The sequence below is a fragment of the Athene noctua genome, chromosome 13 (assembly GCF_965140245.1).
Source record: "Athene noctua chromosome 13, bAthNoc1.hap1.1, whole genome shotgun sequence".
Taxonomy (NCBI): Eukaryota; Metazoa; Chordata; class Aves; order Strigiformes; family Strigidae; genus Athene; species Athene noctua.
In genome coordinates this window covers 12,026,038-12,534,162 of record NC_134049.1, presented here as the reverse complement: position 1 = coordinate 12,534,162, position 508,125 = coordinate 12,026,038, and the positions used below count along the sequence as shown (strand labels likewise).

At 41.2% G+C, this 508,125-nt stretch overlaps 6 protein-coding genes and 1 long non-coding RNA gene across 14 annotated transcripts; 4 read left to right on the top strand and 3 right to left on the bottom strand.

Moving 5' to 3' along the window:
- Nucleotides 1-78,537: 78,537 nt before the first annotated feature.
- Nucleotides 78,538-110,068, bottom strand: ASB7 (ankyrin repeat and SOCS box containing 7). The gene is made up of 6 exons (XM_074917539.1): nt 109,996-110,068; nt 109,020-109,114; nt 103,473-103,571; nt 100,018-100,278; nt 92,425-93,030; nt 78,538-82,363 (listed from the first exon to the last, which is right to left on the bottom strand). The coding sequence occupies exons 4-6, from the start codon at nt 100,226-100,228 to the stop codon at nt 82,224-82,226; spliced, it is 957 nt and encodes a 318-aa protein (XP_074773640.1). The 5' UTR covers nt 100,229-100,278; nt 103,473-103,571; nt 109,020-109,114; nt 109,996-110,068; the 3' UTR covers nt 78,538-82,223.
- Nucleotides 110,069-110,498: 430 nt separating this feature from the next.
- Nucleotides 110,499-123,781, top strand: LINS1 (lines homolog 1). 3 transcript variants are annotated; one of them, XM_074917045.1, is made up of 7 exons: nt 110,499-110,532; nt 114,402-114,945; nt 115,041-115,130; nt 116,384-116,525; nt 116,784-117,374; nt 121,282-121,462; nt 122,450-123,781. In XM_074917045.1, exons 2-7 carry the CDS (start codon nt 114,538-114,540, stop codon nt 123,348-123,350), a joined length of 2,313 nt encoding a protein of 770 aa, XP_074773146.1. In that variant the 5' UTR covers nt 110,499-110,532; nt 114,402-114,537; the 3' UTR covers nt 123,351-123,781. The 3 variants fall into 3 exon arrangements, with proteins under 3 accessions (XP_074773146.1, XP_074773145.1, XP_074773147.1); XM_074917044.1 differs by lacking the exon at nt 110,499-110,532 and adding an exon at nt 111,788-111,867; XM_074917046.1 differs by lacking the exon at nt 110,499-110,532 and having other exon boundaries at nt 113,487-114,945.
- A 17,248-nt stretch (nt 123,782-141,029) lies between these two features.
- CERS3 (ceramide synthase 3) lies at nt 141,030-170,667 on the top strand. The gene is made up of 10 exons (XM_074917253.1): nt 141,030-141,211; nt 142,813-142,930; nt 144,947-145,065; nt 148,782-148,839; nt 149,736-149,786; nt 150,971-151,063; nt 151,334-151,462; nt 153,174-153,280; nt 154,680-154,836; nt 170,536-170,667. The coding sequence occupies exons 1-10, from the start codon at nt 141,030-141,032 to the stop codon at nt 170,665-170,667; spliced, it is 1,146 nt and encodes a 381-aa protein (XP_074773354.1).
- An 18,105-nt stretch (nt 170,668-188,772) lies between these two features.
- On the top strand, nt 188,773-385,252 carry ADAMTS17 (ADAM metallopeptidase with thrombospondin type 1 motif 17). Its single transcript, XM_074916879.1, has 22 exons — nt 188,773-188,842; nt 189,566-189,927; nt 199,929-200,094; nt 216,034-216,206; nt 227,409-227,492; nt 228,079-228,236; nt 234,226-234,269; nt 263,277-263,382; nt 283,947-284,087; nt 285,391-285,541; nt 299,711-299,812; nt 301,474-301,619; nt 306,746-306,912; nt 309,596-309,723; nt 320,772-320,892; nt 336,741-336,898; nt 341,170-341,329; nt 343,333-343,468; nt 356,952-357,156; nt 361,516-361,668; nt 377,370-377,547; nt 380,733-385,252. The coding sequence occupies exons 1-22, from the start codon at nt 188,773-188,775 to the stop codon at nt 380,882-380,884; spliced, it is 3,261 nt and encodes a 1,086-aa protein (XP_074772980.1). The 3' UTR covers nt 380,885-385,252.
- Nucleotides 385,253-401,538: 16,286 nt separating this feature from the next.
- Nucleotides 401,539-405,634, bottom strand: LOC141965693 (uncharacterized). The gene is made up of 3 exons (XR_012634495.1): nt 405,586-405,634; nt 403,855-404,215; nt 401,539-401,858 (listed from the first exon to the last, which is right to left on the bottom strand). It is a non-coding gene; the product is annotated as an uncharacterized LOC141965693 (long non-coding RNA).
- A 169-nt stretch (nt 405,635-405,803) lies between these two features.
- On the top strand, nt 405,804-413,761 carry LYSMD4 (LysM domain containing 4). 2 transcript variants are annotated; one of them, XM_074917448.1, is made up of 3 exons: nt 405,804-405,862; nt 407,231-407,521; nt 411,501-413,761. In XM_074917448.1, the coding sequence occupies exons 2-3, from the start codon at nt 407,246-407,248 to the stop codon at nt 412,044-412,046; spliced, it is 822 nt and encodes a 273-aa protein (XP_074773549.1). In that variant the 5' UTR covers nt 405,804-405,862; nt 407,231-407,245; the 3' UTR covers nt 412,047-413,761. The 2 variants fall into 2 exon arrangements, with proteins under 2 accessions (XP_074773549.1, XP_074773550.1); XM_074917449.1 differs by lacking the exon at nt 405,804-405,862 and adding an exon at nt 406,355-406,491.
- A 382-nt stretch (nt 413,762-414,143) lies between these two features.
- Nucleotides 414,144-507,103, bottom strand: MEF2A (myocyte enhancer factor 2A). 5 transcript variants are annotated; one of them, XM_074917518.1, is made up of 12 exons: nt 506,739-507,103; nt 470,543-470,738; nt 464,498-464,701; nt 443,562-443,693; nt 443,359-443,496; nt 440,193-440,412; nt 439,931-439,990; nt 429,472-429,662; nt 427,815-427,838; nt 424,063-424,189; nt 418,718-418,844; nt 414,144-418,218 (listed from the first exon to the last, which is right to left on the bottom strand). In XM_074917518.1, exons 2-12 carry the CDS (start codon nt 470,594-470,596, stop codon nt 417,861-417,863), a joined length of 1,635 nt encoding a protein of 544 aa, XP_074773619.1. In that variant the 5' UTR covers nt 470,597-470,738; nt 506,739-507,103; the 3' UTR covers nt 414,144-417,860. The 5 variants fall into 5 exon arrangements, with proteins under 5 accessions (XP_074773619.1, XP_074773620.1, XP_074773621.1 ...); XM_074917519.1 differs by lacking the exon at nt 443,562-443,693 and having other exon boundaries at nt 506,739-507,102; XM_074917520.1 differs by lacking the exon at nt 443,359-443,496 and having other exon boundaries at nt 506,739-507,100.
- Between the last annotated feature and the right edge of the window lie 1,022 nt (nt 507,104-508,125).

The window sequence follows — 508,125 nt, the reverse complement described above, 5'->3', positions numbered from 1 at the left end:
CAGGGCTTCCCGCAGCGCTCCCCCAGGGATCCCCCAGGGCTTCCTCCGGGCTCCCTCAGGGCTGCCCACAGGGCTGCTCTTAGGGCTGCCTGCAGAACGCCCTCAGGGCTGCCCTCAGAGCTCCCCAAGGGCTGCCCCCACGACTCCCCACAGAGCTCCCTCAGGGCTCCCACAGGGTTCCCCTCAGGGCTCCCTCAAGGCTGTGGTGGGGAGCACCCCACAGGGCCGCAGACCTCTCTGCTCAGAAGTTGCCATCGCTCAGAGCCTCTCCCCACACAAGGGTGGTGAAGAAGGGGGCCTTGTCGTGGCCAGCCAGGCTTCGGGGAGCAGAGCCCCCCAAACCTTCTCCCAAAGGGTGGCACCAGGGTAGATGTGGGAGGACATGTCGTTTGCTGCCTTCTGCCTCTGTGTCCCATCGAAACCTACTCAGAAGTCAGTCACAAGAGGACGCGTGGGTCTCCACAGAAATACCTCCACTGTCCCCAGGCATGGTGTTGGGAAGCGGACAGTCTGGAAGGCTCTGTCTCCAGCTACAAGGGCCTTTCTCTCTATTCCTGGTGCCCTGACTTTCTTACCCCAACCTGCTACCTGCCATCCTTCACTCAGAGCCTCTGCAGAGCTTTCCAGGGCTGATCAAGATAAGAAGGCAGAAGTATTACATCAAATGCCCGATGTGCAGCTGACAGCAGCTCCTCCACATCCTGTGAGTCTGGGACCACTTTGGCCACCCCAGTTTGAACATCCCAGTCAAAGGACTTTAGCCTACAGGGACAGAACCAGGCTCTTCAGCTGAAACTTCCTACAGTGATAACCAACATACTTGTGTCCCACACAGTCAACCTCCAGCACGGTGTTCATAGTAGCATACTCCAAACATCAAGAAAGATGCTGTCTTGCAAGAAGTCCTAAAGGATATGGAACATGTCTAAAGTGACAGATCTAGGCTCTGCGCCTGAACAAGTTCATTATGTATTGCTTAACTTCATTCTGAATAAAATATGTGTAAGTCTTTGCAGGCTGGGGGCCAGGACACTAGGAGCACCCTTACACCCACACACACATGGAAGATAATACAACATATTTTCCATATAACAAGTGGCAAGATGCCAGAAGTTATCTTACAAAATGTTTCACAGAATCTGTAATCCCCAGCAATAGTCAGCACTTTGCTGTTAGAATGCTTAAAAATACTCAGCGCTTCCAAAGGCAGATAGCCTGTGATATCATAGCGGCATAAGAGTTAGTGCTGATTCAGAAGAGAAAGTACCACCGATGAATCAAACCCCACTTCCTGCAGCTTGCAGGATATTCAAGGAGGTCCTCTGCCCAGGTGAAAACCTCTCTGATGGGACTTGGCTCCTGAGAGCTGCCAACAGCACAAACGAAGATTCCCCCCCCCCCCCCCCCCAATGTACATATTTTCACCAGACAAATCACTGAATCAATGTCTATTGAACTGTCAATACTAAAGGACTCATCCTGCCCAGCAGCTGCAAGATGAAATTTTCCAATGGGAAGGTGCTTCAGTTATAAATAATTTGTGGGAATATCCTTGTTTGCAATGGCAGAATCAAATGAGCATTCTCCAGAAATAAAGGGATGCGTTACAACAGCAGAAACTTTTCTTTCTAAGCTGTCCATTTTTAACTGTTCAGTTGCTATATCCCACAAAAGCTACAGAAGCATCAAAGCAGAAGAATCTCTTAACCAAATCCAAATATATTCCTAGTCCCAATGTAGAGCAGTTAGGATCCAATCTATCCTTAGATGTCATCAACAGAACTACGTGGTGACTGATAGGATGTGCCAGGTGAAGTCTTGAGACGGAAGATTATTCTGTCTAGTATCTCTGGAAAAGACATGGCCACTGATCCATTTTGGGGCCAGTGGCATGGTCTGACAACAGAACATTTTTGGGCCTCTAGTAATTTGGCATTCCTGGTTTTAGTAGAATGTATCACACTATAGGTAATACTTTGATAATTCAAATATCAGTGAGTGAGGAGGAAATTGTTACAGAGGTGATACAATATCGATAGAATTTATCCTTTTCTGTCTGTATTTTGCCCACAGAAACTCTCAGCTGAAGTGGAAAGTACTCTTGTCTTTAGAGGACAAAATACGTGTACAAGGAGAATGATGAATAAGAAGTTCCAGGACAAGAAGTGTCTAAAGAGTCATTCCAGTGGGTTGTCTCATGTGGAATGACCTTGTCTCTTATCTCTTACGAGAAAGATTTTTTACAAGACATTCCTGGGAAAATTGTTTTAGTCATTATTGCTTCTTTGATTTAATTTTGGTGCAGTGTGAGATACATCTAAGGCAAAAGTTCCACGTGCAGGGCTTGGGGACATGCGAGATTTTTAAAAGCTGTATGAAGTGAATGAATTGTGATTGGCATATGAATGAGCTGAAATAATGAACTTTAACCAATATACATAGCTGTATGCACAAGAAAAGTAACAAAACGTTCCACCGTCAAAGAGTTTTGTGGACACGGGTTGGTCCTTTGTCAGGCAAATTCAGTCCTACCATAAACTGCAACAACTCCACCAGCCTCAGGAGGTGATGTGTCCTCTCACTGGTGCTTCTACCAGATCCACAGAGGTGGAGACCCTCACTCCTCCAGACTGCTGAACAGCAAGCTCAGCAGGAGATGCCCTAAAAGCAACCACAGAGCCCCGATCAGAACAAGAGAGCGACATTTTTTATTCATTCCCATGCTCCAGGAGGGCCATGCCACCATTCAGATAGCAGCACTGAAAAGACGGGTTTTACCTAAGTTTCTAACAGTTGATAAATGTGTCAGAAACAGACGCAAGAGGAGAAGTGACTGTTAATGAAAGGTCACATTACTATTGAGTCACCCTGTTATATTTTCTGTTGCAGCAGTGTTTGCAGAGATGTCTGCAATATGTATCCTTAACCTGCTGCACTGCCTGTGATAGCTGTGAATTTCCTGGTGCTGTGCTGCTCTGCAGAGCCAGATCTCACAGCAAGTTTCTAGACTGTGAGTACAGCAGCTCTTCTCTGCCAGCCAGCACAAAGATTGCCTTTCCTCTGTCGGGTCAGACATGTACACCCTTAAATCTGCCACCATGAATTAGACCTGACCACACTTTTCTGTGCTGCTCTGTCTGTCTGTGCCAAGCGCAGGCACAGGACACGTTAGTGCTATGTCTCCCTGTCTGCTATGGATGCCAAGGGTCTCTGCAGGAACTAATTTCTCTGACTTCCCCATCTCATTTAACCATCATGAATGGAATATTATGGGTGGTGACTCCTTCAGATAGACTCTGCTCCCGCATACATGTGTGTTATGCCCTGGCTTACCCCACACTGGGAGTGCACGGGGGGGTGTATCCAGAGATCAGTGAAGACCTCTCCAGATGACCTGTGTGCCGTCCTGTCCCATGGAGGCAGACAGACTTGGTGGTGGGGCACGTAGTCACCCACAGGACAGTGGTTGCCCAGTCAGCAGTGGTGTAGTCATTGAGAGCTACTACACAAATGGATCAGTTGATACTTCAATGATATTTTGCATCTAGACCTCAGCCGTGCTTCAGGCTGACCAGAAGTCCCGTAGCTGTATAGAGTAGTTAACATGGCACAGAGCCAAAGCTTATTCTGCTTATTTCACATATACCCCAAAGCACATACACACACAAATACATGTGTGAAACAATACACACCAAAGGCTACCGAGGCTGTACACTCCACCATTCAACAGCTAGGAGTGATCAGAATTTGACTGGTTTTGCGCATCCTGATGAGCTGTAATTGAGTTATCCGTGCCCTTTTCCCACAGGCATCCTCCTCACTCCGCATTGGCAATGGTTGCTGCTCCTGAGAGAGCAGCTCCCCTCATGATTTATTCTCCTCTTGTTTAATGTGCAGCGACAGGGCTTTTTACTGCCTGTTACTCAAACTGTGCTTTGGGCACAAAATTATTCATTTCCGTATGGTTTTTCCATGGTGCTCATGACAGCAGAGTCTGAGTGTTTCACACACAGCATTTCCTTTTCCAATAATTCTGAGAGGATGCTGACCCTGTATTATCAGCGAGGAAAGAAGGCAGGCAGCCATGAATTAAAAAAAAGTCTTCATAATTTTGGATTCCTGATGTGAGTCACCTACTGCCTGAGTACTTTAGATGACAGGCATTCAGAGCTCAGCTCCCACTGAGCTCAGCTATGGCTGTAATTGCACAACAAGCCAGATCGGAAGATCTTCCATCTAAACACTTGATAAGGTAGAATGCACAGCTGACTGGACACTGCTCCCCAGTGACTTTAATCTGGAAATTCTCTTAATTTTCTGTGCCAGATTTTATAAATTTACTGTTCCTGCAACTTTGTTTTCTTTGTGTAGCTTTCTAGCATTTAATTCCTTTTTCTAAGCAAGCTTAAAAATCATTAATTTCATTAATCTTGATCAAATTCACCATGATATTGTCTAGCAGCAGGATGGATTGGTTTTAACTATGATACGATTGCCATTTTACAGGCTCTCTGGTAGCAGTAGTGGACTGTTTAATTGATATGAGCTGTCCTTTGAAGGGAGTGAGATGGTGCTTTGCCAGCGGGTTTGGTTTTAGTTTGATTTCCCCAGTATTTTCTGACTGCAAAATCCCAAGATCCATTCCAGGCCCTAGGAACAAACAGTGCCTAGTGAGCTTCTTCAACCTGGTCCCCTCTTACCAGCCTGGCTGCTTTGTTCCAGACACAGAAAATAAAAAGGTGGAGAAATATTCCCTTAGATACCCATTGGAAGAAGCTATTTAGTAACAAAGGTACCTCTTGGCTTATTTACCTGTCTAATCTATGCAGCTATCTAATGGAAATTACTGCTGCTTAAAAGTTTGACTATTACACAGGTTTTTGCTGAGTTTATTGAAGACAAACTTGACCAACTGCCATATAAAAGAGAGAGGACAAATGGTGTTAACTGGACTGCTGCCTTCAGCTGTAAAAGACATTGCAAATGACACAAAATTCATTAAAAAGTCTGCTGTTTTATACCAGGACAGGTTCTACTCAGTTTATCAAAGTATTCACAATTTCAAAAGGATTGGAATCCAGAAAGATGCCTTTCTCTTTTTTTTTAAAAAAAAGATCAGACTGTCATGAAAATTCTTTGAAAATAGTATGTATTATGTGAGGGTGTTTAAGTTAATTCAGCCTTACTTGGTTTGTGCTAGATATTAGTGGAGAAGGGTTGTGTGCGTTGAATGGACCTTGGAGTTGGAAGCAGTCTTGCCCCATGAACTCACCGCTCTCCCAGTATTTCTATCACCCTTCTCACGTCCTGTAGGTTAAAGCTTCCATTTTGACACATCTGGGGCTGAAGAAGAGCTTCTTTCCCCATGCCTCTCCACCGCCACAAAACCTGTCAGTAAAGGTGAAAAGAAGTGATGTAAGATACTGTGAAATGCTATTTGTGTAAACATTTGTAACCGTAAATCTGACCTCATGATGCAAACCAGGACTTTGGTGGCTCAAGACAAAGCACAGCCTTTTTATACTTTGCACTGTAATTACTTCATGAAGCAAAATCCTCAGTCAAATTAATTTTCTTCATGTGTATCATAGGTATTAAACTGTGAGCGTGCACGACAACTGGCCTTCCCTTTAGTTTGCCTGGCCCCAAAAGTAAATTGGAAAAGTTAGTGACAAGGGAATAACAACTAGCTGAATATTTTGAAGCCTTTTCTATTAAACCAACTTTGATTTCCTCTTGCCTTTACGTCTCCCTGCCAGGCCTAGCACTGGAAGATGAGGAGAGTGGGAGCAGGAACAGAAGCAAGTGCATGATAACCTACTAAGATAGTGTCTGTGCTGTGAAGAAGTTCAAGGACCTGTTTCATTATAAACCATTCAGTGTGTCTGGCACCGCGAGGCCGATGGGAACCACTCCCTGCATTGATCTAGCGATGCAGACCTGAGGATTATTTGCCTACAAACAGCTATTGTTTGCAAGATTGGCAAATGAAAAAACAAATATGTTTGTTTTCTCCACAGATCATGTTGCTTCCTACTTTCTCTTGATAAGAGGCTTTTAGGGCTGATGCCCAGGCTTTGGAAGTGGTGCTTGCCTAGTCAGGAATTGGGGAGCCTAAAATGTGCTTGCTGCTGCTGCTGCTTCCTCCCCGTCTCTTCGCTCTCACTCATCGTCACATCTGTTCTGGGCCCAATGCCCAACGATTCTGCATTAACGCCTCAGTACACACAGGCTTGCACAGCTGAACAGTTTGCAATGCAACGTACCCCATGCCATAATGTCTTCCCGAATCAAGCTCCTGCAGATAATTTTTGTTTACGAGAAGGATCATTTGGCTTCAGAATGCTCCTTGTGAGCTGTGCCCAGCGAACTCTAGCCACTTCAGGGCTTCCCAGAGAAACGATTTTGCAGGGCACAGGCACAAACCTAGAAAATACAGAACCGAGTGGGTAAACAAATATCCTTACAGAAGATACTGTATCAGGCCTTGATCCTGCAAACTCGCATGGGCTTAACGTTAAGCACATGAGCAGTCCCAGATGACTTCAGCAGAGCTACTCACATGCTTACGGTGCATAGTATTTGCCAGATCAGAGCCTTTATGTCTAATTGCAAAATAAAAGGCAAGTCTCCCGGTTCTATCAACTGTAATGAATTGTTATTAACAGCGCATTTTAAAATAGCCGTGGGGCAGATCCCAGGCAGACCCACTGGGGATAAAGGGATGTGGACTTGTTGCAACAGAACCTGGAAATACTTTTTCTTGGACAAAGCACCGTGCCAGTCATATGAAACTGGTGAGGTTGTTTTTATAGGCTTTGACCTGTGCAAGGCTTTTTTTACATTTAGTCTTTGCACATTCCCTCTCTTGGGCACCTTTTGGGTTTAGTTCTGCTGTTTGCATGAGGAATTGGAAACTTGCTCTCCCCCTAACCTTGGGGGTACGTTCTATAAGATTTTTCTGATTTCACAACACCCCGACACACCTTGATGAGCTGCAACTGAATAACCCAAATAACGGTGCACGTCTGCTGGGCTCTTTGGCCCCGGGTCTGCGTCCACGACCCTGGGCCGCGGGGTCCCATCCGTGTCCCCTCCGGTGAGGGCTGAGCAGCACAATAGGACATTGTGTCCGTCCTCCTGCCGCAGAGCCCTCGCTTCCACTAATGGCGAATCTGGGGGCACACACACACAGGAAAAAAAAAAAAAAAAAAAAAAAGCTCGAACCCCCCCAGGTTTGCACGCTTGCATTGCACGCCTGTTAATGAAGAGCCGGCCCTCATTAAGAGGCCCTCGGCGTGGACACCCCGCCAGGGCCGTGCCCCTCGTCCCGCTGCCCGCTTCCAGCCGGGGCGCCCCGGCAATCCCGGCGTTTTGAGGGCAGAGCCGCGGTGCTGCCGCCGCGCTCAGCGGGCGCGGAAGGTGGCGCGGCCTCTCCGGGCTGGCGTTTGCACCTGGGGCTGCCGGGGTTTAATGGACTTTAACACATGCAAACAAGAGCTTTTGTTGGCGGGCACAAAGGCTGCCCCCGGCGCGGGGCTCTCCCCAACACTGCCCGCATTGTTTCCCCTCCGCTGCTTCTTGTCACCCTCCTTGTCAGAGTTTAATGAGGACAACGAGATTTCGCAGGCTCATTTCGCACTTCAGCAACTTTCTAACACTTTCCTAACGAGGGAGTAAGGGGCAAGAGAGATCGGGGGCGCAGGGGAGGAGCCGGCCCGGCCCGGCTCCCTCCCCGCGGGCAGAGACCCGCATCCCCGGGGCCGGGGCGGGGCGGCCGGGGCTCAGCCGGGATGCGGGGCTGTTCCCGGATTTCCCGGGGTCAAGGGGGGCTCAGCCGGGATGCGGGACTTCCCCCGGCCTTCCTAGGAAGGGCTCAGCCCCTTCCAGCCCAGCCCCGGCACCACGACGTGGCTCGATGAAAAAACAAACAAAAAAACCTCACCAAAACCTTGATTAATCTCGCCGGGTTTAAGCTGGGCCGGGAGGGTGTGGGGGGGTCCCCGGGGTGCCCGGAGGAGCAGCGAGGCTGATGCGCAGCGGCTGGGACCGTCCCCACGGCTCGTAGCGAGGCGCATCCCGGGAGCAGGTAGCTTTCCCCGGGCACCGGCTCCGCGCTTTCTGGGCCGGAGATCCGCAGGTTTCTTATCCCCCCGCCGGCCCCGTTGAAGCCGAGAACCTCTCCTGAAGGAGAGAGGCAGAGTGGGGGGGGGATGCTCGGCTGTTTCCCCCCCCGGAGAAGTTTCTCCCCTACCCCGGGGGCGTTGGGCATCGTCGCGGCATCACCGAGCCGGGCCGGCCGCGCCCGTGCTGGCACCGCCCGGGTGCTCCGGGGAAACAACGGGGGTTCGCGGTACCGGGCGGCCGGGGGGGAGGTGTCCGGCAGGCACGGGAATGGCGAGCCGAGGCCGGTCAAACTTCCCAGATTCTGGATTTGCACAAGTAAAAGCAAACCCGTGGCTTTCCCAACGCGCCGCCGCCAGGCCCTGCCCTTCGCGGTGGTTAACGGCTTTTGGTTTTCGGGGAGCGACCCCCGCCCCTCCCCAAACGCGGACACCCCCCTCGGGCTGGTTTTATTTCTCCCTGTCCAGCTAGCCAGCGGTCCCGAGCAGGTCGTGGCTGCGGTTTTCGGTGTTTTAGATGGAGATTTCGGGAAGGATTTGCCTTTAGCCTTTGCAAATCCCCGTCTCGGACTCCTGTTCCCACGACCGAAATCTCCCCTCTGTTTTTTTTTTTTTTTCTTACTTCCCTCTTCTGTGCGTGTGAGAAATTTGGAAAACTCGAGAAGTCGTTTAATGCAAAGGGATTTTAAAACACAAAAGTATGCGGTGAAAGAAAAAAACCCCACCCCAACCGCTTAATTAGATATTTACCGAAGGAGCCATTACAGCCTGCTGGGTATAACACAGAGTTTATAAGTTCTCTGGCCACAAAGAAATTCAGTAATTACTTTTTTTCTCCCTTACAATGGGATGGGTTAAGGATGGAGTGTGATAAACTTAACTCTGTTCCTGGGCTTTTTTGCAGATTAGCCTTTGGCATTCGTTGGTAAATACGAAGTGAATAGAGACTGTGTGACCACAGTCCCTTGAATTAGGGACAAACATTTCCTCTGTGCATTTTAAATAATGCTGCTGCCAAATATTTTGTTACCAGAGATCATTATCCTTTGAATGAAAACTTGAGGAGTAAAGGCATTGGTTTTGTCTTTGCTGGTGTGGAACAGACTATATGATATCTAGAACAGCAACAAGCTTTCACAAATTGCTATATGATTTCTACTGCCAGGTTCTGTGATATTGGATACGACATAAAAATAAAAAAGCCGGGCAGATAGACACAGAAACTCACAGAAACCACCTGTATATTTTGTTTCAAAGGAAAATCTTAGCTATTGTCTTACTGGCTCTGGTTCTGTTAGGCCTTGGATCTGCTTAATCTTTAAAGCTATTCAAACAAATTGAATGATACAAGGCAAGTCTCCTATAATTAATCCGGATTCTTGAATTTTGATACAAACTTTTATGTAACCGAGAAGTTTCTCCCTTTTCCTTGCAAAGACACTAAATAGACACTAAATCCTTCTGTCATGAGTGCTACCACAAACAAAGTTAAAAGGAACAAACCTGGAAATTTTCCCTTCGTGAGGAAGAAAGAGAGGAACATTAGAAGGAGATGTGAACATAAAGTCATGGGAGAGCTGGTACTGTGTCTGGACAGAGACCAAGGCTCAAAGTGGCTGCTATGCTACAAACTGCCTGAACATGAACACAGAAATTGTGGTTAGTCCCAGGTAAAGCTTTTGCAGGATGTTATTTTGTCAGTTTATCTGAACCTCACAGGGATTCAGCACTGGCACTCAAAGGTCTCATTTGAACCTTTCCAAATGTTTGTTCTTTCACTGCTACAGTCCAAAGAAAATGGAAACAATGCCATCATGTATGGAACAACTCGTGACGTTAATGCTGAACTGCCACTGCAGATGATGAAGCTTCAGCTGAAGTCTGCCCCTTCTTACATTATGCAATTTACTCTTGGTATTTGGCAGAACTACTCCAGAACGAATACTTTGTAGAGCTGTGCATCCTGTGATGAGGCATTGCTGAAATCCCCCAATGTATCGATGTATGACTCCCTTGTAGGAGTGAGCATTTTATCTGGATTAAGAGGAAAGGAAGAACAACAGAACAATGGAACAACGTATTTTCTTTTTTCTTTTCTTTTTTTTTTTTTTTTTTTTAGGATGTGAGCTGTCTGGCCTGTGACTTTAGTGGAAAATGAATATGCAGAGAAAGGCCTGTGGGCCTGGACCTGCTAAAGAACTCATGGGTTGCATGGGTTGCAGATACAATTTCCACTGAGGCCGCTGGTAAAATCCGCACAGACCCAGCACAGACTCAGTTGGTGTAGGCAACTCTCCAGGTTACCCCAGGCAGATCTACGCCTGACTGCCCCTGCTTTCTAACTCTCCAGCTTTCCTCCCCCTGTGCAGATTTTTCTTTTAATCATGTAAAATGCAGCAAAAGAATGAAAACCTTTTGGTTTTTGAAGCTGATGTGCCTGGCAGTGATTGTTTGTGTGCAGTTCTGCTGTCAGGTTTATGGAAAAGGACCCCCTGCCCTCGGGGAATTACCTGCTGGGTTGAATGAGCTGGTTTCCTTGAGTTTCTGAGCAGAAGTGGGTCTGACTGTCTTTTCATGGATGCAAACAAGAGTGGTGCTGACTGTATGGACAGAGCAGAAAGCTGTGCCTGGGGCCAGCCGGGCGTGCAGTCTTGTCCTGGGTGACATCAGGCGATTCCCTCTCTGGTGGACGCCCTACCCCTCAGGCCAGTTAACAGTTCCACCTTGTACTCTTCGAGGTGCAGTTTCAAACCATGTGCCCAGGATGCCGGTGCTCTGTGTCAGCCCTTCACCGCTCACATTACCAGTTTCTCCAGAAAGGCATGGTAATGCCCAAAGCTTGTTCTCCATTCTCTACAGAGGTGTCACCTCCTTGAGGTTGTCTAAAGACCACTTGGAGTGAGGCTGTTCATTTTAGGATGGGAAAAGAAAAAAAACATCGGTCAGCCTAGTTTCCCTGGTCCCCATGGAAGAGGGGGACAACCCAAAGTTGCCCATGCAATGGCCCAGGCAGGATGGTTTTTGGGTGCCAGCAGCTCCCAGGTGCTGCTACCAATGCCAATGCCACTGGGTCTTTTCACAGCTGCTCGGCGCACCGGCCCAGAGAGGCCACTGCTGATAACACTCTCCAGGTGTTCAGCCCGAGAACAAAGGGCCTTTTCAGTGGCTGCTGAGAAGGAAGAAGCCTCCTTGCTGGTTGCAAAATGGCTTTCCTGGATGGCAATATTTGGTTACAGTAAGATCTGTTATTTCAGAAGAAGCCCCGCATAAGGGAGGGTAATTTGACTCAGGCATGTAAAAAAACCATTGTGGGGACTCTTGTCTCCCTCCTTCTTCTCCCCAATGAACTGAAACAACGTTGAGTTGTAATGTTTCATCTGGGCAAAGTAAAACTGAAGTCTGGGACCAGAACATGTCTCATCTTCTTATGCCCACTTACATCAGCGTGAGCTAGTTCATCATCCTGAAGATGCGGGGCTTCCTGCAGAGCCCCAGTTACTTACCTGGCTGGTTACACACAAACCAGTGGCTTCTGAGCACAAAACTGAGATGAGAAAAGCTGTGTGCTGGCATGAGGACAGTCCAGGGGAGACTGTCCCCCAATCTTGGACCCGAATTTCAATGCTTGTGTTGGAACATCTTAATCAAATGGCTTCACAGCAAAATCTGCACTGTTTGCACAGGGAAACCTGAAAGATAACTTGGTCCTGTCGGTGAGGGTAAGAAGGTGTTTTTGCAATGCTTCCCAATTAAATTTGTCTTGAACTGTGTACTCTGTGTGTTTTGGCACTGACGGATTTCTGAAGAGGTACTTGTTCGTGGGACCGTGAATCACAGCTGTCTAGAGGTGGCGCATTCCTCCTTCCCCACGCAGCCAAGGGAAGGAGCACCCCTTCTGTAAGCACTGCCATAATGTTGTCCATATATTTTCAAAACCTGTGGTCCCAGCACCAGCTGAATGGTTTCTGTGTTCTCCTACAACCCTCACCGTGGTTATTATCTACATGCGATACTCACAGCATGTTCCTTCTCCGTGACTGCTCAGTCAGCCCCTATGTTTTCCCTATACCTCATCATAAGCTGTTCTTCTCCACAACGGCAGGGAGGTGGTGCCCTCTAATATGTAGGAGACAACATATTTAAAATTATTTTCCCCACTTCCTTCAGGTAGGACTGAGAAGGACAATCCAAGGAAACTTCTCACGCTGAGAAAGCATCTCCCATAGCCATCTCCCATCTGTGAAAGAAAACCAGAGGGGTGCTGTCTGCCCCAAATGCACATGCTTAGCAGAAGAGCAAGGACGTGTAACCTTTTTTTTAAATATCTGCCAAGCTCACCATGGCAATTTGTACACATACATATGTATATATAAAGCTGAGCTTCTCATTTTAAGTAAGTAGAACACTAGCTCAGAAATTGCACTTTTCAATCAAGCAGTACTGTTTCCTATTAGAGACAAGGCTATCCTAATGCTTCAAATGCACCAGCTAACATCTATACAAATAATGGGATTTGGCTGAGTACAGTTAAATATATTTGATTACTTCCCTTTTATCTAGTTCTAGGTTTACTGTACTTTTCCTTGGATGGCAAATAAGAAGCCCTTTTCTTCTAAGTGACAGCAGGGAAAAGAATCAGGTTGCTAATTTACCTGAGACCCAGGAGTGTGTAATGATAGATGTGTGCTGGAAAATACAGAGTGGGCTTTCTAATTTTGGGGGGAGGAGAGAGGGAAAGCGTGAGATTCATTAATCTTTCAAATTGATTGCAATTTTGCTGATGGACTTTCATGGTCATAATTACATGCACAGCAGGAAACAAACGCGGTGAGGAGAAGATCAACTGGCAGGAAGCTGGGACCTAACGAAATGTGTCATAGGGGAAGCAATTAGAAGGAAAAATCACTGTTCTCCAGACAGACGAGGACACATCATCATGCTCGTGGGTACTTACAGCATTTCTCTTAAAGCAAAGTTTAGACTTACCTGTAGTGTTGTAAGAAGTAAGCACACACATGGTCCAGGACAAGTTAGGTTAAATAAGCAGAAATCCTTGTGTAGATGTTCAGCACCGGTCTTCATAGATGACCAGTGATGGGGTTCAGGATTCCGAAAGCACCCTGGGGAGTCACAGCCTGCCAAGTGGCGCTATGATGCTGTCACCAGATCTGCCTGTCACCAGAGCTTCCAAGAGCATATGTTACTTTGTTCCTTGCACATTAGTAAATGGAGCCTCTCCATCAAAACCTTCTTGGAGATACGTGAAGGAAAGAGGCAGGTGGGGCGGGAGATGGGAGCATGGATTGCAGGCAGGCAATGAAGGGTCGTGCCTATGGTTTGTTGCAAAATGGGTGTGTTATCTGCCCAAGGAAAATTAAAACTCCAGCACATGTCCACATTTCCATGATGGCCAGCTAAAATGGGCTTAAAGCACAAGCAGCTTTGGGAGAAAAGTCATTCTCTAGATAGGAAAAATATGTAGCAGATTTGAATCTGAGACTAAGTTGGGTTTTTAGCGTGGATGTACTGTTCCTCTGATTTAGGAAGAGCTTGTCTCCTCCTCTCCTTTCCTTAGCCCTCTTCTGGGACCATTTGTGAGCAGGTCAGATGCAAGCCAGGCTTTCACCTGGAGAGGTGCGTTCCCACCAGACAAGAGAAGAGGAGTGCTGGAGAGTGAGATGGAGCAATTTATCCAAGTCACACAACACTGCCAACAACAGTTCAGGTGATCTAATGCAAAATTATCTAATTTTTTAAAAAGACTTTACTACTGCCTAGTAAAGAATATCTTCTTTTTGTTCCTTAGAAGATTCAACATACTAGTTCTTCCCCTGGCTCTTTTTTAGCTGGTTCAGATATAACGTTAGTTATACAGAAATGCAGAAAGATGCCATAATTTCCTGTAGGAATGTTTGTGTATATTCCACACTTCCAGCAGACCCTGTTTCCCTAAAACATCTACAGGATCACCAAAGTGGGCAAGTAGCTCTTGTCTTTGTTGTTTCACAGAAAGAAATCGTATCATGACTTTCAAGTAGAAAAAAAATTAGAGAAATAATAACATGACCCAACTGCAAAAATATTTTTTTTCATGAACTATACCAATGAATTGGAAATGCAAGTAGTAAAATGAATTGCCAAAACTATCAAATATATGTGTTTTCAATAACTTTTTTTTTTTGTTACCTAGTAAAATATTTTCCTGGAGAAGGGTTGTTAAACCCCTCTGTGCAATATAAAGGTGCAGTGATGTATTGTCTCAGAAGTGGTTTAATGGAGTTTTGGGGTCCCATTTTTGTACATATTTTCAACACACGCAGTGCGTGATCAATTTGGATTTATAAAATGCTATATATTTCTTTCAAAGCAATGATCTTAACTTTTAAAGAATGTTGCTTAGTTAGGAGTACATGTGTGTGTTTGCATTTTGGCAAGGCAGCAAATAACATACAATATTTATGTCATTTGAGAAAAGTATTTTGTGCATTTGCCAAAACCCGTCCGTTCTAAGAACCTAAAAGTATTTGATCTGCTCTAAAACACAGTCCTGGGAGGAGGATTAGGTGTGCGAGAGTACTGGGCAGAGGGGAGGTCTGTCCAGTCTTTGCAGTGGGAAAGGGCAGGATTTTAAACGAATAAGCCGTATCTCATTTCACCTCAACCTTTTCGATTCTATTTCAGTGAAAATGTGTTTCAGCCTCACCTGTGACTTTACTGCCAAAACCCTGAGTTTTTGCAGTCATATTACTAATCCAGGTTGGGCTGCATTAGATAAAAGTTCGACCCCAGCTCTCCTGCCATAGCTACTGCAAACAACCCAGGGAGGTCAACCCTCCCCAGGGAGCCTTATCATTAAATGTACCCAGCAAAGACAGCAACAAGATGGTGTTTTGTGTTACATCAGCATTTCCCCCTCAGTAGCTGACCCACTTCAGCTGTTTTACCGGAAAAAAACAACCAACAGCTGAGAGTACACAATTGGGGAAGGTGTGGGGGTTGTATGGTCGTGATTTAGCTGTATCCTGACCTCTGTTACTCCTGATTCCTTTATCCCTTCGTGTGATGATGATCAGGATCTGTCCCTCACCTCCTGCTATCAGCTGCTGTTTATTCATTTTGGAAGGTGAAAGCCCCATGCCTTGCTCACACCCCAGCGAGCTGTATAGACCCGTTGCTCTGAAATCTTTGTGCCAAATCCAATGATATAACATTTCATTGAGAGAATTTCTCCATTTCCACCCCCTCTCTTCTCTTTTGCTTTATCTCTTCCTTCTATCTTCAGCCTGTCAGGACTTTCACATACCTGCAGCTGACAGCTAAGAGATCAGGAACTTTGATGTTGTAAGGGATATTTTATCTCAGGTAATTCTCACCAATTCCTACCTTATTGTGTAGGATATCCAAGGACTCCAAGAGTGAGCAACGCCTTTGTCTGGTAAGATCAGAGCAATTTGCAAGCTTTTCTGGGAACAAGGTCCAATAAAGGGACTTTAGAGATATAATCTGTCAACCTCATTGAGCAGCACTGTGACAGCAGCCTTATGATTATTGACAGTTTAAGCATTGCCCAGGACAGAACAAGGCTGGGGGTATGAAGTTATTTGTAGTAAGACATTGTTTGCTGAGAAAGCAGAGGAAACCCTTTATACCCAAAGTCACCACTTTTTTACCGAGTTTCATCCTCACACAATTGACCCCACTGGGATCTGCTTCTTTTTTCCAGGAGTTTGGGGAAAAAAAACCCACTCTTGGAGGTGCAACCTCTACTTCACAAAGATGACCTGATTTTGTGGCACTAGCTTCAAAGGGTTGACCCAGTACAGCCAGTCCTGAGCCTGCAGCCACTGGGCAGAGGGCAAACTGCCACCCCCGTGCCCCAGACTCTTTGGTGAGTTTGTCACCTGTGCTGTGTGGCTTTGGCATCACGGGCAGATGCAGCTGTGAGGACATACAAAGCCTTTTTTTCTGTTACCAATCCTACAGTAAGTACCGTGGGGGGCAGGAGTAATGAGAGGGCTGTGATGTCCCCAGCCTTGTGTTTGAAATCCTCTTCTTCGCTCTGTACCTTGCTCTATTCCTTTAAATCTCCTCATTCCTGGTGAGTCATGCTGAGATGGCAGAGGTTTTACCTGGGATCAGCCATCCAGCATCTCTTCAAGCAGTCATGGCATGGAGCATCCTAGAAAACAACTCACAGGAGAAACTCAGCAGGTCTGTCCTCCACTGTCTTCACTACCCACCAGCTGGGTCACCTCACGGGCTTTCATTGGCTTCACCATATTTGATTCTTGAGGAGTTTCCCCATTATTCAATGTACTTCTGAGTTGATTTTCCTTCCTCTCTAGGCAGACATTTGCTTATTTTATTTGAAAAGACATCAGTATCTTCTTTTTCAGTAAACACTCAAGCCTCATGTCTTTATAAACATTTTAACAAAGACCCCAGCTCATCTCAGTGGCAACAGCTTGGTCTCTCACAGCAGTTATTTGAGGATAAAACCTTTCTGCAGCAGCAAGTAACAAGCCTGTATCCATCCACCCCTGGTCTGTATCTGTGCCCTTGCTTTCTCAGTCATCAAGCGGACGTTAATATGTACTCCTGGTAGGTGTTTAAACTTCCCGAATAATTGATCTTTGCTTACTGATGATCAGATAGGTACAACAGTGTCGATCTTCATGCCAACATACAATCAAGCCTTGGATTGTTCCCCAAGCTCCTTTTCTCTTGCCTGTCTCTCAAACCTTCAGCCATCCTTCGCACCACGTTCTCTGCCCACATCAAGGATGTTGCTGTCCTCACCCAGCATTTTGAGGCCAACACTTTGCGACCTTGGGGTAGAAATCCTCCTGAGGCTCCGCAGCAACTTTGCAGAATGAGGTGCAGCCCAAATGCTGATGGTACCAGCTGTGTGGTTTTGTTGGGTTTCCAAGAGAAATGCTGAACCCACTACAAAATGGCTGGCAATTTGCAAGTAACCTCTTTCCAGCCTCTCCATTATGCCTGCCAAAAATGCTTTTCCTGATGACAGGAGAGACTCAACCCGCAAAGAGCTGTGCAAAGTTGTGTCCACCTGGCAGAGGCACCAACAGCAACAGATAGTGAGCAGGGTGGGCAAACATCAACGGTGTAGGCAGAGCAAAGGGCTGTGAGCCACTAGACCGGGACCCGAGGATAGGGTGCCGTAACTGCTGATGGAGGTTGAGGCTTTGCCCTGGGATTGCACGGGTAGAAATTTCGTGATTTCAGTGTCTCTGCTTGCCCCAGGGTTTGTTTATTCTTGTAATGGGTGTCGGGGAAAGCAGATGGCAGGAGGAAGGCAGAAAGCAGCTGTGGGTGGTATAAGAGGAGAAACCTGCCAGCCCACGTTGGGCACGGATCTTGGCTCCTGCCACTGAGGGAAGAGCCGCTCGTGGCCCCAGGAGCCAGGTGCTGGCTGTGTCTCTGAGCACCTACCCGACAGGAGGCTCTTGCAACAGCTCCAACGTGTTTCCTCAGTAATGAATTCTGACTTGTTTTCCCAAATAATTCCTCATAATGACTCAGTTTGAATCTAATGATGCAATCCTGAAGGGAATCATTAGCTCCCCAGCTAGGAGGGTCGGCTGCTCTCCAGCTCCAGCCCACGTGGCTGCTGACTGCGGCATTGTTTCGTGCAGCTCTACATACCCCGGCTCCACACGTGCCGGCTCTTGGGTGTACATTCTTTCTAGGGATACCTCACCCCATCCCATTGCAGCTCATGCCAGCGCTTCCCTCCCAGTCATCAGGTGCAGGATGGGAACGGCCAATCCATTTTTGATTAGGTGAGAACACACATGGTGGTGTTACCATGCTGCTGAGCTGGTGGGTGTTTGTAGTTCGTCCCTTTTAGCAATCCCTGATATGGTCCCTTCCTCGCTGCAGCTCGAGGACCAGATGGAGAAGGGACTTGGGGAGAGTTCTGCAGAGCAAACGCCTCTTCTGCTGCTTGCTGCTCATGCAAACTGAAAATCTGACCAAATGCACATAAGAAAAAAACAAAGACAGACTTCTCAAGCCATCACTGCCATCGTGTCTACATGGGGAGACATACAAGAGGTTCATTGCCACGTGAGATCCAGCCCCAAGCTAAAATATCTCTCCCAGCGACAGCCTTTCCCACAATAGTCTGAAGCAAATTGTGTGTGGGCTGCTGAAATGACACTAATTTGCACCTTCCAATTCATTACGCACTCCAGACTTTATGATCCTATTGAGGTAGAAGCCTGGCAGTGACAACTTTACTGAGAGTTACACACTGATGTAATTTGTACATTTGTTCACTGGAGTTTGATTTTCCAGATTGTGCTGCAACTTCAGCACAGGGTGTTAAATGATTTACTGCAGAGACACAGTGGCAAGGCCAAGAATAAAACCCAGGTATCATGAGTCCCAAGATACTATGACAACCAACTAGTATTAGAAAACATTCCCTGCCACTGCCTCACACTTATTTACCAACACAAGCAGGTTTATTTTGTTTTATTCTTAGCAAGACGCTGTTTCACTGGAGACCACTTAAAATCAGATTTATCTTCCTTGGAATAATTACAGATTCTTGCATTTGTAATTCATTCCCCTCCCATTTCTAATCTCATTTGTATTGAATGTATTGTTTTTCTTTCCATTATTTATAAAATGAGATCATTAAAATGAATATTGGAACTTGACAGGTTTGGGGCAGGAAGAAACTTCACTGCAGATGCCTCTCAAATATAATACCTTGGATTACTGCAGAGCCTTTCTCAGCTAAATAGAAGAAAAGAGCTATTTCTTATGCCGTTTATTCATACTTCTGTTTTGACATTTTGGGGACAAAAGGAAAAAAAGAAATTCTGACTCCTGGAGTCTACAGCACTTTCTGCAAGAGGCAACCACAACGCAACAGCATTTACCTGTGTGAGTGCTTCAGAGGAGAGGGCTGCTGGGCTGGACCGATCTGCTTACATCAATGCGTCTGACCTGCTGCCTTCAGTGCTGCCTCTCGGGTGCAGAAGAGACCTGACCCCTGCAAGGTTGGGATCTGTAGCTCCACTGACTCAGCTAAATCCAGAGAGTAATTACATTTTGCCTAAAAATAAACACACACTCCCTCCCTCCCTCCCTCCCTCCCTCCCTCCCTCCCTCCCTCCCTCCCTCCCTCCCTCCCTCCCATTCCTCACTGTTATTTCAGTGTTTTGCTTTTGTTTCTCCATGGGCCCAAACCTTCTCTGCCCTGATAAAATCCCACAGAACATGAGGTGGGGTTTGGGAGGGATTTGTGGGTGTGAGCCCCCACTTTGCTCAGCGCTGCTGTGTGCTGGGGGGGTCCCCACTCTGCTCCCAACCCAAGCAGTGACAAACCTCTTTCTACTCCTTAACAGCAGCCGCTTTTCATCTCGAGCGGGCTGGCTATCAGGGATGGGTGAAGTGACTCTGATGGAAAGAATCCAGGGATCCTCGAGGATGTTCTATTAATGCAGGTTATTATCTGACCCTTGGTAATACAGCAAGTGGTTCCAGATGCAAAGAAGAGATCTGGGGAGAAGGGTGCTGGGGAAGTTCTTTTCCACATTAAAAAAAAAAGAGGAAAAAAAAGAAAAGAAAAAAAGAGCAAATTCTGATCTAACAAAGCTTAAATCTATAGTAAATCCATTGCAAACTACAGCTTTACTCTGGATTAATAATGGTGTAAATTAGCCAAAGATTTGGTTGCAAATCCCAACTCTCTTCTCATTCCTGAAAGACACAAACATTATGGTCTCAGCATCTATAGTTATGTATTGCATAAAGTATTTCCTGGCTAGGAAAATCTCATGGGACAATGATCAGGAACAAGATGGTGCAAGTAATTAGTTTAATTGAAAGTAAAGGCACCGTACTAAAAATAAAGAGATGAAAGCGGTTTTTCCTTTGCCAGTTTTAATACGAGCAATATTAGTAGCAGCTGCATTTCAATCCATTTTGCAGATAACTGTGAGAGGGGCATTCTGAAACCTAAACAGTTTAATTGCATAGGCTACCCTTTAATTTAGGGTGGTGAGAATGATATGAAGGACTCATTAAATTGGGGCATTAACCATGGCAGAAAATAAAGTAGTTTCTTTGTTGCAGAAGAGCTTGCTACCCTACAATCTCTACAGTAAATTGTGTATGGGAACTGCAGCAGGGTAGGATGGGTAGATAGAGACATGTTGAGATAGAGGGAAGCAAATGAAAAATAATTGGTACAGTGCTCTGCAGATTGTATGTCACTGCAGACAGTTATTTAATAACTCTCCAATTATTGCTGCCAGCTGGGGCATATTAAGACACTGCGAGAAGTCAGGCCAAAATCCCCAGGGCACGGCTGCTAACCCGGCTTCCTCCCCTGGGACAAGGCGGGGGCACGCCGGGGGCAGGCTGCGGCGTGCTGGGCAGCCCGGGAAGGAGGGCTCTGCCTTTTCCCAAGGGATTATGCTGCTTCCTCCAGCCTGGAGCTTAAACTATGAGGTGCTATAAAGCCATGTGGGGTTCTCCTTCCCCTGGGACACAGGGCAACTCTTGGCTTTTTTTTCAGTGTACATGTAATTAAGAGCAGCATGACGGGCAGTTCGTCCAGCGGCAGCCCTGGTTTAAGCAAACGGCATCTCCCGGCTGCCCCGGCAGCTGACTCAGCTCTCAGAGCTCTAGGCTTATACTTACAAAGTCCGCTAGAGGTGCCTCCATGATGGCTGGGAGAGTGGAGCTCTCTAAACCATCTTGCATTGCTGCTTCTGTCAGCAGTTGACTTGGTGCTTTGAATATTCTGCTGTCTTGGATTTCACTGTCCATTCCTCTAATCTGCTGCAAGAGCTCTACATCACCTGATTCATCAGTTTATTGTGGGATACAGAGTCCAGGAGTTTGTGCACAAATCATGGATGACTAGCAGACCAGAGTCCATGGCTGGTGGTCAATGGCTGCTAATACAAGAGTGGACCAAAAGAAAGGGCTAGGGACTTTGAAGCTTGGAGCAAGAGTCTACTGATCACTGTTACATGTCAAAGCAGCTGGAAAGACATCAGTGCACCCTGGTCAGCTGCCAGATGTTTCTGCAGCGAGCCTCGCATCCTTAGGAGTTTCATTTAAGCTCTGGAAACCAGAGTCCTGTGATTACACAGCCTTCCTGTCGTTCCAAGCACAACCTCAGATCCAACAACCACCACCATCCCTCTCAGAACTGCAGAAGAAAGCTTGACATCGTGAACCTCAAGGGCTCAAAAGCCCAGCTGGAAAACAAGAACCCAAAATACATCATCTGAGACCAGCTGCCATTGGGTGTCACCTTCACACAAGGCAGGTAACACCAGCCTGATGGGGACAATTGGTGAGCCAGTTTATACTGAAAGTGACTGGTCCCCAGGTCCATGGATCCCAGTCCCAAGGTGGGTGTGAAGATGGAGTAAGCTTGCCCTTACTCCCCAACCAAACAAAGCCTTTTTAACGACTCCTTCCCCAAGCTCAGGATTGGGTCCATAAAACAGAAACCGTACCTCGATACCAAATGAAAAACATTACTCACAGACTGTAATTCCTTTCTGCAAATACCAGAGGAGAATATTTCATTTGGCAAACAATTGAGCCTTACAGTTTAGAGCTCTTAATGTGATTAGGGACAGGTTCTGCAACACATTTGTAACTCCAGGTGATTTTGTTATATCTTTTTGGATGGTGACCAGACATAAAAATGCCCTTTTGCCAGATTTGGATCCAGCTAAAATTGAGGAGAATCAGATGTCGGTAAGTCCTTTCCAGTTTGATCTTTACCCAGGGGTATCACAACGTGCTTCGGCTATGGGCTGCACTGAGCATCTTTGCAATCTCAGGCTCTTTTTTGCATTAAGCACATATCTCCTCTTATGAGTGGTAATTCTTCTGTAGCACGTATTCTGTAAATGAGCATGCGCTACTCCTCTGAATTACCATGATGTACTTACGAGGTGGGAGAGAGCACAAATACTTCCATTGGCTCTAATGACACAAATTCATTTCCTTTTAATCTTCTTAAATTGCTTCAGAAGATGCCAGTCTTGCTTAAAATGAGCTGAGACCATGTGCCCCCTCCATTTAGAAGAGCCCAACATTCAGTCCCAAAAGCAAAAGCCCCAGTGTTTTGCAGGATCAGATCCCTTCCAGGAAATTTTCTGGCCTTACACGCTGTCTTTGCCAGTGTTTCTGCCTTGGCTACTAAAGGTAGGGCTGCAAACAAATTAAATGAAGAGAAAAATCTACAGGGGCAGGAGGTGAAAGGAAAACACCATAGAGAAAAGCTAAATTGTTTTGTATATGCAGCTGAGAAATGAAGCCAGACTTGATCTTTGAACTGTTGATAAGAAGAAAGTCCCTAGTTTCTTGTTCATGAGGACTCATATGCTGGCTTCACTGGCACTGGTTGTTAGACTGTCCATCGCCTTTCCTGCGCCTTGCCAGGAACTTCTTGTGGAATTAACGTCCATTGCTCAACCAGAAATCAGATCAACCCCTTAGTCTCAACAAGCATCATTGTAAGATGATACTACGGAATATTTATGGCAAGCTATAAAGCAATAAATTAAAAAAGAGAAGGAAAAAAGAAAATTCACGTTCTAACAGATTTACCACTTTCTAAGAGGAGGAAAATTGAACTAAGGACAAAACCACATCATTTTACCAAGCAGGTAGGTCAAAGAAGAGTCAGCAATGGGAAAACCAGACGAGGACTGTGCACATTAAAGCCTTGCTTCCGCTAAATGGCCATCACAGCCAAGACACAACACAAAGGAATACGCTTGAAGTGTTTTATGATGTCGTTGATCTTTCTGACCCCAATAGCTCTGCTTTAGTAACACCAAGGGAAAGAAAGCTGGTTTAGGACACCTGAGGTGCGTGCTTCGTTGGGTGGTAGTGGCAGCTTGGGTATCCGATAACCTGGGGCTCCTCAACTCCCTCAGGAGCAGGCAGAAGAAGGTCTAATGGCAGGAATTCGAAGACAGCAGCATTCAAATCAGAGAGGAGACATCTGGTTTTGAACGAGGGCAGCCAACCGCTGGAACACGTCAGGAAGGAATGCAGCAGATGCCTCAGCCCTTGCCGTCTTCAAAGCAAAGAGTGAATTTCTCTTCTGGAGAGATGTGATCCAGTGCAGCCACGGGTTACCAAGGCCGGTGGGGGAAGTAGCTTGGTCAGTCACTCCGAGCCTGTGAGGCTGCTGGTGGTCAGAGCAAATGATCGAAATCTGCAAGTGTCCATCTTGTGCTATGGGAGTACTGGATGCTGTAAAGTTTCACTGAACAGGTCATACATGTGGCTAATTACACACATGTGTAGATGCATGTGTAAAGCCAGGGGAGGGTTACAGAAACCCTGGCACTGCCGGCAGGCAGAGACACACCCAGCAGCACTTCAGTAAACCTAAATAAGCCAAATATCTCAGGACTTCGTCCTTGTGTGCTTTTCCATAATTTTGAGGTTTTTTAAAATGCTGTGGGACAAACATTAAGACCAAAACAACATATCTGCCCTTTACCGCACTTTCACAATCCAGGCACGAGGCCAGATTGCAAATCAGGACTGGCCAGGGGTGCAGTTTGGTGCTGCGGCTGTGCCAAGGACCAGGCTGGATCCTCCACCAGCACCATCCCATGGCACCACCACCAGCCCAGCCTCACCGAGAGCTGCTTTATCCAGCTAAAGCAGTAGAAACCCTTCCCTTCCATGCTCGGGGCAGGATTTCTAGTCCTTTAGGTCCCTGAGCCATCTCCTCCTGGGTCAGATGGGTGATGGACCCTTCCGCAGAGCCACTGCCCCACTGGATTTATGCATCAGCAAGCCCCAACTACGGTGACTGCAACGATGGCCAGAAGCAAGGCAGGGTACAAGCTGTCTCTGCAGGGCTCTGCCAGACCCATCCCTTGGTCTTTATTCCTGCCGCCTTCCTCCTGCCAGCATCCAGACTTGTCCAGTCATACAATTAACTGAAAACCCATTTATTTTTTGTGTGCAGGATTATCTTTCAGATGGATCTGAAGTTTCCCAAGATGGCTTGCCACCTGGGCACTAAGAGCTGTCACGTGCAGAGGGTTTTCTAGCACACAGGTACAGGATCAATTTCAGATAAAATGCTAATGCTGCTTTTCGGCTTTTTTCCCCCCCATTCCTATACTCCTCCCCTCCCCCCCCCTTTTTTTTAAAAAAAAAAAAAAAAAAGAAGAATTTGTGTTTGCCTTCTGTACCATACATAGGCATCAGGGTACTCAGCTGGGATGCAAGAGATGCAGGTCTGATTCCTCTCTCTGCCCCAGCGTGTTTCTTTCAGCTTCTGTCAAAACTATACCTGACTGCAACAGGCATGAGAAAAAAAAGAATTACATGTTTAAAAAAATCAAGATTCAATAGGTCAGAAAGCAACATAAAAATAAGCAAGATCCTGTGACCTTATGGTCATTCCCAGGCAGCAATAACTGGAAAAAGCTTGAAGCAGCTGCATTGGCCTGGTTCACCCCCATCATTGGGGTTGAAATCCCTCAGATCAATTGGCTTGGGGAGCCTTTGAGCTGCTCTCTGCAGCACTTGACTTCAGCTGCCTGTGACCTGGGGGAGATTGGTTAAAGCCTCATGGTTAAAAATGTCAGTGGAGCGAATCCAGGTATGGTCTTCAATAAGAATATGATTATCTCAGAAGGAAAACAAAAATTCCTCTTCTCCTGGTTCATGCTTTCAAAGGTTTCTTGAAACTTTGTGACAAATTCTTAACTGCTGTAAATCATGTAGCTCTACGTAAGCCAAGAAATTGGCAACTATAATTTAGGATGCTGAACCAGTTCTAATGAGAAAAGTATCTTCGTTCATTCAGTACCATAAAAATAGTTATATAAACCCCTCAAATGATCTGCTTTAACATTTGTTCAATAGTTTTTAACTGTAGTGGGCAAGAAGCTGGGTTATTTTTACTGCCAAGAATGAAAAAATTTCAACTTTTTCAAATATTTGCAAAACCAGATGCCCCAGTAAAAATTTTTAGTCCATTTAAAAAAAACCTTATTTCTTAAAAAAGCATTTTGTATAGAAAACATACCAGATGTAACAAATATTTGAGGCACCGCATAAGGACCACACACTCCCTGGCTTAGCCCACTGGCAGGACACCCAGCACTGCAGAGACAGACATGGTTCAGATCGAAGTGAATATGAAGCTTGGAGAGACGTGCTGAATTTGGACTGAATCCTGCCAGGTGCTCCACACCCTCAGGTCCCTCAGGCAGTGACCTGGGGAGTGCTGGAGATTGATAACAAATATTGGGAGAGTCTGTCCCAGTGGGAACGAGGAAAATCTGAAGGACTTGACTGCATTGAGATATATGTACCAGCTGTCACATCTTTAATCACCCCTGACATTTTTTATTGCCCTGGCAATTGAAAGGTTGTTTGCTGAGAGCCTGTGGAGGAAGATAAAAATGATGATAAAGCCTCAGAGCACTGTCCCAACCGTGGCCATCTGCTTTGAACCATTCCTGATGGCTTTCGAAGGGATTTGCTTCCTAAGGACCAAAACACACCAGACAAACGTTTTAGATGTAGAAAGAGAAAGGAACCAAATATCCCTAAAGGTGGAGGCCCATGTCTCTGTCAAAACACTGTCACAGAACTGACCAGCTCCAAGTGCAATTACTTTTCAATCCTGCAAATTTGCTCTGTGTGTGCGGGTGCACGCACGTGGCAGGGAGGGAGAGCAGGAGAAGGCAGGGGCAGCTCTCCTTGCACGGAGCAGAGCAATTCAAATTTTAATTAACAAAAGGTATCGCTAAAGGAGGAGGTCAGAACAACAGGCTAATCGTGCAGACAGTGGTCTCCTTTTATTGGCTTCAGAGTGCTAGTTTACTTCTCAGTGGCTTGCAATTAGAAGAAATAATTACCATCACCCCTGAACCTGCAAAATCTAAATACAGAGCAAGAGCTGTCTGCTCCCCACCAGCATGGCTGTGCTTATGGTGAGAGTATTTCTGTAGCTGTAGCCTCCCCCCTGTACGAGCCATCTGACGGATGGTGTGAGGATGGAGGTTACACACAGCCTCTCACAAGAGACAGGCTTCAAGGAGGTGTTTTATGAGCTTTTTGCACAGCTTGGACCCTCTGAGAAGCTTCCAGGTGCACTTTCCTGTTGCTCTCTCGGTTCCATGATGGCAGGAGCGTGCACATGGGTGTATGACCGGGGGTGACAAGTAGCAGAGGGGGCTGCTAACCTGAGAAATTCTTCCTCAGTCGTTCACCAGAGCCCAAAGAAAAAAACTGCTAAAGGTCAGGAGGGAATCCCCAGATAACGCAAATAACAGCAGGAGTGGAGAGTTGCAAGCACTGCAGATTCCTCTTGCAGGGTGTCCACAGGTGTCCACTGCCCACCTGCCTTGGGGTGCTAAATGCTGCCTAAAACCTTCCACCACTCTCCCCTGTTCACTGCCAGCTTCTGCCTCGCAGAACCATCAATTAATAAGCTTCCCATCACTGACATGGCATTTAAAGGGACACCATCATGTAATATCTGTTTTCAATCACATATTTGGGAAGAATAAGGCTTTGTATACCTTGAGACTCCAGGCGGAATGCATTGGTGATGATTATGTTCCTTTAAATAGCCGCAGATGTCAAGACCTGAAGGAACCATTTTTCTTCCAAAGAAGGAAGCAGTGACCAAAAAAAAAAAAAAAATCTTCATTGAGCAAAACCTGTATTTTCTTCCATTACAAGGAAGAGCTCAGGACACCACCTCCCATCACTGAGCAAACCCGAGCGGGCCGTGACAGCCGCCCTGCGGGACATCCCCAGCTGTGCAGCCACCAGAAGAGAACCAGCTCCCAGAGCACCATGACCCTCATTTCAGCTGAGCAGCTTTTGCCCCAAGACACCTTCAGCTAGGACACAGCCAAACCTGCCATGTTCAGGTCGTCTTGGCAGTGCACACATGGGCACTTCCCCTGGCATTAACACAGAACTTAGCTCAAGCTAAACACTTTGGTGGAGAAAAGCCTTCATAGAAATGAAATACTGGGGCTGCCTGGCCTAACAGAGCCAGATTTTTAAGAGCACCTCAGTAGAAGATTGGTGCTTAAAATCTGGACTCTGGCTTAGAGAAACTGGACACTTATTTCCCAGGGCTGTGGGCCAAGTTCATGGTTACCCTGTGGTGCAATCAGGTTGCAGTGCCGTTCCCTTTGCATGGCCAGAGCTGCAGGTTCCTCAGCTAAACAGAAGGAAGCTGTAAATATTTTCTCTAGGGCATTTGTGGTGGTGGGTTTAGATCAGCCTGACCACCTGAAAACCGACAAAGCAGCTTATCAGAGAAGGGAAAATAAACTGGATCACAGCCTGAGTTATCAACTTCACTGCTACCTTCATGTCCTGGTGACAAAAGCAAGGAAGAGAGTGTGCAAGTGCAAAGCAACCAGAGACAAAGCCCATGCTCTGAAGCCAAAGCTTTGAGTTCATTTCAGTAGCCCTGGGCTTGAATATCTGCTGCTGGAGGCCACCACACAGACCCTGGGCTTTGCCTGCAGCTGCCTTCACTGCCTGCAGCCCCATCCTGGTCCCAAGTGATTTATAACTCCTTGCTAGCAGGAACAGGGTAGAGTCTGTGTTCTTCCCCCATTCATCACAGCACTACAATCAAAATGCTTTTTGTTTTGCTGGAACTTAATTTTCAGTCTATGACTCCAAATTTACCCTTCTGGGATTGGATTTCGAACCCAATTCCATATTGGAAACCACTAATTTTCTTAGTAACATTTTCAATGTGGTAGAACTCTGCTTTTAAAGGACTCAGGCACAGGAAAACTGCTTATTTCCATTATTTTTAATTTAAAATTTCAAGAACAATGCAACAGATTTCATCCCTAGTGGCTCTCAACCCCAGATCTAGTTTCAACTCAAGTACAACCCTAAAACTTGACCCTCTATTCAGCCTCAAACCCCAAACCTTTCCATGGGCTCTGGGTGGAAAGTTACTGATCCTGTATCTGAGCCAATTTTCAAAAACACAAATAACTTGCCTGATGAAATTTTTGTAGGAAAAAAAAAAATATATACACACACATGCATACACACACACACGCCATATATACCAGGAGGGATTAAATCCTCATGTTGCAAGAATTTAATTTAAAAAAGCTAAGACACTGTAGGAATGCAAAAATATCACCTCAGCCTGGTAACCTTTGGCTTAGGCGTGCACTTCCACAGCTAACAAATGGGAATGTTTCCTTTCCAGTGCTGGGAGGACTGGTGCCACTCAGGAATGCCTGGCTTCAGCCCAGTCAGAAAAGGAAACCAGCAACCCTTTACTAGTGGGGCCTCTGCAGGCTCCCAGAGTCAGCCTCTCATCCCATGGGCTTGTTAGAATTCCCACTTTCTTTGTCATGCTCCAAGCACCCCATTTCCAAAGGTGTGGCTAAGAAAGACCAAAGAATGGTCTTTGCAAAATAACACTACATATTTTCCCACTGCAAATCCAGATTTTATTTTTTTTTCTGTTCTCGGGAGGTAATGTGCTATTTGCATCCATACACTGAGCTCCAGGGTGTTAAAAGCAGACTGGTGTCCACTGCTGTCATCTCACTGGTGTGAACAGCTTCGGGAAGAACAAACCAGTGTCTCCAGACAAGACCATTCAAATCAGAGAGAAATGGTCCTTGGGAAATACTCAGTACCTGCACAGGGGCAGGAATAAGTTCATTTCACACCAAGGTTAAGCGTTTAACAGGACCCTGTGTATTAGCAGAATTCCTGGCACGTCCGAGCCTCGTTTAAACGGTGGACGGGAAAATCTCTGCCTTTTGGTCTGATCTCAAGTTAATCACGACAACCAAGGGACTGACCTACAGGAAACAATCCTCTAGGTACTGACGTTACTCAAATAAACCTAGCAGTTTCTGTAGTTTATTGGCTGTGTTTTTCCCCCCAGCAGGCTTAATTTATGGTAATTACTAGGAACTATGGATTAAATTAATAAAAAGAAAATTATTAAGGTTTCCTGACCCGGGGGCCAAAGGTAAGTAAAGAGAAGCAAACTGCTCTAGATGGGAACGCTCCCCTGTTGCTTTTGGAGTCAGTGGAGAAGGTCTTTCAGCACAACAAGAGAGAGGATTTGGTTTTGGGAAGGAGCTGCCTCACCTTGGATGCCAGGGAGGACCATCACATCCACCAGCCTGGGGAGCCCTGAACCATCACAACTATTCCCTGGCACAGGAGTGGGCTGCTGCCTTCTTGTCTGAGCTATGTACAGTGTATGCAACACCGAGTCATACGCTTTATGTTAGCAAAGAAATAGAGATCTATGTCGGATGGGAAGAGACTATAAAAATAATACAATGCAGAAATCCAGCTTAATTCAAACTACACCAAAGTCCAGAGTCCTGTTCTAAATCCAGCTCTGCCAGCTGATCAGAAGAAGTAATTCTCTCCTGCCTGGATTGGAACACGTTTATTACTGCTTATAATTCTTATATATGTCTCATACTTTAAATTAGCATTTTGAATGCTCTTGTGCTGTTGCAAAGTCAGACTGTTAGTATTTGCCAGACCTGGCCTCACAATCTCTGCTGGCCTGGGTATAAATATGAATCACGTTCAGCAAAGGTAGAGCAGGGTGCACTGATGGTGGGGGCAGAGCGGGTGGCTCTGGCTCTGCTTTCACTGTGAGATCAGTGCAGAAACAAAGACACCACGTTGTGCTCTCAGAAACCATCCTTGAGCTCATCACCCCTCTTCCCTGCTGAGGCCCTCCGTACATACATAGTTTCTGCAATGAATGGCTTCAACTTTGTTATCTGCTCCGTGTCCAGAATAAAGTCTATCAATGGCACAAACTGAAATTCATCTCATGCTCGGCAGCCAACTTTGGGCTCTGCAAACAGCCTCATCCAGTGTGGCCTGCGCTCTACCAAGAAGTTTCACAATTTTTCATACCACATATATCTATCTGTCTTGGAGAAAAACAACCCCTCTGGACAGGCTTTTAATACAAAGTTCAGAGGAATATCTGAAATCACCTCCCTCCTTATACAGATTAAGTAAATGCAGCACACACCTGAACTTGTATTTAAATTCACCCGAACTATATTTAAGACAGAATTACTACAAGCTTGAATCCTGCAAAAGGCAGAGAAAAGCTCCTGGAAGCAGCTCCAGCAGGGCAGGCATGAAGAGACGAACCAACATTTACAGTGGCCAATTGTTATAGTGAAAACAAGCCTGCCAGATTATATGTCACTAGGGAGGGATATCAGCGTCTGATCTAGGTAAGGACGGGACACGGGGGTACCTGGAGCCTTGTCAAACTCAATGCTCTTATGTAGTAGGTTGAATAACAGAACAATGTTTACATTTCCCCTTGTGCCCTAAGTAGTTTGAAAGCTGGACACCTGAAAAGCATGAATGATTTTTAAAGCAGCGCCAGTGTCAGCTCTTGATCACCAAAGCCTTGACTGTTCCTTACCAGCATTGAAACAAATAAAAAAAGAAAACTAAAAAAATCAAAGCAACCCCAAAGTTATGGCTATTTCTGAACCTGGACATCCAGTAAAGACAATATAAATGATAGAAAATTCAGCAGCTAGCTCATAGTGGGGGTACATCAACCACAGGGCAGAGTGAATATAGCAATCTGAAATGCAACCATTCTGCTGAGAACCTGATGAATTCCACCCAAGAAAGAGTTTTTTTTCTAGTTTCTTTCGTATTAACATATTGAAACTTAATATTGAAAGCTGCTTAAATATACAAACAAAACAATATCCATAGCTAATGGCAAAACCCCATAAATTGAAGTATGGAGGAAACATCCTGCATGCACTAGAGAACAATAGATGTTGTTACAGGAAGCTATGGAACAAATGCACCAAAAATACTGGGTGGAAGTAGTAAAACCGTTAGAGCTTTAATCAAAAGGCTGAGAGGTCATGATTGGATTTGTCCCTCAGTGCAATGAAAGATGGGATGAGTTGTCTGACACATTATTTCTCCTTACTGCTGCCCTCTATACAAAGCATGCTACCTTCTTCCATATTCTTAAGATACTCTTAAGCTCTCAGCTAGCTCCAATCCTCACAAAGCAGACACCTAGGATGCATGCAGCCTTGTGTCCAGAGCAATGCCCTGGATCACAATAGTCCCTACAAAGTTGCCATGCTGAAAAAAAAAAAAAAAAAAAAAAAAAAGGAGCAAACCACAGACAAAACCACCCACCTGGTTTCCCTAAGCAGAACCCATCGAGCTCATGGCAGAAAGGAGGATTTTTTTCCTCTAGGAACTGATTTCACATTCACACGTCTACTGCAGTCACCTGAGATGTCAGAGCCCTGGACTTATTCCACAGCACCATCAAGTTGAACTCTCCATGTGCTGCACCTCCAAGTTTATTTGATGTAGTGTAAGAAGGTCTCCTCCAGCCTTGGTCACCGCAAGACTCACTCAGTTCTTCACCCAGATTACCAGCACAATTGTGCTAAAGGTGGTGACAAATGCTGTAATATGGATGCTTCAGGTGCTCCAACTGCTATCAAACAGCCACAGTTTTCCATCATTGTCAAACTGGGGTAACTACTTTGTGGTGTAAAACTGTATTTTTCTAGTGTCAGTCTGGATTCCAACACACTCCAGAAGCCAAATTGGTAGTTTCAAAATTCAGCTTCATCAGTCTTTTCTAAACTCATGTGCTCTCCAGAACAGTGAGCCCTAATCCGGCTTGAATTGGACTATTTCATCTCATCCCGGATTCAAATGATTGTCAGTCCACCAAACGCTTCTTTGAAAACTGATGTCTTGCAGATGACCACGACTGCTATAAAACAGTATTTAAAAACATTTTAATATTTGAAAAGAACTTTGCTTTCCTCTTACATCAACCACATGTTTAGAAAAGGGCCTGGGGTTTACCACTGCTTAGTGAGAAAAATACCAAAAAAGAGAAAGGATAATGGGGTGATAATGACTGAAAATGTATGGGTTGAATTTGGGACCTATTTAAATACAAGAAGACAATTTGTGACTCGGTGGTATATGCAAACACAGAAAAATGTTTGTGGCTCAAGTGTGCATTTGAATATAGAAAAATGTTTTGCGGCAAACTATTTTTCTTTTAGCGCAGACAAACTCTGACCAAGTTTCCAGCTGCTGAAGTTGTGGTACCCACCCACCCCAGTCCAAGCAGATGGGCTGTGTCTGCTCGGGAATTTCTCAGGAGACTTCCTATTTCATCATGACCACTGTAGGATGGTAATGGATTGCAACCACTGTGCTGACCCCCATCACATTGCAGACCACAGTCAGGAACAAAACTCCTCCCTCTATTCGACTTATTCCTAGGTGATGTCTTAACTTAGTAGTAATCAGCAAAAGAGCCAACACAAATCTACACTTCAACCAGGAGCTTCACTACAATGTAATAATTGTGAGACTAGATGGTGCAGTTGGACTAGATGATGCTTGTAGGTCCCTTCCAACTGAAAATATTCTACTCTATTCTACTCTACTCTAATGAAAGAAACCACAGAGGAACCAGGTCTGGTCCCACTTGACTCAGGTTAGCAGCATCTCATTGTCCTTGTAAGGACAGGGGTTTCTGCTGTTTTTACAGTGCTGCATTTTAAGGAGTTTGGTGACTGGTGGCCACACTTAATCCTCAGGTATAGTCACCGTCAGGCTTCCATGAAACAGTTATTTCGATAAACAGTTTGTTGCTTGCTCTACTGGAAGCAGGGAAGTCAGGCTGAATTTTGCCATTAAAACTGTAAAATGTTTTATAAAATAAAATTGTCTGAAAGTGAATTGTGACTTAAGGGCTGATGATCTGTGATCCCCTACAAGAAATCTCATTTTAAAGAGGATTCACTTTGAGTAGGGCTGAACTTGTAAATCTTCATGAAAACTTAGGCACATTAGTATAAAAATAGAAAAAAAAAAGGTGTCAGAAGAGCACATAAAGATCTAGAAGACACACACAGAGCCTCTACACAAGATCCTGATGGCTCTCACAATCGTTTGTAGATCCACTTGTTCTTTTTCTCCTTGGTGTGTCCCATCTTTCAAAAAAAAGATGCAGAGCAGGAAACAGGCCAAGCATGAGAGTACAGAGAGGCTTATAAAAACATTCTTCCCTATTAAGAAACTGGGCTGATTTTCACTGTATAAAAGATGAACTAGATTGAACAAAATGCTTACCTGTACCTTTCCACTTCTGATAGAAACCCTAGATTGCCTTTGTCACTTTAGCACATGAGCACGAGGCCAAATGAAACACATGTTTACAACTATAATGAGGATTAGCTTTGCACTAAAAAAGTTGAACTACAGTCAAAATTAGATGGTGACATGGGTATTTGCCAACAGCATTAAATGAGAAATAACGGAGTATGAGGTTTCTGGAATGAATAGAAAATGTATTGTTTAGAGACCTTTTTGGCCAAGTATCAACATATGCCAATACTTAAGACTTCTTGTTCTTATTTACTTACCCCGACAATAAAACAATTGTTGTTTTGTGCCAACAGCCTGACAGACTGGTCCTGTACCTTAAGAAATACAGACTAGATATTATTTCTCTCATATCAGCTTCAACCCACTTTTCCAAAAAAGAGATGCAAAGTAATTGAGTCCAGAGGAGAGGAAATAAGCGAAGGAGGTAATCGATTTTAATAACGTATAGCATCAACACACAGTAAGAAAAGACATAAAACAGAGAAAGAAGTGCTTTCCCATCTCAGAAGACCAGGCAGCATTTGCAGCTTCATCCAGCCCCGGGCAGAGGTTATTGAAGCCTCAACAACAGCAGTGACTGACCTTCCCCCAGCGCACTCCGTCAGCACAAGCCCACAGCAGTGAGGTAACCACCATCATTCCCATTACAAAAACAAGCAAACTGATGAATTAAAAACCTAGGAAACATTCTCAAAACCAGAGAACTTGAAACGTTTTAGCAGTGGAAACACTTAAACCCTTTCCCGGTCTAACCACTTCTCTCCATTGTATCACCCGCTGCCAGGCCACCCTTGTGTTCAAAATGAACTCAGTCCTTGCAGTATTTCACACCTAGGAGCGTGCCTCTGTCCTCGTGCCATAATGCTACAGCTGGAATAGATAGAGACCTGAGCCAGAGCTCACTCGATTTTAAAACAGATATTGCTAGTAAAGACATCAGGGAAGCCTTCACATTTTGGAATGATTTTCCCCAACCCGCTTTACTACACCCAGTCTAAGACAGACTTGCTCAGCTGGTCTTCAGGTGGCCTTTGCATGGGGGTGACATGATGCAGGGCTGGATGTGGGCTGACCTTGTATGTGGCACAGGGGGATCCTCCCATTTACCCTGGGAAAAGGTTCAACTCTATTAACAGTTGGGGGAAAATGGACAAAACTCTTGAGTTTTACTGTGTTGTGTCCAGTCTAGTGCTCTGAAAAAAAGCTTGTGTTATTGAAAAAAATAAAACCGACATATTTCTCTAACTTGCAGAGATGGAGTGAAGCTTAACTCATTCATGTTTTCAATCAAACCACCAGCAACGGGTCTTGTGGGAATGCATGTAGAAAAAGCATCATTAATTATTAGTTAACCTGCTCTTAAGGTCAGCTTGCAAACTCTCTGGTGGAACATTTCTGGCAGAAAACAATTTGTCAATGATCAAATTGCTCCATGAAAATGTCAATATGGACAATGGTCCAAGGGAAAGCAGGCAGGGTCCCAGTCTCAGGTTGGTCTGCCACACTAATGTCAGTCCTGCCTCCTGTCCCAACAGACCAGCTCCGAGACAGTCTTATGGGGAGGATGGGGACAAAGAGCCAGTGGGTCCCAGCTCCAAACTTCCCAGCGTATACTGGAGTACCTGGCCCTGGTGTGAATGGGAAAGTAAACTATGAGCCTGATACAATGAACACTTAGGATTTTCCCTCTGCATGGAAGATAACGTCAGCACTACATGTCCTGTGATCAAATCATCACAACACCTGTAAGTCCTGGATCTTCTGTTGGTCTTATAAATTGAAGAAACCCTATCTGATGTCAGGAGGATCAAACTCTAACTTGCAACACCTGGATCCTGAAAGCAGGGAGGATATATGAGGTCCTGAAGCAGTATCTCAGACCCTTGCCAGATATCTCATCTGTATTTGGATTGTGGTCTCATAGCCCCGCTCACAATCCTCTGAAAGGGGATGATCTCACACCAGCAGCCCCCCACCCCCCCCTCAGAAAACACAGCAAGGCAGGAAATAGGGTTTTGTCTCTATTTGATCACTTACAGCAACAGAAAAGATGAATAGTTCGTGTTCTGCCACAAATCCACCAGAAGACACTTCCAGCGAAATCTGCGAGATAATCTCAAATATTTGATTGGCAATTACGAGTGTAAGGAAGGAAAGATTTATCCCTAAGACTACATATCCCTAAAGAAAAATACAGTCTACGTAGGTCTGTAAAGAGAGATGTCACGTCTGGGTATCTTCATCATGGTAGTACAGGGTTAGTTGCCTACAAGAGCCTGTATCTTTCGGGCTACATAGTCTAAAAGCTCATGCCAAGAGTCAGTCCCTTACCCCAAAAGGTCTGCATCAATAAGGAGAAGGAAGAAAGTATTTCAGCGTTTCATAGACTGGGAGCAGGGACACTGGAAGTGATATATGACTTGTGCCATTTAGCCAGGATCTCCTAAATCGAATCCAGTAGTCAGAAGGGCACTCGCTCTGCTGCTCTAACCATCACATCGCTCTCCATGACTGTGGAGACATGACCACGATGCAGAGAGGAGCCACTGCAGCGTCTTCCACTGATTGCCCCCATCGCACACGCTGTCCTCTCACCCTGCTAGCACCAAGCCACCATGCTTGGTGTGGACACCTTTCACTGAACAAAAACTCATGATAGGGAGAAGGCAGATGCAGAAACCCAGCCCCGGGCTCCTGGGAGGACCTTTGCACCTGGGGCCCGGGCACACCCACCTGCCCAGCTTGTCCTGCGGCAGGTAGAATCACAAGCAGAGCAGAACGTATCCTTCAGCTGGTGACTTGCTAAGAGGATTATTGAGCATGAGAGATCCTGGTACCTGGGTACAGATCCTTGAAGTCTATGTAATATAATGCCTACAGCACGCACACATGAATACATAATGTGTCTACAGGGGTTCTATATGTTCACCTCCTCCCTTACATGAGCTGTTGTGTCATCCCTTAAAAATAAATAAATAAAGGTATTGATCACTTACCACCTGCACTCTGGACTACTATCCTGCAAATGTTTTTGCTCTGGAAACATGAAACAGCATATGTTAGCATTAACTTTTCTGCCTTTTTTATATAGCTATAAATAGATCCATTGACTCCCTCCCCCCTTTTAAATTTTGCAAAAATAAATGCTTTCCTGGACAGTCAGAGTTCATTACAGAGACAGAGCGCAGCTCCCCTTCTCCCACCCACAAGAATCAGGTTGGAAAAGACCTTTAAGATCATCAAGTCCAACCATTAACCTTGCACTGCCAAGTCCACCACTAAACCATGTCCCTAAGCCCCACATTTACATATCTTTTAAATACCTTCAGGGATGGTGACTCTACCACTTCCCTGGACAGCCTGTCCCAATGCTTGACAATGCTTTCAGTGAAAAAATTTTTCCTAATATTTAGTCTAAACCTCCCCTGATGCTACTTGAGGCTCTTTCCTCTTGTCCTATTGCTTGTTACTTGGGAGAAGAGACTACACCCACCTCACTCTAACCTCATTTCAGGCAGTTGTAGAGGGAATAAGGTCTCCCCTCAGCCTCCTTTTCTCCAGGCTAAACAACCCGAATTCCCTCAGCCGTTCCCTGTAGGACTTAGGCTCTAGACCCTTCACGAGCTTCGCTGCCCTTCTTTGTGCATCCTCCAGCACATCCATGTCTTTCTGGGTAACGCACAGCTAAATGAGAGGTGAGTTTGGGTAAAGAAACACAGTGCCTGAAAAGGCCAGCTGAAGGGACCAGAGCTCCACAACATCTCATTCAAGCAGCTCCAGATTAATTTAGAAGGGGGCTCCAGGGAATTGTGTGCAGTAGTTGCATTCTGCAGGCTGTGAACAACTGTGAAAGCAGCAGGAAGAGGCAATGAAGGGGGTCACCCAGGGTAAGGAGTTTTTGGTTGTGGATTTTTTTTTTGGGGGGTGGGGGTGGGGTGGTGAGATCTTGGGGAGGGTTGTTGACAGGTTTTTTAACTACTTTTCTTCAAAATCTTCACAGAAGTGGCAAATGCTCAGCTACACCAATGAAAGGAAAGCAGACCACTGCTCACCCCAAGACCCCTCCCAGGTAGGAACCAGCCCTGGGAGACTTGACCCTGAAAGAAGCTACTTTGTCCTCCAAGAGCCGCTCTCCTCCCACACGCTCACATCCTCCACTTGGCTTTTGCCTTGGCAGCTTCCAGAAGACCCCAACTAATTTCGTTTCAATCACATTGGGTCAGAGCACAAGCTTCCCAAAAACGTAATCGCCTGGAAAACCCAATATTCCTGCAGCTGGGTCTCCAGGAGGGGCTTTCACACACCCTCTGGTTTTGCAGCAGGGGACGAGGACATGGGACTGGAGGAGGCGGTTACGCAGCATCTCTTCCTACTCAATTAACTCAGTAAGCCTGGAGGAAAGCTCACCATCTGCACAGCCCGTGAGTCACCTTGGGACTCGGGCAGTTTACTGTATATATTAGTCAACAGAAATAAACAACACAAATCCCTAGACATTAAAAGACTTTTTAATTATTTTTTTTTCCTCCCTCCCCAAAAATTTGGCTACAGATCTTTAATAATAATTTTCTGGAAATTTAAAAAATATTTAATTGTGGTTTCTATAAACATGAAGATAAATTACTACATCTAAATACTGGTTCTCAACAGTTACTAACGCCTCTCAGGGGGCTGATTTTATTTTACTAAGACAGAAAAAATAAGTTGTAAAAGATTTTCTTTGTCCTTCTCGCTCACCATAGAGGGGAGTGGGGTTTGAAAAGATTTCTTGTAATCACCACCGAATGCTTTCTAGCTGATGACTTCTGACAGCGTTATTAAGTAAACTAAAATGGAAGATTGATTTCCAAGATGATACATTGTAAAGTCATGAGAAATAAAAGCTTAAGCTTTTATTCCAGAAAATGAAGAGGCAGTAAATGCAATGAAGACACTAAGACAGACACTGTACCACCCACCAGTTCCCCTTTTAAAGCTTCCAAGCTGACTGGCAGACAGAGCCATAATGAGAAAATTTTAAAAGTTTTGGGACTTGGGTTTGGATGAGCAACACAATATGTGTGTGCATCCCCGAGGCTTATCCGGACTGTACGAGATTCTTGAATCTAACTCTTGGGTTGCAAGATTTACAAGGACATGCTGAGGTCTCATACATTCACAGCTTCTTGTCCAGTTAAAAAAATGTCCCAAGAGCATCATCTGTTTCAGTATTGCCCTGTTACGGCTGTGGATTATCAGTCTGCAGGTATGGATGAGTGAGAAAATGGAAAGGAACAGGACAACAGCCCTGAACAAACCTTCCCTAAAGTGAAGCAGCAGCATGGGGTTGTTCCAGGTACAGTTACACCTTACAGAGTTTGACCTCTCAATGTTAAAAAAAAAAAAAAAAAAGTCCCTAAATAGGGTAAATCAGGATCTGAGGATGGCATCAGGAACTGAAAATATTGTGATTGTGTTGCCACAGCAGAAATACTGCTGCCAATCCCATGACTCCTCCAACACAACCATCAGAAGAAACTGCTTCTGCACCACACGTGGTCTGCAGCTGATCTCCTGAGGCCATGTCATGGGTGGGAGCCCACCTGAGATGCAGGTGCAAGGCATCCCCTCCCCTCGACACACAGCATCCCTCCACCCCACCAGCACAGCTCCATATGTGGCCACACTCTGAACCAGCCTGAGGAACTGCTCTCACTTCAAATAACCCCACAAAGACATCCCAATTTATGAATAATTTCCACAGTTTTGGTTTTTAATGCCGGTTCCCTGGTCACGGCCACAATGCTGTGAACAACTGAAAAACAGAGGCCGCAGCTTGGGAGCAGGAGTAGACAGAGAAAGGAGGTGGAGGCGTCTGTGTGACAAGCTGAAACTACCACCAAACTGGACAAGAAATAGCCAGCCAAGACAGAGGGGGACCGGAGCAGAAGCCCTGTGCAGGAGAGGGCACCCTGGTGTCTTCAGATGGGGATGTCGACCAAACCCAAAGCTTCACGAGCAGGGAAAAAACAGCCTCTCCGGGCGAGCAAGCTGAGCTGCCACGTCAGGGCACGGAGGCTGCTCGCCCACAGAAACCCATCCATAGAGCACTAACGCTGTTGCCTCCTCCGTGAAGCAGGTCAGGGCAAGAGATTTTTTTTAAAGCAGTGACATTTTGCATTTGGCTCTTACGCAAAGGCTACAGCTTAGCTGTCTTGTAATGAGTTTGCCTGGCCCAAAGAAACCACAGCCCTTGCTGGGACAGAAAAACGTGCACAGAGATGCAAAGCTCAGTGACAGAGATGACAGTAAAGCTCCTTTTGCCCGATTACAAGCAGAGCCACAGCCCCGAGCTACCCTGCCTCTTCCACCAGCCCATGGTGTGCCAAGCACTCTCCAAACAGAGACAAGAAGATGTGGTTCCCACCCAAAACAGCTTCCAGGCTCCAGCTGGGCAGAATACAAGGAAAGCACAAACCACGTATACAGCCATATTAACCATGCATTCATAGACACATACTAATAATAGAGCCCAGAAACTGCTCCCAGGTTACTCATCTTGCATGTCAAGCCAGTCCTCATGGTTTCCATAGGCATAGGGGAGAGGTGGGTGTCTTTCCTGGTTTCATAACAGTGCTGCACGCTGATGTGTAATAAATAAAGATGAAATGGAAATAATCCAATCCATTCCTCTTTGAGCAGAGTTCAAGGAAAATATTGCAGCTAGAGACTATAAGCAGACCCAATAAATTTGCTCCCCCCGCCCCATTCCCCTTTTGTTATTAGGGTGTGACTAAGATTTTGCAGCATCAACTTTAGGTCTTAATTAGAGATTCTTGCTGTGAGCTCAAGGGATATTTTAAAATCACATTAAAAATATCATAGGAAGTGGCAGCACGCATGCAGACACGATGCAAACCTGTGAATAGGGCTGACTGAAACACTCAGTCATGGTCCCGGAATTTTTCCTTTCTTTTAAGCCTTGGATTCTTCTGGTGTTGTATTATCTCCTGTGGATATTGTACCAAGTGAAGGCAGAGGGGGTTTAATAGACTGCATCCAGCTGTCCTCAAATATTTATATCTAAAGGACTGCTTGAATTTAAGTAAAAAATAGAGAAAGTGGGGCTTATTGCCCAGGCTACTGCTTAAGACATTATTGTCTGACCATGCTTTCTACCCAGCACCCGCTTCAGACGACTGAACTTGACCTATCCACCCATCATAAATTAAATTCTTTGATCTCATCTGTAACAACACAGAGCCCTAATAACAATAGATCAAACTGCAGCAGGGACAATATGCTTATTCTCTACCAACTAAATTTTAATTAGTAAACAGCGCAGGGAAAGAATCCACCTTTGCAGAACAAAAAGGGAAAGAAAAAGCGTTTAGTACTTGAAAGAAATCGCTGATAAAGAGCAGAGGCATCTTTCAGAGCTCTACATCCTTGTTCTGTTCATTTGAAAAACCACATCATCCCCAAACCATTAAAACCAGGATGAATCTCACATTGTAAGAAGTCGCCATGAAAGCAAACATCAAAAGGAACTCGGGAGGAGGAAGCAGATCAGGTGGGAGAGAAATAGCATGATGCCTTTTATCAACTGCTCATACAGAAACATCTTGACGATTATCTGCCTGTATCCTTGTTTGGGCTGTGCTGGTCCCTGCGGCTTTTACAGTAAGCCTGGCTGCAGCTGAGTCAGGCTCCCATACCTCACAGGGGTGTTTAATGTTTGCAAAGCAGCTAGGAAAACCCGCAGGGCTCCCATTGTCCTGTTTGTGCAGGGTGGATTTATTATTGCAGAGATCTTTGCGGGTTCCCCTTTACACTAAATAGCTTCAGTTGCCTTGTAATTTCCAGGTGAGCTTATCTGCTGCTTAGCAGCATGGCTTCTTCCAGGCAAACAGAAACACTGAAATGAAGCTTTCCTATCAGCAGCAGCACTCATCAAGGCAGGGATTTTCTGTGGCTATGCATCTTGGGTCACTTTATGTCAACGTAGGAGCAAATTCTAAGTAAAGCTTCTTTTGATAGAGAACCCACAACATCTCCCTCCCTGCCTGTTCCTTGGCGTTTCACACCAGGGCGCAGCGACAACTCAGCTGACCCCTCCATGGAATGCTAACATGCACCTCTTGCCTCTCCCTAGCCCACTGCTTTTACAAAACTGGCAGGTATTTTGCAGACCATAAGGTGCAGAAAGTAACATTGGGGAAAAGGAACATAAACCAGTGTAGATGGCGTGCTCACGTCAGGCTCATTTCCTTAGGAAAGCAGGCTAAACCCTCAACACGGCTTATTAAAACCTGCCTGACACAGGAAGAAGACAAGCCAAAACCAACCCAAACCATTTCTGTGGTGTTACCACATCCCAGGCAAACAAACCCAGCCTGCCACAGACTGCAAGCAGGAAGAAAGCCCGCGGACAGGGATACTTCTTTGAACCTCTCTGAGCATTAAACAACTTGGGTTTAACCTCTGCAATCACCCGTTGTGCCAGCAATGCCCTCACCAGGGCTTAGAAAATACCATGACACTGATGTATTCTCAGTCAGGTTTGATATTAAACCAAATACCTGCTGAGCCAAGGTACCAGGATTTCATTGGCTATATGCGTCTGATTGTAAATGACTAGCTACTATCTTTAAAAAAATAGTAACTAATTAAAAAAATCTTATTTTTAAACAATAAGTCAATTTAAAAAGGAAACTTGGAAGCAGTGAGTAAATAGTCAACTACAAACCCTTTTATCCAGCTGGATGTCAGTGTACTTGAGCTATTTTACTAACTGGTCATACCAATAAACCCCATGTTTTGTTTGCCACTGAAATACAGCCCCTCTGCAGTTCAAGGCTTCAGGAAAAGCAAAGAAAAATCTGGGTTTCAGCTGAAATTATGGGATGAGTTTCACATATGAAAAAATCCTAATAAGCAAACCGGAATTCAGTCTGAACACCGGGCCTTTTTTCAAATGTCAAGTAACCCTTAATGACTACAAGTGGGCAAGCTGGCCTCATTTTTATCTGTCAGCTGCTGGTTTCCAGGACAGAAGACATGTATTGTGATACCCCGCAGGTCCTCCCTCTGCTCTGTGTGCTGTGAGATGGGAACCAACGCCCGGGCAGTCTCCAGGTACAGTTCCCAAAGCATTTAGGCTTTATTTCTATGTTCTAAATATCCACTCTTGAAAGATAATTCATTTTTACGAGACAGATCATTTGTGGACCAATGACAGATTTCATTAAGAAGACAAAGGCGCCTAAGAATACGACCGTGGCTATTTCTTTAGATGAGTTTTCAGTTGTTCCCTTAGAAGTCAATAAACAAACAAATATGGTAAATTTTTTCCATTGAAGTCTCTGTGAGCACTGACACAGGATGAAATCCTGCCCACACTGAATCAAATAACTGGCAAACAAGTCAAAGTTTGTGTGGCACGCATACATACGTGTAAGCCTTAGGACACAGAAAAAGCAGAAACCTCTTCATAAATTGAGCAGTCACAACACCCAGGAATAAGACGAAACTAAAACCAGTAGAACCCACGAAGAGCATTGGCAGGACCCAGCCTTCAGTTTGCTCACAACTGGAAGGATAAAAAGGGGAAACCCAACACCTCACAGATTTTAAAACCATGGTCACAACTTGCATTCATTAATTACTGATGCAGCTACAGCTGCTGGGCAGTTTTGAGAACAAGAGGTAGACATCTGCAAGGAAAGAGCCTCGCTTGTCCTTCTGTCACCACCGCGAATGGTGCCAAGGCCACGCAGCAGAAGTCCATTTTGTTCTTCAATGGAATAACAGACGGTTTTGCCACCTACCACTACTTGCTGCCTTGTCAAAGCCTTGCATATTGTGTGTGGTCCAGAGTTGGGTCATGCAACCAGCCAAAGCCCTCTAACTCCATTTCCAGTTCACATCACTCTAATAGGCCGTCAGCTGGCCCGAGAAATTCCCAAACATCTCTTTCTACAAACAAGGAATTGGGTTTCTTTTGTCTTGCAATCAGGGGAGACAAATTCTCCCCTTAACCACAGTTTAATTTATTCCTTTTGGTTGTTATTGCCTCCACCTAGTGCAGCTGTCTAGACTGGGGTGGTGGTGTGTGTTTTTTTTTTTCTTCTCTTTAGTTCAGGATTTTTGGAAGCTGCCTTTGCTTCTTTCCGAAACAAGTTTATTTTTAGTGTCACTTTTTCCATTGGCAAGATATGATGGCTGAGAGAGCTGCTCTCAGAGGAACTGCTATGCTTTCAGTATGAAAATGAAAAAAATCTGCCTGGTTGGAGGGCAGGCACAACAGAAGGCAGCTGAGGTAACGGCGAAGTGGTCCAAGCAAACAGGGTCCCGCACACGTCAATGAAGGTTGGCTGCTGGCATTGCTGGTAGCGGGCGCTGCCATTGGGAAGAGCACAAGTCCCTTTCAAACCCAAACCTGCTTAACCAAGGAGGGTTATGCCATCTTCTGACATCCTCCTGGACTAATCTCCTCCTTGGACAGAGCTCCACGTGGGAGGATGCTGACAGGACATGCACCTGCCCAAGCCATGTCACTCTCAACTCTTCTGTTGGCTACTAAGAACAAGTAAATGCTTGTCAACAAGCTACCTGAGAGCTTTAAATCATGGGTGACCTTCAACGAGCACTAAATGCTTCTCAGGTGATTTCTCAGGGAAGGGGGGAGTCACACACAGATTAATTTTTTTTTGCTTTGCTGTTCACCACTGTACAACTTCCTGGGTGCCTTCTTGCTGTGCTGACCTTGCTTTCAGATCCGTATTTATCCCACTCTTTCTACAAAACATGAAGCCCCTCTGATCTTCCTGTGATTTTGCTGGTGTGTGTTTTCAAAAAGTTTCAGCTGAGAAAGGGATGGCAGAGTTCAGCCCTAAGTGAGTTCCCATCTCAGCTGCAGAGTTTGATCGCACTGCAACAGTCATCCGCTTAATTACCACTGGTTTATCACCATGCAAAGAGTAAGGGCACAAAAATCCAACATTACTTTTGTAAAGGGAGAGGTGGACTTGAAATAATTGGATAAAAATAAGACTGGTCTCTTATTTTTTCAGCATTCACACCCCCCAGAGCAAAGGTTTCCTAGGTCCCGACATCAGCTCAGCTTCACTGTGGAGCACAACACAGCCCAAATACAGCAATATCAAAAGGGAAGAAGGGAAGAAAGTAATATGTTTTAAAACAAATTCTGCAGGCTTTTAGATTGGGAGTGAAGAGGTGGGGGAGGGCATTAAAACATACACACACAAAACCCCAGAATTAAGCAAGCGAGACCATTCCAGTTGAGCTGTTTCAGCCATTGTCTTACAACAACTTTAAACCCAATTGCTCCTTTTTAATGAGGTATTTTCTTCCTCTTAACCACCCAAATCTAATCCATGATGTTTGTCCAACTCAGAGAACTTAAAATCAGAACACTGGGGCCTTGCTTAATCCTCTTAACTTGCCAAAGGTTTTCTGATCACACACCTCTTCCTTCCTACTTAAGACTGGTTTTTTTCCACCACCCTTTGTCTTCTGTTTACAGCTGTGAAAAATTAGGATCCAAGCAGTAAAATCTCTACATAACAAATGAGCATTTAGAGATGGCTTGCATGTTTCATTGAAGGAAACCAGGCATATTTTCTTAATTATTTCATTAAATCATATCTAACAGTTCCTTGGGCTCAGATACTCAGGATTTCTTGAGGGACATTCTTTAATCCACAGTCTTTGGTTCTACTGAACAGCTACCTTCAAAAGATAAACTCTGTCTCATGCTATGGTTAGTTTGCACCTCTCACATGATGTGGTAGGTCAATAAAGTTATTGTGGTGGGACAGGATCTCATATGAAATGCAGGAATCCTCATTCTACACCTCTTCCAGGCCCTCCTGCCTCCTGAAGCCCAGCATCTCAGGAGAGGATGCAGGGCTTGACCACTGCTATGGTCTGGTCATTCCAGGGTGATGTCAGGGCTAACTAGACTTTTGATATGAAGAAGCTGGAAAAGCTCTGATCCAGCACTGATTGATTTCAGGGCTCACAATCAGAGGCATATAAATATATCTGAGATCTACCGTCCCCCTAAACATGGATCTTCATCAGGTAGACTAGCACAGAAAAGTGACACTATTTGGTATCTAAAGGATACCCTGCTATGAAGACAAGGGAGCCATACTGGAATGAAAATTGCACATCAAGCTCTAAGAGGAACCCACTCTACTTCATGAAGTTTAATGGCCAGAGAGGCAGCAAGTGACTTCAGTGATTTTCCAAGCCTAGCCACTTCCAAATTTCCCTTAAAACTTGTGAAGTGGTAGAGCTGCTGGCTGAGCACTGGCTCCTGGAGTAATTTCATGCTGTTAGACTGCACTGAAGAAACCAAGCGTACAGTAGAAACCTTTCTTATCACGTCAGCAATACAAGCTGACAGCATTAGCTGCTTTCAAGATGAATTGTATGATAGAGAGTAGGAAGGGTGCTGAGCAACGCAAGAGCCATGAGTAAGCAATTGTCCAAGGGACAGTCCCCATCACATCCTGGTCCAAATTATGTTTAAAAACAAAAACAACGAGAGACTGACTTCTTGCCCCTCACTGCATCAGTCTTGTCGGAGGTATAGATTTTACTGAGTGGGCCACTGAGTTGAGACAAACAAGAAGCCAAGTAAAGGGCTTGAACCAGAACATGACCTGGCACCTATCCCAAGTTCCTTTCGAGTTTGGTTAACATTCCCCACCCATCATTTTTCATGTGCATGTGCCACATCACTTCCTGGTTCTGATTTGCCTGCTATTTGCCCCACGGGTAGGGTGTTACCAATCAAGACTCAAAAACCAGCAAGTAACCCCTCCTCCCCCTCCTCATAAACCCCACACCCATCTCTGAGGGATCCAAGCATCCCTAGCAGGAAGGAGTCCAAGAATTCTTTATGCACATAAGAATGTCCCCTTGCCACATCATAATCCTGTTTGCTACCAGTGCCACACACTGATGGTCTAGGTCAAACTCCAGATGTTAATAAACCTCAGTAACAACTGCTTGGAGAAAATGCAGATAATTGGTCTCATACCTACTATTAGAAGAAAAAAACCCAACAGAATACAAAACAAAGGAAAATGTGCAATAAAAAAAATGCATCTTGGTTGCTTCTAACATTCTTTTCTCAAAGCTAATTTTAGCTCTACGGCTGGAGTCTAAAGGCAGATGCACATCTGGTGTAATCTGCCAACTTCCACAGGTCCAGCCCATTCTTTCCAACTTTGCTGAAAGTAGCCATCTCAGACACCTTGGGATGAGAAAACCGAGAGGGTTAATTAATGGGGGATTCAAGATGTTTCCCTGTGTTCTTTCAGCTTTAGGCAAAACTTGGATGATGATGGCCTTACTATGGTCAGGTGCTGACTGTAAAACAGCTTCCTTCTGTTTCTCCCAGCATTCAGAAAGTGCTTGAGTTGCTCTGTTATAAAAGCATTAATATTTGGCTTGTTGTCAGCATTTATTTCACCGCCTTTGCTTCTACCGTGAGTTACATAAATGTGCTATACTCAGAAGAATCCATGAGCAACAGGCAGAAGACAGTGGTCTGGGATGCCAGCCACGCTATCTGTAGGTGCATTTCTTCTGCCTTTGAATCATCATCATTACCATATATGCCCTTCAAAAATAGTTTCCAGGCAGATGTTTATATTTTGCCATTGGATTGGCTAGGGTTAAGAGGATCAGATATGGTCAAATTCTGCTGCTAGTGCAGATAATGCAAATCCCCAAAAGATAAGCGAGGTCAATTATATGCAATAAGTCACAGGAATTACATGCCAAGCAAAGAGTTTTGCATTAAATCAGGAATCAGAGATGTACGGGCTAAACTCCCCATTAACCCTAGAACTTGGCAATGTTATTGATCAGTGTTATTTCCCACGGTATTTCAGTCTTTGCTCGCTTCCAGACACGAGCGGGTTTGCAGGAACGTGTTGCTTATCAAACTTGCTGCTTCATTTCACATAATATAGTAACACACAGCATCAGCAGCCCGCTAGCTGCTCCAGCAATGACATGGGTTGCAGAACACAAGTTAACAATTCTATAGGCATGTTCCTATGTGGGAATCACCACATCCAAATACCTGAAACACAGCAACCGCTTCGCTACTACTCTTGATTTCCATAGTGTGCGGAATAATTCTGCCCAGGGAGCCTCTTCCGTGCAGTGGCCGCTTTATCAGGCCCCTGAAGGCGAAGTGAGAAGGTCATAGCATCATCAGCTTTGGTGATCTCTCACAGTGTATCCACACAGGGATCCAGAATCACCATTAGCTTTTTTAGAGATATTTTTTAAAGCTCGTCAGGGCAGATAACTGGGCTCTGGAGAAGTGCTCCTGCAAGTTTGTCACCCGTGTGCCTCCAGGGAAAGCAGGCAAGACTGAATTTGTGGAGCTTCATACACACCCTGATCTCTCAGCCACATGTTCATCCAGGTTTTCTCTACCTGCCACCACCTTATTCACTGAGTTTGCACCCCAAAAGCCACATGTCACACAGACACATACAATGAGCACCCAGAAGGCCATACCATGTCCAACACTGCCCTGCTATGACACTTGGGCTTCTGACTTATTTCCCCTGCAATAAAAAACATTCATAGATGTTCACCTTGTGCCCTTCAATCTATCCTGCCAAACTTTCTCGTTACGTGTTGGGTTTTAACTGACAAAGCTGTGAGCAGCACTTATTTATCATGCTATTTACAGGGAGGAAATTTATAAAACATGTTAAAAACTTTACAAGGAGAGCAAGTTTTTCCAAAAAACTCAGGAGCGCAAACTGAGTTTTGCCAGAATTTGGTTGCTTCATGCAAGAAACATGGTCTCTGCAGGGCTTTGTACCCAGGAGAAAGGAACAACTTGAGATGAGGAGTGGTATTTGTCCCTAGTGCATACTTTGGCAATTAGGACTTTCTCTGTGCTTTATTTTTAAATTTAGTGTCTGTGCATGGCCTGTTTAGGTGAAACAGGCTTATCCTAAAGAGGACAGTCAAATGCTGGAGCCTGCAATAATTTCACTTACAAGGAGAAAGGAGGCAGCTGGAGAAGAGGGGGAGAGGATGTGTGAAACCCTGAATCAGGCAGTTATTACCCCAGCATTCTTCAAGAAATTGCCGTGGTCTGTATAATGTGGGTAGTTTGGAGCAGTTGTGCAGTAAATATTTTTCCCCAAGCATTTTTCATGTTTGAGTTTTAGGTTTTCAGAGGGATTTTTTATTTAAAAAAAGTTTTTTTTGAAGGAAGATCAACGACTTAATGAAAAAAGTCTGAGATGCAAGAGCAAGGCTATCGCTTCAAGAGTGCTTCCAGATTTACATAAATAACATTCCTGCTGCATAAACATCTTGGCAAAGGCAGAGCATCTAACCCCCTCCTACTCTATTGGCCTCCACTAAATTCTGCAGAATATTAAAACCCCTTGATGGTAACATGTTCTCAGCCAGAAACAAATCATTAGTTTGGATGAGGGCATCAAACTGCATCTGCTCTGTTCCCTGTAGTTCCAAGTGCAAGAGATTTACTAGGGAGGGGAGAGGATTTCTTTGATAGAGGGATTTAGAAAAATGGCAATTGATATAATTTTAAAACAGATACAGATATGAGGGGATGTGTCTTTTACAGACAAAGACACATGGGAATGGTCTGGTATAATTAAAAGTGGAGATGGGCTCAAGCTGTGGAGTTTGGAGGTGGATGTGAACGCTCAAGATTTTTGGGTCAGAGCTTTTGTTCTGCCTGCTACGCAGAGCTAAGATGGTCCATAGATCAATCTTATCAAGGCTCAGGAAGGGGTCAAATCCAAGCTCACCTCTAAGCAAGAAGGAGGAAGAAAAACCATGAGAGAAGCTATAAAATAGTGCAGGGGACCCTCCTTGGCTGGAAGAAAACTGCAGTGAGGGAGCTGCCCTCCACGCCGCGGGGCCAGTTCAGCCCTTGGCATGGAGCTAGCAGAGCTTCGGGGCGCTCCAACACGCAGCAGTAAGGGCTCTTACAGCCCTGGCTGCTCCTGTCATCGCCAAAACTCCCTGGGAGAAGGCTGCGAGGAGGAGTGGTACGGATGAAGCTGTTGCCAGTTTGTAATTCACCTCCAGGTTTTCTTGCGCAGAAGGAATTATTCTGGGGTCAGTTCTACTCTTTCAAGAAAGCACTGCATGGCCAAAGCCACCCAAAGCAACTCCGACCCACCGGGCCAGTAAGTGATCCATCCTACCAGAGGAGGAAATCTCTTTTACCAGGAACATTAATGTAAATTATGTACAGTTGAGGGTTTTGGTTTTTTTTTTTCAATCCAGTCTCAGGTTTTTTTCCCCTCCAGAAACAGCTAGCTTTCTGCTTCCTCAGAGGTTCTCCTTTAAGCTCACAAGAACATCCTGCGTGGATCTGCAGGGACAAATGATTTCTTGAAAAATACTGGTCTTAATCAAACCTAATCTTTCATGACAGGACAGAAGAGCCTGGACAGCTATTAGATTTAGCACAGCTACTCTGAGCAGCACTGTTATGTCAAAATTATGCAACCTAGGCTTTGATAGGCTTTGGGGATTTTCTCAACGGTTCCTTATGAGCCTGTTGGTGCCCCTCACATTTCAATGACCACAATATGAACATTAAATGTATTTCCTTTCCCACAGCTGGATACTGTCCCATCTGTTCTGAGACAGCCAAAGTGTCAAGTAAGCCAGAGAAGGCAGACAATTTTTCATGCAAATCTGTTGACTTTAGGATTTTTAAATATATGTCTTTTTAATAACCCACAGATTATCTCACAAAAAACCCAGGTCATTTGCAAGAGTTCCTCCAGCAGTCCTTGGCATCGTTAGCTAACATTGCAACGTACATATATTATTCTCAGAAGAAAACCTGGCAAAAGGACAGAAAGAAATGCCATGTACAGTCAAATTAATGGTATAGCCTGGGATGTTGTATCTGACAGCGTTCAGTCTGGATGTTTGAGCAGGATACACATCACCCCCAAAACAACTGCACCCTCAAATCACTCTCCAGCTGTGCAGCCCAGGTGGAAGGGAGAAAACCAGACTCAAAGCATTGCACCAGCCCCAGGCAGGGGGCTCAGGGTCTTGTCACAGATGTGGGCTCATTCCCTGGCACCTTCAGCACCCCTGCGCCCTCCTGTGCTAGGGTGGGCAACTCAGGACAACTCTTCAGATAATGCTGCATGGAGTGGGAAGCAGTAGCACCCACAGAATCAGGTCTCAAAATTATTTAACTATAGCCAAGGAAATAACTTATTAAATTGACTAATATTACAGGTAGCCAGCTCACTATAAGCTTAGAACTCACAATTAATTCAATTCCAAAAAGCAGTCAGTCTCACAGCCTAGGACCAGCCTCTGCTCAGCACGCACTGTGACTCATTTATTCATCAGATCTCTTGGAGCAAGGTAGGGATTTGAACAAACGAAGTGCCTTGTGACTATGAAACACTGCACCACAATGACACAGAAGAGCCTTTCTCGTCTCTTGGTTTACAAACCACCATTTAAATCCCCTTGCTTTTTAATGAGATGCTCCACAATAAAACAGACTGGAAGAAGCTGGCAAAGCATCCTGTGATGAAAGCCAAAGATGTTAATTGCCCTTCTGCCATACTTTACATGATAAATTTGCCATCAGTTAGGAATCCAAGACCCTTACCTAGCAAGAGATGATGCTACCAGGAGGATGTTGTCTGCAGCAGCTTCCAGCCTCTGGTTTTCATGCCCCTTTCCCGGGAAAGCCTGCTCTGGTTGGCATCCAGAGCACACTTAGTCTTACCTAGGGTCTGATGAAGGATCAAATGGAGGAGGAAGAGATACCTACCTCAGACAAACATGTACCTCTCATTCCTTTAAAATGTATTTGGGCATTTGACTAATCCAGGTGCTGTTCATTTCTCCATAATTTCTCCAGGGCTGATTTAACAGGGCCCAAAACAACACTGGGAATCTCATGCAGCCAGGGTAGCAGAATGCTTCCATCCTCTGGAATAACAAGAGCAAAAGGGAAGTGGCTGCACTGAAGACCTCTAACTCCTGCTAGCAGCTTCTCAAGGGGCAGCTCTGCAATCACAGAGAAGGTGCCTGCCCTTCTAAGCTCCAAAATTACCACAAAAGTGGCAGTCATGGGCTATATAGGCAATGGGTAGACCCAAGGCATTGTCTTAGAAGGCAGGCCATTCCCCTTTCCCTAAGAGGTTGTTCCTAGGAATGGAGGGACCATAGGTCTCTGGATAGCTTGGGAACTTTGCCACTTCCTCCAAATACCTCTTTAAAAAAAAAAAAAAAAAAAAATCCAACAGCAGCTTATTTTCTGAAACTCTGCTTTAAAGAGCTGAGTTTCTAAACCCAAAATGTATGATGCAGAACAGTTGATTTTATATAAGACTTGTTATTAGAAACAGTTCATGGCTGAACTGCAATTTCATGAGATGCACCTCGTTCAGAGCACAGGCATATGCAATATGCACCACATACATATGTACATGCACAACAGCCTGGCTAAGAAGTGTGGAGTTTGCTGCCTTTAAGTGCCTGGGGCAGATCCTGACTCAGAGATTCCTCCACATTATTTTCCATGGGAGGAAACAAGAGTTATTTTGCAGAGGGTCTGAACAGACTAGATGCCAGCTTCTTGCTGGTAAATACCACTTCCAACCTCACTTGCAGTCTCCAACAGATGTTTCTGCTTTTCAGAGTAATGGAAATTTTATGGACCATTTTTTCCTCCTTCTCCTGTTCCCTAGGAGGGAGCAGCAGACCCAAAATGCCCTTAGAAACACAGTGGGCTCCTAAAATGCACTTCAGAGCAGTGTCTCCAGCAGACTGGGGAGACCAAGTCAAACCACTCAGTTGTGCATTAGGTTCATCTGGAGAACCAGACATCATCTGCAACCAGATGGCTGCATAAAGGTTTCACTTATTCAACAGCTTTCACTGGAGAAGCTCAAAATGCCTCCTGAAGGGTGAGCTAGTGACTCCCAAGCTGAGTAATGAGCCCAGGGGCACACACAAAAGTGGGTTAAAAATATTTGGGAACTGCAACATTATTTTTATGCCCGGCTGGCATTCATGACAGTTGGAGAAACTGAGGCACGGGAAGTAATTTTCTGGAGGACGCACTGAATCAGAGCAGAGCTGGGACTGAATCTGTGCATACAAGGTACTGATGTGCTCATCATGAGGCTGCACTTCCTCAGCAAGAGGAGTCAAAACAGTGTGGTGGGACAGAGAGGGAAAACCTGTGCCAATGTAGACAAAGTATGGAATGAAAGGGTCTGATGTGCATCCTGAGAATCCCCATTTTCCCTCGCCAGACTCTCATGTCTCTGGGCTCACCCAACTGTGTGCAAACAGCGGCATGTCCCCAGACTGCTCAAATAAACCGTGCGTGTTGTAATGCTCCTTCAGCAGAAACCAAACAAAAGTTGGGGAATCCCATTGACTCACACCTGTTTTAATTATTATTTTTTTAAGGGCCCAGGACTTAGTGAATGAGAATATTATCCCATGGGGATTGAGAACACAATGGAAACAGGAAACTTTTAAAAAGCATTTCTGTGGAGATATTATCTCACTGCTGTAGGACACGAGATTTACTTAATTGCAGCCAAGGAAGTTTTAGATTACGCTTTGCAATGTCTGCACGAAAGTCTCAGCTATCGTGGGGAAGGCTCCTTGCATGGCTATTTCTTTTAAGATATGTGCCTTTCCCTGTACATGTTAACTGGAGGAGATTTGGTGATAATGCAAGTAGGTTCAGAATACTTCAAAGCCTTAAATTAGATTCAGGGCATCGCAGCCCATGATAAAGAATATGAAATTGCTTTTTTAGCAGATGACATCCTGCTTTCTCTCTCAGTGAAACACAAGCCTCTATTCAATGCCTTGGATAAGTTTGAGAGGCTAACAATCCTGTTTCTGGTTCTTTGTGTGCATAAACATGACCAAGACAGTCAATGCCTCCAGGCACCTCCCCAGCAAAATCCCTCTTAATTTTCCATGCCAATAGTCCCTAGAAGGATTCAAATCCATAAGAAGCCAAATCTTTCTTCACTTAAATAAACTTATAACAGTAAGTCTCCAATCCTTTTATGTGACACACATCATGATTTTCACAGATGGTTTAACTCCCCATTATCTATGCTTGATTAAGTCCACTTACTGAAAATGGCTATCCTTCCGAGTACTTCATTTTCTGCAGGGTCTCCCGGTACTTGAACCTTTAACAGTACTTGAACCCAATCCCAGTCCCCATGCCCCCAAAAGAAGACAAAAAAGGGGAGAAAATTGAGTAGAATACTCAGTAGTTTTATACAGCCCTAGATGGGACCAATGTCATCCTAACTGATAACCAAGAATCCAAGTTCCCCACACTGCAGGAAGGATTGAAACTGATGCAGTGCAGATTTGTGTCCTGTATCTCCAGTTGTACCTCCTTACATTCATATTCCTCCTCCCATTGCCTCTGGTGTTCTTGGAATGCATGGCTGGGTCACCACAGCTTGCTTAGAGTTGTGTGCAAACCAACCATCTCCAGCATCCTGAGCTGATCAGCACCTGAGGGTTGAGGTGACCACCTAAGACCACACCAGCTCCTCCAACCTTATCCATGATGGAAACACTACAGCTGGGTCCCCATTATTCACTCACCAGTTCCAATGAAATCTGGTAAGGATGTAGTAGTAACCTTTGGGACCTCCACCCTTTTCTTACATTGTTGACATGGGCTAGTGGGTCCAAACATACTAGGAAGAACTGATGGATAGGCATAATACATCTGAAACTGGTTTAAGGGAAAACTCAGATCATCACAGTTCTGTACAGGAACAGCATTTCTGGCGTAGCCTGACTTCTTGTTACCAATGTGTGGCCTCAAGGAAATCTGATCAATGACAGGGTCACTCTGCAAGTGTCTTGGCAAATGACTGTGGCAAAAGGGCAACAATGAATGAATAACCAGGTCTCTGCACACCAGAGGCTTCTCCAGTGGACCAGGGAGATAACAGCCATGCCTCCAACGAAGCTGTGCTGAAAGGTGTTCAAAGTAATTGTCAGAGTCGTACATTAACTTGTCACAATGGAAAAATTGATTCTAACACTGAAAGATACCAACTCTAGCCCTTGGAGCCTAGACACGTTGTTAACTGAACAACCTCAAACTAAGCAACCCAACCTCCTTGTATTTCTGCTCATTTAGGAAGAATGCAAGGTTATCAAAACAGCAACGAGATGATGGGTTCAACAGCACAAACCCTATGCACACATAGGTTGCGTATTACTACTTTCCATATACAAGCATAAGCTCCCAAAATCTCCAGGTTGTGCTCAAGGAATCACTCCATACCTCTAAACACAGTGATTCAGAAATCAGAATTTTTTTTTTTTTTTTTAAAAAAAGACTTAAGTTACAAGAGGGAAAGTGAAGAGATGTTTGTGTTTACTTTGTTTTGAAGAAGAAAGCAAAGCTTAGCGTTTGTATCCAGTGAGTGCTTCTGGATCTATTATTACATCTGTTCTACCAGATTTCCCTGCAACAGTTCCTCTTATTTCCCCAGAACAATAAAAACCATGAACTGCATGCCAAGTGGCGAGTGTCCCATGACCTTCTCCAGCTACTAAGTTTGAAGCTACTGAGAGGTTTCAACAGCTACTATAAAATGATGCAACCAATTATTTCCATGTGCTAACTTTCAAGGTATCAAAAGAACCGTCCTTCAAGTAACATAAGAAGAGTAAATAAGGATTAATTTTTCAGCCTCATTACTTCTTTCCTCATGCTGGAATAGCAAGCTAAAGTGTTTCTACAGTTTCTTCTGTAAATCTCTGTGCCTTTGAAGGTATCCTCACACCACAGTGAGGCTTTGATGCTCCCACACAGGTCAGAGACCTTAAAGCATTGCGAGGGTTATCCACATGTTCAGCTGTGTCCAAAAAGGCACCCTTCCAAGGAGCTGGAGCTCTGAGCTTCCTTTCAAAAGGTGGCACCACCAGACCCCAGCACTGGTAGTTCTGCTACTGAACAGCCCTTTAAATAAATCCCCGAACAGCCAGAGAAGAGTTTTACTTTTCTTTTTTTCTAGGACATAGTCCAGTAGGTTGACTGCTGCTGAAGTTGACTTTCATTGGCACTACAGCTGGAGCCCCACATTAATTTTAAGCTTGTCCAAGTGCTGCCTGCTGACAGTTGTCAGGCTGATCCATCACCTCCTGGCCTCACATCCTCCCTCCCTCCCTCCAGCCAGCACCAGCTCTTGCACAGTTAGTTCAAAAATATCAAGCCCAGTGCCTACCAGCCTTCTGATGTCCATGTGGGTATACGGGGTTTTAGTGCTGGCATGAGACAGAAGGTGGCAATCCATGACTGGGATGAAGAGGGGGAGTGAAACCTTGCCTTTTGACAGCATCTTGCCTTTTTATCAATTTGAACTGCTCTTAAAATACCATCTAAAGGACTGAAGTGACTGGCTGCTTTGTACAAACTCAACCTTCTCCAAAGTTATGAAAACAAGAAAGGAGTTTGAATGGAGATGCAAGAAGCAAGTTCATTTTTCCAAGCCTCAAAATAAACAAAAAATTGTTTATTTTACTTCATGCTCCAAACCAAGATTCAAAAAGGATCCTCTTTCATCCAGTTAATCCGTGCTTGCTAACATGAGGAGATATGTCCTATGAGAAAGGCTGCCCTAAATCAGCACACACTGCCATTTTAATATTGCTTGGTTTTTTTTTTTTTTCCCCTTTTCTTTTTTTAAACTAAATCAGAAATACCTGGGCATTCCTATGGTGACCTGAGCAGCTTTTCTGTCCTGGTTCATGGTTGCATGGTTTCCATAAAAATTCCTAGTGGCTTTAGACCAGAAAGAAGACACAAAGCTATTCCCACTCCCTGCTGACCACCATTGACCAAAAGTTACCAGCTTATTTAGCAACAAGAAAGCCAGTTCTCATCGTTTTTCTGTGGATAACAATACTTTCCAGTTTCTGCATCAACATCATATAAGTTCACTCCTAAAACCAAAGGACTTTCTAGAATACTGATCACTGAAATCTCAACACTTGAACGTACATCAGATCTATGATTAATATAACCTTCATTTAGAGATACTGTCAGAAATGGTAATGAAAATTATCAGAGTAGTTGTTTGTCTGCAAATCTTCTGTATTTTTCCAAAATAAATGAAGCGTACTCTGCTTTCTCCCTCTCTCCCTTTCAGCTTCCGCTGCCACAACCCCCACAACCAACCTCAAGCAGTGAAGAACAAGCCATAATGCAGAACAAAACCAAAATAAAATTGAAACCTGATAAGGCCACATTCTCAGGGAGAAGCCATGTGTGAGATATTTTTGCTTAATTATTTCAAGAAATGTATGGCCCCTTGGCTGTCACCAAGGTTGGTCTTGTCAGGCTAATATCATGAAGAACTATTGTGTTGAGAATTGCTAGATACTTCAAGTATTTGAGACCCAGCTAATCGGCTCACATTTCATACTATTTTTCCAACTTCTACACTGAAATAGAGCTCTCACTGTTTTGTATCAATACCTTTTTCTGCTCTTACAGGTGTCAGAGAGATGCCCTGTTGCAGAGATGTGAGACTGTCAGTTTGCACACACACACACACTTACATTGCTACTGTCACCAGTTCAAAAGCAAATTTTCATAATGTTTTCAGTCTCACCAGGCCTATAGAAAATACAGTATGAAGTCTGACAGCAGATAAACAGTGCTTGTAGATTATGGCTAAAGAAATAACTCAGCAGGAGGGCATTCCAGTGCCTGGGTTTCCGCTGGTCATGCCTCAGTGCCTTGTACATCTGGGTGAGAAGACAGGTGCTTTCAGTCCTAAATTATACAGGATATTGAAAAAGCACCCACTGATGATATTAAAAAGGGAGCTGTTTGCTTTCCAAATACATCATCTTTGAACTGAACTTGGTTTTAATATCTAGAGGGAATAATAACATGATTTTTTTCCTCTGTTACACAGTGGAGTACATAATAGACATTGTTTAGGTAAACTGCTGTATGATTTAACTGCTTCTATGGTAGCTTCAGCACTCTTCCTATGGAGAAGGCAAAGGAAAGTCTAACTCAGACATGCCAGAACACCTTACTGGATAGGAAGTCTCCAACTAACTTTGTAAGTGCACTAGCAATAGCAAAAATAACCCCCTTATGCCAAGTGGGAGCTCATTAATGAGCCTTAATGTTTTTAAGTGAAGCATATTAGAAAGGTAAGGGGTAGGGGAAATCACGGCATCACCGAACAAAACAGCAAAAGAGACTTTAAGTGAGACTTTGCCATTTGCCCCTGCATTAAAAGAGCACTTATGTCTTGGCCAGTGGCATTGCTGAGATGACCCTGGAAATCCGATGCTTGGGATTCAAAAGTCAAGCTAAATCATGGCTTCAGACTTCAAAAATCCATTCAGGAACATGCTTCCTTTGCAGAGGATCAACAACGCTGCAGTAGGACAAGGAGGTGATGGCTGGGAATGACTGCTGAAAGTCAACCTAACAAAACTAGAAATGCCCCAAAACAAAATGTTTGGTTTCTAGCCACTGACACACTATGTAGCTGCACAAAGAGCTGAAGGAGGGTAGTTGGGGCAGAGCTCCCTCCAACCACACCAGCACACACAGAAATTACAGCATATAGATGTCACCTCCAGAAGGAAGGGGATGTTACACGTACAATAGTAAGAGCACAGAGATGCCAGCACAGCTCGCTCTTTGGTACAAACATACGAGGGACCTGGTGTGCACTACTGCTTACTCACCTAACTAGTACTGGTTACAAGAGACTTGTCCATAAACATGTGCCCAGAATTATTCCAGTAGAGTATTATGTGACACTTTCATTTTTGTTTTCTTGGCTCTCACAGTGTCATGATAACTGTCCAAACTTCTGGGTGAAGAAGCCAGGTAAAACCCAGCTTCTAGTACATACAGAAACAGGATAAACAAAGGCATGTTCAGATCTTTTCATAAATAGGCAAAAACGACCATAATCAATACTTATTTAAACCTTATCCCATGACAAAAAGTAATTGCTAGGTGACAACTTGAGTTAGGGAAAATATGCATGAAAGCCAGAAATATGGCATCTACTAAGCTGTCAAACAAAGTAATTTTGGGTTAGAAATCTGAGTTTAATTAAGAAAGAGAATAAAAGCAGTAGTTTGGGTATCTTCTCACTGTTATAATCATTGCGGACTTTGGTATCACTTTATACTTCAGAGGTAACTGTTTGCATGATGTCAAAGGTGGGATAGTTCATGAAACTGCCTTAAGATGCTGAAGTTCAACAGAAAGATAGTAACAATACGCCTTTGCTGCTGCGTCTTTTTCACGATAAGTGATAAAACTATAAACTCATACTTCTTAGAAGGGTGAAGTAAGCTACATCACAAAACCCACTTCTAATACAACAATAAAAAAAGACACAATCAGTGCATTGTCAGAGCAAAGCCCTAACTCCCTGGTGTATTGCTATGCTGAGGTTGACATTGGTCCTGAGCCGTGCAATACAGGGAAAAAGCATTTTATAGCAAATAAGGAGAAGCTGCACAGGGTAACAGCAAGGATGAAATCCCACAAGTGAAAACTGAGAATCCTCAAGCAAGCACAGAAATCTGACAGCACTTAGATGGAGAAAAACAACAGCAGAATGAAGCTTCAGATGGCACAAAGATCCATCATAAGGAAAAATAAAAGAAACCCAGAGGGGTGTTCTCTGCAAAAGTTTATCCCAGACAGTCCATTTTGGGGAGGAAACATGCCTTGGCGGAGGGAAGCGGGGAAGTCTGCAGTGTTTACAAACAGTATGTGAAGAGGTAGCTTGTAACCGGAGCGGTGCGGAATGTCCCTTGAGGAAAGGGGGGGAGGGGAGGAATGAAGAAATTTGGTAATTTAGCTTCCTGGAATAATGTTTTTTAAATCTCTCTTAACAAGGCATAGATTATGTCTTGTAAAATGTGAAAATAATGCCTCTGACAGTAAAAGGAATATCAATGCCAAACTCATTCCTCCTATGAAGCGCTCACTATGGCAGCGACATAGCAGCTGCCTGTATAGCTGCACGCACTTGAAAACAAAGCCAAACACAGCTGCCCTGGGTAAAAATTGCATCCTGTGTTGTAATTTCAAACCAAACATTTAAAGAGGTTGCAGTTTTGTGGATGTATTTCATTTCCTTTGCACCACAGTAGCAATACTGGCATTCCCAACCAATACAAACAAGAAATCAGTCTGGTATCTGTGTTTTCTAAAAGCAGCGTCCCTGGTTTAATTCTGGGGTGGGCTATACTGCTCATTCTAAAGGCTTATATAAAGATAAAAAATGGATAGTAAATACAAGATAATAAATAGTTAAGCAGAGAGCAAAAGCATTTATCAGCTAACAACATCAAAGCTTAGCAACTCAGGTAACCAATTCAGAAAATTTAAGCAGCTCATTCAGCTCTGCCTGTGTAAGATCATCCCTCCTGCAGGCACAAGGTAAGGCCTTGCAAGCTCATGTGCAAAAGAAACACCCTCCATTATATTCTTGAAAATTCAAGATAACTAATATTCAATCTGTTTCCTTTCCAATATAAAGTCTAAAATTCTTCTAAGTTGAAGCTACTGGTGTCATTCTTACTATTAGGAGATGAAATAGGTACATGATTATTACTTTTTTTTTTTTTGACTTCAACCCTCGAGTTGGGACTTTCATACTTCTTAAATCACACAAATATTCCTATTAAAATATTTATCTGAGATAAAGTTCGATCAGTTGTTTCTTCACTTTGTTTTTAAGGTTTCTTTAAGCTACATACACTCCTGTCTACCACTACGCTATCAGCTCAAGTGGCTATCCGGAAAGTGGACTGAACATGCAGGCACTTACATTCCAAGCTTCACTCCTTGTTACACATACATGTACTCTTCTTGTTTATATCTCAAATGACAAATTTCCACCCAATGTACATTTGTTTATGAAAACTGCTTCACTCTGCATGAATTTCCTCATAGAAGTTTAGAAGAGGTCCTGCCTTCCTATATAGCCTGCTGAACTGTGAGAGGTTAGAGATGAAATTACTCAAACCCCTCCCATTAAACTTTAACTGAATCAAAACAAAACACCCCACTGGAACAGCGGCAATAGTGCTTGAAGAGGCAGATGGAGCCACTGGATTCCAGAAAATATCTTAACCTAGTAACTTTAGTGTCTGACTGTATCTGATGAAGGAAAAAACAAACACAGGCATATTCATCACCAGAAGAGCCTGTCCCCAGGAGCTGCTCTGGATGCAGGGAAAATGCCTGTATTTCTTCTGTACTTTCCATCCAAGCACGTCATTCATTGCTCACTTGAATGGCAGCCAGCTTCCAAAACAGCTATTAAAGCCACCTCCAGTGAGTCCTGCTTCTGCCCCTTTCAAGAGCTGTGCCACTTGTCTCTGGCTGAACACACCTCCTCTATCCCACTGCTTGTGTTCAGAGGCTGGAAGATCCTGCTCCACTTAGGTTGCCATTAATTTGGCAGCCCATGCCTTGAGTATTGATGTGCTCTTACCAAACTGAGAAAAACTCAAGTCTTGGCCTTTCCCATCCTCAGTCATTGAGGATGAGACGTTGTGATTAGTCCACAATCATAACTGGCTCGTAAAAGTGAACGCAAAGACAATTAATCTTGCCAATAGTGCAAAATCCTTCAGGGTATTTAACACAAGAACCTACAGAGAAGTGTTGCAAAATGATACCATGAATTTCATCTGCCTTTGTACCACATGGTAATGCAAAGTAACCCCCAGAGAAAAAATGCTACTGACGTGACAGACAGCGGTGGTCACTGAATTAGCTATTGCCACTAAAAAAAAAAAAAAAGAAGTCTTGCCATTATCACAAGTAATACTTGAAAAACATCAGCACAACGTTCAACAGCAGCCACAAATGCAGAGAGAACAGATAATCCAGCAAAATAAGTGATGGTATTCTGCTTTGTAAATCCACAGCTCACCCATGATTGTCACATTCAGCCCTAGAGTTGCCTTTCCCTACATCTTAGGAGTTTGTAGCAAAACCAGAAAAGTGATAAAAAAAATAGACTGTATGCAAAGAGAAGAATATGTGAATGACAACTGGAGGTGAAGCATGAAGGCAGCTTGCCACATGAATTGAATGGAAAAGATGAAGAAACAATTCACTTTTTTCTCATAACACAAAAAAATTAGGGGAAAACCAATGAAATAGTCAAAAAAGGAAAGTATGTTTTCCTCCACAAGTGGAACTCTATCATGGGATGTTTTAGATGCCAGATGGTAAGGGGATTTGAAAAGAGTAGACAAAGTAATGGCAGATGATGCAGTGAGGGCTGTTAAAGTACGGGGATGGAGATGCAACAAATCAGCAAGAGCCACATGGAGGGATAAGAGATGCTGATGCATGCTCTCTTATTTTTCTCTGAGTAACAACCACTAGCTACTGTCAAAGTGAGACGGGTCTATTATGAGTGAAAAAGATAAATGATTACAGAAGGAGCTTCTGGGAAGAGAACAGGATGTCCTGAAAGCTGAACAGTGCTCAGGGGCGCCTTATTCCTGCAACCACCTCCCCACATCCCTTCCAATGGTGGAAAAAAACCCCCATCCTGTCAATTCTTCACAGCTCGCAGGAGATTCAGTTTCTGTGCTGTCGTGATCAGCCCAGAAGGGGTTGCCGCCTCTTCCAGACTCCCCTTCATTTACTAACCAATTTACAAGATCAAGAAACATCTTCACAAGACAAGGCTTTTCCACTAGTATTTTGCTATTACACATACTTGCACAGTCTGAAATTTGCACAGACTAACTCACTCCACCCTCTGACATATTTTGTCTTGAATTCTTATACATTATTTAAAAAAAGAAACAACTCTATTTTTAAAACTATTAGCGACATAATTGGGTAGTCTGGTTCTTGGTTCTCTACATGACAATACAGTTAATTTAGTGATAATGGAGTTGACATACATGAGGAAGGAGAAGGCCAGGAGGAGCCATCTGCCAGGCAACTACTCAGACTGACAAACAGCTGCTGGTTCAAAATGAAACATTCAAAGTTTTAGAAGGATCAATTTTCTTTATGCTTGCAACACCCAAATAATCCTGTACAAAACCAGAAGCAGAGCTCACAGCATGTATAAGCTGGGATCTCACTACTAAATATACCACTGGGATTCTCCGGTGTGCAGTTCCCCATCCTTTGGGATTAATTTTATTTGACGTTTAGAAGACCTCAACACACAATATGGATCATGGGGCTTCTCTTTCACAAAGGTGTTAATTTCCCAGTAAACAGAACATGAGTTGTACTTAGTCCCAGCCACCTCTCTATCCTCTCTGACTCCATCCACCCACAATGTCTCCTCATAGGAGACAATCTGCAAACACTAAGTCAAAACAGTCAATATCCAGATAATTAGATACTCACTGATGGCCAACTGATTTTACAAGAATGAGAAAAGATTAGCTCACATTTGCCACATAGGCAAAGCACAGAATACTATGAGGATGAGATATTTCACTGGGTGGTGGGGGCTTGTGTTTATCTTTGAAAGATCCTCCTAAGCACAATTAGCAGCCTATTAGCAGCCCAGACAAGGCAGGTTCTATCTTAACATACCAGCACCTTGATTTCAGCAGCTGGATGAAGCATGTACAGCCCTGGTTTATCTTTACGGTTCTGAGGATCATGATGGAAAGTCATTGGGTGTGTACTAAGGTTCGCCTGTAGCTCACTTTATTTATGTTGACATTGTGTATCCTTTTTGCTCCTATAATCCTAATGTTTTTCCTAGTTTCCTTCAGTAGAGGAGCTCAAAACTGCTTGCCCTTCTGGGAGTATCTGCTTCAGCACGAGTGATCCAGGTGTGTCTGCTCATGAGAATCCTTATCTCAGTGCCAGAGCAGTTCCTCCCTCCTCCCACCCCAAGGTGCCAAACCTCATGCACTGTCCTCACATTTATGACCAGTGAAGTAGATGTACAGTTCCCCACCCAGTTTTTGCTTCATTTTAAGTCTGAAGTCAAGCAACTGACAAGTAAAATCCCTCTTGGTCTCTCAAGTTCCCCACAATATCCAGAACACCTCTTACTACCTTTAGGCCTCAATGCTGGGCCTCTCTCCTGTGTTACAACTAAACATAGACATCAAGCTCAGCGGAAAGTAACTGAAATGTGTAACCACAAATAATCTTCCCCACTACGCAAAATGCAGGAGTTGCCCTTCCCAAAAGCTCAGCAATGCAGTCTTCTTCCAAAGAACCCATCAGACATGCAAGTTGTCTGCTGTTTCCTAATCTTCCCCTCCCTCATGGCGCTTTTGGGTGTTTCAATACTTCCAATTCATGAGTCCTACTACAGAGGGGAAAAAAAAAAATCTAAACATTCTCATATTTGATGGTACCACAGCTCAGACAATGCACTCCACTCCCAAAGTGACAAAGGTTAAACCACTTAGTGACGCCATGTTAAATTTTTCCCACATCTTGACCATAGATCTCAGTCCCCCTCTCCTTCCTTGCCTGTAATTCTTACTGTTGCTTACAGAAATGTTACCAGAAATCTTGATCTTGAGTCATATCTTGCCATTACTCATCTTTAATAGTTATATACCTGGACTACTGAAATATCTGTTTAAGATATTCCAGGAACTCTCCAGCTCACTCAAGCACTCGGGGTCTGGAATGCTTTGGCCAGAGACATCTCATTTTCCAGGAAATGGATGATATCATTCCATTATTTGTCAGCTGTGCTGCACTGCCCATCACAGCCTGAGCTTCACAGCTCTCTGCTGATTTGCTCTCATCCACCCACTGGACTCCAACATGAACAGACGCAAGAAGTTAGTACAATCTGCCATTTCCAAGTGTTTAGCTGAAGCCATCAAAATGTACCTCTACAGATTATCTTTGCTTTCCTCAGAGCAGAGGAAGGGTGAGCAATGATCTCCTTTAGGACACTGGAAAGGGTTGTGGTCTGCAAAAATGTTTGAGCAAATCTCTCCACATTAGAATTTCAAAAGATTAATTGCAATACAAGCTTATTGCATGAACAGCTACTAGTCACAGTTGTGCTGAGCTAACTTTGGGCAAGGTTATGGAGAAAAGTAATCATTTGGGGGCTGCTTCTTCCCCTCAAAACTATTTAAACCAAACTAACAAGAAAAACCTCTTTCCTTACAAATCTTGTCTTGCCTAAGTGCTCAGAAGATGGTGACTGTGACCGTATCACACCAAACACGGGTCAGTGCTTCTAGAGCAGGAGACCTGGGAGATGCACTGAGAAGCCTGTAGCATGTTAACATGACTGTGCATTTTGCAAAGCTCAATTTTCACCCCACCATGGCCTGGACAGTGAGTAGTTGATATAAGTCACAGGCATTTTCCAGTATGCAAACTCTCTGCAGAGCTGATGCATCCAAGAAGTTTCTGCCAAGAAGGGCTTCGTAAAGGCACATCTCTTTCGAAAATCCAGTTGTGAGAAAGGCAAGGACATGGGAACAGATCAGCAAGAGCAGGAAATGGGTTTCTAACTTATCTCACAGGGTTATGATTTTTTTGGGAATAACTAACTAACTAGAGTTTATGCATATTAAATTCAAGACAACTAAAACACAGTATTACTCACAAGACAGACAAATATTCTGGGCTTTCCTTACCTAGTCATAGCAGCAGCATCTGGATTCTTGCAAACACACAAAATGACAGGGAATAGTGGGGAAGCCTGTAAAAATTTTTTGTGTCTTTTTTTCCCCCTACAGAAATGTGTGTAGAGAAAATGATGCCTTTTGATTCGGACAAGAAACCACTGCATGCTCAGGCAACCAAAGAGATCCTGAACTCTGGTTTTAGCAGGATCACAAGTTAAATTAAAATACAGCAAAATATCACTGCAGCAATGAGAGAAATGGAAGTGTCACAATGCCACCAAATTGGTTCAGCAGGGCTGCTGCACCTACCCCACTGCCATCCTTCTAGAGAAGATACACAGGACAGGAGGAAAGTCTTGGGACAGCCTCGGGGAGGACCAGAATGGCATAAATCATTCCAAGCCATATGCTGCAAGCACACAGTGATCAAGCGTAGTGAGTTACATCAGTCACTAATGCAGCCCCTGACAGCCAACCACATGGATCAGAAACATCTCCAGCACACAGCTACACATGGCAATGTGATTACAAGAGTGTTTCCTTAAATGTCCTGTTAAATGTCCTGTTAAATGACTGCACAACCACTATCAACAAATAGCAGACTATTACCCTATTTTACACCACACCTAAGGCTCATGTAAGGACAGTCTACCCAGCAGCTGTTTTAAAGAGACCTTGTTTAAATAATTATTTATGGGTGTATTGCATCCTTCAGTTTTTTGTTTCACCCTTTTGGAATAAATTCCTTATTTATGCTCCTACTGTCCACAGCTTATCTGGAAAGCTCCCCTGGCACTTGAAGCCAGCTGGTGTGACTGTGAGCAAAACATAATGACTCCTATTCTGGATCAGCTTTTACAGCCCCACCCTAGAGGTCTTTCTCCTTTATCTTCAACTCTTCCTTACTTCTTTTCAACATCTGGGTAGCTCTCCTGAGGCTCCAGAAATAAGCACACACTATACATCCTGTTTCTCCACCCCCCATGACATATTGTAATGAATACGGAAAACACATGCTCGAGTATAATTTGTTGTCTCATGCAGAGCCATTAGCATCAGCTTCCTTCCCTAGATGGAGTCAAGTCAAGCTCATAGACAAGTTTTCCAGGTTGCACATGCCACATGTCTCCTTGCTGCTTCTCTCCCTCTCCTCCCATTAGGGACCGTCCTTCCTGCTTATCAAGCTCAAGGAAAAAGAGCCAAACTTCAGAGATCTCTTGAGATACTGATCTGCCTATCCTATAATGCAAAGCAGTTTATTAGAGTCATTTGAACAACTCAAAAGCCATATAAAACCAACACAGATTTCACTCATTCCCCCCAGCACTACAGCACCTTGCGATTCCTAGTAATAAAAAGGTAACAGCACTGATGGGACATAGTTTGGAAACTCTCCAGCTGTCTCAGCTGAGGAATGGAGGGATTATCCAGGGCTCTCATAGTTTATACCAGACATTGCAGGCTTGAGGGATGGGGGAGAAGGGTGAAAATCACCTACTCAGCAAACTCAAGGGATAACTTCACTGTGAACCCAACAGATTCATATACTCTACACAAGGAAACTGAGCTTTGACACACTAGTCAACATGCTTCCTGTCCTCTTTTTGCCAGAAGCTACAAAAACTGTTAATCTCTTCCAGTTCCAGCTAGAGTGGTTGGCTCTTTCATGCAGGCAGTACAGGCTCAATGTTTTTAGCTCTTGAGTCACTAGATCAAGACAGTGGCTGATGCAGATGACAATGCAGCAGCTTCCAAAGCTGGGCTATTCTTTGGCTCTTGTGCGTTGGTTTTATTCATAACACAGAAAAAGCCTTCCTAATAGAGGGAAGCTCCTGGTGAAATCAGAGTGGTTGGCAACATTTTGCTTCTCTCCTGTTTTAGACCCAAGTCAGAAGCCCACCAGTAGCAATGGGAAGACCCACTGTCTTCACCAGGCTTTGGCATGAAGCCTCAGCATAGAGAACTGTTTGGGACGAAGTTTTGGAAGCATGGAGGTAGCTAGCTGACAGATTCCAGAACATGACAAAGCACAAGCAGCATCTGCACAGAAATGTTATTTGCTGGCTTATTGCTTCATTTGCTGCTCCTAAGTCTTTTTAACACACCCTTTAATTCTGTAATTATAAAAAGAGTGGATGCAAATAACTGCCAGAAGTGAACTCAAGCAGGGAACAATCCATTAACCACTATGCCTATATTTTTAAAAAAAAAAAAAGGCATTAGAAACCCTCAATAAGAAATGGTGGTTTGAGGGGAAAACCCTTAGGATTCAAGCAACTGATGTAAATACACAGCCCTGAGTTACAGGAGCCAGAAGGCAGAATTCTGAATCAAATTAAAATGGATTGCTAATTAAGAGCAGGCTTCATTACAGAGATTATACATCTTTAAAGACTCTTACTAGGCATGCACATTTTCATCCCCATGCACAAACTAACCAGCTACAGTAAAACACTCTGAACCCACTCATTTCTCATCCTTCCTGACCCTAAAGTCCATTACACATTTCTTCTGTTTAGTCTAGAAAATTCAGGGTCAGCCTTCGGGGGAGAGCCATGAGAACGGAGCAGCCGTGGCAGGGCCAAATGACACCGTGCCCCATCCCCGGCACGGGCGAGGACCACGCGAGCGCAGCAGCTGCCAGCAGCAGTCTAGCACCGATTCCCAGGCCTCCGATGGGGCGCCTCGTTCTACTTAGCTGTGAGAGCCGCAAAAACATCTCTCAAAAAAACACCAGAAGTGACCTTGTCTAAGGATTATCTGCAAAATCTCCCCCACTCCTTGTATTTTTAACAAAAAAAGTATTTTCAATAGTAGAAATGTCAGGTTTTTGGCCAGATAAAGAAGCTACAGAGACTGAGTGCTGAGTTGCATGGGTACAGACTGGTATATAATTAGGGACAAAAACAGAAGTGACTTACCAGATTTTAACTCTTGAGAAAAACACTCAAATGTTGAGGTAAGAAAAAAGTATTTATCAAGTCATGGCCTCATATTACTCGCATTGTTTGCCTTCCTATTGCCACCTGTTATTTTGAGAACTGTTTAAATAGAAAAAACATATAACCAAGGGTCATATAAAACAGACCTATCATATATGACATTATTTCTCTACTACTAAAAATGTCTTTTAAAAACATACAGTTAGTCCAGTGTACAGAAACTTGATTTACTAAGATAATTTGACAGCCTGAACTCAGAAAGATTTTTTTTTCCCCAAATTTCAGAGAATTGCCTTGCTGTTGAACACTGGGTCTCAGACCTCTAACTCATGTCCAAAACCATGCAGATATCTTTGATAGCCACATTAGGTTGCTCTTTCAAACTTCTCTTTCCAGACAAAATAATCCATCAAAAGGGAAAAAAATAAAGACTTGCTACATTGTCTCAAGTTATATTACCTGAAGAAAAACTGGTGGTATCAGCTACAGCTCAGCAGAATGAGTTATGGAGAACAAACGTTGAATAACCTGTGCAATCCCTAAGGAGTCGGGCAGCCTGTCTTGGGTGACACAAACACCAGCGCTGAAATAAACAGCTCAGTATCACAGTTAACCAGGGAAAGGTTATTTAAAAATCACATCTTGCTCAACTAAAACAACATGCCAATTGTTTACTTTTGCACCAAATCACTCCTCCAGGAGTAAGCACAGCCTGAGCCTGCTCCTAATCTCATCTCCAACTTAATTATTGCTTAACTAGTACGACTCCATTTGATATACCGATATTTTTTTAACCATCTAGAGGCTTCCAACTACCCTACAGAGGTTGAAAAATGCAGAAACAACTTTTCATTTCTAGCCTTCAAGAGGAAGCATTTGCTTTTGGATGGGAAGGATGAAGAAGAAAGCAGGGCTCAAATGTTCATCAGGCTGCTCACAGGTAAACGCTGCACCATGAGGAGGCTTCCCTCTGAACACACTGACGGGTGCTTTTTGTATATCTTACTGAGCAACTTGGGGGGGAAATAAAATCTGGTTGGATTTAAAGCCTTAACAAGTATTTTTTTGCTCTATGACTTCTCTTTGCTGGCACAGTAAGAAAAAGTTCTGATAAATGAACGTGGACCATGTTGCCTCTTTGGAGCAAAACCACCTATCTACGATTTACACCAAATTCAGGACAATGCTTACAAATCTGATGGCAACTTAAAATCTTAACTTTTTACAAGGGCAACCACAGCTTGTTTTGGCATAAAAAGCCCAGTGACGCAATCAATGACAGTTTTATTCACATAGATGCGCCTATTCTATATTCTTAACGTAGTTATAAAACTGCTGCTCTTGTTTTCAGCACCATGCACCTTTTTCACATCGTGCTGAGAACAGAGAACATCCATTATCCTCCTGAAACACACACAGCACAGGACTGAGAAAGACACATTTTCAGCTCTATATCTGTTGGAGAGTTTTGTTCTTCTGAGTTATGCTGTCTCAAAGGGGGGGGGGGGGGGGAAGTCTGTTCTGAGTATGGATGATCAACATTCAACACATTATCAAAAAATGAAGGTTGAACGTACAAATTCTTACTTAGAAAAACATCAGAAGTTTTGTAAAGGCACAGGGAAATAAGTCACATTCAGCCAGTTCCTTTTTCTCTCACCTCCATATTGACCAAAGCAGATTTCTGCTGGCATTTTGTTTTTTTTTTTTCAATTAGCTAACAGTAATTTTCCCTTGTATGGCAGAGATTCTTACTATTACAGCTATTGAGGACTCAGATTACACAGCATACCCCCAAGAATGAGTCTTATTTTCCATCTGCGATACAGTGTAAGAGCCAAGGGCAAGCCACTGACACTATTTGGACCAGGAGTTTCAGTTTTGCATTCTGCTCTTGTCAACGGCCCACTGTTGAAAGCCTCCAAATCGGACTTTAAAAAAAGCAGCTTTTCAAGGTTCAATAGAAATTCAAATGAACTTATTTCCTTTGTGATGGATTTCTGAGTCATCTTTTCCAAGGGAGGGGAGAGGAAATATAATCAAAAAGGGGGTTATTCCTATTCTAAAAGAGGGAGCAGATCTACACTAGTCATCCTTTATCTTGTCATCTTCCTGACCACAGTATTGTGAAAAGCCCAAAAGCAGAAACAGCGAAGTAGTCAATGAAGTACTGTGCTCTTTATATCATTAAGTCCTGCAATGAGTAGGAAGGGAAACCATAGTATCTTTTGACCCTGCTTTTATTACCCACACCAAGCCTTTTGGAAGGGACAGCACACAAAACGTCATGCAAAACCAAGTAATTCCTGGTAGCTTAGGAAGAAGTATCCACTATAAGGCAGAATATTTTCATTTCAGTGTGCCCTTGTTGACTGAGCTGACAAAACCGGAAAGAATCTGCCCCAAGACCACAGCCCTCCTATGGCGGGAGGAACCTGACATCAGAGTCCTGGCTCCCCCCTCCCCTAAACTTCTTCACTGGGGTACAGTGTAGCTTCCAAGACCAGAAAGTTGGATGCATGGGGGAATGGGTGGTGGGGTTGCTGGGTGGTGTTTGTACCTAGTCCTGAGTCCTACCAACATGCCATCAGCATGCAGCTTGGGGGAAGTCGCAAAACTCATTGGTGTCCCTCTGTAACAGGTGATGCTGCTGCCCTGCAGTGAAACAGGGGGGTAATCTTCATGGCTTTTGAACTTTTCCCTTTAAGAAACATTTTCTGGGAATCTGCCTCTCTGGGAGCTGGCTATCATCACACCAGATATGGGAAAAGTACAGTGCTTTCTAATGAAAGTTTACAAAAAAACCCTAAAACCCAAAAAGACCCTTTTCTCAGTAACTGAAATGAAGACTGATTTGAATTTCCAGTCTGCACATTTCCTTTACTTCCCATCTAAAAGAAAGATTATTTAGATGCAAGGGTGTCAAGCAATATGAATCATCTTTAAAGTATTCAGTTTAATTAGACAAGGATAAAGAGGTTTAAACAATGTCACTGAAATCTAATTCTCTGTATTAACCTCTGTCATAAAGCAGAAGAGTGAAATCAGTAAAAGTGAAAAAGTGATGGTTTAGCTAAGCTTATTTGTTACAGCCACTGCTCTTGAACAAAGTGATTTTTATGGCCATGAAACTCCGTAAGAGCAGAAGTCAAGGTCACAATAGCAATACATCATTCTGGGGGAAGAACTGGAAGTACTGGAACCTCACATCTGTGCACTGCAAGAATAAAAGGCAGCTGTAACTAGCTACTTTGAGAATAAATACTACCTAAAAAACATGACGTATCTAAGCTGCAGTATGTTCTGGTAAGACAGATGAGTCAAGGGAACTTCACTGAGCATCAGTTCATCTCCTGTCTTTACAGGGGATCACACTACACAGATCAGTAGCAAGCTGTGGAGCCATATCCTGACTTAATTTACACCCTATGATAAAACCCTAAGTTTCTTAATAGTATACAAGCCAGATACTTAAGATTTAAATACAAAATAGATTTTTTTGTTGCGGAATAGTTGACTTCGCTGATGTTACAATCTATTGGGGAAAAAGATGGGAGAGGACATGGATGAGGACAGGAAACAAGAGAGATGAGGCCTCAGAAATGATCTCTGCATTTTATTCTGCATGGACAGAAAAAGATAGCACTTAAATGCTATCTCAATTCAAGATCAATACAGCTTTATCCTTTAACAAGAGTATTTCTTCCAACACCAGCTCTGAGTACAGCTCTTACGCAAGTAAAGACCTTATGCAACCTCCAAGGTTTCTGCCTACAGGGGCACTTTTTCTTGGAGCACTTGATGTTCTCTTGACCTAGCAGATAGGCTGGAGGGGAAAAAAACCCAACCCAAACACCCTGAACCAAAATCCATACAATTTTAATGTTCTTTGAGCAACTAAGTGACACTGCTTCTTCATTACTTCACAAAGAGAATCCTCCAAAGGTTTGTTTATATAGTGCCTTGTCAGAATTGAACAGCCTCAGTAAAGAACTGGTGGGTCTATACCATACAAATATTCAGTGAAGAGCAAGGCATAATAGATGACAGCAACAAAAACAATGTGAGGAGTGAGAGAAACTCTTTCAGTCTAATTTTAAAGAGGGAGTCTGACTAGTAATCATTTACTACCACCATGATTATACAAGAAAATGATATCATCAGCAAGATGAAAGACTGTACAGAGAGACAGCAACATTCATTACTTCCCAGCTGAAATCAGAAAGACTCAGCCTGGAAACAAAAGCTTCAGCTCCTCTGCGGTAGGGTAATTAAACCCAGAAGTGGCTGAACAGTAAAGGCTTTTGATTTGCCATCATATGGACCTTAAAGGTTCAAACTTCTTTCCTGAAGATAAACCTTGATCCAGTTACCAGGACAGATTATTTGGCTCAAGTAGATGGAAGTCTGGATTTCTGTTCTGGTCTCCCACAATCCACTGAAGAAATGGGACCCATTCACATGGAGGTCAACATTCCCATAATACTTTTGGCTCTCTATTAAAAAGTCAAGGTCATACCACCTTCGGAGCTTTAGAGCAACGTTCTTGTCAGTACAACAACTCTGCCCACAGCAGAAAGGCCTGGGGTGATTAGCATGGCACTTTTGCTAGAGGAAAGTGCTATTCCTACTTGCTGGCAAGGTACGGTTTCTGACTCTGAGCCACGGGCAAAGAGTCTTTGTAGTGCAAAGTACAAAGTATTATACAGTCCAGATGTAGCTCATAACAATGACAACTAAATTCTCACTGGAGGGATACAGTTTTGCATGGCATAATTCACAACAAGTAAAAAGTATTCAAGCCAAGAGAAAGATATAATCTAATTATTTCTGGTTTCTCAGGACTGAAGGTGAGAGGGAAATCTAAAAGCAAACAATGCTATGTTGCTCAATATGGAATGCTGCAATATAAAGAAGTGAAAATTAAAGCACTGCAAAAACCATGTCAATTTTCAATAGATATGGCACTAACTTATATTAGTATTTCTGACAAGCCAAGAATGTCAGATTGCTAAGCACAATATGAATCACATTAGAATTAAGAACAGCTGAGCCTGCACAACAGATTATATAAGTATTTATGAAGCACAGGAAATAGTCAAAGCCAGCAAACTCAGCTGTATATATGAATATAACTAATAACTGTTATATTACATGTATCTGATAAAAAGTCACTTTATTGACAAGATAACTACAAATTAAGAAAGTACTAGATAAGACACTGAACATCTGGGCAAGATGTAGGGGCCATTAAAAATGCCCTTTAAAACAAGGGGTCTGCTCTCATTAAAAGCTGTTCTTTTACCAAGACAGAAGGAAGGCCAATGAATTGTGAAGGCAAATTCAATTCAGCAAAGTTTCTTTCCTCAAAATGGTAAATTTCAAAAATTTTGGCAAAATGTCTTGAGGGGAAAAATAATCAGTGTTGTACCCAAGCTCAGGAAGAAGAAAACACAAGACTCAATTAGCAGCAGAGGTTATCTGAAGCTATTTACCAGATAAGATTGAAATTGCCCGTATCTGGATCATCTTTCAAAGAAGTCTTATTTGGAATAATTTAAAGTGCTTTCTAATACTGGTTGATAACAACTGATGAGAGTCTTAAAGAAAGTAATTTAATTTACTTGGACATGAACAAATTAAAAGCAGTTACAGGATATATTAATAACGCAGATACGTCACTACAAGATTTCATTATGCCCTTAGTCAGTTTGATCCATTAAAACAGTGACTGGCTATGATGAGAAAGAAGTTTGCTAAGTGTTTTTGAGTCTTAAAGCACCACAAGATAAACCAGTGATGTGGCATGAAACACTCAACCAAAGTAAATGAAAATGCAGGGTGTGATATTTTGATTTTATATTAAAAAAAAAAAAAAAAAAAAGAGAAATACTGATTCTTTAGCCAACCAAGCAGATGAAAATAAAATAAAAACAAAGCATATAGGAGTCCTAAGCAGTATCACAAAAAATAGCACCATGTTAGATTTTTCACTCAGATTAACAACAGATCAATAGCAAACTCAGCTACACTGCAAAGATGTGATTTTTCCCCCGACCACCACTTGAGGCACACATAACAATTACCACTGCCACCTTAATTATCATCCCCAGCCTCCTCCACCTTTCCTTTTCAAGCTACTCTGCCTTCATGCAGTGAGGAAATGGTGCAGAAGAGGCTGACATGGTAGGAAACTAATGTCCCTGAGACAAAGGGCAGAGGGGATGGCATTGACTGACACACTGTGTCCACGATATCCCAAAGCTAAGGCAATGTCGTGTTCATCTGATCAGAGAGCAGGAGGTGTAAGCTGCCAGTCATTTCAAAATGACAACAGTAAATATTTCAGACAATATGCTACCTCCTCTTCTTGAGCCTGCTCTGGCATCTCAATTAACACTTGCTTTGTGTCTGCTTTCACAGCATCACATTTTTCTAACCACACAATCTATAGGTCCACGCTCCTGGATGCCAGCTCAGTTGCCCACCCTACTTACAAACTCAATTTACACCCATAAATATGTATTCATTCTTTTTGGACTTAGCCTAAATATCCTTCCATATGCTTCACCCAGCCTCCTTCCCTCTTTCAGATGCCTGCAGAAGCATCCATCCATTTCTTGGTCATTCTGAGCACGGCCAAGCATTAGATCTGGGACTGGTGAATGTCACTGCTACATGATGCCTGAAATCCCACCATTCAATCCACCTGCTAGGGCAGTCTCCTTCGGAGCAAGAAAGGTCACATCCCCTGCCCTCCTCGGTGACCTGCTGTGGAGGACAGGTTGTGAAGAGGAAGAAAAAGGTCAGCACTGATATCAAAGGCTAGAGCTGGAAGCAAGTGGGTGCCTATAAATACAAACACCACCAGAGCTCTGCTGGAGGTGCTCAGGGGACCAGAGAAGGTCTGAATTATTTCTTCCAGGTAGATCACAGGTAAGCAGGGACAAAACACTCCCATAAACATCAGTTGTTTGTTCACACATGAGAGACATAAGGGTGAGCTCCAGCTGGGTACCTGCTTTGAATGACTTTTCAGGGTCAATCTCAGAGATTGTGTAACAGTTTTGTTACACACTCTCTCTGTGGCACAATTTTACAAACCTGTAATCACAGCACTAAAAGGTGGGAACACAAGTGCAAATCCCCATCCTTAATTGCTTTGCTTGCTTCAGAGTGGGAACTTTAATTCAACTCTTCCACTCATCAGGAGGGTGCCTGAACCATCAGCAAACACAGTGACTTTTTCTGGCTCACTAACCATTAAATAGTTCACACAAAGTATAAAAGGAACAGACTCAAATACTCATGCAGATTATTTTATATTAAGGACATTCAAACTTCTGAGCCCAACAACCCACATACCAAACATTTCTGTAAGATCAAAAGCCACATTTTCTGAGCTCTCTCACACACAATCCCACATCTCAACTTCATCCTCCTACCAAACATCTCAGTCGCTTTATTTTCAGACTGACTGCTCTTTAAAAATTATTTGGTTTTGCTTCCTAACCGCTATATTAAAATCAATTATGAGATGAGCAAGTAAGATAGTTAGGGAAAATAGTTAATAAGATAGTTAGGGGACAGATCTCCAGTTGAGCTGCTCGAGATGGGCACAGCTTGGAAGTCACATTTCAAGAACCCGTGTCCTGCAGCTGGGCACTCTGAGACTTAAAAATCAAGCACTAGATGATGCTGAATCTAAATTCCCATTATCCCATGCAAACGCTACAGTCAGGCAGTAACAGATGAGAATCTAAAAACCACACAGAATTAGCTTGAAGCTGACCAGGACACAGACACGTCACTTTTCCCAGCCACCTTTTAGGCTCAGGCATAGCCATGACAAGGGCAGCTCTAACTGTTTCAGCCAACAAGATGCTACTCAAATTTGTAACCCAGTATTTTTCAAACACATTGAGAATACAGACTGCTGGAAGGTAGAATTGAAGAACCCACCATTACACTGAAATATATAAAATTCAATCTGTAATGGCTTTAAAATTAATTCAGCCTTTAAAATAAATTGAATTTAGATTTAGTTCATTGTGGATCTACTTTAACTAATCCACTGTATGAAAAAATAAGCAGACATGTTAAGTTTCTCAAGATACAAAATGGACAAACTGAAATGTCTCTCACCAACTCAGGACTAGATACCAATGCATTTAAGCAACTCTATCAAAACAGGCCGTTTTTAGGGGGAAAAAAATAATTGTCTACTGGTTGTTTATAAATTTGGCCTTAACTACAGAATCTCTCCAGAGCTCCTTCACAAAGTGTTTTGCAAATAGTTTCCAAAAATACTCTCCTCATTAGACCATAAAGCAAGGAGCAGGACTGCAAGCTGGCCATCCAAATAAATTATTTGCTTTCCACTAGATTAAATGTTGAGTAACCACCACCTTCTGTGGAGTTACAATGGTGCAAGTCAGAAATGAGGACAGAATTTAGTATAATACTTGCATTAACTCTTAAGTTACTTGTGACAGAACAGGAGGAGATGATCTTCTGATATATTTGGAGAGTACTCAGACTGCAAATAAACTATTTTTGCAAGACAAGAGTTATGGCCAATTTGGCTGTCTTTAAGAAAGAATAGATGCTTTTTGCTGTACATCCATGGACTTAAATGTTCTCTTAAAAGCACTTACTATTGTATAATCTACTGTCTGTAAGCTTGCTTTTCATTCACCTTTCCCAGACCTTTTAGGAGTATCTCATGGATGCTGAGGGGTCTGCAAAACACTGCAACAGATCAAGCCAAAGAGTGGGAAACGCTCACTCTCTGTAGTGCCCATCACTCTCAAACACACTTGCTATAAGACTACACAAATTCCACTATACCGAAAAGCCCAGTGAGTTTAGAGAAGGTACAGAAACGCTTGTAGACCCTTTACAAGCACCCTTTGTAGATGAGTCAAGCATCCTTCTTGTAAACATTAAGACAAGCTGTAACAGCATTCAAAACTTACCTGGGACCTCACAAACCGCAGTCAGCAGCACTAGATATCCCAGATGTGGAGGAAACAGCTGGAGTTCTGATTTCTTCACTAGACAGCTGGATATTTCCCAATAAAAGTCAACGCAGCTTTCGATCCCAAATTTTTGCTGTTCCAGCTGCACGTTGTGGATCCCTAGGGAATGCACTGGCTGAGGAATTCCTGGTAGCATGGTTTCATAAAGCAATGTATAGATCTGATTGTTTCTTATTGTCATGGGATTAAAATCACACGTTGAGTTTTACTATGGCTAATAACGTAAGTCAACAAGTAGAATCATACAGAAAAGATTCAATATGCCATTGCTATAGGAAAAGAACAATAGCCTTTCAGTATTATTCCAGTTTCAAGGAAAAGCATAAAAGCTTTGAGGTGGTGGTAGCCCCAATCAAAGCAGAGGGGACAGACTAGAGCAAAGAGAATTTAAATGCTTCAGTCCAGGCTGTCTGAGGAAAGACATGGCAGAGCCTGTTCTTTGCTCATTTTCATTAGCTCCATTACTTTTGCTTTCAAAGGTACAAAAGTTTTGTTATACACTATGGTTAAAAAAAGTGTGTTCCCATATAAAATAAGTATGCTTCCTTATCACACACTTGTATCAATATATGAAAAAAACGTGTATTCTAAAGACATCATTTGTCAACAGCTTGTAAATAGGGGTTTTTTGAGCAGTAACATTAGTCATTAATGTTTTAAACTTAACAAGTGAATATTCAAACAGGAAATACGATACATAAAGAGGAACAATATGTTTCACACAGCATTTGGTAAATACAATTTAGTATTCAGTATTTACCAAATTTACCAATTTTATTTAGTCCAAGTCTGGTGAGTCTGTTAGTAACTATCATCAACAGTTCTAAACACTGGTTGTACAGCATACATACTCCCAGTGATGCTTGTATAGCTTGCTACTGAGAAATTGAGAAACTTTCTTTCCTTGCTACCCTTCAGCAGTAATGTCTTTAAATCTAGTCTCCTTCCTCTCCAAATTTTTAGGGTCTAAAACCTTAATGCTTTTGGTTGCATATTACTCTCATGACTGAAACCAAATGCTTCCAGTTCCCATTTGTGTGCCAGGAATATTCATATACATTCCCCTTATGCAACTTTTATTAGCAGTAAATGGACACCAAACATTCAACTGCAAAATATGACCTCTATTTGGTCCATTTTTGTATCTTAGTCACTACATGAACTTGAGGAAAGGTAAACCTTTCAGAAAACCCTGAAGTGGCTGCTCTGGAATCTGAGTAGGGAAAACCCAACTACTCATAGCTAAAGACCAATTTGTTCCCCCTTCTGAAGTCCATCTCTAGAGCAAGTTTTACGCGCATATTTACCGGTAAAAAAATCACATTGCAATTCATGAGACATCCGAACTATGTGCAGGGGGAAATCTGAGTACCAAATGCATTACCAGAATTATGTGCACCAGAGAAGGGAAAATAAGTAGAAGAGACAGACAAATATTGAGAGAAAATGTGTAAAGTGGTATTATGTTATTAAAACATTACAAGAGAAATAAACAGAACAAAAAAAATCAAAAAAAAGGTTTTAACCAGTTTTTTTTTCTTTTTTTAAATTAGAATTGACCCAAAGCAAAAGCTTACATTGCAAAGGAAGAACAAAATACATTATGATATTGGTAACACAGTGTTGCTGGAAGCTAGACTTGTGGGCAGGTTGCAAGTTGCTCTTGTCCATACGTCACTGGGGGCTCTCGACAGACTTAACTGAGAAAGTTAGGATCCAATTTTTTCATCTAGCCCAGGTCCACCCTGGTAAACACGCTACATATTCTCTTTTGCCTTTGGGTATTTATCTGATGACTTTGTCCAGATGTGTTCTCCTATGACTGCCAACTAGAGCCAGAAAACGGATTTTTCCACGCTATCCCAAGGAAGCCAGTTATTCCAAGTATGAGTGATAATGAATTTTAAAAAACAAAAACAAACCCAAAATAAAACAAGAAAAAACACTCAAGAGCTTTTCAAACTAACAAGTAATGTCTATAATGTAAATAGTTTAGAAATATGGTAATTAAATAATCTAAAAAACACTCTTACTCTGCTGTACATTTATAAACATAAATATTTACAAAAACTTTCTGCTTTGTTTTAAAGGATGAGGTTTGCAGTTTGTTAATGATCAGAGTCTTTTACTCACATTGATTCTTTGGTGTATTTGCCAATTTTTTAAGGTTTATTAAAAGTGTTCAACTGTGAAGTTTAAGGTAATGGAACTAGGCTACATAAGAAGTTTATATTATGCACTTCTCCTTCCACATTCTAGTCTGAATGAAAACCAAAGTTCAAAGTATTTGTGCACAATATTTAAAATAATTTAAAAAAGACTGAATTCCCCATTACTGAAATTTGGATAGGTTTATCAATGAATAACCATACTTCACTCGCACTCATGCACATGTATAACTTCAGATAGTGAATGGGACTATCAGTAGATTGAAACACACATGTGCTGCAGTACTTTGCTGAATCAACGTCAGAGAAACCATCTACAAGGGATGGCTTAGCATCGTAAGAAAGGGCAAGGGCTTCCCTCTACCTTGGGGAGGGGAGAGAAGATAGGATGAAATTTAAAAGAAACGCTTTTTATTGGCCTGAAATGTATGTGTGTTCCCTTTAGATGTCAGTTACTTAAAAGAAATAACCAAAAAACAAACCTCAAACAATAAATAATGGAATTACACATTTCTTCATTAAATAGCATTCTTGTTACCAAAGTTTTCGGTAATTTTCTTCAGTCACAGCAACAGACAGAACAAATAATTTGCCTTAATATAGATTGCAACTAAAATATATTCTAGATTACCTTAGAAAATATTACTGTAAAAATTCAGTGGGGAAGTACACTGGTTTAGACCAACTTACAAATGTAGTGAACAATACCAAGTATTTTTTTAAAAAAAGAAAGCAATTTTAAGGTTCTGATCTCATGTCACGGAACTGAAGATTCATGCTTTAAAACCTACCAGTCAATTCTTAACATCTGTCCTGCCTGAGTACTGGAGAGCTTAAAGATCATAACAGCTGATCTTTCTCGCTTTGATAGGAGCTGACAGACACCATCATGCACACAAGCTCACACGCACACCCCACCTGTGCTCTCAGGTTGTCCCTGTTACAATGCCACCACCATTACATCCAACCTGGAGGAAGCACTCTAAAGCTTTACCGCCCAGAGGTGACCACTGCACTGCGTGGCGTTAAGGTTGGACATACTTGCTCACTCATGCTGCTGAGACATGAACTTTTGGTCACTGCTCAAGCAGGCTGGACTTGAACCGATACAAGCTGGAGATAAAAAGGTTCAACTTTCTATTAACAATCCTCTGAGCCATAAAGCTCCAAAATCACTTATTATTTGGAAACCTGATACAATGCCAGGCACAATAGGGAGGGATAATCCTCCTTGTTTGCCATAGTTCCGGTGCATCCATTAGCAGTGATAAGGATCGTGCTCAAGGAACTGCAGCTCAGGGTTATAAGATATTAAAAGGAACTATCACAGTTAAAGAATATGACTTATACCTGCTTCACCTTGCTTTTCATATTTTTAATAGTAAATATTTTGAAAGTGACAGTGTTAAACTTAAAAGCCACCACCATTCCTTTCATCTCCCCGCTTCCATCAGTATAATTGGTATGAAAGCACTCCTGATATTAGAGAGGCTCTTAGAGAGCCAGTAGGATGGCAAAACAAAAGCAGAGGACACTGGCAAGAACCTTATGATGACTCTATAATCCCTTAAAAATAAAGAGAATGAAACAACTGCATATTTTGGCCCAATCTTTTTTTGATAGCAAGAGCTTTTTTTTTTTTTTTATGATCAGAAACAAAACTCTTTAACAGATCTTTTCAATACCTAGTATGAAAAACACATTCAGTAGCCAAATTTCAGTACTCCTTTCAGTTGCTGCTTTCAGATTAATTGCAAAATGTAAACTTTTAATACAAACAGGGCTTTTCTTGTTAGTGCACATATGAAAGGCATCTTAACTTATGTGCACTTCCCACCCTCTAACCTGAAACAAGCTGAATTTCAGAGCAATCCAAAAAAAAAACCAAAACCCAACCATCACTGCTTTTAAAATAAAAGGGTTTGGCCAATTTCTTCCCCCCCCCCCTTTTTTTTTTTTTAAGTGGACACAATTTGACTGAGAACCCGTAGATAAAATTTCAACTGAAAGTGAAATAAAGCAGGTTATACATTCATGAAATTCAGGAGTAATAATGAACAGCAACTGCCACATCACTTTTGTAATGTCATGTCCACACTACAGCGAGGCAGCAGTTCCTATTCTCACAAATAATGCACTGAGACTAAATGAGGAATAGCGTGGAGGGGAGTAACACGTAAAGGGAAAATACATCAGAAAGATTATTGCACAGGAGGCACTGTATGAGAAACAGAATACATTGGCTTCAAAAAAAAATCTAGATTTCTTTACTCTTAAATTAATGTAAAAAATACAGAGGCTATGCCTCTTTGTAGTGTACTGTCACTGTTAAAAATAGACTTACAAACAGCCATCCATTTAACAGGAATGTCAGGAAAGAAGAGGGCCTGAATTTTATCGGTATCCCAACTAGAATAATTATGAAAATAATAATATAAAAAGAGCCAATGTATAGACCCTCAAATTGAACAGGGTAACCGTATTTTTCCTTTAATTTCCAAATTATGTTGGTACAGTACCCTAGGACATGTTGATTATCAACTCTTCCCTCTATCCTGCAAAAACATACACCCTGGCAGAGACAAGAGTCCCAACAGACAACAGGGCTGTGAAGGTCTATCAGTATCCTTTTGCAGGACTGGTGCCTTGATTTCCAAAATTTTCTTGCATAATTTCTTAGCATGCCAATTCAAACCAACCACTTCCCTTGAGAGGCTATCTTCCATCTCCACTGCAAGTCTGCACAATTAATGTGAAAACAAACAAAAAGCCAACAGCAATTTTTAAAATGTAATATTGTATAGAAAGCTTGGACCTTGTAAACTTGGACCAAGAAACCAAAAATTAAGACCTTCTAGCGTGTGGTATAAAAAACCCAAGGAAGTGTATACCTGCCTTCTGACTTCACAGAAAAATCAGAATTTGCATAGGATATACTTTGTGCAAGGCAACAAGCCTCTTCAGTATCTGGAATATAACTAATCTTGCTCAGAGTTCTTCTCTTCATGGATATCAGATATCATCAAATTTGTGTTTTAAGTAGTCTTTCATGACCTTGGCAATGGGTAGTTCATCAAGTAGTTTTAGGTTTTGAAGGCCTATACACTGACGGATTTTAATTCGGCATAGATCTTGCAAGTTTCTGGGCTGTCCTGAAAAGACAAAAGGAATACATAGAAGTAAAATGATCACATTTTAAACATACTTCAAAAGATCATTTGCTCAGCAAAAAAAAAAAAATCACAGATATTTGCTGTTTTCTAAGAGGCAGAGGGAAGGGGAAAATTACAAGAGAAAAAGGGTGAAAGTGAATACCTTTCTAATGAAAAGAAATTAAATGAAATTCAATAGATGAATCTTAAAAACATTTTTACATGCACATAATTTTACTGATACATTATCCATGTCAGGATTCCCACGAGGTGGCAACATACGCTTAAGCATTGTAGAACAGTGTAACTCCTCCATTTAACTTTCTGTGGAATTTTTTCTATCCTTGAGGGAAAAAAATGCTCAGTCTTGCTTATTTTCAAACATTAAGGCAAAAACTTCTATGTTCCACTGTAACAGGACTAGGAGTTTCCTTAGAGAGTGAAGTTTTATAAATGTTATTCAAGGATTGCATGGCAGAGTTAAAGATTGTTTTTTCCCTTCTAATGAAAAGGCGAAGCCTTTAAGCTTTGGATGTAGCCACAACCTCGTCAAACGGAGAGATGAAAATATGAGTTAACCACTGTCCACAAAGGAAAATATTTACTGACATCACACAAACTTCAGTATTTCTGGCAGGGATTTTCCAAAATAATCCGTTCCCTTTCAAACTTATTCTTAAGAGGAAACTATTCAAACACCTTGAAAAACAGTCCCCCATGCAACATAATGTAAGAAAGATTAATCTAGCTTTGTATCTGAATGTACCCAACAACAGATCCCAAGGAAGAAAGAGAAAGAGCAGAACAACAGACATTGAGAAATCCTGTCCCAATATACCCTTCTAGCTTTCAGCACCAGTGCCTTTGGGCCTTCCTAAACCAGAGATTGCACAGATCTATGTATTTAATAGCTGTGAATAGCCTGCCCTTTGTAAATCTGTCTAATGTTTTTTGAACTCATTCATACTTTCAGTATCCAAAACATCCTGTGGCAACAAATTTCACAATATAATTAGGCGTTGGCTGGAAAACTACAAAGTGCTTTTATTTATTTTAGATCTGCTTCCTGATCATTTCATTGCGTGCCTACCATTCTTTGAGTTACAAAAAAATAACAAATAATTGTTCTCACACCAGTCATGATTTTACATACCTTTATATTAATCTGCATCCTGCACGCATGCTCAATACCTCTTTCAAAAGCTGAAGACTCTATTTAATAACCTCCCACCACGGGAACTACTCCAAAACTCTGACCAAACTAGCTGCTTTTTCCTCATTGTGCTCTTTTTTGACATTATCCCAGTAACACATTGAAGTTGTGCTAATCAATATTTTGATCATTGACTTAACCATGTCATGGCCAAAAATAAATTTAAAAAAAAAAAAAAAAAAAGAAGTTTACACAGTTATGGCACCCGATGGCTGTTTGAGTCAAAACACTCAGCACCATTAACAATGTAGGTGCTTATTTTGGTACCAAGATAATCTATCACCAACAGAGCAACTTACTGCACTTTTCTATTATCTGTATAATCATTAATGGTAAAAGACAGTGCTTGTTTTTGCAAAGAAAGGCACAGCAATTTTATTGAGCTGACTGCTTGAATTAATCATTTCTTTAAAAAGCAGTACAGAACAACAAAAGCAACTTTAAATGACTTAGATGGACATTTCCAATTAGCTTTCCTGAGCTGCCACCAATTAAGCAGGACAGTTTTGAGAGAAGAAATGCCTTCTGTACGGGGCTTGACGTGAGTGGGTTTTACGGCAGGACAGTAGGATGCTGTTAGCTCACCAGGTAAGAACCCGTTTGGAGGAGACGGGAGTTTCTCTCACCTGAGCCAGCCCCAGAGCTGGCTCTGCAGCCCGTCCCTTCTTCCAGCCTCCTCCTAGTTCAGCAACAAACCTTCTAGCAGCTAAATAGACATTGACATTATGAGTTTATTAGACTTTCATGGTAAGCACATAGTAAAAAGATTATGAAAATATCTCCTGTCTTCTACTTTGGGCATTTTGTACATGGTTTCAGTTACCCTTTATAGCAAGTTCCTCCTTTTTCCCCCCCTGCGCGGGTTTTCTATAGAAATGGGCTGACAGACAGGTATACACTGGGATTTATCTTAAGCACTAAAATTATCTGAGGTAAGCTAGCAGAAGTAATGCATGAAAACAGTCTCAGTCTGCTTTTAAAGAAATTAGATTTGAAATTAAAGAACATGCAAATTTGAATTCCCTTCATATAAGTGCAAAACATTTTTATTATACTTATCACCACGGTATCTAAATGTCAATTTATTTTTAATTATAATCTTCAGCCATGACTTAGAATACAGATCATTAGTTACTTTGTCCACTGGTGGTTTCTTCTTAGCAGGTTTTTGGGGTTGTTTTTTTTTTTCTGCTTGAAGGAATGAATTTATACAACTTGGACAACAGCTGAATGGTCAAGCTTCTGGGAAAGAAAAGTTACTTTTGGTAAGATATCAAGCAGAGGAATATTTATGGTGATAAAGAAATAGTTCCAATGCTTAAAATGTGAATGCAAACAGGGTTCAGAAAGGATGCACCTTTTCAAAAGTTCACTGCAAACAGTAGTGTTAGAGGATACAGACGACTACAGATCTGTATCTGTATTTTCTGTAGTAGAGTACACAGTAATACAGCTATGAGACACTGATTTCTGGTTTCAGAAATGAATGCCTTTTAATTAACATCCTACGGGCTTTTGGAGAACAAAATAGAACAGACAACTTAAAATACGCAGAAGAAATTGGTCATCAGTTAATTCAAAAAAGACCCGATTATCAGCTGTATGACATTTCCCCCGATAAGCCTAAAAATATTTCCTGGGAATGTGTTAACAATGGACATTTCCAGTGTTAAGCACCAGTTGCTACATCTAGTGGCTGTTAGTGTCTTAGGTCACGCCTTGCAAATTCCAGGGTTATTAATGCATTTGTGATTTATTAGAAACGGTGTCTAGAACACTTACTCATTCTTGGTTGCATCTGAATGAAAAAGAAAAAAAAAAAAAGGATTACAGACCGATGTCAGTGAACCTTGGTTTGGCAAATGAAAAATGTTATTAGTAATTTGGCAAAGTAAGACAAGTTAAATGATGAAAAAAGTGCTGCTTAAAAACGATTAGGAAGTAGAAACTTTGGTTATATCCTGCACCACAAGTTTGGACAGTTATTTAGGCAAATAAGCTACAAAGGGAGAGAATTAAAAAGGAAACAAAAAAAATCTCCCACAAAATAAAAGGTAAGACTGACCTAATTACCATTATCATGCAAAACAGTGACATAAAACTACAGATCACCTTAAAAAAAACCCCAACACATCCGTGATCTGGTCTCAAAGGGACTCACTCCTTGATGATGGCAGTGCTGTTATTCTGGAGCAGCCGCATTATCATTCGACTCTTACACAACCTGAGTTACCACCAGGGCAGCAAATACCTGCCGCTGTTGTAGAGCTGAAGGTTTGCTAATGTGTTCACCCGAACACGTTAGATACTTCAGTCAATTTATTTTGCACGATTTATATCAATAAACAAATAAATTACAGGAAAGAGATGTATAGTTCATCTTTTGTCTTCCACAGCTCATGCTACATGCTGTAATGGAAAGCAGAAATCACCAACACACTTCTTGCATATAGTTTCCCAAACATGACAGGAAAGTTTCTTCCAAACAGAAGAAATGTAAAACAGGGTTATAAAATGAAGAGTATTTGCTTTTCAATTTTTTTTTCTCTCTAGAGGCAGCGGACTTTAGTACATATAAAAGTTAACCATTTTCCTAATTCAGTTCTTTGACTGCTAATAAAAATTCCGAGCTTTTTTTTCTTCCTCTTTAAACAATATTTTTTTTACTTAAATAATGAAGTAAGCCTTTTAAAACATTACTAATAGATTGGTCTTCTCTGGCAAAACATGAGAAAATAATCATATTTTAACAGCAAGAAATTATTACAATTAATCCTGAATTTTCATTCAATATTACATTCCTTTCCTTTTTGCAGTTTCAAGATTTTTCTGCTATTCTATCTGGGAGTTTGCTGTTCTATCCCAGAGACAGACAGAATTTACACATAGGATTTACTAGCTATAAAAAAGAACTGTATGTCATCCTTACAACTGCTCTGCAGTTTATGCATTTAGACCTGTGCCTCCTGTTTTTCCTGTGCAGACCCTACTCCCCAAGAAACTAACTCACCTAATAGGTCTATATTTAAGGATCATTAAGGCATAATATTAGACCTAGTACTTCTGACAACACTGATTATTAGGGACTCTCACCCAGTTTTAAGCAAAAGTGTTGTGAAGGTGGAAAGGGGGAATCCCTACCACTTTTCCGCTATTGAAGATATAAAAGCGTCTGTGCAACCTGTTCTGTTACCCAAGGGAAAATTTAGGATTAACTGAAATCAATACACTTGTAGGCTGTGAGAAGATCACCTCTGATTTATTGTTCTACCTACTAAAAAAAATAGTACTTTTAAAAGTAAACAGTGTCATTGGTTTGAAGCGGACAGGCAATTTCTAAAGTTAAAAAATTAACAACAACATCAGTGACATACTTCAGAAGCTGCCCAGTCTTCTCTGCAATATTAATACATTTCTTGAGAAAAAGCTTCCAGTGTTATTTCTCAAACTGAGCCTCTGCCTCCCTTGGGAACTGTGAAAAGCTGAAAACAGTAGTAAGAAACCATTTGGTTGTTTCTTTTTAGTTACAAAGGAAACTTAAAAATAAAAGTTTTGTGAAACATTAAAAAAAAAAGTTGAAACTAGGCTGACGTATGGCTGGCAGCAGCTCAGTTCCTCTAGAGTATCAGAATAAGTATTTATATCTGCAGCTAACTATTAAATCCATCCCTTATTTCACAACTGTGAAGGAACTCAGCTACTGCCAGCAATTAAATTTAGTTACAATTTTGTTAGCTTTTTTGGGGGGGGAATTAAAAAAAGATAATTGAACTTATCAACTGTAAACTTACACCCACCAGCCGAGAAACACATTGATGAAGATGCACAAACAAACAGGATCACACTGAATTCAGCTATTCATTGCAAAAGGAATAGGTCTAAGTTTAGGAAATGCATTGTCTTGTACTCTGTAAAACAGCAGAAAAACTACAGAGGATATTCAGTTCACCAGCATTTAAAATGCCAGAAAAAGCTAGCATCGAGAATCTATAGGTCTGAAATAGTAATACAAGACATGCAGGGCTGAATTCAGAAAGAGAATTACAGAGTGTTCACTGAGGAAGTGAACAAACTCCTTGAACCAGTATCTAGCTCAGCAGGACAAAGAGAGCTTTTAATTCTTTTTAACTGGATATCATACAAGTTATTTTAAAAGTTTAGTTTAATTTTGTGTTCAGTATGTCTCTGTTAGAATACTTGAGCTTGAATCAATGTTTTTATTGCTCTTTGAAAAATAAATTCTCCACAGTGAGCTTTAGATGTCTATTAAATTTCAATATATCTGGCACAGAAAATATGTACCAAGGAGGAGTGTCTTTTGGACTGAAAAATTATAGATGGAAAAGAAGAATGCCAGTAAAGCTCAATGTTAAGTATAACAGGTGTACTTAGCAATAAAATTAAGATTTGAATATGCTTGTGTAAGATTTTTTGTAAAAAAATATTTTGTAATGCTTCTAGAAGTTCAGTCTTACTGAAATTGCTATGGAAATTCAACTAAAAATTTCAATACCATAATGTTCATCTATTTTTAGGAGACAGTAAAGTGCTCTGAACATAGGCTTAAAATGCATGTTAAAATACACTTGAAAATAATACATCATAGGTGTGCAAATAGGAGTCAGGAGTTGCTATACTTTACATGCCAGATCTAAAAATACTATTTTTTTTTCCACAGGCATCTTCAAACAACTCTTCCAAAGTACAAATCTGTATATAGCTAAACAAAAATTATTCAACTGCTCAATATAAACAGTCAACTGCACTCTTGAGTTAGTAGCCACATTTTTCAATATCACACTAGGCAATTCTGAGTTCAGAGTTAAACAATTATTTCAGAGGTAACTTTCCTCCTAAAAAGAAAAAATTGGGCTATGTCTTTACAGAGAGATCAAAAACTATACTGGTCCTTATCAAATAGGTACCTGAATCTGCAGAAAGTAAACAAATACCATCTGAATCATGATTATCACCGACCCAGCTAAAATGAAAACTATAAAATAACCTTCTTACCCTAGTTCCCTGTATAACTCTGGATGACAGAGAACAGTCGTTAGTGCAAGATTTCCAGCAGCACACAAGGCAGCAAATAGTCAAAGCTTGCAATTCCAGTAAAGTTCTTCTGTGTCATAATAAACACGAAGATACTGTTTCCTTTGCAATTATCCATGTAATGAAATATGTAGAAATCTACTTAATTCACTATGACACTTCTGTATTCATAAAAGTTTAAATTACGCAGAGACCCTTTTAAAAATGTTTTTCCAGGAAAAAAAAGATCCTAGTGAAAAGTTATCTTTATTTAACAGAAGGATGGAGACAAAGAATGTATTAAGGATTTCCTTAACAGGACTTTTGTTTAAGTTTTTCTGCACACTTAGAATGCAATATAAATCTAAACACAAAATTACACTCTCTAGTGAAAGCCAAAGATTTGTCCTTTGAAAAATTAAAAGGAATGCAGATGCATATTTGTCATTTAATTCATTTGGTGACCTTTAGATCTTGTTCCAGATCTGAAATTAGTTCTTTGATACCTGTTAACATACATGCCACATTACACTACTGTGGCCATATCCATTTACTTAGCTATCTGCCTCGACACAGACAAGCAACTTGCATAGCAAGTTATAGACTTGTCTGCTACGTTATCTGAACAGTGATTAAATTAAATGAGAGCTATGGAGAGGGGAAAGGGGTCAAGCTTTTTGCATTCCCCTTTTTGAGATCATAATTGATTTTCTAGTACCTTGAAGTTTATTTATACCTTTAAGTATTGTTCTAATACTTCAATTTTTTTCCTGCCTCCAACATTGTCTTTATAAGTTTTAATACTCTCAAATCCCATTCAACTTCAACATAAATCATTCCATCCAGGACTAATTCCACATGTTAATTCTGTAGACATATACACTACCAAAAAACCCCAACTATATGTATCTCTGTCTCCATAGATATTATGTATTTGCATGTCTATTTTAATTTTGCATTAATATATTCCAAGTTTAACCCACTAATACTCCTGAAGAGGCAGGTTCAGGTCTCATAAAACTGGAGCATTATACTGAAGTGCTTCCAAAACAACTCTTTTATCAGATAATCTCATGTACCATGGTGGTTGCCAATAAATGTTTTTTTGACTAGGAAAGTGTAGTACAGATAAGGAAAAGGAAGGTGATTAACAAAATCACTGAGCAATTTTTATCTTCAATATTGTTTTTTCACAGGGAGACTTTATTCATTTCTGTACTGTAAAAGAGGGTAAAAAAGAAAAAACCCACACAAGTGACTGTCTAAACATCAAGTCAATGGCAGACTTGATGAAAAATTTTGTTGTTCCTAACTTCCAGCTTCATGCTTAAAATACTGAGACACAACTCCAAATAACTTCCTTCCTCTTGGAGTTATTCTAGGAGCAAAGGAATCTCTACCTGTAGCCAGGAAGAATATCAGACCTTCCAGGTCAAAACCCAAAATCCAGTATCTTCTTACAGACTCTCAGGGCCAATACTGAGTATTTTTGAGAGCTTGGTTTCTTGCCTGTTATTCACAACCGGGGACCTGGGCTAACGGCTGCAATTATTACAGATTACAATACCTACCAAAACGAAAAGAAAGTCACATATGTTTTCTGAAGAATTGAAACTGCACAAATATGTTTTCCAAGTGTTAAAAAAACCCCAGCTACTTACATCTTGCATGTAGACTGCTAAATAGTATCCCATTTATATGAAGCATGCTTTCACTTGAAGAGGTTTGATAGCTTTCATAATTCACATATATTATTCTTTAAGCTTAAAAATTTTAGTTTACTGCAAAAGTGAAAACTAGTTCCTGTTTTATTATCAAATATATTATTCAAAACTTCAGATGCACGTATAAAACTTACAGCTATGGATTCCTATATTAAGCTCTTAGTATAATGTTCAAATAAACAATGTAGAAATTCCTGTTAAACCCTATGACCAAGTCACCGTTACCTACTGCAAGAGAACATTTCAGGAAGATGTCCACTAGAACAATTCTGTAAAAAGTTTGTAAATTTTTCTTCTAGTAAATACATATTGAAGTAGACTCAGAAATGAGATTCTTCCCCGCAGTGCTACAGCGTGAGATCTCAACAATTCCCTGTACATAGTCCGATCTAATTGGGAACTCTGCTACCAAAATCCCAGCTTGCTCTTTATCCATTTCATCTCTCCTACAACATATTATTAAAGTGATTATTCACGAAAACCATGGAAGACAGTGTTTGGATATTTATAATAAGGGCAGAATCTGATGTAAACATATTCATAATAATTCTGCTCAGAACCACAAAGCTGAAGTGTTTTTGTCAGCACTAGTCCTCCCTGCTTTCCCAGTTCTCCCTCCATCAGCACAAAACAGCGATAGCTCCAACACTGTTACGTTGGCCACAAATTTAAGTTACTTTTTTGTAGCAGAATTTACCTCTCACTTAACATTAAACCCTTAAGGTATGGAATATGGAAACTAAAAGTAAGTTACAGTACCAGTTTCCAACTTTCTGAATTAGACTTTAGACATTGAGGAAACACTGAAGCAGTCTAAGACTTCATGCTTACTGATATGTCCAAAGACTGAAGAACTGCAAGTCTGGATATTATATCATCTACTAATAACCCTGATGGTGCTACTATATAGTGAGAGACTCACAAAAAGGAAACTAGAAAGAAATGCATTTGAGTAAGAAGGGGCAAATTAGAACAAAATCTATTAGTTGCTTGTATTTCTTACTATCAACTTCCACCTTTCCAAAATTTCTCTTCATATTTCAGATAAAAACAAAAATAACACTACCAATCAGAAAGATAAAAAAGAATTTCCAAATGCTTGTCTCAGCTACTGACAACAGATCTTAGCTGATTCACCTCCAGCCCACACTGAATTTCAGTTTCTTTGCAGAGTATATAGAGTGTTTAATTCTCATTAAAAACTACCATATCCAAAAAAATAAAATGAACTGTAGGGGAAAAAAGAATATGTGAAATACCCCATTTTCTGTAGTGCAAAGATCATCCTATTTAGGATGATAATTTATTGGGCCATCTTAACTTGTTTGAATTAGCAAACTCTTGCTAACTGCTAAACAGCAATTCCCAAATGTTTTGGGCAACACTATAACTATGAAACACTATTATAGCATTCCATGTGGAGAGAGGAAGAGAAACTTTCAGTAGACTTAGTACACCAAAAACTGATAACCAAAAGTGACCAGAATATTAGGAGCCTAATACTCTTTCTAAATACCAGAAGTCATGATGAGTTAAAATCTCTTTCAAAGACATCAACAAAATAACATCAAAGCTCCACAGCACATGAAACCCCTTCAAGTTGCACGAATAAATCCATTTTGTTGTCTGGTGAAGGGGAGAGAGGGAGAGAGAATGTTGGAGAACACAAAGCGGCAAAAGCTCTTTTCTGCCCTGGTTGTAGCACCAGATGAAAAAGCCAGCAACTGCAGAGTATTTGCATGATTTAAAAAAAAGCAAGAGGCATAAAAAAAACCCCAAAACAAACCCCAAACTCCCAAACATCTTATGTGCTAAGGCCATTAATAAAATGTGATTTTACAGTTCACTTTTTAAAAATTAATGCTTCCTGTAGATATTTAAACAAAACTAATTTAAATAAAATATACTTAACATTAGCACCTTTGCAGAGTAAGAGATTCTCAGTATCACAATCCCTTCACCTTCCCAGAAACTTTCTAGTGCATTTAAATAGCATCAAGGGGCAGAGAGGAAGCATTTTTTTCTGGGGCTAAATTCAAAGAAGGCTTTTAGTGGACACTGTGTCCTGTGATTAACTTCTCTTACATACATACTTGTCACTTCTTGTAAGAAATCCAGACAGGGTCGGCTACTTCCAGAAATACTTATTGAAACAGCCAGTGGGGTCTGTCCTTCATAGTTCCTTGTGTTAGTGTCTGCTCCGTAATTATACAACATCTGTGCACAAAGCACATCATCTCTAAGAGCAGACAAGTGTAAGGGTGTCTGTCCATCTTCCAAGCGACCCAAGTTTGTATCCGCCCCTCTCTGAAGGAACATTCGGCAGTAAGAGTGATTGCTTTTGATCACAGCGTATCGTAACAGGAAACCATTTTGAATGTCGATGTTGGCATTGTGATCCAGAAGGATTTTCACACAGCTTGACCTCTCTCGGATAATGGCCAGCTGAAGCGGTGTAGTACCTTTATCACTGAGCGGATCAACCTCAGCCTTGAACTCCAACAGGAGTCTGACAAATGAGTCTCTGCCATAGTGGGCTGCTACATGGAGGGGAGTCCAACCATCGTTGCTTTTTGCATTAATAATGTCACTTCTATATTCAGATTCCAACATCAAGCGTGCAATCCTCGCTCGGCCATGCATGGCTGCATAATGCAGAGCAGTGAAGCCTCCAATTAAGTCCTTAACTGTGGGATCAGCTGAAGTTAAAATAAAATTAAAAAATAATTAGAAGGCATTACAGTAATCCAGTGCTGCAAAAAAAATAATCAAATGGTTGAATGTTAGTCTTCTCAGGCATAGCATGACAGGATTTTTTTGTACTTCAAACCAATTCTTGCTTTCATGAACAAGCTATTTTTAAGAAAAAGTTAAATTACGTTTTTAAAAAAGGGTTACACAAAAAAGACTTTCTTTCATATACATATGTTTCCATTTGACAAATCGTTTTCCACATCTTCCTAGCACTCTTAGGCTAATTACTCAAATCTCTCTGTCCATCCAGTTTTCCTCCAGCTCTACAATATTACATTTCTTTCTCAATGTTCAACTTCTTTATTTTCCCTTGTGTTGCTTCTTGGTCTTAAAAAGAAGCATGTGTAGAAACATCTGCTGTCCCAAATTGCGGATGTTTTGTGGTCTGGCAGCACTGTATTGTTTTTAGGGTGTAATACTGTATTAGGTAAAATGTTTCTCTGTGGTCTGCAGGATTTCCAAAGCATGTAGGATATATGTTATTTTAGATTATCTTGATAAAATCTGTTTTTATAGATGATGAATCTGTTCTGAATTTATAGTTTTACAAAAATTTAAGATTTTACAAGAATGTAAGCATTCACTTTTGGAAGGAGCCAGGAAAAACGCTAGTGCAGAATACAAGTGATTACACAGAATTTTTTCCCCCCCTCCGACACAACACAGAAACTCAGTCTGATTTATGAATTTAAAAATTAAATTAATAAAATAAGTTTGCTTAATTTAATTTCCTCAAGACACCCAAACTTGTAAAGCAAGTGACTATTCCCACATACTAAATTAATTACTGAAGGAAAGGTGCCTGCCTTGTTACCATTTCTCAGCTAGAAAATAAACCAGGCTGTGAGGCTTCTCCTTCCACCATCCATAAATGCTGCCTGTCGGATGCTATATGGTACAAACTATGGTTCAGAAGTTTGAGGCACTTTCCTAAGACTCCTAGCTGGTAGAGATACCATCAGCACGAGATCCTAGACTGAAGCTGACATGTTTTCGATATTCCCATGTGTCTACTGAAACAAGTGCTGAGGTCCGTCCTTCAGCACCGCTTGTGGCGTTGTCTGCTCTCCAGTCATACAACACAGGTACACAAAGCACACTACCTGTAAAAGCAGACAGGCATAAGGGTGTCTGTCCACTTTCCACCCTGTCCTTGCATCCTGGCACACAATTCTTTGCCTTTTCCTCATCTATACATACTGTGTTCAGAGGGAAAGTAGCAGTGGTTGGGGTGGTTGGGGGGTGGGAGGGGAGGCATAGGACATTGTGACCATGCAGGTTTAAAACAAACTTGGCTGAAGGCTATGAACACCCTACACTCACACACACTGCTCAGGAGGAACACTTGCTCTCCTGTACCATGTAGAGAGGGCAGAGTTTTCTGCTCAGTTGCCATCACACTCAGAAGAGGGGAAAAGTGTGGGAGAGGCCAATCTGCATCTCAAAATTCAGACCTGCTGTAAGTTAAGTTCACAATACGATATAAATTGCAAGCTAGTTTAGTCTGAGCACACAAAGGTGCTAACACAAAGCAACAGGAATAAGCATCCCAATATAGACCTACTGCAATCATGTCCAGATAACACATCGAGGTAAGGCATCATACCAAAATAAAAGGACTGGCAAGTACAGAATACAGCTGCAAAGATAATCCAGGAACTTTAAGGATTTTTAAAAATGTAAAGTGAAGACTGAGGGGAGGAAAACAAACAAAAAAACCCCAAAAATCCAATGTACAAACTAATGCAGCCTGACTACACAGAAAAATAAAATGTGAGAACTGCCTCTGGTGTATAGAATAGGAACCTAGAAATAACAAAAGAAAGATTAAGGAAAATTTAGACCCTTAGCAGTGATAGCCCTTCTAGTCTTCTGTGAAAAGCAGAAGTTTCAGCGCTCTGTAAAGTTATACTAACCTGAGGTAAAGCACCCTCTGGTTGGCAGGAAAATGAAGTCAATGACTGAATAGGTGGTTCCTAACCTGCACTACAATGATGTCCAAAATATAGCAAAGAATCGGTACAGCCCACAGAGTCATTAAAGACAAAGATACTATTTCAAAGTGATGTTTGCTGCTCGCAGGGTCTCTTTCTTCACACTGCTCAGACTATCCTGGATTATCTCCTAACTGGTGATAAATAAAATGAGTAGCATAAGCATGAGAATTAAGATGCAGAGGGATGAGACATTCTGAGAGGCAGAATTAGGGAGAAAGATGGACATAATGGAAAAGAGACAGAGCAGGCAGGGCTATTTTCCAAAAATAAAAGTTTAAATAAAAAATAAAAAATTCATGTTGTGCCTTCTCTCTCCTATGCTGCATAAGGTATTCAAGCCAATCATGTCTACCTCCATCTGAGATGCAGAATACTGCCACTGGCCTGTTTAGTCTATGCTATTTCCAAATTCAATCAAGTATGTCCCAACTTTTGTGTGTGCATGTATATACATTTTTATATAAATTGTTGTAACCCAAACCCAACAATTTATGTGCAACATAAGGATGTCCTTTATCTGTTGTTATAAGTACCTTTCTGTAACCTCCCTACTCCCAAAATTTTACGGCTTTTGATCACTAAAGTGGCACAAAACCCCCCAAACTACATCATGTCAGGAGTGTCTCAACAAGAACAGAAAAAAAAGTTGAGCAACCAACCACCACAAACAACTAATCTTCCAAAAGTAAACCCGGTAGCAAAACCTCATGATATTGTAATTCCTGTTCAGATTATGGGCTTCTAGTGAGTTAACAGTACCAGTCTCCCCCTTGATTAGGGAAACAATTTTAACAAGACCAAAACGTCTATTGCTATTCAGTGAATGTTTTGCTGCCATCTCCTGGAAAGCTTTTGAACTTCACAAGGACTTTCAGCAGAAGTTGGACCTGCATTATGTTGCAATTTCCATTCGTTCAGACCCTGTGTTAGCAAAAACAACGCTACATAGCTCATGTTGCCTTAAGAACCTGGGTTGTTGGGGGGGGGTGGGGTGTCTGGTTTTTTGGGGTTTTTTTAAAAGGCTTCAGTACTGGTATCATGCTGTAAGGTAACTAAATCCCCTGGAAGACAAACAAGGTAGAAAGGAATTGGGGATGATTCTCTGCTTACCTTTCAGAATCTGCAGAGGGGTACAAAAATGTAGCCGGTACAAGCGTATTTCACTAGGAAGGGATTAAGCCAGCACTTGCTAGCATTTCTTTATCTTGCTTCAATCCCGATTGTCAAACAATTATTTCAACCCTCCCATTAATTTGCAGAGAGCAGAATCTAGAAACGTGAACAGCTGCGTTTGGTCACTTCTAATGTTCTTAAATATAAGGCAAAATACAATGGCACAAACCTTGAACTGCTTATCAAGGGTAACAAATTACCACAATCAAACTCACTTGAGATTGAAAATTTGCAACACTGAATGATACACAGATTATTTTATTTCATGTTAAAGATGGGCACCTAAGTTAGACATTTAAACTCTACTGTAAATGAAACTCTTTTCTGATACTGTAATCTGGAGGACATATTGATTCCTAAACAAGAGTAAAATATTTTAGAGTTTCAATTTATAGCTCAGTGGGACCGTTTCCCTTCTTTCTTGACTCCTTCATTAGATGACTATCGCAGTCTAATTTGGGAAGCCAAGAGAGCAATTCTTCTGGCTTCTTAAAGTACTTCTATTGTTTCAAGGTTATTTCCCCCAACTAGGGCTTCATTCTGACTGCAAGGTTTAGAAACATGGCTACCTATAGCTTCTGTTTTGAATTTCATAGGACAACACTGATAGAGAAGACCTCCAGGAAAGAAAGCACTACTGTGCTCAGAGACACTTTATGAGCTAGTTTAGCAGGGTGAGCATTTGGCATTCTCCAGTTGCTCCCAGATTCTGTGTAACCTTACTAAAATTTAGTTACCTTGCAGCCAAGACTAAAAATAAATAAATATGCCTGTTTGGCTACTTCTTTCTGTTACTCTTCCATTTCTAAGAGCTTTAGTGAATCATTTCTTCACTTTAATATGAATAACCAGAAGCTGTCCTGCTCAATTAGTATTGAGAAGGTATTGCCAAGGGACAGCTAACAACTACACACTTTCAAAGTTAACAGTGGTGGTTGGGTATTAATAAAACATAGCTCTGGTTCAGCACTGGATTGTCTGTCTCAATATGTAATTTTGAAAATAAATAAAGTACGCTAAAGGAGAACAAAAAGGCTTGTTATACAAAAATCCAAGGTTACTGAAAACTACACTCCCTATTTGTGTTGCTTTCCTGTTGAGCTTTGTGATTCTAGATTGTTTCTATAGATGGGAAGAGCTGGCTTTGTAGAATCTTCACTTTATTAAAATGAGACAAATAAACTAAGAAAGTCCAATTCACTATTTTTCATGAGAACTAGTTTCTCCACAGTTCTGATCAGCTTTGTGCATTTCATCACTTGCTAAAGAATATTTATTATTGGTCCTATTACCTCTGCATCTAGCTGGTATTTCTGCTGGATTCACCCTTTAGTCTGGACTGGGGTTTTTTCATGCATTTTCCCCATCTATCTGTGTTTCCTTGCTCAGCAGATAATAAAAAGCTTCCTCCTGTTCCACCACCTCCACTCAAATCAGCCAATCTGCATGCACAAGGCTGTCCTCTGGCTCTTTTCTTTGCTGGTGAGCAATAATGGAAGAGAAGAAAAAAAGCAAAAGCAGGAGGCGGCCAGGTCATGACTCCCATAACAAGCTACCTTTTATTTCCAGGTCAGTGACCAGATTCCTTCTCAGCCTCTATTAGCCAAACTCCATCTCCATCCCACTAGCATGCAAGACTACGTCAGTCATCTTCCAGCATCTCAGATCTGAGCCACAGAACTCTAGCCTCAGCAACAGCCCAGTGTGGTTTTCTCATTCCTGTACTATGAAAATATTTCCAACTCTGTTGAGCTTCATCATCCCTCCAGACAGCCACAACTATCACCGGTTTGCCCCTTCCTTCTCACTAACACCTCAGTTTCGTCTTTCCTCCAGAACTCCATCCATTCCCTCTCACTCTCTTCTTTATTACTAATATATATAGTCAGTTTAATACTCTGTTTACCATAAGATTCACACCAGGAAATGACTTTCCGTCACCCCAATATCATTTTGATCCACGGAGATTAAGTGCCAACATCAAAATAATACATGTTGAGAGAGAGAAAGGTGGAGACTGTGTGAAGAAAGGTAGACACAAACCTCTCACTAATGAGGCAGGCATGATTAACTCGGCCTTTAAGAGTCAGCTCATTCACTGCTTAATAGCTCATTTGTGACATTATGATGTTTTAAATACTCATTATCTTTTATGCCTCTGTTTTGAGGGAAAACAAGGCAAGGCACAAAACAGTGCCAATTTTCTGAAGAGAGGCTCAGCTACAGGAAAGCTGCCGTAGATGACTAACCCTCACACTATTTGTTACTCAACTTTCTAGACCTGGTGATTAAATGCTATACTGCTTCCAGAACAAGGGTGTTTCATTACAGGCAGTTTTCACAGGCATCAGATTCAGCTGATACTTTGTATAGGAAAGAGTAACAACAAAAATAAAAACAGAATACTGCATCAGCAGCTATTTAATATCAAAACCTAATACAATGATAATACATAGGAATAGATAAGGGCTTTTTTTTTTTTTCAGATCATCTTCAAGTTTACAGAGCTAAAGCCAACATATTTTGAGACTTATAGCCTAAAAATTTTGAATTATCAAACTGAAGGCTTGAGATTATTGACATGTATTACATTCTAAAAGTAGAATTTAAAGTTATTTATTAGTGCAATTTAGTAGCTTTTCCCTCCTTTCCAATAAGGACACGAAGGTTTGCCAATATTATATGGTTAGAATCTGTAGTAGATACATAAACAAAGTCCAGTTGTTCAGGTTGTATTTCACTACCGCTCTTAAGGAACGTACCACTAATTGTGCAAATACCACAGCCTATTAATGCCATTCAGTTTTAAGGATGATCCATATATCTGACAAATACTGCGACACACATAAGGGGCCCATATGGCCTCAGATACATAAAGCATCAAAAAGATAATTTCAGTTTTCTTGGGACTGAAAACATCTTAGTTCATAATTCATCTGATAAGAACAGTGCTAGAATAGAGGATGCTGTTTTTAAGAGCACTAAATCAGAATGTGGAGAGATCTACTGATCTTTATTTTTCCTTTCCAGTATCACATTGAAAGATTAGGACTATCCATTTCTAAAACTTTAGGTGGATTTGAAAGAAGATACAGCAAAAAGAAATTCTGACTGTATCATTTGAGGGGTAATCATCACAGCCCAAATGAATATATCACTTAAACCAACAAAATTCAATCAGTTCTAGAAATAAAGCTTCACTACAGATGGATGCAGGAGAGGTGTAAACTCAACCGGACTAGCTAACACTACAGTCCTTGCACAGAGAGTGCTGCTTTCATAAAGTTCAGCAGACTCTGTTAAAGCCCATACGGAAACTTAGTCTTTAATGCGACTTGTTAACTTGCTGAGAATTATGAAACAAACTTCCCTAGGATTTCAATTCAAGGGCCTGCCTTCCTCTAATAATACCCCCTAACAGAGAAGAAAAGCCTATAGTGAGTGCTGTGAGTGCATTTAATTTTATAATGAGTCCTTCTGCCTTATTTTAATAATGCTTATTCATTCTTTTAACAATTCCTAGGCAATTCTGGAAAAAAAAAAAAAGGTATTAAAAAGCTAATCCATTACCTCATTCACAGAGTATGCATCAGAAGTAAACAGAGATAAAGTACTACTTCAAAGGAATAAAAAAAAAAATAACCAAAGAAAAAAACTCCAGAAGTAGTCTGATACATAACCAATGCTGGAAAGCCCTACGATGAAAATTGGGATAGAAAGATGTGAGATGGGTATAAAGACTTTTCTCTTCAGGCAGCTCACCTCCATGTTCAAGGAAAACACGGACACATCTCTCTTTCCCTCTTGCTGCAGAGAAATGAAGCAAGGTCCAGCCATTGGCATCTCGACCATTTGGAGAATATCCTTGCTCCAGCATCTTGCGCACGGTGTGAACATCGCCAGCAGCAACTGCAGCCTGAATCTGCAACTCTTCCTGTAGTTCAGGGTTTCTCCGACAGTGATGGTGTAACATCCTAGCTGAATCTGGCTTTTACAGAAGCGTCATGAGGTCACACTAGCCACCTTGGATCAATACAAAGCATGAATAAATTAGGATTGGGACCAGGAAAGCTGTATCTAGAAAAATAAGTCAGTACTAATGAAAAGCAATGCTAAGATTTATTCTCTATATGCAGAGCAAAGTCATCTTATACACAGGATAAAGCCCAATCTCACTGTTGCTAGCAAAAATCATAGCACATGGTTCACATCACTGAACTGCGAAAGGACACTTACACATTATAAATAGTAAACATTTTCTTCAGAAGTAACAACATCAAACAACAGTCCACAATTAAAGCACCTCAGCAATAAGCAAAATGAAGAATCTCCAGAACCCAACATTCATTTAAAAAAGAAAAAAATCACAACATGGTTACCATCACTAACTCCAGAGATACTGATTAAACAGATGATCTAAACCATTGCAGGAAACAGCATGGCATTGCTAGAGCAACCCAACTAGGATATTCTGGTTGGTGGTTGGTTTTTTTTGTTGTTTGGTTGATTTTTTTTTTAGAAATATATCATGTCTAAGCTTCAGTGAAAACATTTTTGTCTTACTAGTATAATCTTTTCCTGCGACCTACTGCACATGAACATCAGTAACACTAATGTTCAAACTGAAAACTTAAATTTCTTTGTACTTTTTCTTCCTTTTTAAAAAAAAAATTAGAGTCTACTGTCTTGTGGGCTTCTTTATTAGTACATAAAGACTGCAAAGAACCTCTATATTCCAAAAATCAAACACAAAGATAATACAAGACCTGAAAACACCTAAGTACAGTTAATATAACCCTATCAAACACCATGAGAACATATACCAGAACAAATCAATAATTACCTTGATACAGTATATGAGAGAGCTGGGCCAAAAGGCTATCTAAAAATAGCCATTGTAGAGCCTACATAAAGCATACATTGGGAAAGAAAGAAGTACTACACTCCATGCTCTGTTTTCTGTTTGAAAAGTACTCATCTGCAGTGCTACTTGCTACTCGGCTGGGAACAAGAAAAAAAAAAACCTGGTATTTAGGGATTCTTCCACAGTACACAAAGTCTGTTAAGTGTTTACATTTTCACATACATTGTGTATCATATCCCACTAACAGGTGTTCCTAGAATTGAAAGGAGTATCAGAAGAAAGAGAATGAAAGCAGGGTATGAGAAGGGTAATGCTGAGCAATAGGAGTCCCAGAAAATGTTCGAAAACTGTTACAATGGATATTAACACGGCACTAGAAGATAAAGAAAAATGTATTTAAACTCCCATAAAGTTAATCAAGATTTAAGTACAAGGAAAAGTTCTAAAGATGAAAACAAATTTTAAGCAAAATTTAAAATTTACAGCAACTGTTTCCTTAGGATGTCAACCCACATCATCACCTGAACCTTCTACGTAAATACCCTAAGGATTTCCAGATCCTCATGATTCACAGGTCATTCAAAAGACATTGCAATCAACTTCCCATATCCCACTGGGCACTTATTTTCCTGTGATCCAGACAAGAGAAAAGTGAAAACATCAATCACTGCCATCGTTCCAGATAAAGACATAGCTATCTATTCACCCCTCTATAACCTAGTTGTGCCCATTGCAAAGAAGTTATTTATCTGCTTCTTGAAGAGATATAAACTCATAATTAACAGGTAGCTACAATGACCCTACTTACAGTGCAAATATGGAAGTGACATATAGCAAACGTCTGTCTTTGACATTTATAAATGCTTCAACTTACCATGTATGGCAACAATTACCATTTCAGCATGCAGTTATGAAAGAAGACTTTTTAGCTCAATAAGTTTTACATGGCTTAGGTACTGGCTTTGTTTTGTTTTATAGTATGAACTCCATTATCTGACACTGGAAGGAAGGGGGATTTGCAAACCAGCAACTGCTAACTCAATAGTTCAGCTTTCGCAGCATATTCCAAAAATCAAATTTGGTTAATCTGATGACAATGGAAGTATTTCTATTGACTCTAATAAGCTTTTACTAAGCTCTTTTCTAAACTCCAATTAGCACTTCAGAACATGCTCACCTATAAGACACTGAGCTTGGCTTCATTCTGGATGACACCACTAATAGTACTGTTAATGGAATTCCAACTACAAGAACAAGATCTTTCTTCAGATTGACAAGTGAAAGCTGATAGCAGAATCTAACTGATAATAAGTCGGGGGGGATCCTTCAAAAAAAACCAAAAAATCAGAGCATGCTCCTTTAGGCCTATGTTCTGAACATGTACAAAACCAAGATATGAAAAAGATATGAAAACTCTTCTCTCAGACTGAGAATATCTGACCAAAAGTTAATATAAACAAAACTTTCTACTGCCATCTTGACAGTCCCTTCTTGTAAAGGACTAATACTTGCAAGACCTTATGTGATCCTGAAAATTAAGGTCAAACTAGTTGCTCAAAATGCTACAGAAAGAGATGGGATGACTAACCAGATGAAGTGAAATGGGATTTCTCATTTAAGGGGCCAGCAGTATCCCCCCTGCAACTATCTACGAAGACAGTTGGTTAAGAAAAAGCAAAGCTCTTTATATCACACTTCTCAGCTGGTGGGTATATTTGTAATGCAGCATTATAAAAAGTTGGCACCGGCCCCATATGTTGCATGTGACTAGCAGAGCTTATTCAAATTAGCTAGTACTAAAGTACATAAGTACTAAAACATACAAAGCAGAAGACAAAGTCAGGCACAAGCAGCTCCTTTTATCACTTGCGCAGTTTCTGTAAATATCTACTCTTCTATCTCACCCCTATGGCAAGCAATGAAATTCAAATTACAAGAATACTTAACTGTAACATTAAAGGTTTCAGAATAGTTCTAGGTACACACCGGCTTTGAAGACATTTTCACTTCTGCTCCATAGGTTGTTTAAAAGTCCTGTTTACAAGTCCCCATTTACAGCATCAATCTTTGGAGAAGGAAAGGAGGACTATTGGAAGTCATTAGCCATTTGGCATTTAATATTTCATGTTTTGCAACTGTAATCAATCTCATTCAGAACACAGTATCCACTTGGATTGCTACATATTGGCTTTCTCCATGCAAGTGAAAAAATGAAACGAAGTAGAGGGGGTAAAAAACGTACCTATACATTCCTGGTTATAATGATTGTATAGTGCCATGAAAGCGGAGGACAACAGCTACTTAATTGATTTAGCAAGTACCGCAGGATGAACTCAATGTGTTCCTGAATTACCTTATAAGAGGTTGTTACTCTTTGACGGATGTCCCACTCTTCATTGTCTTCACTGTTCATAATCTTGTGTGCCCATGTGTGTCAAACAAACTGCTACCCCTTTAAAAAAAAATGATATTCCTTATTAGCTGCAAAGAGTAAAAGGAAGAGGTTTACTTACTTTTACTTTGTACCTGTGCTAGAATGCTACATTTTAATGAAGTTATGCCAGAAAAGGCCCTGAAGTGTGGGTTTTTTCATTATCAGATGGTCCTCCAGAGGTTGAGCTGGGGAGAGTTAGCTTCTGCCAAATGGGGAAAAGGCTACAGAGGATATCTTATGGAAGACAAGAGAAATGAGGTATGTGTTTCCTCTCTGGAGTAAATCTTCAAGAAATGGTCTAAACTCTTCTCTAAGGATTACATATGCCTGCTCTTGCCATGGAACAAGAACGGATGCAAAGGTTACAGCAGGTATTTCTGCCTGATTGCTCAACATCTCCCTGTGGGAGTGAGATGCCAGGAAAAACCTTCAGGATGCATTTAGTTCCTCACAACCCATTTCTGTGGGGTTTTTTTGTTTGGGTTTTTTGTGTGGTTTGTTTTTGTTTTTTAAAACTTTATCCCATCTATGCTTCCCTGTCTAAAGACTAAACCCTGACAACATAGAGCATTGATTTCCCTGTCCTTCAACTGGACTTCTAGTGCCACCAGATAGTCATCTCTCCCTCATGTGATGGGTAAGGCTAACACACGCTGCGTTTCACACACAGGTAAAGATACCTCCACAATAGAAGCAATACACCCTTTTCTTCATACATAAAAACTATTATTTCGGTATCAAAAGTTACAGAACGCCAATTATGATCTCTATCCAGTTTCCTCCTTTAGACTAGCCCTCCTTATCTTCCTTCCCTGCCAACTGCAGTTAACAGGATCAGTCCCAGCATTTGACCATTTCTCACAGTCCGCACTCATCATGTTATTTCATTAATTCTTTGTACAACTCTATCTGACTCCTCATTCACTTTGGCTGCAAGCTTCTCGCAACAGGACCCCTTATCATGTGTGAGCACTGGAATAATATAATAAATAATAAAAGCATTAATTACTTCATTGTATAGCAGATCACACAAAACCAACTGTGACTCGTTTCTTCTGCAAATGAGTTGAACCAGAAAAATTATGTGAACTGCGCAGCTTTTAGCTTAAAATTTCTGTCACTTAATGCAACATAAAATCTTGCTTTCCTGATGATAGCTCAGAAGAGGAGGATGAAAAAAAAAAAAGCTCTCTTCATCCCTCTTATGCACATTTTCCAAGAGCTTCGCTTCCCAAGATAAAACATACAAGGTCTGCAGATATGCTCACAGCCGTGCACAAAATTGCACTGCCATGACCTAATTTGATCACATTTCTAGCCTTGTTTTTTTGCATAGATGATCAGTCGTTAGTTCACTTTTTTTTTTTTTGCATGATTTTCACTTTAAAACCCACACATTTTTTATTAGCTGATGCAAATTAGAATTGCACTGACTTCACAGACTACAGACAAGGTAACAGATTGCTCCACTAAAAAAGTAACAAGCTTTTTCCCCCCAAAGGAAAATTAGCTGCATATGGCAAGAGTAAGATCTGCAACTTTAATAAAAAGAAGTCATATTTAGTGAAAGTAAAGCTCACTTACTCAATGACTTAAAGTTTGCTTAAAATACTAATAATTGTAGTAGAAGTGGCACACTAAAAAAATAAAACAAGCCTCTTCATTATCTATTGATAACATCTCATGTTGTCAAAGAGATCTTAAGACTTTTCTACATCGATGTGTCACTTCATTAAAGTCACTGCAAACATCATGTGGAAGATTAATTCCAATGTATGTATATATATATATATACACACACACACTAGAGGAAGTTCAAGGTTGGTATTAAAAGCAAGACCTGATAATACAATATTTTGCTCATTCAAATGGCCTAACAGATAGTGATTCCTAAACCCTAAGATGACACATCCAAAAGCAGATAAGGACCATCATCTACTGATGTTAGCCTAATTCTATACAACAAGGAAAGTGTACCATTACACGACATTTAATATCTAGCATAGACCTAATCAGTGTAGATTCTAGCTGTCTGTGGTTGAAGTATTCCAAGGCATTTAAATCAAATAAACAAACATAAAAAAGAAAGCCCTGTGGAATAAGGATAAGCACATTGGCATTCATTCTTCTCACAACCCACTTCTCCCACCCATTTCAAAACTCAAACAAGCTAAATGTGTTCTCACTCAAATGGCATTTTAAAAATGGTCAATGTGTTTGACAAAGAAACTAAATGCGACTATCATCTTCATATGTCGCTCAGCCTCCTATTTCAGGAGCTCTTCAAGGCAAACAATTGTGTTGTTATTTGTGTTCTCAAATCATAACCAAAAATTTTGCAAATAACATGTAAAATATTAAAATTTCACAGAGCCTTATAATCCCGAATATATTCTCTTCTATATGTTCTATGATGCATCCCAGACAGACATCAAGTGAGGTATCCAAGTGGCTGAGATGAAAATCACCAAGCAACACACACGACTTGCTGGGTCTGAAAGCAATGAGTTAACAGTGCATGAATCCAAAACATCACAGAGGAACTGCTACTTCAAAGGAAAGCAGCCTTCACTCTTCATAAGCGGTCATTAAAAGTTACACATTTCTCACCAGAGCTTCTGTAATGCCATCTCATAGCTTGGACATACTAAATTTTAAATAACTAAAAGAGTTAATCTAAAAGACCTCCATCAACTTCAGGTGTTTATGGCACTGTGTGATGCTGACTGGTGGTGTTATGTACTAATAAGCAGCTGTTGTGTTGTTACATTCTGCAGGTGGCTGAAACTGAAGTATAGAGGTATCATTTTACCAACTCTGATCCATTCCACGGTAGTTGTGAGGCCTGCCTTTTGGGCCTGATGGAGAATTAGTAAAGTCACCCAGCTCAAGCAACTTCAGGTATGCAAACTGGAGAGCAAAAGAAGAAACCTCACCTTCAGAAGTTACCAGTAACGCATCAGCTATTAAACCATCCTCAAAATTCCTGCCCATACGTTGGCAACCTTAACCACAAACAGAGCCCAGCAAAGAAAATACTGCAAATCCTTCCAAATCAAAGACCTCAATGCAATAGGTAAAGCAAGGCCTTATGGATCTTTTTCAGTAGAGAATGCTGCATCAGGTTCACACAGCCACAATTCTCCTCCCTCAAGATGTGCGCTAACAAACTGCAGAGAGCTCTGCAGCATGCTTGGAGATCCTCTTGTACCAAGCACAAAACAGAATCTCTCTTCTAACTTACAGTGGTGCTGTTACCAAGTTTTAAACAGTAAAAGTCACAAAAAGCTTAGCCTTAGAAGTAATAATTTGTAGCAAGTGTCAACGTGTAAGATTTATGTATTTTAACATGACTTTCTATCATTAAAGTATCCAAACACCAATATTTCATAGCATGACAGAAAAAGAAAACAATGACTAGTTCAAACCACACTAAAGCAGTCACTTCAGTCCTAATACTTGTAGCACAGCTGATGCACAAAACGAGCGCTGCCTACAGAGTTTATTTCATTCAACAATCTCTGGAAGACTTGTATTTGCTCTGTATTTCTTTTTAATGTAGTCTGAAAGAATCTAAGCGGACAAAATTTGTTGGATGACTTCAGTGGATAATGCAAGTTTTTCACTGTGATAGTATCATCCTGTAAGCAAATGCTGGAACAACGGAAAACAGCCTCTCAGACAGCATGTTTCCTTTAATGGTTTAGAATTCACAATAAGGCAAAAACAAAATGAGTATATAGCCTGAAGATTAAAAAAAAAGGATGTGCAACTTTATCTAAGGGGTTAGCTATACTTACAATATGCTGCATTTCTTCCAGAGATCAAGAGCAGGATTTCAGCATATCATTTATCTGTTCCTTGTTTTGACCATGTGCAAATTTCTGCCAGAAGCTAATTCCCTGATTCCTGTGAACTCAATTCCAGTCTCTGCATCTGAATCAAAATTTGCTGCACCAGCATTTCACATTAGGAAGGAGGTTCACAAATCAAATGAAAACTTACATTTCCTTCCGTGAATAAATTCCAAAGATCTTACGACTTATCGGCACCAAGAGGTGTCCTGTTGGAGTAGCTACATTAATACAAGCCTGGCATTAGATGCACTGGATGGGTTGTAAAGAGGGTGTTATAATAAACCAACTTCAGATGAAACAGGTGTGCTGTAACTGCCCTGGTAAGTTGGTACTAATGCACATCTGTCTCACCTGATAGCATAAAAATCCCTCCTACAATCACACTGGGCACATCCACATGTTCCGCTATTACTCGTGGTTTTGCAGTATGCTGTCAAAGTAACATGGAATATTTCTCCCCTGTGCTTTCAAAATGCATCTCTGAATTTGTTGCATTTATGTTATGGGGAGATTTTCCATTTAATCCTTGACATGTAGTAGCTACTTCTTATTATATGCTAAAGACACGTATATTAGAAAAACGATCCACCCTTGACTAAGATTGCTGGCAACAGGTACTGCTCTTTCCCCTGCAACTAATGCTAAAAAATAATTTACTGCTGACAATGAAAAACCTTCTGGTACAGTCAATGACATCTCTGAAAACACAACAGAGACCAGAGGGATCTATATAGAGGATATATTTGCCAAAGTAACTCAAACTCATCTACATTTGAAACGGATTAGAATGGATTCAAGACAGACTCTGCATTATAAGAACACGGAGAAACTCCATTATTTGGAGCACACTAACAGTAGGATGCAGAAAAAGGCTGGCTGACATCATTCACCTCCCCACTCTCTCTCCTTCAAGAGCCCATCTCTTCATCTTACCACGTAAAACAAGCAGTTCTCCTTATGAACCACTCTCTCCCTGAAACTGAACCTTCCTCCTACCAGCAGGATTCAGTTTTTGATTACTCCTTTCATTTTTCCCCTCAAGCACCTAACAGCATTATCTCTTTCTGTGATCTCAACCCAAAAAGTACTTGTAAACAACCACCATCCAATTAAATGATTTTCAATTATTGCAGCTCCTTTGCAATACAAAAAAACCTTGACCCACGCAAAAGTTAGGTACAACTAAACCAACGTAATGCAATTACCATGACCTACTCCAATACAGATTTTCAAATCAGAGCAGAAACAAATCAGCGTTGCACACGTAGATTTGTGAAAAAGCTTTAAGAAAAGACCCTTTTACCTATCGAGAGTGAAGTAATTTTAAGAAACATTCTCGAGATGAAGAAACACACAAAAAATATTAAGTAGCAGTTCATAATCAAAATGTTTGCAGGCTAAATTTTTAAAATGACAAAGCATTACAAGAAGAACTGTACTTCAAATAGGCTTCAGAGCATTCAAACTTTTAAAGCTCAAGAGCAAGTAGGTTTTAAGGGAACAAAGGAATCTAATGCTACCTATTCAAATCCACTAAAATCACAAGAGGCCCCACTCCCAGCCAAACCATGTGTCTAGGATGATTCTGAGAGTCTACATGAATTATCACCTTTCCGGGGGTTTTTTTGAGTGCTGTTTTCTTTCTTCCGTCTTATTTTGTTCTTTGGAGTCACAATTTTAATTCTCCTTTAAGGCAGCTTAAACCTAGAAAACAAAAGTAGAACTGAGTCACACAATGACATAAGAGAGAAATGGAAAACAAAAAAGGTTAATATCAAAGCAATAGCAGATAAAAATAGGAAAAGCCTTCAAAAATTAGGAAGGAAAGGGTTATTTACCTATATCAGAATCTCAACTCGAAAAGAAGGGCACTCTCTCGGGTACTAAAGAGTTGGAGGGACAATAACGGCAGGACCACTACCCTGTCAAGCCAGCTCCAGGGAATTGAAGTAAAAGATAAGTAATGAAGAACGGGACAGGAAGTAACCCAGAAAGCAGAGCTGCTGGGAAATTAAAATCATTCCCTTGCAGGAGTTCATGCTTCAGGAACCGTCAAGCGCGCACACACACACACACAAAAAAAATCCTACCAAGCCCCGGCGCAGAGTTTCAAGGCCCGGCGGCGGGGACAGCAAGCCCGGGCGCCGCCAGGGGCTGGGGAAGCGGGGGACGCGCTCCGGGGGGGGGCCCGAGGCTCCTCTCCGCCCTCACCGCCCGAGGAGCACACACACCACCCCCCCCTCCGCAGGCTGCCCCGGGAGCACGGCCGCGGCGGGCCCGGCGCCGCGCGGAGTGGCCCGGAGCCTGCCCACCCCCCGCGGCCGGGGCGGGCAGAGCCGGCGGGTGGGGGGGGGCCTCACACCCCCTCCCGAGGGCGGGCGGCGCGGGGGTGGGGGGAAGCCCCTCACAGCCCGCTGGGGGGGAGCGGGGCGGAGCAGGCCGGCGGCGAGCCCCGCAGGAGGGGTGGCCCGGCAGCGGCGAGGGGAGGCCCCGCGGCGGGCCATGGGGTCGCGCCCCCCCCCCCCCGCCTCCCCCCTCTAAGGGAGTCTCGGGGCAGACGGGGCTCCGCCGTCCGCGGCCGTTACCTGTCTGCCGCCGGGGGTGGGGGGGGGCCGGCGCGCAGCCGTGCGCAGCCGCCCCCCGCGCTGGCGGCGGCGGCGGGGCGGGGGGAGCGGCGGGGCCGGCCGCGGGAGGGGGCCGAGCCGTGTGGGGGACACTTTGCACCGAGCCGCCCCCCTCGGCTCGCTGCGGGGTCAGCGGGCAGGGACTGACCTCCGCCGCCGCCAATCGGCTGCCGCCGCGCTGGGCCCGCCCCCAACCGCGCGGCGCCGCTACGTCTCATTGGGCGCCGGGCTGACGGCGGCTCCGCCCACGGCTCTTCCCCCTTGCCGTAAAGGTGCGGGGGAGGGGGAGGGCTTTGCGACAGGGGAGGGGAGGGGAAAGGGGGCAGCTGCGGCGGTTCCGGCGTTTTGACGGAGGACGGTTGGGCCTTACAGCGCCCTGTCTCCCGGGGGCGGGTGAGTCGCGGCGGTTGCCTAGCAGCGGTTGCCTAGCGCCGGGACGGGGAGGGAGGGGCGGGGCCTGTGTGCGCGGGGTGACTAAGCGGGGCCGCGGGCTTCCAGGTGGGGGCGGGGCTTTGGGGGAGGCCGCGCGTCTGGGGAAGGGGCGGGGCCTCGGCGGCGGGCGGGCTTGGGGGAGTCCCCGGCTGAGGGGGCGGCGGGGTCCGGGACTGGCCGGGGGGGGGTGAAGGAGCGCGGAGCGGCGCCCGCGGAGGGGTAGGAGGGGACCGGAGGCGGCGCTGAGGGGAGCGGTGGCGCAGAAGGCCTCGGCTGGTCCTCAGGCCCGCGGGGGTTGGGCTGGGGCCGCTGACGGGGCCTTCTGGGAGAGCGGAGGGGGGAGAAGGGCCTGTAGGCCGGGAGGGCGGCGCGGCGCTCTCCGCGCCCGCTGGTTTGGGGCGGTGGTGACACCAGTCCGTGCTCTCCTCTCCGTTCCCTGTCAGACTGGAGTGTCGCTTTTAGGGAGGTCTTCCTAGCAGTATCCCAGTGCTGGCATTTCAGAAAGGCCAGTGGGAGAGGTACAGTAAGGGCCCAGGGAGTCGGATGGGGTCCGTCTAGTCCTGTCTAGTGGCTAAAGGTGCTTGTGGGAGAGTAAATAAAGCATCTGGCATGCTTAGGTGTCAAGGTAGATGATTCAACCATTCCATTGTAAGGAGATCCAGAGCCTTCAAACACATACCTATAAGTCATGGACTGTGGTTTCATTTTGCTGTATCTGATTTTAATGAAAATAGTTTTTTTCTGGGTAGTTTTTCTCCCAATTGTTACTCATGCAATTACCATTTAGTAGTGTATATATAACAGGGAAAGACTAATACAGGGACTTAACGATAGCTTTGTCTCATCATGCCTCTTTACTAATATCTCGTGAGTAATTGTGTGTCATAAGCCATTTGTGTTAGTAAAAAAAAAGTAGATGTGATATCAACAATGTTAGCCCAGTCCAATGCTTTCTATGACATTGTGCTAAATTAAATATCCCACTTTGTAGAAACATATGTATTTTATAACTGATTTAGGGTATTCTGGAGGTGTTTGCAACCACTTGAACTTCACTTGCTTGGTTTATGGTGGTCCTTAAACCTTATAGGCTTCAGCTGCCATCTGAGGTTTCATCTCCACTTCATTTCCCTTTCCACTGAGTTTCTTCTCTCATTCTGTTTGCAGCTCCTTGTGGCTTTGATTTTGATATTAAAGCCTAACTAAAGCAGTCATGAAAATAAATATAACAAAATATTTATGTGTTTTTTCCTTGTATAGTTTTCCTTTCTGTCTTTTGCCTGATCAGTCTATATATAATGTTTTTAGAACTGTTTCTTATGGTTTATGCAGGAGTCTGGCACTGGGAGACGTTACCTTAATTGGGTTTTAGATGCTGTCACGAATAAATAAATAATACAAGTAAGGGTTGGAGTTTGTCATTTCTTGTGTATGAATGTGATTGCTTTTCTTTACTCTTCATCTTTGAGCTTTTCACTGTGCTCTCTTACTATTTCTGAAAGAAATTTAGTCATTGTCTGACGTTTTCTTCCTCTTTGAAGTAAATTTCTTCAAAATAAGCCCCCTCACATTTCATTTTCTTTAATGACTTCTATTCATGAACTGTTGTCATATGTGAGTGAGACATATCTTATCGATGTTTTTGTAAAGTACTCTGCAAATTAACGGTATAATATAAATGTCTTATGGTAGGATCAGGGAAAGCACAACCAGTATCATGTGGTGAAGGTAAAATCTCACAGCGCTTGTCCTAGAGGAGTTTTAAATCTCCTCTGCCTTAACAACCTCGCTGTATCGTATGAACTTGTGCATGAGAGATCTGTTCATTTACCATGTAGGATGATAATTCAAGTTGAACACAGAAGTAAATGTGTTGAGATAATTTTACTCTATTAGGTATTCATTTAGGAGGAAATAAAACTCAAAGATAGGAACAATAGCTATATAAAATATTTAGAGTGATTTCTGAAGAAATTTTACGAGGTTTCAGGTCATAAATTTCTACCTCAAGTAGAATTCCAAATAGATTCTCCAAACGAAGAAGGAATTTATTGTCTGAAGTATCGGATATATTCTTAACATCTAAAATGTGGAATATGGGAAAGGATGGAGGAAGGGTTCTTAGCTCTATCAGGTGAGGGTTAGGTGAGGAACATACTATAATATTTTCGAGTTGTCAGGTCAGTCATTGCTGAATGTGTCTTCAGAAATACCATAGCAGAGTGAAGGCTAGATTGCTCCCTGCAGGCAATTCTCTAATTTTAGATTCTCTTCTGAAGGAAATAAATGCCTGATGGTGGAAGAAGTGGGGAGTCTGGGTAGCATATCTTGGTCTACCCCTAATCATTTGCACTTTGGGGAAGCCATTTTGTCAATACATACTTCACTTGCAGTTAAAAAAACATTGTAAAAATGAATATGTAATTCTCAGTGTTTGATAGTGCTTTAAAAACTTTTGAAGATTATAGATTAAAACCATAATGCTTCATATACTGAATTTTATAATTTCATTGTTTCTTAATATTCTGCTAAAACACAATAGTTAAAATATTTGGTGTGATGATAAATGCAGGTGTAATTGATACATGGATGGGAAGATCTATAGAATTTCTTACCAGATGGAAGACTGAGCTGTTTTCTTCCATTGGTAAGAAAGGGGAAATGTAAGATTTAAATAAAAGCCACCTACAGACAGATTGCTTCAGGAGTCTACCTGGCTGATTATGCCAGCCATAAAGATGGGGAACCAAAAAGCATGCAAACCCGGAATTCTTATAAACCTTAAGTCCCACTCCTAGCTTTACACTAGATAAAGGTAATGAGTTTGTTTAGGTTTTTTTATTAAAAGAGTTCTGGTTAGAGAACGTGTTAAAACTGTCCTAAAAAAATAAGTATTACAGACTAGCATCGCTCTTCATACAGGTGAAAAAGAAACCCTGATGTGCCTTTTTGTGAGGTATCTGTCTAGCCATTTACATAATGGGTAGAAGATTGTGGGTGCTTAGGTGCCCACACTTTAAAGAGAGATTTGGATTTTTAATAGCACTTCTTTATAAACTATAGCGAATGTTCCAGTATTGTGATCTAAAGATATGTCCACAGACATGGTGATAAAGTTTATTGGTTTTATACCTTTCCTGAATATGATTAAGTATTTTTATTGGCTCTTAAATTAATTTTACACATTCTTTTTAAAGTATTTTTAAATTTTAAACTTCTCAAACACTGGGCCCTTGAGACCAGCCCAGTGGCATTATTGGTCCTCCTTTGCATTAATCAGAAAACCTGGCTTGGATTTCAAGATGTAGGTGTTCAGAGTAAGAGTTGTGCACATGTAGATGTAAAGGAATTCTTTGGTCCTCCTTGCTAAATTAAGAGCCCAGTCCTCCCCTCCTGTGTGTTCACGCTACTCACCTTGAGCCTGTGTGCAGCAGAAGGCAAGACTTGTCCTTTGGTTTCCATTTTTTTTGAGAGGTGTTGCCATATCCAGCCTTGGTGGAGCAGTAAACATCACCGGTTCAGATGAATTTGCAATTGAAACTTTGTGCCTGTTTTTGGAGGAATCTGTCACAAAAGAATGTGGGTTTGGTAGTTTTAGCAAGGTAGAGAAAGATTTGATCCAAGTTCTCATTTCTTTCAGAATTAGTCTCTAGTATTAGTCACCTTTGGTTTTGTTAGTTCCAGCAAATGGATGCTGTTGTCAGTAGTGTAATTTTGGAACTGTAAACTTCACGGCATGGTAGTTCTTGTATCGTTTTAGTATCTCACTGGGACAGTTTTGTGCAACTATCACTCCTGCTGTTTTTAAACAGTGAATTTGTATTTTCAAAATGAGTTGAATAATGGTAGTATTAACTCTATAAAAATGTGTGTTGCTCTTCTGTATCTTTCTAGTTATCTATTTAGTTCAGTAATAGCACAATATTTATTTCTAGGTAACTTAGAGGAGAAATGCCTAATAGTGCTTCTATTTCTCTTACCGGATAAAAATAACTTCGAAGCTGCTTTGCAGTGGCCATGAATAATCAGTGAAGACCTACGTCATTTTATGGAATATTGGATGTTCTCATAATGAAGATCTCTCTTCTGCAGCAGATGTATAAGGATGTGCTGGTAGGCATTCCACTAGCAAACGAAAGCCATCATTATACCTCTTTACTTAATCTGTGTGTTGAGCAGTCACCAGAAAGAGGTGAATCATGTAACTGGATGCATCTGCCATCTACTAATGGTGGTATTAGGAGCCATCAGGACACTGATATGTCAGATGTGGTTGTCCCTGAAACAGAAGATATATCAAATAGCTTTGCAAACATGAACTCCTCATTCTGTCCAAGAGAAGTGATGCTGCTTCAGTTAACCCTGATCAAGATGATGGTTGCTAAAGCAGAGTCCCAGGAAATTGAATTCAGTGCGAGACAGAAGTACTGTGAAATCTTTGTCCTTCTTCTGAAGGAAGCAAAAATTGACTCAAAATTGGTAAGCTTTTATAAACTTTTGAAAGATATTTGTGAAAGGAGGAAAAAATAAAAAGGAATATGCCTGACATACTTTTTCTTTCTACACATCTGCAGATTTGTCTGCTTGGTAGTTCTGATCAGCTCTTATCTCACATGGCTTCAAAAAGTTTAGCATCTCTTGTGTATTTCCAGCTGAAGGAAGAGGTGAGTATGGCATAACTTTTCACAGCTTAAAAAACCCATCTTAGTGAGTATGTGCCTTCAAGTTATTCCATTTGACTCTAGAGCCAAGTTTTTGTAGCGCTTATATGGCGCAAAAGCATTCACTGTGTGACTACTGTAAAATCTAAAAGTACGTCTAAAGAGACTGCTTTTGTAAGTAGACCCACAGAGCAACATCACAACTGCCCCTTTCTTTCGTCTGTTGCCTGCATGTCTGCTCTGCTCTAGCTTTCTGAAACCTGCTGATAATTCAGCATACAGACTGCTAGTTCCCTCAAAATGCCACACAGTTTTGTTGAAATATGTTTAGCTCCAGTATCGGGAACAATGTGAAGGTTATACACGACATTACTACATGACAGTTTCCTGTAAAGTGTGTCTCAAGGGGCTTTGGTTTCTAAGTGATGGATCGGAAAGATGTGTAATAAATATTCCAAGAGAATATTTCAAGCATGTTAGGAGGGGCATGGAGTATAGAAAGAAAGGGGACCAGATGTGTAACAGAAGTTTGTAATGTGAGGTGGAATGTCTTTAGATATAAAAATCTGGAACCTTACGAAACTATTTTAAGGTAAAATGTGTCTAGATGACAAGAAGTATTCTCTTTAAGACTGCAGTACAGGTATTTAAAAAGACCAATAGACTAGCAATATTTTTACAGTTATTTAATATCTGTTAGGTGCTGCAGCAGATAAACGGTAATAGCCTATTGAAAGGTAATCAAATGCTTTACTGTATTTTCTTGATTGAATATTCCAATTACTCGTGGGTAATTTTACTTGCTGTATATTTGGTGAATGTATATTGTAGCCTCCATAGCAGCGTCTCTGAACGTAGATTTCTATCGGAAATATATTTGTAGTATTTCTTGCAAAGTTGTCGGGGTCTAGGAATTATGAATTCATATCTGGTCTGACTACAGTATTATCTGATGTATCTGATATTATACAATATTATCTGATTTATCTGATATTATCACATTAGGAGGTTTGGTTTTCCCTTTCTGGAAAATACAGATAATTTCTACTGCATGCATATGTGACTTCAGGTTTGTAAATAGAGGCCTATGTTCTTCAAAGGCACTGGACAGATATATTGTTTCTAGCTGTGTTTTGTCTATGCCTACATTTGAATCTTTTTAATGTACAATTTTAAATCATGGTATTATGATTTAATTTAATTTGCATAGCAATTCTAAAGCATACCTGATTGTCTTTTTGAATGAATTTTCTTAGAATGCATTAAATGTCACCTGGCTCACCTTTAGCTTGAAGACTCTTTCAGGATTCCCTGTGAGTACCCAGGTAGCAGAATGTCTGTGGACTCTTACAACTATTATCAAGGACATCCTGAAAGATGAAGTTTTGCCCAAAGCAGGTACTGAGCAGTTTAATGATGTTACCGATACACGAGTTCCCACTAGGGGGAGGAATGTTACTGCTAATCTCATCTGGAGCAGCCTCTCTAAAGAGCACCTCTTCCTTATAAAGAGGGTGACCAAGTACTGTTAAAAACGTAGTGGTTTAAACATGCTTAAAAACTGCGAATAGTCACAGTCATCTGTATTCCGTTTATTCGGTGTTTTAGCTGACTGTGTTACACTCTAATTCCATAATGTTGTTGTTCTTGCTGTAGGTATTTTGACGAAGTTGTTGGCTCCTCTTGATGCTGTGCTTGAAGGATTTTACAGTTCCATTCTGTTCCATCATTTTGACAGTCACCACTATACTTCACCTTATTCTAAAGCTGCAAACAACTTGATCAGTTTCATAGATCTGCTTGAAGCACTTCTGGCTTCCAGAATTGAATTAGAACTACCACTCAGATGCCAGAGAGTATTGTTTTTGAAAGTTTCTTACATCCTGAACCTCATTAGCTCATCGATTCACTATTTAATCAAGAAGAAGTTCATTATGCTCCTTAAGAAATGTGTCCTTTACAAGTCTAGAGAAGATGCAAAAAGTGGATCACTCTTTTTACAAACCCCATCTTTATATGAGGATATGCTCGCGCTGAGTAACAGTGTTCTGCAGGTTGTGAATTTGCCTTGGCTGACGAAGATCCCGCTCTGTGAAAAGGCCAGCTACTTTGGAGGCAGTGAAGCTGCTCCTGGAGATGATACTCCAGGTAGTTCTGACCAAACTGTTCTCAGAGCCTTAAGTCTGGTTGTGCTTAAAGCGCTGGAATTCAAGTTTCAGAACTCTGCTACAGAGGCTGAAATCAAAGGTAATAGTCTCTCTTAGTTTTGTTCATTAAGCAATAAGAGTTTTAAAGCTTTCAGATTTTGTACTTGCAGCTCATTAAGACTCTAAATAGAATTCAGCTGAATTAGTGATGGTGGGAGGGAGGAAAGGGAAGACTCACCCAGGAAACTTGCTATCACTGTGTCCTTCTAATTAATTGCCTCCTTGCATTTTATCCTGTCCTTAGCCCTGCAGTATGGGGGCCTTGAAACAGCTGCATCTGGGATTGTAAACTTTTCCTGTTAAGAACATATGTTAATATTTGAAATAGTTGAGCCAGCTTGGGAACACCAGGCTCTTCTCCAGTTGGAAAAGAAGAGAGCCCATAGCATGAGCATCTACTCTATTCAGGGTGGGAACTTAAAGAAACTGCAGATAACGCGCTTCTGTTTTCTAATGTGGAGATAGAACTTTAAGTACTATTATGTACTGTTGTGTGGAAACAAACTCCACAACTCTGAGAGAGTTATAAAACAGGTATGTTTATTCCGGTGCTGGAGTACAATGGGATTTTTTCACAAAGCTTGCATACTAGCAGCACATTTTACCAGAAACTTATAGAATGTGGATATATATATTAATGTGATTACATAATACAACTATACATATTCGTAAGTGAGGCTGGGTTAGTTCACAAGGCTAGTGTCAGCAGTTTATCTTTGCACTTGCACATTGCCTCCTGGTGGTCATCTTCGGAGGTCTTTTGGAGGAAGGCTCACAGTCTTCATGTATTTTTCCTCGGAGCATGCGCAGATTCTCTTAGCCAATTTCTTGAACAAGAGTGGTTCCAGCTGGTTTACCCCCTCTATCTTATCTAAAAGTGCTAGTATCCTAGTTTCTACTGTCCATATGTGGCTATCTATACTCTACAAAGACTCAACTTGTTAGAATACACCTGCTTTTCAAGAACATGTTTCTTTTTTTTGCTGAACATAGTAGTCCTTGGTAAGTTTCCACATAACAGTCTGGGCAAGCAGGACTGTTAGGCAATATTAGCAATGTTCAAAAACCTTGTAAGTTGCTCTAAGTGTTGTTATAAGTGAGTAAGTTGCAAAGCAAGTAATCATTTCTCTGTATCAGTACTTATCTTGGTTGAAGGGACTAGGCATTACTGTCAGACAAATAATGTAATAGAGCAAAGCTGCAGTGATAAAAATAATGAAGCTATAAAATAAGAGACGGGGAAATTATGGGACTTGTCAGAGAATAGTGGTTGTGTTCTTCACCTGAGGTCCAGCTCTAGTCCTTTGAATTAGTAGGTGTGAAGCATACTTTTCATACCTGCCTACTTGAGTGTGTTTGTTCTACTGAAGAGATGGATTGGTGGAAGAGCAGCTCTGGCCCCTGTGCTGGGGTTATGCCACAGGGAGCAGTGGGACCTCAGGCGAATGTGTAAATTGTGTTCCTGATGGGAGAGGATGCGTTGCTGTGTCGGGTGAGTAGCCAGTTAGTAGTCTTCTCCTGAGCTATAATGAAGTGGTGGGGTGAGGCTGCTTGCATGAGACACACTCCTGGAATCCCATCTTCCCACTTGCATTTTAAGCTCCGAGAGGCAGATGGTGCTCACCTCTGATGCGAAGCAACGTGCACATGGATGTGCAAATTCTGTGATCAAAGCAATTTTCTGGCCCTGGGTTACGGGCTTCACTGCAGAACTGGGAAGGCAGTTCTGAAGCAGCATTTCTAGTCAAATAGACGTGAGAATGGGTGTTCCTTATTATCAGCCAATTGATGAAGTGGAAAAAAGTAAAAAATCATTTATATTTCTCTTTAAAGGAGGATGAAATTTTGCAACATTTTAAATATATTGAGGCATTTTAATACAAGTTCTAGATATAAATATTATTTAACTTTTTCTATTTCTATGTTATGTAGCAAGCATAAAATCAATTTTTGATTCATCTGACTGTGCAGAAGAGCTCTGAACTTCTGTAACAGCTTCTGACCCTTTTTCCCAGATTTTGAAAGATGTTATATTGTGATGCCAGTTGCATCCTTAGAGTTTTTAAAGTATTTGTAGAGAACATTTTACTTAAGATACATCTTCTGAAAAACATAGAGACTGAGATTGTCTTAAGAACAAGTGACTAGAAAAACATGTAGATTAGATCTATTTTAGATGTCTGTGAAAATTCTTTCTCAAGGAAAAAAAACTCATTTATTTTTCAGATTCATGACACAAAAATGAGTTTTTTAATTAGATTCAAATACCCCAAGTGTCAAGAGGAAATTCATGTTGAAGTGGTCCTTCTATTTTAGTGACATTAGGTGACTAAAACAATCACCAGAATACTTTAATATGCTATCTCTTCTTCCAGGAATCTGGTTGATCTTACTTTTTTTATTAACATGAATTACAGTGGCTTAACTTTAATTCATTTCAATTTTGAGAGTAATTTCCAGATAGCTCTGATTTACAAGGAAGAATTTCAGTCTGAATAGTAACTATTAATAAAAAGGTAATTTGCTGTTCCTATTATTTGTTAAGAGTAAAAGCAAATCCTAAATATTAAGGAAAAGTACATAACGATGTGGTAAGTAAAATTGATTCCCATGTGGCAGGAAATTTTTCAAAAGTGATAATCACTGTTTTTATCAATGATGCAACTGTGCTTTTCAAACCATCGTGTGCTTCCAACAACATTAGAGTTCTTAAGGAGTACCTTTGGGGTGAAGATACAGGTCATTATATTATTATTTTTTTTTCCTGTTTTCTAAACATTGATTGTATGCTCTGTTACATGAAAAACTGCTACATAGTACCATGTTACAGTAAGTCAGTAGTATTGAAGAGGTAAGTTTCTTGACTTAAGGGAAAGAGTATATAATTGAATACAAAGCTATTTTAATGAGTAAGATACTGCACTAAAATGGCATAAATTTTGAGGTGCTTTTCCCATTCAGGACTGTAATGCCTAGAGATTTGCAGGAAAAACACTGCTTACATTAATCCTTCCAGCAAGGATTTTACACCATCTCGTGAAGGTATCTTTATCCCAAGTGTGTATGTACTTGACAATGTACATAATCCATGAAGAATTCCTTTTATAAAGACTATGGCTGTACTACAAGCTTCATACTTAGTTTTACTGTAGAAATGACAATTTATTCCCATCAGCTATAGATCACTGCAGTTAAATTATACAGTGAATCACGCTGAGGGGGAATGGCTTCAGTCCTGTCAAAACATTACAGTCCTATTATTACTTCATAAGGGAAGAACTACCTGAGATGAAGCCTCAGCAAGGTGCTCGTATTGGATCATTACATCTGTGGCATTGACTTGATTACAACTCGCCTTTCTTTAGTCTGTGATGTACCAATGAAGCTACCTAATTGGGGAGCTAAAGGAAAGTATAAAGCCCACCTGTGTAGGTATAGTCACAGTTTTGTAGGTTTTCTGATATGTGCAGATTTTTGGAGATATAATCTTATTCATCAGTCTGCGAGCTTAGGTGTGAGAGGATTCACTCTGTACCCAAAACTTTCTAGGTTATCTCTGATTAGTCCAAGGAAATGAAGAATGCTGTTAGATGAATCATTTGTGTCCTTAAGTTTTGTCTGTCTTGGGGGGTTGGGGGTAGCACCTAATGAATCCATTTTCTGCAGGTTACTTAAAATTGTTAACATTGGCATCTGAACATTGGTATGTTTGGAGCTTAATGGAGTAGTCATTCACATTTAATTTAAGGTTAGATAACGTGGCTTTCTGCAAAATGTTTTTTGATTTATTTGGTACTAAGAAGCAAGACCTAATCTATAAAATTTGATGCTGTGTTAAATCAGTTGAGCTAAGGAACGGTAAATGCATTAATGAACTGTTATGCATTGCTAATTTTTTTTTTTTAAAGTGTGTTTAGTAACAAAAAATGATTACTACTTCTTTTCAGGAGACTTTCAGAGTTCCATGTCCCAGCTGTTGATATTCTGGAGGAGTCATCGGATGTCTTCCCCACAGTCTCACCCAGTTGTACATCACTGTGAATGGCTCTCCTTGATTTTCATAGAGCAAGATGATGATATGTGGGAAGCTGCTAAAGCTTTATTACTCATTTATTTAAAATTTGATAGGTTAGTGCACATTTTATTTGACAGAATTGTAATTGACAAAAATTGTAATTTAGTGAGGTTATTGTGATATATGTAACATTTCCATTTATTTTTGTCTAAAGATAAAATATTTTTACTAATTAAAAAAACCCCAGACCTCAGCACAATGTAATAATGTGTGGTATAAGAGCAGTTAACTTTGCTGATAATTTGATTAAGTTTTTTTTGATTGAAGTAAGGGAGTTGTGCAACTGTTTCCTATTAAATACTTTATCATATCTTGTAATTCAGAACAATTAACTTCACAGTCTAAAACAATGGTTAGACAGATAAAAGGCAAGACTCTTTCAACACTGAGAGTTTGACAAGAATGGGATATTATAATTAAACTGCAAGGACTCAGGGACTTCTGGCAAAGTAGCCCTCTGAGGATTGGACCCCTGTTAATTCTAGTTAGTTACTAAAAACTGTTATTGCTGACAACTGAAATGTGTTCTTCCTGAATTTGTCCTGGACATTCATTTCTTCATTGTTGTTTAAATTACTATACAATATATTATCCTAATTTAGAAAAGGTCTCCCAAGCTTCAAATGTGAAGATATTGTAAGTAATATCTTAGATATGCATAATTCTTCTTGGATGTCTAAATAAAATTAGGCCGCTATTTTCCAATGTGTTTAGCATCCTGAAAGTTAATCTGTGTTCAGGTTTACAAAAATATTAAAATAACAATTCATGTGTTGTAGGTAACTCTGTTTATTCCAGAACATTTCTTAAGAAGGAGTGCTGTTTAGGAAGGCCTGCTTTAAGTGCTTTGGCTTCCTAAACTGTCCAACCTCCTAGCCTTACCTGCCTTCATTCTTTTTCATTCAAATATCAAAACTTCTTATTTGGTTTTTGCTTTTTGACAAAATCAAAAAAGAGCAAGAATACCATTTTTTGGACATACCTGTTTGTTTTAAAAAATGTAAACTTCCACTGAATTTAATCATTTTATGACTTTTCAGGTTACACCATGATGCTGCTGATAATTTAAGCCAAAAAGAGGAGGAAACCTGGAACTTCCTTACTCATGCAAGTGGATATAATCCTCACTGTATCTTTTTATTTTTTCTAGAAAAAATTGCATTTGATTCCACAGTACTCCTAGACTTTTTGATTTCATCAGAAACTTGCTTTCTGGAGTACTTGGTAAGGTACTTAAAGCTTCTTAGGAAAGACTGGCATCAGTTTGTAGATGTCTGTAACCATTTTGATACCAAACATGGCATGTTTCAACCAATTTCTTCTGTCAAGCTACCCCATCAAGGAAAACAAATCCGCATGAGTGATGAGAGTTTGCAAAATGCTTGTTGTGAACCAGAACCACAGACTCCAATATCTTTGGCTGCTTCTCACAATTACTTAGTGTTTACAACAGAGCAAGGTGATAATGAAGTTGCAGAGTCTAACCAGTCTAACTCATTGATATGCAACGATAGTACGTCTCTGCTGGGTTCTCTTCAAAGCCTTGTTAGTTACGACAGCTCTGAAGACTCTGAATTAGAATCAGATGGAAAAGAGTGCTTGGTAAACACAAAGCAGGTGCCTTTTAATAATGAGGGTGAGACAAGGATAAGTGCAACTGGTTGCAGCTACACAGATCATAAACTGGATACACTCAAGTCTGAAGTGTTGCCTCTGAAACAAAAGGGATCCAATACCTCATCCTGTTTGACTTGTATGGCATCTTCAGATAGCATCGTTCCCCTAAGAATAATGCTTTGCAAATCAACGAAATGTTTGGAAGAACTGCAAAAAGCTATTTCTAGGTTGCAGAGAAGAAATCTTTTTCCATATAATCCATCTGCATTGTTGAAACTGCTGAGCCACATTGAGAAAATCAATGAGAATGTGAATCCACAATAATCCAAAGGAGTGTTCTAGTACTTTTTTTTTTAAACTAATACACTAGGGAACATTTCCATGAGATTAGTGACTTCTAAAGCCCGTGCCTCTTGCACCTGTCAGTGTATTTAACCTGAATCAGGATAAACATGCTCTTGGTTGACACCTTAAAAATCTGCAATTGCATTCAGTGATATGATCTTATGGTCTTAAGGTTATTCATGGTATGTATGTCAATGTACAGTATATATGAATTAATTGTCAGGTATTCAAAGTTTGATAATAAATTACTGATGTGAAAGCATAGCAACAATATGTGATGCTTAAAGTATTGTCAGTTATTCTTAATGTCATTCTATATATGAGGTCACTGCCAGACTGGTAATGGTTTATGCACTACAGTGCAGTGTTAATGCTGATTGCTTAGAGGTTGAGCTAAATAAAATATTTTAGTTGGGGACAGTTTTGGTGTTTATACTGTGTGTTCTGCATCGGTGCTTTGCTTAAGTGGACATTCAGAAGTGCCACCATAAACACAATAATCCATGCCACGCTTTTCTTGGCTGAAGTGCTTAACTGCTGTCTAGGATGTACATTTTTTTCCTAGTTTTTACTGTTTGTCTGATTTAATCAGCAGTGTCATCATTTCACTGAAAATTGAATTTGGTTTTTCTTATATTCTATGGTATATTCCTTTAATTAAAATCAAAGGTAGATGTGGGACTAATACATATATTGCCTACTTATAGAACATTTTAGTGGAGTGTTATATCTAAAATCAATGCAGAATTTAAATTCCAACAGAATTCCTCACATCCATTATGTATTTTATATAAGTATAGAATATATACCTAATAAATTTGTCCTGATAATTTTATTAAATTGGAAATGAAGAACTAGAAAATGTCTGCAGTGCAGCGAGATGGATATTGAATTTAAATTCTTACACATACATCTTTTGTTAGATCTAATTTGAATAACCTGAAAAGTATGTGTCTAAGACACACGCCTGGGGAAAGGCAGGTTTAGTTCAGAACAGGATCTAAACCAGTGTGTGAACTTAGCAGAAAGCCACCTAATGTTACACTTGACATGCAGCTTGTAATGATCTCACAAGGGTTAGGCAATGGGGAAGTGCTGGTGACACGGACTACTGTAAAAAGCTCAGACCTCATCAGAACTGTAAGAAGCAATTTTCCTTTTAGGATCGTCTCTTGAAGGTAAGTGCTCTATTCTGATTGAGATCCAAGTGAGTTCTATCTTCCTTTTAAATAGCTATTTAGTGTTAAATTAAAATAGATATTAAGATGAACAGTCTCTGGAGCAGGTGAATCTGACCCCCCAAATCTCTGTGGCCATCTTCTAGATTAGTCCTAAACGATAATTTAGCTGGAAATAGCAGTGCTCTCCAGGGACACTTGCCTGGTGTGAGTTCTCAGACAGGAAGGTTTGAACCTCAGTCTTATTCTTTCAGGATGACAGCTGTAATCACTTGGCTGTTATATAAGAAAGAGTGACCCCCTTCACTAGCATGTGGGAGATCTGAATATTCTGGGTGTGTGTTTGTGCTTTGGTTTCTTGCTGAGATAACTTTTGTACATAGGTGAGACTGCAATGAATGGAAACTTTTCCATTCATTATTAGAGTTACTTTAATTTAAGAACTAGTCTCGAAGTTTTCCAGGGCAGAAGAATGCCTGGTTTCTCTTCACTGTTTGAACTTGGATATGCTCTGGATGCTGAGTTGCCCATTTCTATCAGGACTAAAATGCTTCTGGGCATGTTCAAAGATGCAGCTCTAGACAGCTTGGGAACTTTTCAGTGCAAACAAGGGAAGTGCCTTTGGCATGGCAGTTGAGCAAGAGTTTCTCAAGATCACAATTTTAAATGTAGGTAGGTACTTACATTTCAGTGAAATCCTTTCCACTGTCCTCACTTCTAATCGGGCCTTTGCTGACTAGTTCATTTTAATTAATTTCATTGTTTTTACTGAGCATAGTATTGTTCAGCATTTCTTGGTCTATACTTTGCCAGTTGGAAGTATCTGAATTACAACAGTATTTCTCAGACACTGATAAGATAAGCGGGGTGGGAAAGGTAGAATGGGGAGGTAATTTTGGTTTTGTTAAGTGCTAGTCTTCTTTGTCAGTGATTATTACAACTGTAAACATTTTTTTTTGAAGTAAAAGTTTAGACATCTCAGAACAGTGTGCAGAATTTAGGAGCCATAACTTCTGATTTTTTTTGAATACAGCAAATCCAATTGCAATCCAACTGTATTTAATTCTTATAGGCATGAAGTTGATAGTGTGCCCAGTTGGTTGTTAGTGGTGATCATTCCCACATGTTTCACTTCTCAGAAAGCCATTGTTTTAATTCTCCAAATGTTTTAGTGGTAAAAATGGGTAAATGTGGTTTGTATCTGGCAACTAGATACCTTAATGTGTTGATATTTTACCATTTATGAACTGTAGGATCTGAGATGGAGTAAAATTGATGTGGGTTAACTTTTATTTTTTATTGAACACAAAATGAGTGTAAACAGTGAATGTAGCTAGTAGTTCTGTGACTATATGCAAAAAGTCTAGCACAAAGAAAACACCTTGCAAAAGAATTTGTATTTTAATCTATTGGTGGGGTGCTTGGGGTTTGGTTGTTGGTTTTTTATTGGTGTGAGTTTTTACTATCTCAAATTTTTAGGCAGAGCTATTACTTCATTTACTAGAGCAAATTAACTCAGCTGCAGAACCTATTACCCATGTTAAATTAGCATTTAGGAGCTAGGCCAGTTATTACTGAGGTTGATGTGCCTTAGCTTTGTATATTGATACCTCAACAACATTTCTTGTATTATTTCGAAGCAAGACACTGACCAAATCAGGTGATCTGTCTGGAGGCAGTTTTCATTCTGAGGACTTATCCTGAAATGTTCACAGTCTCCATTTATGTCTGTGCAGTTGTTCTGAGGAGTTTATCTTGAACATCAGTAGAATAAATTATGCTTTAATGAGGTAAGCAGTTAGCACTAGAAGTTGCTTACAGGATGTGCTTTTTAAAAATAATATTTTTGAACTTGAATATTTGTAGAGCTTGATTGCAATTACAGCTGAATCCAGGTGGTTCCATGCTTGTGGTTCTTCAAACTAGATTTCCTCCAATATTTTTATGACGGATTTCCATTCTAGTTTTAAGACTTATAATACAAGCTTTAATCCTGTAATACAAGAATAAAAAACAACCTTGAGAATTTCTATACTTACAATACTCTTGTAAAGCTTGGAATAACCCTTGGTGTTTCCCTGGTTTGTCACGGCAGCATAGGCATTGTTTGTACTTCCAAAGTCAGTCTGGGATGGTGTCTGAAGTCAGTATCAAGTATTTATCACCGCCTTTTAGTGTTAGTAGGAGTGAAGATAGGGTGGGCACTACAATCTTATTTCTGTGTATTTTCCCTTAAGACTTGTCCAAATGAATTTGTAAATTCTTGTTGTATTTCATGCAACTCTTCGGCTACCTGGTTTACTCTGAAATCTTGTTAAAGCCAATTGTATGTGTCAGTGTGGATGATAGGCAGTCTTTTATTATCACCAGCTCAACAGCAAGCATGGACCTGGACTTGGTTGAGAAGCATCTCTAGGTCTTAAGCTTTTCCAAGTCACTGTCTTTTTAAAATGTTGTGCAAATGAGTGTATTGCTGATAACTGTCAGAGACACTCTTTAATAGACAAGCTGGCTTGATGCTTTTTGCATACAGCAGGGAAGGAAGGAACAATATATTTTGTGGTAAAAAGCTTGCATGAAGAATTACAATATCCTTAAGTTATTTCTGGTTCCTACTTACCTGTGCTGCAAAACATGGGTTTTGTCAGTCAGCAGTGTCCTTTGAGGGGGAAGATTTGGAAGAATTGTGAAATGTTCGAAAAAGTAGTACACACAACCTCAAAAGTAGTTGCACTGCTGAATATTGGCTTCCTTAAAAGGTTGTAGGGAAGGTTTGTATGTAAGTGTCCTGAACCTATGTCAGGAGTTCTCGCTGCTAGTTGAGGTTGTCCAGGAACCTGCCCCATCTCATCCTGGTGCTAGAGAGTTGAAACCTGAAAGATTTTCTGTGGAGCTTCAAAGAGCCTCCAAATGTCCATAGCTACTTTGAAGAAAGCAATCACTACGTAGAAAACAATGGATAAGATTTTGAAGCCTATTTATCAAAACAGCATGTACTGATTAAGTAAAAAAGATTTGTCGTCACGTGACAAGATCCTGCGTGCTTATTTCTACATTCACAATGTTCACCCTTGGCTTGCTAGCTTTATCTTCAAATGTAGTCTTTCAGAATTTGTCAGCTCTTAGAGTAACTTCTTACTACAGACCTTTTTATAGATATTTCATGTAGGGATTTAACTGAAACAGAAATGAATGCTTTTTGGATCTTTATCTCCAGTACTTGGCTTCCTCAATAGTCTTTATATTCTTCAAGAAAATCATGTATGAAATGGTGTTCTCTTTCTGCTGACACTGCTATGGCTGCTGTGAGAATTAGGCAAAGATCCATTATGCAGCAAATGTAAAAACTTTTTTTTTTTTTTTAATTATCTCCTCAAGGGTGAATCTAGTACTTAGAGGGACCAATATTCTGTTGAAGAGTACTAAAGGAATGTTTCTTCACCTAAGCTAAAAATATTGACCAGTATGATGCCAGTGTTTTCTGTAATTTTCCATTATGAACTGATGCAGAGGGGGGATTTGCTGGTTGTAAAGCATCAAAGGGATTGCCTTACAGTTTCACCAGGCAAATGCTCTTACTTTGCACTTGTGTTCTCTGGATGGGTAAAGACTGGTGCTCTAAGTCTTCCAGTAATGTAATCAAACAGCATTTGCAGCATTGTCTAATGTGCAAGTGGTACAAATTGCTGAGGCTTATTTTCATACAGCTGTTAAACCAGTGCTTCCAGCTCTGAAGACCAACAAGGAATCTTTTTTTTTAATCCTATATTATTTGGACTGTTGGAAATGAATTTAAAAAACTCTGAATTAATTGATTGGACTAACTGTTAAATCTCTAGTGTTGCAGCCAGAAGATTTTGTGGTTTCCTGCATCTTAAGATAGTAATAGCACACAGGTGTTTTATTTGAGCGAATTTGCAGTGCTGTATTTGGAGTGGAAAAGGTGAACTGTACAAGTCAATCCTTATATACATTTGTTCTTCCTAAGATTCTAAGAGTAGCATGCAAGTTTTAACACACTGTTTAATATAAATGTGAGCAACTGAAGTTACTTTCTTGCTTAAATTTACCTTTTCAAACATTTCAGAACATACTTGGTGAAAATACCTTTCTAGATCTAAATTTACATTGGAATTGCTCTAGTGTTTCTGGTTACTAGAAAGGTGAATTTGGCAAGTGTGGACAAGTTGATGCTAAGTCAAGGGGAAAGAAAAAAAAAATCTTATGAAGGATAACTTAAAGACAAAACAGACCAGGATTTTATATAAAGAATGCTGACCAAACTGTAACCAGATTAATTCTTCACTAAATCACACGTACCTCTTTGTGCTTATAGATATGAGAGCGTTTTTAATTGCTGTCCTGGAGACTTATTGATACACAGTATTTAAATGAAATACAGCCAGGAGTATGTAACACCTTGAAAGTAGTAGCATAATTGTGGTATTTATATCCCTCAATTGTTAAGTGTGTGAGAGAAATCGGTTAGAAAATAGTCCTTAGGTAGTGTCAATGTTTGTTCCTGGAGGCTTTTTCCTAAGGCATATTTGAAGCCTATTAATAATCCTGTTCTCTGTGTTTCAGTGAAGTGATGGTGGCTTGGGTCAGCAGTAGAGTGTGTTAGTGTTCTTCACTTCTCTCTACTGTCTTTATCCTTTCAGTACTGCTACTGATATCTCCTTTTTATTCAATTGTCATCTTCCTTCTTGTTATTAAGACCCAGATTCTCAAAGTATTGAGATTTCCAATTCTTGTTAAAATTAACAGGAACTAAGTTCTGAAACAATAATTTTAAAAGATTTAAGCATTTTGAAGGTATCAGCCTATGTGTTCAAACTGCATGTGTTCCTGATTTAGTTCCACAATGGCATTCATATACGATAACTATTTATTACCTTAATATTTGCTTTGTTCAAAATCAGGTATTTAGTCTTCAATTATGATAGATATAATTATTAATTAATTAGAAATTAATCTCTCCTTCCTTAAAAGGCTGCATGGATTATGAATCAGGTCATCCTTCCTAGTAAGAAGGGTCTCGAGGAGAAAGCTTTTAGCAAGATTGTAAATGGACTTCCTCATCCCTTTTATGGAGGGTAAGGTTGGTATATTAGGAGAAGATACAAATTCCTGTGAAGAAGAGTTTAGCTTTTAAACTACAGATTGCAAGATTATGAATTGTTATATTGATGTTCTTGAACATGTGACTTGGAATGATTCATTTTCAGATATCTGTTGATTCTTGAGGAGCAAAAAGTATAAGAATATCAAATTCTTTTACCTTAATCTTGAAGGAATGCCAGATGGCAAACAGATGGGTTTCACTGGTGGTGAAAAGAGAATTCAGGGTCCAAATTATTATTAGATCAGATTGATCTCTACTTTTTCTCTGTGTGTACATATGACCGAGATTTGATTGTCTGCTATTGAGATAATCAATTAGCAAAAACGACTAGGTACTAATAGGCAGTATATTTAGAATAGTTATCTGTTGGCTCCCTAGATGAATTTTTTGTTTGTTTTGTGTTTATTTTGTTTGGTTGTTGTTTTATTTCTTCTTCCCCCTGCAGGTGCAGTCATACACAACAGCTCTGATTCTAGAAGTTTAAGATTTAATACAGACTCAAAAATTTGCTGAGAGGTTTTCTCTACTGAGAAGCTTAACTAATACTATAATCTTTCTTATGTAACTGCTTAGAAGTTCAGGTCAAAGCTCACATCCAGTGTGTGGATTCACTGTAATTTAATATATGTATTTAACTGGTTGGAAATGGAAAGAAGTACGTTTTGTGGGTTTTTCCTGGTTTTGTTCTAATATTTTTTTTCAGTGAAAACTTATAAATAATTTCTAGTGGTATGTGAAATAATTATTTGGGTCAAATACATGCCTCCATTATTTAGTTCTGTTTAATTGCTGTATGACTGAGTAGGTGTCATGCTGCAATTAAGGAGTAGTAACGCTTAGATATTTTCTTTCTCAGCGAGATGTACAGACTAAGGTGGTTTCTTGCTTGGTTTTCTCTTTTACAACATTCAGATTTAAGATACCTGAAGGATAAGTACTATGAAAGTTCAGCAGTAATTGACAGGTCAGTGGGCAGCTTTAATCCAGAGGGTATGGTTAGCTTGTTATTTACCATGCAGTATCTTGAATCTTGTAATAGAGCCCTGTGTATGTGGTGAATCCTACCTAACAAATGCTCCTCAAAAAGTATGTAAAAACACTTTTTTTCCCATTTTATTATTTGTAGCAGCCTCACATTTGCTCCAGTAAAACAAATGGGTTTTTTGCAATTTGCTTTAACAGTGGAGAAATCATGGATTGAGGCATAAGAAAGAGGCGTTTCTGCCAATTACCTGTTATATTACTGGCACAGTATTAGCCAAGTGGTGTGTGAATCACCTTGCTCTAGGCTTTCCTAATTGGCAAAGTGTTCCCCAGTGTTCTGCTTGGTTCATACTAGTGGTTCAGATGTGGGAAAGTATGGAGGTAGTTTAAAGCAACAGCAAAGCCATAATACTACCTTCTGAAATAATCCTTCATGTTTAATATTTCTCTGGTGCATCAGCTCATTTGAACACCACTCCCAGTTTTATGGAAGGACTGAAGACTTGCAATAGCTGCAAAGTAGAAAATCCTCAAGAAGAAGGAGGAAAAAAAAGCTATATAAACAAAATAAAACTTTTATCTGGAGGGAAATAAATGAACAGGATCCAGGTATTGCCTGCGTCACATCTTCTTTTATTGTGGTCTTATGGATTATGCTGGAAGTTTCGATATACTCAAAAGGAGTTGTGGAAATTAAGGTGGCGGAGGGGAGGAACCTCTCCAGTGTTATTTACACAGACACCATCTGTGGGTTAGGAAGCCTGTGGGCCCCAAACTACTGAAGGCTGGGGGTACTGGCAGTTACTATTATGTTTATTCTCTCCTTGTGCGCTTGTGTAGCCATCTGCCATTAGCTTCCCTCAGAGACAGTGTGCTGGGGGAGGTGAAACTTTGGTTCAGCTTGGACATGTCTGTTCCTATTTCATAGGTTGCTGTTTGCTGGCTGCAAGCAGGAAGAAAGAGCTAATAAGAGGTTCCTCTCTGCTTCTGACTTTCGCTGAGGTTCTCTCTTTCCTTTCAAACAACATTAAGGTGTCCTGCCTGCCCAATTACTAAGTAATGCCAACACTTGTGAATGCTGTTACTTGTTACTTAAGACTGGGAAGAGCTGGTGAGGAATGACTTTCAGCCTTACTACTTAGTCATGGAATTAAAAAAAAAAAATTAAAATCACACAGGGTTAGGTAAAATTTTCCTGTTTGTATGGTATCTCTAACCAAATGTGAACTCAGTGTATGCTTCCCTCTGCTTTAGGAATTTTAAAAATTTCACCTTATATCTTAGAACTGGAACACTTTCTGTAAAACATTTAGTTGATTGAGGCTGGATGTATTCCTGAGGCTGGTTAATAGGAGCAGAAACCTTTCTCTAACTCTATTTGAAAACCCATACTTTATCCAGTAACCCATCTAACCATGTCAGTGTGAAGTGATGCATTTGGGATTTCCTTTTCTGCACAGTCAGCAGGTGCAGCATCCTCCTGTGCATGTATAGAGCAATATGAGTTGAGACAAATTCTCATCGTGCAACAAAATACCACGTGACTTCAAACGTTTCTTCACCTGCTCTGTTGAAACGAGCGCAAGGGAAGGCACTTGGCGTTACTACTCCTCAGTTTCACTGAGTGGATACAAATGACGTCAGGATTGCCTTCAGTCAGAAATCTTGAAGTGCAGCTTTGCTGGGTGGGTCTCTGAAGAATTTGGAAGAGTTTGTAGATAGGGCGTGTTTACCTTTGTCAAAGTAGTGAGCGTAATGCCTCTTCCCTCCTAATGTGCTTATGTTCTCTGGCTGCAACATCATAAAGGTAGGAATTTATTTTCTTTTTTTCCTCCTGTTCTGGGTTTGTTTTTTTTTTTTTTTCCTCCCTACATCAGATCATGGTCTGAATCGTTATCAGGCACTGCTCTCTAACATTGTCTTTTTTATAAGGGAAAATTAGAGTAACTCTTACAGTCTTCAGAGAATGAGTGGAATAGGTGTTAATGAGATTTCATATGTTGTCGCCAAGTATCCCAACCTGTGAGAACTGCTTTTTATTTTAGAGAAAGGTAGTACAGGTTACAGTAGTAGGGTTGCTTTTCTACTACTTCTGTCATTATTCTATTAAGTGCTTGTAAGAGCACTTCTTTCTGAACTACAAGGGAGGAAAAGCTACTAATAGGGAAAATAATGTTAGCTAATGTAGTAAATGTAATCACATAAAAAAAGCTTGAATTTAGGTCGCTTGAAAAACCTAGTTCTAATGTTGTTCTGTAAAATGCTAAAAAAAAAAAAAAATGTTCTGTGAGAAATTGTTTAACAGAGTTTTTGATAAGACTTACCTGTTGGTGATCTGAAGAAGCTAGTGCTGTCAATAACACATTGAAACAAGCTGCCAGAAAGGGTTTGCTCCTAATAATGCTGTAACATTCAGATGGAGGAACCCTGTTCATTTTTTTCCTCTTACTTTTTGTAATACGTACCTATTTTTAACTAGCTTCCTAGCTTGAGTCAAATCTTCAGATGGGGTGCCACTGTTGATGAAGAGGCTATGCTGGTACACATTTATCTGAAGATCTCTCTCTCACATTTGTTAGGACATGAAAAGGATGCCAAATAGTGGCTGAAATAATGAAATACCAGTTACGTTTGGGCTCCTCCTCTAGTTGGCTTTGTGGGCGGAGAATCTCCAGGCAGGTTAAACTGCATGACAAGGGGATAACCAACAGGAGGAGAACTGAGAACAGTGGAGCACAACTGTCGGTTCAATTGCTGGTTCAGGGTGCTGTAGAAATCATCGAAGTCGGGGTACGAGCTTGAGCTCCCACGTGTAAGTGATAGCTGAAGACCCCATTTCAGGAAACTGCAAATAGGACAGTTTTCCAGAGCACAAATGCACCAGCCCTGTCCCTTTCCCTGCCTCCCAAGGGCTAATTTAAAACCTTGAGTCACCCACTGTGCAGGTGGAGAAGCCAACCACCTTTGCCTGGGCACCCTCAGGTCCTCTCTCTAGTTCCTTACTGTTCTGCTGTCTCCACACATTTTGTGGTACTGTTGTACTTCTAATAATGTGCTGCTTCTGGCACTGGGTACCCATATGCTGCTCTGTTCTTCTCTGCCCTTAACCCTTATCTTCAATAAGTGATCAAGAAAGCTCACAATTCTGGTAAAATCTCCATTTTATAACTTAGTGTTTTAAGGTAGACTTCAGGTTTTTATTTCAAATAAAATTTTGGTAAGCTACTAAAAATCTTTCATTTTTTGCACCTTTCCCCAATAACAGTAATTTGAAAAAAAGTGTCATACTTAAAAAGATTTTTCCTTACATTCTGACAAGTGTTACTAGCAGTTCTTAAAGCAACCAATGCTGTCCCTCTAGGTCTGTTGAAACTTTTAAGACTTAAGCATCTATTAAGAACCTGTAGTTTGGATGTGGCTTTTTTTTTTCCCAATAACTATTTTTCTGCCTCAAGATTATTGCATATATTTGAGTTATTTCATAGCTCTTTATCCAGTACTATCAATGTTATGGATTTTCAAAGCTTAAAAGCAGACATAGTTTTCACTGTAACTGTACAGTGTGGTAACTATATTTCACTTTGCTCAGCTGCTTGTGACCAGCTAAAAACATTTTAGCTGCTCAGAAATGATTTACCTTTAAGTAGAGAGAGCATGGTAACCTTCACACAGAAAATTAATTATTTCAAATGGGTCTGGTTCTCTTCCCCCCCTTCCCCCCTCCCCCACCCCCCCTGAGGACAGGGGAAAATATAAAACTCACTTGCCACCTTAATTGAGATTTATTCAAAGTGCTGTTATGGCCTGCTATGATATAGTAACCAAGTTACAAGGTAATGTGATAGAATAGTAAAAGAGGTAAAATACTCTAATTGCCCTATAACTAGGCACTTAAACTGTTTACAATGGAGATTTGTACAAGCTAGGGAGTAAATTTGAAGTTAAAGGTCTCACAGCAATCTTAATTCAGCTGTTTTATGGGTATGGAGTATTTCGGTGTTTTATCATGAGAAACTCTAAATCCAACAGCTCTTTTATTCTGTGTTGCCACTGGATGTATGTGTAGGCTTGGTAAAATATCATTCACACTGTGGCTCAGGTTGTGTGGAATTTAACTGGAATCACATTTTCACGTTTGGACAACAAGATGAAAAAAGACAAGATGCAAAGAGATGGTAGCATCAATCCAATATCCTTCATTCAGTTCTTTCCTCTGCAAACCATAGTTCAAACCTTTTATGCCAATTAGGCACAAAACTGCTCGATCAAACACAAAAAGCGGTGCTCAGAAGTAGGAACAAGCAGTGTCTCCAGTTGGCTACAGCTCCAGATGCCTACAACTAACAACTGATGCCTGAATGAATGGGTTTGTGTGGAAGAAGACAGTGGAGGACAGGGTTGCTCTTACTGCCTTAGGGACTAGGAAGTTTTTAGCACAAAAAAAATGATCAGTGGAGAAGCTAATCTGGTGTCACATCCTGGGATTTCTCAAATTTGCAAGTTGCATGTGTGTCCAGAAGATGTATTTATAAAGCATCTGTTGTCCATTTGAAAGGCTGTATGGCAGAATATCAACTGTCAACACTTGGATGAATGCTAAGCGAGTTATGGTTTGTACGTGTGGGTTCTCTTGGATTTTACGAAAACTCACTTTTCTGTAGGTTTGGGATTTATTTTTTTAAAGGTAGTGCTGCTATCCTCAGCAGGAAAAAGGTGGCATAACTGTTAGCAACAAAATGTAGATCCCATATATTTTCCCCCATTTCATGGTGATGATAGCCATTGGGATACTCTGTAAACAGTGTGCTATCTATTTTTAGCAGAACACATCTGCTGCTGAAACTTGTGTTAACTATTGTATATATTGCTCAGTCTTAAGCAAAACCAAAGGCAAAACCTGTGATATGGTGGATCTGATCTTTATTTACTCTTCCAAACCTCTTCGGTTTAATGTTGATGATTAACAGCCTGGAACAGCTTTGCTATCCCTTTTGATATCTGGGAGACTAGATTTTTTTCCAACAGTCGCTGTACCAGCTTTGCCAGTCCTACCAAATGAAAGAAATAGGAGATTTATATTATTCTTGCTTTTTGCTGATTTTATTCTTTCCCTGTTACATCTCTGAAGTCACATTGAGTAGACAGTCTGCTTAGAGAAATCAAGGCTTCTTTCACTTGCATGTTTGTGTTGGTGATCCATTGGGTTTTGTAATTCAGTAAATAAGGATAGAAAATCCTCCTAACACATCCTTCACACCTGGATATGCCTTCTCTTAATTCTGGCTTTGGAAATGCAGTTTTTGCAAGCAAGAGCTTTTGTGCAGAGAACAAAAAGCTTTGGTTCTATTTCTTTTTATTCATTCCCCAGACTGTAGCAGCCAGAAATTCCACTTCAAAGCAGCTCCTGAATTTGTTTTTCAAAATGTAGCCACATAGCTTTTGTCAAATCAAAATTTGCCCTTCTTTTGCTAATGGCATTAAAAAACCGAGATTTTTTTTTTTTTAATTGAATATATCAAGGATCCGAGGAACAGAGCTTTGAAAGAAATTTCACATTGGTACTTCCCAACTGTGTAGGCTTTCCTTTAATTATAAAGGATGCAGTCCCTGAAGTAACAATTCCTGATTTTCCTGTTTTGCACTAGACCATTTAAAACTAGATTAGGCTACAGAGGAGATCCTTCCTTAGCAAGCAGGTGATCAGATTTCTGTATTTGGAATATTTAATTTCCAAGATGCAAGAGAAATTTCCAGTTTTATAAAATATCTTTATTTTGTTGCTATACTGACTTTTAGATCCTTCTAGAGAAAGGGCACTGATTTGTCAATGACAATAATATTGGCAGTGGTGGTGTATGGATAGGAATCTGGAAAGAAGCAGGGTTTTCTTCACCCTAGGTTGGGCAGAGTATGGGTCAATCAGCTGTTGTCATTTCTCACTCAACACATCTTGCTTGCTTGGTGCTGTTATGAGCTGTAAGGAAAAAACAGTCTCTGAGCTCAGCACTCTTAGCAGTAGGAGTTTCAGGCTGGGTAGGCTTTGAAGTTTCTTGTTAGAGCTGGTCCAAAATCAGGAAAAGCTGGGCCTTTGCATCCGCTGCCCGTTCTTTGGAAGTAACGTGTGTGAGGGATGAATAACAACTTGTGACAGTTTATGTAAACTAAAAAGCTCAGCTGCCTTTGAAATCCAGTATCTACAGCCTGATCCCATCACTGGAACTGGTTGCCACCACTTGTGGTTACGCTGGAACACATGCCTTTGTGTGGCAACGAGCTCCTGACAAAAGGAAGTATCCTCTAGTTTTATGCTGATGTACTATGGAAATGAAACCGGGTACCAAGGACCACAGTCACTGACCTTCTTGGAGGTGAAAATTTCTCAGCAGCACAAAACGAGCCTGTTGCAAAACACCCTCCATTCACCCAAGTAATAAGAAACTGGTTCTCCCATTTCCCACCCAGGTTTTGGGCACTATATGTGGAAATGCCTGTCTACCTCACCATCACTGCTCGTAGCCCCTGGGTGGCAGAAGGGGCACCTGTAGGACTTCTGCCTCTTTATTAGGCCCTTCCCCAAGAGGACCTGTAGTGGACGCCTTCCCTTTCCCACTCACACTATGAGCACTTGAAGAGGTGTTTCCAGTGTAAGTCTTTATGGCCTTCCTAACCAATTAGGATTTAACAAGCTGCCAAAAATCTTTGGGTTAAAACCGAAGCTAAACAGTATAGACAGCATAATTTAAAATATATGCAGATATTTGAGGTTGGCCTGTGTGTAATATGCCAGAACAGTAGCCCTTGTGGGGGCAAAACCTTTTTTCCAGAAAAAACATGCAAACAGTAACAGGAAAATTGTCTTTCCTCTGGCACTGGCAATGTGCATTTAACCTGATGGTTAACCTGTTTCAAAAGCAGAATTTGCCCTCTCTGCTTGGTGAATTGACACAGATGTGGGATTAAGGATTCTGAGTAGTCATACTGCTTTAATATCCCCAGCAGGTGGTAATCAGGAGGAGGACATTGGCAAATGACAGCTATGGTTTTTCTAACAGACGAAGCACAGCCTAGACAAATGATGTCTGTTCTGTCTCCTTTTCTCCATCTTCTGACCTATTCTGTCATGATTTACACAGCTGTTGTGTAGGGTCAAAAGCTTCAAAGTAAATAATTTAGAATGAAGTGGTCAAGTCATAATGTGGAGAAAGTTAATAATGAGGATTAGCATTTGAAACGGTGGTTGCTGTAGATGTGGTGAGTAAACCATAGAGCTGGATTATTTGTATTGGTGATGCTGTGGGAACATTAGAAGAACCTTCTTGGTGGAGGGGATGGCATAATAGATGGGTTCATCTTTAGAAGTATAATTGAGTTCCAATACTGATTTTAATCAAGGTTTCTAGGAAGTAGCAAGTATGTATTTGTGGAGCAGGAGGTGGTAAATCTAGTGCTGAGCTATTCCTGCTTAGTTTGCTTTGAGTGGTGCTTCCTGAGATGGAGACTTCTGTCAGGTATTTGCTGCTTTTTCACACAGAAAAATAAAAAAAAAACCCAACCTGTGGGTTTCATGGGGTATTTCTCAGCAAGCTGAAAGCGACACAGCTTATTTGTAGTACAGCAGAAAAGAACCTTGCTTGTGCTTGTATATGAGGTACGTGACAAAATAGTATTTATGGAGTTCCTACATGTTTCGGGTTCTCCATAGTTTAAGGAGGGATAAAACTACTTAATCATACAGCCATAGCTGTCAGCCATTTAAGAGAACAGAAACTAAAATGTTCGGGTCACTGCTGCCCAGGTGTCTCTGGAAGGACCTCCTCACCTGCCAGGTGCTCCAGGAACCTCATGATGAGAACTGATGCTGCAGGGAGACAGGAAAACAGCTCAACTACTTAAACAGCTGCTATTATGAAGATGGAAATCTCCAGTATTGCCCAGGAAATGGCCTGATTTGCTGCAGTGAAGACATAGGTTGAATGTAGGGTGAGCATGCAATTTAAGGGTAATGAAACATAAGAATAGGTTGCAGGCAGATGTGGGATCTCATCAACAGTTTTCTAAGAATTACCTGGACAATGTTCATCAGGGATGGTCTAAACCCGTGTGCCAGGCAAGACCTGGTACAAATACAGGGGATTACAGAAGAAAGTTTCAGAGAAGAGAAGCCACCTTTCTGAGTCTGGTGTTTGTGAGGGGGGATTTCTACTGAAATCTGTGGATTCTAGATCAGACCCCAAATCCCTGAATTCCCTTAAATTTTAAGATGAAGCATGTGCTTATGAGCTTAGTTTGATAGAGATTTATTTACTAGTTTAAAACTTGAAAAAGGAGTCATATGGTAAGGCATCCATGTGTGGAAGGAAAACATGAGTTAAATCCCAAGAATCCAGTTTGAAAATACGCACTGCTGGGTTTTTTTAGGATTTAGGTGGTTTGGGGTACATATGTAGTCACAGCCCATCTCACCATAATCCAACTGTTAGTGCTCTTTCTGCTGTGTTATAATAGATGCCTCTTTTTATTACAGTTTGTGATAGTTTGCAATGCACAGTCTAGTTTAAAAATACAGATATATTAGGAAGTGGAACTGTGTAATGAGTCTCTCCCCTGGTCTTCTAGAGCAGTTTGTCTGCAAGCCTTTCTGTCTGACCTAAAACGTCGTGTTTCAAAGCCCTGCTTCATTATCATGGCGCCTGCTAGCTGTAGTTAAGGGTCTGTTAGCAGCCTCGTTATAAATCCCTACTTCCAGGAGTTTATAATTCAGCAGTAAAAAATTGCTCTGGGCTGGAACTTGGCACGTGAAATCTCAGTGCAGGAACAATTATGATTTCTCCCTCCTTCATTTCTGCATTTGCTTATACACACACAATTCATTCAGTAGGTTTTTACTGTCCCCTTTTGGCATTTAAAAAGATTAAATGGCTGGGTTATTAATATTTCAATACTGACTACTGTGCTTGGCCCCTAAATTGATTCACGGTGTCTGTTAGCTCTGTTTGATGGCGACAAGTGAAAGGTGGTGTGAGTGCACTGAGCACGGTGCCCTGACCCAGCATGGGTGGAAGATAGTGTGTGGCTGAACGCAAAATTAAAGTTGTGTGGCCCTACTCAAATATGGAGGGCTATGGAAGGGCCTGAATTACTGTCAGCATGATTTGATCTTGTCACTTGATCCTACATGAATATATCGCTGTGAGATCTTCTGGTGGGTGTCTAATGCTGTGAGGAGACTTTGGTTGAAATTCTCCCAACTCAACTATTTCCTCATTGAAACTGGTCCAGTGAAATCAGTTATTTCCTCACATTTTTTCTAGTTTGCAGGAAATTTTAGTATGGAAAAAGTTATTTAGATTTATTACTTCTAGAAATTATAGAAAAATTACTTATTTCAGCCTTATGGAAAATATTTTAATAACTTCTATTTTTATTCAATTTAAGGGTATTTTTATAGGATACATAACATTTGTACTGTAAAATCCTCACAACTAAATGAGGGATAACAGAAATTTCTAAATATATAATGTAGAATGCAAAGGTTAAAAATTAGACTTTTACAGGAATTAAATGTTTTGATTTAAGTGATTTTTTTTCTACAATAACTGATTTTAGACATTTTGTCCTGATCTAGGATTTGATCACAGTTAAATCATAGTATTTCCTGTAAATCCCCAGAAAAGTTTGCTGTGCACCATAATCTTTATACTTGGTCCTGTGCACAGGTGTTTGCAAAATAAGAATCGAGGTGTATATTGCCATTAGCATATTAAGCAGTGGTAATTCAACAGCAAAATATCTTCATTATTATGGAACCAAGTCACCCCCTGGACTTTCTCATTTCTTTTTCACTCTTCCAGCCACTTATATTTTGTTTACAAGGGCAGCCTAGGGAAGATTAGTTCTCTTCAGTATCTTTTGTGGATTGGTATTGTAGAGTGTAAATTATTATTGCAAAACATTTGACCAGGTCTAGTGTGAGTGACTGAAATGAGACAGCAGGTTTTCTCCCCTCCTACAGATTTCTAAGATCCATTGGTTTATACCAGCTCAAAATTTAGCACTATTTTATCTTCTGCTCGATATAATCCCACTTACATGCTCTAAACCAACAGGTTTTCAGCTTCCTGTAACTCATTTTTTTTCTTGAGAAAACTGACTTTACTGGCTGGGTCTGTTGATTTAGTCTGGGGACGTTGAGTATCTCTACAGTGCTTGCAGGTAGGATGTGAGCCTCATCTGCTTGTACCTTACCTTTAGGAAATGTCCTGCCAGCTGAGAATCATTGTTCTACACAACAAGGATCAATGTGTTTTATTTAATGCATTTTCTTTTTAATACATTGGGAATAATTTGTAATTATGTCTTTATTTGCTTAGCATGGCACACATATTTAAGACGCTCAACAGCTGGTTCTGGTGGGAGAATATCTGGATGCCTGTCAATGTCACATGGGCACATTTTGTAGACCGTGAGGGACTTGTCTTTCCCAAGCCACATCAGTTATATGCTACAATACCATATGCTTTTGTACTGCTGATTATCCGATTCTTCAGTGAAAGGTAAGAAACATTAACATATTTTAATGCTAATGTTAATCTTCATTAATGCCAAAATTCAAAAAAAATTAAAATATCTTTAGATCAATGTTCTTATGTTTTTATAAAGGAGGATTAGTTGGTGGTTTGCTGGAAGGATCTATTAGAGATAATATGACTGGAGAAAAACTGGGAAATATTTTCACTGTTAGGAACACATGGCCGTGGTCCAATCTAGAAAGAAAATATTTTTATTTTGCTTTTCTAGAACAGTGTTTGGATAGTTCTAATTATCTCCTTTTGCTAGAGATATAATTAATACAAAACCATTTGGGTTTCCTTCTGCTTTTTCTCCTTTGGTGGAAGGGTAGAGGTATTTGACCTCCAAACCAAACCTCTTCTTTCACTTGGTCCTCCACCAGAACATTTGTGTGAGGCTGATAGATCCCAGGTGTCTAGCTGTAGCAAAACTAGGCAGACTGGGGGAATCTCAAAGTTTCATGTGAATATTTTATGCAGATCCATTAATGCTGATTCCTATTTTTCTCACTTTGGCACTGAAAGGTGGATTGCTTCTGCAACTGGAATCTTATGGGACAGGCAGAGATTGGCTCCACAGAAGACAGCTACAAATATATTAAGATTTGCAGTGCTTTGACTTGTTTATTTGTGCTTTTTTGCTTGACTTTTTTTTTTTTTTCTCTCTCTCTAAAGAATGTGTTTCGTAGGTTTTTATAATTATTTCAGGATAGAATGAGGAAATTTGGAATGTCGTAAATTGGACAGGCTTAAAACAGAACCAGATAAGATCATTCATGTTAGAGATCAGAAGTAATTTGGATCATATGTTTCTAACCATTCACAGTGTCTCCTGAGTAAATGCTTGCCCAACTGTGTCTCACTGTGCTGCTATTGGAAACTGCTCGTGTGAATAATTAGCCCATATATCTGGCTTGCAGTGAATCTGCCCATGAATGAGGAAAACTGGCCTCTGCTGTGGGTAACAAGGAGTCAATTGCTGGTATCAGCAGGAGTGAGGGGGCTTTTTCAGAGAAGCCTGCACAAGTAGAAGAAAGAAGCATTTGGCATGCTCGACAGCAATTTGTATTGGAAAATAGAAGAGAAAGAGAAGCCCTCAGTCTCTGGGGCAGCTGCTGTGTGCCACAAGCTAGAGGCCACAAGCAAATTCCGGTGTTTTGGGCAGTGGTAGCTGGTGAAGCAATGTGCTAAGTGGCTATCTGCCACTAGGAGAAAGTATCCCAGGAGCCATCTTCTAGTTTGCGTGGAGAGAGCATCTGTTCTTGTTTCACTCTCCCTTAGCTGTTGCTTAACTTCAGTATGCCTCTGAAAAAAACAAGGACACAGAAATCAGGATCTTTAGATTTAAAGCATTTCATGACCACAAACTTGAGTCCTTGGGTCTGCTTTTTTGCATAACTGCTAGTACGCTACGGTTTTCACTTGGGATTAGCTAGAAGGAGATTCCTTTCTCTCACAGTGCACTGTCATATCCTATGGCAAATTAAATTGATTCAGGTTTATTTTCCTCATATTCTGTCATGGGAATAGCTAAGATCTTGTAACTCTGTTGTATTTTTAAAGTTTTTCACGGTATGTCTTTTCAGATATGTTGCTATACCTCTAGCAAAAGCCTTAGGTATAAAGAATGTAAGACGTGTGAAGCCACAGCCTAATCCTGTTTTAGAGAGTTATTTCCGGGAGTGCTCAAAACATCCATCCCAAGTAAGGATTCTCATTCTTTTAAACTAGTTTTGGTTTTGGAAAATCCCAAGTCTTACTGTTTCAATCAGCTATCAGCAATGACATCATGGGATGAGTTCCAGCTGATTGACAGATGACTTAATTTATTTGGGTTTTTGTTGCTGTTCTGCTGACAAGGGTATATGGCATCCAAACCAGAAAATATGTTTAAGATGTTTAATTTTCTGGCATGCTGCTCTAGGTTAGACTGTTAATAATACTTCTAGTGAAGATCCGTGTTCCATCTTTAACTTATTCTGCCTGGAGAAAACATCAGCTGACATCTGTTGTTGGAAAGTGGTATCATATTTATTGCAAGCAATAATGTTGGAACGCTGGCATGGAAGCCTTTTGATCCGTTATATTGCCGCATACTTAATCCTGGCTTATGTGAGAAAGAAAAGCAATCTTTCTATTACCTTGCTGTTTGTTTTTAAAATGGAACAAGAAAAAAATAATAGCCAGTGTTTGCCATCTCAGAAAATTAGGCAACTTGATTGTTGATGGGAACCAGAAACTTTGCTGTGAATGCAACCTCAGAAAGTTCACTTACCTGACTGTGTTTACCGAACAACTGCAGTGTTCCTACAGTGGTTTTAAAAGAAATAGGTGCTTTCTAGTAATGAGGGATATTGATAATTATTGATACATGGAACTTTGCTTTCTGTTCCTAACTCTGCTATTCTCTTACTGTGTCTTTTGCCTGATATCATCAGGAATAGATGTATTTGTGTTCACATATGAGCTCTTCTCTATCTGGGCAAGTATCCCGATCTCTCTGTTTCACACCTTCCTTCTGGATGAGTACAGTTTGCCGATTAATCTCTGAAATGAAGCACAGCATTCTTATACTTGTCAGTCCATGGGACAGATTCAGGCTGCCTCCTTTAGGTGTCCAGCTTGAGGAGGAGTGTGCCTAGGAAAGCATGCAGAGGCCTGCCTGGCAATTGAGGTCATCTAGGCTCCACTGTCTGTCAAAACAAAGTCATTATTCCTGCGTGTCAAGCAGAGAGCTCCTCAGCTGGCAGGATGGGCTGAGCACAGAGGCAGTTTGCACTCCTGCCCTGCCCGGCAGCTGAGGTGCCTTTGCTGGCATACCAGAGCTTTCTCTGAGGGTAGGAGACTAACCCAGCTGGCCTTACCTTGGTGGAGGCCGCGTTGATTTGCATACTAGCCTTGCCGGGAAAGAGCTTCCCCAGGGATGACTCGGACACTACCTGCTACCTCTGCTGCTGCAGCAGCCCCAGGGGAGGTCAGCCCACACCTCCAGCGCTTCGGGACGGAGGACGGGGAGGAAGCCTACAGGCTGCCGCAGGTGGGGCACTGAGCACCCAGAACCGCAGGAGTCCCACTGCCTTGTGCTCAGCACGCGTTAGCGTGGCTGCGCAGCAAGCTGCTCCACCTGCAGAGCACACGCGAAGCAGAGACACCGACTGTTGCACTGGAAGGGCTAGATGCATTTCTAGGCAATGCTCTAGCACCGATTGATTTTTAGGTGTCAAAAGGAGGCAGTCTGGATTTTGCTCAGTGATATTTAACTGACTTGTCCTGTACCACAGAAGTATGTTGGATTTGAGAACAGAGCTCAGGTCACCTAAATTCCAGACCTGCATCTCACCTGCGAGACTCATTTGAATATAAACTGATAAATTATTGTAAATAAGATATTGGATACAATGTCCACATATGTTGATACATGGGACTTCCCCCTCCGGTCCAACCTCTTGCTTGGCAGAAGTTGCATCTTTTAGACTATCATAAGCCACCAGAAAGACAGTAGCAGTTTGTGGATTTGTACGTTTCATGCCTGCTCCAGGGTTTCTGTGAGCATCGCTCAAAAATTAGACCAGAAAGTCTACAAGGTAAATCCCCATAGATAGTTAATATTAGTAATACTTCAAAACCTTACAACAGTGCGAAGGTGATCTGTGAACTACAAAATAAATGAAAGTTACATTGGAGTGCATCTTGTTGCTAACACTATTCCATTTTTTGCAGTCAGAGATACAAGGCCTTGCCAAAAAGTGCAACTGTACTGCCCGTTTGGTGGAAAAATGGTTTAGGAGACGGCGAAACCTTGAGATCCCGACAGTGCTTCGGAAATTCCAGGAAGCCTTGTAAGAAAAGACAATGCTTTTGATTCTTATGGGTTTTACTGTTTTGAAGAAAAAAAAAAAAAAAAAAAGATTGAGGTCCTTGGTTGCCTTTTAAGGGGGACTCATTTCTAGAAAGTTGGGTCTGTCTGACGAGGGTTTTGGTTTGTGAGTACACAAATAAATTGAAAGGGTCTAGTAGTATTTCTCCAAATGGTATGATTTTAAAAGATTAGGTTAGCAGTTTCTTATGAAAAAAAAACAAAAACCACAACAAACAAACCAAAAAACTTAAATATTTTACATTTTATTCTTCATTGTGTAATAATGGACTTATTTGTAGGCTTCTGCTACATAGTGCTTAATGAAAACATGCAGAGAATAGGAAAATGTTTTTCTGTCTGCCAGTAATCATAGGGGACAAAAATGCTTACTCTTGTTTATATATGTACCCATGCTGTCATTTTGGGATGCTATTGTGTGTACAGAAGTCAGTTCAAGAGCAGGAATCATGGAATCTGAACTAAATGATAGGTGTCATAGCTTGAATATGGAGTAATGTGCAAACCATGAGCTCAAATATGCTGAGTGAGCCATTGAGCAATTTTGAGTGATAATACAGAATAAGTAAAAAGTTTCAAAACCTCCTGCATATAATTGAAAACTGGAAAAATATTCGAGTCTGATTTTTTACAAATGTGTGAGAACTTCCCCACATGTAAGCATTTTACTATTTAACTATTCCAGTGTTATCCAAAACCTCATACAGATTGCAAATCCCCAAATGGGCATGGCTTTACTTGCACAGCTCATCCCTTTTGTATACTGAAATATGCTGTACCAGTGTAAACGACTCTCTAAATATCTTGTGTATTTGGATTTTGACTAGCGTAATTACATTGGCAAAATATCAAGTGATTACAATATTTAACCTCTTTCAGTGTAGATTAGTTTAAGGAATGAGGGTTAAAAGTACAGCTACAAAGCTCAAAATTGACTACTTAATTAAGATTATTTTCCTTGTGAATCAATATGATAATGATTTGATGATGTCCTCTGTTGGGCATCAATCCAGTTGATAGACGTAGATGTGCTCTCTGAAGCCTGGGTTGAGTAAACTCTCCTGGCAAACCGACATGCATGGTTTATTTCTGCTGTTTTGTGGATCAGTTAACTTTGTTTTACAAGTGACAATAAGATTTCCTGCTATTGATAAGACCTGCCTGCCATGAGTGCATGTCTCTAGTAATACACAGCCAAAGACTGAAATTAAAACTTGCTTGGCAGCTTGAGTGAGAATGAAGCAAACAGGTTTCTCTTACGCAATTTTGTGAACCCTGCTCTGCTCTTTGTCAGTGAATGTAATTGGATATAATTCTCAAGGCAACAAATGAAGAACAGAGTTATTCCACGCTAGTAGTCAGTGTTACGAGCATTATGAAATTTTTTAAAGCCTGCAATCTCCAGGATCATTTTTCTGAATCACAAGGAAAATCTGATGAGCCAGTTCTAAACCATACTTAAGCTGCTAATGCTCTCAGTTAAGCAATATTGGGGTTTGGAAAGCTCTTTGCATGAAACCTTCCCTGCCTTAAAAGACTTACCAGCCTTTAACTTCACAACTAAATTCTCTTTTGTTAGATGGGTTCAAGAGAAAAGATTCCTGAAGTTAAATCGGAAAATCTCTTTGCATAGCTGTTGTTCAGTGCTCTCCCTGGTGGCCAGGTTCAGAGCTTTAAAGGCACTTGGGTAAAATTTGGTGAATTTGGATGAGTTTTACTTTAGGTTTTGTTCACCAAATTCCTAAAGAAGCTTGGCTAAATGCAAAATGAGGTAGTGCTCTGGCAGTCTTGCACGTACAATGAGTTCATCTGAAGCGCTGAGTGTTTATTGCCAAGTGTGTTCAATATAAATTTGTAGGGCTGGGGACTAATGGCACAGTCGTTAGGTGCTCTGGATCTGATTCAGAAACACGTTTACACTTTACAATCATCACAGAATCAGTCCCGCTATAGCCACTGGACTGCTCACTCCTCCCTTGCTTGAAACGGGAGGCATGAGGGCAGAGTCAGCCCCATGTCAAGCCTGTCCCGTGCCACGGTGTTGTTTTTCCTCACATCTCTTGGTTAACTCAGCCAGGTATTACTTCCATTTGCTTTCCTGATTTCCACTGTGTATTTTTGAATTTTTCTATGCAGTGGGTGTTCTGAAGTGTTATTTTCAAATCATCTGAGGAAAGATGCTTTAAAGCTGACAAGCAAAACAATTGTTTATTACCAGTGTATCAACTGGTCATTTTATAATTGTTTTCTTGACTATTTCTTCAGGTGTGAGACATATTATCTTGTCTAGCGTCCAGCATTCCACGTCCTCATCTTTTGTTTGTTTTTCTTGTAAAATACTGTCTCAGTCTTTCAACATCTTATTCTTTCACCTGGGATATCAGCCTCCAGGTAATGTGAGGCTCAGAAAGGGGGGGGCTGCTTTTACCAGACAGGTTCTTACCATCTTCCCTCATATGGCACTTCATTAATGTTTGCCAAAGACCACAATCTCATTTTTATACATCTCTCAATCCATTAGTACAGTGTTCTTCTCAAGGCGCTCTCTCCCCCTTTATAGCAGATTTAGGTTTTCTGGGAGGCTGTTTGCTGCTCTTGTTTTACAGAATGTTCTCACCAGGTTTGGGGCCGTGTGCCTGTTGCTGTGATCATGACCTTTCTTAGCATGTGAAGTCCCTCAGTGTTTTCCTACTGATCTCGAAGAGCTGCTCTGAGAAAGGTCAGGCTTGTTCCTGCCAAGAGGAAGAGTGGAAAGGAAGAAGTTTTCCATCACCTGTAGAGGTGGGAGTGGGAACGCTCCGGCTGAGTCTCCAGCCACACCCAGTCCCAGGGACAATACCTCCCACGCAGCCTCCAGAGTCATTACAACGCTGATTGCTGACTCCAAGTCACAGCATCCTGTTCTGACATACATAATCAACATCATTTGCCAAGATACACAAGAAATTTATTCCCTTTGCTGACTTATCAGATCAGTGGTGGAAACCTGAAAGTTTATCTGCCTTGATGGATATCCGTTTAAGCCACAAAAAGCTTAATCAGGCTAAATGCTGGCAAACCTAGTCAAAGATTGGGGTTTATAGTTAATTCAGACCTCTGTAGTAAGACATAAACTAATCCAGTAGTTGTTCTTAAAGTTTCATAGGGCTCACCTGTTTTCGACCATTGGTGTTAAGACAGATCAAGAAAAATTCACCCAGCAATGGAATCAAGTCACTGTTGGTGCTCACAATGTTCACAGTGTTGGTTCAGATCGGGAAGTAAGTGCCATGGGGCTGAAAGATCTTCTGGAGTCAGGGAGATGTTCTTAGTCCAGTCTGAATAGTCTAGAGGGATTGATACAGCAGGAAATGTTTGTGTTATCATACATTAAGTTTTAGGGACTTTATACATTTGCTGTGACTGTTCTCTTGATCAGCTCATGTCTGGCTGGAAGATCACTGCTGTAATCACAAGACCTCTGTATTGTGATAATGTAAAATAATTTACTATATAGCAATTAATTAAAGATTAAGTATTTAAATAATAATAATTCAGATATAGTTAATATATGACAACCCTTAATGTAGAGTGTGAAGATGGTCTGTGATATACAATGATTTGCAGTAATTCTGTCTCAGGACAATATCTGTAAAAAATATAATGCTTTGTTCTAATTTTTTCATTGTACTTTTGCAGCTGGCGATTTTCATTCTATCTTATATCCTCCATTGCTGGACTTATATTTCTGTATGATGTAAGTTAATTTTTTGAAGGATTGATATTCTTATGTTTTTAATAAAATAAGGACTGACTGCTAGATCTTCTTGAAGCCCGTTGAAACACTCACTGGTTTCAGTGGCTCTTTGGGTTCAGATCTTTTGATGTATGTGATATAGATGATAGGCTGTAATATTGCACTGAGGTTTTATTTAATTTTTTTAATTATCTTTTGAATGTCTATGATAATTATGAGTAATCAATATTTTTAAGGCAAGTTTTTTTTAAGAATTCACACACATGGTTTTACAACATGCCTTATTAACACCTACAAATGCATCACATAGCCACATTTTTCTCAAAAGAGGCTGTACGCTTTTTTGGCAGCACTTTTGGGGGTCACAACAAGGGTGTATTTCATGGCTATTTATTGAGGTGTTGCTGCTGAGTCAGAAGTTGGGAATAACAGAGAGAGTGCTGCTTGTAACTATGTGAGCACTGCCTGGGGTGTCATTAATGCTTCTCCTGAGCAGCAGAACAGTTCTCAGTGTGTCTACGTTCATCTGGCTCTTCTCCACAAACACTGTTTATCATCATGAACCAATAATGTGTGTGGCTGGTAAACACAGCAAAATCTAATCACTGTGGCAACATATCTTGAGTAATTGCAGTAATAAAGCACACACCCACTGCTTTGGATGATGAAATGAGGAACTGAAATGTTTCAGGTGTCCTGAAAAGTAGCCAAAAAGCTGGGACCAATATAATAAATCTGAGATGCAAGATCCCTTTAAAAATTGGTGGAGAACTGATATCAAGACTATAGCTTCTTAGCCTGCTCCACTTGAAGAAATTTTAAGTATTGAAGATTTTGAGTTAAGATGACTTACTGTTGCTCAGCTGATCAGTTCTCTGAATCATCTGTCTTCCCAGAAACCTTGGTTTTACGACATATGGCAGACGTGGGTTGGCTATCCATTCCAGGTGAGCTTTTTGGCATTGGGCCGTTGGCCCCGAGGCATTCCAGGTATTTCCCCATTGGAAGGGGTAATCTGCAGAAGCGTTTCTCCCTCCCAGCGGGCAACACCTAGAGAGGTGTGGCACCAAAACTTTCTTCAGTACCTCCTGCTGACTGTTGTAGGGCTTCTCCATGATCTGCCTGTGCTGCAACTCAGCCCTCCAGCCAGACCACTATTATTTCCACCCATTCCAGATTACCAGTTGCTTACAGTAGATGCTATCTGTGTCATAGGTTTCGGTGCAGAACCCCTGTGCTTGCACCAGGCCTGACGATGCTTCGAGGCACTGCAGAATAGTGTTACTGCAGAGGGTTGTGCTGAGCAGCCCGAGTGCTGTGTGCCTGCTGGGCCCTATCGCTCAGTAGTGCGGGTGGAGGGAATGCTGCAGTGATTTGGTTTGGCATGAGTCCTTGGTCTGACCATCTCTGCTCAATACTTTGGTTGTTCCCAAGGGCCACGAGGCTCTTGCTTCTTCCTAAAATGTTTTACTAACAGTCCCATAACAGATAACTCCAAGCAAACTACCTTCTTTCCCACCTGCCAGAGGTTCTTATGTGCTCCCCCTTCCTATTTTCATACGGCCCATTGCCCTGCCTTCTTATTCCTGTCCTAGGCAGAGACTAAGAGTAAGAAGAATCCTGCCTCCCAGCCTCTCTTACTGGTGGGACCTGATTACCAAGCCTGCTTCCTGCCACTTGGGAAACGTATTGAACCAAGGGAGCAGCCAAGCTCAGCATCTAGCCCTAAGCACATTTTAGCATAAATAGCTGACATTTTAGTCATGGGAAGTGTGAATGTTTACAGTGTTAATTGTTCACCAAAATGGACGGCTTCGTTTATTTGCAGTTGTTTGTAATTAAACCCAGAAGCATTCTGTGTAGTTCTGTGACAAAAACATAAAAAAAAGCATGCTAAAATTCAGAGGTGGGAGAGGAACTGCAGAAATCGAGAGATTGGTCTGAGTAAAGGTTAAAATATTTGGCTTCCAGAACATCCTTCTTAATGAAGCCCAGAACAGAGATTTAGTTTAGCTTGATTTTTAAAGCAAGACTCAGCAGAGGAGAGAAAATGAGGAAAGGAAAGAAGTAATTTTACTTGGCATTTGCTTTTCACTGTTCTCAGAGTTAACTGTGTTTTCCTTCATTCCAGACTCTGCTGCCATCCCAATATTGGTACTATATGGCTGAGATTAGTTTTTACTGGTCTCTCTTATTTACGCTTGGGATTGACAACAAAAGGAAGGCAAGTGGTCACGCTTGTTTGTAGCTAAAACCTCCGTTTCTGTGACGGGGGTGGGAGATGTTTCTAAGGTGAAGCACTGTCCTGCTTCTGGATTTGGCGCTGCCACATGAGGGCAGCATCAGTCCATCCCTGGCACACCTGCAGACAGCCGTGCTCTCCTGGCTGCCGGGGCATCTCTCTGTGGCTGACAAGTCTTGCTTGTCACTTCATCCACACGGAGACCCTCAAGGCCTGTACTTGCTTGGCTCTACCTTTTTTTCTTCTTCACAGGATTTTCTGGCTCATGTCGTTCATCATTTGGCAGCCATTGGGTTGATGAGTGGCTCTTGGTGTGGCAATTACGTGCGTCTTGGAACCCTGGTGATGTTTGTGCATGATACTGCAGATTTCTGGCTTGAGGTAACCCTGCCCTCCATATTATTTTTGTGTGTGTGTGTGTGGTTTTTTGGTTGGTGTTTTTTTTCCGGGTGTTTTTGGTTGTTGCCCAGGTTATGTTCAGTGATGTTTCAGTCTTTTTGCCACAAGTTCCATATGATCCCTTCCTATCCCCACAGGGACACGGCTTCACAGATTCATAAACTGTAAGATAAAAAAGAGCTTCTAGATAATTTAAAATGATACTCTGTTACAGAATCCCTTATGAGAAAAGAGCAGAAGAGAAGTTCTTCAGTACAGAACAGGGTCTGGAAATACAGCTGCCTCTCTGGATTATTCTTGTTTCACTGTTAAAATTAGACCAAGTTGGCTAGACTGTGAACAGCTTGTCGTGATACTAATTCTTGAGTAAATTTAGCAGCCAAAATTTTGGCTGCTTCTCCAAACATGCTTAATTTTGTCAGCATTCACACCCCTGTGTTGACCCAAGGGGTACATCTATGTTATACGCTTCTGGTTGGAGACACTCTAGCTGTTCCTGAACAAGATATCACAGGTATCTACTGGCAGAAGAAACATTTCTTCCCCTGGACTGATGGGGAAGTCCCTTCCCTGAATTAAATATCAATGGTGAGAAATGTTTAAGAAGTGTCCTATTCTACACACAGCACTGTGGTCGTAGAGACTTGCTGCTGGGTTTCTTGGAAGACAAACGCACTGTGTTTCCTTCAGTAGAGTTATCCTGGTTTTAAACACCAAGACTGAGAACGTAGTTTCATCACCTCTTCTGGTGGCAGTGTCAGTATAAGCAGCCCTTGTAGGCTGTTGTCTGTTAATTTCTGCTCCTGATACTCTTATCTATTGTATTGGAACAGCTAATTGTGGGATCATGCAGTTGGGATTGGTCCAGATTAAACACACACACAGGCGTTTGTTGGTTTACTTTTAATCCTGAACTGCTTTGTGGTCCAATTAACTGTGTGGCCTTACAGTTGAGTTGACAACTGATAGGACAGCACTCCCACCAACTAAAGTTGGCTACCAGAATAACTTAATTCAGCCCTGCCACTCAGAAGTTCATCAAACTGCTGTTTAAAATTTAGGCTTGGCACCCAAAGCTTTGCTCACACTTGAGGATAGCTGTTTCATTCAGCAGTGCCCAGGGTGATGCCTCAGTGAATCACAGAGTTGTACAGTTCAGCTAGGGGAGAAGCAGTAATCATAATATTTATTAGCAGCATAGAGACCAACGCTAGGATCTCCAGCTCTCAAAAAGGAGAAAACAGAAGCTGAATTAGGCATGGAGAAGGGTCAGTAATGTGCATGCACCAGAATGCCTGTGTGTGAGGGGTCACTGACACTCCTGAGCATGCAGATGTAGCCAGCATCTTCTCTTTGATTCAGCGTTTTGAATCCAGTACAGGAATGAAGGATTACCTCTGTTTTCAAGAGCACTTTTTTGTTTTCAAGACACTGTTATATTCTGATCAAAGAGCTGTGCTTTAGGCCTTTGATACAAAGTTTTTTCCTTGAGACGAAAGGAGAAATATAAACAAAGAATCTGTTTTGATACTGCTTTATTAGGTATCAATAAAATGATTGCTTTACATGTCAAACATGGAGGAAATTTTCCTCCTGCTTAGGTGGAAGATGAGTCCTTGTTTATGAAAATGCAGAAAGGAACTTAATTCCAATAATATTTGTAATACGTTTGATGGGTTTTTATTCAATGCAGGCAGCCAAAATGTTTAATTATGCTCACTGGGAGAAAACCTGCAATACACTCTTTATCATCTTTTCTATCGCATTCTTCATCACAAGAATCATCCTGTTCCCCTTCTGGTAAGTAATATTTAATGTAGTCACAGGCTTTTATTTCATTCCCATTTCCATTGAGAGGTTAGTAGTGGTTGTGATGGGAAAAGGAAAGGAAGGGATTGTACTTCAAGAAGCAGAAGCAAAACTTCCATTATTGTTGGCTATTAAAGGCCAGTGAGAAGAGTTGAACTGTCATTTTCTTAAAAAAAAAATTTAATTAATTTAATTAATTAAGTGAAAATAGTTTTTTAAATGAGCCTCTTGAAAACCTAACTAAAATGTATTATTTAATTTATTTTCATAAATTATAGTTAAATGCTATGAGCTCCTGCATTTTCGAGGGGATTGAGCTACTTAACTAGGAGAAATCATTTTCCTTTTCATTCCATCCCTCCTGCTGTAGCTGCAAAGTCAGACTACGGTGTAATTCCTATATGATTGTAGTTAACTTTTTATAAAGCCTTTTTTTTGCTACCTAGTTCTTAGGTAGTGCCTCACCTCACTCACATGAGGAGCATTCAGAAAATTTAAGGTGAAGAAATTAATTTATGAAGTCAACGCAAATAAATCATAACTTGCTAAATACTCACATGACTTTGGAGTGCTATGATTTAATCTGCTTTGGAGTATCCACACGGGTGCTCAGTGTGCTTAATGCTTAACATGTTTAGCTTTTTAAAAAGTGTTTAATGTGTTTCACATTCACGGTTTCGTTGACTTGCTCTGGTTTGCCTTCATGCCCCTCCCTGCATGTGGAGAAACCCTTAGAGACTCAAGCTGGTTAAATTAATAGTTCTGAACATTGATCAACACAAGGTTTTAATTTCCTGTAGTATTTTCTTTCAGAAATGCTGATGTCTTTTACTTTATTGTTATTTTTTGATTAACTATACAAGTGATCCCCAATCATTTTGCTTCACTGAGTTTCTTGTTCTTGAGCTTAGAAGCAAAACGTGATGAGATTAAAGGGATTCAAAAAGCCCCAAATAATATAAAAGTAGTGAAGTCTGAAGATGAACAAAACATATGTTAATTAACAAAAAGCCCTGTTGCAAAGCCTGTAGGATTTACTCTGGAGTGTGGATTTCAGAGTAGAAAGAATTTGCATTTAAAAAATGGCATAGAGAAGCTCTGAGTTGCATAGTATCTAGACCACACAGAGCTCAAGATTTTAAAAATTTGTATTTTTTTCTAAATTTATTTTGAATACTTTTATGCAAGACTCAAATTTCTCATCTTCTGGTGTCTTTATTTCAACAGAGATGCATAATCTAGGACAGGGCTTGTTAATTAATCTGTTTTCTTTGCAGACCTTTTTAATATTTTGTGGAAATAATTAATGTTTGGAATTTGGAATTAAAAATAGTTGTAAATATCGCTGAGAAGAAATCTTGCACTATTAACAGTGACCTTTATTTTTTAGGATTCTTCGTGCCACGTTGTATCAACCTACATACTACTCCACGACTCCTGTCATAGCATATTTTTTATTCAATGGGCAGCTATTGATCCTTCAAGGCTTGCATTTATATTGGGGTTACTTAATATTCAAGATTTTGAGAAGGTTCATTTTCTTAAAGGTAAGCAATTTTTGCTTCTGCAGAAAGACATGTGAAGTGTCAAACAGACGCTAATGCCTCCAATGTATTTACTTGGAAGTTCTTGTTGTTTTCCTGAACTTTCATGTCAGCATTTTTGATAGGGACCTACAAAGTATGGAGATGTTCAAATGTGCTTTCTACCACCCCTCATTGTCACAGCTAAGGTCATAGATCAGAACATCAAAACTTCAGCTAGAACCCTTTTTTGCCTGTAGCTGATGTTTTGCTCTGATAGTAAACGAGAAATGAGCTCTCTTAGAAACTGAAACCCTAAGATGATGCAGAACTCTCTAGAAATTCCTGTGTTCTGAGTGAAAGCAATCTTTTCTAACTGGACTTTGTAGGAACATACCAAAAAAGGAGAGGAGAGGTGAGTGATGAGATCTTTAAATACTGCAGAAATCTTGTAGTCAGAGTTCTTCAGGTTTGTCTAAATCTGAGGTCAACTATACTTAAACACTGGGTTTGGATTAAGAAAACCATACGAAGATGATCTGGTATTGCATTATGACACAATGAAATACTGTCATGTTCAACTGGAGTAGAGAAACTCCAGAGTTTCTCTAGAGTAGAGTGCAAGTCTGGTGCTGACATAATCTGCTTTTACCTTGTACAGGAAACTCGTGGGAAAAAGCTATAACGAGAACTTTGCTGCCATTTAAGTCTTGTGTGATTCCCTGAAGCAGTAACATTTTCACAAGGTCTCTTGTCATGAAGTGTGCATTGTAGATAAAACATTTAGCAAAAAGCATTTAGAAAAAGACTTTTGAGAATGTCTCTTAAGATTTGGCATAAGCATTGACAGGTTTATTTTTGCTAATTAAGGTGAAACTCCAGTTGTACTATTGAAAATTATATTTCTTTTGAGGATCAAGATACAAAAACTTAATTGGAGCTGACTTTGTGTTCTTATCTGAAGCAGTTAATACTGTGAAGCATCTTAAGGAAATAGAAATATTCCTTTCTACCCATACTTAATTGTTGTTTGACTGAAAACAGACACCATACTGTAATTACTGGATTATTGGATTCTTTCAAATCTTATGCAAATAGACAGATGGATATCATAGCAAGACCCAGTGTCTTCCCTAGAAGAAAACTGCAGTTACAAACTCAACCCTTGTTAGACAGCAAACAGCTGTACATAAGGGACAAATCTGTAGAAGAAATGGCTTGTGTTGTTCTGCTTCTAAAACATGCTTCTATGTTCCCTTAGGCACCAAAAGGCTTGTATTTCTTGCATGTCACTTACCTCGGTTAGATTAATGACAAAACTATTTCTGGCCTCGCTTGTTGAATGTTGAAGTGTTTTACTTCTCATTTTCTTTTTTGATTTTGGCCGTGTTTCTGGGCTGTTCTTGTACAACTCTTCTGATGAAATCAAGAGGGACATCCCTCTGCCTTGCAGCTGAGGAAGGGAAAGGCTTTGGCATAGTTCTCCATCCACACTGGTCGAGGTTGTGAGAGTACAGTGCAAGCAGGTCTTCAGACACTGTGGTGAAGAGGACATTAGGAGGCCAGCTATATAAGGCCATTCTGCCCTGTCTGTTTATATGCCTTTAAGGGGCAGAAATGTTTTATTTTGAGATAAGAGACTTTTTGTATTAGTCATTGCTAAAAAATGGGAAAGCATCAAGCCTGTATCCCTACCATGGATTTTTGATTCCTTATACAGCTCTCTGAGAAGACGGTTTCCAAATAACATTTTTACAGTGGTAGCAGCAGCAGCCCTAGCCCTTTTCAGTCTGTATGACTTCAGCTGGCTTGCATGTGCAGCCTGTTTTCCATAGCGGTGGCAAACTTGGCTGTGAAAGCAGCCAGTGCCTCCAAAGCTGTAAAGGCAATGCTGAAAAGAATGGTGTTTGCAAGGCAGCAGTTTTATACAAACATATTTGTTATAGACATACTCCATGCAAATAGCTGTTACTATTTTAGTGAAATACCAGTAAACCATCATCCTTGTATTGGAAGGGTTTTGTTTCTCTGCCCAAGACTTTTAAGTTTTCATTCAGAAAACAGGCAATTTTTGACATTTTTCTTGAAGCAACAGTTAGCTACTTCAGATGGAAAAATGAAGTCACGATGTAACTGGGAATAGGGACTGATGTTGTTGTTTAACTGAAGGAAGCTCCGAGCATAGCAAGGGTGTAAGGAATTTTTTCAGTGCCTTCGGAGCCTTGAGCCAAGCTGGGTTGTTGGGCTTACCAGCGGAAACCACCATGGTGCAGCAGTTAACAGCTCCTAGCATCTGTCCAGGGGCAGGTGTCTCCCCTGATCCTCTCCTTCTGGACTATGTCATTGCTGTCTGAAAGTCAGTGGTCTTGAATGTATTTATTCCCAGTGGGAAGTGCTGTTGTCCTGTGTTGAAGGACAGGTTAAGGGACTTGTCTAGGTCAGACATGAAATGTGGGACTTGGTGGGGAAGGTAAACAGGAGGGCCCAAGTCTCCAGGATGTCACGTACACACCAAGTCCCCTTTGCTGTTATTCAGAGGGTCACACAGAGCTGTGTCACATCTTCAATCTAGACCCACAGCTCTAAGCAATGCTCTTATCTCCAGACTGTGTCAGGAGGCTTTGTTAAAGGCAGGAATTAATACAGGAATGACACTGAGTAGCGCAGCCTTGTGAGCTGGGAGCTTCTTCCACGCTTTACTCTTGCCCCTCAGGAAGAGATGAGTGATCTGAGACTCAGTTCTGCTGAGAGAGGAAGAAGGACATTTTTCAGTGTAATTTCTTCTCAAGTTAGGTCAGACAATTGCAATGTTAGCTGCTGCCTGCCATCTTGATGTCCAAGGCCTTTTGTTGCTAGGAAACTCCTTGTGTTTCTGTAATATTGTTCAATTACATGGTTAAATTACCCACTTGTATCAAGTTTCAAGCACCACTGAAACATGTCTAGTCATCATGTCTGCCCATATGAGAATATTTTAGGAAAATTGAAAAAACATATAGAGAAGTATGTACATATGCACTGATTTAAAATACCTCGCCAGGAAAATCCCATGGAGATTAAACGTTTTATTTCCAAGGTCAGAAAAAGGGAGCGAATGACAGCAGCTTACAGCCACATTATTATGGCAAATTAAGACGTAAAATATATGTTAAAACCATTACACACTGAGTTAAGGTTTTGGGACTACAGTGCTTTAAATATTGAAAAATATGTGAAAGTTGTAGGAAATGGGCATGATGTCCACATGACTCAGATACTTCAAGGCTGATGCAAAGTCCATCAATGGCAGAAGGTAAATGGCAGGTTTCTAACAGGCTGTAATGTGACCAGGAATATGTTTTCTTTCTCTTTTAATTGTCTTGTCACCGTCAGACTGCCTTCAAGTAAGGCAATGAGCTTCTTACCAATGGTCACTATGATTTAGGAGTCATCAGCTGCAGTTTTATTGGATTCACTGTGGTTCTTTCCTCTTCCTGAAGCAGAAGAGACCCTTCAATGCTGTAGAGAAGGCCTTTGGACTTGTTACTATTTAAAAAAAATAGTAGGTGCCACCTCTGTGTCTTCAATATTCCTTTGATTTGTACTCAGTAAGCAGGTTTCGCAAAGATTTTTGGTTGTACGTATCATTGTCCATGGTTTATTCACTCATTTGGTTCAAATTCTCAAGGGAACAGTGAGAGTTAGTGTTCAAAGGATGACTAATGACAGAGTAGGGGTAGCTAAAAATGATAAGAAAATACTGTTTTGGGCCCGTAATGAAAGCTGTGAAATACTTATGATACTTCTGGTGTTTCCAGCCATCGTTCTTCTACTTCAGCATTTTGTTCTGTCTGAGGATTGCTCTCATACTGAGAAATCTCTGCTAGTTTGAGTTAACTTTCTTTCCTTCGTTTTTTCTTATATACTGATACGGGGATGCCAGTGCAGAGTCCTTGGCATGAAAAGTGGTTAGTCATATAAAGACTTCTTAAAACAGTTACTCCCTTTTCTGTATCAAAAGAAAATATACTACTAAAACTGTATCCTTAAAAGTGTGCCCTATGGACTAGAATACTTGATATGTTTTATTATTAATGTGTAGCCAAAGCCTGAAGGTCCTTTGAAACACAGACATAATATTCTCTTATAAAACTTGCCCTCACTACTTATATTGAAGAATAATGATTCTTCACACCTGCAGAGGTGCTGGCCTGTGTTTCTTTCTTTCTATCTTGTTGTGAATTTATCTCTTTAGAGACTTGTGTAAGTTTTTAAATTAAGTTATACGGTTCCCAGAGGCCATACTACCTGCTCCTGACAGATGCCTTTAGGCTGAGTTTAGTCTGAGGCTATTCAGACTCGTCTCAGCTTCTGCAGAACTTGCCTGCCCTGGGATCCTTTTATTATTTTTCCTCTGACATTTTTTGTGCTTGATCTGTTTGCATCAAACAGAACTTTTTCTTTTTAATACTTCGTTTGAATCTTATATTTATTTTGTAACCACATGAGTCCTGGGAGTATGGAATTTCAGTGCTGAACTTGGGTGAGAATTTTCTTGCTCATGAAACACAGGCCCACAGCACGTTGTTTAAAGCAATGGGGTTTTTTTGGTTTGTGGGTCCTTAAACATTTCCCCATGGAAGTGCAGACTTCTGTACAACAGATTTAAGCTCCTAGCAGTTGTTTTGCTTTCCTTAGTTACCTTCAGAATCAGATCTATATCCTTTAGAATTAGACCATGGATCCACAGTGGTTAAAATCTACTGGTTTACCTTTATGAAATGAGAGTCAGTCTTCAGCCTCTGCTCGCCCAGGAGTGCTGGGACTGCGAACGCTCCACTGCTCTGACAGCTGAGGCAGCACCGACTTTCTCATTGAACTGTGCAATCAGTTGAGATATTAAATCCTAAACAAAAATCTTATTTTTAAAACTGCAGAGAGGAGAAAAGCTCTGTGTAACATGAAAGTAGAATAGCCTCTAAGAGATTACACTTTAAACCTCTTTTGTGGCAAATAGAATTGGATCTAGCATTCATGTGCTGGAGCTGTGTGCTGTCCGGTGTGCACTAGACACACCATAGGTGAGCTGAGCTTGATTGCTCTTAGGTAATAAACTGACTTTTAATTTGAGCTGTGAAGGGTCATCACAGGACCCAGTTCCATGCACAACAGTGCTGTGCTTCCTTATGCTGTCCAAATACTGGGATGTGAAAATGAAGCATGAAATGACTATTTGGTTTTGGCATGCATAGAAGTTTATTGGACTCCTAAAAAAATCAGACTTTCAGCTGATTTTTTTATTCTTCTTTCTGAAGCAGTAAAAAAAAAGAATCTATTTTCAGGACATTTATAATCAGAAAATAAAATTTAATGAGAATTAACACTTTCAGTGAGAAGTCATTCATTTCAGAAAAATGTCATTCTACAGGAGTTAAACAGAGGACAAGGGTTTAGTTTCCTAGACTAGAGGCACATAAGTTTTGTTTTCTTTTACTTATGTGTTTTGTTAAGCCTGTGCTGTGCCAATGGCTATCAGGGTGCTGATAAAATGGACCAGAAGGTGTGCTTGCCTTAATTCCAAGTAGTCGTTTTAAAAGCAATAATATATTTTAGAGGATAATCTAGTTGGTTACAATTTTATGACTCTATGGGACTGGGAAGTTGTGGAAAAGTTTTCACTGGAGATTTTGTGGTTACTTTCTAGGCTGGGAAGGGCCAGTACGCGCTGATGTTCCTCTTCAGAGTTTTTCTGTGAGTGAAGGTTTAGCACAAACACAAAACAGATTGAACTAGATTAGTAGGGGTTGCCTTTTCCCCATTTTAAAGGAAAATGGGTTATGGAGAAGTTGAATTTGTTGGTTCTCAACAGATAAATATTTATAGCAGATTTTCTCAGGAGAATAGCTTATTAGGGGAACAAAATAGGACACATGAAAGTTTTCCCTCTTAGACATGAAAACCAGTCTATCTGGGAACCTTCCCAGTTGATTCAAATTACTGCCTTTGGGACATGAGCTTTTTAATAGCCTGAAGATGGGAGCGAGCTAGCCAGCCAGGTCAGCAGCGTGAAGGCTCATGTCCTAGTAAAGGGAAATTACTTCCTGTTATGACTTTCTTTCATCTGCATATTTCCCATTCTGCTACAGCGATCTAGTTAAGCCCAAAGCCTGGCTACATGTCTCACTTTATGCTGCCAAATTCATCTGAGGGAGGAGGGGTGAGAGGCAGGCAGAATAAAGCATAAAAGAGTAAAAGGTTTGCTGCCTGGTATTTACAATGATAGGCAAAAAGGAGAAAAGCCGCTCTGTGCACGCTAGGGAGCTCTGGAGTCGTACTCTTACTGGGGATTTGAAGTCAAGGCTGACCTCGGTAATGTATTTTGTCCAAGTGTGTAACCCAGCAGAGTCTGTGAAAGAGGAAAAGCCACCAGCTCTCTACTGCACAAATGTTACTTGCCAGTCCAAGCGCACTGTCTGGTCTCCTTTGCTTTGGCCAGTTCATTTTCCTGGCACTGTGAGTTAAAAGGCAGATTACTGTTTAAAACTTTACTTTTTACTCCAGGTTATAAAAGGGGTCAGCAGCTGAGCAATGACTTCCAGGGAGGTATGTTATACTATGTGCTAGAATATACTTCTCTGATTTCAAAACAGCAACAATATTCTTTGGAATTTTGATTTTCAAACTTTTTTAAAAATAAACCCTGTTTAGAATGTCCATCATTCTACAACATCTCTCACTTGAATAGTATATTAAAAAATCAGGTAAAGTTTAGAAAACTTGAGGGCTTTTATGACCATTATAGAGGAATGAAGTAATGAGAAACTGAAGAAAATTATTTCTGAGCATCGGATTGGAATAGATGGGCTTGATAAGGTACACTGGGAAGGGAGCGTTAGGACAAATACCCTTCCACAGCTCTGTCTCACACACACACACACACACGACTGTGCAGGAGCAGGCTCAGACCTGTGGCTGTAGCCCAACAAATGGGGGGGGTGGATGCTGCCTTTGCCTCTCCCGGGTTAGCTGTGCCGTGAGTGGGGCTGTGCAGGTCTCATGTGCTGCAATAAAAGTCTACTCCTTCCCAAGTTGCTGAGTTTGACTTCAGTAGGAGCTGCAGATGACCACTGCCTCTAAGAATAGAAAATCAAAACTATATGTAATTCTGAAAGCAAAGCTTCCTGCCCTGGCCAGTTCAGCAGAAGTCTGCGGTGCTGATACGGGGCCAGGTTCTCAGCTGGTATAAATGAGCAGGGCTTGACTTGAAGTCAATGGGATTGTGTTAGTTTTCACCAGCAATGGATCTGGCCAAACAAGCACCCCCGCCCCTCTCTCTGCATGTATGTCTGGCACAAGGCAACTCTAATTTTGGTAAATCCCTGATCTAAATGGCTCTTTTTATGTGAAAGCTCCTAATTCAGATAGAAGACAAATGTTGGTAAAGTTTTTCCTTTAAAATTAATTGATTTACCTCGCAGTTCACAGAAGGGCATTTGCTGACAGTTTTTCTGGCTTCCCTTGTTAACTGCTCATATCTTTTAATTTTCTAGCAGGATATTTATGAAATGTTCCATTTGTTGCTAGTTTTATATATATGCACCTATATAAAAACTATATATATATATGTATGTGTATAATAGTATGCATATGTATTTATTTTTTCAATTGCCAAAAATCAGTTCACAGAGCAAACCCTAGGCCTTCTGCAGAGCTCTTGATGCCTTCATTTACTATTTTTAATATATGCTGCTGAGGTTTTAATTGTGACTTTGTTATGAGGTGAGTAATTCTCGTACTTTCAGAGGGGTTCACAGTACTGCAATCTGCTGAATCAATTAAAAAAAAAATCTTGAAATAAAGCTAGTTAATGATAGATTATTATCAATTAAGACAGGAAATTGTCCTATCTTGTATCTAAAGAAAACATGTTTCCCTAGAAGGACCCAGGAGTGCTCCATAATCCTTTTTACATGCAAAGAAGGGAGAAAATCCTAAAAGGAGCAGCCTCTTCTCCATAACACAATTCTGATAACTTTGGACCAGGCAGCACATCGCAGAGCTCACATCATCGGAAAGCAAACCAATCTGATCAGTCTATCAGTCAGGCAGTGATGGGTGTGAAGCATGTGAGGGTAGGATTTGTCTGTGCTTAGCTCAAGTTCAAGGATCCCTCAGTAATCAGTGGAGGAAGAGTGATGTCTCCAGTGAGCAATTCACGGTGCCCAGTGTTGTCACCCAACAGTGCTGGGGCAGGTCACCCTCAGGAGACCTGTTTCTGTTGGTTACAGAGCTGTCCTAGATACCAATCTCTGAGTAGATACCTGACTTTCAGAATGCTGAACTTCACTGAAGTAAATCCCCCACCAAGTGACTTCAGCACACAAGTCTCAGGGACTTCTAATGCTATTTAAGAAACTTTGTTCATTAGGCACTACTTAGAGTATTATATATCCAGCCTTGATATCAGGGTGTTTAGAAATACTGTATTGACATGATTTTAGTATTGTGATATGAATGTCAAAAGAAAAGACATTACTCATTAGGGATGTGACTTGAAAATTAAATTGATAATGTTTAAGTGTGGAGATAACCTTTAGATACATCACAAAAGGAACAGGATGCTTCCTAACAATGAAAACAGAGAAATGAGCACCTTAAGGGACACATTGGATAGGAGTGCCTATCATTGACATGGCTGTATACTTTGTGGTTTCAGGTTAGTTTAATAGTGCTATAAGACTTCTGTAGGAATATTCTTTAGCAGCTGTGTTGTTTCCAAACATTCATCTTAAGTGCAGTATCATACCTCACTAAGGAAAGTGTGAGTGTCTGATCAGCTGTTTTGTAGCCAGAAAAGCATTCTAAGGAATAAAAGTGCATGTTCTGATAAAAGTTCATACCACTGAACTCCTTGGCTTAATGCAAGTTCTGTCCTAGGGTAAAAAAAAGTTCACTATAGAGAACAGCATCAAATGCCTATTATATTGTTCTTTGTTTCTTTGCCAACTGTGGATTTAAAATTGGAATAATTCAAAAAGCAGTGGGACGTTATGACTCACTCGGTACCTCCTGGGCTTTTGACATTATCGTAAAGCCACATACACTTGAGTGCAAGGTTTAGTTAGTGGATTTCAATAACACAGCTAGCAGACTTTATTGAAACCACAGAGTACCTGATTAACTGTAAACAATGATTTATTTCTTCTGAACAGCCAGGGTATTATAGCTCCGGTTACAGGTGTGTTATGCTGAGTGACAACACAAGTGATATTTTTTTGGAGGTTAAATTTACTCCTACAGTCAAAATCAGGGACGTGTTCTAATAGTAACATCTAGTTTTATGGGACTATTCTTTTCAATATTTGGGGAATTAGTGTATCTTTTCTTTTAATTTGTTTTTCACACATCATCTTTGAGTTCCCTCTGAAAACTCCCAGTAGAAAGCTTGGGGAATGGGTATTACACAGAAGAAAGATCAAATAAAAGGAGTTTTGGACGCAAGACGTCCAAAACAGTTAGTCTAGAAAGTCTGCATCTTCATTTAAAAACTGCAGAAAGCGGAGTCCAACAGCGCATCTTCATGGAAGATCAACATTTTTTTTTATGTTGCCTGGTGTGTATAAGCTGAAAAGGGAAATATATTTTCCAATAAAATCTTCCAGGCTGGAAATATAGAACAGTTTGCTTGAATCCAAATGTATATTGCTTAGTCTCCACAGAAAAGTAAAGACATATTAAGTCATATGTCAGCTGAGCTGAATTATTGATGTTGAATTAAACATATTAAACTCAGAGATTCATCAACTTTATAGTATTATTTGTTAGAAAAATACCTCCTTCTATCTATTTAGACTGACTTTTTATTATCTCACTTCTTTATTATCTCTTTTATTTGAGTCGGTGGTTGCTGACCTGACTAATAGCTTTCATCTTGGTACTACAAGCTGTTTCCATATGTGCAGGTGCTGTGTAATTTATTGTCTTTACATTGAAAAGTCAAGATCTAGTCAATGTGTTTGTAGGTAATTAAATGAAAATATTCTTCAGGTAGAATTAAGGTATGAGATTTAGGACATTCTGATTTTAATAAGATGCATTTAAGAGTCAGGGAATTCCAGCTGAAAGAGAAGAATAAATATTTAAAAATCCAAAGAGTCTAAATTTCACCAAATTGGAAACCACATAACTGGTTTGAGTCAGTGATGATCCCAGCAGGTGAGTTAGGCCTGGTACATCTAGGAGCTGGGACTCCTTAGTTTGAGGAAGAGAAAGCTGAGGGGAGACCTCATCACTCTCTACACCTACCTGAAAGGACATTGTAAAGAGGTTGGTGCTGGTCTCTTCTTGCAGGTAATTATCAATAGTATAAGAGGGAATGGCTTTAAACTGCAACAGGGGAGGTTCAGACTGGACATTAGGAAAAAAATTTTCACTGAAAGAGTGGTCAGACAGTGGAATAGGCTGCCCAGGGAGGGGGTGGGGTCACATCCCTGGATGTGTTTACGGGTCGTTTGGATGAGATGTTGGGGGATATGGTGTAGGGGAGAACTTGCAGAGTAGGACTGATGGTTGGACTCGATGATCCCAAGGGTCTTTTCCAACCTCAATGATTCTGTGATCTCCCACCCCCAGACACAGTTATACCAGTGAGAAAGAGCTTGAACTAGTACAGACTGATCTTGCCTACTTTTGCCTGTGGTAAGGCACAGCAAGGCTGTATCCTCTCTTTTGTTCAGCTCGTTAGCTGACCTCCCACCACTGTACTCCCAAACTCACACCATGAATTTGTGCAGCAGACGCTATGCTACTGCCTTCATCGTGCCAATGGAAGCTATGGCACCCCTCTTAAAATGTACGTGCCTTTGTCAGGGAGAGGCTGGGTCGGAAGCTGATTCATGAAAAAAATGTTGTAGCTGCTGAACTTCACTGCAGAAACATCTTCTGCTCAGATATCTCTTAGCCAGATTCTTTTTCTCTTTCTCCATCCTGCCTCAGTGGGTATTTCTTTTCAGAGCATGTCATTATAGTAACAGCTTACACATTGAGACCTCGACATAACAATCTGCAGTAAGGCACATTGACCTGACAAAGCGTTTGTTAACAAGTGCCCTTCCCCTTCTGAGAAAGCAGCAGGCATGTTGCTAAGGCTTCCTCACTGTTTATAGGATCAGTCCACGTTGCCACAATATATTTTTGCCTCCTGTTATACTGCTTGGCACTGCCTTTCCCTCCGCTCTTACACTTTCCACTTTAACTACTGCATAGCAGATATGAAGCCGTGGCTGCTTTGTGACCTCAGCACGCGCGTGGCCAGAGATGTGCTCAGTAAAGGGGAGCAGGAGAGAAGGGGGGTGTCTGACCAGTCCCACTTCTTCACCAGTGAGCTTCAGATGGTGTCACCTGCACATAGGACCAGGAAACCCACGCTTCCATCTGTCTTCCAACACAGCCTTGTCCTTCTCCCCGTGCCCCTGTCAGCTGTAGCAGAAAGAGTGCAGCGCCAAGAGCTTGTCAAGAGGGAAGTGATTTCTGAGTGCTTTATTGAGAGACAAACTTGCACAGTTTTGGAGTAAACTCTGTTAGTTTAGATGGAGATTTGACCAATGTTTTTCTGCTTACAAGAGGCTGGGAAGTGGCCTATGAAGTCTGCTCGTTGCTTAGGTCCAAGAAGTCTTTTTCCTTGGTGAAGTCTCTTGGAAGGTCCTTTACTGTTCATGTACTAAGATGTGGTGCTAATGACTTGGATGATACACGTTCTAAGAGTAGTGAAATGCAAGTAGCCAAAACTACCTTAACAAATACGGTTCATTTCACTAAGAGAAGCAGACTGAGCAGCAGGTGGAAGGGTTAAACAAAAGGAAAAAAGATTATAAAAGTTTGCGGCTTTGGCTTCACTACAAATGGCTCTCTTGCAGACTTTATAGCATTAGTGTTGCTTCTCATAAACCTTGAAACCATTCATCCATTTAGAAAGATTAAATTGGTTAGTCATCCAGAATATAAAATATACACATCCATTTTGTCTGTTACCCTAAACCATCTGAAGTATAATAAATGCAGTTGATGCCATTAAACCAAAGCATTGAGTATTAATGATGGCCTCAGTTGTGGTATTTACAGTTTGCCAGCTCTTGTCTTTCTGATAGTATATTCATCTGTTGTTGCTCAGGGACAGTAAGAGCAGAGTCTTGGAGTTGGAAAACACAACTATAATATATGATGTGAGGGGCTCAGAGAAAACATCTTGCTATTAAAGCGGGGAAAACCCTAGAAATGTTACATTTTTTGTTATTCTTAGAAGGTCAAAGTTAAGAGGCACAAGCTTTACTTATGCTATCTTACTATATTTATAATGGTCTGTTAAACAGTTTGCAAAGACAGGTTTGTTTGGTTTTCTAGTTACAGATGAAGCTATTGCTATTTAAAGTTCTGTTCTGTCACTTAGACAAACTAGACAAAGATGGCCAGACTCTTCTAAAGCAAGAATTTGTAGAGGCACTTGGTCAGGAAGCAGGTTCATGATTAAAAAATAATAAAAACCTACATTTGATTTAGCAGCATTTTTTCTTGATTAATATCAGGATTTCAGAAGTAGTACTCTTTCCCAGAATTAAGCAAATTTGCAATGGTTGCTTCAGAATGTAAAAAAATTCAATTCCTGCTGCTTTGAAATATGTAAGACATTATCTCAAATGCAGGGGTTTCCAGCGTGCAGGAAAAAACATTTACATGTTTTTTAATTACTACATAGAGTGCCTTTAATCAGAGCATCCAGCTTGACAGCATTAAACCTGGGAAGCAAATCTTATCCAAGCTTCCAGTTCCATGTGGGAAATGCCAGCTCCTTCCTACAGGAAACAGGAATCAATGTCACGTATCAGCCAGCATTCAGAGCAAAGCAGACTGCCAGCTATTCCTAAGCACACGCTTGAGTACCAGCAGCTTCTGTGGACCATAATGAGGTACTCGAAATATGCTCTCCCAAACTTCACTGACTCAAGTCTATTCACAATGAGCACAAAACATTCCTCCCCTGTCACTCCCCACATTTGCAGCCTCAGCCAGACTGCTTGGGCAGATGAGCGTACTTCCAGTGAGGCTAGCAGATTCGGCATCGGACACTGTCCTTTGGTTTCGTTTGCGTTTGGTTTTTTTTTTCCTGAAACATTACTGGCAGGGAAAAAAAAAAACAAAAAACAACCAAGCCTCCCCCCACACCCTCAACATTTGTCTTTTACTGCAAATACAAATTGCAAAACTACCAGGAGTGAGAGAGGTGATCTGAAAGAGGCAGAACCTCATAAATTGTTTGTGGGGGAAAGGCTGTCTTTCCTTTTCTCTTACTGATGGCATGCCAAGTTTATTTTACAGTATTTACAGGAAGATTTGTTTGTTTTGATACCCTTTGTATGTTGTTAGGGAAAGGCAAAAGAAAATCTCCAGGAAGTTTATAGTTTCTGATGAGACAGAGTTTAGGCTTTAATTTTCTTACTAGTCCTATACGTTTTACTAGAAGTGTAATGTATAAAGGGATATGAGATTGCAGTTGGATGAGTTTTTATGAGCTGTCATTTATTTTCTTTATATGAATTTGGTGCTTGAGAAAGACCTCAGACCAGCAGGCTAAGAAAGTGAAACTGTTAGTTCATTCTGGGACCAGACACAGGGTGGGAAGGAACAACACTGGTTTCTCCTTTTTGTGCCTCATCTCCGACCTTGGCACATCACTCCAGGAGCAGGAGGAACATGCAGTCTCTGGCTGTTTAGTTGAGGTTCAGACAGATGACAAGGAGAACAAACTTATCTGTGATGGAGCGTCCCTGGTGTGGCTGTACAGGCAGCAGGTTGTCTGCACGAGGGCTAATGTGCCTGCCAGCTCCAGCACGCAGCCGGAGGCAATGCTCTCAGGAGGAGAAGCCTCAGGTCTCCCTCAGCAGACAGTCCTGCAAGCCAAACACCCCTGCGTTACACAAAGACACTGACAGTCCTCAATACTTGATTGTTGACACCAACAATGGTCTGGCTGTTAAATTTTGGGATTTCCCATTAACAAGCTAGATACCCTGGTTCTAACGGGTAAAGTGCCTGCCACAGGATGGGGGTTTTGATCCTCAGCTATGGGAAAACTCCTGTTTTTAAGTGGTCTATTAAATCACAAGATGCTGGAGAGGGAATGACTATTGCCTCATCTCTTCTAACACAAGAACTAGAGGGTATCAGGTGAGTCTATTGGGTGGTACCAGGCACCTTCCAAGTAACTAGAGAGACAACTAGTGGCAGCTGCTAACCACATAGGAAACTGCTGGAGGCAGAAAGTTTCTTAGGTGCTTGCTTTGATCTTGTTTCCATTCTCAGTCACCTCTTAGGCAGGAAAAAGTGTTTACTTGATTTACAGCTTCTTTAACTAGAGCATCCTACCCTGAGTCGGCAGAGCAGGTCATCAGTTGTATGGAAAGTCCTTCCAGGGAGGCAGGTACTGCTCTTGTAAGCTTGTGCTGGAAGGGAAATAGAGGTGTTTGGTTATAATTCCAAAGCCTTGAACCAAACTTCTGAACACATTGTAGGGTCTTGGGTTATGGCAGGAATTGAGAAATAAGGGACTAATGGCATATTTTATGTGCTATAACAAATTGTCTTAACCTCTCCCTGACCTTTGCTGTGAAATACTGGGCAGACACAATGTCTTTTCTCTGTGTGGAGGAAACATTCATTAGCAAATGTCATGTTTGACTGTCTGGGGATGAAGCATGATGCCCAAATGTTAGAAGCTGTTCCTATAGAGCTGGGAAGAGATTTTCGTAAGGGCAGACTGTCTCGCTGACCCCCTTTCATCCCGGCTAATGGAGCAGCCATCCCTTCCTTCCTGGCAATTCCCGTAGCAGGACGATATCCCTAAGATGTATATGATAGCTGCATAGACGTGGCCTCCCCTTTGCACGACATATACACTGTCAAGCAAGGAAGAGTATTTTAGGGTCAATAAGTCTCTTTAAGCAAAGTTAATACCAGGAGATGCTGGCACAACTAGTCACTGTTTAGTTTACACCTGTCAAAAGCAGGCAGCCTCTCAACTCTTATGTTTGGATGAATGTATCCATCACATTCAGCTTTTATACAATATTCTTTTCATCTTCCCTGCACTTCACAATTGTTAATTAATCCTGCAGCACCCAGGGATTACTAGTAACACTTTACAAGGGAAAGCAGAAACAAGCAAGAGGGAGGTGAAATTATTGGGCCAAGGTCATGGAAGAAATTTTGTTTAAACATAAGGTTCTTCAAGTTAACTGGTCTGTCCTTGGATGTCAGCCTCCATTTCAGGGGGAGGGGGTGTTGGGGGGGGACAGTTTTGAGATTGTCTAGTGTATTTAGAGCTCCTCTTTAATTTCTTCCCTTTAGCACTTTTTTTTTTTTTTTTTTTTTGTCTGAGGCAAATGCAGGACAGAAGAGTTTTATCTTCAGAGGATGACGGGGAATTTCCAAGAAGGGAGAATGTCTCATTTTCTGGAAATTCTATGCACCATCTTTTCATTTTGCAATTACAAATGGGGGCACCTGCCTAAGAAATTAATGGGTTCTTTTTTCAAAGTCATTGCAAAGATCCAGATACCCAGTTCGCTTTAAAAATAAAAGACTTGCTTGTCTGGCGCCCGCGGGCCTTTTTGAAAGATCTGCACTGATAATAGCAATCCAGTAACTTATCTGCAAGTGTAGAATGTGCTCACGGTGCTTTCTTCTCCCTAGGACTTGAAAGATGAGCGAAGCGATGAAGAGGAAGAAGATTCTGTTACAGATAATGAAGAGGAGTCCACAAAGAATGGCAACAAGAACGGCTGTGGACCAAGCAAACATCTCCTAAACAGCAGTCACCACTAGCTGCCTCCTGCCTCACCTCCTGCAGTAATTTCTGCTCTGTTTTTAACACAACCTACAGGATAGAATTTAAGTCAAAAGGCTTATGAGAGACTGTGATTGATTTATTGTTGGCTACTGGACCTGGAAAAAAGCCCAGTTCAGAGGGGAGGGAAAAATTTAATAACATGACAAAATGTGTTAATGACCCACCTTCTGAATCGTTGGGAAGTGTTTGGAAAGATGCTTGGGCACAGTGACTGACAGTGCTCAACCAGGTCAGAGCTCAAGAGCATCAGATCATTTAGCATCCCATTGATTTTGATGTTGTTTTTCAATCTGATGTAAGATGTATTTCACCAAGCAGTTTAATTCACAGGTGGTTTGTGGTAGGTAGGTAGTATGAACTCCATTAGGAACCAAAATTACTCAATGTGGGAAAAATTTGACAGCGGTGTACAGTGACCGGCATTTTAGTCTTTACTTTTCAGTTTAAACCCTCATCAAAGGGGCTATTTTTGTGCGTTAGGTTTCATTTCCTGGAGGCTAACATGGAGGAAGTCAAATTACTTGCCTGTGAAGAGCTGGCTTCACTGCAGAAATAGTCTTTCTCCAAAATATGCTGTATCATAGATAGCTCAAATATTGTGTTCTAAGATTTACCTGTCAAGGAAGTCACTGTTAAAACAGCAAAACTCAGCCCTGATTCTCCATTGAGCTCCAGGTTTCACCAACGTCTTTCATCTCAGTCATTTTGGCCCAGCGTGAGAACAGAGGGTGCAGCGGGGAGGGAAGACAATGAATGAAATCTGGGCCTTCTCACAGGTTCTTTTTGCACTTCTTATTTGTTTTCAAAACTGCTGAACACCCTTTGCTCCTGATATATCTACAGCCTGGAAGACTAAAAATAAATCTCATCCATCCCCTTCTTATGAGCCTGTCTCATGCAGCGGTGTTGGATCAGTGTCTTCTCAGGAGCTCGCCTGCTAAATTCTGTTCTGTGGTTCCTGTGTGTTCACTGCATGTATCTGGGCCTTGGGGAAGCACAGGACCAGCAAGGAATGTCACATTGAGGGTGCTGTGTATTTATTTGACATCAGGGTCTATATTTCCATCTCTGCTTTTTTCAGTAATTGGGAATCACATCGTCTAGAGCCAAACTTGGATGTGAGTACGTGACTTGGGCCACATACTGTTGTTTATGCTGTAAGAAATGGAGGAACAGTGGATGTTTTATCAGCTCCTCTTACCAAAAGTGCCTCTACCCTAAGCTTGCACATCTGTTCTAACACTAGTCAGAGTGCAGCAGCACTTTTAGTCCTGGGGCTTTCCAAGGAGAGCCTGGGCCTTTTAAACAGGGTGGTTCCAGTCTCATTTCCAGATGCGTTAGCTCACAAGGTCATAAATGATTTGTGTCATAAGTTTTAGAGGTGAGAGGCTCTCCGTGTGGTTCTACAGTAGCTGAGATCATCTGGTGAACTAAATCCAGTAGCTTGCTAGAGACCAGGGGGACCACTGCTACAACAGCCTCAGTGCAGAGCTTTTGGTTCAAAAGCTTTTCCCCTTAAGGCTGCTCAGGCAGGAACTTGGTGACCTACGGGAAGCACCATATGACTGACTTGTTTTCTTAAGATTTCCTTGGCAAAGGAGGATATAATTCAGTGACTGAAGTATTTGAAAGAATGGGAAATGTTTCAGATCTCAGATATGAAGAAGTGTTTTCTGTGCAGTTACAAAAAACTGTAGGAGTACTTTGTTACAGAGGCTGGTAGTGTGAAAATATCTATGCATGGTCTGTTGAAATAGGCTGCATTTCATTTTTTCCTTATATTTTGGACCATGTAATACCCCAAATGTTCGTGTTTTACCACAAAGAGAATTACACTGAGGAAGGAGTATGGCGTTACAGCTTCTGTGGAGGATGGGAAACGTGCAGTAGTGGAATGGGGCTCCTGAACCTGTGGTTGTGGTTCAGTAGCACTGCTCAGGCTGAGCGGGCAGGATTCCCTCAGCAGTTGTTGTACAGTGGTGTGCTTCCGTACATCGCTGTGGAGAATACCTTAAATACTGCTGGGTGGGTTTAGTAGAAGTGTAAGTACTTATTACATCATCTAAAGCAACTGGTGAGTTTGGCGGGGTCACAGTTGCTTATCGGAGCCTGTTTGTTGCCTACATGAAAAGAACTGGCCTGTCCTCACAAAACTTAGAAACTCAACGTCTTGGAGGCTTTACACTCCCTTTGAGAGCAGTGGAGACAACGATGCTTTCTACAAGACATAACAGGGTTTTGGGAGATATCCAGGGTATTATCATTTAATTTTGGTGCCAGAAAGCTTTCCTGCTATGACTAGGAAAGGAATTTGGGAAAGGAAACACGAAGAACGCTGTTGTCACAGGAGTGAGCCTCTGAACAACTACTGAGTTTTAAACTGGAATTTATAGTCTCTTTGAGGCCAAATCTTGCCCTTCCTACTTGGAGAAGTCTCCCACTGAAGCCAATTAACTCTACTGGAGTTCTGCCTAGCAAAAATTTTGGATTGCAGTTATCCAACCTAATTACAAGGCCTGTTGTTTTAAATCAATGTGAAACTAGGGTCTTAAAGGAAGAGTAAAAGGTAGATAAATACATTCAAACATAAAATGTTGAGGCAAATTTTGGGTGAGTACAGAAGAATATGGATGAAAATAATGTCCTGAAGGTGAATATTAAGTCTAAGCACAGTAAATAACCAAATAACTCCATGCCATTGCAGTTAGGGGTATGGACAGAAGGAACGCTGTGGAAGGCCCTTCTGGGGTTACTGTCATGGCCAACCAGAGTGATGAGACCTAAAAATTCTGAATGTAAACCACGAGGTGCTGGGGATAAATACCCACAGCGCAGAAGGAAGTGGGAACAGATTGTCAAAGTGGGTCTGGACACAGGTTCTGTGTTAACATCAGATTTGTCATTCCTGAAGTTACAGGCGATTCATTTTCCACTTTTTACTGACAGAAACTTAGCAACAGGCTGAGGTCATGGGGAACACAATTCGTGCTAAAGAAACCAATGTCATGGTACTTCAGGATTTTTAGTCTTAACATTTTTTTAATCTTATTGTGAAAAGAGTCTCAAAATGAAAGTCCAGAACAATTGTAGATCACATATATGAGCATGGATGATAGACTCCAATACATTATTTTTACCATTTCACAATGGAATTCATTTCGACCGTGCCAAAATATTTATGGTAGAATTATAGACCAAAAATGAAATCTTAGGCCATTAGACTCAGCAGAAATTCTTCTGTTCCATTTAATTTCTCTAAATTTTGTTCATGTTCATTTCTCTGAATTCCTGTCCATGTATACTATGCTGCCTCTGTATTTGTTTACTAGAGATGTACCAGTCTACTCTGGATTTGTTTTACAGATCTCCTTTACTCCAAAGAATTCATTTTGTCAGTGTGTATTATTCAGTATAATTATCTTTTTTTGTTCTTAATGCCACGGAATTTGTCTGGTCAGTTATACTACAGGCTATAAATAAATATTTTTTAAAAACAGCTATCTATGTAACGATGTCCTTGTTTTCCTCACCTTGCAGTGTCCACCTCTCCATTTTCCATTCCTTACCAGCTTTCCAGTGAGGGCCCCTTCAGGAACTAATTCCTTACTCTTCCAAGTTTTTTCCCTTTCCTGGAAAAGGCTGGATGACCCGCACCCTTCTTAAGAGGTAACAGCGGTTGTTGTAAAGAAACTTGTGTTTTCTTGGGCAATTCGTGATTGGAAAGGAAGCAAAATGAATGGGTGCATCATCCATCATTTGTATTCAAGATTTATTTATGCTTTGTCTAAAGTACTTGAAAGTGGTCCTATGTACCCTAGGAATTACTCACTCTAGAATGCCAATGTATTTTTGTATCTTTACTCAGTTGGTTTTTGTTGTGCATATTAGGGCTGTTTATGAAGTTACATATATTTGGGGAGTGTAAGACTAATATGCAAATACAGAGATAATTCTTTTTTTCCCAGGAGTGCTTATGTTTAAACATTGACTGAGGTGCTGTCACCCAGTTAGATTGCTGTGGGATTACTATCAGAATGCCTCATTGTAAGCACACTTCTGACAACTCAGGCGTGGATCTTAAGCTGGTAAAGGAAAGCTTCACTGAAAACAAGGGAGCTGTGCTAATTTGTATTAGCTGAAAAGCTGTTCCACATTTCTTATTCTTTCCATTTCTGCCTCCCTAGTTGGGAAGATCACAGAGGTTCTGACTTACCATCTCTTCCCATGGGCAAACAAACATAAGGGAAGGTGTTTCAGCCCAAATAATGAACTGTAGCAGAATACTTCAGTTTTATTATCTGAATTCATTTTTTTAAGTTTATGAGTAAGAATAAAGTAGATGGAAAACAAACCGAACAGGGATATGTGAGTTTTGGCTACAAACAACTTGCAAACTGTGAAGAATTAAAAAAAAAAAAAAATCTTGCTGATTTAGAAAGAAAAACACCATCTCCACAGGCACTTCCCCCAGCTGTGGGTTTGAAGAACAACAGACAACCAGTGGGCAGAAATGAAAGTCCATGCTGAGAGTAAGAACACAGCCCAGGTGTGAAAATGCCCAGGAGAATTGGTTTGATGGCTGTTAGCTGCCCGAGAGCTGGGGAGCCTTTCTGTGCGGAGCAGCAAATGAGCCAAGAATGTACCTCTGAGTGATTTCACTGGTTGTGTTCAGAATCACTGAAAATGTCTGTTCCTCCTCCTGCTCTGTCTGTGCCATATAGAGCCACGGTTTTGTTTCTTGCCTACAGAGTTTGAGCTTTGGCCACCCAAGGTGCGGATGTTGAGGAGGATGAACACCTTTGACTTGTTGAGGGTCATGCAGGACATTTGTATTCCCCCTGAGAATGTGATTTCAGCTTACAAAATGTATGAAATTATGTGATGCCCACGCTTTAGAGACAGTTAGCAATGTGTGTCACACAGCAGCACAGCACTGTGAGTGACCAGCATCATGGAGAGGGAGCTGAACTCTCCTGAGCTGAGCTTTGTGAATAAAGAAGAAAAGTCAGAAGAGGGCTTGGCCAACTCATTGCACAGGTTTTTCTTACAGATGTAGGTGTGAAAGACTCATTTAAAGGTTGATTTCTCCAGCTCTTCAGTGGGAAGCATTTTCTCTGTCTCCATATTTCTGCATGATGGTTTGTGGAAGGTGCCAAGCCAGGTCAGAGCAGTCACCACTCCCCTGAGAGAAGCCAGCACCAAAAGCTTGAGAGGTGGATACCGAACCAGCAGCCTGGGATAATCCCTCCCTTGCTCTGGTGTGGGGCAGAGGTAGATTCGTGCTCTGAACCATGTTTGGGGGGAGAAAGGGTGTTACCATGAACAGTTGCAGCTCTCAATATTCTTGCCACTCACGTGTACCACAACCAGCTGCTTTGTGCTGCAGGGGTTGGGCACACCCTGAGTGAGGAACTGAGTTCAGCCTTAGGTTAATTTCTTTGAATCCCCACTGCCCAGCTCATGTTTGCCATCCTGGCACTCAGGTTTTTTGGTCTCCATTGCTGTTTAAGCTCATCAACAAAGATTTCTCCATGCCCTGTCTCTGCTCCAACCTGTAGTAGCAGCAGTGTTTGCACACACTCCTGGGGGAGCATACTTGCCTACTGAAGCGTAAGCTATTTGGTAGATCACACATGAGAGGGAAAACTTCACAAAGTATTGGGACATAATGTGGGAGAGGGGAAATCATTGGCCAAAAAACTAGGATTCCTGTAGGGGAAAAAAAAATAGTTTCACTTTCTGTCCTGTCATCCATGTCTGTTAAGATCTTAAGCAGCAGAGAGGAGGTAAAGGCTTGATATTAATCCCTTGTCAAAGAATGGGATTCCCAGTCGAGGAAACGGAGGTGATCAAAGCAATGTAATCTTCACCCTAGCTGACTACAGAGAACTTCAAGTAGGGGTCTGAAGGTTTATTTAACTCAAGTACCCTCTGTGGGATTACTTGAAGTTTCTAGCTTAATAGAAGACAAGGCTAAAAGCACAGGTCTAAGCTTCAACATACGACTCTGCAGATACAAAGTCATAACAACCCATGCAGGATAATGATGTTGATGTTCCAATAGTCCAAAGATTTATGAAAATATCTTCTATTTACTCAGCTGGAAAGAGCCCTGTTCTTCTGGAGTTTTGTTACCCCATAAAGCATTCAGAGGAGACCCCATAATCATTTCAAAGTCAGAAACATTAAGTGGAATAACAAGTATAAACCCTATCCACAGTGACTTTGAAGTGCAAGAAGCATGTCCTTGTAGCTGTAGAATATTACTCTACTTTGAGCGGGGTGGGAAGAAACAGCTCCCAGGCAGTTGTTTCAGGTGGTGAAAAGTCCATATTTTTCCTACCACAAAAGAAGCTGGTCTAAAAAAAGAGTTGAGCAGTGAAATAGATGATTAAATTCCCACTGAAATTCACAGGAGCTTTTCCCTGATGCTGCTGAGAACTGGATCCAGACCTTAGGCGATCAGATGGAATGACAAGGGCAGCATGGCACTGCCTTCTCCAGCCATCAGGCGCGGGGCACAGCCCGTGTTTCCTCCTCCTCTAGCCCAGGGCAAAGTTCTCCCTGAAAATGAGATCTTCCATCTGCAGGACCCTCACCTGAAGAGACCTGCCTTTGCCTCTCTCAAAATGGGCATGTGGCTCCTGAAAGACATCCCTGGGAAAGCACTCCCTCTCCTTTCAAGCCTGAAATTTCACTTTCAGCAAGCAGTCTGCCTCCTGTCCTCTGTATTGTTCAAAATCTCAATAAGGACTGACTCTAAAGTCTGTGATCCAAGGCCAAATCTACCAGAAAGAGGTAAATGATGACCTGTGGTTATCGCAACTACCTCAGTGGGGGAGTGAGTGAGAGAGCTGCTGGGCCAGAGGAGAAAAGGGACCAGACTGAAACTGGAGCAAAATGGCTGGTGCAACACAGCAACAGTTTAAACACAGAGCTGAGATCACCAAGAATCACAGAGCAAAGCAGTAACAAAGCAAGGAAGAAAACAAGCCCCAGGAGAAGAAGGAAGAAGAAAAAGACGGTAGTTCAGTAATGCTGGGAATCAGCCCTTTCCAAGCAGCAGAAGCCAGCTTTGCCTGGACTCTGAGATGAACTCTGTAGCCAGGACAACTCCTTTTCCCTGAGCACCAGTGGTTTCAGACTAAGCCCAGCCGATGAGTTCCCAAGGCAGGAGCAAAGGCGGCAGGATCTGGGAAATACTCCTTTAGAATGTTCCCAGTGTGCAAGTGAGGGGACAGGGAGGGACTCAGCTGGGGCTGGGACAGCATACCCACAAGTGGAGGCCAGCAGACCTGCAGCTGTGGCAATGACCCCTCGGTTCACCTCCAGTTGCTGGGCAAGCCTGACTCCCCCTTAAACCTCGGCATTGGTTTTGTGCTTTTCCTGGCTGATTCCCCGAGAGTCCTAGAAGAATGTCTAGAAGATTTTAGTGTTTGCTTTCTACAACAAAGAGCAGGAGAAAGCTGCTAAAAGGCCTTTCGAGTGCCAGCACCTATGGGTAAGTTTCTTGGTTATGCCATGGGCTGCATACAGTGCAGGAGAAGTCCTAGTAGTTCAGGAGAAGAATCTGTGGGAAGCAGGAGCTAAATCTTATCTGGCTGTGCTAAATCTTATCAGGCTATGTAAATCCTACCTAGTTCCTTTGCTATTTTAAAGGAAGAACTATTCAGCAACCAAAGAATGTTTCCCACATTTCCCTATTGCAAAGGGTAGTGAGGTCAGGTAGCAGTTGTACGTTTGGAGCTTTTTTCCCCTTTGAATCCTTTGGATCCTTCAAGGATGGCACTTGAGCAGAGAACAGGATACTGTAGTTTTTGCCTGAGGTGAGGACTATCCTATAACCCATACGATATACTGCAGGGTATGCACGGCATTTATGGAACCTGGAAATTGTCCCCCACATCCACTTTAGTGCTGCAGTTTCCCCTCCTGCACCCAGTTGTGATTCTGCTCTGACATAAAATCCAAGAAAAAGTGAAGCTGGGATGCTTACCCCTTCCTCTGCCCTGGCACCCGTGGCCGGCATGAGGGAAATCGTAAACCGACATTGCCACATCTCTATGCTGTGGATTGCAAAGATGGCTGCTCCATCTCTTGTGGGCAATGATTTTTTTTTTTTTTTTAAACATTTAGATACTTATCCAAAGCAAACATCAGAGCTTAGCCACAGCTTGGGTTAGTCCCACATCCTCATGGATGCAGTCCGCAGCTGAGAATCCTTGTTCTGGGCCATGGAAGGGCCACACTCCTTTCACTGAATGTTAGTGAGAAGAAGACAAATTCCTGCTCCATAACACAATGTTGAGAACAGAGAAACCTTTAAGTTTTTCCTTTTACATCTCAGAGAGGATTTTATGCCTGTGGAGGGAATGGATGCTCCACTGTCCTGTTGTGAGATAGAACCGCAGGTGCCCGCGTGAAACATGCAGCAAACGGCGCTGTTGGTCTCCGGGCCGAGGCAGCCGGCACTGGGCACGGAGGAAATGTCTCCTCTCCAGAAGGTAAATGTTTCTCGGGCCTTTCCCCGGGTTGTCGCTGACAGGTCCCTGCGGAAAGCCCGGAGCAGCACTGCTGGTCTGGCCGCGGTGCAGGCAGTGATGAGAAACCTCGAGTGATGAGTGATGAGAATACCTGTGCCCTCAAAACCGCGCGTTGGCTACCTGGTCATTGCTGCAAGGGCCCACGAGGTGGCAATAGCAGGACACTGCTCCCTGCTCGGACACGGCTCCCATGTAGCATTCTCTTCCGTCTTTTTGCTCCTTAAAACGACGAGATTCTACGAAGATTGGGGTGCAGAAGTGTTTCTTGCAACTGGTAATTTCCACTTGATCGGCCTCTGAACTGTGAAGCAGGTGTCTGGTACATGGCTGGTAAAAAAGCACTACAGATTTTACTGAGAGCAAGTGTTTGGTACCAGTCCAGAGGACCGACGGTGTCCTGAGGGCTGGCATCTACCTGGGTTGACACCAGTGACCCTTTCCCAGAGGTGCAGCACTCTCCTGCAGACTCCCCCGGTCCCAGAGCTGTTCCTGGTGTGTCTGGTAAGGGCTGGGCATGAAAGGATGTTAAATCTTCTCTGACTCTGCTTTACCACTTGTACTTTTTTGTATTGTCTGTTTAAATTAGGTATTTGTCAAGCCACAGAGTCTGTAGCTGCTGGAAGTGAAGCCCCATTCTCACCTAGATCTTTAATGCCTGTAATGCAAGTAAGGAGGATACAACTCTTGGAACTGCTGTTCTGCGTTAGGAGACAGACTCTCTCCCCCAAGTAAATGAGGTGCTCTGTGCTTTGCACCACTGCCAAGAATAAAGCAAAGCTCTGAGGGTAGAAGGGTTTGGGCCAGGCTCAGCGTTTGCCTGTGCAGGGGAGGGAGCATGGGACATCACCTCCCAAACACAAAAGACGGAGGAGCAGTTGCATCTCAAACCCCTTAAATCCGGCATGGGCTGAGTGTTACGGCCAGAGCACCCCAAGGATTTGGGAATGCCAAGGAGTGGCTTTGTGTAAGGAAAAAAAAATCCTGTGAGCATGTACTGGGAGGGCACCCTGACCCATGTACTCACCCTAGCAGTGCCCAGCCTGCCTGGTGTGTTAGCGAGGGAGGGTGGGAGCTCCCTGAGGGCAGCCCGGCCCCAGGACATGTCCATCACCTACTGCTGAGTAGATTGACCAGAGAGAGGGGGAATGTCTGTGCTTGTGGGCTGAGGGCTGTCAACAGCGCACCCTGCATTACCTGGCAACATCCCCCCACCAACAACTTTTACAAGGGCAGAAGGATGAATTAATTGGGTGCTGGCTGGGTGCTGGAAAAGATGAGGTACCAGGCAAGCTGTGCAGTGAAAGGGGCTGCATCGCCCGGACAGGTATGATGGACAGGGGCACAGACTGAGCTTTGGGTTTTGTGCTCCAAGAACATTGTCCTAAACCACCTCCAAAACCACCACAGTGCCCTGGCATGAGGCACCACTGAAAAGTGCTGCCTATAGAAAGCTCTTTCCAAAATTCTTTAATGCAAATAAGTGGTCACCGCAGCCCCAGGCTGAAGCAGTGTTAGATGTTGGACAAACTGGGCTTTTGCATAAATGCAGAGCAGAGAGACAAACAATGAAGACCAAAATCTAGCAGTTCTAGTTTTCTTCCGAGGATCTCTCGAGAAGGGGGGGGGGGGGCACAGCAAATACCTCCTCCCTTATTGCTGCTGTGGCTGGTTCCTGCCGGGAGGAAGTTTTGGGCTTGGGCTCCATGAAAGGTGTGTTGAGGAACCCAGCAGCTCCAAGCTGTGCGAAACCCTGGCTGCAATGGCCCACTGAGCCACGCAAACAGCCTGCGCACTCCCACACTCCCCTCGAGCCTCAGCAGGAAAAAGGGATCTGTTGGTTTAAACAAGCTTCTTTAATCCCATTTGGCACAACCCTCGTGGTCAGGCTGCGCTCAGCTATGACTGTGTAGAGAGCCGGGAATGGGTTTGCTTTGATAGTGGATGAAGTGTTTCCCTGAGCTCTCCCCATGCGTGGCTGTGGATGGGGAGGAGGTGCTCGGAAGCTGTAGACCGTGGGTGGCAGCGCCTGTGGCTCCCATCTGACCCCAGCTCTTCCCTAGGTTTCTCTTTCTGAGCCAGGAGGCAGCTGGATTTGACTTGACTGTCCCAGCAGAGATTGAAGCTTTGAGCTTGCTTGTCTGGCACCCACCATGCCTGGGGTTTGCCACGGGCTGGCACCCAGCTCTTGGCACAGTTTCCTCCACCACAGCTCGCAGACGGTGCCGGTGGGACTCCTCACTGCCAGCAGGTTAACTGAAACGCATCTCCTCTCATTCCTTGTGGGTGTCCAGCCCAGAAAGCCTGAAAGCAGGCAGTTATAAGTCCTAGAGTGACGCTAATATTTTGCTTTTATGAACAAATACTTGCAACTCAGCCAAAGTCAATTGCCAGCTCTGTTGGGAGAGAGGATCTAGCATCAGAGGAGGATCCCGATTCTGTTCTTGGTTTACTGTACAACCTTGCAAATAATGACAATATTGGCCCCAAATGGACTGGGATGAGGTATTGGTGGCTGTTGTTGATTAAAGAGCAGGATGTGTTACAGACTCCAGAAGGGTTGCTCCCTCCAGACCTTGCACTGGCCCTCCATCTGGCCGGTTCTTACCTAGTGACTCCGAGCAGACTTTGCTGACGTGGGCAGTCGGGTTTCCGTGCTGGCTGTGGAGGAAAAGGCAGCCCTTGTTGTCGCTTGGAAGAGTGTGACTTGCACAAACTCTTATCAAAATGCATGGCATTACAGATGTGGCCCTGCAGTGGTCACAGCGCATCCTGCCTGCCCTGCTCCTTTCTCCACTGAGAACAAAGATGCTTTTGCTGCTTTAGGTCAGCTCAAGATCTCGAAATGTGGGGCTGTTTCCCCGAGTGGGTGCTCCAGGTGATCCCTAGACTAGACAACTAACACAGATACACAACATCAGTTGACCAAATGTCCCACTTTGCATCTCCAAGCTGTGAGCTCATCCTAGAGGCTGTGGGCGTGTGCTGGAGGCTGAGTGTCCACAGCTCCCTCCCTGCAGGGGGGTGTTTGTCCTCCTGGGACAGCGCTGGGGAATTTGCTGACTCAGCTGGGGGTGATGGGGAGGGAGCATGAAGGGTGATACAGAGGGGGAGAACTGCAAAGGAGCCAAATCTGGAGAGAAGGTTAGCAAAACTGTAATGTTCATTTTTAAAAGGTCCAGGCAGTCAGAGGTTTTGGGCTGTGAACTCTGCACTGCTTCTGACAGTGGTGTTACAGTAATGGTTCTGCACAGCTCTGCATCTAAATGGAAGCAACCAGGGAAATTTGCACAAACTTGAGCAAAGGATTGCTCCTGTGGGGAGAAATAATTCTGTACGCTATTGCATTGTTGGTGCTATCACTGCTCATGGATAAAAGGTGGAGGTTTTTGATTGATAAATTTGTATAAAAGTTAGTTCAAATGGCTTGACAAAGCTTTGAGAGCAGCTTGGGAAGAGCTTGAATATGAGACAAAGGAAGAAGGGTTAGAGAACAAAAGTCCAGAGCAACGATTACCTGAGCACTTTGGCTTGGGGCTGTTTCACTTCCACAAGAGAAAAGGGTGATTTACAGCCCCAGGCTGGGGGACCAGCAGGGCTTGGCCTTGGGACACACTCTGTCCTCAGCTCTATGCCACCATCCAGTGATGTTTGTGCTTGGAGGACAGCCCTTTCCACCTTGGCACGTGCCCCCACTCCTGGCCCTGCAGCTCTGGTGGGCTGGGGGAGAGGCACCCCAGCCCTGCAGTGCCTCTCTGGGGATGGGAAAGCACTTTGCTGGCCGGAGGAGAGCAGGCTCCTGTGCCGTGACCCACCTCGGAGCCCCCGCCACAGTGCCTGACGAGGGCCCCTGACCCCCGGCAATCCCTGCTCGTGGGGATATTGAGTTTTCTGTTTGCTTTGCAAGTGTAATTGGCCAAGACGCTGTGAAGGGAGGAGAGAGTGCTCAAGGGAGAGGTGTTAAAGAAATAGGAAAACATTATTAAGAGTGTTTTAAGTTGGCAGTTTCCCTTATTAGTACTTTCATGATGGAAAGAAGCCACTTTAGGTCTGTGCAGTTGCAGTGGGCCACCACATTCAGGCCCCTGTAGACATCCATGCAGACGGCTGTGCTGTCTTGTGCATCACCTCCGTCTCTCTTCCAAGCCATGCACCACCTTCTTGGCTTACAAATCTCCTCCTCTGGCTTCTTGGGCCCAGCTGCAAGGAATATGCAGAGAAGGAGGAGCCTTATATTAAATATTTGGTTTGGGGAGGGTGAGCCTTGTCCAAGGCAGGTGTTGGATACAAAGGGAGAAGTTTGAGAACGAGAAGGGGAACACCAGATGTGGGATATGACCAGCTGAAGGACAGTGCCGGGGAAAGAGGAAGGTGGAGCCTGCATGAAGAGTTCTGCTGTTGTCAACTTCAAGCATTCAGAACATCTGCCTCCACACCAAAAAATAAATCAATGACATTGTTTTTTGAGAAAGGATTATTTTAAACAATCCTGTGGTTGGCAACTTCTTCACTTGCTCCTGGGCAGTAAGCCTTTAGGCTTCTCACAGCTCACATTTCTTAGTCTGTCATGGGGTCAAACATGGAGTGATGGAGTTAAATGAGAAATCAGTCTCATGATTGCAGGAGCCAAGGCCTGGAGAGGAAAAACCCAAACAAACCATAAAACGGAACAAAAGAAAGTGCCAGCTATTCCCAGGTTCCTGATAACATCATCAGAGGTGGCAACACTGGACTTCATAAAAAGCCTCACTGAACTTTAGGGTCAGCCTCAAACAACGACAGCTCTTTCCTTTGTCCATTTGTTCCTGCATGCTTGGGGAGTGACGTGTGGCTGATTATTATTGCCTGGGTGATGGCTATCTATGCGCAGCTCTCAGATACCAAACAGACCCTGGACTAGCCTTGTCTGTGTTTTAAAATCCCAGCGTGGTCTGGATGGAGGTGGAGGTGCACTTACGTTTCCGGTCTCTACTCGACGTGCTGCCTGCACCGGAGGGAGCGGATTCTCCTGGCACCCTGCAGCAGTGTTACTCAACTGGGAACATGTTCTTTTATATTCCTGGCTTTTCTCACCCACAGTGGCATGCGCGCGATGTCATTTTCTGCTCCTGACAGCATAGCACCCTGATCCCTCCAAATATCTGTGCCAAGGCAGCGAGATACCCTGGGAGGTTTTGTACAGACAGTAGTGGCACCAGCGTGGGAATGCCGCCAGACCTCCACCCTCATGGGGGCAGGTGGGAAGCAGCCTGGCATTTCAGCAGTCCATCCCTCAACCCCTATCCCCCAGAGATATTTTTCTTCTCTTTTCTCTGTATTCCATGGAAATAGGATGATTTTCCCCATGGCAGCTGTGTGAAGCTGTGAGGCCCCTGGAGATCAGCATAGGGGAAGGGTTTGGAGGGGAGATCTCCAGGGAAAACCTCACACGATGCACTCACTGTTTGTGAGACAGACGCATCTCAACCAAAGCAAACTCCCTCTGACAAAAGGGAACCCCTGTCAGCCTTTGAATAAAGCTCTCTGCTAGCAGAAAGAAAGGGATAACTTACCTTAACAGAAGCAGGCTGCGTGCCCCCTTGAGGACATAGGGGCTGGTGGCTCAGCTCTGTCTCTGGACACCTCCAACATCACAGTTGCTTTTCTTCCTGCTCCTTATCCCCAGGAGCTCAGGAACAGACTGTCCATTTTCAGCCAGACTCGACAGAGAAGTCCCAAAGGGAGTTTTTCTCTCACAGGCTTGGGAGAATTCAGGCTGTTGGAAGGAAAAACCTTGTAAGTGCCTCTGCTGAGGGCTGCCCCAGAAGTATTAGACACTGGAGACTCTGTATGAAGGAGCACACCCTTAAACACCCTCTATCCAGGGAAGAAGCTTTAATCAAACCTCTGGCTCACTGTGAAAGACCAATCAGTAGGAAACCCACTTCTGGCACCCCTATATTTTACTTGATTGTTTTATATCACAAAAGCACTTTTCTTGGTCCCTACTTGCCATTAAGCTGTCTCTGGCTTCTTTGAGGGAACGTGTGCACGGTTAACAGCAGCAACCTGCCAGGTCTGTGCCCAACCAGCCTGGCCAAACTCCACAGCGTCAGGGCCCGCAGCGGGGAAGGGATCTGGCTGCCCAAAGAGCGCAGCCAGGCAAGGAGCTGCGGGGAGAGCAGGGAAGGCATCAGAGAATCCAGGGCAGGAGAGCATCACCGGTGAGGTCGGGATTGCCCACTTAGGACCAGGACAGGAAGGGTTTGGAGAAGGATGGCTGGAGAGGAGGGAGAAGACTGAGGAATGGCCAAGTTAACCCTTCGCATGCTGGCATTTTCCAGGCGTCGAGCCAAATGACTGCTTGGGAAGATGTATATAACACATGTCTGCAGTCTCCAAAGGGTTATTAACTGTGCAATAATGGCCATGAAACTTGGCTTCCTCAACGTACATTTAAAATTGCAAAAAAATAAACCATGAGTTTTGAAGGGGGAGAGGGCTTGTTTCCTAGAAACTGCAGGGCCAAATCCACTCTTTGTGATGATGATAGGAAGAGAACACCACCCCCCCCACACCCCCCACCCCCCCCTCAACACACACACACGCATGGGCTGGGGGCAGGGGAGAAATGCAATCACCACAACAGGACCACAGCCCCCTCCTGTCACATGCTTTATCCTTATCAGCAACAATTTCAAGGTGTTTCTGAAAAGCCCATGGTGTTAAATTAATAAATTCTGTGTCTCACTGGAGCTTTGGGATTTGGATTCAATAAAATCACTGCTTCTCCTAAGACAGTTTCCTCTTTTGTTTTGTGGGTACCTCTGCAGGGGCTTGTCCCTTGCTCCTGGCTCCAGCACTTGCCAACACCAAGGCCTGACTGTGATGTTGCCCCTGTTGTGGGGCATTGCAGCCTCTTGGGCCCCTGCCCAGACACTCTGCAACTCCATGATGCTCAGCAGGGACCAGCGCTACCCCAACGCAGTCTGTGCCAGCCAGCCCAGCCACTGAGCGAGTCCTTCCATGCAGTAAGTTACAGACTTCTCTTTATTAGTGCCCCTCTTTCCCCACACTATTACATTTTTTCTTTCTCTGTATTGTTATTATATTTTTGGCAGAGCACTTTGGAAGGTGAGAGAAAGGATCTACTGAAAAGTGAAGCAAATCTAAGCCCCCTCGCCAAACCCTTTTGAGGGGAGAGACGAGGCACCAGCTTCAGTCCCTTAGCAAATGAAGACGGCTGGTGGTCTGGGTTTAAACATGACTGTTCGGGGCTCAGGCCAGATTTGGCAGCTCACAAATCAAATTGCCTCTTGGTTCTCAGGAGTGGAGGATTGCCACGGGTGGAAGAGCTGTGGGGGAGCTGCTGCCCAGAGTTGCTGTGCCAGCCGGAACACTGGCCTTGGAGGGAGGCGCTGAAATTCTTGGTTCACAACAGGTCAGGAGAGAAAATCAGGCTCTGAGGTTTTGTTTTAACCGTGTTAAGTTACACTACTGACATACAGCAAGGCAGTCGGTCCCAAACTGAATTTTTGTCTTACTTGTATGGGTTCTGGGCCAGCAGAAGGTATAAGAAGACCAAAGCAAAAGGTATAATACTTCTTGTTAGAGAGCAGACTGAGCCTCAAAAGAGACAGGAAAACACAGAGCTATTAAATCTCACCTGATCTCATGTTAAGAAAGTGAATTTGAGCCGTGGGTCTTGGCTTTACTCAGATTTTGTCTGCTGGGAGCTGGTTGCAAGTCTTCAGTTTCTCTCTTGCTGCTGACCACTGGTAACGTCCTCCAAGTGCACCTCACTGGAGTCTCTTCCTCGAGACTGCAGCAGGAGGTGGGGTGTCTGTGTGCAGCCCGGCCAGTATGGTGCTGCAGAGGCCCTGCACAGGGTGAGTCCTTCCGAGAGGCTACTCCAGCCCGCTGTGTGACACAGGGGGTCCCTCGATGCCCAGGAAGAGCCCAGACAGCGGGGCGAATGGCTGGAGGCAGCTCTGAGATTCCAGCTCTCAAACAGCCCCTCTACTTGTCACAGGAGCAGATCTCAAAGAAAACATGGCTCTTGTTGCTTGTCCAGTGCCTGAAAGAGAGAAAATGGTGTTAAGATGCTCATCTCTTACCAGCCCTTTTCCTAGATTCAAGCGGCCCTTTGCTTAGCACTATCCCAGTTGCCTGCCCTCGCAGGGGTGAGCATCCAAATTTAACTCCCCTTGCTTGCGACTGAGAGACATTGCCCCTGTCAGTGCAACTCTGGACAATTCTGCACTGAGATCTGCCAGAGTCATTCACACTCTTTTATGGGCCTTCCTTTGAATTCTTCTGTGATTTCAGTAACAAGGTTGCAGATTTTTGCAGAAGTTTAAACTCTAGGACACTGCTCTGCTGGGCCGCAGCAGTTTAAAGCTGCTAACACGTTGGGTCTTTACTGCTTTCCACCACTCAGCCATGCCAGGAGCACAGGATCTGATCCAAAGCCCACCGAACGCAGCGGAAATCTGTCTACTCTTGGAAATCACCCTACTGCTTTCAACAGCCCCTGGACCACGCCGACTTCTCCTGACCAGCTGAGGACATGCAAGACATGCAAGACATAGCCCAGCCACCAGTAGGGAAGGAGCTCTTGTGGCTGCAGGATCTTAGTGGAAATGGGAACTGGTTGCGCCTGGGTAAGGATGTGAGTGTCCTGCGCACACGGTGGCACGGGAAAGGGAGCTGACAGGTAGCTTCCTCCTCTGCCAGGCAGCCCTCTTAACTAGCTTGAACAACGTCCTCCCTGCTTTAAGTGTCCCCTTGTCCACCACAGTAAAAATCAATTTTTGTATCTCCTGAGCTTTATGAGCTTGTTTCTTGTTTTCATCTATGTGATAAGTGCTTCCAGGAGTAGGTAAGATTGTTGCCTAAAATCTTTGTGCACTCATATATTGCCAACCTCATTTTTTTCTTGATCTTCTGAGTCCTGGGATCAGTATTTCAGATGGCGGTGAAAGAGGCTGCAGGAAATGTAGAAATGGGTGAATTTTTCAAGCGAGCTTCTGTGGCGGCATCTAAATTCTTTTCGTAGTGAAGCAAGGGCTATGCAGCAAACGTGATGGAGGAGCCCACCAGCCGGCTGCTTTTGGTCCGAGCTCCCATGCCTCTCGCTAGAGCGTTTCCAACGGCTTCAAGGGCCACGAGCAGTTGCAGGGCGCGGAGATCCGGCCGCGGAGACCCCGGCCCCGGGCCCCTGGGGGGTGAACGGTGCGGGGGTCACGGCACTGCCTCTGCCGGAGGGGCAGGAGAGGGCGCCCCCCGCTGGCCGCCCCCACCCACGTGCACCCCTCCCCGCGAGCCCAACCCTCCGCCCAACGAGTTCCGCTCGCAGCCAATGGGGGCGCGCGGGGCGTGGCTCGGCGGGCGCCCGAGCCAGTGAGGACGCGGTTCCGCGGGGAAGGGCGTGGCCGGGCGCCCACCACGCCGGGGCTGTCGGCGCCGCTGATTACTTTTTCCGAGGGCGGGGAGGGCTCACTCCGGCCCGCGCTCCCGCCGCCGCCGCCGCGCCGCGCTGGGCCCCGCCGCTGCCATAAAATGTTTGACGGCTGCCTCCTGCCTCTCGTGTTTCCCTGCCTGCTGCTTTGGGGACTGGACGCCGGCACAGGTAGCGCTTCCCTCCCCCGGCTCCCGGCGCCGGCGTCCCCTTCCCGGCGGCGCTGACAGCCCTCGACGCGGGCAGCCCCGTGCCGCGGGTCCGGCGGGCGGGCGGTGGGCGCCGGCCCCGGGCGGCAGCCTGCAGGCGCGGACCGCAGGGCACGCACCGGATCCCCTGCGTGGCCGCGGTCCCAGTCTGCAGGATGAATTGCTCCAGGCTTTTGTATTTTCTTTTCCTGTCCTCTCGCTGCTGCTGCTGCTGCTGTAACGTTTCATGTGGAAAGCTGCTGACTGTCCTTGGCTGCGGCTTCGGCTTGCTCTGCTTTTCCCCTTCTCCCTGCAGATTTTTATAGGGGTTGGTGAAATGCGATGCTTGTGTCTGAGCTATATATTTTTTTTAATGATACAAGTAGCTTTAGCATTTGCTTTATTCCTCTCTTCCCTGCACATTTTTGTCTCTAATATATGTGTGTGTATATGTATAGAGAGAGAAATAAATCCCTTTCCTCCGCTGGCTCCATTGTCTCTGCAGCCTGTCCACAATTTTCAGTGCACGAGTATTTGCGCTGAAATCCGAGCGCGGGGCTGCCCTCGCCCCGGCAGGACGGGGCGTCCCCGCGGGGGGGCTTGGGGGGTGGCTGGCGGGGCACGGAGCTCCCCGTCCGCCCCGTCGGGTCGCGGGACCGGCCGGCGGGGGTGCGAGCGCCTGAGCCTCTCTCCTTCTCGCCTGCAGCCGGCGGAGCGGAGCTGGAAGTGGTGATCCCGGAGCGAGTGGCGCTGGAGAAGATCCACCTGCTGCCGCCCGCCGTGCGAGGGGATCGCGGCGGCCCCCGGCGCCGACGGGCGCTGCCGCGGCAGCGGGCGGCGGCGGAGGCCCTGCTGCTCCGCCTGCCCGCCGCCGGCGCCGAGCTCTACCTGCACCTCCGCCGCGACCTGCGCTTCCTCGCCCGGGGCTTCGTGGTGGAGCAGCGGCGCGGCGAGGCGCGGCGGCCGCCCAGCCCCCGGCGGCCCCCGGAGGAGCGGCTCTGCTTCTACACGGGACACGTCCTGAACCGCAGCGACTCCTTCGCCTCCCTCAGCACCTGCGCCGGGCTGGTACTGCCACCCCGACCCGCCTCCTACCGCCCCGCGGCGAGCCCCGCCGCAGCCCCCGCGAGGCTCCTCCTGTCAGTCCCGGCCCCGGGAGCCGCCCGACCCCCGCCCCGCTCCAGCCCGGCGGCGGGAAGCGGCCCCTGGGCCCTGCCCGCGGGGCACCTCCTGCCCCTCCGTCCCCTCGCTTCCCCGGGCCCCGGCGAGCGTCTCCGCTGTCCCCCCGGGAACTTTCCGGTCAGCCCCGGGTCCCCGCGGTGGGAGCGGCCCCTGGGCCCTGCCCGCGCCTCACCTCTGTGCGGGGCACCTCCTGCCCGCTCCTCCGCGGTCCTGTCTGTCCCCTCGCCTCCCCGGGCCCCGGCGAGCATCGCTGCTGTCCCGCTGTGGGTTTTGTGTCTGCCCCCGGCCCTCCACTGCGGGAGCTGCCCCGGCTTCAGCCGTGCCTGCGGGGCTGAGGGCCTCAGCCACAGCATGTCCGCTTTGGGTGGGTGGTGGGGCCTGAGGACCCTCTTCTTGTCACTGTAGTCCCGCCATCTTGCTAGTGGCTGGGTCCTGCTGTGGGGGATTTGGTCTCTTGCCTGCCTGGCTCACTCCTCAGCAGTACATCCCGGCACAGCGGGCTCCTCAGCTCTTCAGTTCACCCTTTCCACCCGGCTCGCGTGGTCGGTGGTGGTCTGTGAGGGTGTTTTGTGGGAGCTGTGGTGTAGGGACATGCAGCGCTCCGGCATGGTGAGAGGAACCATCCCGCTCGGGGATGCTTTTCCTGCCTCACGTGTCAGGATTTCTCTGCCTGAGGCTGTAGTGTTTCCAGGTGGCTCTGCAGGGCCTGGGCTCTCCTCTGAGCCCAAGAGGTGTTCTTGTGTGGGACAGCCTTCCTGTTTATCACTGGTGAAGACAGAGATGCTGGAGATGATGGCTAGTTTGTAATTACTGTTGATAACTTGAAAGTACTTCAGAAAGTCACCAGGGTGTTAAGCATAGACTCCCAGTACATGGTCCTGGGTTGTGTCCTTCGCTTCTTAGTACAGAGCAGTTGGTGGAGGTTTAGACTTAAACTTTGCAGTAAGAAGCACTTGATGTGCTCTGCACTTGGGACTTGGGTCTCTATTCCTGAACCATATGAGGGCGCTGTGCCTCAGGTTTAAAAAAAAAAAAAAGTGTCTCTGAGATGCTGAGTACTTGAGTGGCACTGTAAATTGAGCTGTATACCACTGAGGGCTTTCTCAGAGTTTAAAACTGATATCTCTAGTTCAAGCTTTAAATCACTAACAGCCCTACGCTTTTGTCACTAGGCACGTTTTGTTAATCCTGTTCATGAAGTGCTGGGCTTCCAAAGCTACCAACTCCAGCAGAGCTGAAAAGCACAAACGGGCAGAGGAGGAAACCTTTTTAAAAAGAGGAATGTAGTTGTAGGCACAGTATTAACTGCCTGAGATCAGGGAATGGAGGAGGGGGAGTGAAAAAGATTGGCGATATTCCCAGTAGAAAAGTTGGAAAAGAAACAAGACTAGTTAGTCTTTGTTCATTACTCTGCAAATATGAACTGCAATATTGCAATATCTGTTTGTATCATGTGAATTCTAAGCAACGACTAAATTGACGTAACTGAGCTAAATGAACTTGGGATCAAAAAGTGATCGGTGTCAAAGCTGCTCCGTTGTGGCACCTCTTGGGGACCAAAGCCCATAGTGCCACATGTGGAAGTGGCAGTGTTGGTAAAGCACTCCTTGCCTTCACCTGTGCTTCTGGTCCTGGAAGTGCTGAGGGTAGCGTGGGCAGATGTGTTGAGAAGGATGTCTTTCTACATGTTGGGATACTCCTTTCCTATTAGAGCAATCCATTTGTTTAATCTTCATTCAGATAATTACCAGGAATGGGAAAGGGCTAAAAGCAGGCAGGTGCGTGATACGTATGAATGAGTTAAGGTTTGTAACACATTAGTGAACTGAAAACTGGACAACAAAAAACGGAAGTGTCTTCAGGATGAGCCTAAACTTAAGATAAATCTCATTAACTTCTGAAATGGTTTCATTGAAGTGATTCACATCACCATGTATATAGACATTCTAGCTGAACGGACCTTTTGGCTTCTCAAGTCTATTCTTAAATATCAAACATATAGGATTTTAGCCTGCCTTCAGTGTTTATGCAGCCTTTTGCAGTGGCAACACCATATCAGCATACCTGTAGTGATAGCTATGCAATTTAGTGGTAAGATATTTTCTGGGATCAGAGGAATTAAGAGTTTGCCTCAAATTGTCTAGGAAGTCTTGAATCTTCCGTGAGTGCCACTGAGATTGGGTCACTCTAGAGCCCAAAGTATTTGCCTCTTAGTCTGGTAATTTAAAATAACCAGGACCATCACTACAGCGGGTTTTGAATTTTCACACTGCTTCCTTAAGCCCTGTTTGCAGCTGAAAGTATAAGGCTTTGCCCTCAGCAGCAGTGCAGTTTCACAGGTGGGGATGTGGACAAGGCTTGCACACTGGGCTAGAAGAAAGACCTTGGTGGTGGAAGCCTTACGGCCTGTTTATCCTGGCATTTGTCTCCTGAGCAGTGCTGGTGCTGCAGCGGGAGATTTCCTGAAAGCTCCAGTGTGGGAGTGCTTGTTGGACTTGAACTGGGTGATCAGGACGTCGTATTCAGAAAAGCTGTTTGCTAAGAAGTAGAGTAGGTAATAATACTGTATCCTGATTTCCAGCTGGCTCAGACTTTGTCATAATCATATTCTTCCACTATGCCATAAATCACACAAAAAGTGATATAAAATGATCAGGGCAAGTAGAGTTCTAATAAAAACAAAATCCCTGACACAGTGGCATGAAAACTGAGCTACAACCAGACTGAGCAATTGCTTCCTGGTAATATCAGATTTCCAGTGTCGCATCTGAAGGTTGTGTTTTGGTTTTTAAACTCTACTCGCAGATGCTGCTGTTAACCAGTATGTGGTCTGTTGTAGTTTCCTGCTACAGCTTGCAATTGCATCGAGAAGGGTGGCCGTACGCTTGTAGCTACATCAGGCCATAGCACGTTTAGGACTGGTGTACCTAAGGTCTCATCTGCACAGTTAATGGATACTCCAGCCCTCCTGTTCTTCTTGACAACCTGGGAATTGCAGCAGAGACAAGAGGTTCTATGTTCCTGAAAAGCACTGCTGCCTTCTGCTTGGCCAGACTGTCCTGTCTGGGGAATGCAGTTGTGTAAACACTTGAGATTCTGACCCCACCGCAGGTCTGAACTGTCCTTTCCTGGTGCTGGGGAGATACAGGCAGGAGCAAAGTTCTGCAACTTGTCTGACCTACACTGGAAGACAGTAGGTGATAAACAAAGTTGTCTCCTTTTTTGGAAAGTTCTGGCTTTGTAAGGCCACAGTGTGCACTACATTGACTTATGTAGTGGACTAAGGTCTTTGCTTCTAAGCCTCGGATCAGTTCCTAGATGACATATGTTAGGTCTCTCTCCAGCAAGGAAATTCCAATTTGATACATTGCAGAACTACTCATCCAGTCCTTTCAGGTGCAATTTCAGTTACTTTTTGACTGTTGCTCTCAGTGTGCTGCCCTTACCCTCTGTAGCAAAGTTTGGCAGAGCAGCATTACCTTCCGTAGAGCTTTTTGGAATGAAGCCTGGAGAGCACAGCAGAGGACCCTTTCAGCACCCTGTATTTGTGTTGTGATTGCAACAGCGCTTCTTCCGAGTCCCAGCAGGTCTTATCAGTCCTGCAGACCCATGATAAGAAAGGTAGGCAGAGTCCTGTGCTCTTTGGGAAGACTTCTTCCCCATTTGTACATTGCAGAACACTGCCTCAAGCTATCCGCAAAATGTGGGACTGCCAAAGACTTTGTTGTATTAATTTTTTACTTTTTTTTTTTTTTTTTTGTACTAGGGTCACTTTCAAATGCAGAAGTGCTGGATTGATATGCAGTTTGTTGGACTGCAGCGTCAGTACCCTACAACTGGTATAGGCTTTTCATGTTTCTTGTACCTAAATTTTGGAAGCAGTTACTGTTTTAAGAGGGTCGTGAGCTCACGTTAAAATGAGCCAATAGGTTTTGACTTAGAAATGAACTTGAAAACTCTTGTCTGTTCAGGAACTGGATCTGAAAGCTGAAAAACACTGGGATGCATTTAGAGGAAGAGGTTTAAGTAACTTCTCATCCATTTTGAAATTCGGAATCTTTGGGTTTGTGTTCAGGACTGCTCTTTAGCCTGTCTCTAGTTAAAGTGGATGGTCCTCAGTTAAGATAAAAGGTTGTGGCTCCCTTCTGTTAAGACTTGTTCATATAACTTTTTCACACCCCGTTTCCATCTCCTTTGAACTCAGTGAGACTTCCTTGTGCAGACTGGAACGGTGGAAGTAGACAAGACACATTACAAGGGCTCATGAGATGAGAACAATGATTTTGTCTGTATAAGATGGGGTAGAGTAATTGAAGCTACACCCTAAGAAATGCATGCTGGAAGTTGGGAGACCTTAAAGCATTTTGCAATATTGTCTCATACAATCTATGCAGAGAAGACAAGGGTTTCTTTTCTTCCAAGCTTCATGCACATTTACCTTTGTTAAGCCTCATGCAACTCCCGGTGTAGAAATCTTCCAGCTTGTTAAAATATTTCTGAATGGTGGCACTTCATTCTGGTGTGTCCCCTTCACTTGGTACCATCCACAGGCTTTGTGAGGGTGTAGATGTAGATGAGCTTTGGCAAATATGGGCAAGGAGAGATGATGGTGCATCCATCTGGACTTTGAGTCAGCCAGGTGTTTCCTTTTTTTCAGGAAGGTTGGACAGAGGTGCTGTAAGTCTGCTGGAGGTGATAAAAGAAAGCGCTGATTATTATAAAGTCATGACTCTCTTCATTTGGGTACTAAACAAGATTAAATGCCAGAAATGTATTTCCCGGTTGTCTGCAGTGCCTGGGAAATTCTGACTCTGCTATTGCCCACATTGCTGTTCATCAGTGATGTTGTGGGACCAGATACAAACACTCTTTGGATGCATAGCTGCCTCTAGGGTCTCTGAACTCCCACGGCTTTCCAGGTGGGTGTGAGTGCCTACGCAGGAACTGTGTGTCTCAGTGTGGTTTTGGATCCATTATGGAAGGTCAGTCAGGGCAAAGAGAACTGAGTATGTTGGACTGCAGCCTCAAAGGATATCCTCAAAGGATAGTGAAATGGTAAATCTGCTCTGTCCTTGAGAAGAAGGGGAAGAAGGATACAGGAGAGGCCACAGTCTATTGCTTTTAAGCCAGATTCTGGTCATTAAGGGCAGAGTGAGCAACATAGATGGGCACTTCCAGAAAGCACTTCCCCTGACAATTCGTCCTGTCTCTTAGGTACTTCAGGTTGGTGAATTGTCCCTTGGGAGGTGTTTGCCTTTCTTTGTTGACTGTAGAGGGAGATGATGCTTGGTTTAGAGCAGATATCTTAAGTTTGGTGATCTCAGTCCTTGTCCCGTGGTAGTGTTTTCTGTATGCAACAGTGTGGCGTTGCCCTTCAGGTGACTCCAAGAGCCTCTGCTGTTAGGGGAAGCAGGGCAGTGCAGGCATGCTAGGATTATAAGATGATGTGGTTTCCCCTGAGGAAACCTTCAGCTCTGCCGAATTCTCTTGTCTGGAAGAGGAGCTGTCTGGCATTCATCCATAGATGGTCCATGAGCTGAAAAGTTAAACCTCTTAAAATGACTGTGCTGGGTTTCTTTGTGCTGAGATTTTCTTTGCCCTTCCACAGTGGACAAAGGGAGGCACATTGTGGTTTCCTTGTTTAGCAGACTCGGAGGCTGGGACAGGCTGGAACAGAGGTGCAGTCAGATATTCCTGGGCATGATCTGCTCTCATAACTGAGTTTTAACCTGGAATGACACTGGAGCAAGACCTAATTTAAAGCTCTTGTTTTAAATATGCTTGAATTGCACTTGTAAATAATAACTAACTTAAAATTGAAGCATGGTTAATAAGGACAGGACTAAAAGCCATGTGAAGTTTATTAAACTGTATTTGTGGTGGTTTTTGTTCTTCACCTTAAATATTAGCTTTGAGGAAATGGTTAAACTAAGATTTACAGTGTAACAGTTGAGAAATTGAGAAGGGGATGGAATTTGTCAGATGTTTAAAACTGTTCTCTTTTCAGCGTGTTTGTACGTATGTAACTAATGAACACTTAGGAGCACAAGAAAAATCTGTTAAAGATTCAGCATTTACAGATCTTGTTCAGCGATGTTGTGAAAATAAAAAGGGCTGGAAAAACAGTGTAACTGTTGGAGAGTATTAACATGTGGGAAGGTCCAGAACCACGTGCAGAGAACATTGGAGATTTGGATTCCTGTCCCGAGTTAGCCCTCGAGCTGTTGTAGCTCCACCAGTACTACCAGGGGACAGAGACAGAGCAGTGAAGCCAGCGAAGCAGGACGATGTGATTACAAGTGCTATTTGAGTGCCAGCACTAACAGTCCTGTTGTAAATTCAGTGATACGGTGTGAGGACCTTCCTCCTTTCCCTGCTGTCATTTAGCCTGAGAAAAGCTCCAACGGCAAGGAAGATAATATTTGGAGGAAGAGCGAACTGCTGGTAGTACAAGAGTAGATTAGAGAGCGACCAGGTTGCTTGAGTGACCAATGTACGTATAAAACTCTGGATAGGAGCATGTGAGAATATTTTGGTGGTTTGGAGAACAGGGCCTTTTTTGCTACTAAACAATGTTGAACTGACTTCTAAATTAAGGATATGAAATATCCTTAATATGAAAGGTCTAGCCACTGTTAAGCACAGTGGTGAGTGGGGCTGTAGTGGGAAGTGTGGATTATTGTTTATTTTAATCAACTTGTCAGTTTGGTCATCTGCCTTTTTGAGACTAAAATCATTCCAGCTTTTCCTGTTAAGTGAGCTGTGGGATTCTGTCAGCCCTATGATCCTGTCATAGTGATGTAAAATCTAGGCTATATTAATAATGAGGATGATGATGAATTTCTATGCCCCTCTGAATTGTCAGGGCTCCTGATGATTCCTCTGTCTTGGGTGCTCTGGGATGGTGGGGCTGGGCAGCAGCTGCTTCTCTGGATGCTGGGCAATACTGGGGTCTGGCACAGTGGCAGATCCTGTTCGTATGGGCTCTCACAGTGAAAGAAGGGTGAGAGGGAGTATCCCAGCCTTTGATATGCATCTCCCCAAGCAAATGTAAATTGGGAGATCCAAAGCATTTTATTTAATTGGAATGATTTCCAGAGATGTGGGAAAAACATCCCTGACAGTTATGTGGCCTTCTGTTTTACTTCTTTATCTCCAAAATCCAGCTTTCTGCAGTCCTTGGACATCATACAGACTAGAGAAGAAAAGCACAGAGTATTTGTGTAGTGCTGATGTCTGATATCTCGTGCTGGGATTAGCACAGTATAGGATCTGGTAGTTGGAGAATTTGAGGGAGGCAACACGAGGAATGCATTTCTTAGGGAAAAAAGAAAATAATGACCAGAGTATTCAAGTTACCAGGTCCAAAAGATCGCATCTGGGCCAATGGGTTTGAGGATTCTTTAGAACCCAACTGGCAAGTTTGGGGAAGATTTTAACTCCCTAAGAATACTTTACAGGCCCAATCCTGCAAATCCTTCCTGCTTGAAACCCTACTTGGCTTGTCAGATTAAACTTGAGATTGCTTCTTAACCTATTCCAGGGTGAAGACGCATGGCTCTTTCCCTCCATAGGTTTCACAATTCCAAAGCAAATGTGAAACATAAGTCCTTTCCAATGGTTTAAATTATTTTCACACTTGATGCCAGAAAGTTGGGATAATGTCGGGTGGTGATGAAACTGACTACTTCTTACATATTTTTGGCACCAACAAAAATGGTTGGCAGTCTTTCAGGAGCTCTGGTGTGGCTTTTAGTACCATGGCACCAGATTTACAACCCTTCTTCTAAATAATTAAAACCTATATTAAAAAGGGGGGCTGCGGCTACCTCCCAGCTGGAAGACTGGAACAAGGAGGGGAAGTAGTGGAGAGCATCGTAAAGGAGGCTGGAAGAATAAGTCACTAGAGCTTTTGCTGTCTCTGAAACAACTCTGACAAAGCCCAGCTTGTAATTTAAATGAAGAGGCAGCCCTTTTGGAAACTCCAGGGCAGAGTGGGTCTTGTAAACTGGTATGCATTCTGTAGGGCCAAGAAGTAATGTCAATTTTTCTTTGTAAGTGGGAGCCCTTCTGGGAGGTGTCAAGGCATTTTATACTTAATCAGTGACCTTGCTCCAAGGGCAAGGTCTCTTTTGAAAGCCCCCAAAAGAGGTGTCTCTTTAGAGACAGGGGACTAATTGTTACTGCTGTGCTTTGCAGTCATGGCAGAGACAGTGATTTTTAAATTTTTTTATTTCCTAAGTGTGCTTTTGAAATTAGTGACCCTTTTTGAGAGATCCTAGTTTTCCCTGAATGTTCTTCAGTTAGTATGGCTGTCAAAAGAGGAAAGCTCTCATTTCTGTTAGCAGAAATTTCTCTTGATGGAAATACTAGGCCAAAGGGATTTCCTGGGTGTACGTGAGGACTGAATTTGGCAGGGAGGTGTGGAAATGTACAATATACATTATGTATGTAATGTATATTATAAATCATATTAGTGCAGTCAGCTGTTGAATATATAGTATTTGCATGTACGTGCAGAGCATTTATTTGGATGGTTGCCTGGCTGGCACAGAACACAGTGTGGGGGCAAAAAAAAAAAGTCTGGTCTCTCTTTATATGTTTAGGATGGGTGTTATAGGCATGCAACGTAGCAGGACCCCTTTGTAAGCTCCTTCACCTATAAGGGGTACCATAGTCACAATCTGATGCCTCCTGGCAGGCCAGATGAGGCCTTCTGTTGCCAGCAGGAGAAGTTGGATCAGACCTAGAGTTCTCTCAGGGGGTATATGGCAAAGAGCTGTGTTTTGAGACTTTTAATTGCAGTACAAATAATCATTGGGGTAGTACAATGAAAAGTAAGAAACCCTCATTGTACATATAACACTTTGGAGAAAGTGAATAAGCTCAGTGTTGGTTACTAAACCTGGAGGTTTTGTTAAGTTTTAAGGTGATATCTTTGCTTTCACTCTCTTTTCATGCCAGAAAAGGAGTGGAAAAGGCATAAAAGAACCTTAAAAACTCTGGGTTGCAAACAGAGGAGGGCTCTCCTGGGGCAGAAGCTGCCTTCCAAAGATGTTCTTGCCAGCCTTGGTGTAAGGTCTGGCCTTGGTGCAAGAAAGGCAGGGGTTTAGTGCTCTGACCTGTAGCCTATGGAGTCTACTGTTATTTAGACAGGGTCTTTTCCTTCCTTCTGTTACTTATTTCAGGAATGGTGGAAAACCTCATAAATGTGAAGGTACAGCAGTCCATTCCCGGCTTGACCTCTGAAACCCAACCCATGGCTTGCAGGGAGAGTAGTGGCCGCTATGGTAGTTGAGAAGAGGTATTTGGTCCCCATACAAAAAATTGTGGGTGGCTCTGCAAGTCATATTTATGACATCAATTTGCTTAGTCTGCAGGAGTGATACACATAGGCGGTCTCCTGTTTGCAGGCAATCTCACCTCTTTGCTCTACTGGGATAGTAAATGCCATTTAATAACAATGCAATTCTAGCTGGCAATTAGAAAGGTGACTGTGACAGGATTTCTGTGAATGGGGTTTATTTGTCCTCGTGTGAGCTGAGCATCTCAAGACATACGTATTTATGCTTCCAGCTAGAGTGGTGCTCTAGCTGGATGGAGAGGAAGAAGGGAAGGGAAGGGTGTTGACAAGAACCTCCACCTTTTCTTTGTACATGTACAGCACACGGTGTTTCTCAATAGTGCTCAGTGATATAAAAAATAAGCGTGATAAGCAGATGAAGTTCTTTAGTCTGTATTATGCAGACTGAACGTGATCCTAATCACTTTTCACATCCTCATACTAAATAATGATTGCAGTGAAATGGTTTAGGTTCAGACTGAGTTGATAGACAAGGCTAGGATACCAAACTGATGGGGGTGTTTCTGTTCTCTTTTGCGGACAGGTTGGCTATATCCAAATTGGATCAGAGCACATGCTAATACAACCAGTGAATACATCAGAGACCTCATTTAGTGGAAAAGAACACTTCATCAGGCGTAGACGATCCACAAAATCAAGCCATCCCATGAAGTCGCACATTCCTGATGAGCACTGCAAGGTTGTAGCAGGTGAGCTTGAAGTGGCTCAAGAGAACAGCCATGAGTATGCAATTATATTTTTTAACTGTTGTTCTGCCAGATATGTCTGTATTTTGTAATTCAAGTGTTCAGGCAGCTGGACCTAGTGAAAATGGCATGCGTGAATGAATCCTTCTGCTACTTCAGGCAGAAGGAGTCACATCACAAATATAAAAATTGCTAGGATATATGCTGTAACATTCAGTTTGTGAGAAGATGAACTTTATGGTGGGTCAGAGTAAACTGCTTTAACCATGCAGTGTGACCACTGCTCAGGAAGGTATTCACAAGGTTACTAGCCAAGGCCCACATTTTGGAACTGAGGTCAGTGGTGAGGGGTGTTCTTTCATCTCACCTTTTCACAAGAGTTGTGCAAAGCAGGCATGGGTAGAATGGTGATCCTTGCATTTCAGAATAAGGAAAGCGTCATTTCAGATAATTTCAAGTAATTTAATCACATGTATCATCTGTGGAGTCCAGCTCCAGGGATCCAGCTCATAACAGAATGAAAAGATATCTGGAGAGGGGAAGAGACGCACAGTTTCTCTTGTAAAACAATCTGCTTTCTTTTTCAGCTTCTCACATGTCATCATTTTTACTCTGTGCAGAGCATATGATCCATAATAGAGTATATCAGGGTACACGGTCAACTCAGCAGACTTTGCTTTTGGTTTTTATTGCTTTTGTATGGGCTCATGTGTATTTGAAACTGGCAGATGTAGTTCAGCAAGGTAATTTTTTTTTTAGCTAGGAACTTGATTTTGCTTTTTCTTTCTGGTGTTTGACTCGTCAAACTTAAGCTCTAGCTATCATGCTATAGGGATTTTTGTTTCTTTGAGTGGCAACTTTTAAATTGTCTGCTTTAAGGGTTTGTGAGATAAATGAAACTTTTTTTGCCTCTTGCCTTGTGTTAGATGGAATGAGCTCACAGAGATTGCAAAGAAACTTTTATGGTCGTTGGCTTTCCATGGAGATCTGTGAACCTGGGATTTGAGGTCTGGGAGTCCAAGATGTGATAGCAACTCCTATAGATATCCCTAGGATAACTTTAATCTAGCTAGATTGGATATTGAAGCAGCTACAGCTGTGACAGCAGGGATTCTGTGTGAGTTAGGTGGTGGAGTGCTTGAGCAGTTTGTGTCTGCCATCCTGCTACACTGGCTGTAGATACAGTAGCAGCTGAAATGCAGATGTGCCTCCTGTGTGTGAAGCTCTTCTGGACCAAACAACAACCTCTCAAGCAATTTCTGGTGCTCTTCTGCTTAAATAGTTTAGCAATATGAGGTATATCGTTTCAGTGGGGTTTCTGTAGTATAACAAGAGTTGGGAGGTGAACCAGCTTCCTGAGAAATGGCAATGATTTAGATTTTAATTGTGTGTCTGGCAGTTTACAGTAGACATTCTCTAATGCTCTGGACTCAGTTTCCAGTGTCATGCTGACACACCTTGCCAGTGTTAGGATCCTGGCTTAAATCCTGTGGGTCTCCACGGGTATGTGAGGTGCTGGCGGCATGTTCCAAATTCAGTCTACAGTTATGACCCACCGTCACAGTGGTTTTTAAATTAAAAAACCAAAAGTGATGATTGTGGATCTAATTTTAAGCCCTAGAGTCCCCATTAGAATGGGAGACTAATAGTGAGGAGATCTAGTTTTTTGATGATGGTCCTCCTGCCAATATTCTTCTCCTGTCTTTCACCTTTCTCCAGTCATGGCACCACAGAAGGTCAGTAGCTTTATTGTACTTTTGCACTCGGAGTGTGTGCCTGTGAGCTGCTGCAAACCCTGCTGGTGTTCTAATGCTTAACAGCTGAAACCCTGAAAAGATGCAGCTGTCTTGAACCCTTTTCATTTAGGTGGGGGTTTTTTGTTTGGTGTTAATAATAAAACAGCTGTTGATATTATTTCCTATCACTTTTCAAGAGAAAATTGCTAACTCTATTCACTGATCATATCCTGTCTTCTCCCATTTTTAAAGCCAAACAGTCAGATTGTCAGCTAGTATAAACTGATCTAGTTTTTGGCTTCTCTGGAGCAATTGAATTTTATCCTTTCTGGAAATCTGTGTGGATGCATTGCATAGTGGATATTTTTTATGAACTCTGTGAAAGCTCTTGTCTACGTTTCAGTGTGCCTGTATATTCTGTTCCTTTTGTTCCTCCCCTGCCCCATTACCACACTGATTTTCCAGCTTCTGCCTTCTACTGGTTGGACTGCAAATTAAATGGAGGCAGTAGGTAGGTCAGGGCATCTGGGCTGGCAAAGGGACAAAATGGGAAGTAGGACTGGCAGGTTTAATGGGTACAAGAGTAGGACCCGCTAGTATGGGAGCAGTTGAGTGGTTGGGAACAAGTGCTTTTACTGGACGTAAAAGAGACATGGCAGCAGCAGGAGGCACAAAAGGTGTCCTTACTGGGACAGCAGTGGAAGCAGAGGTCTGAAGGATGAACTTAAAGTTTGTCTGTGTGTCTTGGGTTTTGTATTTAATCAAGCCTGTGTACCAGCAGAGATGACTTGTGCTTGCTCATCAGTTTGCTTCCTAGCTGGCACTGCTTGTTGATAAATCCTGTAGCCAGGATCTTTATTTTCTCTTGTGTGGAACTGAGCTTTTAGTAGTTCAGCAGGTTTATCATTCTCATGGGTTCAGACTAAGCCAATCTTCTTTTTGATTCTCTGAGTATGAAATCTTGGTTCTGGTTAGAGTTACAGATCCCCTATGTCTCTTTTTAGAGGAAACTTTTAGAGGAAAATTCAGCACCACTCTGATTTCCTAGCCAAGTACTGAAGGTGCTGCAGTAGAAAATGCATTACAAAATTCTTATACTGTAAAATAAGACTGCCATTAGTTAAAAAATGAATTGAACAAAAATCAGTCCAGGAAATCTGCCTCATCCTTTTGCCACTGAACCTTTTGACCTTCTGTCTAGAGGCCTGTCTAGGCCTGTCCTTGGCAGTTCTGAAATTCCCTCCCTGAGAAGAGGGACTAAAGGAAAGCAAATCGGGGAGACACTGGGTAACTATATGGAATCACAAATGCAAAGAGGTGGTGGGTGAGTATCAAGGTAGCAGAACTGTAAAAATAAGTCACTGAAAGGGAATGCTGCTAAAAAGTGCTTCTAGTAGCACCTACTGCTTCCTGAAGACTTCTGGGGACCCACTACATGCTGCTCTTCTCTCCTTTGTCCAACAGGCCCCACAGTTGCTGGGGTCCTCCCTGCAAGTTTTGTCCTCCTCAGGTTGGCCCAGAGGCAGGTCCTGAGCTTGGGGGAACCTCATGACATGGGCGAGGTGGACCCCTGGTCTGACGTGATGTGATTGCACTTAACTCTGAGTGTCAGCAAAATTAGTTGCATATCTGTTAGGTTCCGAATCCATGGACAGCCTGAGGAACTAGAATTTCCTACTGCAAGCAATGTTGTTGAAGTTCTTTGTATTTGTTGGGCTAAGAGCACGTATGCACACACATGTACGTGCATGCATACACAACTACCATAGCTTAGCTCTTGCAAAAGTGGTGCCCAGGCCACATGAGCTGAATGTGTATCTGAGTTCTGAGGCAGAGGGAGATTGGTAGTCTGCTGTAAAATTTATTTAAAGCTATGGATCTTGTTCTGTGACTGGATTTTTTTCCTACCTGATGCTAATTAATGAGCTAAGCTAGGGTTGGATTTGGGGAGAGCGTGGGTTTCTCTGACTCTTGGTGAGACCAGGACAGCTTTAGTCCTTTGCCCATCAGGTAGGTGAGGAAAATCTGGGACTGTGCCCTGCCCTAGGATCACAGAGGAGTTTTCAAAACAGCTGGGACCAGAATTTATATCCCTTGGGTGCTGATTCTTTGTGTTGGCTGGAGGCTGGCTGTGCTAAAAAGGGAGCAAAGCACCCGCCTGCTGCACAGTGGGGAGTGCTGCTTGCTCGAGCAAACAGCCACTGGTTCAAGTAGCCGTGTCATAAAATAATGAAACTGCTCATGGGCTTTGCCACTTAAAGGCAGACTCCTGAATGTTTTTCATTGTTGCGGGAAAGAAATGTAAGTCATGGCTGTTAATAGGCTTAGCACGTTAACGACCTAATTGACTCCTGTCTGGTTTGGATTAACTTTTGTGCACAAGGAGTTTAGAAACAAAAAAATTAATCCTCTCTGACACACAAGAGGTCCATTCCTAATGAAATTGTATGGAAATGATGATCTAGGGGCATGCTTTCAGAGTTTCTCCTGGGAAAAGGTCTCTTTACTGCAGTACTCACCAACATTGGCGAGTGTAGGACTGATCAGATTTGTACTAAAAACTGTTTTTCACTGGCTTGTAATTTGGCTCACCCAGGCTAAAACTTGGCAAGAAAGAATGGATGTTGTAAATACATGGGAAATATTTACATGCTAGACATTTTAGATACACATCCTGTATTGTGGAACAACATAAACAGAAAAATACATGTCTGTGTAAATACAATATAAAATGACCATTTTTCAAAGCCACAGACTTGACATGTTGAGCATTTTCCAGTCCTTTGTTGTTCTTGTATTTTCTGAACAGACAAGAATCACTTCCAAAGATATTTTCTTATTAAAATGATGCCATCATATTGCATGGTCTGGGGTTATTTGGTAGTCAAATAAAATACAAAGCATCAAGTGCTGAATTTTTAATGTTAGTTATTGATCACATCATAAGAATTTAAACAGAGCTAAATTGCTTAATGGCAGATTTCGTTTGGCAGCAATGGTCCTGTAATATATGAGCTTGATTGTAAAAAAAGATGCAAGGTGATGTAATGACTTGTGTGAGCATTTGTAGGGGGAAGAGGAAAGCATTTTAAGAAAGCAAAATGGACTTAACGAGGAAGTGCGATGTGTCAGCACCACTGAAGGGATAGAGAGAACAGCTTTCCAAGGGCATTTCTCTTATGTTCCACCCAGAAGTGTGGTACTTTCCTCACAGACCCCAGCCGTGGGAGAAGGAAACTGAGCCGAACAGTTCCTTGTTAATGTTAGCAATCTCGTTTGATAAGTGGTTGTTAAAATCTCTAAACCAACTCCTTTAGTTTAAGTGGTGTAACATGTCCTACAGCACTCAAAATTATTTTTAGAGCTGCAGGAGAACTTTGTGGGAGCCAAATTTCTCCTGGAATAATCTGTATAAAAGGATTAATCTGGCTGTAGTCAGAAATGGGAAAGTATTTAGGGTCTTGCATGACTGGATCTTTGAGATTTGCATCTGAAAGTACCTACTAATGGGTTAAAAAAAAAATCCCAAGTCTGCAGATTCAGGGTTGATGTTTTAATTCCTTTGTTTAAGTTCTGAAGTGCTCCAGCAGCAAAGCACGGATCCCATCACTGTGGGCCAGGTGCTATTGTTAGTCATACGATATGTGTATATGTATTATTTTTATCACCTGTCATCCAGCAGGAGAAAGAGTTCAAGTCACAATGCACATTTCTGCTCAGGCATGAACATGAGCCCCTGTGAGGCAAACAGAAAACCTATTAAAAGGTTTCCAGGTGCATATGCTGTGAGGGGGAAGGAAGGAAAGGTTGGGTTTCATTTGCTCTGAAGCATGGTGTCATTAGGAACATGGGAAATAGCTTCACACCGGTGATGTAAAACACTTCTTCGGTTCTCATCTCTAGACATGGGGCTGCATCTGGGGCACAAACCTGCTATCACACACTGTTCTGATTTTAAAGAACAAGTTTGACGACTTTCTTGTCAAAGGTCTTAGACTAATGGTCTTTCTGGAGAGAGAATGGAGTCATAGGGAGTTTTGTAGGTTTTAATACATATAAGTAAGAATTTCTCTACAGATGAGCCATGTGTGGAGAGAAAGAGATCTCTTTTAATGCATCATACATGATTTTTGCAGTGCCCTTAGGTTTGGCCTAGATCTCCATGAACAGAGTTCTCAATTTATTTGTGGGGATGGGATGTCACTGCAGGGCCGATCTGTGTTTCAGCAGTACCTTGTGATTCCTGCCAATCTCAGACCCTATAGAAAGAGGTCCTGGCAGAGAGGAGATGGGCAGACCACAGAGGGCTACAGGGGAGCTGTACCATCCCCTTTGCTAACCCCCCATAGTTAAGAATGGGGATAGAAACCACCTGAGATAGGGCTTCTTTCATTGCCCCGTCTCTCTGTGACTTTGTATTATGTACAAACATTGACAGTATCTACCACACCCTCAGCTGCAGTAAACGGATATAGTTATGTTAACTATCATGGAACAACAGTTGAATGAAACTAATTTGCTGAGATCTGGTAACGTTTGGCATATTTCCTATGCCATCAAGTCTATGGATGGGAAAAAAATTTCAGTTTTTCTTGGTGAGAGAAAGTATCAATGTTAAAGACAGAATCGAGCCATGTTATGAAAGCATAGGAATCTCCTCCAACCATGTCATAAAACTTTCTGTTTCTTTGGGAAAAGTAAGTTCTGTTATAACTTTTCCAAAGGTCTCCAGTGATGTATTAAAGTCCCCTTACATAGAAGGGATTTGATATAAAATACAGTCTAGGAGCATGAGAGAGAGCAGCTTGTCTTTGGAGGGAAGGTTGTTATTTCATGTTTATGATACAGACCTCATAAATTACTCTTAAATGTGGGTTTGCTTTAAACCCTTTTGTCAATTTAAAGAAGCAGTTTTCATTTAATGCAAATGTGCTGCATAGAGAGGAGCATATAGTGAAAAAACGGGAAGATCAGCATTTTAATTCATAAAATAACAATGCGTTTCTTTTCTGTATAGTTACTTCTCAACCTGTTTTAACAATTGATCAAAGCTGGTAATAATTTAAATAAGTGCTAGTATGAAGGTATCAAATGTAGGGAATGCTTTCCCCAAACAGGTATAAATCCTAAACACATGTTACTGCTATGTTGCATTTCCCCATCTTTAATCATTGTCTCTTAGCTGTGTTTTCTCTGCAGGTTTGACTTGGCCTGAAAAAGTAGTTGTTATGGCCAAAAAACATGTGCACTAAAAATAGAGGTATGTAATGCAACCTGTATTAGTCCATATTAGGAAGCATCTGTTGAAGAATTAAAGCAAGGATTTCAACAATGGGCTATGCAGAAGATGTAATGTGATTAAGTGTTTGCAAGCATAGAAGTATTCCCTGTGTCAGAAATTCAGCACTTTACCCATGGGAGAATGTCTCACTTGTGTGGATAAATCCCTTGGTTTCTCCAGGATCCCGCTCTTCCAGTCGGGGAGTCTGGATTTTCCCTGTAAGTGTGTGATTGTTTCCTTATGGCTGATAAACAGCAGCCTTTTGGAGCAGCCTACCATTCAGAAGTGTCCTTTTCCATCACATGTGGCAAGTGAAGTTTTATTGCCGGTCTGTTCTGGATGAAGCCCTCAGCATGAGGGCAGCATAGATAATGTGGAGCAGGAGGGACTCCAGTTTCTTCTTCCTTGACTGGCAGGGTGCAAAAGAGACCAAAAAAAAAAGATACACAAATAGGTATGGGTTTCTAAATGGATTTCTTCCCCTTCCAGAGCAGCTGCACGCAGTAGAGCTGTACTGCTCCTTCACTTGGTTCCTAATAAAACCAAGTGCTAGTTTTCACTGGAACTGAATGAATTCTAAACTGGCAGGTGGTAATGAGCTAGCTTGTCTGGTGTACACTGTCCTTGTCTCAGGATGTTCACGGGTATTCCAGCAGTCATTCTGGCTAGAAAGACAGACTGGTGGCTCCAAGAAGACTAAGATACATCACTTACCTTTTAGCTGTCTTTTGTTTTTTCCATATTACCATAAATCATTGCTCAGGGTTAAAGCCAAGAGTTGGGAACTGGGACTCTGTTGGCCTCAACTCCTAATGTTGTTTGACCTTTCACCTTCAGCAGATCCCTTGAGATCTTTCTTATAAAAGCTACCAACTGCTGGACATCTGCATGCTTGGGGCAGGTTTTGCCTCTGTCCAAAAGCTCTAAGTTTCCTTTGAGGTAGTTTGTAATTATGACTGATCAGTCATAGATATTCCAGACTGAACCCAAGACTGAAGTCATTTAGACTCTAACCTCTAACTCTCAAACAGATTCTTTATTTGCAAATTAGGGCTACTAACTCTGAGCTGGCAGTTTGGATCCTGTCTTTGGATCTCAAAGTTGCTCTGTAAACTGCCAGTTTCTTTCCTGGCTGATCTGTTCTTTGTGTAGTTTGACATATCTGTATACATTAGGGATTAAAAATAACTATTACACTGCTTTTTACTTCGCTTTGACTTGCTGAGCCAACACTGTTATGGGAGATGAACCTGTATTCTTTACTGGCTTTTGCAGATCACCAGAAGTAAATTGCCGGGCTTTCAGGGAGGTCTGTGCCACCTCTCTCAAAGTATAGGTATAATGGTGAGGTCAGACCGTAGGTGGGGAGCCCCTGGTTTGGGGAGTCCCTGAGCTCTTCCAGCCTCAGCAGAAGCAACTGGAGTTCGGCTGCCAAAGCCCAGGATGGGCTGGTAAGGCTGGCAGTTGTAAAAACATTCTTTGCAAACTAAGCACATTTGCTAAAGACTCATTAAAATAAAATAAACCTGGAGGCCAGTGATGCCATTTTTCACAGTGTAACTGCAGCCAAGCATTCTGTAGTCTCTAAAGCCCTGAAGTGGATTAGGACTGTGCTTTGTGATTGGTCTGGGATCTGCTGAGTTTAAGTGATCAGAACTGAGGAGTATGAGTTCAGAGTCTGATGTACATCACTAGGACCTAATTATATTTGTGTTATAAGATCTTCTCCCATGGCCCCAAGCAAGTTGGGATCTTTGTATGTCTGTCACAAACAAAGGAAATAAATTCAGCTTCAGAGAATTTAGAGCTAGTAACAAAGCAAATTAAATACAGGATGAGAAACTGAGGTAGAGAGGCTAAGGGAGTGGCAGAACTGATATTTCCATGCCCACTTAAACACTTACCATTAAGCCATGCTCACTATACCTGCGTGCTCTGACATTAAATTGTCTTCTGTGACTGTCTTACATGAGCGAGTCCTTGTTTCTAGCTGGATGGAAAGCCCACAATGAAGAGATGAGTGCAGGAGTTGAGGAGGTGGCAATCTTTTAAATTCTGCTGACAAATTGAACTAGTGAGTGGATGGAGATCATAGTGCTTATCCTGTGCTGTCTTACAGGCCTGACATTAAAGACAAAGTCCTGATGTGTTATGTTGATGACTTGAATATGTTTTGCAAAAGAATAAGGTTTTAACTGATGTGTCCAAGCCACAGACTAACTTGGATAACAATCCTTGCAATAAAATCTCTGTGGTGTTTTGAGATGCAGCACAGAGTTCATGACTTTTTGCTGCTCTGCCAGACAAATAGTCATGAACTTGTGATTTGGTATGAAAGTGGCTGTGTAAAAAACCAAAACAAACAAAAAAATGTTTTGGGGAGGTGGATTAGGGAGCAATGGATCATTCTGCTGTGCAGTGATTCTGCCTACCAGTTGATGCATGATTTTGTCTGCCATTCTAGTCAGGAAGAAACTGGGGGTGCATAGCCATTTTGTAGGCCAAGGCATTAAAAATGAGAGGACAGCTTGCAGTCTGTAATAATCTGTGATCTGAATGAGCAAGCATTTTTAATCCCTGAATTTTAGACTACCCACTGGCATCAGCTAGCTGTGGTAAACCTGAAATCCCAAACTTTTAACGGAGGTATAAAAGACCAATGCACAGAGATTATTCTGTGCTGTGTCCTGACAGAGGTGAAAGGGGCTGCATGTTCCCATGGCTGGAAATAGATTGGGGAGTGCTGGCTGTGGCACAATAGTGTTTCTTCATCTCAGTTTCTTTCTTCAATCCTTGCTTCTGTTTACTGTGAGGTGGATGGCACAGGAAAAGTGTCAAGGAAGCAACTGTGTGGAGCAAGGCCTCTGGAGCTGAAGTGTGGTTTGTGTTGTTTGTTTTTTTTTTTCCTTCAAATCAGTGTTTTGAAAAGAACCTCTGTGTTGTTGTACGGATAAAAACTGTACCTGCAAGGTAACCAATGCACTGAGCTTTGGATTCAAAGCCCACAGAAGACAGTGAAGGGATGTTTCTGGTGGCGTCCATGAATTTTGAACTGGCCTCCTTTATGTGCCTGTAGTGATCTCACAGCTCTGAGTTGTCCCATGATCTGTGGTTGCTCTTTTAGCTCAGGCTGTGTTAGCATATATCCTTCAGTGGGCTGACTTCTGCTGCAAATGTTTTGTCATCCTGGAAGTCTCAGATCTCTAACCCTGTTCAAATTTGTCTTCTAACCATGAGCAACTTGATCTCCAGGCTGAGCAAATAAGGTTGCTGACTTGCACATCTTGTGGGCATCCACCATGGTGATCCTGTGCAGTCAGTCTTTTGAGGAAGCTGTTAAGTAAAGGGTTTGACAGCTCTGCTGTCAGATCCAAACATGAGGAGTAGATTGATTTAACTGTAGTGTATTTCTTTTGATGTGGTTTTAAATAATAAACACGCTTCTCTGAGTTTCAACCCCCCCACCCCTTGATCTTGATTCAAATAAAGAAGGAACCCTGCATGTATTCTGTTTAGATTTTGCTTTTGCTCTAGTCCTGGGATGTCCTGCTGGCTTCTACTTTCTGTTTCACTTCCTTCCTGGTCTCCACCTTACACCTTTGCCTTCTTGATCTGAAATGAAATCAAGTCATTATGCTAGATGTGAAAATTTCTTTTACATTAGTGCAGTGTCTAGATTAAATAATAATGCCCAAGAGACATAGATGCAGTATAGTTTAAACACAAGATTGAGAGGTGTTTGTATCCTACTACAGGTACCAGAGAAACTTTGTGATATACTGTCCTTCTGATAAGTCAGCAAATTTGACCTTCCTCTGACTGACATATGATTTTATGTTAATTAGTAAGCATATATCTCAAGAACTTCCTTTCTTCCATTTCTAGGCTTGGTTTGTGTGCAGGATCTCCTTTTTCTTTCTCTCTGTCTTGCTTTGGAGAGGTGATGTTTTTTACTTTGATGTGAAACTAATAAAAACTGCCAATTGTGAGTACCAGTGAAAGATTCTCTAAAAACTGTTGGGGTACAGGGAGAACTAACGTTAGCTGTTTGCCCCACTTGCATACTCTCTCTTCTTTTTTATGCTCCTGAAGTAACAACGTAAAGGAAACAGAGCTAGCTCTCCATGTAAGGGTGTATAGGGATATTAAAGGGGTCCTGGGTGAAGGGAAGTTAGCAGAGGGCTTCCTGAGGAAGAACTGGAGAGGATTTTTAAGGCTGCAATAGAAAAGATCATCTAGGGAGAAATCTGGCCTTGCAGAAAGGACTCTGCAATTTTACTTTTATTTGTGGCTTTTGTTGAACTGCATCCAGAAACTTTCAGTAGGTTTAACTAGAATGAGGTAGCTAAAATTACAAAGGGAAAAATTAGAGAGAAAAGTGGAAGGCTATAGGAAAAGAGGTTGCTTTTCAGATGAATCTGGGAACTACTGTTGGAAGGGAGGTAGGAGGAGCAGGAAGGGACTCTGCAGTTACAGCAAGAATGTGCCAAAAACCAGACAGTGCTAGACAGGACTTTTGGTGTGTAATAGGAAAAGGTCATTTGGGGCGGTTGCTTTGGAATTGTACATCTGTTGGATTGCCATAAAAAGCACTGAACATAAGGAGTTTTCTACTGAGGCTTCAGAAGAGCTTGTTGTGCTTCTGACTGCAGTAGGGACAATGGTTTTTTGCTACTCTGAGGAAGACTTCAAAGACTGCTGGACTGCAGAATGTGATATGATCATGTTGCTTTTGCAGGTGACTAGCCAAGGAAAGGTAAAACCCTGTAAGTAAAAGCCAGCTAATGAGCTTGTGCAATGTTACACTTGCAGATCCTCAGGATAAAATGGATGTATCACCCTTCTCCCATCACCTAATAGTCTTAAATTTTGTGGAAATTTTGGCCACATAGACTGTATAACACACTGTCAAAGTGACTGGCAAGAGAGTAATGTCCCTTGTGCGGAGCCACCCGCAGCATGTACGTGCTGTGTTGTAGATTGACTGTTTCAGCTCATATTTCACATGAAATCCTGTGACCTCTTAAGCAGGGAACACCTGACTCCTAAAATAGTGTGCAGTTTGGTGATGTATGCTCCCCGCAATGTAAACTCCTCTGACAAGCTCCTGCCCATGTTTTATGGCCTCTTATGCCTTCACACTAACACTTAACATCTGCACCACAAAATTTGTAACATCAGTTTGTTCAAATAAAGAATCCACCAAGCATTTAATCCTTGTTTTAATGGCTGATGTTTATTTTAGTTTGGGGTTTCATGTACTCATGGAGGGATTCTCTGCCCATAGTCCATAAATCATGCGGGGCAGGAGTGACACTTCTCTGTGCTGGCTTGTTTCTGAAGTGAGGCTCTAGAGATGGGGATTTTTTGATACCTCCATAAAGTTGACTCACCTCAGGTATGAGTTGCAGATGTGTTTAATGAGGATTTTTACTCTTGATTTTGGATCTTTTTCTCCTCTTGATCAGATGTCTGTGGTATGGGATATGTGTATTTCTTTTGCTGTGTTTGTGATCATTCACCCATGCAAACAATAGTTGTGTTTTCTCCATGTGATTGATTACGCTGGAAAATTGTTTGCATGTGTGGTAGGAAGGAAGATGTAAATAGAGACCACTCTGAAAGTAGCCCTCTGCAAGGCCAAAAACAATGTAAAAAGTTACCCTACAGAGGAGCTACAAATTTTTAAAAAGTGGGGAGACACGACACTCAACACCTCTGTTCAAGTAGTTTGTGTTGCTTTGCCTCTTCTGTAGCATATCATTGGTGACCACCTGAACTCTTGGTTGGCTCCCCTGTGTCTTGGCTGTTTTAAGTGCTCAGTAAGCTTACACTTGGACAATGTGAGGGAGAGGATGAGAGTAAGAACGCAGATTCTCTAGTTAGATGACTCTGTGTTTCTAGGCAAGCCTGTGGGGTGGTAGTTTTCCACACACAACCTCTAATCCCTACCACCCAGTGGAAAGCAGCCAATCCACAGCTTCGAGTAAAACTCATGGAGGAATGGGGGCCAGAGGCTTTGTGTGAACCAAGACTACCCAGCAATTTGCCAGGAGTCCCTTTACGCCACTGCTCTCCAGAAATCACACCTTTCAAAGTTTCGTACAGCTGCCTTCTGCAAAGAGGTGCTGAGTGGAATCGGCAAAGCCTCGCCAATTCCTTCATCTGTCTCTGGAGGAGGGACCATGCCGGACAATCCCACGGCAAATGACCATGGCATGACCTCTTCTCCCCACAGTGCAAGTTACAGTCTAGCATAGTGGGTTCCTGACAAGTGACTTTTCCACCAAAAAGGAGTTTTTTTAAGTGAAAACCTAGAGTACTCTGAATTTATTTTCTGCCACTTGAACCTTTTTACACAGCTCATTCAATGCCAGGCCCAGACTTATCTGAGTCTAGGTCTAGCCCCCCATAAGAGCAACTTCTCTATAGATAGGAGATTTACACCATCTGAAAAATTGTAATTTATTAGGGAATTAACAAATTAAGAATTTTCTGGGGAAGTACTGTTATTTCCAGGTTCTAATTGCTAGCAGGAAGACCCAAAAGGTCAGTGTTCTCACTGGAATAATTTACCTTCTCTTCTTTTTTCTCTGCTTTCTCCCCTGCTATTTAAATGATAACTTTGGAAGTACTGGAGCTAAAGATGCATGGATATGCAGAGGGAGGGATGAGTGGAATGAAATGAATAAACAAACAAACATGGGAGCTTTTTCACAGAAGTTTGGTGAAGTCATCTCTATTTCATAATTGTCAAATCAAAGCTGCATTCATCTTTCCTTCTTTCTGGTGTAGTCCCTCCATTTTATTTTATTGCCTAAAGGACTTAGAGATTCCCTGCTCCGTGGCAGCTTTGTCATGATTGTGCACTTTTCTGTAGCTGTCCTGCAGTCCATGTGAAAACAAGGCTTGAAACTCGGTTATTTTCATCTTTGCTGCTGGCATGTAGCTTCCATTATTTATGAGCACCCCAAGTTTTGATTTTTTTACTTGTCCATGGACTCCTGTGTCTTTTTAGACCCAGGGGGATATTTCCAAACTCTTAAAAATTATTCGAATCAAGTCTGATGGTTGTTTTCTCAGTTTAAAATACATACCAAGTGTTGACAGTTGATGCCTTGGGCAGAAGAGCATGTGTAGAGCTATAATGGATGACTGCTAGACAACAGAATAGGGATGTGGGATGGACATGTGCAAATGTGCATATTGACAAGACAGAAAATGGATGAATGAGAAGGTGGCAGGGAGTCCATTTCAGGTGGGCTTTGGGGGGCTTACAGCTGATGGAGTTTATCACCCTGAATCCAAGAGGGTCAGTCAGGGAAAACTGATGATCTGGATGTGAGTGCATTTACCAGCCTGGAAAAGAAGGAAAATTCAAGCTGAAATATGTAAAGGAGATGATAAAGAGGCTGTAGAAAAACAGGATCGGTGAATGCTAACTCAGATCTGCCTGCTGCAGAATGGTGCTTTGCTAAGAGAGTGTCTCAAATTAAATCTACAGAAAATTAAAAAGTGATTCTCTACTCTGGGAAATGAGTAGCGTGTGTGGTGTGATTGTAAGAGGTATTGTCTGATCATCCATTTTGTCCTATCCCATGTCACTTCTGCATTGAATGCTGTGTTTATGCTGTTTCAGGACCTGTTGTGTGTTTTACTCCCTTTTTCATTGGAAAAAATCAGTATTAATACCAGTGTCAGTATTTTATCTATTATAAATACATATATAATTATATAGAGAGAGAGAGTATATTGCAAGCTGAGCAGTAAGCAGATGTAATTTCAGTGAATCTTGGCAGTTTGTTTCTTATTGCAAAATAATTTTTTTAATTACTTGATTTGCTTTAATTAATACTTTTTTTGTGACTGCAGTGAAGCGAGCAGATTAAGTTTCAGATCTGAAAATTTCTCTTTTGTTCATGCCTCAACTGCTTTGCACGTCTGCCTTTGAGCTGTGAAACACATTTCACCTTTCAGTTTAGAAGAAGACAAATTACTAATACATTTGTACCTTAGTTTGGAGGAAGGGAGGTTTAGCTTCTGTGTTTTAATTTTTGTATTAATGGTAGCTGACCACTGCTTCATTTTCTAGTACTTAAAATAGATCCTTTTCACAGGTTCTTGTAGCTTAAGTTCATTAAGGCTCAGCTGGTCTAGGGAGTCCCCTGCTTATGGTACACACACCGCAGTAAAGGCGTGTGAGCTCTGCACGTAGGTGGCTGGTGACTGCAGTTGCGGGTGCTGACACTCATGCCAATAGCAATAAATGAGCAAAGAAAGCTTGAGAAGGTCTTATCTAGCCTGACCTTCTGCACTTCTGGGTTTCATCCAGAGACTTCTGCAGTTGCCCAATGCATGTTCCAAAACAATCTGACTTAATTTAAAATTTTTGAGACTCTATCTTATGTTCTATTACATTGCTCTAAGAATGCTGGTAGCAAGTAAAAATGCAACTGATGGAAATATTGACTCCAGGAATATCTTACAACTTCCTTGGCTAAGGAGAACCTGCAGAGTTTAGAGTGCACATTGTATCCCAAAAGTTTTCTTCAATAGATTTTTCCTTAATTAGCACTTGTTCCATTATAGTGGAGTGTTATTCCTTTCACAAGCCAGATTTCCAGTTTCTGAAATTTTTGCAAGAGCGTGACTTTTTGGTTTGAATTACAGTTCATATTTTGCTTTCCTGGACTTCTCTTTTCCCATTCTCTTTCCTACGTTCATGTAATCTGGTAGTCTCCTATGAATCTGCACACAGAGTTACAGACGTAGTTGGAATGGAACCTCTTGGTTGGTTCCATTAATCAGCAAATAACACATTAATTAAAGGTCACTGCCATCTGAATGCGCACAAGAATGTTTGTTGAAAAGAGTATAAATGTTTTATTATGATCTGCCAGCCTTAATAAGTATTTTGACTTTTAGAAAAGAAGAGACAAAAGAAAATGAAATCAACCACTGACTGGAGGGAGAGAAGAAATGCCATTCGACTTACCAACGAGTACACAGTAGAAACTCTGGTGGTGGCAGATGCTGATATGGTCCAATACCATGGAGCAGAGGCTGCCCAAAGATTCATCCTCACAGTGATGAATATGGTAAGTAGGCATTTTACTCTCAAATGAAGAAGCAAAAGTAAACAGATCATATCCAGGGTAGGTTAAAGCTGGCTTCCGTGGGAGCTGAAACGGGTAACTGTTTCGACCTTGACATTTAAGGAAAGGTTTTGGTTTTCTTGTGTTGTGTGCCTCTTCTCCTCCATCTGTGTGATTCCCTGTATTTGCCTAAGGACATCACAATAAAAAAAAAAACGTTTTCAGTTGAGAAATATTCCATAATTGTTCAGGTGTGGTGTCTTCTACCATGTTTTTTGTACTGCTATGGTTTACCTTGGAAGAGAGTATCCCGGCAGGGACAGATGGTGTTGTCTGAGATGATGTTTCTTGGGTTCTTAAAGATTTGCATGGCACACCTGTTTCATAAGAGATATTTCTCTAGGTCATTGTCATAGTGGGCAGTCAGTGTTATGTAAGACAGCTGTCATATTGATTTCCAGCAGAAAACCTGGCTTTAAGTCAGTTGAAATGCTTTTTGTCTCTGATTTTTACATAATGAAAATGGCTGCCTCCCTTGCTGTAGAAAACATGGCAAACTTACCACCAAACTGCCAGCTGATCCCATTCTCTTTACTGCAGGACCTTTTGTGCTACGTGAAGTGGTGCTGGTCATATCTCTGAATAGTTGATGGCATTGGGCTTTAGAATAATTCTAGAAATTCTGCAGAGAATCTGCCAGGAGTGAGGAGAACCATTTGAAATTTCAAGCTCATATTAATTGTGGCTGTTAATTTGTTAGCTGTCCTAGCAGTTAAGTCTTCCGTCTCAGTTGATAAAGGAACACAGAGCTCTCACAATGAATGCTCACTCACTCGTTGGCAGTGCCGGTAAGGAGATAATGGCTAAATTGGATGGCGACACTGAAAACTCTGCTCAGAGATGGCAGGGGTCCTTCCAGAGGCTGCACATGGAAGTCATGGAGGAAGCTTGTATTCCTCTGCCCATGTTAGTGTAACATCCAGGAACAGTTCATTCTCCTGACTACTGCTCTGTTGTTGTTCATGAGCAGCAAATTGGCTTGGAAAAAAATAACAGTTCTTAATAGTAATTGACTGGTCATGCTTCCCAGTGAAGAGCTGAGTGATGGCTGCTCAGTGCATAATCCAACTCTGGGACAACAGCTTTTTGAGAGGTCTTGTATTCCTTTATCAAGCACTGCTGGTGTGAGGGAGCTCTCCCGTAGTGAAGTGCTTTGCTGATTAAGCAGGGAGTTGTTTAGCTAGTCTTTTCTGTTAATAAGCTGCTTTTCTGTGTCCCTTCCTCTACCTTTTATTTTGCCTTCTAGCATGCTGTGACAATAGTCACTTAATAGGGCTTCATTGTGTTTCTACATTTATTTGGATTGGTTTGTAGGAAATACCTTCTTGCAACAAAGCCATTCATGTCAACATCACTTCAGGGTCTACTTACTGGCTTTCTTTCATTTAAGGATGTGTTTTTTGGGGCCACAAGAGCCTTATTCTTCTCAAAGTCATGGTTCTCCAACTTCAAATTCACGCATCAGTTTTGCAGTGAGTAAGTAGAACATAAGTTCAGCTCTGAACAAATCTGCTTCTCGAGTCACTTCTTGAACTAACAGAAATGCGTATTCAGGTATAACCAATGTGTCAAGGCTGAGTTCTTATGTCAGATGCTTGGGACCTCGTGAGGGGTGATGGATGCTTTTTGTTTGCAGTGGTGGCTCGGGGGTCCTCCTAAAATCTGTTCTGCACTGATTTAGCAGTGACATAATAAAAATCTGCCATGGTGCCCCACAGTTCTGCTGGAGCTGGGACAGGGCATTATGGCTGGGAGAGCTTTTAAAACATGTGTCTAATCATCTGTCTTGAAGAAACTCATGCCAAAAGGACAATTATTTCAGTGTAGCCATTAATGCATCTCTGTGTTACATAGCTTTATCAACCTGTGAAGATTGTCAGGGTGGAGTACACTGATAGACCAAGTCCTAAACAAAAGATTGCTGTGAGTACTGTTGTCTGATCAGGCTGAGGAATACTGCAGAACATCTCAGCAACATCAGCTTGCCAGGTGTGAATATATATGTGTGGGGAGGTGCTGATAGATGGGTTGGGTTCTCTAAACCCATTTACTAAACAGATACTGAAGCTTAGTTTCCAATGGATTTGGCTGATGGACTTTTAAGCTAGGCTCTGATGCTGTAGTGTGAGCTCACCCCTTTAGCAGGCACTAGAGAGTGCACATGGAAGAGGACTCTTGGCTGAGGAACACATTTATCTGACCTCTCCTAAGGTGTAAAGTCCAGCTGAAATGCTTCCCACTGTTATGTCATTACTTCCAGGGTCTCACCCATGTGGTCTATCTGATGTCTGATAGGATATGAATTTATGGTTCAGCTTTTCAGCCTTCAGAGGAGCACTGACAGTCTCTCTCTTCTTTGGCCACCTACATTACCACACTTATCTTTCAGGCCTCTGCCTCCCCGAGGAAACTGATTGTGAGTGGTTGGCAAGATCAGAACATACTGAGGAATAATAATAGCCAAACTCATAGGTGGCATTCATTGCATAAATCTGTTATTCTGAGGCTGTAAATAAAGGTGGAATTCAAGGAAATCAAAGGGGATTTTGACATTCCATTTGCCATAATGAAAGCTGATCTTCATCCCAGCAAAAGAGGCTTGAAGAATGTTCAGAAAATATATTTAAGGGAGAGAGATAGATAGAATAGTCATGTGGTTTAGGTAGGCCTTAGCTGAACTCTTCACTGAGCCATGCTCTTTGGGTAGTGCCTGAACAAGCCGCAGTGAATCTTTGTGTGGTGGTTTCTCGTCTGTAAAACTGTGGTACGAGGAATAGCAAACCCCAAATGCCTTAGGGCAACATCTGTTACATCCTTCTCTAGTGCTGCATCAGTTGTGCTCTATGTAGCACACAAACGAAGGCCTCCTGGTTGCTTGGGATCTTTTCCTGCCTGCCTCGATACGACTTCTGTCAGCCTTCTGTGACTGTTAGTTGGGGGACAGGATTTGCCCCATGATATTAGGCAGTGCTTATTCAGCTACACTGCAGAATGGCGGGCTGCCTCTAAAAGAAACCAGAATGTTAATTTTGGCTTGGATGCTTGCATTTAAGCAAATAGTACATTACTGGTCAGGGGTATATTAACTCCTCTCTGTAAGCCATTACGTTTACTGTCAAACCACAAAACAAGCATTAAGAGGTCTTATTAATGCATTTTATATTTATAGACATTTTAAATAAAGTGATCTGCCTTAAAGTATTTAATATCTATTTATGTTACAAGAATTTCTGAAGGGGAAAAAGTCAGCATTACAAAATACTGCTTTATTGCTCCCTTGGTAAATAAGAATCTTAGGAAAAAAAACCCCACCACCCTGCTCTAGAATAACAGCTAAGAAACACTGCAAATCCCTTTTGCAACTCAGAAATAACAGGTAGGACTTCATCTAACAAATGCTGTGTTTTTAATGATATTATGTAGTTCTGACCATCCCCGTGAACAGAGAATAGATTCACATTAAAGGTACTTGTTTTTTCTGAATGTCATTGTAGAGGTGCAAGCTCTTCCATTTACTAAGCTAATATTTGTATGACAGATTTTTCCAAGATCATGGAAGGATTTCCCTCTAAGGTACTCTGTAATGTATAAGTAGGAATAAGCTACTTGTTGACTTTTATAATTCACCACCTCTAAAATTAAATCTTTTCTTATTTAAGGTATTTGATTCAGCATGATTTTCCTAATGGATGATTCCTGGTGGCTTTGTGATAATGTTAAAAAAAAAAAAAGTTGATAAAGAAGTTGTCAAATGCTGCCATGTACATCAGCAGCCTTAGTAAGGCCCTGAGTTTATGGGCGTGGTGGATGTGAGGACATGGACAGGGAGAGATATTAGCAGAATTATAGAACTGCAAAATCAGCTACTTAAATATAGGTGCTGATTTATTTTTCTAAGTTAAACTCCCTTTTGCACAATGTTGCAGTGTTTGCATTTCATTTCATGTCTCCCCTTTGAATCATTTGGTTTGAGTGCATCTCCCATTCACGCCACCCTTTGGTAACTGCCAGTGTTTAGAATTTCCTCTAAATTCCAAAACAAAGTGCCTTTGTGGTAAAACATGCTTATTTTGCTCACTCATTCTGTTAGTCTGCATCTGCAATTATAACTTCTCATTGCATTTCATCCATGTGGAGGCTGTTAGGATGGGTGTTCTGTTTCTCAGGAAGTTCTGTGTTGCTCTTGCAACACTTCATAGCTTCATCTAAACTAAACTTCAGGTTTCTCGGCCAGCAACTTGAAGACCTGTGCATTGGCTTTCTTTTTTCCACTCACCTTCATTTTTGTGTATCTGCTTACAATAGCTGCCATTCTGGGCTTGGTTTGGGAGCAGGTTCTGAAGCATGAGGCTTGCACAGTTTTCTTGCAGGAGTTTTATGCTTTTGTTTCTGTTTGTGTTTTTTTTCATCTGAGAGAAAGGGCCAGTAAGACAAAATAGAGATTCTCTGTATTCGTTGGCAGGCAAACTGTACTGGCCTCTGTTGTGGCTGGGCTTCATGACTTACACTTTCAGCTTCTTGGAGAAAACTCTGATTCAAATGATTCTGAAGCATATGATAAATGAGGTCTGAGCCACTTTGAAAAGTTCTGCCCATGGCCATTGTGTTTTTAATGATGATGCGTGGCTGGTTTCAGCTAGTACCTGAACAGAAAGTTGTGAATGTTGGCTCCTTGCAATTCTGCAGAGCTTACTTTGCAAACCAAGTCCTGTTCAGACTGACCCCTTGAGCGTTTTGGGGCAGAGATGTCTGAATTCCCAAGACCACAGCATAGTAATTTAAAAGCTGATTTCTGTGGATTTAAAAACTTTAAAAAAGAGAGATTTGGGTTTTGGGTTTTTTTTCCGCTCCTAAGTGAATTTTTGGGGTTTTTCAAATAAACTACGACTGTGGCTTGGTTTTGAGCTTGCCTTTTCTGAGACAATACAGCATGCAGGCGTTAGTTACTGTAGTATGTGTTAGTTCTCCTGCAGCTGTTGCTAAGCCATGCGATTAGTGCAGAAGCTCTTGCAGCAGCAAGCAGTAACTTGAAGTTAGTGATATTTTGGATGTCATTGAGGGAAAATTTTTATGTTGTTCTTTAGGAATAATACTGGTTTACTCTCTGAAGCCTTATTTTACAGTCTGCAGATCGTTTTTCATTTTGGATTTCCCCTCTGAGAGTTTTTTCTATGTTAAAGAAGCAGATAAAATCACTTTTATCATTCATGCATTGATGGATTTGTATCTCCCTGCTCTTGGGGGCTGGCACATAAAGGCTTCAGAGCTGCCACTGATAATTGTCTCCTTTACCCCGATTTGAATTTTTCATGATGAGAACAGGAACGTAAGGGAAAAGAATGTAAGTATTTGATCACTGTCTACAGATTTCTCGTTTTGCTTCAGCAGCTCCAGGAGAAAGAGTTATGTCAACTGTATCTTATAAAGAGCCGTGAATATGTTCTTTTTCATAATGTTTAATGGGGTCATTTGAAAGCTTGGCTTCAGGTGAGTGTTAGAAATCCTATAGCACTTTTCAAAACAAGTGAAGGACAACCTCAGTAACCTGACTAATGCTTCTGCTGTCCAAACGTCATCCAGCAGCCAAGGCAATGGGGAGGCTCTTGCTTGAGTACAACGCTTAGGGAAGAAAAAAGAAAAAGGCCAATTTACCCTCAGGGTTGCTGTTCTGAACTCCAAAACATCTGAAACACACACGTCTCCCTCCCACTGTCCACCTGCAGAGGAAGCTCTTGAGAATTAAAAAAAATTAAAATGATGTAGTTTAGTTTCTCTCTTAGCCCAATTCCTCATGTCAACTTTGTGTTTTATGCATGCTGGGGCAGGCCTGGACAGCTCATACCAAAGTTGCGTTTATTCTGTCCCTTCCATGTCAAAGCTATAAGGAGAAAGGCAGGAGGAATGCAAACGGAGGAGGAGAAGGATGTTTCAGTCTTCAAGCTTTTCTGTTTTCTCTAGGGCATTCTCTGCAGTAAAGTTCTGTCAGGTAAATGATGCAGATCACCTAATGCAGATGAAGGAGGGAGATGTCAGAGATGGTCTTTGTCTTTTTCTTGTTCCTCTGCACTTCCCCTTCCATTTTTCTGTCTGTTTTGTATGACACTGCCATATCTCTTCCTGTTTCCAAAGTCAGTCTCTCTATTTTGATGACTCCTCACAGAATGGAAATCAGTGCAGCATAGAAGTTCACCTGCAACAGGGCAACCAGCGATCATGACCACCCTTCAGCCACACTGACAAGATTTCACATCCCTTCCCTTCAGCCTAGTGACCAAGAGCCTCCATTACTCTTCCAGCCAAGCTGCTTTCTGACACTCTAGTTATGGCTTAAAACAGTAACCTTTGCATTTTTTTCCATGGCAGTGTGTTAGTGGGTTTCATGCAGCTGATGCTGTGTTCCCAGCTGCCTTGTTTTATTAAAAGCTTCTAAAATACCCCAAATATTTTTACTTTTCCCATTGGAAGTGGTCACAGCAGCCTCAAGGGTGTGGTGCAGTTGCAGGCTTGAGGGAAGTATTGCGAGTGGGAGGGGAGGTGTCTGTGAGTCAGTCTCTCTATTAATGCATGCTGTCCATGCAGCAGGAAATCTTGAGAACATCTGCACTAGGAAATCCCATTCCTCCTCCCCTGGTACCAATTATCTCCATCACCTCACTTGGCACCGTTAGCTCACGTGCTGATGATAGCCAGTTAGACGTGGTGCATGAGCAGCTTCGACACGCCGAGTCTGTGGGTGATGGTTTCCTTGTAGGTGGGTGAGAAGGGCAGAAGATGGTTGCTGCCATGATGGAATCCGATTCCTAGCAGGAAAGACTCTATGGATTTGAATTCTTTTAATTTAAAGACACCTGGATTCCATCATAATGCTTCCTTTGGGCACAACCACTTTGCACAGTCTGGTTTAACACTGACTGTGTGCTGCCAAAAGGGCTGTGAATAAGCTGTGCTGAACTCGGTCTCATATTTTTTCATCAAGTCATTTAAGGTCTGGTGGTCTTCTCACTGTGGTTCCTTCTAGCCTTAAAGGCTGTGATTTGAGACAGTCTGGGCTTTCATTTAAAGTGGTGGTGTATTGGGTGCGGCTGGGGGGGCCGGGGGGCTGCAGGGGCCTCTCTGAGGGGAGACCCAGAGCCGCCCCATGCCGGGCACAGCCCGTTCCAGCTGGCTCTGGAGAGGCCGCACCACAGCGGAGCCCTTCGGGAAGGCTGGTGGCGCCTCTGGGAGAACACACTCAAAGGGCAAAAGGCTGCATAGGCTGTGAGGAAAAATCTGTGTGAGCACCCAGGTGAGAGCAGGAGGAGGAGGAGGAGATGCTCCAGGTGCTGGAATGGAGGTTGTCCTGCAGCCTGTGGAGAGACCACGGTGGGGCAGGTGGCCTTTCCCTGAAGAATATTGTGGCCTGTGGAGAGGAGCGGGTGCTGGAGCAGGTTCTCCTGACAGGAGCTGCGGCCCAGGGAGAGGACCCATGCTGCAAAAGGTGAAAGTGTGAGGGGGAAGGAGCAGCTGAGAGGAGCTGTTATGGACTGGCCACAACCCCCATTCCCCTGCAGTGCTCTGGGTAAGGGGGAAGGAGGTGGAGTCGGGAATGGAGGAGTGAATTTGAGCCTAGGAAAAAGTGGTGGGATGAGGCGAGGGGAAGGTATTGTTTTAATTTGTTTCTCTCTACAAATTATTTTAATTGGCAATAAATTAAATTTTCTCCAAGTTAAGTGTGTTTTGCCTATGATGGTAATTGGTAAGTGATCTCCCTCTCTCAACCCATGAGCTTTCATCTTATTTTGTCCCCCTGTCCTGCTGAGGAGTTGTGAGAGAGCAGCTGGATGGGGTCTGTCAGTCAGAGAAGCTCAAGTGCCATGTGGCTGATTGCTTCTCAGTCGCAAACTCCATGTCTCCATTTCAGTCCTATGTCTGGGCTAAATGCAAGGGCAAATCACTTGTACAGACCTGCCTTGCACTCTGCTTTAACTGAGAAGTTTCTCCCAGCGTAGTGATGAGAGTGTACATCCTTTACTCACTTGATTAATGAATAAGAGCTGTTTGGGTGGTAATGTTTGCTTGTGCAGACCAATTTGCAGGTACACTTTTAGGTCTGTTTTCTTGCTAATTTGCTTCCAGATCTTAGCTTGTTTTGAAAGACAAGTTTATTTGTGGGTGAGTGAATAGTTCTCAGCTAAATCTATGTATAAAACTTTACAGGGGTCTTTTTGCTAACAGGAGAAGGAATAGAAGAATCTGTGAAGGCAGATGAAACTGGAGATAATGTCTCCACTCTTCAACTTCATTCATGAAAGATGATTGGAAATTATACATGTGGTATTTTGACAGTGTCCAGCAGTTCTGGTGCTGGACCATCTTAAATCACAGTGCTCATGTTTTCTTCAGCTGAGCTTATTATGATCACACTTCAAATCCTGAGAAATGGTGCAGAGTTGTATGAAACAACAAAAAATCCTCCTGTTCCTCTGGCAACTGTCTATTCATCTCTGAGAAAAATTTTTGAAACTTCATTAAAAAATTATTTACCCCAACATGTGGGTATTGTTAGCTACTGTACTTTCTTGCCTTTTGCCAGTATTAAAGTATGTACTTAGAGATTTGTTCTTAACAGTTAAACAACCTGTAAGCACAGCCAGAATATGCACTGCTGCTTTTGCGTGCACCACATCTTCAAAATTCAGCACACTGTATCCTAAAACATCAGGAGAAACCCTTCTTGCTAATACACCTGGGTTTGTGCTGTGGCAATAATCAGTAGGCTGTTGTTATCAGAGTCCAGTGGGCCAGCGCTGTGATGTCAGGCAAGTTCCAGTATGTTTGCCTGTACACACAGTAAGGTACTGATTGCAGTGCAAAGAAGCCAGTCTGACTGCAAGTGTCTCCCTTTTAATCCAGTCAGAGCTCATGGACTGAAAAGTCTGGTTCAGCCTCTGAGGCAGGGAGAGTGGGGGATGGATGCAGAGCTAGCTGGAGCAGATCTCTGGTGGGTAAGGGTCTGTCTCTTCTCTGGGTGGGTTGTGTTTGAATGCTTTAGTTGTGCTGAAGTAGAACAGCCACTTGTATCAGTCAGGCTTATTTAGCAGAGGGAAAGGTTATTGTTCCTATTAGGCAGCACAGACGGCCATCAATCTGGTTTCTTTGGGCTCCGTTTAAGAAAATAAGCAAACAGAGCTTGAATACACAAGGAAAGTAAAGGCTCTTTTGCACGCCTAGTGTCTTTATGGTTTAGTATCCAATTGTTGCTGCTGCTGCAAAGACAAATGCAGTCAAAGTTATCCTTGGGACAGAGAGCACAAGAGAAAAGCAAGAAGGGCCCACAACCTTCAAAATGACATGCTAAACTCTCCAGCAGCGGGTTCTTGATATGCAGGTTTTGCCAGCGAAAACCATCGTTTGAAGTCAGTGGTGTTTGGATCTCTCTGTGCTGGGCCTGGAGGCAGACAGCTTGTCTGCTCTGATGGAAAGGCAAGTGCTGTCATCCATTAGGCTTAATGATAAGAACGTCTTCGCTGTGCTCTCATTTTATGAGTAGAAACTTTATGGGATGGTTAGAGCTAGTAGTGAGCTAGGCAAAGCAAAGGCATCCATCCCAGGCAAACATTTATTGGCCTCTGTAGTGGTACAAGAGAGACTGACTTGATCAGCATGATTGACCCTCTCAGCTGAATGTCCAGGTCTCCATTTACACACAGGTCAACTGTCAGAGCCCTGCTCTGCAAGTGTGAAGTTTATCCCCCCCCGGTCTATAGTGAGAGGCCTTAACTACTCTACCAACATACTCTGGAGCTAAGAAAATAGTACCAGCACTTGTATGCATTTGTACACCAGCCGCAGGGAAGATAAATGGCTTATTGTGCTCATAGTGAAGGTCAGTGGGTCAAATACTGAGTAGCGTCTGTCTTGCAGTCTGTGCCTAAATTATAGGAAACATTTACGTGTGTGCTTAGAGCCAACCCCAAACACTAAAGAGCTTAAGAACACTCTTACACTGAGCACATTCCTGAGTATTTGCACAAATAGGAAAAATACCAAGCGTTGAAAACATAGTATCCAAAATGTGTTCATGTCTTGGGTTTGTTGTAGAAGTTAGCTGAGCCTGTGTGGTATTTCTAGCCAAACGAGCTGTGAGTAAGGAATATAGCTTACCTGGGGCCAAATCCTGCCTCCCATTAGTCAAGAGTCTCTCTTTAGTGGTCTTGATTTTATTTTCTTGACTGAGTAGGGAATACAATATTCATCCAAAGGTTATTATTTGGTATTTTACACCTTTCTAAAATAAACCCCACCCTCGCCTTTTTTGATATAGTCTAGTTAAAGCATTTGTACATGGAGAAATGGGTGGAATAAAATTCTGGCATCAATTAAGATCTTATGTTTTAACCTATAAAAATGAGGTGAAGTATCTGAGCTGGAATGCAAAATCTGGAGAAAGTAGTAAGGTAGTTTCCGGTGCTATTTTTGTATTTCCTGAGGCTTGTGTCATTATGTGCTGCCTTATTACTATTCTCTTATATAAGATATGAAAATAACAGAGGGAAATTGCTTTTCCATTCTATTTCCTGAAGTCTGAAACACACCATTATTTCATCTTGCATTCAGATATCTCTGATATTTAAACGCTGAAGATCCGTATTAGTTGGATGCTTCATAACTTATGTCCATGTTCCTGAGACTTTGGTTTAGGTTTAGAGTTCCTTTGGAATATTTCTCTCTTTTCCTTTGTTGCTCCTTTGTAATTTCTCTTGTTTATTACAGTTAAAAGTATTTTTCTTTCTGCAATCAGTGTATTTCTTGTTTTATTTTGTTTTTTAATGTTTTTTGTCCCTGAATGCTGAATCTTGCTCAGATTAGTCTGTGACAAATTTGTCAGGTGATGAGTCCCAGTGCAGTACAGTAGAAGCAAACATACTCTGGTTTTGCAAGTGTTTTAGCTACACTGTAGTATGTGGAACAGTTAGAGTAGTAACACAGTGGCTCTTTAAAATTCTTTATTTTATTGAGTGTTGTAGCACAACCCATTTGGGCTTGTTTTGGGTCAGTTTCTTGAAGGACAATTGTCTAAATTAGTCACAATTATTTCCTTCAACTATTACTAGGTCTTGATATCGTTACTGATATACTGTGGATGTTTTCTTTGCGTTTTGACAGGTGTACAACATGTTTCAACATCAAAGTCTTGGAATTAAAGTCAGCATTCGAGTGACCAAACTAGTCCTGCTTCGCAACCGTCCTGTGAGTTCTAACTCATTTTTACCCCGCTGCTATAATCATATTGTGGGAGTCTCAGGGGCAGAGCGAGATCCCTGTGCTGGGGTGGGAGGGGAAGTGGGGCATGTCTGGCCACATGGTGACAAATTGTAAGTAGTGCCTGCCATGCTTCACCAGACAGTATCGAAGATGAAAAATATTGGGGGCTGTGGGAGTGAAAGGAGGTACAGTCCTTTTATTACCCTTCCTGGTAAATCTTTGTCCGCTTATAGTTGTGAACCGGTCTCAGGAGTTAACTGTTGCAAAGATTAAGAATTATATGGCTCTGGTAGCAAATACATAGCTTCCAGACTTAGGAGACTTTTGCATGCAGTGCTGTATTGGAAGCTTATGACTGCTGCCAGCTGATGGAGTTTGTTCTGTAGATCAAATGACAGAAGTCAGTGTGGATTCCAAAGTCTCCAGTTCACCTGCTCAGATGAAGCTGGTTTTGCACTTTTCGTTGTCCCATGTCTCTGTCTTTGACCCTCTGATTTTTCATCAGAGGTCTAACTCTTTACATAAAGACTACGACTGATACTCCTTTTGTATCTCTTTTTTTTTCCAAAAGGCAAAACTGTCTATCGGGCACCATGGAGAGAGGTCTCTGGAGAGCTTTTGTCAATGGCAAAATGAAGAATACGGTGGGGCAAAATATCTTGGTAACAACCAGGTTCCTGGTGCAAGGGATGACACCCCTCCCGTGGATGCAGCTGTTTTTGTGACCAGGTATAGTAAGGTCTGGTTTATCAGTTTACTCATAATGGCCCATAGTCAGTGATGGGGTTATCTGGTCTAGCAGGAATTAAGAAAAAGATCTGTTGATGATGATACATTTGCTACTTAGATACCGTCCAGATGCCTCAGATGAAAGTGATTTGTCTTGTTTCTGTGTACACTTAACAAGGTCATGCAAAAGCATCTCTCCTCTTGAACCAGGGCATTGTTATATGGTCACTGTAGTATGTCATAGTCAGGATACAGGCAAGACAAGGCTGTAGCACAGATGATACTTTTTTCTCACACCAGCTGTATAAGTGGAAAAAATAGATGAGGTTCTGGAGCATAAACCCTTCTGCCTAGCAGAAAGAAGCTGTGGAATTGAGAACGCAGCTGGGAACAAGTGTTCTGTGTGTAATTAGGTATGAATCATTTGAAGAGTCTGAGAGGAGCAGACAGTGTGTCAGTAGTGGGGAGGTGGTGAGGGACTTATCTCCTAAAGAAAGTGAAAGATGAATACCATAAATGAAATTAATTTTCTCTCTCTTGCCCTAGGAAATAACCACTTTAACACCCCTCCTCTATCACAACTGTGATAGAGCAGGGGTGTCATTCTTAGTTTGTACATTTGAAAAGGGCTGCATTTATTTCAGACATTAAATAATCTGTGTATGAATACTTGAGCAAAATTCCTTGCAGCCCACAACCCTGCACCTGTTGGTGTATCAAACACATCAGGGTATGGCCCAGATAAAGCAAAAGGGTGTTGACCCTACTAACCTGTAGTCTTTTTTCCTCTAACTTTACTACCTGAGCTCAACCTCACTGTACAATGCAAGTCCTATGTTCCTCACATTTACCATGAATTTTGAGCAGCGAATCCATGGTCTTTTAAGTTGATCACATACTTTAAGATGTAAATGAAGAATGCATTGTTATAGAAATGATCTCTGAATAATTAAAGTGAGCACAAAAATATAGTGTAAGGTGGATGCTCTGTGTGCTAGGAAAACACTACGACTTACCCCCTTCTTCTCCAGTCTGAGACAGGAAATGTCTGTACTGCATTTCAGTATTACCTCTTTCACCTTCTTTTCTCTGCCAACAATGTAAGTAGAAATCCATGTTTTTGCATAAGCTGCCATTCTGATTGTAATAATCTGTTGTGTTAATAGTCACATAGCAAACTGTTCATGGCATTTTGGTGAGTGATCAGTAAAGTAGCTAGTGAGCAGGGCATGGGGCCAGCAAAGTTCCTAAGAATGCACCTTCACAGGCATGTGAGCAGTTCCCCCAAATTCTTCTCTCTCCTCTGTATTCAGCATAGTCCAACCAAGCACTTAAGCAGATACTTAACGTTTTAGACAGGGTGAATAGTTCCTTTGAAGTCAATGGGCTGCACATCCTGGTTATAGTTAAGCATGTGCTTCATTGGATCAGGGCCTAAATAAATAACTAACATTTTTGTTAAACTCATCTGGGCATCCAGTTGTCCTGCATGACAAGTGAGGCATACAGAATCTCTTCTGATGTGCTCTAAGCACAGGGCGGAGGGAATGAGCAGAGCATTTCATCTGTGCAGTCTCTTTGCAGCTTATAAAATTGAATGCATAATGTCAGGCTAAATGAGTTGGACTCAGGCATTTGAAGAAGAATTGTAGAAAGAATTTTTAGGAAGATTTGTTCAGTAGATTTGCAGGGTTTTACAGTCAGAATAGATAGATAAGTATGGGTTTGGTTGGGTTAGAAACTAGATTCAGATTTTGAGTAAGCTCAGGCCAGGGAGCACACTGCTGTGCATCAGAGCAGCATTTTTCCTGTTTGATAGGGCAGCAGTGTGTACTTGTAGCCTTTTTCCTTCCTTCTTGCTGTATCTTGTCATCCTTAACCCATCCCGCTTCTGCCGCATTGCTTGGAAGACTTCTGGCCCAGCAGCCCAATTCTTGCATCAGGGAAATGAGGTTTTCTGCTCTTGGCTTTGGAAGTGTGTGTGTGTGTCCCTGGACCCTCCCCAGACTGTACAGATGGACCAGTGGTAGAGGATATGGGAGCAACAGCATGTCCAGCACAAGCAATTGCGCCAGAAAAAGCAGAAGCTGAATTTTCAGCAGCTGCAGCTGCTTTAGGACTAGAAAAAAGATTCTTTGGGGTCAGCCTCTGAAGAAATCCCTCTGGTTCCAATCTGGCTGTGTTCATTTGAAACACCAAGCCACACTTGCCTTTTGAAACTTCACCTCTAACTGATGTTCCCCATATACTCATTTGCATGCAAAAGTAGATTACCTAAGTGGCAAATACGACTCCAGTGGAATTTCAATAGTATCCAACTGATTGAGTTCCAGGTGAGAGGCATACTGTGTCTGTGAAATAAGATGTACTGTTGTACAGTTCAGTAAATAAATGAGACGGTGAGAATAATCTGTTATAGCCCTGAAGGTCTGAGTATAGTGTTGTGGTCTCTATAATCATCAGACTTTTCTTGTTCAAATCCAGAGCAAAGAATGACATAACACCGATAGGACCAGTATTCAGAGCTGTCATTAAGCAAAGATTTGGGGTTTTTGTGACATACTGGTGTAGTTATTCCATTTGCAGCCTGCTCCTCCCTTCCATATTTCTCCAGCCCTTTGCCTTCCTACTAAATGGGCAAATGAAGCAATTCGACGTGCATCAAGGAAACTGGGTGTATAGTGCTACTACATGTATATAGGGATGTGGAAAGTTTATTTTGGCAGGTTTTTGACTGTACCAATTTCCTCTGTCCTTTAGCTTTATGACCCTACAGGGTTAAACTGGTCAAAAGATGTCATTTGAAGGATGCTGGGAAGTGGCCATCAAACAGAATACTTCTTATTCATGTTGCACAGTTCAACTACTGTCCTTTCTTACAGGAAGGACTTGAATTGCAGAATTTAGCTTAGTACAGTTAGGTATTTTTTTCCAGTTCATGTGAGCCAGATGGAAGAAGGACTGTAGGAGGAGTTCTGAGCTTTTTTGGCTATTTTATTGAACAAAACAACTGACTTGTTGTCATTTTTTTTTTTTTTAGAAGAATTGTTTGTCTGTTAATAGAAACCGCTGCACAGTACCACAGTGATAATGGCTGAGAATTTCACAGGTCCCTAGAAAATGAGAACACACGTCCTGCTTGATTCAGCCAGTGGCTAAAAGTGAAGAGTAAAATTGATTCACAGCTACAGCGTGTGATTTCAGTGTATTATCCAAGACTTGGTGTGATAAAGTCAGATCTTGGCTTTGAACTGCAGCTCCTGGAGTAAGACTTTTATTCCAGTATCACTCTAGAAAAGATTCTGCTAACAAAACTATGTCTCTGTGATAATATTCATTGCATGTGTAGAGGTCTCTTAAGATATTCTTGGAGTACCATTGTAGTATCATTCGTGTCAAGTTCTCACTTCAAAAGTACAGATGCAGTCAAGCTCAAAAATGTGCCAGAGACCTGTGATTGAAACCTTTTTAAAAGCAGATTAATTTCAGTGCCATGATGGGGCTGTCCTACCTCAATAGTGTGACTGATCCACAGGTGAGGTAGATCTTTCTTAATGCCTTTTCAGTCTTTGGCTCCCCTCTGATTGCCAGGAAAGGTCTGTAGGAGTTTTAGTGTATAAGTTTTGTGGTGGGGTGGCTGCTTGCCTTTGGAAGAAGACTGAGACCCAACAAGTTCATTTGTGACTAAAGACTTTGATGTGCTTTTCTGTTTGGCCACAGAGTTTTGGGGTAAAATGTTTACAGTAGGTCTGGATAATTTAAAGCCTAGCATTTTGGTGCAAGATCTTTGAATAGAAGGATGGTATCTCTTGGACTTGTGTTTATGACAGTTTAAAAGACAGGCTGAGGAGGTTTCATCTGTGCAGGCCTGCATGCAGTGAATTGGGCAGCTGTGTTCAGTTCTTCCTGACCTATTTCAAGTCCTTCCCTGACCAGACAGTATCACAGCACTCTCTTTACAGACAAGGATTGTTCTACCTCTGTAGGAGAGTCTGCAAGTTGTGCTGGATCATTTACAAGACCCCTCATTTTATGGCATGGTGCTAATTTCTCCAGGGAGCTGCCTGGAAGTGCCAGACACCTTTCAGTGCAGAACAGAGTGCAAGGAGCAAAATTGCTGTGCTTTATTTGCAGAGCTGGCCAGCCCCTGAAGAGAGATGCTTTCCTAGCAATGGCCTCCTGCCATCTACTAATAGTTCAGCTATCTGTTGTCACAAGAAAAGCATCTGTTTGATTTACCAGTTTATGTAACATAATAAGTCCTTAAATAAACCTCTGTCAAGTTGGCTCTGGGAACTCAAGCAGACATGTTTGTGCCAGCTCCGTCAGGAGACTGCCATTAGTCTGGAATGCCAAGGTGTCGAGACGCAGTAAGGCTGAGGTGAAAAATGAAAGCTGGGGCTGGTGTGTGGTCGTAGCTTCCGATCTTGTTTTGTTACTATCTGATTTTTTTAATGCTTTGGTGGTGGTTATGGTTTTTCTGCATTGAAGCACGGTTAGTTTTCAATGTCTGCTTAACAAGAGCTGATAAAAGCTGTTGTTTCTTTCTTTCCAAGCCCTTGACAACTTGATTTGTGACTTTCAAAGGAGTTTGTTGTGAGGGATTTTGGTTCATCTGCCACAGTCCTGGGCCTTAAATCCCTTTTCCTATAAACCCTAGTTTCATGTTTTTCTTCAAGAAAAAAGTGTTTTTATTCTTTCTCTAAGTCTTTTCTTTTTCTAAGTATTTATCTTTCTCTAAGTATTCTCTTAAGTATTATCTTTCTCTAAGTATTTTTAATTTTCCCCCTGCCAAACTCTTAAACTCAGAATCCCACTGGGGGCTCAGGCATTTCAAATGACACACTCCAAATGTACTAATATGCTTCTCTCACTAGCCTCCCCACAGGGTGAGGAAAGCCATAATGATAGAGATTATGGTTCCTCAGCTTCCCTTGGGTTAAGGAACTTCTGAAATGTTTTAGCACATGTGATGCTTTTCTCCAGCTCCTCTTCATAGCGTGTTGCACTGCAAAGCAGGTCTGGTGAAGGTAGCTCCTAAAAGTTTAGGTCTAAGTGCTTATTGAAATTTATTCAAACCATTAATTTAATTATAAAATATTTTTTCTCCCACACTTGTTTTTCTGTCATGAGAAATCTCATTTACAACATCTTCTCACATGAAGTGTCATCACTTAGATGGTGAACTTCAAGGATTTTTATTCTGTTTCTGTTTAATAAAGCTCCGTGGATCCCTAGTTGATTTGTGGGTGATAGTGGCATATGTAGTATCTCTTCCTGCCTTGATGAGATCTGGAGACACTGGATGAGATGTGGGGGGATAACAGAGACCAAATGAAGTCTCTTGAAACTCTGTGTTGGATTCAAATCATAAAATGGCAAATCTGAGTGTAATAAGTTTAGCTGAAGACAATTCACCTAGCTGTTACCTGGCAAATCCTGAAAATCTCTTCTTCCTTGTCCACATTTGTCTTCCTCTGTTTAGTGCTGCTTCTTCCTTGTCCTTTTCTATTCTAGCGGAGAATTAAAAAAGCAAAGAACTGCAGATTTCTGGGTATATATGATCAGTTCTGCATTTCCAGGCAGTGTCCCCACCTACCTCCTCCTCCCACTTTTGATGGTGCTGTCGCATCACAGGGTGTCTGCTCCTTTTTGTTACAGTTCTCTTGTGAAAACAAGAGGTTCAGTTTTAATCCAGTTGCTGCAGAAGCCTGAAATCACAGCATGAGGCAGGACTCTTTTATGTGCTAGATCTTAAGTCTGTTAAATTGGACTGCAGTATATAGAGCTGATTCACATAATTGCTTGTAAACTTGCAGTAGCAATCAGCGCCACTATCTGTGTTGTCATCGTGTAGACTGCACAGCAGTTTTAAAAAAACCCCAAACCTCAACACCCATGATATGTGAGTCACGCATCACTGCGTTTTCCTAGCCTGAAGTCTGGAGGCACAGGATATATTTCACTTCTGTTCTGTTTTTCTTTCTAGGACAGACTTCTGCGTACACAAAGACGAGCCTTGTGACACTGTGGGTAAGTCAAAGAAGCAGGGGAGAGTATTTTGATAGCCAACTCTAGGCTAAGAGGAGTGTTCTGGGCAATCTTTCATTCTTTGGTTTGCTGTATTGTTGCTTTTGCTATTCTGTATACTTCTGTGACGCAAATACAGGTTAGTTGAGCAGGGTCTAACTATAAATATGCCATTAAATATTAACCTCTTCTAAGCACAGGATGTCTCTGAGTTCAGGAAGTAATCTGAAGTATTTCTACTTCTTTGGAGCATGTGTAGAAATAGATAATTGGAAATTAAGAAACTGTCTTTTGGTGTGTCTCTATAACACTCTTTTCAGTGCGCTCTCACCTTAAACAAGAATTTGCAAACTAATTGATGTATTTCCAATTGTAAGAACCTGTGTAACACTCCCAGATCAAGCTGGCACTCAGACACCGGAGAAGAATACCTCATTGTACGAAAGCCAAGTTAAATCTTCTTTTCTGCCTCCTACTCCTCCTACTTCCTAACTGCCCTTAATCTTATCCAAACTCTGGATACACAGGGTTCTTATATCCTACACATTAAATACTTTGTTTATTTATTTATTTATTTAACTTAGGTAGCAGTAACCTTCACTGTATCTGTTCTCTTGTATTTTTTTTTTAATCGCCACAGTAGCAGCAGTGTTTGGATGCATAGCTCAACATCCTCTCTATGATGATTGCATGATTTTTTAGACTTGCCTCAAAGTCAAGTGGCCCCTTATCCTACATTCTGTGTAAACTTGGAATGGATCCTGGTTTTCAGCTGATCTTGCACGCCAGTGTTGAGAGAGACACTTGCAGACTAGGGGTTGCTGAGCTGCCAGTAGTGGGTGAAGACGACCATGGGGGAAAGTGCCTTCAGCAGGAGCTCCAAAACTGCCTACAGAAGTCTCATCTCAGAATGCAGGTCCTTCCCTCTCTCTGTTGTGAAGACTGATCAAGTGAAAGGAGGAAACACAGAGCTGAAAAATACATACATTTTCTTTTCAAACATGAGCAAGGGCTAGCCTCTACATCCAAGTTTCTTTCCAGTCAGAATCCCTCACACACTGCATTTATTCTGTGTCCAATGGCAAACACACTTCCACTGGGGAAGGTTTCTATACTGTGTACCTGTATCTGGAGGTGGCTGTGGTAAGATATGATACTGAGGTTAAAAAAAAAATAATAATTAAAAAATGAAGAGAACCTGATGGAAGACACATGCTGACTAAGGTCAGAGCTCTCTGTGTTTTTAAAGACAGTACTGTTGAAGGTCTCTATTCAGGGAATAATATTACCATAGACAGCATGACTAAGGAAATATTTTTATGACTTCTGTTCTTACAATACCCAGGTACTTGTGCTGTGACTTGCTGCAGGCTGTGGCTGCAGTGGAGAAAGTGGAAGATCAGCGCAGTAAAGATTAAACTCATTTGTTATTCTTACCAGCGTAGTTTTTCCAAGATATTTAGAAGGTGAATGTTCCTGGGACAAAACCACTCTGGCTTCTTTGCTCTCTTCAATCCTACTTTTTCTTCCTCCTCCCCTGATGGTTTCATTATGTGGCAGCAAAGTACTAGTGTCTTCACTTGCACATTTTCTATGCCCCACTGTTTCTGCTGTCTGAACCCAGAGGCACTGTGCCTTATCCCTGAGTACAGATTAAATCCTCCATCATGTGATACCATCTTTTCTTAAATACTGTTGAAATAAGTAAATATTTTGATAACATCCATTTTTAAGCATTATTGTCTGTACCGAAATTGGTGAGTTACTGCAGTTGTTTCAGATCATCTGCAATTTAAGCCCTTATCTCTGTGTTGTATACACTGGCAGCATATTTTGAAAGTTTTCTTCAAAACTATAAAATGAGGAACTATTCTGGTAGGGGTGCCATCTGAAGGAAGTCCACTCAAGTTTATATCACACTCTGATATGTTTTTTGTCCCTACCTTGAGAAATACTTCTTATGCTTAATGACTGGAGGTAGAGCCTGAAGAAGATAACCAATTCCTCTGGTCATCAGCTTGCTAAGGAGTAAGGCAATGGTGAAGTATGAAATTGAAATGCTGGATTTTGAGGGATTCCTATTCATAAAACAGATATTTCATGTTTGAGTTCTTATGTGTGTTCTAAATCCGTAGGATAGTATCTGATAATTATGTGTCTGATGCCCTGGATATATCATATACTTGTGATTTATTTTACTTATGATCATTGTCTCTGCCTCCTGTGGATGGATATAGCACTGTATTAGCTTCATTCTTCTTTCTCTGCCAAAGGTATTGTATCAGTAGTATAACTATGTAATTTTTCTTTATTGATGAAATTTAGCCCATATGTAATCCATTCATATTACAGATGTTAGACCAGAAGGGAATTTGGCCTTGGAGTGTCATTTGCATATGTGTGACAGCAGAGGAAGGATAAATTAAGGAATGTACTTCTGTGCCATGCAACTGGTTTGAGAAAGTGGTTAGTGTTGGTAGTGCTAAGTTTTAACATTCTTGTTTTTCTCCTTAGTCAGAATAGGAAAAAATAGGTGTCAGTTGTAGAGAAGTATGTTTTTAATAGTCACTGTTCCATACTCTGTATATCTATATGGGTTATGTAAATAGCAGTGCAACAGTCGAAGTAGGCGGATGCCTGCTGGTATACCATACTGGTTTATGAAGGATTCTGTTGATGTTTGAGACATCTCTGTTGTTGCCAGATTCCTATTCCTCACTCCAGTTCCCAGATAGTCCCCTCCAAATCAGCAAGACTGCCTGTGAAAGCAAAAAGTTAGTCCAAAGAGTGATGTTGCATTTGGTTTTGACAGGGATGCTGAGGTTATACACTCCCAAAGTTCTCTAGAACAGCACCTTGCTTTCATTTCTTGCCTTATACTTTGCTTTAATATATGAAGAACATGGTCTCAGCAGATGCATGTATGTTTTTAAACCTACTTATGGATGAAGCTGGCCATTGTAATATATGCTGTCATCCTGTAAAGGAAGAAACATCCTTCTGGTAATCAGGCGCTCTCCTGAATTAGGAGGCTGAGCCTACTGCTCTATATAAGGCAGAGAATCTGGACTCTAGACTCTTGATTTCTATTCCCAGCTCTGGCATTGACTCATTGTGTGACATTTGGCAAGTTGCTTACATTCTGAATGCTTTTGTCTACCTCTGTGAAATGAGGATTTTGACTGCAAAGCTATAGGAGATTGCACAGCTTAAGAAGTTCTCATATAAAGCAGTGTGATATATGATGTATATGATGCAATACAGGTCCAGAATCTAATGTTGCTTAGTCATGTTTAAGAGACTATAAAGAATCTATTAGGTTGTGTGTACTGAAATAAGAGGATTCGGAGCGCTGTAGGTAACAGGTTTTTTAGTGACAGTGCCTTGATTTTCTTTACATTGTGACAAATATGGAAGCAAAACTTTCCCTGGTGGAAGTATTGAGGCACAGCTGTTGTTCGGAAGTGGGATTATGAAGTTTAAATAGCTTATAAGAGGTGTTCATTTGTGCTCAAACAGATCCATATTGAAAAACCTGTCTGGAATCTTTGCCTGCCATGCAGACACAGAGAGAAAACAGCAGCAGGAGGTTTGTATTTGTATTCTGGCAGGGGCCCCTCACTGAAACCAGTTGCTCTGGGGACTTCGTTCAAATTTTCTTGGCCTAGCTGCCAAGGTAGTGTGGAAGGTTACATAATGGCTGAAACAAGCTCAAAAATGGTGAAAATATGTAGGTATGTCTTTGTGGGGTGATACCCCACTGGCTGCATCAAGAAACAGAACCACATTTGTTTAAGAAATACTTTGTTAATGCTTATTGCCCTGCTTGGTTGTGTAAGTCAGCCCTAAGAACGGATGAATTAAAAAGGAGGTAGATGGAAGGAAAACAATATGCCTGTGTGCACTACATCTGCAACGACTGTGTTTCAACAGCCTCGGTGGTGGGACCTCCGCCACGCTCTGCAATTGGAGCACGGAAGGTTGGCTTTGTGCGACACAACCTTGTCACACACCAGTCAAAATTTGCAGTCTGCTGCTGCTTCAGACTCATCTCTCGTGATGTGACACTAACCAGATCTGCCGTTTCCTGCAGAAAAATCTTAGTTCCAATTGAGCTGCCTCTAAGCCAGCCAAATTGAGAGTTTAATGTCTAGCTATTAATATCAGGCTGCAGCTTGGAGCCTTGCACATTGTCAGAATCCAACCTTTCTGTGACATAAGCAGATTGAGAATGCCCCTTTCGTTCAATATTTCCACTGCTAGTGCCAAATAAGCAGCTTTACGGTTAGTTAGGAATGATCCTGCATATTTCAAGGCAAAGCTTGGCCTTGATTCCTCAGTGTACATGTTACCCCAGATCCAAGCTGAAGCTTCCCTGTATTCAGCTAATAATAAAAGTGGGGGCAGTGTGGAATTGGGAAATGGAAAATGAGAATGTGTCTTAAATATCCTTAAATTGCCCTGGTTAAAAATGTCTTTACCTCTGCTGTAGTCACATGTGCTTTTCTGTGGCTTGATGTCGGGGAAAAGGAGCAGGGTGTAGTGTATGTACTGCAGATGGGCAGGTTTAGTTGAAGGAATAGCAGCCTGGAGAAAACTGAGCATCAGAGCGGAGGTGATTGAGAAACATAGTTTTCCAGACTGTTTCCACAAGTGAATCAATATTTTGTGAAAAACCTTCCCATCTCCTGGCTGCCTTTAATTAAAGGGCTCAAAGATAATTTACTGAGAGTCCTGAAGATTATAAACCCTTCCATAATCTCTGTTCTTTTTCTTGAGTCTTCCAAACACTGCTATGTGAATGGGGAAATTGGGTTTTGGTTTTGCCACTGCACTGCTGGGTGACTGCACAAGATGACATCCTTCTGCTGTACCAGTGTGTTCATATCTTAGTCCTTTCCTTCTTTCAGAAGTGTTTAGAGAGCTATGGGTGAAAAGGGCTACCAGAGAGCACTGCATGTTATGATGCTGTTAGCCAATTTTCCTCCCTTTGTAGCTACATCCTGCTTTCTTCTTATGAGTTTATCATAGTAAAGTGTTCAAAATATGCCCAGATTTTGCAAATGAGACATTTGGTCTACACCTCCAAGTAGATTTCATCCCTTTTTTTTTTTTTTTTTTTTTTCATTCCATGTAAAACAACTGAATAAAAGACTGCACATTTTTACCTTTTCCTTGGCCATTTGCTTGTGCAGTCAGGTGGCCTCTTGTCCACAGCAAGTAACAGTTCTGGTCGGTCCTGCCTGTACTCTGTACTGTTCATTTAAATCTTCCTCCCTATGTGATATTGATTCCAGTCCCTTAACAGTGTCACAACAGAGAATTAATCCCCAAGGAAAGGGAAAAGACTAGCTGGTTTGCTGTGAGTGGAAAAGAAAAGGAATTCTCACATTAAAAACATTTTCCATAGTGGTTCGTGTTGAATGTTTCTGTGTATTCCAGGGCGGGTTTTTATTTGATGCCAGAATAAATAGAAATACCTGCTGCTTAAAACAATTCATTAGAGAAGCTGTTCTTGCCTTTAGCAAAAGCCTGGCTGGGACTGTCCTTCAGACCAAAATCAAACACACTTTAATGCATTAAAATGAACATCCTGTAGATTAAAATGTCCCTTAAAGAAACACTGTCAAGTTGATTTGGTGTTTGTGACAGAAAGGGACCTTGCAGCACTGCAAATTTTTGTGTCACTTGTGGCTGTGTAGGGCAGTGGAGAGTCAGGCTGCTGGCTTTATGAAACCGAAGGGAGCCATAGTAGTGCAGTGGAAGACTTTTTCCCTTGCCTTTTGGTTGCTAGGGAATAAATGCTCAGCTGCACAACCCAGACAGTGCAGAACTGTGCTAGTGGGCATATTCATCACTACAATCTCTCAGGCCACACCCTACCCACAACGGCCTTCCAATTTCTTTTCACCAACTAGCAATCTCTCATCTTCCAAATTCCCACTAAAAATTTGTGTGCCAAGTGAGTGAAATATAAGATTGCATATATTTTAATAGAAGCACTGGGATGAGCACAGCCACTCAAGTAATCAGGAATTCCTGCCTCTGTAACCCTTGCTCTTCCTCACTTCAGTGTCCTGTGTGTGTTTTTCCTTCTTGTTTCAGGGACATGGCTTCAGCCAGGCTGGTTCACATGTGCACAGCTGTTCTCAGGCTCACAGCTAAAGGCCAGAGAAAAATCCTGCTTACACTGGACTCAGTGAGACTTTTATTAGTGATTTCAGTGGGGTCAGGATCCTGGTCCTGTTCTTATATGTTGTCTGAGACATGCAACTCTTCTCTGGACCTCTGTCAAAAAACTGGCTGAGTGTTTTTTCTAGAGAGACTAGTTAGTTTGAGGTACCTGAGACATCTTTGGAAAGCCTGATATCCTGAGGATGGTCCTTTGTACCTTCTGAAAATCAGTTGATGTGTCTATTAAGCTATTTGAGCATTCAAAATCACTGAAATATTTTAAAGCTTTGCAAAACAATAGTCTGTGAGGGCTAGAAAACAAAACCCAGTAGAAACCACAGTGAAGCTGACCTGTCTGCTTTTGGAAAGACAAGTAAAATAGAAAATACAAAGGCCATATATACACAATCTCTTCCCCTTCATCCAGCCTGTAAAAAAAAAATAAAAAAGCTGGCCAAACCACTTGTAACAGATGACCTGTTTATTGTTAAATACATCAACTTTCTCACTGATTTATATGAAAACTTAAAATGTGTTCAGTGTAGTTGATGGAGTGAAGTGCTGACGCTATTTTAGAGAGACTTAATTTCTGGTTTTATTGTTACAGAAAGTAGAGCATTTGAATTTCATTTGCTTTTGTGTTTGTTTTGCAGTTCAGTAGTCTTGTTTGGGTTTCCCTTATTCATTCCATATACTAAGGGCGGTGGTGGATTCTTGGTCTCCTTGGCTGAAAAATTACTGTCTTTCTGGAAGAGACATAGTAGCCAAACACAAGATACTGTCCTTAGTTCGGATCTTTTATATGGTCCCATTACAAGGTCTTTTTGTAGAAAAGAGGTGACCAATCAGTCTGTTCTGTTCTTAAATTTTATTAATCTGTGAGTTCTATCACCCGAATTTCTCATTATCTCAACTTTTTTCTTCATCTCTGCTGTTTCATGTCTTGGGGCAAGAATTAACTTGCGTCATTAAAACAAATTAAAGCATTTAGTGGAGGGAGGGTTAGTAACAGATTTTCTGTACGTTTGTCATTATTCTCTCTTCCATGTGTTTCCAGTCCCTAGCTCTGAAGTATCACAAACCCTGAGTTGCTGTCAGGATCAACCCCCTTCCCTTGCCTTTTTGCCTATTTCTCTTTGGTGGTAGTTCAGAGCTCTTAGAAGTTCTTGCTCAATTTCATTCCTTCATCTTCTCTTTGTTCAGCTGGGCCTGGACACCAAGAGCCTGCTCTCCCTGGAGAGTCCTGGATGGTCTGTCTTCCATCATGCTAACCGCATGGCTTGCCCACTGAGGTCATGGAATTTCCCTACGTTTACTACACTTTGTTCTTCATAAACCTCCAGCAGTTCCTTATTATTTCTCCTCCATACATCATTCTCCTTTTGTAGCCCCAAAATGTGTTTCGAGCACTTTTATTTTCCACTTTTTTCTGTCACTTCAAGCACTTTTATCTGTCTGTCTTCTTAGTAAGCACCCATCCCACAAGATAAAACAATAGACCTTACAGTGGTGGTGTATGTTGGAAGCTACCTTGTTTTCAATAGTCTGGAACTAAACACTGTCTGCAGGGAGGAATAACAGACTGCCTACACTGTACCTGGTCTTTCATTTCCTCCACCATCAAGCTGGTATTGGTAATTAACGCTCATGGATATTTAAGCCTGCTTGCTGAAATACATACACAATCTTTGTCAGCTGTAAGGCAGCATGTTCAAAATCTTCTCATCAGCTTACCACCCTGCTTTTGTTTGTTAGTGTAACTTAGTTGATCTTAAATCTCGATTTTCTTATTGCTTACTCAAACCCTCCAGTCAGGCTTTATGCCAGAGCTTTTGTCGTCTTTATTGTGACTCGCCCCAGAGTTGGTGCAGGAAACTTAAGCTTATTTTAGCTTGAAAACTTTACCATCTCCCATGGTTTCATTAATGGTTCGTGGTAATGTGTTTTGATAAAGGCAAGAGAACAACCGTCTAAAATGCTGTGGAAAGGAATCATAATATTCCTTTACCAGGCAACATATTTCCAAGTAAATATCCTTCAGGCCATCACATCTCACCTTGTACAAGGTGGGTGCTGGTTACTATTTGAATGAAAGATATCTTCAAAAAACTCACTGGCTACAAGAATTGTGTTATGGTACCTTCTCATCAGGCATCTAGGACTCCAAACCAAATCCTAGCCTAATGTCAAATTGTGTAGCTAAGTTCCTTTCTGTTGCCTTTATTAAAAGGAGTATGTCACGAGGCAAAATATTTGTCATGACTTTGTTGATATTTATTCTGATACTCTGACTTGATTCTTTCATTTCAGCTCCATGTCATAACTCACTTTATGTGTTAGATCATTGTGCAGTTTGACTGGTACGGGTGCAAACATGTACTGCATTCCACTCCAGGGCCATTTATGTCTGTGTGAAATTATATAGACATGTACACAAAACACCTGGGAATTTCAGTCTCCTAGCTTCAAGGGCAGATACCTGCATAAGATGTTTCCTTCCCCATCTTTATACCCCTCACCCCCTTCCTATGTCTGGGGCTTTGACATGCAATCATGGTGGGGAGAAGGACTCATTATTGCTGTTCTAACAGTTCCCAATGAATTTATGCGATAGCATCCTTCAGAAGCGATTCAGTAGATATTCCTACTAGCATGGAGTAAAAAATGATCAGAAACATATTTTTTTAATGTTTCTTTTTCTTCTGTGCAACAGACAGTTCTTATGTTTTTAGTTCACCTGAATATACTTCTGAATTACAGTTATATCTCCTAGACAGTTTTCTGCCTTGATTATTTTCTAAATTAGAGATGATTTGTGGAACACTGCCTGAGGACAAAGGCTTTGCTTATGGCTAAATACCATTTAATCACAATTTAAAGAAATTGCTGTTGTTTATCTCTGAAAGTGGTCATTGTGTTTGCAAACAGACAAGCTGAAGGCAGAAGCCTAATTGATGTCCAGCTAAGCACACACTGCCAAACAACTGTCAAGAAAAGCTCTGGATCTGCTCCGTGCTACTGTGTGTGTGAAGCTAAAAAGCCTTTGAGGCAGACATGAGCAGAAAAATCTCATTATATTAGCTCTCTAGACAGACCATTTCTGTCTTTTGCTGTTGTCTCTTGCCTCATCCCTGTAAATGGAGACTTGCAAATTGCAGATTTTACATGCTTTCTGCACTGCTTCACCAGCTTCACACCCCAGCTTCATCAATTCCCTTTGCTGAGGATTTGTTTCTCTGGGGGATTCTTGCAAGAATGAACATAAACCAAATCATCTCTTCTGCTTTCATAGCTCATCCTGCTTCCTCCCTTCTCTCTTACAATATAAGGCTGTGGAAAGAGAAATAAAGTTTGTTTTCTACAGTGTCAAACCTGCTGTCAGTACGCTATAAATAACCTATTGCTTGCTATTGTTGTCTGTGCTAGAAATGCCAATCCAAGATTCTCTGCAACAGAAAGCAGGATTTTCTACTATGACATGCTTCAGACCAGGTGAACAGGGAGAACATGGAAGTCATAAAAGCGTTTGCTCATTGTTTCTTATGCAAGAGAAAGGAACAGATTTTGCATGTCCTGACTTCCAACCCAGTGCCTTACTGGTTCATTCACTATGCCTTCCTGATAGACCCGTGCCATTAAACAGTAGACTGAGGGGTTGGGTTTTTTTCATTTTATTTGTAAAAAAGAATTTCTTGAAAGAAGGAAGTGAATTTGTAAATAGAGCTTTTCTTCAGTAAAATTCAGAGCTCTTTACCAAAGAGATCAGAACTGTTATCCCCATTGTACTGAGTGAGGAAATGAAGCCTAGAGATGTGAAGGGATATGCCAAAGGACAGAGCTGGCTGGGGGCTAAGCCACAGTCTCAGTCCAGGCCCCTCAGCTGGAGGCAATGCTACCTCTTCTCAGGCCTTCCCACTGGAAGCTCAGCTTCTTTGGGCAGCAGCCAGTTCTTCAGGTCAGTAAAATAATGATGCAACCCTTCAACAGGCCAGAGGTTTGTGTTTCTTCTTTCCACTGCCTGGGCCTTTATTTTTACCTCTGCTTACACGTTCCAGCCTGGTCAGTTTGCTGCAGACTGCAATTACATATCATTTAAGAAAGCTGATGCATTTATAATTGAGAAACCTCTGAGATTTTTCTTCTCCTCCTGTCAGACATAGATGGCTTTTATCCAGTTGACTGCTTTACAGTGCCTTTATCCTTTGCTGGCTTGAAAACATTTCAGATAGTTTCTATTGTTTTATAGACCCTGTAGCTAAAAAACCAAGCTGTGTAAAAACATCTGTACATAGCTGTGCAATAGGCTACAGACATGTAGGGTAATAAGGCATGATTGCATTCATTGTAGCATTTGCTCCACTGGATAATCAAATAGAAGCATTCCAGTTGCACACAGGATATGTAAGAGTAAAGGAAGGAAATGAAGGACAGTTGCCTACTGTACTTTTACATTTCTTTAGTCTTGCAGCTGCCAAGACTAAATGCAATTTTGAGAGTAAGTTTTAAATAACATAGAGATGAGATTTTACTACTGATAACCAAGAAAACAGCACTGGGAAGTGTGCAGAAAACTACACCACCCCCACCCCCCCCTAAGAAAGAAGCTTGATTTACACTGATTTTCATTTGGGTTTTTTTCAGCTTTGGTTAACCATCTGGTAACATGACCTAGTATAATACCTAGCCTGTCTTGCAGGGTGCCTGGTCTTGGAAGGATTTTGCTACACCACATGCACTCAATAGATTGAAAGTTAAATTATCCCCATTGTACTGAGTGAGGAAATGAAGCCTAGAGATGTGAAGGAATATGCCAAAGGACAGAGCTGGCTGGGGGCTAAGCATGTTGTTGGTTTTTATTTAACAATTCTCCCACTTCCACTGCTTCATCACAAGCTCTAAGCCTTCCACTTGTGATTGTGCTACACCTAATGCAAATAGGAATTGGGCTTGTAAACGGACTTTGCACCACTGAAGATCTTCTCTGTGTTTACCAGCATGCTGGAAATGAAGTAGGAAGTTTGCTCCAGCTATGATCCCGTACAAGCTCAATTCATGGCTGTAAATGTTCATGACAGGTGCTGTGGGAGAGGTGATGAAATTTTGAGCTGACCCAAGAGTGCACAGACTAGGTTTGCCATCATGTGTTAAGAGAGAAGCGCCTCCACTTTGTTGACAAAGTCAGTATTTTACAGGGCCACCCCACTTCATAATTAGATTTGTGCTGTATTCACAATTGTTCAGCAAAATTGAGGGGTTAAAGATGGTGAATGCTTCATGATCTGTGGTCACAGCTGTATTTAAGCATCTAAAAATACAGTCTTATTTTTAGAGGTTCTGTCCCACACTTGAGTAATGTTTACAATGCAGCAAACTATAAGTGATATAATTGTATTTAATAGTTTCCTGACTCTAAGCTGATCAGCTGTGACTGTTTTCTGCTATAGTTGTATATGAAAAAGTAAATCTCACCTACTTGGAGGTCTCAACTAGGCCATTAAAAGTGGTATAAATGCTCTGTTGCCCATAGTGGAAGTGAATTTAAATGTTAAATGGAAATTTATCTGAATACCCTACACCTGAAAAGTCATGCCATGTAGGTAAAAATCCAACATATTTCAGCATGCTCTCTTTTTAATACTTTGCATTTCACTGTTGGACAAGGACTCTGTATGTCAACACTGAATCCTGTGGTTTATTAAATGGTAGATCATAAAAAATGAGGGATCAAGGACCTAAACTTTCTTCAGTAGCTGTTGCTTGTAGAAGTGGAAAAGACGTTTAGAGAGCACAGAGGAAGTTGAAAGAGACGATGAAACAGTTATAGAAGACTAAGCTGATGCACCATATCATTTTGTAATAACATGTAGGATTGTAAACCCTGGCAGTTCAGGGGGATACAGGATGCATTTACGTTACAGGGGTGGCAAATGTCAGGGCCCTGGGTGCTTCCCAAGCCCTCCTGGGAATTCAGCTGCTTGGGCCCACTTAGGTAGTGGTTCAGGTGTCTGAGAAAAGCACTTCAAGAAAGCTCTGCTAAGAATCTCTCTGCTCCCCTTGCTTGGGTGCATTGGGACTGTGCTTTTGTCAGTGAGGCCACTGCCTCTACCTGCCTTAATCATGCTCAACTTCAGCTCTCCTTCCCTTTTGGAGCAGCGCCTGCCTTAGCTGCTGCCTGACAGCAAACTCTAGCGAGGGATGATGCAGACAGCAGGCAGCAATCATGTCAGCCATTCCAGCTGGTTCTTTTACTCCATAGAGACTCTGTCCAGAGATAAGATGGTAACTTAATAATTTTCTCAGAACTGGTGTCTTAGGGATAATTTTGGTCATCTTTTGGCCTCACCTTAGAACATCTGGCATGGACACAATGCTCAGCTAAGGATTGGCCTGCTGAATCAGCAAATTCACATTTCTCTGTTTAATGTCCAGAAAATCCAGAAGAATTCTTTTAACCTCATTTCTTGGGAAAGTTTAAACGGGTAGAGGTGAGCAAACAGACCTAACAGATAAAAAGAGATAACAGCAAGCCAACATGACTTCTAGGAAAGGAAGCAAGATCATGGCTCAGTGACTTGTTGGAATTCTTGAAGACACTTGCTGCCAGAACAGACAAGGAGAAGGGGGAGATGCAGTGGGCTTCACATTCCTAGCTTTTTCTAAAAGCTTATGATGGAGTTTCACTGCAGTAGAACATAAGAAATAATTGGTTTCAGCAGCCTGAAGAGTAAGTAGGAAAAAGTACTGATAAAAGATCCATTATATTTCTGCCAATTCCAAATTTTTAGTCAGATGCTGCAGGGAACAAAGGTTGCCTCTGGGCTTGTGTTTTTGGAGAAATGTTTAGGCTCATGAGGTCAAAAGTATGATTTTTGCACATTCTAGGGAGGCAGGAGGCATTAATAATCAACAGTACTGGTATACAGTGAAAGATTTAGATTTTGTAGGATCTTCTGGTTTTTCAGCTGTTTTACAGATTGCATGGGTTTCTAGATGGGAAATTACACCAATCTTCATTAACCCTGAGTGAATACAGTGAGGCATTTGTGATCAGTGGCTCTTAGAGGCTTAACTTAGTTTTCTGTTTCCTCTGAGCAAATATTTATTTTGAAGAGGTATAATGATTCTCTGGGTTTGGATACAGACTAGAGAGAAATTGGTCCCCTCTCTTAGTTTATTTTTGCTTCCTGGTTAGACCAATGCAAAAATATGTAAATATATCTGTGCATGCACATATGTTTGCATTTCTATATCCATTTATGTGAATGTATACATCTTTGGATAATGCCCATCCTGGAAAAAAATTAGTTTCTAAATGCATGGTAGAGTACTTGGAATTCTACATACCTGAACTTGAACAGGTCTTCCTTGTAGAAAATACTGGGGTTTCCTTATCAATTTCTTGCCAACAGGAAGGTGACTGTAGGAGATGGTGAAATTTTAGCCGAAGTCTCACTGAGGTGTGTATATATATATGTATGTGTATATACAAACTATCCTTTGAACCCCTGGAATTTTATTTAGACATAGGGATTCTGCTATATACACTTTTAAATTTCAGGTTCAGAATCCTGTAATCTGCAAGGTGTTTGTCTGAATTAGTCTGACAAGTCTTTTTAACTTTTAGTTTACCTGATAGAAATATGTTGAACTTTAAAAAAAAAATAAATCCTAGACCCAACCCACCAAATATCTTTCTTCTTCTGTACTCTTCCAGCATGTTTTGTAAAATGCTAAGGATTTCTGTGTTTGCTTAGCTTGGAATTAGCCTTGTATTTCTACTTTAGTTAGTGGTCATGAGCAGTCAGCAGGTTGAAGATATTTGTTGGTTTTACGTAGTTGTGTCATACATTTTTGTGGAGCTGTTTTGCCGGATCTGTTTGCATTAAGGCTCTGCCTGACCATAATTAGACTGCTGGGTACACATTAATGTTCTGCTGAGGATCTACTTGTTGGTTTTAATAATGTCATCTATCAGGCTCTAGCATGTACAGCAATATTTGTGCTGTAGTAGACAAACAGAGTAAACACTGCAGTTATTTATAGGAAAACTGGCCAGTAAGTTAGGAAACTCGTTGTGGATGTTTTTATTTATTGGAGAGTTAAACTGATGCTCTAAAATGAGTCCATCAATCTAACCAGACTTAGTTGTTCTTGAAATGAGAGAAAAGTAAAACACTGACGTTATATTTCTAACTCAAATTTATATTTTTTATCTCTGTTGAAGAAACCTGTAGAGTCATGTTTCTTATCTTCTATGCCCTAATTTGTTTGCTTTTCTAGCTATGTCTGTTGGTCAGAGAGAAAGTACTACCTCCCCGTTGGTCTTGTCTGGGTCCAAGTATGGATTAAATTCCTGGCTACACCTCTCTCACCCTATGTCTCGACTCCTGAACAGTTCTGGGGAAGTACTGGTGCTCCTTCTAATCCCTTTGATGACCTCTTACAAATGTCAGTTGACTTGGACTTCAGAGAAGCAACATTGTTCACTGAAGTTGCTCTGTCCTTCCAGATGGTTTTCCCTGTGACTCTTGCCTGACCTTCTGTATCTGGACACATACTTAAGCAGCATCTGAAGTAGAGATGCTTTTCTGAACCTGGGCCTCGAATCCTGCAACACGAAAATATTGCTTAGGACTATTGAAGTCCTAAGCTTTGTCTTTCAGAGATGTCAGTTGCCACATGAGAGTCTGATAATGTAATTATGTTTCAGTTTTGGGTCTCTTTCTCCCTGTGTCTCACTTCCTTCTTCCATAATGTTCTCTGATTTGCTCCAGATTTCTTTCTATGTGTTTATCTGTCTCACTTGGGTCTTCCCATTTCTCTTCTCCCTCTGTGGAGCAAAGTGAGAAGAGGTTCCTGGCACAGCCCTCTCACATGTTTGCATTCTCTGGGATGTCTCTCTGAAACTGAGGAACGGGGAAGGGTGCTATGTTCTCAGCTCACAGCAAAGGCCCTGGATTCTGAGAGCATTTGGTCCTTTCCATGATGGGCCCCAACTCTTGACTGCTGCAGCTTATGTTGTAGTGCAGAGGTGTGTTTGCTGTGTTGCTTAGATCCTTGGGATTTTCTTGTCCGAATGACAGATTTAGAAGTGATAACTTTTTACTGAGTATCTCAGAACAACCCCTCTCTTTTCTATTTTTATCTTTATTTGTGTCACTTCTTGCATTTTCCAACATGGGAAAATTCTAGTCCACATTTGTTCAATGAACTGGTGTGTTTACAGAGATGCAGAATACCCACTCAGGCACCAGTGTCTGTGAGCCACAACACGGTCTAAGCACTGAAGTAAACAAAGCTTTTTGCCTGTACACTGATGTAAAAAAGACTAAGACTTCTGGAGGTGGGAACTAAGTAAAAGAAACCAGGAAATGGCTTATTGTGCCTTCTCCAAAGTCAGTGGTAATGCTCCCATTGATTTCAGTAAGATTTTGATCAAGCCCATGGTGGTACAAATAGATCGGATGTAATACATACTCAAGTTGTTTTCTGTGAGTGCCATGAAGCTGTTTATGCTATCATTAATCAGGTAGCTTTGTTGGGAAACGCATCTCATTACATGGCAAGCTGACAGGAGGCTACTGCCACTGGGCACCAAAGCAGGCTTGTACAAAAATATCCTAGCTACGTAGCTGGAAAGGCCAGCTGTTACCGTTGCAAATTCTCTCCATGAGCCACTTACTGAGTGGGGCTTGACAGCTGAGAAAACTGCTACAAAGCAGGGTGCACACTCAGCATGTAGTTTTCAGTCAGGGACACACAGATTGGATTCAGACCTGGAAATGTCATGCAGGCAGCATACAAGTATATAGGAGCTTCTGCTAGGTGTTTTATTTAGAGGTGCATGAGACTAGAAGAGGCAGTTCTCCCCTTTTGGTCCTGATACTCGAGCACAAAGACCTAGAGCAATAACATAACATGAACACCTGCGCATCAAAATGTCCCACTGGCTTCTGCAGAATACTGTGACAGTAAGTTCTTTAGTGCTGTCATTTCTGAATTCAGACTATAAAGGCCTCGGGACTGGGACTGTGCCTTGACTTGTGTCTGTGAGGCACCAGAGACTCTTCTGGCTGCTGTCAGTCATCACAAGGAGCTCAACGTTATTCATCCAAATTTGTGTTTTCTTTCACAGGAGCTTGAGTTTGCACATGAGAGATTTCTTTTTATTAAGTGTGAGAAAAGCTCATGCTGCTCTTTTTCTTGGTGAAAATTTCTCTCTAACTTGTGTTACTTTTAAAAGTGACACTTTATTTTTGAGTAATTTAGAGAAAGAGGTACTAAAGAAAGTAGATTCAGGCCATCTTAAAAATATCTCCAGCTACCCCTGAAATTAACCATTACTTGTTTTCTGTCACGCTGGTGCTGTGATGTGTTTATGTCTGTGTAAAGTACTATGCGGGTCCTTCCCATCCCGTGGAGTGGATGGCAGAACAGCTCTGTTTGGGAACCCAGAGGAGGGCCCTTCAGGTTAATAGCCATTTTAACCTAATTTGGCGTGTGTGCTTTGTGCTTATGTCTGTTTATCTCGATGACAGTCTTTCCCTAGTAGCTTTTTATCCCATTGGCCAATTTGAGTCAAATTAGAGGATATGTATCTTAGAAATACTAAGGTTTTGGAAGTTTTCTGAAAACTAGGAAACTGTGTCAAGGAGAAAGCCCTCTCCCTTTGATGCTGCCACTGAGGAAGAGACTGCATCACCCACGTTTACATCAGAAACGCCAAGTGGAAGTGCAGATGTGTAGAAAATTAAGCCATTAATTGTTGGAGCTTTTTTATCACCTCCCCTTCCACCATACTGTCACGCTCTGCCAGAACAAATGTGCTGCCTGCGGTACTGTGTAAGGAGAGAAGCAGAGCCATGGCATTGCCTTAGTCTCCTCTTCCTGCCCGCCCACGTGGAAGGATCATTTTCACTCCTACTCCTGGCAGCAGAGGTAGTAGCCAGTGCTGAGGTATTAGGGACCAGCTTCATTCTCTTGCGTGATACAAACTTTTCAACCCAAGTTCTGACTTCAACAGAGTAGCTCAACTCTATTAACATTATCAGTCGCAGACCCCAGGTTTGTCAGTTTTCTCAAGTCAGGCAGGCTGTAAGGTTAAGTCAGCACTCAGCAAAGAATTAAAACAGAAGGGCTGAAACAAGAATTGCTAAATAAGTTTATCAGTGCGTGTGTTGGCTGGCAGCTTGACAAAGTGAAGCTAGGAGTTTAGACAGCCCTGTAAGTCAGGATGTAGGAGCTGTAATTGAGAAGTATCACAGAAGCAATTTGGAAAAGCATCTGTTCAAAGTTTGATTACTGTGAATCATCCCGTTCTGCTGGCCTGCTCTGCTAGTTGCCTGAGCTGCTCTTATTTTGCCAAGAGAACAGCTTGACACGCATACAGGGCCTGAAAATAAAATACACTTTAAATATTAACATGTTTCAAAAGTATAGATTCATTCACTTTTTGAGAGTAACAATTGCTTAGTCATTCTTTAAGAACATTCTTTAAGAACGTGGAAAGAATTTAATTGAGAGCTGTGGAAGAATGCCATTCATCAGCAGCACAGGTGTTCAGCCATCTCCAAAACTGTCCCGTTCAGCAGACTGTGCTGAAACTCTCCAGACACTGAAACATTGTTCATTCTGCACTGCTGAATGTTGTGTAACATTTCAGGACTGATCCTTGCTCATGAACCCACCCCCAAGCAACACCACAGCAGGCTAAGATAGGCATGGCTCAGTAAAGCTCTTGAAACTGTTAAAAGAATCTTTTAATTTATTTGAATAGCTTCATGAGTTTCTTAGTGTTTGCAATTACGAGAGAGAAAAACTGGAACTGAATGCTGGACCCTGACTGTTAGCTCTTAAAGCAGATGCTGTTTGGTACAGAGACTCCAAATATTTTTTCTGATTTATTGCCAAGTCTGACCTTGTCTCTTCATTCTGGAAGGGAGATATTGAGGAATTTGAAGGCTCCAGGATCCCTGCTGTTGAATTCCATATTCCTCTTTGTTTAGCAGTCTCATTAAAAGCTCTGATTTGATCTTTTCCTTCATTCCCCTTCATTCTCTCTGAACTCCAGCCCTCTGTTGAAGCAGATGGCTCAGATGAGTTGCAGGGACCAACTGACAAATTCAAAACTGGAGGTCACAGAACTCATCTGAAAAAGCAAGATGAAAATAGCCTCAAAGCTGGTTTTGGAACCCTACGTTTGCAAAGCTGCAGCTATTGCAGACAATGCCAGTATTGCTTTTCCATTTCTTGGAAGATTATGACCTTCAGATGGCAACCCATCCCAGAACAGGATGGGTGTTAGCAGACTAACATAGGCATGTGGCAGAGTGGTGATCATGGGACACAATAGCCCTCAAGCACTTTCCTTTCTGATTGCAGAGCTGGTTGTTGGTTTTTTTTTGTCTTTTGACAAGTTATTTATTTCTTGAAAAATGCATCTTAGGGGACACTGAAGCAATTTTTAAGTTCAGGCCTATTCCACCAAATAGGACGGGTCAAAATGAAAATACTGAAATGTTGAAATAAATTTGATTTTTAGTAACATCTGAGAAAGGAAGGCTGTTTAGAGAAGGTGAAACTCTTCTCTTGTCAAGCCATCCAGCAGGTAAGAAATGTGGATTCATTTCTATCCCGTGCTTCTCTGCTTCAGCCATTGAAGTGAAAGACAGTTATTCACACAGCTCCACAAACCCTGAATCCAGTGCTGCGTCCTCCTTGTTGCCTTGATAGGTTACTTTTGCATATTATCATTACAATATTTGCATGCATGTGTGAAGGGAAGATCCTGCGTAATCCTGCAGCAGTTTGTAGAAAGGACCAGCAGGTCCATCTCTGCAATGCAGTCTACATCCACTTAACAAAATGAGGCCAACAGAAGACATTCAAATCCAAATGACTTTGAGCCCCAGGCAGAGGTGGCTTTCAAAGGCCAGGATCCAAATCCTGATTTACAGTTTGGTTTCACAGTTGGTGATGTTTTCTTTTGAGTTCACAGTCACGTGTTCCTGCAGTCTTTCAAAAGCATCAGATCTCTCCTGACTTCTGCGGGATCCGATTCCTTTTTTGGCATAAGATACCCTTGAGCAACCTTGTCCCCTATGCCTGTCTCTTTTTCTTTCAATAGTTTGTATCCCACTTGTTTCTATACCAGTTCTAACAGCTGTTCTTTCCTTATGCTAAGTGCCATTTTTTCTGCCCACACTAAGGCACAGGCCTCCCTGCCTGAATACTTTCATGTCCTTAACAGGCCTTGTTGCAGTCCAGCTTCTCCCTTTCCTCAAGTGATCCCATAATGCCAGAGACATATGAGCCAGGGCTGTATATCCATTTTTCTCCAGCAGTAAGTACACACAGAAGTTCTCAGAGACCTCATCTTCCTTTCTGATCTTATCTCCTGCCCTCCTTGACCCCTGCCTCCCACAGAAGTGACTCCCTGCTGCTTAAGAGATCAAAGTCATGTTTCTTGAATACTTCTGGAAAACCCATACTATCTCCATTTGCTACACTTCTGTCCCCATCTCTTCTCATTCCCTAATCTCTTTCCATCTTTCTCCCTTGTTCATTAAATTTGACTTATGCCAGGCTTCTCTATACTTCCCAGCACTATATGTTCACTCATCCAGTCCATCAGTCACTCCCCAACTGGAGTCCTCCTCTCTGATCCACCTAGCTAGCTCTTCCTCTGCCTTTCTTCTTAGCAGGAGTACAGTTGTTTAATTTATCTCACTTTGAGTAATTAAGTCCATGTATTTTGATGCATATGCATAAGCATGAAGACTTTTGGCACTGTGTAATGATGTCTGTAATCAGATGGTAAATTAGCTGCCAGGATTTGGGAATCTACATTTGGGAATGATGGTTTGATTTGGACTAAATATCCCAAACTTCATATTTAAGTAGAGAAACAGGAATGCAGAAAGGAACTGTGTTTTTGCCCATTTGAGATCTGCATTCAGCAGCAGCCTGGGCTCCTGTCGCTGGGGAGTGTGCAGGAGAAGCTCTCTGGAATGTGGCTGTTAGCATATCAAAGTAGAGTAAACATGTAGATGATACCCTGCTTCCTCTGCTCCAGTTAATTAAGCCACTCCTCATGTCATGTTAGATGGAGAGGATTTATTAATGTGCTGTCATCTAGGGAAGCAATGGTTTGCTGAAAGGGAGGAGCCATGTTAATGGCATAGAAGATGTCAGGCTGAACAAAGAGCAGATGTCAAATAAACAGGGTATTGCTTTTTATCTCCTTTGCAGAGGTCTTAGATCCCAGTGCTTTATCATAACAGCTTAGAAAATTAGGGCTAGAAAGAACTTCAGGTGGTCTTTTAATGCAGTTTCTTGCTACAAGGCAAGATCAGTGATACCCAGAGCATTCCTGATGAATATCTGCTCTATGAGGCTAACCAGTATACTTATTTCCAGATTTCTTTAAATTACTGTGAACACTGTGTCTCCTCAGGTATGCTCAGTGTGGTGAATATTTACGCTTGTGATCACAAATCCTTGTTGAATGGCATTGGAATTGAATGTGGTTTTCAGAGATGCCCATGCCAAACCTCTGAGGGTTTCCAGAGGTTGTCTGCTCTTTGCTGGCAGTGTTAATAGCCTGTCTGACATGTTTTTGTGGGCCTTGGTTAAAGCCTCTTCTAGGCCAAAAAGCTGTTAGAACATTGTGGGCTCTCTTCATCTCAATGCATTTGGTATCTGAAGCGACCTTTTACTAGCTTGGGTGAGGACAATTACCCTGAAGTCATGAAAGGTCTCGATCTCTAGGGCTTTTCAACTGTCTAGGCAGCCACTTGTACACTGTAAGAGGCTCTGCTTAAATCAGTGAATTAGCACAGTGTAAATCCAATGCAAGTAGCATTAAAGTAAGGCTCTTGACATCTTGGGGACTGTCTGTGTGTGGGCAAGTTAGTAAAGGAGCAGATAAATGATTCATCCATTAAATTTAGAAAACCACGGGAGGGTTCCCAGGAAACATAAAAGCCCTGCAGAAAAACTGAAAGCTAAAGCTGAGAGTTGGCCATGCTGGGGAAGGGATTCCACATGTTCCATTAATTGCTGTCCTGCAGGGTAATTAAACAAAGAGAAAAAGAAGATAGCAAAAGCACTCCTTTAAGCTCTAATGATTTGCAGGATCTTGCTGCCTTTGCAGGTTTACAGACATGAAGAGGTCTGGCCTCACAAAGGCCTTTTTATCAGAAAGGTATAGAGTAGGGCAACTTGAACAGACAAACCCTGGTTAGATAACAGCTAAGCTGTTTGAAAATGGGGGCAGTGCATTCCTGCACAGTTCAGTGTGGGCTGAAAGAGTCACTGAGAAGTTCTGTTGAGCTTTGGTGGTGCCATGACTAAAATTTGGGTGTATCTGTGTGAATCTCAGTCACTTCACAAAGACTAAGGCACATGGTTGAATCTGGTTCTCACAATTAGTCCTGATCTTATGAAATGTTATTCAGGGCCAGTTGCTAGACCTCTGGGTGCCTGGCAGTATTTCAGTACCAAGTATCTTTAAATATTCCCAGAAATCAGGAAAGTATGCCCTATAAAAGGTATTGTATATTTCATTCATTTTGTGCTATTAGGACCTTGTGTTCTGAGGAGTGTTACATTATCAGCTCCAGCAACATTACAGCTAGTATTGTGAATATCAGGGAGAGACTTTATTTTTTAATCTTTCAGGGTGTGTGTAATGAAAATCAAGAGATTCAGAAAGTAACTATGCTTTGTGTTTCAGCTATTTATTTTTCTTGCTGGATTTTTGGGATTCTGACAGCTGTTGTATATACTGGAAGTGACAGTGTTTTCAGAGTTACAAGGAAGAACAGCTTTTATTGGGCACTACAGGACAACAGTCAGTTCCGTAGGGGGGGTGTCCAGCCACAGAGTACACTGAGTTCTGGGAAAGCATGCTGCATCTCTGCAGGTCGTGCTGGTTTGGAGGCAAGGAGAAGAGTTTTATAAAGGTCATGTTGAAATTTGGGATAAGGTAGATTCTCCAAAGTAAGGAGAGGATTCTGTGATGGTGGGCACATTTGCACCAAGTTGGCTAAGCACAGAAAGTCAGGGCCTGATGTGTATACTTAGAAGTAGTGGTGACTTCTTGTGTGATCTTACCAGTTATTTGAACACTGTGTCTTAGCTCGCTTTTCTGTAAGGATTGTGTAGTACTTACAGTTTTTTACTGAGGCAAGGAGGAGTATATATGGGGACTTGGATACCAGCTTGAAAACCTTGTATGAAAAAAATGTGTGCTCTAGAGTCAGAGGCATGAACCTCACATGCCCTTAGAGGTTTTTTGGGTTTCTCAGGAATCCACATCATCTTTGCCTGCAGAAATGGTATGGGCTTACCAATGCTCAAAAAAATTGGTGCTAGAAACTACTTCCACTACTTTCCAACACCAGCTAAAAGTAGGGGAGTTGTATATACAATATACCTGCCTGGATGGTATTCTACCTTAACTTCTGCAGAATTACAGACTCTTTTTGAGGACTTTGACTATTCCCTTGATACCCAAGTGCCTACCCAGTCCTGCATAGAGGGTTGCATTTGGACCAGACTTGTGTTGCCTTGTTTCCTTCATATGGTTCATCCATCTTCCACCTTGGAGGGAATTTAAGCCCTCAGGAGGGAGTGGATGTTCTGCCACTCAACAAGGTCAAGTGAATTGTGAACTGATTTCTTCCCTGGGCTCATTTTTGTCTCTTGTACTAGCAGAATGAGACAGACAGTGGGTTATATTCTCTGACCTTTAAGCATGGAGGAAAAATGGTGTCCCTGTTGCCAGTGTAGATTTCTTTCTCAGGCACACAGCGAAGGAGCTTATTTCCTATTTCACATTCCCTTTAAGGGTAAAGGCATACTTATGGGGAGGCTTATTTGAAACAGGCAGTGGCTGACTCCTTGAAGTGCCTGGGAGCCTGTTCCATAGATGGTCCGTGGCATCAGAGCCTCTTACTATGCAAATACTTCAAAAGAGTTCCAAATATTGTCGCTTGCACTGGATACAGCACTTGGTGTGTTTGTTAGCTTGTATTTGTACCTGACTGTAGCTGTCTCTCATGCATTGGATGGTTGTACTATAATTCCTGTACTTGTGATTCATAATGAGTGTATTGTTTCCAGTGTGGTTTTCATTAAATACAGTGACAATGAGAATTATTGCTAAGGAAAACAGTTTCCATACGTGAATATTAAACTCTAATGGAAACCATGTTGTTACTGCAAGATTAACAGAAATTGGCATCTAGATGACTATCCAGCATTAAGCCAAATTAATCTGTGCCACTAAAATTGCATGTCTGGCTTTGAATTAGCACATTCTCATAAAAAGAAGGAACAGCTCACCATGTTAGCTTCTTCTGGATGATCCCTGTAAACCAAACTTGGAACTGGAGGCTCAGTAGGACAGTGGTGGTAACAACCTCTCTGTGTTGTGCATGCTGGAGAGGATCCTTCCATGGATACTGTTCTTTTTCACCTGGATACTGCTGACTTCTTGGGACCTCTGTTTATTCAGCTGTAGGACAGAGGTTGCGTTATTACCTATCTTGGAGGCAGTTTAATGGGTAATTCTTTAATGTGTTTTTAAAATTTTGGGACCTTTTATATGTAGGCTTTATAGAAAGGAAAAGTATTTTTCAGTTTTAAGTATCATAAGCACTGAAAGATTCCCTTGGTGACTGACTTGATGTGTAAATACAGGCAGGGCATCTCTGTCAAACATCATTGCCATTGAACGGAAAGGCAGAGCGTGAATCACGTCTAGGGTTTCCTGATTTTACTTGTGTAGGATGTTAAGAGAAGCTACAGGAGTGTAATTGATGGCAATGTGTGAGCTGCACAAATTGAAAATCGTGGGAGGATGAGAAAAACATCAGCTCAACACCAAACTAGTAATGGTGGGGAATGGAAGGTTTGCTCTGTGCATGTGGATATGCAGTGAGTCTCCATCTGTGCCAAGCAGACTTCAGGACTTCGAGTTTGGCTCCCTTCCCAACAGCAAATACATTGAGAAGAGGAAGGCTAGCCAAGTTTTAATCAAGTAAAAGTTCTGTATCCAGAGGTGGCTGGCAAAAGAAGAGATTAAAGTATTAAGAGTGCAGTGAAAACAAGACATTAGAGAGTTGAAAGCTGGAGTACCTGGACAAACCACTTGCTGAGTGACTATTCCACAGTCATCAGGAGGAAGCCCTGGGTGTTTCGAATAGGATGAAATGTGAATCCATGCACCAGAACTTGTCTTCTACCAGCTTTGGCTATCGCTGTGGCAAGTATGTAATATCCTAATGCCGAGCTGAGCTGGTAGGATAAATGTAATCATTCCCCTTAGAGATATTGCTAGTAGAGGTCTCATTAGCTGGCAGAAAGGCCAACAGCTGCAAACTGTTTATGTATGACAACTTTTTGGATAAATCTGAGTTTACACAGTTGCCTGTGTCCTAAGGTTTGCTGTGGAAGTGTAGATAGCTTTGCGTGTTCAAACCCAAGCACAGAAGTTATGGACTGTAATTATGCAATTTCTCATGAGAGAAAGGAAAAAACCCTCACACTCGGTAATAGTAAAAATAGTAATTGGCTTTCCTTTTCCTCTACCACTGATGGTCCTGCTCAACCTCTTTTGATATTAACAATAGATTTGTGGTAATTGCTGGCAGTTAGTAGTTATCTGGAAAGATAAGGACATCTTTTTTGTCCCTGAAGAAAGCCACTGTCCGTGTATTTGCATGAGCACAGGAGAAGTGTGGGGTTTTAAAAAATCAAACCAAACCAAACAAAAAAAAAAAACAGTTTAACTTTCTTTCCTATTTTTCATTTCACACACCTGTCTCCCAAACAGGGCCAGAAGCAATATTACCAAATAAGAGAAGTGCCTCTTATATTATTCCTAGCCTGGTAGAACCACAGCATGCCAGGATTTTCACAAACATGTCTGAATTCATGAAGTTTCTGTTCCAATTCTGCAGACTTGAAAGGCTCAGGTAAAAATCTGGAATTTTAAGAAGGAAACAGCAGTTTTGGTTCATCCCAAGGAAGAAAATAAATCATATTAATGCAGCTGCCAAGGCATTGTACTACTATCATTGTTGGTTAAAAGTGTATTTTTCTCTGCGTATCAATTATATGGATTATTGTGTTGGGTTACAAAAAAGTTGAATTTATCTTAATCGCTCAGATATATTTACTGAAGAACCGTGTTACATTTGCAGATCAATAGTGTATTTGCTATTTATGTTCTAATGAAAGAATGGTAAAATGTGTTGGTCCAAAAGGAAATTATAGTCTTAGGAAATAGTTTGATAGAAAGTATATATTTCAAAAACATTTTTGAGGCAAGCTTTTTCAGTCTTAAAACGCTATAACAATTTGTTATAACTGGCTTACTATTCCAGAATGACTCTTATTAATAAGCACTCAGCACTTCATGAGCTTGGACTTCTTACTGAGTTCATTTCATGTACTGCAAAGGTTTCTGCTGTCTGCCCTTCTAGGATTATGAGTTTCCCTGCCCAATCAGCTTCTGTTCCTATATTGTCTGATCCCTGGGCTCCACTTCAACAGAAGTCTTTAATAATTGTAATAATAAACTAATTTTAGATGTCTACATTTTTAAATTGGTCATTGCAAATGTTATAAAATGGCCACACAGGATTCACATTAAGCATTGAAAATAACTAATAAAAATAAAGTGACTAAGAGTCTGTAACTGAGCCACAGTCACTTCTTTTTTAGCCACTGATGGATGTACAAGTCCTTAATCATTAGTTTTCCACCTTTGAATAATGAGGTTTTTAGCACAGAGCAGTGTTATTGCCAGTTTCAGTGGTGTTTAGAACCACTAAACAAAGACTTAAGAAGAATCACCATTTGAGGTAATGTATTTGACATTTTAATTGATATTTAACCTCTCTTAATATATTGACAGAACTCTTGACTATATTGCTACATCTTCCAAACATGGCAACATTGTGCCCTTCCATTTCCAAGTGACAGCAAACATTGACTCAGCCTCATTTTATGAAATTTATCAGAAGGAAATTAGTATGAATCATTTCAAGCTAAACTGGCTTGCCCATTTGACCACTGAGCATGAGATGCAGTATTGTTTTGTTGCTTCTTAGTTAAAACCTCATGTGTTGGATAGAATTGAGATATATATTGGCACTGGTTAAGTGGAAGATAAAGGCAGAAAAATCAGGTTTAGTGGTAGGAATAAAACATTTTCAGTAAGAATTCTGCTCTGGTCATTGCTGTTAGCTGTACCTAAAACTTTTGAAAGGTAATAAAAATATCCCTCCCCATTCAGTAAAAGTGTATTTCAGCTGAGCTGGGTCAGTTTATTACAGAACTGTTTGCTCATCCAAAAAGGCGGAAGGATCTCCAGGAGCAACTTTCGTGTAGATAGTGGTTGTGCCCCAAGTTCATAGCCCACCATTGTGGGAAGAGCCTGGGCCGGGCAAGCTGATGAGTGAAGGGCAACTTAACAGCCCTCACTAGTTGTCCTCTCTTGTGGCAGGGGATCTGGATTGCCAGCAGCTGATGGTCCATTGCAGTTTTGTCTCTGGTGACAACATAGTGTGCTCCAGTGGAGAGGCAACTATGGAGTGGATTAGCAATTTGGCATGAAGCATCCTTCCTTCCAAGTACCCTGTTTCATGTATGCATGCTGGGAGAGGATTCAGAAACTCAAAAATGCACAAAGGCACAAATCAAAAGAAGCAGAGGTTTGGCTGTGTCCTCTAATTGTTCCTTTTCATCTCTAGCTGATGTGACTCAAATACTCAATTGTTGCTTCCCTTTAATTAAAATCTGGCAGTTACTCTTAATCGGAGACCTTCTGTTATTGGTTTTACAATAAACTAACATTTTCCCAAACAGTTTTTTCCTTCTACCAAAAGTATTCCCAGAAATTGCTGATCCCAACTAGAGTTTGAAGCAAAAGACTGTTATTGGTGAGGGTGTTATTACTCATAAATCACCATAAGGGTTCATGGTAGCAGATATAAATCAGGAGAAATATCTACTTCCCTTTCAGAAATCAACCATAAATGTTTTGTGATCTTTAAAAGAAACAAAAAGCATGTTCATAACCCAAGACACACTGCAGATATCTACAGCTGAGATTCTGTTCTATGACCCATTCCTTAGGCCCTTAGGTGTGAGGACTCAGGTTGCAGTCTCTTTCTCGAAGTAACATATTACTTCCTGAGCAATTCCTTGACATCCTTAGGACTATTCTGCAAGTAAAAAGTAATTCAGTTTAAGAAGAGTGCAGAAATCTAGCCTTCTATGGTCAATGATTTAAAAAGATTAAATCTTGACTGAATTTTTTGCATGTGGTATGAATCTGGCCTTCTACAGTTAGCACTTTTAAAGTAGGCAAGTGTTAGTGTCTGATTTCTGCATGGCCTTCACTCTCTGCTGCTAGTGCTGAATTAAAAGGCCTGTCCCTTCATTCAACTCAGAATCCCCCTGACAACAAATATCTATGTCCATATTGTTGCCAAAATGGCAATAAAAGCAGAACTGGGCTTCTTCCAGGTCTAAAGTTTTATACCATTTGCACCCTGATAAACAGAGTTTTGTCAATGCTGACAGAAGGAAAAAAAAAAAAAAAAAGAGATCATGTCTCCATTGCATGGTTGTGGTCTACTCACTAAAGGCAGCTTAGATCCCAGCTGCCCCTCTACACTGTATTACAGTGAGGAAATAAATTTCTTGTTAAATATAAGCAAATATGTATGCTGTGAAAAAAAATTGAAAGGCATTTGTGGAAGGTCTTAACACTTCCCCTTCTTCCAGCATGGCAGAAGGATGTGTGGAGCGGGGGGATGAACTCCACCTTTAGGTTACTGCATGCTATCTGGAAATCTTGTTTTGTGTGCGCACTTGAACCGTTTGTGTGGCTTTTGAGAGCTGCTCCTTTAGCAGTAGAGGATTTCTGTAAGTAGAGACATCCTTAGGCTCTGTCTTTAACCTTTGTGCATAACTCCCAATGGCTTAACTTCAGTTTCTAGGTGGCAGATGAAACAAAATCTCATCAGTAAATTGTCCTGTGCTTGGCCTGTGATACCATCATAGGTTCTCCAAGTACAATGGCACTTTTTGCAAGGGACAGTCTGGATGCAGGAGGGGCATATGAGGACTATTGTTTTCCCATAGCAGAAGTTTCATGCCATAATTTCTGAATTCCTTTTTGAGTTCAGCCTACAACCATTTTTGTTGCCCACACAAACAGGCCTGGAGAGTACTGTGCAAATGTCCATGGGATCAAATCCTAAATTCCACTAAGTCATAGAAGACTTCTGCCACCTACATTGGATTTGTGACTCACCGTCAGGAGTTTGCCAGCTTTTCTGACTCTGCCACTCTTGCTTTCTTAAAGTAGGAAAATAAGGGAAAATGTAAGGTCTTTTCAGAGAGTCTCTGCTTTTATTGTTTTATTCCTTCTTCCCAACTTTATTCTGAAAACTGGGAGAACTCCATTTAAATGCTTAAGGCTACTTCATGCATCTTCTAACATTGTAGTAGAGGGCATTAATAGACAAGCTTAGATGAATTTTTTGAATATATTTTGAATATTTGAAATATATTTTCCAGTGAAAGCAGTGAAGGTGAGTGTGTTTAGCTTGTTTCCTGTCTGACAAAATTCTAGACTGATTTTCCAACAGGATGATGGACAAAATACTCAGATGATTTTGTCTGCAAACTGCTGTAATATTTTTCACGCTAGGTGCATTTTTTATCATTTTGTTTGAGTTACTGCTGTATGTTTTGAGTGAATGAGCTGTTTCAGGGATTCTGATGGGAACGTTCTCTGTGTTTCTGTTGCAGGCATCGCTTACCTGGGAGGTGTCTGCAGTCCTAAGAGGAAGTGTGTTCTTGCTGAAGACAATGGTCTCAATCTGGCATTTACAATTGCACATGAACTTGGCCACAAGTAAGAACTTGTCCTTCTGTTTCTTTCTTTACTTATGCCACTGTAGCATACTTTTTATTTAAAGCCATACATGTTTGTTATGATTTCATAAATCTAGCAGATTGTTAAATAACTTAATTTTTAGGAGGCTTAGGTAAATATTCACTTCAGCACGTGTAAATCTTTCCATTTGATCTTCTCCTATTTTCTACACTATGTTTTGATTTTGAGTAGCACAAAGAGGCCTCATTCTCTTACATGATTGATGGTAGTAGTTAGAGACAAATTCTGCTTTTGTTTACGCTGTAGAATAGGTCCACAAAAATGACATCAACTTCAAAATCTTTGAATTTGCTAAATTTTCTCTGAAGTTCAGTTGTCTATGTCAAGGATTTTAATAGTTAAATACTTTGGCAATCGTTTCATCTCTGCATGTGAAGTATTCTACTGCAGCTGAAATTCTGAACATCAGTATTTTGGAAATGCCCTTAAGCAGTATTATTTGATCAACAGAAAGAAATCATATAACTTGATCTATCAGCTCAGTCACAGCTAACGAACACACTTTGAACACTGACTGGAAAGAACAGCAAAGAACGTGATAATTCCTAGTCTGACAGAAATTTGCAGAATGAAATTACTGGGTACTTTCTGAAGGTGATTTTGAAGACTTTTTTAAGCTGCCTTTTTACAGGCAGCTTTAAAAAGTCTTCAAAAAACTAAAATTGACTGAAAGAGTCACCTGCATCATCTTAGTGCAGTTAATTAGTTAACCCAAAGATCAGCATTCACATTCACTGCTTTCCAGGCTAATATGCATGCACTTACAAGAGTTACGAGCTTTTTTTGCTTTCCATTGACATAATTTTGGTTGCACTGTGTCACAGTTAGACTGTGTAAGGTACAGAATTAGACCAGGAACAAATTTATACAGAGACAAGGGCTGTACCTATGGGATTTTCAAGTACTCCTTCTTTTAGCCTCTCTGGATGGAAGGTGGGAAATCCCACCATTGTTCCTTTAATAACAAGTTGTGTCTAAGTTTTGTCTGCACTCTTCTGGACTCCCTACAGTTTATGTGTCGTATCTTCCTTTCCTACAGTAACAACTATTTGACAGCTAAGTCAGAACCGATGTACCGTGTTCACATTCTGGCCAATCTCATTCCATGACAAATAATTATTTTATGGCAATATATTTCAAAGTTGCATGAAGGATATTTAGGATACTACCAAAAATGACAAGATGAAAATGAATCTCCTGTTCACCCTTCAGTGACACCATGGGCAGCTGAGCCAAACCGAGGGTGGTTTCAGCAGAAATGAAGGACATTTGGTTTTGGTTTTATTTAAATTGTGTGCCAAGACGTTAAACTGAGTCTAAACTTAATAACAAATTAACCTGTGGGTAATGTTAAGGGAAATTCAGCACTCATCTTTGGATGGGCCAAGAGCAAGAGGGAAAAATACTTGAGCTTCAGAAAATCCAGCTGTGTAAAAGAGTGAGACTGGTCTGCCCTGGTGTTTGCCAAGTTTCTCAGCAGAGCTGTCAAGCTTCCTTCTAATAATGCCTTGCAAAAAATCCACAACATAAATAGGGGATGTAATGCTTTCAGATACAGCTCTCCATCTGTGCAGAAAATAACAAACTCCATTTTATTTTCTGAGTGCAGTTTTGGTAGTAAGACCATAACGTCCTTTCTCTGCTGGTTTTCTTTCTTTCCCTCCATCTTGGAAAACTATTTCAAGAGGAGGGTATGAGATGTCTAAAGCTGTTGACAGGGGGTGACTTGGGTTCAGTACCCTGGAGGATCTGGACAGTGAGTATGTTATTGTGCAGAGAATCTTCTGCTTCAGAATAATCGTAGATCCCGTTGTGGGGAGAGATGGAGAACTTAAATGAATATTGCAGGTGAAGAAGGACAAATGACAAAGGACTGTATTTTCTAGCAGAACTGTCTCACAAGCTACTTTACTTGAAGAGAGTAGAATAGGCTCAGACAAGAGAGACTGGGAAGAATCCTGAGTACAAGAGGAGTGTGAAAGGTCTGTAAGAGCCAGTCTAGGAACCTAAGGTGTCTGGGGCTGGGGAATGTAGTGCTCTGAAGGCACATGAGACAGGAGTCTCCAACTGAAGCATGTTGATTAGAAGGTTAAAGAAGCTGCTGGCAGGATTCTGCTGCCACAGGTATTTGGGGATATGTTCCATTTCACAGTGAGTTGCAATTCTCTGTCACACACTGGAACAAGCCCTCCAGCCTTTCTGTCCTCTGTTCCCTTGCTTAAGCCCAGCCATAAGCGTGCACAATCAAACCCCAGTGTGCCAAATCAAAACAGAGGGGAAAAAATATTATCTCTCTCTCAGCACCCAACCCAAGCATCAAAATCATCTCTACTGTCATCCACCAGTGTCCTAGTTACTTATTTCAGAGTATGGTCAACTTACTGGTGCTTTTCTGGCCTTGAAGTCAGCAGGAGTCTTTTCATTGACCTTACTAGGTGTCAGGCTCTTCCCTATTCTTCTGGTTTTAAACTGCAACAGGATGCTCTGAGCAGTCCTGTTTCAGCATGTCTTGTGCAAACAGAAGGATTGTTTGCAGACTTTACCTCGAGTTTACAGACTCGTAGTTTTTAAGTGAAATGTAAGGAAACCCATTGTGAAGATGAAGAAGCTGATGTGAGATTCAGGTTTTAAAATTAAAACCAAGGAAAACTAGGTGCAAGTTTCTTAAAAAAAAAAAATCAAATCAAATCAAAACTTACATCCATACTGGCAAAAGTATAAATTTTGGAGAGCCATAATTGTGAGCTTTACTGAAGGCTGATTTCCTTATGAGTGTAGAAAAGCTGAGATTTATTACTTCTTGCCCTAAGACTAACAAATGTCTGTGAAGATCACAAGACCAGTTTGGCATTCACAGATTTTTTCTGATGTAGACTTTGGAAAAAGTGAATGGATTACTAATTGATGTGTCAGATTTAGGAATCTGCCACTAATGTCATTTGGACTCACTGCAAAAAACACTATTATGGACAGCTGCACTGTGAAAACATGGAGACATTAAATAGGTCCATTGCAGTGATGCTTATAGGTCCTATAAAAGTTAATCTTCAGGTTTAACCTATAGAGTTGTTGTTGCTCAATGATTGGGTGAGTGATATAACTTTTCTCTGTTGTATTTATATCTTCAAATCTGGAGCAGTAATTGTGGTCCATGGACACAAAGGGAGCATCCATTTGTATTTAGATACAATTATTCCTACAAAGAGTCCAGGAGAAGAATTTTGCTGTTACAAAATGGTAAGAGGCAGGGTAGAGACCACTGAATATATGATGAGGCTGCAAATTATAAACTTCTTACTATACAAGACAGGATCCTCAGCAAGCCACTTTCCTTCATTCAGCATGGGCAATAGCAGATGTCTTTTAAAATAACACACTTTAATGTAACCATAGTTGGTTGGATTTTATCCAGGGATTGCTGGGTGGAGTACCGTGTTCTGACCTATACAGAAGGGAAGACAGAGACCACAGTGGGCCCTGAAGTTTTAAAACGTCTAAGTCCAAGGTCTTCGTATTATAAACAGCTTAATATGCTGGATACTTTCTTATTCTCATCTTTCTTCAGACTAGCAGGGCATCTCCATCAGTATGACCTTGAAAATGCCCTACTGTTGTCACCAGGATCTGAATGGTGCTTCCCTCCTCCTCCATGAACTGCACCAGTGTGAAGCTAATCTGAGATTCATACCCCAAAGACCACCCTGAACAGCTGTGACTTTGGGGAAAAGAGTGCCACTTCCCCCTCCCCTGGTTCTCTTTTTGCCTACAGCAGTGTCATTGTTACCATTTTCAAGTCATTCTCCAAAGAAAAAGGCAAATAAGCCTTTTAAACAAAAGCTGGGATTCATCCTTATATCCGTTATCCCCTAAATGAAGCGGGTGTGCTGTAGCCAGTGGTTTTTCAGGACAACAATGCCAGCTTTGTTGCCATTCCTGTTTCTTTCAACAGCCTCAGCTTTCCTGTTGTGGGATGGGGGGCAGGCTTGGGTGAGGAGGGAAGATTCCCATTCATGAGCTAGCGAAACCTGGCACTGCCTAGATGGTGAGAGAATAGCCGGAGGTGGTATGGCTGGAAGCCACACCGTGTCAGATGCCCTTAAGAAAGTGAATCAAAATCAACTGACAATAAGCAAGATGCAGTCGTTGCCAACAGTCTGAAACCGCATGGCCTCAAACTTGAAGCTGAAACAGATGAGGACAAAAACGAGTCCAAAGGTAAAAAGCCTATAGTGCACAAACCAAACAGCTCTGGAATCAGGCAGGAGAAGAGTTTAAAATCATCAGGTTTCTGTCCAGTATGGTTATTTGCTTTAGATGTTAAGTGTTGATAGATGTAACTTGGTTAAAATTACTTTAGGGTGCATAATTATTTGCTGCATAATTAAGTATAGCCTTTGTTCTGTGTCTCAAGCAATAGTGGTGTTGCAGGTAAGGGAAAAGCACTGCCTGGATGTTCCCTTCATGGCCTGAGATTTATGCTAATAGACTTGTGAATAAGATAACCTGCCCGTTCTGTCTAGTGCAGCACCCAGCAGAGAGATTCTGTCATGCAAATAGTTGTAAGGCAGAATGAAAATATTGCAGACTGAAGGGGAATGTGCAATGAGCAGATCCAAGAGGTACAGAATAACGCCCTGTGACAACTTACTCTGGGAAAGCCAGGTCAGTGTGGTGCAGGCATACAGGCTTAATTCCTAAGAACCAAACAGGAAATTAACAGCCCCCTTTCTCCCCCACCTTGCAATTTAGAAAGATTTGGTCATAATGCATTTTAAAAATGAAGTTTCATGTGAAAGCTGAGGACCACCACAGTGAATAGGACACAGATCTGACCAGTCAGGTAGTGCTGCAGAGTGCACACTATGCTGATATAAAACTCTTCGTTTTTTTTTTCTTAAACAGTCTCTTTTGTGATTCCAGTCAGCGCAGTGCCAGCAACAATGGAGCCAGCCAGCCAAATCATGGTGGTGGTGCAAGGGGAGTGGTTCTGGAAACCATATAAAAACAGGAGGTCCTTTACTACAAATTCTCTCATTTTATTCTGGGATTATAACATTTAGGTGCAGGATGTGGGAGCTAAGAAAAAAACCAACAACCCTCTTTGTCCTTTTTAGAGCAGCGCACTGTAGTCTAGCCTTGAACATGCAGCCCTACTGGTGTAGGCAGCTCAGGGTAGTTTCTATCCTGGCTGACTTTAAACATTAACTCTATTTTTCAAAAAAGCTCACATTTGAGCTTCCTTTTCTGGTCTGTGTTGCTCTTTTGACCATTTACATTGCAATGATGGAAAATGCAAGGATTTCTTTGTAGCATTTGTAAAGAGCTAGTTTTTAGAAGTATGAGCAAAGCAACCGGTAGGATCTTTGAGTGTTATGGTGCTGACAGCGAGATCAGTCACAGAAAAGAAGGCAGACCTTGCAACTGCTGTTTGAAGTGTAGCGGAGGCATGAGTTACTCCCACGTTTATCAGGCAGGTTCTGCCTGACCTGAATTTCTGTGGAACGTTTTTCTTCATTGCTATTGCAAAAGTACACCAATTAATTGCCAGGAAGCAGTCTGTCCCCAGATTACTTCTGACCTCCCAAAAGACATTAAAACCAACATTACTAAAGTTGCAGAATCAAACATGTAGAAGCACCAAAGTCTCAGTTTCAGGGTTATCTGGACAATTTTAACTCAAGTCCCTCTGTCCTTCAAGTGAGGCCAAATTTCTATGGGTAGGGTAGTATTTCAGCATGTAGTTAAAGATTCTAGCTTAACACATGCCCACAGGCATCTTATTCACTCCTGTGCATGAATGTTTTACTAGAGAGAGACCTTGAAAAGAGGTGTCCATCTTGGGCTTGTAGGGTAGTATCCATTTATGTGATGGCTCAGAGATGCAGCCTGTGGCTGGCGGGATCTGTCTGGTGACTGAATAAACCCCTCCAATGGCACTGCTGGCAGTTTGGATGTAGATTGTGTCTTGTGGTAGAGAGCTGTGGCACAGTTCCCTCTGTGCCTTTGTAAAACCCTGTGTGGCTGTTTTGACCATGTTGCAAAAGACAATGTGTTGGAACTCACATGTCTGCATTTGTGGGGTTGAAAATCAAGGTCAGTTGGATCCCAAGGAGGGCTGGAGCCAGAGGCAATCCCATGCAAGCTTTACTCTAGTCAGCTTAGGTACTAGTCCCTGTTGCTGCCCCAAGACTTCCTGAGTAGCTGGGTAGTTTGATTCAAGCAGTTACTGCCCCAGCTATATTCAACTAGTGCCAGCACTCTCCATTTTAAGCCTCACAGGAGTATGTCGCTGTTCCAATCTATTGCAGTCTCAGGATTACTGGGAGTGACTGACTGCCATGTAGACATACCCTGAGGCTGGCCAAAAATGCTGGCAACAGTCCGTACCCACCCTGGAGCTGCTAATTTTATTTTCTGCCATTTGTGTTGTAAATCTGTTGTGGAATGTCTCTCTCTGTTCCCAGGCTCCCTTTTCTTGTTCCCCTCCTCCCAGGTTTCATTCTTCTTCCACAGATAATTGCAAGCACATTTTCACAGTTAAGTTGCCCTTCTCTGTACAACTCTGAAAGGATATAATGGAACACTGCCTGTTTCATTATATATGTTTGTACATCATAATTGATATGATCTAGTCAAAGCAATTATTTAATGACATACTCTAGTTTTGAGAGAGAACGAGGTATAGCCTAATATTTCAGGAGATGCTTCTTTCACTTTTGCTAACACAGAGGGGTCTGTTTTAGATTAAAAAAATTCTTATGTACCTAAGTAGCTTGATATTAGTAGCTTGGTAATAGCTTTTTGAAAACTGTGTCCTAAATCAGTTAAAAGGAAGCAGAGAGCAAAGATATAGGTCTGAACATATGTAAAAAAAAAAAGTAGGGGAGACTTCTGCAAGCATGGATGGTTTGACCTGAGGAAGAGGTAGTGATGGAGCACCACTAAGCAGAAGGTGTGTTTGCCCAACATAATACGGAACATGATACCCAAGGAAGTTAATTTGAATCCCAAAAGTAGAATATTCCTGTTGTATTAAACTTGTCTGGGCAAGTTGTTTTTTTCAATGACAGTAGGTTATCACATAGAGAATAATTGCATAAAGAAAATTACATACAGAAATCACATAAAGAAAAAGAAGATTGGGAAGGAGAAATGGAGAAGTTCAAGCAGTATCATGTGCCAGTCTCTGGATAATAGGCCCGGTTTTGGGTGGGAGTTTCGAGCTTTATGAAAAACTGCAAGATATGTACAGGTATGGAACCTGCTAATCCTAGCATGGTGGTGGGGTACCTTCCCTCTATCATGCGTATCATTTCTCACCCTTGTATCTTCCAAGTTTTATAGTTTATTTATAGTACTGGAGTGTAACCACATTGGAACTGGGCGTGGGAATGTCCACTTTCTGGACTTGTGGCAACCAGTAGCATGGTTCTGGGCAAAGGTTTCTATGGTTTTACTCTACACTTTGTGAAGGATGTTTGTATAATCCCTAGTGAAGCAACGTTCTCTTCCAGTCCCTCTAATTTCCTTGGTTTTGAACATCTTGTACAGCTTTATTTAACATAAAACTGCACCAAACAGGCAAACAACAGTCATTTAGAAACTCACAGACAACATCATTTTCATTTAATCAATAGCTTTATGGCTTTGCCTGCTATGTCTTTTTTTTTTGAAGGCTTATTCTGCTGAGTAAGTCAAGGCCATGTTAAATAGCTGGGCCATAATGATTTGGCAAATACTGCATATACTTCCGGCTACAAGGGTTCTGGTTTCATACTTCATTGGCTTTGCTGGCAACAGCCTTGTGCACCCAGTGACCCAAAGCATAGGGACAGTACAAGTCTCCATTGTGCAACCTCTACAGTACATACCAACACAGGAAATACTAAGTTTGCAAGTGCCATTTACCAAATAATAATTTGTTTTTATACAAGGGGAGCAATCTAGCTGAAATATTTACTTTTCCACTAGCAGTTGGGTTCCAATAGCCTGTAACCCATGCTGCCTGCCTGGCCTGCCGAGTTCAACAGGTTCCAGGTGAAAATGACTGCAGAGCTGGGGAAGGTGATAAATCCCAGACTGTCACTTGGAAAAGCCTTTGGTAGTAACTCAGCAACAGCAATGCCAGTGGAAATGTTGCGTCTGAAAATGTGGTTCCCTTTACTGTTGTGTCAGTGGAAGGCTGCACTTAGTGAAACCAAGTTGGCTGCTTCTTGGCCAACAGTTGTGTTGGGGAATAAAATTCAGCAAAAAGTTTACTAGACAAATGAAATAAACAGGCCTGCTTTGTTCTCACTGATCCCTTTCCATTTGCAAAACCCTCTCTACATCAGATGCCGGGCCTCTTTCCACTGCTGGATCCAAACCAGCAGGGAGTTTGTCATCTATGTCTTTACTTGAACCTCAGTTTCCAAAAAAGAGAAGAATAACTCACAGTTTTCTCAGTTTTCTGCTGAGGTAAAACAAATCAAAGCGAAAGGATCTGACCATAATGGGTTGTTCTCACTTGCTTGAAAAGTTTCCTTTCTGCTGAGCTCTAACTAGCTTAGGGTGTTGAGTCTTAAAAATGAGCATTTTTTACAGTACCTTCTCTATCTGCTCCAAAGTCCACTGAGACGCTTTTGTACGCCACATCTTACTCCGATATGAGACAGCTTGACCTTTCAGAAATTTCTGATGTCCACCCTGTGGTAGCTGACTCTTACCCGCCAGTGGGAGTCCAAAGCCTGCCTGTCTCTTCCACCTGCTACCAACTGGGCTCCCTTCATACCACCCTGCTGTTTTCCAGCATCACTCCAGAGATAGCTAATGAAATGGCAGGTTTCTAATCTAGTGCTTTAAATACTCATTTTCATTATCTACATCAAAACTAGACAGGGTAAAGAAATGTTCCCTAGGAACAGTTTGCTTCTTAGTTTACGTAGTCCTTATACTTAGGAGAAGTATCTTTCCTTCAGAGGAAAAGCGCAACTTCCTTTCTTCCTCTTAAACACACAACCACTAGGACTTTTCAGTGAGTAAATTCTTTTCTGTCTACCGCCTCTTTTATCTCAGGTAAAGCTGCTTACTATGTAGCATAGGATAGATTTAGCCTGAGAGGGCAGAATTCTTCCCTAGTATCCATCATGAGCCAGCATGGTCATCAACAGTCAATTTTTGATCAAAATGCAGATTACCTGGATTTAGTAGCTTTACAGTAATGTGGCAAACTGGGTTTTCTTACAGGAGCATTATAATAATGACTTGTCTTCTGCTTTTCTGCTTGTGTGCACAAGCATGAACTCCCATCTACTCATTTTGTCATCCTCTTCATTGGGTATATTTTTTCACTTCTTTCTCCATTATTTCACTCTGTTATTGACACCTTTTCAATACTAATCCAGATACAACCCCAAGGCTCCTCCCCATTCAAAGAAAAAACCCAACTTGTTTGTTTAGAAAAATATATTAATATTTTATTTTTATCCCTTGAGTACCACAATACATACCTGCAGCTCATTCTGTAATTTTTATGGTGGTTGTTGGAGTAACCATACCAGGTTTGCGAAGTGTGTTATTGTAGGCAACACCTCTGAGTATGATGTACAGAATCACATGAGAAAAACTCCTACATGGTCTCCAGAAAGCTGTCAGCAGTTAAATGACATGTATGCTGCACCTCTTAGCAACTAAAGACCCTCTAAAGAGATATCTTCTTATGAAGATAACAGACTGTTTCTCTGTAATTTGTCTTCACATTAACATGTTCAAGCCAAAATTATTCAAAGCGAGAGTATTTTTTTTTAAGTAGCTTTTTACTTTCTTCATGTGGCATTCTTAGGCAATATGAAAGCAAACTTGGCTTCATTAGCCTTGAGGTTTGCAGGCAACCAGGCACACCCACTACCCAAAGAATTCCACTTCAGTATTGGTCTGAACATATCATTTCCAAATTGCTTTGATACCAAGCCATAATTTGCAACGTTCCTGTTTGATATCAAGTCTCTCCCTGCTGATCAAATGATTGAGACTAAGTGAGATAGCGTGCTGAGCTTTTAAAACCATTTATGAACAGCCAAGGCCAGATGGTTCTGGGATTATGAATTATTTTCCCAGCTGCACCATTATGACATATCCCAAGAGTTTAAGGAGCTGGTATATAGAAGCAGCGTTACAGGAAACAAAGTTTCCATAAGGATGGGGAGCACTCCTGAGTGATGGAAGTGCCTGTGACAAGGATACCACTGAGAATGCCATGTCATTATAGGAAATGTCTTCAGCTGAACTACTGCAGACTGATCCATTGCTAGATTATAACTGCAACTAGTAGAACTGGATCATGCATTTCCTATGCAACTTTTTTTCTAGACAGTTTGGGGGGTTTTCTCATTCTTGCAAGCAAAAGAGGGCACCCAAGTTTGTTACTGTTCACTAGTTACCTGTCTTTTTAGTGAATCAGTGTAAGAAGGTCACATAGGATAGATTTCTTCTTGCACTGAATCTGCAAGCCCACAGTGATTGGCAGCGTAGACCAAGAAAGAAGAATAAAAGAAAGGGGCTGAAAAATACTTCTTTCTGTGGAAAGGACTTCTTGCTGCTCTGGGAACCATAAAGCATGTATCCACTGGCTTGTCTGGGGACTTCAGAAGACTTGATGCTGGTAGAAATATATATATATATATATATATATATTACAGTTACTTCACACCTCTTTGTCTTTTGATATTGGCCATCTCCTCATTCCCACCTCCAGGAATGGAGAATTCATCTCCCAGTGTGGGGAAGGCAGCCAGCATTCCTGACTCCTCCAGTGCACTTCCCAGGCTGCCCCGCTTCCCCCAGCGCTCGGCAGTGGGTGGCTTCCTGATGGGATAGAGTGTGGGACATTCGTGGTTACTTATGTTACACATATTTGCCAAATATGCTTCAATGTCTCTCCCTTCCTGCATTTCTTTTAGGGTGTCTTGTGTTGCATCTCTTCGTTCAGGTTTGACCCTCAGTCATTAATGTAATTGACTGGAGGCTTTTACAGGAGTTTTGGAAAAGTGCACTCAAAACGGTTGGATGCAAGAGCTTCCCCTTAGGTTGCTAACACTTTGAGTGACAGCCTTGTCAGCTGTTCTTACTGAGCTTTTGTCTCTTCCTTAGTGGGTGGGAAATCTCACCCAGCTATCCCAGGGTTTTGTCTTTTTTCCACCCTACAATTTATATTCCCTTTTCATCTTCTGAGGAAATGCATGTCACATTTTCTGAGGTCTCATTCTCACCCACTTCAGGCAGTGCTGAAAACAAACAGCTTGTTACCCTTCAGCATGTTACTTCTGCGATGCACCAGGGTGCTTTCTGTGTGCAAGGAGCTACAGATGGAGCACAGCAGCCTCTGCTCACCAGAAAACAGAAATGAGCAGTCTCTCTGCCCACCACTGTTTCATTCATAGTCACTGTGCTCCTTCTGCCACAACTGCCTGTTTTCTGAAACCAGACTGAAGCGAGTGAGAGAGCAAGTATTTTTTATTTCCAGATAAAAGATTAAATCTTTTGGAGGGCAAGGAAACAGCTTAGTGCATACATTTTCATGAGGCCATTACACTTTGGCCCTCAGATAACTTTATTCTTGCTTTAGGGTTGCAGCTCAGCTGTGATCATGACAACTAGCCAGTGTCTCTTCATTGATAGCTTGGGAGAAGTGATTCTCAGTAAAGAGGCCCTGGTGCACGTTTTACAATGAGTATTTTTTTATATATCTCAGTTTACCTCTTCAACAGGGGTTGGACTGTTAAAGCAGTCCTTGGCTCTTACTGATGCTGTTGTGTTAGAAACCTGTTGCCTCTGTGTGTTGTGGGCATCTATCAGGGCATGTGAAAGAGTTAAGAAGTTTAGAAATGCTGAGCAGGTGGTTGGATGACTCTCATGGAGATGGGGTAGTGCTCTGGGGAGTAAAGGGGCCAGGAGTCTACATGCTGTGTGATGTTAAGGCCCAATAGGACTAAAAAAGAAAGGCTGCAGTGTAAGTCATTGTATGCACTGGTCAACATGAAGGATAGTGAAATTGTTACTGTAAGCGCAAGTGTGCTGAGCTCCTGACCTGCTGGGAGGGTGTGAGGGCAGAGAAGGAGCATTCTGAGCCCTGGGCAGTCATTCCCATGTGATGTTGGGCAGTGCTCATGTGATTGGATTCATTGCACGAGCCTTTCCTGCATTTCCATTGCCTGTGTAGGTTGAGGTGGGTCCCTGCTGCATCAGCACGGCCAGGCTGGACCACTATGTCCACTTTTGAGTCCTTATGCAGTAGGGGAGTGGCCATTACACACTCACCTCTGATAACTGAGAGTTTTACCTTACTTTATATCTTTAAAAGTAATTTTTCAGAGAGACAGGATTCTAAACAGGATAAGACTCCACCTGTGCTGAGAGTTGGTCCTCAATGGTTTCCACTGTGCTGTGTAATCACAGTCCTTTCTGAGTCTGAGTGCCTGCTACTGCTGGAGCTGCTCGGGGTGACAGCTCTCATGTTCAAAGATTTGTGTTGGATACTACATGGGACTTGGAAAGGAATGAGCATTAAGATCAGAAGGAAGAAGGGTGTTTTCCTGAGGTAACACTACCTTTTCAGTGTGGAGTTTCTGCCAAGGTTATTTGTACATATATTGATCAACTTTAGCTTTTTCTAGGACTTTGTATTTGGTGGAGCACTCATTTTTCTGCCACAAAGTACAGGACTCCCTGTAGTCTCAGAAGCTGCTGATTCTTGCCAGAAACACTGTGAAGCTTTTTCAGGAAAAGGTTGCTATGCTGGGATCACATCCTACAAATTAGATGCAGTGGAGGCAGGCCATTGGAACGGTGTTTGGTTGCATTGCAACTGGATTCCTTCATCTTACCAAACGTCTTGGAATACATCAGGCAGTGCCTCCCTGCTGTGAATCAGCCACTCTGCAAAAGAGGCAAGGATTCTCCGGAGAGAATCGCATGAGCAAATGTCCACTGGAAAAAGTAGTCAGTGGTGTGAACATGTTATATTATTACTGGGGAGAAGGTCATAAGATGATTCACCCTGTTCTTCATGGCCTTCATCTCACTTCATTCAAACCATATAAAAGGACTGTTGTTGATGTCAGTGGGGTTTGGCCAGCTCTGTCACAGGTATCCAGGACCATGTAGGCAGAAGGCTTTTAGATGAAACGTTTGAGCAAGTAAAAGGCCACACTGCCTGTTCCAGCCATGTCAGTCTCTCATGTGTGCTATCTGTCCCTTGCGGCACAAGCTCATGCTTGCTGCCTTCCAGATTCCATGGCAAAAGAACTAATTCTTTTTAAATGAAAACCATATCATAAAGGGCTGGATCTGTCATGCAGCTGAATAAACCACAGCTTTCCACACTGTTATTCACCATAGGCATTTGTGTGTTCTCACTCGCTGTTGTTGACTTCTTGGTTGTTTGATGAGTAGATAACCATATAAAATATCTGGTTACTTCGTTATTGGTGAGTGACATAAACTTGGTTATGAAAGCAAGAGTCCAATAGCCATGGCTCCCTTTAAATCTTGTCTCTTCTGATAAAATAACCCCAGTAGTTCAGCACCCATCCTGAACACCCCTGTTCTAGATAACATTATGTACACAATGACCATCTTTCATTACTTCAGATGCTTTAAGTAGGGTCATCTCCCTTTCTTCATCACAGCTTCCCAGAGTACCTCCTGACAGCTTCTGAAATAGTTGAGTTATATTTAAGCCACTGTGTTTACATGTTTGAAAAACACAAGGTGAAAAAGCCTGTTTCCCATTAATCCAACAGTCTTAGTGACCGTTGTTTTTGTAAGAAGGTTATGCAAGCTGTTTCATTGCCTCCTCCCCCAGCTCAGCTCACCTCAGCATTTCCCGAGCATTCGTTAGTTTGCCCTCCATCCAAGCCTTACTTGGACTACCTGCTGACCCCTCTGGCTATCTCTGCCTCTCTTCAGTTGCTTTGCAGATGCATCACCTTCCTAGGTCAGTGGCTTAAACTTACTGTCCTAATTTTGCACTGCAGCTCCTATTATAATTCCAGTTCTAATGAACAACTCCGTTTCACTTCTGCCTCTGTTATGCCTTTATTCTCAACTGGTTGGAAACCTCATAACTTGCAAGATATCAGCATTTTATATTGAAATGTTAAACATGTTGAACCAGTTCAGAAGTAGGCATCTTTCCAGTGATGCAGCTTCAATTTCAAACGTTAATAAAAATTCCTAACATTATATTTGATTTGGGACTGGATGGCTCACAGGCTTGACTATGTGATGTACTGTCTCCCACTTCTAAGTTGCTGGTTCAAATCCAGCCCAAGTCAGTAGCTGCTGAGAACTGTTGACGTACATTCTCTGCTTAGTGACCTATATTGATGTGAGTTTAATGGCTGTGTTCAATGCTCTTGGCTGTCAGCCATGTACCCCATATATATGCACCACTTCCATACTAGCATCTTCCTTTGTGGTTGAGATTGGATGGACTATAGAGGCAGGACTCCCTTCTCAACCATTCATGGAGACCCGATAGGAAGTGGGAAGGGGGAGGAATTTTGTCCTTCAGTTATGTCCTTTATATGGATAAACAGATGACATTTGTGCCAACAGCGTGTCGAAATAGCAGGCTTTCCGCGGGGCACTGTCATCCTGCCCACACTGAAATGTCAGAGCAGATAAATTACAGCTCCCCTTCTCCCTTCCCTCTTACACTATGTGACGATGTTGTCCAGTCTGCCCTCCCTTTGCATTTATATTTCTCCAGTGGGGTTTAGAAAGAAATCCTGTGCTTAATCCTGGCTCTGCAGTTAATGCTAGATTACCTCTGCGTGAGTCATGGCAAGCTGGGTCACAGGGAATGACTTCTCGCATATGCTCTTTTGAGAAGGTCAGTAGTGACCTACCCTGCTGTGATGTGCAACTCCTGGTACTGCATATAGCTCTTAGCAATTCACTGTTTCCTTGCAGAAACAGAGCCTTTTAGAGAACATCTGCAGGCTGAGGCATCTGTTATAAACACAGGTAGAGAACAAAAGATCAGCCAAGAATGTAAAAACCTTAGTGGCCTCACTGAGCTGAAAAGCAAGAGATATCACTGCCTTCTCCTGTCCCCCTCTATATTTGGGACATTGCTGGAACAGGCCCTTTGCTCAATTCCTTGAGCCTGTGTTGGTCTTCAGGGAAGTGGCCCCAAGGAGCTCTTCCTTTTTAATGTCTTGCTGAGCTTACACAGTTGAAGCCATTTGTGTGTTGGTTCTTCAGGAAAAGAAAGTCTTTCCCTTGGATTTCTCAGTCTGTAGAAGGGAAAGGGAGACCACCATCCTCATTTCCTTCTTGGTAGCTGGACGGCCTCACTGTCCTTTGGAGAAATGTTGACTGAGGTTAGTGCCAGTTTTGCAGAGAGCAATCAATCGTGTGTCGTGCAGAAGTTTAAGAAGCAGCCGGGCTGACAGCCAGGTCACCTTGGGTAGCCTTGCTAGTCCTGGGTGTCACTCGTTTCTAAAGTGAACCAGTATTTGACTCACCCTGAATTATTTGCAGACAAATGGAATGGTTTGGCTTTCACAGGGAAGCTGTGGAGTTATTAGCAGCTAGCTGAAGTGCTTATTTGAAACAGAGGGATTGTAGAAGCTCATGGTGTTTCCACTTCTGGATGTGGTTTTTTTCAGGCTTCCCTTCTTCATCATTCTTCCACTTGCTACCCTCTTTCTGCCTTTGTCTGAAGAAAAGCTCTTTTTTTACTGCTGATGGTATTTTCTATCAAACTTGCCCCCACTTCCTAATCTCTCCCCACTCCCCAAAGGGGGAGTGTATGATAATAGTCCTGGGGATTTCTCAAGTGGTCTGTCACCAGCCACAAAGTTGCAGCTGTTGAAAAAATTTCAAAGCATCTCCTAAAACAGTTCCCCAGCCCTTGGTGTTTTCCTTTAACTCGGATTTGGGACTTTAATAGGAAACCTATCAAGAGTCATAGTGTTTCTGATGAAGATTTGTATACATGACCTTAAGAACTTGGAGGTGCAACGCACAGTGCGTTGAAGGCAGTAGGAGGCTTTCCACAGGCTTTGGTGGGCTTTGGCTCAGGCTTTTAAAGAATAACAGGAAACATTGGAAAACGCACCAAGGATAAACAGAACAGTTTAGTTACATTAACTGTCTAGAGAAGCTCCACTAATGACCGAAACAAACAAAGCAAGTGCATTTATTTAGCATTGCTGTAGGAAAACAAACGGCTGTTAATTGCATTTAGCTAAAAAGGGTTACACAAGAAATTGGCCAGCTCCGTCCCATGGTGTAATTTGGTATCCTGACCCAGTTCTGATTGCTGTGTGGATTCTGATGGGGAATAGTGTCCTGGAAAGGAGCACAGACTTAAGAGAGGCCAGGGCTTTGAGAGACTGCATACTATTTTTTATTCGTAGCAATCCTACTTTAAAATCTCATTCTACAAAAAGCAGCATCAAAGAGATCTGTCGCTGCTGCCTCCCTGTGACTACTGATAACATTTGTCTTGCTGTGATTATGTTAATGGTCAAAACTCAAACTTGGTCAGTCAGCTCGTTTCTCAACTCACATATGATGAGCAACAATAAATATGCTGCAGGACTCCTTTGGTGACACACCTTAGTGTCTTTGATAACCAATGCATTATTTATATTAGAAAATAATCTGGAGTGTGAAGCCAGAGTCTCATTGTGCTTACTCTGAATAAACACAGAATGAAAGGAGCTTATGAGCTGACAGTCTAAGCTGTTCTTGCTTGCCTTTGGGGAATCTCATTGTCTTCAGGAAGGGAGAATGTGATGAACTGAAGGCTGAAATTTACTCTGTGCTTAGAATGGAGCTAGTGACTGTGGTGGTAGTAACAGCACAAAGGGAAATCAAGTCCTGCTCATCTAACAGCTCTGCTGGCTTTACAGTGTAAAGGATAACATGCAGCATGTGTTTGTTGCTCCTGATAAAATGGACAGTTATGACTCAGAGAGCACAGAGGGCAGTGGATTTGCACGGTAATGTAGTGCCATTTTGACATTCCTACTTCTAATCTAAGAGCCGTTCTTAACAGCTCTTTTTTCAAGATCTGTTCATGTAAGAATAGAACTCCTTCCAAGGCAGAATATTTCAAGAGACTGATTATCTGCTTCTAATTCCATGTGAACTTCTGAATAGCAGGTAAGATTAGATGATCACAAAGAAAATGCAAAGTACTGAATCAGCGTTTGCACTGCTGTTTAGTACAAACACATAATGCTCTGTCTGATTTATTTCTGTTAAAAGGAGAGGGACTATTCATTAGTGAAAAGAATCAGCATGGCATTACATTTACTATGTGTTTAGGAAAAACTGATCCCTTTGATGTAGCTGGAGACCCTTGAACTTCAGAAAAGAATGTGTTAGCATGCTAGGGTATGCCTTAGTCCTGCAGGTCATTTAATCCTTTCCTCAAGTGAGTCATTGTAGGGTAAAGTAGATGCTGGGAAAAGTTCTGCACTGCCAATTAAAACAGGCTCCAAAGGTGTTGCTGGTTTCATTCTACCAGAAACTCATCACAGAGAGGCCAGTAGAGGTTGCCTATGTACCTTGAGGCCAGATCCCAAGCTAATATAAACTGGCATGGTTCTTTTGACTTAGCAGAGCTCCTTTGCTTTATACCAATAGCTCAGGCTCAGTTCCTTTATGCTTATGACTTTTTAAAGAATCTCTGTTAAGAAATCAGGAATGATTCAGAAAGGTGTTGATTTCCGCACATGTAAGAATTGAACAGATTTCAGAAGCCTGTAAATAACTGAGATGTGAGTTCTGACTCAGTCTTTACAGAGAATACATCCTACCTGTCTCAAACACCCCTGCAAAATCAAAGATGGGTGATGAATATTAGTCTCAGCATTTCTCCTAGGCAGATACCTTTCAAGAGGTCAGGTTTAAAAGGAATTTGAGGACAGGAATGTACTAATCAGTAACCGTTACCCTTGTTGTTTGCCAAAAAAAAAAAAAAAAAGTCCCACTTTCAACAAATTTAACAAAGAATAAATGAAGTTAATCAGAAAGATAAGGCACTTAATTAACAACTCTAGACCAAACACTAGTCTTTTGTGGAAGAGATAAAATCAGGGAGCCTAAAACACTTGAAAAGTCAGGAAGATGGTTTGTTTTCACCCTTTTCAAGTGGAACAGCTGAGGTGCCGACCAGGAGGCCATTCAGGAAGCTGCCAGAATGGGAGGGCTGCCAAGTCCCAGCCCACAGAAGCCCTGACAGAGTAGAAACCTGAAGAGCCCAACTTGGAGTCTGAGCGCTCTGTGGCAGTCTGTGGAAGTCACAAGGCAGGCAAGTTGAAAGAAACCTTGGAAACCTGCCTCGTTTCCATTAGAAAAATTAACAGGATTGCTGTGTGCCCGCAAGCCTTCTAAACTGGCATTTTTGGGCAAACTTTCCTCTGGAAGATTTTCAGCAAGTTTACCTTGCTTTGTGGTAGTTAGCTCTTCCTTTCCTGACTTCAAGGAATACAAACTTTAGATGGGCTTATTTGCATTGGAGGAATACTGCTGGAACTTTCTTCTTAGCATGTGAAGAGTTTTCTCTGTGTGTAGAAACAACATGGGTAAAATATTTGGAGTGAAATCCAGGCTCCATTGAAGTCAATGGCAAAACTCCCATTCACTTCAGTGGAGCAGGAATTTCACTCTTTACTGTTTTGAAGTTAGAGTTACTAATAGACTGTTAAATTATTCCTGCGTGCATCAAACAAAATGTGCTTGATGTTAATGTTTCTGCTGTGTTCAAAAGCCACAAAGGTTTAAAAACAAGAATAACTGGGAACTTCTGAGTAAAAATTATGTTAAATGTAGTTTTGCTAGAAATAATAATGTCCCTGGAGATAAACCTAAAATAATAGACTCCACCATATAATCTTCACTTAAAGCTAAAAATAGCATAGATGGCGGTTTAATCTAAGCCATAATTATCAAACTGCTGAAGCCGGTTTTGGTTCATTGCAACTAGAAATGTACGTTGTGTTTATGCTGTGAACAGTTGAGTCCCAAAACTGGAGAGAAGCAAATCCAAGAGCATAGTCAGAAAGCAAACAGGAGCCTCTGATTTGTAGAGAAATAGCATGGATTAAAGACTCCAACACCATATTTAAAGGGACTGCTCCTGGCTTGCTTCGTCAGCCAGCTGGAGAAGTAGTGAGTTCCTATTAATCTGTGTTTTCAGCCCCAAACTGGTGACTGTTATTTTGCTAGAAGGTGACACTGGCCATACAAAGCACCTTTTGTCTGAAAGGTATTTTCCATTTCATGTTAGAACCAAAGGAAGAATGTTAACATTTCAAAATGTTATTATTCTGTATGATTTTTAAAAATGGTTCTAATGATCATATATAAGTAGGATGGAAAACCCTTAACTCACTTGTGCTGCCAGGCAGCATGGCACGATGTGCTGAGTGTGGGACTGCCAGTCAGGACTTATGATGTTTCACTGATGTAGCAGGTGAACTTGGTCACATCATTTATCCCTTCTTTGCTGGCCTGAAGGCTGTTCACAAGGGCTTGCCTCCAGCAGAGGAGTCTCACATTCCTAGAGTGGCAACAGATTTATTCTGAACAGTGATTTAGTGTTGCAGACCAATGGTAAAGACTCCACTAATGATAGAAAGGTCATGAGTGGAAAATTAGATGGAGGTTAAAGTAATACTTTTCTATTTCTGAATACTTTTTGAAATCCTCACTGAATATGTTTGAATTCCTTCATGTATGATTATACTACACAATCTGCTGATTGTTTAGATGGTTTTGCTGAGTATGTCATATTCTATTCTTGCTGAGAGTGGCATGGGGCAGTCTTGGTGCTAGTTTGGATGGTGGTTGCAAGGGCTTGATTCTGCCTCTCTGAGCATTGCTTTTACAGACTCATAGATTAATTTAGGTTGGAAGGGCCACTGGAGGTCATCCAATCCAACCCATCATTCAAGGATCAGCTTCGAAGGTAGATGAGAGAGAGCTTGCACGATACCACAAATTTAGAGAACTGTTTTTCCTAACAGTAGAGTTATTCCAAATTCACACTAACACAACAACAAAATTGGCCTATTAATTTGTATTGATATTAATTTGTTGAACATTCTCTCAGAATGGTTATAGGGACCATAGCCACTAGATTTGGGAAAGCAATCCAAAAATTTTAATAATTACTAGCTTTGATATTCTAGCAGATATCCTTCAGCTGTGCTACATCATTTCTCCAGGTTGACATCTCATGAACCCTCAAATAGTTACATTTCATAGTAGGAAAGTCTATAAGAAGTTTCAAATGCACAAGTACTAAAACCTTTGTGAAATTAAGGCAATGGATAAATTAAAGAATCCCCTAGTTCATTCATTAAACAGGTGCCCAGAGCAGTACATGAATGACACTGTGTTACATGTGCAGCCTGGTTTTGTTAATTGCTAAGAGTTTTATTACTAAGTCCAATGGGAAATGAGAAACCCACATAATAACTTGATAGGTTTTTTTGTCTTGTTTTGTTTTAATCAAACAGCATGGGAATGAGCCATGATGATGATCATCAACCCTGTGCAGGGAGGTCTCATATTATGTCTGGAGAATGGGTGAAGGGCAGGAACCCAAGTGACCTTTCCTGGTCTTCATGCAGCCGCGATGACCTTGAAAACTTCCTAAAGTAAGGATTGTGCTGATTATCAAGAATCCAATGTGTTATTTCAAAGTGAAAGTCTAACCAATTTTCCTTAAAAAAAAGTGTGTGCATGTGTCATTAGGTGTGCAAGTTTGAATCTATTTCCATTACAGTAGCCCCCTGAAAGCTGAGGTTTGCAGAGAGGCGGAAGAGTTATGTGCAGTTGTCAGTGTGCTGATAGCTTCTTAAAAACAGTCCCAGATCACCTTTATTTTACAAAAAATGTCCTTCATGTTTGCAATGACAGAAATCTGTGTGTAGGTGGCCTGAAAAAATCTCTGCTGTAGGATGCTGCCAGCTTTGTGCTGTGGCTTTTACTGTCATTATTGTTATTAAATAGCTTTTATTTTATGGAAACTTTACTTTGCCTGGAGGTAATTCTGATGTGTTTTCTCACTCCTCAGTGAGTACTGGTCATAAACAGTATACTATAAACTTCTTCCCCACTGCATCTGTATTTCAGTTCATCATATTCAACAGTTCAGGAAGGATTTCTGTCCTGCTGCTTGTTAACTCTCATGGACTATAGCAAGCACTGGAATTGTCTGAACTCTGTAATTGTGGTCTTAAACCCTGCAGTGCAGCTCTCTGACAAACAGCGTCTGGCACAGTGGCCAGTGCTTTTGTTGCTAGAAATGGGTTCAGCATGGAAAATTCCCCACTCCAGGGATTAGAGGTGGGAGAGAAATGAAAATAATGAAAGAAAATGGGGTATCTACTGTTACATTAAAGGCATGAAGTTGAAAAAGAAGTTGCGTCTGAACTCTGGTGCCTGATAAGAGGGGAGATGTCAAAGTGATACTCCAATTTGTAAAAGATTGTTGCGAAGGCAAAGGGAAAAATCTTTCCTTTATCTGTGATGGATAAGAAAAGAAGTCAAGGGCTTAAAATTCAGCTAGGGGGATACAGGTGAGACATGATAGAAGACTTTCCAGCTGTCATTGTAAGGCTCATGAAGCTTTCAACCAGATAGCCTAAGGGCAGAATTGAGTCTCCATCAGATTTTTAGGAACAGTTTAGACAAATATTTAACCCAGAGTGATGTGAATATAGTCAATTCTGCCTTGAGGCCTGTGGCCACTGATGAGTTCCCAAGGACCTTTCTATCCATAGTTTTCAATGATTTAGAAAGCTTCCAGATATATACTGGGAAAAAATCACCTATTTCACGTGAGGTCGTCAGATTTTTTGTTAAAGAGAGGACATCAGCTTCTCTACAGCAGTGATCTAACACTCCAGTTCAAAGGTGCTTTCCCTTAAAGGCCTATTTAATTCTTACACTCCACAGGTCCAAGGTCAGCACCTGTTTGCTGGTAACGGACCCCCGAAGCCAATACGCGGTGCGGCTCCCTCACAAGCTGCCTGGAATGCATTACAGTGCCGATGAACAGTGCCAGATACTTTTTGGGACCAATGCTACATTCTGTAAGAATATGGAGGTAAGAGCTCATGAGGTGTACCTGGAAGCAAGGTGGGAAGTGGAAGCAAAGCTGCCAAGCACTGGCAAAGAAAAAGTATCTATACTTTCCTCAGAACTACTTAATTGGATTTTCAGCATGTTCAGCACTGCTGATACAAAATCAGTAGTCAAACTCCCGTTGGCCTTCGTGTGAACAGCACATTCTTATACAGCCCTCCTCCTTTCCCCACACTGGTCTTGTTAATCTCCTAGAGCAGACCCAGAAAGAGTTTTATTTGTAGTTGGTCTTAATTTACAGACAGTTGTCTTTTGACACTGTTTTGCTCATGTACTCAGTAGAGATTATTTTGCTAGAAGTTCAGCTGAGGTGAAAGTTTCTTCTCACAAGATTGCTTCCCTAATTCCAGAGTCAGTTTAGATGACTGTCTGGATCTTTCAGTAGACCCCACCTTCAGCCTGCTACAATGTTCTTAGGAGTTGACTCTTAACTCTGTGCCAAGGAAATATTAATGACTGCTTGTTAATGAGGCCCTTCAGAGATTTGTACAGAATTAGGCTCCTTCTTGTGTGTTTTCTAAGTAACATGATGTTTAGTCAGGATTTGGGTGCAAAATGGCTTATATTACATGGTTGGCAAAATGGAAACACTGATTTTTGGTGTCTCTAGAAGTAGGTCATATTTGAGATGAGGCCGTCTGACTTGTCCTCTGGAATTTAGACAGCTAAACTTTTCCTTGCACATAATTAGATGTCTTCATTCTGACCAGAACTTGTCTGCATCCCATTTTAGATAGGGACTGAAGAAACACTTCTAGTGTGGCCTTGGAGATACCCAGAAGAAAGTCATGAGGCATCATGTCCTGTCACCAGCACCAGCTGGTAGCACTCTGTTCTATATAGACAGGCATGAAGTGGACAAGTTTCTTGCTGTTGTTAACCATTCATTTGTATTTTTTAGTTGTCCCTTATTCCTGTTCTGAACAATCTTGGGATCTTAAATCAGTGTTAACAAAGAAAATAATATTATCGGTGATAAGTGAGGTTTCTAAGTGCCAAATTACTAAAACTGTTGAACACGTGCAAGTCCTGGGAACGTGCTCTTAGTTTCACATTTGCTGTTTTATTTATTTTGGATTTGGAAACTAGCTAATATAAAACAATAAGAAAAGAATCTGGGTAGGTTGTATTTTCCAACTCCATCAAGAAAATACAGACCACCAGGACTACTGTACTGGAAGCAAAGTATTAGAATATAGGTCTGTAAAGAAAACCCCAGATCTACCCAGGATGATTCAAGTTCTTCCACTTGTGTGGGTGTCACCCAGCTTGACTGCTCTTGGAATAGATATTTGCTATTTCCCTTGTGCGATAAAAAACATTCTGTTTCTGGATAGTCCAGTGCCTAATGAGAATGTCAGCCTACTGGTAGGTGGTCAGCATTTCTCATGGAGAAATTGCATGTCCAGCCTGGAATTGCTTCAGGGACAAGTTGCTTGCCAGAATAACAAGCCAACAGGCACTGTTCTTCTCTGTGAGATACAGACAGCAGGTGTTTGTGTCTCCCAAGATCTTTCACCAGTCTTCTTATCTGACATCTTTAGACCACAATTAAAACTGTTTTCTTTTCCTCCATCACTCCTTTAGTATCTCCCACAGAAAAGTGTATTTTGTGAGGACTTCAATACTTTATAATGAAAAGCCTTGTAAAACTTCAACAGATTAAAACCAACTTGCAATCACTTATTTAGAAGTATTTTTCTGTTACAGAGTTAGCATTCACACTGTGAAGTTTTGGATCAAGTATATCACACGCCATTAATTTAAGTAAATATTTGCATCCTGTTATGCTACTCTGAATTGGCATTTGAAGGCAATGAAAGGAAATTCTTTAGAGGAAATGATCAGCTTTAATTTTTAAACCTTCAAAGTTTGTGTTCTTTTCACCTTTGTGTTTCTCATGCCTCATCTGCAGAATGCTTGTATCGTAAGTCTCAAAGCTGTCTACAAAAATATGAACCCAAAAAAAATTGGCACTAGTCATTGGCATTAGCTGTAGAAATTATTGGCAAATATAGCTGTCTCCTCTTTTAGCCAATGGTAATGTGGTATTTTTAATTCAATAAAGTATTAAAAAAATCCAAATGTAAAAGTAATAAACATCTGACAGTAAATATTTGTTACAAAAAGGAAATAAACTTCAGGAAATGAGCCTGCTCAATCTTTTTGTGATTACGTGTGTCTACTGTCTATTTTCTTATTTAATAGAAGAGTTACATTATAACATTTCGTTGGAGATAATTGAGCTACATAATTGTGTCAGGCAAACTAGAGGACCTGTATTCAAAAATGCCATAAAATTTGGTTTTAGAGCAAATTTCAGAGATTAGATGAATCCAAAATTTCCACATTTTTGAGAAACTGCAGAAACTTCCAGTGCAGTAAGCTCTTTCCCTTAAAGGTATCAAAGCCTGCATTTTTAATGGAATGTGATCTCCTTTGCCTTCGCAAAGAGTCAGGTGCCTAACTGCTTGGCAGTGTCTGGACCTCGGACACTGGTCCAACTAGATAGTTAATCCATGAATATTCAATCTTATCTGGATGTTTCCGATTGTGTCTCCGAAATTCTTCTTTCATGTTTGTTTTTAATGATAACTCAGATGCCCTAGTACAAAATAGTAGCCCTCAGAATTACAAGTTTGCCAAAGCAACTATTCTGCAGCTCTTCTGCTCCATATTTGCAGAACAAAAATGAAAACATATAAGGTAGGCTCAGCTTTACATATGTTATACCTCTTAATGTTCCTTTTTAATTTGATTGGTTGCTGCATCTACATTCTAATATACTGTAATTTTAAAAAATGAACTAATTAACAGCATGAGTATGTGACAATCAGATTAATTGTAGCCTATTGTTGTAATCTATGACCTCCAAGATGTATCATTTAAGATCTGGTTCTGTAATGTCCATGTTAGGTAAGATTTACTAGTGCATGTCACCTGTTTAAAGAGCTGTGGAATCAGGCTTTTAGGCAGGGAACAATCAATTTCTCTTTGTCTGAAAATCACCGTTTCTATTATGATACTCTATGAATAATAAATGGCAAGATGACCTGCCAGCCCCTTGAGGGAATGCAAGTCCATTTTGGTGCATGCTCTGCTCATAGTTTTATTGGTTTGAGATACATCCAGGTGGCTGGTTTTGGATTAACTTTAATCTGAATATTAGATGGATGAGTCCTTGCTTATCATCAGGAAAGTAAATGTTTTCATGGCTTCGTGAAAGAATTAGTTTTGATCTGAGGAACGGAATAAGATAATTGAAGTTGGACAGTTCTCAAGTGAGATGATTTCACATATGATAATGAATATCTCAAGACCCTTCAGTAGTTCTCTGTTCATATCTGTTACATAGTTTTCTCCAGTAATATGGAAAGGGATTAAATGTGCTTTCACACGGTGCTTTCTGTTAACCTTTCCCATTGCAAATGTTAAGCATTGTCTGATCAGTGAGAACGCTTAGCAAGACACACAAATGTGCTTCTGTCTTACCAGCCATGCTGCCTGTTTTCAGGTGGGAGGCTGCATGGTCATGTCCCTTTGCAGTGCTAGAAGAGCTTTTGGCCCGCCTAGAAGTTGGCCCAGTGATCTTTATTTTGAGCGAGATAAGCTGCTTTTAGCAGAAATTAAATAGATGATCATGTCATTCTCAAGCTCTGAGCAAAATCGTGATATGAGTTGTGGAAAATACTGAACTGTAACACACCATTGACACCGCACAGTGCATTATCGGTGTTCCCCAAACACGGAGATCTTTTGGGATTCTGGATGCTAAATGTTGACGTGGAGTCCAGGGCTAACATGGTAGGTTGTGCAAATTACAGGAAATTCAACCTGTCTGACCTCGGCTCTTCAGATCCACATTGCACTATGAATTGAGTATTGTGAATTCCTTTGACCCTGTGCAAAAGGAAGCAAAAACCTTCCACCCCACTCAAGCAATGAAGGCTTCTGCAGAGAGCAGACTTTGTCCCTTTCATTTAGCAGTGCTGTCAGTGAGAGGAATAGCACAGATGGCTTGTGCTGAATCTCTCACAGAGCAGAGATGGTGTTTCTCCACCAGAAATGCGTAAAAACGCTTTGTTCATAACCTCACATGAAAATATGCTGTGTGTTTAATCAGAACACTGGGTTTATTTTTCAGACTGGCATGCCTGCGAACAGAGGCTTTTGCACTGAAATTATATTTATGGAAAAAATGTGATTTCTATCTCTTGTATCCAGTGTTTGGCTTTTTGTTTTATATGCCTTTTGGCTTATTTATTATTAACACATTTTTGCGGGTTTTTACATAACCATTATCTTTCAGTATTGTTTTGAGTCAAAACTGTGCTTAGGCTAAAATGGCATGTGGGAAGAGATTAGCCTTGCTACAAAGAGATTTTTTTCGGGAAAAGGGACACTGTCAACTCGGATGTAACCAGGAATGTGAATTTTGACATGACACTGGTTCTGGAAAAATTAAAACAGCTAGAATTGGCTCTAATAGGTTTTTTTTAAGTTAAACTTGTTTTTTTAACAAATAGAGGTATCACCCAGTATCTGCAAGCTATGAATCAGCAGCACAGAAAGAGGGCAAAGTTGATTGTAAGCCATAGGAGACTGACTATATTTCTGGACTAAAATGGAAAAGGAGAGGAACCAAAAAATAAAGTAATGGAAAAGCAACAATTGTAATAGTCAAGTGGATTTTACATAATCCTTCAGTTTTTATATTTGATGTCATGGTGGTGAATATAGCTAAGCAACTGTAGGACTATGTGGTCTTGACCTTGCAAAGAGACTTGCAGAGTGGACTTTTGGACTCCATGCATGGGAATCAATGGGCCTCTGTCTGTTTTTTCTTTGCAGGGTCATTTGCAAGATCCAGACAATGATAGTAAGCCCTATTATTTAGTAATGTATAGAAAATTTACAAGAACATGGTAATTAGATTGAGAGCTGATTTATGCTGAAAATAATAGGTTGCATTGTCATTTTCTGTACAACCGGGGACTTTGTCTGCATAATTTTCCATTACACACTTTAACGTTTATGTAAATATAACAGTAAATCTGGAAGAGGATGGGTTTGGTTTTCTTGAGGCTTACAGGATAGAAGCCTGGCAATTCTAAAATAAAATGAGAAGATTTTCTTTTTTTAGAAGTAAAGGTAACAATTTACTTAATTGCCATGCTTTATTTTATAGTTTTCCTAATGTAGGTTGTTAAAATTCAGACTATTTTCATGTTGCCTGTTTCATATGAAACTGAAGTGTCCTATTTCACTGCTTCTGTATGTTGCAAAAAGATCTTTTTCTCTTTATTTTCAGTGGAAATACTTTTTGTTTAAGAGAGAGAAATAAAGAGGGAGAAGCAGAGTTCCTGCCTGGGCAGCACAGCCCAGTTTACAATTATTGGAATGCTTCAGAAATTTTTGTACGTGTTTCAGTTTGGAAGATGGTCAAAACACATTCTGGTGCAGTGGTTTAAAGAAAAATAAAAAGAGAGAGGGGAACCAAAATAAAATGATAAAAATACAATGTGGAAATTTAAGAATATAAAAATAATAAACTCTTAAAAATAATACAGAGTGTCTATTAAGAATCAAGCACTTGAGCTTGGAAATCCTACATTTCTTACTAAAGCACAAGAGGAGGGAGAAAGAATTAGTGTAGCCTTGTGATGTGGCATCTACAGCTGAAGTTTGAACTTAACTAAATTAGCCAAAATGCGATTGAGTATCAGCCTGAAAATAGTGTATAACAAGCTTGAAGGGCATTCAGACCTCTCCCACTGGCCTTCTGGGAACTTCCCATCTGCAAAACACTTCAAGAGAAAACTCCCATAATCTTCACAACCACTCTGAACAGTGTGTGTACCTATCTGTATTTATTTTACTGTCCCTTCCTTCTCTTTTTCCATGGCCAAAACCCACAATCTGTAATTTCATTCTTTTAATTTCCCCCCCCTCCCCCCCCCTTTTTTTTTTTTTCTTTTTCTAATGGACAACACTGCCTGTTGTTTAAAAGATCAATACTTTCCTTACCCTGCAATCAGGTGTTAAGGCCTGGGGAGTTCACTGGAAGTTACTGAGTGAACATTACTCTCACTGAAAACATTAAGAGATGGGTGTTGCAAAGTGCAAGGTCAGAGTTTCAGGCTTTAAGTTGCAAACACAGTGTTACATAGAAGTGATCAGATTGATTATGAAACTTGCTGGAAGCTCTTGCCCTCCCTTCATCATGGACAGATACCTTCTTCTGAGCTAGATGGTAGCACAACTCACAAGCCTTTTCTTGGTGGGCTGTGTGTAGTATGGCCCTCAGAGCAGCACTTAACACACGGCATGTACAATACCATGCTAATATAGCCGCTGTGGTTGTGACATAGCTGATTAGCTAGAGCTCTTTTAAGTGTACTGAGGTCGAAATGGTAATAAGTTAAAGTACAAAATTTCTAACATTTAATACAGAGGAGTGACTCTGGTCCAGTGCCTTGCACTGCATGTTTCTACTTCTTCCAGGTTTGACCACATAAGGATACTTCCGTGATTTCTTCAGCTGATGTAACATGTCTGGTGGAATTCTCTCACTTAAGGTGCTGAAAATTAGGCTCAGCAAAGCTGAAGAGCACATACAGCAAGAAAGAATTCTGTGTTGGTAGGAAGGTGGACAAAGCTTATCTTTCTCTACTTGAATTTCTATGTGTCTATGAATCATAGACCCACAGGAGCTAGTTTCATGAATGCCCTAAAGGCACTGAAAAGATTAATATTTAACAAAGTCTGCTTTGCCGTAAAATTAGTTTGTGGTCTCATTAATACTGTCTTTCCAATCTCTTTCTTTTGACTATTACTTTAATTCGAGGTTATATGAAAAAATTAAACAGAACTAGTGCTTCGCACAGAAGTACTTTAGGCAGGGAGAAGGCATTTAGTTTGCCTTGAGAGCACCAGAAATTGCTAAAACTGGAGACAGTCTCAGGGAAGCTGTGTGGTTTTCCAGAAGCCCTGAGCTTCTACCAGCTTTGAGAGGTTGCCCTCCTTGAACTATTTCCAGTCAGGCATCTCAAACCACTCTTCGCTTCTTAAAATACTGGTTTCTTGTATCTCCCCCAGATTGGAACAATTTCTGGATACTGCATTGCACATTTCCAGTGTAAAAGTAATTAATTCCAGTTTAACTTCATCACAGGAAAGGCTGAAGAGCTTGCAGTAGGCGAAACCCCTCTCAGAAGAAGAATTTTTACATTTCTCTGTCTCTTACCATCTACCCTGCAGAGCCATTCATAGAGCCCTAGGAGCAGTTTTAATATGAGAGCTGATGGCACACGTGGCAAGAGATCCCTTCTGCATCCACTGTAGAGAGGTCAGGGCTCATCATCCTCTCTGTAAGTGTGTTTTGGGCAGTTCTTGAATAGCCTGGTTTTGCTTTTGCTAACATTATCAAAACATGAATGCTCTGGATTTTTCTAATCCTTTGGCTTTCATCTGCTCTTAGAAAGGCTGTTTGACTGAAGATTATAACCAGTTAATTTCATTCAGACCTTAGACATCCAAATCTGTCTGTGGTGAGAAGTGTTTTGTGGTAAGTTACTGTTAAGGAAGCTGACAGATATTTTATCTTTCTTCATGAAAGACAAAGGGAAAACATTCTTATGTTTTAATTGTAGATCAGAAAAGCCCTTGGCATCACCCCATATATATATATAAGGGCACATTCCATATGGGGTCCCTGTGTTGGTAGTTGGAGTGATGCATAGCAAGCCATCTAGCTCAGAGAACCAAACCCAGCATGACACTCTTCATGTTTGCTGGGTTCAGTTTGTTTTGTTTTCTCTGATACAGAACACGAACAAATCTCGGAAATGACTATGTTAAATTTTTTGTACCATTCTACAAGGAAAAGAGTAGCACCGGAAAGCAGTTAACTCTCAAGGACCATTTCCTTAAGAGTTCTTTAACTGCCAAGGGCCATTTCCTCAAGAGTTAAAACAATGCTATTGATTTTATTGTTGGTGACTTTCCACTCTCAAGTTTTGATGAAGAGGCCATTCATTGAGTTAATGGAGTTACAGTGATTAAAAAAACTAATATAAAGGGGAATCTAATATAAAGGGGAATCAACTCTAAATTTATTTGTTGACTCCAAGCAGGCAGGTTATTGGCTGTTCATCCAAAAAGCATAATGTGCACATATGTTTCTGTGTGTTCTTGAAGGAAAGAGGTGATCACCAGGTAGTGAAAATAGGGAAATGTTTTTTAAGAAACCTTTTCTAGTTGCATATATGATTAGTTTGCATAATAGTCTGAGATGCTTTCTGTCCAACAATAAAGATCCATTCTTCTTTGTCATTAATGAATAAAATTACACATTATGAATTTGTGGGATTGTTGCCCAGTTTTATCAAAATGAGACGTTAGTAGATATTGACTATTGCCTGAATATTCTAGGCTAGTCCTTATGATTCTTTATCAAGCCTTCCCTTGACTTCTGGATCATTTGGACAGATAGACAGATGCTTCCGCTATTTGACCTACCACTTGTTCCTTGGAATATGAGCTCTAGAGAAAGGTCAACAGCTGGCCACAGATACATGTATCCAAACTTCACAGTTACCTTTTCTGGGGTAGCACATGTCTCTTTCAAAAGTGCCTTCCAATTTTACAGGATTCTGATTTTGAGCAATTTTCATCTAGTTTTCAACAGCAAGAAGCTCCATCTAATTAGCAGTAGCAAACAACAGTGGTCACCTCCATTGTAGAATGTCAGTTTATGCACCCAAAATTAAAGGCAGCAACAGTGTAGAAATTGGGGGCATTGTTTTTCCCACCTTGTTGTGTAAAGAATTCCTCCTCACAAGCATGCTGTGAGGCTTCAGGAACACATAGTGTTTTGAACAGGAAGGCGTGTGTAAATTGTGTGTTTATTATGCTTAATGGGTGTTAATTAGGATTCTCTTTATAAACATATTTTCTTTCACGGTTAGCTACATGCCAAGCCAAAACCTTGGCAAAAGAAAAGAGATCTGATACTTCATTGAAAGGCAGCCTATTTATAAGCGTGCCTGTGTGCTATGTGGTCTCTTGCTCCTCTTCCTTAACAATATTTACTCTTTCTAAGTCCTTCTTCATAATCCCCTCATTGGTTTCCTAGTGGTTTAATTCTCCTGCTAGATATAAGAGGTTCCTCTTTCCAGAGGGCAGTAGGCAGCAGGAGCAAATTCATTCTCAGGAGAAATGTTTCTTTTTTTGAATTAATCCAAGGTGAGGGAGTGAATGTGTAGGGGAAGAACTAGCTTCTGCAGGGTTGTTCCCTGATGGGAAGAACATCTTTATTCAGTGGCTTCTCTGGATGCTTTGGAGTTTTGGAAGCTCCCCCCTGTAGGTATTAATCTGAGGCTTTGAGACAGGGATGTATTGTGAGCCCTTTCTTCTCACTGAGACCACGTGAGGTCACTGGGCAGAATCACGCTGATTTTAGTAAGAGTGGTGATGCAAAGCTAGCCCAGAAACTAGCAGATTCTAGACTTACTGCCTGTGGGCAAAGAGCTGGCTGAACTAATTCTGGCTCCTGCTCATTTCCAGCTGCAGCACTGAGTTAAAGAACCTAAAATAGATTGCTTCCCTAGAGCCGCATGTGAGTGGTCGTAGCACTTCACACGCTGCGAGTCTGTGCTGGCACACGTGGGATGGAGTTACATGTAAGGTAAACACCGACTTCAGAAACAGTATGTGATGTGAAAAAGTATGAAAAGCTGTGAAAGGTGGGGAGGCCCATAGCCAGACATGTTCCTGGGGGTATCCCAGAGTTGTTTCTGGTTTTACCCTGAAGTTTAGCTAGAGCAGGCAGGGTGAGCCTGTGGCTGTGACACTGAGCACAGGACTGCAGACTCTGAGCAGCGTTTGTGCTTGTGTCCCAGCAGACTTTCAGCAAGACATTTAATCCCTTTCTTTTCCTCATCTTCCCACCTTTAACAGAGGGATAAAGCTTCCTTTATCTCCAAGCTCCTAGGAGTCTGTTTAGACTGCAAGTCCTTTGAGGAAGAGAAAACAGTAAGGCCCCTTTCTCAAACAGATGCCATTATAATACCTGTAATTGGAAGCGTTGTTCACCTGCCGAGCAGATATCTCCTAGCTTGGGAGTTTCCGGACTGTGACCTCTCTCAGGAGTGGTTTCTAACAGCTGTGCAGACAAGTTTTCCTATCTTCCAGGAGTTTTTGAGAGTCTAAAATTTGTACCTTTATAAAAATTCCATTTATTTCGATTTTTAAATTTTATTTTCTGTCCGTATAAATTCTTTAGTGGTTCAGGTGAACAAGCATTTCAATTGAAAAAAAAAAAAAAAAAAAAGGAAATTTAAATTTTTATTGAAATACCACTTTTCAACAACCATCCCACTTCTTTAAAATTTTGTTTTGCTCTTGGATATATTTCAGACTGGGAGCTGATCCAAAGATGACCTTTCCCTACAGACAGTTTCAACAAATCAATATTTTTCCAGTGAAAAATACCTATCATTGGAAAATCCTAACTGGCACTTTTTGAATGCTGCAGGGAAGACTTTGCAGGCAGAGACCTGCTGTCTAAAAGCTGGTTGCTGAATTTACAATTAGCAGTAATACAGCTCTTTTGATGGCTTCTTCTATATCAGTATAAGCTCTGAACTGCCACTCATATACAAGCAACTTCGTTTCAAGTCCTGCCATTTCTCACTTTGATATTTCCCCACAAAGCTGGCTATTTAACTATTAAAAAGTCAGTCACTGTGACTGGTTAGCTATAGGACTGTTTAATGGGGATTTTTGTTTGGGTTTCTATTGTAGCTGAGGAGGTTATATGATCTCTTTTGAAATGAGCTATTAACATGATAAAACATCTTGGGAACACACAATACCAAATCTTTGCTGGGGTATCTGAATGCTGTATTAAATACAGGGGACTGCACTAATGAGCATTTGAGCTTTGTAGTGGTATGGCACTAGAACACAGAGCTGAAGCACAGTTACCAGATTTTTCTGTAACTGTTTCCTGAAATATGCTTTGCATTTAGTATTCTGTATCAAGCACAAGGATACTATAAAAATCCTATGTTTTCTGTACCTCAAAGATGGGAAATTTCAGGAAGGTTGGTGTTGCTAAGAGATTTTTCCTTTATTTATCTCCCTGTGTGTGTGCATGGATGTGTATACATGTATATATAGGCACAAACATATACATATACCTGGACATCTACACATACACACATGTGTGTGCATATCTGCACCCTCTGTGTCCGTAGGCTGGGCTCAGTTCTGTAGTTCTGCTGGTACAGACACACCTGTGGAGGTTATCTGTGCCCATTGCTTCCCCCAGGCCATGGCTCCTACCTGGGCCTGTTAGCTGGCTTTATCACCTTCCATGTGCTTGTGGGCTATGGAGGAATTCTGGCTGGCAACCAAAATTGTACAAAAAGCTGCTTCATTTTTATGACTTTCTCTTTTCACCATACCCCCTTCCTCCTCCCAGTTTTACATCAAAGAGGAGAATTTAACCCTGACTGATTTACATGCAGTTTACAATCCAGGGACTTGAAGCTGAAGCTTAACAAATACTGGCCTTGCATAATGCACAGATATTTAGCACGGTGCTCATATGTGTCTAGAACAACTTTAGGGATGCAGTGAATTCCATTGCATCTTCACCCAGGATGTCTTTCTGACAGAAAGCAGAAGCAGAGGGTTTCCTTCTGAAACCACTGGGCAAAATTCCTGTCTGGGTCATTCAGGAGATGAGGCTGAAGGGTTTCTCATCACATTCTGCTCTGAAGCTTTGTGGTTATATGTTAGAAAGAGGCTGAAGCCTAGCAAAGTAGAAATACTTGCTATCTGCACCCTTCATCTCTGCAGCTTCCCTTCATTTTACACATCGGTATTCCCCAACCACAGTTTGAAAGGAGGCATTGCTGGTGGTCCTTTCAGAAGATCACTGCCCACAGTCACCAAGGGAGAAGAGAGAGTCCAGACTGTCAATTAATTCCTGAACTTGACTTAACAGTAGCAACATTTATAGGTCACCAATAAAATTATTTGTAATGACAAAGAAGCTGTTAGAGTTTAGCAAGTATGTCATGTTCATAGACTGCATTTAATTGTGCCCTGTAGCTAGATGTGGCATGCCCTGCTTCTGTGGCTAGAACCTCCTGTGATACCTTCCACTTAGTTGTGTGACATGCTTTTAACATATCTTAACTGCTTTTGAATCCTTTCTAATCGTCCATATGTGTAGTCTTAATATAAAGACTAACCCATCACCTTCAGATCTCAAGGAGTTAAGACACGCAAGGGTGCTGTAGCTTTACAACTAGGAAACAAGCATCCTCTCAGAGCTGTAAGTTTGGTATTTCAGGGAAAAGCCTTTTCAATTTAAGTGCTTTATTGCCTAGTGTTTTTTTCTGTAACAGTTGCAGATGGTTAATTGATGAACTTTTTTATTTTAGAACTCTCCAGGAAAGGTGGGGGTTTGAGAATCTGGGCATGTCAGTGTGGAACAATTGATTTCTCAGTAATTGATTTTCTGTGAAATCTCTGGCTTGTCAATTCTTCTGCCTCAGTATACCTATTTGTAAAACAGTATGTGATGCCCTTATGGGTAATTGGTGCTTAAGTGCTTTCAGAGCTGTGGGTAAACCACTAATTAGTCACAGTCATTTAGTCAAAATTACTAAAGTCTGATATTTTCCCATATGCTCTATTAGTTTGGGGAAAATGTCTTGAAAATTCATTGATTTAGGTTTCCCTAGTGTATTTGCTGTTGTTTGTTTGACGATGACTTTGTGTTGTGGTTAATACAGATGTTGCTTAACTGTGCCGTCTGCTTCTAGTTTTTATGAATGTTCTTCTGGTTTAAATAGTGCAAAATCCTCTTTCCAGAAAGAAATGTGGAAATAAAACAGGATGCAGATACTGCTGTGATAACTATTTGTTTCAGAATGTTCTACATCATCACTCTTGGTATTTGGATTTATCTCGTCTGCACCCTCTGCCGTACAGATCTATTTTATATAGACATACCAACATGCATGTACATAAAACACACATGCACCCACAGTCTCTTACATTACATTGTGAAAGAACCATAAGGTTGAAGCATGTTGACTCAACTATTTAATGAGGTGCAATAAATCTTGACAAGACCAGCTGGCACTAGAGTCAGGCTTCTCATCTTTTTACCATTACATTGAAACGTGAACAATAGTGGAAAGAAATGTAACTCTTCTTTTTCTTCTTTTGGTATTCAGATCTGTAGCAATGTATTGAAATCATCCACTTTCATGGAATGCAAGGCACGGTGGGTGCTGTGGAAAATGTTAACAATGTAAAGGCCCTTTTTCCTCGTTCTTTTTCTCAAATTCTGAAAATGTATTGATCTGACAGATCACGCAAGTGTGGTCAGCATTAATATCCCTGCAACACACATTGACTGAGCAGAGCAGCAGTGTTGAGTAATGATACCCGGAATGTGTTTTAAGTCTGGTAGCGAGTTGTGCTGTACCTCTTGCTGCCCTTGCCCTCACATCTCACTTCTCACCTTCTCTAGCACATTGATCTCTAGCAGCTACTTCTCACCACCAAAACTGTACTAACTTTGCCCCTGCCTGTCACCAGGCTTCTCTGCACCATGAAATCCTTTCCTCTTTCTCATTCCACCTTAAGATCTTCTTCTCCCAAGGGGCATTGCTGTCTGATTATAGCTACAACCAGGTCTAGCAGGGCTAACTCTGTTACTTAAGTATCTTCTTAAAAAATAGAAGTAATTAAGTAGCTTGGACATCTAAGCATGTGGCATGGTTCCAAAGCACCCATCTTGGCTTCCCAAATAGGATTCTTTTTTAATGGACCAGATTTATTATTATGAAAAGAAATCTGCTTAAATAATAGACTACTTGTTTGGGGTGGGTTTTGTTCCTGACAGTGGCATCTATCAATCACTTTTATGTTTCCAGCCCAACCACTTAATGCCGATCTATCCTCAAAAAAATAATTGCTCCCAAACCAACTAGATGCCTCTGGATTCACTTGAGAAAGACTGCCTGAGCTTTGAAGTGTATCCCATAATGATAGCTGACATCTCCAAAAGTAATAACTGCACCTCATTGCTTTGTCATTACAGCATTTGATGTGTGCTGGGCTCTGGTGCCTGGTGGAAGGAGATACATCCTGTAAAACGAAGTTGGACCCGCCACTGGATGGCACTGAATGTGGTGCAGACAAGGTAATCAAAATGCTCAGTAGCAATCACTTTGTTTTTTCCAGCATTGTCTGTGAAATAATGTTTCCAAGATGTTCAGTATTTACCATAAACCCATATTTTATACTGATTCTGTTATAGAAACTGCTCAATTAACAGCTGGATTGGGTTAAGTCTCTCTGATTTTATGTTATGTGTATTTCAGTAGCCCCTGGAGACCTCAGTAGTCAAGTCCTGGTGGTCTAGGCATTCTACAAATGGTGCAGGAAGACCCCATGCCTCACTTTAAGTGCACAGTCTGAGTACCCTGTGAGTCATGTTAGGTAGTAGCTCGCTCCTGTCACCTCATTCGTTGCTGCTGGTGCTGTTTCATGAGTGAGGTGAATCTTCAGTGTAGCTAAGGTGGTAGTAGTGTTCTTGGCTATATCTGAGGTAGCGAGTGTGGAGAGCATTTAGGCTGACACTTGGGGAGTGGAGAAAGATGGGGAAAGAAAAAGGGTCTACTTAAAAAACCTAATAGTTTCTAAAAGTAGCTCAAAACATGTTGAGCTCAAATTAGGTGATGTTCAGTTACTTTTGAAGCATCATTTGCTGTACTGTATGTATATATTCAGATGGCTAAGGCATATTGTTATAAGAAACACAAAACAAACTCTCAGATTAGTAGATCTCCCTCCAGTGAAAATCACCATTCCAGTAACTGGCTTCAATGCCACAAGGGTGGGAGTTATGGAGGCTCAGCTGCTGCCTCCCAGCTGACCTACTGTGCTAACAGAAGTTGACTACTTTAAGTGAACATGTTTAACCTCTGAGCTGGGCTGTGCTAAGTGGTATGTGGTATGTAAATGTATGTGATTGATTCTCCCAGTGCAGATGATAATTTGTTAGGCTATAAAGGAACTTGACTGGTTTGGTAACTGCCAGCCCCCTACTTACTGGTTTTGGATTCTAAAATTTTTTGCATGTTGTATGGTCAGGGAGGTAAGAAAAGGTAAAATTATGAAGTTTGTTGCTAAAATCAAAGATTAGAGACCTTTTCTTTGCTTGCAAATAAAGATAAGCAATGGCAAGAAAAGCTGTGTCCTGGAAAGCATGACAAGGAAACTGAGACAAAGGATTTTTAGATGTATGTTTTTCTAACTACAGGAGTCCTGGTGATTCTTTCATAAGACTGCTTAGCAGTGCTTACTCTATCATATCCTGGACAGAGCAGGAGAATAGGCCAAGTTTGCTGCTTGGTCAGGAGCCAGTCAATTCTATTAGAATCAAAGGTTGTTTGGGGCTTTATCCAAATTAGGTCCAAAATACCTCAATTATTTTGTACATACTGGGAATACTGTTGATGAAGACATTGCTTTAGGGTATAATTTCTTGGACTCAGTTTCTGTGAAGAGTGTGGCTTTAAGTCTTAGCACTTAGATAATTATCTGCTTTATAAAGCAAGTGGCTCAATTCTGTGATTATTGTTTTTAATGACAGAACTCCCTTCAGGGGTTCATTGAGGGTGACAAAAATTTCCATGTTTCACCTCCTCCCTTTCTTCTTCTCCCGCCTCCATCTCACTGAAGCCTTGAGTCTCTAGGGCTTGTTGTAATCTCTCAAACATCCTTTTATGTCCACCTGTGCAGAAATATTTGCAAGATCAGGGCTTCTTTCCAGCCTGTGCTAACACAATTGCATTTCAGTGGTGCCGAGCTGGGGAATGTGTCAGTAAAACTCCCATTCCTGAGCATGTTGATGGAGACTGGAGCATGTGGAGTCAGTGGAGCATGTGCAGCCGGACATGTGGCACAGGAGTGCGATTCAGACAGCGGAAATGCGACAATCCCCCGTAAGTCTTCACATCTTCACATCTCTTTTTGTATGTAGCACTTAGACAATCCTTGCTGCAAGAGTACAGTGAAGAAAGGGGCAACAGAGCTGTGCAGAGGACATGAGAGATTTCTTGTTCACAAGCACCAAAGACCAGGTCAAAGTTCTGGAGTGACTCGGAGTGAAGTAGGTTCTGTGGAAGTGGCTTGAAGTGTTACCATTTGAAGTGGCCCATTGCCCTGATTCAAACATAGCTACAGTTGAATTAAAAACATGCAGTTTGGCAGAAAAAAATGGTGCTGTGTTTGCTCTCCAGCACTGCAGTGAATGAGGAAGAATTGATCTGGATCTACAGACCAAGCTGAGCCAATATGTCTTAGAAATCAGTTTGGCAGCAAGTGCTGGCTATAGGCTTGGGAAGCGATAGAGTGTCCGACAGTGGTCATAGTGTCATACAGCTGTGTTGGTAAAGCACCTGGGGATACTCTGTACATCAGGATGTGCTGCATATGAAAAGAAAAGTTTTCCCGTACACAGAGTGCAGTGGGTGCTGTTTAGCTCCTGCCTAGTGACTACAAATAAGCCTATGGTCTCTGCTTGGGCTTGGATTTTTTTCTAATTCAGGAAGAAATATAAGTGTTGTTATCTCCCATGTGCCATGCTTCATCCCTCAGGTCAGCTGAGGCACATCTGGAAGTCTTTTCTTCTTAGGGGAAGCCTGAACAGGTTACCATGGTGGCCATTTATCTGACCACCCCTGTTTCTGTGCATTATAACTTCTGAGATGAGTGAAGGTGCTCACAATCTTGAGAGCAGCCCTCCAAGTTGTGTATCTCTAACTTTATTCACATTTCAAGGTTCTCTCTACAGACAAAGCACAGGAAACATTTCTTTTTAAATAGGGGCTGAAATTCTGGCTAGCAACATAGTCACTTTGAAGACATGCCTAGATGATGGATAGGCACATGCTGGCTGCTGCTCAGCTGTATTCATGTGAAAGGGATATTTTTGTTTATTCCTCTCCTTAAATAACGCTGAACTGCAATCGTATGTCTGTAATGTCCAGGCTTGATTTTTACCAGCTCATTTTCCTGAACAAGGGACTGAGCTGGTTTCTTTGCTGTCAGATACAAAAAGTCTCTTTAACCACAGTGCTGACCAAACCTAAATCCATTCATCATCGTTTCTTAAATTACAGGAAATGTGCCCTCCAAGATTGCACACTGATTTTAAAATTCTCTTGCTCATATACATTCTTGGCTGGGGATACACACGTGATCTTCTTTTGCTTCAAATTCCTGGCGTCAGCCCACTTCTGCAGCTGGTTTATTCACTGTCCAAAAATATTGGCTAAGGGATTTATCTTTTATTTTATATATATTTAGTCTTGGGATTTATTTTTTTTTTAACTGGAATCTCTACTCCTGCCAGCTGACTTTTGAGCCTGTGGGACTATCAGTATTTTTAAACCAGTTACTTCACTGTTTGATTTGGTTTTTCCTCTCTGTAATTTCTCCAAGTACTTGCATGCATTGCCTCCACACGGTTGTAAGGCAGTGTGTCATGAGCCAGTTTGCATGGGCAGAATTTTGAGTTTTGCTGCCTTGTGTTCTTGTCTAGGCTTTGGACTGTTGTTGTTCAGTGGGATTGAAGAGAAAACCACTGGCTTAAACAGAACATCAGAATGAGATCTTCACCCCTCCTCCAATCGCGTCTTGTCATATAAAAGGGTCATGGTAGTATAAATGGGCTTTGATTTCTTCACTTCCATTAGTGGGTGGATTCTCTTGTCATAAATACAGTGGAAGATGGCCATGAAGTTGTCCACTAGAAGATCTCACGTAGTCACTGTTTCAGGCGTGTGTCAGGGTGGGCTTGAATTACACTGTTTATTGGAAAACCCAGGCAGTGCTAGAGACCATGTTTTACAGGGCTTGGGACCTTTTGCAGAATCTAATAGAGATGATGCCCAAAGTCTTGGCCTCAGCATCTGGAAATGTAGAAGGGACACAAGGAAGAATCCACAAAAATGGAATGAAGCAGAGGAAAGGTATATGAACAAGTGCTAGGTAACCATTTGTGGGAGAACAGGGAGAGTGATTGTTATTGTTTTACTTCATCTTGCATGATGAAAACCCTCAGTATCCTGTTTAAACATGCCAAGAAGCCTATAATACTGAAATACTAATACTGAGGTCAGTTAATTAAAATATTACTGTCAGTAATTCTGCATTCCCTACCCAAACAGTAACAGAGCAGAACATAACGAGCATGGCAGAGCTGTGTCTTCTCCATTTCTCTGACTGCCTGTCCATGTTTGTTTATCTGCTTGTTCCTGAACCCCTTGACTGTATATTCTACTAGTGTTTTACTGGAGCTAGTCTAGTAGAAAGCAGCAACATACTACCAAATAAAATAGGATGCTGTTGGACAGAGTGTAGCTGAGGTGGGAAGGTCTTTGTTGTGTATATTGCTTTTTGTTGGATTACTGGGAGTAGAAACATCCCTCAGATCTGTTGGATGATCTGTTGTTTTGTGGCTGATGAGATGCATGCTTCCAATTCCTTAATTTTGACAGACACTACATCAGGAGTGGACTGTTTTACTCCTTAGTTAGAAATGGAAGAGAGGTCAGAGTGCTGAAGGGCTGAGCAGAGGCCAAAAGGCACAATGTTTCTGCAGCTCCCACTGACCAGGACTGGTGGGTGCTCAGGAAGTCTCTGTCTCCTAATGGATTTGGTTATTATTTCAGTACTGCCAGTGACCATTATTACCAAGAATAAGAGCTGCTTGCTTCCAGTCTGTATTGCCAAACTCATAGAAAGTCCCTCAGAAGTTAATGACATCTAAAGATTAAAGCCAAAGCAACTGCTGATGAGCACACTCCATAGCAGTCCTGCTGTGTCTCCTGTTCCCTGGGCATCAGCCTGATAATGTGCTCGAGAGAGAGCGCTCTGTTACTCTTCGGGTATTCTGACTGCTTGCTTTTTTGGGTTGGTTTTCTTTTTTTCCTGTGCATGTACACACAAACATGCAGAGTCTTTTATGTTCAATGACTACATTTCTTTTGCTGTAGCCAAAGAGATGGTCCTGGAACCAAAGTTTGTGTATCTGATGTCTTTTTGTGAGAGCAGGGTTCATGTGGGAGGAAGCCTGCGTCATGCTTCTAGTCATCTGGACTGAGTGTCTGTCTCTTCCAGCCTAAGGCAGCAGACACAATCCTCCCAGAAGATTTCTGCATCGATCTCAGCACATCTGCTGCCTTTCATGTGCCCATGACAGAGAAGAGGTGTTAGCAGTGCAAGCAGGCTTTTGTTTAGCTTGTTCTTCTGATGACTCTCTGTTACAGCATCACTGGAGATCAGCATTTCCATTAAAAACATTTCCATTAAAAACAAAACAAAACAAAACACTCTGGGATTAATGGAGCTACTGTAAAAATTTGATATAGGCTGAAATTTGGCATAAAGCTCTTCTACACAAAATCGGATGGTTTTGTTGCACCAAATGCTGAATTCATCATGTCAAGCAGAGGTAGGAAATCAAAGACCCAGTCCTATAGCCAGCATGTAAAAGAACAGGGCAACTCTTGCTAGGCTCACTGACACAAATAAATGATATACAATGAGGGCCTTGGTTTCTAATTAGTTGAGTGATATAACCTGATGTTTATTGCTCTTCTGGGAGGGAGGGGGGTAGAAGCTTTTGGAATGGACTGTCATACAACTGAAAGGTGAATTTGGCTGGAGTTGCTTTTTATAGCCATCCGTTAAAGAAAAGTAAGAACATGACTATCCGTCTTTGCTGGGGAGATAGTTATGTGTCAAATTCAGGAGAGTATCAGCAAGTAGCTAAAGAAATTATGTTAGGATGGCTAAGTCTTTTGCTTACTTGGGTTTTTTATTGGTGTTTTGTTTTGTAAAGAAAATATAGGTTGTTGAGAGTTTGAGATTTCCTTCTCTGGGGAACCATAAATAAGAATAGATTTAGCAGATGCTTAATCCTGATGTTGGATTAGTGGCCTTTCCTGCATGTTTAAAAAATAAATGTGTAAAATGGCATGGTTTTCATGGATGGAGATTATCTGCTGCACACATTTGTGTCTGGGCACCCTACTTACAGTATGTTATTTTAATTTCAAACTGCTGAAGACAGAGCCTTAGAGGACATGTGCTGAAGAGACCTTTGCTGTGTCCCCATTGTTAAGAGTGTTTGAGGCAGGGGGAAAGCAAATGGTGGGAAGAGAAAGGTGAAACGTTCTGGGTTGCCTGCTTGGTTGCTTGCTTCTGCCTTGGGTATTTGGTGTGATCCAAGGCACAGTAACATCACCTTGATGCCTCTAGGTTCCCTATTAAGAATATAAATACTTCATTTTAGTATTTGTTGTGGAACCACAAATGATCTTCTGAACTGCCTGGTTGTGCAAATATAAATAATACTTAGACTTTAGGTGTCACGCTCAGTTCACCTTCCAAAGCCTCTCCCTCACAAGTCACCATCAGTTAAGAAACTTGTCCCAGGTCACAGGAAAAGTTAGTCAGAGCTCAGGCCAGATGTCACGGGAGAACCCAGAATTTGGGAGTGCCTTACTTCGATTCCTTTTCCGAAACTGCTGGTACACACACACACACACACACACACATTCTCTCTGTCATTTGCCTGCTCCATCTGAAATAGGTTAGGACAGGAATGAATTGCTGTTGAAGTCAAAGAAGAAATTCAGGTCAGCAGTGCAAAATTAGTCACATCCCTTGGTTAGTGACCAGAATACAAACAGTTAAGCACTCTGTATCTTCTAAGAAGGCTGCTTAGTGCCCACAGGTGAATACCATTTTAGATTACCTCTTCTCTGACCTGTGCGGTGTGTAGGCAGCTCCTATTTATTGATCTGTGTATGGGATACTACAAAAGAATATGCTTCAGAAGTACTCCAGAGCATCTGTTATGATAAGCCAGTTATAGATCCAGAATGGAGCTTGAATAATTTTATGTCAAAGCCACTGAGAGCAGGATTTGCCCTCCAACAAGGAACACCTGAAAGGAAGGCTTCTTCCTGCTGTTTCAGGAGTTGCCTTGGACAGGGAAAATGTGCCTGTGAGATGCTGTGCTGTTCCAGCTGACCCTGGTTTGTCTTTCCCATGATAGCCCGGGGCCAGGTGGGAAGAACTGCCGGGGAGCCAGTGTGGAACACACTGTGTGTGAGAACTTACCCTGCCCTAAAGGTGTGCCAAGCTTCAGGGACCAGCAGTGCCAGGCCCATGACAGATACACCAACAAGAAGAAAAGCCTTTTGACAGCTGTCATCGTTGATGGTAAGTTTTTTCATCTTCCTCTGTACTTCCTTGCTGTTCTTTCACTGCAGCTTCTCAGCCCATCTTGATTTCATCAGCAAGACTCCCATTTGTTGGTGAGAAGGCTACAGTATGTTCCCCTTAGCTACAGCTGAAAGACTGATTACAATTAGTTGTTCTTGGTGCTGCCTTGCTGTTCTTTCAGCTTTCTTGACAGAAGATACAGAGCTGTCAGTTCTTTACTCATCTTTTTGTAATGCTGGGAGAGAAGTGCCTTGATTCCCAGTCTGAACCAGCAGGTATTTGGAAATGGGAGTTTAAACACTAGAAAGTTCAAATTAATTTGAAACTGGAAAAAAAGAAAGAACCCTGGGACGTTTTTGATGTGTATCAATTCTGGACATTTCAGCATAATTCCCTACCCTACTTACATCCCTTTAATGCTTGCTTTGCTGGATCTTGCTGTTCATCTACTATTCAACCAGATGTTGGGGGATATGCAAAAGGGTCGTAATAATGTCCTTTCTGCAGGAACAAATATGTTTCACTGCACTCTGCTGAAAAACAGACAAAGCTTGTTTCATTTGGTCATCTTGAAGACATACTTGAACAGAGGGTGGTGGTGTTGGAACCGATACCAGAAGACCAGACTTTGGATAAGCCCTTTCCTGTGCTAGCACTGACAAATTGGGTCCAATGCCAAGATGAGCGTACAGGCAGCATTTTAATTCCCATAGCAGACCCTCCAAGACCACAATTGCTTCAGATGCCCCGGGACACAGGCTGGTTTTGCTGCTTGTTCCCCTCTTCTCCCCTCCCCAAATAGCTTTGCTGGGCGAATACACAATGCAGAGCTACTTCCCTGACTAATTTCAGTCACGGAAGACTCTCCCAGTTTTTTCCAGGGGTGAGCTGTTCCACTCCTTTCTTCATTTCCAATCAGGAACTATGGGTTGCTGAGTGTCCTGTAAATAGGATAGAAAAGAAAAAAAACAGAATGATTCAGTGATCTTCTCGGATCAGTGCTGCCAGAATTAGTAGCATACTGCAGTGGGAACTTTATTCAGCCACAGAAAGGGAATATGCCATTTTTTGGCCACCTGAAGACTGAACAAGCTATTGCTAAAAGATAACAGCCAGCATTGTTCCTGCTGTCTAACAAAGTCTCACTCACCTGAGCCATGTTGCCCCAGTTTCCATGAATGCAAATTCGAAACCTCTCCTGCCCTGCTGCAGACCTCGCAGCTGCAGAAAGAGAGTCTGTCCAGAAGTGGTCAGACTAGCAGTTTCCTGCACAAGCTGCTCTTTCAACAGCTTTCCCAGCTCCTCTGTTCACTCTGCAAGTAAGATCAAAATCCAGCCTCTGTGAATTTACTTTGCATCAGACACAAGGCAGGGAGTTTGAACATCTGCAGGATATGTCTGTAGTTCCTCTGACAAGCAAGACAGATGGACAGAGGGCAGCCCAGCTTCATATCTCAGTGCCTTGAAGCATGTTCGAGCACCCACGCAATGTTCTCCAGTACCTTTTTTTCAGCATATTGAAGCACCACACTCAGAAGCATTAAAATAGACCCAGATATAAACCAACCATGAGCTAATCTCCACTGTGCTTGAACTGTACTTACATGTATTAGTGAGGTGGGAGCTGATTTCAGGTTTTTGATTGCATGGAAAACTTAGAAAAGACCTACGCCACTTAGCTTTATGTATTGGCAAACTTTCTCTCTTACGTCTGATGAGTGGAGGTACTTGACTCTGCAGAACAAAACATGTTTCCATTTCAATGTCTATAGGTTCTTCTCTTGGATGAAGTCTGTGAGTAGCAGTCAGCTCCAAAGGAAAAACATTACATTGACTAAATATCTGTTACTTAAACAAATGGCAAATTCATTCAGCAAACCCTGACATCTGCTGTAGGCTGCCAGTTAATAACACAAATCTTTGAAAAAGCTTTTTTGCTTAACTGCTTCTCTAGCTAAACACAATAGTAGCTTTTCCAAAGTGAGGTCTGAATATATAATGATTGCCATTTGCATGGATGAAAAATGCAACATTACCAATGTATTTAAAATTAATTTGGGGGTTCTTTCTTGGTTTTGGCAAGAAAGGTTGGACCAGATGATCCTTGAGGTCTCTTCCAACCTGGTATTATTCTATGATTCTCTAGATATTCTAGCAGCATAGTTTGCTGACAGAAGTGTTTGTAGGACTGCAAATACCAGTTTAAGGAAATAGTAGGTAATATGTATGCAGGAATGCTTTAGACATGTATACAAGTGTTCTTACTGGCAAACTGATGCAAGAAGTCAGTCTATAAAGAGTAGAAATGGGCTGGAGAACTTGTTCTTCTTAAATCACTGGCTGTAGTCTGAATTTTATTTGAGACACTCACACAGTGACAGGCTTCTGAATGTTCCCTGTAACAAACACCTTCCCATTCACAAACAGATACATAGAAGTGTACCGACTAAGTGGTTTTCTGTGTCTTAAAAGACCAATCTCATCAATGTAACCCTTTGAATATTGGTATTTTAAAGTGGGGAAATGACAGGCCTAAGTCAAAAGGCTCATGTTTCTTCAAAGATGAGATTATCAGTAGATACCTTTCGAAATACATTCATGTAAAGAATGCATCACCATTGCCTCAAACACTTGTTTGTGCTATTCCTAAAGGCAATTGCTTTTGCATTTCTTTTTCCAGATAAACCATGTGAGCTCTTCTGCTCTCCTTTGGGGAAGGATTCCCCTGTGCTGGTGACAGACAGAGTCCTCGATGGTACTCCATGTGGGCCTTACGAGACCGACCTCTGTGTACATGGCAAGTGCCAGGTGGAGTAACTTTCTCTTGTTTTATTTTTAGTGTTATGTGTAGTCTGGGGCAGCTGTGTGTATCCTAGAAGAACAGGCATCCATGTGGGTGGCTGGGAGGCTGTCTCTGAGGTGAGAGGGCAACCTTGTTTTATAAGACCCATCGCAAGTGCTGTCTCTTGGTCTGAGAATTATGATAAATGCCCAAGGTATGAGATTATTACTGAACATCTGGGAATGTTCAATGATCACATTTGCTTGTGTGTAGTCATGAAATGGCTTGGGTGGGAAGGGACTTCTGTGAAGGGAGCAGATGGGAGTGGAAATCTGGCTTGCTTAACTGTTCCATTTTGGCTATTAGAGGAATCACTGAAAAAACACTGATGCTACAAACTGGATTACAAATTGTCACTAGCCTGTTACAAGTGTTACATTGCCAGCATCATGCTGCTTTTCAGGTCTGCCTGGTTCCTGCCTAGAAATATTGAGGAAGCTTTTCAATACCAGTTGAAATGAGCTAGTGGCTTCCCCTGTGTGATTTCTCATAGAATCATAGAATGGTTTGGGTAGGAAAGGTCATCTTAAAGGTCATATAGTTCCAACCCCCCTGCCCTGGGCAGGGACACCTTCGACTAGCCCAGGTTGCTCAAAACCCCTTCCAACCTGGCCTTGAACCCTTCCAGGGAGGGGGCAGCCACAGCTTCTCTGGGCAGCCTGTGCCAGTGTCTCACCACCCTCACAGGGAAGAATTTCTTCCTTATATCTAACCTAAGTCTACCCTCTTTCAGTTTAAAACTGTTACTCCTCATCCTCATCCCTACACACCTGATGACGAGTCCCTCCCCACCTTTCCTGTAGCCTCTTTCAGTACTGGGAGACTACTCTGAGGTCTCCCTGGAGCCTTCTCTTCTCCAGCTGAACTCCCACAACTCTCTCAGCCTTTCTTCATACAGGAGGTGCTCCAGCCCCCCGAGCATCTTCATGGCCCCTCTGGACTCACTCTGACAGGTCTATGTCTTTCTTACGCTGGGGGCCCCAAAGCTGATCACAGCTCTGTGTTTTTGTTGGTTGTATTACTGTGTAATACCAAGGTGAGTTACTGTAGTGGCTGATCAAAACTGTTTGAAAGGTTTGTTTCCCTTGCAGTAAGAAAAATGTTCCCTTCCTTTCACAAACTAGGCTTTAAAGCTCCATGCATAGAGTATATAGGTTTAAAGGCACAGGTCCTGCAGCCCAAGCCAGTTTTCTTTTGCCTCTCATCTGCATTTTCTTGCTTGGGTCACATAAAGAGCAAACCAGAGGGAATGTAGGGTAGGCTTCCTTCTCCTGTACTGCAGTGGGACAGTCGGTGTCCACTTGGTTGCCCGTAGATGAACTGGCCAAACCCTGAAGGTGCTTGTTTCCTGCTGCCTCTGGTCAGACAAAGCAAGAATGGAAATGCAGAGGACTCTTTTCAAGAGTCTTTGGATTTGATTCCCTTTTCCTGGAGTGAAGGTGTGATGGCCTGTAACCGTTGCAATGATGGTTATTTTTCTGTAGCCAAATTATATATGGAACCAAAGTAAGGTGTGGGACATCTTTGTAATACAGCTCTTCATGGTTTGCTGGGCAGTGAGACAGTTCATAACACAGCACATTGAATGCTTAGGGAGGCCATCTCTTAGAGCTGGTATTTCAGATTCCTTGATAGTGCAGTTGTGTAGACCCATGCTAACTGGAGATTTAAGGTTTGGACAAGGGAAGGGAGAGAAGAAAATATTTATTTAAAGATCATAAATTACAGGATGTTATTTGGAATGGATGCTCCTAGCAATGTGTTGCAGTTGGATTTGAGTCATTTGTCATGGACACTGTGACAGGGCAGACGGTTTTTCTGCCTCCTGCTCATGTAGCATGTGTTCAAAGTTTGCTGCACACGTTAGTGATGTGCCAGACAGTTGAGTTGGCTACTGCAACCTTGCTAGTGCTGGATTCTTCCTGGCAGTTCTCCCTCCAAGTTTATCCTCATCTAGATCTGTATCCCATGCTAGGAGTTCCTCCTCTCAGTATTAACTAGCCTGTTGTATCCACCAGAAGAGCTTTCTGGCATTACCCTTTGCTTCCACTAACTTCACTGGAGACATGCTGGTTTGCCCTGGGGGCACAAGGCACACTGAATTTGGCATTTTTTCCGATTTCTCTGAGCAGTGATTAAGAGCTGGCAATTTTTATTGCTTTGAGCCTTCCAGGCAAGGAGATAGATGAACACAATGTTCACCTGGGTATAAGAGAGGCTTTGAAGGCATAATGCAACTTTACTAATAGCGATGTGACGAGGTAAGTGAAAAATCTTTGCCTGGATTGAATTTTGCACTGCTGCAGGAAGCACTTCCCACTGTTCCCTGCAAAGTGCTGCTGAAGAGGTGTTTTTAATTCAGTCTTTTGAATTTATTCAGGTGAAGAATCTGAACAGCAAGTTGCTGGGGAGCCAGCACGAGTTTGATTCTTTATGTGCTCTTCAGTACAAAGTGCTTTGCATAGAGCCAGGTGCATGGTGCATCCCAAGGTACTTAATTTTTCCCTGTTTTCTAAAAAATCCATTAATAACCTTTCATAGTAAGGCCAGCTGTGCACCTCCAGCTGTGTGCCATTGACCATTACGCTGGGCTGGCCAGCTTTACTGCTCCAAACATTCAGATCAGCCACAAATGGTAAATCAGGCATTATGGCAATGTACATTTTCTTCTCCCAGTGAGGAGCAGTAGCCAGCTCCCTTCCAAATGAAAACCTTTATGAGCACAGAGCTTTGGAGGTACATCATGAAAAGCAAATTGCACTCTAAGTCGGGGGCAACTGCCTTTAACTGCGCAGAGAGGTGATGACAGCTGCAGAACATTCAGTCCCTTTGCATCTGGCTGAGAGAAAATGCAAAATGATCAATTCAAGCCGAGCAGATTTGAAAGGCTTGTGAACTCATTTATAATACTCTTCTGCCTTATATGCAGTTTAGCGCTGAGAATTGCCATATGTGACTGTGTACCCCATTTGCCACAGATACTTGTCTAACTAGCTGCCTATTAAACCAATTTAATCGGCATATTTATTTAATTACTCTTCTCCTTATTTCTTTATCCAGTGTAGACAAAGCCTGGCAACAAGCTTTGCAGGGGGCCTGCAGAAGAGAATAAGTGCTGAAATCAGAGAGTGGTATTACTGTTATTTATTTTCTTGTGTAATCGTTCTAGTTAAAGGCTCTCAAAGGCAGGAATGACACATTTTTAGTATAACAGACAAATTAGCAGCAACTATTGCCTGTGAACATCCAGTCCAGGAAACGTAATAGCTCTTTTTCCTTCAGCAGTAAATGCTCCTAAATGAAACTCATGCATCATTGTTGTACAATGAATGAATGTTGATGAACATGACAAATTAAAAAACAACATTTCTTGCAAGGAGAGAGGGGGGTTTTGAGAAGGGAAGCAGGAACAGATTCTCTGAATCCTCAAAATACACTAACTGCATTTGGGGACTAAGCTTAGTTTTTCTTTGATTGTACTTTGTGAACTTATTAGTTCCATGTTAAAGGCATGAGCTGAGCTCCAATCTAAGCAGTGTGAATGAAGCCTTTTGGTGTCAGCCTCACTATCCTTGAAGCAAAATCATGATAAGCAACAGCATCCCTGTATTTATCACTTACACCCGAAGGCAGCTGGAGTGAGTAAACTTGCTTAATACTTTGGTCATGCATAGAAGCACCAGAGAGCAAAGTCAGCCCTAAGTTCAGCATAGGGGTTCATAAGTCACCTAGACTTTTATAATCTTATTCCTTGTCTTTGAGACAAATCATAAGGTCTTCATTCAATTTTGTCCTTTCCTTGTTTTATTAGAGTTGGTTTTGAGGCTGAACATTTCATTCTTGATAGTGATAGAAGTTTGCGTGAATGAGGACAAAATGAAAGTTATATAAGAGCTTCAGGAGCTGGTCTTAAAAATTGAAGGGAGCACTATAAAGTTATGCCTTTAGAAGAAACATTGTAGAATAAAGACAAATGCACTTATCCTTACCATCTTCTGAGCAAACTAGATGCCTTGTTCAATGTGTATAGAGGTCTTGGACCTTTTAGTGTTGAAATGCACAGTAAGGAGAATTTCTGTTCTCCTGAGATTCTTCAGAGACAGAAAACCTGTAGCAGTCTGGGGAACAAGATCAGTCTGATGCATCGGAGGAGGAGGAGGAGGGTGAGTGTTCATCTAGGCTTTGCAGCCTCTCTCTCTTGCCTGCTTCCACAGTTTGCTTTTCTGGCATGGACATTGCAATTGTCATGAAGATGGGCAACCTGCAGCTCAGATTGCTTTCATCTTCTCGTATTTCTCTTCCAGTGACAAGTGGCTTTCAGAGAGAGAATTCCCTGAGGGCTTGTTCTTCCTCAGGACTGTTCAATGTGTTTCATGAGTCAACATTCATGGAAGCGCTGTGCTTTCTAACCTCTTAACAGTTCTTCACTCTGTGCTGCTGATGTTAATAGAAAACTGCTGGCAGAAGTAGAGCTAAAAAAGGTGTCAGATGTCACACAGCAGTGGTGTGGGGAGAAGACAAGCTGCTCAGCTGACTGTTATGACGCACATGACTTTGTGCTGGCTTTTCTCAAAGGAGGATTAGTCCAAGGCTCGTGATAGCATGAGAACTTTTCAGTGGGGACTACAGATTGTACTTCGGGATGTAATCTAAGGTCTCTTTGAAAAGAGAGACCTCCTATATAGCAGAACCGGGCTAGAGATCAAGGACAGTCTTTGCTGTGATTTAACATTTTAAGAGGTAAAGATGTTTTGGCTTTATCTACAGTTTTCTCATGATTGTTTTGTCATGTCATGTCTACGTTTAACTTGCTGGTGGATCTGCAGTACATTCAACGATGACAAGCCACACATTAGGCTGTCCTGGCACAACAAAAATATTATAGAACGACTTTCTTCCAGAAGTGGTTGTCATACATCACAAATTTGAAAATGGACACAGTTTCAAAATTAGTTTTTGCAATTTGGAGAAGGGCCACAGGTGGCAGAAGATAAATTGCAGTTGTATACTGGACCTGTTGCTGGCAAAAAAGTTTTCTATGTACTCAGTACCCACTTTTTGCATTTGATTGATGCATGCAGTTCTGGCTTTGCCTCCTCTCTTGAGTATTTTCCATGTATTATTCATATTCCTGCATTACAAACTGTGGTACAAGATGTTCCAGACTGGGTAGCTTGTCTCCACACAACAACTTGGCTTAGCACTGTACTTTGATAAATTATTTAGTATATGTGCACAGAATCCAGAAGCATTGTTTGAACTACAGAAACCTGTTGTATAATTGCCTTTTTTTCCCATTTCTGGGTTTATAGCAATGTAATCTGAGGCCTAAAAGGAGTATGGAGGCTTTTGGTGAGGAAGGCATAGTGACAAAAAACAAGACTTTGTTGATTTCTTCTATCTTACTACTTTTTTAGTGTACTTTACAGTACATCATGCTGTTTCCCTCTATTTTTCTTCTGTGTTAACCCACAGAGAGCATATAATAGACAGTTCATTGTGTTATCTACCTTGGATGCTTTATATTTTGCTTGTGGCTTGGGCAGCCAAAAATCGACCGGAAGGGAGGCTACAGATATATCGTATAGTGATAAATGTATATTATTTTCAAATCCAGAACTGACATGATAGATGCCTCTTAAAAAATAGGCACTTGATATAAAATCCTCTGGTATCTGCAGCTTGTTGGCATTTGTACAAAGCAGGGCATAGACAGGGTGGGATCAAGTCAGAGGTGTCAATTCAGATGAAGCTGGTTTGGAAGGATCAGAAAGGTGTGGCTACAGAAAGCAACCAAAGAACAGAAGCAAAGGAGTTCCTGGGATGGCAAAAGGCTTTGTATTATTTGCATGTTCACTCATATAGCCTGCTCTGCTGCCAGAAAACAGAGGTTTTGATACATAACCTTCAAGCTCTATATGTGCAAAAGTGGTTAACAAGAATAATTGTATCTAGCATCCCCACGAACTGCTAAGGGATCTAAACACAAAGTCAATGGGCAAGTGTAATTGTATATCTAATGCAGATAAGATAATGCTAATTTAAAATAGGCAGTGCATTATCTCCTGTTCCAGCAGAGCTATTCTGATTCAGATAAAATCTGAAGGCTCAGGAAATGAGAGGAGGATATTTGCTGAACTAACTTCTACATGGACTCCAATCAATCACACAAAATGTGTTGCGGAACAGAAATAGAAGTAACTTACAGATGAACTGCTTGATTAGGGATCTAGGCTTACCCTCCTGTACAAATCCTGACAGACACCCATAATCCTCCACAAGGGCAGTCGTGTTTAAAATAAAGAAATAGAAATTCTCTTAGCCTCAGATCTGACTGTCAGTTGCTCACACATGTACATTCCTGTTTCATGTGGTCCATCCCTGGAGGTATCAATGGACACTGGATATTATGGACAAAAAATTGGCAGTGTAGATGAATCTGCCATAACCAGCATGATTAATTTGTAAAATGACACATGCTGCATCAATATTTATATTTGATCCATTGAGACAGCTAGTTAGTTCAGCATATGGGAAACATTACAGTTTTGTGAGCCTACAATGTCATTTCTTACACAGGGTGGGTGTATATAACAGAAATAATTGTGTTTATGTAACAAAACATACTCACGTGGGCTGTATCAATTGAGCTCTTGCACAGCCATTGAAAATACAAATAAAAATATCATTAAAAAATATCCAAGCAATACAGAAGATAGTTTACAGAGAATAATCCAAATGATGTGTGGTTTAGAAGAGGAGTTTTCCTATGCTGGAGCCAGCAATGACTGAAGCTGGAAATACCACCCAACAAGCAGTATTTTCAGATGCTTAATTATAAAAATGAGAAGAAGGAGGAGGGAGAGAAGGAAGGGTGGACTGAGATATCAGCTTAGAAAGAATGAATTTCAGGCCTTTGGCTCAGGAAACATGCAGTTACCTGCCAATTTAAAGGTCAATGGATAGTTCCAAAACATAGTGTCAGAGTAGGAGACTGCCTGGGTTCAAGATCATTAAGAAACCTGTGGATAGTTGTGACTGTCCATGCTGAGGACTTGAAGCCCCAAAAGACTATCGTTAAGTTTCTTGCCAGCATTCCCATGTTTCAGTATGGGCAAGGGACTGGCTTTGGTTAAAATCCACTTCCTTTTTGTTCAGTTGATGCTGTTAATAGCAGTACTGCAGCACTGCAGGCTTTCAACAGCTAGTACAGGCAGGAGGTAGAACTCCTGGGTGGTGTCAACATCAGTCCCTTAGCCAAAGTTATGGATCTCACTGTCCAAGCCCGTGTTGGATGGTACAGGAAAGCTCCAAGAGTCCAAGAATAGGGCTGACATTGGGAAATGCTCCCATAGGCTGCTAAACAGATGGTGGTTACACCAGGATGGATTTTTACTTTTTGTTCTTCCTTCTGAACACAGACAGGCTCCAAATGCCCTGCTCACTTCTTAATAGATCATCTTGGTGAGAATACAAAACTCCTTCCCTTCCCACCAGTTCATTCAAGACTGATGGAACTGAAAGTATCCAGCTGTTGCTGGATGGACTGGTCCATGGACTCAGTCTGCTCCCCTGCAGGATAACTCTTGGGTCACAAAACACATGGGATGTTATTTACAAGGTCTTTCTTTCTTCAGAATGTAAAGCTTCCCCTTTCTGCCTTTCTGCTTCTTAATTTAAAAAATCACCTTAACTTGGTTGGTTTGCTGAACTGTACAGGAAGCAGTGCAAAACAAGTTAGAGATGATAAAGATCAAATAACTCCCTTGAACAATTTGGGTTTTAAGGGATTGTGTCTGCACCGTGAAAACTTGACTTTTGAGCAGTGAAACTTGGGATTTTCCCTTTGCATGCAGTTAATTAAGGCCTCACTTTTTGGAAAGCTTTCTGCAGGCTGAGGGCAGCTCTATCTATTTTAATGATTGACAGTATAATACATAGAGCGTACAGCATAATGTCAGTAAGAAGCTGATGATGTACAGACTTGACAGATCTTACCCGCGCTCTGGTGGAGCTCAGGCACAACCCTCTGGCTCCCAGTGCTGGAATCTCAAGGACTTTCTCACCTTGGAAAAAGCTGGACATGCTTCTCAATTAACAGTCCAAGGACTGCTGGCAGATACTTTCCTCCCAGCAAGGGTGATGCTCACTGTGTTTTGTTTCCTCACCCTTCTAGCCCTGTCTCTTCCCCTTTGCACTTGTTTTAAGAGTGACGGTATTTTCAGTGTGGGGAATTTTCAAAGGATCTGAGTGACCGAGGTGGTCATTGTAATGTGTTTCTAAATGACTTTGCGGCTTTTGGAATCTGTTGTCAAATCTTAACAAAAGCTGTTTCCTTATGTACTGTTATTAAATACATTTTTTCTTTGGAAACGATTGGAAGGCTTGGGAAGGGAGTGTGAAGTGATTCCAAGGTATTTTTCCCCAATAAAGTAGCAAGAATGCACCAATTTTCATACTGAAGCCAAGAAAGAAAAATGTTCTATTCTCTTAAAGATTTTACTTTGTAAGAAGACATTTCCTGGCTCAAATCTGATGGGGTCTTTAATCTTCAAGCCCTGGACTGGAGGGAAAGTCCACCCTGTGGATGGGAGGGGTGGTGCCATTGAAGGGAAGGCTGCAAGGGCCATTCCCAGTTCACAGGGAATTAGGTGAAGATGCCAGGTAAAAAACAGCAAAAGTTTTGGGAGGTATATTTGTGGATTCAGTGGGTGCTCTTCCCATGCCTTCAGAGAGGCTCTCTCAAGTCAAAGTGTGTCAGTGACCTTGTAAATGTGGGAGGAAATGGCTTGTCTTGAACCCCAGTATGAGAAGAGGGGGGACTTACTCTCTCAGAGGTTTTGCTGGCTTGCACTGGTTTACATTATCTGGGAAACTACAGCATAAATGCAAAGCATGTGATTGCTAACTCCCCATTCTTCGTCTGTCTCAGTTATAGTCCTACAGACTCCTCGTGTAGCTCTGGGAATAAGTGTGGTTCAACACTCATTATATTCCCTTTATTCATTTGTGTGCTCACATAGTGCTAATAACAATGCAGTACAATAAAAGATAGCACTGGAGCTTAAATTAAATGCAGCCTTTCCAGTATCTCAGCAGGGTGGCAGGCAGGCATATATTTCCAGCTGCCTTTCAGCAACCCCATTAATAAATCATATTTATTTTCCTGGAAGGAGAACTGCTGTGACATCCTTCTGTTTTGGGGGCAGAATCACATTCAATATCCCAAAATTATTTATTGGACATGGGTGTGACATTTAGAATTGAGAACTGCAACTGCCAGAAACTCCATGGTCTTCTTCCTACCTTCCTTTAACTCCCATTTATATGGTCTTTTTTTTTCCTGCAGTTCTTGTCCACCAATTTACATGCTGTTCCAGTTAATGAGCAGCATTTCCCTTGTATGTGTTCAGGATGGTCATCCTTCCTCAGCATGTGTCTGTCTCTAATAATTTACCCAGACAAACACTCCATCAGAACACGTCTGAATGCTGGCAGTCTTTGATCCCTGTAATACATCTGGACTTAGGCAGTGGCCAGTGTCTTCTGAAACAAGGGGAATGTGAGTTCAGGTCCAAATTACATTGCTTACACGCAGACAGTCTCAGATAAACAGCCCAAGTTCTCTTAATACTTCCCTGCTTACCCTATTTTTCAAAATATTTGTTGTTTTCATTGTTCCATAACATATGTCTCCAACTTTCCTCTGGCTTTATTATAAGTGGGCAAGGAAGGGAGAGACCCAACAGCCTTATTCAAATAAGTGTTATTAATGACAGTCCTGCTAACTCATTTGCCAAGAAACTGTTTATCTACAGAGAATAAATCTTTAACTTATTTTTAAATAGTAGAACCTCTGCTAATAACTTGCATAATGACAACTCCTATTTCAGTAGAAATTTATGTTTTAAAAGTGAATTGCTGATATTTTGAGGGTCTTACATGGACAGAAAACAATTTATGTAGACTGATGACAATAAGTCTTATCAGTCTCAAGATCAACAAATGTTCAATGTTCATCATCATAACCTGTAAATGGTTTGTAAGGAAGACTGCCATAACAATCTCTATAGATACAGGGAGAATACTGTGAGTATTCCAGTAATATCTATCTATGGAAGCAAAGCTACAGATTTTTATTGGAAAAAGTTTAGGTAGGTGTAGAAAAATATGAAAATACCATTTAAAATGTTTTTGGTTTTTTAATTTTTAAATTTTAAATTTTTAAAAATTGTTAGATTTTTTTTTTTTTTTTGCAATTGAATGTATAAGCTTATACGGTGCAAAGATATGGAAAAATTCATAATTGTGTAAGCAATCTTATGGTACAGATTGGCCAAATATGAACCTGACCTGCTTCCATTAAACTACTTTTGTGTTGCAGGTATCTTGAGCCATCTGATGAATGAGGTCTCTTTTTCAGCTATTTCATAATTGTAATCATCAGAACTGAATGTTACACTCCCCGTTAAGATCCCAGTCCAAAGCAGAGCTCATTCAGTGAGCAGCACACTGGAACTTGTAACAGTACTCTGAATTTTTTGTGCGGTGAAGGGCTATGGCCAGGATTCTGGTTACTTGGGTTAATTTTCATTTAAGGAAGTCACATTTTTCTCTTCTCTAAACTAAGTATTCCAGTAGTGGTCCATTTCTCTGGGATGTCTTTGAGCTCCTCAGATGGAAATTGCTATACAAACATGAAACATTATTTTAATCTGTTGTGTCTGAAGGAAGTTAGAGTGTTTTAGTATGAAATCTATGATGATATCTGAAATAACTAGTGTTTGTGAAACTCTCTTCCATTAAATCTTCTGAATCAAAGTTCATGCCCTTAGAGAAGGGGGTTGCTGAATAACCAGCTCAACACCATTCCAAATGAGTGCTCCCCTGATTCACAGTGTTCTCTCCCTATTCAGGTTTTCAGTCAGATGTCTATCTTAGTCTTGACCTCAATGTTTAGAGATACTTTAACCTTGCAAACAAAGTAATGGGGACCTCTGGTTGTTGTCATTAGAAAATTGGCTGCGATGGAATCATTGGCTCAGCTGCCAAAGAGGATCGCTGTGGAATCTGCAGTGGTGATGGCAAAACCTGTAAAGTGGTGAAAGGCGACTTCAACCACACCAAGGGGATGGGTGAGTAACCCTCAGCAGCATTGTAGTGGAGTGGGGGTTCTCTTAACTGCTTGAGGAGACTTAAAGAGTAGTAGTTATAGCTCTTCTTCTTGGATAGTGTTGGACTCATCTGCTCTAGTAAACATATAAGAAACACAAATCAAAACCCAACTCAATTCAAATGTGATATTCTGTCTGCTTCTTAGTCAGTTGCCCAGATATCAGCCATTGCCTCTGTCTGAAATTCAGAATGACATTGTGCTTCTCATTTTGAATGCTACCCTTGATGTTGATTTTAAATAAGAGACAAAATCACAGTATCTTTCCCACTGGGAGGGAAGTCTGTTTTCAGCACCATCTTTGAGCTCTTTGAGAGCCCATAATGCTGCATGTTGTGTGTTGCAGATGATTCACATTACAATCAGGATATCTCAACCAAATGAAAGATTCCCTGCCATCAGTAATATGCAGTGTAGGATACAAGAGCTTCCAGTTACAGTTAAGACTTTCCCCTCTCTTGTTAAACATTAATGTATATGCAGCTTGGTGTTTGGATTAGTCTTTGTTCCAGAGTTTCTGTATTGCGCTTCTGAGAAACCTGTTACCACACATCCTAATCAGGCAAAGGGAGGGAAAGACAGATTCAGGACCTGCAAGCTGCTCCAAGAGAATTGTCCAGTCAGAATTACTTCATATTTAGTGAACACAGAACTGCTATTTCTGTATGGAGAAATACCTTCAACACATGCTACTCTAGGACCGAATCACATGAGGATTCCTTTAAGCACACACTTCAATTCTGCTTAGTTACTAGAGCACTAAAGCCACACCAGTGCTTAGCAGCTTCCTTTAATCCAGGTCTCAGCACTGAAGTCTGAGGCTGCGATTTTGCTTATTTTCCTCTTCCTCTGCACCCTCCTCCTCCTTATCTGTGGAGCCAGCTGTGATCTGTCACTTCCTCTGAGATGCAGGTAGGATTTCCCACCTGCACCCCATCTCTCTGGAGCACATTTGTGCTGTTGCATTGCTAGGCCAACCTGTTGAATGATTTCCTGCATTATTGCCTTTGACTCTTTTGTCCCAGTTATTTTCTACCTACTTACATCAAGGAATTTGTATTTGATGCAAATGGTGGGAAAAGTTTCTCATTTCCATTGAAAAAAACTATTCTCCATTTCTATAGCAGATTTTGTGGCTATTCATGAACTTCTTAATTGCTCCTGAAAAGTAACTATCTTTTATCTTTTCCAATGAGGCTACAAAACATCTTGTGCAGATAAGTAAGAAATTTCTGGGCCACTGCCAGGAGGTTGCACCCGTTTCCAACTAGACAGACTGCTTGAGGGTGATAACTTTACAAGGCTGTAGGAACAGAACAGTTTCAGCCTTAACTGGTTGTCTGGCTGCCAGGACACTACAGGAGGCTTTCACCCCCAGCGCCCTGTAACCTAATAAGAAGAGATGGCTGACTGAATCGTGGTCAGTGTTCAAGCATTTATTGATCCTTATTCTTTGCTAATCATCTCAGAAGCGCAAATCTGTCAAAATGTTGCTTTGTCAATGCAATGTTTCCAGCTTTACCCATCTCACATAATCTATAAAATCATTGTTTTTGCAATTATAATCTCATAAACATTTATCAGGTGTTCTATTAATTTTAAAGGGAATTAAATTTTATGTGAGAATAGTTTTAAAAAGTAATATCCATGATACGCCAAACAATCTTCTTCCAGGTTGAAAATCATCTTTGCTTTTTATTTTCTTAAATTAGGCTCTTCTAATGAGCATCCTAGACTATGAAAATGTAAAGAACATTTACAGTCTTTTAATTGTCACTGTTCCTGTTTTCCTGCTTTTGGATTTCTTTTATGTTAGACACTGAAGACAGACTTGTTGGTTTCACTTTCGTTCCCAGCCCCGATTCTGCAAACATTTTATGTATTGTGAGTTACTCCCATCAGTTTTTATTTATATAGTGATGTTTTGCAGAATCAGGTCCTCAGGTTAACTTACTGAATCTTGTGCAGTAGGCAAAGCTCCAGGGTTGGGTCTGAGTTATCACAAGTGAATATAAGGTTACTCAAGAAAAAAATTGGCTTTTTTTCTTTAAATTTACATTTAAGCAAAAATATACAAAAATCTGTCAGAAGTTGGGGCAAAGCAGAATACACAATATGACTACAGTAACAGATTCAGGGTTTGAATGTGTAAAAGATTGCACAGGTCAGTGACAAATCCCCACAAACTTGTTACGATCCAAGTCTAGGCCAACACAGTGAGTCAAGTATGCTGATTTATTATTTCAGAAGAGAATAGAACTCAAACATGAAGATATTAATTGTTTTGCAGTGGTATCTGTTTTGGGAATTGCAGCTGCAACCTTTGGGCCAGATCCTTAGCTGCTCTGCACGTGGGACTCCGTTGGCTGCAGGATTGGGCCCTATAAATCCTGTGATTGCAAATTATGTTGTCAAGCCCTCAAGTAAAATGAACTAAATCCATACCAACTCCTTTCTGTTTCTTAGTCACCAATAGTCATTGTAAGAAGGTTTCCACATGTGTGATGACAAAGGCAAAGGCTGTTCCCAAGTGTTTCTCGTGTAAGATACTTGAATGCTGTTTGCAGTGTCAGTGGGTGTTGGTGACATCTTTTGGTGTTGGTTCTTTGTCTTCTTTTGGTTGGATTAGATGGTGAGTTTGGTATCAAAAGCCATGGATAAACTTCAAGTCCTTTTACTATTTAGCTTGGTTTGTCAAAGATACCAAGATATCCTTTCCTTTTAGAAAATCTGTCTGCATGAAAGCAAGCCAAATTTTCAAGTAAAAAGAACCAGGCCTATTTATTTTTTTTTCCAACCTTAATGGCACAGATAAGGGTCTGCCACCCTGGTGGGGCACAATGGTGGAATATTCAAAGTGCCTTATAGGAGGTGCAGCAGTTCAGATCTTGCCACCTGTGATCCAGGGTGATCCAGCTGGCAGTGGATTCCATTTCTCCTTTAGGGAGGAGGTCAGAAGCCTTTATTTGTGATGCTAAATATCACATACACTTGTGTGCAGCTGGCTGTCTTCAGTAGGCCAACTGAATGCACTGTTTAGACTGAAGTTTACTTTTGACTGGCAGAGTGCCTTGTACCTATTTCTACAAAATAATTTTTCAAAAACAAACACAGACTTGTTCTGAAGTCTGTCTCTGTCTTCCTGCCACTGTACAGGGGACCTGGAAATAAAGGACAGCTCTTTGGCCGGGTCTGCTGGGTAGTTGATTTATTTTCATTGCTGGCTTTTGCTTGTGATCCAAAAGAGGGACCACAGACATTTGGATTTTTTTAATGGCAGAACATACTAGAGTAAGATATGCCAGTCGTATCATTTTGGGAAATGAAGAGTGTATCTTTGCTAGCAACTTTTCTTTTTAGGATGGTGAAAAAGCAAGCTTTTTATTGTGTACACTACTTTTCCAAGACATATTTAAAGAAAGAAAGGATATTTGAACAGTAGTGCTGTAGTGCTGGCTAGGAGCATCCTTAGCCAACACAGGAAACTTCTTTTCTCAAAAGGGTGTACATCTAAATGATGAAAAAATAGGGCCCTAGGGCTAACTCTGGCATGTCTTACAAGGGTTTAAGCAGAACATGCAAGTTAGAAATCCCGGCAAACAACTTCACAGCAATAGTAGGAGGCTTTGAAATCTATCCATGGCTCTCCAGTGAAATTATTTTCTTCCAAATGAGCTATCCCATGGCTGGAAGTGAACGGGTGCTGATGGAGGAATTACTCTCAAGCTAACAGCAAGGGTGAATCATCACAAATTCAGAAAACAGACATGTAGTTACCGTGTATTTCCACTCCACTGCAACAACTAGCACTCAGCAAAAGATGCAAGGTGGTCATGGAAACAGATGCCCAGCTGGTGCTTATCCCTAAAATATTACGGAAGCTGTGCTGGCCATGACCAGCAGGTAGGGAGGGCGGTCTGATTTCCTTGGCTTCTATCTCAAGATCTTTGTTCAAAGCACTTTTGGGAAGTTTGCTAATGGGATGAGCACTGTTGACTTTCTCACACCTAATTTTCATGTGTCTACAAGGATAAGATATGAAGGTACACTGCCCAGAGATTAGTACTTTCAGCCATGGGATAATTTTTCCTTTACTTTGGAGTCTGTCTTTCATTGCAGTGTGAACCAGGAGAACAGTTTTGTAGTAGATCAGTGACATTCTGATACTCACACTAAACTTTCTGTTCTTTCTGGGAATAATAACAATGGCTAACAATGGATTTTCCTGTGTGAGCTGCTTTCCTCTTGCAAATCTCTCCAGCATTTAAATGAAGATACAGTAGCCACTGTTCACATATTAATCTCCTTGATGACAAAGCCACCTCTTTGTTCTGGTGTCTCTCCTAATATGAGTTACACCATATAATTTGTATCTAGGATTTGCTTCAATCAGTCTTACATTCCTGAGACACTGATGTAATGCAGATTATCCAGAAAGATTGGTGCATGCCAAAGTAACTGTTCCCAAGGTGGAGTATACTACATACAGCACTATAAATTATCAAATAATGAAGTTCTCCTGTTGTACTTTCAAAGCTTCATCTTAACAGGCTGATTTATGGGTGAAATTACTAGAAATACTGCCTGATAGTTGCCAAATCTCATCAGTCTTTAACCAGTTCCTCATTTAAAGCAGAACTTTAAGCCCAACCTTGCAAACCCCTGCATTGCAGACAATTATGTTAAGACCTAACAGATCTTTGAGAGTCCTTGACTCAGGGCCAACTTCTGAGACTTAGTGTCTTACTAGCTGACACTTGATAATCTTTCTGGCAATCTGCAGTTACAGTTTGCTTAATAAAATGTGCCTGGAAAACAATGGAGGTGTTTTCTGGTGCAGTTATCTCAAAGATCAGGAATATTCTGTGACCAAAAGCCTCGCATTAGCTCTAAGGACCAGACTGGAGTGGTGGTAGCGACCTGAGTTTGTACTTGTGGCAAATTTGCATGGTTGTTATATAGTATGTTTGCAATAGGACTTGACCACTAACTCACACAGTGTTGCTGAGGATAATGGATGAGAGTCTCAAGATGCTCCCAGTGGGACATGCCCAAGAATTCTGCTTCATCTCTGAAAGGACAGGTCAGATCCATACAACTGCAAAGCGGTTAACAGTTCAGTAACAGAAGAGTAAAGGTCAGCAGTCAGGTTTGTGCCACATGATCTCAGCGAGTTAGTACAGTATGTTTCTTCTTATTCAGGAGCTGTGAATGCAACCCCCCAAAACCATCAATCAGGATTAGAAATTACACAAGGAGAAAAATCTGGTATAAGACCAAACTAAACAGTCTCCAGGACTAATATGCTATTAATAGCTTACACTCCACTATTTACTATTGTAAAAAGTAACATAAAAGTCAACTTTTCCACGTGGTGTTTCTCTCATGGCACAGTGATGAAATGAGAGTGTATTTACAGCACTAGCTGAACCTCAAGCACAGCTCGCTCACCTCTGAAGCAGTGTGACACTCCTGGCTGCTGCTAGGTCATGGAGGGATCCAAAGTTCACTGAAGTTGGTGATTGGCTTTCCACTAAATTCAGTGTAACGTTGTATCCACCCTCTGCATGATTTAGCTCTGGGCATTTGTATCAGCATTGTGATTTAAAAAACAAATAAGTAAATAGTCCCCCCGTAGGTATGTAAAATTACCTGAAACTTGGGCATGTTCCAAACTGGCTTCCTAACAGGGGTGTTCAGGTGTGTCACGGGGCCTGTTTCCCTGTGACGGACTGTCATTAACCACACCTTTGCTGTGTGCTCATGTCTAGTGGTAACTGTCGGTTGGGTTTATATGCAGATGCATGGGGTGCAGTGAGGATGGTTGATTTCTGAAACATTCTGTTTTGAATGTAATTTGGTATCTCAGCTTATGAAAAAACAACTCCTGGCTTTTCTTCCTGAAAAAATTTCCTGAATTTTATTCAATGTTTTGAATAAAATGCAACATCTGTTTGCTCTGATTTCATAACAGATTTCAGTATTGCCTTAAAAAAATTGACCCTGGTAGTAATGATTTTTTCCCAGTGAAACCCACTTTGTAATAGCAGATGGGAGAGCCGCTGCTCTGGCTTCTGTACACAGACATGGTTTGCAGCTTTGCTGTCCATCTTTCTGTTTTTCCTGCAAGGGATGACTAACTGTTTCTGAGATATCCTGAGTATGGGAGAAGTAAGGGGGAAGAAGTGCAAAAAGAACTAAGCTAAAGGGTCAAATGGAAAGTGTCATTCAGACACAATGATCAGGGAGAGGGAGTGTATCTGGCCCAAATCTCAGCTGTCCACCCAATGCACCTCATGAAATCCCAGAGCTCCAGCCTTATTCATAGCACAGCAAAGGGGCTGGCCACTCTGTTGGTTCAGACAGGTAGAAGTGAATCCACAGTTTGAGACTCAAAATCCCCATCTATCTCACTCCATGTCATAGTGGTAAGAGAATCACTTAGTCCTGGGATGCACGAAGCTGTCAGTATCCTCCTTTGAGGCCTCCCTGTATCAGCGTAGCAGAAGCATGGCCATTCAGCTGCACTTGTCCCTAAAAGAGCTCCCCAAACATTGCTGAATGCTAGAGGAGTCACTGCTCCTCATGCCAGTGCTTCTCCAACCCATTACTCTAGACTGCCCGCAATTTCCATGAAGGCAGGGCTGACACAGAACGGTTTCACACAGCCTTTAAAGCAAAAAAGGGGATGAGGGAACATACGGGATAAGCTACTTAACATCTAAAAGAAAGGGGAGAGCAATAGCCCAAAAGAGGTGCCAAGTTATACACTGCAAAGTAAACTGGGTGGCCAATTAGAAGGAATCAAGTCATGGTTGTGATGAGATTAGTGTCATTTACAAGGGCCTGATTCAAAGTCCAATGAAGCCAGTGGAAAAACTCTGCCTGGCTCCCAGACCTTTGAAATGGGCCTTAATGTTCCTCAGTTTTATAGTTTAAAGACACCTCTTCCACCCCATGGAACAAGTCCGTAACTCCACATGGCTCCGTGGTGGAGGAAAATAGGCTACGTTTCCTCGTAGCTCCTAATTATTCTTACTGTAATTCTGTTAGTCAAAAGTGGTATAACTGTGTCATATTGCTGGTTGTTAAAGGAAGCATGAGAAGGCCAAGGGAGTTTTAGAAAGATAAAAACCAAGAGAATTCTATAAAAATATGATGGGGTGCTGTAAAAACTTCTCTACCATGTCAAATGCTCAGATGGTCTAATTTGGCACGTGTGTCTGCTGGCAGTGTTTACAGGTGACTGGTGGTCAGTCCTTGAGAAACTTTCAGCTCTGTTGTTGCATTAAATCTGAGCTGTGGAATTCTGTTTAGCAGCCCGATGCAAGGAGACCATGACCATTATATCCTCCAGAACTTTTGTGTAAAGCTGAAGTGTAAGTGAAAACATTTTTTCCCCTGCTTGTCCCACTAATTCCTGCTGTTTAGTTCTAGCATCATCAGAATGTTTTGTGGAAGTGAATCCTTTCTGATACTAATCACAGCCTTGAGTAAGGCTTTTTTTAAGAGGGGAAAGCAGGAGTATCTACTGGAAACTTCATTTCAAGTCACAGATGTCTGTTCTGTGATGTGCAGTGTTGCTCCTGACATTGACACTTTGCATCCTCTCAGGAACAGTCCTCATGTATTCCTGTCAGTACCACAGGAGAGCCAGGGTGATTCGAAGGGAGCAAATCTAATTAGGCCCAAGCACAAGCCTTAAGTCACAGTTAAGCAGCACACGTGCATTTCTCTCCCTCTTCTTAGGCTGAAATGTTAGTCATAACCATGGCATGTCACAGCAGTGGAACTTGGCTGCCAATGCAGGGATCTCATCTGAAGTGTTTCCCACCCGTTTCCCAACCTGGACAGGAGTTGATTTTTTCATGGTGAGATACTGGATGATTCCTGCCGCTGGCTGGCTGTGGCATGCTCTCATCCATCTCCTTTTTTTTTTTGCCATAGGTTACATCGAAGCAGCTGTGATCCCTGCAGGTGCCCGGCGGATCAGAGTGGTTGAGGATAAACCTGCTCACAGTTTTCTGGGTAAAAAGAAAAAAGAAAAAAATATTTTGATTCAAAACTCAGCTCTGTTTTCTGTTAAAATGACCCCTCTGTAAATGACCTGTAAGATGATACGTTTGTTGATTTCATTCTTGCTGCAATCTCTCTCTGCTTTTGTGGCTTGGTTTTATGATGTTTGCTTGATGTGATAGTATGTGACACTTATGGGCCCTGTGCAACCTGAAAGGACCAGAGAATACTTTTATATAGGCAAAAGAGTTTCTGAACAGAACTTGGCAGTGGGTTGAACATAGCTGCCAGGAGCACGCAACACTTTGCGAGGGAGGTGGAAAGAGAACAGTACATTTAGAGAAAGGAATAACAGAGATACAGATAGGAAGGTGCCCAGCTCAGACTGAAGCAGAGGCAGGACAGGGCAGCTGATACCCCTCAATAACCTGACCATGAGGTGCCTGTGCCATTTCCTGCAGCAGCAGGTTTTCACTTGATGCTGTACCCAAGACCTGATCCTGCACTCTGAGATGGGCTAGCTGCAGCCTCGAGTCCACTTGCCTCTATTTTCTCAGGCCAAACATTTTGTTTAATCCTCTTCTCATTTCTACTTCTGTGTTCCTTTTGAGGGGAACAGGCTTCCTCTCCTCTTTTACCTGGTAGAATCAAAGTTTTAGATGTGGGTGATGAGTCAGATTTGTATGTGAGGCTGTGGTAGGGCAATGTCTGTCAACAAATTTGCTGTCCAGAAAAGACTGCAAGGGCATTTGTAAGATGCAACTGGTCAGCTACTATATACATCTGTCAGTCTGGTCTTCTGCCTCTTCTCTCCAATGTTAGGGGTGTTTCTTTTTCTGTCATTACTATGCAAGAGATGAAGGGCTTTACCTCCCATCTACTTCTAGGGAGATCAAGTCACAGAATGCCCCAGTGCCCTGAATTCACACAGGAAGCCTGTGGCAGAGCAGGGAGTTGAAGGAAAATCATCCAAGGCCCAAAAGAACACGCAGCACATTGAAACATCCTTTGCACACTCAGAGCTGCATGGCCACGCATAAATGGAGGAATTCTTCTGTCTCTCTGAAGTTCTTTATGCTGTGCGGGAAAACGAAAGGATAAGAGAAAATTCCAAACTTCCTTCTTTGTTCAGTGAACTTTTGCAGCTTATAGGTCCCTGCATTGTCAAAACCCAAGCTCTTCTTGCTGTTGATGAGCTCATTAACACATGATTTTTGTCATTTCACATCAGCGTTTCAGCCCTTCCACATGCTGATACTCTCATTGCAGTGGTTGGAACATACGCATGTTCCAGCTGTCCCTTAGTTTGGGAAGTATTAAGTACTGTTTTCACTTGTGCATGTTCTGGTTCTCCCAAAGTGAGATTCTTAGAGTGGAAACACCGCAAAGTTTTAGGGTAGAAAAGCACTCTGAAAGAGGGAATTGCTTCCAGAGGTATATCAAGCCTGTGGTAGGAACTCTGAGAGGATTACAAAGCTTGTTGCTCTCTATTTTGTGGAAGAGAAAATTGAGGTGTTGCAACTTGCTCATGGCTATGCAGGGAGTCAGTAGCAAAGCTCAGACTAGGACCCTTGGTTTCTGATTTCCATGTCTTTTACTTATAATCCTCCATCTTTACATTCAAAAGGAGATGTTAATATCCAGTACTGGGATATAGGATGTCACTGAAAGCATTTACAAAGTGATTGTATTTTAGGATTTCAGATCTAGTGCCATTGGCTTTCTGTCTTAAGATGCTACCAAAGTTAGCAATTTCACTGGGATGCTTTAGTTCTCTGGCTTTCATTCCAGATTCAGGGGGGAGAAAAGAGGGCAAATCATGTCATTCAGCTGCCCTTAGGTCAAGAGCATTGGCATTTGTGCCATTTCTTGGTAGGAAGCACATATCGCTACTGCTACTATTTCCACTTATGCTGCAGCCAACTTGCTGGGAGAGGATTACGCCTACACGTAAGATGTTTGACATAGCAAAGCACTGGTGGAACAATAAGAGCCAGTGTTTCCTTGGGTTTTGCAAATACTCTGCCTTCTGGAAGCCAGCCTTTCTGTTTGTCTTGGTGGGATTTGCACAGGGTATTTGTCCGGGGCTTGGGCTTTGGCAGATAACTGCAGCACTGAGAGTCTTATGTGGAGCTAGTGACTGCCCTTCATTGTGACTACATAACCTTAACTAAAGCAGATATTTCCCCACTGGGTGGTGAAGATTAGGATTGCATATGTTTGAGAGCAAGACCTGACCCTGTGTTCATCACATAAAAATAGATGAAAATCTGGCTAACTTAAAGCTTCTGAATGCTTTTAGCTCTTTGGTTCATGGTCAGGAGCCAGGAGAACCTCTCTAAGCTTTCCAGAGTTTTCTCTTTCAAGGAACACTGGACACAAAGAAAAGATACTCAGTGTCTTCCTAACCTAAGTTGAAGAATAGCAGCAGGACTGTTCCAACAGGACAAAAAACGTGACCAAGAAAACAAATCCAATCACTCTGGTAGGCCTTATATTGCTTTGTAAATCCATGTCTGAGAATGGAAGGTTTTTCTATTTCTATTACACTGACAAAATTGAGTCCAATCAGGCCCTATTTCCACCCAGAACCGGGTACAGCACTTTGGAAATGAGCCCAGCGTAATTTGGAATCATTATTCCATGTGCTGGGAGCAGTGCCTGAAGAATTTCCCTCCACCTACGGGCAACCCACGCTGGCTACCTTGGCTGGCTGTAACGCTTACAAACCACCTTGAACAGGAAATGCCTCGGCAGTTTGTGTCCACAGGCTGGGAAGCAAGCTGGAGGGACCCAAGGTGGAATTAAAGATCTGACTAGATGCCAAGTTTAGAAATAGGTTGGTCCATTCTTGTCTTCTAGCCAACAAGAAAAAAAGAAGTTATGGGTTGTTGCTGGGGCTCCTTTTTCACTTGCTCTTCTGCTGTACAACTTTGAGCCAGAAAAAGCTGGGAGATGTAGCAGTGGATTCTTGCTCCTACCTAAATACACCCACAGTGCAGAGAACAGAAAGAACTCTGCTTTGCTACCCTATTTGAGACATAGGGTCCCAGGTGAACTACAGCCAGCTGTCCAAGGCAGAATAAATCCTGTGGGTGCTAATTTAAATCGGTGAGGACCGCCTGGCAAACAGGGCTCACAACTGCTTTCCTGTTTGGGCTTTTCCACCACAGTCAGACAGGTTTTGTTAGGGAAGACTGTGTATAACCTGGTCTCCTCAGCTTCTCCCAATGAGCCCTCAGGAAGGTTTGGCAAGTGTTCTTTGTTGCATGTTATTCCCTAAAATGGAGGTAAAAATACTTGCTGTCTTGCAAAGTGCTTCTGCAATGCTTGTATGAAAAGCACAGCATTCAGTAAGAGCAGATAGCACCTCTGGGGCTAGGCAGAGCCAGGCCTGCAATAATTGTGTGTGACAAAAGCCACTGGAGAAAGACCAGTACTCTGTGCCTAAGAGACACCGAGCTTTTATAGCTGCAGCATTGATCTCTACTGATGGGGCACTTGCATGCAATGAAGACAAACAGTGGTGAAAACATTTTGGCCCAAATACTCTGCTGAGTCTCCAGTGCAATTCCTGCAATCCTCAGCAAGCACCTTTGGGAACAGGGCTGTTTCCAAACTCTCCATCTCCTCAGTCACTAAGGGAGCGGTGCCTGCAACAATCAAAATCAAACCTTTCTCAGAAAAGAGGTCCACAAAGTTTAAACATTTTGTCTTTCATCAGCAAGCTATCTTCCTTTGATGATGAGCTGGAACCAAAGCACAGTTACAGTCATTCAAGCTCTTATACACTGTTTTGAGCATGTGCCATGATATCTTTACTCGTCAGCCATGCTGCATGGAGATACGTCTGTCTCATCCACAGCTTTGATTAGTCATGTTCACAGCTCCTCAAGGCCAGTGTGATGGCTGCTTTGATCTGCCTGGAAGCCGCTAGGCTTTGGCAGAGGAAAGCAATCCTGCTTCAAAATTTTGTCTGAAGTTTGCAGAAGGTACTTTGTAGATTGAGGAACAAAGCAGAAAAAGAAATAAGCCTCAGACAAGAGTTATATTGCTGTAGCATACAAATACCAGGACATCATCATACACCTAGTCTGTGTGCCAGAGAACTTTCCTCAGAAAAAACATTCCCCCACATACATCCCAATCCTCCTGAGGAAATCATACCTGCAGTTTACCATTACCCTGATTTTGGAGCCTTTAATGGGACCACAAGAGCTGTCAGGAAGGTTGTGTGCAGCAGGACAGAAAGATATTCCACATTTCTCCAGTAACTCCCCAGCATGCAGATCCTCAGAAAGGCACATGCAGATGCAGAGGACATTGTGACCTCCAACTGCTCCAGACTTCCCCAGAGGTTAGACACTACAAATGATGCTCAGTCAGTAAATTGAACATACCCTGAAATATTCCTAGACACTGAGGCCAGTGGTCCTGGAGCATCTTGTGTATGGGCCCTCAGCCCCCAGTGAAGTGGGGGCTGCCTGAGTGCTGCTTATTAAGAAGGGACCCTGTGTAGTCCTGGATCCTGACTCATTCTAGGAGTTGTTTGGGAGACCAAGTCGACCTGGTCCATAAGATATACTAGGGACCATTTTAACAACGTAGAGTTTTGCAGGTGCCTGGGAACACGTCTGTGCACTGTACATGGAATAGTCTAAAAATAGGTTTCCACTGTGAGATGGTGCCCCGTGCTGGAATCACTTCAGGTATCTCCTTTTACTTTCGGCAGACCCTCTGGGGTCTTTGAAGCCAGACACTTGTCCTGTTGAGCCAAATAAAACAGTTTTTCAGGAAACCCCTAAAGAGAAAACTAGCAGGATTTCCTTCCTCTCAAACCTCATTTGAAGAAGGAGTGAACTGCCCCTCATTTCTTGAGGGAACCTTCATTGTAACAGCTATATAAAAGGTGTTAGACATGGCCAACTAGAATAAAAGGAGAGTCTATGTAGAATAACCCAGTACTGCTACAAACGCTTCCACAGTAAATTAGACCCAACTGGTAAGTCAGTCAGCTGTGTTGTGCAGTTGACAAGAAATCCAATTCCTTGTCTCCTAAGCATATTGGGCAATTATGTATAGCCTAAGCACGCCTAGAAGGGTTTGCTGGCTATGAGGCCTTGATCCAAAGAGATGACAATGGGAGATTTTCCTATTGACTTGAAAAGGCTTTAAGTCAGCTCCTCTTACCTTCTTGCAACACACTTAGTTAAGTGAAAGTCAAGGTTGTGTTCTTTACTGTAAGAGAATAAAATAGGCATGAAATGCTGGAGGTTAAGAAAACATCTTGTTACAGGCTTAGCCAAAAGATACAGTTAACCTTGAACTAGGGAAGCCCAGTAACACATGGGCTATTCTGTCTGTCTGATGTCAGGGCAAGTTTGATCATGGTGCGTGGATCTCCACAAAAGGGCCTGGGACTTTTTTTCTCTGTTAGAACAGGGTCTGCCAATTTTCTCTTCCCTCAGTGCATCACACCAACATCTGGATAACTGTGCTTCCGTTCTAGCGTAGAAAAGACATAAACCTCGAAATGAACTTGCACTGACAAGTCAACAGTAATGTGATGTCCTTATGGCTGTAATTGTCTTTCAGTGTTTGAGGGATATCAGTGATGCTGATGCAATAGGTTATGCTGGAAGAAAAGACATGTTACTCCAAGTATCTTTTCTTCTCAGTATTCATCTTACAGGGCTTCCTTCCGCAGTAGAGCTTTCTGCATTACCCTACTGACACATAGAGGCACTTCCTGACAGGACAGACATGATCCTACAGCTCCTGGCCTTACGCATGTGCGTCCAGCTCACGGACTCCGAAAGGAGCGTGGCAGTGGAAGGCTATTCCTTGCTTGCTGATATTTTTTATTCATGGCCTGGTTTCCATCAAACCCAGTGGTAAATAGTATCTCACCTGCTTCTGCCTTTTGAGAGCAAAGAAGAATCAGGAAGTATCCTGACCATAAGCTCAGCCTATTTCTGATGCTGGAACTTTATAATGCCTGTCCAGTTTTTTAACTTGCAAAAAAGCCTCTGGAGTTATTCAGAACAACCTAGGGGCCGCTCTAAATTATGCCTGTAGCTAGTGCTTGAAGGTTGAAATATTCTGCCCTCCAGGCTTGAGCGCAAGGGGGTATTAAGCTGATGTGCCAAGTTCATGTTCTGTCCACTGAGCAGTCTCTGCTTGTAACTTGACTTCTCTTTATGGCTGTGACAGCTACATGTTAACTTGTTCAGTGTTTGCATTATGAAGCACATACAAACTCAGGAACAGTTTTACTATGCACTTGCAAATCTTCACATGTGTATCAACACAGGGTTTTGATTGATCTTTGTCTCAAGGAAAGTTTAGGAAAATACAGTTCTAAGAGCTGGTTCTGCTTGGAAAGTTTAAAAAAAAAAAAAAAGGCAGAGAAGCAGAGTTTTCTTTCTACATTTGGAAGAAGAGTTTAGAGATAAATGATCTACGAATTTTATGTTAATGCTTGAAGATCAGAATAGGTTTTCTTATATACTGTCTGAATGAGAATCTCTGAACCCAGCTGCTGACAGAATTTAGTCAGTCTCAGGATGGGCAGTCTACATAAAAATGTACAGATCTGGCCTCACAAACCAGCCTTTGGTTTACAGCCACTGGTGCTCTCATACTATATTTCACCCCAAGTACCAGTTTTAATAGCTGTAAGAGTATAACACTGCAAGGATGTAAGTGTTCCACCAGAAGTATCTTCAGGTCACACTCAAGCAGCTACTCTATGATATTAGATTATTACATCTTGTCTACCAATTTGGTATATGTGTCTGAATTTATGGTACCATCCATTTTTATAAGATTAAAATCTAAAGAGTTAGATTTGAGAATAATCCATAAAGTGATCTAGGTGTTAATTTCCAATATACCAGATATTCCAAGCATGTTCATTTTACATACATGTCTACGTGTTTCCCATGTCAGCTTTGACAAATAATGCTGAGATTATTCCAGGAAGAATTATGGCTCTACCTGATTGTTCTCTAATTATGCTTTCTGTTTACAGTCTGCGCTCTGCTCAGCTTGGATAAGGACCATAGGGTAGTAAGTTTTGGGCTTTCCTAGTTAGTCACTTCTACTTTGTGGTTCTTGCTTGTTAGCACAGTGCTGTAGTATTTTAATACCTTCAATTCCAAATTAAATCTCTCTTCATGGAAAATCAAAGAAAAACATTTCAGTTGTGCGAGCTTTCCTTTGCAAAAGCAGAGCTGTATATGTAACTGATTTCAACAATATGCCATCAGTTTGTGTGGCTTTTGGACACACTCCTGAAATAGGTCAAACTGTGGAAGAGTTCTGCCTTTAGCCCTAAACTAATCATATGTTTTTCAAGGACAGTGTGTAGTTATCTTTTCTTCCTTTTATTTCCTTTGTACCTCTTTTTCTTCCTGTTAAATTTTCTGGCAGCGCAATGGCACAGAGAATGTCTCGAAGTTTTGAAACTGGAGAACATTGCTCATTTGGAAAGCAGAACATCATAATTTTAGGTAGTAAAACCTTAGCGAGACAAGTTTATATGTCATTATTGTTACTTAATAGCAATGTTAATAGAATTAGAAAGCCTTCATCAACTGAAGTACAGAATATGCCCAAGTTAGAAACATTATGACAAGTCAGCTAAAAGTATACTTTTTTTCCTTTAAACTCATGTCCCTTACAGGGCTACTGCATCTTGTACTTCAGGTGGGCTGAGGCAGAAGCTCAATAGCCTATATTGTAATTACAAATTTGCTTACATTTCATTCCATGCTGTTTGATTCATTTCAGCTTTAAAAGATTCCAGTAAGAGATCCATTAACAGCGACTGGAAAATTGAGCTTCCTGGTGAGTTTCAGATCGCAGGCACTACTGTCCGGTACGTGCGAAGGGGTCTGTGGGAGAAAATCTCTGCCAAAGGACCAACTAAAATACCACTGCACTTGATGGTAACTTTATATCCTTTGTTTGTGTTTCTTAAGTGATGCAACGTAAAGGGTTTATATCCTAGCTGAAAGTTATATTTTGATTGTTTGCTTCCTCATCAGAGTTTTTAAAGGTATGCTGTAGTGCCCCTTCGCATTCTTTTGCAGCACTGTAAGGGCTGGAGAAACCCAGCTCCCTACTTAAATATAAATTATGCTCTATTCTGGGAGAACATGCTTTGTCCCAGTAAGCTCATGTCCAGTGCAGGATACTCCTGTAATGTGTCACTATGTGATAAGTCCATTCTAGAGGACGTAGGTTTCAAGGAACCTTCTTTATTTCATGAATATACCTGCTCACACACATGAAAGGGTATTTGCCAAAATATCTTCTCAGCTTATGCCGGAAAGTATTCTTTATTTAAATTCACTGTTCCTCTAACAGAAGAGATGCAGATTTGGCATGTACAGATGCTACACATGAATTTGACCCTCTGTAGTGACTTAGTTACACAGAGAAATGTTTCTTGTTTTCTTTATATTGTTTTTTCAATTTAATGTATTTTAAGGTGTTCTTGAAAGTTTTTCCTATATGTACAATATAGTCCTTCTGTTAACCAGGCATGTCATTTTATAAACAGTCATACAGCTGCTTTATGAGAACATAATGAGAAGTCCACAGGGGTAAAAACAGGGTTATAGTCCCAGTCCTGTCACTAATGGATGATGGGGTGACTCATGGGTCAGTCCCTTAAATTTGGTGGTAACCTTTATGTTCCTATCTGAAAGATAGCTGTAACAATGCCTGTCTCATATATGTGTTGCTAGTTGAAAGTCTACAGAAAGCTTTACGGTTTCTGTATAAAGGTTTGCATGGAGACATAGAGTATTTTAATGTATGCAGTTTCCTGTAACATTTTTATCCAATTACACTTTTCTATGTGCTTTTTCTTTTCCTTGTGACTTTTTGCCACATTTGTTCACTGGAGGCTATCTGTAAGTGCTGCTAAAAATCAGAAGTCTCTCCCTTTCCTCACCTAATTTTTTGGCTCACTGGTGTTCATTGTGCAACATTTCAGGGCTCAGTTTGAAAAGCTCAAAAGTTTCTTAAACTTTTCACACACACACACACAAAATAATAATAATACTCCACTTAGCCAGTACTTTCTCTGTGTCAAAATGTGCTGCATAGGAACTTGAGGTGTTTTGTCTTTGTTTTCTCAGGCAGATGAGTAAGTTTACCAGGTTCACATACAGATCAGTGTAAAGCTGGATTCAAACGGGTTACTACTGAATTAGTGGTGCACATTTGGGCACACCAGCACCTTCCTGACTCAGCCATGTAATTCAAGGTCTGCCCACACAAAGGATGTGTATAGAGGAGCTGTCTTCATCATCAGAAAAATCAGCTTCTGCTTGACTTTAGCATTAACACAAGTCTTCCCTCCTGAAACCAGGTCTCTGACAAAGTATCTTGAACTGCCAAGGTCTTCCTGACCTCATATAAGAAAAAGGAATTGCACAGGTACCGTTTGTGAAGGTGCTCTGCAGCGTTCCTCTGCCAGCTCTTGGAACCTTCCAGGGTGTTACTTGGTTGAGGTGTACTGCAGTAAAATCTGGTGGCAGCATTTTGTGAACTTCGGCATCAGCAGAGCTTTGTTTTTAAAGAAATACTCATTTTCCCTTCATTAAGGAGTAACTAACATAGGAAACTAGTGATTATGAGGTTCTCCACAAGTATCCTGTCCATGTACAGACTGGCATTTTCAGCAGATATGAGCAGAGGAAATTTTCCTTCTTCACCTTCCCCCTCAGAAATTATTAAAAAGGAGGAAAGTAAAAGTTACCAGGCGATTAAAAAAACATGTGGCTTAAAATCACTGCCAGTGGTAAACAAAGCACACGTGAAGTCTTTTCTTCAAATCAGATATTAATCTTTTCCTTGATACAGGGTAGTGGGTTTCATTCTTTCAACGCAAGAGAGGCAGGATGGTTACCAGTTACCTCTAAATGGAAAACTGTTGTTCAAACAGTGGTGAAATACACTGGACTGACAAAGAGCCAGAAGCTTCAGTCAGTCCACTGTGACCTGCATTTGAAACCAATTATACACACACACACACCCCAATTATATATGGCTACGAAATTGCATGAAATTGGTTTCATATGGGCCTTTAGATTCACTAGTCTTGCACCCATATTGAGATAATAAGGATTTCTTTTTAGGAGCTGGTTTTTAATACTTCAGGCATTTCTCCAAGTGCATTGCTGTAACTATATTTCTTGGAGAAATTAATGTTTGTGTAACTAGGCCTGTGCTAGACCTCCTCTCAGCAACAGAGGACAACCAAACACTCCCAGAGCATAATGATGCTTTAGAAAAAACTGATTGATCAATTCTATAGAACAAGCTGTTTGTATCTAACTCACTTTAAAAAAGCCAGAGCAGGATTTGAGTTCTCTTGCCTCTGACTGCCTTGTATTTTGAATTGTGTTTTTTAAAAAAACATTAATCTTAGAAACTGTAATGATGGCTGGCTAGTTTCAACCTTGATACTCAGTTCTGGTAGTAAGGCTCCCTCTGTAGCTGAAGCAAAACCATATCTTTGTTCCCCACATCTTCTGGAAGAGGCTTTTCTGCCCAGGGTTATGCACTGTGCAGAGCAACTCATGGGTGCTGATTTTGTGCAGGCCCACAGTGTTCACTGCACAGACCTCCAGGATGTCAGTAGCACTGCAAGCTGGACCCTTTCTTTCAGCATATATGGTTATTTTTTTGGTTAAATGAGCTTATAGTAGCTTTAGTAAGGTTATTGGTTAAGTAGGAGTGATTTCTGCAAATCTGAATGGGAAACAATTGTTGTTGGGAAAAATAGAATTTGCAAATTTGCTTTTTTTAATCGAGTAGTTGCTTATTTCACTAATGATAGCCCTACTTAAAATGATCTTATTTGATAAGGTAACATTCCTATTTCAGTAGATGACAAGAGCCAGCAGAATTCACCTGTCTAATGCTGCTATTATGGGATATAGTATAAGTAAGTCTAACACCACACCATCAGCATTACAGTAGTACTTCTATGGCCTTTGTTAACAGTGTAGTAGCTCAGATTCCATGGACCTCATACTCCATTGGGTATCTTCTGGTCACTTCTAACTCAACCCAGTGAACGTGAGAACCAAATGAAGCCCAACATGTAAATCAAAACAGGACCAGAACTGTCATCTGCCTGTGGTGAAAAAATAAGCATTTTTCTCTGTTCCTCTTGGAGTCAGTGACTTTTGGAGTAATAACACTAGAGACATCACATGTGACTCCATGAGAAATAATCCTGCTGCTGGAAGCAGGTTTCACCTTCCTCTAGCAATATGCAGGGTATGAAAATATATATGTTGCCAGCAGCTGTATGATATGACTCTTCCATGTCATCCTCAGGTTTCTGAGACAATAAAATTCTTCTCCTACAGCTTGTCAGCAGGAATAGTCATGCTCACTTGGAGTGCCATGTTTCCCAGGAGGCATATGACTTTTTTTGCATCAGTTGTTTTTGCTTTGAGAAGGATCACTTTGTTCCTTCAGATGTATTCATAAACATTTCTGCCTTCAAACTATAGACTGCTGCAGCCCAACTCAAATGCAACAGTAAATGCTGCAGCTCACAGAATCACAGAATGGTTGAAGTTGAAAGGGGCCTCTGGAGGTTGTCCCATCCAAACCCCCTGCTCAAGCAGGGTAACGTAGAGCGTGCTGCCCAGGACTGTGATCCATAAACAGCACAGTATTACCCCAGAACTAACTTGTTCTCTAAAAGGTCCCCAACCATCAGCCCTGAGTCTCTGCATGAGTATTGGAGATAACTTGCTTTCTAGAAAAGAAGGGTAGGACAAGTATGAGGAGTGACTTTTTCACTCCAGATGCTCATTAAAATAGTTGTTCTATGAAAACTGCTGATTTAGTGCTTTGTGTTGTGTTACTATTTCACTTTAGATAGCCAGTGGCCTGCTGATCACAGTTGAGGTTTAAACAAAGCTATGCACTGAATTCCAGATTTAGACATCTCCATGACTGTTTTTAATATTCACAAATCACAAGCAGTTTTTGCTCCCACAGATGCCATTTTACCAATACCACTGTAATTTCAGGTCTCTAGTTGAAGATTTGGTTGCCTTTCATAAGGTACTTCTATTTTAGACATATTGGCTCGAGTCAGCATTTCCAGCATTACTGTCTCTGCAGTCTGTTGGCTTTCCCAGTACACTGTGTTGTAACAGCCTTTCTTTTCCTGCTGAACCAGGTGCTGTTATTTCATGACCAGAATTATGGAATTCATTATGAATACACCATTCCTGTAAACTATACTGCTGAAAACAGAAGCGAGCCAGAAAAGCAACAGGATTCTTTGTACATCTGGACGCACAGCGGATGGGAAGGGTGCAGCGTGCAGTGTGGAGGAGGTAAGGCCATTTGGAAGCTTGGTGGGACTTGCTGGACGGTGTTTGCAGACACCAGCCGTTAGAGAGGTGCCTGCAGAAAACAGTGTTGCCAAAGCATGAAGGAAACTGGCCATGGGAATGGATGTTGCCATAATGAACTCAAATGAGAGCTCATTCTCACCAGCTCTCCCAGCTATCATCCACATCCCCACAGTTAATTTTCACCCAGTGTTTTGGCAGGGACGCTGCTTTGTCGGCTCGTTACCGTAGGCTGGAACCGCACCTGGATTAGTGCTCCACGGATGGCTCAAGGCGCCGTGTGCAGCCCCATATCTCAAGCCTCGGTCACATTCTTGGAGCAGAGTTTTCACAGGTGTTCAGGCATGTTCACTGAAAGACACTTCCTTCCCCAGGGATGAAACGGGGGCAATGCTGCTGTGACAACTCCTGGAGATTGCATCAGACACTCTTAATGCAGGGTGAACTTTCTGGGAGTACATGAGCACACTGCAAATCACACTTTTCAGATGATCCCTAGGATGTGCTGAGACAGATTTGCTGAAACCCTGGGGGGAATTGATACCTGTGAAACCAGAGACTGGTTTGTCAGCTGCTGTCCATTGAATTTTCAGTGCTGGAAGAAGTAGTCTTTTCCCTGAGGAAAATGGATCATTTCCATGCATTCTGGCCAGTCTTCACCAGTAGACCCAATTATTTATCGTATTATATGACACAAAGAAAGAGTGCTCATCTTCACATTTGGAGGCTCACTGCCCTCACTGTACTGAAATAGTGGATTTATTTTTTTCTGTAAATACAACTCATTTTAAAGTGGACACTTACTTTTACTCATGTTTTAAAACAGTACTTTCTTAGAGCCATTAAACCCTCACAAGAATGAGTAGGAAATTTGTTTATAGCTCTTTTGATTTGTATTGCAAGTCTGCCACATACTTGAATCAAATCAGTACCTGGCAACATGGCTCCCACCAGTAATAGCTTGGATGTCGGTTAATCTCTTATATTTTGGTTGTCAGATGCTTTTACTACTTATCCAAGCTAGGAAGGGTCTTTTGCCTTCTATACAGACTTTTGCAAATTTTTTATTAACAGAATTTATTTTTTATTATCTGCTGCAGATCATGAATAAACTCAATTTAATGAAGACTCAGGGTTAAGAAAAGGATCTGAGAAACCAAAATAATTAGCAGTAAGGCAAAGTCACTTACTGCAGGGGTGACATTTTCCTTGTCACATCTGGTCATTGTCATGCCACCCTGTGGCACAGTTTTCCTGATGTCACACAGTGGAATGGAAGGTTGAGCCCTGAGGGCCACACTGCTGTGTCTCATTGAAACTCCTGATGCACAGACAGTTTATGTAAGAAATGTTGTGTTGTCTACTGATGGCAGGGTTTTTAAAGTAGTATATCTGGAGGAGAAGAAGATGAGAAATAATTTATTTTGGTGCCTTAATTTCTTCTCTTTTTGAGATACAAACAAGCCCAGTTTATCAGTCTTGAACACAGTCATTCCTTTTCAACCTGACTCTTCCTGAATGGGGAGCAGCAAGAAGCAGCTGTCCTGTCATTATCAGTCACTGAGGGGTGGGTGGTTGTGTGGCTTCAGCTTACACAGCTGGAGCATCTGTCCTAGGCAATTACAGGGCACAGCTACATGTGGAGGAGGAACCAGAAATGAAAGCAAATTGTTTTCAAGATAGTTTTCACCTTAAACACAAGAAAGAGAAAGCCCAACATGTTGCTCCTGTGAAGCAGTCATTTCACAGTTATTGGGGAAAGATTTGTAGCTTTTCTGAAAAAAAATACAAAAAACAGAACAATACAAAAGTAAGACAGAAGTGGAAAATAAGATTTCTTTCAGAGATGGTAAATTTGTGTAGATTACATCTTGTACAGACAGTAGGGAGCTCCTAGCTTTTGAGTTTTGATTAACGAGTTGACATGGTTTTGTTCTTAGCCACTGTTTTCCTTTTTCAGACTTCTTTTTTTGTTTGACTTGTAGGTGAACGGAAAACCATTGTGTCCTGTACTCGAATTATTAACAAGACTATGACACTGGTGAATGACAGTGACTGCCAACGAGTGAATCGCCCCGAGCCCCAGGTCAGGAAATGTAACACACACCCCTGCCAGTCACGGTAAGGAGTTAAAAAATAATAAAACCCAATAACCTTTTCTTTCACAAATCATCCATTTCCAAAGCCTCCATCTGGTGAACATGGTGAAAATGTCTAAATGTGCTAGGACACATTGTTAGCCATAGTAACCAGCTGTAATATTCTTTTTCTACTGATGAGCAGGTCAAATTTTCATTACCTACCTCATAGTCCGTTTAACTTGTGACCAGTAAGGACAGATTCCATGCAAGCTGCCTTCATGCATTGTTTGGGGATGGTTTCTTTTCCTGTTGGCTGCCTCCTGGGTGACAGAGCCACTTGCAGTATTGTGCTGGTTTTACTGGGACAGTTAATTTTCTTCACAGTAGCTAGTATGAGGCTGTATCTTAGATTTGTGTTGAGAACAGTGTTGGTGCTACAGGGATGTTTTTGTTACTGCTGAGCAGTGTTACACAGAGCCAAGGCCTTCTCTGCCTCTCATCCCACCCCACCAGCAAGTGGCCAGGGGTACACAAGGATTTGGGGGGGACACGGCCAGGACAGCTGACCCCAGGTATATCCCAGACCATATGGTGTCATGCTCAGCAGATAGAGCTGGGAGAAGGAGGAGGAAGGGGGGACGTTCGCAGTGATGGCATTTGACTTCCTGTCACCATTACACGTGGTGGAGCCCTGCTATCCTGGAGATGACTGAGCACCTCCCTGCTGATGAGAAGTGGTGAATAATTTCCTTATTTTGCTTTGCTTCTGCACACAGCTTTTGCTTTACTTACTAAACTGTCTTAATCTCAACCCACAAGTTTTCTCACTTTTACCCTTCTGATTCTTTCCCCCATCCCACCAAGGGGGAGTGAGCTGTGTGGTGCTTAGTTGCTGGCTGGGGTTAAACCGTGACAGTGACTGCATATCTAACCTTTTCTATTTCTTTAATCATCATGCTCTGACTAATTGTCAAACAATGCTACAAAGAAACCTCACAAACAACTCACAGCCTTTAAGCTACTATAGCTGACCTGCTGTGTTGCATGCCTGATCTGTATTAGCATAGTTCAGACTGGAAGTCTCTAGGCGAGGAGTGTCTCTTCTTCATGTGAAGTTTGTACAGTGTGTAGTAACACTTGCATAGTGTTAGAAACATACCTGCGTCTTGCTGAAGTCAAGAAATTATGATGAAGCGTATTTTAGATACTTTTCTCATTAAGGGTGCTTTTCTGCATCAGTAGGAGTAATTAGAGATCTGATAGTGATAAGTTCTAAAACTAATAAAAAGCTCTCTTTTTAATCTGGCAAGCACTTTTAAATTATTTAATTTTGATATTCAGGGAATAAAAAAAGGTGTTTCTAGTCAAAATGACAAAGCACAGGAAGTCAGATTAATTTGTTCAGTTTGTTTTACTAACAAAAAAGTTCACTCTTGCTCTGCAGTATAGCATTGTGGGGTAGTGTAGACACTCCACTTTTGATAGAAGTTAGAATATAAAATCAATTTAGGATAAAGCTCAACAATATCTGAAAAAAAACCATATTCAAAACACCCTGCTAGCTGTTGCATCTGGTATAATCAGACAAGCCAGGAAACATACCTACAAAGCTAATCCTGCTAGCGGAAACAATGGGGAAAATGAGAAACAGCACACTTCCTTCTAATTAGACCTGCACTCTGATTAAAGTGCCCTGAAGCAGGGAAATCCAGTGTCAAGTAATCCACCAATAAGGCTGGGCTGTTTCGGGTTTCATTTTCTGTCCGCACTGCCTGTTATTGCTGCTGTACAGTATGGTGGCCATACTGCTCTCAGTGGTACTGAAAGGTATCATGAGATACCCCACGTGCTTCTAGGTGTGTGAGGATTGCCAAACTCCCAATGACTTCAAGGAAACAACTGTCATTTCCATTAGGAAGTTTCCTAAATTCAGTGGTGGTGGTATTTCTGTCATGTCATTCTCTCAGAAAGACAGAAACAAGGAGCATCTGCTTGTGTTTCTGCCCTGGCACGAAATATTTCTTCTAGACCTTTTGTGAAGCCACTGGGAATGGTCTGGAGGGAGCCCAGGTAGGTATCTGGAGGGGTTCAGGTGGTAGAGATGAAGAAAAGCGACTTCGAAAGCTCTGGAAGAAGTGGGCAGCTTCTGCCTCTGCAAGCTGGGAGCAACAAAGGTAGGCCTTGGCCACCAGGTCTGTTAGAGCCACAAGACTCACTGTGCTGTTTCTCGATGGGATCTCCATGACTGTGAGCCCTTGGTGAAGTCTCCTCTGTTGTACACTTTCACCATGACATTGCTGCCTGCTGGGGACAGTGACACTGGGTGGGTTAAAGACACAAAACCTCCTGAGAAAGGAATGCTCTGTTCCTGGATCCAGGTTGTATTTCTTTGGGGATTGAGGTCCAGCCCTTCATGTTATTCCAAGGTATCGCTTCTTCTGTATGGAGTTGCCAGGCAATGTATAGCCACAATTTAGCACAGTTCTCCCCAGGAGCAATTAGCACTAGCACGATGACCTCTCATTGGTCCATTTTTTTCAGAGCAATGACAGCAAACACCAAATGTTCATCGTACCCGGAAAGGCCACAGAATGCTTGCTGATGATCGGATAGACCACACTCCCTCGTTCCCTCCGTGTAGACTATACTTTCACACTTAACATGCTTTTAACTGGAAACATTTTCAGAAGCACATTCTCTGTGCCTCTGTAGAATTTAAATTTCCACTTGCGTTTGCCCACCCAGATATTAGAAATGCATGCTTAGCATATTCTCTGACCAAGAACATCTTAAAGAAACCAGTCTCTTTCACCATGTCAATGCTTTTTTTATAAGCCCTGAATTTGTTTTAGGGTTTCAAGTAAAATTATTGTAGCATCTTGTTACAGTAAGGTCCTTTCCCATTTCCACTCAGACCAAAGACCTTTACCTGAGTTCAGAAGAAGGAACAATGCTTTCCTTTCTGTAGTAAACCTGCTCTGTTTTGTGCATTTTGAACTGCACTTACACTTTTACTCAGAACTTAAGAGAATCACTTTACAGAGAATTTATCTCTAGGGAAGGGTCTAATGGCCAGCACAGGGCTGGGTCGTAGGACACTCAGTCTCTGTTTCTCTTTTGGATGTGCTGTGTGACTTTAATTCCCTATCCCATACTGTCCCTTTGCTTCCTCTCTCAATCCAGTTATAAACTGGATTGTAAACTCTTTGGGATGGGGTGAGATCATGTTGTATAAATGGAGAAGGAGAAGGAGGCTATTGCTTTTGAGATTGTAATAAAAATAAAAAAATAATAACCCACATTATATATATAAAGTGATCTGGAGAAAAGAAGGGTATGATATTAATAACAGCTTCTTTCTTCCAGCACGATCCCAAAGTGCTTTGCAAATTATATATCCCTTTGAACTTCAGCCACCTCTTGGGAGAGCCAAATAACGTGGGGCAGGGGACACTAGTTTCATGAGGCCAAGGAGAAGATTAGAACTCTGCAACTGCAACACAGCATCTGAAAAAAACAAAGCAGTGTCGAAAAAAGGATTGGATACACTGACATGTTTTAAAATTAAACGTCAGAGAAGAGAATTTTCTTAAGGGTTTTGTTGAAACTGGCAAAAATAAAAGAATCTTTCATTCTTTATTATTGTTACTCTTTCACCTTTTAAAAAAAATGCCTCTTTTTCTTCCTATTTTATTTTTTATGTTCCTTGACCCTCTTTTTCCATTAAATTCTTTACAGCTTCCTTTCCTGTCCCAACTGCACCCTATTAGCACCTCTTTATTCTAATCCTTTGCCTAGCTCTTTAGATATTTTTTACAAAACCCTGCTGTAACCAGATGGAATCTGGATTCTTGCATGCGGTGTGTATGGGTTGTTTCCAGCACACTGAACACCAACCCAAATATATAGGCAAACCCAGCACTCATGTTGGCACAAGACTCAGAAATCACAGATCACATCAGCTGTTATTACTGAAAACATAGGTCGGCCAGTGGCCACACACTTCAACATGCATGGTTGGGTCTATGAATATGAAACTGCTCCCCTCTAATGCAGGAAAAGAACCAAAAACACATGAAATTTCCCAACTGTTAGACTTGTAATGGTCTGTATGCAAACACTGTTAATTTTCCTCCTCTTTGCTGTAACAGATTTTAATAGAGGTTGAGTTCTTTCAGGGACCTGCTGAATATGTGGTATTCCTACACAGATGCTTAACAGCAGCATAAAAGCCAGAAACCACTGCCTTCACCTACAGAAAACCACAGGAGACCTGAGCCCTTATTTTTACTATTTAGGACTTGAAAGTATCTCCTGAGTCCAAGGGTTAGTTTTCTGCTACTACCAGCAGGATGTCACGGACTCCTTTCGCTTTTGCTCCACAGTCTCCTTCCCTCACTAGAAGCCTCTCCTGTGAACTTGCTGTTCATGTGGGTCAAGATCTTTTATTTCCAGCTTTAATTATTCATTGTCATTTTTCAGCCATTTATTCTTGCATCAGCTCTGTTCCTTTGCTTATACAGTATTTTCCCTTCCCAGTTCTTTGCCTTGGGCTAAGTGCCATACAATACAGCAAACCAGGGTATCTCCTCCTTCCATCATTTAACTTATTATTGGATCAGAGACTGTACATCAGTTCTTCATTCCCTTGGTCATCTTATCTACCAGTGCTCTAATTTAAGCTATTTAAATTCATAATTTGAGTGCATAGGTGACCAGAATTATATGTAGAATCCCAGTCTTAGTCCAATCTAGCCCTTATACAGTTACATCCATACTCTCCTGTCTTCATTGACAGTAACTCTCCTGATACATGCTCTGCTTTTTTCATGGCTGCATCGTATTTGTGGCTTACAGTCATTCTTGATGTTTTCTTCCTCATTTGTTTCAACATATGAATCCTACTGCAACACAGAAATGCTTGTTATTAGTCCCTAAGCACACAACCTTGCACTGTATGCTATTTTCATTCTACCTCTCTTATTGCAGTACTCAAGGTTATACAGTTCTTCCTGTATGACGTCCTAATCCCCTGTTGCATTGACAGTGCTTCTAGACTTCTTATTGTCAACATTTTCCCCAATTTTCAGCAGTTTTCTTCTTTTCGTGCCACGGTCGTTAATGAACATACTAAATTAGATCAAAGACAGATCCTTCAGGAACTCCATTGGTAACTAGTCTAAATTTCTCTCATACTTGATATTCCTTTACAGCACTACACTGTGGCCAGCTCTCACCTACCATACACATTAGGCATTGATATCCATGTTTCCCAGCATATCACCAGTTTCTCCAACTTACATAAGCATTTCCAGTGCAGCAAAGGGAATTCTTTACTGATAACCAAATAGATTGAATCTACCATATTTCCTTTGTCTGGAAAAGCAATTATTTTAATCAAAGAAACACAGCCAACGAGTTTTGCCTGGAGGAAACCTGTGTTGCGCCCATTCACCACTATGTCCTTGATTATTGTTTCTCTCCAAATCTACTCTAAAACTGCATGGTGCTGAGGTCAGTTCTGTGGTTACATGGATCGCTCCTTCCTTCCTTCCTTCCTTCCTTCCTTCCTTCCTTCCTTCCTTCCTTCCATCCATCCATTCTTCTTCTGTTCCCTTTTCACTTTTCCTTCGGTGGACTGGAACCCAACACCGGGCTCTCCAAGGGTTCACACACCGCACTGATGCTCGCCAGGGGAAATGAAGGCAGGTATAAGTCAGCTGAGGCTCTAGCTGGCTCAGCACCTTGCCGACCTGCCCAAAAGGCTAGTGACCACTCAGAACACAGTGCTTCACTGTGTGATGGTTGATAGTGCCCATTGATTGCTTTGATTACTGATCTGATTTAAGCTCATGGTGCTTATCTGTGTGACTCGCTGTCTGAGAGTCCACCTCTCCCTTTAGACTCCACCATGTGACAGTGCTCTGTTTAACAGTCCAAGAATACAGAAATCCGTCTCCCTGATGCTGGTCTGCGTGCACCATGTTTATTTGTGTTACCATCACAGGTAGATGGGGAGAAGAACAGTTTTGAATTTATTTTGTGAGATCAAAGTCTTGCAAATAGTAGAACCCCGGGGGGGGGGGTGGGGGGGTGGGGTGGGGGGGGAGCAGTATAATGGAAAACTCCTTCAGAATATTAGCAAATTACTTGCAGAACTGTATGGAAATTATACTAAACTGGAGGGACATATTGGGAGTGTCTGTTAACTGAAGGGACTGAGCTAGACATTTAATGGTTCCACATGGGTATGTTCTTTCATTAATCCAGTCAGAGTCTTTTGGAACCTGTACAAATGTTTATCATCCATCAGGTTCAGTGGCAACAAGTTCAAAACTTTATCTGTGCCTTGTGCTAAGAAACATCTCCTTTGGTGTGTTTTGAATTTGGTTACATGAAAAAGAGAAAAGAAGGAGCAGCCATGGGGAGGGTTTCAAATCATTTTAGCCTGGAAATCTGGCATAAATAGTAATGTTAGCACCCTCTGATCCAAGGAGGCACCACGTAAGAGCTCATTTTGAAGTACTTCCCAAAACTGGAGTTGGGATCTCTAGAATCAGTTTAAGCTTAATGAATTTGCCAGGACTGTGCTGGACACTGTGCAAGACACGGTGGCTGCAGGCAGCTGAGCAAGCGGGCGATGCTGCGCTCTGGTGGCTGCTCTGCCAGGAGCCGTCCCAGGCTGCCGGCAGTGGGCAGCTGCCACAGGTCTCTGGCGTGGCTTTGCAGGCATAGAAGCCAAATGCTGAAGACCAGAAAGCCTGAGACACTTCTGGGCACCTTTGTGTGTGGGTAGCTGATGTCTTGTGGTGGGCATGTCTGTTATCACCATCCACTAGAAGGAGACAAAATCACATGCATTCTAGGTTGTAAGACGAGTTCATCAAGTACAGCAAAAAGCAATCAGTAGTTATTAGCTGCTGAAAGACAAAAAGATATTTTCAAGCAAATCCAGCAACTCAACACAATGAATCAATTCTGGAAGAGAAGTAAGAGAAGGCTTGGGAACAGAGAGTAGAATGAGGAGAGCTTATTGGCTACAGCTAAATGCATTTACATCAGGTAATTCAAGATGACTCGCTAGAGCAGAAGTTAATTTGGCATTAGTTTTCACATGGAGTCATGAGACAGGTTTCTTAGCTTTGGTGTAAACACCCAGGCTGGTTTACATCACAGTTTTCCCATTATAATGTTTGTCTCAACTCACAGTTCAACACTGCCTTGTTTTAAAATGTTAAATGATCTGTGTTTCTTTGGTTTGAGGCTCTTCAGGGTAAGTGCAGTCTTCACCCACAAGGAAGGATTAGCAGGATAATCTACCAAAATATGTAACTGTGAAATTCACTCCTACTGCTGCCTGCTGTAATGTGCTTCACACAATTTGCATCCTGTGGTGTGGGCTGAGGAAAAAGCACTGCCTTCCTTGAAAGGCAGGGAATGGAGCTGGACACCAGTTGCCCCATAAAAGATACACCAGTCATGGTCAGGGTAGAGCTAACTTGCTGCAAAAGGGAGCTCTGCTGATGCCTTAGTGTAGTGAGGCAGCTGCCAGCAAGAAGGACACCTACTCAACCAACGCCACACTGAGTCCTCCAAAACTGAGCGATCTACTTGATTTGGGAGTGGGAGGAGGGAGAATACAGTCTTTTCCATTTAAAAAAAAACTTCCCAAGGTGCATGTAAATTATAAAACATTGTCCTATGGCTGATCTTATAACTGGTGGGAAATTAAAAAAAATAAAGCTGTCAAAATGATAATCACTAAAAGAAAAAAAGAAACCTGTGTGAGTGAAAGTTGGCAAGTCTGTTAGCAGAATGACTACTGTACTGGAAAATTACTGAGCACTGTTTATAAAGGCAATCAGACAGGAATGTTAGTCTTGGAGTCCTACTTTCGACATCAGCAGCTGTATTATTCTACTAGATTCCTTGTACTTTTTTTTTAAAAAAAAACCAACCTTCTAGTGACTGGGTGTGGCACAACCTGTTCCCAAAAGTCAAGATTCACCTGATTATTTTGACCCCAGTATAGCAGAGATATAGTGGAGCGTTTCAGAAGTGTGTAGGGAGAGAAAGATACGATAGCAGAGTGTGTATTTCATGGAAATCGGGACTCCATTTGTAAACAGTGTTTTCTACATAATCAAGCATGAACTTAGTTTGATAGCTGTAAGCAAAAAATATCTGACTGTCCATGTGACTGATTCTCAGAAATCTTTTCCAGTTGTCCTTACTAAAATTACCCAGTGTGAAATCCTGGCCCCACTGCAAGTTGGTCTGAGTTATGCCTAAGATCAATAGAGCCACAGTTTCATCCAGGTGCCTCAGAAAACTTAAGAATGACTTCAACATGATTTTGCATCACAAAGTGGTGCTAAAGAAAACCAGTGCTAACTAGACATGGAGTTATACCCACCTGTACATCAGTGCAAAGTGCAAAAATGTACGTTAATCAAAAAGGTATGCAATAAAATCTATTAGAAATAAAACCCTCAGATTACACTGCTTTAGATTACTTTGTCACAAATGTTTTTTCAGACTAGCTATGTTTTGTTTAGTAGCAAATTCACTCTGATACTTTATTCAGCAGTAGTTGTAGTTAAGAGCCAGTTCTAAAAAACCAGGTTTAATAATTGTAGAAAAAATTGTTATTGCAAATATGTCTTTGGTCACATCCAAACTATTATTTTGAAAGCAGGGAAATTAATTTTGCTGTAACATTGGGGAGGGAACAAAAATAAGACAATCCCTGTAGATAGTGAATGCATGTGTGAATATGTCATGAATGTTTAGTTAGTGGAACAGAACTAACTTGTAGGCACTGGTCTTCTGCAGGGTTCGAGACAGAAATAGCTAGGTGAAATTTAATGGGCTGTGATATTTGCCCTAGAACATGTAACAGCTTTATGTTATAAGAGGCTACAAATCTCTGAAAAGTGACCTCATGTCTTTTGATTGTGCTCCTCTACCTCATCCTTCAGCCTTGACCCACTTTATCTTCATAGCATTTCTTCCAAAATCCTTAGCTACAAGTCTTCATTTGCAGACAGTCATCTCCCCTGAGGTTATGTACCTAGTGCTGTAGACAGTTTTTTTCCCTAGAAAATGTGGGAGTCTTAGGCAAGTAGATAGAGTGGATAATTCAAGGTTAATGACTAATCCAGACCATAGAAAGATCAAATGATGAACTGAACCTCCAGAAGATATTTCAAGTTTGCTCCAGGGGCCTGCCAGATGAGCATTGCCAAAGCAGATTAGAAGAACTCCTAATTCCTCAGCAGAGATACTGAGAGGTCAGAGGTTGAGGAAGACACAGAAGACAAAGATTTAAAACAGCCCTCTCAGATTGCATGTCCTGCCCATCCCAGCTTTTTGAGGCTAGAGAAAAACACACCCTTCTGGGCATTTTTTAGCTAGAAAGACAGCCACTGACTGGGTTAAAAAATCTGTGCTTAAAAGCTCATAATTTTCTTCCTAAATCTAACCACCAGCAGGGATCATCTAGCTCTTGAATCTTCTATAGAGGTAGGATTACAAAAACTAATACTGTGGATAAAGTCATCCCTATGGTTGTGAGAAAGATGAGTGTGTTTGTCACATAAATCAGTGCTTGTTGGAAACATGAGAGGCTCTCCAGGGACTCCAGCTAGAGCCCTCACAAGGTCCAACAGAAGATAGGTTATAACCTGGGAGGGAAAGACCAAACTGAAAAGAACTATGGTGTCAAGCAACCCCTAAGATCAGTTTACAGGCTCAAAACATAACTGGAAGCCAAATGCTCTATATGATATACACAGGGCTCAGTGTACAACAGTTAATTGGCTTAGTTAATAATACAGAGCTAGCTTGGTGGTTTGAGTTAGAACACTAGAATTATTTTTTACATTGTCATAAGAAAAACACTGTTTTTTTTAAAAATGAAAAGTCTCATTTTTAAACACATTCAGGTGTGTTCAAAAGGTGTTATGACAGTGTAGAGAGGAAAAATCTGTCTATAGTGTAATTTAACAGTAACCATAATGTGATACTATTTGTACATCACATTTTTCTTCCTTGTGTGTATATAACTTGCAGATAATAATTATTCTCATACCATGCTGCACATTCCTTTACCAATATGAAACTGGCAGGAACTTTCATATTTAATAACTTCATCCATAAATCCCTTGTCTTTCCACTTCAGTTGTGAATTATACTGTTGAATATAGTTGCAGTGATTCTGTGTCTTACAGGCACTAAAGTAATATTTTCGGCTGCCTATGAAGGGGGCTTTGGGAGAGCTGTGGGGGAAGATCAGGGCACTGCCAGTACTGCCTGTAGGACTCGCATTTACTTGTTTGTCAGATCATTTTTACCATTGAACCAAGCAGAGATTTTACTCAGAAGAAGTTTTGTGGTCAAAGTGATCATCCCTGTGATGCCTTTGAAAATAGCCTACTTTACTGATATTATTCAAACATTTAATCTGTCACTTATCTCTTGGATATGAAACTAAACCCACCACTTTAAAATGGTCTTTAATTTCTGGAGTATTTTGATACCATGTTAGCAGCAATTGTCACTAGTAAGATGGCTGTGAGGTTTCAGAGATCCCTTACAGTATAGTCCCACCTTATTTGTAACCACTGGACTCAGATGAGGATTGGGTGCAGCAGATTGGTAGCTGAAGCTGGCCATACAGATGCCACTCTGACAAAAAAAAGCTGGAGATTGTGCTTTCAGCACAGGCACAGCTTTGTATTGGTTCCCTGGGTTTTGGCTCATGCCCCGTGGAATCATTCTGATGATAATATTTGTTTTTTCTGTGTCAGTTTTTCAGTTACACTCTGTCATATCTGTGCTAGACCAGCACTAACTAGAGACCACTGAACAGGGTAGAAACGAGGCGATTTCTCAACTCTACAAGAGCAACCACAAAAATTAAAAAAGGAGGGTTTTTTTCCTGAAAGGGAAGTCATAACCTTAGTTCTTTAGGGCATCTTGAAAATAGTTGGCATGCTTCATGCTGCCCATCCTAAATGCAGGCTCACAGACAGTCTCTGCCAAGAATGTATTTTTATCTTTCTCCTTTACTTTCAGTCCCTTTCCCTTTTTCTTTTGCCAGTAGCTGTAGATCACAGTGAGAGTACAGTGCTGAAGTGAGTATTAGTTGAGTGGAGCCTGTACAGAAACCCTTCCCAGCCCTATGACTCACATGCAGCTCATAAAGCAAAGTCATTCTTCCCCCCTCCATGCCCTTGTTGAGCAGTTCCTTCACCCAGATAGATAACTCCCACCACGTTTGCTCTGACAGCACAGAGCCCAGCTGATATCAAGGGAGCCTGGCTATTAATTTTCATGAACACTGATTTCTGCACTTCAAGGCTATTTTTGTCAGTCTTTCAGCCCTAGTATTCGATTACCCAGCTGGCATTTTCCCATTCCGTAAGCAAAATACCAAGCACTCAGCTACAGAGATGCACCAAAACTACTGTCTAGAGAAACACGTTTGGTGGCTTGCCAGCTGTTTTAGCCAACAGAAATTCGCAGATGTGTCAACTGCTTTAATGCACAGAAACATTTGAGCGGGGCCCTGTTCCACAAAAGACAGGTGGCCAGCCTGCTCGCTCCTGTCCTGCCCAAACCAAATGGCTTCTGCCTTCACTGTCAGCGCAGTCATCAGGGCTGTCACACCAGGTCATCAGTCATAGCATTTGGCAAACAAATTAATGACAATTGCACCAAGTGAAGATGTTTCTAAAAATTGTGCTGAACTGGTATTTCACTGTTCAGGAATGGGAGGGTGAGAAAAACAGTTGTTTGATTTATTGAGGAGAAGTTACGTAGCGACTTCAAAAGAAATGTGGTTGATAAGTTGGCATGTATGGTGCTCTACCTGGACTACAGGAGCCTTCAGCAAAATGAAATGGTATGTCTGAGCAGACTTGGTTTTGAGAAGTCTTATTTGAGCTACTTATCTTAATAGACAACCCAGGATTGGGTGACAAGTAAAAGATTCATGGTATAAGGATACTAATCTAAATGACAGTCCTAAATAACAGGCTAGAAGGTCAATTACCTGGTGGGAAAGGCCTGATAGCCTTCCGGTGCACAGCGCCTACACAGTTGTTGTTCCAGTCTTTCACTTCATACAGGAATGCCTCTTATTACAGAGAACATGTTCCTCACTGACAGATTGCAGGAAGCGTAAAGATTGATGCTGCTTTTCTTTAGGGAAAAAATTGTTCTTCCCTACATACCTCCTAATTCAGATTCTTTTTAGATATTTTATTCACTGTCTTGTAGCCCAGCTCTAACCACAGTGCTGCTTCCAGCACTTGTCAGTGGGAGCCTTTCAGTTGGGCTGGAAGACAGCAGAGTGAGGTCGCCTCATTTCCCTTGCACGCCCACAGCCAGAGACTGCTCGCAGCAGCAGCAGCGCGTCCCTTACTTTGGAGGAACCTGAACACCTCACAGCATTGTGCTGGGTGTTTGCCAAAGAGCCTTTAAAGACATAACAAAGCAAACAACTACCACAAAAAAGGCCAGATATTTGTTCCCAGCACACTTTGATCAAAGGGGAAGGGAACGGCACCTGAAATGTGCTCGCAAAGCAAATGAATCCCAAGGGCTCACAGGAACGACGGCTATAGGGAAATATCCTCACACCCCCATCCAGACTGGCACATCTTTGTGAGCTATGACAGCTTTGAAACAACACTGTAGGATCCTTTCTATAAAGAGAATCCTGTCTTTATAAGTAATTCTTGAGCCTTGGCAGTTAAATGCAATTCAGATTTTCTAAGAATGACCATGGCCAGTTTTTCACCATTTTTGAGGCCCCTAAGGCCATGAACTTCAAACAGATGAGATTGCAATGAAACATCCTGAAAAGCCCAGCTGTGAAAAGTAAAATCTGACCAGCGGCTGTGAGAGGGTGAACTAAAAGTGAGGTAGGAGATGTCTTTGCATTCTGATAGTCTGGCATGTAGAGGTTTTGTATGCTTTGAGGTCATATAATGTAGGCCTAGAAAAGCTGACTCTGGTCCTGGATGTGGGAATGCCGTTTGGGGCTTGATGTCTGGCCGTAGCCCCATCCCAGTTTGTACAGAGTAAGTACAGGTTCTCTGCCCAGCTCCACTGCATGGTGAAGATGTACATGCAGATGCAGCAGGGGGTTTTCCCAGGTACCTCTCAAAAGCAACAATGTTTGTGGGATAGGATGGTCTGCAGGCAAGTCTGTCTTTATTTGGGGGAAAAATGCAGCCATATTGTAGAGACTGTGGTTAAAGGGAGCTATGCAGAGTTCGTGTTTCTGTCTAGCATGGAGACAGGAGTGGATATTCACTCATATACTGACACTTTTCTGCTTTACACACTTCAGCTCTCAGAGGTGATCAGGCGATCTCAGTTGTGACAGCAATACAGCACCGTCAAAGAACCCAAAAATCTAGGAAGAGTTGCCAATTTCTCATTGTTTTTACATGAAGCATAATGTTTTATCCCACCATTTTTTTAACATTCCTTCTCTGGCTCCTTTCCAGGTGGGTGACTGGCCATTGGAGTCCCTGCTCTGCTACTTGTGAGAAAGGTGTCCAGCACCGGGAAGTGACTTGTGTTTATCAGTTGCAAAATGGCACCTACGTTAACACAAGAGACCTCTACTGCCTTGGCAACAAACCAACAACAGTACAAAGCTGTGAAGGACGGGACTGCCTTTCTATCTGGGAAGCATCAGAGTGGTCAAAGGTAGGAACTCAATTCAAGAAAGCATCCAGACTGCACACAGCTCTGGATACACTGGCCCTAATCCAGCTAAGTGCTTAAAATTATGCATGTTCTCACAGTATTGGGAAACTGGTAGAACTGTCATTTGTCGAGAAGGTCAGTTGGGAGATGAGGTTTGTATTCCATACTGGATCAGTTATTAAGCCAGGTTTTAGATATCATGCTATAGTAACTATATCTTTCGATCTGAAAACTCCCACCAGCAAGGAAAAACATTTTACTGACCTCAGGCCAGAAGTATAGTAACCCACCAAGGCTTCTGGCTTCATTTTAATGCAATATGAAACAAATACCAGATTTATCAAGCATCTGTATGTTACAGAGAATGTACAGTCTTTGGGTCTTATCCAACCTTCTTTTGTGTAATTCCAGGAACATGGAAAAGATGGTTATACTTTGTATAAAAGCTGCATCTCCACATAGCTGCAGAGTTAAGAAATTGTTCTGAGATATTATAAATGCATTTCAGATATAAATGATGTGTGCTTTAGACAGCCTGTGTTTTCTTTAGCAACAGAGTGAACTGGGAGTATGCCTACAGTTCATGACCAGGACTCAGCTAATACAAGGCAACTTTGTCTGTACCTTGTGAGTAACAGTTCTGGTAGGATGTCCATGATAGTTTTGATATTGTATCTGTTAGGCTCATCTGAATGATGAGAAGATCTTTTCATTCTAAGTGCAGTGCTTACAGCTCTACCAGGCTCATTCCAGACTGGCTGTGTTATGGGACTGTCCAGCAACAGTAATTTCTGTGGGAAGGATTTTTCCTTGTTACTTATCTCTATTTTGAAAGAGTTTAAAACATTTAAAACATTAAAACATTTAAAACATTGTCAAAGAGCTTTGCAAAATATTATTGTTAGAAATATGCTTAAAAGTCACAGAAGCTCAGAATACAAGGGATCTTGCACTGAGGAACAGTGTCTCTTAACAAACACAATGTGATTGCATTGTCCACCTTTTGAGCAGTAAATCATTTGGCAAGTGAGATGATAATTGAGTGAGAGAAGTGTTTCCTTTGAGTAGGATGCTGTGTCTGTTCATTAATGCATGAGATTTGTTTTCTTTCTGAGCTCTTTCATTTCAAAAGATGTACAGAAACACACCAAAGTTTTAATAAGTTGTCTGATAGGTCTTTTGTGTGTTATAGAAGTAACCTTTTCAGATGATGCCCTCTTTATTTCTTATAGCTGAACCAGCTGAACTGTTTATAGCTGAGACTTATGGTCAGTTCCTACCTGTTTTCCACTGGGAATTTTTACTTGGGTCTTTTGTTAAGAATCTCAGGTACTTATCTCTCCTTTTTATGAAATGGACTAAGTCAAGTTACAGAAGACTTTTTCCAGAGTGAAAATCTTCCATATTTGTGACCATATAACTCTTTTTTAAATACTTAATATTTTTAGATAATTATTTCAATAACTGGCTTACTTTTCCTTTGATAAATTTATTTACCTTTTGTCATGTCTGTAATTGCCCACTTGTGATTTTACATTTGTTCTTGTTCTGGCACATGTCTGCTATTACGTAGCACAGTTGACTCCAGGACACATTTGATATTCTGCCAGTTTGAACACTTCTGAATAACTAGGACTTCTTTCAGTGATAATCACTTTAATCCTCAACATTTTAATCTGATGTTGTGTAGTAAATATCACAGTGGTGGTGTCATTTTATAAATCCATTTTCTCATGTATGTTTTTGAACTTTTTGGTTATACAACAAAAAACAGCTGACCACATTGATGTCTGGTCCCCCATCAAAACTGTTTTCAAAGCAAATTCCAATGCAATCTTTGTTGTGGAAAAAATTAAGTTTCCCTTTTATTGCCAAACACTTGAGATTGTTTTGGACAAAGTACTGATCAGCCCATTTTTAATGATAAAAATAAAGACTGTCAGAAAAAGGTGAATGTTTCTATGGTTAGGGAACTAGAGAAAAATATGGATTTCCTTCATATTAAGGAGCTGTGTTTTAACTGCAGAGTTGTGTTGCTCCTTTACAAAACCTTGTGGGATTTGACTAAGTAATTTGTTAACAAAATAAGACCTGATGATCTCAGCTGGACACTCAGCGACTGCGCATATTAATTTGTAGACTGCTCTGTTGTGGAATCTCTTTAAAATCTATATGTTAAGAAATTCTTCATGAAAACAGAGGACTTGAGGAAAGAAAAAAACACTTAAAGAGGGTGATTTATGTGTGACCACCAAAGATCTGTTGGAAACCATTTGCAAATGGTGTTTTGTCTAGGAAAGTATATGCAATATTAATCTGTGAATGACTTAAAAGCTTGTGGGAAGAACAAACAGTTGGTGTTTTTCCCAGACTTGCTTGTAAAACCCACCTAGAGATTTCTCCTACTGTGAAAAATACTCCCACTTCAGTTTGATTTACTTTGAGTAAATTGGACTATTTGAAAGATTTTATATATTGTGCTTTGTAGTTTGAGAAGAACGAGTGCAACCCTGAAGAGTCCACCCGGAGGACTGCAGAAAATTATATATAATTTGGGAAAGTCTGTACAACTTGGGGCAAATTCATGGCTTTAAGGTACCATTTAGGGAGCTCCAGCCTGGGATCTCTGGCAAGTCTTGAGCTTTGAGGAGTCCAGCAAAGCAGTTTCTGGAATTCTGCAAAGCCTGGAAGAATTCATCCCCGTATCTAACAGAACTATACAATTGTGCTTGTTACAAAGATGTTACATCCGTAAGGAGGTCACGCCATGAGCAGCACATAGTAAATTAAGTGGAAGGTTTCCCAGATTTTCAAGAAGTCACTTTGTAGTACTCTGAAGTATTTAAAGGCATGTCTGTTTGCTTGCCAGCTCATAAACGCTTGTCATTCATGTCCTTAACAAGGCCAGCAGGTCAGAACTGCCTGGATTGTATTTTTAAGACGGTTAGACAGGCATGCTGAGATTTGTCCATTTGATGTAATTTATATCAAGCTGACGCTTGTTTCCAGCATAGACCCCCTGGATGGAAAAGCTTCTTGGAATATGTTCAAAAGACCTCACAGAATATCTCATATCTTCACTATTTATTCAGTGTCAAATCAACTGTCTTTTCCATGCTGATCCCCTGAAGGGGAGAACTTGACATGCTAGAGGAGGTTAGTTTTTATCTCAGTTGGTACATATATCATTTTTCCACCCACCTGTCCCCAGTGGCTCTTCAAGGAAATTTCTCACTCTTAACCACTGCAGTGGCATGAAAATGAAGAGCAGAGAGACTCGCTATGCTGTTGTGTAGTGGCATGCACTTACATGGCTGTGACAGCATCAGCGGATCTGATACTCTATTACCAAACTGGTTATTTTAAAAAGACATTCTGTTTCAGTTCATTTTCCCACCTAGTACAGTCAATGAAACCAACACAAATTCTCCAGTAAAACAGAATTTCCAGCCAACCGTTGGCAGAGATAATGAATGTGTGACCAGATATCCCTGCTCTTTAGAAGCTGCCTTTGTGGGTAATTTGTGCAAACACGCGTGAATGTTTGTTAGAGTGCCCAAATGTTTGAATCAAGTCTTCCTTCAGCATCTGATTTGAGCAGCTCTTGTAGCCTGCCAGCTTCTCAGAGGACTCCAAACAGTCCCTGCTTATGCTTTTGGTGTTGAGAATTCTGTCTTTCATCCTGCTAATGTGTGTGGCTCGCTTGCTGGCCATGGCTGGAAGCTGATCACAACTCTATGGCTCACTGAATAGTGTCTCTCCTGAGCTGTCCCCCTTTGTACATTTAAAGCTCTTTGGAACTAACACAGTGATGAGAATACAGCAAATCAAAGAGTGAAGGTCATGTGTGTGTTTCACATGAGAACACATGTGAGAGCTGTGACTTTGCCATGGTATGCGCAAACTATACTGCAGAAATGTGTCTGTAACAGTTGTCTCATGCTACTGTGATTTAAAAATGCATTTATCACCATCATTTCACTCCCATGATACATCAAGGGATGTGGCACTTCTCAGTGTATCCTTTTTCAGTATGAATGATGAGCAAGCCCTTAAACACAAGTTCTAGTGTTTTTTTCATCTGTAACACCAATTTTAGCAAAATGCCAGCTGATATTTTTCAAAGAAGGTTGATTTTCAGAATGCCTTTATTAATAAGTAAAATATTTCACAAGCAGATACCATGCTTTTCAAATTACTTTATGTTTGAAAGGGGCCTAGATTATTGAGAGAAAATCTTACAGGTTATCAGTTTTCCTCAGTGTTCGTAAAAGCTGTTCCTTTTAGCTGTGTTACCAAGATAAACGTTATAATTTCTAGGCATCGTGTAACAGAAAACAAATACCTGTTGTTTTGCAGTGCTCGGCAGACTGTGGTAAAGGGATTCAGAAAAGAACAGTGACCTGCACAAATTCTCAAGGAAAATGTGATGCAGCCACCAGGCCAAGAGATGAGGAAGAGTGTGAGGATCACACAGGCTGTTACGAATGGAAAACGGGTGATTGGTCTAAGGTAACAGTGAATACTACACGGTAATTTCCTTCTAAATGCAAAGATGTTTATAGTGCTATGCTTTCATGTGCTGTCTGCATTAATTTGCAGTTTAAATTTTGATTGAAGGCTTTACTGGGAGTTGAACTTACCCCTTATGCCAGTTATCATCAACACATAGCAACACAGGCTTATGGATATGACCCAGCAAGTTTTGGAGAAGTGTATTCCAAATGGGATATAAATGAGTATTAATTGGCAGCTTAACCATCCAAAGGCAAAACCTACACAAGATTCCCACCACAGATGGACTTTTGTTGTCAAAAGCTACTTTATAAACAATGCTGAAACTGCTTTCCATATTTCAAAAAGTAAATTCTGATCAGTTCCTGTGAGCAGATTGAATTCTACAGAAGAGTTCATGAGCAGTATCTTCCAGGAGTGCAGGGACCTTAGTCCTTAGATGTCTCATGCCCAGCCTGGGCAAGCTAAAAAGAAAATAACAGAAGTCTGGTTTCCTTGAGTGCGAATATGAGTTAAAAATTTGCACCTCAAGTTAGGAACCTAGTCACTGAGAAAAGGAAATCTCACAATGGGGCTTATGGTGAGAGCTTTGTTTCCTTCAGAGCATCAGTATGGAGCTGAGAAGAGAGCTGAACCTTAGTCTTCTTATCCCACAACTGATAGTCTGAAAGTTTGGGAGAACTGTTGTTAAACTGAATACTATTAGGGAGAAGCGTGGGGAAGCCCTAGCAGACTCACACAGAAACAGAGGATAACTGGGAGCTCTCACGGCTGAATTCTGTTCCTCTGCCTCATGCAGGTCCTGCCTGCAGAGTCTGACAGTACACTGGTTTATTACCACAGAAGCAAGACGAGAACTGTGTAGCTGAATTTCATGCTAGTCTGGGACCTACACAGCATAGTCCAGTCCTAGACTTAATGCGACCATGAATTTAAAGGCAGAGCCAAAACCATCAGTCCCTTCCTCAGGGCTGGATTTTACCTTCACTTAGGCCTATCTGAACTTAGTTTCTCTAGTGACATCAGTGGAATTAATTCCCAAATGCAGTGGATTAAACCAGAGCAGAGTCTGCTCTGCATTTGCATTCTGATCTTAAAGTAATAGGTGGTTTTGCTTGGGAAGGAGGCCTGGCAGTATGAGAAACTCAGCCTTTGCCAGTGTTGTTCAAAAAGCATCCTTTACATTACTGACTTCATGTTTGCATAAAGAACTAAAATTTCCCAGGAATATTATATTCCAGTTTGGTTTTATCTTATCTTTGTAACTGTACTGTTCTTTAAACAGAAAGCCTACTTCGTGTTCTGGAATGTACGGCATGTGCAGAAACCACTGGGATACAGTAGTTGCATTTTGCTTTCCAAAAACCCAAACTCCAGCAAGCAAAATCCAGTGAAATAGAGGCCCATGATGGGCAAATTGGCTTATCTGCAATTGCATTTTTTTACATTGTGATTAGGAATTGCAAATATTTATAGATACACTCTGTCATAGATACATGGATTTAATGGTGTCAGTGCTGGAGAATGCATTAAGAACCTGCCACATACAAAAGGACTGTATTTATGCTGAGCCAGGAATTTATATCACAGAATGTTTAGAGTATTGAACATTATTTTATTCATAACTTGGCACACAGAGTCCATGCAAGCTGGCCAAAACAAACAGTTCCCGTGTGTTAACAGGTGAAATAATATTATTTATTTATTTGTGGAATTTTAAAATGGTTTGGCATGCAAATTGACTGGGATTCTCTTTATAGTGAGGAATATGAAATAATTGTGTACTCACTGATTACAGAGATTGAAAGTTCAGTATTGTATGAATGGTTCCAATCTGATGAAGATACTGGCTCACTGCTAGAAAGGCTGTAATCATACATTGGTCACAGTAAATAGTGTTGATCTATTTAGTGTCTGCATGTGAGCAGGACAGGATCAGTGCAAAATCACTTGTTATTTGCAATTCTTAACTCAGGATCCTCCCTGTGCAGAAGGGCACAAAAGCTTATGTGCTGCATATGTGGCCTGCTTCTGTCTGCAGAGAGCTTGTGCCAATTCTCTGCTTCCCAGGAATTTCACCCTGTGTGAGTCCAGCAGGATGTTCTTGGACTTAGATTTGGTTTATAATGAGCATTTAAAATTCTAGACATATTGGTTAGTTCTGACTGGACACTTAGATCACACAATTAGATTCTTATTCTCTGAGTAGAGGGGTAAGCAAAAGGCACCCCTGGTTTGCTAGGAAAGTAGATACAATTCTTTGAAGTCTTTCTTTGAATTGAAATCTTTTCTATTGTCCCAGAAACCCAGATAGCTGAAATGTTTGGTGTGGAATTCAATTCTCACATCCTGAGCAAAGGATTTTCATCATGAGAATCCAGAAGCTTTAATGCAGGGCTTAGACTTAGGGGGGAGCCTTTACAGATATCAGCAGCTCCTCTTTGGTGTTGTCTGGCTTAAAACAATTCCTCCTTTAAGGAGAAACACAAAGTCTGTGGGAGTTAGATTATAGTGAACTCTTTAAAATTCATACTTCCAGGGCAAAATTCCATTGTAAAACATTTGTTCCTGGTGCTGTAAAAATCAATGCAAGAGTGATTTGTGCTGACTAAGATGGAAACTTTTCCTGTTAAAACAAATTGATCTCAGAACAAGCAACAACTTTTTGCAATTAATGCATTGTGCATTTGTTACTTATTGTTAAGAATCATCAGGGAAACAAGATTTAACTAACAGCAGTAATTATCACAGATTAAAATAAGGGGCTTTGATGCTTTATGTGCGAACAGCTTGCATGGTGACACACATTGGTGGCCTCCAATCTTTAATTTCCCAAACCAAGATCGTTTGAAGATACCAGGAAGTCATGTCAGAAAGAGGCAAAACCTAATTTAAAAAGTCCAGATACAACTAAGAACAGGCTGTTTGGGTGGTAATGACAGACAGTTATTCTTATATTGTTAGTAGTAGTATTTATAGAATATGTGGACTCTGTGCATGAGAAGACAGATCACTTCCCTAAGGAGCCCCAGCCCTATATAAATAACTCAGCTCGCGTCTGATAGCAATGACTATGGTTATCCTATGTAAGATCTTGGATCCCATTGCATCCAGCAAGTGCAAGAGTGGGCAGCAGTAAAATCTCTAAATGTGTGCCAGACAAGTTGTGGTTTTATGTTCTCAGACCCTGGATCCACTTCTGTGCAGAAGAGGCAAGGGCTGGAGGCATGGCCGTGCTGATCTTTAACCTGCACCTACCAGCCAAAACCTTGTCCACTGGCCTTGGTAACAGTTCTGGAGCCATTACCTCTCCATGCTCTGAAGAGGAATTTCATTCCATTTTCTGTCAGGTTTATTTGCAGATGGTACTTACTTGACGTTATAGCTGTGGAAAGCATTTGGAGCTAATTGAGCAGATTCAGCAAGCAGTCTTGGCTGTGGTATTTGTATATTCCAAATGTATTTGCAGCATATTTCAAGTGTTACATGAGGAACTGATATATCTAGTTCACTTTGCAAACACATAGGGCCAGATCTCTAAAACTACTTTAAATGTCTTTGAGGTTACCTTTTAGTCCAGTGCTTGAGATTAACAGACTATGTACTGCAATTCTAATTGCAGAGAAATTAGAATTCTAAAGAGTATTGTTCTGTTACTAGTAACCATGTGTAACCTCTGTTACCACTGCTATTAAACTTGCAGCTTCTCTGCACTACTGCAACTTCTCTTTTAAACCACATATCTTATAGGGATATAATTATTATTTTTAGCATTTATCACAAATACAGCATTGGTATTAATGAGTTACATAACTAAACCATTCCTGGCCTGAGAGTCTTCAAACCTAGTAGAAAGACAGATTGCACATTAAGAGACCCACTGGTGTTAACCTGAAATCACTGTTTTATTGTTGTTGTCTGGATTCTTCAGAATTGCAGTTCATTATATCATCCATTTTTGTATATGATGCAATATACAAATGGCGATCCAAGCCATCTCCCATTCAGTTGTTTCTTCCAAAAGGAAATTCCACATCCAGTTTGCATTCAGTTAAAGAAACAAACATCTCGTACACTCTTTCTACTTGAAATAGTTTGTCCTTGTTTGAAATCTGAGCTGTTAAATGTTCAAGCACTGGAAGCATTTTTACATTTTCGATGTAGTTGTGCTAGTCAAAAGAACAAAGAGGTTGCTCAGTGTCCCAACACTTGCCTCAGACTCCTAGGCTGCAGAAAATAAGCCTCTTGATGCTTTATCAAGACAGTAGTTCATTCTTTCATGATGAACTGTATTTTACTAACAAACTTTATGTCAAGGATTACATTCCTGTGAAGAGTGCAGGCAGCTAGTGAACAGAATGTGTCTCTCTGTATGTGGCTCTCCAGAAAGCTCAGCAGGACGCACGGCCTGAGGCTGTGCCCTTCGCCTGCTCTAGGCTGCGCTTGAAGGGAGCAGCTGCAGGACCCTGACTTTGCATTGAAGTCTACCTCCACTCACACGGTTGAAAACATACGTCTCAAAAGATGTGGGGGTGCATTGCTGGTCTGCTTCAGGCAGGTGCAGGCTTGATGTATCGCCGGGGCATGGCGGTGACAAAAGATCAGTTGGGCTTGAAGGTGAACAGCGCTAGGAACTGGTTTTTAGCTACCCAAGGCTCCCCCCGTGTCCTCAGCTCTCTCCCCTTCTGCTCCAGTAATAATGTGGCAGGGAAAGCACTCGGGTGCACATGTACAGGCCAAAGCTGTATTTTTTGAGCTCCTTTCTCCAGTTGGCTTTTGGACACTTCAAGGGTATAACTGAGGAGGCAAGATTATATAGCAGGAGCAATTCCCCACAAGATTTTTATAGGTTTTTCTTCATTTCCAGTTTTACTTCATTGTTCCAGTATTTTATACGTCTCGACATATTCTATTTCTGTCCTGTGACTGAAGTACTGTATTTTGAGCCAATAGCACAGAATGGTTCAGGATTCCCAGTTTCATTTTCTTTGACTATTCTTCTTTTAACTGGTATTATATCAAGGAAGGTAGAATTACAAGCAAGATACACTAGCTCCATCGTTAGTGCTGACTTTCACAAGGGTGCATTTTCAGCTTTGTGGGTAGAAGTTTAAACATGCAACTCCTGTCCCTCAGGCAACAATTTAGCTCATTAACCTATTATATTACATAGCCCAATGAAAAGATTTTTAGAAAAAGAAAGATACATAGAAGCCTTTTAATATATTGGCTTTTCCATATTTTTTCTTTGCAGTTACAGTAGGTGCTCTATAGATACTAAGGCGTATATTAATCTCGGATAACCCAGTGTAAATCCAGGGTAACTGCCTTTCATTCTTCCCTCAACCCATTGGCCACAAGCCAAGGATCTCACTCAGCACAGTGGGTCAGATAACAGTCTCTCTTACATTAGTGTAAATCCAGATTAATTCAGCCACTTAAGTTAACGCAGGCTTATGCCAGTGCCATGCAGATCAGAATCTGACCTGACAGACTGTGCAAGATCTTTGGGTCTTGTGTAGGAACCATTACAGATTCATGCTCTCAGGTGAAACCAGAAATATATGACATGTCAAGCTGGGCTTCAACTGGGAGAGAAAGTAGAGGAGAAATCTCTTTTTACCACTTTACATCTAGTATAACCACCTGGCACACCTTTCACTGGATTCAGAAAGATTTACAGTCCAGAAACTGGGAAGGACTAGTAAGGATCAGCTTGGCAAAGTGTGATGTTAAGCAATATTCTTGTTGCCAAATGGTGTCAGTAGTGCTAAAGCACATCTGAAAAATTACCTATAGCCACCTGCCCTCCCTAGACATCAATAGTTGCCAATTTCTTTACGCTATTTTGCTCAGCCTATGAAATGCTGGCTATGGGTTCTCATCCCAGGAGAATATTAACAATATGGAGGAAAAAAATCTGATTTCCTATGAGAAAAATACTGGGTTTGTGCCAGACACTGAGGTGTTTCATACTGAAGATCAGCAGTCATTATCACAATGGGTGGTAACAAGGATTTTGTAATTGCAAATTAATTGCTTTGGAAAGATTAGAGTAGATTGTATTCTCTAGGAGATAAAACCCTAGCCTCACAATACACCAAAAAACATGTTGAGGTTGGTTTTTTTGTTGTTTGGGGTTTTTTTTCCCAAAAAAATACTCTACAAACTTTCAGTGCCAGGAAAGCATGTTTTCTGAGTTCCAAATGTTTGGGAACGTCAACAAAATCTTCTATACGCCTCACTTTTAATGATTAATTCGCATTACATGATAAGAAGAGTAAATCAAGGACAGCTGTGGTTTGAGAGGTATATTCAAAGCTGTTATAAATATAGAAGCAAACTGTCCTTCATTCTAACATTCATTACAAATTCATGGCTTGACCCGCCATCTGTTTATGATAAACTATGGACAACTTGTTAATTCTTCATAAAGGTCATAACTAAGTTCATCATCTTCTACCTTGGAGAAAATAACTTTTCTTGTTGAACTGAGAGAAAACTCTGCAGGAGGAATGTCCGCTTAGAACTGCAGTCGCACGTCACAGATGACCGACCCTTTCCTGACGCTTACTCACTTTGGCTCAGCAAACAGCTTCATGATTTATGGCTGTCGTGTGCGTTCAGCACCATAGCTAGAAACTCATGTTGGAAGATTGTCTACAGGCCTCACTGATGCAAATCAGTTGTTCTCCAGAAGGTGATGTAGCTGGATGTTACAGAAGAGAGCCCAACAAGCATTAGTATTCAAACCATCACTTCCCTGGTCCTAGGTATGATCAGGAGCCAGAGCATCAGAGTGTCCCAAACCTAAGTACTGCCCCTCTGGACTGCTCTGAGTTGTACTACTAGTTGGGGTTCCCCATGGTTTGTTCCTCTGGCAGATGATCACTGATGTGCAAACCACAGCCTTTCTTGCCAACAGCTAATCTCAAAATAGCCCTCACTACAGAAGATGAGAAGAAATGGCCCAGAATTGGTTATATCAGCCGAGGACACTCCTCAGTTTCGGAAAATTGTTGCCAGTATTCTAGTAAAAATTTCAAGCCACCCTTTAGAAAGGGAGATGGTAAGCCTTTACTCCGCGTTTCTGAAGTAGAATGGTATTCTTTTGAGTTGTGATGAGCTAAAACCATCACCTTTAGTTTAACCTCCATTGAGGAAATGCATGGAATAAAACAGATCTCTCTGTGAGAGAAAACTAGTGTTTGTTTTACAAAGCAGACTCTATCTCTTCTGCTGCAGTGAAATCAATTTGGTTGATAATACTGTGGGCCAAATCACTGACCCACCGCACTCAATAGCCAACTTCCAATGACTTCAGTGAGTTAAGGATTTCAGCATAAAATAGGGAATTCTGGCACGTGGTATGACAGAGCTCCAAGGCTGTTGGTTATTTTTTTTGTCTTCTTCACTGTCAGTGAGGGTGTGCTGGAGTTTTCACTGTTTCCTTCATGATTTTATTCCACAAACTCAGGTAAAAGAGAAAAGGACCATCTTGAATCCAGAGTAAGGGTTCTCAGAAAAAGACTTGGATCATTGAAGTAAAAGCCTCAGACGGGGAGACATGAGGGGACACATCTCCATGTTCCTGCTGCCACTTCACAAATCTGTCACCTCGGGCTGCTTAAAACCCAGCCCAAGGCCCTTCTACTGCCTTGTACCACCAAGTAGAACTGATTGGTTTGTCGTGAACAAACGTAGAAATATAGTTTTTCATATCTCCACTGGAAATATGAGTTTTAGGAAAGAAAGGAGTTCAGCTCCTATTAACTACAGACTTCTGTATGGTCATGGATCCATCACTTAATTGAACTCACATCACTGAGTCCTAGCCATCGGACAGTTAGGTGCCTTGTTTGAGATAGTTGTTAGGCTCCATTTACAGTCATTGTAAGACAGGCAGCTCCAGATAGTGGGTTTTCTCCTTTCCTTAGCAAAGGCTGAATTGCCTTTTGAAATGGTCATCTCTTTCTGCTCATTGCAAAGAGAACATGAACAGATTCACTGCAATGAATCCCACCCCTTTTGCTCTTTGATTCTTTGTCCCCCATTCTGTGAAACGTTTTTATCTATGGTCAGAGGTGTAAATGTTGTATAATGGCACTAAAACAAGGTTGAGCCTCCATCTAGACTTGTGCTAACTGCCAGCCCCAGTCAATGCAGCTGTAGCTGGAAGCCTAGGCATGGAAAGTGAAGAGATGCTGACTACAATGCTGGCTGGCCATGTCGTTCCCCTGGGGATTATAAACTACAGAAACCAAGTCCTGCTTATGCCTTTGAGGCAATGGCCACTCCTTGTTTGCACAACAATTTGCACAGCTCATCTCTGCTGGAGTTTCTGGGAACATCCATAGTACAAATCATTTCAGTGGTCCCTTAGTAAAGGAAAATGTGCTACAAAAAGACCATATTCATCAGTGTTTTGTTTGAAGTGGAGCACGTTCTGTCACAGTGTTATTGTCTCATGTTCCAATACAGCCTCCAGTGATCCCGTTAATTGGAAGAATAACTTTTCCTTTTTGATATTTTTTATTTAAAAGCCTAGTTCATTAAGTGCATTTTTTTTGATGGAGAATTAAAGCCTCCCACCAAGATCAGTGGATTGGAAATTGAATTCCATCGTGACTATTTTACTCTTTTTTTTTTTTTTTTAATACGAAAAAGAAAGCATGAAAGACAAGCCTGTTCAAATATTGGCATTCATTTTTTCTGAGTTACTCTGAGATGTTACAGTGACTAGGATCATGTTTTTAAAAATATGAACAGTAGGTAATTCATCATTTCAAGTTTGTACTACTCATCTGAAGAGGTTTTGCCCCTTGAATCCTTGTGGCACACTACATATATCACTAGCAGGGACTGCTATAATTTTGCCCCTATAAAATAATAGCCTTTTGAGATTTATGATGACTACTGAGGCATTAAGGCAACGATCTTCCAGAACATCTTTAAAGAGCAATTAGTATCAGCCTGCTGGTGCTCCCTTGTTTGACTGTGCAAAAAGATGAAATGCAGTGTTAGTTCAGCATCATACATTTCAAAGCTAAATGCTCCTTGTCTAGAGTATGCTCAGGCAGGACTGCGATGACAGAGATGAACAACCTCTTGCTGAAGTTAAGTAAACCTAATGGAGTCCTTAGTTTAATTAACTTTTTTTAATAAATTACGTTTAGGTAGCATTGATCATTAACTGATGAATAATCAAAATATGTATTCAGTGGAGCTTCAGTTCCCAAGATATGCTTTCAGGCTAGCATCTGCGACAGGAGTCAGTGTGGGACTATAGCTCATGTAGCCATAAAAGCGTTGCTCAGCGTAAGCAGCACACACTGCTGTAGAAGCAGGGTGAGTTCTCAAGCAGTCGGCCTGAGCTGAGTTATGTGATCCCATGGTTACATAGTTGTCCATTACTATCTAGTTTACTTAAAATTAGCTCTATTGTGCCTTTTACATAAGGTGTTTTGCAGCATCATTTCCTTGCAGTTTTTCAGGTGGAATAAGCTATGGAGTATTTCCACTTTGTACCTTGCACAGATCAAAACGTTGCACACACGCTATAGGTGGCATGCTAGAACCCTATAGGCAATACTGTATCGTTTCACATCTCTGCCTGATCTTGTTCTTGAAATCCAATTTGAAAGCTTGTGAGAAGTAAATTCTGCCTGATTAGTATACTGAATTAAATGACATTTCCTCATTAGCATCCACCTGGGCTGCATTGCACAAGTACTTAGGGGCACTGTCACTACCCAGAATATTCATGCATTCAGCTCTTAATCTCTGAACTCTGTGCACAATGGAACTTTTCAGAATAGCAAAGTCAAACTTAATTATGCAGTGAGACATGCTGGACATACTGGTCAGGTCTTGTTCCTTAGGGTCACGCAGTTTAAAAGCACAGCTGCGGGCAGTTTGCAAAGATTGCCTCTCTCTTTTCCTTCTAAGATACTGTCACATCAGCCACGAGCATTTTCTGCTGTAATTTATTGTTTCTTCCCATACTGAGTCAGAAGGGTATGCATTTTTTTCTTGGCTAAATTAAACAAATCAGTCATTTCACAAAAGTTTCCAAATGAAAGACTGTTGTAAGCAAGACCAGATATGTTCTCTTTACAGATCTGGGGTTCAAAAAGAAGAAAAAAGAAAGAAAAAAAAAGAAAAGAAAAGAACAAGGAAGCTTGAAAAACAGCTTACAGTTTGCTTTGGGCTAATTAGATCTTATCAGTGGAAAGACAGAAATTTCTTTCTTTAGCATGATGCCCTGGTGAAAGTTGACCTGGTGTTTATGAAAGCATATTGCATGCTGCCTTTCAGCTAGAACTATAGAGTTTAAATTAGTGATACTCATAAAAAGCCTGATGTTAAGATGTGCAGAGCACTGACTTTCAGAGCACACACATGTATACTATTAAGGTCTCAGGAACAGAACAATTACAGGACATTTGTCATTCATCTCAGATGCTGTGCTAGAATGTTATTAATAGGAACTTGTCTTGCTTTCTTTCTGACTTTCACAGAGGCAAGAAATAAGACCCCTGGGGGGAAAAGCACTCTACCCTATCCTAACACCTTGAAATACTTGAACTCTGAAGTCAGTAAAGCATGACTCTATCTCTGAATATTGGAGCTTTAGCCATAGTGTTATCCTTGGCTTCAGCAACTTTCAGAAAATTGGGGACAAACCAGTATCTTTAAACATCAGATGACTGCAGACTGATGAATAAAGAAAAAAAACATATTGCCTTCAGCTTAGTTATGACAGTCATCTTGAACTATATCTCCCTCCAACAGATCAACCTTCTAATATTGGAGTACTTTCAGGATTGGCTGAAGGGATGATAGGACTTTCTGCTGGAAAAAGCAAGTCAATTACAAAAAAGACTAGCATCTATCTCTTAGAGGTTCAAAAAGAGACATTTTTAAAGGTGGCATGTGGTCTGAATACATCACTGCCTAGCCAGCAGCCCTCAGCTGAGGCATAAGCAATGCTTCATTATCCCATTCAGTCCTGAACAGCTCACAACCTGTCCTCTGTAGTGGTAAATCTGTACCTTTTTCTGTCCCCATTAAGCCTCAACACAGGGATTCTCCGGACTGGTCTCTCTTAACGCATTCTTTCAGCTGCCCAACTGCAGCCCTGCCCTGGCTTCATTCATTCTTACTCCTCTCTCTTTCTCGGACTATCTTTTGTAGATCAGGAGTTGAAGTCCCTGACAGATTTCAGAACTTACTGTAAATTCATTCTATTTTAATACATCATATTCTCCAGAGGCATTTGCTTTCAAAGCAATTAGACATCTGTCAGCACCTTTGGTAGATTGCAAGCTTTCATATCAGTATCCTAAGGTGGAAATAGCATTCCAGTTGAAAAATCGTAGCTTGGTCTTAAGGTTGGAGTTTTTCAGTGAGTAAATCTTCTTTAAGCTGATGAATGCAGCTGCTGCCTTGATAATTTGTGAGTTTATTTCCGTCTGGATATCCCCACTGGCTTGCATGTTACTGCCAAAGAATGTGAATGGAGGCATTTTTGTATTCCTTTTGCCTCCTCAAGCAGTGTTTGAACTGGGAGTTACAAGGGCTCTCATTAGGTTCAGTTTTTGTAACTGTTCATTAACCCCTTCTTTTTTACAGTGCTGAACAATACTTTGATCTTTGCATGTGGGTGGATTTCCAATTTACAATGGCTATATTGTCAGTTTAGTGCCTTATGGTTAAACCACATAAATTTTGCATATGCATTTTTCTGATAGTGGTATCATTGGCAATGCCTGGAGGAAGGAAAAACCCTCTTCTTTGTTTGACATCCAACCACTTGTTTGAGTCCATGCTTCCCAGAGTAGGCAAGTTGCTTGTGGGTTTTCTCTCAGTACTTGCGTAGCAGCTCAGGTGGCAGGCAGAGATCCATGCAGCTCCAAACCAGGTTCCAAACCTGGTCCTCCACATTCACAAATCACTTTACTCCATCATGGCATCAAATTGTGTGTGTTTCCTGAGAGTGACATCAATGCTTGTAAAGGCTTTCCCAATTTTCTGAGTATGTTAATAGCAGTGTAAGAACTCAGTATTTGCCCAGAAGGTCCAGTGTCCATCAACAGCATTTTAAATACGATCAGCACAGTTACTGGAGCCTCCCAGCGTTCTATGCAGTGGAATTGTACCAGCTATACAGAAGCTGCATCGGGTGCTGGGCTGTAATGGTACTTTTTGCCCCTGCAGCCCAAGCCACACTCTGCCACAAGCACTACACTCTCTCTGGCAGCTGTTGGCTGCCTAGAAGTTCCTCTGTTTGCAAGAAGGCTGCAGCACCCTTCGTTACACAGGCTCCTCGTAACCTCTGTCCAAGTCTGAGAGGTTCTGTATCAGAGGGCACAGAATGAATCTAGCCCCAAAAATTGTTCTGTGGATGTGCTTGCTTGCTCCATAAATATTTGGAAACAGAGAGACCGTAGCAGTGCATTTAGCTGTCCAGAGTAGGAGGGAAGGTATTTATGGGAATTTGCTGTTCAGTTGGAGTTTGATTTTTATGCCTCTTTTAATGATGTCCTCTTTTCATAGTGCAGCATGAGTAACAATTCCCCCTTTGTATGTATTTTGTATCTATTCCTATTTCCTATTGAAATTCCTAGGAAAGAGACTATCCAAGTACAGAGTTGAAAATTTCGTCTTAAAATAAGCCAGATGTCCAACCTTCCTTTAGCTGCCAAGCCCAAAAGAGTTCAAGAAAGATGTTAAAATCTGTCTTCCTGGCTGTGAAAAACTAATTGCATAGCATAGGTGATGATCCCAGTCTCCCAGGAGAAGGAGTAAAACTGCTTCGGGCAAAAACTCTGCTGTTATTTGTCTAAGGATTGGAGTTGGCAGTGTCTGTGGAAAAAGTTTCATTGCTTGCCCTCCTTGCTGGTTAACAAATGCAGAGACAGGAACACAGACAAAGGTAGGTGAGTGTTTGTATGTTGGTATTTGAAAACCTTATTCACCTTACGTGAAAAATACTTTTTTCTTTCTGTCTTCCTTTCTTTCTATTTTTTTTTTCCTCTCTCTGTTAAAAGCGTTCATAAGCACAGGGAGTGCCTAAAAGCCAAAGACAGAGGTTACAGACTCACTATATTACAGTCATGTGAAGGAACCCCATGGCCTGGATGGGTTATTTTATGTCTGTGTGGTAACAGCTATTCTGTTTGTAAAATGGATGTACAATTCACTCTTCTTGCAAGGAGTTTCGTGAGGATTAAGATTAGTACAGCATTCTGAAGACTAAAAGTGCCATTGAAATCCTGAGGATTAGAGGTTTCATATGACTAGTGAAGTGGAAGGGCCTAATAGTTGCATTTATCAGGATAAAAATTGTTAACTTTAAATCCAAATGTAATGGCCATGCCTGACTGGCTTCCAGACTGGTAGAAGTCACTGAGGGCACATGATTCTGAGGAAGAACAGAGGGACACTCAAGACTCACGAAATTCCTAGATCTCACTGCAGAAGCTCAAGTCATGAAGGAGGTTTAAATAGGGACTTTAATGATTGCTTTTTGGAATAGTTCACTGTAGGGTATACAAGGGAATGGCTCATTCAGCGTAGTCCTAAATACCAGAACCATTGTTGAGGTATTAATAGACAGTGACCAAATTTTTATGTAGAATCAAGATCTGAAAATCTAAGTGCAAAAAATCTGTCATAAACTAGTGAGTGGACCCTAAATTGAATTAAGAAGGACTTAAAGGAAAAAACCCAATAATTTATTTTTAAAAAACAAGTTCCAAAATACATGTAAAACTTTAATATAGTACAACTTCTATCTTCAGAACACAATACTCAGGTCTGGAGGGGGATGCATAGCTGGAAACACATAGGAAAGCTGCACACCAGGATGACTTAATTGGCAAAGTCCAGAAGGGGTCTGAGACAGAGATTGTTCCAAATGGAGAAAGTCAGTCCTAGAGAAGGGCACTGGGAGAAAGAATAGGAATAAAGAACAAGTGGAATATAGGGGGGAAATAAGAGAAAAACTAATACAAATTCAGTGAGTACGCCAAATACAAGAAACCTGTTTAATCAACAGTGATTAATGTGAGTGATAGATAGAGTCTATGTTATTTGTGACAACAGGCTTCACTGATCCTACAACTCCTTCTACCCATAAATTAATTGTTCACATCCTGTAAATGCATTTCTACACTGGGTTGCATGAAGCAGGACTTGATCAGCTGTGGTTTACGTGTCCTGTTCATCTGAGACCATTTTTTCTCAGGCCTTTCAGTGATCCACAGAGGAAGGAAAAGCTCCCTGTGCTCCACCAGAACAAAGCTAGACTTCTTGTATCAGATGGTCTTTGAGAAGCAGCAGAGGTTTCTTGTGATACTTCCAGAGCAAAATGACCACAGCTTTGCTGTACTCTCCCCCATAGATGGGAGAGGTGGAGGCCTACCTGCATCCATGTGTTCTTTTGCCTCTGGGTCCTAGTCTTCAAGCATCCACACTGCATACACATCTTTCATACAATGACTTCAATCCAACCTCAGTGATGCTCATCTTTTGAGTCTCTTCAATGCTGGTTTTAAGAATTACCACTCTGAGGTGACTGTTTTTCAGGGAGAGAGCTTCAGTGCCCTGACTTTGTTCAGAAACAGCAGAGGACAGAAAACATGATCTTTTTTACATCATCCTAATTATATCTCCAGAGTTTTTCCTCACCTCCTCCTCTCTCCCATCATTTGCTTGTGTGTGGCTTTAGCAGAAATAGGAATCTTACCAAAGTCCTGCAACCCATTGTTTTTTATTTTAAATACAAGGTTCTTTTATTAACTCCAGCTGGTGCACCTCACTGTGCTCACTGTGTTTGCTTTATTAAAATTGAACAGCGTGCAAGTAGGACATTGTAAATCAGAAGTGACTGGGCCAGAGGAAGAGGGAGGGAGAGGTAGGGACTCCAATTGTATGACAACAAAGAGAGCATATAAACAGGCTGGGCCTCCTGGCTAATAGAAGCCAAAACTCATGGAGTACAATTTGCAATTGCTCCCAGGAGGACAGACAAGTGCCAGACGGTTAGCAGGGATAGATGAGAGTGAATACTTGAATACCTGATGTGTTCTCTCGTATACTGGAACAGAGCTTCTCTCAAGGTCTGGGCATGCAGTAGGAGCTGCCTGCCTCTGCTGTAATCCTTGGGTTTATCTTATATCAGTGCCTGGAATTGTTCTTGTCTGTGGAGGAAGCCTTGTTAGACCATCCAAGTCTTGGAGAGGGCTTTTAAACCAAGAAAACCAGTACCACTGGGTCCCTCATGGAGAGTGAGGTGGAAGCTACTCATCCATGATTAAGCAGTATACGTTTTCCAGCTTTGCCTCTTTGTGGCTGGTGGAGGGAATTGCATCTCTGCCTGCTTGAACCTCGCGGGCATCCACAGGAACAGTCTGTGTAGGTGGACTCAGTGCAAGTCCAGACAGAAAGACAACAGCTTCCTTCCCTGTTGCAGGACAGTTCCTCTGCTCACAGCACTCCATGAAGGTGCAAAATCATCGTGGACAAAAGCCACAGTTGTTTGAACGGTCCCTAGTTGTTGAGCCTTCAGCACCATAGTGAGCTGCCAATCTGCTGCACACTTCAGCTCTGGCAGTGATTTTTCTGGTGTATGTGTGTATGTGATTTGGAAGCTACTCTGCTTGGACCATGTCTCAGTGCCTTCTCTCCTCCAGTGCTCCTCAACCTGTGGGAAAGGCCTCCAGTCACGCGTGGTCCAGTGTATGCACAAAGTCACCGGGCGCCACGGCAATGAGTGCCCTGTCCTGTCCAAGCCAGCGGCCTACAGGCAGTGCCACCAAGAGGTCTGCAATGAGAAGATAAATGTCAACACAATTACCTCGCCCAGACTTGGTGAGTGAGGGGTGTTGGGGGGGAAGATGCCACTTGCAAAGCACCAGACAAAGCCCAAGGTCCCAGTGTGCCCAGTGTGACAAAAGTGGGGCTTCAGAGGATTGCCCAGGGCCAGAAATTAGGAGAGGGCCCCCCAGTCAGACTCCAGACTAGAAGTCTAGTGTGGATAGGTCCTCTCTTATCCATCAATCCCTGCCTCAGAATTTGCCCAGGCTGGAGCACTCAGCAGTGGATAGACCTGAGAGACCAACAGGAGCACACAAATGGTGGGTGATTGATTGACTGATCACAGAGGTGAGGGAGTTGACAGGCATATCTTTCTCCATCACAAACACCTTCACACCCTGCTTTTGCTGTGGTGAGTGTATAGTATGATAATTTATCCATCCGTGCCCCAAGAAAAGTATATGACCTTGACAAGTAGAGCATCACTGGGTTTTTTTTTTTCCTTTTCATTTGCTGCCACAAGAATGTGATTTGATGAATTAATTTGCCCAGGGAGGCAAGACAACATCCAGCCTCTTTCTGTGAATCCTTTGATTTTCTGTCACTGTCCTTCTCCTCACCCTCCCTGCATCCCCTGTGTACCTGGCTGAGATGAGAATATGATGATAAGCCATCTGTTTCCTGAAATACCTTAACACTGTATTTAAGAAATGTCTCTAGTTAAGAATGCTTTTGTTAAAACAAAGTTGTGGGAATCCATGATTTTCCACATCATATTTGCTCAGTTTATAAGGGGATAAAAATATATTTTTCCAAACTTCAGCCCCGTGTGTTCAGTCACAGCTCCAAGAACCAAGCTGGTTTCTTTACATTTCACACATCATCACCAATAAGATGAAGCTAAACTCAAGGCATCAGCTACACTGACACAGCCTCATCGGTGCCTCCCATTACTTTTCAGTACAAGAGGCTGGGTTGTAAACAAAGCTGCTAAGAGCTTACCAGAAAGAACAGCCTCCACCCTCACAGCAGAGCCAGTCTTGTAGGCTAAGAAGCCTCTAATATACATGGAAAGGCAGAGCTGCTAAGTGACAGAGAACCATTTTTTAATAGCACTGTCCAGTATTAAATAACACTTGAACAAGGACTGGACTTGAAGCTTCTGAACCCAAAAGTTTAACAGATGTTTAAAAGAATATGGGAAATTTTATTCTTGCAAATGCAGTCATACTGAGGAGCTTCTAACCTCTTTTGTTTAAGAACATGCAAGAGTACTTCCCAGATATTTTAGCACTAAGAGCATAGTGAAAGGAAAACATTTCATTTGAGAAGTAAGCCCTTGATACACTGATGAGACAAGAAATCCATCCTAATTCACATTTTAGGACAAAGCAATAAAAAGCTCACGTGTTTAGAAGACTGAGGAGGCTCAAGTCCCTGCTGAAAGTAATCTGCAAGTAATTTGGGATGCTTTTGTTTCTAAACCAGGCTTGGAATCACCAGGGCCAGAAACAATGGTATTTGATATTAGCAGAAAGATGTATCATTGAGTGTTTTGCTCTTCCTGCTTATAAACAATTCTCATTGGAATATCATTAACAAAATTTTCTGGTTTCTGCAATGAAAACCTCACAAAAAAAAATTATACAGGAAAAAATTCTGTTAGTTTACAAAACCCATGCTGCCATGTACCCACACCAAAATGTTTTTCATCCCGACTAACATTTTCAGAAGTATCTAAGTGTGGAGTTCATCTCACCTGACTTTCACATCTGTTTCCAGTGTCCCTCAGTGAAGACATATTCAGAGGGGGTTTATTCTGTCTCTCAGGCACCTGACCCATATCGCTTCCTTGACATGCTTCCTGTCTTACTTCACAACCTGTGAGGGAGCTTGGGCTTCTGAAATATTAGAGTCCTAGCCTTGTTTGTGGCTCAGTGTCTTTCTATTATATAAGGTCTATCTCGGATGTTCTTGCAAGATGTGTAATTTATTCAGCTACATCATGTTTTCTGTGCCTGATTGGAACCATAGCTAGTGGGGAGTGCTGCAGATCTAGCCCCCCCCAAAACGCCCCTCTACTGCCGGCAGAGTCAGAAACAGCTCTACCCTCCCCCTGCTTAGGATGGTCACTTCCACTCAATTTTCTTCTTCTTGCAGTAAGTGTTGGGGTTTTTTTATTGGCTTCATGTTCCGTTTTTCCTGGGACAGTGCAACCTTGTTTCATCAGATTCTATCAAACTTTTGCTTGTTCAACTAAATGAAGCTTCAGTGATACATTCCTACTAGTTTTGCTGACATTGTTTTCTGGTGCCTGGCGCTGAGACTTACAGCTAAATACAGGATAAGAGCCTTTCCTGGTTTCATCCAGCAGAGATGAGGAGCAAGGGACTCAAGATGCTGCTGGGTCAGCACCTTTTGATGTTCTTTAACTAGATCATTGTTTCACATCTGAGAGGCCACAATATTTGTTTAGAAGATTTTCCAATTATCACAGCATTTGTAAGAATGTTGCATATAATTTTTAAATCACATACTGTAAAAAGCACTCACTATATGCATGCATTTTCATCAAGTACACAGCTTCACTAACATATACTTTTTTATAAAAGCACATGTAACCCTTTAATTATATTGTCAACAGATTCAGCAACAGTGCCTTTGTGCTACTTTTCCTCCTGCACAAACCTTTTGTCAGTCTGAGGGAGTTTCTGCCATCCATTTCCCCCTCCCAATAGCCAATTGTTGTCCTACTGTTCTTACTACACTAAGAAGGATTATTTTTATTTCTGATTAATTTATCTTTACATCCATCAAATCGGGTTTGATTTTACTCCTCTGTAAAAATGTTTTCCACCAAGAGGATGATGGCTAGTCCTGAAAGCGTGCTTTCACAAAGCCTTCTCCCTGGGATCACACAGCTTTCCACTGACCACTGTGAGGTGTTCATGTGCTTAAATCTAGGCCAATGCTTTAGACATTTTGTTCATCTAGGCCTCTGTCACTGAGACAAAATAGGTACAACGTGAGGAGGCTTGCACTCCCCAACCACGTCCAGCTGCACCCTTGCAGTAAGCAGTTCCAAGAGCCTGGTATTTCAGTAGAAAGAACATCATCTGATCTCCAGTGCTGACAGTGAGATTGGCCCTTTCTTCCCCCATACACAATGATTTTGATCACACCTACAATGCTGTTCTCTGGCTAATCTGCTAGTTTCTCCTTTCTTTTCTTGTCCAAAGCTGCTCTCACGTACAAGTGCACAGGCGACCAGTGGACAGTGTACTGCAGGGTGATCCGGGAGAAGAATCTGTGCCAAGACATGCGATGGTATCAGCGCTGTTGCCAGACTTGCAGAGACTTTTATGCAAACAAGATGCAGCAGAAGAGTTAATGAACCTGTGCTACTTCTTAGAGTATTACAGCTATTTGTATGTAAATCACGGACTAGTAGGTCTGAGTACTGGAACTTCATGAGTTGCTACAATGTGGTGGATTCCAAAGCATACCTAATAAGACTTGAAACTAATTCTACAGACTGGATACCAAAGTAATCCACTCATCCACCTTAAAAAAAAAAAAACCAAACAGAAAGAGTCATCTCAAGGAGCCAATCATTTTATCGTATTTTGACATCCTTACATTTTTCATTAATGCTTTTTACTTTAATATATTAAATCACCAGCCACTGGATGGCTTGCTACCATTAAAGAAAAGGACAAGAGTTGCAAAGTGATTACATTGACTAAAGTTATGGGTACCTCCATCGAGGAAGGCCTCTGGCAAAATAATTCAGCAAAGGTAGAGACATTAATCTTTTAATCTTGGCTTTCATCTGATGTTTTCAATTTCCAACAGTTATCCTACTGTGGAGTGGGCTTGCAGGGCCACACATAAATGAAAGGCTTAATTTAAAGAGAGGATTTGCTATAAAAGCTTGTGAAAACTGATAGCCAAGAATGGACATCTCTGAAATTCCTGCAGAAAACTCAATACAATTATATCCAACATTGCAAGTCATATTTTTAGAGCAACTAATAGGGACTGCTCATCTTTCTAATTTTAAAAAACAATCCTCTCTCCCCAGAATAATATAGTTTCTTTTATGAAACCTAATTTTTCTCTGAGCTTAATGAAATGGAAGCTTATTAACAGCAGTAGATAGTTATTTTTAAACCTGAACCATTTACATGAGATGGAAGAAGTCAGAAATCATTTCATAGAATCATAGAATACCAGGTTGGAAGGGACCTCAAGGATTGCTTGGCCTAATCTCTCCAGTTTTTGGAAGTCAATCAGATAATGAGACTGAATGTGTTTTTTAAGAAGACCATGAAACTGGATAGGATTGGTACAGAAACAGGACTTGGAACAAGCTTTGTGTGAAGGATGGAGTGGAGAGCAGAACAGGTGTTTCCTATCTCTTGGCCCTTGTGTGCATCTGAGGTTATGTAGCCTTTGGAGTCAAAAGTAGTCAGGGATACAAAACATTCAAAGTGTAATCTTGAGCTTGTTGAAGCTGTAAGGCTAAGACTTCCGTTGCCTTCAGTAAGGGTTAGGGTTTTACTCACTGTATTTTAATGCTTCCTGTCTTACTTTTGTGGTGCTATCAGGTTTGGTGCTATCAGATCGGTGCTATCAGAGCACATAGCAAGTGCTGCATATATGATACCCTCTTCTATGTCTCTGCACTTTAAACCAAACTCCTCTCTGAGATGTGAGACTTGAAACAGGAGCTCTACCCAGGGCAGAGTTTGTCCCCTCCGTTAGTCCTGCAGATCAATGTCTCCCTGTCATATCTTGCTCCAACATGTATCATTTCCCTTGCCAGGGTCCAAGGTCAGTTGTGCAGTGGTTAAGTTACAGCCCACTCTTCATGATATGAACAGAGCCATGTGGATGAATTGCAGCTTTGTACTCGCTCTAGAACTGCGTGTTACTGTTTTATTCCTTGGAGATGAGTGCAGAACTCAGCCCAGCTACTACCCCCAGCCCCTGGGCCAGTCTGGATTGCAGCTCACACCTGTCCTCAAGTTGTCTTTGTTGCTGTTGTCTCTTTTTTTCAATGCAAGGAGGGATAAAGACTCATAGTACCTAACATATCTTTAAAGCAACTTCTTCCTTATTAAAATCCTTTCAATATCCAGGACCTCACTGGAATAACTCATTAGCATTTTATTAAGGGCTAAGTTTTTCAAGCACAGGGAGCTAATGTTCATTAACAGACTATTACTGTGTGGCCTTCATATTTGCATCTGTGCTTATTAGTGCCAATAAGCGTGTGTGCACACAAGGGCTGGCCTGTATGCACAAAGGCACATTTGCACACAATTTTTTCTCAAGTGCCTGTCTCAGATAGATCTGCTTTCCAATGCCCCAGATGATTTTCTCTATCAGGGAAATTATTCCAACTTGGTTTTTGTTATACTGGATGTTCTTTTGGCATTTTACAGTCAGGATCAGACCTCCTTCTTCTGTTATTCCTGTAGCCCAAACACAGAGGTTGTGTTACTACTTAGGAAGTTGTCAACGGAAGACCTTGCTGGCGGGGGTGACAGGGAAGATTTAGGCAATACCACGGTGATGTTCCGTTAGGCAAATAATGAGAAAGTTCCATGAGATCAGAGAGGGCCTGGAGGACCTGATTTATCCCGATAGTTCACAGTGGTAGTTTTCCCCCTTGCCTGTTGTCATGCCCTGCCTGTATAGCAGGGCTGTGACTGTCCTTGCTGCCTCCCTACTGCCACCGCCACCTCACAGCAGTTTGGCTGAGATGGGTCCCCTTACACCCTTTGCTTGGTTTGGAGTTTGCTTTTTTTCTTTTAATGGGCAACATTTCCCCATGAAGTGGCCTGGCCCAATGAAACACACCCCCTTTGCTGATCATTTTTGGTATTACTAACACTCACGTGGGGGTGTTGAAGGATTTGCCATCGTACTTCTCTGTTACCTTGGAATAACACCATGTGCATTTATTATTAATGAGAATCAAAGGTGCTTTTAAAATAGCAGGGGTCATTTTTCCTTCCGGTGCTGATCTGTCACCCTCTCTAGGCAAAGGTGAGCTCCTAGAAAGGTGCATAGGAGAGGAAGGATTTTAATTCTTATGTTTTTCACTAATAATTCACTATTGGCCACTGTCCAGAACAGGATACTAGGCTAGTTAGACCTGTGGGCTATTCCAGTGTGCTAGGTTCTGGACACCGAAGGACATTTGGGTCCAAGTTCTGGATCCTACTTAAGGAAACGTGAATTTACAAGGAATTCTTTCAAATGTCTGAGCACTGAAAAAAACACCTCACTTGCTCTCACAGCCCACAGATTAGTGTGCATCAACCCTTCTTTTTTTTTATAATCAGAAACCAACATTAATTAAAAACTGATGGCACAACACAGCTTCATTTTATTACATTCTCTTACTTCATATGGTGACAACCTTCCCGTTTTATAATAGCCAGAAAAATAATAATACTAAAAAAAGTTAAATAGTGTTCAATACTCCTGCACTTCTGTTTTGTATCATTTTATAGGAGCTTTACTATGAATTTACAGCTATGCTCTGCCCTCAGTTACTACATACTGGTGAAAAGAAAGCTGTTTGTTTCAGTGTATCTATGACAATACTTTTTTTAGTTGTTCGTAAGAGATTGACGCTCTTTTGATTACAGTGGTGGTATTTCCATATTGTAAACAATACTCTGTACTGTTACTAAAGTACTGTACATTTCTAGTTGCACAATTGTGTTATTGAGTGTAGATTCTCACTATCTCATGTATGGTGCTATTTTTTGTTGGTGGAAAAGAATCTTAGCAGTCGATTATTGCTTGATATTTTATTATAATACAGGGATATATTCTCCATGGCAGTAATATCATTTAAGTTTTTCATTACAGAGTGAAATGTATATATTTTTTCCATTAGCTAATTTGCATATGTACTGTATCCATGGTTAATTTTCTTTTTGGTGCTGGTTATAACTAGAAAAGATAAAAAGTCAAACTGAATGGAACCAGTTGTAAATGAAAACCAAAAAAAAAAAAAAAAAGATCATTCCATTTTGAAAAATTGAGTATGTTGAATAATAAATTTATTTTTTCCATAACAACTTTAATAAGGTTTCTGAACTTGAAAAAAATACAAAGCAAACTAAACAGCTAGCATGAAAATTAAGAGAAAGGAGTGAAGCTGTAAGTAGTACATTATGCATCTGTTCTAATACTGGGCTGAGACTGAGATTCGGTTAAGTCTAGGCCAACTGTTTGATAGCTGTGGTAGGTGTAAAAGGTCATTTGTCAGTAAAATTCTGGCATCTCAGAGTTCCCAGTGTGCTAACAAATCAAGAAATGATGGGTCTTGTCCCGGTCGGGTTGCAAAATAAAGCACGGGAAATGTTAATACCTGATTAATGCCTTGCAAGGTCTGTGGTCAGTGACACAACAGTAGAAAATGCCTGTCTGGAAAAATTGAGCCAGGCTGCGTTTGGGGTATCGCTGTGTACGCCTCAGCAGGCTGCGGGGAAGCTAAAGCTTATACATGCGGGGAGGGCCGTTTTGCAAGTGCTTTTGAGAAAGGTTGCTTTCAATGTATGTTGGAGCTGAGATGAAGTGGCAGCTTGCTGTATGTTTAATGGTAGCTGCTCCACAGGCGCAACCTGATAATGAAGATTGCTGAGCATGTGGAAATTTATATTGGAGCAAAACTATCCCATCCATTGGAAAGGTATCTATATAACCTAGCTGCACACTTCCCTGGTGTGAAATAAACAGAATTACTTCAGTGCCAAGTGTTTTGGATGTCTTTGTTGTAGGTACTAGCCAGAATCTTTGTACTATTTCACTCCCCCCTCAACATGGTGAAGATGTTTTTTGCAGACAGCTTCAAGCAGATAGACCTGGAGGATCCTGTCCTGGCCTGTCTTACAAAGATGCCATCATCCATATCCCATTCCAGCTCAATTCTTGTTAAAAGGACACTTCTTGGAGGGAGCATTTCTAAAGCAGCCTTAAAAACAAAGCATGGCTGATGTGAGAGTCTCCTCCCAAAATTATTTCCAGAAATGGAGTTTATACTTACATTAAAAATAGAGCTCATTTACTGATCTCATGCTGGCTTCTTGGTAATGGCACAACACTGATAGGCTTCCTGGTTTTCAGAGGTAGCCTTAGGAGATACCAGCCCGACTGCCATTATACATGTGACTGTTAACGGCAGCAAAATTGTAGAAACTCCATCCAAATGTTGCTGTGTATTAACACATCATCGTGTTTGTTATTGCCTGGAGTCAACATATGATTGCAATTGTTGACCTGTTTAAACAATAAAACATAGCTATAAGCCTTTGGAAGCCAAAAGGCTTTACATTAAGCTGGGATATGGCAATGGGTGGGAGGGGTGTAAGGAATGCTGTCATACATTTGGCTTGAAATTTTCCTGGTATGTGCCAATATCTCTTCTATAAATCCAGTAGGCTTATATACTTAGTTTGCCTATTTTGCATGTAGCAGTTTGCTGGTTTTTTCTTATTCCTAATCCCCACCTTCTAACCAAGAAATCAGATGATTTAAAGCCATTGTCCTTCCCTGTGATCTTAGTTGTCTTTTTATTTAAGTCATCTCAGCCAAGATCATTAAAGGCAGGTGGTGTCAGATGGCTCTGGTGCTCTGGCACAGAAGTACCAGGAGGAAAGTATAATCCTTCCTCAGCTGCTTGGAGCTCAATTCTGCGTCCACCAACCCCACCTGCTTCCTTCACTCTGTTGCAAGTCCTGGTGTACACGGCAGCCGTAGCTGCCTCTTGGTCCCTTGCAGCAAGGTGGCAGGACTCTGCTTTCTCTGGAAGGAAATTTCTTTCCAAAAAGCTCAATATGGATCATCTTATCCTGGCATCAGCCCCATGCATCACCCAGAGTACCACTTTTTGGAGGACCTTGCTCTGCTGGTAGAGTGAAAACTGCATGTTCCTTTGTGCTTTTCCCAACACCCCTGGTCCATTGGGAAAGGTGTGTTTTCTCATTGAAGAGTGTTGGCACAAACACCAATATGCTGTGGAGTTCCAGGTGGAAAGAACCATGCCAGAAGCACTCACACTTCTGATGGTGTAAGAAAAGAAGCCCTGGTAACCTACTTGCTGGCAAGTTACTTGCTCGCTTGCTGTCCTGCTGCTGTATGAATATAGTGCACCCAGAAATAGGCAGGCTGTGGGAACTGCTCCTGAACAGCATTACTTCTTCCAATACTTGGACCTGCGCTGAATATGTTTGGTTGTACTCCATACCACTTACACTTCAGCGTCCTTCTGTTTATCTCAATTTGGAGGCAGGTCAGTAGGAAGACAGGAGTTCCTCAAATGCTGCTAATGCACAAAGACCAGTTATGTTTTCTGTGAGAATTTTTTTTGTCCTTTTATCATGTCTCTGGCTTCTCTTCACACTCTTCAGAAATGGGCTGGTCTGCCTGGAGAGAGACTTTCCAACAGCATCACTGCCTTGGACAAGCAGGACTGAAGCATCTTCACTCTGGATGGGAAGAACTGTCTGTTTATAAAAGGAGAGTTTAAACAAGAAAGTATATAAGCAGAGAGGGACCACAAACTCCCCTTAGCAGTAACTACCCAGAAGGTAATCAGAGAGTCTCCAAAGCTTGACCTCCATGTGTCTTGCATCTCCTCGCCTTTCATGCCACTTCCATGTGACAGACCCCATGAAGAATGCCTGGAGGCTGCACTGTACCACATTTATAATTTTGTCAGAGCTGCCATGTCTGCCAAATGGTGGCCAGACACTCAGACAGACTTTTCCAATTAGCAGAGTTCTGCAGCTGATGTCTGGGGCTTGTGTATGTGTTCCCTGTGCATTACCACAGCCGAGACACTGGCCGGGTCCGCATGGCCTGGGGTAGGTATCCGCCGCTGGGCTGGGGAGAAGCAGCTGGGCCTTCTTGAAAGTTGTGGGTTTCCTCAGCATCTCTCATTTGGCTGTGAAAGGCTCCTATTTGGGTGTTTCATCCTTTCATCCCTCTGTGGCCTGGGTGGAGCTGGAGCCTCCAGTGTGACTTGTCTGGGTCATGTCACAGGCCTTGGCATCCTCCTTGACCTTGGGGGAGAGCAACTTTGCATGCTCGCCACGGTGGAGCCCACAGGATATCCACATGTGGGGCTGGCTCCTGGCACAGCTCAGTCTCCAGGTGAGCCCTTGCACCCTCAGTGTCTCCAGCCTCTCCCGAGCTTCAGGGGCTTATAGGAGTCTCAGTGTAACTCCAGAGATGCTTGACTTGTCCTTCCTCCGCTATTTCCCACAGACACATTTTGTGGCCTTACCCTCCCTGCATGAGCATTGTCCCTTTCCCCTCTTCCTCTCCTTGCAGCTGCTTTGCCCCTCACAAACTGGCTTTGCACCCACCAAAAATTTCACCACCTTCACAGTCTATAGAGAATACCTTCCCTCATCTGCTCAAGTGCTTTTAATCTCCTCCCTCAGCCCTCTGAAGAAAAATCTTTTTCTCATCATACTCCTGTAATAACCTTATGACTCCCCTCGCTGTTGCTTTCTGGATGGTTTTTGTTCTGAGGTCTTTTATAATGATTCAGTGTTCTTTGTGCGGTGGCACTTAGACTCTACACACAGACATGTGGATGCTGGAAAGGCCATGCCCAAAGAAATGATCCTTTGCTCAAGAGTGGTCTGGGGGAAAAGGCAGATTCCCAGAGCAGCTAGCTGGGGTGATTGCCAGCAGCAATCTGAAAAGGCATGGAGATGAGCATAGACCGCTTCTGAATTGAGTGAGTAAGCCTGTACTGCGGTTACTGCACTGGCAGGGGAGGGAAAGGGATATTCCCCACTGGTTTTATATTCTCAGACACATTTTTTGTTATTGGAAGTAACAAAGGGTAAAATTCACATCGCTTCAGAGATGCCCCTTACAGAAACTGGGCTGCAAAATCCAGCCCCAAGCCTGGATACTGCTCAAAATGTGGGCTGGCAGAGAGGGAAATGCTCATTTGTTCAGCAGGAGGAGAGCGCTGGTAGCACGCCAGTCTGGGCGGCTGGCTCCGCTACCCCAAAAAGCATCAGCTGTTGAAAGATCACTGACAATTTTCTGTAAGGTCACTGCATACTACAACATCATTGTGCAGCCACCCTGGAGACAAGCAGTGGAACTAGACCGTTGATGAATTGGTGTACAAGGGGTATCCTCTAACAGAATCTTCAGGTTGCACAAAGATCAGTGCAACCACGGCCTGGCCAGCAAAGCCAGACAAGCCATTCTTGGGTGGGTTTTTTTTTATTATTTTCTTGGAAAATACATTATTTGAACATTTTGCAGCTTCCATTTATTTCCCCAGCTCTGTATTTTTCCCCTTGATTTTGTCTCTAATGGCAAAAAGAGCCAACTAGACTGCAGCTTTGTTTGGCACCAAACTTCCCTCCTGAGATGATCACACAAGAAGTCTTTTATCACTTTGGCGGCTCTGAGCCAGAGCTGCTTGTGGTGGAAGTCGCCGGGACTGTAACCCCAGGCTGTCATGGGACGAGAGTCAAGCTCAGGCTGTCAGCAAGGCGAGTTGCAGCAGTCGGAGCCCCTGCCAGGACACGTCAGTACTTCTGACTGCTTCCCCTGGTGCTGCTCTCATTAAGGAAAAGGTATGAAATCCACATCTAGATTGAATTAGTCCTTTAAAAAAATTAAGTGTTGTTTAAAATATAAATCCTGTCCAGAATCATGGTCTAATTCCTTAGGAAATCACTATAAAATGAACCTCCCCTGCTCCCCACTAATAACACCATGTCACATCTTGGTTCTCTCACAGAGCTGATTCACCTTCTGTGCTGCTTGTGCTGCGTTGGCTTCAGCACTGTCACCTCTGCTTTATGCCCAGGTATTTGTTGAGGAAGGAGGGTCCTGCTGAGCTATGAGACTGCTGGTCTCCAGCCACTCTCGCTCACAGCTTCTTCCCCACATCGTTTCACAACACCAACCAACAACACCTTGAAGAGGGGACTGTGACACTGAGCCCAAGAAGTCACATTCCCCAGAGGGTAAGGAAGATTCCAGCCGGTTTGGGGGTTTTTTTCCCAACCAATTTTGCTAAAGAAACAATTTTAAAGGGAAAAAGAAAAACCACACTGTTGTGTAAGCAGGATGGAAAAGAGCTTTCTGTGGGTTGCCAGGTATTTATGTGCCATTCTCTCTGCAACGTTTTTAGCAACAGCATTGCCTGTGGCTGGCTGGCTATTAAGTACGGATGGTTTTGTAACAGCTGTGTGCACGGTACCTTCCTTCACAAGCAGCGCCTTTTCCCTGGCTGTCCCCATGGCTCAGTTTATTTGTATGCAAGGCAACTGTGAGGTTATCGAGGCTTTCCATCAGCTGTACAAACTCACTGCAGAATCAGCTGTGTGGGTGTCCCTTTCTGAGAATTAGAGCTTTTGGGTAGTACGCTCTTGGGCAGCTCCTGTGAGAGATCTGGTCTTAACTATCTCTCCAGAGGAAATTGCTGCCTGTGCTAATACTACAAGCTATGGAGTGTCTATAGCCATATGTATGAGAAAGAAAATGCATATTTGCTTGTTTGTTTTCCAGCCTCCCCATAGAATGCTTCTAAAAGCAGAAGTATCTTTCGCTATGGAAAAAATTGACAAAAACATCCTCATCTTTGTCAAAATTTTCTTAGATGTTTTTCAGCGTATCGCTAAAACCTGCCAGGCTCCTCCCCTTTCCTCCCCTGACTTACCCCAAATACTTCCATTTTTGGCTAAAAAATCTCAAGTTTGGGATTTTTTGACCAACAATGTCAGCCAAAACCCAAGCTCTTTTCTCTAATTTTTCCACTTAATTTTTAAACTGTCTTCTGGCAAAACAGAAATATTGTTTTGATGGAAAATTTTCAACCAGCTCTGCTCATTAGTTTCTGCCAACAGTCATACAGGCAAAACAGTGCATCTTCCAAGAGAGGAGACTGTCCGAAGGGCTGAACACGAGGCAGGTGATGACTAACGCTTCTCTCCCCAGTCTGTGCCCCAGCCAGCATTGTGCTCTCTTGCAGGCTTCAGCCCTTAATGAGAGCCATCTTTCTAGAGATGTTTCAGCGTAAATCTCTCTTGGCAAGTCAGCTCAGTAATTCAGGTACTTTGCCAGGTTAAAGGAAGATGTGGGTGGCACAGAAGGATCTCCTCTGACTGAAGGACTGCGAGACTCAGAGGAGCCATGTTGTGCGTCTCTTACCACGTTGACTAATATTTGGACCCCTCCAGGCAAGTACTGGTTGGCAAGGAAGGGTGGGGAGATGGGGCTAGTCCAGCTCACTTTCAGAGCAAGGTTCAGTGTGCTGTTGTTTAATGGAGATGTTTAGATACACCAGCAGCTGAGCCACACACATCCATGAGCAATCTCCACGTAACCCTGAGGACCTCCAGGGACAAGACACTAAAGTGGCTGACGGGCTGAAATGACACCAGTCACGTCACTGCTGTGTATCTATTACCCATCTGTTCATGGAGAAGGGGTTTTTCACACTGAATCTGGAGCATGAATTCAAGGGGAGCCCAGCATCTCTCGTTTCCTGGGTTCCTGTGATGAACTGGGAGACTTAGAAGGAATATGTTCTTGCAGAGCGGGGCAGAAGCCAAATTTCAGTGTTTGGCCTCTGCAGCCAAAGCAGCATCTGCCCATTGGCTACATGGGCAGTGGCCTCAGGGGATAGCCAACCCTCAGCAGTCCCTAATATTTGCGGAGTGCTCTCAGATCTTTCAGTGAAGACCTTTTAAATGTGCAAAAATTTATAGCCCTTCTCTGACCATTGCTGATTTTAGAGGGTTAAGTTAGGAACAGGAAATACAGTGACTAAAGGAAAGCCATTAATATTAAATTCTACCCTTTGCCAGATAGTCTTGTGTTATCTTTGCTCTTTCATGAAATATTTTCTAGTTTTCCTTGCAGGGCATTCTTCACAGGGGTAGCAACTGAGGAGCTGTAACTTGGCACATCTCCACCTGCTTTTCTGTAGCAGTCCACATTTGTGCTCTGGGATTTGAAGAATTTCCTTTGCCTCTAGAATTGATATGCAAACAGTCAGCTGTACAGACATCAATCTGTCCTATAGACACGCCGTGTGACCTAAGAAATAATACAGGTGGTCAGCACCATGCTGGTGACTCCTGAATCTCTGGAGCAAACAGAATCATTTTACTATGTCTAGAAGACGGGAGGTCCTGTATACACCCTCCAGTAATGTAATCTTCTGTGCTTGACTGATCACAAAACACCCACCAAGATTTCCCTAACAAAATTCTTGATTTTTGCCAAGGAAAGCAAAGATTTGCAGGAAATGAGAGCTGTGACCTTACCACTTCACAAACAGCTTGAAGATCTCACGATGCTCATCTCAGCAGAGAGATGCTTATGCCAGAGCAAACGTAGAGCCCTGTGTGGTCAGCGCACTGCTCTTCCAGCATCCCTTTCTTTACCTCCTCCAACAGGCATCCACTCTGCTGTGATAACAGCAGAAATGGGCCGACTTAGTCTTCTCCTGCCTGTTTGCTGTGTTGCTGTAAATCACACTATGTATAAGAAGTGCTATGTGAGCAGGTATGGCATGAGGGATGTTAAAACTGGGAGAGATGAGTGTTGCTAGCTGCATAGCCCAGCTCATACCATTTCTCCCAGTAGTGATCTCATCACAGCCTAAAGCTGTGTGCTTGAGCTGCTGTGCACCCTGGGGGCAGTTAAAGCCTAAGGAGAGATTTTCAAATAGAAAGAAATGGAGCTCTAGAGATCCCCGTAACTCGAAGCAAGTTGTTGTCTAGGGCAATCGCCATTTCCATTAAAAAGGTCTTCCATTTCCCATTGATACTGCTCAGGTTGCAAGGAGAGCCATTCTTCTGCTCCTGAAGGCCCTAGCTGCAGACACAGCCTTGGAAGGGAAGCTTGCTCTCATGGCTACGGTGAAGGAATGGGAAGCACGAGATCTGGCATGAAGTCCTGCTCCCATTGAAGCCAGTGGGATGTTTGCCATTGGCTTCAGGGGAAGCCAAGATTTCAGTCTGCAGCCAGATTTGCTGGTGTGTTGAGCTGTGCTGAGAGCAGGACCAGAAACGGTTCCTGGTTTCCTGATAAAGCTGTTGCTGCCTCAGCTCCTCTGATGCAGATAGCTGGTTTCTCACCTCACATTGCCCCCTGCTTGCTTTCATGTTTTCAAATCTTATTCTTAGGCCAGAAACTCTTTGAGGAGCAGAGACTGGCTGCATGGTTTATGCCTGTTGTACTGTCCCATGACTGGAGTTCCTGGACATCCCCACCCGCAAAATCATCCCCTCCATTGTGGATGATAGACAGCGCAAGAGGATGGGCATAAAGCAATAGCAGAGAGCTGGGATAAGTGGCTTACATGAAGTAAAACACATGGGATTTGCTCCAGGTGAGTAAATGTGCCTTTTCCCTAAGGCAGTGGCTTGAGTCAGCTCTAGAATTAACTCTGAGTGGTTCAAGAGATTCTGGAGAGATTTGTAAAGGTGGTCCAGGGATGGGCTTCCCTGCTTCACACTTCACACCAACATGAACTGTTGGTAATCTTGATATTTTAAGCACCTCTTTTTCTTTTGTCTTCTCTCTTGCAAGATTCGGTGGAAGCCAAATCGTGTTAGTGATGAGCTGTGGTATAGGTACTCACAAGCCTAACAGTAAACCTTTCTCAAATTATTATTGTTCCCCCTGCTAATAAGCCAAGTCAAAGCTTGCCATGCTGCTGCAGTGACATAAGTGTTAAGTAGGGCATTATATAGTGCTTCCCGATGCATTACACGCCCTTGTGCCAGCTCTTGCAACCCACACAGCATCCACATTTGGGCAGGGTTTGTGGCCTCCTCTGTAAAGCAGGTGAAGGAAGTGATCTCAGAGAGGACTGGGATTATTGTGTTATACCAAACAGCGCCATTTTGGCCCATACAGGTCCCATTGTTTTTATTTGAATGGACACATGGTGGACCCTCTGTGTGCCAAGGAAAAGAAACATTGCAAATAATTCTTGTTCTTTATTTATTTCTCCCTGACCAGGACTTCTCTTTCTATTCATTGTGTGGGTTTGGTCTCTACTGCCCCTTTCTGGGAACATCTGTAAATGCAGCACATCTGTAAAAAAAGGCATGAAGGTTTATCTCCTGGACCAAGAAGCTGCCCTGGCTTTCATCACCTCTCCAGATGCCACGTTTGACAGCACTTTCTCCTCCTGGCTAGCCATAGCTTGTGTTCTCTGGCCATCTGGGACTTCATCTTGTTCCTTGGACATTTCCACAAAGAGTAGCTGGTGGGAGAGTCTTTCTGGTAAGTTGAAACCATTGTGATGTATTTTTTCCCTATAAGCAAGGAGTTTGTAAGGGTAGATGCTTAAAGTCAAGGTAATGTTGAACATATAGTGATCCACAGCTAATAGTTTTACTATGATTTTATCCAGCAAGTGAAGCAAAGCTACCCAGAAGTTCAGTGCTGGTGCAGGAGCGCACCCCAGTGTTACCTCTTTAGGCACAAATATTTTTTACAGGCAAAAATACTTTTTCCTCTAGTAATAAATGGGGAAGAATGGGGAGGAAAGCAAATTAAAAAACAAACCGATGCAGTATTCTCTCCTGATTCCTTAGCTTAGCTCTGCAGCGCCATTTCCCACCTGTCTTTCACATTGTTCTGAGATTGTTCCTCAAGCGTATTTTATCAATAGATCCTTTCTTAACTTGGTGACTGCCTCTGAGCCAACTTTTTTTTTCTGGTTTAGTGGCTGGCACAATGTTTGCATGAACTCTAAACTATCAACTTGTTGCTCTTCTATTTTCTTTGCTAATATGATCACCACCAGCTCTCATGTTTCCTAGTGCAAGTACAATCAAACAAAATGAATCAGAATAAGCAGAGAATTAGTGCTCATTCTTTCTTAACGACATGCCTGTGATTTTTTTTCCGCATTAGCAAATTCAATCCAGCCACTTCTGCTCATGTTAATTCACTGTAGCAGCTATCCACAGGCTCTGGGTTGCATGTAACGATGAGACAAGGGGACAGTGCTTTGCTTTTACAAGACCTCAGCATTTGTGTGTTTTGAATGTTGAAGAATGGGTCAAGGGGGGGGTTATCTGATCCACTGCCACCTGGTTCTCTGTGGTATTCATTCTGTTGCTAGTAGAGTCTCTCCTGGGAGCTCAAATATAAACGACATTTTGTACCTTTCATCTGCTCATTCATCACTTTAATTCTCCTAATAGCTCCTCTTCCCCCTTCTTTTTTTTTTTTTCTCTGGTACTTGCTCTGATTTTAGCACTCCAAGAGGCAGCATGGTCCTGGCATGGCTTTCCCACGATCCTGGTAGATTTAAAGGCCAAGCATCCAGTGCACCCACATACCACGTTGACAGTCTTCTCATGAGCATGACCCCAGATCCAGCTTCTCATGGAGGAGACCATGGCGAAACTCCCCTCCTGCATCCAGGCCTTGGACCTACAAAGTCTTCCCTGTCAGGTTGCTGTCTACACAATGAGACTGGACTGTGGGCCCCTGAGCCTGGCCCCCACCTCCACAGCTCCCCAGTGTGGGCACTCAAAGGTCAAGGGCTCCCGCAGCCACGGAGGGTCAGCTCTGTGCTCGAGCCTTCGTCCCGCTCTCCTGGCTGCCAGGGCACTCTGCCCGGGTGGGGACTGGCTGCAGGACAGCCCTCAGCACACAGCTCAGCTCTGTACAGAGGGCTGCTGGCTACTGCAGGGTGGGGTGTACGCAGGCAGCGCTGCAGGGCGGGGGGGGGGTGTGGGGGGGTGCTCTCCTGTATATGTGAGACATGAGCTGGGCTTGCAGCTGGCAAGTGCTTTCTCTTTGAGCCATTCCCTGGGACTGTTTCTTGAAGAGAAACATCAGCATGTGGCCCATGGCTTTTAGGAGATTTTCCTATCACTAACCTCAAAACAATTGGAAACACTGCCCCCTCCCCCTTTGGACCAGAACTCTACACCAGAACAAGGGCTCTGGGTGGTTTTTTTTCTTCTTATGAAGCTTTTGGGGTGTCTTTTTTTTTCTCCTATCACCTGAGAAGGACCCTGGCACTATGATAAAAGCCCTTGCTGCCCACTGGGGCCCCCCCTCCTTGTAGTGAACATGGTCCAGAGAGAAGGCAAAGGTTTCCCCAGAAGCACATACCCATTCCATGGCTCCAATTAGAGAAGATTTATCTGTGTTTATTGCTAACAATGTTCTTCCTTGCATTTGGCTCAGCTGGGAGCCTGATTAGTGACTTAACAGTGGCCTTGAAACCCAAGACCCATGTTTCTTTAATTTTGTCCAGTCTGCCGGATACCTCAGGAAATGGCTGGGAATATTGTAAAGCAGCTTCTGGCAGCGAATAGGCGCAGCAAAGGATTGCACTGGGTCCTAGTAATTATTCTCAGCCTGTCCATCTAAGGCCTGGCTATGCAGGGAGCTGCAGCATTAACCAGCAGGGACACAACCCACATAGTAAAAGACATTGTTCTGCTCTTCTTCCTTTTTCTTACAAGAAACTGATTTGGCTAGTTGTGCTTCGTTTGATACCTGGTGATCATGCTGCTAGTGTTTGTGTCACTTCGCTACTGTTCACAGTTTGCAGTTGCAGCTTTTCTAAGTCTTTATTGACAGCCAGACACATCTTTCATTGCTGATGTATGCTCACCCCAGCTTGGATCTGGGCTGTGCTGACATGCCAACATGTCGTGCAGCCTTGGGTGAATCAGTTCACTTCTCCGTAGCTCCAGGAGCCACTGTGCAACAGCAGAGGTACCACTAGAGCGTTGCTTGGCTTTTGAGCTCCTTGGAAGAACAAGGGTAGGGATAAAACCTGTCCTGTTACTCTCTGGTTAGAGGTTGCCTGAGATTATCATGTGAAGTGAATAGAAAACAACAGCCCACAGAGCAGCTCCTATGTCCTTACAGGGGGTCAATCAGTGGTTTCGAGCATTTTCAAAAGCTACTTCACAGCCCAGTTACTGAAAGGGCAGAGCCAGCTTGGGGTGGGACCCCTCTGTTGGGTTGTGTGCAGGACACAGGAGTTGTCTCAGGGCCGTGCTTAGCCTTAGCTTTTGCTGTAACAATTACAAGTGATAAAATGTCAGTTTTCTCAATTTTCCTCTCCACAAGTTGGTTTAAAGGGAATGAAGGCAGATCCAGCTATAGCTTAGTACATTACTAGCCAACTCAAATGACTCCCCACTGTCTTTTCATCTCCATGAGTCTCTTAATGCCCTAAGTCTTTGCATGTCCTGGCACAGAGCCCAATTGAAGCATGAGCTCCAACAGAAGTTTTAAATTTAAAGCTGTTCTTTTGGCTTCAGAAATTTGCAGATTGAAGCTGAGAAATGCAATTCAGCTGTTTACTTGCAGATCTGCAACAGCCCTGCTGTGCTATTGCACTGGCCTCAGTCAGGCAATTGTGTTAACAGCACTTTCCAATTAAAGTAGCAGCCTCAGTTACAGAAAATGCTTTTCCTATCTGGGCAGTTATCTCTTCTTTTTTTTTTTTTTTTTTTAATTACTCATAGAGCACAGGGCTGTTTTGTTTCCCGTCACTTATTATAATGAATCCATCATCATTTCTGGTGACTGGGCTGCCTTTTGCTGGATTTTTTTATTTTTTGCCATTTCCAGTTTCATCTTGGGCCAGTGCCACTCAGATACCACCTTACTCACACAATGGGGAGTTCTGATGTGGGTGATCAGGCAAATATCAGGTGCACAAGTAACTCCTAAAGTTCAGCTTACCCAGAGCAGGAAAAAGGACACCCTTTTCTGGAAATAATCTTGCCAGAAAATCTCAGAGTCTTGCTATGTAAATTATGGCCACTTCTCTGAGGAAAATGTTCCTACCCTGACAACTTGACTTTTAAGACTTCTACAGGCAAGATCAAGGCTTTTTCTTGTTACCTGAACATTCAGAGTCTCCAGGAGAACAAATGGTATCAGATGAACCCTGCATCTTCCTTCATGGTACAGATAAGAGCATTTTTTTTCATTTCACCTCACTGAGAGGGACTTGCTGGGCTCCATCCTGCCTGTAATGCAACGAGCTCAGCAAGGCTTGTCCGCTGGGATGCAGTGGGATCTGAACTGGGACCTGGGATTTTCACTCCAGCCATATTTGCCATTGCAGACATCGCTGTAACTGTCTGCTGGTTTAATGTGCTTTGTAACATGAGCACAGAACTGCTTAGGCTGGGACTGCAGGAACTGGAGAAGCAGTGACAGAAGCACAGGTTTCAGTGCTGACACCCTGTCCCATGAGGACTCAAGGCCCCTCTCTCTCCTACGACATGCTTTTCCCATCGTTTGATCAGCTGTAGCTGTCACTCTGGGCTTGTGCCCAGCACAGTGACCCTCAGATCTTGGAGCACCCCAGTTCTGCAAGACCCTTGCAAGGATGTTACATCCACAGACTCCCAGACTGACAAGAAAGCAAAGCCTGCTGCTGCCCCCATGTGTTACTTGCTCATTATTGTTGGCACGCACCAGTAAAGATGTGAAAACCCCACTGGCAAGCATGAAGGAGAGGCAGGCTAAGCACAGCACAGCCTCTCAACCACCGAGGTGAAGATCTTGCTTTGGAAGACTCTTCTATTTCTTCTGTTCCTCCTGTAAGCTCAGGGCCTCCCTGGGGCACCTTATATTCAAAAAATTGCAACGTCAGATTGGACATGTTTGGAAGTGAGACAAGCCGGAGACAGCATGGAGGCACGTGATGCGCAGCAAAGCACAGAGGTGTCATCGTCCCCTTCTGAAAGGATGTGTGTGCAACACTCGGAGGCTGCCATGCAATGCTGAATGATATCAGATAGCAGCACAGCGCGTTCAGGCTTGTTGGCTCAGACCACGAGGAGTGCAGACCGAGAGTCAGCTCTTGGCAGGCTGAGCTCACATGATAAGGTCATTGGAAAGACAAGTGATGCTTTCATCAACCTGCCTTTCCCCAGTATCAGCACCAGCTTGAGCAAGGACTCACTTTGTGCGCCTGTAATATACTGTGCTGCCTGTGCTACCAAGGACAAAAGCTTCCTCACAAATATACTGAGGCTGTGTTTTTCCAACCAGTGTTTCAGCCCCCAACTCCCATTCTTCTTGGCCCCATCAGGTTCCAGTTTTGAACCATTAAGTGGCACATCTTGAAGAGTTACTTTCCCACTGGGTCAGTGACATCTCTCAAGCAGGAGGGAGAACAGGCTGTAGTTCCTTGCTATCTATCTGCTGCTTCCCAACAGCCATAATCTGCCTTTTGGACATCCATTTGGGATCTCATGGTTTTGCCCTTCTCTGTTGAGCAGTACTTTGTTGTGGATGCATGTGCTAATTATTCTGGAGAGCATCAGTCCCAGAAGGTGCCTGAAGACTGGGGTGATAGGCTGGTAGCAGCAGCCAAACGCTCACTGACCCAAATGGATGGAGCCAGATTGTGGCTCAGGGAGGTCATGCAGACCAACGGTTCTGACCATCCCTAACACAGCTCCTTGGAAAAGTAGGGTTGGCTGTTTGCCGTCCTTTCACCAAGAGCCTTTTTGGCCCTGGCACCATTAACAGATGGGCCAAGAAGCAAGGCCTCAGCTAAACATTGTCCACAGACTACCCTGGATGCTGCCTAGAGCTCTCTGAGAACATCTGAAGGGAACAACATGCGCTGGCAGGGCTTACGTGCTTCGGCAATTGGGGATTGCAAACACATGCTTCAGCTATGCAAGAAATCTTTGACTTGTTCTGAATGTGATTCTGCCTGGGTTTCTTCCCAGGAACATTCCTGTTCTTCACAATTTACCAGTTGCAGGAAGGGAGAAGGGAGGCGGGGAGGGATTTTAAGAGTAAGGGAAAGGAAAGGGAACAAATCTTACAGTGCTTTCCCCAGCCAAATTCCTCCAGAAGGACAGGGTGTGGAGTATGGACTCCAGAATTTGGCTCAATCCCAAGAAAATACGAACTGCAAAATTAAAACCATTTTTAATTAGTCATTTGTTTTTATAAAGAATAAATCTGTTTTTCCGAAGTAATTCAGTGTCTGCTATCACATAAACCAGGCAGCCCCTGCCAAATGGTGCTGCATGATAGAAAGCAAGCACAGAACTAGGTCTCTGAGCAAAGACATGTTATCTCCTCCAGGAGACAGCAGTGCTGTTTAGATCTGCATTCTGGTTCTCGAAATAAAAGTCTCATTCCGAAGAGTCACAGCATACGTGAGAGCGTTGCAAATGTAGTCCTCGTAGGTGGGAGTAATTTGATGTCTGAGCTGGAGATGAATGATTAAGCTAGGTCTTTATTATAACACCTGCTGTGTTACAAACAGAAGAAGCTTGTGAGGGTGGAGACAAGAGCTGTGCTTCTGCCCTGGAATAAGTTAGAGGTACAGGGAAGCCAGCACCTCACACCCTGACTTGGAGGAATGACAAATCTCTCTCTTCTCATTGCTGGCAATGGCAGGGTCACAGAATCACAGAATCATCAAGGTTGGAAAAGACCTTGAAGATCATCCAGTCCAACCATTAACCTAACATTGACAGCTCTCAGCTACACCAGATCCCTCAGCACTGGGTCAACCTGACTCTTAAACCCCTCCAGGGATGGGGACTCCCCCCCTGCCCTGGGCAGCCCATTCCAACGCCCAACAACCCCTTCTGGAAAGAAATACTTCCTCAGAGCCAGTCTAACCCTTCCCTGGTGCAACTTGAGGCCATTCCCTCTTGTCCTATTGCTTGTTACTTCATTAAAAAAAGACTAAAGTCCTACCTGGGGAGGGCCATGGGCCACAGTGTCTGCCCCATGCCACAGCCATTCGGAGGGATGGCCAGGTGGGGGCTGCGGGGCTGGGTGCCACGGTGCTGCTGGGGGTACCTTTGAATAAGGAAGGCGCAGGCCCTGTCCAGGTTGGGTGGCTTCTGAGCCAGGGATGTGCCTGCAGATACAGTGTGAAGCTGGCCATCAGCCAGGTCTCAGGGCTGCTCCTGCGCAGCAGCACAGACACAACCTTTGTGCTTCTTTCCAGACACGACCACCAAAACGTCAGCTTGTTCCTGAGGGTGTTAAGTTTCAGCTCAAGACCCTTCCAGGACAGTCAACGACAGGAGTAGCACCCCTATGCGGAGTTGCCCATGGCTAAGTTTGGAACCTGCCAAGCTAGACAAGTGCTTCCAACAGGAGAAACGATTAAGAGCCAAGTTGTAACCCAATGCTACCAAACATGCACTCAGAGTAACCTCCATAGCTCAATTAACTACATTAAGTACATACCTATAATTAATATAATTTAACTGGGGGTTTCTTCCCTGTGTTGTGTGCCTACTGTATCAACCTCTTCAACGTATTGCTGTGTATATAATTCAATCAAATGTATATACAGTACCCACATAAACTTAGTCACTCCAGACACCAGGGAGAGTATTATTTTGTTGTATTTGGCTCATACTTCAGCCTTAACACAGGGGGTAACTTCACTCAAATCAGTTATGCTACATTGGTCCAAAACCAGAGCAAAGCCCAGCATTTATAAATTATTTGCAATAGAGGCATCATAATTTTTGTAATGCCATGACCTGAACATGAATATGATTTGCTACAGCTGCCTTCCCAGTCTCCCACTAGAAAACAACAAAATAAAGATAGAAAGGAATAACCTTTTTTTTCCTTTTTTTTTTTTTTTTTAAATAATTCAGCCATATCAGAAATATCAGCAGATTCCTGTTGCCTCATAGTGCTGTATAGGAGCCTTCTTCCAGTATATGCTAAACTCAACAGGAATAACTGGTTGATATTAAGAAGCAGGTTCTCAAGAAATATTTCTTTAACTTGTGCAGTACCTAGTCTCAGGATGGTCCTTTGTTACTTGTGAGGGTCCCCTCCTTCATCTTTTATTGACTGTACAGTCTACATTATTATTGTTAATAGCCCCTATGGTGAAGGAAATGGGTGAACGATTTCACTCTCTCTTGCTTTTAGTAATCCCAAATTATGGATCAGGTCACAATTAATGATGGCCCTGGTGATTTTTGAATTGCAATTTTTATTCCTACTAGTCCCGGACAGTTGGAAACCATCAGATGCCAGCCTGAGCAGCTGTGGCCTGAGCATCAGTTAGCACCAGTGAGCAATGCGTGCATGGAGGTGTGAAATGGCCCATCTCTGGGCAGGAGAGTTAATTGACTACCAGTGAAAGAGGACCTGCTTTCTGTGAGTGGCACAGTAAGTTATTCATTTCCCAAGGATGGAAAGCAGACTATTGCTGAGTGATCTGAAATCCAAATGATAAGATTTTATTGTGGAGCTCAGAAGGCTGCTTAAAGAGGAGCAAAGAAACACACAAAGAAGATGTGTCTGACGCTTCCAACACTTCTGAAGTGAGCCTGAAAAAAGAGAGAGAAAACCAAAGTGATGAAGAGAATGGCAATTCTGGATCTGAGCAAGAGCTTACAGGAATCGCAGGGACAGAAGAGGAGAGCCCTATTCTAGATTATGCTCTCTTTGGAAAGCCCCAACCATGACCTTCATTAAAGTTTTGATTCTTTATCACAAAGCGATTAAATCTGATGTTCCCTGGGAAGGAGCTTGCATCGATGTGAACGCTGGCTGGTGCCCAGCATCATGGACACGTTGCTGCTTTGGATTAAGTGAAAATGAGCAGACTTTCTCAGTTCTGTTGCCCTCTGCACTGACATAAATCAGGGGTAGAAGGATTTCTTCCTGAAATTCTGGGGACATATGACCCTTATGTTGGCTGAATGTGTATAATGACTGAACCATTCAGCTCTCAGACAGACTTCACTTGTTTGTGGCTCTGCAGCTCTCACAATCTATCTGCTAACAACAAAAATATTCCAATTATTTGGAGTGATGACATCATCCACACAGTTAGCCCAGAGCCAACATCAGCACTGCTACAAAGCAGACAGTTATTTCTTGTTGAGAATTATCATATTCTTCGTGCTGACCACAGTTTGGGTCAAGGTTCAGCACAGCGAGGCCACTGGGCAGCAGTAACATTTGCAGTAACGAAGCCGCTGAGCAGATGCAACCCTCAGTTCACTTGGTGACCAGGTCTGAAATGATGTATCTGCCGATTGCTCTCATGCCCCCTCGTCTCTTTACTTTGGTTTGAACAATCCTTGCTTAACACAAAACACTGTGGGGAGCAGTTGAGCTTGGAGGACCAGGAAGGATAAGCTGTTCTGAGGTGCAGAGTTGAGGTGTTCTGCTGTGAACCAAAATGGTTCAGAAAAGGCCAGGGCATCAACAAAAGCTGCTTGGAAATGTCACAAGGCTGAACTAAAGCTGTTGCAAATGGAAAGATCAGCAGAGGATGCTCACACTGACAGAACCTGGAAAAAGCAGATAGGTATCTACATTTTGAAAATACACATTTTGAAAAGCCTCCAGTCATGGTGCTTTTTTTTCAGCGTAATAAATTCTTGTTGGATTAATTACCTAATAGTGAAATTATCCCACTCTGCTAGAGGCAGATTTCTCGATGAAGTGAGGTAAAATATGACAGTTTGAAGGTCCCGGAGGTGGCAGAAGGGGCAGGGCTGCACTCAGTGAATGGACACTAATTCCCTGTCATTTCCCTATTCAGGCCTGGTAAAGCATATCACATCTGGTGCTTGAATTTTAGGCCAAGATAAAGGGAATCTTGTAAAGCCCTATAGCTCAAGAACGCCACATATTTAAAGCAGTAAATTCTCGCAGTGACTGTGATGCTTTTGCAGCATAGATTAAAGCAGACAAACTGCTGGGAGGGAGAGCAGAGTCATTTCACAGGACCACAACAGCAGCAGGTACCTGGGATCCTGCTGCTACAGCAAACAGTGCCGCCACTGTGCTGGGGTGGTTTATGCTTGTGTAATGCCTGCAGGTCTAGAAACCACCAGAAAATGGACTAGGAGCTTCTCTGTGTCCTGTCTGAAGTGAGTTTGTCAAGATACGTCCAGGTCCTATTTAGGCACCACTACAGTTGTATGTCAGGTTCCTGGAAGTAAGAAAGGTGAAGGACCTTTCCATTAACTAGTGCAGAGTTGGTCCCTGCAAAATCTTACATGGTTAAAAAAAAAATCCTGAGCTGTTTGAATTTCCCATAAAAGGCAGGAAGCAAATCAGCAGTGTAAGTGCCTATGAAGGCTAAAAAAGAACTAAAACAGGCCTTTCTTCTATCCTTTCCACTTGGTAATGAAAGCCTGAAAGGCTCTATATTGGTGGGTTTTGTTCTAAGGCTTTTAATTCTTCCTCCATTAGGGCTGCTGGAAGACTTTCTGGACAGACAGAAAAGAGGTCAGTAAGCATCACAGACAGTAGAGAAACCTGCAGATTTGTCTGTGCAGGGATGTTTAAATCTCAGTGATAGATTACCTGTTATGTTGCACATGGTAGTCTGGACGCTGCACACATTTCTTCCAGTGCAGGACTGCAAGCAAATGTCTAGCTCAGCCTTTACAAATGCACAAGTGAGCTTGAATTATTTGCAATCAGTTGACGCCAGTCATGTACTTCAGTGTTTCCATGTTGATGATTTGTGTAGACAAATCCAAGAAGGGAAGTGATTTTGAGTCTGACTATTAAAAGCTTTTATGCTTGATTTTCTTAACAGCTGTTTCATCCCAACAGTCGGGAGAAAAACACCTTTTCATAATGATTCTGTAAGGATCTTTCAGCTGGAGGATGAAGCTACGTTTCCTGGTGCCCTTTCCATGAGATCAATGAATAATTCTTCCTGATATTTTAAAAGTTAGAAAAATAATAAACAGTAAATGACAGTTAAGGAGAAGTAAGCCAACCCAGACTTAGCTCTGTCTGCAAAGTCTGGTTGTTTCCCCTGCATTTCCAGATCACCTTAGCCATTATATTTTCCAGGTTTGAGTAAGTTACCTTGAGTAACCTGTATTTGTTTGACAAAGCCTGATTATTACTTGTAACTTTTGAACCTCAGTAGTCACAAAGAGATTATAAGTGGCTCAGGGAAGGCATTTTGTCATGTCTCATCTAGTCCCCACACTTGTAGAGCCCTCTCCAGCACACTAAATCCATCGTCTGTTGGGTCAGAAAAGTATGTAAGTTGGCTGAGCCCCGAAATCATCTGCTCATGAGACAAGCTGGCCCAGGGATGGAGGGAAGGAAATCCTAATACCTGTTTGGAGATGGGTGCTGGCTCACTGCTCAGAGGAGCCAGGCTTAGCTGCAGTCCTGCCTGGCCGCTCTCCCACTGCCCTTCCAGCCCTGCCAAAATCACTCAGCCCCACAAAGATGTGTGAGCAAGCGAGAGCCATGAGGAAGCAATAGCTGTTGCTTAAAAACAATAACATCGATGCCTGGGGAGCCTTCCTTCCTCTCCAGTGTGTGACATTTGTCAACTGATGTTGCATCTAACCTAGTGCTAGGGAGAGCTGGAGAGGAAATACCCTCCCCTCTTGCCTTCCCTGCCTCCAGCACCCAGATTGCCCAAGAGAAGACAAAGGGATATTTGGCAACTGCGCTCAGCTTTAATTTAACTTAAAAGTAGGGTTTTCCACATCCTTTAGGGCAAGGAGTGTCCAGCAGCCTTTCAGCTTCTGAGCGAAGCCCCAAGGCTGTTCCCGAGAGAGATCTTCACGCATGCCCTTGGGGCAAGCGGCGCCTGGTTAATTCCTCCAACCAGCTACGAGGGAATATTTGTCCTCCCCGCCCCCCCCGAAAAGCTTTGCATGTGGAACTTGTTAAAGATTTGTCCTGAGCTTGTTTTTTAAACATAAGCTACGAGTCAGGATGGGCCAAGGAAAACATACCAGTGCAGAATACACCTCATCAGCTCCACCAACCGCTCTGCCGGCACCGGCCTTGCCGGGGCTGCGGCCACATGCCCGTGGGGAGCCCGTGGGGTGGCGTGGCTGGAAGGGAACGGCACCCACACGGCCTCACCAGCCTCGCTGGGTGAGCAGGGGAGGGCAGGCCGAGGCCCGGACTGACCGCTCCGCCCTGCCCGCAGTGCCTCGCGTTCCCAGGATCAGGGCGAGTCTCCTACAGATGGGATGTCTGGCTACGGTCAACACAGTGACAGCGTAATAACTGAAAACTTACTGTAACCGTGTGTATGGTCAGTGCCTGTACCTTATTACAGTGGTGCCACCGCTCCTGCGAGTGCTCCGGGCTCGCGCCCCGCCCGCGCTGCGGCGGGGACGCGGGTCCTTTAAGTGGGACCCGCCCTCGCGCCAACAAGCTCCAGCGCCGACCGCTCAACCGACCTCGCTCCACGGCCCTTCCCTGCCGCCCATTGGTCAGACGGCGCTAAGAGTCCCGCCTTCCGGCGCTGCTAGCCAATGGGAGGAGAGCTGGGCGAGAGCGGGGGTTAGGTTGGTGCGTGTGGCCGATGGCCGGCGAGTGGCGGGTCAGTGCGGGGGCTCGGGACGGGGCGCGGGGCTGAGGGGAGAGGGGCAGGGCCCGCCCGGCGCCCGCCGGGGCCCTGCGGGGAGCGGCCCCGCCTGAGGCGCCGGGGGAGCGGGGCCGCCTGCGGGGAGCGGGGCCGCCTGCGGGGAGCGGGGCCGCCTGCGGGGAGCGGGGCCGCTGAGGGCGCTGAGGGCGTCGCGCGGGGCCGGGGCCGGGCGAGGCTCCGGGCGGGCCGCCGCCTCGCCGTGCCCGAGAAGCGGGAGCGGAGCGCCCGTCCCGGGGCGGGGTGCCCCGGTCCCTGCCGCGGCGCGGAGCGGGGGGGTGGCTCCGGCCTCCCTGGCCTTGCCGGCACCCGTCGGCGCGGGACGGGAGCCAGGCCGTCACGCCGCCTGCCCGACCCGCGGGCGCTGGGCCGGCCCGAGCCGGGCCGAGGGGGAGCTGGGCTTGCGGCGTGTCCGAGGCGGAGGCGCCCACAGGAGCGGCCGCGGAGACCGTGGTCGTGGATCTGCAGCTCTCCTGGCAGAGCTGTGACCCTGCCCGCTGGGAGCCACGCTCGGTACCAGTGAAACGCCGTACAGTGGTAGCGGCTGCACCCGGGGAGTCCCTTATGGGTAGATTGAGGGTCCTCAGGTCAGTGGAGTTCTGTGGGAAGGTGGGGTTTTCTTACCTATACCTGACCCTGACAACAGGTTGTTTGTGGAACTGAGGATTGAAGGAAAAAAAAAAAAAGTAGCTTCCTAATAACTTGCTGATGTAGGCCTAGCAATAATTAAAACAAAGTGCTCAGGCAGGTTCTTTATACAACAAAATTATGTTGTCATGCAGGTTGAAGTTAAGTGTAGCTTAAGCTGTCCTTTAAAAAAAAAAGTGCACTTCCATGAAATCCGTGGATTCTTAAAGTGTAGACAACTAAGGACTTCTGGAAAAGTGACATAAAGGATAATTTTTGCCCTTTTTTAATGAGTGTTGGTAGGAGTTCTGATGTGTTTCCGTGGATTCTTTTTTTTACCATAATTAAATACTCAAGTGACTCTGCTTTTTTTAAAAAATGAAATTATACTAAGTAGTATTTAAGATGTGTAGCAAAGTAGTGTTACGTCGTGGTTTGTCCACAGGTAAACACAAAATGGCTTGAGAACAATTTACCCGTTGTTGAAGTTTGTGTACATAACCCTTCTAATATTTCTGCCATGGCTGCTAGAATGGCATCTTTTGGATTTGCCCCTGAGAAGATCTGGATAGAAGGAGAGCGCTCTGTGTGTGTGCACACGTGTATCTACTGTGCTTTTTGTCCATTCTCCTAAATCTTATATGCTAAGAAATAAGCACTGGTATTAAGAAAATTCAAAATGTCTGGGTTTTGTTCCAGGTGCTGGTATAAAAGATGAGGCTGAATGAGAGCCGGACAAGATCCTTCCAGGCTCCTGTCACCATCCATAATTACCCGGGCAGGCAGGTGTATGTGTTTCCCAGTGGCCGATCTGATTCAGAAGAGGAGGAGGAGGAGGAGGAGCTCAATGTTATGGAATTGCGACCGAGGGGCAAGGAGCAGCAACGGTGCAGCACTCCTCGGGACAGAGTTGGAGACATGGTGCTTCTGGAACGAGAGATTACAGAGGATGATAATCTTAACAAGTTAGCCCTGCAGTATGGTTGTAAAGTAAGAGCTATCTCTGGTTTTAATTACTTTGGAGGTATTTTACACGTAGCTTGGTTTCCAGAATTACAGGAAAGTGTGCTGATGTCTGATAGTTTTGACACTGAAAAGTGTTTGCCCTGAATGGTCAATATCTGGGTAAAACTGAGCTGGAAAAAAGCAAAAAAAAAATTAAATTAAAAAAACCAACCAAACAACAACAACAAAAAAGGAGTTATTCAGCTAACAGGCTAGGAAGATGTTATAAACCCTGCATGACCAGCTTTCCTGTTTGAGTGACTGGAGTACAGCGTAGCAGTTGTGGTTTGTACGTAGTGACTTAAGTGAGGGCAAAAAGTAGGAAGCTGAGTACAGGAATGAGGGTCAGGGCCCTGCCCCCAAGGAGCATACAGTTTTTAAAGTAACTGAACAGCACAAAGAAATACCACTCAGATGGAATCTGGTTTGGGGTGGTTGCTTATTTTTTGAAAGGTATGAGCTTACATGTTGCAAGGAAGGTCTGAGACTAACAGGGGCACACGTGGAGAAGGAGAGACGCTAAAGTTCATGTGGCAGAGGCTGGGTGCTGTCTGTGCGTGGGGGTTTTGAGTGTTTGCTGTCGCACCCAGAAGCGTGTGTGGTTCCGCGTCTGCAGGCAGACAGGAGTGCGTGTGCGGGGTGAATTTCCTCTGGAGTTGGGACATGCTACAGAATATGTTTTCTTTGTTCCAAAAGCAGAGCGCTTTATGGAAAAACTGTTGAAAAGTTTAATTACCTGATCTGAACATCAGAAGTACCCCATTGTTTAGCAGTTAAAGCTGTATTTTTAGAGCCTCCTTTATCTGCAAGCTAGGCTGTGATTAAAAAGTTCCATGATGCAAACAATTGGACAGTGACCTGGATGGGGATAATGATACAGTACTGGCTCAACTGCTGCAGTACTATTGCGGTCTGTCTTGCTTAACAACACAACAGCTGTGTGGTGCAGCTGAAGCAAGAGGGCTTAAGAGGAATTGCGACAATTCTTTCCCCTCCCATTCCCTTGGAAACAAAAACAAAACAAAAAAGAAACGCTTCTAGGTTCTGCTGACGAGCCTGATGTGAGTGTGGTGGGACTTGAATAGGCCTTGATTGGCACCAGTAGAGCCTGAGAACTCGGAGCTGCAGAGACTTTGCAGTTGTGACTGTATGCTCATCCCTAAGCAGTAGCAATTGCATCATTTGTCACTTATGCAGGATCACAGCAGTTTGAACTCCAAGGGGGAAGATTCTGAACAACTCTTTTGGTTTATGGGATGAAAAAGCCTGCAGTGCCCCCCATACTGTAACTCAGGAGGCCTCAGTCCTCTCCCTGTCGCGACTCTTCCTCTGCCGCTCGGCTCCCGCAGCCGGTCAGCCCCGACAGGTCGGGGTAGATCTACCCTGTCTGGCCTGCTGGAGGCTGCTGGGCTTGTCCAGGGGGAAAGCAAGCTGATGAGGAGGGACCAAGTAGTCAGTGCTCTCCTCCCACAAGGTAAAAACTGTCCTACTGCCCGCCTGCCTCCTGGAAAGGGCACTTCTGACTTGTTCTAGTTAAACTGAAGAGGTTCAGAAATCCTTATTATGGGAGATCTGTGTATTTGTCTGTTTACAGACTGTCACTGATCAATTTTCATGTGTTTTGTTTTACTTGCACAAAATTAAGCAGCTCCTGAAAGGCTACCAGGACATCAGTGAGGAAAATCTGTAGCCACAAATATATGTGACTGTGTTTAAAAAGTCCAGGATGAGCTGCTCCTTGAAATCAGTGAGAACTTGTCATTGGTCTCAAAATCGTCAGGGCCTGCTTGAGGTGGGGTGTTAGGACAGTGCAATAACTAGCTTTGTGTGTGCTACAGAGAACTTGGCAGAGATGCAAAGCACTTCAAAATTCTCATTTTTACTCTTGACCATTTATAGTCCTGGCCTGCTTTTGGCATTGTTCGTAGCTGGGACAAGAGAAGTTCACTGCAGCCAAAAAAATGAGTACAGAAAATAAGCCTAGATGGCTTGTGCAGGGAGTGCTCTTGCATGCTTCCCATCAGCTTTGTTTGTTGTTTCTGACTGAGCGCTGCTCCACTTTGTTTCCAGAGCCTTAGCACAACATGGTAGTGTTTGATTGCAGACACTGCAGGGGGTATTTACTGTCCCAATAATTCGTTGTTATTGGAACAAAACCCAAAATTGAAGCACCACCTCAGCTAGGAGGCTTTGGGCAAGATTGTTATTTCACAACTAAATAATTTTGCAGGGTTTAAGTCCTGATGTTATGCTGGGGCAAGCTGTGAGGAGTCTGAACCAGCAATTGAGGATTCCTTTTGCCTGAGGGGCACCAGGTTAGGCTCTAGATTAAACATCCCATTTTCAGATTTCTCAAGCTTGGCAGAGTACGCGTGAGATTCAGGCATCCATCTCCTCTCTACCTTTCAGCAGAGTCTTGCCTTCTGGCTGTGCCGTAGCGGACTTCCTACAGTTCCCTGAACCTCCTCCACGGCGGGGGCAGCTCTGCGGGCAGAGCCGCTGCAGCTCTGGGGTTCTCCAGCCGTGGGACCCCGCTGTGGGCTATGAGGGCTGTCCCCTGGCAGCCCCAGCGCTGCTGGGCAGTGCTGCCTCCCCCGCAGCACAGCCTGCAGACAGCCCTGAGCGTTGGTTGCAAAGGAGAGGTTCAGGATCCCCGCTGGCGTTGTCTTCTAAAGGGAGATCTTTGTCCTGAACTTTCCGTGATTTGTGTGCTGCTGGCACTTACCCACTTGCTTGGAAAGTAAAGCACTTTCTTGTTTCAGTTGCCCAGTTTCAGTGGTAGCCTCAGGCTTGTGAGAGTGCCTTGAATGCAGTTTGTACAGCAATTTATGAGATTTCTAAAAGAACAAGAGAAACTTTCTCTGAAAGTGCAGCCCGTGTGCTGTGTCTGTATGATATATCGGAGGGGGTTAACCTGTTCATGTTGCCTTTCTCTTTGGTTTGGGGTCCTGCTCTTTTCTATGTTGCAACCTCCAGCCTTTCCCTCAAGGTTCTTTCATGTCTCCTTGGCTGCTCTGAAGAGCTCCTGCATACATTGACAGTCCTGTTAATTTTCTTTGACAGGATTTAGGGCAACAAATGATGTACTTCCTTATTAGGTGGTTGTGGGTGGGCACTCTATTAAAGTGTCTTCTCTTTATTTAACATTAAATAAAGAAACGCTGCCTTGCCTTTGTCTTTTGTGTGATACCAGCTGTCCTTGTGACTTACGCTGTACGTATGGTTTGCTCTTTCTTGCTCTTCCTGCTCTTCCATTGCTGAGCTGGGTGGGAATCCCAGGCACAGGAACCACCAGAGGTGGTCTCTGATGCCCGGAGACGATTGCTGTGAGCGTTCCTTCAGCGGGAGCATTCACCAGCTGTGGAGAAGGAGCTGCCATGGGGCAGAAGAGGGGTGCTGCTTGGGAACATGAGCAAAGGATGCTTGTGCCCGTGTTGGGGAGATGCTGGCCTGCTCACTGCCAGGCTGAGATCTGGCTTTCAAAACGGCGTATGCTCCAAAGAGTGAGCCCTGTTCACTTTCTGAGCTGGGCAGGGGGAGTTTGCCTGCCTGAGTTGGTGGTGTTCTCTTACCTTAAACACTCGTGTGTTGTTTAAGGTGTGAAAACCTTTTAAATGGATCTGTTATAAAGACTCTACTTGCCTTAACTTGGATTAGAAAGTGGGTAATGAGAAGGGTAAAGAAAGCAAAAGGAAGGAAAACCAGTATTAAGCAAAATACAGCATCTGGGAGATGCAGGAGCCCTGGAGGAGGTTGTAGACTGGTTTCAGAGGGGACTGTCTCTGTCCTGCAGGACCCGGAGTGTCCCTGGAACAGCCAGGGAATCTGTGGAACTCTGAGCTGCTTGCAGCCAGGGCCTGCTGTTCTTTTCTGCCCACTGCTCACAGACTAGTCTTACAGCTACTTCCTGCTGCAGCCCTGGCTTCTCCTACACTGATACTCGTGTCCTTTTTGGATTCTGTAGGTTGCGGATATCAAGCGTGTCAATAACTTCATCCGGGAGCAGGACTTGTACGCGCTGAAATCCATCAAGATCCCCGTGAAGCCCCACGGGCTGTTAACGGAGAGCGGCGGAGAGCTGAGGCCGCCCGCGCCCTCCCAGCCTGACCTGACGCTGGTGGACGTGCCGGAGCCCGAGGAGGGGGCGAGCGGCCCGGCAGGCAGCAGGCACCTCAGCGACTACTTCAGGGGGATCGACAAGAACATCCAGGCCGCGGTGCAGGCGGAGGCGCAGCTGAGCGCCGAGTACTGCGTGGAGGCGCTGGAGAGGCCCCTGCCCGGGTCAGGGAAGCGGGACACTGGTAACGGAGCGGACTGTGGAATCCAGTGGTGGAATGCAGTTTTTATTATGCTCCTGATAGGAATTGTCCTGCCGGTATTTTATATCATCTATTTTAAAACACAAGGCCTGGTGGCCCATACCTCCAACACAACACTAACCTCAAATACTTCAACAGATGGATTGGAAGGGAAATTACCACAAAGCTCAGTTGTAGAAAAAAAATCCTAACGGGGAGAGGCAGCTCAATACGGCCTCTCCTCCCGGCACTGGGGCCCGTACGCCAGCGACTCTGACTCAAGTGCATTCAGGGGGATAACAATACAGATGACTTTTATTTTTTTAAGTAGCTGATGTTGTAATCCTGAACTCAACTGAAAGTTAGGTGATGTGATTTTTATGGAAAGTAAGGATGCTTTGTTGCTTAAAAAGGTCATCAGGCAGCTGGCTTAACGTTTGTGAGCGCTGTTGAGGGGAAGTATTTTGTAGCAATTCACTCATCCTGGTTGCTTCAGGTATTTCTTAATGCCTTGTTTAAGAAGTGAATCCTTTTGCTGCTGAGATAAAGAGTGCAGTATTAATGTGATGGGAAAGGTGGGGGTGGTTTGCATTTTAAGAAAACACTTTTTGCTTAGAGTAGAAGCGGGGGCCTCTTCTTTTTGTCTGAACTGTCATTTTTATTTCATGGAGACCAAGGCAGTTTCAGCACACTTAACCCGACTGACGACTTCTGGTGCGTTAGGTTGGGTGTGCCATGGCACGGGGACACTGCCAGCACCTCGCCTTTCAGCCTTTGAGTTGAAGCTGTGTTTAGGAGGATGCTTCAAGCCCAGTGCTGGGAAGGGTGAGCCCAGACCTCTTCACCCCCGTGAAATCCTGCAGAGGCTTCTCTGGGGAGCCGCTGTCTCTGCAGGAGGGCGTGAGCGTAGCGATAGGCCTGTGGGCTGTGGTGTGCGCTCCCTGGGAGCTGGTGTGTTGCAGGGAGAGGTTCAGCCGGTGTTACTTCTTAATAATAATAATAATCCATACTGGTGTATCTCAGACACCCGGTTTCAGGCACGGAGTTGAGTTTCCTTGGGTGTAGTCTTCACGGGAGAGAGCAGTGCCAGGTTGTGTTTAATTTGCAAGGCCCAGGAAAGACGAAGCCCGGCGCTACCCGAGGCAGTCACAGTGTAACGCCTGTAGAGGAGGGGGGGTGTGGAAGCTGCTGATCCCTAAAGGTCTCTGTGGACCCCTGACATTTGCGGTAAAAAGCTTCTGTGTAGGAAAGACTCATGACGCTTTGGAGGCTGGTGGTGGCCCGAGCTCTGCACTGGTCAGGACGCATCACTACAGACTGCACGCTAGAAGAGAGCAGAAAATGAGGCTTGGGGGGGGCTTCGCTGCAGAGAATATGTCTCAGAAATTTACTTAGCGGGCAGAGGTAAACGCTCTCCTGGAACCAAACACTAAAGTATTTCGCAGCACAGTTCCATGAAACCTGGCCGGGAGGCGGGGGGTGTCCGTGCTGGAATAGCAGCCGGCGGCGAGGGGCTGGCTGCGGGGCGGGGGCTCCGTCTGTCCGGCCTCCCCCCGGGCGGGTTGGGCCAAGCGGCGGCAGGACGGGCTCGGGGGGAGGGGCCGGGCCTGCCCCCCCGCCAGCCCTTGGGGTCTGGGGGGTTTCTCGGAGCGCGGCCGCCGCGGGACGGAGGCTCCCAGCGCCCCCCGGCACACAGAACCCGCCCCCGTCCAGCGCCAACCTGCGGTTCATACAACGGGAAAAAAAAAAAAAAAAAAAAAGCGCTCAGGCAAGCCTGAGGGGACGCTACTCTTGTAAACAAGGACTCTGAACAAGCTTCTACTGGAACACCCCTTGTATTTTTCTTCTGTGAAGGAAATGTATCTCTTTGTTGGGGGGATTATTACGTTTTTAAATAAAGAAAAATGAAATAAAGGCACAAGGGGCACCACCCACCCCACACAGCTTGTGTTTTGGTTTTTGTGTAGTGTGGGTTGGGTTTTTCGGCCTGAGCCCGCTCGGGGCGGGGTTGCTCCCTCCCCAGCGGTGCCATCGCCCCACCCGGTGGCGGGGCCGGGCGGGGCGTTTCACCCGGCGGGATCGACCCAGGTTCGTCCGCAAAGGTCGGTTCAGTAGTTGTAATCGGTGCTTCGAGAGCATCGGTTCTTCATTTGAGATAACAAGTGTATGTATCCCAGAGAACCCCTCCGGATGAAAAGGATCACAGTTTAAAACCAGGAACTCAAAAACTGAATCTGAAGAGTATTTCGGACGCCTGGGGGGGCAAAGCCCTGCGAACACGTGCTCTGCAAATACGAGAGAGGCCGGAGTACACAGTAAAAGCCAGTATCTTTACTTTAGTGAATGCAGGATACAAATATTTTACAACAACCTCTAGCATTTTCTTAACCATTTGATAAAAAGTTCACTAGAATATTTATTGTATATTGAAGAAAAAACAACACATTCAGGGAAAAAAATTGAGATTAACTTATTTTTTTCTTAAAAGATTCGTCTCAAGGATGGCAACAAAGTCCAGCTTGTGCCGCCAAACGGCTTATCATCATTAAACCGTGAACAGCTTCTTTGTGAACTGTTGACTACAAACATTTACCAAATACATAAATCTCTTTTAAAAAAGCCATTTTAAATATAGCAAAGCAGTGTTCTCTTGCACAGCAAAGTGAAGAAAGTTTCTACTAAGATTTAAACGTTTACATTTGTTAAGTCTTTCTTTCACATTCTAATTTAACTTCTTCCCATGATCAATTGTTAGGAGTTATTTTGTTCCTTATTTACTATGTATTTCTTGTGCGCACAGTAATTCGCAAGTTTCTGATGCATTAGTGTCCTTTAAGTGAAAGGCTAAAGCATTTTTCTCTGACGAATCCCTGATAACATGTATTTTTAAATCCTATAGTGAGAGCTCGAAGATGGAGAGGTGATTTGTCACAATCGAGATACAAATCTTGAATCATTCAGACTCGAATGGGTTCGGACCAGGCTTGGATCCACTTGCAACTTCATTCAGTCGAGTTAATTAAAAAAAGTATTTTTTTTTTACCTGTTGAAAGATCTGTGCTATGTCATCTTTTTTTTTTTTTATAAAACATTTTTACAATTCCTAAAAAAGTATGTTCCAAAGTTAGTTACTTGTTATTAAAAACCAGGATTCCCGTTTTTGCAAGGGCCCAAGGTTCTCCCCTGCCAGGGGAGGTCTGGGGAAGGACTTGTTCTGCTGAGCCTGGGCCAGGGCAGGGGCAACATGGGAACAGGCCCCAGAGCAGTTCTGAAGAACAGATTATTTATTTTTTTGAATTCATTGGTGCAATTTCAATACAAACTCTAACCCTTATGTAGCTTTTTTCTTTAAGAAAACAGTAATCGTACTGTTTAAAAACCTGCATAGAAATAAAGACTATTGAGATACAGTCAGCAAAGCCATCTTATAAGGCACACAAGAAAATAGACAGTAAATGTGAATGCAGAACTCCCACTCAGATGTACAGCAAAGTTCATATATGTGCATAAATAATGAAAAAAATCACATAACTTTTCAGAGCATTAAAAGGTTCCCTGAAGTGGTAAGTGAATTCAGTTACTTTGGAAAGAGACTTGCCCTTAGAATGAGTCTTGTTTTCCATGAACAGGTAATTACCTACAATAAATGGAGAGTAATCTCCACAGGTAAGTGGCTGAAACGAATTGAAACCTGTATGTTTTTTAAAAGTTGCCATGACAACGAGAGAGGGGTTTTGGAAGCTGGATGCACTGACTTTGTTCTTCAATCACACACTAAAGCTGAGGAGATGCCATCCCCACTGGATTTCTGTTTCTCACGCTGCTTAGTTACAGGATCAAGCAAGTGAATTTTATTTTTTTTAAATTACAAAAAAAAAAAAATAATTGAACACCCAAGCAAAAATGTAACAGAGGTGACTTTAAAGGCGTCTGGATAATAAAAGGGCGCTGTGGTGACATCCCCAGAACTAGAGGTACCATCAGACCTGGTGGTGGGTGCTGCTGGGTCTGGTTTCTGGCTCTGGCCCCCCGGGGGTGCAGGGACAGAGCTCGCAGCTGGGCCGGGAACAGACCCATCTTCTTCAGGGTGAAACCAGCTGCACCCAGCCGGGCTGCTCTAAGCCGGGATACCCTGCTTTGGGCTCCCGAGACTTTCTGCTGCTCAAATCTGGCTTTACCCGCCCGGCGGGACCGGTCTGAGGCGGGCGAGAAGCTCCCCGGGGCGAGGGGCTGCCCGGGCGGGCGCCGTTACAGCACCGAGACCAGGCTGCCGCCTCCAAGGACAGAACAAAACCCTCTCCCGCCGAGGCTGCAGACACCACGGGGCTCTGGCTTCCTCGCTCTCTTTCAGGGAACAGCAAGGAGGAACAGCAAATTTACTTATTTATCCCAAACCACTTACCAACTTAAAAAAACCTTTTGTGCTCATCTGATATGTGTTATTTCCCTATCATGAGAAATTAGGTCAAGTTTTTCCACTTTTTTTTTTTCCTCCTTAGAAGAGGCAGCTTTAAAATGATGCCTTAAAATGTGTTGTAACAGATTTTTTATATTTATGCAGGATGAACTTAACACCGGATTTTTTTTTTGCCACTTTGCTATTTATATACATATATATAAAATGTATAATGAAGCTTAACCATACAGCACAGAGATTACAATTTAACGGCACACATTCACCACCAGTGAGGGGGACAACCCCTTTATACACCCTCTGAAAAATCTGGATAATAATATTAATAATAATTAAAATCCAAAGAAAGTACAGTATATTTAACAAAATAGTAAATATTAAACAGTGAATACTCTACTTAATAAGGACCTCGCCTTTTTTCAAGTTGGCGTCAATCCACAAAAATATACTTTTTAATCTGGTGAACGTACAATACATAGGTACTTACACCAAAGGTGATAATATATTTAGGATGCTATATACACAAAGAGTTTGGCTCAAATTTAAATTTACATATAAGTGTTCATGGCTTATTTTTCCCCCAAGGTTCCGCCTGCAAGTTTTTCCTTTTCATCTTTGAAAGCAAAAACTAGAAAGTCAAAATAAGATAAAACTATACTCTACAAAAAAGCTACAACATACAGCTTTGGCTTATATAAATAATTCATAGCAGAATGTGTTCAAAAGTACTGTATATAACTTTATATATAGTCTTCAATTCATTAGGGTATTGTTTTCTTTAATATAAAATATACATGAGCTAAAATCCGTTTCTATATTTTTCAAAGGTATGAACGTAAAAACAAATTTGTCAAACATATTCCAATTATAACTTAATATATTAATTTTATTTTGTTAATGTTCTATTTTCTAGGCTAATATTTTCTGAATATTTCATGCGAGTTCTCTATGTCTCTCTTTCACTCATTAAAAAAATCACTTCTTTGACCCAATACACTATTTTTTTTTGCACGTGCAAAACAGGGTTTTTGTTTTTTTTTATTTTTATTTCTTATAGCATCAGCCCTTCTCCATGCACCCTCTGCAATAGAGACCCATGCCAGGTTGGGTAATATAAAGGTCATTTTATGTACAGTATTGCTTTCTTCTTCCTGCTTTTCTACTGCTCTGCTGCTACAAAGCATTATTTCTTAACTACAAGTAACCATACAGCTTGAATAAAACACACAGGGACATTACTACAGGCGAGCCCTCTTGGTTTCTGCAATCTAGTGTGGTAGGATTATAATGCGGGTACAATGTTTCTTTGCAAAACAGGTTATATTATTAAAACAACAAGTCCAGGTAAGTGCCAGACTAGATCAATACCTATAGGATTGTTCTGTTACGTTTTACCATGGGACATCTGCAGCTATACAAGAAGTTTGTCGTAAGTGCCTGATGATTTTGTGTATGCTACACACACTAGCACATATATATGCATGTGAAGATATATATATGCATGTATGTATATACATATAAATATACTTATTCCACGTCCTTATTTATAAATTTAGATATGTCAGGACAGTTCATTTTGAGAACACAAAACTGGAGAGGCAACACCGCAAGTTTATGTCACCCATGTGTCCATCCTCATTCGTTTTACCGATGGACTCTCCCTATCTTCTGAATTCGGGGGCCTTCCCAGCACGACGGGCGAGTGGAAATCGCTCCTCGGGTCCTCACGGTCGCTGCCGTCGTAGGAGCTGCTGGAGCTGCTGAGGCTGTCGACAGGAGAGCGGCCCAGCTCCTGCCGCGACGGCGGCGCCTGCGCCTGCGGCGGCTGCGCCTGCGCCTGCTGCGGCTGTTGCGGGAACCCAGAGGGAGTCACACGGTCCCGGGGAGGTGAGATTGGTTCAGATTTGATGTTGATGTTTTGGTTGGTATTAATGGATAAATTTGAACCCTGAGATAGCTGGCTGCCAGTACTGGGAAAAAGAAAACCAAAAGGCAGAAATAAGAAGACATGAAAAAGGAAAAGAAAGCGACAATATATGTGTGTGTGTGTGAAGGTGTGGTCTTGTGGTTCAACACCCTCACAACAAGTATGTCAATAAATGCAACTTACTGAAGAAGCAAGGTTGAAATAGCATAAATTAAAGGTCTGAATGCATCTATAGAAGTGAAAACCAAACAGGAATACCTCCTATTTCCAATATTTGAGTTCACCACACAGGTGACTCCTCTGTAAGAAGCTGGGCCTGCAGGGACACAGCTCCTCACTGGAGACTGAGCTGACTGAGGGGACAAACAGCAGCCAACACAAACGCTTCTGCAGCCAAGGAGCCAACTTGAAAGACAACACACCACCCCCAGCAGACATGACTTTAAAACAGCCTCGTGCTAAATATTCCCTGGTGCGGATTGGCTTGGAGCGGCAGAAGCTCCCGAGGGGGTGCGGTACCGGGACGTTATCGGGGTACTTACACGAGAGAGCTGAGGGCTGCTGGGCCGAGATGGTGCTGCTGCCAGGCAGATACCTGCCCCAAGGACAGCATTCCTGGGGAGTTGAATCCCTGCAAGGCAGACAGGTCTGCACTAGTCAAGGAGTAATCTGAGAGGGAAAAACAAACAAGAAAGTAGTTAATAGATTTCTTTTATATATATACACATGAGAATATATGCGATATGTGCACACACACACAAATGTAAAGGCTTTCTGCCCAAAACCAATAAAAGCGAGTGACCCAAAGGAGTCCAAACGCGCAAACTGACGGCTGGGAGCCTCCTAACGAGTTTAACAGGACATAAGCCTCCAAATTACAAATTTTTTTTTTGCATTCTGCTTTCAATTCCAACATCTTGCTGTCTCATAGCTTCTTCTAAACCCACAGGTACATCTTCGTGCCTTTTTGTGCATATATATGTGCACCTTACAGTAAGACAAGTATTTGCATTTTTTAAGATTTCTGTCTACATGAAAACTTCAAAATGAAACTAAAAGGGAAGAATTCATACAAGTCATTAGAAAGGAATGGTGTTTCTTGCACTGGAGACATCCCGACTGCAGTTCCATTCCCAGACAGGAGGCAGCAGCTGGTCAGACAAGACACAGATCCCATTTGCCTGCTGGTCTTACAGCGCAGGTCAGAGCCCTCCAACCTTTACCCGGAGCCCGCCAGGGGAGCAGCGCTGGACGCCAGCGGCAGGGCCTGGTGCCCGAGGGGGACAGGACCAAAGTCACTGCAGCCTCAGGGACCCTCCGCCCACTCCGCTTGTGCGGCAGACCCCGATGCATCACATTCTCCCTCTCCCCGCAACAATTTCACTGGTTACTTTATGCCTAATTAAACTGTCATCTCTGTATCAAATAAACAAAAGAAACCTCTTTACTTAGCAAAAAAAAAAAATTGTTCAGAAATACAACTTAAATGGATAATGGAAAATGCAATCTATTCCTAATCAGCAGTCAGTGACTGGCTGTTAGTTCTGGCCAGGCTGTAAAGCTCAGACAGTTCTCACTTCATTCACAGAGGTGAAGTTATTTTCACTTTATCATTATCACTCATGCTCTTCTTTCAGGTTTTAAACCAAAGCCACAAACACTTCTCTGCTTGTAATTATTTTGTAATATAACTTCCTTAAAATAATTTCTAGCCTCTTGAGAATGCAGCAGAATGCTAGCAGTCAGACTTACTTTACACTGCCAGCAGATGGACCAAAAATTCTCCTTAAGTAGTGTTTGTGTTTAGGTTTGGTGTTGGTTTTGGGTTGTTTGGGGGGGGGGGGGGGGGGGGGGGGCAGGGGGAGATGTTGGGTTTGTTTCTTTTAATATTGTCCTAAGATGACACCACCATTATGATTTACCCCTCCTGAGATAAGCTTCCTGTACAATTTCCCTATTCCCACCCACCAACTTGTTTGCTGTGGACAACTTCTGGGTCTCCCTCGTGACAGCCTATGCAGGGAGGTGAGCCCAGCCCCACAGGGGTGTTGTGCTTTCCAGAGATGCACATGCAGCACTGCAAGAATCTTCCTGAAGACCTTGGGAATCTCAGCTGCACCCCAGCATGTGATAAGCTGCCTTTTTGTTTCATTTCTTCTCAGTTAACATTTTTCTTGGAACTCAAAAAAAACCTTCACAAGAATTTCTGCACAGATTCAGAGAGATTTTTCCCAAGCTGATAGATCCAAAGCCCTTTTGCAAAACAAAACTAAAAAAAAAAAAAAAAAATAGATAGATAGATATATACACACAGCCCTCCAATGGCTAGGACATGCCCTCAACCTTCAAAGCAGCCAGACCTACGACAACCTGCAAGCATAGGAAATGTAAACACTTGAGATGGATGTGCTATTCCATGCCAGTGGGATTTCTGTCAGAGCAGACCTGAAGAAAATGTTTATAGGAGTTCAGTTTCCATGTTATTTTTTTCTTTGCAAAAATAGCTTTTATAATAATGGAGAATTAACTTCTGGTACTTTTGACAGAACGTGTCTGATGACAGGGGTTTGAGAGATACTTTTCCAAAGAATACATACACCACCACACAAGTAGCTGCATTATCACACCCCTAAATAATCACGTATCTGCTCACAGCAGAAGCAGGACACCGATTTCACCAATGAGTGACTTGCTGCAAGATGGAAAAGCCGTACAGATAAGAGAGTGCCTTCTACATGCTGGAAACCATTACTGCTGGGACCCTAACAACAAGATACCTTAGAAGTTTGTGCCTTTGCAAAATAACTGACCTAAAGCAGTGATATAATTTATGGCCACATACACTCTGCTCAAGTCTAAGTTACTATTTAACTGATCTCTGTGTTTTCTGAGTGTTTTTTAAAAATGCCTAGACTGTTTTAGAACAAGTAACTCAGTTTGTTCTGGCCCTTCCTCCACTAATCTGCAGAAAGAATACTTCTCCAGCAAAACAAATCATATAAAATAATTGTGCAAAACTGATATCCAACATTTTAATTAAGGAACCGAGAGCTGAATCTATCGCTTCCAGACCTGAAAAAAGCCCTATCGATCCAGAAAAACAATTTAGGTATCTCTATTTTATTTTAGTCCTTGAACTGCAAAACTGAAATTCCTGTGTAAGTGTGGACTACCCTGAGAATACCCAGATGACAATTTGTCTTCAACATCAGATTTCTTTTTGCAAATCCCCTGAAAGGCTTAATCTAATAGAAACAATTTTAAAGTGTCTGAAAAACACTAGAGTCTAAAAGCTTTTCACAAATTACTGCATTATCAAAGGAAATGGGCTGTTTTTTAAAATTATATCCCAGTGACAACAGCACTTGTCCATTATGTAGGACACCAGTTTCAACTGTCTTTGCTGCTTCCTAAGATTCAGACTACAACCCATGGCATCTTTTCGATGTTTTAGCCATCAGCTTACAGGTTATTCTGGATGAGGAACACACACAACACTGCTCCCTGAAACAACATCAGACAGTGTGAGAGAATGAAGGGATTTGTTAGGCAACAGACAAAACTCAGTGTGGGTCACCTGAGCAGGGACCAGACTGTTTAATTTAAACAGCCATTAAATGCAATAATATAAACAATTTTTCTGGAAAATACCAATCCAAGATCTGTATGTCCAGCAAACTCATACTTAAATTTACAATCCAAAACAAGTCACCAAGCATAATTCTCTGCTCCTTATACTGCTATTGTAACCCCATCCTCTCCTTCATTCATTTCTTTAGACTTTAATCCCCTTGGGGTGGCAATTATTTGCATAAATGTTCAACAATTTAGTTGGGTGCTACCTCAGTATAAATATTTACTGTTGCTGGTGACTAAACAGTCCCTCTCAAAACGCAAAGCTCCTGCATGCCCGTAACTGCCTGCGGGCATCACCTCTGAGGCAACCCAGTGCAGAAAGTGGCTGAAGGGTAGGAAATGTCAGTGAACAAGCACATTAATGCAAAAAGATACAAAAAGATGCAAGTTGTTTGGCTGTAAGTCTAAACTAAAAGCAGTAGTGAAGATTTTCAAGGCTAAAAAAAAATGTGGAGAAAATGTATGAAATCCCGTCTTTTGGGGGGCAGGGAAATGATTATGAATGGATGGCTGCTCTACCCATTCCATCTTCCAACATCACAGCCTCCTGACAGCGCTCCTCCTTGCAGAAAGGGAAGATTACAAAACCTCTCTATCAGTCAGGTTTTGGCCATTTTCTACAAACCTTGAAGGTTTTTTTGGATTTGTCCTGACCTTTACACAAGAGTAAGAACATTAGGTCACTGACAATAGATCAGCAGAGCATTTTTTACCCTTTCTTAAATACATTATCATGAGGCACCACCAGCGTTGCTGATGGGCTCAGCTTTGGGCAGCTCCTGATCTATTCTTAGAGAAGCCACCCCACCCCTGCAGCACCTGTATGTCCCTGGCCCCCTTCACCCCACCACTACCAAAACCTTGCCACGTAGACCCAACACAGTGGCTCCTTAAGGGAAAGTGATTTATACCTTCCTAGTACACCCTCCACTGCTTCCCAGGTTCCCGAGTGCCTCATGCCTGCCAGCTACTCGTGTGTAGCCGTCACAGACGACACAGGTCGAGGGAAGAGATGCTACTGAGGAATCTCCTCTACTGGAGGTGTGGAACTTGCTAGATTCATAGAAAGAGAATCATACTCTCAGACCCTTTTGTCTAGACAGAGTTGATCAGCTCTAAATTGAAGCTCTCTAGTGTAGCTCTGTTCCTAAGAGCTATCACTGCAAAAGAGAGAAGCAAGATTTTTAGATTTTTAGAATTCAAAAGCCTACCAAATAAGACTTAAACATTGTTAACACAGGCATCCCCCATTCAGAAATTCCTGTTTTAACAGATCACAGCACTTACATTTGAATGTCTTAACTAGACTTCATCTAAACAGAACAACTAACTGGGGAATTATTTCCATTGTTTGCTTTTTTAGTTTTGACCAATATTTATTTTAACTCAGACTTACAAACTTTATTGACACTTATCTGCAACGTAGTTTCTCTGCAGGTGCATTTGAAAATTAAACTATGCATCACGGATCAATGGCAATCAACCTGACACCATCAAGGCTGCAGCCTTTCAGGGAAGTGATTACAAAGATTCCTTCACTGATTACATACAAGGTCTGTAACAAACAAAGAACCTTGAGATTGAAGACAAAAATTATCTCTACTGGTATGGAGGCACCACATCATGAACTACTTTCTAAACAGGCAAACCAATTATCACTTATATTATTGAATTCCTTACATCACACCCATCTTGGATAAAAAGTAGTTTTAAGGTCCTTCGGGTAACAGAGACTTGCAGCGGTGAAACGCTGACAGCACCTTCCCGCGCATCCCCACCTCACTCTTGATAGAACTACTGAAGTGGAGAATGCCCTGTCTGAGCTTTGTACATCTGGGCTTTTTCGTAAATTGAAAGCCCCAGTAGAATCCAATTCCCTCCTGCTGTTGGAACCGAGCAGAGCAGAATGAAGGGACAGTATGCTCTGCAGTATCAACTATCACTCACATGTGAGGCATTTCGGCTCTCCGATGGATAGCCTCAATGCTACTGCTGTAAGCAATGCACTTTATTGTCTCTCTCTCTGCATTCAGCTCTGTGCAACCTGACTGACTGAAAGCTTCTTCCTGATATAAGTCTCAACATTTACACATTTTACAAGCTAAAGGCTCATTTTTGATGAATAAAAGCCTTCATTTGAACCAAATAGGAAAATTAAGTGGTCACAGAAATGCAGATTTTTCTGGGCTTATGAATCACAAAAGCCTTGTATATCTGACAAATCAAGCCACTTATTAAAAACAATGCTTACCAGTGTTGTAGGCAGTAGGCATGGCCGAATACACCAATCCCTGCGGAGGCAAGCTTGGAGTTGTCACAGACACCACAGGGGTAGCAAGAGGCTGTGTAGACTGAGAACTACTTATCCTTTGGGTATTCTATAAATGATTAAAAATAACAATGTCTTGTGATATCAGTTAGAACAATGGAAAATCAAGCGCTAATATAAAAATAGCACTCAATTAAAATGTGTTTCTTTGCTTTATTTTTTAGTTACAAATACATCCTTTTTGTCATGACGGATTTTCTAAACAAGCCAAAATATTTCAAGACAACCAAAATTATCTTGGCAAACTAAAATGAAAAATTAATTAAGACTCACTGATCCGCTTCTCATGCATGCAGGTTTCAATAGTGTTAGAGTTGTAGGACAAAGAGAAATGCAATTTCTTAGGGGCATAATAACTTCTGAGAATTGTTGTGTAAGTGATTTAAGAGGTTTTAGTCTTATTTTTTTAAAGGGGTTTTAGTGCAGATGGTGAGGTGCAGTTCCACCAGAAGAGTCTCCCACTTCCCAGTTGTATATCCAATTTTCAAAACTTTAGCTGCCAGTTTTGACACTGTGCTGACTACACCTGTCCTGAAAGGAACACAGAGATGTTCTAAATTTGTGTTGATAAGACTTCAGCGATAAAATAATCTTGCTGTTCCCATGGTTCCTGAGAAACTGAGAGAGTACTTGTTATAATGCAGATATGTTTCAAAGCAAATGACATTTGAGTTCAGAGAGCAACTGTGCTTTTTGACAGGAAAAATAGCTAAACTAGATTGTCTCAGATTATCTAACTGTAGGCACGATGTGGCTTTTTAATAACAGCCTTCCCCATCCACCACAATGAACATCTGAAGCAAACATATCAAATTAAGCTCTTTAACCAATTTTACTGTTTAGAAAACCTTGCATTAAACACTGTGGTGAATACCACCAGACAGCAAAGCTGCTCTGTCACAGAACATACTGCTCCTCATGAAGGCAACTTTAAATCTTCCTTCAAAATACATAGTTCAACACCATTTAGCCATGCCAGATACTGTCAAGAACAGGAAATGCTACATTTTTTTTATTTTCAAACAACAGATACTTAGTTTTACCTATGGAAGTCTTAGAAACACTAGAAATCTCTACACCCTGTATTTCTACATTCTTACAGAACCACTCCCAATTAAGGGAGCTGGATTTCAAACTGCTGAAAATACGTTTCTAAAGCAAGTCTCTATCTCTGAAAAAAATACATACTCCAAAAGTAACAGTTTTTCATCTCTTTGGTAGAGTTCCACTTCCTAGCTTTAAAAGACTGAAGCAACTACTAATTTTTTCTTATTTTGGACAGGTATACAAGTATTTCAGTATCTGCAGCACTTAATTTTTTTTCTCCACTCTGACCTTGAGAGAGGAATATTAAAAATTCATGATTCCTTTTATAATATTGGAATGAGCAGGGACAGGGCTGTATTCAATTTTAAGCTTAAACTTGTGAAGATGAATTGAGGGTTATCAATCCTTGGTTTGTATCTTTCCAGTTTAAGAAAGTATGCCAGAGCTACCACATTCAAGTTAGGTACCACCTTCCACTGGGTACCAGCTTCTGATCCCTCTTCTGCCCAGCTGCTGTTGAAAGCCCACCTTTGATCCTCCTAAGAATTCGGAGGCATGTTGGCATTTCTTCAGCAGATGTACCCACTCCGCTGCAGAGCTTCCAGATTTCAAAGCTTTAAGTCACAGAGAAAGTCACATGGATTTTCTGTGTCATTTATCCCTTTAAATCACTTAGGTACTTCTGAAAATCTCTGCTAGACCAAGTTTATCTGGCATAAAGATATGTTATTAGAGCAGATTTTTGTGTCTGTCAGGAATTGACCTTTTTCCAAAGCTTTCTTGGATGGCAGCCTATAAAGTTGGGATTACTGTATAATGGAAAAGAGGAGTATACTGGGAAATAATCCAGACCAAAGGATTTCCCCATGGGATTTTTTTTTTTTTTTTTAAAGTGGCTAGTAAAGGTGGTTTTCTAAGGTAATTTCTGAATATAATTCCTGAACACTCAGCCATAAAGATACAAAGACACTACGAAATATTTAGATGTGGCTACTATTTGTTGTACTTGGAGATTCATGCCAAAGATTCATGACAAGTTTGAGGAATTTTTAAATTATTTTTTAAACTGGTGCAAATAATACCTGTAACAGGAAGAATTCAACATCTTTATTTCATGCTATGCTACTGTTCGTATCTGGTGCTCATATTCAGTGCTGAGTTCCAAGCATACAGAATGAATGTTCAGAGAGATGACTCAGAACTGCTTCCTAGCATTGGAACTGGCATCAGAAATTAGCATAATGAGACGTACCATTGCAGGTGTACCTAGTATTTCTTTAGCAGCTCTGGGGAAGACTGCTACATTTTCTTTGTGTGAGCTTTCTTCCCCCACCAGCTAAGCCCAGTTTTTAGAACCACTAGAGGGCCCACGCTCCATACAGTATCCATACCCCAAACTGCACTATTTCACACTGCAAAGAGCACAGCGATTTTTAATAGGTAGGAATACCTTAATTCAAGGGCTTTTGCATTAATTCCAATTGCACCGATATTTTGATTAAGCGTTTTTAAGTTGAATTAGAGCTTTATTTCTCGCACTGGAAACCAGACACTTCTCTATAAAGGTGAGAACAGGCATGACAGCTGTTTAGCTGCTCAACTAGCAAGTCATTCCAACATAAACCTTAAAAACTTCAATACTGATTTTCAAAAAAATAATTTCCCCTTACTTTTGTAAATCTATTGCTCATGTTTAATATAAAAATCAACCAACAGCATGCATTCATCAAGAAACTTATCTATATCACTACATTTTCCATGCTTTCATGCAATTAGAGCCTCATATTAGCAACAGGTCCATGTTCAAAAATAAATCAAGGTATGCAATAGCCAGACTGTGCATCTTTACAATCGCACTCAGATGCAGCATCTTCTGCATGGTTTGTGCTACAGCAGCTAAACAATTTGCAAATTGCTCTAAAAAAAAGTTACAAATTATTTTAGCCTTACATTATTCTCCAGACAGAATGCCAAATGTTAAAACCTTGTGGGAAAAAATAGAAAAAATACAAATCCCAAGAGTTCCCTTTCAAAAGCAGAGTATCTTTTCACTGGAAAAAGGTAGAATTATTCATCTGCAATTCTCTATTCCTTTGGTAAACAGGGAACACCCCTGTGGTTTGATAATCTCACGCAGGATGAAATAATTCTAAAGTCCAAAAAGGTGACCTCACCAGCAATGATGTAATCTCCTTGAAAATAAAAGAAGTAATACAGGGCTTGTGTTACAATCTGAAGAACTTCATGAGTGAAGCCACTTTCTAAAAATATTCCAGCAATTTACAGGATGATAAGTGGTTATTTATATTTTGCATAAAAGACAGTAAATATCCTATACACATGGACAGTTACTTTGTAAGGCTCTTTTCCAATGTTCCCTCCAAGAAAAACAGAAATATTTTCAAGAAAAAAAAATAGACTTTACAAATGGAAAGTGCTAGACTTTGGATGCATTTTAAACTTGAATTGGTCGGGTTTTGAGTTTGATATGATAAATGTATATTTGTCTGCTACCAAGGGAACACTGGAATTATTTAAAATATGTAATGAAACTACAGTTAAAAAGCTGTAGTAAAAGACATTTTCAGCGTCTTGCTCTCTCTCATCAAACAGTAGCCCAAACTCACCAACTCCAATTCATCCTCCTCCGACTGTACTCAGCAAACAAGAGGGATAACACAGTTACCAAAAATAGCATTGCTTTCAAAAATTAAAGAAAAAGTCACGTTTGTGCTTCAGGATTTATATTCATTTTAATTAATAATGTGAATTTGCCACCTGATTCTGTAAATACTACTACTAGAAAGTATAATACTTTACGCAATTGAGATCAATTAAAAATACCATACTGAAAGAACACATGCTTTGGCAAAATCAGTACAGGAAGAACTTAGTAAAAACAAGGACACTGCTACATATTGACAACATTTAGATACAGAGCACAACAGTTTCTGTCTGGACTGATCCAGTAAACATTCAGCTCAGTAACAAAATATTTTTTACATACAATCATCATATCATCCCAGCATCTCTACTCTGAACTCTCTTTCCAATTTCCTCAAAAAGACAGACAAAACCTGAATTGAATATTATGTTGTTGTTAACAACACAACAGTAAATAGGTACTGTTCACTGCTAACACTAGAACAACTGCACTAACAAGATCCTCCTCTTGTACTTCTTTCTAATTAATTCAAAAGCATGATTTTCACTTTAATAATCATCCAGTTATTTCCTGTGTCTTCTACACTTCAGTACTCCTAGAAAAAAAAACCCAAAACTTCAAGAATCATTACTCTGAGGATGATTATAGCTTTTGTTACTTGGACTAATTTTTTATTATTCATCATAAATACCAGGAACAAATATAAGTGCTTGTGGCACCTTTAAAGAATTATACAGAGAGTACTTGCATTGTTTATATCCTGCTCCTCTTGGTTATGGTTCATTCTTTCATACACAGAAAACAGAAAATGTACGTATAGATGTTTAAAATTTCTACATAACATTGAAAGACTAAGACCAAAGGATCTGGCCAACCAAATTAAAGGAAAACCAGAGTAACTCTTCCTGAAAGACCTGTTCTGGTCCTAATGCTGTGGTTGCCTCATGCCTGACACGAAACTTGTATGCTATTCCAAATCTAGGCTGAACAAACATTACTGCACAGTTGTATTGAAAAGTACACAAATAGGGACTGAGCCTGATCCTTATTACTCTTTTATGTCTTCACTGAAGACATGACATCCACCATAGGACACACAAGGTTGCATTCCAACACACCACATTAAACAAGGGTTTCTCTCAGACCATCATTACCACTGAAGCTACGTTTTACATCCCACAACCATTACGACCCAGGAAAAACAGGTACAGAGCGTGCTTTAGGGCATGTTAATACAGTTCACATCACCAGTAAGATCAGCCATTCCTCCACAGAATAATGCATAACCCTTTTTAAAACCCACATCCTTCAAAAAACCAAAGTTTTCCGTACCAAGTCAGTGAGATGTCAGATCAAAACAACAAAATCCCAATCTGTCTCCAAGATTGCACTTTACCTGGATTTAGGTCAGACTGCTATTTTACACTTTTTTTTTTAAAAAAAAAAAAAATCCTTACAAATTTAACTTCTCCCAGAGTAACAACTTATAACTTAAACTTTCATTAGTGAAATTTCAAACACCCAGAATTCTATTACTGAGGAGATAGTTTCTCCCTGTGTATGTTGCCAGAACACTCAATTTTTACAAAGCCAGCCACAGAACAAATGTTGTAACTTACCAGTGGTGGCATCATACCCTTGCTGGAGGGTGGGATGACAACACGGAGGTCAGGTTTGCGATTGTTCATTCCAAGATTACCTCCTCCAGGTGGAGGTGGAGACTTTGTAGGCATGACTTTGCCTAAGCCATTCCCACCAGCAGTAGTTCCAAGTAGACTTGGTGAAGCTCGAGAATTCACAAACCCATTTCCTGAAAGAGGAAAACCAAATGTACTGTAAGACTGAAGGGAAGTAGCAATACAAAAACTTGGTTCACATGGACAAATTACAAAATATTTCTTTTGAAAAATCTGCAATAATGAACTTCTCACAAGAAGTGCAGTATTGAATAATCGAACAAACAAAAACCACTTTCACCAGAAGATCAATATGTAAAGGTAGTATCACCTCAAGGGCACACTGTGGCAGCTTAAACGCTGAGAAGAGCATATTGCCAAAGAATTATTTCTAACAACATCTGGGGTTTTTTTATTTTGTCCTTTGAAGTTCCTCCAAGCTGAGCTTGCGAAAAAGTGTGTGCTTTTGCACAACTCCACTTCATCCCCACCCCCGCAGAACATGAACTATACTGAATTGTTACCTGTGAGAATTGAAAAAAAAAAAATCAGCTCACAAGTTTCTATTGGAAAAATGTATTCTTCAAAAATCTTCAAGTTCTGCAGGACTCCAGTATCTACTCTCTAATAAAATTAATTTCAGTCTCAAAAATATTTACTGTCTGGTTATTGTATTTAGCAACAACAATCCTTCCCCTTTAACTTAATTCCAAGCTCTGGACACAGATTTACACATCACATTTAAGCCCATTGATTTATTTTACACAGGTCTTTATCTTACTCATGATACTTGTTCTAAGTAGAATTAGACAAGACAAAGCCTACAGGTCCTCTCTTCAGCACTGAAATCCTCAAAAGCTGAATACACTCAAGATACAGGCCTTAGCTTACACTCAGAACAGAAAAAAACAACAAGCCATTAAAACAGTGCCCAGTATTCTATTTTCATTTTAGACAAAACTACCAATCACGTTAACCAAAATATATATCTCAGAAAAAAAATGTGAAGCCTCATTCTAATGATTTTATCATATTTATAAGCAACAATTCCCAAAATACACACACCTTATTCAGCTGCAAATGAAAAAAAGAGTTGTTACACAAGGGGAATTTCGCAACAGGGAACCCTATAGTTCACATTACAGAACTTGTGTATGTGTGCATATAAATAAATACAATTCATAGTAAGATTATGTTTATACTAACATTGCAGTTCTGAAAGCAGCCTTTATAGTCACAATTCAGGGAAAAGTCTATTACACAAAGATCACTGTGTGGGAAATTCTCTTCTAATAGCCTGTAGCGCCATACTGGCATGAATTTTGTATTATTATTCTAATTTGAATAGGCCCCTATGCCCAATCCAATTTTATTACATTAAGTACATATTAATCTAAAAGCAATTAAAATAAGAAAGTTGTCAGTGTCAAATTCCACCTTCTTTAACAAAAATTTTAATACCTTTAAAAAGCTTTGCAAGACTGAACAATAACACATATCAGTAACAGCACAACACTTCAGGAAGGTCACTGATACCGCTAAGATACTCAGCTCATGTATGTTGGGAATCTAGGTGTGATTCACCAGGATGCTCATGAGAGAGCCCCCTCCATTACTACTCATCCTTGTTACATGATGGGGGAACATGTGCTATGAAAGCACTTTTGAAACACTTCTTTGGAAAACAGTCCACCATAAATGAAACCCTACATATTGCTTTATCAATTTACAAACAGAAGAAGCAAAGATTAACATAAGAATTTTAACAAAGCTCTTGTGCTGATCTAAAGATATTCTACTGAGTCTTATAAAGGTCATTTGGAAACAAAGTTATTGCTAAATATTTTTAAAGAAAAAAAGTGTAAGTAGGTAGAACTTCCTGGAATTTGCAACCACAGTATTCTTGTTCACATATGGATGAGAAGTAAAATCACAACTTTAAAACCAGGGTTTTAAATTCTGGATTTACTTTCTTTGTGGATTTCCTACTGTGCCAAAAGCCTGACCACACATGGATGATGTGATATGTCCCTTGAGTTTTTCAAGGTTAACAGAGCAAGGAGGAGTTATTCTAATTTAGTACTTTCCTGAATAATTTGTATAGGAGGTATGGGAATACATTTTTTAAGAACTCTACCATTTAACTCAGAAGCTATGGGAGAAAGAGGGAATACAGGCAGCAGAAAGAAGAAAAGCTTTTTATGTCAGCATTCTTCCTTCTATATTAAAAACCACAGCAAAAACTCATTTCATGATTAAAGCACCTACATTCCTCAGCAGACAACAGCAGAATTTATTGAGATGCTTCTAGGTTAGTGATAAAATTTAGTTAAAAGTGACTGACAAGTTGGGCTGGAGCTGAGAATACATACTGGAGCTAAATATATTCTTGACTGCTAGGAGAAAACTAGCCATAGCTAGGTCACACAGAAAAACCAACCAGTCAGAAAAGAGAAATTAAGTTCTGTGCTACCTGAAAACTGTGAGACAGTTTTCATGGAATCAATGATTTTGTTAAATACAGGTATGCATTAATACCTATCCATTATAAATACGTGTAAACATTAGGAATAGACAGCCTACACAGCATCAGATTGCAATCTTGCACAATGGACAGAGTAAAAATCAAGTGGATTTGGAAACTGATGTGAGGTAGGAAAAATTATTACAAACTAGCATATTTTTCACAAAATTCTATCAAAAACAAAGTTATAGTAGCTTCTATTTTCAGCAAAAATGCCAGAACATTTAAAGAACTCACTGTTACAAAAAAGTAAAATCTAGGCTTTAATCTAATAATAAAATAGCATCTTATTACTCACTAGGCTGTCAGTGTTACCTTTTACATGCCAAAGCTGCGGTTCCGAGTTGAATTTAAACTTCAGAACAATAACACTTTGTATAAACAATGGAGTTCTGTATAGCGTTTTAGTCTATCCTATGATACCATTTCCTGTCCTCTGTTTTCAAGTATTTCAGTAGCTCGTGTGTTAAATCTGGACAGTGTCTTTCTTCCACACCCAATACAGTCATTTCCTGCAGCCCTTATTACAAGGCTCTGCCAATCCTTCAGAAACATTTCATGCTTTTAGTGGTGCTGTCAAAAACAACAAACTCCTTGCCATTGCCTTCTCTGTGCAATATCATTCAGCAGCAGGGCAGAGTCAAAGCATTTGTTCTGACAAAAGGCTGAGCATTTCTTAAAATGAGTGTTTAGAAAAAGATGTATTAAGAATAGGAGAAGCAAAAATGTTTTAAGTGTGCAATACTACTGGTATTAATCCAATAGAAGCCCTTTGTTATAAAAAACCAAACATTGAGCATCTAGCAAACACTGGAGCATCTATATTGATTATTTGAAGAATCATATGCTGGGGCTGCAATAAGACTGCAGAATATTAATTTTTAATATGAAATTTAAAGCTTTTTTTCCTGTTAATAATCGAATAAGAAATCAAATTACAAGTTAAGAGTGAAAGGATAACTAAAAGCATGGTATTTCTTAGAGTAAGGTCAGGAGCCAGAAAAAGATAATGATTACAGGATGATGCAACTATACGGCAGTTTGCCAAACTGAGCTTTAATAACCCCATAAATTCTACTTACTATTTTGTATAATACAGAAATGGTATCTACCCCACCTACTACAGATCTTCCCCAAAGACAATTACTTTATGCTTAAAAACACTATCAAACCGAAAAATAGAAACAGAATATAAAATCCTACATAAATGCAAAATAAGACTACTGGGTTTACTTCCACGGGAAGAGTTTTATTTAACTCTAATTCTTTAAAACAGACTATGAAAGCACATTTGAAACACTTCTTTGGAAAACAGACACCAATGCCAAGATGATAAGCTCTCAATTATATGAATCATAATCTAATTAGATGTTTTGATAACAAACATTGCCAATGTACCATTAGCCTACTACCTGTTTAGTCAGAAAATGTTTATTTTTGAAGTAACTTCTTTTTTGAAGCTAAATGTTAAAACCCACCCATGTTAACAACTGTATGTTCTGCCTTCGGAAACGTAATACAGCTTAATCTCATTTACTGTCCTGCAGCCCAAGACATAGCATTCAATTACATGAGCCAGACTCATATTTCACTATACAAATCACATCAGCTGAAACAATGAACACACGTGGCTGGAAAGTACCGCATGTACTTATTACTACTCAAGGAATACATTATAGTCAGTGATGCCATTAATCTTTTTTTGTGGTTCACCTTTGGAGAAACTGAACAGTTATACAGTTCTGCGAAATAATTGTGGGCAAGCAGCTAAGCAATATAAGATTAAGCAAAAATAAGAACAGCTGTAAACAAATATTTATGCCTCAAATGACATCATACAACCCAACAAATGTCACTTAATTAGAACTAGACTGAAAATGCAGTTTGCAATAAGCTATCAATTCACTATGCATCTAGAAGACCAGAGAAAAATCTCTTGAAGAAGAATGTTTACATGTAGGACCCTGGGTGGGTTGGGGAGTGGAACTCATTGCAACTAAATACAATAATACCATTTCTATGTGCATTAGTTGCTCAATTTATTTACTTTTTTTTTTTAGTATGACAGCTTTAAGTGGAAATTAAACAAAAAACCCAAAACAAAACAGCATATGCCGTTCATACCATTTTCAGCTTTGCATAGAAATCATTGCTGATTCTACCATCAGTTCAAAAAGCTCAAGTTCTCTGCTAGTTTTGGAAAGAATTTAGTATAAAATCTCAAGGAACCTGAAATAAATATATTTCCACTGATCTTTACAAATTAATATTTCAGATAATACTATGATTAAAATTAAAAAAACCTTTAACAGTAATATAAGACTCTGAGACATGACTAACATGTAAGATTTATACTTCTGAGACAGTACTGCAGATATTAAAACACAGCAAAAACAAATACACATGACTAAGTGTTAAGGGAATGCTTATTCAAGTTACAAAATAAAAAACCTCATTTCCCAGGTTGCTGGAATTTTTATTTTTTTTTCCCTAAAGCTACATAAAAGGAGAGACAATTTTGATTTAAATGGGCTTTCTTAAAGACCAGGGTTATTCAGAATACAGCAGCAAAAGTAAAACAAAGGCATTACTGCTTTTGTATCTAAATGTTATTCAACTTTGTGTGAAAGAGCAGCAGTGTCAATTGGAGGCCTCATAGGTCTTTTGTCAGCTAAACATCTTACAGCTAATGAAATGAGAGTTCTTCTTTCTGAACTTGTCGATTTCTGTGTATCTATACAAAGCCAATCTAAAGAACAGATGACAGAAGTGATATGTTAGAACATCTGAGGATGTGTGATGCTGTATCCTGGGCAAGGTGATGTTATATAAATGTTGAGACTTCACACAAACAGATACACAGCAATACTTTAATCCAGCTGGGAGATTAATAATTTGCTATACATGTAACAAAGTCTAACCAGAATTGCCTTGTACCTCTTAGTAAATCAGAATTGCCTTGTACCTCTTAGTAAATCAGAAATTATAGTAAGATAATGAACACACATAACAATATATGAAATTTCAACTAAAAACTAAGGGTAGTTCAGGGGCTGAACTGACCACATGTAGATGGGTGGTTTCAATGGAGAGATTGCCACTTTTTTAAAAAAAAAAGTAAAGAAAACAAAAGCCACCACCTCCAATGCTTTCTTCTACCAGCATGTTTTTCATGCTGATTTCAGCCAGTCATTTCTTGTGAGCTGATCTAAACAGAGGATGATGGATGGGTCAGACTTTGTTATGTGATGACAAAGTCTAGCAAAGGAAAAAGGGTTCAGCTTACACCCTGTGAAACAGCAGGTCTGCAGCCCACTTCCAGTACCCCCTTTCCTTGAGGAGAGCTTGGAAGCTGTTAAAAGTAAATAGGCTGCTCTCAGTGTTCTTCAGGAATCCTTTAATTTCTTCCTTGGAGAATGGTGAAACACTGACTATTGTATTTACCCACGTAACCTTAAAGATCAGAGCAAAGACAAACATTATGCCAACACTATTGGCATTACAGAGCAAGAACCTTTGTCCACTGCATTTCACATCAGCTGAACATACGCTTTTAAGTCAAACCCCTTTCAACACAGGCTAGGAAGTGAGGAGCTCTACCTAGTGAAAGGTTACTTGTGACAGATACTACCTGTCATGCTGAAGTTGAAGTATAACAGATAGGAATACCACCAGTAACACATAACCTTAAGGAAGAATATGCTCAGTGTTTACAGCTGCTTTACCAAGGTGGTCATCTGCAACAACAGTGCCGAGCTTCTTAGCTGATGACAACACGGGCTGGTGAGTTTGAGAGTGGGGGTGGAGAGAGAAGAAAGTCTGTTTTCTTAAGGAAGAGGCTGATAGCATCAATACAGTTTCAAGCAAAATGCCAGCAAGAGGTATGTTGTTCCAGAGTTAGTTAAACACTTCTTGCTGAGGTGTCTCATTTAATAAAACGTGAATAGAAAGGTGTTTTGTTATTGAAGCCTCCTGGTGTACTCTTAATAAAATTGCAGCATATTAGCCATTTAACTCAGACTTGTGAAGGACTAGGCTAAAATATTCTTTTTATCCTCAGACATGCAGAAGAAGCTCTCCCAATCAGCCAAACCCTCAAGACAAAGGGAACCATTTACAGGTTTGGCCTTTCAGAGTTGTCTGTCTTGATCCCTTGCTGCCAATTACAAGTAGTCTACAGGTGCATGCAAGCTGTCAGTGGCACCTCTGTATAATCCTTCCTGAGGCCAGGATTTTTAAAAAAAAAAAAAAAATAAAAAAAAAAATCACACATGATCTAGAGTGGCTCTTAATAGAGACACAATAGCTCAAAAGAGTTTTTCAAGCAGGTATATCCTTCAGATCGAATCTAAAGAAATTTAATATTCCTAAAGTTACTTTACATTCTTAGAATCTGAAGATTAGCAAGGACATTAGAGAACAATTAGAGCTCTGGAACAAAGAGGAGAAATTCAGTACTCAAGACTAGATCTTTCTTACAATGTTATCATCAGGAGAATGGGTAAGAGGAAAGATAATTTCCCAGATTAACTAGGTCCATAATCTGCATTACTGACCAGAAAGGCTACTTTACTGACAAATAATTGTATAAGCAGGTAATATTGTGTCCTTGCAAGATCATAAAGAGCCTCCACTTTCAACAACTCCTTCAAAATCACCTAGGCCTTGAAGAATTTAGGGAATTCATCTTGGTCCAGGGTTTATCTTTTTCATGCAACCTTAACAATAAAATCAGCCCATATCCTTTGCATGGTTCATGGTTCAATGCATAGGCATAGAAGAAAAGTAGAGACTGGGTAACACTGGTATTTCTTTTGAGCCTTTCTGATTCTCAGAGTCCTCAAGGATGGGGTAACTTCACTGGAAGTGGCACCTCATTGGCCACCTCTGGATGATTCAAAGTTTAATACTTAATCTACCAGAACACAGTGAAGCATATCTCCTCATGACAAATTTGAAGGTGATCCATCCATCAAGTCCTTTCAGTTCAAAGTCAGAGAAACTCTCCCCCACATGTGGGTACTCCAAACAAGTGAGGCTATACTTTGCCTAATTAGAATCCACAGCCTTTTGAAAGGAGTAAAATAGACATGCAGTTGTGTTCAAGCCATGATGATGTTGACAACAAATAGCAAGTTGTACACCTGGTGACACAAGATTCTTGAAGCATATTAGATGCCCATCACAAACTGAACAGGGTTTAACACTGATCAGGAACAGCAGTATCATGCAAATCCTAGGTCCAAACCATTTATCTAATTAACAGAAAAAATAAAATACCTCAAAAGCAAACACTGTTATAATGCCGGACATTTCTTCCCTTTCAACACCGATATACTTGCCAAGCAAAAATTTTCAGGAAATGTTTTTTAAGTGGTGGGTAAAATTTTAAAAAGTAAAGTAATTTGCAAAGTAAAAAAAATGCTTTTTCAGAGTTATGACAGCTGCATGTGAAGCAAGCTCTCAGTATTATAAAATGATCACAAAATTTTCTGTTCTAGACAAAAAAACACTTACCAATCTTTGCTACAACACGCAGATATTTTTACTCAAAGTTATTTTCCACAGAAAAACTGTTAAGTCGGCAGATTGACTGCTAAAGCAAATCATATCCATTCCAATCAAGTTATACAGGACTTGAGAAAAAGACTAGTGAACTAAATATGAGCTATTTTATGCAACATCTTTGTTAGAACTGGGTCCCAACTATGCAAGATAACCTTTACTTGCTTTTTAATCACAGATAAAGTTGTGTAAGTACTTCTCTTCAAATAAAATAATAACAAAATCTCAAATGATCAAAATTTCATAATGTCGAGTAAGACCTGGGTTTTTCCTGTGTCTGTAAGAGAATATCTGGGAATATGGGTATGCCAGTACTCCATCTGTATCTTTGGCATCTCTTCTATAAATTGTGAGATGCAAATTTGACACAAGACCTTTCACAACTATAGGAAAATTCTCCATTCCTGAGAAGTTTAAAAGAAAATATTGATAGCCAAAAGGAAAAAATATTTTTTTTTAAAGTGACTTCTATAATAAATATAGTAAGAAACTAAATCCATTGTTGACAGCAGACATAATTAACTAGACACATACTCTTCAAAGGCAGCGGTCAAGCTCAAATTGACAGGTTAGCAGATTTACTCTATCTGGTTATGTATGGTTTCTTGATTTTAGTTGCAATTTAAAAGGTTATTGTGCACCTGACAGTACTTAAAAGAAGCCATGACATATCCTAGTAGAAAGTGGAGCTTTGACAACTTAGGATATTCTGTGGTTTAACATTCTGGTGTTAACTAGGTATTTAAGTTTCACTAGATGTATTTCTTATAGATGTTCCACCGTTCTTGTAGAGCCACAACTCTTTACTTGTACAAAAAAAATCTTTCTAGAAATGAGTGGGTATATAACATTTTGGGTGCGATGTTCTGGAAAGTAAGAGATAAGTGATGCATTTTGACTTTTCACATAAACTATTAATAAATGCAAGAAGGAAAACATTTTACTGCATTAAATATGTTCACCAAGCTGCTGTAAGTGGGTACTTCCACAGTTCAATATTCTATAGCAAGTGCTGTAAACAACTGTTTTATTTGCTGATTGAAATAAGAAGTCTTAAATCTGAGGCTGCTGTTACTAAAGCCTGATTTTGGAAAAGAGGCCTGAAATGGCCTGATAATAAATTTATTTAGCCTGACTTAAGAAATACTATGGAAATCAACATCTGACCTCCACAGTTTCTAAAAATAGTCATCTTTTTTCAACTCAGGAAGTCTCCTCCATTTAAAATCTTGCTTACCTGATGGAAACCACACTTGAATATTTCATATCTTTGCTGCACATAGCCAAAGAATGGATGAAGAGTGGAAAGTCAATCCTGTGCTTTCAGCCTTGTAGTTGAAGCATTTTTTATTCATAAATTCAATTGCCTGACTTTACCTTCAAAGAACTTCTTCCCAGTTGCCACACTAAGTAGCCAGTGGGCAAATACTGAAAGGTCAACAGTTGCTCCTCTAATTCCTTGCTATGAACACATACCAAGAGAGAGTTATGTGTATTCCCAAAACTGACCTTCGCTCACCAAGACATCTCAAGGAATGGAAGGGACCTGAAGGAAGTGGGAGAACTGTCTTTCTGTGGCGTGATAAATTTCAGTGGCTGCCTGCCTTGTATCAGAGTACTAAGTTTTGTTTAGGGGAGTCAAAATATTATTTACATGAAAAAGTGCTATCATACCTTTTTACTGAAGACAAAAAAATACTGTGAATTTGATCTCAAAATTGTTTTTGAAATAAATTCTGATCATCTTCCAAAATTAAGAGAGAACCTAGCTATCAGCTTCCAAGATTTACTGCTTTCTTTGCATAACCACTAGAAAATAATTAGCAAGATACACACGGCAATACAAACAATACAGTCTGTATTTTCTTCATTTTGATTGGCACCACAAACAGTATCAAACATCCTGGTCTTGTGAATAAAACTAGAACACAGCTGAGTTGTTTTTAGTGTAATAGTTTAGTAAGCACAGTGAATTTCATGCAAAGGGAAACATTTGGCAAACACAGGATCTCTTTAGAGTACTGTAATTGCACCTGTAAAGCAACACAAAAGCAAGGGCAGCACACTACTACTGAAAACCACTAAAATACTAAATGCAAATATTACTGAAGTAGAAAGGGCATGGCAGTAAAAGTGTTAAATGTCTGAAAAGAATTTACAAGACTTGACAATTACAAGACAACTAATAAAGTTACAACCTTTGTTCTTCCACAACAACTTTTGAAAAACAGTCAAAATAAAATGTGCTTTCAAGTTGGTGTGAAACTAAAACCATAATACTATTTTTCAACAAAGACGTGATAGCGCACTTACCAACTGGACTGGTACCAGCTCCATTTGGCACTGTGAGGTCAGTTGTCCCCAGCATTCCACCTAACAGAAATAAGCCAGAGCATTAAACTACTTGCTCTCATTACACTGTTGTATCATTTTGTACTTCAAAACTTAGGCCGTTTAAAACAAAAAAATGCACTGATACCATCAATTGGGGGGCGGGGGGGGGGGAGCATTAATAACAAAATTATTTTTTTAGAAGAGGGCATAAAAGGAAAGCACAACTGTACCGAAATCCTACCTGCATTGCCAGTACTCGGTGGTCTCTGAGGGGCCCCAGGTGATACGTTGCGATGCAGGGTGGTCTGGGGTGGGGAGAGCATGGTTGTGTCTGTTAACGATGAACTGGCTGCCAGTGATGGGGATACGAGGGAACTCCCTGGGTTACTGTAGGTTAAAGTGTTGGGATTGGACACTGGAACTGTAACCGACATCGAGAAGTTCTGAGCAGGCAAGCCAGGCTGGAGGAAAGAAGATGAGGAACACACACAAAACAACATTAGCATTAACTATGTTTGCAGAAATAGCACATTATAAAAATACACATTGATGTATGCCAAGAATTACTGAGGTTTAAAAAAAAAAAAGTTAATTATGTTAGTTTTTAAAGTCTATTAAGCATACAATTTTAAAACATCCATTTGTTGTAGAGTATGGTGTTAAACTCTTATACATCATATAAAGACAGTTCCAAGAGAATTATTCAGACTTCTAAAATACTGAAAGTTCACATACAAAAAATCTGAAGATATTCATATGAATTCACAAGCTCAGAAATACAATAAATTTACCAGTTAATTTGGATTATTACAAAGGAATGACAAACTAAACATGTCTACAAATCAATGAACTGTTGCACCTTCAAAATGTAAACATAAACATGCACATTATAAAATAGTCAGTTATTACACAAAAGAGAAAAAGTTAGTAATAACATTTTGTATTAATAATCTTGCCAAAATATTCCTACTAATCTCTAAAACTTTGAGACTAAAAAAATAAACAGATCTTTAGAAAGTCACTAAATTCAGTAATTTGAATTTAAACATTTCAATTGTCATTATTCTGAACTGTGTTCTACAATACCCTGCTTGAATAACCACTCCATCTTCCCTTTTCGCAAATCTCGGTTTTTAAATTTCTAATTTTTACAGCATTATTTAAAAGGCAACTATTTTTCTGAAGTGCATATGTTTGTTATTCAACAACTATTTGAATCAAAAGCTTAGATGCCTGCCCATCTATGGTGCTCATTTAGTTATGACTAACTTCTTTGGCCTTTGTCTCATTCCTATCCTTTGACAGTGATAATTTTCTGAAACAAAAGGGACTATTTTCTTTCACAACTCTCATAATTACTGGAAACAAAATCATGACAGGTACAATTTAAGGGTAAGAATTTGGCAGGATTTATTGACAGAATAGAAAGATAATACTTTTGATTTAGAGGTCAAATGCAGATGACAAACATTCATGACTTAGCATGTATACTTAAAAAGATGCACTCTTGTCTCACACAGCTTAAAATTTACCTAGAATGATACTTCTGTATGACAATTTTGATAACATTAGGAATATAATAAAAGCTATATTAATTAAAAGAGCAGAATACATTTTCTACAAGAAACAAAATCTTACTAGTGAGAGCCAATGACAGTGTCCCTACTGAAGCATTCTAAGAATAATTATCAATTTTTTGGCACAGATGGAAGGAAAAAGTAATGAAGCATAGCAACGTAATGCTAGCAAATCATTCACAGTATCTAACTAATGACAAGCTGTACTGGTATTTGTTTTCACGGGAAACTACTTCAAGAAACTATTCAGTATCTACAAGAAAAAGGTTGTTTTTAAGCAGCATGTTTGTCCAGTAACTCGAACTAATCTTGAAATACCTGAAGTATGCTTACAACAATGCTAGAAGCTAGCAGTTGAAACATTTTTTCTCTAAGTTTCTCAATATAAAACTAATAAATGACAGCTTCCACACACACCTTAAAATTACAAAAAGGCTGCCTCTGCCCATCTACAGTACTCATTTGATTATGACTAAATTCTTCACACTTTGCCTCATTCCTATCCTTTGACAGTAATGAGAGCACTAGAACAAAATAAATTATGTTCCTATACAGACCGAAAAGTACTGGAAATAGAACCATAACAGGTCCAATTTAAGCTACAAATACAGAACTATAGAGCTGAAAAATAATGTTACCATTTTTATTTATACTGATATCCCCATCAACAATTTAGGTTGTTCATGAAGACCACAAAAAAATCAAGGAAGAGGAAATTAGCTGTAACATACTGAGAGGTGAGGACTGAAGATGTCTCAACACAGAAATGCTGGATATCAAAAGCTTCAAAACAAAGCAAGAACAAAAGATAGTGGCTTCATTCAAGTATAAAAGGACCTTGCTAAAAGAAGTGATGGTGGGTGTCATGACTGTCAATTTGCTTTGAAGTCCCCAAAGATGGCCTTCTTGCTCTGAACAATGAAATAATTTCTAGTATTACCAAGTCATTTGAGGACACACTACTCAATTGCCCCAGGGTCTGTGCCGATTAACCTAGCCAGTCCATTTACTTTAATTGCTACAAGATTTGCAATGTTAAAAAATTCAAAGGCTGCGGCAGAGCTCTGTACTAATTTTCTCAGAAAATATCTCCCCTGTAATACTCAACACTAATTGGTTTTTGTAGATGGAAATTAAATGTCATCATGTAAACCTCCATGAAAAACATGCAAAATTTACACTACTGTTATTGCCAAACTTATTGAGTTCTGGAGCCGAGTGATTTATGGCTGCAAATGGGTTAGGCACTTGGGACAAGAAATTTTAGATCTTTCAGTGTCTAATGAAGTATGTTAGAATTTCAACAGAAGACACTGATCTTTTGAGGCTCCCATCATGCAGCAGTCTATCTTTAAACATCTAAATACCTTACTACAGTCTTCAGCAAAATAAATTTCACTGATTTGGTGACAAAATTAATCCAATTCTATTTGCCTGTTTGTAACATACTGTAAAATCTTGATCAACAGACTAAGAGCTACAAGATATAAATAAACTATCCTTCATCCTACAACAAAGTCTGTCTTTACAAAAATATTTTAGGTAGGGTTAGGCAATGTAGGTAGGGGCCTGAAATTTAGAAATGTTACTTCATGTTCACAGGGTATGAAAAACTATGAGTGCAAAAGAGAAGCTAGAGACAAATCTTCTTTAAGACAAAATGTGTTTTAACAAGATCAAATATCAGCATCTCATTTTTCCCTCAAAGATATATATTCCCTTCTCAAACCATTACATCCTCTTGTCTTTGCAGTGGTTTTCAGTGGTAAGCAAACACCATGAAAGTTTTCATGCATGTAATAGAAGCACAAACCATACTTTAGTACTCACTGCGATTTTATGATTCCGCATCATATTATCAAACTCTTCATTAATTTTTTTATATTTTTCTTCTGTATGTGGCGTGAGCACATATGAAGTGTCAGGGTCCGGGCTGTCGCACCCTCTGTGTTCCTTCTTGTTCAGAGCCTAAATAATGAAGTTAATAAAAAGGATCAACAAATAAAAAGTAGAGATAAAATAAAAGTACTTACAGGGCCTCGCTTGAAAATAAAATCACTATCTTCATTTAGTTTGCTGAATCTGTCCTCCGATAGTGGACTGTGCTCAAAGTAATCGTCAGCATCAGGGCTCTCACAACCATTAAGGCCTTTCTTTCTTAAGGTCTGAAATACAATTGGAAAATTCACATACAAATCATACTAACTTGCCAAGAAGTTTTGTATACTACTGAATCATTCAGAGCCACTGAAACTACATGAAACTTTCACAAACAAAACTCACTGTTCAACAGACAGGCTCAGTCTTTCAAAATAGTGGCATAGTACACAAAGAGAAAATGTACATTCAGAGGCACAGACTCTCCCAGGTGCCATCTCATGGGTAACTTTAACCTACAAACACCTCATCTCTCCAGTGTTCCATGTAAAACCATTTTTAGATACTGGCTGATATGAGTAAAGTTGCCTGACATACAAGGAGCATTCAAGCCTATGGCAAAGGAGTTAACGCTATCACTGACAATTAAAAACCAGTTTACTGGATCGTTCATAAATTGATTTCAGCATCCCAATTTTAATATTCACATTTTAAAGGGCACACAGAGAAACACAGCGGCTAAAATTTTTGATCAAATTCAACAGTACATTAAATATATGTAATACTTAGTCTCAGTAGTTTATCAAGGCAGAATTTTCCTGCATTTCTATCATCCTGCACGATAACAAGAACCGCAAAAAAGTATTTAAAAAATTACATAATCCCCGTGTAAAATGACTTCATTTGCTAAATACAGATTTTTTTCAGACTCCTTTAGACTAACTTGATGCAACTGCTTTATTGGGCTACTTCCTGTTTTCTGATGGAGAACTCACATCAACATTCCCTGGGGAAAAAAACCAAACTTGTCTACAATCTAGCCATTCCAAATAAGCTACTGAAAGAAAGGATATGAAACTACAGGTCTCATGACCAAATTTTAAAAGATATTTGTATTCTTTGTTTTTCTCTTTCACCCTATTACAAAGTCAGACATCTTTCTTTACAAGTTCTCATCTACAACAAAACAAGATTTAAAATGTAACCTATGGAAAAATCTTTAATGTTTTACAAAAGTTTCAAAAGGAAAGCAATGTAAGGTTAACTGGTATACATTAGCAGTACCTAAGGTAGCAGTAGGACTACACAGGCATGAGGGGAGTCATGTGTTTTCTTTCTGTGAGAAATTATCTATATTCTATGAATTTTGCACTAAAAGCCCTAAAGATTTGAAATCTTCAAGCTGACACTCTCAGCACCATCAAGAAATTGCATTTGTTTTCCTACAGAAGCTATGATTCCATAACACACTGAATTTCCGATTTTAAAAGTATTTTTTTGTTTAGACTATAGTATTCATCAGCATTTTTTCTTGAAGTGCTATTTACTAATTTTTAGTACAATAAAAAGTACAAAAGACTTTCTCACTATTCATATATATGCAAAATACTGCCTATTTCTACTTCAGTTTTAAAGCAGTACTTGAAAAATTCAATTACACAGTCTGAAATTCTTGAATATCACAGGTCACCATAAGCTATAATTCCTTCTCAAGTTTCTTGGCTTGCTCCGTGTATCCCACACAGTATCTGGAACTCCCACAAAAATGTAATCACTAAATCAGCATATGGGGAAAACAGGTGTAGCTTCCTCCGACACCTGTCACGGCACTGATCCTGCTCCCCTAACCAATCAGCTGGACACGTATATGGACTTGGCCATACAAGGGCCGGCTGTTCGGCCTCTCAAGGTCGGAGGCTGTCATCTCTCTCCCAGCCCTTCCTAACAAGTCAGCCTGCCAGTCTTCTACACTTTGATATCAGTAGGGAAAATGTTAACACTGTATAATCTGGATTACACTTAACCCCTGCAACCCACAGAATACTGTAAATAGAATCCAAGTATGTCTTTACACAGCATTCAGCGTCAACAAGCATATGTAATGTCCAAGACACAATTAGAAGCTGTATTTAGATACTAGAAAGAAAAATATTACAAGAAATACACTTATTGTCTAGTTTACCTCCTTTGATAAACATGTTAGAGCAATTTTAAGCATTGCAGCATAGGAGTTTTATTAGTGCTCCTTTCAATATTCTATAACAATCAAGTAAATGCTTTTAAGAATAATACTGCCAACTCATCCTCCCAGATCCATCTGAAAAATTATACTCAAAGTTCTAATATAAAGGCAGCTATTTAGTTAAATATAAAAAATGCATTTTTCCTCTTGGCAACTTTTTAAAAATTTTTGTTAACAATGGGGTTAACTCTGCTTCAACTCATGAGGAAGGAAAATGCCTCAGTATCTCCTGTTTAAGATTCTGGAAACCTTCACTCCAGATGGGGTTCCTGTCATTGTGGAAGGATTTAAGCCACAGTTCACTGTTACAGATAATAAGTCTGGGTCTGATATCCAAAGCTCTGTCTCCTTATCACTAAAACATGAACTGCCACTTTGAGGACCTAACCATAAAAAGACTGCCAACTTTATCATTGCCCAGTAACATAATAGTAAAACATTTCTGCTGCGTGGCTCCTACTAACAAGTGGAATGCTGTAATCTGTTCACACAGCCAGGCGAAGCCTACGCGAGACAGCCCAGCCTCAGCTTTCTCACAGGCTACAGAGTGAGACATGATAACAGGCCCTTGCTCACAGGAAAACAAGGAAGGCCATGACTGCTGGGAATCGCTCTGTGGGGACACAGGAAAGCCAAACTCCATAAACAAGGGCTGCTGACTCCACCCTCAAGACTCTCTATAGCTAAAATTTGTTATTTCTCCAATTGATGTAAATAACTTGCCCCCCTAAGCTATTTCCAATTATAATAGACACTGAGATTTTTATTAACTCCGGAGATGGGAGGTGGGGGGGTAGAGTGAAAAAAAACCTGCCAGTTAGTAAGACCAAACAATATTTTTGTAACATGAAGAGAGTTTTACTTCTCTGGTGTGATTGATAAGCTTGTTTAGAATACAATCAGTTTTTGCAGTTGAGGCTAACATGGAACATAGATTTTCCTGTTACAGCAAGATGGAAATAGATAATTAAATTTCAGGTTTTGCTCTTGGATGCCCACTGCAATTGCCTTCTGGTGTTAAGTCGTGTTTTCCAGATCATATAAGGGAATGCGTAGACTTTTGAGTTAATCTGTATTACTTTCCACTTCCTCTAAGACTTAGCCAAAATTACTGGAAATTGTTCCAACATGTTTGCCAATGCATTTTATTGTGCCCTCAGTTACTGAGATAGTGGAGCTTTGATATTAGACTGGATTAACTATGATGAGAGAAAAGTACTGGGTTTTGTCAGAAAATAATGCAAAGTATGAGGAACCAAGGCAGGTATGAAATCTTTTTTTAAAAGAATGAAGCTAACACAGCAATATAGTAGTGTGACATACAAAGTCACTATATAAGCGTTCCAGACAGCCACAGTTAGTCATCTTGATATTGCAGAATGACACAGAAGTTTTAAGCTGCTTTTGTTTCACTGTATAAAACGGAAATACGTGAATATTATAATTATTAGCTTAATATTGAGGGGTTTTTTTAAAGGCACAGCTTAGGAAACATTGTATGAGAATGGCTGGACTAGCTCTGACAAGTTTAAATACTACATTCAAGTGAATGGTACAAGAGCCCCAATATTTTCCTGAACTTCCACACACAAAGTACTTTTTAATTGCACTGCATTTTGCTAATTTAAGGAAAGAATCATGCCTTGGCAAGAAGCATCTAAGGAACAGAAGAAGGGCTTCTTGCAAAACAACGGCAACAAAATAATTAACTGCTCTCTACAATTCAACACAAATTTTACTGAAACTGGTAATACAGATAACGAAGAGTATAAAAATACAATAAAGTGATTTATTGCATGATCCATGAGGAAGCAAAGACTATATTCAAATGTCACAGTGTAATTATCTTAGCAAAAGCTTCCTTCCACAAAATCCAACAGAGAAACATGAAATGCAGGAGCTTTAATCCTGCAGAGTCTCCACAGCATGAAATCAAGTCACCACCTTCTTCCAAGGCTTGTTCCAGCCCAGCTGCACGCAGCTTCTCTCACACAAACTTACACTGGCCCAATATATTGGTCATCAGCAGTTCAGGAAACCAGAAACTCTAAACTAATAAACACAGATTACTGCTACCAGAGATGAAGATAAGTGACAACCCCCAGCTGTCGTCCTCCCTGTGAAAGACCCTGGGTTTTATACCCAACTCTGAAAGGACATGTTGCTAATGGTTAAAAGAGCACAATTGACATGTTTTGTGCTTCAATTCAGTGAGTGTGGTTAAAAAGCCAAGACTTCTGGTATTAATGATCTGGGCTCCTTACCAGCAGCTCTGGCGAAACTGTAGAGAACTTGATTATGTTCCCTGTCACCTCAGGAAATAATATTTTTCTGACTTAAAGCAAAAAAGTAGGATGACCTCATATGTAGAAAGTGTTATGAAGTACAAAAAAGTGTCAGTTCATTCAAAACATTTTCAGTGTTTGGTTTCTTGTAATATTACACAAAAAGGAAATGGTTGTTTCTATCAATGCTACTATGTATCATATTAACAAGCTCTATTTTTGCACTTACTATTGGAGCTGGCCAAACAGGATTTTTATTGATGTTTCATCCCAAATCATGAGGAAAAACATTTCCAAAATTTGACTAAGATTGAAATGAAGAGTTATTTCCCTTGGAAAGGGCAAAGCTTTCACTTAAAACCTGTGGCTAGTTCTGTTTCTCCTGTTGCAGTCAGAGCACAGAAGAGCTGTGAAGCAGCACAGATTTGGAGTAAAAACTTTTTTTAAAATTGTCATTTTAAAAAGTCTAAGTATTCCTCAGGCCTGAAGTAACAGAAAGGCTCCACTAGTACTGCCAAATATTCCTGCTGCTCTAGTAGGCACATACACCATGGTTAACAAAAGGATAACCAGTTTCCTCATGCTCTAGAGAGCTGCCATGCAGCAGGGGAGAGGACACTGCTGCCACTTGCACCAAATCCCAAAGGCTCCTCACCCACAAATGCAGCTGCCAAGTGTTTATTTTACACAGCTCTGTGCAGGGAGGGTGGGACTAAGCATCACTCTGCCATCCACAATGGGAATAACAACAAGACCGCTGAGGCAAGAGATTGTGCAGTTTGCAATCACACCACCAAAATGCAAAAGCCAGTACGATTAGCCCAGGCTGCAATAGTGCCTTTCCTATCAATGTTCAGGAACAAAAGAAAATAATTCCTAAAAGAGAGACCCAAGGGTAACCAAAAGCTATCTAGCTGTACTGTAACCTTCAGGATCAGTCTCACATTCCATCTCTGCAAATGATTACAGGGATCCACACTTTTAAGGTTATTTCCCCATTCTTTAAGGGAATTGCTGAAATCTCTGTGGGAGCAGTTTGACAAGCTGACTGACAGCAACAACTTAGTGCCACAGAAAGCGCAGGATCCTAGAGACCACCCTTACACCAACTCTGATGTTTGCTCGAGCCTGCAATAACTAATTTTTTGTTCACTAAAATGACAGAAAACTCTCCTTGGCCATTCTTTCTTTTACTTATTTTTGCTGGGTTTGTTTTCAATTGTAGCAGGAATAAGTTGGTTTTTCAATGTATGGGCTGAGCACCACAGATAGAAAGTAGGCAGAAGAAATGGCCTGTTCATTGCATCAGCCACCACTGATAATCATGCTCTAATTAAAAAACTGCACCTTTTTTTCCTGAGATATTCACAAAAGAAAGGACAAATACAGCAGTCACAGCACCAGACTCCCACCCAGTTTTCATTCTTCTTATGTGAAACATCAGTGAGAGAAAACAGGGCACAGTCCTTTAACGCAGTTCAGTTCCCCAGAGCAAAGAGAGGCTTCAGCTGGTAAGAGCTACAGGTATCACTACAGACTTTACACATAGTAAGAAGTCATGCTGAAAGCATGACAATTGCTTTATTATTTGCTTCCCATTACATATTATTGTCAAGAAGTTGAGCCCAAAACCAGGCTGGATTACTCTTCTTTTGTAACACAAAATAATTCCTTTCATCACCCTGAACAATACTATGGTGTATCATCCTTTACATGCAGTCATTTCTCCTAAATTATATATAAAACATATTAAAGTATCTGAGGAGTATTCTTAGTCACTGAAATCTATTTATATTTTTTAAACTTCCTGCAGGTCAGTATAGCTTCTGAAGTATTACCGTTTCTTTTCTCTAGAGTAACAACATGGTTCTGGTTCTGCAAAGTCCGAGCTTGCCCCTGCAGTGCTGGGTACGCGAATTTTACCAGAGTCTAAAATACAAGCAAGAGTGAATACTAAGTGCAGTGTATACATCAAAGTGAACAAACAGATAAAAAAAATATGTAATTCAACTGAGTAACAGTGTTCTGTGTTTGAAGCTCATCAACATTATTTCTGTAGGCTTCAATTTCTTTTTCATCATTAGATGTACTGGATTATTTCATGTAAGGTTTAAAAATTTTGTAAATTTTCCTCAGGCTCTATTAATATTCTCAACTTCAACCACTGAAGCATCTTCAAATTTGATTATGAAGCTGATGTTCCTTTCCATTGAGTTAGGAGGCTACTTAAGTTTATCCTTAATACTATTCCTTTCAGTACTCCTGACATTTTCAATTACATTTTGCTATGCTATCAGTTAGAATTTCACATTCTAATTACAGCCACAAATACATATGTCCTAAAACAGCACAGTAAAGCAGAGCGGTGCACAGCTCTCAAAACTTCAGAGAAATGCATAGGTCAAATTAGATTATGACAGACATTTTCATGAGCTAAGCAACTTGGAGAGCTTAACTTCTTAAAGAACAAGGCCTCACTAATCTTTCTGGTAGGCTTCCCAACCAAAACAATGTATAGTAAGTAAAATCTGAAAAATCGACATACTCTACTTTTAGCTTACTTAAATAGTATTTTCCATACTTGTGCTCAATTAGTGGTATTTCAAAAGTAAATAATGTTTATTATGCAAAGATATCTAGACATCAAAAATTTGGAGTACAGTATTAACAAAGTTTGCTACAGTGATTATATTTCTTGGCCAAATATTACAGTATGTTGGGGGGAAAAAAAGGAGGTTTAGGGTTAATTACTTATTCCAGTGTTACACAAACAAAAAAATTATAAGCCTGCCTAGCACTAGGCCATAAAGGACAAGAAAGAGCCCTTTAAGCAATGCTCTACTATATTCAGTTTTAGGCAAAGGTATTCATCATTTACAGATGAAAAATGTTCCTGATTTTAAATTTTATCAGTGTCCCTGTTATATACCACTCTAAGAAAAGACACAGTCTTGTTTCAAGTGTTGGAGCACTTCCAGTATCTGGCAAATTTTAACATGTATCCCTCGCTTGCCAAACATGAAAGCTAGCTGTCAAATTCCTCCAAGATATGATAAAGATGGCACTCAGGATTCAAACTCTCATTTATATAAAATAACACATACAAAAGGTTTTTAGACATGACATGGTATGAAGCTTAAATTCTAGCTTGAAGCATCTTAGCTGTGAAACATTTTAAATAGATAAACCACAAGGAGTTACTGAAGAATAATAATTTTATGGGCTTATAAAATCCACTCTTTTCACTCCCAGAATGCACTTGACTAGAAGGTATAGGAAGAGAAGCTGCTTATTTGTGATTTTAGAGAAACACTAATTATAAATTCTGGACTTCATAATGCAGTTGCTGACCTACAAACCAGCTGGGTTGCTCACTCCTAAATAAACTTCTTGAGACTTTAAACAATTAGTAAGCCATTAGCACTGATAATACTATTTCCACAGTGAAAACTAAATCAAGCTCTCAAAGTCTGACATTTGATGCATTTGTCTTTGCTTCACTTTCTATCCAACTTACTAAGTTATTGAATTTTATATTGCTGAGTAGTTTTTCAGTTTACCTGTTTTATAGAAAGTACCATCAACTAGGTATTTCCAATAAAGACTACAAAACTGCCAGTTTAAGTTGGTCCTATTCAATCTTTTTCTTAAAAACAAAAGACAATGGAGATTGATGTTCATCTTCAGGAAGCAGAAACTATTCCTTAGCATATAAATTAAATACATTTTACAGTCCTTTCAAGGAATGCAGTCTGCAACAAACCAAATTAATGGTAAACCCAAGCAAAACAGTTCTATGTTAGAATGTTCAAAGAGACATTTTATGGTACACAAATGCTTTTTTCAAACCTTACTCAAGGGTCAACACGTACATACACATCTTCCCATATGTACCTCTTCACATACTTGCAATGGTTAAAAATATAAATCAGCAACAGCAGTAGCCGACTGAATGCCTCCTTTCAGCAACAGTATATTGCAGATAAGCCATATGGAACATGAAAAGTTTCCAAGTGTAGCAACCCATCTGCATAATATCCTTCATAATCTTTTAGAAGTTCTTTAGTAAAAATATTATCTCCTACTCATAGTTTGCCAAGAAAAATTTTCTAAACTCCAATTACAAATCACTGATATAAAAAGAATGTGTTTCTTTTGGTCTACCTGCCTATGCAGTATTGCTATTTCAAACATTTCTTGTCCTGAATTTCTCCTTGCAGCTTGAAAATTTGAAAGGATAACAGAAACTATTTCAAAGTCTTGGTATTCAAGATAACTTAGTATTATCAAAAAAGTAATTACAACACAAATAGGAACTATTCCCAAAGAAAATGTTTAGTGGATTCTAAGCATTTATATGATTTTTAAAATACCGTTCTCACATAAGATTAAGGGAACTGGCTACACTAATGTCTACCAGAATAAGCTTCAATTGCCTTTAATATTGGTATGGAACTACCCTTTTGTTTCACCCCAAAAGGTGTCCAACTGTATAGACAAATCACTAAAAGTACGTGTAGATACATGTGTGCACTCTAAACGGGTGTAGTGTGTGTACACACACAAGCATTATCCTAGTTCATATCACTACTGCAGAATATTTACCAAAAAATAAGCAAGTTGAGTAAGACAACTGAAAGCGGGTACTTGAAAACACCAACTGAGATAAGTATGTACAACAGGAAGCAGCGAACCTCTCCAGAAATAAAGTAGGGTACAAACATACACATCTCTATTTTTAATGAATTAAAATAATTAGAATGTAGGACTTCAAGACACAAAGCCATAATAAGTATGTCACAATTTGTGGTTTGAGTACTGAACTTCTCGGTTGTGTCAAAGGAATATTCCCTTGCATAACCTTCACTTAGAGTGAATTATCAAAAGCCAAAGCATTTCTTTGAAGACTGTCCTCACCTAACCTGAAAAGGCGCTGGGAAATCAAAGGTGGGATCTGGAGAGGTTGAGAGAAAAGAGTGTACCAGAATCAGGGATAGTGAAATATGAGTAAGCTTTACTCTATCATGTGTAATTCATGTCAATGTTGCATAAAGACTGGCTCTGGCATGCTTGATTTTTTTTCTTTTTAACAAGTCACTATACTCAGCAAGTACTGAATTGTAAGTTAATGCAAATAAGAGCACGGCTTTAAATGGCATCGGTTTGTTATAGTTAGAAGAGCTTTCAGTGGGACAATGCGTAAGAGCTTTGAACTAAAAAATCTTCACAATATTCCCAATGAATTTGGAAGTTTTTAATTAAGAATATATTATTCACTTTCTATTGAAAGTAACTAATAATTCAAGTAAAACATTATTTAAATGTTAAAATTCATACTAATGTCAATTTAACTTAACTAGCATTGCACAGTCTATACTATAAATTACAGACCTGTAAACTCCCACATGAAATATTACAGCACTGATATGACATTAACAAGATGTAAGTCACGAAGACATCAACACTCCATGTGTATTGATTTAAGTACTATGAAGAATAAGAATGATATGATATAGCAAGGGCAGTTAAGAGATTCATAGGTCTGTAACACAAGAACTACCACCATAAACACTTTCTTTAATCAGGTGATAAAACAGTTACTATGCAAAACGTACCAGGTAAAAGGATCAACATGAAGTCCTTTGTTCAGATGAGTGTTAAATATGTTACAGCCTAGATGGTTTACTTGCAGTAAAACACTGGCAATGAACAAACCACAATCTCCATCATATGATCACAAGTATCTCACCACACCCACATGTTGGTTACATGACTGAGAGGTTGAATGACAGTATGAAGGTGATCTGTAGTTTTTTCCTGGAGGCTAGAGACTCCCCGAGCCCTCTTCTGCAGAAGACCCATCAGTTTAAGGCTGAAACATTGAGATTATTCAAAAGCAAAGTACTAGAAACTTAACAGAAACACAGCATGTAAACATGCTGAGGTGCAAAAGGAGTCAAGCATCCTATAGTTGACTCTCTCCCTCCTTTTTGACAGTTTATGCTAAACCATTGGTTGATGAACAGCAATGATCAAGAAGCTTGCACTTCTCCTGTCCCTTCTGCAAGGTGGTTAATCCCCAGCAGATTGTCAGGGTTGATAGCTGAATACACTACCAAACCCATGAGCTTCAAAGTCAAAAGCTGGGGTTACATTAACTCTCCACTGAAATCAGGAGTATCACCAGAAAGAACAGTTATTTATCTTACTGTAGTTCCAGAAGATGCATTGTTCTGGGGTCTATTCTTTCCATGCACAGCTTGTGTAAAGTCACTCACTCTTGATTAACAGATGCCATGGTCTTCACTTTGAAATTACAAAGTAAAAATATACTCTACTGTCAATACAGAATTTCAAAAGCACCAAATTCTGCAGCAACACAAGGGCTGCAGAATACATAAGACCAGCACAGCTTGAAGAACTTGTTAATACAAGTGAATAATTATGTCTTTGTGTGACTGCCTGCATGAACTCCAGCATTAACAAGCAGTGAGCTGTTACAGATTTTCTTGGAGTCAATTTTCAATCCTACTTAACACAACATCTCCAGAACAGCTAAATCCAGAACAGGATCTTTGATATGCATTTCCGAGCAGTGGGTGTGAGAACTGGACTTTGTGTGTCTGCCCTATAAATTTCAAAACTAAAAACATTCTCCAAACACACTGCAGAATCGGTTGGAAAAACATCACTTGCACAGCTGGGAAATAAATACAGGACTTCGTAACAGAGGAGAATCTCTGTTTTTATGTAGCACCTATTTAAATAAATACTAAAACCAGTCTCCAAAGGAAATGAGAGGTATGTGCTATTCACCAAGAATAGAAGCTATATGCAATATTTAAAAAAAAAAAATAGCTGCTTTCATTAAGTTTTGATTCTTTGGAATGTGTTATCCAAGTCTATATCCAAACAAATACAGAAACATTGAGCCATAATCACCCTTTGCTTCTAAAGGAGGATGGCAAGTAAGAGGTATAGGATGTAGCAATCACTCCGACAAACCCTCATGGGCCAAAGAATCCCAGAGGCAAGATGGACCCTTAACAAATCTTCAAAAGACTCTTAGTTACTCCACTTGAAAGTGCATCTTTATTTTATGGATGTCTAGAACATTTGACACATTTTATCTTCTACAGTTCAAAGTTTATATTTTAATCAAGATTGGTAAGGAAGGGTGGAGCAAATATGATACTACTATCTGCTATTTTGCAATATAAACCTAAGTCAAGGGTAGTTTTCCTAGAAAACACATGAGAAGTATTTACAACAGTCATAACCTAAAAAACCAACACAGATTCCACCTAATGGCATGTTTTACATTGTAAGAACTCATGCAAAAGTACAACAGCCTAAGTTTTCTACAGTAAAACGAACAAAAGGGTTTTTTATTCAAATCTCATCTTACTAAGTTACCCGAGAGAAAACAAGTTTTGCTCTTACTGCTCTGAGCATTTGAATAGTTTGATTTATTCCAATTACATCTAGATATTGCACAGTGCAAAGGAAAGCACAAAAACCACAGAACTCAAAGTAGTTAATGTTATGTAATTAGAATTCAAAATATTCATTATATTAATTAGCACTGTTAGGTATTTCTATCTTTAACGGTAAATATGTCTGGAGTTCAATGAGACACTTATAAAATTTTTACATCATCCAAAATGAATTATCCACAACTCATGCTACCACTAGAAACCGAGGAAAGAACTTTTAAATAGCATTACTAGATACAGTCAGCACTTCAGGATTACAGTGAGAGGCCTATACCACTGACTGGCAGGACAGGACACTGAACAGTCATGCCCACAGCCATGTCTGTCACATTCAGAACTGTTCTAAGAACTAAAGCACATCTCTGAGTAGTGATTATGAGTAGCTCATAGCTACATACACTGGTAGTGATGGGAACTGAAACAAGCCATGATTTAAATTGTTTCAAACTGTTACCTGCTTAGAGAAACTGCTACCTATACACCCCAACAAGCACTACTCCAGCTCTGCTTAGAACTCACTTCTTCCAGACGATAACTTATAATGATTCATTCACTCTATCTATTAAGCTAGATCTATTTATTGTTATTTTGGGTTTCATGTCAAATTCAGGAAAAAAGTTAGCAACATTTGACAGAGGCAGGGAGGAGAAGGGAGAAAGTTTAGTATATTAGCTACATTTTCTGAAGAGGTAGTAGAAAAGGAGGGGAAGAAATACTCTCTGGTCTACAAACAGAATTTAAAACACTGGTCTAGCAACTAGCTTACAGGACAATTAACCATTAAGACAACCAGGTCAAAACACTGATAGCTTGGAATGAGGACAGGGAAGATATAGGTATTATCTTATTACTAATGATATTTGGACCTGTGTCATTCCCATTAAAGAGAGATTAAAATAAATGGGGGAAACAAATTCTCAAAAACATGCTATTATGACCAACTCAAATTCTTGATGTGCCTTCTCAATGAAATACAAAGTTATCCTGGCTCCTAAAATACACCCACATCACCTATTGCAGGGTTGCTTCTGCAGTTTTCAGTTGACAGATACCATACAAAGGCCCTCTATTAGTATTTGACATAAATTTAAGATTCTGGTCCTCACAGCAGCACAGCCTCCTGAAGAGCCTTCTGATTCAATTTGAGATTCTACTGATGTACAGCCAAATAAGCTGTCATTCATCAGCTAAGTGATTAGCTTTTTCTGTTAGTTTGTTAAAAAAAGTAAGGAGAACATCATAGCAAATTTCATTTCACAGCTTTAAGATAATCTCACCAGTTTAACTGTCATAGGACTGTCATAGGACAGAGAGCAATCTGAACTGGGACTACATAAAATTACTACTGCTAATAACAGCTTAGCACAATCATTATTAGCAAGAGACTTCAGAAACTTATATATAAAGATGCATTCTGGACAAATTTCACATATATATATATATATATATATATATATATATATATACACATACATACATACACACACACACTTCAGTTACTGACTAAAGCTGGAATTCACCAAAATTCAGAATACCAGTACAGCATGGTAAGTTTAGAACACCAGCATTGTTTTAAGAGATAGAAATCCTCTTGCATTCTTAACCCTAAAACACTAAATTTAATCACTGGTTTAGACATGAGAAAAGCGTAGCTTTAGATTATTTGCTGGCAAGCCAAAGCTGTTTAAAAAAAAAAAATTATGCCTATCCAACTTCCAGCAATTGTTTATATATCAGAAATGAAGGAACACAAAATGACATTAACTAGGAACAAAAACTTCTTTCTAGCGCTGTCAGCTTTCTTAAAGTCACTAACAAAAAAAAAAGAAGCCCAAGCATGTCAACATTAGTCACCAGCATGCCCAAAGCAATTTCAGCATAGCCAAAGGTCAGTCTAAAGTAGAAAAATACTACCAAATGATATGGAAAAATTAATAACAGTAAACAGTTCAAAATTTCTTTGGGGATTAAGTGTTGAACTTGATCTCCCAAATAAAAAAAAGAGGACAGACACCATCATGATCAGTAACTGGTTTGCTCAGCATAGAACACACAGGTATCTTCTGTCACTATATTCAAAACAAATATTTGCTGTTTAACATATTTTAAACCTTTCAAGGCAGCTGTTTCTCCCTAAAACCTGGGTGGGAAATAAAACCCCAAATCATAACCTGTTTACAAGCCAGATTATAGTAAAAACTTTCACTAGGAAAAAAAAAAGATTCAAACTACTATACACATAAATACACATATATTTTATACATCTAAGTTTTTGATAAATCATATTGCAGACCACTGCAGTTTTTATGTGTTTTCTCTTTTTAAGGTAAGTTATAAGTGAGATTTTAGTCCTTAACCATACATAAATCCTCCTAAATCACCTCCTTAAAATGTCTCAAAGGCATTTGTGTGCCATCTCAAATTATTTGAAATGTTATATGCAGTATAATTACATTTACATAATCATTTGGCAAATCAAGCCCAATAATGCCAATAATTTTCTCAGTATCACAAGCAGATTACAAAGTAATTTCCTTACCTCACTGGAATCATTTTTAAGCTTCTTCCCTCTTTTAAATGTATACCACTTATTTCCACAGTGTGGTCCATGCTATTTGGAGACCAAAGCAAGTGGTCCAATCAATTGAAACACGCAATAATGCTATTTACCATACTCATATGTATTCTTGTATCAGCCCAAAGATTTTTGCTTTTTTCTTTCTTCCCCTAAGTCTAGCCCACTTTTGGCAATTCTCCATCTATCAGATATGAAGGAATGCAAAATGTTAACTAAGCAGCATTGTCAACCTTCCTACAATCTCCAGTGTGTGTCTAACCAGCAACATTCATGGTATCACTTCTCAACACTCTTAGTTCTATAAAGCTGTGTTGATACTTCATGTAAATTTGTATATTTTAGTCACCTACATCAAGCATCAGTTTTCATTTTGAACTGAAGGTAGTTGTAGAGTGCTCTCTTCCTTTCTAAAAATGTTTAAAAACTTAACATGTAATGTCTCCTACGAAACATTTCAAAGAAATCTATTTCTGCAGGATGTGATCCAACTTCCACCATCTTACTTTTTAACTTTGAATAGCAAAACATGGAAGCTCAAATTGCTTGCCAAAGGCATATCTAGACTGCATACACCAGGTATCCTCCAAGGAAGGAAATTGGATCAACTAACTGAATATCTTTCTCATGTAATTTTGTATGTGTGCATGTATGTGTATTGAGATACCATTCCAAAATCTTCAATTGCCTATGAAGTTCACCCAAATTTTAAAAAAGAAACTATGAACCAATTCAAGCTCTACGAAAATACCATAACGTGTCAAGGTTAACTAACTACTACGCTGTATGACACACCAATAAAAGTTCAAAATACATGTTGTGTTGGTAATCCATAGCCTGGAAAAGAATCAATGCTGGGGAGGTGGAGAAAACTGGATAAAAAAACAAAACCAAAAAGCTTTTGGTTTATAAAAATAGTGTTTCAACACCAACTTTTCTGTTTATGCTCCCCACACTGTTACACTTGTCTCTTGGCATATGCTCCATCTGGCTGTGGAGATGCATCTGCTTCTTTATGCTGCAGGCTCTACATGTGCAGATGAGCTCTACATGCTTACTCAAACTATGATCTGACAATCGCATCTCTGATACTATATATGTCTATGACTAAAGAACACGTATTGCTCCTATAACAGCTCTTCATTACAATTTTGTGAAAAGGCAGAGAAATAGAATGCCCAATTGGTATTTTAATGCAAGATGATGCACCGAATACAGCTTCTATAAAATTCAACTGGTTTATTTACACCACTGTAAGTAGCAGCAGGTACATTTACTTGCTTTCTGTCCTGCTTCTGTCAAAACTGTGACATGACCCCTACCACCCCAAGCCATCACAAGCATTATTTTCTATTAGAATCAGCATTTTCCATGTCAAGATTCAATACAAACATCCAAATCACTCACTGTAACTTACACCAATAAACAGTTATGATTATTCCAATACAGCAGTCTTTTCCAAATAATTAGTATATTTACAGTAATAACATGACATGGTTCAGGATAGATTTTTTTAATATATATACTTTTTAATTATATAAAATTTAATGTTACAGATTATTGCATATTTCAAGGACAGCTGTCAATATTTGGGGTATAACCTAAGCCTTATACAACACATTGTATTATACTGAAAACACCATTAAACTATACAGCACAGAAGAGGCTCATTAACTGACACCCATCCGAAATTCTCATGGGCATAGATGCCAACCAGCAAAGTAGGTCACATTTCAAACAGGCTCCTAAAAAATCAAATCACCTCAGTTTGATGAGGTGATACAGTGGAACGCGCACAACCCATCCACAGCCAAGTGTAGGTGAAATAAACCCTGTTTTGCTGTATCACTCATGGAACATCAAAATGTGGAAGAGAGATTAAAAAGTTGAGCTAAACAGGCAAGAAGATCCTGTTTTCAGCCTCTAACTCCCAGAAAGAGAGGCTAGAAGAGAGGGAACAACTGCTGCTTTCTGAGGTACTTCTGAGGGACAGAAGGGCCCAACATGGAAGTGTTACCCTGTAGATAATCTGTAATAATCTTAACACACCCTACAGTACTAAAGAAGATTGAGTGTGAGGGCCTGTACACTTCCCTTGGATAAAAAAGGATAAATGCTCAAGGTCTCAAATTGTCTTTTATACATTAAAACATTTTGTTGACCATATGGATACAGAATTCTGATAAAACCTGAAATTCTTCCCATTTTACTCTGCAGAAGTACTCTACTTATTTTTTCCAGGAAAAGTAGTTACTTGCCAAGAATAATGTGTTACAGAAAAGAAGTCCATGAACATTAAAGCATCAAATGCTGTAACACCTACGGCAAGTCCTTCAAATCATAGATTCAGTGTAACCATCTTCAACTGTGCCATTATGGCTTTGTGAAACTAAATATATGATCCTAATACTTCAAAAATTCAAAACACACTGAATGAGAATTTCACTTTTTTCAATATCCCTCTATGGTCCATCTAACCTGTGCAAGAGCAGTAGCTTTCACTCAACTATGAAAAAAATAAGACAAATTAAACCTTATTGTACAAACCCTCTCCCATCTGATGTGAGAAGGGACCATATTGTCCAAGAGCAAGAAACATCAAAGAAATTTTTTGAATGCTAATTTAGATTTCTGAACTCGTATGAAAAAACTATTGTGGAATTTCAACAGAAGATATGTTTTTCTTCTCATGCGGCTTAAAGGAAACATTACACTCACCACCTCTTGAATAAATGCCCTTTACAAAAAGGTCAGGAGATCAGCAATCATAAGCAAAGTTTCACTGTCCTCACATCAGATGTGTTCAGATTCCACATTTCAGAGGGATACAGAAAGAAATCTAAAAAACCCATTAGACCAATTGTGCCTGATCTGATAAGCAAGGAAAGTATTTCACAGACCCGTGTATGTTCTGAAGCTTGAGTGTTTCAATCAGTCCTGTTTTCCCTATTCACCTCTTTTTCCCAATGCTGCAAAACAAGATTCAAACTGCAAAATGTCAAAGATCAACAAGGTTGAATCTCAGCTCAAAAATGCCACACAAAATATCCTTTAAAACTGGTTACAGGACTTCTGTTAGAAGATCTTCTCCCTTAATTTTAAGAGTACCAAATGGCAGGAAACAGACCATCCCCCAGTATACTACTGATAGAAAACTAAGCTCATACTAAACCAAAATTCTTTACCTTTCAATTCCAGCTATTCAAAAGTCTATAATTCTGCCCAGATGGTTGAAAAACCATATTCCTTACACCGGTATCAGTTAATAGTTACCAAGTAGCTATGAAAGAAAAAAAAAAATACGATAACAAAAACCCAATGGTAAGAATAAGTAAAGCCACAATTTATTGATAGGTGAACTGTTTAGAAGTTGAATGGAAGGAAAAAAAGGGGGAGGAGAACAAGGAAATATTAACAGAAATATAAAATAAAAATGGAACCAACAAAAAACAAAAAAGGGACAAAGTTTAGAAATTAACATTTACAGGACAGCAACAGAGCATTCACAACTACAATAGCACATACAGTGAAAGACATAAGGGTATATATCAAGAAAAATTCTAGTATTCATTTAAGATGCCGGTGCTCTCCCTCCTGCTATGTTTTCACACTGACCTTCCAGTAGCAACACAAGATACCAAGCTCTGGGCATATAAAAGCAATTCCTATGCCAAAATTGAACAGGAGGCAACTACAAGGGGAAGACGTCTCAACTTCACTTAACCATTTACAATATTGCCATCTATCCAGTATGGAAAGTAACAGTAGACTGGTTTCTTCCCTTATACAGCTTCCAAGCTGAGTAGAATAAGCTTTCCTTCTAACACAAACAAAAAACAAACCAAAGAGACAAAAACTCCTGTCATGTGTATCAGGACCACAGTGGGTCAAGACTAGTTTCATGGTGAGCTTGCATCACAGTAAATACAAATTCAAGCAGGCAAGTGAATTACTAAAATGTTAACTAAGATTAGTAACATTAGCTATAACTCCATAAAATGGAATTACTTTTTCTAAACTGGTTTAGTATATAATTTGACAGATTTTGGAGGAGGGGGGGGGGGTCAGTAACTTTTACTTGTTGAAATAATATTTCTAGGAAAAATAAAGAGAAGACATTTTACGTTGTTCTTTCAGAACATTTCCAAAATGCTGGTACCATAACTTCACCTCTATCATGCCACAAACATCCGTCAGTGGTGACATTACATGAAACAATAAGCTTCTGGCAGCTTGCTACTGCTTAAATACAGGAGTCTCATTCTCCCCCATGTCATCTCTTCTCCCATGTTCCTCCCTACCTATGCGGTCCCTGTCAGTGTATCTGCTCCAAAGCACGTCATATTCTCTAGCGAACCAATTCAGCTCTCTCGTAAGGCAAAAAAGTAGACCATTTTCCACTGAAAATGATTTTTTTTTTAAGTTAAAGACATTATTTACTTACAGTGGGAAGCAAACCATCCAAACCCAACCATGAATGGTATCTCTTAACTGCCTAAAAAACAATAACTAATAGACTACAAAGTTACCATACAGGTGGAGCAAATCTGAAATGCAGTCAGTTGCAAAAAAATGGAACTGCGGAGTACCTCTCTGAAATACTGTACACATTTGTTTTTCCTGGAATCCAACACAAAGAAAACACCACTCTATCATACATATATCGAGCTTGTAAATATTTCATCCTACTGATTCAACCTTCCCATCCAGAATACAGCTATAAACTTAAAGAATCTATTTTCCCTGCAAAAAGGTATACACTCCCCTCTTCGGTTAAATAACTTTTTCCCAAGTAAGAAAAATAAACCAAAAACTTCTCAAGTAAACTAAAGAGTACATGGGGCTAATCTGAAGAGACTGGGAGATGCACTCCTAAATTATACTATGGTTGAAAAATGAGCCTAAAGTCCCAAATCCCACAGTATTATAATACAGTAAATCTACAGAGGAAAATTAGTAAGAATCTGTAGATGAGTCCTTGCATGTTCCCCCAGTAGAAACCATACGTGCATGTGAGTACTACCTGTAGGTTTTTTACACAGTTGACTGGGGTCAAATGCTTGACACACCCCCAGCAACAAAAGAATTTTTAGAAAGCTACAGGTAGCTTTGCATAGAAATTCTTTTGGAAAAGGTTCTTAGTCCTCATGATGTGAAGCAGCACTATTACAGAAGTCATAACACAAAGAGGCCTCAAGATGCAGAACAAAAAAATCAGCCTGGCTAACTGACTTGCTTGTTTCCCTATCTCAAATTCACATCTGGCACAATCAAAAGCTCATCCTGAAAGAATTAGGTTTTCCCTTACTCTACAGTGGCTATCCCTTATTTTCACTAATCAAGTGACTCAAAGCTTGTATTATCCCTCTCATTAGTACTCAGTGCTGAAGACAGATGTTGGGGAGGTTTTCTTTCTGATCATAAAAGGAAGTTGACAAATTAGCAGGGAATCTTCTCAGAAAGAAATACAAGGCATCAGTCTATTTCCCAGCTTTGTCAATCTGTTTTTTTCTTGAAAACTTATTTACAAAATCAGCTAGTATCCTCCCTGTACTCCACGATCCCCTTGGCAATAGACTCTCCAGCTATACGAGGCTAATCACTATTCCTAAATCATTCCTAAAAAGCAAAGCATTTGTTCAGAAGACAACTTCAGAATTTAAATTAAACACTTAAGTCAGCCACCTGTTTTAGTCTATTTACAGGACTACTGGAGACATGATTTATCTGAAATGCAGTTACAGTACAAAAAGGTTCGAATTGCCAAGAAAATACTTGATTTCTACTACACCTACTTTAGAAATTATGTACTGGAAAGAGTTTCTATTTAAAGCACAAGCATAATAATAGTAGATGAAACCAATACCTTTGAGTAAATATATTCATCCTATTCTATTACTGCAGAAACTGCAGTCACTCTACTGCTATGTTTTTACTGACATACAGAGTGACTGGACAACAAATTTAATTAACTTCACCTGCTCCACAGATTCCCTTTTTTTGTTGGCTTTTTTGGCTGAACAAGGGGCAGCACAGGCTGTGGGTTATTCAATTTGTGTGCAACATTTGACTGGTAAAGTAGCTACTACCTCAGAACAGGGGCCAAGCATAATTGTTTGTTTGGCTGAGGGCACTCTTTGGACCTTATTCTCCATCCAATTGATTTTTTACATTAAAGCCTTGAACACTTCGCCCCCTCCCTCCCCCAGAAAAACAACCGTCTTTCACACCTCTATTTCCATTGCCAAATGTGGTTGAAATCAAACACGTTTCCCAGAAACTGGCAGAGGGTGGAGGGCAGATGGGAAAACAACATGGCTGTAAAGATGACTTAGTGCCTTAGAGAAACCAGACTAAAAGCAGTAGTCGACATTTTATGACAAGGTTTTCAAGTTAAATACATTTGGTTAAAATATCTTAAAATATTATAATATTGCTCATATTTGAAGTATTAACGAGACAAGAAAACTGACGTGTCTTTTCAAATTGTTACCTCAACGATATCTGAGTTGGTTCTGCTTTCATGGGGCTCGTTGTATTCTGTGTATTTAAGAAGAACTTTGTCCATATCAGTGCTGGCATACTGAAAGAGTTTGTTAGAGCTGTTAAAAATGATGAGTGCTATTTCACAGTCACAGAGTACACTCAACTCATATGCCTTCTTCATTAATCCAAACTTCCTCTTTGTAAAGGTGACCTAGAGAAGAAAGAACAATGATTTATTTCTTTTTTAGACACATGACAAGGGTTTGAAGGACTATTATCAAGAATTCAAGGAATATACAAACTGAATCTACATTATTTATTCCTACTAACAAGCAACATAAGCTTGTACGCATGTTCAGTTAACAGAACTGCCTGTCATATTTGGGTGTAATTTTTAGGGCCAATGTTCTATATTAGACTAAGCTAAATTGTTACACCCCCCCAGCTCTCCACTGGTACATAACTACCAAGGAGAGTTAAAGTTTGTAGGATCCTCTGTTCAACCGACATGGACTTTCAATATTTTCTTTGGCGATGATCAGTTAGTCTGTAACTAGTTTACATGCTACTCATAACCTTAATTCTAATAAAATTAAAGCAAACAGCAGTATTAGTGGTAGCAACACTATTACTATGTAATATGATTCTAATTACACAAAGCTAAAAAATATTCTTATTTTGTTGCTATTAAACCATCTAATCAGATTCACTTATATTTTTAGGCTATTTTCTGCCACTTGGGAACAGCATGAAACAATCATTCTGTCCAATTATAACTGGTGCAAGAAGATAAATCCATTACAGACCACCACAAAGAAGCATTTGCCTATGCGAAGGGGGAAAAATAGCCATAAAAATCACTATCAACTATGAAAAAAGTTTTTTAAAAATTATTCCTTTCACAAGATTTCAATTAAAGATATAAGAGTATCAATGTATTATAACAATATAAGACATCAAGTTGAATCAAACATAGGCCTGATGCTATGGCCAACTTTTCTTAAAGGACAGTATTTTTACTGAAGGACAGTATTTTTACTAAACGTTCTCTTTAAGTGTCTCAAAAAGATACTTAATCTACCACTATGAAATCATGTTCTGAGACCTTTCAAATAAATATGCTATTTTTTGATCTAGCCTTTCAATCTGAGCTTCAGTACCGAATGGAATACCTCTGTCTAGGGCCACGTTCACACCCCCACAGCACAATTCAAGTATACGCTTCTGTGACAAGCGAGTGACCTACATGCCCTATATGTTTAACGGACAATAATCAGTATACTCTTGCAAGATAGGAATGAAGTAAAACACAAGAAACTATCAAACCTGTTTTATGGGTTTCTATAGTTTAACATGTTAATTACATCAAGTTTTTGGAAGATGGATTGGAAAATCCTGTGTATACACACCTCAAGGCATTTTTTTCCAGATGTGCATATTTTTTTTCTAATACTATCCGTAACACAAAATACATACTATCCTTCCCACCACATAGTCTCAGAATGATGCAGACTGATACACTAACAACACTGTGTACATAGCATGCTGAAAATAACTGTATTATTAAAACAGTATATGCATATTTTGCTCTTCCGCCACCAATGCCTGCAAAAGTACTGTGGACCTGACATTGCTTTCCCACTATAAAACCGTATCCACATCCATCAAAAAAAACCCCTAAAAAAACAACCCCCAAAAAACCCAACCTGTTTTAACATGTGCCCCCTACTCCCAAAAATGCACTATGCCTATGATTTTTGTAAACCCAGATTGTTAACACTTAGACAAAGTAGGAATAGGGGCAATAAACAGAGACCTAAAAAGATGAGAATATGGAATGACAGGCGTTTTATGATAACCATAGTTTCACCTAAGTTCCTTTGCAGTGTTTCTAACAAGAACTTTTTAGGTTTAAAGACCACTAATCACAGACCCTTTTGTGAAGCTTGAATAATCTGTGTTCAGATGAAAGTCGAGTACTTACCATAACTTTTTTATTCAACCCTTTCAAAGCGCGTTTGGTGAGAAGCTCCATTAAGATTCAGCACTATCTCTGAAACAATTTTATGTAAGAGTGCTGTAACACATTCACAGTTCAACTAGGGTAAGCAAATCTTTTTACCTACTTTGTTTAACAATTACAATACATTAGTGAGAAAAGATGCAAAAAAAAAAAACCTGACAGACTTTACCTTAATGCATCTTCTGTTAGTATTTTATTTTCAGTTACCATTTCAACAAGCTGACCAAGTACAAATTAGGTTTTACTGGGCTGTATTTTTTCTAAATGCAGTTGGAGATTTCTATCCACATTTAAGACAATACAGACACTTTTTAAAAACAGATGTTGTGTAAGTCTCCTAGAAGTTCTGTCACTTTACACGTGCCTTCTTTCATAACACGTGGAAATTATTTATCCTATCCTGGATGGGACACTAAGAATTACTTTTTTCTGAATCTTGCCGGGGAAACAGGGTTTTTTAAATAGCCATTGTTCTTCCAATATTTCAATTACAAGACACTTAAAGAGATTATTACCTGAGCATGTACAGGTGTAGACAGGTACTACTGTTTAGTTTTTGCCATTAACAAGATATGTGTGCGCTATAGTATTTTGAGAAGTCATTAAACAAAAAGACTGAAGGCTTTAGTTCCACTGAGGAACCATGTGATCCTGGGCAAGGGATCTTAATGTCTCTACCGAAACAGTATTCTTCTTGCCTCTTGTAAGGCTACTTCACTTGTGAGATATTTTACTTGTGAGATTCTCAGCTAGCACCCATTTCTCACTTTGTGTTTGGACAGTGTTTAGCACAAACTCCGCAACCACTGGAGTCCAAGCCTTATTTTAATGCAAATGGGTTATTATAAAATCAGTTTTCATTAAGTAACTCAGAAAGCAGAATATTAATTCTGCAAATTTATCTAATTTACCTTTTTTTTTTTCCCCTTGCCATTTAGGACCACAGTAAAAACAAAAATATGTATCTTTATTGCAGGCCAATGGCTTCCTCAGCACTATTCTAATATTGCTTAGCAAAAAATGGGCGAGAGAGCAAAGGCAGCAAGATTGAGCTCCTTTGATATCTAATTTACTGTACTTTATTCTCTTCAGCTTAATGAAGATAAATGTCCTACAGCTCATTCAAGCAGATAAGACTGCTTAATTAATAATACAATGACAGTCTCATGACTATTGTAATCCCCCAGAGTAATGGTCTATATATTCTGTTTTGAGCTCACATACAATCCCATCAGAAATAAGATGCTTCTGATAAAACAATAGCTTTTCTTGCCATATAAGTTATATAAACTTGCTCTGCCGGCAAAGCTCTACCTCATTCTACTCGTATTTTCAAACAAAAACCCCTAAAGATTATACTAAACATCTACAGAGAACATCATATGCACGTTCATAGTGACCTACTAACCAGCTGCATATGCCACAGAAAAACTGAGAGAACAGAACTGAACTAACGCTTTCTGTTCAGCAAAACAAACCCTAAATGCCCCCCTTATCTAGGTCAATGAAAAAAAAAAAATCTCTGAAGTAAATTAATAGCTAATAATATCCAGTGCATCAGGGCATTTCAGTATGTTAAAACTCTATATACTAGCTACCAAACCCACAGGACACCAGTGGGGTTAAAGAACACCATCAATATCTCTACATATAAAAAATTCGGCTCCACTAACAAAACCTATTTAATCTCTTTAAAACCTTTTCAAAACCAAAATGCAGTATGTTATCACCTCTGAGCTTTCACATAAAAAGGATAAGGCAAGCCTAATTCCATTTTTAAATTGGATCTTAAAGCCTCTTCCTATTCACTAAAAAGCCCCTAAATGTGCTAGCCATAAAACAGCCAGAAACAAAACCTAGAATTTAATCCCCATAGTTCACTTCAGACACAGCAATGATAAATGGGCTAAAATCTGATACAAATGCAGTAATACTTCTCTCCATTGTTCCAACCCGAACAATGAGATGGAGATCCAAAAAAAAAAAAAAAAAACACAAAACACAAAAAAAAACAAAAAAAAACAAACAAACACACCACAAACCAAAACACAACTTCCCTGAAAAAACCACCACCACACCAAGTCAGGGTATAACACTATTTCTGTTTCAAGTAGAACAAAACCAAGGTTGTCCAACTTACTGCAAATAAGATTGAAAAGGGGGGGGGGGGGGGGGGGGGGGGGGAATCAATTTCCACCTCTTCAACATGCCTGAAGTTCTAGAGCAAGATCTGGAAGAACTGAAGTTATTAATTCATCTACTTTTACTACGGGTACGGAAGACATTTATCTATATCAAACATACAATCACTGTGTGATTAAAGCTGTTCAAACACAATACTTGGCTTTCTCCCAAACTCCAATAATACTTTTCTTGCTATATATAGTCTTCTCAGAGTTTACATTGCTTTAAAGTGATACAGCGAGAAAAAACAATCCTGATTTCACAAACAAAATGGGCTCTGAGCTGACGTGCCAGCAGCAGGACAGTCCCGTGGAATTCTGACACTGTCAAGCGGGTGCTCAGAAGTTAAGAAAGAAAATCAGATACTAGGAAGAGAACAGAGAGCAAACATCAGTACACCACTATGTAAGTCCATGGTTTGCATGCATCTTGAACACTGTGCAGTTATGGGTCCCTTTGCCACCAAAAATAATATAGCAATACTCAAGAAGGTTTAGGGAAAAATAGCAAGAATGGTAAAAAGTATGGAATAAATATTAAAATGACTAAGCAAGCTAGAGTGCTTCAGCCTTAAAAAGTATTTTAAAAGAAAATAAGAAAACATGGCAGGGATCCACAGAATAACAAGCAAGATGGACAGACTAGGTAAGAAGTGACTGCTTGCCTCTTCCATACAGGAGCTAAATAACTAGCAGAACCATGACAACATGTACATGAAAAGGTGTTTCTTGAAAGAACAGGTAATCAGACCTATAGGAAATCCTAGCCAAAAGATGTTGTAAATGCTGCAACTTTATAAGGGCTCAAAGGATAACTGAACAAGTTCACTGGCGGGGGCGGGGAAAACCACAAAAAAAATCCATTAATGGTTACTAAATATACGGAAACCACATCCAGCTCAGGAAATCCCTGAGCTAAGAATAGTTAGAAGCTGGAAGAGGATTAGAGAGTAGCGTAACATGTGCATCTCTATCCTACACTTACACTAATAACCATCACTGGACAAAAAAATACTGGCCTAGTGGCATCTCTGGTCTGACCCACTAAGACTATTCTTAAAGATTATAAATCGTTCCTACAATACTTTTCCTTTAAAATGGTAGCTTCCAGACACCCCACTATACATTTCAATATCCAGTTAAAATTTTGTTTCATATCTCATGTAGCACTTTAGAAGTTAAGAGGAAACACTAGTTCTACAGTCATCAACTTTTGGTACTTTTTAAGTTCACAGGACACCCCTTTATTAGGGCAAGAGCAGCCAAGTAAGCAGCTCCTCCTGAAACAGTGCACTTTGAGTACGCCTCCCATTTGACTGACTGTTTTTAAAGACTGTTGTAGCAAACAGCTCCTACAAGAAATATAAATCAATGTTTTTAAATAGATTCACGTTAACACATTGCTATATCAAACCACTGTAGATCATTGCCCATAGCTATGACAAACTCCTCTCTCAAAAAGGCTGTAGCAAATGCTTTTACTACATCTTTTCTGAATTTCTCATCCTTTATCTTCATTACTGTGTGTTCCTGGTAGCTATCAAATCAAGGTGTCTGTTTTAACATGATCCTCCACTCTGCTGGAAGTACAGACTAGGGTACCATTTAAGTAGTTTTACAGTGAATTTGATTTAAAGTAGTAATTGATATTACTTATAAATAACAATTTTCCCCTCAGTAGTAAAACCGAGACATATTTCTTATTTGTATTCTGGTAATGCCATCTGTAGATACATGAAGACAAAGCTCAGCTTTAGAAGAGTGAATTAAGATGACTATATTAAAAATTTCCATTCATTTTTCGGATTACTGATTAACTTGTTCATGCAGACTCCTTGTTTCTCACCTGTCTGTTCCGTTCATCCATTATTCTTGTGATCTGTATTTTCTTTCTCCCCATTTTCAGCCTCTTTCTTTTGCTTTGCAATCCAGAAATATACTAATCCAAGAAATATCACTCTTCAGTATCCTAACACATGATACAATTTTCTTTTAGTTTGTCTTCAGCTTGAGAAAAGTTTCCTGTTTCTTCTTATAAGAGCCTAAAAAAATAAAATTTTGAAAAAAATTATTTTACAGATTGCTAAAGAGGAAGCATTATTAAACACCTGTATAGCCATAAAACATGCACATGCATAAAATAATTTCAGTGAAGAACCAAGTATTTTCATTAGTAAAATATTACACTACATACTTTGTTCCAATTAAACAAACTCCAATTAGCTTGCTAGATTCTACCTACAAACCACAGATTTAAATGACCAATAACTTCATACACATTCCATTGGATGACTTAAAAATTTACAGTTGTCAAAGGAGATAGTGCTCACCACTCTAAGCTTTAGGCCTTGAGTTATCTGAGGTTTCAGAAATTTACCCACAAAGTTTTGGTGATCCATTCATTATTTTAGGAAACCTTATAGAGAAACCACTTTGAGTTTCCTGTTTCTCTTTTTAAATTATCATCACGAGAATGAAACAAAGCCACAAGAAGTTTGTATTCCTAAACTAAATTACATCTCATTTTGTAAGACAACATTTGGGGTTTCATTGGGAAGCAGGAGGGAGAAAGAAATAGGGAGTATCTTTACTTAAAGATAAAGACCAGAGAAAATATTTTCACAACAGAACTATTTCACAGCTACTAAAATATCAATGAATAGTTAAAGCATTCACACAGTTACTGTCTCTATAATAACCTGTAAATTACACATTTGCCAATAACTGATTACCAGTCCAGCACGCATTTCATTTTGTTGTATTGTTTAGAAAGATAAAGGTGCATGCAACTTGAAAAGCCAGTGTGTCACCATAATATTTTAATATGGTACTACTGCACTGAGTGACTTGTAAAACACTGATACTTAACAAACTTTAAATGCATTTTTGGAACATGGCTTAGCTTTTTTTTTTTTTTTTTAACCAAACTGCTTTAACTGTAGGATAACATTCAACAAAACTGGTCAACAATTGTATATCAGAATGTATAAACACAAAATAGGTACACCTTATTCTATTACCACCTAATACCCATTAAAATAAAAGGGCTAAAAGGCAGCCACAATATTAGCCTATAACCTCTCTAACTTTCCAGCCCAAAATGTCTTTTGAAATCAAGACTTGCATATTATAATACGGGTGTCACAATGCCATATCCTTGAGGCCATGTGTAGAAAGTGGTGCAACCACATCACCATCAGACAGTTAATAAGCAGAGACAGCAAGAGGCGATTAGTCACAGGCTACACTTCACAATACATTCGCTTTACACAGAGGAAACAACTATGACATTCTGATGCAGCTTGGGAGAAAAAAAAAAAAGAGGTGGAGGAACATAACAAAATGAAGGGATGTCATTTTATATTTACCTGATATCAACAAAGGACTGATTTGGTAAAACATCATAAAACACTCACAGAACTTAGAAATACTGTTCCACAGAATTTAAGATCAAATCAACTCTAATATTATGTGATGTCCAATTGTTAAAAAGATAAGCACTAGACAGTGTTTATATAGCAAAACACTTAAAAGCATGCATCAGCATTGCATTCCTTTTATTTTCTTCAAGAAAAAAATTTATTCCACAGCACTGCTACAAAAGTATTAAGAGTTAGCTAAGGCCATATGACCAAGTCTCTACACAACCAATAGCACAGAGCAAGTATTTTACATGGAAAGGAACAGCTGGCATATAAATTTATACCTTTTTTGTTAAAAAACAAACCAAGAATATTCACTGGACTGTAAGCTTCAACTCATAAAACATTCAGTCTTAAGTCAGCTGCTCACTTCTTAAAGAAAAAAAAAAATCAGCTCATGCTATGACCAGATATTAAATTTAGTTCCATGAAAATCTGGTTACATTCCTTGAACATACCTAATAAAAGGGTCTCTATAATCAGTTCTTAATACTTGTTTTCTCCTTCATGTGTGGCTTCCTTATTTAAATATACCATACATTATCGAAACAGTTCTCTGAATACAGAATTACCAGGTTCCTTCTGCTGCTTTTTAAAAGCACTCACCATCATAACTAGTACATGCTAATAACCACCACATGTGAGACCAATCCATCTGAACCAGCATTTTATCTGCGGCTATTAGCAACTATCACTAGGATGGTAAACGATGAACATAAAAAATAGAATGAGCATACATCACTTAAAAGCAATATTTAGAAACCATTTTCTCCAAATATTCAGTGATTTTTGAATCAGGAACTTCTGGAGTTACATATGGAATCAGATTTAAAGCTGTTCATCAAATCTTCTTCCATGATTATTACTTCTGACTCTGTGTAAATTTTTAGCACCCAGAAGCAATGACTTCCACAGCTTAGTTATGCATCCAAGTAGAAGATACATCCTTTCATTTCAGCCTGATCCCACTAATTATATTTGGTATCCAAAGATTTTTAATTATACAAGGCAGTAAACAAACCGTCATCTTCACCTTTCACATTAGTTCTAATTTTGATGCCTATATTGTATCTTCCTTCAGGTACCTTTAATCAAAACTAAAGAATCTTACTCCAATCAACAAAAGCCATCCTCCGGCCAGCCATCCTGTCCTGCTCTCTACCCTTTCCAGTTACACGCTCTTCTTTCTGAAACAGTAGGACAGGCAGTGTGTACAGTATACAAGATAAAAGGCATACCGGATTTTATGGTAATCTCCCATAAATTTATACAGTCATTACAATATTTTATGTTCTACTGCATTAGATGTACACACAGGCAAATTTATGAGTTCTCAAAACTTTCCTAAGGAAACAGATCTATGCTCCAGAGCAGAATTTTAAAACTCCTACATGGAACCACACACTTTCTTCATACAGTCCTATCTCATTCGCTCAGCTCTTCCACCTTCTGCAACAATTACTCAAATTATGCAGTAAATAAGGATCTCATGGGAGAACACAGTAGAGAGGAAGAGAAATATGACAGGAGATTATGCAATATATATACTTAAGTATAGAAATTAAAAGAGATGCACAAATATTTTCCATGAACTAATGGAAGAAACAGCAGCAGGGAAACATTCTTATCTGCTCCACATACCATCAGACAAAGGAAAATGGGAAAACTGAAAGCAATTCTCACCAACATTTTGTTACAGTTTTGGGGTGTTATTTCAGGTCTTTTAAGATTAGTATGCTCTATTAGGCATAAATGCATCAATCCACTTCCCATTTAAGACCTTTGCTTCCTTAATCAGTTCACTGTTGCCTCTCATCTCAGATCCGCTACTTTCTTCAATGTCAAGCGCTTTTCTCACTTAAATTCCAAATTCCTATTTGTATGTCTGTCCCTGTCTGGGTCCAGCCTCTCCTCCCCCTTCACAGGTTGCTATGGACACCAGACACCTGGCTTTGAAACACATTTGCCAAGAGCAACCCAGCTCTGAAATACAGCATCCCTTTCATTTTGAAGTCACATACAAGATTATTTTCAAAGCTGAGAATTGAAACGTAAGTTTGACATGAGCTTAGGGTAGAAAGGATCTTGACACTAACTGCAAAAATCAGAGTAAACTGTACAGTAAAAAGCCACTTTTCACAAGTGCTCAGAAAATCCAAATGAGAAGTTACCAGCAATGACAAATGCATGTTACATTTCTCATGGGAGCAATGACTCTTCCTTTTCCTAATCCTCAATCATGCCACAGTTGCATTTTTTTTTTTTCCATCCTGACCAGGAACAAAACTATGTAAGACAAGATACAAGACTGCATCCACTACATGTTTACATCAAAAAATAACGAGCAAAGTTTTTTTGCTAAATCACAGTTGCATGGCAAACGTACGTAGGTAAAATTCTTCAGTCCCAAAGCCATTTCATCTAGATCACCAACAAACTTTTGCCCAAATAAAGCAAAACTAGTACACATATATGAAGATCAACAGACATTTATTTCTGAAAGTAAACATGAAACTAATGTGAAATAAAACTTGATGAAGGTAAAGTTCTACTTCCTTAAGTGACAGAATCAAATTGCAGCCACCAAAACTGCTTTACATTACCTACATAGGCACACAGAAGCAAAGTATTTTTTTTTTCTCCTCCTTTTTTTTAAAAGAATTTCAGACATTTATTAAGCAATAAGAATAAGCAGAGAAAAAGAAGGAAAACCACCCATGTGCTTCATGATAAGCTTCAAATAAAAAATAATGTCAGCTTGTAATAACAGAAAGAAAAATTGTATTTGTGGCTGTCCAAATAAAAACCTCTGTTATCATGACTGCATATTTTCAGGCACCCAGATCAGTTCATTTGTTCTCAAGGTTGCTTATGGTTTCATAAATAGCAAGAGATATATAACTTTTAAAGCAAGGAAACAGTATTTGACCTATTTTTAAAGATTCTTTCAAGGGTTCAGTGGAAACAAGTTATATTTGTGCAGAACTCCACAAGGTCTTGAAGCCTTCTGGCAGAACAGGTTAGGAAAAACTGTGTCAGAACTATACTCCTTCCATTTATTTCCCTCTGCCTCTGTTTTTTTGGAACTTCCATTCCACCATCACAGTTACAGGTTACATTTGACAGTAACCATCTCATCACAGCTCATTTACTGCAATGCACACAAAGAAATGAGTGACGTCAGATAATTTGCATGATAACTCTCAAAAGCCACAGCTGCATGAAAACACAGATCTGTATAGATGCATCTTACAGTGGTAAGCCTTAGGTAAGGCTTACTAAATAGCAGACAGTGATTTTTACTAAATCAAGGTTAACAGGTCTTTTTTTAGTCTTAAAAGGAACCTGCGAAGATATTTTTGTAGATTTGGCCCCTAAGCATGAACTGATGGGCACAGACTGCACAACCAAATCATGGCCAAACTACACACTCACTGGTAATTCTAACACTCCGAATGCTTACTAAGAATGTGACCAGAATATAAATATTCCCATACATATCAAGATGGAGATGAGGCTCATCACCACGTGTTGACTGTTTTACATTAAAAAGGCAGATAATAGAGTATGTCATTTTTCCATAGTACCTGTAAACATGTGAAGTGTCCTTTCTCCCTGCCCGACAGTGCTAAGTGGAAATAGCTAGGGGGAAAAAAAAAAAAAAGGAAAAAAAAAAAAAAAGAGTCGAGAGTCAAACAATGTCTTCACCAAAATAATTAATCGGAAGGTTAAAGGGCTGTACTGAGCTGGGTCAAACATGATTCTCAGACACCATTTTACTGTCCACAAGTGAGAGAGAAAAACATTGTTTTCTTCATAACCTCAAAGAGAATGCAAACCCGTAACTCCAGACACCTTTTTTCCTAAATACCAAACTAATTATACAAAATATATTCACTCAGATTTGGATCTGCACTGAAACATGCTGAGAGCCATGGGATGTTATTACTGTGCTCTAAACGTTCTACCAGCCCTGCTCCAAAATTAATTGCTACCACTTTGAAACGAGATTTTTAAATTAAGATTTCAAGCAAAGGGACTCTATCTACCTATACATTTGCACTGAACAGAGATAACTCAGATTCTTGCTGTTTTTGCAGAGGTGTGCAAAAACAGTAACAAAAATGTTTTCTACAGCCACATTTCTACAGCCCTGTCATCATACATTGCTGTAAGTAATGTCAAATGTAAGTGTAAAAAACAATAGCACAGCCTACCCCTTTAAAACAAGACTACATGTCGTCATTTATCTCACACTTCTTGCTGTACCACAGTATTAGGAAATAAATCTTTTTTCCATCCTCAGTTTAGAAGCCATTCTTCTACATCCAAGTAAAGCCTTACAGTAAATAAGACTGGCTTCAGCTAGCAAGGGATACACAAGCATTGTTATAAAACAATAATACAACTCTTAGCCAAAATAACTTTTTTTAAAAAGTGGGGCAACATAAAAAACAGGAAGCCATAAACAATTCTTTATTGATATTCTTTTTTTATGCATCACAAAACACTTGTTTCTTTCAGCTGAGAACAACATACATCTTTGATACTACACCATTTAAGTAAACCGTACTTTTAAGAGTGGATTTGTGGAGTTTTGCAACTAAACATGTTCGTCAGTTTCCACATAAAAATCAAATCTAATTTTGAGCTTCTAATTTGTACACAGCTTTTCAAATGCTCAAAGTTTTGAAGGCATATTAGAAGAGATCTCAAAGTACTTTCAAAAATATGGTCTTACTGAAGAACTTGAACGTTTGAATACTATTTAAATATACAGTTGCTCAAAAGACCTTTTCTGGCATTCTTTTCCATGCAGAAAGTCCTGTCTAAGATGAAGTCAAATAACTATATTTTCTTACAAACATAACTACATAAATCTAAGCTGTATGAAAAATGAACTAAGATTCAGATGCCTGTTTTTAAAATTAGTTTTATTACTCCTAGAATGTAGATTTTTTTTTTTAAAAAAAAAGATTTATTTTCTGAGCTGATGGACCAGTTTTTGAGAACTATCAGCATCACCCATGACAGTACATGCACTCCTGGATAATATAATAAATGGAGCATTGTCAAGGATCAGGGACAGCCAAGAATTCTGTTCTAGTTATTTAAAATTAAATGGATTTACATTTAAATTAAGCACAATATCCAAATATTTTTCACACTGTTACATTGCTATAAATGTTACTTCTTAGCCTACTGCTCAAATCCAAAAAATATGTATCATCCCATTCTGAGCATTTATAGTCTCTAGAAGCAAAACAGCCATTATCAAGCTATCTGTAAAAGCATACATCTTTACCACATATTTTAAAGGGATATTAGATTCTCTTTTATTATTCCCATCCATAAATTTGGTCTTGGTATTTTTCTAAAATAATTTATCTTTGCATTCTCAAAAGCACGTTCAAATGCAATTAGAAAATGGGATCTGGAAACTCATGAGCTAACAGTGGAGAAAGAAAACCACAGAAAGAGAACTAAACTTTCAATACTGGATTAAAATCCAATTTTAGATAGAAACAAAACTTAAAATATTAGGTAATCACAACAATTCTGTTGCCAGACTTCTACAAACAGATTAAGAAAATAACTGCATGACTGAATAGCAGTCTGGAAAACATGCTCCAGAGAGTTTCTCAAGAAACTTGTTCCTAATTTATCATATAACTTGTCAAAAGATGTCACTTTTCCATGGTATACAAAAAACAGTCACAAAGAAAGACGATTCTGGACACTCCTAGCAAAACAAAACCCTATATTTAAAAGCTATGGCCAGGAAGACTAACCTGTTTCAAGCGAACCATAGCTTTTAGAACAACAAGGTCAGTTTGATCACGATTTTAAATCTTTTGACCAGATAACCCTCCCTTTTTTCCACCATTTACAGTTCTTGGAATACTAATGAACTAGATGCAAAAATTTAATCTTAAATTTAGGTATGATTGCTCCACTATGAAGTAGAAGAGTATTTGCAGGTATTAAATTAGTTTGAAACTCATTACACATGTCATAACTTTCACAATGACAGCTCAAAGTGCAACTAAAAGCATTTAAACGCCAGTTTTAAACCCATAAACCTGTGTATAACATAAGCCACAGAAGGACGGTTTCTTATCTGAAAATATATATATATAGAAAATATATTAAATGTTTTTCAAGATCAAAAACATCTGCCTCGAGGTTATTGTGAATCTGTAATGGCCATGCACCTTAACTACCATGTGGCCAAAAAAAAAAAATAAGGCAGAGCACCACATGTCTTCTCATGAAAACTCTTCCTCTAAAGGAAGCCACCAGGATGTACCTTCCAAAATGCTGGTACAAACATGTCTACTAGAGATGGCTTTAAATTATACATAATTTCACCCACAACAAAAAGCTGTTAGAGAAGAGCTCTCTGTTACAGAGGACAAAACAAACCCCTGTAAAATGAACTTTTTACATTTAGCTTGGGGAGGGGGGAGGGGGGTACCATGCTGCTATTATTCTCAGCTGGGAAAATAATTTCCTTTCTTTAAAGCTACCCTAGTGATTCAGTAAGAATCAGATGAAAAGACACCTTCACAAACATTGGTAATAAATTAAACAAATACCTAACAGTGTGGACAACTAAAAAGTTCACTTTAATGTTTTTCTTCATCCTACAACAAGAAAGAAAAGAATACATACACAGGACTGTTTAGTTTCCAATTAACATTTGCCAACCAAAATTGAGCTTTCTTCTGGTTTTGCAACATCTTAACACTGCATCTTTAGGTAACACTTATATTACATACCACTAAATTAAGTCATGGCTTTAAGAAAAACTACTATCATTGGGAAATCTATTTCCAGAAGTCTTCATATTTCATCAGTTACCGCTGTGACACGCCAGCATTAATTATTGCTATCTTGGCTCATTACTTTCCCATCTCAACTTAAGTTTATCAATAGATCAGAGAATACAGATAATCTTATTTTGCATAACATTTGGCAAAGGTATAGCTCACTATCTCAAGAGTTCTCACAATACCTCAGCCCCACCTGCCACATCTATATTTATCTCTACATAAATCAGTAGAGCAAATCGGAGTACATACAGTAAGACTGGGGACTGCAAGTGGACACAGTTACAACAGCCAAATTCTGTTCTAAAGTACTAAATTCATTTGCTCAGATTTCTATTAAATTCTCGACAAGCTATATCATCTGGGGGGGTTTTGTGTGGTCACTCACTGTTTTCATAATTTTATAGGTAATTAAACTGAAAGCTTTGCTTCTATTTTTTAACATGGCCATGCCACACTGAATTCAGGGACCAGAACTTTAAATATAAGCAACATGACAAAGTAACCTTAAAAATTCAGGTTCCTGGCATTTCTATTTGGACATCCTTATCCATAAGGAGTAGTGTTCTTTTTTGCCTCTGAGAATTACATGATTTAAGTAGATTATCTTTTCTGAGGAGTATTAACTATTTTAGTGGGTGCTTGGGGGCAAAGGCAGGGGCTAATTTTACAATCACTTAGAACCTCAACAAATAACCTAAAGAACCAAACATTCATAAACCAAAAACTGGACAAAAATACCCTTCTATATAAGTTCTGATGTATCATAGCCACATCTCGCAGCTAGATTGTTTAGCAAAAAAAAAAAAAAAAACAACACCTGAAAGCAACGTCAGAAAAATACAAATAGTGTACTACTATTACACATAGTTCAAAATTAAACAAGGTGCCAACTGAGCTAACTGAAACAGCATCCTGACATAAAATTTAAAATTTATAGAAATGAAGACAGGCAGAAAAAACATTCAGAATGCAGCACATACTATAGGGCAATGTTATGAGATTTATTATTCTTATCCTTCAAATACTCTCTTTTAAAAATGTATTCAAATTTTGCAAGCTGCACTTCAGTTTCCTTGTCACAGATGCCAAATAAGCAATTCTCCAGTTAACTAAAACATTGTCTGTTCTCACTAGATTAAAACTGACTGGTGTATAACTGGCACAGTTTCCCAAGGCAAGAGTAGAAACCGTAGCAGATTTTTCCTTGGGAAGTACGTATATAAAAGGCATTTGATTGCCTTTGGTTTTCCGTTTCTTCTACTGGAAAAAAACAAAGGACATAAATCATGAGGTAATTTTATTTGACACTGAGTTTAGCTAATGTAGAAAACTGTACAAGCTTGGTACTTCGGCAAAGTGATTTTGTGATTTGCAACAAGACTTTTGAAACTCAGTGAAGTTCTGAACACTTATCACTAAACTTTTAGTAACTCACTACTTTTTACAAAGAGGAAAACTGTCCACTCTGCATACAAAGTACAAACTGTTGAGATAATGCAACAGCCGCATGACAGCAACTTCAACACATGTTACCGAACAAACTTTACGGCAATCAAAAACATTTACAGCTGACTTCAGGAATGTAATGGGATACAAAGGCAGCCATAGCTTTCACATGTTTCTGCTTATACCTTGTCCTATAGAGAGCTTCCTCAAACCAGACTTCAAACTGAAAAATGCCAGATTTTCTTAAAGTTCTTACTAAGGGACAGATGTGAGTAGATGAGACAATGGAAACATAGCAGGATTATAAACAAGATTCTTCCTTGCACATTGTGCCCTTGCAAGACGGGTCTTCATTTCCAAGTTTGGCTTCAGTCAACAACGGCTTTGTGACGCAGAGCACCATACGCTCCCATTTTCTACTTGGTAAATTTCTTCCCAAGGTTTGGCTCATTATTAACTATATGCTTTTCCTGATCCTATATATCAGCTTTTCTTCAGGCTCTGTACAAAGTACAAGCTCTACACTTCTTGCCCAACTCCCATTTCATTTTTTCTTATTTGGGTTTGTTTGGTGGTACTGGTGGTTTTGGTTTAGTTTGGGTTTTGGTTTTGTTTTTTTACCTGCTATGAGATGTAGTCTCCACAATTATTTCCCTCCTGAGCATACTCTCTTTCTCACTAAATACACATTTCCAGTCTTCCAGAGGATTCCACCCCCCACTTTTAAAGGGAACAGAAGAGGAAAACCAAGAACAAATAGAAGAGATATTACATACTAAAGAATCTATAAGAAGCTTTAAATCACTGAACAATTACCCAGAAAGCCTTTTCAATAATTTATTCAATGTCTGATTAAATGACAGCATGCAGTCATATTGTTGAAATGCAACAATTATAAACCAGACAGACACGACAACATAATGCTTCAAACAGCCTGCATGCCTCGGTAAGACATTCAGTAAACCATAAAGACGCCTACACATTTTTAGAAAGATTAGTGGTAAGATTTTTTCTGTGGCTGCGATAGCCTTTGTTCAAAACTGAATCTCTTCTAAAATTCAGATACACCACCAGTTCAAACTACTTAATTTTTTTAAAAAAAAGTTACACCATACTTCAGAGAGATTAAAATCAAATTTCAGTGAATTATTCCCTTCCCTGCATCCTTTTAAGCAGTCATTTTATATTTTAAGTAAAATAAAACAGCATTACTGCTGGTGGGGGGGCTACAGCAGATCATAGTGCAGGTCCTTTCCAAACATGCATGGAGACTGTTTCTTCATAATCTAAAGGTTTCAGAATCTGAGGCAGACAGGTGGCAAATATAAAATAACGTACAAGTGAGATGAATATTTGGCTACATCTCCAAAGTGCTATATTGGAAAAAGATTAAATACAGGTATAATATAGGCAACACCAATGGATTCAGGAAGATGGTGCTAGGCATCCATGGTCAAGAAACAGTCTGATTCTCACAAACTCTTCAATTTCAGCAGCCACTTTTAAAATCTGCCTAGAAAGAAATTCCTTATGACCTATAACATTTTACTGATTCAAGTACTTCATAACCTTCTGTCTGTCTCCACGCCCCCCCACCCCACCCCACAGCTAGTGTTCCTGTCCCTCATTTGGATATCTATATTCTTAAAAGCAAATCACAAGACTGTCCAAATCAAGTACAGGGCAGGCCACTAAAAACAAAAGTTAACTACATTAAGATACATACCCCAACACCTAAAAATACTGTAGTAAACTCATTTTCTACTAAGCAAAGAAGTGAGAATATTATTCAGAATGTTTTCTGCTCCTACACATAAATCTTTTCCTTTATTGGCAGGTGATGTCTGGTAGTCTGGGCATTCATGTCATTAACGTTAACCTAGCCACTTCGCTTCACTTGCAAAGGTGTTACCTAAACTACAATGATTATGGTACACTGAATCTTCAGGTTAAGAACTCTTCTCTGAATAGAAACCTAATTATAAAACTAACTAACTTTGGAAGTCCTTTTTCCTTAGCAATGGCAACAAAGCAGCACTCTCACTGAGTTAATACAGTTTAGCTGACAAGTGGAAATTCATAATGCTACAATAACTGTTACTTGCTATACCTGCACAGCAGAGCAAATGATAAAATCTAATTATTTCACCTTTCTTGTAGATTGCTGCAAATAGAAAACTTAAGTCATTTGACCCTAACTAACATTACTGCTTCACAGCAAAGCTACATGATTCAAGTGGCAGATAGCAAGACATATTAAAATATCTGTTTCAGTAGCTTCTGGAATGAAATACTCAATGACGAAACAAAAGAGAGTTGCATGACTAGAGCCACTAAAAAGGTCTGAATGAGAAGATATGGGCAACAGAGGTTTAAGTGAAGGCCAACAAAAATTTAATCAACGTCCCAAGCAAGAATCAATGTAGTGATCCATATATAAATATACAAAGCCCTTCTGATAAACAACCACATGAATAAACTACATCACTGAAGAGTTAAACAACAGCTAGGAATATTGAAAAAAGCAAGATAACACAGTAGCTGGATCTTAATGTATTTGAAAGGCAGCTGGCCTATTTTCAATTATGTTAAGTAGCCAGGAATCTGAAGCAGAAGCCCAGACAGGCTCAGATTATTGTAGACTTCCCTTACTGAAAACCTCTTCCATTTAAACAAGTATATTCATTTAACTTTGACATGAAACATTAGATGCAAATGCAAGCTTTTTGAAACTGTAAGGTAGACATCTTCATCTTTACTACTTAGTGAGCCAAGTATCATCTGATGCAATGACTCCCTAGACTGACAATAACCAGGATCAGTCAGGAATCAGAGACGATAAATATAGCTGGCCAACCAGACCTGCAATTAGGCCTTAAAAAGAAAAAAAAAAAAAAAAAAAAGAAAAAAAACAACAGAAGCACACCAACAAAAACCACAACACACCAAAAAACCCAGCCACAACAGTCACACACAGTTTATAATCCTGATTTTGGAAAAGGAAAAAATAATTATCCCCACTATAAAAGAAACTGCCAGAAACACCAAGAAGCAGCCCTGAAACCACTGCAGGATAGAAGATGGTACGATCAGCCTCAGTCTCTTGCATTAGTAGATGGGTCAAAGTGGACACCTCAGCATTAATTATTGCATCAATGATTTAAACCTTCTATGAAAATTACCCAAAACAGTGCCCATTTCACAGACACTGCTGGAACCCTTCAACCCATGCTGTCTCCATGTTCATCTCTGACAAAAAAATAGCTAAGAGACCCAGGAACTCTATTTCAGTTGTAAAGCAAAAATGTAGCAGTCAGGCATGAATGTCTTCTTGAAGGTATTAGTTCTAATGTTAACAGCAGCATCTTATTTTGGTAAGAGCAGTTGCATCCCACTATAAAACTTTGATACTGCCTGCAGCCCTGGTAGATGAAAGTGTGCAATTTGCAAGGTCAGACACCTCTGTCAATCCTTAAGCTTGGAGAAATAAGTGGATAAAGCTAGTGTTAAATTCCTGCATGTGAAGTGATAGATTTATTTAAACAGAAATTTTTAGGTTTTTATTCTAAGATTATCACTAGAGTACACAAGGAAGAATCTGCAATCTTTTCCATTCCTTTCTGGTATGACAATAAAGCATTTTGTCTTCATGAAAAGCCTTATATACTATTTCCCTAAGGAAAACAAAACAAACCTCACAAATTAAATATATTCATGAAAGCAGAGTCTGTATACTAGAATCAGATTCTAGCTTAATTATTTCACAGCATCTCATTTTATTCATTCTCCATAAATAATCTGTGAAGATCATTATATGGAGTTACATGAACAAAAAAGTGAACCCCAGCAAACTGGCATAAAGTTTATACACAACTTGAAAGAACCTTAGAAACATTCTTTCACCTGCAAGAAATCTTAACTCCTCTTAAAAGAAGTTATTGTTCAGTACTCCAGGCCTTCAGGACATTAAAACTGTCTTTCTTTTACATGCTGACTGGAAGTCTTGCAGCAGCTGAAGCAATAAATATTGACAGCTAGCTGGCAAACAGCAGCTCTACTAGTGCTCCTAGTCTCCAATTTCACCTGCATCAGCAAAGACAGAGCCTGGAAAGGACAGCGTAAGTAGGGCCTAATATGTTCATCTATATTACTGCTGCTTTTGCCTGTATTAAAAGCATATTTTAGCCTCAAGAAGACTTGGGTACCTTTGAACATATCTGCTTTCCTACACCACCCTGAAAAGTTCAATTATCTATTAAATCTCATTGCAACATACAGATATGTAGTAACAAAGTTCTAACTCTGGCTACAAATTGTACTGCAAGAAACTTCCAGCGTCCAGTTTCATCTTTTCATACTCTTACATAGCCCAGCTCCTTCCCCCCTGATGCTTTGCAAGTTTTGCATATGAGGCCACACCACACACTGGTTAAAAAAACCTAGCAGTCAACTTACAGAAAAAGCTGTATGCCAAAATACGAGATACTCCTGACAGAACATAGGAGATGGAAGAAAGAATTCGTAAAGTGGATTTTAATTAAGAAATTGTATTGCTGACCGAGTTCTACTTATCTCTCAGTTCCCAACTCATAGCCTCTACTTTGACACAGGATTTCAGAAGCTCTAAGGAAATGCATTAAGACTTGTTTAAAGGAAAGAAAATAAAAAACAAAACGCAAGGACTACAAAATTCTACCTTTCCAGCAATTCCCTCTGCAGTTCAGACAAACAGCAGATAGTTTCTTTCTATAAGGTTTCATCCTGCTGCCAAGCTAATAGATTTTTTAACTGAGATGTGAAACAAAGACTTCTTCATATAACCCAAAATGTTGACCATTGACCCAGTTCTCAAAACTTCAGTTTATGATTTCATCTGAAGCTAATAGATTTTTGCCCCTGCACAGACACACCTATGATTACTGTCTATGTTTAGATTTGTAAGAATTCACCAACACACAGCGTCATCATTTTCTCCAGCACAGAGCTTCACTGGGGGGAGGGGTGGAGACATCCTCCACACTATAAACATGTACCTGCTTTCAAAAAGAAGATATGAATCAAAACAAGCTTACCCTGTACTTCTAGCAAGCACTACTCTTAACATGTTACATCAACCAATACTTGAGGAGATTCTTCCTTCTAGCTTCTTGTAGATTTTTCTTCCTCTTTGTCTACCACTGAATATATTAAATTTTGATGGTAAGATCTGATTAACAACATCAGGAAGCTTTTATAGATGGCAGGCACTCCCCTTTATGCATCACTCAAAAAAAACGCAAACTCTTTAGTATTCCGAATCAGAAAAGTGCCACATAAAATCTTAACACTACCATAAATGCAGAGCTCAGTAATAGAAAGGCGTGCATGAACCAGGTCTATCGCACAGGTATGAAGTATCTAGAAAGCAGCAATGCACTGAGCTTTGCTTTAGACGGTAAACTAAGATATCTGCTCTTCTATTTTAGTGCTGCCAAGTTAGTCCATCTGCATTATTTGCAAGATGTCAGTTTGGGCACAGAAAGGAAGAAATACTTTATCTAGTAAATCCTCAGACTCAAAATCTCATTTTATTCAAATGCTTGCCCTTGGCTTAACTCTTGCAGTAGGTAGAAATGAAGCCAAAATATTCCTGAACAAGATGGTGATATTCTCTATAATCTTCCCATATAGAGGTGAGATAGCTCTCAAGTCTCACTGTTCTTATTTGGAATAAGTCCAAGTTCGCTTCAGTGAAGACGCTCACCCCATACAGCTGGAAGAAAGACATTCAAGAGAAAGGGAAGTCCCCAAAAGCAGAGGAAAAAAGCGTAATGGAGGACAACAGCAGAATAAGTTAACAATAAGTTTATCTGTAGGGAGCGTTATCTGTGGCATTTTATCTAATTTGATGCCACGAAGCACAGAACAAAGACATGGACATGCCTTTTTAAATTTAGTGGATTCAAGCAACCATTCAAAAGAAACTGATTCTCATTTGCTTTTAAGGATTTCACCTTAAGGGAAGGTCCTTCAAGAGTGCACATGGTCTCCTTTGGCCTTCTGAAAGCAAAATTAATGAAGCACAAAACTCAGTTCTTTTAATGAAAACTTTTTTAGAGGAGCCATGAGAAAAAAGCAAGCTAAACGATGAAACAAATTAATAAATATTTGCCAATAGCACTGACAAACCCACTACAAACAAGTCACAGCTTTTGCTAGAGATCTGAGATTTCACTGGTGGTTCCTCAGCATCTCCGATCCAGGCTGCTATGGAAAAACAAAATGTTGCCTTCATATGCTATTAATTCAGAAGCTTGGGCAATAGGATTATTGATATTTTGAAACACTTTAAAAGACCAACGATAGCTTCCAACACCATCATATTCTGCAGGCCTAGGAAGCACTATGCATGCTAAGGTATGTAACTCTGAGCACACAACAGCGTTATGTTTTATGTAATAGTTTCAGATCTCTATTATGTTTAAGACAATGTAATGCCGCTTTACAATGTATGTCCTTAAAGCACTCAAAAGAAAATCCACTGGGCTTCCTTATAATTTTTCTGCAAATGCAGTATCTACCAAAACTAGGAATCCAATAGAAAATATCTTCAGTCTTTGAAGGAGCTTACTAGTACATAACGACAGTCCATTTAGAGAAATACCATCAAAAACCAAAATCCAGTAACACATTATCTGAGAGTGCCTACATAGTCTTCTCAACAGGAACACACAGAAAAAGTTACCAGCTGAAAGATGTACGTACAAGTTAAATCATAGGTGGGGGAGGTGGAACCCTTCGTTCCTCTGGCTTTTAGCCAAGCCTCACTGGCATGGCAAGTGACCACTGGACCTGAAGAACAAACTCCCAAAGTGTTCAGAACCCACTTGAATCTTCAAGCTAAGGAGTGCAATCATGCAAGTCTGAGAAAGTAAATCCCTTAGCAATGGGTCAATGGAAATACGTTGTGCCATATTCAATACTAAAGCTGCACCCTGGTGCTTAGACCCAACCTAGAACATTTTTATTCACCTGGGCCCATAGCTACAGTGCAAGAAGAATCCTGCTACCACATGCTAGATGGTATCGTGCAACAAACAGGACACAATGAGCAAGACACCTCACTGTTTCTATTCAGTACAAGATATCAAAAAAACATAAAGAGTAAACCAACATTTTCTGTATCACACTTTCAGCAACAAACCAGAAGAGAAAATGGTATTAAACTTTATCAGGATTTTGCATAAAAGAGATTATGTTCCATTAAAGAGATTATCCACCTTGTAATGTTGTCTTCATAGAGGACTTAGGTATGCCACTCTTCCCTGCATATCATCTCCCAAATGGTGACTTCTTAAATCTGCAGGAGGCATGATATCTGACACATTAGCTTTTAAGCACAGATACCACCAAGAAATTCTGACAATATCACAGCACTACCAAAATTTACGTTTCTAGCTTTTCTTAAAGATTAAGTACCTGAGGATCAGATTTTTATTTTCAGATTTCATTTAAAAATCAATCTTTAGTCATCATAGCAGCAGTAAACTGAATCATAACAGCCTAAGAAAACAAACAAGATACTCAAAAAATTATGGTGGATTAAAACAAAATCCAACTACTTTTGAATTGTCAGTCCTCTCTTACACTGATATGCAGACAGTGCTGCAGCCTTCCAAATTCTAGAGTTGGTTACATCTCAGCTACAAAGAGTCTCTTCAAATAGTTTGATAATTTTACTCTTTAGTTTTTAACTAACACTGAAAACATTCAGAGAAATTATACCTTTTGAGAGTTCCACTGTTTTATTCACTTCCATAAGATCACATGGTTACTAGACACATGCATGCTAAATATATTACAGGCTATCATGGCAGCAGGTCAGTTCTGTACAAGCTGCTTGTATTAAATTTCTCCTGTAAGTGACATTAGAGTTTAGCTCTGCTACAGCAAATATAGGAAGAGGCCTCACATTCCAAACAACCATCTGAAGGGAAAAAACTATGCCAGCAGAGTACTAAGTATGCCAGTGCTACTTTAACCCATTTACTATTTTAAAACAAACATCTAAGCCTTGCATTTGTCATCTATATTATGAATTTTTAAGATTCAAAACTCCAAAGCTCATGTTTTGTCTTACTCTCTTGCTATGAAAATTTAAGGAAAAGGTCACAAAGATTAGAGTCTATAATAAGTGACGTGTAAGACCGATGAAATTCAAAACAGCACATTATTAACTGGGAGGATATTCAACTACATTTGAAATATTTTACTGGTTTATTAAACCAACGGGCTACACAGTAATGACTAGAACACATTTTAAATAAGTATCACTGCATACTGTTCTAACAATTTCATAGCAGATGTTCTCTGTAAAAACCTCACACATTGTCTCTACATATATTGACATATATAGAAATACACACACTGGCATATAAAAAGTACAAACAAATCTGAGTTGTCAAAATTAATGGAGCACACACTAGAAATATTTTATCAATCTCTGTCACAATGCTTTTCTATGTCATACTACGAAAGAGGATACCACTACAGAGAACACCAGCCTAATGGGAAAAGGAAGGCAATCTCTTCTAAAAGCTGCCTACAGACTAACATAGGGGGACATTTCAGATAATGTGTTTCATGGCTTCAGACTGCTGCCTGGGAGAATGCTAAAATAAAAGGGGAATAGACTTGATCACAAAGGTCAAGAGCAATTAGAAAAGTATCTGTATACTGCTGGAATAATGAATACACATTAATCCTTTTCTTTTTGTAAGCATAGAGGAAAGCCTAACTCAAATGCAAATATTTATCAGTAAGAGTGTAATCATAGTAAGCTTTGGCACTGAAGTTGGAATCATACAGACCTTTGGCAAATATTTAGGCAGCTAGCCCACATAAAAACCTCAGACTGTTGCTACTCTAGTAAAACTGTGTCCATAGTGGCTAGTTTAAAGTTCTCATATACCTAATTAAGCTGCAATTGCACATTTGCTGCCTACTATAAGCACATCCTGACACTCTTCCTTTTAAGTAGACACTTTGTGAGATTGTTCATGCATCACTGGTCCTCCCTTTCTATTGGATGGGAGACCCCTGGAAACCAAACAGAACTATCAATGGGTAACCGTTATCCGCAGTAAAGATGTGCTATGAGTGTATCACGAGAACAAAGAGAGGCAAAGGTAGAGGTATGCTGTAATAAAAGGCTGGATTTTCAGTACATGATACTTTAAACTAGCTCACTATTCAGAGTCTTTCTTTAATTAGCCTGCAGAGAACACTAGCATTTATCAAATCATACACTGACAGAAAAATACAGCATACCACATTTTTATAGAAGTATTATAACGCTTACAATTTTAGTCATCAAAGGTTAAGCAACAAACTATCTGAAGGCTACAATATGGTCCCGATATATTGACCAGGTTTCATTTTGACATTAGAATGCCTGCACTAGGGGATCGCATTGGAGGCACCAAATCATCTGTAATACAGGAGAGAATCTTTTAATGAATGAGGAGAAACACTTCTATTAGCTACATAGAGAATATGTGTTCATATAACATCACACAGAAGCACATGATTGAGATACTTCATCTGATCAAATAGCATCATATCAACTAAGTGCTACTACACAGCAGTACTCTGCCTGATAGCCTTAACAGCAAATCTGGGCCATCTTTGCACTTACAGGTTTCTATGCAGCTGCTGGTAAGAGTTCCCCACCCCCCAACCCATGGGAGCACAGAAGCTGTTGCTGCAAAGGAAAAAAATAAAACCAAAAAATCCTCCTCAAGTACCATGCTTCACCTCTGTTCAACTGTCAAAAATGTGAGCCTAACTGAATTATAATGTTACAATTGTTTACTTCTGCTAAACTTTGCATTTGAATTCTTACCGCCCAAATATTTAAAGCCATCCTTTCCTTATTGACAGACTTAAACCCATTTTTTCATTACAATCTTATTTGAAAAATCTTTTTCCACCTTGATGACTTAAGAGTTACATAGCATTCTGACCTGCTATAAGCAAAGACATAGCATTGAAGAACACCACACACACAAAAAGTACCAGCACATTAGAAGTATACAACAGTTAACACATTTAAATCAATCTTATGCTGGATTCCTTCACAAAGGAAAAAACCCACATAACTAAAACAAGAGTTACACTGATAAAAAACACAGAAAACTAATGAAATAACTGAACTAGTAAACTTCAGTCTGAAGACAAATAGCAAACGGGATCAACAAATACAACTTGTGTACAAAATTCATGTTTTTCATCCTTTTAATTAGCACATTTCTGACTGCACCATTAAAAATGTAGCTTCCAAATTTCACCAATATAGTAAAAACTAAAGAAATAGTGTTTCTGATGCAAGCAAATAATACTAAGATCCTACAAACAGAAGTTAAAACTCTTACAGATCATATGAAATACGTTTTGACCAAGAACAATAAACGCTCAATATTATACAAAGCATTTGATAGAAAATCACTGATCTTGGTGGAAGACCTGGAATTAAATTATCTGCAACTGTTTGATGCGTTACAGGTTATTCTTATCTCAGAAGCAAAAAAACCCCAACAACAACAGAAATCAAAACCTACCTAACGAGATTATCAATAAAACCATAGCTTGCATAATGTAAAACTATGCAGATGCTGGTTTTGAGAGTAGATAGTAACTGTTTTGTTTCTCCAAAAGTGTTAGTATATAATTGGTCAGTTATGGAGCATCTACTTTTCAAGACCCCAGGTGGAAAAAGAAGAACAAAACTCTGTTCATTTGACATACCAGCTGACTGATCTGGAACTTTATTCATGAGAACATTAGAAGAAAAACAAAAAATGGAAGGGAACATATTAAGTAAAAAAAAAAAAAAAAAAAAAGATACTTACTGAGAGTAGAATTCACAAGACCTTCTTCCTCAGGAGAAAAACACTAGTACTTGAACAAAAATATCTGACAGAAAACCCACTGGGAAATTAAATGAATGAAATCTCAAAAAAACAGCAGCAAAAGACAGGAAAGGGGTGGGAACACAAACAGGAATACTTCTGATTTACTTGCAACTGTCTCAAAAAAAAAAAAAGCTGAAATCTTACATATTCACTCTTCCAGGTCCTCACATCAAAAATCATATGCAACATAGCTTCAATTGTTTACATCAGTTCATTTTAGCCGTCCCATGGCACGCCATACCTCCTCTTCAAAATACTGCTCTGCCCTGTCACACTGACAAAGAACAGGACAAGAGACTTAAATTGCACCTAGGCAGGGAGACAAGGATTAAGGCATTTGCATCAGGGTCAAAAAGCAATCAATCGACTTCAAACGCAAGGTAAGGCACCAATCTTAAATTTCCTTAACAGCAAAACACCCAAAACAAGGCAAGGTTTGCTAATAAAAGTAATATTTGCTGCTAAAGCAACAGATTAGCAGACAAGCTTTGAGGCACTGAAGTACTCCAAATCACAATTTAAACTTCTAATTTAACCTACAGGTATCAACTGTAAAATTGAAGACAAATGAAAAAATGCAGCACTTTCACTAGAGAATTATTTCTAGATTTTTCATCTTCCATATTTGTAAATAGCAAGAGCTGATGGAAGTTATACTTGGCAGAATGAAGTCCTCAGTTAAAGCTAAGGCTTCTCAGATTCAGGCATCCATTTGGTCAGGTCAAATTACAACACAGTAGAAACTACCACCATCATCACTCAACCATCATCACCACCACATGACGTTTACACTGGACAGTTCAGAAGCCTCTGTCATACGTACAGATCAAAAGGAAATAAAAGGTTTTACCTCCTTATTTTTCCTGATTTGAAGGCCATCTGACCAAAACTTTCTTCTTAGAACAGAGGCATCAATCTAGACCACAGACAAATTTTGGAACTACAGATTTTACCGAAAGCCACAAACTTCATTATAGTCTAATCATCTAAATGAAACATGTAAACATGTTTTATGCATGACTGCTTTAAATTTGTCACACAATAATTACAAATAATTTCAAGCCTACTTTGAAAGCATTTCATGCAGCAAGGCTTGCTAAATAAAGAAAAATCTTAATGTGTTCTCACAACACATAAAAAAAATGACCAAACCACATGTAACGAAGAAACAAGTGGAAAAAGAATAAAATTTGGTAGGTGCTGACTGTCATTTGCTTTACTGGAACATATCATATAGTTACAGCACTCTTCTGCTAAAGATATGAAGAAAAGCTGAAACAGGAATTCACAGCTCCAAACCACACGAGACCATGTGATAAGACATACCCACCTCAAAAAGTAGGTGCATTGCCACCCATGCCTCACTAGTGAAGAATCATAACTGAACTTATTAACAATTTCCCAAAGACTTAATAGATGACAAACATGGATGGCTCTTAAGACAAGGTCTCCATTAAGAACGAGGTTTGCCCCATTTAAATACTACAATTAAAGAGCATTTTGTGAAACCATCGATGTTCAAGTGGTAGGGACAAAAAAATAAGTGCTTCTCTGTGTGGCCATCCTAACATGCCATTGACTTACATAGCTACATTAAACTAAAGGTAGCCTGCCTAGTTCTATCTACACCTATCGCAATACACCTTTACTTCTAAGACGGGATCTGAGGAATTCTAGCTAAACAGACTAAAAGACTACTTTTCTGAATTTCAGATTAGAGACCAAAGACAGCTCTAATTAGTAATATTCTTTCTATCTTATGCGGTTCAGTACAGTACCTGAGCAAGTCTTTCAAATGACAATGTTATTAAAATAAGCCAAGGAAGTTGCTCTATAGGAAAAATAGGTACGGCCTATTAAGCTTGTAACGTATCTAAGCATACTGTACAGACCTATTGGCTGTACAGATCTAAGGTTGGGGGAAAAAACCTTCTGGTTTTAGGAGCTTTCATACATTAATTGCCTGAGACTAGTAAAACAGCACTATAACCCAGAAACACCTTTTAAAGAAAAATTATGCAAACAATACAGATGTTATCTTCCCTCATTATCCAAATGAGTCTGAGCATCCCTACATCCAGTGCACCTTCCTGTGGGAAGAGTATGAGCTCCGGGCACTAAGAGGGCTGGAACCTCCTCTAACGGGCACAGCATATGAAGCAGGAGAGACTGGCTTGGGCAGGCAAACGGTGCGTGCCTTTCTCTGCAGCTAAACCACAGCCAGAGCTCCCTTCACTCAAGACCTGGAATTTTAGAACAGCATCTCAGCCCACTGGTGCATTCTGGAAATTAAGAGTGGCAACGAATGTGCAGATCTAGAGCTACATTCATCAGATTGAATAGTCAGACTTCAATATTTAGAAATGTACAGTTTCACAATGAATGATTGCAGACATGCTCTCTAAACAATGATAATCCAATTCAGTATCACTCATTTAGACAGATACATTAATTATACTCAAATTGTCCCCTATTGCTAAAATAAAAGTTAAATAACTTAATTTAGTATGGGAATACAGCAGAGGAGAAGGAGACAAAGACTTGGATTAAAAAGCTTTTATGAATGCCAAAAAAGAGAACAAGATGGTTCCTTGCACACTCAGGAACCGTTAGAACCCTTAAATATTTTTTGCCAAACATGGGTTTATATGGGGTTTTTATAGTGTTTTAGAAAGTTTTGCTAAGGCAACTTGTGTATTGACTATAATACAGCCAACACGCTGTATTATAAAGATAACAATAGCAAGATCTGACTAATGTGTATTAAAGAAAACACATTCACTACCATGGGAACCTTGTTAGAATTCACCACTATTTCAAGTAGTCTACAGGAAGCTTTTCTGTGTTAGACTTCTCCTAATAATCTCTCTACTAATACTTCCAAGACATAAAAATTAATACTATAACAGAACAAGCACCCAGGCAACATCGTTGGCTTACAGCATTTTCATCTAAATAGGTCTAACAGACATAAGGAAACATGGTAGAGAGAATACCAGAAAAAGATCTCCACCACTTATGCCATCACTATATCCAAGGATTTAGCTGGAACATTGAAACTAATTCACTGAAAACTCATTGTAAGTACAGTGAATGAATGTGGAAGAAACAAGGAAGAAAGGAAAAAAACACAACCCAAAACAACCCGAAAAACACAGATGTTGTAAGAAATGTACCAAATTCAGTTGAAAGCTGACTTCATCTAATCAGGTCTAAGTTACACCAGAATAATTTTGTTGTAACAAACTGAACCATACTAAAATGATGCCTATACCAAGCTTTTGGGATGCACAGCTCTAACAGGAAGAGAAGCAAGTTCCACCTCCTGATCTTCAGTTATATTGCAACTCTATATGCAAGAGCACCAACAATACCAGCAACATAAAGCCAGAGTTAGTTTAAACATTAAACTACACATAGGACTTGCCAAGTTACTGCCATTTACAGGAAAAGCTCAAGAAATCTTGCAGCATACACAAGACATTAACGCACAGTTAAAACTACTCTTCTCACTTCCTGCATGGAAGTAGTATATAAAATCCACCTGCAAGGAGAAATCAAACATTATCAGGAGAATTTGTTTTTAACCACATCTTACCGAGTCCAAGTTACTCTTACAATGATGGTCTGAAAACTCAGAACCTACATAATGAAAGCATTTCTTAGAAGTTGTGGGGCTTTTTTGTAGGACCCAAAAACATAGATGCAGAAGTTTTATTAGACTCCAAAATTAACAGTCATCAATCCAAAACCAGAACAAACATTCCCTAAAAAGTATTTTACATGTTGAAATAACAGAAGTACAGTTTCTGCTTAAATTCAAGAGCAGCTAGTATTTGTATGCCTAGCATTAGCTACTGAGGATCTGAACATTTCACCAAATGGCTACTTGTATCACACTGAAATCCCTTTTTAATCAAAAAAGATCATGGCAACTTGACACATAATTTTGTTAGGGGTTCTGGGTTGTGATTTTTTCAGAAGAAAGTCTTTTACAGAAATCCACACCAAAAAAATATGTTCCAGAAAATATGGAATAAATTACATCACATGCAGCACCCCGAATGTACTGTATATCAAGTTCCTCCTCTTCCATAGTAACAAGGAACAAAAACTATCCTAATCCCTTGTTCAATATTGTAGCAACTACAATAACCGCAACTCAAACTTCCAAAAATACACATTTTAAATTCAGGGCTTACCCTTCAGAATTAATATACCTACAACAACCTTTTCCATTAATATATGCAATTGTTTCCTTGCCCAAATTTGTATGTGTGCCTAAGGAGATGGAAACGGAAAAGGAAGACAAGACCATTATAGAAAGTAGTCAAACCCAGTTACAGAGTCTCAAGTAGGTAGATACATTAATGACACTTCAAAGTTTAAAGGTCTGAGACCAGAAATGCTTGAAGTTTGAATCAAGGACTATGAAGTAAGATAAGGCTCACTCTCTCTCAAGCATAAATGTTGATGAACCAAGACCCATGCAATCAAGCTACAAATATAAAAAAAACCTTAAGCAAAGGAACACCCTTGGAACTGAATTTTGTATCTTCATATGACTTCACATGTATGTTGTTTGAAACAACAGAAGCTGCTTTCTAGTTACTTTAATTGGCTGTTGTCAAAATCCTGAAGGAAAACATCTGTAAAACCTAAAACAGGTGGGCGGAAGCATTCATGTTAAGCTCCAGTTGTGTCTTTAAAAAAAAAATCTCACCTACTCCCTACTCCTTCCTTCCTCCCCCCCCCCCCCGTGGCCCAAGCACTGACACATCTCTGTGGGTGCACTACATGAAACCCAATGATTGGGTGGGCTGTCCCTTCACTGTTCCAATATTGCTAACAGATCAGACTATTTTAAGATCATCTAATTATGCCAGTGAAGTATCTTATAAACCATTAAGATTAAGCATAAGAGACTATGAAGAATTAAAAGCACTGGAGTACAGGTAAGACAGAAGGAAGAACTGTGATCTCAACTATTCAAGATAAGAAGCCTGGAGGATTCCTGGTCAGATTGCAACTCTGAATTCTAGTCTGTACTTACTTTCTCCTGCTTCTAGCAGTTGTAACAAGCACAAAAGAAATTTCACATGAAGGGCTGTTGCTTCTTACACCTTCAGAAAATTAGTCATTCAAGCCTTAGAAGAACAACACACCAAAATCTTTGTGGCTTGCTTGTAGGCGTTATCGACATGCATGCAAGACAGACAGCTACAGAAACAAACATAGATGCCTTAAAAGAAATAATCTGAGGATTTTTCTTTAGATCTATAAGTGATTTATTCGCACAGAAAGTTTTGAAGAAGTTTATCAGATCATCTTCTTCATTAACATTTCATTAAAGGAATGCATGTTAATAAAGCAGGTTGAAAACTCAGAACTAGTCAGCCAATATCTTCAGAAGTACTGTGGTAGGTTTTATTACTGAACAATTCAGCCTTAAAAATACAATTTAAAAAAAAAAAAGGATCCATAAAGTCCTCAACAAAATGATATGCACCTCATGGGGGGTTGGGAGAGGGATTTTAAAGAAATTTATTATCTCTTAAGAACAAAAGATATTGACTCCAACCTCTCGTTCTGGGGGGGTGGGGTGGGGGTGCACACAGGGACAGTTCAGAGGACGGTGGATATTAGACAGAAGGTGTTAAAACATAAAATCTAAATGGTTTCTAGACAGACAGGTCTTCTGACTTACTTTCATGCAAATAAGCTCCTGCTGCCCAACCTTCAGAACACACAAATAAGGGAAGCAAACTGCTGCCTGAAACTGTATACAATTATGGTCCAAAGTATGATAAGGCAGAGGACAGGCAGATGCGGTGACAACCCACTGAGCTTCTATGCTAGAACACAAGAATCCAATCCCCAGTACAAATGCTGCAGAGTCAATTTCCTGCACAAAATCCCCAAACCTTTACAGAATTTTGCAAACAGCATCTTGAACCAGACTATCTGGCTAGGAAAAATTCACAGATGTTCTACACAAGTATCTCCCCATACACTTACAAACGGGCACCATCAGAATGAAGATTGATTTAAGATCTAACTTTATTTTCCTGAATTAATGAATCACAGCCTAATATGACATTTAGATTAAACCATATACATTAAAAGCAAAGCAAATTAAGAAACTGAATGCAAAGTTTTAAACCATCCAACCTTTAAGCTTATTTTCATAAAATTAAATAAAAACACTTAAGAAAATAACACTGCTTACCGATATAAGATTAGAGCATTATCAATGATGGCACTAAAATCTTGAAGACAGAACTGTCTTTTACCCACTGCTTTCTAAACCTACTTTTCTAATAAAATGAGGTTTACAAGATCACAGTCTATTCTCCCTCATTAACAGCTTCTGATTTAATTGGTCACATTCAACCAAGCGCAACAATAAAAGTATCAATTATTTTTAAGACTTTAGAAGAAGTGCTGCAGAATTTTCAACCTGGCAGTCGCACACAGCCTCCAGCAAAAGCACCTGACCTGCAGTGACAGAGAAGCAGCAGGTTCACTCAGGCAGGCAGCAGGCACCTGTACTCAGACTAGCTACAGCTAGCAGGCCGTTTAAGATATTTAAAGAACTTAAAAGAAATGCAATGTAATAGAAGGAAAAGATCCCTTCCCTGAAAGATCAGGGAATAACAGAAGAGCCAAAAAAATAAAGGAAATGGAAGCTGTATCAGTTTTACTACTTGCAAAGCCACTACTTCACTACTACTGTTCAGACTATTTTTAAATTTTCTGCCACGGTTTCTCCAAGATGTATTTTAATATCATAAATAAAATGGGCTATAGTACACAGAATAAAAATTTTCATATATGCATTGCCTTTATTCTTCCCTCTTCCCCATACCATGCTTCATCAGCTCCTCAGCAACCCAGCCATAAAGCTGGAATCCTTTTATCTCATGCAATCACACTGGTTATGCTTGTCTAGAGCCAAGATTAACAGGACAGTCTACAGATCCTTTAATGACTTCCATCTCCTCTTAGACAAAAATTAGAGGTGAGAAGAAAAAAAAAATGGCAGCAAAACCCAACAGCACTCATCAGCAACATCTGGTTGGTTGTAGCCTAGGCTTGCTCTAAAGTATTTCTTCAGCCCTGTAGCAAGACCTGATGGTTACAGTCATTCAGAAGCTCAACCAGGACCCCAACTGCTGCACAGGCATGTTTGGATCACCAGAGGGTGCTGCAGGGGCTCATAACATGACTACATAGTAGATTCTGGCTTGAAGCATAACCTTCTAACATGGGGCAAGTCCTTTCCTCAGCTTTCAAAAAAAAAAAAAAAAAAAAGGTTTATACTTGGGTCTCTTAGTAATCATAACATTTTGAACCCCTCTCCAATCACCTCTTCTGAAGAGAACGGAACTTATTTTCTGATCAAATCTGGTGTGAGTTTTATATAAGCACCTTGTGCTAACACACCATTCACTGTAAATATGCATGTACTTCACAACAGCAGGGTTCATGGACTAATTCTAGTGCATCCTCCAAAGATTACTATAAAAACAAGCATATCACCACTAGGCTTAACTTGACAGCACAGGAGTCCATCCTCTCAGCAAAAACATATGGGGAATCCACAAATAGACAAAAAAAGGCTGCAACCCACTGAACTAGAGAAGTCTCATATATAGCGCATGCTAAAAGTATCTGCAGTGATTTACTGGAAAGCAGCTAGTGGGATAACTGTGGGCTATCAGGCTACATTTCACCTTACTGTGAATCCAAGTCTCCTATGCAGAGAAGACTGCAAAAAACAATTCAACCAGCAGTCACTAGGAGCACCCTTCAAAATGCTAAGACAATAATAGTAGTCTAAATTTTAAACTCTCCCATAACCCTGTTTCACCTCCTGAACAAATCATTAGCCTTTTAAAGCACTTTCCTCCTATTTTGCATAAAGCATCTAAATGACTCCAGTAATCAGGAACATTAATAACATATGTTTTAAACTCCAAAACTTTAAATTACTTGAACAACTCATTTTACTAGTTCCTTGAAGTAACTGAATTAACAAAGATAAACAGAAACCTTGACCAATAGCACTTTTTTTTTAAAAGGAAAAAAAAACATTTGACAACTATCTTACAGTAACTCTTGGTGTTTCTCACCTCCCCTCAAATTTCAACTCATATTAAACCCACAACAAAGGCTGGAGGACTTCTTGAATTTCTCTGTGTCCCTCACTGAGAACAAGTGTTCTGTATTTCTGATTTTGTAATAGAGACTTAGTAAAATAAATCTGTTCAAAATTTCAGTTAAATCAATTGATAGCTTCCCATTATTTTTTTGACAGCTATTCAGTTTTCATATTTTTGACAAACAAACAAGCAGCTACTCAAAACTCAGTATTCTTCTTTGACATTCAACAATGCTATTACATGCTCTACATACTCCTTGTGAATTTTCAGTGTTTGTGTTAATAACTAGAATTTCTGCAAATATACCCATATTCCATATCTCTAAGATCCAGTGAATACCTGCCTCCACCTGCTGACCACATCTCTCTTCAGCCATTCGTGATTTTGTCTCCTTCCCTCAAAGGAGGAAGTATTAATTTTCTGCTTCCTAATGGAAACAGTTAATACTTTTACTGCTGGCACTTTTTCATAGTTGAGCCCAAGATCTCTCAAAGCAAAGAGTTTCAGTGACAAAAAGTTAAAACACCATCATTTGGAATGCTACAAAGATAAGGAGAACAGGAGGACAAAACAAAACAAACAACACACAAGCCACAAAAAATGTAACGTTCCAAAGAAACACAGGAGGATATTAAGGAAGTCTCTCAGAGGAAATCCTTCTTCTGCACTCAAAATCCCAAAAACCAACTAGCCAAGTTACTATGTGGATTTTCAAACTCAGACTAACAAACATAATTTGAAAGCCTATAGGCTCAAAAACTTTAGCAGAAAGCACTTTCCCTTTCTGTACACAAGTGAAATGGTGTATCTCTGGCTGTACCTTTTACTTTCCCCTCTTTGAAACCAAAGGACTTCTGAGCATAAGTTTAAGACAACTGAATTGATATTAAAGCCCTATATCATTACACAGTAATTTTAACAGCTTCAACGAACAATAAAATTATTTAGTTACTGAAAAATTTAGTGTATTATCCTCACTGCATGACAATAGAAGTACAGTGATGATGGAGCATCCCATTTTCTCAAATATTCTCATAAGTCCCAGTGCTTTGAAAGTTCACAGTGGAAAAAGCTACATTTTTTAATTGCCACATACACCAACTTATTAGCAGTCACTCTTGTCAGCCTGCAGTTTTCAGAACAGGATGCATGCAGTCGTATCAGGAAGAGGGCTGTTACTGTGAAAGAACGATACCAAAAACAAGATGTCCTTAATGTTGATAACCTCACACAATGTTTCTGAGCTATACTATACAAGTTTTCCACAACAGTAAGATGGTCAGTTAAATACAGTTCAAACACCTGGAAAAAGATGCCCACTTAAAAACACTACCGCTTTTTTTAATATCTGAGGGGGAAGAAAAAAAAACAAAACCAACCTATTACAACTTCTTTCTCAGCCTCCTGGACTCCAGTGCTGCAGGTTTTGCGTGACACAGGGGGAAGTCTCCTTACCCTGACAGATTCAAACAGTTTCCTTAATGGTCACTGCCAAGGCAAGTCTATTCCACCCTTTATGCCCCCTCACCTTTTTGTACATGTGCGTATATTTGTGAGTCTCTCGAAGTTCAACTACTTGCTTACTATCTTCTCTGAGAACCGTTTGTAATTCTTCCATATCCCATATTTTTACACTTACAATACCTTCTTATGCATCATAAGGGGTACTAAAATGATCTCCTCAGAATTCTTTCTCCAAACTCTGTATGCCAACATCTTCAAGAAATAAATGTTTAACAGCATAGCCACACTGCAGCTCAGTTATAGATGTGTTTACATAATTAAGTAGCTAAACGTGTAATAATTTATCCCCCTTGACCTTCCAAACATTGTCAGTAATCACAAAAAAATATAAGATCAGGCCTGTGTCTATTAGTACAGCACTCAATACTGACACTGACCGCAGCTTGCAAGTATTGCTGCAGGTATCAAGATGACATAACCACTTTACGTATTCTCACAGCTCTACGGTCAGCTTTCAAACAATAAAAATAACATTAGCTCAATCCATGAAATCCTAAATTAGTGTTGGAAGCAATATGGTTTTCAAATAAAGCTGAGTTTCAAAAACACTTGAAGGGATTTGAAGTAAATAGAAAAAATCCTTCTCCTCTGTTATCATCACAAAAATACCATGAGTACAAACCCACCCGTTGTACACTCCACTCTTAGCTGGTCTCTGACCACCGCACTGAAGGCAAACACATTTTTCTCCTAGCTGTTTAGTTCTTTATTTAAAAAAAAGGAAAAACCACAGTAAAAGATGCTTTGTCATCAATGCCTGGTACACATATACTTAACTCAAAGCAAGCACCTTTCCACAACTATGCTTGGCTGATAGTTTCTAACACTTAATTTTTATCTTATTATACTTTAACTAGGCACGCAGCAATACCTAGTAACTACCAGTGAAATTCAGCTGAGCACAAAGCAATACAGAAGGCACTTTTAAGTCTCTAGGTTGGCCCATAAGGACTTCAGCCGAATTCAAAAGCTCTTCAGGGACAGAGGCAAATATAACTGGGAGACCTACCTAATTAAGCATCACTAACATTTTGAATATAAAGTACTTAATTCCCTGAAAAATAATTAAATTAATCACACTCTTATTAAGAGGGATGTATTTTCTTCTCATCATATAGGCATGCTTGTACTGTTACAACACATGGGGAACAAAAAGCATAGTGCTTTCTGTAGAAAAGGTTCTATATTTCTCCGCATCAGAATTTTGGAAAAAAAATGGCCACAAAATTGAGCTGGTTTTATCCAACAGTCATTCCTGCCTACCTCTTCACTGCAGGCTCAGATTAAGGAGTAAAGAAGAATGGAAGATTACCATATGTACCCTTTAAAATATTTCAACTCAATGACTGTTTGACGGGGATTGAAATCTCAGGAACAGAGCTGTCTTGCAAGATATTAATTCGTGTCAAATGGAAATGAGAGTACACAGTTTCTGTTTCTAAAGAAAAAGATACGAGTTAAAGAAATCTAGAAAAATTCTCACAGAATCATTAAACTAAACAGAAGTCTAAACAATACAATCAATAAACAAAAATAAGGAGTTTCTTAATATGGAAGAAAAAAATCCCTTCCTTTCAGCTCCATAGCAGTAATTTGAAAGACCAAGTGTTAAAGTAAGGATGCATCATATGAAGGGGGTGGCAATAGGTAGAAATCTAGATCAGATGCTTACTTTAAAATAAACAAAGCAAACTACGCTATTGCCGGCTACAAACTTAACCCTCCATGGCATTGTTTATTAGCTGATACTCTGCCACAGAATCCATGCTGGGGGAGGGGAGGGTAATTGTCATATTACACAGTTGAAGTCTGGTTTTAATTCTTAGTAATACTACTTTGTTCATTCACTAAATACTGTATCAACGACCCAAAATGTATTTTGATTAGCTGTCAAAAAAAGTTCCTGAAGTCTTTTACTGGAAGGTCAACAAAATTAACTTGGGGAAAAAAAAAAAAAAAAAAAAAAAAAAGAGTAAAATAATGTCTTGCTGCAATCTTACAAAATTCATAAGACACCAAACACACCTCGTAAATATTCAGGGGAAAAAGCCAGATGTATTTAGTTATTTCATTATCTGACTGCACCTTTGGAGACTTTAGTCATTTCACATTATAGGAGAAAGAGTTAAACTAAATTCACATTTGGTACCACTTCAGTAACACTGGCGAATCAATTCAAACAATTACTGCATTACTCTTTCAGGCTAGACTAAACCATACAAGAAAAAATAAAAATAAATGGTGCATCTATTTTCCCTGGTTACTTTACCAGAGCAGAAAGAATCAAATCTAAACACAAAGACACAAGGCTTCAAAGCTCACGCATATTATCAGGGACAGAGATTTTGACTTTTGTTCCATTTGATCAATTGAAGAACACATTATTACACATGTTAAATCCTAGCCCTCAAATACAAGAAATGTGAAAACTTGGATAAAGCAATTTTGTGTATTACACAGCATATACGTGGTCACATGATGTTCAAATTAATTCAAAGTAAGTTTTGTTTCAGTGAGAAAGGAAAAGTATGTCTCAGTGTTTTGCATACATTATCAGGCTGCTGTCATGACTGAGTAGGCCTAAAGCCTAAGTTTAACACAGAGTATTTAATCGTGTGGCCTTTAAAAATAAAAATTAACAATTTAGTGAGGTGAAAAAAATGTGCTACTGTTAATTTTTAGAAAATGTAGTTTTTAAAAATTGCGTTGAAAGACATCACAAACTACAGTTATTAATAATCTAAGATATTTCTTATTTAGACAAAAAAATTAGTTCCCAAACTAATACAGATTTGCACATCACATAGCATTATACTATACTACTTTTACTACTGTTAGAGAATTAATCAGCTGTGTTCTGTTACGCATGGCATGACTGAGAGCAAGCAAGGTAGCATGACATTGTTCACAGACTTGCACGGTGCTTCTAGGCTCTGTGAAGCAGCACTTAGGCCCAGAATACACAGAATGACATCAACAAGTTATCTGAGAAACTTGGCTAACATTCTAAAATAAACCCCGTAAAAGCTTTGCTGCCACATTAACCAGTTTGAGGTAAACCGCACGCACTTCAGCTCAAATAAGGTTTCTAAATAAGATGGGTCTTCTGCCATAATAAGCCGTTTTATTCTCCAGAATTATTTCAAGTTTTAATTCAGCCATGTCCTTCTCATCTTACTAGTCCAACATGACTTATCTCTACAGACCAGTCTACCTAGCTTCATGAAAATCAATGTTCACATACTTCTTCATCCCTTGTTTTGCAGAAACAGAAACTAACATTATGTGAAGTTGTAGGAATCTAATTCCAGCTATCTACACATATGCAAAGCATTCTATGGGCCCACTCATTTACAGAGGTGAGGTGTAACCACACTGGCTTAAATACACACTTGAAAAATGGAGCAAAACAAGCAAACATACAAGCTAAAGATTAATATATTTCTAGCATAGTTTACAATCCATAAAAGCCCTCTCACAAATAAATCATTAGAAATGCCAGAATAGTAAAACTGGTTTAGATGAGCTGCACTGGCAGAAAGAGAGTGCTATCTACGTTAAAATTGTTCTGAAGTAAATCCTGTCCCTCTCATTGAAGGATTCTTCTCATTTACTGATGATACTCCTCTACTACTACTGGTGGACTACGTCAACTGCAGATTTATAACAGAATTATGGAGGAGAAAAATAACCAACCAGGGCACTGGATTATTTTCTTTCCTAAATTCCAAACTGGATGCCCTCATTCAAGAAAGACTAGTCTCCAACTGCCCAGCACTATTATAAACTCTTAATATCAAGACAAAATGTTTCATTCTCTTGTTTCTGTTTTGCTAAACAAGTAGAGAATTTTTAAATATCATTTAATAATTATGTCCTTTAGTTACCAAAAGTATTTATATTACACCCTTTACTACAGTTCTAAATTATGTAATTGACATGTCATTTTGCACATTTTCTAGCACCTAGATGAAAGAAATAGTCTAAAAGAGGAACATTATACTTCTCCCCCAAATGCAAATCAGATGTTAAAAAAACCAAAGATTACATTCTTACACATAAGAGGTAAAAAAAAGGTTTTAAATAATTTTTAAAACAGACAGAATATAGGAACATTGCTCTGACACCTTTTGCGCAAGCTGTTTAAACACTAGCTAGCAATAACAAGACAACAGAAATAGCTATCAAAATATAGATACCTAGTTCCTAAAAATGAAAAAAGATTTGTGTAAGGAACAATTATGTGTAGACAGTTAACATAATTAAGCTTAAAAGCTTATAGCCTTCCTTATGCTACATAAAAAAATTACCAGACTGTGAAAAAGGTTTAAAATAAATACTCTCTATATTACCATTTCCACGCCAAACCACCTTTTTTTTTTCCCCCTTACTACTGTTTACAAATTAGCCCTTTCTGTTGCTCCTTTGTACTTCCCAGAACCCCTTTTCCCCACTGTTCATAATAAATTTAGTCTTCGCATGACTACGGGCACAATGGTTTTACACTAAGCACTAAAAAAACCTCTGTTCTTAAACTGTCTTTTTTCCCCTCTCGAACTCCAGTTTCTCAACTCTGAAATTAATCACCTGTCAAACAAGTCACTACGGCTTCGTTTTTAACAGCAATTCCGCTCTCCTTGCCACCTAAGCATCTCTAAAGCAGGTAAAAATTTATTAGAAAACATAGTCCCATAAACTCAAAAAAATTAACGCCTTTCCAGTTAGAAATAGAACAATCTCCTTCCTTATCCTCATGACTTCTGCCAGAGTTGTTAAACACAGAACCTTACTTGCGGTACAACACAGCTTGTACCTTCAATCTTCTCCTCCGCTGGACAAAACATCCTCTAGTTTACACATTAGCGAACAGTTTCTCCTCCCATTCGCAACACACCTTTATGCGGGCTACAACTACTTTAACAACGTCTCCCTTCACCTCCTCCCTTCCCCGACCCCCGATCATTTTCGCTGCCGTATAGCACGGACAGACTCCTAGGAAGGGGCGGGCAAGGGGGGGTGGTGTATTTTTTGTTTGTTTTTAAACGTGATGTTGCTTACCCAACGCGGCTGCCGACAAGCAGGACAAAAGGTACTCTTCCCCCCGCCTTCGCAGGCACACACCCCCCGAGCGGAGAAGTTGGCCACCCGGCCGCAGACGCTCTTACCTCGGTGCTCCCCGAACGCCAGGGCCTCGCACCCCACCCTCTCCCCCCGGTGCACCAGCCCCGGGCAGACTCCGCTGGCCTGTTCCATCACTGTCCATCCCTGCCTCCAGCCAGCGGGGCAGGAAGTTCGGAACAGGGCCCCCCCGCCCCCCGTCTCCCTCCCCGACCGCGGGGAACTTGCCCACCCGCGGGACCCCGCGCCCGCCGCCCGCGCCCCTCCCCCGCCCGCCCCCCGCACCAACTTCCCCGCCAGCACCCCCCGCTCCGCTCCGCCGCGGTCGGTACGGCAGAGCGGGAAGGGGACGGCGGGGGGAAGGCGAGGGGGGGTGGGGGACACCCCTCCTTTTCCCCCGCCTCAAGCCGCCCCCCTCAGCGACTGCCCCCGCCCGCCACCCGCTGCCCCTGACCCCGCTCGCTCGCCTCCCCCCGCTCCTCGCCTCCGACCCGCGCCGCCGCCCGGAGCCGCCGGGCTCGGGGAACGCCCTCCCGGCTCACCCCCAAAAGCAGGGACCCCCCTCGCTCGCTCACTCACCGCCCGCGTCCCCTCGCTCCCCGCCGCCGCCGCTCCTGCCTCCTCCCCGCTGAGGCTCCTCAGGAGACACTGACACCGGCGCACGGATACCCGCTGGGCGCTATTTTTGGGAAACAAGGCCCAATCGGGGCCGGAACTACTTCCCCTCTGTCACACTCTGCTCGGGCCGCGCAGCCGTCTCCCAAGGATATCCTTCCGCTCTTTTCCCCTGGCAGCTCGGCCGTCGCCGAGGGCGCTCACCCGAGCCAGGCAGGGGCGGGACGAGGAGGGGAGCGGGGGGCAACCCGAGGCGAACCTGCGCCCGGCGGCGGGGCTGGGGGCGCCCCGCTTTGAACGCCTAACATGGCCGAATTACTTTGTTTTACATGGGGAGCGGCCGGGTCTACATTCTTCACCGACGACCCAATCCTGCGGCGCCGCGCGCCGATAGGGCAGCGCGCCGGAGTGAAGGGGCGGCAGCGCCAATCACAGCGCCCGCAAGAAACAGGGGCGCCCGCCAACCAGAGAGCAGTTGGTGGGCGGGGCGTAACGAAACGTGGAGGCCTTGAGCGACAGGAGGGCGCTCAATCAGAAAGGCGGCGAGGGAAGCGGCGACCAATCAGAGCCGAGCGTGTGCGGGCCTACCGCGGAGGAAGCCCTCGGCCGTTCCCCCGCCTCCCCAACCTTGGCGGCGGCGCATGCGCACTAAGGCCCGGCCGCCGGTGACGCACGCAGCCGGGCCCGCCCCACCAGGAAGCGGCGCGCGTGCGCCAACACGCCGGCCCCCGGAGGGCAGGGCCGCGCGCGCCCCGGGCCAGCGGCGACGTGCGAGGGGTTGCCGGGGGCAACGGCTGCGGCGGGGCCTGCGGGCGGGACGGGCCTGCGGGCGGGACGGGCCTGCGGGCGGGACGGGCCTGCGCGCCCCCGACCACCGCTGTGCAGGAGAGGGCGGAGGGGGAAAACCCCGCTTCTTCCGCGCAGCCGGCAGCGCTGCTTCCCCCCCTCTCATCTCTCCAGCGAGGCAGAGCTTTGCTCTGAGGGTCCAAAACCCTGTCCTTGAGTTAATTAAAACAAGTCTCAATAAATGGTCCCTCAGCCTCTTGCAAGACCTCATCACCGGAGGGTGCGGCAGGAGACCAACACCAGTTACCACCTGCAAACAGCCCGGCTAATTCTTGTCACCCTCACAGAAGACACCCCCGCCTCCCCATTATATACATATTTTTAAATTGTTTTTTTCCCGACTACTGGCTTTCTGTTAAAACCACTGCTCTATGCGGGCGTAAGCTCTGCCTCTGCTTTCAGGCTAAGGTGACAGTCCACCTTGGTTCCTCCTCCATCCGTCTCCACATTATCTTTGTCAGAGTTCCCATTAATTTTGCTTTAAGTAGAAAAGACTACTTGGGAA

Bases quoted from the DNA above. Each gene is read 5' to 3' on its own strand.
- CERS3 (XM_074917253.1), top strand. From the start codon at position 141,030: ATGGCACACATATTTAAGACGCTCAACAGCTGGTTCTGGTGGGAGAAT. The intron at 141,212-142,812 runs GTAAGAAACATT...ATGTCTTTTCAG, and splicing joins ATCCGATTCTTCAGTGAAAG to ATATGTTGCTATACCTCTAG. The intron at 149,787-150,970 runs GTGAGCTTTTTG...CCTTCATTCCAG, and splicing joins GGGTTGGCTATCCATTCCAG to ACTCTGCTGCCATCCCAATA.
- MEF2A (XM_074917518.1), bottom strand. From the start codon at position 470,596: ATGGGGAGAAAGAAAATACAGATCACAAGAATAATGGATGAACGGAAC. The intron at 443,497-443,561 runs GTAAGTACTTTT...TTCATTATTTAG, and splicing joins TTATTTTCAAGCGAGGCCCT to GCTCTGAACAAGAAGGAACA. The intron at 427,839-429,471 runs GTAAGTTACAAC...TGCTGAGTACAG, and splicing joins AGGGTATGATGCCACCACTG to TCGGAGGAGGATGAATTGGA.
- LINS1 (XM_074917045.1), top strand. From the start codon at position 114,538: ATGAAGATCTCTCTTCTGCAGCAGATGTATAAGGATGTGCTGGTAGGC. The intron at 114,946-115,040 runs GTAAGCTTTTAT...ACACATCTGCAG, and splicing joins CAAAAATTGACTCAAAATTG to ATTTGTCTGCTTGGTAGTTC. The intron at 117,375-121,281 runs GTAATAGTCTCT...ACTTCTTTTCAG, and splicing joins TACAGAGGCTGAAATCAAAG to GAGACTTTCAGAGTTCCATG.
- ASB7 (XM_074917539.1), bottom strand. From the start codon at position 100,228: ATGTTACACCATCACTGTCGGAGAAACCCTGAACTACAGGAAGAGTTG. The intron at 93,031-100,017 runs GTGAGCTGCCTG...TTTTAACTTCAG, and splicing joins TGTTTTCCTTGAACATGGAG to CTGATCCCACAGTTAAGGAC. The intron at 82,364-92,424 runs GTATGTATGTAA...TTGTCTTTTCAG, and splicing joins TTTCTTACAAGAAGTGACAA to GACAGCCCAGAAACTTGCAA.
- ADAMTS17 (XM_074916879.1), top strand. From the start codon at position 188,773: ATGTTTGACGGCTGCCTCCTGCCTCTCGTGTTTCCCTGCCTGCTGCTT. The intron at 227,493-228,078 runs GTGAGTTCTAAC...TTTTTCCAAAAG, and splicing joins TCCTGCTTCGCAACCGTCCT to GCAAAACTGTCTATCGGGCA. The intron at 343,469-356,951 runs GTAAGGAGTTAA...GCTCCTTTCCAG, and splicing joins ACACACCCCTGCCAGTCACG to GTGGGTGACTGGCCATTGGA.
- LYSMD4 (XM_074917448.1), top strand. From the start codon at position 407,246: ATGAGGCTGAATGAGAGCCGGACAAGATCCTTCCAGGCTCCTGTCACC. The intron at 407,522-411,500 runs GTAAGAGCTATC...TGGATTCTGTAG, and splicing joins CCCTGCAGTATGGTTGTAAA to GTTGCGGATATCAAGCGTGT.